We start from the raw sequence: 487587 nt of genomic DNA, 5'->3' as shown, positions 1-487587 counted from the left end.
TCTGCTGACCCTGCAGACCTCCTCTATGCATCCACCCACCTATGACACACCTATGACTCATCAAGTGAACGCCTATGTGCACACCTCCTTACACGCCTTCTTTTACGCCCATGTGTTCTTATCTCTCTCTTTTCACTTGCTCCGCCTGGAGTGTTCCGCCTACTCTATTCATTGCAATTGTATGGTTTTACTATATATAATGTGTGATGTTAATAAAACGTTAGATATCCCTTCCTGAACCTTAGTGGTGATGGAACCCGATTCTCAATGACTCGAGTCATTTGAATTAAAGCCCTTTTTGACTCAGATACCACAGACTCTGCCTCTCATTTTTATGAGCTATCCTTATTCTTTATTAATGTATAGAAACTATGTCCGGGTAATTTTATTTACCACAGAAGACACCAAGGAGTTTTGTCGCTCCTGTGTAACCTGCCAAGCCAGTGGTAAAGCAGGTGGCACCACAAAGGCCCCCCTGATACCGCTACCTGTGGTGGGGGTTCCCTTGGAAAGAGTGGGGATTGATACTGTAGGTCCAATGGATCCCCCTACAGCATCTGGGCACAGATTCATACTGGTGGTAGTGGACCATGCCACCAGGTACCCAGAGGCAAATCCCCTTAGGACCACAACAGCTCCTGTAGTGGCCAGGGCCTTACTTGGAGTTTTCTCCAGAGTGGGGTTTCCTAAGAAGGTAGTATCTGATAGAGGTGCCAACTTCATGTCAGGATACTTAACAGCTATGTGGAAGGAATGTGGTGTGAACTACAAGTTCACCACTCCTTATCATCCACAGTGTAATGGGCTTTTTGAAAGATTTAACAAGACCCTAAAGGGTATGATCAAAGGATTACCAGAAAAGCTCAGGCGGAGATGGGACATCCTTCTACCCTGCCTTCTGTTTGCTTACAGAGAGGTCCCACAGAAGGGGGTGGGCTTCAGCCCCTTTGAATTGGTGTTTGGGCACCCTATAAGAGGACCCCTATGTCTGATGAAGGAAGGATGGGGGTTACCTCTCAAAAAGCCTAAATCAGACATAGTGGACTATGTACTTGGTCTCCGCTCCAGGATGGCTGAGTATATGGAGAAGGCATCCAAAAACCTTGAGGCTAGCCAAGAATTACAGAAAGCTTGGCATGACCAAAAGGCTGTCTTGCCTGAGTATCAGCCTGGACAGAAAGTATGGGTGTTGGAGCCAGTGGCCCCAGCAGCACTCCAAGACAAATGGTCTGGACCCCATACAATTGTTGAGAAAAAGGGAGAGGTTACCTACTTGGTGGACCTAGGAACTCCCAGGAGCCCCCACAGGGTGCTCCATGTCAACAGACTGAAGGCATATGTTGACGGGCAGAAATGGGCTTGCTCATGGCTACAGATGAGGGGCAGGAGGAAGAGAGTGACCCTCTCCCAGACCTGTTAACTCAGAACCCTGAGGATGGCTCAGTTGATGGTGTGGCCTTAGATGGCAGCCTCACTAAACATCAGCAACATGACTGTAGACACGTTTTGCAGTCATACAGACATATGTTCTCATTGAAACCCTGTCAGACTAACTGGTGTACCCATGTGGTGGACACTGGTGACAGTCTTCCTGTAAAAAGCAAGATTTACAGGCAATCTGACCATGTCTGGGACTGTATAAAGACTGAGGTGCAAAAGATGCTGGATTAGGTGTTATTGAGCCTTCAGAGAGCCCCTGGGCTAGCCCAGTGGTTCTGGTCCCCAAACCTCACACCAAAGATGGCAAGAGAGAGATGAGGTTCTGTGTGGATTACAGAGGACTCAATGCTGTCACTAGGACAGATGCACATCCTATTCCAAGGGCAGATGAGCTTATTGACAAGTTGGCTTCTGCCAAATATTTGAGCACATTTGATCTGACAGCTGGCTATTGGCAAATCAGGTTAGCTGAGGAGTCTAAAGCCAAAACAGCATTCTCAACCCCCAGTGGACATTATCAATTTGTGGTGATGCCCTTTGGTCTGAAAAATGCACCTTCCACCTTCCAAAGGTTGGTGAATCAAGTCCTTACTGGGTTGGATGACTTTTGCGCAGCATATCTGGATGATATTGCTGTCTTCAGCTCCACCTGGGAGGATCACCTGGTCCACCTGAAGGAAGTGCTAGAGGCTCTGCAAAAGGCAGGCCTCACTATCAAGGCCACCAAGTGCCAGATAGGGCAGAGTAAGGTTATATACTTGGGCCATCTTGTAGGTGGAGGCCAAGTTCAGCCACTGGAGAGTAAGATCCAGACCATAAAGGACTGGTCCCCTTACACTACCCAGACTCAGGTCAGAGCTTTCTTGGGCCTGACTGGGTACTACAGGAAGTTTGTTAAGAACTATGGCTCCATTGTGACTCCTCTTAATGATCTGACATACAAGAAGATGCCCAAAAAGGTTCAGTGGGCAGTAAACTGTCAAAAGGCATTTGATGTCCTGAAGAAGGCCATGTGCTCTGCACCTATCCTGAAGAGTCCTGACTACTCAAGAGAGTTCATTGTCCAAACAGATGCTTCTGAGTTGGGATTGGGAACTGTGCTTTCACAACTTAATGTAGATGGTCAAGACCAGCCCATTGCTTTTATTAGCAGAAGGCTGACCCCTAGGGAGAAACGTTGGTCAGCTATTGAGAGGGAGGCCTTTGCTGTGGTGTGGGCCCTGAAGAAGTTGAGACCATACATGTTTGGCACTCACTTCAAGATTCAGACCGACCATAAGCCCCTCTTATGGCTTAATCAGATGAAGGGTGAAAACCCCAAACTACTCTGGTGGTCCATTTCCCTACAGGGGATGGACTTTACAGTGGAGCATCGCCCAGGGACTGACCATGGTAATGCAGATGGTCTCTCCAGGTACTTCCACTTAGAACCTGAAGACATAACTGGTCAAGGTTAGTCTAATGTCCTTGCTTTGGGGGGGGGGGGTTGTGTGGGAGAGTAGGATCTGCTATCCTACGGTCACCCCAAATTTTTGCTTTTTGCTTCACTGGTTTATGATTTAATGTGGCTGTGGGCCTGCTAATCAGACCCACAGCCTGCTGTTCTCTCCCTAAATTAATGCCAATGCACTCTAGGTGCATCACGAATTGGAACTGGTTCACCTTATAGGCCCCTGTAACAGTGTACCATAGGTACCCAGGGCATAGGTGCAGCCAAGGCCTACCAGGGGCTGCAGCATGAATTGTGCCACCCCTGGCCTGGCCTCCATATTTGACACAACTGGCTGATCACTCAGCTGGGGTAAGTTGGTGTAATCACCCCTTACTTAGATATAGTATCCCTATATCTAAACCTATCTAGACACATGTTAACCTATAAGCCACTCCTATGGAAGGCCTCAGCAATCCTGGAGGCAGAGTGCTTGGTTTCATGTGAGATAACGCTCTGGCACGAGCTGAGCCCGTCTGCAGCTGTCGGGAACAACTCCTTAAGCTGTTCCGGGATATTGCCATACCATATACTCTTAAGTGCATTATAATCCTCACGGTTATTTGCTAACTTTGGTTTGGCATTATCAAAACATGTCGAGTAAGGTGTCATACGAATTGGGATACTACCCCCTTGCCAATTCTGGTGACAGGGGTAGCATTCCACCCTTCTAGAGGGACACGGCATGTACATAACCTGAACCCCGGTTAAAGTTAAACTCGAGCCTCAGCATCACAAAATGGATGCTGCCACCACAGACACAAGTCTGACCTCCTGCTGCTGGAAGTCCTTCCAGCGAGGAAGGCTTGGACGAAGGGTTTCCTGCCTTGGGAGGTGCGAGCACCACCCCAGACAGGATTTTGTGTATTGGGTAGGACAGGGCTGAATAGAATGAGACATGCCTGGGGCACACAAGGTGTCCCCGTGCATAAGCCAGTCCAAACCGGTGCTGGGGCTTTCCAGCCCCAGTCCTGGCGTGGAGCTGGACAAAGGAAGGGGGGTGTAACCACCCCCCTTCCTGGTCCCACCCAGAGGAGGAACCTAACAGGTGATCCAGCCCCCAGATTTGGAATAAGAGTAGGAGCTGTGTCCCAAGACTTCAGATCCTCATGAACTCGACTTGAAACTAAGAAGAAAACTGGACTTCGACATTCTGCTGCACAGAAGACTGAAGAGCATCTCCCATGTGGCCAAGGAGTGACCACCCTGTGAATTCAAGCACCATCCAGCAACTCGATGTCTGCTTTGCCGCCGCCGCCTCTTGCCGGAGCCCGAGCCCAGAGCAAGATGAGACCCAGACTCCCAGACATCTCAGAGCCCGATCCACAATCCCTACAAAGATGAGACCCATGGAGGTAACGAGAGACGTGGGACTGGACATCTCGAAAGACCCCCGAGAAGCTGACTGCGCAGCACCCGAGGCACCCTCGACGCTGTTCTTTGGGGTTTGAGAAGCCCCACCACCGAGCAGCATTTGCACTAAAGATCAGCCCCCCAGCATTTCCACGATCTGCGTGGGGCCCTTTTGCACTTTGCCACTCGACGCGCCATCCCGGCCACTTGCCACGTGGCTAGCGGCCATCTTGGAGACAAAACCTACAAACAACACAGACTGGCCCTCGCTCCCCTGAAAAGGAGCACCCGCTCTGACCTTGCTGGTCCGAGTGAGAAGCTTGCATCGATTCCTGCGTGGCTTGCATTAGCCAAGGCCTGTTGGCTCCGATCAAGAAGCCAACACCACCAGCAGCTAGAGCCTTCGTGGGACAGCTCATAACCAACGCCTGGACATCCTCGACCTCTTCGTGTCCACGTGGCGGCAGAGACAATCTTCACCTCTTCGCCTGTTTGCACCCGACATCGCCTGGTTCCATCCTGGTTCCACGGTAGTCACTGGCTAGTGACTTTGAACATTGTCCCCTCTGCTTTCAGGTCTTCAACTCTTAAGATCCACCCTTGGATCCACCGGAACACTCCTCGACGACCCGCCTACAGCATCTTCATCTTCAGGCACCCTCGACCTGCGTGACGAAACCCAACACTACTTTGCACCTGTGCACCCGCTTCCTGTGGGTGAGGTAACTCAGCAACGCCGGTGTTCCTACACTGGTACACACCTCTAGTGTCTAGGTCTTAAGTTTTGTCCTTCTAGGTCAGCCGGAAGGTTTCTTAAACAGTAACTTTATAACTTTTATGCACCATTGACATTGCATTGGTGCATACGTGTGCTTTAAGCGCTGCACCCGAGTCCTGCGGGCCTTTCCTGACTTCTTCACTGTTAGTCCCGAACAGCTCCAGCGATTCCCCAAGCCCTAGGCCTACTTCCTTTCCGTTAGGTGGTTCTTATACCACTATTTTAGTATATGGTTTAGGTGGCCCCTAGGGCTCATCCATATTGTGCAACTTTTGTATATTTAAACTGTGTTTTGTTTTAACGCATTTGCTTCTGTGCTCATAAAGAGTATAGGGGATATTTGTAGTAAATAAATATATATATATTTTCAATATATATCTGTGTGGTGTCCTTTCATTTGGTATTCAAGGGGATTGTGTATGGTAAAACAGCTTGCTTCACATGCCTTTACAGAGTTTAGCCTAAGACTGCTTTATCCATGCTACTAGGATAGCTGGTCTATTAGGTTGACTTACAACCAATCATCATAAGGGTTGCTTGGCATGGTACAAGGTGATCACTAGAACTAGTGAGCATCATATACCAGGCCAACTTCTCACAGTGAGTAGCTAGATGAATGTGAGTTTTTTCTTGTACGTGCTGAAATTTGCTTTGTACTGTCTGAAATCTCTGTGGGGACAAAATATGTTGATTTGTTTACTGATATGACAATAGTGTAAAATATTTTCAGGAAATTGTGGTTGTTTTAGGATTCCTTGTGTTCAGCACATCATATGACTTTGATATGGATTCGTATTTGATCTGTTGTTATATTTTGTTACCTATTACTTTCATTACATTTATTGTATCTCTAATAAATTTTGCTTTATTTGTATTATTGTTCCTTTTGTTAATTTTGTATCACATTCTCCCTCTGGTCAGTTGTGGTCTCGTTTTGTTTTATCATTTTTGAGACGTTATCAAGCTCTATTATCATTATTTGGCAGGTGACACCTCTCCCTCGCTTTTGTGAGGTAGATTTTTCCTTGCTTTTTGTTGTTTATAACCACTTGGGCTAAGGGTTCCGAGTAGAGGAGCTTGACCCATTGGATGGTACGGGTATCGCATCCCATTTTTGCAAGGACTGCGAAAAGATATTGATATTCGACCATGTCAAATGCAATTGTGGCATCCAGCGATACTATTATCGCTGCCTCTCGAATTGTGGCCGCCCTTCCTATTACTCCGTATATTCTGCGCAGGTTTAATGCGATGTTACGCTGAGGCATGAAGCCCGATTGGTCTGGGTGAACCAGTCCACTTATCACTTTAACTAGTCGAGTAGCCAGGAGTTTGGCTATGATCTTGGGTTCCGCGTTTAGCAAAGAGATTGGCCTATAGGAGGCACAGTCTGTCTTCGGCTTGCCTCTCTTTTGTATTGTGACCAGTGTCGCAATCCTTTGGTCTCGCGGAAACACACCCTGTTTCTTACTTTCCTCAAACATCGCACGTATGTACGGGGCGAGTCCATCTGGTCTGAGTTTGTAGAGCTCGATCGGCAGGCCATTAGGGCCTAATGCCTTCCCTGATCTGAGACTTCTAATTGCTAGGGCTATTTTGTCGTTCGTAAGATCTCCTTCTAACAACTTTAAGTCATCGGCCGAAAGGTTTGGAAGGGCGATGTCTTTGAGTAGCCCTTAAGAATCACTTATTGTGCACGCTGTTTGTGAACGATATGTTTCCCCATATTGAGGCTCAAATATGTTGGCTATCTCCTGGGGGTCGGTGATCAGTTGGTCAGCACTGCCAGTCAACTAAGGAACCAGTCTACTCGCAAGGTCTTTCTTATATAGCAATTAACTTCCCCGCCTTGTTCCCAAGATCATATACTTTGCCCTGCATCTCCCTTCCCAATGCTTTGGCTCTGTCGATCACTATGGTATTGTAACTGTCTCTCTTCAGTTGTAGGATATGGAGTCTATCAGATGTTAACTCCACCTCAAGCTCTTCCTCCAGATGGTGGATGTTGTCTTCTGCTGTAACTACCTCTTTTAACTCCTCTTTCCGCACCCCGACTATACAGAAGAGTGTTTGGCCCCTTATTCCAGTTTTAAACGCTTCCCACAACATATGGTGGGAGTGTACCGATCCCTCATTGTCCTGGAAATAGAGCTCCATTGCTTCGTGCAGTGCTTTATGGATCTCTGGGTTACGGAGGTGCCAGTGGTTAATGGGGGAGAATCTACCTACTCTGTGCTGTCCGATAACAAACTGGGCCCGTATTGGGGAGTTATCCGAGATTCCCCACGCCATGTGTCTTATTACCTGAATGTGTGGGATATGGGGTGCTGGAATCAGTAAACAATCAATTCGCGACAGACTATGGTGAGCTTGTGAGTGGCAGGTGTGCTGGATATTGTCAGGTTGAAAAGCCCACCAGGCATCAACCAATCCGAGAGTCTCTAAGAAGTCTGGCAGCCAGCGATTTGAAGGGCTTAGTTCTTGGGGAATGTGCCTGTCCAGTGTTCCGGAGACTACTGAATTAAGATCCCCTCCCACTATCAGGAGACCGTGTGGGACTGATAGTAGTATAGAACCCAGGTCTTTGAATGCGAGCGCCTGGAGGCCGGGTGGCACAAACACCGACATAAGGGTCAACGCATTCCCCTCCCATTGTCCCATGATTCCTATGTGTCTTCCCCATGTATCAACCCATGTGGAATTTACTGTCATTGGGACAGAGTTCCTCAGCAATATCTCAGTTCCCCTCGAACCCTTGGAGTGCGCTACTAGCTTGTATCCCCATCTATTCAGGGCTTTACAAGTGTTCCCCACCAAATGTGTTTCTTATTTATTTATTTATGCAATTTATATAGCGCACAAATACCCTAAGGTGTCTCCGCGCTGTTCAGATCATGTGCAGAAAGGGATCAAGTTCTTACTGATTAAACAGCCATGTTTTTAATTGGAGCAATACCACGTCTGGGGCATGTGGTCTGATATGCTGTAGTACCACACACCTTTTAACTTTGTCCCCCAGACCATTAAAGTTCCAACTCATCAATTTAATACTCTTATCCCATTGCGTACTCATCAGGACCTACGTGTTTCCAACTATTCCCTGCGATGGATCAATGATTCCTTGTCGATTCAATACAAACAAACAACAATACAAAAACCCCACCCAACTACCCCCCTCCCTACTTCCCAGCACTCTGGGCTCGAAACTGCCCATAACTCCCTTAATGCAGAGTGCCTGTCGCTCCACGTTTAAACTAAAAGAAGAAAACTGGGGGGGGGGGTATGGGGGAATATGACGTCCTGCCCTTCCCTCCCTTTCCCAGCTTCGTAGTCCAGCAATTTCTCCGGGCAGGGTCCGGCCATCATCTTTACAGTTTACTAATCATGAGTCCTCAGGTCTGCATCTGTCCCAACCGCGCTCTACCTGCTCCTGCATCAACCTGGCAATAGTCAATGTTGAATGGGTGGTTGCCAGATCACCAACTCCAGCTCCAGTTGCAATCAGGCAGGACAATACCGTTCAGTGTCCATGGGAGTTGTGCTCCTTCGCATCACTCCAGCCATCCAGCCATCCAGCCATCCAGCCATCCAGCCATTCAGCAGCGGCCTTTGGGAAGTCAAAGAATCTGGTTTCGCCCTCAGCCTGCACCCGGAGCCGGGCCGGGAACAGCATTGCACATTTCAGGCCTTTGTCTCTAAGTCTCTTTTTAACTGTCAAGAATGACCTCCTTTGCCTTTACGCTGGAAGTCCGGGAAGAAGGTGATTTCCGAGTTCTCAAACTGGAGTGGTGGCGCCACTCTGGCCATTTGCAGGATAACATCACTGTCTTGGTAGTTTAATAGTCTAGCCAGAATTGGAAGTGGAGGAGGGGGGGCCCAGGCTTTGGTCGCCCCTCAGGGACCTTGTGGGCCCTTTCGACCACAAAGATGTTCGATAGGCCTTTTGGCTGCAGGTGGGCGGTGATTACCACCGGTCAGTTGCACTCGCCAGCTGACTGACCGGTCACTCTGCAGCGTTGTCCACGAGAGCACAGACCCAATCGATGGGCCTGCAACAGGATCTATCCTTCGATGCTCCGCACCACCTCAGACGCGACTGTCACTCCAGGCCCGGCTTTCACGCAGGAGACGGCCCCTGTTAGTCCCAGTCATATCTTTCGCCCCGCGATCCTAATGGCATGAGCTTGGTCTCGTTGTTATCAGCGGCGCATCCGTCAATCAATTCCCACCTCGGGGAGCGGATTAGTATTGCGGATTGACATGGAAAGGAAGGGTTGAGCGGAGCAACCCTAGCCTGCGGCCATCTTGCTTCACGCGTAGCCACGCCCCCCTTGAGGCCCAATGTTATCCAATGGGGGATAGGGGCCTCCGATTGGTGGCTGCTGGCAAGCAGGCCACTGGCTTGTGGGAGCAAAGCTCCTAGGGATTAGGTCAGGGCAAATGGGGAAACAAGGTAGCACAAAAGGTGCACCCTCAGCGGCGCTGGGGTGGTCAGGTGCAGGGTGCTGTTTCGAGGTTGGGTGCCCTGTTGTTTTCAATGGAGAACCTCCGGTTTTCAAAAGTGCTGCAGGCAGAGAGACAAAGGACTTCTGGGTGCAACCACCACTTCGAGAGGTACGTTGGAAAGTTAACAGTTGGTTAGGCACCGTTGGTTTGGGCACACAAGGCCGGTGGGCGTCGGGTGCAGGGGTGTCTTTTTGGGGTCGGACCTTCTAACAGCTCCAGGTTGCGGTTAGGGGGGCCTTCTGGATTTAGGCAGCAGGCATCGGCTGGAGGCTTAAGGTAGGTCAGGGGTCACTGGATCTCAGAGGATTGCCGGGGTGACCTCCTTGTGGTGTTTGCCCACTTGAGCTCGGGTCGTAGACGGCGGGTGCAGAGTGGGGTGGGTTTGCGGTCTACGGCTGCTTCCAGAGGTTGCAGTTGAACAAATCCGGTGTTCACTGGAGAAGCAGTCTTTGGAAGTGAAGGCAGGGAGGCCCTCCGGGGTTTTTGATGTTTCTGGCTGCAGGACACACCGGGATTTTGCAGGAGCAGGTTCGAGGGGGGACAGGCCAATAGGGCTGGGCCAAGTCAGTGGGCGTCTTCCTCTTGTTAGCTGGCTGCACGGCTGTTTGGTCCTTCTTCTTCTTCTTTTCTTGTTGTCAGGCTGGATCTGATGAAGCAAGGTACAAGGTGCCTCCTAAATACTAGATTTAGGGGTTTTACAGGTAGGCAGAGGGCAGGGACCAATTGGTCCCTTCCCTGGGATGGGTACACCACCGATTGTGCCACCCTCCAGTGGGAGGGGGCAGTACCCTGTCCCAGGTTGGTTGGGTCCTCCCATCCTCAAAATGGCAGGGACTCAGAGTTGTGCTTCACCTCGCATCCCCCACCTGAGGGGTGGAGTTGGCAGAGGTGGGTACGCCTCTTTCCCTCACTTGTTTTTCCTGCCGGTTCTCCTGCCCAAAGTGGGGGTAGAACCAGTGGGGACCAGTTGCTGAAAGCAAAAGCAGTAAATGGTCTGGGGAGGCTCACAAAGGCGGCATGCCTTTGAAGCTTCCCCGTAATGAACCCTGCCCATCCTGGGGGAGGAGGCTTAGCACCTCATCCCAGGATGTGCATTGTTTCAGGCCCTTGAGATCATCAGGCTCTCAACCAAGGGGTCCAGAAAAATGTCTGTAGGCATCCACTCAGTCGGGACACTATAAGTTGGTTGAGTTTCAGGGGGCATTTCTAAGATGCCCTCTGAGGTGCATTTTATATTAAATCCCACACTGGCATCAGTGTGGGTTTAATGTGCTTAGAAGTTTGACACCAAACTTCCCAGTTTTCAGTGTAGCCAGTATGGTAGTGTGGAGTTCGTAATGACAAACTCCCAGCTCCATATACTCTTAAAAACAGCAGCGCTGCACTTACAATGCTCAGGAATGGACTTGGGCACTGCAGGGATACAGGGCTCATGCACCTGTACCCTCACCACTGGCATAGTGCTCCCAGCTGGAGGGGTGACCTATCTATGCCAGGGCAGTGGTTTGTAGGCATGGCACACAGGGATGTTTGCCATGTTTATTCAAAGTTTATTTATTCAAAGTTTTATATAGCGCGAACAAGATCTTTACACATATCAGAGCGCTTCACAATGACAGGGTAGGGGCAGTAGGAAAGAACAGAGGTAATGGGAGCAATGTAGTAGTCACTAACATGAAAGGATAATAATAAAATACATAAAACATATCAATATACAGTCAGGTGAACAGGTAATAAAACGGCACAAGTCATGGATCCCATTACATAGGTGTTCAGGTACACCTTGGGTGTGTGGCAGGCTTATACCAGTGTTTTAGTATAGAGAGCGCACTGAGTGAGGGCATCGGGAGGGTGAATCAGTGACCCAATGTGTCTCATATATTGGTCGGTAGGACGAAAGTAGCGTAGTAGTGTCACCATCAAGTAGAGGTATAATGCCAAAGGACAAGGTGAGCATTGATACAAGGCAATGAAGAGTCAGAACAGACTCTTCATTCTGTTCTGCTCCGAGACACAAAGCCTGAAAAGGCAGTGTGTGAGTGAAAAGGTGCAGGGCCTCTAAGGGTGGCACAATAAGTGCTGCTGCCCTTAGTGGCCTTTCCTGGTCACAGTGCCCTGGGTACCTGTGGTATCATTTACCCGGGGCCTACCTGTGGCCAGGAATGCCAATTGGGTTTTGTTTTCAATGCAGTTTTAGGGAAAACACATAGGCCCTGGGACTGGATTGACAGGAGCCCAAGGCACACTCAGTCGCAGCACATCAGCAGTTTAGCAAAAAGTGTGGGCAACCAGGAAGAAAGAGGGCACTTTCTCAGAATAACTCCACATATATGTACCTTGATGATATATATATATATATATATATATATATATATATATATATATATATATATATATATATATATATATATATATATATATATATATCTTCATGGTACGTAGATCCAGAGTCAAGAATAGCAAAACTATACTTACTTATACTTACCATCTACAAAGTGAAGAGTCACCATGGCACACAAGCTTGTGTGCCATGCCTCTAACACACTGCCCTGGCATAGGTCGGTCACCCCTCCAGCTGGGTGCACTGTACCAGTGGTGAGGGTACACAAACTTCTCTGATGCCAGTGTGGGATTTAATGAAAAATGCACACAGAGGCCATCTTAGAGATGCCCCCTGAAAAATAACCTACCACTAGTGTCAAGGCTGAGTGGCTGCTTTTAGCTGCCACCACCAGACATGTTTCAGGACCCCTGGGTCGAGAGTTTGCTGCTCTCGGGGGCATGAAACAAAGCACATCCTCGGACGAGGTGCCGACCCTTCTCCCCCAGGATGGGCAGGATCCAGGAAGGGGAAGCTTCAAAGGCTTGCCACATTTGTGAACTTTCCCAGGCCACTTGCTGCTTTCAGCAACTGGTCCCCACTGGTTCTGACTCCCACTTTGGGCGGGAGAACCGGTGGGAAAACAAGTGAGGAAGAGAGGTGTGCCCACCTCTGCCAACTTCATCCTTCAGGTGGGGGAGGCGAGGTGAAGCACAACTCTCAGTCCCCATCATCTGGCAGATGGGGGACCCAGCAAACCAGAGTGAGGCATATGCCCCCTCCTACCTGAGGGTGGCATAATAGGGGTGTGCCCACCCCAAGGAAGGGACCCTTTGGTCCCAACCTTTACTTACCTGTAACCCCCTAAATCTAGTATTTAGGGGACATCCTGAACCATGCTTCCTCATATAAGAAACCAGAAGAAAAGAAGAAGGACCAAACAGCCATGCTGAAGCTAACAAGGGGAGGATGCCCATTGATTAGGGCCCAGCCCTACCGGCCTGTTCCCACCTCGAACCTGCAGAAGCGAAGCTCCGGTGTGTCCTGTAGCTAGCAGCCTCAAGAATCCTGAGGACCTGCCCTGCTTTCAAAAGAAAAGACTCTGTCTCCTGTGAACACCGGATTTGTTTACCAACAGACTACAGGTCCGTCGAAGTCCCTGAGTCTGCACAACTCTGCACCCTACAACCACGGCCCAAGTTCAAGCGGTCCAACCCCAAGAGGAGGTCTCCACGATAATCCTGACCCCAGATCCGGTGACCCCTGAATTGCCTCAAGCCTCCGGATGTCGCCTGCAGCCTCAAATCAGAAGGTCCCCCCAACCACGACCAGGAGCTGGTAAGAAGATCCGACCCTAAAAGGCACCCCTGCACCCGACGCCCCACGGCCTTGGGTGGCCCAACCGATGGTGCCTACCCAACCCCTAACTTTTCAACTTACATCTCGGAGGGGTGGTAGCACCCAGGAGACCTTCGTCCCCGAGCCTGCAGTGTGTTTAAAAACCGGAGACTCCCCATTGAAAACTCTAAGGCTCCAGACGCCAAGACAGCTCTCTGCACCCAGCCGCCCCAGTGCCGCTGAGGGTGCACTTTTTGTGCTGGCTCAAACCCCCATTTGCCCAGAGCTTAAATCCAGGAGCTTTGCTTCCACAACCCAGTGGCCTGCTCGTCAGCAACCATCAACCAGAGGTCCCCTATCCCCCATTGGATAACATTGGGTTTCAGCACTCTGCACCCGGCCGCCCTAGTGCCGCTGAGGGTGAAACATGAGTGCATCCTTGACCCTGGGGTACCCCTGATTCTAACTTCAGAATACCAACTACCACAACAAAGTACTTACCTGCTAACCGATAAGACTATCTTCCACCAGAGGATAACATTGACTGTTTTTCTATGAAAAGTTTCGAAGTGTGGAGCGGGAAAATCTATAAAACTGTAACTAAATAACCAAAACCCTTTTACTCACCTGTTTACAGGAAATGTCCCAGTGCAGTATCCAGGTGTACTGCACTGTGAAAGAAAAGAAATCTGCAAAGTAACCTACTTGGCATTCTACTAAAAATCCCAAACAAAGTATATGAACAGTATATCAAAAGCATTGCATTACCGGCATCTCAACTGTAATCAAACTAAAGTGCATATACCATTGCAATTCAAACTGTTGACAAACTGCATTACTTCCGTAAAGTATGTATTTCTTACCTGTGCCAGGCTTGCTTGCTTCTAGAAAATAAAATAACTAAAAGAATATATTTATACAAAACAAATTGGTCTGAAGGTGGGTCTTTGAGTGTGTTAATTCCTTTGCTGACTGAGTGTGTACAACAAATGCTTAACACTGTCCTCTGATACTGCCTTACTGCCCGACCCCACTACCACAAATAGAGGGTGAGGCTATCTACATTTACCGCTGCCTACCTTTGGGGTTCCACTGGCCTCTGTGCACACAATACCTCATTTTTTTTGTTGTTGCAGATTTATATTGCAACAGTTGATGGACAGAATGCAGAACAATGTCTTACATTCACCCCAGTACAAAGATCTGGGCCTAAATCCATCGGGTTTTTTCACTCCACACCACCCTAGGTCGGACAATGGCTATATGCAAATCAGCCGTGACCCTGTGCCTCATGAGAACAGTCCAGCCCGAACTACCAAGCCATGTCTTTCCTAGACCGGAATCAAGCACCCAAGGACCGGTTTCTGGCTATCAGCCTTCTTCAGCCTGGATAGCTTGACTCCAGTGATGTGGAGAGCCTGAGACTCGCGTCTGAGCATACCCAGCCCACTCGGGGTGAAAATTGCAAAAAACACAGTTGATGGACAAAATGCAGAACAATGTCTTACATTCACCCCAGTACAAAGATCTGGGCCTAAATCCATCGTTTTTTTGCACTCCACACCACCCTAGGTCAGACAATGGCTATATGCAAATCAACCGTGACCCGGTGCCTCATGGGAACAGTCCAGCCCGAACTATTTGCTGGCCAATGCACTAGAGTCTCCTGCATGTGCACTGTCACTATCACGTCATACTTCTAGACATAAAGAATCATACTTGTACTTAACAATTTCTATTACGAGCAATACACGGCTTGACGATACTTCGAAAAGCTTTAAATATTTAATGAGGCTATTTCTAATTCCACGTTTACAATACCATTATTTTTCTAGCCCACATTTATTCTGTCGGTATACATCAGCTCCCTTTCGCAATACTAATAACAGATTACACTAGTTTTTCACCTAAACGTTGAGAAAGTGTAAATAGGGCAATATCTCATCCAGATATCCCTTCTCAACAATGGCGCCCATAGATACTCCATGTAAATAAGGACATCTTCAATGTCTACTAAAGCATTATAATCCCTCCTTCCCCGGGGTCACGTGTTCGTACACGAGAGACGACCGCCGGGAAACTCAAGAGGAGGGATTGCCAACTACGGGTGAGTGTTTGACCTCCCCCGCCAGACTTCGAACTTATGCCTGTGCTTCCACCAGTAATTATGATGCAAATAGAGCTCCGGGCGCCTGCGTTCCCGGAGAAGACCATATTTTAATCGCAATTACGCTTCATTTTCTAGTACAACGCCAAAGAGGAGACGCACCCGTTTTCCTTCCAGCAGCACAACCGAAGAATCCCCTCCCAGCTCCAGCCTGAAACGCACACGTACTCAGGTACTCTTTTGCGTTTATAATTCAGGACTGGGCTTCTTGATGAGATAAACATAAGCCTGATATGACACCCTGGTAATAACCTTTTTTACACCCGTGTTTATGCTTAAACCTATGACTCTCTTTTTAAACCAGAGCGTCTACTATTGAGAGTCATCTCCGAACAGTGAGGTGGGATTACAACCAGCCAGAACTTCTTAAACAAACATATGACCTCACTGAGGAAACGCTTCCAGAGTTTCTGTTTGAATCCGACTCTGACCTACCTTTTAGCGGTAAGAGAAGGATTGTCTATGCCCAGCTGTCCTGACCTTGATCAGCAGAGTCCTTTTTCCCCTTTTGAAGCCTCCTGCTGAGTTTCTTATATATTTCTGTTCTTTTTCTTTTCCCCCACTCTACCTACCCAGAATAATAACGACAAGGTCCAGACTCACTTCAAACCATACATTTGGTATTGAAGACTAAGGTAATAGTTCCTATTACTTATAACTAGCTCACAACGCATGGACAGTTTATTCTGGATCACCACACACAATTAGGCACCACTATTTCTCCCTAGTTGCTATGTCACATATACGCCCTGGCCTGACTTCATCACCAATATTTTCACTAAACACTGTGCTTTAGACACTTTCTGGACAAAACCGGACCATCTCACGAACCCTTAAAATACAGGATCACTGTGTGCAATGCTAACCACGACCACACACATTCACTTAAGATCACTTTCCCCCACAATGTGCACACTAGCACAGCAGAAGTATCACCCTTTTATATCTATAGTGCCGCAACGAACTCACCAATCACACCCACTCTTGTGCGAATGAATACGCACGTCACTACTGCATGTTGGATGCACCTCTGTCACCAAATGCAGTCTGTCATCAGAACTGACGTTTATAATAATACATGCTTACGTTATCTTTGTATTACTAGCCCTGACGAGTCGTGTTGACTCAACCGTACACAACGAAACACGTGTCGGCGAATGTAACATCTTCAAGTCTGGAGAAAATAAACCTACGTCTTGCTGTGACGAAGAAATACACACCAAAGAATCTGCTTCTGTGTTTCTATTGCTAATTGGTCATTGTACCGTGTATTGACACTATATATGTAGTTGCGAGAGCATAGCTTTGTATTATTGTTTGTCTTTTGACTGATTGGACGGTTAAGGGTGTTTGCCGTCTGCTCTTCACGCACTACTTTACAACTTACATTGGATCCTCACACACTGTAACGTTGCAACTGAGGCAGTGCGCCCTTGTGTTCCGAATCTCCTAAAAACCCCTTCTCAGCCCATATCAGAATGCAGAACAATGTCTTACATTCACCCCAGTACAAAGATCTGGGCCTAAATCCATCGTTTATTTGCACTCCACGCCACTCTAGGTCAGACAATGGCTATATGCAAATCAGCTGTGACCCTGTGCCTCATGGGAACAGTCCAGCCTGAACTACCAAGCCATGTCTTTCCTAGACCGGAATCAAGCATCCAAGGACCGGTTTCTGGCTATCAGCTTTCTTCAGCCTGGATAGCTTGACTCCAGTGATGTGGAGAGCCTGGGACTCACGTCTGAGCATATCCAGCCCACTCGGGGTGAAAATTGCAAAAAACACAGTTGATGGACAAAATGCAGAACAATGTCTTACATTCACCCCAGTACAAAGATCTGGGCCTAAATCCATCGTTTTTTTGCACTCCACACCACCCTAGGTCAGACAATGGCTATATGCAAATCAACCGTGACCCGGTGCCTCATGGGAACAGTCCAGCCCGAACTACCAAGCCATGTCTTTCTTAGACCGGAATTGAGCATCCAAGGACCGGTTTCTGGCTATCAGCCTTCTTCAGCCTGGATAGCTTGACTCCAGTGATGTGGAGAGCCTGTGACTCACGTCTGAGCATTCCCAGCCCACTCGAGGTAAAAATTGCAAAAAACACAGTTGATGGATAGAATGCAGAACAATGTCTTACATTCACCCCAGTACAAAGATCTGGGCCTAAATCCATCGTTTTTTTGCACTCCACACCACCCTAGGTCAGACAATGGCTATATGCAAATCAGCCGTGACCCTGTGCCTCATGAGAACAGTCCAGCCCGAACTACCAAGCCATGTCTTTCCTAGACCGGAATCAAGCATCCAAGGACCGGTTTCTGGCTATCAGCCTTCTTCAGCCTGGATAGCTTGACTCCAGTGATGTGGAGAGACTGGGACTCGCGTCTGAGCATACCCAGCCCACTCGGGGTGAAAATTGCAAAAAACACAGGTGATTGACAGAATGCAGAACAATGTCTTACATTCACCCAGTACAAAGATCTGGGCCTAAATCCATCGTTTTTTGCACTCCACACCACTCTAGGTCAGACAATGGCTATATGCAAATCAGCCTTGACCCTGTGCCTCATGGGAACAGTCCAGCCCGAACTACCAAGCCATGTCTTTCCTAGACCGGAATTGAGCATCCAAGGACCGGTTTCTGGCTATCAGCTTTCTTCAGCCTGGATAGCTTGACTCCAGTGATGTGGAGAGCCTGGGACTCACGTCTGAGCATACCCAGCCCACTCGGGGTGAAAATTGCAAAAAACACAGTTGATGGACAAAATGCAGAACAATGTCTTACATTCACCCCAGTACAAAGATCTGGGCCTAAATCCATCGTTTTTTTGCACTCCACACCACCCTAGGTCAGACAATAACTATATGCAAATCAGCTGTGACCCTGTGCCTCATGGGAACAGTCCAGCCCGAACTACCAAGCAATGTCTTTCCTAGACCGGAATCAAGCATCCAAGGACTGGTTTCTGGCTATCAGCCTTCTTCAGCCTGAATAGCTTGACTCCAGTGATGTGGAGAGCCTGGGACTCGCGTCTGAGCATACCCAGCCCACTCGGGGGGGAAATTGCAAAAAACACAGTTGATGGACAGAATGCAGAACAATGTCTTACATTCATCCAGTACAAAGACCTGGGCCTAAATCCATCATTGTTTTGCACTCCACACCACCCTAGGTCAGACAATGGCTATATGCAAATCAGCCGTGACCCTGTGCCTCATGGGAACAGTCCAGCCCGAACTACCAAGCCATGTCTTTCCTAGACCGGAATCAAGCATCCAAGGACCGGTTTCTGGCTATCAGCCTTCTTCAGCCTGGATAGCTTGACTCCAGTGATGTGGAGAGCCTGGGACTCACGTCTGAGCATACCCAGCCCACTTGGGGTGAAAATTGCAAAAAACACAGTTGATGGACAGAATGCAGAACAATGTCTTACATTCACCCCAGTACAGAGATCTGGGCCTAAATCCATCGTTTTTTTGCACTCCACACCACCCTACGTCAGACAATGGCTATATGCAAATCAGCCTTGACCCTGTGCCTCATTGGAACAGTCCAGCTGAACTACCAAGCCATGTCTTTCCCAGACCGGAATCAAGCATCCAAGGACCGGTTTCTGGCTATCAGCCTTCTTCAGCCTGGTTAGCTTGACTCCAGTGATGTGGAGAGCCTGGGACTCACGTCTGAGCATACCCAGCCCACTCAGGGTGAAAATTGCAAAAAACACAGTTGATGGACAGAATGCAGAACAATCTCTTACATTCACTCCAGTACAAAGATCCAGGCCTAAATCCATCATTTTTGTGCACTCCACACCACCCTAGGTCAGACAATGGCTATATGCAAATCAGCCTTGACCCTGTGCCTCATGGGAACAGTCCAGCCCGAACTACCAAGCCATGTCTTTCCCAGACCGGAATCAAGCATCCAAGGATCGGTTTCTGGCTATCAGCGTTCTTCAGCCTGGATAGCTTGACTCCAGTGATGTGGAGAGCCTGGGACTCACGTCTGAGCAGACCCAGCCCACTCGGGGTGAAAATAGCAAAAAACACAGTTGATGGACAGAATGCAGAACAATGTCTTACATTCACCCCAGTACAAAGATCTGGGCCTAAATCCATCAGTTTTTTGCACTCCACACCACCCTAGGTCAGACAAAGGCTGTATGCAAATCAGCCTTGACCGTGTGCCTCATGGGAACAGTCCAGCCCGAACTACCAAGCCATGTCTTTCCCAGACCGGAATCAAGCATCCAAGGATCGGTTTCTGGCTATCAGCGTTCTTCAGCCTGGATAGCTTGACTCCAGTGATGTGGAGAGCCTGGGACTCACGTCTGAGCATACCCAGCCCACTCGGGGTGAAAATTGCAAAAAACACAGTTGATGGACAGAATGCAGAACAATGTCTTACATTCACCCCAGTACAAAGATCTGGGCCTAAATCCATCGTTTTTTTGCACTCCACACCACCCTACGTCAGACAATGGCTATATGCAAATCAGCCTTGACCCTGTGCCTCATTGGAACAGTCCAGCCCGAACTACCAAGCCATGTCTTTCCCAGACCGGAATCAAGCATCCAAGGACCGGTTTCTGGCTATCAGCCTTCTTCAGCCTGGTTAGCTTGACTCCAGTGATGTGGAGAGCCTGGGACTCACGTCTGAGCATACCCAGCCCACTCAGGGTGAAAATTGCAAAAAACACAGTTGATGGACAGAATGCAGAACAATCTCTTACATTCACTCCAGTACAAAGATCTAGGCCTAAATCCATTGTTTATTTGCACTCCACACCACCCTAGGTCAGACAATGGCTATATGCAAATCAGCCTTGACCCTGTGCCTCATGGGAACAGTCCAGCATGAACTACCAAGCCATGTCTTTCCCAGACCGGAATCAAGCATCCAAGGACCGGTTTCTGGCTATCAGCCTTCTTCAGCCTGGATAGCTTGACTCCAGTGATGTGGAGAGCCTGGGTCTCACGTCTGAGCATACCCAGCCCACTCGGGGTGAAAATTGCAAAAAACACAGTTGATGGACAGAATGCAGAACAATGTCTTACATTCACCCCAGTACAAAGATCTGGGCCTAAATCCATCGTTTTTTTGCACTCCACACCACCCTAGGTCAGACAATGGCTATATGCAAATCAGCCTTGACCCTGTGCCTCATTGGAACAGTCCAGCCGAACTACCAATCCATGTCTTTCCCAGACCGGAATCAAGCATCCAAGGACCGGTTTCTGGCTATCAGCCTTCTTCAGCCTGGTTAGCTTGACTCCAGTGATGTGGAGAGCCTGGGACTCACGTCTGAGCATACCCAGCCCACTCAGGGTGAAAATTGCAAAAAACACAGTTGATGGACAGAATGCAGAACAATCTCTTACATTCACTCCAGTACAAAGATCTGGGCCTAAATCCATCGTTTTTTTGCACTCCACACCACCCTAGGTCAGACAATGGCTATATGCAAATCAGCCTTGACCCTGTGCCTCATGGGAACAGTCCAGCCCAAACTACCAAGCCATGTCTTTCCTAGACCAGAATCAAGCATCCAAGGACCGGTTTCTGGCTATCAGCCTTCTTCAGCCTGGATTGCTTGACTCCAGTGATGTGGAGAGTCTGGGAATCACGTCTGGTGTGGAGTGCAAAAAAACGATGGATTTAGGCCCAGATCTTTGTACTGGGGTGAATGTAAGACATTGTTCTGCATTCTGTCCATCAACTTTGTTTTTTGCAGATTTATATAGCACAAACTCGAACCGAATGTATTGGAGCGCTTTACATGAGCACTGGTTACGTTACATAAGGACACATTCATTATTATTATTTTTTTGGAAGGCACGGGGAGATGAAGTGATTTGCCCAGAATCACAGGATGTGGACACGACCCAGAGGCAAGAACCTTTGTTTCCAACATCAAAGTTGGCAGCTCTGGCCGTCAGACCACATCCTGTCCCCACTTTGGTATAGTTTTAACAGGGCCAGCTTCGTACAGTTATATAGAGTAAAACGCTACTCATCTTTAGAAACGTACCTTCTTGATATTCTTGTCTCGATATTTTGTCTCACAATAGTTTTGCTTCCGCTAGTCTGTCTAACACCTGCATTCCATAAGCACCAGGGGTTCTACCTTTGCGCAACAAAAATGCCATCCTGGGGTATCGTCATCACGTTGCAGACTTTGCAAACTGCAGCTGTACTGGGAACAACCCTGCAAAACCCACTCTGAGGCAAAGATTTAAAAACATCTTGACTGATGGGGCCTCAAATTAAGCCCTTGTGCTGAGCATTCCCCGATATCACTCGATTCTCTGGATAAAAAGAAGGTGTGATGTCATGAGAAGTTGACAAACTTTGAAACACAGAAGAAGAGAACGTTTGTAAACTTTGCAGGTGATAAATAATGTATACTTTGCTCAGCCCGGATTTGATGCCTCAGAATCTCACAGAGGTTCGCACGAGAAGCCACCACTCTCTAGAGAAGGCGCTGGACAAGCAGAGAGGCTGTGACGAGCGAACCCAAGACCACCGAGCTTTGCTTGACTGTTATCAAGGGCCAGCAGCCCACCCGAACCCCAGAAGCACCCCTAGCTTAAAGGAGTCAGACACTGGATTCTCTAGAACAGGGTTTTCTTTTCATATTGAAATAGTTTCAAAGTAAACGTCGAAGATTTCAAATTAATAAAATAAGTACAGTAGATGCATTCTAAAAAAGCTATTTATTCACCAAGGCAGTGGTGTCAGATTTAAAATAATTCTCCACTCAGATCTTGTAATTCAGGCTGGGCGTGGTTTCTGGCTAATGACGTCACGGGCAGTGTTGAAATGAATGTTTAGCTCTTGCAGTGAATTTTATAATTCATCATTTCTCCAAGTTTGGTTCCTCCTAAACACTCTTCAAACTTGGCATCCATCTCCCGGCTTTGAGCTTCAGAGAAATAGTTTTTCCAGTCTCCGACATCACCTGTGCAGGAAAATCAATAAATCAATATTATCTATTGACAAGGGTGGTTGCATCACTCAGTACCAGCAGACATGGGATATACACAGGGTTGTTTCACCAACTGAAGTATTCTACGCGTTAAACAGATAATTATTGTAAATGTCCTATTTCATGTCAATGACGCGACAAGAACTTATATTAAAGAAAAACACAAAACTCCAGAATGCCAGCCCCAGGGCTCCAGACAGGGGAACCCCCATTTCATTCGTTTCCAAACTGAGGAGCCCCCTTTACCTTCTAAAATGTGAAACTCGACACAAACCACCAGATAAATGGGACAAGGAGGTAAATAAATGGCACAAGAAAACAGTGAGGGGGAAAAAGGGGCATTAGAGTAGGGACAGAGAAGAGGGTATAGGTTCAGAAATGAGGGTATAGTTAGGGGAGAGGTTTGAGGGTTGGGTTAAGCACACAGTACTGGTCCTAGGGTCTCTGTAGAGGTACTAGAGTATAGACAAGGATACCAGGGTATAGGGATTTGGGTATACGCAGGTGTTGAGGCGCTAAGGTATAGCCAGAGGTAGAGGAACTACAGGACAGACACAGGTTGAGGTACCAGGATATATGAGCAATGAAACACTACTAAAGTGTAGGCAAGTGTAGGAGTATTAGGGTGTAGGAAGGGGCAGAAGTACTAGGGATGAGGTAGCCCGAGGAACACTACGGTGCGGGTAGAGATCCCAGGGTACGGGAACTGTTAGAGAGAGGTCAAGGGGGTGTAGATTTAGTAGGGTTTGGGCAGAGGTAGAGGTACTAGGGGACGGAAAGGGGTTAAGGTACCAGGGTATAGGCAATGATAGTGGTACTAGGGTATTGTCAGGAGTTGGGGTACTAGGGTGTATGTGCACTTGTAAAGCTACCTAAAATGTAGCCATGGGTGAAAGTAGGGTGTAGTAAAGGGTGGAGGTACTAGGGGAAAGGGAGGGGTAAGGTACCGGGGTATAGGCAATGATAGGGGTAGTAGGGTATTGTCGGGAGTTGTGGTACTAGGGGTCATGGGCACAGGTATAGGTGGCTAAGGTCTAGTCCTGAGTGGAAGTAGGGTGTAGTAAAGGGTGGAGGTACCGGGCTACGGGTTGCACAAGAGATACCAGGGCTTTGTTAGAGCTTCTGGATACAGGAGGAGAGGTAGAGTGTCAAGAGTAGCTAGAGTTAGTAGGGTATGGGCAGAGGTAGAGGTACTATTGTGCAAGCAGGGATTAAGGTACCTTGGTAGGGGCATTAAGAATCTGTAGTAGGGTATAAGCAAGGATAGAAATACTAGGTTATAGGGAAGGGTAGAGGTACTAGAATATATGGGTGGGGTAAAGGAACAAAAGTGCAGTCTTGGGTAGAAGTACTTAGGGTGTTATAAGGGGCAGAAGTATTCGGATATAGGTAGCACAGGGCATACTTTTTTATTAAAGGTTAGGTAGATTTAGTAGGGTATAAGCACAGGTAGAGCTAGGGTATCAGAAGGGAGAAAGGTACACGGGTATTAGCAGCAACAGAGGACGTAGTTAAAGAAAAATATAGTTGAGAGAGAGGAGGCAGGACCTAGGATAGGAATAGGGGTAAAGAGAGATATGAGCATGATGGTGTGCTATGTTGGTGTGTGGCACGAGGGTGGTGCAAGGGTTTCAGAATAAGGGTGGTATGAGGGTTTTCAGATTGGTGGTGGGGATGACGTGTAGGAGATTCGAGGAGAGGGTGGGTCCATTGGCAAGGGTTTGATGCTGCTGGTGTTGTCTGCTGTCCTTCTTTTACAGTTGTGCCTTTGAATTCGGGAGATGCTTCGAGAGGCATGCTTTTGAAGTGCACAGATGCCCTAATTTCCTTGCCCTGGCTCCAGATAAACTACAGGGGGTATGCACCCCTTTGTGTCCAGACAGTCAACAGCCTATTCAAGTGTAAGTGGGTCTGGGCCCAGCTGCTTCCTCCCATCCTGCTAGTGATGGCCCATTGAGTCACACCTAAGCTTGGTTTGATGATGAATGTCGGTATTTAAAGGCTGTTATCAGGAAACACGAAAGAGGCCTTAGGGGTAATAATAATGATATTTCATCATCAGAACTAAAAAACCTAAGATTAAAATATAAGACGACCATTAGAGATAAAAAAAGGTTATTTAAGGAAAAATGTTGGATGAGCTTACTCGAGACTATTGAAGAAAAAAATGTTAAAGGATTCTGGAAACTGATTAAGGAATGCACGGGTGAGGTGGCGGGATCCATGCTGTGCTCCGTCCCAGAGGCCAAGTGGGTAGCCTATCTAGGGGAAATATATGGTAAATGGCCGAGCAAAGGGGAAATAATTTCATCAAGCTGGCCAGAAGTGAGGGATGACATACTAGTGCATTTCACCTCAGGAAATATTAGGAATGTAATAGCTGGCTTAAACCTAACCCGAGCGGCCGGACCAGACAATTTACCAGCAATTATCATAAAAACTAACTCAGAATGGTGGGCTGAGTTTTTTTCAAATATGTTTCAGGGGATATTAAAGACTGGTATCATGCCAGAAAGTTGGAAAGGGGCAATCATTAGACCGGTTCATAAAAAAGGCGATGTAAATTCCCCAAAAAATTACCGCCTAATAAATCTCCTCGATATTGGGGAAAAGGTATTCTCCAAGGTAATCCTAGGCCTGCTAAAGGATTGGGCAGAGGATAACCAGTTAGTACCCCCAGAACAGGGTGGGTTCAAAGAAGGGCATTCGATGGTGGACCACTGCTTTGCTCTCTGGGCCATCGCGCGGAAGTCGATAGAACAGAGGGGTAATTTATTCTGCTGTTTTGTGGACTTCCGCCCGGCTTTCGATCTTGTGGGTAGGGAGCAGTTATGGGCAACCTTGGAAGGATATAATCTACACAGAGACCTTTTGGCCATTATAAAAGCCTTACACACAGAAAACTGGGCCCAGATAATCTTGGACGAGGAGGGTGGATTGTCTGGGAAGATCCAGATTGGAAATGGCTTGAGGCAGGGTTGCGTACTCGCCCCACTGCTTTTTTCTCTGTTTTTGGCCGACCTACCAGCAAAACTAAGTGAGGTTAAGGGGGTGAGTCCAAAATTGGGAGGAAATCATGTTTCGTGCCTACTATACGCGGACGATTTAGTGATTATGGACCTGACACAGATAGGCCTCCAGAGGAAATTAAACATGTTCAATGAATACTGCCGGAATAAAAAGTTAACAGTGAACATGGATAAAACTAAAATTTTATGCTTCGGTAGGAGTAAAACTAGCTTCCTGTGGTATCTGGATACAAAGCCACTCGAAAGGGTGAACGAATACAGATACCTGGGAATCTGGTTTATGAGTAACCTTAAATGGTATACCCATCTGGAGGCTCTCAAAATGAGGGCATCTGCCTCTGTGAAGGGGCTAAAAAGATTTAATAGTGTGTACGGGGAAAATTCAGATAGGCCGGTCATAAAAGCCTACCTAGCAATGGTCCCCCCCCAATTCCTGTATGGGGCAGAAGTGCTCTATTTAAGTGGGAAAAAAGGGTGGGATAAAGAGGAGGGAAATATTTTAAAAAACCTGTTCTCTTTGCCTAAATCTTCTATGGTACATGCTGCAAGACTGGAGCTGGGAATTACCTCCTGGGCAGTAACTGCCTGTATGGCACTAATCCGCTTTTGGCAGCGCCTAGGGTCTGGAGAGCACTTAAAAATTTCACAGTGGTGTAAAAGTGAAATTGTCGCTAGCGAACTGACCTGGGCGAAAGAAACAAGAGCCGCACTAAGTGAAGCCTATGGTGTGTTGGGTTTAAAACTATGCCCGGAACTGAGTCATCCACATATAGCTAGGAAGGAACTGAGGTCACTGGGAGCCGAGACGTCCCGCACATATGATAGAGAGTATCTCTCGCAGAAAGTTTCGGTGTCATATATGACCCTGGCCTGGGAACTTAACCAACAGTACCCCTACTTAGACAGATTGCCCAGCTACCGCCTAAGACGTGAGGTCCTAAAAGTGCGAATGGGGATAAACCCCTGCTATGGGAACAAGGAAGCCAAAAATTTTATGTTGAATAATAATGGAACCTGTACTTGCGGGTTGGGTACCCACTGCGATATTGTACACATTTTACTAGATTGTATGATGTTTTTAGATTTATGAAAAGAAATTTTATGTCCGATTTTTTAAAAATACAGGATCAGAAATAGGATGCAAGCTGCTAGCTTTATAGCTGAAATGAGGTATCTAGATATTGCTTGTGCTATGGGGAAAATTTTGTGTAAAGTCAAGTTGTTTCTAAAGTGTTCAGAGTAAATATCTTAGGCGGCGCTCATGGGGGGAGGATGAGCCTGTACATGTAAAGGATAACGTTATGATTTGGAACCTTTGGAATTGATTTGATGCTGATGGAAATTACCTGACTTAATTACCCCTAGGGGTATTTTTGTATTTAGTACGAAGGAATGTACTATTTTACGGGAAGTACAAATGCCATGTTTTTAATATGATCTTGTTCAAGTTTTAACAGTATTTTATGTATAGGGTATACTTTTAAGGTTGTAATTAACCAAATAAAGTTTTCTTACTGACTGACACACCTAAGCTCCCACTGGTGTGTGACTGTCTAGGAATAATACACAAACCTCAACTAGGACCCATCAACAGTCATGTGACCCAGAGACAAGCTGCAGGCACCAAATGGCTAAGACAAGAAAATGGCAACTTTCTAAAGGGGACATTTTCAGCATTACAATTTAAAATATGACTTCACCATACGTTTTAAATTGTGATTCCAGAGAAACCAAAAATGAAGGAGATACCTGTTCTCATTTGTAAATTGTAAATAACACTTATAAAATGTAATATGGTAATTCCAATGTTATCCTATGGGAGAGGTAGGCCTTGCAGAAGTAAAAAACAAATATAAGAGTTTTGCTCCTACCAGGGCATGTAAAACTCAAAAGTACATGTTCAACTTTGTAAACACATTGTACCCTGCCCTCTGGGCTGTCAAGATCATACCCTAGAAATGACTTATATGAATAAAAAAGGAAGGTTTGGGCCAGGCAAGAGGTGTTTTTTGCCAGGTTGACATGGCAGTTTAAAACTGCACACACCGACTCTGCAATGGCAGGCCTGATGCATGTTTAAAGGGCTACGTCAGTGGGTGGCACAATCAGTGCTTTCAGGTCCACTAGTAGCATTTAGTTTACAGGCCCGGGGCACAGGTAGTGACACTTTACTAGGTAATTACAAGTACATTAGGTATGAGCCAATTTACCATGTTTTAAGGAAAGCACGTAAGAACATTAGCACTGATCAGCAGTAGTAAAGTAGACATAGTCCTAAGGCCAGCAAACATATAAAATATAAAATATAAAATATAAAATATATTTTCTGGCCACTGATTCGGCCATAATTTACCTTCTACACCAGAGACCACAGGACATAAAATAAATAATCGAATGTTAAGTCCAGGCAACCTTCCTGGGTCTTCACCAGCCTGACACACTCAGGGGCAACTGAGTGCGCACGCACCGGGGTCAAGGAGGGTTCACCGGCCACAGCCAGGCGTCCCAGCAGCTGAATAATGGTACAAAACCAGTGGAGAAGCACCTACCCAACCTGGCCGCCATGATACAACTGGCAAAGCAGAAAAGGAGGCCTGCCAGCTGCTGAGCCTGGATGTGCCGGAGGGGGGCAATGACCCTGGGGCCCCTTCCTCAAGACGTGGAGAGCGACAAACATGATGGAGAAGACAAAGACAGGGGCGCTACTTGGGGAGACCGGACCAGGTAGAGATAGCAAAGGGACAGCTGGTGGCGCTGGAGTCCATCCCTGCAGTGCTGGCCAAATCAGATGAATCTTAGCACAACTAGTGCAGCGCAGCTCTCAATAGAGATGTTGGGAGGGCGGTGGGGGTGGGGCTTAGAAAGTTGGCCACAATATGATTCCCAAGTACTTCTCCTGGCAGCCCAGACTGCGAGACTGATTTTGAACATTCGTTTTACTCTAATAGTTAATTATTTCCTCGAGTTTTCAGGGGTTTGCAGTTTGAGGTTACACTCACTTTTAGGCTACACAAAGCAACACTGCCCCAGGTTAGGTGGGAAGCTCCTAATGATAGAGGGAGAATGACATGACATAGGTTGAGGAAGATGCCTTCACCTTTATCTTACACTAATGCAACGCCCGCACTTAGAGTACTCACCCTTAACGTAAGGAGACTCAACAATCCAGTGAAGCGCAAAGCAGTTGTCTCATATGTGGAAAACTCAAAGGCAGATATACCTAGTGGCCAGAGACTGTCACCTCCTCAGATCACGTGCCTTTCCCTGCCAATTATTTTCTCCTCAGGCCCGACGAAAATGGCAGGAGTGGCTATCCTGTTTGCGCGTTCCTTCAGAGGTAAAGTGGTCCATAAAGAGGCTGAAATTACAGGTAGGCTACTTACATATCGGCTTACATTAGGGGGACTGACATTTTAGGGGGTTCCGTCTTCACACAAAATGAAGACCAGGAGACGTTTCCCCACACAGCACTGACGGAGACAATGTCTGCAGAAGAACGTAGAGTATTAATAGGGGGGATCTTAAGTTGGTGCTGGATGACACTCTCGATAGATCAGCACACCGTCAGGGGCATGCCGGGGCACTATCCGATGCTGGCCGCACCTGGCAGAGAGAGCTGGGGCTAACAGACCTCTGGAGGGTTTCTCAACCCTGGTCATGTGAGTAGTCCTTCTATTCCAGCGCACGTAAAACTTATGCCAGATTAGATTATTTCATAGGCACAAAGGACATGCATGCATCCATGAAGGGGATGGAGAGCCTCGCAGCAGCACTCCCTGACCATGCGGTGATCACACTTTCCCTATCCTTCCCTCTGACGGAGCGGCCCACACGACAATGGCGCCTACGAGATACACTACTGCAACACCCTGCGGTGGTGGCGCAGATCCGCCTATCTATTGAAGACGATTTAGTGCATAACGATCTTCCAGAGGTGCGTATAGCGACACTATGGAAGCGCTTAAAACAGTAATCCGGGGACATTTAATCGCGATTTCAGCAACAGATAATAAAATACGGACAGAGAAAAGAGAGGACCTGTTCCAACAGATTAAAGAACATGAGCCCATACATCAGCGCACAGGGGCCCCAAGAGTATGACGCCAGCTGTCTACACTGCAGTCACAGCTAACCGCAATAGACTTAGATCGGACGGAGTACGAGGCCCTTCAGTTGCGTCATTTTTTCCATGTGGGAGGGGACAGGTGCAGGCGACTCCTAGCCCATGAGCTACGAGTCCAACGGCAAACTCAGGGAGTACAATGGATACATACAGGTACAGGAGATCTGGTGGCAAATGATAAAGACATTGTGAGCGCCTTTTTGGATTTTTACTCAGACTTATATTTGCCCCAACAGTTAGACACCTCGGTTAGAGGACAATATCTGCAAGGGGCACAGACATCCACGATGACCCCAGAACCGGCCGAGTAGTTGGATCGCATAGAGGAGGTCATTTCTGCAATTTCCCGTCTACAGCTGGCGAAGTCCCCAGGCCCCGATGGCTTCACATCAGCATTTTATAAGACCTTCCATCCCTTAGTAGCGCTCCTTGATGAGACTCTTTAACACGTTCGCTGAGCCAGGGTCCATCCCAGCCTCAATGCTTACGACCTCGATAATTGTGATTCACAAACCTGGTAAAGATAAATCTCACTGTAGCTCCTACCACCCATCTCCCTCTTAAACACAGACCCTAACTTTTTTACTGGCATCTTGACCAACAGACTGAACCCACTTATGCACCCCCTGATCGACCAAGATCAAGCCAGCTTCATCACCCAAAGGCAGACGAGCGACAACACTAAACGGGTCCTTCACATGATCAAGAAAGCCTCACGGGGGGGAGGAGCTACGCGGGCATCCAAGATGGTCACGTGAGCAGAGAGCTCCCGAGACCCGCGCCGCCCTCTTGCATCTATCCTTTTGATATCCTGATCATTTCGATGGGCTTTGAAGTTCTACTTCTGCTGATCCTGCTACACTTTCCAGGGCTGAGATCGGACTTCGGGAACCATTTCTACATCGTCATTCACTTTCTGGCCTAACCCCGGACGGGACCGGGGTCTCTGCTGCTCTGGCTGGCCGAGACGTAACTCAACAACAGCGGTCACCGGACATCTGCTCCACCGGTGTCATTGTCACTTTCACTTTCGGTATCCCTTCTACCTCCTAACTGACTGCTCTGGACGTGCTCCTCTTCTCGGACCACGGTAGCCTGACCCGCTGTGCGTTCTGGCCACAACCCTGGTCTCGCAGGCTACAATTTTGGGCAGAAGTGTTGATTTGGCGACCTACAGATCACTGCCATTTACACCAGGTCCAGAAAGGCCCTTCGGGGCGCTGCTTCCAATATGGCGACTAAACCCGATATTGAGAAGTGCAAGACAAAGGTGCCGACTCGTGGGGGCTCGGTTCAGTCCAATGTCATGGACCGCTACACACAACCGAAAGGTTCCCCCAGTGCTGCTGGCCGTAGTCTTGAGGACCCGAAGACGGACCTGGCGGCGACGTCGGAGGTGTCCCTCCAGGATCTCATGGCCGCCATCGCTGGGATCAAGACGGACATGGGGCACCAGTATGAGGCTATTGTCTCGAAGATAGACACGGTGGCGGTTGATGTCACCCTCATAAGAGCGGACTTGGCTAAGACCAATGAGAGGGTCAAAGCCTTGGACCTTAAGGCCTCCAGTCTTGTCACCGACATGGCGGACGCGCAGTCGGAGATCGGCAACCTGCGGTCATCGCATGATCTGATTGCCAGACGTCTGGAGGAGTACGAAAATAGGGCCCGACGGAACAACATTCGCTTAGTTGGGGTACCTGAGAACAGTGGTGATACTACCGTGGATCTACTGGTGGAGGACTCAATTGTGACTCATCTTGCTCCCGCAGGCCTTAGTAAGTTTTTTGCGGTCGAGCGTGCGTACCGCTTCCCGGGTGGACAGACCAAGCCAGGGGCTCCCCCGAGGCCTATCATCGCTAGGCTATTCCACTTTCGGGATAGGGACGCTATCCTCCAGGCCTCTCGTAGACATGGCCCACTGAAATACGAGAACAGCTCCATTTCTATTTACCCTGATTTCACTCCTCAAGTGCAGCGGCAACGGACGGGATTCCAGGGAGTGAAACGTCGATTGCGGGACTTGGGACTTAAGTATGCAATGCTGTTTCCAGTTTGACTTCGCATCGAGTACCAAGAATGCACTTTCTTTTTTGACCGACCGGACAGTGCTGGCGACTGGTTGGACTCGTTGCCTAAGGAAGACACTGGGAGTGGAGGCCCCGGAGGTGCGGATGGAGGTGCATCGGCACAGGAGTGATATTTTGGTTCTGGATGTCCGGTTTTGGGTCGCATTTATCGGCAGAGTTTTGTTTATATTTTCTTATTGCTTAGGCCCGGGGGTGGGGCGGGGTGGGACTGTCTCTCTTTCCTCCTCAGAGGTTCTTTGTGTAGAGTTTTATGAAGGGGCGACAGGCACACTGCAGTTTGGGGTGGCTTTTCAGTCAGCAGAGGTGGAGGGTGGGGGGTGGTGTAACGGGTTGTTGGTTGGGGGTGGAGGGAGGGGTTGTTTTTGTTTTTGTGTATGTTTTTCTCACGTGGTACAATCTCATTTGCTTTTATCCTTTTGTTCTTGGGTTTCGAGAAGGGGAGGTTCGGGGGCTCTGCTGGGACGGGGGGGGTGATTTGAAATTGTTGTCTTGGAACGTTAATGGTCTGGGTGACAGGATCAAACGTGGTGTTGTACTTCAAGTTGTCAGACGTCATTCCCCTGATATAGTTCTGCTACAGGAGACCCATTTGATAGGGAACGCTTGTAAGGCTCTCGATAGACGAGGCTATTGGTTATTAGCGAATGCTGGGTTCACATCGGGCTCTAGGGGGGTCGGCATAATGGTTAAATCCTCCCTACCCCTTGAGATCGATGAAGTCGCCCTCGACGATCGGGGCCGGTATGCTGCTGTCTCTGGGCGGTGGGAGGGAAACTGCTTACAATTGTTACTGTTTATATTCCCCCGGGGCTCCAGGCTACCACCTATGCCGATCTTGGAAGGACTCTCCTAGGAATTCCGGATGGTATCCTTATACTGGGTGGAGATTTCAATTCGGTGGTTTCGGGTGAGTGTGACCGGCTACCCCCCAGGGTTCTGCCGGCGTCTCAGATGTGGCTGCCTGAGTTGCTTGAGACTTTTGGGTTTGTGGATGTCTGGCGGATGTTGAACCCCACGCAAACTCAATACACTTTCCACTCTGGTGCCCACGGCAGCCTCTCGAGGAGTGATTACTTTCTGATGTGAACTGCCCATACCCCCTTGGTGCGTGGGATTCGTCATCTTCCCAGGGGTATCTCTGATCATTCCCCCTTGATGCTTGAGGTTTCGGTGGGATGTTTTGGTGGGAGTAGGGTCCCCCCCTCCATCCTTGGCATTTCAGGAACCCTAAGCTCCGTTCGGAGCTTATCAAGGCTATTGACTGTTATTTTGATGAGAACGAGGGGTCCGTCTCTTCCCCTATTTCCTTGTGGGAGGCCTTCAAGACTGTAATACGGGGCTCTGCACTGTCCTTCATTGCCGCTGACAAGAAGGCCAAGAGGGAAAACTTGTTAGTCCTTGAGGCCGAAATCACATCGCTTAAAAGTGACTTGGGTGGTGATGATACCCCTGCAATCTTGCACTCCTTAGCGCTGAAACAGGCTGATTATAGGGCCCTGGTGACCGATGCTGCTAAGGTAATGCACAGGAATCAACTGGGCAGGCTCTATGATGTGGGAGATAAGGCTAGTAAGCTATTGTTATGGTTGGATAAGTCTGAGAGAATGAACCGTGTGGTGCCAGTGATCACCTGAGACTGGGGAATGCATGTCTGATCCAGGGGAAATTGTCGAATGCTTTGTGGACCATTTCCAAACAGTATACCGATCGGTGAGTGATAGAGACAAATCTGACTCCTGCTTGCTTCTGCGTGATATTGCGCTGCCCTGTGTGTCGGAGGAGGATAGGTCCGCTTTGGACGCGCCCATTACGGTGGATGAGGTTGCAATCGCCATACGGTCCTTGCGTTCGGGTAAGGCTATGGGGCCGAATGGTCTACCCATCGAGCTCTATAAGCTTCGGCCTGATAAGATGGTGACCCATCTGCGCAATATGTTCATTGATGCCTTTGAGGCTGGCCTCCTTCCCCTTGATCAGCGTTTTGCCACTATAGTCGTCATCCACAAGGAAGGTAAGCCTCATGATCGTTGCACTTCTTATCGCCCTATTTCGTTGCTCAACGCTGAGCCTAAGATCCTGGCTAAAGTCCTTGCGAATCGCTTGCTAACGGTTATCTGTGACTTGATCCATCCGGATCAGTCCGGTTTCATTCCTCATCGGAATACGGCGCTTAATCTCCGCAGACTTCACGGTGTTCTCGCGAGAGCTGGGACGCTTACTGAACCCGCCATCTTGGCCTCGCTGGATGCCACGATGGCCTTCGACACTATTGAGTGGCCTTATTTGTGGGCGGCCCTCTCGAAGTTTGGTTTTGGCCCTAACTTTATCGCGTGGGTACAGCTCCTGTATGAACGTCAGTTGGCCCAGGTAGTTGTTAATGGCAGAGTCTCTGGATCGTTCCCGCTGGGGCGCGGCACCCGACAGGGCTGTCCGCTCTCCCCCCTCCTCTTTGCTTTGGCATTGGAACCGTTGGCATCGTGGCTTCGGTGGGAGCCTTCGATTAAAGGGATCCGGTGGGCCCCGGACCTTGAGGATCGCGTCTCTCTCTACGCGGACGATATTCTTCTTTACTTTACTTCCCCTCAGAAGTCCCTTAACATGCTCTTTGATGTTCTCACCTCATTTGGGAAGAACTCGGGGCTCGTTATTAACTGGAATAAATCGTGTGTATACGTTATAGCAGGGGTGCTGCCTCCACTACCCCGTAAATTTCCGATCCAAGTGGCAGAGACTGGGTTCAAGTATTTGGGAATTTTCATTTCCCTGGATCCCTCTGTACGATACGACCGCAATCTATATGTTCCTCTTCGGCGCCTTAAACGGGACGTTCAACGGTGGCGCGGCTTGCCTTTGTCCCCACTGGGACGCGCGGCCCTTTTAAAAATGATGTCCCTCCCTAGATTTTTGTACGCCTTGCAGAATTTCTTTGACCCAGTTCCCTCTAGCTACTTCCGTGAGGGTGAGGGGCTTCAGAGGCAATTGATTTGGGACGGACGGGCTCGTATCTCCTTATCTAAACTCACGTTGCCATGGTATGATGGTGGCATAGCCCTTCCGGACATCAAGCGTTACTACTGGGCCTCACAGTTGAGCGCGGTCAACCATGTGGCGTATTCCCTGGGCCCTGTCCCTGCCTTCGCTATGGACAAATTACTGTTGCCGGGTGGCAACTTCAATAGGGCTTTGTATTCGAAGGAGCCATTCCGACTTCTGACTGGACCCACAAAATGTGCTGTGCGTGGGTGGAGAGATGCGACTGTGGCTACGGGCTGGGGTGATAGGATGACGCAGCTGACTCCATTGTATGACTCTGAGCGGTTGGGCAGCCTGTGGCGAACGAAAGGGTTTGATACATGGGATATGATCGGTATTAGCAAGGTGGAGGATCTTTGGTCCAAAGGCACAGTTAAGTCCTTTGATGCCCTTAAGGTGGAGTATCAGCTGGACGACAGGGAGTATTTTCGATACCTTCAATTGCGCCATGCCCTGGTCTCCGTGTTTCCTCCTGGGACGGAGATCCCCCAGTCGTCGCCGCTTGAGGATCGGATTCTGGACGGCCACGTGCCGGACAGTACGATTTCCTTGATTTATAAAAAAGCTTATCAACACCAGAGCTGATCTTTTGGTGCGGCTTCGGGCCTCCTGGACTGCGGACGGCCTCGAACTAGACGACGAGGATTGGCAGATAGCGATCGCCTCCCCTAAAGAAGTGGCTATTCCAGCTCGCCTTCGTTTTGTGCAATTGAAGATCCTCCATCGAGTTTACATGACTGGTTCGTATGGGATACTCGATTGACGGGCTGTGTAAGCGTGGTTGTGGCATGAGTGGCACCTTTCTCCACATCATCTGGGAATGTCCGGTGGTCTCCGCTTTCTGGTCCAGAGTGCATGACATAATGGGGCGGGTCACCGGGGTCTCTCTTCTACCTGAGGCGCGTCATTGCCTGCTTAATGTCTGGGAGCCTATGGATTGTACGGCCGCTCAGACCTTTTAGGTAACTCTTGGCAACATGGTGGCCAAGAGAGACATAGCGCAACTCTGGGGTTCTCATAGACCGCCTGGGATAACTGCCTGGAAGGAAAACATGGACTGGTGCATGTTTCGGGAGAAGACGGTCTATGAGGCTCGGGCCGTCCTAGGAAGTGGGGCAGGATTTGGTCACAGTGGAATGAGTACCGTGGAGATATCTGTACCCCTCCACTCGAGTACACTGCTGGTGTTCCTTCGTCCCCGTAATCGACGTTCCTAAAGACTGACCAATAAAATTTCTTTGTGATTCTTTTCGCCATCCCCCCGCCCCTCGATAGTAGTCGCTAAATTCTTAGAAATTGGCTTCCTCCTCCTCCCCACCTCACACCCCAGATATTGCTCCTACCATGTGAGTGTTTGTGATGTTTGATCTTGTTTTCATCAAAATTATAAAAACAAAACCTGGTCGATCCTTTCCTTATGGTGTTTGATGCCAGTGTACCGATATGTTGCGATTTATGGCTTTAATGTTACAATGTGTTGTCTGGTATCCAGAATTTTGTCATAGCCGCCGGCCCCATTGGGTTGTAGGCAGACGCTGTGTACTGTGCAGTCGGAAAATAAAGGTTTTAAAAAAAAAAAAAAAAAAAAAAAAGCCTTACTACAGGCTACATGAGATTAGCAGTAGATGGCAAGAAGGCCTTCAACAGAGTACATTGGCCCTATCTGGAACAAACCCTTTCACATTTTGGTCTTGGAGAAACGATGCAGACACAGATTCCAAACTGTTATTGCTTCCCAGTGGCGACAGTTAAGGTTAATGGTCACACTTCTGAGCCCTTCCCAATAGGTAGAGGCACACGTTGTTAACCCTGTTGTTCGCCCTTTACATGGAACCACTGGCACAGAGAGTCAGGGACCTCCCTGATCTCACCGGGGTGCCCTTCAGGAGTGATCAACACACTATCAGTCTCTATGCAGACAATATTCTGATGATACTCTCCAACCCGGACACAGCACTCGCAACTTTTTTGCGGGAGTTGGAGATTTTCGGCATGGCATCAGTGTTTTAAGATGAACATTGTGTTGTGTAAGGTTATTGTTTGAAATGACGCGCGTGAACGCACGCGCGTCATTCACAAACAATGAACACTATGTTTTGGTTTGAATGTGTGTATGCCTCGTGTTGTGCTCGCGTGCCGTGTGTATGTAGTTTGGTAACGCGTGTCTATGTGTTATGGTTTGAATGTTGAAGCGTGCATGTGTGTTTGGATCGCGTGTCTGCGTTGTCATTTGAAAGGGATCGTTTCACTTAAATAGTGTTGCCGGGCTGTTAAACGGCATTCAATCCTTACGCTGGAGTTGCTGCCTAACCATTAAAGGATCTCTTACTAATCTACATTGGATTCCTTCTTTTTTTATTCCTCGAAGAGTTCTCCTACCTTTACAACACTGGCGACGATCGGGAACACGTTTCCATACGTGCAACAAGCATATTTCTGAAGTTTTCTTGTTTTTTTTAAAGAATCGTGGAGCAGAAAGGAAATTAGCTCTACTTAAGCACTGTCTTGGCGGAATAGCACTTAAAGAATTCAAAAATTTACCTCCCTTAAGCGATACTTCTAATTTGGATGTATATCAGATTGCTACCAGACAATTAGCTATTAGATATGGAAAAAATATAAATATGGTCATGGAAAGATTTACATTTTATTCAAGAAAACAACAAGCAGATGAGTCTATTGATAACTATGTATCCACATTGAGAGCACTAGCAGTTACATGCGATTTTGAACATATTAATTATGATCAAGTTTTAAGAGATCAGATTCTTATGTGTACTAATAACAAAAAAATACAACAAAGACTTTGGACAACTTCTGATATGACCTTAAATGCAGCTATTGAGATTGCAAAATCGATAGAACATTCTGAAAAATTTGTAGATGAAATACGTTCGCAAGGCACTAGTAAATCTGATGTTCTCATTATAAACAAAGAAAATGAGAAATTTAAAGACTCAGGAAAATATGGGAAAAATATTAATACAAGGAATGATAACCAGTACAAAAATGAATACAGAAATAGATGGCAAAAACCTGATCAGAGAACAAATTTGTGGCAAAGATCTGATCAAAGGATGAATACGTGGCAAAGAGCAGATTCAAGAACATACAATATGTACTGTTTTAGATGTGGTAGTAGTTATCATCTGGGTAACTCAAAAGTATGTCCAGCATTAGACAAAGTGTGTTCAAGATGTGAAAAAAAGGGACATTTTTCAAAAGTTTGCAGATCAGCACCAAAGAGAGTCAGTTTAGTTCAAGATCAAGAACAAGAAGGTTCAAGTGATTGTGAGTTTGATGTGAACACCATAATGTGTATAACTAAGGAACCAAAAGTAAGGAAATTTCCTTCATGCAACATCACTGTTAATGGAGTTTCTACCAAAGTATTTGTTGACTCTTGCTCATGGTACACAATTTTACCTGACAATTTATTCAAATCTAATTGGCCTAGTGTTAAATTGATACTACCAGATATCACGCCAAGTGGATATACAGGCCATAAATTACAACTCATTGGTTATTTCGTTGCTGAACTCAAATTTAAGAATTACTCTACACATGGAAAAGTGTATATTACAGAATCTGGTGATTCATTATTAGGTTGGCCACATGCAGAACAATTAGGAATGAAGCTTGATCCTAATGCTGACCCCCCTGTTTATTCTATTGATTCTGAATCAAGCAAATCTGCACAAAGTAAAACTGGAGAAGACTTGATCTCTGAGATTAAAGAGAAATTTCCAAAATTATTCTGTGATGTTCTTGGAAAATATAAAGGATTTGAACATCGGATAAAAGTAAATGCGAATGCTTTGCCTGTCCGTCACAAAGTAAGAAATGTGCCTCTTTCTTATAGAGAAAAATTAAAGGAAATTTTAAATGACATGTGTCAAAAGGAAATAATAGAACCTATTGAATCATCTCCATGGGTTTCTCCCATTGTCATTTCAATTAAATCTGGGGGAGACCTTCGTGTATGCATAGATTTACGCAGTTTAAACAATGCAATTTGTGTAGACTCACATCCTTTGCCAAATCTACATGAAATGGTTTCCACTTTAGATAATGCTAAGATATTTTCATGTTTAGACCTAGCAAGTGCATATCATCAAGTGGTCCTGCATGAAGATTCAAAAGATTTAACTGCTTTTATCACACCTGAAGGGCTATATAGGTTTTGCAGGATGCCTTTTGGATTAGCTAGTGCGGCTGCGGTTTTTCAGAGGCTGATGAAAGAGACTCTAAGTGGACCAACTGGGGCAATTGCATTCCAAGATGACATTTTAGTGTTTGGAAAAGACATAATTGAACATGATAAGAATCTATTTAAAGTTTTGAACGCCCTGTCTGAGAAAGGTTTAACCTTACGTGCGTCCAAGTGCAGATTCAGGAGAGAAGAAGTAGAATACCTTGGACATTGTATTAGTGCCAATGGCATTAAACCTAAGAATTCACATTTGGAAAACATTAGCAAAGCTCCTGTTCCTCAAAACAAAGAACAATTGGTTGCTTTTTTAGGCCTTGTTGAATTCTATGCAAAATTTATCCAAAACTACGCAAGTGTAATTGAACCTTTCAGGATGCTCTTGAAGAAGAATGCAAAATTTGAATGGACAGGAACTATGACTGAAACTTTTAATGCTGTAAAGTCAATGATTATTAAGGCACCTTGTCTTAAACCATTTGTGATTGGCAAGAAATGCATTGTAACAGTAGATGCAAGTAATTGTGGGTTGGGTGCTGTGTTGATTCAAGAGGAATGGGGTAAGGAATGGATTGTATCGTATGCGTCAAGGACATTGAGAGAGTCTGAACGTCATTATTCAGTGATTGAAAGGGAACTTTTGGCGTGCGTTTGGGGTGCTGAACATTTTCGACCTTTTTTGTGGGGAACAAAATTCACTATCAAAACTGATCACAAACCTTTAGTACATATATTATCACCAGGTGGAGGACGTACACTTTCTTCTAGGTTAGCCAGACTTTCATCTAGGCTACAAAACTTTCAATATTCTTTGGAATACATTCCTGGGAAATCGAATGTTCATGCAGATTGCATGTCAAGACTTCCATTAGCTTGTAGAGACTCAGATATGGTTGACAAAGATGAATGCGAAGTAGCCCATGTTTATAATGACGTTAATTTAGTATTTGGAGAAAATTCGATAGTTGAAGAAGAGACATGGAATGAAGAGATGAACAAGGACTTAGAACTCAAAGAAGTTAAGGAATATGTGTTGAAAGGCTGGCCTGAAGGAAACAATTTTACAGGAGGGTTAATGAGTTATCACAAGATTAAGGATGAGCTGGCAATAGAAAATGGCATTTTGTTAAGAAATGACAAATTCATTCCACCTTTTGGACTTAGGAAAAAATTTCTAGATTTAGCCCATGTGGGGCATTTTGGAATATCAGGCACAAGGAGACGTCTAAAGAATAACTTCTGGTGGCCAGGTATTGATTATTTTGTTGAGCAACAAGTAAAATTGTGTGAATTGTGTGCTAGGAGTGATAAGACAGCTAAGGTCTTACCCAGTGTACCACAACCTGTTGGATTACCTGCATCACCTTGGAATAAGATTGGCATTGATATTATTGGACCATTTAACATTTTACCACAACAACATGCTTTTGGCATAGTACTCATAGATTATTTTTCAAAGTGGCCAGAGATAAAGACAGTCAGGGAAGTCACTAGTGATGTCATCATACAGTTTATGGATGAAGTTTTTTGCAGAGAGGGCATTCCCCAAGAAGTAGTAACAGATAATGGTCCGCAGTTTGTCAGTAAGCAAATGGAAAGGTACTTTAGTAGATGTGGCATTTTTCACAGAAGGATAGCAGTATTCCACCCCGAAGCCAATGGTCAAATAGAGAGATTCAATAGAGTGGTCAAGGAGGCCATCCAATTAGCTGTCAAAGGTGGGTTATGTTGGGACAAAGCATTGCAATCCATGTTGCTATCATATAGAACTACTCCCAATACCATTACCTTGCTGTCTCCTTTTGAGATGTTGAGAGGGCGTAAACCCAGTACTAATTTGGTCCCGTGGTGGTTAAGAAACAAAGATAGTAATCGTATTGATTTTGCTGAAATTGATTTTGAAGAAATTCGCAAGAAAGTTGATGTTTATAAAGAAAAAATGAAGAATGATCTATCAAGGGGAACAAGGAGTTGTGTGCCTGTTCGTGTGGGTGATCTTGTGAGATTGAAAAAAGGCAGCTATGTACACAAAGGACTAGCGAAGTGGTCTGATCCTGTCAAAGTTGTTGAAATATTCAAGAATGCTGTAAGGGTATTTGATGGAAGTGTTTGGCATTTTAGCCGGGTTTCAAAATATAACATCAGCAAGCAAGATAATGAAAATAACCCATTAAGTGTGGTTTCTGATGAGGACGACTCATTCAATGTATTTTTAGATGTTGATGCAAATGATTCAAAGTCATCTGGACCATCTACTACTGTCTCTACCTATTGTGATCCCAATTCGCAAGAGTTACTGAGAAGCTCAAGGTGTCGCAGAATTCCATCTAGGTTCAATGATTTTGTTCTCTCTTAAAAAAAAAAAAAAAAGGAGGGAGGTGTGTTGTGTAAGGTTATTGTTTGAAATGACGCGCGTGAACGCACGCGCGTCATTCACAAACAATGAACACTATGTTTTGGTTTGAATGTGTGTATGCCTCGTGTTGTGCTCGTGTGCCGTGTGTATGTAGTTTGGTAACGCGTGTCTATGTGTTATGGTTTGAATGTTGAAGCGTGCATGTGTGTTTGGATCGCGTGTCTGCGTTGTCATTTGAAAGGGATCGTTTCACTTAAATAGTGTTGCTGGGCTGTTAAACGGCATTCAATCCTTACGCTGGAGTTGCTGCCTAACCATTAAAGGATCTCTTACTAATCTACATTGGATTCCTTCTTTTTTTATTCCTCGAAGAGTTTTCCTACCTTTACAACACATTGGGAAATCACTGGCACTCAACCTCTCTCGCCGTTCCCGAATGGTGGACCAGCTGATGAAACAGCACACCATCCAATGGTCGACTGACCTACGTGCCCTACCTTGGGATCAACCTGTGTAAAAACCACCAGATCTCCTGTCGAGGTAGGATAGCGGCAACTAAAATGACAATCCTCCCAAAGATTTTGTATCTATTCCAGATTCTCCTCTTGCAGCTGCCCGCAGGTATGATCTCCAAGCTACAGTTTGAACTCTTTCAATTCATATGGCATGGACGGAAACTCCACATGAAAACATGTATTAGCTTCCTTCCCCCTAGCGAAGGAGACCTGTAGTGTGGTAAATAAAATATTACCCTGTCGGAATTTCTATACTTAAACAATGGATCATGCATATAATGAGAGGCAGAGTCCGTGGTGTCCGATTCAAAAGGGCTTTATTTCAGTAACTCGAGTTAAGGGAGAATCGGGTTCCATCACCTCTAAGGTTCAGGAAGGGTCTTCTGAACTTTATTCACAGAGTACAATATTTATACATGGAATATACATTGCATTGCATAGAGAAGGAGGAGCGCTCCAGGCAGAGCAATAGAAAGAGAGAGATAAGAGTATATGGGCGTGCAAGAGGCGTGTAAGAAGGCGTACATGTGGGCGTTCACTTGAGGAATCATAGGTGAGTCATAGGTGAGTCATAGGTGGGTGGATACTTAGAGGGGGTCTGCATGGTCAGCTGGAACCTTTACCCTACTTGTGTGCGCAATTTGGTCATGACGCACAATTAACGTGTAACTGGGGGAAGCTGGGGGGGGAGCTGACTTTCGATCTAGTAGAGAAGCCTTCAGTGTTAGGACGACCTGCACGTCTGGCATTATCTGATATCTTAGATTTGGAGGATGTATTGTCTGAAGTAAAGGTTGCTCGAGCAAAGGTTGCTCATCACCAAGAGCCAGTGTGTGCATATATGTCTTCGTGCATTGCGTGGGGGCCATGGGCTTTCTATGGATGCAAGCTCTGCAAATCATTTAAACGGAGACAGGAAGGCTAGGCCCTATCTCTGCAGACGGGTTCTGTTTACCTTCTTCACTAGGCAGGAATGTGTTTCTGTGGAGCAAGCAGATAACTGTGTGCAAAATACTGTCTTGGCAGGCCGGGCTGGGCCCCTTTCGGCTGAGCCAGAAGTATGCGAGAGGTCAGGGATACGTAGCTAAGCTGCAGCTTTCAGAGCATCTGGAGGCAGGAAACCTGAATTCGGAGACTGGCTCAGGCTGAGCCACAAAACGGGTTCATCTCGACTTTTAAACGTGCACAATGCAAATACATTGGCAACATAGGCCTCAGTGCAGAATTAACATTTCTCTCATGGAGGACTTGGTAACTGACATTCTAATGTGGGACGGAAATACAGAGGCATTATTATTACAGGCATGAGAGGGAAAATGCATGGGTAACATGCACATACACTAAACGTGGGGTACACGCAGGGGACACATTGGCCACGTAAAATTTCTATTTCCTGATTCCCTCCTTGTCCCCTACTGTGCCCTTCAGGACACATCTATATTCATGAGACCGTATATCTGATCATACAGCATCATTTGTTCATCTTTTTTTCTTTGTATACGTGGATGGGGAATACAGGCAGTGGCACACAAGCCGCAAATCGCCGGCCCACATTGCAGACAGAGACAGCAGCTGAATATCATTAGCAGTATCATTCCTAGGAACGACAACACTTTCCATCCCCATGCTGATATTACACCCCAGAGCCAACTGGACCAAGTCCATGTGCCTGGGTCTTGATGTATCTCGTGAACTATCTTGTGGAGTCTTGTTATTGCTGCGTACACGGATGGCGCGTTATTCGGAATAAAAACGCAACAACTGGAGCCGATCACTCTACAAGCCCCGCCCCTATCTGCCAGGATGACGTCAAGAACAAGTCGATTCTGTAGAACAACAAGTCGCATGGCAGACTTCTCCTGGGTCAAGTTCGCCAGGGCAGCTGTAGTCTCATTCACTACTGCTTCTAGAGTTCTTGTTAACCTGCGTATGAGTTTACTGTTTTGGACGGGACTTATGAAGAAAAAGAATCCTCTATTGAAATCTGTATATTGCTCCCAAGCTGTCTCAGTCTGATCAACCACTGGGGAATTTATCTCCCTCCTGTGTCTAACATGCACTAGTCGTGAGTCTCGATGATAATGGGATGGGGCTAGAAAGACAGGGGGCAGAAGGAACGATATATAGCATGTTCCACCCCAGTCTAAGGGCAGATGTGCATAGGCTGTCTGACCGCAAATAAAATAGGAATGGCGAGATGTGTTGAAGGAAGACTTTCCTTGATCATTAAACTCGACTACAGTATTACATTCACTGTGTCCCAAATGTACCGATCCTTTCTTTCTGACGCACAAATCACCTTTTACTGGTAGGACTCTAATAAACGGTGGACCTATATTTTGCTTGGGCTGAACATTCAAGATCATGAAGTTAAGGGAAGCATTTCCTTGCTCGTACTCTTCATTTTCTAGATCGGTCCCCTTCCTTTGGGGGAGTCCGTCTTCGTCTGGAAAATGTAGAAAAAGGTAGGGCTAGGACCTTTCTCAAGATTTGCCCGGCGCTAACCGCCCTTGTACCATTCAAATTTACCAAGCAATGAGGCAGGCGCCGGAGACCAGAAGGCAGGAAACAGAAGTTTATTCCGACGGAGCAGAACACGTCAGATCAGACAACAAGGTATCGTCTCGAGGTGCTCTAACAACTGAGCTGAGACTCAGCCTTTTATACCTTACAAAACACTTGGCATTACAGTCACAGCATTGTGAAACAAAGAAAAGATAACCCCATAATCCTCGTGTCAATCCTACCCCACATGTGTTCACAATAGGGACCCTTGACCTGCTGATAAGAGAGGGGGCAATGACGCAGCTGAATGTTCCGCTGATTGTTAGGATGTGTGCGCCTGATCGCAGCCCAGGGGGTGGGGAGACCAGGATCAATAGTGGGTCCTTTGAAGAGGAGTGACTTCATACAATAGAGGGCAGTAAATGGTATCTCCTGGCTTAGGCGATGGCCTCGGACATGTGTGGTCAGTCGGACTCGGGGGAAGGGGTCATCAAAGGAGTGGTATTCATGCCGCGTGGACAATCGAGCGCGGAGGGAAGGCTTGTCAACAGAGGGGCATTCATGGAAGAAAAGGAGGTGTTGGTCAGGCGCGGCCGTGACTCCCAAGGACAGGGTCTTGCAGAAGGAGAAGGATTATGACTTGTCCATGTGAGGGAGAAGGAGGGGGTCAGGGTGCGCGCAGGGTCAGAGTCGCACAGAGAGAGAGAGGTCTTATGACCCGTACATGAGAGAACAGGGGCAGTCAGATACGGCTGGGGGGCTATGTCAGCTGAGGCGAAGGATGCCTCTTCAAGAGGGAGATGGGGGGGGGTGCCTGGGTCAAGCAGGAGGGTTGCCTTTTATAGCAGGGTCGCGCAGAGTGCTGGGTTTCATGGTCTATGCATGTGAGAGTGGGAGGGGGGGTGCTCAAATGCGCGCAGGAGGGAAGCCAGTGATTCTAATGAGTGGGCAAGAGGCCAAGGTGCCTAAAATGGCTGTCATGTACATATGGGCACGGGCTTTTACTGGGGGAGTGATACGGTCAATATTTTATGGTATTCATGGTGCATACAGGGAGAGGAGTGGGGAAAAGGGAAATGAACGCTGCTTATGTACATCAATTTGTCTATTTTCCACAGTCGCCCCTTTTTACATAACAGAGTTCATTTTTGTAGTTGATGGGGGTACATATAAACAATGAAGTTCATTTTCCTATCCTTCCTAGTTAAGGGGCGTACATATAAACATGTGGTTGATAAAATAGCATTTGTCAATACTAACATATTGCATAAAAATCATGAACAGTTGGTGCGATTGGCAAAATGCAGTACATAGGAAATTGCATTTGTAAACGTACTACATAGCATAAATGCTTCTGACTTTCAAAAACGAATGTGACCAATGAACATTTTGACCAAGTAGTTGAGGGAGGAATTCAGTCCAATAAGATCTCTTCGTCACAGTGTCTTTTTAGTAGTGAGCCATCACTGGTAGGCTCTAGTCCGTGTCCTTTCGTTGGCGCTGTTGAGCACCGGCGGTGGAGCTATAGGTCCAGCTCGGTTCTATCCTTACGCGTTGCAGGGTGCGGTCAGTCCTCTGCTGTTAGACCACAGTCCTGTTCCCTAACCAATCCTTTTAGTGGCGCCTTAAGTTTGGCACCTATATTTCCGTGGCGTAACCCCATTTCCATCTAGATGCTGTTCTTCCTTTCAGCAGAGAGTCGCATGGAAAAGAGGGTGTGTTGTTTCGATAGTCGATGGGAGTGAGAGGGCGGAGTGGGGGCAGATTTCCTGGGACACACCAAAGGGACCAAGGGAGCAATGGATAACAAGCAAACAGGCCCATCAATCGGGCTTGAAAAGGGGGACGGAGGCTCCAGGCACACGTGGGTTGGCGGACGGAGAGCTTCAGGACAGCCCTTCATCCTTTCTTTTACCGCCTTTGAAAGTGCTGCCTCGTCTCGTTTCTTGTTGTGCTGCGGCTCCACCTTTGGTCGAGGTCGCATGTGTCTCATGATCTGCAGCCACGCTGTGCGTCACGTCCGGCCCTTCTCCTCCGGTGATTGAGTATCTTTAAATGGGTAAAAACAAGTTTTAGAGACCTGGCAGGAGAAGAGATTTTTACATTTGAATTCCACTCGCAATCCTAGCACCTGGCGTTATGCTCATTGGTCATAGTCAGAAGTCTATTACCATGAAGTAAGTAGGTGGGTATTTCTACTGCGTTCGCACCAAGTCTAATCGGCGTTCGTTCATGACATATATGGACAGAGGTCAGACTCTTATCACCTGCGTATTTCAACAAAAACCCCAAGATTGACAACATTCAGGGGAGACTCGTCCTTCTAACCCGAGCCTTAACAGTCTTACATTTCCCTTTAGAGCTGGCAAACTCTTTCAAACAGAGCGGGGGTGCAATCATTGAAAGACAGGGTCAAACAGGTTTTTCTCGAGGGGCGGCAGTTACTCATGGTCATCAGATATATATATCGGGGACAGTAGCTGGGGTCAATCAAGTGGGGCGGGGACGCTTCGGGCATTCGCGCTTGGGTGCAAAGGGGGTGGGGCAATCTGGGCATTGGGGGTCAATCTGGACCTTGGCGCTTGTCTCTAACAATAAAAATTAGGATGCCATTGACATATAGTCCCCTTTTTAAGAGGGCCAGATTAGGGGACCTTAGTCGTCTCACCTGTCCTTTCCTTCTCAGCCAATTCGAGTTCATTCATTTTGTAGAAAGGAGAGGTAGTAATATGGCGAGATACAATCATTTTAGTTTCGGTCAATTTCGCTGAACACCTTCGCGTTCAAATAAGTATCCAATCAGACTGGTGCCAGTGAGGCACGTTTTTACCATAAAAAGGAAGAGGAAATAGGGAGACTCTCAGAGAGTGAGAGTCGTCCGCAATCTAAACGAGCCATTCGGTACACGTATGACATGTAGAGAGAGGGAGAGAGAGAGAGAGAGAGAGAGAGAGAGAGAGAGAGAGAGAGAGAGAGAGAGAGACGTGTACGAAAATAGGTCATTTAGTGTGCTCACAACACAGAACGACAGAGGTCAGGTAACACGCAAACGCAGACAGAGGGAAGACATAAACCCGTACATTACATACACACAAACTCAGACAAGGGAAGACAGTACATGTGTTACATACAAAAGAGTTCACGACAAAACATAACACAGTTATTGGCCAAACAGAACTTCTGCGTGCTGCGCATCTTTAGTATCCTATTTATCTACGTGCTGAGCTCTTTTTACCTTTTTCCTCCTTTTCCTCTCATTTCCCTTTTCGTTTGTTATTTCTTCGAGCCTTCTCATTTGCCAATACTTACACCTCGATTAGTTGATCAGAAATTAACCTGGTCGCGCTATTTACTCATGGTTGGATCTTAAATCATTTTTCAGTTTCTTCCTTTGGTGGGAAGTTCTCCAGGCTGGGGCAACGGCAAGTGTTGATCGGGAGAACAGTCGGACAGCTTGGCTAGATCTATAATGTGAGAAGGGGGGGGGGGGAGCAGTATTTTTTGAACATCAGCAACATTTCTAACTTCCCAGACGGCAGCAGCCTTGGTAACCCTAACTCTTGCATTTTTCTTCTGTCCTTTCCCTACCTAGTCAAACGTCTAGTTACGTTCTTTAACGTGTTATCTCAAGTCAATTTTCGTCATACAGTACCCGTCGAGTTTCTATGTCAGTCCATTTTCTCAGTCGCTATGCTCTAATGGGGGAACAGTCATATTTAAGTCTATGTCTCTAAAAACTTATCGTCATAAGGACTATGCTCATATTCCCTCCTTCCCTTTTTCGTCGGTTGTTCGATCATCGTTCTCCCATACTTCAGCCGATGTTCCAACGCGACCTGCAGAAGGGAGGAGAAAGAAGGGGTGGGGGGGCAGCATTCAAACCTCATCAGCATGCAGTAATCCGGAAATGTTTTTACCTACCACATACTCGACCTATCTCCACGTAGTGCATTTCTTTGCCATCTCGGCGTTTAAGCCCAGAGGGACCCGTAGCGTCAGATAGATAATCATTGATGATCTGCGTATCTACATGAGTTACTTGGTCGCGACCCCTTTAGGTTGCGTGCAAGGGTGGCGGTCAGGTGGCATTTCTGTGGTGTCGTTTAAAAGCGTCTAAAACACTTTTCCGGCTGTCTGTCGCACATAATGTAGCTGCTAAATATCGGGTCCTTTTTTGACCTTCAGCCTTCATCATATTTTCTCGTTGCTCACAGTAGTAATACATTCAAAACTCATTAATGCAACCACTACAACTATGCTTTCTTTTTCAAAATACTTTTAATAAAAAGTGCTGGTGTATAAAATACAGGCCTACAACCCAGTGGACCAGCCACGGAGCAGATTGGAACTGTACATAGGAAGAAAGAAGTTGATGGCAGTTCATTGCATAAAGTGCGGCAGTGCAATAAAATCGTATCGAACTTTTACTACAGAGCAGGCATGATGCATATCAAGAATTCAGTTTTTAATTAGTTCATTAATTCATTATCCAGATGCTCGTTCACTGTCTAAATTACACCAATTCATTGTTCCCATTCATAATTAGTACCCACCCTAAATCAGTTCATTGTCCAAACACATGATCAATATCGGTATTGCTTTTCTTCTCTAAGCACATAATCACTATCCATCTTATCGACTTTCATTGTCCAAAAATGCATACATATCTCAGAGCATCAATATTCGAGCAATCCGGGTGAACAGGGAGTTCGAAAGTTTCGTTTCGTGTATCGGCGCCATTTTGGGCGAGGTCAGGCAGGTTCCGGTATAGTCAGAATGTCTCCAATGACTCATGGTTGGACCAGAACCTTCCGTTGGCAGTTCAAAAAGTTTTTCGCAATGTGGTAACAGTCTAACAATATGGACCATTTAGTCAAAGAGTGGGGAGGGCGGCAACAATTTTCCTACCGGGTCACTCTGGTGTTCCTCCGGAACTGAACAAGTCTGTACCTTGGCTGTGTTTTAGCCATTTCCAAACTGAGGCTGGCGCCGGCAGGAGTGCGTCGATGTCGCGGTTCCCAGTGAGGGGGACGGGGGCACCCATGCGGAGGGGTCGGGGGCCCCCCGGCTCTCATAGAATCTTCAAAGTCGAGGAGAGAAGGCATGGGGCGTGTGCCCGTCCTGGGCAAAAGACCGTTTTTCGTTGTGGACCCTCTTTAAGTAAGAGCGTTGGGGTGTCGCTGGAAGCCTCCACCTGAAGGGAGGTGGGGGAGGCTCGTTCGCGCCGCCTCCCCCTTCCAGCGACCCCGCGCCGTTCCTCGGCTCCGCCGCTTCGGTATTGGCCGTGCCGGCTATTGAAGATGGGGGGGGGGTGGTCGGCGGCTGAGGCAAGACAGCCCCCCCCCTTCCTCTTTGACAGGTGGCGGGACTACCTCCAACTCTCCAGAGGTGGACATGTGGCGGGACTACCTGTAACTATCCAGGAATTTGACATGTGGCGGGACTACTTGCAAGCGCCACCGTTCTCGCTTTTGGCTTCGGCCTTCTTCGCGGGTCGGACCAGGCGAGAGACAGAGGGGGGGGGGGGTGGTCGGTGGCTGAGGCAAGACAGCCCCCCCCCCGTGGCCTGCAGGGCAGCAGAGGAGGAGAGAAGGAGAGGCCATCACGGTTTTCTGGGCCGTCCGCCCCACAGCCTCCCCTTCCGACTGCGTCCAGGCGAGCCCCGCATGCCTCGAGGCCTCGCCTACCGGATGGGCGTAACCGCGGACCTGTGGTACTTCGGGAGTTTCCGGGATGGGGGTAGGTACCTATTGATTTGTATCTATTTCACGTGACCGTTATTTGGGCGTGGTGGGCAATGAGGCAGACATGTTTAGGGCAGGAATAGGCAACGGAACCTAGCTACCTCGTGGCTTGCCTGCTGTCAAACTTGTCTTCCCTCGCCATTTGTATGTTTCTTATTACGGGTTGTTTCTAGCGTTTCTTATTTTATTTTTAGCGAAGTTGATAACTCCTCAGTGGCCTACTGATTTCGCTCAACTCCTTTTCTTGTATTTTTATGCCATAACCTATTATAAGCTATAGCGACTAGTCCATGCTTAGTGAACATGTCCTTATTAGGGGTGCCCTCCAGTGGAGCTGGATGGTTCATCTCTAATAAGCGGTCCGGGCTAAACAGGCTACCAACCAGTGGGGAGAAGATAGGCATGACGGTTTACACCGGGGACAAAAGTCTGCACTACCTATCTTATCACGGCGGGCAAAGACTAGACAGAATATTTCTATTCTCCGTTGTTTGCCGGCGGTGAATACCTCAAACGAACCAATACCGAATAATCGGCCAATCAAACAATTCAGTGGGGAGAATAAGTGGGCACGAAAAGTTATTGCTACCCACTCTTTCTCTACCTGCAAAGAGAGACCTTGTTCTTCCCTGTTTGCAGACAAAGAATCTCCAGACAATAATCCACGAACGACAGTTCGGGAAACAGTGGGGGAGGAAGATAGGCACGACGGATTACAACGGGGACAAAAGTCTGCGTTACCTATCCTTCACTGCTTGCAAAGAGAGAGCCTGTTTGTTTTTCCCCGTTTGCAGACAGTGAATCTCCAGAGGTTTCAACAAAGCGTAATACTAGTATTATCCAAACAAAACAATCTTTTCTCAATTTGTCGTGTTTACACGACCTTACCCGGACCGCATGGACGGTTTCCTGTCTTCTGGATCCAGCGCCCGATCGTCCTCTCTTCTTCGTGATGCCCGTGGCACTCCTGATGGTTCCCAGTCAGGACCGTAGATCACTCGAGAGAGGTCTGTTCAGAACTAGTGAAGGTCGGATGATCGGCTGTCAGACGAGGGTCTATCGGACACGAGCTCTCCCGATCGTTGCAGTCGTTCACTCTGTCGTCGGGACCTCTCCCACTGGATCCACGTGTCGCTGATGGGCCCCACGCTTTGGGACGCCAATTGTAGAAAAAGGTAGGGCTAGGACCTTTCTCAAGATTTGCCCGGCGCTAACCGCCCTTGTACCATTCAAATTTACCAAGCAATGAGGCAGGCGCCGGAGACCAGAAGGCAGGAAACAGAAGTTTATTCCGACGGAGCAGAACACGTCAGATCAGACAACAAGGTATCGTCTCGGGGTGCTCTAACAACTGAGCTGAGACTCAGCCTTTTATACCTTACAAAACACTTGGCATTACAGTCACAGCATTGTGAAACAAAGAAAAGATAACCCCATAATCCTCGTGTCAATCCTACCCCACATGTGTTCACAATAGGGACCCTTGACCTGCTGATAAGAGAGGGGGCAATGACGCAGCTGAATGTTCCGCTGATTGTTAGGATGTGTGCGCCTGATCGCAGCCCAGGGGGTGGGGAGACCAGGATCAATAGTGGGTCCTTTGAAGAGGAGTGACTTCATACAATAGAGGGCAGTAAATGGTATCTCCTGGCTTAGGCGATGGCCTCGGACATGTGTGGTCAGTCGGACTCGGGGGAAGGGGTCATCAAAGGAGTGGTATTCATGCCGCGTGGACAATCGAGCGCGGAGGGAAGGCTTGTCAACAGAGGGGCATTCATGGAAGAAAAGGAGGTGTTGGTCAGGCGCGGCCGTGACTCCCAAGGACAGGGTCTTGCAGAAGGAGAAGGATTATGACTTGTCCATGTGAGGGAGAAGGAGGGGGTCAGGGTGCGCGCAGGGTCAGAGTCGCACAGAGAGAGAGAGGTCTTATGACCCGTACATGAGAGAACAGGGGCAGTCAGATACGGCTGGGGGGCTATGTCAGCTGAGGCGAATGATGCCTCTTCAAGAGGGAGATGGGGGGGGGTGCCTGGGTCAAGCAGGAGGGTTGCCTTTTATAGCAGGGTCGCGCAGAGTGCTGGGTTTCATGGTCTATGCATGTGAGAGTGGGAGGGGGGGTGCTCAAATGCGCGCAGGAGGGAAGCCAGTGATTCTAATGAGTGGGCAAGAGGCCAAGGTGCCTAAAATGGCTGTCATGTACATATGGGCACGGGCTTTTACTGGGGGAGTGATACGGTCAATATTTTATGGTATTCATGGTGCATACAGGGAGAGGAGTGGGGAAAAGGGAAATGAACGCTGCTTATGTACATCAATTTGTCTATTTTCCACAGAAAACATGCCTCATTCATTACTTTATGCAAATCTCCCCATATCCAATCGCCCTGGGAAACTGTGGACTTTCTGTCTAGTGATGTCATTAAGGCAAACCATGCTCCGCACGAACCATTGTGGGAGAACGGAAAAAAGAAGAAGGGCAGTACTCCCTTTGTCTTTTGAAAAGGTGGAAGTTGGCCACATACCCAACAATCTGTCGCATTGCTGGTCTGATGAGAACGGTGCAACATCCGAATAAAAGTATTGTTGCGCAGGGCTAGTCGATATGACAATTCATGGGGTGGCAGATAACTAAATGTATGCTCTGCGGTGCTATTAATGGAGAAGTGTATATGTGAAGAAAGAGGAGGAAAGAAGACATGTAGTGTCAAGCTGATACATATGATAGTGATGCACAGAAGAGACATAAAAATCAGAGTTACTATACATCTACTGCGTAATATCTTGCAGTATTTCTCTCTCATCTTGCTCTTTTTACTATTCTGGTCTACGATCTTATACATGTCAGGAACCTGTCTAACCGATTCACCACCTAGTGGACTTAAACAATTAAACGCTGTCTGACTTACTAGATCGTAATTTGGACCTATATTCTTGTTGCGAAGTCTTTTCTAGCAAAGGGGGCTAAAAGTCTGTACTATCGGTACTATCTTTAGTCGTTATCAAAGTTCCAGAATCTCCAAAGTATCTTTTGCAATGTTGGGCATGAAGCCATCCTTTACGTCCTTCGACCTTGACGGCAGTCCTCGTGGTGAGCAGTACTAATTTCGGCGTCTTCCAGCGCGGCTCAAGGGGGCTTGATCAATCAAAGTTCTGTATATAAACAAAATTTCCATGGACTATGGTATGCTCCTTGACTTGGGTGTTGTCAGGGAAGGCGGCGGCAACCTGTGAACGACAAGAGAGTAGTGCAGACATCAAGGAAGCCAGGTAATCTGTCAGCATGTTACTGTCAACATCAGTTATTTTCTTAGGCATAGGCATACCCCACATATTCGGTGGTCTACCGAAAACCACTTCATAGGGAGATAGGCCTGTTCTGGAATGAGCTACCATACGCATGTAAAATAGGCCAACCGGCAAGGCTACCATCCAATCCACGCCTTTTTCTGCACAAATCTTTGCTAATTTCGTCTTAAGTGTCTGATTATGGCGCTCGACAAGTCCAGCTGCTTCAGGGTGTCGTACACAATGAAACTTCCACTGATATCCTAACAGAAGGGACACTTGTTTCATTAATTCAGAAGAAAAGGGCTGACCATTATCTGAGTACACGACACGGGGCAATCCGTATCTGGGAAAAAACTCACGCACCAATTGCCTGGCGGTGGTCACAGCAGTATAATCTGGGACTGGGTACGCTTCTGTCCATCTAGATAGTGCACACACAACTACCAGGACATACTTGTAACCTCTACATCTGTCCATTTGGATATAATCCATCTGGAGGACTTCAAAAGGATGGTCAGGAGGATGAAATCCGCCTTTGATCCACTGGAATGCCTTTGCCTGGATTGAACTGGCAACAGATCATACAGGTACGTACTTTCTGTTTCGCTGCTGCACGCAGGTGCTTGTTAAACCAGATATTCTGTAAGCTGTCTAGCATTGCCTTTTCTCCTAAGTGTGCTGGACTATGTGCTGTGTTTATGATCACTTGTACCATAGAGTCTGGGAGAAACCATGTAGCTTTGCTTTTAGTCATCCAACCTTGGTCAGTCTGGACCCCTCCTTGTTCAGTCCATTTCTTTATTTCGTCTGGAGTGGCATGTGTCTGTATGTCGAGTACATCTTGTGAAGGATCCCTGACTGTCATGCTTTTTGTAAGTGATGGTACCTCTGTCTTTGTCGTGTCTGTTGGTGTCTGGGCTGTAAGTTTAGCTGTTCGATCTGCCAGGTCATTACCCTGGGAAATGGTGTCTGTAACTTTGGTGTGTGCTTTGCATTTCAGGATAATATGGCTGTAGGCAAATGTATTGCTTTTAACAGAGCCTGAATAAGCGGGCCGTGCTGAATTTTAGCCCCATGAGAGGTTAAGAAACCTCTCTCCTTCCATAATACTCCGAAATCATGAACAACACCGAATGCATACTGTGAATCTGTATAAATGTTCACTTTCAAGTTCTTGGCTCTTATGCAGGCTTGTGTCAGAGCGATGAGCTCTGCTGCCTGTGCTGACAGTGTATCTATTCTGTGTGTCTCTATGACTTCAGTATCAGTGGTCACGGCATATGCGGCCACTAACTCTCCTGTCCTTGTTCTCATGCATGAACCATCAACATAAAGTGTCAGGTCAGAGTCTGGCAGTGCAATATCTGTCAGGTCTTGTCTTAGTTTCGTCACTGTATTCATTACTTCCACACAGTCATGTGGAGCAGTGTCTAGTGTGCTTGAGGGCAAAAGTGTAGCAGGGTTGAGAATATTGCATCGTCTGATCTCTATGTGTGGCTGAAATAACGTCAGTTCATATCCTGTCAGTCTCGCTACAGTCAAGTGTTGTGTCTGTGTTCTGTTCAAGAGAACTTCCACTGCATGTGGTACCTGTACTGTCAGGGGGTGTCCCAGCACTATGGAGTCACTCTGTCTTATGGCTAGGGCTGTTGCTGCAACTGATTTCAGGCACGCAGGCAGAGCATGGGCCACTGGATCCAGTGTACTAGAAAAATAAGCACAAGGCTTGTGTTTTCCTGCTTGATCTTGTGTGAGGACAGATAATGCTGTTCCATCTCGTTCAGTGACGAAAAGCATAAAAGGTTTGCTGTAACAAGGAGTCGCTAAAACTGGCGCTTGACATAAGGCTCTTTTTAATTCTTCAAATGCCAAAGTATGTTCTTGTGTCCAAGGGAGGACAGTCGAAGACGCTGCCTCCTGTGTTGTCAACTGTATGAGTGGTTTGGCTAGATAGGCATACTGGGGAATCCATTGTCTGCGGTATGAAGTGAGGCCAATGAAGGCCCGTACTTCCTTTTGTGTCTTTGGCTGTGAAAGGTTAGAAATTAACTGAATACGTTCTTGTGTCAGCTGTCTACCCCTCTTGGACAGCAAGTGTCCAAGGTATACCACTTGCTGTGCACAGAATTGCAACTTTGAAGGGGACACTTTGTGCCCCTTGTCTGCCAGAAAGTGTAAAACTGTCAGTGATGCATTTTCGCAGTCTGGTTCTGATCGTGCTGTAATTAGGATGTTGTCTACGTACTGGAGCAGTGCAGTGTTGGTAGGCATATGAATACTGTCCAGCTGTCTTTTTTATGCTTGGCTGTAAATGCTAGGACTCTCTGTAAAACCTTGAGGAGCTCTCGTAAATTTAAAGCTGCGTCCATTTAAACTGAATCCGAAGAGATACTGGCTATCTGGATGAATTGGAACACTGAAAAAGGCATTCTTTAAGTCAATGACAGTAAAGAACGTTGCCTCAGTATAAATAGCAGTCAGTAATGAAGAAATGTCTGGGACCACTGGGTATTGAGGGACTACACATTTATTCAATTCTCGAAGGTCAACAACTAGTTTGTAAACAGGTGGTGCATTAGGGTCTGTTCGTTTAAGAATAGGGATGACAGGTGAATTACATACATTCGAGTCAGTCTCAATTACCACCCCTTGTGCAATGAGTTCGTTAACAATTTTCAGTAAGGCTACTACGGCATCAGGTGGTAACTTGTATTGTCGGATACGTGGTAGTACTACTCCTGTTTTGAGAGTGACACGGTGTGGTGTAATGTGCATGTAACCTACGTCAGTCGGACCTTGTGCCCATAGGTGCTGTGGTACATTCTGGAGTCTGTGGTCAAAATCCTTCAACACATAATGTCCCTTAAAATCACGTAAGAACAGTCGCACTCCTTCCGGAGAACAACATATAACTGCTCCTAGTTCTTTCAATGTCTTTATACCAAGCAAGTTTTCTGGACATGACTTAGTAAGTAACAAGTCTGTGGTACGTGACAATGGACCAACTCCTAGGGAGACTGGTTTCGATACTTCGTTAACAATAGGCTTTCCTGAAAATCCCAGGGAAAAATTCTGTGAGCCTGAAAGGGGTGCCCCTGGAACCTCGTCATGGCTGATGGTAGTTCTGCTCGTCCCTGTGTCAATCAGAAATTTTCTGTCCTTTCCCAATACACGACTATGTACATAGGGACCCTCTTGATCTACAGGAACCTCAATAAGGGGCAAGCCAACTTCCCTCTCTAGGCTGTTTAATGAGAACTGTTGGTATTCTGGATAGTCTGACTGCGTGTACTGATACATTTGTGTCGGGGCATTAACAGGTGGCGGTGGGGGTGGAAAATTCGCTACTGTCTGGTTTGTGTTCTGTGGGGTGCTATTCTGCCTAGGAACGTGTGGTCGTTCTTTGGTTCTGCCTGTAGCTATATTGTGTTTCAGGACAGCACATTCATTTACATAGTGACCTGGTTGCTTGCAATAATTACAGTTCCCTTTGACAGGTGTCGTGGTATTTTTGCCATTTTTGTTCGTGTTTGCTGGTACTGATTGGGCAACCAGCACTTTCATTTTCGTCTCTTTCATGCGTCTCTTTTCATGATCCTGCTCTTCTCTAATCCTGTTCTGGTGATATTGTAGCATTTGCAACATTTGCGAAGGACTATTTCCTTGCCAAGTACTCTCAACCTTCAGTACTCTATTCTTGATCTGGGGCAAGGAATTCTCTACTAATTTGCTCACGAAAAGATGAGGATATGACTCGCTACTGGGCTTAAGTCAAGTCAAGTCAAGTCAAAAGATTTATATAGCGCGCTACATACCCAGAGGGTCTCAAGGCGCTTGAAGAGGGGTGGGGAGTTACTTGTCGAATATCCACGTTTTGAGTTGCTTTCTGAATGCTAGGTGGTTCTGAGTAAGGCGAAGGTGAGTGGGAAGTGAGTTCCAAGTTTTAGCTGCTAGGTAGGAGAAGGATCTACCTCCCATGGTGGTTTTGTTGATGCGAGGTACAGTGGCAAGGGCTTGGTTGGAGGATTGTAGCTGGCGGGAGGGGGTGTAGAAGGATAGTCGTGTGTTGAGGCATTCGGGTCCGATTTCATAGAGTGCTTTGTGTGCGTGGGTTAGGAGTCGGAAAGTGATCCTCTTATTGACGGGGAGCCAGTGGAGGTTTTTCAGGTGATCAGAGATGTGTTCTTTACGTGGGATGTCTAATATGAGCCTGGCTGAGGCGTTCTGGATGCGTTGTAGTTTTTTCTGGAGTTTTGCGGTGGTGCCGGCGTAGAGGGTGTTTCCGTAGTCCAATCGGCTCGTGACCAGAGCGTGTGTGACTGTTTTTCTAGTTTCGGTAGGGATCCAGCGAAATGTTTTTTTGAGCATGCGAAGAATGTTGAAGCAAGATGAAGAGACGGCGTTGGCTTGTCTGTTCATCGAGAGTGAGGAATCCAGGATGACGTCCAGGTTCCGTGCGTGGTCCGTTGGGATGGGTGCTTTTCCAAGGGCCTCTGGCCACCAAGAGTCGTCCCAGGCGGAGGGGGAGGTACCTAAGATGAGGACTTCTGTTTTGTCTGAGTTCAGTTTCAGACGGCTGTGCTTCATCCATTCGGCTACTTCTTTCATTCCTTCGTGTAGGTTGGTTTTGGCCGTATTAGGGTCTCTGATGAGTGATAGGATCAGTTGGGTGTCGTCGGCGTAGGAGATGATGTTGAGGTTATGTTGGCGTGCGATGGCAACGAGGGGGCTCATGTAAACGTTGAAGAGGGTGGGACTGAGTGAGGACCCTTGAGGTACGCCGCAGATGACTTCAGTGGCCTCTGATATGAATGGTGGAAGGCGGACTCTCTGGGTTCTTCCGGAGAGGAACGAGGTGATCCAATCCAGTGCTTTTCCTTGGATTCCGATGTTTTTGAGGCGCTGTAGAAGGGTGCTATGGCAGACTGTGTCGAAGGCTGCGGAGAGGTCGAGGAGGATGAGGGCGACTGTGTCTCCATTGTCCAGTAGAGTTCGAATGTCGTCTGTTGCTGCGATGAGGGCGGTTTCGGTGCTGTGCTTGGCTCGGAAGCCGGACTGTGAGGAGTCGAGGGATTTGTTGGTTTCGAGGAATGCGGCGAGCTGGTTGTTGACAGCTTTCTCGATGACTTTGGCCGGGAATGGAAGGAGTGAGATAGGGCGATAGTTTTTGAGTTCGGTGGGGTCAGCTGTGGGTTTCTTCAAGAGGGCGCTGAGTTCGGCATGTTTCCAGCTTTCCGGGAAGGTTGCGGAGTTGAGGGAGCAGTTGATGACGTCTCGGAGGTGCGGTGCAATAATGGAGTCTGCTTTGTTAAAGATGTGGTGAGGGCAAGGGTCTGTGGGGGATCCTGAGTGGATAGAGTTCATCAGACGGATGGTGTCCTCAGTGGAGATTGGCTTCCAGTCATTGAGGATGTTCAGGGGGGGTGGGGGTCCTGCAGGGGATTGGGTGGGTTGGTCTCCTGGTTGGTTGTCGAAGCTGTTGTGGATGTCTGCAATTTTGTTGTGGAAGAATGAGGCTTAAGGCCACTATTTATAAAAAAACATTTCTCGAATCTAGAATAGAAATCACTTGTGTCCTCGTCTTGTTTCTGTTTACAGGCTGAAATAGCATCCCAGTCTTCCTTTTTAGTAATCAATAATCTCGGCAAAACCTGTATCAGGAGTTCAGGTAGTTCTTTAGCTTTGTCTCCAAGACCAACCCCCGGGTGCCTGCCTTTATCCTCTGTTTCCAATGCTGCCCAACTTAACTTTTTCTCTCCCACCTCCCAGTCTTTTTCCTTAAGCTTTTCATAAATACCAGCAGGCAACAGTACTTTCAATAGTTTCAGAATGTCAGTGTACGTATAATCTCCTATGCGGAGAATATCTTTTAATTCTCGGTGAAACCCCCCCGGGTCTTTATCATGGCAGGGCAACATCTTTTTCATTTCCAGTATTTCTAATTTCGTCAAGGGTGTGTAAACATACACTCGTTGAAGTTCACCCGCTGCATTTTTGACGGGATGCACCTCTCGTAGGGGGTTCTGTCTGTCTATGTACAAGTTCTTTCTGTCGTGGTGTGGTGTGGGGCGGGAAGCATGCATGTGGTCAGAGAAGTTAAGTACTTATGTCGTTGATCCAGAATGACATTAATTAAATCAGTACCTAGGCCTGTCCATCTTTCCAGAAGTATGTCGTCCAGTAATTTATACAATGGGCCGGGATCAGAATATTGGCTCTCATACAACGTTATCAAATGTTGAACCATGTAAATACCGGCCAAACACTGTTCGTTCGGCGGAAGGCTCAAGAAAGTCTGAGCCACTATGTCATTGCTATATATGTTAGAATTGGACACCCATTGGACGGCTGACCGGACCAATTCCTTTTCGTGTGGGGTGTGGGATCGCTCGCACTCTATCCGTTGTTTCAGGGCTTTTTCAGTAGCTTGGAATAGATTTTCAAGGGAATATCTTTCTTTTATAGCCTGTCCCTGTTTGCGGTAGTCGAGGCACCTGGGCTTGTCAAACTGTCGTGCTTTGCCTACGTAATTTATTTTGTCCTTTGCCTCGTTTTCTGGCTCAAAATCTTCCGATGATGACTCAAACTGCCCGTCAGACACTTCACTGTGTATTTCTAAGATCTCCTTTCGTATTTTCTTGTACATACTTTCTGTCTGTCCCTGTCTATCATGCCGACCGGCAGCTATGTTGTCACTCCAATCCATCAGACCTTTCTTTACATCTTTGTCTGGTTGGTCTTGTTCCCTGATCAGACAGTTAATCATAAAACGTAGAATGAAGTTCTTAACCTCCACCTTTCTGTGTTCCATGGCCTTTTCTATACACTCGGGTCCCTCCCCCGTTCTAATGAAATGGTATATTTTATCTAGGTGTTCCTTCATGTCTGGTAATGTGACCAAATAGTCGACGGCATGTCTTAATCTTAGTGAAAACACGAGCATTGAACCCTCTCCTAGTATTGGATCGTATATACAACGTGGGATCGTTACACCTACAGAATACTTAAATGGCGTTGATGTCGATTGTGGCGTTCGTGGTGGCCCTAGCGGTGCTCGTGGCGTTGGCGGTGGCCCCCCTCCCACTGCCCCGGGCCCTACGTCGTCTTTCACGATCTGCTGGAGCTGAAGCTGGATGAGCTGATCTGCTGATGGGGGCGGAGGGAAATCTGCGTTCACATAGTCCGGTGCGGGCTCCTCTAGATAGGAGGAAATAAAAGCCTCAGCTGTCGGCTTCGTTCTACGTACTCTAAAGGGTATTGGTGGTGGCGTACGCGACCTATGGGGTATTTCTGAGTGGGTCACTCTAGCTAGTTCTTCTGAGAGGACAGGATAAATACCAGCAACTAGGGCATTTCTTTCTCTTTCAGCCTGTTCTGCCTTGACCCGTTCCCCCTCCTCCCGCAGTTCTTTTTCTTTGGCTTTTTCCACTGCTTGTTTACTTCTCTCTGCTTGGTGGAATTCTTTCTCTGCCCTCCTATGTGACTCTTTACGCCATAACTCAATGGCATCTTTCTGAGACGGTCTTACTTTCCTTTTCCACAGTGCTTCCTCTACTTTCATAATGCATTCAGAATCCCATGTTCCTGAGGCAGGCCATCTATACTTCTCCTCTAAATCCTTCGTGTAATCTACCCATAAGTCTAAAAACAATATGGCATCTAGCCCGTGTTTATTGTACATGTAATGACCAGGTGTGTCTCTAGGCGGGACGGGAACTGACTCTTCGAGTATTCCTTTCCTGGTCCCTATCTGACGTAATTTCGAAAACAGTGGCATGTTGAAACTAACTTAACGAAAACACAATATACACCAAAATAGACTGACTGAAACAATCATTCACACTACAACACTAAAACACTAAAACAGATACATTCTATATAATACATGGTGAAAAACATGAACTTGAAAACAGTTAACTTTATGCACTGGAATACAGTACAACCATACCCGTCTCATAAAGAGACACGTCTTTACCGTGCCCACGTTTACCGTGGACCCGTCTTTACCGTGCCCGTATGAACGAACACGTCTTTACCGAGCTCAAATAAATGAACCCGTCTTGAACTTTATGCGTTCCCCATAGTGGTACTCACCGGGAAGCAGAACTTGAAGGCCTCGGAAACTTGACACTGTGTGAACTCGATACTGCGCATGCGCCTCGGAACAGGTGGGCCTCTGGAAACCTCGGACCTTGCTCTCTCACGGCTTGGGCTCTGGTTGGGATGATCCGCAATCCTCACCGCCTCATGTGGATGCCTGGTCGCAGTCCATCCTCCTCGTGGGCCTGAGGGAGTAAGCAGGAAGTCCCGCTGGCGTGTACACTTTGAAGTCCGTCACGGCTGTAGAAGGGGGCAAGGGCTGGACCTACATCACTGGCGCGTGGGGAAGGGGACTAGTCCCTGTTCGGGCGCCAGAATTATGTGGTAAATAAAATATTACCCTGTCGGAATTTCTATACTTAAACAATGGATCATGCATATAATGAGAGGCAGAGTCCGTGGTGTCCGATTCAAAAGGGCTTTATTTCAGTAACTCGAGTTAAGGGAGAATCGGGTTCCATCACCTCTAAGGTTCAGGAAGGGTCTTCTGAACTTTATTCACAGAGTACAATATTTATACATGGAATATACATTGCATTGCATAGAGAAGGAGGAGCGCTCCAGGCAGAGCAAGAGAAAGAGAGAGATAAGAGCATATGGGCGTGCAAGAGGCGTGTAAGAAGGCGTACATGTGGGCGTTCACTTGAGGAGTCGTAGGTGAGTCATAGGTGAGTCATAGGTGGGTGGATACTTAGAGGGGGTCTGCATGGTCAGCTGGAACCTTTACCCTACTTGTGTGCGCAATTTGGTCATGACGCACAATTAACGTGTAACTGGGGGAAGCTGGGGGGGAGCTGACTTTCGATCTAGTAGAGAAGCCTTCAGTGTTAGGACGACCTGCACGTCTGGCATTATCTGATATCTTAGGTTTGGAGGATGTATTGTCTGAAGTAAAGGTTGCTCGAGCAAAGGTTGCTCATCACCAAGAGCCAGTGTGAGCATATATGTCTTCGTGCATTGCGTGGGGGCCATGGGCTTTCTATGGATGTGAGCTCTGCAAATCATTTAAACGGAGACAGGAAGGCTAGGACCTATCTCTGCAGACGGGTTCTGTTTACCTTCTTCACTAGGCAGGAATGTGTTTCTGTGGAGCAAGCAGATAACTGTGTGCAAAATACTGTCTTGGCAGGCCGGGCTGGGCCCCTTTCGGCTGAGCCAGAAGTATGCGAGAGGTCAGGGATACGTAGCTAAGCTGCAGCTTTCAGAGCGTCTGGAGGCAGGAAACCTGAATTCGGAGACTGGCTCAGGCTGAGCCACAAAACGGGTTCATCTCGACTTTTAAACATGCACAATGCAAATACATTGGCAACATAGGCCTCAGTGCAGAATTAACATTTCTCTCATGGAGGACTTGGTAACTGACATTCTAATGTGGGACGGAAATACAGAGGCATTATTATTACAGGCATGAGAGGGAAAATGCATGGGTGACATGCACATACACTAAACGTGGGGTACACGCAGGGGACACATTGGCCACGTAAAATTTCTATTTCCTCAGTAGTCCCTAACGTACAACTTTACTACCAAGTAGAGCAGTTACGCTTCCTGGTGGAATGGAGCTGTGCTGAATCAGAGAAACATTGGTTGTTCCAAGATAAAGCAGTCGCCAGCACATATCTGTCAAAGGTCCCTTTCCTGACGAAACCCCATAGGCCACGCAATCTCTGTCTTTCTCAGATTACACAGGCAACTATGGTGGCGTGGGAACAGACTAGCACCGAATATGGCTTGAGCATATTTCCCTGACCCCACTCCAAGATAACCAGACTTCCCCCAGGGAATGGGAAATGCAAACTATGCTAGGTTGAGGCTCTCAGAGTGTCGATCCATGGGCCACCTCTTCGACGTGGCAGGAATTCTCCTGTACCATCAGATTCGCACAGACTTTGGCATTCCCGAGTCAGATCACCTCCAGCACCTACAGCTCAGACACTGGGTCTCTCCCACTATGAAAAATGTCTCCTCACTAAGACCTCAGGCAAGATGCGGATTTCCGAACTCTATGCATTACTGAACTCGCAGAATAAACACAAATACAATGCGGGCCGAGTCATGTGGAGAAGAGATCTGGGTAGGCAGCTGAGTAGAAAAGAATGGGAGGGATTATACTACAGAGCCAGGCATACCGCCACCAATGTTGCTCTCACTGAAGCCTTCACAAAAATTGTTACTTACTGGTATTATACACCGGAATGGTGACATAAGGCACTTCCTTCGCAGAGTGCGGTCTGCTGGCAGGGTTGCGGACATCCGGAACCTTAGTTCACGTATTATTAAGGGAATGCCCACTGCTGCAGAAATACTGGTCTCAAGTTCTCGATGAAATCGACTCCTATCTCAATACCCAGCTTCCACGATACACTACACACATAATACTCAACCTCCCAAATTCATTGACATACCCCCTGAAAGCTAGAAGGGGGCTGCAAACAGGACTAGCACTGGGAGCCGCTGTGCAGAACATCCTTATTCACTGGGACACTCAACAAATACGTACCCACCTTGGCTGGCTCCACAGACTCTGGCATATCTTAGGTATGGAGACGATAACGCTTTCACTAGCAGGGCAGGGGTCGACGTTCAGGGAGCTGTGGCATCTCTTCTTATCCCTAACAACACAAGAGTTTCATGAGCTCACGTGTCCTAGATAGTTGCGCATTCTGCGTCTCCCAGAGGCGGCTTTACAATCACCAACTTAGTTCCCTACATTTGGACACTGTAGCCTATATGTTTTAGCCTGGAAGTGAGTGAAGTGAGTGAAGGGAGAGGGAAGGGAGGGGTAAGGGAGGGAGGGTTCATTGATTGGGGGTCTGTGAAGCCCAGTAAGCACATGGTCCACTGATGGTTTTCTTTACTTGTTTATTATTGAAATTTTAATAAAAAATATTTGAACCATAAAAAGATATTTGCAAACGTACCTTTTCGGAAAACATGGGAGCCCAAGATTCCATGCGTCTCTCTGGACCTTTCTTTCATGGCTTTGAAGCAGCCTCGTTCGGCGATCAATTGTATTTGCTCTTTAGTCAGATTAATCTCAAAGAAGTCGGCTATTTTCTGAACTGCTGCAGCCAGATCCTGAAATGAGGAAAGAGTTTGTCTTGAAACTTATGTTCCTGCAATGCTGCTTCGAAGACACAAGGCCTCTTTGAAGTGTCATTAGATGCCACCCAAAGAAACAGTTTAGCTGTCTCTTGTCAAAGACCTATTGTGTACAATTCCAACATAGTCCCGGCGCTGTGACTGCTAATGTATAACACACAGGTGTCCCCTTACTTCCTTGTGCCGTGACTGCTTATGTATAACACACAGGTGTCCCGTTAGTCGTGGTGATGTGACTGCTAATGTATAACACACAGTTGTCCCCTAACTTCCTTGTGCCGTGACTGCTAATGTATAACACACAGGTGTCCCGTTAGTCGTGGTGATGTGACTGCTAATGTATAACATACAGGTGTCTCGATAGTCCCAGTGCTGTGACTGCTAATGTATAACACACAGGTGTCTCGATAGTCCCAGTGCTGTGACTGCTAATGTATAACACACAGGTGGCCCATTAGTCCTGAAGCTGTGACTGCTAATGTATAACACACAGGTGTCCCGTTAGTTGTGGTGATGTGACTGCTAATGTATAACACACAGGTGGCCCATTAGTCCTGAAGCTGTGACTGCTAATGTATAACACACAGGTGTCCCGTTAGTCGTGGTGATGTGACTGGTAATGTATAACACACAGGTGTCCCGTTAGTCATGGTGATGTGACTGCTAATGTATAACACACAGGTGTCCCGTTAGTCGTGGTGATGTGACTGCTAATGTATAACACACAGGTGTCTCGTTAGTCCCGGCACTGTGACTTCTAATGTATAACACACAGGTGTCTCGTTAGTCCCGGCACTGTGACTTCTAATGTATAACACGCAGGTGTCCCGTTAGTCGTGGTGATGTGACTGGTAATGTATTACACACAGGTGTTCTGTTACTTCCATTGCCCACAGAAGTGATACTTTACTTATTAATTTCTTTTTGGTGTATGTGTTTACATTTGTATTTTATAAAATATGTTTTTTTCCCCCAGGTCGGGTTTATTGTCTAGGTCAGCTCAAGACAAATAGCTTGTCACAGTCTCGGGCTATCAAACAGAGTTTTATCAAGCTCTTCCCTCACAGAATACATGTTTGCCTTACAGATTTGGATTTTACTTCTCAGGAAGTAGAGGATTTAATTTAAAAAAGGGATTAATACACAAAATGACTTTTTCAGGCTAATTAAGCAACCTTTTTCTTTAAATAAAGCAAAACATAAAATTAAGACCAGTGATAAATCTAGCCCATTTCAACCATTTTGTCGTTTACAGGCATTTCAAAATGGAAACCATTCACCACCTCTGAGATTGCCCCTAGGTATCCGGATGGGAGGTTTCATCAGATTTAAAAGATGGCTCTCTTTCGGTACCATTCCTCCTTCTCATCTCACATTTCTTCAGTTTCAATGGGACAGGTCCGATCACCATTGCACAGCCCGATCTTTTGGCCTATCCTTGGCTCCGCGGTGTTTCAGCAAACGTTTGAAACTGGTACTAAGCCTACTTACACTCACTTGGCACTTGGGCGACATCCTTCTAATTCCGCAAAATAACATTTCTTTATTTAATCAATTACAATTCAGAATCTCATTCCTAAAAAATGTGAGCTTTGTCATCAATCAGGAGAAATCTTTTCTCCTTCCTGTCCACTCTATAGAATTCCCAGGTTTATTTGTGAATTCTCAATCCTCATCCTACAACCTCCAAGTTCCAAACATGTTATCATCAGAAAAGCATTCTCCCAATTATTTGCTTCCTCACATATCTCCCTCCTCTGATAACAAGCTGGCATAGTGGATCTCCAAGCCTCATCAATACAAGTGTTTTACTGGGGTCTCTACACTACAGAGATCTCAAATCTTAAAACTTCAACATTTGAGAAAAGGTTTGAGTCATTCAGATCGAACCCCCTTCGATCAGGAAACAAAGGCAGAAGCTCATTGGTGGTTAGAACATCTTCAAGCCATGGCCGGCGCCAGGCATGGGCAGCATGGGCAGCTGCCCAGGGCCCCCGCGCCTGCTGGCAGCCTTGGGTCCTCGCGCCTTTAATGACTCCAGAGTTCCGAGGCCCAGGGGGCCCCCCAAGAGATTACATTTCTTCTTTTTTTATCGCTCTCCCCTGCAGTCCTGTCTCTGTGGGTGTAATGGCTGCATCTGCATGTCGATGACAGTGATTAGAAAGTTAATTAAAGTGCCCTTGCCTGGGAAGTGCGCCCTGCCCCTGTATGAATGAAAGGCAAAATATCCGACTGGGCGCAGAGCGAAAGAATGGCGGCGCATCACAGTGGAAACGCCTCATCTAGGACAAGTGGAAAGGGAGCAGGGAGTGAATAACAGGGGGGGCGGGGTTTAGAGCAGATAGGTGTGAGTATGGCAACGAGACAAGGACAAGAGGTGCATGCAGAGGAGCAGTATCAGCATGCAAAAGTGGATGGAGCAGAGTTTAACGTCTGCTGGGTTACTCGAGTCTTAGACCTGGTATTAAATTAATATGGACATTGAAAAGGGGCCTTAACTTTTCCTGCAAAAACATTAATCTAGTGTCTGCAAAACAAATGAAAGTTCAGAAAAGCAGGTGGTGAGACGGGCCGCTCTCCATTTTTACCGTCACCCTCAGAGTGAAAACACAAATCTTAACTCTGCAGCAGCACAACTCTCTGCTGCCTTTAATGCAACTTCAACAACACTCGTTATAGTTCTTTCACAGTCTCATCATGTCAGAACTGGAGCATTTTCGATATTACATACAAGGAAGCCATAGATGTTGCTTATTTATCGTATGCAACTGATAATCATTGACAAAGCCAATAGTACTGGCATGTTATAGGTGTAATTTTACTTGTTGTAATATTTATCTGGAAGCAATGACAAAAGCAGCAAAATACCAGTTGGGCGGCGCACTATGCTAAGTACAGATTTATATAGCTTACATATTTTTAAGCCACTCCCTTAACTACATTAGCAATGCCCCTGTGAAAGACCCCCCTAGGTTTTTCATCCCACTTAAAGCCCTGCTGTCAGGTCAGTATGTTGGCCGTTTTTTTTGGCTAGTTGTTGACCTGCTTTATGGTCAGGTGAGCCAGTTTTTACGGTTGATTTTCATGATATTAAAGCTTTTATTGCCTGCAGAAAACTAAAATCAGTGCAGTCTTCCATACCTTACAAAAAACTTATACAGCATGTCTTTACAAGTTTAAAACTGCCCTAGTTTGCAAACATGAGACACTTTTCTAGCTAACTAACTCACTAATGGGGGCCCCTTCATGCCGCATAATTTACTCACCCTGCCCCATAATTCAGTGGTCCTGATGTTAGGGTAAAACAATGCAGTGATTTTGTTCCGGTTTATATTTCACATGCTTTAATTTATCTTGCTTTCCTCAAGAGTGCTAGCTATTTTCAGCATGTGTGTTACTGTATTTCATTTCACAGCATATTACTCTTGGATGATGCACCCTTTGTACTGTCGCCTCCAGGTGTTTATTACAGGCTACAGTTGAGCACTTTGGAGTTGAGGCTGCAGGCAGTACAACTTTCACATTATGCCTGTCTGTGGGTCAAAAAGGTGTTCAGATTACATGATCATTCAAAATATGGCCTCTCTGCAGAGCACAAAGAGCGATGGTCCTGCATTCCAGTTGTGATTCTATGCAAATGTGTGTGAAAGAGCTACTTATTGGTCAACGCAACAAGGTGAAAGGAAAATAATTTATTATTGTTGCTCATTTAGCTTAAACAGCTAACAACCATTGACAAAACCCAGTCAAGGGTGTGCAGTTTGGTTTCATTCAATTTATAAAAAAAAAACACCAAAAAACCTTTCTTTAGCCGGCCCGATCCGATTCCACGTGGTCTCTGCTTAGGGGCCTTACATGTTCCTATTCTGCCCGGGGCCCCACATATCCTAGGACCGGCCCTGCTTCAAGCATGGAATGGAAGTGATGGTGCAAGGGTTCACATATAGCGAAACGTGGTTGTATTCAGCCCTCTCCAAATAACATGTAATAAATTAACCAACATGTTTTGTTTACTAAAATTTGCATTTACACAACATTCTAGTAAGCTGGGGAAGGTTGCATATGGTCTTTTACTAACAATAAACTGAGTGTCTTAATATCGTCGATGAAAACACGGGCACTTTACTGCGCATGCGTCCGCCACATCTACGTGGTGTGACATAATTCTGCTTTGAAGGGAATTTCTCACTTCTGCGCACTCGTGCCAGAAATGCTGCTTTAAATCTCACATGCTAACGCTTACGCTGCTGCTTGTACTAAGCTTGTTCATTCTGCTTAACTATTAATGCAAAGGTTAACATAAAGTAATGGGGCTAGAGTAGAAATAAGTGGTATACAGTGCATTCATTTTTTTTTTATTTATGGTAATGGTATTGTGGCCTTTTTCCTTTTGACTCAGAAATTCTTTCATAGATAAAGATTTTAAAACTTTCCCCCGAGTCTGTGGTTATTATAGAAAAGGTAAATGTGTTTAAATATTACCTGTTTATGCTAACTCCCTCCTCGATCCCTAGGACTTATAGCATAGGTGACAAGGATTGGTAAGTCATGGTTTACAGGTATAAGTCCTAAACGGACCTCTAGGCACTGATAGGGGATTGATGAAATATTAGTTAGGCAGGACTGCTAATTCAAAGTGTGAATATTTTATGGGCCCAGGTGAGTATGGTAAAATTGAGCTAGAAGGTCCCGCGCGCTCTATCAGAAGGTCAAAGTTTAATTCTTCACCAAATCTACGATTAGAGTCAGATGAAAGTTCGTCAAGGTGGGGTGCGAGATTTGGCCAATTCTCGACTGGAGGTGACTGGTCTTAGCGGGAGCTCACAATGGACATAAATTATTTAGAACAGCTTGCAGGCTCCATGTGATCCAATCATTCACAAAAAATGAGTTTGCTCTTTCATCCTTCTCAGAATGGACTATCTGACAGCTGTCCATTATATCAACCACCTCGGGGCACCCGGTCCAAACTAGTAGTGAACCTAGCAAAGCAATGCTGGGAGTTTTGTCTCCTCTGTCACTTGTCTGTTACGGCAGAAATATCTCGGGTCAAATGTACTCAGTGGCGTATTGGTGTTCCTGTTAGACCTGGCACCATTGGCATGGGTCTCCCTTCCATTTTTGCTGTTGCCTCATGTGTGTTTGCTGGTGTTAGATGCGTTGGGCACTGTGCCACTACTATTCAGTGCCACAGTGCAAGTGCTCCCTATTGTAAATTGATATATGGATTAGTGATTCCATGTTTGGCTATGTTGGTTTACTTGTCAGACCCTAGTCTAGTGCACTGAGTGTGCAAGGGTGTGTAATCCAAATGCCACCCAAAGAAGCAGCTGTGTAAAATGTGTCTAAGGTCTGCCACGCCAGAGCCTGCGTGCAGTCTGGTACTATCATGCTGACTGGGCAAGTGCACCCACTTGCCAGTCCCTAAACCTTCCCTTTTCTTCATGTCAGTCACTCTTATGGTAGACCCAATGGCAGGGTGCATTGTAAGCATTAGGTAGGACAAGCCCTGATGTGTGTGGCATGTCCTAATAGTGAATTACAGCCATTTTCGTTTTTCACTATTGCAAGGCTACCTGTTCTCCATAGGCCAGAATGGGCAGTTAGAATTGTTACATTTTCAATCAGTCAGTCAAATATTCTTTATTTCGGCATATGCCATAAAAGAAGCAGCAAGAACATAACATTTACCAAATATTTAAAATCGTTAAAACCCCAAAATTCCAATATATACAAAAGTGACGATAAATAATTAAAAGTCATTCCATTTTTAAAATGTTTGTCCTAGCCCACCACATGCGACACAGGAACCTGGAAACCGCAAATACAATATGCAGGTCCGTATTCGTTTTTAAGATTCTATAGACTTCATTGCAGTGCCCGGAGCCCAAGTTCTTGCACAAGTTAATGAGCTCTTTCTGACGTAGTTTACCATATCCTCGACAGAAAAAGAGCACATGCAGGTCTGTCTACTCCTTAGCTGAGCAAGCAGGGCAGCTCATGTCCCTCCTGGGTGCCCACTGGTTGGTGTATGCATTGAGTGGGAGACAACCATAACGAGACAGTAAATAAAGTTTCCTGGACAGGGTTGGATAAATAACGCCAAGTACAGTCTCCAGCATATATGTACATTTCACATCAAGGAATATAGATAGCCTGGAACCCGCCCTAGGATTGAGATACAATTTATCCATTTGAACATCCCAGTATCTCCTTATCAGGACCTGGTGACACAGGCTAATCTGGGATTCTCCCTCAGCTCACAAAATCCTAATCAATCAAACAGTTTTAAACATACATAAGCCATGGAAACTTACTATTCCCTGAAATGCTAAGTACTCTTCTATAAATAGCAAGTTCCGAGGTGGCCCATATCCTTCGCCAAAAAAGAAGTGGCCTACATCCTACAACCTGAGTAATTTGTCTTATTCCTAGGTCCATGCGAAGGGGGAACAGGGGGGTACTTTATTTTCAGTGATCAGTATTGTATTTATATTTGAGTAGCCCCACATCTCCGCACCATAGAATGTCGCACTTCTCACCTGTGTTTTATAAATTTCTAAGACAGGGCTCAAGGGTTTGTGATGGATATCCCTAAAGATTTTAGCCATGCCTCCCGAGATTTGGGTTAGTTTAAGATTTGTCTTTGTGACCTGGGGCCCCCAGGACATTTTCTCATTTAGGGTGACCCCCAGATACTCAAATTCGCTAACTCTCTCTAATGGTGAGCCATTCAGACTGGGGCCGGGATAGAGCATTTTCTTGGGGTTGAAAACCATATGTTTGGTTTTCTGTACGTTTATTTCCAACCCCCTATTCTTACAGAAGAGTGAAAATCCATCCATTATTCTCTGTAGCCCCAAAGGGGACTTAGACAGGAGTAGCGTGTCGTCAGCGAACATCAACGCAGGCACACAACCCCGTGCCAGCTTCGGGGCATCGATGTTATTGAATTGGCTCAGGGCGTGTACCAGACTGTTGATGTAGATGCAAAATAAGGTGGGGCCAACACGCACCTCTGTCAAACTCCCCTGTTTACCGAGATTGGAGCAGTGAGTTCCCCTCCTTTCCCATATCTAATTTTAGCATAGTTCCCTGTATTCAGCTGAATGATAATCTCTAAGAGATATAAGGGTATCCCCAGCACTCTCAACACTTTCCACAAAGTCTCCATGGGGACCAGGTCAAAGGCACTTTGCAGGGCGACAAAGACCAGATAAAGGCTATCCCCCTTCCGATACTACTGTTTTCCAACCCAGCCTGTAGATGGGACATTATTTTGTTATCATACAGCCAAGTCTGGTCTCGATCAAGAATGATCCTTGCGAAGGCCTTTTGAGATACCGGTATATCTATTAGACTAATAGGTCTATAGTTAAAGGGTTGAAGGGGACAGGCCTTCTTAAATACTGGGATTACCTCAGCCCCAAACCATGATTCAGGCAAGTTCATCCCTTTTAGGATGGCATTAAAAATCAGCCACAGGTAAGAGGCCCACATTTTTGGTTCCCTACTGTATAACTCTCCGGGAACATTGTCAAGCCCTGCGGCTTTTCCTGCAGGAATTTTTTTTATCGCAATTTCTACTTCAGCCAGAGAGATTTGTGGGGGATCAAAATCTACGTCAAGCACTATGGAAGGAGGTATGGCTACCATGGCACCACCGTCTGCTGTTGAAGAATACAAGACTATGTTCGCATCCAAGGGGGTCCGACCCTCACTACTACCAGTCGCAACAATGTTCCAGAATGTTCTTGGATCCTTCGATTCCAGGGCTGTTTTTAACCTGTCCCATTTGTCTATTACCCAAACAGCCTTGGCAGAAGCAATACTTTTCTTATACTGGGCCCTGGCCATTTTGATGGCACTCTGGGATTTATGTTTAATAGCCTCTATAGGAGTTTTCTTTGTACGTTTACAGCTGCTATTAAACCACAAACCATTTTGTTGGATCCTTTTAGCCCGGGGGCAGGGTCTATAAAATGCTTCTTTTAGTTTACAACAGATGAAATGATTGATGACCCCTAATTTACTGTGGGTTTCAAATGAAACCCCATTGTCCACCAAATCTGACAGGATCATTAGGTCAAGAATAATACTTTCATAAAGTAGAGCCATCTTCACATGGGAGTTTTCCATCTCTGCCCACTTTAACCTTTCTTTTGTTATTTGAGAGGAATACTGTTCTAAATCAGTTCAGTTCAAAAGGCTTTATTCGAGGATTAGACTCATAAAAGCACAAGCATACATTTAAAATACATCATTAAACAATTATTTCCTCATTAAATTCAGTAGTTTAAAAAAGATTATACAGACATGCACAATTGATCAATAGCAAATAAATATAAAACTTTGATACATGATTAGACAGGTGCCAGAAAGGATGCCCCAATCAGTGCACTCTAGGGAAGAGCCCTCCTTCTAATAGACCATGCCCATGATTTGGGCCCAGATCTTTGGACTGGGGTGAATGTGTGACATTGATCCACATTCGGTCCATCACCTGTTTTGTTTGCAATACCGCCATAAGTGCGCTGGGGATGCCCGGACGTGGGTCCCAGGCACTCCACACCACTTGGAGTCAAGCTAGCCGGGCTGATGAGAGGTGTTACCTCGAAACCGGTCCGGTCCTCGGATGCTTGATTCCGTTCTGGGAAGGACATGGCTTTTGTAGTTCGGACTGGACTGTTCCCATGGGGCACAGGGTCAGAGCTGATTTGCATATCGCCATTGTCTAACCCAGGGTGGTGTGGAGTGCAAAAAAACGATGGATTTGGGCCCAGATCTTTGGACTGGGGTGAATGTGTGACATTGATCCACATTCTGTCCATCACCTGTTTTGTTTGCAAATTCCGCCATAAGTGCGCTGGGGATGCTCAGACGTGGGTCCCAGGCACTCCACACCACTGGAGTCAAGCTAGCCGGGCAGATGAGAGGTGTTACCTCGAAACCGGTCCGCTCCTCGGATGCTTGATTCCGTTCTGGGAAGGACATGGCTTTTGTAGTTCGGACTGGACTGTTCCCATGGGGCACAGGGTCAGAGCTGATTTGCATATCGCCATTGTCTAACCCAGGGTGGTGTGGAGTGCAAAAAAATGATGGATTTGGGCCCAGATCTTTGGACTGGGGTGAATGTGTGACATTGATCCACATTCGGTCCATCACCTGTTTTGTTTGCAAATTCCGCCATAAGTGCGCTGGGGATGCTCAGACGTGGGTCCCAGGCACTCCACACCACTGGAGTCAAGCTAGCCGGGCTGATGAGAGGTGTTACCTCGAAACCGGTCCGGTCCTCGGATGCTTGATTCCATTCTGGGAAGGACATGGCTTTTGTAGTTCGGACTGGACTGTTCCCATGGGGCACAGGGTCAGAGCTGATTTGCATATCGCCATTGTCTAACCCAGGGTGGTGTGGAGTGCAAAAAAACGATGGATTTGGGCCCAGATCTTTGGACTGGGGTGAATGTGTGACATTGATCCACATTCGGTCCATCACCTGTTTTGTTTGCACATCCCAAATACTTAGCTGTTGCTAGAACTACAGGCATATGGGTGGAAGTACAAATGATTCGTAAGGCCTCAACACCCCTGGATGTCCCTAGATATTTACAAACGGGGACTAACCAAACTTTCATCGGGGTGGCATACGCTTTACAAGAGAATAAAAAGTGGCCTATACTTTCATTTGATGCACCACAAGCTGGACAATATGGGGTGGAGGAACTCCTCCACCTACCTGTCAGTGATCTCAATGGAAGGGCACCTGATCTTAACTGAAAGAAAAGCTTCCTGTCCCCAGGGTTGGTTATGCTGTCCCAGTAGGGTTCCAAGACTGGATACAGTTTAGCTACCACAAAACGCCCCGTCATGGAGTCAGATTTAGTTTTACTCCAAACTCTTGCAGCTACATGATCCCAATATAGATCTTTAATCGCTTTTTTGCTTGGAAAGAGCTCCCCAGTTGGATTATCCCATAAATTTGAGAGACCAAGTACACATAAAGAAGACCTAAGATTTTTTAGCCAATCTATCCTATGAAAGATATCAGCGTTTATTATGGCTAAAAACCCCTTTGCGTAATGCAGGATCTCCGGGGTAGTCCATAGGCGTCTCCAATAAAGAATCGGGCGCAACCTCGCTAGGTCACTAACTGCTCTCCTCCCCAAGTCGAGACCAAGGGGAATCAGTGGGGTACTCTGCGGGAGTCCTGTAATTCCCCTAAAAAACCTGTTCTCGGAGGTCTGCAAGGGGAGAAGCTTCCCAAAGCCCCACATTTCTGCCCCATATAGAGCAGACCCAAGAGCCTTGGCGTCATATACTGCCAAAACGGGTTTTATTGGTTTGGTCCTAGATTTTTTGTGCTCCACCCGAAGTGCCCCCGAGATCTGTTGGTGCCTCAAGACCGCCATTTCTATGTGCTGGGACCATCTCAAATCATTTGTTATCTGTATCCCAAGATAGGTAAATACATAACCACCTCTAGCAAACAATTGTTCAAGAATATTTTTGGCCTGGGTCTGCGTTTTGGTGCAAAGGCCATCAGCTTGGTCTTGCCCACATTGACTTCCAGGCCATGCTCCCCGCAAAAAGAATCGAAGATGTTCAGAGCTCGCTGTAGACCGCCTGGGGTTTTGGATAGAATTAGCGTATCGTCGGCGAACATCAGGATCGGAACCCTGAGGCCCGCCAACGATGGCGCATCTACACTGGCGTCCAACATTCGAGCCACTATCCCATTTATGAATAATGAGAAAAGCAGGGGAGCCATTGTGCACCCCTGGCGCACTCTGCGTTCAACCAGGAAGTCAGCAGAGGATTCACCATGCATGCCCCATTGGATTTTGGCGAAGTTGCACTCATGCAACCTCATTACCTGGGTAAGTAGCTCAGCCGGGAGACCCATTTCACTCAAAACTGCCCAGAGCTGTCTCCTTGGGACCAGGTCGAAGGCAGCCCGCAGGTCAACAAAAGCAACATACAGGCTGCCTTCGCCTAGCACCACCGTCCCCCACTGTAGCAGAGCAAAACGAAACACCTGGTCAACTGTACTAATGGCCCGCCGAAAACCAGCCGGGTAAGGGGACAGGGCATTGTTCTCGTCAACCCAATCCATCAATTTGTTAACCACCATCCTACCTACCACTTTTTGAACGGTGGCAATCAGGCTTATCGGCCTGTAGTTGACTGTAAGAGACCGATCCCCTTTTTTGTATATGGGTATAATGATCGCTCCCCTCCATAATTCCGGGACGACCGATCCCTTCGCGATGGCATTTCCCAAAAGGAATATATATCTGGCCCACCGCGCCTTATCGTTAATGAAAACCTCAGCTTGTACGCCATCTAAACCCGGGGCCCTTCCCCCGGGGACAGTGCATAGAGCATCTTCAGTTTCTTTAAGAGTGAATAAATTCCCAGTGGAATAGCCCATCCCTGGCACACTGTTCTAAATCACTTGTGCCTGTTTCCAAAGGAAACTCAAGAGTTGCTATCAGGGCATTATGATCGCTATCATGCCTAGGTAGGATAGTTTCTATTAAAACGTAGTCCAATATTGACTCGTGGCCCACCCTGTTAAACCTTCAGTTTTTGTTACATTTTATAATCCTAACAGGCTCAGAGAACATGGTAGAAATTCGAGTTTAGTATGCCTGAACTCAGAATAATAAAATACATATTTTAGTAAAGTTTATTTCAATATTCTGTGTTTGCAAATACCACTTTTAGAAACTAGGAATTTGCTTGTCTTACCATTCAAACCTGCCTCTGCTAGGTTGTGTATTCCTATGTCTGGTTCTGTGAGTGACAGGGCTCGGGAATTCCAGGAGATAGGCTGATTCACCCAGTGGTGAATAGAGAGATCTGCATCTAGATGGGAGGGAGGAGTGCACCTGAACTCTGAATAGGGCTGTGCCTGCCATCCGCCATGCTGGCTCCACCCCCTGGGGAGCGGCTGATGCCACTGCCCTGCACACTGAAAGAAGAGAAGGAGTCCTGTAAACGAAGTGCTCCAGTACTGTACTTGCCTTCCACAATGCTGGCTCCACCACCTGTGGGGCGACTGATGTGCCTGCTCTGCACTGTGAAAGGAAAGGAGAAGTCTGGTAAACAGAGTGCTTCAAAACTGGTTTGGAATGGGCAAAGTCCCCTCTCCCCTCAGAGAACAAAGGATTTTGGGGTATAAATATTCGGACCCTGCTCCCAAGAAATTATATCACTTTTGGACTACAAGAAGAAATCTTTACTGAGGAGAGGAACCTGAAGAAACTATGGAGATCCCTTCGCAATGGCAATTCCCAAAAGGAATATATATCTGGCCCACCGCGCCTTATCGTTAATGAAAACATCAGCTGGTACGCCATCTAAACCCGGGGCCCTTCCCCCGGGGACAGTGCATAGACCAATCTGAAGTGCTGCTTGAGGGATTGGCCTGCAGTGGTTGCCTTACCTCCAAAGGAAGGAGAAAAGAACTTTGTGTACTTTGTTTTCAACTTGTGAAGGATCTCCAAGGGCTTGGAGAAGAGCTTGCCTCCGGCTGAAGTCTCAGGAACAACAGACATCACCCCCCAGCTCCCCAGAGTTCTTGTGGACGTGCCTGCTGCTGTTTGAGCCTTCTAAGGAACTGCGTATCGCAAGGAGCTGAAAGCACGACTCAACGAGAAGAAGCGTGCCGCTGTGCCTGCCGTCGCAACTCCGGAGAAAGGAGGGTGTCACCGCTGGAACTGTCGCACTGCACCACATCGGAGAGAAGCCTGCCGCAACGAAGAGGAAGCGTGCCGCCGTCGCTGCTGCTGCCGTCACAACTCCGAAGAAGGACGGTGTCACCGCTGGAGCTGTCGCATTGCACCGCATTAGGAGAAGAATCTCGCAACGGGGTCGGACTGTGTCGCCGTCGCTGTGCCTGCCGTCGCAACTCCGTCGCCGCTGGAACTGTCGCATTGCACCGCATCGACCAAGAGCACCTCGCATCCCCCAGAAGCGCGCCGCCGTCGGAGCTTCTGCCGTCGCATCTTGGATGTCGCCGCAGTAGTTGTCACAACGAGTGGAAGCTTCACGCATCGTGGCAGAAGAGCGTCGCCGCTGGAGCTGCTGCCGTCGCATCGTAGATGTTGCCGCTGTAGTCCACGCATCAGACCGAGAACTTCTCGCATCCCCGAGAAGCGCGCCTCATCTGGAATATCTTCACGTCTTTATTTCTTTGTATCCGAACTTTGGCCAATTTCCCATCGCTGCAACATTGCTTGTCGTGGAAGCACAACGCAACTTAACGTACATTGACGCAGAGTGTCGCATCTAAGAACTGAACTGAACTAAGCTTAAAATCTACCATCTTAAAGTAATCATAGTGTGTATTTTTGTCATTTATGGTCTTGTGGTAACTATATAAAGTGTACTTATTGTTTATATAAAACCTGTGTGGTGTCCATTTGTAGTGTTGTCACTGGGCTACTGTATGTGGTCACAACTGCTTAACTTACAACGCCTCTCAAATAAGCCTTGACTGCTCGCGCCACGCAGCCTAGAGGGTGAGCAGGGGTTATTTTAGGAGTGTAATCCCCCGTGTCCTGACTAGAGGAGAGGGTCCCTATTTGTCACAAGTACCTACCTGTGCCAACTAGAGACCCCCAAATCTAACATTGGAATTCAAGTGGAAGGGATTCCGAATTTGCATTTGTGACTCATGTACAGTGACTGGTGAACACTACTTAGTGAGTGCAGACCATAATGATACCGCATACTTTTTGGTAGATTCCTTTTTTTTTGGATTACCTATTTTTGAAAAATGCCTGGATCAGTTGTAGTAGAGAGAGCAAAATCTGTAGCCTCCCTTAATTGCGAATGGGAAGAAGATAGGCTGGAATGCTACACAGTAAGGCAGATGAGGTACTTGTGCAAGAAATTCAATGTTTCCACTTCTGGATTTAAAGTGAAGGATGAATTCTACAAGGCGCTGAGGGCCTGGGTAGAAGCAAGGAAAACTCCTGTGATTGAGGAGGATGATGGTGCAACAGGAAGAGCCATTGGGCTCAGGGAAAGGAAGGTACTTTCCCGTGCAGGTAGCATTGGCTCTAACAAAAGTCTGTCCCAAGAAGAATTGGAGGACAGAGCGAGATCAAGAAGGCATGAAATGGAAATGACCAAGTTCAAGTTGAATAGGCAGCTAGAAATAGAAAATAGAAGGTTAGATCTTGAGGAAAAGAAAATACAGTTTGAGCATGAAAATGTTTTGAGGGAGTTGGAGTTAAAACTAAAAGTTTAGAAATTACTCCCCCTATAAGCAGCGTTCCAGCAGTACATTCAGAAAGTAGAGTGTATATTCCCAAGGAGATGGTGAAAGAGGTTTACAAAAATTATGATATTGGTCAGTGGTTCAGAGCCTATGAGGTAGCCATGTCTTCCACCGGGTCCCTGAGAGAGATTGGGGAGCAGGGTTGTGGGGAAGGTTCCTTAGTGAGGGGCGGGATACATTGTTAGACCTGCCTTCTGATGTCCACAGTTCATACAGCCACATGAAAGATGCATTGATGTCTAGATATGGTTTGACACCTGAGCTCTATAGGCAGAGGTTCAGGAAATGCAAGAAGTTAGACAACAGTACTTGGGTTGAATATGTCACTTTCTTTTGCAGAGCATTGGATGGTTGGGTAAAGGGCAGCAAGGTTAATGATTTTCAAGGTCTCTTTGATTTTATTGCATGGGAGCACTTGTCTGATAATTGTTTTCCAGAGCTGCGCCAGCATCTGATAGATAGCAGGCTGACTAACCCTAGGAAGCTTGCTGAGGAGGCAGACCGCTGGGTAAGTACCAGGGTCCACAAGGGTCACATGTGAGACTCAGCCAAAGATGGGCAGGGCCCCCAGTAGAAGAGTGCGGGGACAGGGTAAACAGAAGGAGTTCCTCAAAGGGCCCCAAAGTAGTCCCCAAGGGAATCCCGTGAAAGGTTCCCAGACTCCCCCTGAGAGAAATCAAGGGGCTAGACAGGCAGTCATGTTCCCCAGGGGCCCCTGAAATGTTACAAGTGTGGTGACCTGGGTCATAAGGCGAATGATACCAGTATCAAGCTCCCACTTGTGCTCTGCCCCGGCAGATGGCTAGTGTAGCCTTGGGGGAGGAGATGGATGTCCAAGGTGGGTGGGGTCCCGCACAGATGAGCCTTGTCTCTTTAGGAGACTGTGAGATGGTCTCAGAAGCTCAGCTACCCAGGAACACTAAGAAATATGGGCAGCGAGTGACGGTCAATGGCCAAAAGATGGAAGCTCTTAGAGACACAGGAGCCAGTGTGACAGGTGTCAGGTGTCACCTGGTGTCTAAAGAGTAGATTGTCCCTCATGCATTTTGCCGAGTTGTTAATGCTGACAACACAGAGAGTCATCGTCCAATGGCTCAGGTTCCCTTTGAGTGGGGGGGAGGGGGTCTCTGGTACTCTTCAGGTAGCGGTGAGGCCCTCCATGCCTGTTGACTGTTTGTTGGGAAATGATTTGGAGAGCTCCCCTTGGGAAAAGGTGGAGAAAACAACTCACTTGAAGATGGTTGGACTGCCTGACTGGGCGTGCGTGACCACCCGGTCAATGTCAGCCAGTAGGGGTTTTCAAGAGGACCTGGAGCCTGAAAGGGAGGCCCAGGAACCTGCCAAAGAGAGAAGTGGCGGGGGCACAGGAAACTGGCCGATGAAGTTCCCACGGCCCAGGAGGAGGTAGACCCTGAGGGGGATGCCCTGGATCCTACCGGGGAACAGATAGCTGAACTGGGGTACCTGCCTTAGCTGACCCATTGTCAGCAAGAAGGAGGTCCCTCTAGGGAGGAATTTTGCAAGGAGCAGAAAGAATGCCCTTCTCTTGTGGGCTTGTGGCTTCAGGCTGTATGCCAGGTAGCAGGTGATCACTCAGGATCACATTGGATCTACTGGGAGAATGGTCTCCTCCATAATGAGCCTAAGGTTGCTAAACCTGGGTCAGCCCATGTGCTGGTGGTACCCCAGAAGTTCAGAGCCTTCCTACTGGGGCTGGCTCATGATATGCCATTAGCAGGGCATTTGGGGTAGGACAAGACCTTTGAGAGGTTTGTCACCCACTTTCATTGGCCCCAAATGCGCAAGAGTGCTGATACTCATTGCAGGACTTGTCAGACTTGCCAGGCAAGTGGAAAAAGTGGGAGGAAGCACAAGACTCCTCCCAAGCCATTCCGCTGTGGTCAGTACCCTCTTTAAGTGGGTGGGGATTGACATTGTGGGGCCACTGGACCCCAAGATAGCCATGGGCAACAGGTTCATCCGGGTCTTGGGGGATCATGCCACCAGGTACCCGGAAGCCATACCTCTGAGGACAGTGACGGCCTCTGTGGTGGGACGAGTACTGATGGGAATTTTCTCCCGAGTGGGATTCCCTCGCGAGGTAGTGTCTGACCGGGAGACCAACTTCATTTCCAAGTATATGAAGTCCCTGTGGCAGGAGTTTGGTGTAACTTACAAGTTTACCACTCCTTACCACCATCAAGGAAATGGGTTGGTTGAAAGGTTCAACCGGACCCTGTAGTGCATGATAATGGGTCTTGAGGAACCCATGAGGCGTAAGTGGGAAGTCCTCTTACCATGCCTACTCTTTGCATACCTGGAGGTGCCACAGAAATCTCTAGGGTTCAGTCCTTTTGAGTTTCTCTATGGACACCCGGTGAGAGGACCACTGAGTCGGGTTAAAGAAGGCTGGGAGCAATCTCCCAGAAAACCTTCCCAGGATGTACATAGCTACATGCTGGCCTTCAGGAACCAGACCAGGCACTTCAGTGAACTCGCTCAGGCGAATCTGGAGGCCAGCTAGGAGGAGATGAAGCGCTGGTATGACCAGAATGCCACCCTGGTAGAGCTTCAACCTGGACAGAACGTGTGGGTCCCAGCCCCAGTGAAGCCCTGTGCGCTCCAAGATAAGTGGACCAGACCGTTTGAGGTTGTGGAGCACAAGAGTCCAGTTACCTACTTGGTGGACTTGCGGTCTCCTAGGAACCCCTTGAGGGTCCTACATGTCAACCGCCTTAAGCCCCACTTAGAGAGGTCTGAAGTGGGCATGCTCCTGGCAACAGATGCTGGAACGGAGGAGACTGAGCTTCTTCCTGACCTCCTGTCAGCCTCAGAGCAAGATGGGTCAGTGGATGGTGTTAACCTCTCTTCCACCCTGACCCATGAGCAACAGAATGACTGCCGGCAGTTGCTGGGACAGTTTTCTGATCTGTTCTCCCTGGTTCCTGGTGTCACAGATTGGTGCGTCCATGATGTGGACACAGGAGACAGCTTACCTGTGAAGCGCAAGTCTTACAGGGTAACTGACAGGGTAAGGGCTTGTATTAAAGAGGAGGTTTCAAAGATGCTTGCACTTGGGGTGATTGAGTCATCTAGCAGTCCTTGGGACAGCCCAGTGGTCTTGGTCCCGAAGGCGGCAGCGCCGGGTGCCACACCCGAACTCCGGTTCTGTGTGGACTACAGAGGGCTCAATTCAGTAACGAAGACTGACACGGACCCCATCCCCCGAGCTGATGAGCTCATTGATCGGCTAGGGGCTGCACGGTACCTCAACACGTTTGATTTAACGTCTGGGTACTGGCAGGTCCCCTTGACTGATGGGGCAAAGGAGAGGTCCGCATTTTCCACACCAGATGAGCATTTACAGTTCCGTGTTATGCCCTTTGGGATGAAGAATGCCCCTGCCACTTTTCAGAGGTTGGTCAACCAGGTGTTGGTTGGACTGGATGAGTTCAGTGCTGCCTACCTGGATGACATCGCAGTGTCCGGTGCCAGTTGGGAGGAACATCTGCGCCACCTCTGGGAAGTGTTGATGGCGCTGTGGAAGGCAGGCCTCACGATCAAGGCGAGTAAGTGCCAGATCGGGCAGGGTTCTGTGGTGTACTTGGGACACCAAGTTGGGAGCGGCCAGGTGGTGCCCCTACAACCCAAGATTGAAACCATCCTGGCTTGGGAACCACCCAAAACCTAGAAAGAGGTGAGAGTCTTCTTAGGTCTCACAGGGTACTACAGGAGGTTTGTCAAGGGGTATGGCAACATTGTTGCACCCTTGACAGAGCTGACTTCCAGTAAGCAGCCCAAGAAAGTGATTTGGACTGACACCTGTCAGAAAGCCTTTGAGGCCCTGAAAGCTGCCATGTGCACGGTGCCCATGCTCCTGGCACCCAACTTCTCAAGAGGAGAGTTAATTGTCCAGACAGACACTTCAGAGCATGGTGTGGGGGCTGTTCTGTCACATATGAATGAGGAGGGCCTAGATCAACCTGTAGCCTTTATCAGTAGAAGGTTACTTCCACAGAAACGAAGGTGGAGTGCTATTGAGCGTGATGCATTTGCTGTGGTTTGGGCACTGAAGAAGCTGAGACCATACCTGCTTGGGACTCACTTCCGGGTTCAGACAGACCACAGGCCCCTCAGATGGTTGATGCAGATGAGGGGTGAGAATCCAAAGCTGTTAAGGTGGTCTATTTCCCTACAGGGTATGGACTTTATGGTGGAATATCGCCCTGGTACAGAACACGCCAACGCTGATGGTCTGTCCAGATTTTTCCGGCTTAGTGAAGAGAACTCCCAGGAGTTAGGCTAGTTCTCCCCACTTTTCAGCTGGAGGGGACACATGTTAGACATGGCATCACTGGCGTTGGTCTCACTTCCATTTTTGCTGTTGCCTCATGTGTTTTTGCTGGTGTTAGATGCTTTGGGCACTGTGCCACTGCTATTCAGTGCCACAGTGCAAGTGCTCCCTATTGTAAATTGATATATGGATTAGTGATTCCATGTTTGGCTATGTTGGTTTACTTGTCAGACCCTAGTTTAGCGCACTGAGTGTGCCAGGCGGTGTAATCCAAATGCTGCAGGTGGGCCTGCAGCAGTGTTTATGCCACCTACAGAAGCAGCCTTGTAAAATGTGTTTAAGGTCTGCCATTACAGAGCCTGTGTGCAGTCTGGTACTATCATGCTGACTGGGCAAGTGCACCCACTTGCCAGTCACTAAACCTTCCCTTTTCTTCATATCAGTCACTCCTATGGTACGCCCAAGGGCAGGGTGCATTGTAAGTATAAGGTAGGACAAGCCCTGATGTGTGTGGCATGTCCTAATAGTGAATTACAGCCATTTTCGTTTTTCACTATTGCAAGGCTACCTGTTCTCCATAGGCCAGAATGGGCTGTTAGAATTGTTTCATTTTATAATCCTAACAGGCTCAGATAACATGGTAGAAATTCGAGTCTAGTATGCCTGAACTCAGAATAACAAAATACATCTTTTAGGAAAGTGTTTTTTAATATTCTGAGTTTTGAAATACCACTTTTAGAAAGTAGGTATTTGCTTGTCTAACCATTCAAACCTGCCTCTGCTAGGTTGTGTATTCCTATGTCTGGTTCTGTGAGTGACAGGGCTGGGGAATTCCGGGAGACAGGCTGAGTCAACCAGTGGTGAATAGAGAGATCTGCATCTAGATGGGACGGAGAAGTGCACCCGAACTCTGAATAGGGCTGTGCCTGCCTTCCACAATGCTGACTCCACCCCCGGGGAGCGTCTGATGTCTCTGCCCTGCACACTGAAAGAAGAGAAGGAGTCCTGTAAACAAAGTGCTCCAGTACTGTACTGGCCTTCCACAATGCTGGCTCCACCTCCTGTGGGGCATCTGATGTGCCTGCCTTGCACTGTGAAAGTAAAGGAGAAATCTGGTAAACAGAGTGCTTCAGAACCGGTTTGGAATGGGCAAAGGCCCCTATCCCCTCAGAGAACAAAGGATTTTGGGGTAAAAATATTGGGACCCTGCTCCCAAGAAATTAGATCACTTTTGGACTACAATAAGAAACCTTTACTGAGGAGAGGAACCTGAAGAAACTGAAGAGAGACTATTCCCAAGCTGAAGTGCTGCTTGGGGGATTGGCCTGCAGTCGTTGCCTTACTGCCAAAGGAAGGAGAAAGGAACTTTGTGTACTTTGCTTTCAACTAGTGAAGGATCTCCAAGGGCTTGGAAAAGATCTTGCCTCCTGCTGAAGTCTCAGGTACAACAGACTTCACCCCCTAACTCCCCGGAGTTCTTGTGGAAGTGCCTGCTGCTGTTTTGGGCCTTCTAAGGAACTGCGTATCGCAAGGAGCTGGAAGCGCGACTCAACGAGAAGAAGTGTGTAGCCGTCGCTGTGCCTGCCGTCGCAACTCCGGACAAAGGAGGGTGTCGCCGCCGGAACTGTCGCACTGCACCGCATCGGAGAGAAGCGTGCCGCAACAAAAAGGAAGTGTGTCACCGTCGCTGCTGCTGCCGTCACAACTCCGCAGAAGGAGGGTGTTGCTCCTGGAGCTGTCGCACTGCACCGCATCAGGAGAAGAATCTCGCAACGAGGTTGGATCGTGTCGCAGTCGCTGTGCCTGCCATCGCAACTCCGAAGGAGGGTGTCGCCGATGGAACTGTCGCATTGCACCGCATCAACCAAGAGCACCTCGCATCCTCGAGAAGCGCGTCGCTGTCAGGGCTGCTGCCATCGCATCTTGAATGTCGCTGCTGTAGTTGTTGCATTGAGCGGAAGCTTCACGCATTGTGGGAGAAGAGCGTCACTGCTGGAGCTGCTGCCGTCGCATCGTAGATGTTGCCGCTGAAGTCCATGCATCAGACCGAGAACTTCTCGCATCCCCAAGAAGCGCGCCGCATCTGGAATATCTTCACGTCTTTATTTCTTTGTTTCTGAACTTTGCCCCATTTCCCATCACTGCGAAATTGCTTGTCGTGGAAGCGCAACGCAACTCAAGGTACATTGTCGCAGAGTGTCGCTTCTAAGAAATGAACTGAACTAAGCTTAAAATCTACCATCTTAAAGTAATCATAGTGTGTATTTTTGTCATTTATGTTCTTGTGGTAACTCTATATAAAGTCTACTTATTTTTTATATAAAACCTGTGTGGTGTCCATTTGCAGTGTTGTCACTGGATTACTGTATGTGGTCACAACTGCTTAACTTACAACGCCTCTGAAATAAGCCTTGACTGCTCGCGCCACGCAGCCTAGAAGGTGAGCAAGGGTTATTTTAGGAGTGTAATTCCCCTTGTCCTGACTAGAGGAGATGGTCCCTATTTGTCGCAAGTACCTACCTGTGCCAACTAGAGACCCCCAAATCTAACAGTTTCCATCACTTCAGAGATTACAGCGATTGTTAGCTAGTAGTTCCAGTTTTCTTTCGCATTCAGGAAGTATTGGGTCCCTTTCCAATAGATTTCTTTGCCTCTTGACTGAACAATCAACTTCCCCATTCTTACAGCTGGAGACCAGAGCCATTAGCCACGGACACCTTTATCTAAATGTGGAGCCAGCCATGCCTTTAAGTAGTTTCTCATTTTCTTATGATCTTCTGATGTCTGTCAAAAATAAAGCAAGAATTGTCTTCAGTGATCATAATTACTCCATTCTGATTGTCCCAGATCTGGAATGCGGATGTTCTTCAAATATCTGTGGATATCCCAATTTTTCCGCTCAATTGTCTGTATCTTCGCTAAAATCCACTTTGACATGACTCGTCTGTCAATCTTCCGCTGGAATGGAAGTTTACTGCAGTCAGCTAATTGGTCCTCTGTTACTACTTTAAACACATTCTATTGTAACCCCATTTCTAATGCTGCTAAGTTGTTAAGAAGCTTCAAATTAGCATAATAGGAACCTCCATTTTCTTAGAGAAAACCAGGATTTTCCAAGAGCTATTGCTGAAGAGTCCTCATTTTATTAAACATGGAGATGAGTATGGATCACTGACATAATATCGATTACACAAATATAGAATTACCACAATATTGAGGAAAAAATATAGAATGCAAAAATATTGAATTCCTATCTCCAAACAGGTAAGTACAAAAATATTGAATCAAAAATATCGTAGTAAAAAATATAGTTAGTCAAAATATCGAATTTTTAAAAATGTATTAAAAGTAATTGAAAATTAATGAAATAATAAATATAATTAACTTAAATATACTTAAAATACTTAAATAACCTTAAAATTAATTAATAATTAATGTAAGATAAAAAAAATAACCATACAATTGGATTTTTTAATACATATATATATATATATATGAATGTAATATTAATAAAAAATATACAATATTTTTACCGTAGGATAACGGGAAGGTAAAATTTACTATTACCACTCCAGTGAGTGCAACGGTAGAGAAAGCGTTGGATAGCATAGGGGTAAAAATTACTATTCCCACTCCAGTGAGTGCAACAGTAGGGAAAGTGTTGGATAGCGGGAGGGTAAAAATTACTATTCCTACTCCAGAGAGTGCAACAGTAGGGAAAGCATTGGATATGACGCTATGTGGCACAATCATGCAGATAATGTTAGGGGGGGGGGGTGGCAATTCTGTTTAAAAAACATCTAACAGTTACCAAATTAATGGCAGAAACAGTTGATCTAGCAGATATACTTGGGGTGAAGATCACTTTAAAAAACACCTGCCTTGCTGTTCTTACAGTCTATCGTCCCCCAAAATCTATCCCATTGTTCAATGACTTACTTGCCCCCATCATTTCAGGTATTTGTACACGCTACCAAAAAGTCTTAGTAACTGGAGATTTTAACGTCCACTGGGACAAAACTCATAAAGATGTGGCAACCCGTCAGCTGAAGACCACCATGACCGCACTTGGGCTCCAACAACTAGTAGAGGCACCCACACATAATAAAGGCCATATCCTCGATCTTATTTGGACCTCAGATCCGGAGGTAGCTCTAACAGGCATCCTACCCTGTATATGGTCAGATCACTACTTAATAAACTGTGATATCCCAATAGATGGGTACCTGTCTAAACCACCACCCCCAAAAATTAAAAAAGTACGTCAATGGAGGAAAGTTGACTCAAAAATACTGACGGACACCCTCCTTAAATATACACAGTTACCTGATACCCATGGTGATCTAGATCAGGAAGATGTGAATGTGATGCAAAATCTTAGTCAGGCCATCGATCAATTAGCACCCGAAAGGAAACAAAAGATAAATTTAGCAGTAAAAGTGGCCCCGTGGTTCAACTCTTCTCTGAGGGAATGCAAAAGAAAGCCCGCCATTTAGAGAGATGCTGGAAGAAAACAAATGATCACATAGATCGGGATCATTATAAAGCATTTCTTAAGCTGTATAAAAAGTGTATTCTGTCAGCAAAAGCAGACTACTATAAATCCCGAATGAACAACACGGATAATATCCAGAAAGAAACCTTTAAAATTCTAACAGAGCTGAGTAAGAAAGCAGAAAAATCAGAAACCCCGATAGATTGTAACACCTTTCAACACTATTTTCTTGATAAAGTGAAAACTATTCTCTCTGACATCAAGAATACCTCCAGCAGTCACCCTCCATTACTACACTCTCAAACCTCCCCCCCAGAATATACCATCTCTCAGTTTCCCTTGATAGATTCTACTGTACTCGGGCAGCTTATGAGTCGAACCAAGTCAGGCTCCCCAGCAGATCCATGTCCCCCTAGCGTCTTTCGACTGGCGCTCCCTACTTTAGAGAGTCATATTGTCTCATTATTGAATAAATCATTAGATACTGGCCATTTACCCTCTAGCCTTAAAGAAGCACGAGTTAGGCCGCTAATAAAAAAGCCTGGGACTGACCCTGCCAACCTAAAAAACTATAGGCCAATATCCCAGCTGCCTTTTCTGTCCAAGATTTTGGAACAACACGTTTTGATGTCTCTTTCATCATTCCTGGAGTCACACCATCTACTCCAGGAGCGTCAAGCGGGGTTTCGTGCGCATCACAGCACTGAACTGGTGATGCTCTCAGTACTGGATGAGCTCAGAAGTATCGCTGACAGTAAGAAGCCGTGTGCCCTGATATTTTTAGATCTGTCAGAGGCATTCAAAACTGTCAGCCACACTCTGCTTCTGGACAGACTGGCCGCATTTGGGATACAAGACTTAGCCTATCAATGGCTAAAATCCTTTCTTTCTGGGAGAACTCAAAGGATTCAACTATGGGACTGTACTTCAGACCTGGGTACCCTTGAGTGAGGAGTCCCTCAGGGATCTGCATTGTCCCCACCTTTATTTAACCTTTATCTGAAACCCTTAATTGACTCTTTGGTAAACATGGGCTGCAGAACTTTCAACTATGCCGACGATACTCAGTTGCTACTCAGCATTGAAAACACAGCATCTGCACAGATCCAAGCCCAAAATATTCTCAGACACACTGTGAGTTGGATGACAGCGAACTCGTTGAAGATTAATCCGGACAAAACAGAGGTCCTGGTGGTTTTAACTGCTGCTTCACCTTGGTGTGACCTGTTTTGGCCCCAAGATCTTGGCCCTACCTCGAAACCATGTCTTAATGTAAAAAGTCTCGGTATAAAGATCGACCATGAGCTGTAAATGTATTGCGACTTATATAGCGCACGTATCACCTGAAGGCATCAAGGCGCTTGCCTTGGGAACACGTCCTGTCTTTTCCCTGTGAGATAATCCCTACTGGGCATCCCCAAGGTGAAAGCCAGGCATCCCGCAGCAGGTGGGCCGCCATAGTGGAGATTAAGCAGCTATTGCCCAGAGTTGCAGCGTGGGACCCCATGATTAGAATAGGCACCGAGGCAAGAATTATCGAGTCCGTGGACATTTTTGGGTTCAGGACCCTGCCGGGTCGGGAATTGAACCCTGGTCCCGGGCCAGACCTCTGCATCAGGGTCTGCCGCTCTAATCAGTGAGCCACACTTCTCCACTGTCAATGGCCAGCCAGATTTCCTCTGTTGTTGGGACTTGCACAAACCTAATTCGACAGCTACTAAAGCTAGTTCCTCTTCTTTCCCCTTCCACGCTTCGTACAATTGTCTCCGCCACAATAATTTCAAGACTGGATTACGGGAATGCCCTTTATTTGGGATTGCCTAAATCATTAACCAGCAGGCTGCAAGTGGTCTTAAACAATGCAGCTAGGTTAATCTTTAGGCTACCTAGATGGACCCATGCCTCTCCATTGCTGTGTAGGTTACACTGGCTCCCCATAAAACAAAGGGTGGAGTTTAAAAGTTTATGTTATAGTTGCATGTTTCTTTCCTGTTCCTAAATGTACATTCGTCCAACCAAACCGCTAACGACAAAGATTTCATCAGAGAGTGGATGCCTCCTCTGTGGTGATGTTCATGTGAGTCTAGTTTCATCTGTTCCTGCTCTTAGAAAAGTTGGATTAACTCTTTCATCAGCAAGAAAGGTGCCATGGAGGGAACAAGAGGTCTTTTTTATACCAGGACTAAGGAGACAGCTGTGTGTTATACATTAGAGCACCAGGGAGTTCTGGGAACTGTAGTTTTATTTCTTTATTCATTGTTTGTTTATCTGGTGCTATGTTAATAAATGACAAGGAAGAAGGTATAATACTCGCCTCTGTCTCTTTATTAAAATTATAAATTATGAATTTCCAGAAATAGCTTTTGGAAAATTCCGATTATCCTTTCATGAGTTAGGTAAAAACATTTTCGTTGCTTTTGGTTCCTTAAAAAAATAATCAATGTAATTCAGTAGAGTTTCCCAGCAGGTTTTAATTGACGGCCGGATTTGCGTTTTGTTTGTTTCTGTTGAGGTACACAGACAGAGCCAGAAGTTGCATTTTTAAATAAATTAAAGTTTATTTAATTGAGCAATATGAGCCTCTTTGGGTCAGATTGATATGTGGTAGCGTGTAAAGTGAAAAGTGTTATACAGTGAGAACTGTGGACTTGTTAAGTTATCAAACCAGAAAACACCTTTGTGAAATACAATGAGATATTGACAGTTTTAAACATTATAACTGAACCCAGAACAAAACCCCATCATGACTTGAAAAGTAATTTAGAGAGTTACAAGTCACTTCAGTAGAGATACAGAATGCTACACAGTGAAGCGAATGTTTGGTGCTCCCGGTTGTTGATGTGAGGTAATATGATTTTTTGGTCAGTTATGTCCCCTATCGTAGACCCCACCGACTCCATGTACGTGCTTCTAGTACATGTCAGTTTCCCTCCACTTTTAGCTATGAAGACGCAAATATATTTGCGTCCAACGTCAACATGTCCTCTTTCAGATCCACCATGAATGGGTCTGATATTCCGCTCCTAAGTGTACCTTGCCAACGTCTTTATGTGGTGCACTTTCATGTTTTCTAGCTCTGGCGAGTTAGGCCCTGATTTCTGCCATCGAGCCTTTCCTTCCCTCTGTCTCTATAAGCCGCAGTTTGCTGCCTCCTGACCCTTGACTTACTCCCTGCGCGGCTCGCGGTGCCTGGCTCAGCCTGCCTTTCCTGCCAAAACCGAATTCAACCTTCAAGTTATCTGCTCTGCTCCTCGAAAATACATTCCTGTCTAGTAGTTTACGAAAACATCCTTCCCAGCTGCAGAGCAAAGGGCCCAGCCTCACTGTCTCTATGCAAGTAATTCATAGCCTCCGTTACCATGGTAGGCCCATGGCCCCCTTGCTTTACACGTAGACACGCAGTTGCATATGCACGCATTAGCAGTCAGTATAGAATAGCCTCTGCCCAAGAGACCTTTCCTTCTAGATAATACAGTTCCTCAAACACAAGATATTAGATATGATTTGGGATTAGGTTGTTCTGACCCTCCAGACTTCTGTCTCCACATGTAGGGCTAAATGTCAAGACCCCTTCACCCTCCAATTACACGTCAATCACACGTCATGTTGCTGCGCGCGCATCCCTGCCACATGTTCTTGCTGACTCTGCAGGATCCTTCTAGGGATCCACCCACTTATGACACCTTCATGTGACGTTTCTAGCACACACCTCCGTGTACGCCCTAGTGCACGCCTCCTATTACGTATTTCTGCTCTTATCTCGTTTCTATCAGCTGTTACGCCTTCTGCATTCAATATTACTGTATGAAATGACTATATATATGAATCATTGTTAATAAATCATTGTACATGTCCATTGCAATTCCTACCCTGAACCCTCGTGGCGATGGGTCATGTTACCATTGGCTCGAGTCAATTCCAACCAATTCCTTTTTAAGGAATAAACCCTACTTTAAACCTCAGATGCCACGGATTCTGCCTTCTTATTTTGACTGAGTTATTCTTATTGAACTTTACCGCATAAATTAAGTATAGGTAATTAAAATTTACCACATAATTGGCGCCCGAACAGGGACCCCTCCCCCACCCCACGCGCCGGCGGTGCGTTGCAGGCCCGGTCCCCTGCCACAGCGCTGACGGACAATTACGCGTACCCACAGGATTTCCTGTATCTCCCTCAGGCCAACGGAGGTGATTGAGGCTGCGATCGACACCCAGACGAGGCGGTGAGGAGTGCGGAGGATCCCGACCAGAGCCTAGCTGAGAGAGCAGAGTCCGAGGTATTTGGAGGCCCACCAGTTCCGAAGTTCCGAAGTACCTGCGTCACGAGTCCAGTCCAGTCGAGTCCAGGGTCCAGTCTAGTATCGAGTTTCCGAGGCCTTCTGTTCCGTGCTTCCCGGTGAGTACCGTTGCTGGGGACGCATCTAGACGTGCGCATTAATTTGTGCCGGTCAAGACGGGGTTGGGTACACAGCCACGGTCTGCACTGTTTAGCAGTGCATCTGTACTGTTTAGCAGTATATCCAGTATGCAATTAGTTAGTTTTATTCTGGTTATTATCGTTCGTTTTAAAAATGTTTAAATGTGTTTTAATGTCGTGGTATGAGTGATTGTTCGATCTGCATTATTGTGTTTTCTGTATTAGTTGTGTTCAAGTTCAAGTAAATATCCAGCCCAGAGTAGCACGACTTGGTCATGCCGCTGTTCTCCAAACTAAGACAGATAGGAACTAGGAAAGGGATTCTAGAAGAAGCAGTGCCCGTTCCACCTAGGGACACTCCAGGGTACTTTATGTACCACACGCATGGCTTAGATGCCGTATTATATCTCGACTTGTGGGTAGACTATACTAAGGATTTAGCAGAGAATCAAAGATGGCCCGCTGCAGGGACATGGGATGCCGAGTGCATCATGAGAGTAGAAGAAGCATTATGGAAAAAGAAAGCTAGACAGTCACAGAAAGATGCCATTGAACTATGGCGTAAAGAATCGCACAGACGCATAGAAAAAGCACTCAGAAAAGCAGAGAAAAGTAAAGAGGATTCAGACAAAGCCCAAGAAAACTTATTAGTTGAGGAGGGGATACGAGTAAAAACAGAACAAGTAGATAGACAACGAAACACTCTTATGAATGGTATGTATCTGCTGGCCGAGGGTTTACCTAAGGCCTCCCCGGAAATACCGAAGAATCTGCCCCCTCCATTGGTCCCGACTAAAGTACGTCACAAAGCCACAAAGGATATTTTCCTCTCTTCCTATTTAGACGATGTAGCTCCTGAATATGTTAATGTTCCGCCGCCACGCACACCACCTGCTGACGGCACTCCACCCCGAAATCATCTACTCCCGCCTCCGCAACGAACTCCCTCTCCCGTTCGACATCCTGCACCTGTTCCCCCAACCCTTCCTGCACCTATTCTTCCGATTACTAACCCATTCAATCCTTTTGGTCCTGGCACCTCAGGAGGTGCGACAGGAGGTCTTCAAACACCGCCACAAACACACCGGTTGACTTATAGGGATTTAGCTCAGCAACGTACACCTCAATCAGCGAGTTATGACATTCTTAAAGAACGTCTCTCAGACTGCAGATATGATCCAGTACCAGGTAAAAATGATGACAGAATGATGTTGTCATCAGTACGCCTAAGACGGGTTACAAACTTTTTACTGTTACTACCAGGAATGGTTGATCATCTAGACAGAATATACCATTTTGTTCAAACAGGGGAAGGCCCTGAAAGTATTGGCAAGGCCATGGCTCATCAGAAAGTTGACACTCAAGCCAAGATATTATGGTTTTTCATAAACTGCCTAATAAGAGAACAAGACAGGCCGGGTGCAGACCCGGAAGAAATGAAAGCACTTAATAGATGGGGTCAGAATATAGCAGACGGGAACCATGACAAACAGAGTAGTATAAAAAACATGTATCAAAGAATCAGAAGTGTAGTAATAAAAATACATGAAAGAAGGCAGTCAGAACCAGACATAGAATCAGATAAGGTTGAGTCCTCGGAGGAGGAGGAACAGCCAGAAACGGCAACCGGACAATCACAATTACCAGTTAGAGAAACGATAGCATATGTAGGTAAAGGAAGACCCTATAATAATAATTCAATGCGTCCAGTACGTCCGGAAAGTAAAAGAATATTTCAAGCCGCCATGTCAAACCCAAAGACCCCCGAACATCTGTTTCAGGCCGCTGATAGAATACTTCAAGAACGAATGGGGTACCATGTACTCAATTCCATGGATGAACAAGAATTGGCCAGGTCAGCCGTACAATGGACTGACGATCCCGATAAATATAGTGATGATGGTTTAGTGCAGACCTTTTTAAACCTTTCCCCTGATGAGCAGAAGTTAGCTGGTATATACATGGTTCAGCATCTCATTACGTTATTCAAAGGCCAACATTCTGATCCAGGTCCCTTACCTGATATATTATTAGAACTACTCTCGCCACAATGGAGAGGTCTAGGTACTGATTTGATTAAAGTAATTCTAGAACATCGACACAGGTATAATACTTTCCTGAATACACGTTTTGTTCCAGCTCCACCCGTAGACAGAAAAATGTATTACATAGACTGACAGAACCCCTTGCGAGAAGTGCATCCAGTCCAGAATGCTGATAATACTTTCAGACGCGTGCTTGTGTACACGCCTATAACGAAAATAGAACTGTTAGAAATGAAGAAATTAGTGCCCAGTCACAATAAAGATCCAGCAGGTTTCCACCGCGAAATTAAAGACATGTTACTCATGGGGGATTATACCTATCCCGACATTATGAAAATATTAAAAGTGTTAATGCCTGCCGGTATTTATGAGAAACTAAAAGAGAAGGATTGGGAGGTGGGAGAACACAAGATTGATTGGGCTGCATTAGAGAACGAAGAAAATACTCGTACCCCAGGAACAGGGCTTGGGGACAAATCTAAAGCATTACCAGGATTGTTAGTACAAGTATTGCCACGTTTGTTAGCAACGAAAAAGGAGGACTGGGATGCAATCTCAGCCTGCAAACAGAAACCCGATGAAGACACTAGTGACTTTTATTCCCGATTTGAGAAATGTTTTGGTATTAATAGTGGCCTGAAACCAAGTAGCGAGTCATATCCACATCTTTTTGTATCTAAATTGGTCGAAAATTCTCTGCCCCAGGTTAAGAATCGTGTTCTGAAAGTCGAGAGCACATGGCAAGCGAATACGCCTTCACAAATGTTACAAATGTTACAGTACCACCAGAATAGAATTAGAGAGGAACATGATCAAGAACAGAGACGCATGAAAGACACGAAAATGAAAATGTTAGTTGCTCAGTCAGTTCCAGCTGACGGTCAGAAAAAGGGCACGACACAGTCTAATAACACAACAGCTCCTGTTAAAGGGACATGTAATTATTGTAAACAGCCAGGTCACTATATAAATGATTGTGCAGTTTTGAAACACAATATAGCTACAGGTAAAACTAAAGAGAGACCGCGTCCTCCTAGACAGGGCCAGGTCCAACAGCAAGTACCACAGAATATCCAGCCTATGCAAGCTTTACAACAGACAGTACAGACAGTAGCAGTGCCGCAACCCCAACCGATTGCGGCAACTCAGTATGCATCACAGCAGATGTACCAGTATGCACAGACTGATTATCCCGATTATCAACGATACACATGAAACAGCCTAGAGAGGGAAGTTGGCTTGCCTCTCATTGAGATTCCTGTAGATCAAGAGGGTCCTTATGTACACAGTCAAGTATTAGGGAAAGACAGAAAGTTTTTAATTGATACAGGGGCAAGCCGTACAACGATCAGTCATGACGAAGTCCCAGGGGCACCCCTCTCAGGCTCACAGAACGTTTCCCTTGGTTTTTCAGGAAAGCCTATTGTTAATGAAGTATCACAACCACTTCCCCTTGTAGTTGGTCCGTTGACACGTACTACAGATTTACTGCTCACGAAGTCATGTCCAGAAAAATTGTTAGGAATCAAGACTCTGAAAGCTCTAGGAGCTGTTATTTGCTGTTCTCCGGAAGGAGAACGGTTGTTCCTACGTGACTTTAAAGGTCACTATGTGAAGTAGTGTGGCTCACTGGTTAGAGGCGGCAGACCCGAGAGCAGAGGACGGCCCGGGACCAGGGTTCGATTCCCGGCGCGGCAGGTTTCTGGACCAGGGTCAGCGGACTCGATAATTCTCTCGCCTCGGTGCCCACTCTGATCAGCGATCACACTCGGCAACTCTGGGCATTAGCTTGCCTCATCTTCACTAACGGCCCCACCAGACCGCCGGGGATGCCTGGTCTCACCCTGGAGATACCCATTAAGGGACCATCTCTCAGGGAAGCCAGGAAGGGTTTCGCAGCGGTCGAAGCGCCTTGGGACCCTACGGGTAAGTAGTGCGCTATATAAATGCCAATACATTTACATTTACATATGTGTTGCGAGATATTGATCCCCGATTACAGAATGTACCTGCACATTTATGGGCCCAAGGCCCCACTGATGTAGGTTGTATGCATATTACACCATACCGAGTCACACTCAAGCCAGGTGTTGTTTTACCACGAATTCGACAATACAAGCTACCCCCCGATGCTGTAGTGGCTTTACTGAAAATCATTGAAGAGCTCATTGCACAAGGAGTGGTTGTAGAAACTAACTCAAACTTATGTAATTCTCCGATCATTCCAATTCTTAAACGTACAGATCCCAATGCACCACCAGTTTACCGATTGGTTATTGATTTGCGCGAATTGAACAAATGCATTGTACCGCAGTACCCTGTGGTCCCAGATATCTCATCTCTATTGACAGCTATTGATTCTGAAGCAACGTTCTTTACTGTAATTGACTTGAAAAACGCCTTCTTTAGTGTCCCTATTGATCCGGAGAGCCAATACCTTTTCGGATTCTGTTTAAATGGACGAAGCTTCAAATTTGCACGCGCACCTCAAGGATTCACAGAAAGCCCCAGCATCTATAGCCAAGCACTGAAAAGACAACTAGACAGTATCCACATGCCTGATAACACCGCCCTGTTACAGTATGTCGATGATCTACTGATCACCGCCCGCAGCGAACCTGAATGTGAGCAAGCGTCACTGACGGTTTTGCATTTCCTGGCTGACAAGGGACACAAGGTGTCCCCTTCGAAGTTACAATTCTGTGTTCAGCAAGTTGTTTACCTTGGGCACTTGCTGACCAAATGGGGGAGACAGCTAACACCTGACCGCATTCAGTTAATTGTACATATGTCACAGCCCAGAACACAGAAGGAGGTACGGGCCTTTATAGGCCTCACTTCTTACTGCAGACAATGGATCCCTCAGTATGCATTTCTAGCAAAGCCACTCATACAGTTGACAACACAGGAGGCAGCGTTTTCGACTGTCCTTCCTTGGACTCAGGAACATACACAAGCTTTTGACGACTTAAAGAAAGCCTTATGCCAAGCACCAGTTTTAGCGACACCATGTTACAGTAAACCTTTTACACTTTTTGTCACAGAACGTGAAGGTACTGCATTGTCGGTACTTACGCAGGATCAAGCAGGTTCACACAAACCGTGTGCTTACTTTTCTAGTACATTGGATCCAGTAGCCCAGGCTCTGCCTGCGTGCTTGAAATCAGTTGCAGCAACAGCTCTGGCAATCAGACAAAGTGATTCAATAGTGTTAGGACACCCATTGACAGTACAAGTTCCACACTCTGTGGAAGTTCTTTTAAATCAAACACAGACTCAACACTTGACTATAGCAAGATTGACAGGTTATGAATTGACATTATTTCAGCCACACATAGAAATTCGACGTTGTAATACATTGAATCCTGCTACACTTTTGCCATTAATTGAGACAGACCCATTGGCACATGATTGTATTGAAGTTATTACTATTACGACAAAACCTAGACAAGACTTGACAGACACCGTATTACCAGATCCAGACCTGACACTTTATGTGGATGGTTCATGCATGAGAACAAGTACAGGATTATTAGTGGCCGCCTATGCAGTTACGACAGAAACTGAAGTCATAGAAACGAATTGTATTGATATCCTGTCAGCACAAGCAGCAGAGCTCATCGCTCTGACCCAAGCCTGTATCCAAGCAAAGAACAAGAGAGTTAACATATATACAGACTCCCGTTATGCATTCGGAGTTGTTCACGACTTCGGTGTCCTCTGGCGAGAGAGAGGTTTTTTGACTTCACACGGTGCCAAAATTCAACACGGTCCCCTCATTCAAACTCTGTTAGACGCAATTCATCTGCCTACAGCAATATCCATCATGAAGTGTAGGGCCCATACAAAAATTACAGATACTATTTCCCAGGGTAATGACCTGGCAGATCGAACCGCAAAACATACAGCTCAGAATCAGATTCACACCACTGACCTGACAAAGACAATAGTCGCGACACCGACACATTGCATGACAGTTAAGGATCCCGCCCTAGATGTAATTGATATACAGACACATGCTACACCAGACGAAATCAAGAAATGGACTGAACTAGGAGGGATCCAGTCAGATCAAGGATGGATGACGAAGGGAAAATCCACATGGTTTCTCCCTGACTCTATGGTTCAAGTTATCATTAATACCGTACACAGTCCTGCACATTTAGGAGAAAAAGCCATGTTAGACAGTATTCAACATCTCTGGTTTAATAAACACTTACGAGCAGCAGCCAAACAGAAAGTGCGTACTTGCATGATTTGTTGTCAGTTCAACCCAGGTAAAAGCATTCCCGTAGAGCAAGGTGGATTCCATCCTCCCGATCACCCTTTTGAAGTCCTCCAGATGGATTATATCCAGATGGAACGTTGTCGAGGATTCAAGTATGTCCTCGTAGTTGTATGTGCACTTTCCCGTTGGACAGAAGCATATCCAGTCCCAGATTACACTGCTCCGACCACTGCCAAGCAGCTGGTACGTGAATTTTTCCCACGGTACGGTTTGCCCCGTGTCGTGTACTCAGATAATGGGCAGCCATTCTCGTCCGAGTTAATGAAACAGGTATCACTCCTGCTCGGCTATCAATGGAAGTTTCATTGTGTCCGACATCCCGAGGCAGCAGGCCTCGTGGAACGCCATAATCAGACTCTGAAAATTCGTCTTGCCAAGATCTGTAGAGAAAAGGGAGTCGACTGGATAGTAGCTTTGCCAGTCGCACTCTTCTATATGAGAATGGTCGCACATTCCAGAACAGGGCTATCCCCATACGAGGTGGTCTTTGGTAGGCCACCGAATATGTGGGGGACGCCTTTGCCGAGGAAAATTACCAATGTCGATTGTAATATGCTGACAGATTACCTTGCCTCCTTGATGTCTGCACTCCAATCATGTCGTTCACAGGTTGCTGCAGCCTTTCCCGACAACACCGAGGTGAAGCCCCATGAAGTGGTTCCAGGAGAATACGTATTCGTCAGGAACTTCGACAGGAGAAGTCCGCTGGAGCCCCGCTGGCAAGCCCCAAGACTCGTACTTCTGACCACAAGGACAGCTGTAAAAATCGAGGGCCGCAAGGGATGGCTCCACTCGAGCCACATCAGAAAATTTCATGGACTGCTTCCAGTTACAGACTCTAAGCCCTCCCCCTCTAAGGACTGCCCAGATTTCAGTGACTCTAAACTTCCCCTGATAGAGAAAACTCCGTCCGAGGAGTATAAATCCAAACTAAGGTCTAGCAAGTCAGACAGTTTAATTGTTTAAGTCCTCCCCTAGGTGAATCGGTTAAACCTGATTCTGACATGTATCCCCTAGACCCCAACAGAGAGAGAGATAGACAGAAACAGCTCAAGAAACGTGAATATTGCAAATCTCTTCGCAGCCACTGTATTGTGACTTTATTGATTATGTTTTTTCTGAGCCTTATGATTATTGCTGCAAGTGTGCTTCTCCACATATACTATCCTATATTCAAGCGTGGAAATTCTACCTTCAACGTCACTGCCGAGCATTCTTTCAGTGAACTACCCCCACATGAGCTTTCTTACAGACTTGCGCTGCGCAACAACACATTCATTAGTATGTTACACCATTCCCATCAGACCAGCAATGTTACAAATTGTTGGATATGTGGCCGACTCCCTCCCTATCAGAAATACAAGGGAGTTCTGCCTCTCTTCCCGTACCCGTTCACCCACAATGGTTCCTGTGGGGCATGGTTTAGTTTAATTAATTCCTTAGATTCTGATTCCGTAGTTTACCAGGGTAACTGGGTTTGGGGAAACCTGAACATCGTTTTGCATAAAGTCTGTTTCCCCGACAAGGAGGGTCTCCCCAAAAGGACAGGAACTGATCTAGAGAATGAAGTATATGGATTAGGTAACTTTACACTTAACCTCATGATTCTGAATGTTGAATCCGAAACGGAACCAGTCCTGCCCGCCATGTCCGTGCTTCCAGTCAAAGGTGAATTGTGTGTCAGAAAGAATGGTTCAGTACACCTGGGTCATAGTAAATGTACTACTGTGATCGAATTCAGTGATAAGGGCAGGTCTACCTTTAGAGCTTCACGTCATTCCTATTTTGTTTGTGGTCATACAGCCTATATACGCTTACCTCCAGATTGGGATGGCACCTGTTACATTGCATTCCTTCTGCCACCTGTTTTCCTGGCCCCTCCTGATTACCATAGAAACACCCATCTAGTACACAATAGACCCCAGAGAGATCTCCCTATTGTCGACTATACTGAAACGGCATGGGAGCAATACACAGACTTTAATAAAGGTTTCTTTCCCTACCTAGGTGCTGTCTTTAATAGTAAACTGATACGAAAATTAACTAGAACTCTTGAAGCAGTAGTGAATGAAACTACTTCCGCTCTAGGTAACTTAACAGAGGAGCAGTCTGCTATGCGGATTGTTGTTCTTCAAAATCGTCTCGTCCTTGACGTCATCCTGGCCGATAGGGGCGGAGCTTGTAAGGTCATCGGGTCGAGCTGCTGTGTTTTCATTCCAGAAAACGCGCCAACAGTATATAGAGCCATAACTCGCCTTCATAAGATTGCAAGTCTGATACATCAGAATCCAGGCACCTGGACTTGGTCCGGTTGGTTCTGGACCACGTTGTCAGCCTGGGGATGGAAAGTCCTATCCTTCATAGGTATTGGCCTCCTCATAATGTTCAGTTGCTGCCTATGTTTACAATGTGGGCCAGCGATTTGCGGCTTGTGCGCCACATCATGTATTCCTCATTCAAGTTCCCATTCAAAACGCCATAAGAGGAAAGAAGAGCAAATGATGTTACATGAACAGATTGATAGGTTAATGAGGATTGAAATATTATGAAGGGTCCGTAGGGGACAAGGAGGGAATGAGGTAATATGATTTTTTGGTCAGTTATGTCCCCTATCGTAGACCCCACCGACTCCATGTACGTGCTTCTAGTACATGTCAGTTTCCCTCCACTTTTAGCTATGAAGACGCAAATATATTTGCGTCCAACGTCAACATGTCCTCGTTCAGATCCACCATGAATGGGTCTGATATTCCGCTCCTAAGTGTACCTTGCCAACGTCTTTATGTGGTGCACTTTCATGTTTTCTAGCTCTGGCGAGTTAGGCCCTGATTTCTGCCATCGAGCCTTTCCTTCCCTCTGTCTCTATAAGCCGCAGTTTGCTGCCTCCTGACCCTTGACTTACTCCCTGCGCGGCTCGCGGTGCCTGGCTCAGCCTGCCTTTCCTGCCAAAACCGAATTCAACCTTCAAGTTATCTGCTCTGCTCCTCGAAAATACATTCCTGTCTAGTAGTTTACGAAAACATCCTTCCCAGCTGCAGAGCAAAGGGCCCGGCCTCACTGTCTCTATGCAAGTAATTCATAGCCTCCGTTACCATGGTAGGCCCATGGCCCCCTTGCTTTACACGTAGACACGCAGTTGCATATGCACGCATTAGCAGTCAGTATAGAATAGCCTCTGCCCAAGAGACCTTTCCTTCTAGATAATACAGTTCCTCAAACACAAGATATTAGATATGATTTGGGATTAGGTTGTTCTGACCCTCCAGACTTCTGTCTCCACATGTAGGGCTAAATGTCAAGACCCCTTCACCCTCCAATTACACGTCAATCACACGTCATGCTGCTGCGCGCGCATCTCTGCCACATGTTCTTGCTGACTCTGCAGGATCCTTCTAGGGATCCACCCACTTATGACACCTTCATGTGACGTTTCTAGCACACACCTCCGTGTACGCCCTAGTGCACGCCTCCTATTACGTATTTCTGCTCTTATCTCGTTTCTATCAGCTGTTACGCCTTCTGCATTCAATATTACTGTATGAAATGACTATATATATGAATCATTGTTAATAAATCATTGTACATGTCCATTGCAATTCCTACCCTGAACCCTCGTGGCGATGGGTCATGTTACCATTGGCTCGAGTCAATTCCAACCAATTCCTTTTTAAGGAATAAACCCTACTTTAAACCTCAGATGCCACGGATTCTGCCTTCTTATTTTGACTGAGTTATTCTTATTGAACTTTACCGCATAAATTAAGTATAGGTAATTAAAATTTACCACAGATGTTTACATCTCTGAGGTAGTCTATCCCTATTTCTCTGACCCACGCCTGCACTAAAGGCTTTTGCTGCAAAGTCAATCTTTCAAGCCTGTCCAACTGCTTTACCTGGTGAACCAGACCCAAATGTCATGTTTTTAATACTTGCAAAAGAAACAAGTAGTTATTTGATCCTTTTCATGCGCAGGACCTCAAGAGGTAAGTCGAGATATAATGAACAAGCATTGGTAAATGCATTAGGTTTCGCCTATGGGATTAATAATAAGAGGTGTGGGAGCAATGAATGAGAGCAATGAAGGTTGAAAAGTGTCTAAGTGCAGGGTGAAAGTGATTGATGTGTGTTCAGTGCAGAATATGAATAGTGTGAGTGTCCAGAGTGAGGGTTGTTACCCTGGGTTGTACGTGGGAATGTTTTTATTCTTAGCATCAACTAATGCAGTGCCAATAGACAATAAGGGAAAGTTAACAAATACAGTCATCTAACAAAGCCAACAAAATGCAGTGTGCCCCAAAAACGAAGAAACCATACAGCTCTGAAAAACATTCACAATTCGTGCTGAAACGATAAAATTATATTTAAACAATGTGTGTTGAAACAAAAGCAAGCAAAAAGCATTAACGGTACCATTAGTTAAAAAATCTAGTCATTGCGACCCAAACATAATTAATAATACAGTTCTCAAAAACATTGACAATGCGTGGTGAGCAGGGCCGGACTGGGATCTGAAAGCAACCCTGGCAAATTTTGTCAGACCGGCCCCCGCAGGGTGCGTAGTGAGTGAGTGCAGTGAGTGAGCCCGACCACTACTAGCAGGGGTTTAGGGGGGTTCCTCCCCCCAAGAAAACTTTGGAAAAAGAGACCAACATGATGCATTTTAAAACACATTTTCCATTATGTGTGGCTCACTGGTTAGAGGCGGCAGGCCCGAGAGCAGAGGACGGACCGGGACCAGGGTTCGATTCCCGGCGCGGCAGGTTTCTGGACCAGGGTCAGCAGACTCGATAATTCTCTCGCCTCGGTGCCCACTCTGATCAGCGATCACACTCGGCAACTCTGGGCATTAGCTTGCCTCATCTTCACTAATGGCCCCCCCAGACCGCCGGGGATGCCTGGTCTCACCCTGGAGATACCCATTAAGGGACCATCTCTCAGGGAAGCCAGGAAGGGTTTCGCAGCGGTCGAAGCGCCTTGGGACCCTCCGGGTAAGTAGTGCGCTATATAAATGCCTATACATTTACACACATACATTATATATTTATTTCCGTAGTTAAATTTCTTTATTGCGTGATTTAAAAATAAACCATTGCAATTACTATTCCCACTCCAGTGAGTGCAACAGAAGGGAAAACGTTGGATAGCGTAGGGGTTAAAATTACTATTCCAACTCCAGAGAGTGCAACAGTAGGGAAAGAGTTGGATAGTGGGAGACTAAAAATGACTATTTTCACTCCAGAGAGTGCAACAGTAGGGAAAGCGTTGGATAGTGGGAGGGTAAAAATGACTATTCCCACTCCAGTGAGTGCAACAGTAGAGAAAGCGTTGGATAGCGTAGGGGTAAAAATTACTATTCCCACTCCAGTGAGTGCAACAGTATAGAAAGCATTGGATAGCGTAGAGGTAAAAATTACTATTCCCACTCCAGTGAGTGCAACAGTAGGGAAAGCGTTGGATAGCGTAGGGGTACAAATTACTATTGCCACTCCTGTGAGTGCAACAGTAGGGAAAACGTTGGATAGTGTGGGGGTAAAATTACTATTCCAACTCCAGAGAGTGAAACAGTAGGGAAAGCGTTGGATAGTGGGAGAGTAAAAATTACTATTCCCACTCCAGAGAGCACAACAGTAGGGAAAGCGTTGGATAGCGTAGGGGAAAAAATTACTATTCCCACTCCAGAGAGTGCAACAGTAGGGAAAGCGTTGGATAGTGGGAGGGTAAAAATTACTATTCCCACTCCAGTGAGTGCAACAGCAGAGAAAGCGTTGGATAGCGTAGGGGTAAAAATTACTATTCCCACTCCAGTAAGTGCGACAGTAGGGAAAGCATTGGATAGCGTAGGGGTAAAAATTACTATTCCCACTCCAGTGAATGCAACAGTAGGGAAAACGTTGGATAACGTAGGGGTAAAAATTACTATTCCCACTCCAGAGAGTGCAACAGTAGGGAAAGCGTTGGATAGCGGGAAGGTAAAAATTACTATTCCCACTCCAGAGAGTGCAATAGTGTGCCCAGCCAAGTCTATGGGGCTTTCTTCAGGACCGTGATGGAAATTAAAAATTGTACTCACACGATTTGTGGTTCAGTTCTCCACCCTCTTTCTATGGAGGCCAGTAGTACCTCTAAGTTCTTGGAAATTACTTCCTTCAGGGGAAAAGAGAAAGTTTCTCCGTCGCCAGCTAAGCAGGACTTCCCTGCTTGTACTGTCTCTGCCCCCATAAGTCTTTGAACCTCAGTGGCATCTCCAGTCCAGGCTTCACCCCTGCATAATAGCCCTGCACCATCTTCACCCTTCATGGTGCTTGTTCAAATAAACAAGTTACAGGAGCCATGATGATGAGTCTGTATTAGCCGGTGTGCGTACACATATATACATATATATCATATCATATCGACAAAGCATAGCAGACCAGGATAAACAAAGATAAATTCTCCACCACTGAAGAAACTGAGAACGGTGACTGAGTTTGTATCTTTTTCCACTACATTTTTAAAAGTGGCTGCACAACACCACAGGACTGCCACCAGGCGTCTGACCTATACATGTGTCTATTTTTGGAGTTCTCTGTAAGAATGTCTATGGATACACATGACTGGGTAACCTGGTGCTCTTTAAGGTCATCATTTACTATTTTCTGTGCTTTGAAAGTTAATGCAAATAAACTGTTTTGACCCTAGGAACACCAAATTAAATTGTGCCCTTGTAAGATTCATGGAGCGCGCTATAAAAAAAACTTATTGAGCTGCCCAGAGTTTGCAAACCCCCATTGGAATAATACTGCCAAGTTTTACTTGCTGTTGCTGGCTTTTTATGAATATGACTTTTTAAATGGAAGTTTCATTTGTTGTCATCTATACATACTGACTTTTAAAGAATTTAACATTTTAAATGCAATCTTAGAACCTTTTCAAATGTTTTGTACTTGCCATCAGTGATGTCATCAGTGATGTCACTGACCATGTCATGAATGATGTAATATGTGACATCATCAGCAGTGGATTTCGGGCGCGCAAGTTATAGTGAGTCCAAATAACTATAACGTGGGAATTTCAATGGTTTTGTATGAGTAAAATGTTCTGCTAACGATAACTGGTGTGAAACCTATGGTTTTTTCAGTGAATTTGAAAGGTTTTTTAAAAGCTAATTCCTAACTATAACGTTTGTGAAACCTATGGTTTTTTCAGTGAATTTCATAGTTTTTTTAAAAGCTAAGTCCTTTGTATATCGACTTTGTAACCTACGTTTTTTATTTCTTTTTTAGCTGTTTTTTATAACTATTATTATTTTTTTTTTTTTATTATTTGTTCAATGTATATATATTTTTTTAATCATATTTTCCTGGGGCGCTCAGGGTGCGCGCACCAGTGAGCTTACCCGTATCATTTTGTCTTGTAGCGCTCCGGGTGCGCCCACCGGTAAGCTCTTCCGAGAGCGTAGCAAGAGCGCTAATTCTGCGTTCGTAAAAAAAAAAATGTACGAAAACTAAATGATAATGCAAGACATTCAGTACCATACTTAAAAAAGCAGTATTTGTGATTTACGAAATGAAAATGATTTTGCATTTCCATAAAGCTAGCAAAACGTCACTCAGGCGCGCCGCGTAAGCGCCCCCGGAAGCGCCTACGTTCGTGCCGCGTAAGCGCCCCTCGGTGCGTGCAGCAAAAGCGCGTCAAGTCATGTGACCATAAAATAACACTTTTCATTGGTTGCTAACAGTTTTTTTTTACAAAGAATGAAATCCCCACCCATTTCCTTCACTTCTTCTTTCACTTTTGTGACTGCAAGACCTGTATTTTTGCTGCCTAATCTTTGTTGGATTATCATGGCTGGCAGAGCATCCAGAAGCAGTGATGATTTATAGATCCTGGTCCTGGTGCTGCTAGATTTATCGGCAGCGTTCGATACCATTTCCCATAACATCCTTATCGAACGCCTGTCTGGGAGTGGAATCGGCGGTACAGCACTGGAATGGATCAGAAGCTTTCGCTCCAACCGCACCCAATCTGTCACCATGGGTGACTTTAGTTCGGAGGAGGTTAACATCACCAAGGGGGTCCCGCAGGGTTCATGCCTGAGCCCGACTCTATTCAACACCTATGTGGCCCCATTGGCAGATGTAACCAGAGCTTTTGGATTCCATCCAGTGTCTTACGCTGATGATACGCAGCTGCTCTTCCCTTTTAAACACTTTACACCGGAGATAATACAATCTTTCTCCGATGGGACGAAGGCAGTGGCAAGGTGGATGTCCTCCAATTTCCTCCAATGCAATGTTGGAAAAACGGAGGTGATGCTTTTCGGGGAAGTAAAGGTCCAATGGTCTCCTGACTGGTGGCCTCTCGATTTGGGCCCAGTTCCTGAGCCCAAAACAATAGTCAAGAATCTGGGAGTCAGATTGGAACCGGAGCTGACCATGAAACATCATGTCACCACTACTGTAGGATCATGTTTCCACGTAATAGGTCTCCTCCGTAGGATTTTTCCTTTCCTCCCTGACTCCTACAGGAAAACCTTAGTTCAGGCTCTTGTTATCAGCCGTCTTGATTATTGCAATGGTCTCCTGGCAGGAGCTAATGAAGAGGTTCTGGACCGCCTGCAGGTGGTACAAAATACAGCAGCTAGGTTGGTGCTTAATGCACCTCCCAGGTCCCCCTCTAAACCATTACTGCATAAACTACACTGGTTGCCAATACGGCAACGAGTGAAGTTTAAGACTTGCTGTATTATCCATAAAGGCCTTAATGAATTGGGACCAGAATATCTGGCCAATAAATTTGTTCCATACGCTCCTACCCGTACCCTTAGGTCCAGTGAACAGCTGCTGTTAAGCATTCCTAAGATAACCAAATCTAGGCTAGGGGGTAGGGCTTTGTCCGTGGTAGGTCCTAACCTCTGGAACTCTCTCCCGCTTTCTTTAAAACAATGTAGAAATCACCTTAAATTCAGAAAATGTCTGAAAACCTTTTTGTTCAGCTCATTTTAACTTCTATCCTGTTGGATCTTAATAGTCCTCCTGACACAATTTCTATTCCCTGTGGCTTCCTCTCAGGTTCTCTACCAGGTGTCACCAGCGCGGAGATACTCCTTCGGGAGTCTATTCATAGCGCGTTATAAACCTGCAAATAAATAAATAAATAGATGAAGAGGTTCCTCAGCCTAGAGTTAAGGAGCATTTTATCTGGAAAACGTTTTCCATACCTGCAGACCAAAAAAAAGTAAATGTTCCAAAGGTGGAGTGTCGAATTTGTCACACTGTCCTGTCACGGGGTGACCCTACCAAAATATATTCCTATGGAAATTCAACCATGATCTGGCTCGTCGAGAGGAGACACCCTCAGAACTATGCCCGAGAGAGTGTCAGGGCCCTGGCACAAGAGGCTCCAGGGGACGGTGCTTCTACATCAACTGGAGGAGCAATTGCATCATCAATGAGGGGGCGACCAGAACAGCTGATCCCTAATATTCAGCCTGCTTTTAATGAAGCCACAATTAAATGCAGACAATATGATCAGCTACTTTGTTATGGGGAACAAAGTGTTATGCTCATGGTTCGAGCAATAGAGAACCACGGCTGCCATCCCCAGCCCTAATTTTGATTATTTTTCTTTTGCTCCTGTTGAGCAGTTCCCCATTCCCTGTTTTTGTTCAAAAAAAAGGAAAAAAGAAGAAAAAATAGTTCTTTTCAGAACTACCCCCAATTCTCATCAAAGAGCTGTATTCTTAAAAAAATGAAAAAGAGTAACTGAAGTGGAGTGCAGTGAGAGAGGAGAGGAAAATGAGTGAGAAGGCAAAGAAAGGGACGCGAGGGGAAGGGAAGTGAAGTAGGGGGACTGAAAGAAGGTGTGTGTGGGGAAGGAGAGTGAGGAGAAGGAGAGTGAACATGGGAAATGAGAATAAGTGAAGAACATGTAGTAAAGGAACAGGGGTGTGGAAGGGTATGAAAAGAGCAGTGATGTTTAGGAAAGAGTGGACATACAGACTGGATAAAGACAAGTGAGTGTGAGACAAGGTGAGTAAGGTAGTGAAGAGACAGAGAAAGTGAAAGAAAAAGTAAGAGTATAAGACTGAACACCTCATTTATGAGGCCATGCGTCACTTTTACGCCGCCGGTGCGTCACTTTTTGTGACGCACCAGGGCTGTAAAAAATGCACCTTGTTGAGTCATATTTACAAAGTGATGCATCTAGGTAGATGCGTCACTTTGTAAACCCCTGCACCACATTATACCTGCACCAGGTGTAATGAATGCAAAGGGGGCGTATTGACGCAAGGAAGGGTCGTAGAAGTGACGCAGGGAAATCTATGAGATTTCACTGCGTCACTTTTAGGACACCGTTGCGTCAAAATCTTGCGCCTGCCTCACAGCAGGCGTAAGACTGACGCAGGCCCTTTCATATGGGGCTGGCCCCATGTGAAAGGATGCATTGCTGGAGTTGCATCACTTTCGTGACACACACCAGCAATGCATCACTTTTGCGCTTACAGATACGTCAGAAATACTGACGTATCTGTAACTCCCTGCAACATAATGCGTCATACATTAAATATGACACATGAGTAGAAGAATGAAGGCCTCATTTATGAGGCCATGCGTCACTTTTACGCCACCGGTGCGTCACTTTTTGTGACACACCAGTGCTGTAAAAAATGCACCTTGTTGAGTCATATTTACAAAGTGACGCATCGAGGTAGATGCGTCACTTTGTAAACCCCTGCGCCACATTATACCTGTGCCAGGTGTAATGTATGCAAAGGAAGCGTATTGACGCAACAAAGGGTCGTAGAAGTGACGCAGTGAAATCTATGAGATTTCACTGAGTCTCTTTTAGGACACTGTTGCGTCAAAATCTTGTGCCTGCCTCACAGCAGGCGTAAGACTGACGCAAGCCCTTTCACATGGGGCTTGCCCCATGTGAAAGGATGCATTGCTGGAGTTGCGTCACTTTCGTGACACAATCCAGCAATGCGTCACGTTTGTGCTTACAGATACGTCAGAAATATTGACGTATCTGTAACTCTTTGCGACATGATGCGTCATACATTAAATATGCCGCAGCTTGAAAATATGCTCCTCTATATCTTATATTCCAACTCAATTGATACCATTACTGAAATACTTTATGATTCTCCCACACCATTTCATATGGTTTTCTATCTGCTATTCCTATCCCTTTCCATACATTCACTGCTTCCACCCATGTTAAAGGTTGCACAAGGTGCTTCAAAAAAAGGAGAATATTTACAAGTCCAATGAAACCATTACACAAGTTCTAAACCAGCATTGAATCCAAGCATAAAAAACTATTTAAAAAGAAGTCTACCTTATAAACACACAGCTAACATTATGGAAAAAGGTAAAAATATAATTCCTTAATTCACACAGACACTCACTGTGATACTTGCCAAAAATCTTTATGCTGTCCATTTTTTCTAAAAAAATCATTACTCACCATTAAAAATGCTTTGCAAGATGAAAAACAGTGTCAGTCACAGTCAACAGATATTATTTTTTTTTTTTTAAACTATTTTTATCGCAGTTACTCTGACATGATAAGGATTACATTGGCAGCGTTATTCAGGCAAGACAATTACATATTGAAATACAGTTCACGGAACCCCCGGTGCCGCAGCAAGGCATAATCCAGAGGTCGGTCTGACCGTGCCTTCGAGTCCTTCTAGGTGCACCGCCGCCGTAGCATAATTGGTGATCACATTAGCCATCTGGGCATCTGCTTTTTGGTTTTGTTGAACTCCCCCCTCCCTCCTTCTCCCCCCCCCAACAAGCACTATTATGAATAGAAATTCGGTAGAACATCTGCTCAATCAAAACTTAACATTACAGTCATGTTAAGGGTGCATACATTTCCCGCCAACCCCATCCCTCCCCCCCATACCTGGTATACAAGCGGTATGAAAACATCTAAGCATGCATTGCGTGACTGGCGTATCAGTGTTTATTCCTAACATGTCCTCTCATCCTCAACTCGCTCACCTTCCTATCTCGGGGTCCACTCACGAGCCTCCCTCTCCAAGCCCACTATCCAGCCCATGATAATGTCTCCATTTTGACCAACCCCTTTTAAACTTTTTCGGGCAACCCCTTGATTTATACGTCACTCGCTCTGCCGCCATGTAGAGGTCTAGTCCCCTTCTCCATTCCTCCGTAGTGGGTATGGTCACAGCCCCCCAATATTTTGCGATGTCACGTTTTGCTACTACTAGAGCTAATGTCAGGAACACCAGTAAGGGGCGGGGGAGGTCAACATCATTAGTCATTCCCAAGATGGCCAGTTTGGGCTCCTGATCGAGCGACACATACAGGACCTCCCGCAGTTCGGTGAAAAGGAGCGTCCAGTAGGATTGTATTTTTGCACAAGCCCATAATATGTGGAAAAAATCCCCTCCCTCATGGTGGCATCTCAGGCATCTATCGTCTGGTGTCTTCCCCATTTTGAACAATCTCACTCTATCAAAGTACGTCCTGTGGAGCACGTTATATTGGATCAGGCGGAGCCGGGATTTGATAGCCACCTCCCTCGGGGCATGAGGATTAGATCCCAGTCAATGTCTTCCAGTGTCCCTACTTCCTGTTCCCAAGTGGTCCTAAGCTTCGCCAGGTCACCCAGCATGTTATTTGTGAGTGTTTTGTATGTGAGTGACACGGCCTTGTTTGGTATTTGCTCCTGTAGCAGTCTGCCTTCCAGAGGCGCATATTCTGGCAGACCCTCTAGGGTCAGAGCCTGTGCCCTCCATGCATGGTGCAGTTGAATGTACTTAAAAAACTGCGAGCGATGGAGCCCATATTCTGCCCTCAAGGTTGCGAAGGATTTCAGTTCCCCCCTGGCGATGACATCTCCCACCGTGGAAATCCCATCCCGTGCGTCTCGTTGCCACTTTCCAAGCCTGAGTGTAAAATTTGTGGCCGGAAGTAAGGACCTCCTCGCCGCACCACCGTATAAGTACGAAAGCAGATTACGTGGGGCCAGTTTGGTACGTTCCAGTGCAAACGTAGGGTGGTCTGCCGGGGCGTGGAGCCAGTCGTTAATGTGGGACAGGTGCTCCGCCCAGTAGTACGCTTCAAGGTTTGGTAGCGAGATACCCCCACTGTACTGGTGGCGTTGGAGGGTGGTCAGCGCTATTCTCGGCTGTTTACCCAGCCATATGAAAGATCGGAGGTCGGCGTGTATTCTGCGGAGGAGGCCTTCCGGAATAGGATAATATTCATTCTGTAGGGCATATAAATATTTGGGCAATATAATCATTTTATACATTGCCGCCCTTCCTAGGAGCGTCAGAGGGAGCTGGCGCCACCGGGCCATATCAGCCGCGGAATTCACGAGTATTCTTTCAACATTTCTGAGATGCGACAGTTGCCTATCCAGCGTGATGAATACTCCCAGATATTGGAAGCCTTCCGCGGACACCACCAATCTATCCAGAAGGGCCCCCTCGCTCGTGTCCCCCCTGGGGTCGAAAAGGACGGACTTGTGCCAATTTTTTGCATAACCGGAGTAGCTGCCATAGCCGTCCAACTCCCGGAACAATTCAGGCACTGAGGTCTGCGGAGCAGTGATATAGAGGAGTACATCGTCCGCGTAAAGGGACAGTTTCTCCTGCGGACCGTCTGCATCCGTAAGTCGGAAACCGGAGATCCTCTGGTTTTGCCTGATCCTGGCCGCCAATATCTCAATGGTCAATGTGAAGAGAAGTGGTGACAGGGGACATCCTTGACTGGTGCCTCTTTGGATCGAGATTTCGCGGGAGAGCCTCCCGTTCACCCGCAACTTGGCCCTCGGGTTGGTGTAGAGCAACTGGACCCATGAGCGGAATTTGGGGCCGAGACCAAATTTTTCCAAGGCGGCCTCAAGGAACGGCCAGTGTACGGAATCGAAGGCCTTTTCCGCATCTAATGAAAGGAACCAATGGGGCGGGTCCCTATCCCTCACCTCCTGCAGCCAGTTGTGCGTGCGCCGGAGGTTGAATTTCGTGACCCTATCCGGTAGGAAGCCGGTTTGGTCTAAGTGTATCAGGTCAGGTAGGACTCTTCTAAGGCGTCCCGCCAGTATTGTGGCAAGGATTTTCACCTCCGTATTCAGCAGGGAGATGGGACGGTAGGACGCGCAGTCTCCCCGCGGTTTGCCCTCTTTGTGTATAGGGACTATGGTCGCCAGGGTGAGGTCAGTGGGTAAGCCTCCTACTTTATACGCTTCAAGGAAGAGATTTTTCAGGTGTGGAGCCATTATGTTGGCCGTGCACTTAAAGAATTCCGGGGGGAAACCGTTCGGTCCCGGCACCTTACCCGGCTTTAGTCCGCTAATGGGGTTTTGACTTCTTCTAGGGAGATATCGGCCTCTAATGCAGGTAGGGCCTCAGCTTCTACCACGGGGAGGTCGACCTGCGACATATAGAGAAGTGAGTCCTCACACGAGCCCAGTTGTCTGGCTTCGTAGAAGCACTTGTAGTAAGCTGCGAACGCATCCGCAATGTGGAGGTCGGAGCACACTGTCCTCCCCCTCTCATCAGTGACTTCATCTACCCACCGCGCCGCCCTCTCCCTACGGCTAAGCCAGGCTAAAAGTTTGCCGGACTTATCCCCCACATCGTAAAGGCAGTGTAATGTGGCCAGGTTTTGCGTTCTCGCCTCGTCCGATACCAAGTCTCGATAGCGTCTTTGATTGTCCAGCAGCTTACGCAAGGTAGTCGTGCATTTAGTACGCAAATGGTCCCTCTCCAACTCCACTATAGTGCGTTCTACAGTCTCCACCGCCTCCAGAAGTCTCTTCCTCTCCTCCCTCAATCTGTTATTTATCCTGTCCCTCATCACCGGTTTCAGTGCTTCCCACAGGGTTACCGCCGATTCCACCGACCCCTCATTTTCAGCCAGGTAGACCCGAGCATCCGCTCTAACACCTTTAAGTATCGTCTTGTTCACCAGGTCCCAAGCGGCAAGGCGCCACGCTGCCTCTTTCTTGTGCCCAGACCGGCCCATCGATATGAGCAGTGGCGAGTGGTCTGAAAGACCCCTTGCTAAATATTCCGCTGTGCCGTCCATAGTCAGCTCCTGCCTAGACATAAAGATATAGTCTAGTCTGGAAAACACTTTGTGTGCCACCGAGTAAAAGGAATAGGCCACAGTGTTCGGGTGTAACAGTCACCATACATCGGTCAGGCCTAACTCTGATACCTTTTGAGCCAGGGGAGTCTGAGTACCTTGGTTGTTAGATGCTCCTGATCTATCCATACCCCTGTCCATCACATCATTAAAATCACCCCCCACTATCTGTATTGTGTCTGAGGTGTCCAAGAGTATGGTTGCTAACATCTTTAGCGCATTCGCCTGTAGTTTAGGTGGTGCATACACTGAAACTAGGGTGTAAGTACGTCTGCGCCAGGACCCCTGCACTCCTACACATGTTCCCAGTGGGTCCCCCCACGTCCATGTGACCTGGAATGGAAAAATATTCTTAACAATAATCGCCACGCCCCTAGAGTCAGTTGTATATTCCGCATGGCCAAATACCTTATACCTACCCCGTGCTATGAATGCACAGGCCGTGCCCCTCAGATGCGTTTCCTGCAAGAAAATGATGTCAGGGCCTATTCTCTTGAGAAAGTTGTTCACCAGACCTCGCTTAATTTTGTTACCCAGACCATTTACGTTCCACGTCAGTACATTCAGTTTTTCAGTGGCCATAGGTACGACAGTGAGGCATTTGTACTCCAGGCCGAGGGGTCAAGCAGGTGGGCCAGCGCCCATAACGAAAGAACCAAAGAATGTGCCAATCCCCATGACTGTGTTCCCTTAGCATCACATCTCTCCCCCCTCAAACAACCAAACTGTACGAACAACCCCTACGCCCCCCACCCCCACCCCACCTGTACCCCCGGCCATCCCGCCCGTACAACCATCGACGGTGTGGACAACCAGGCAGCAAGGTCTGTCGCCCACCCCTCAAACAACCCCAACTAAGAAATGTCTAGCTGTTCAGATTCAAGTCTTGAAGTGGTGTGTTCCCACCCCAAAGAACAAAAAGAGTTACTTGCGTGCCCCAGAGCAAAGAACTGCTATGTGGAATCTCAGTCCCTCAGCTTCTCAGGAATGGGAGTCCTGCGTGTCAGGGTCAGTAGCCTCCGCGTTGCCCGGCACTCCTTGTTCCAAATCACGGATGGCAACAGCTAATGGGTGTAAGGATTGCTCCGTCTGGTCTTCCATATCCGAGATATTCGTACCATCCTCCGGATCTATAGCAGTTTCCGATTCCGGGAGCAGGCACCTGAATCTCGACCCCGAGTGGTATCTCCAGTGGTAGCAGCGGCACCATCTTCTCGGACTCCTCCGGGCGCCACCTGCTGAGGTGGGTAAGGTGCTCGCTGTGAGTGCCTGCCCGACCGGTGATGTCGTGTCCGCTGTAACCCGTTCGGGCTTCTCCTGAAGTTGGCCGCCGCCTGCTCATCCCGGATTCTGCGACCCTCCTCTTCCGCCTCCCTCAGTAGTGGTATCTCCTCCAGCCAGTGCCAGCCCTCCTCCGGGCGGTTAAAGAAGTGCGACTTGCCCTTGAACAGGACTTTCAGTTTCGCAGGGAAGAGGAGCATATAGGATATGTTCAGTTCTCGTAGTTTGGCCTTCACAGTGTCATAAGAGCGTCTCTGCTTTTGCACTTCCTGGCTATAGTCAGGGAAGATCATGACTACGGTGTTCTCAAACTTGATTTCTCCCATTTTCCGGGCTTCTCCAAGGATGAGATCCCTGTCCGCATAGTTGAGAAATCTCGCAATGATTGGGCGAGGTCTCGCTCCCTCCGGCGGTCTGGCGAGGAGCGCTCTATGTGCTCTCTCAATCACAAAACAGTTGGAGAAGTGAGCTCGGGGGAACATAGTCGTCAGCCAGGTGTGAAGGAAGGCTGCTGTGTCTGTCTTCTCAATTCCTTCTCGCAGGCCCACGAAGCGCAGGTTGTTTCTGCGTGCCCTGTTCTCCGCATCGTCCACTTGCCACAGCAATTGTCTATGGGAGGCCTGCAATTCCCCCATATCTTTTTTGAGGGAGGTAACGGAGTCTTCCGTTTCCGAGATCCTGGTCTCTGCCGTGCCCACTCTGTCAGATAGGTTCCTGAAATCTTGACATAGTAGGAGGACTTCAGAGCCCACCTCCCCGATCTTGGTCTCAAGGGCCGCTCTGGAGTTCTGAATGTCGGTTCGCGAGGCCTGGATCGCCTCCTGAAGCATAGTGGTGTCCGGTTGTGGTTCTCGGGCCCCCACGGCCGCGTCCATGTGCGCCCGCGTATTGGTGGTGTAGGTCTCAATTGTTTCCTGTCTGGCAGGCTTTGACACTGGGTCTCTCTTGCCCATGTTGTCCTCCAAATGGCCCCCCGATGTTGAGATCCTGGAGCTGGGGGATGGGGCAGCGGTCACAGCCTCTCAAGATGGTAGTAGCACAGGGCCGGGACCAGCCCTGTGGTCCCCTCCGTATCACCGGGGATTCTTCGCACTATGCCCCTTCCAGTGGGCCCCTCGCTGAGCCAGTCCGTACCCCCTCATCAACAGATATTCTTAAGCAGAATGTCTGAACAATGCTTCCTTCACTTGAGCCAGAGAATAATGGCCTTTATTCTTTCTCCTTTCAGAGCCATATTCTTGCACCTAACCAATAAAAATTATTCCCTCACAAATTCAAAACCAAACTGCACATTTTAATTGGTTGTACATTGCAAGACTTTGAAACTCACATAACATTCACCCCTCCCCCCAGTGCTCATTCACCAAGTAACCATGGTAACTCCCTCTTAAACCAACACACAGTTCACAAGTTCATCATACTATGTTGCAAACAAATCCATCAAGGGTGTTTGACCAATCAGTCTACTAGCTAATCAACTGCAATGTTTGTTTAAATGACTTTTTCTCAACCATTGAAATGACTTCTTACAAAAAAAAGCATTCACCCTAATTTTCAGTGGAGATTTTTAAGAAAGCTCCAATCATTTCTGGTTATTTAACTGCACTGATTCTCAAACACTTTTTTTTCATAATCAAACTGCCATTCCATTTCCAAAACTCATCTGACTAGAAGCACATCTACCTCCAACATGCAAAAAGTCTGGTTTGTGGGTCATAGCTATGTCCACTGGAGTCAAAAATACGCAGCTAACAGAGTTATTTACAACCTTGATGAACCAAATGTGGACATTGTATGGATTGGACAGAGAAGATTGAGGAGTCATCAATTGATACCATTGGTAAAATCCTTTATGCATTTACCACACCCTGACCTTATAATTGTGCACTGTGGTGGAAATGACTTAGGCACTTTGACTAGGGAAGGTCTGGAAATGCTTTTAAGGGACATCTTTGGGCAATTGATGTCACTTTTTCCACAAACTGCCTAGGTATTTTCTAAAATATTCAAAAGGCAAAAATGGAACTGGTCCAACCAATTTTGTCCACAGATTGAAAAAGCAAGGAAACATGTCAATAAATCTGTTTCTGCTTTCCTCAGAGACTATGCTATGGGTTCCATTTACCACAACAACTTGCATTACAACATGCAAGACATCTACAGGAGAGATGGTGGGCATTTTACAGATGAGGGGAATAGAGTTTTCCTCTTGAATATAAGACTCTGCATTGGTACCTACTGGTAGGTACAAAAAACACCAACATAACACAACAGCTCTTTTCAGAGCTAACTTACCTCTAACACTCTACATTATTTTTTTACTCTATTTTTTTACACTGTTTTTCACCGTGGTGCACTCAGGGTGCGCGTACCGGAGAGCGTACCCGGGAACGCACCCAGCGCTTACCCCGCAAAAATTTAAAAAATGTTTTTTTTGCCCTTCAGGGTCCTTCTAGGCCCCCCCTCAGAAAACCTAGGGGGTCAGGGGGTGTCTACTCCGCTCCCTATAATTATTTCCCCCTTTCTTTTCCTCCTCTTGTGTCTTGATTCTACCGAGACACAAGATGGCGGACTCTCCAGACTGTTTAGAATGTTGACAGACACCCGACAGCCAATCAGCTTTCCGCTCGCGCACTCCCGTGGGGCGCCGGGTGCGCTCCCCGGTACGCGTACCGGTGAGCGCCGGAGCGCGCCTATAGATATATATGTGTTTTTGAAGTTAATTTTCAAAAAAAACACTGGAGCAATTTCCACCAAATATAGCAAAGGCACATCTGCGTACCAGTCCCTACAATTTTGCCAAGTTTGGCGTAATTCCATTCAGCGGTTCGGGCTGTAGACTTGTCAGACCGTCCTATGGAAATTAACATAGGGAAAACACGTTTGGGACCCCCCTTTTTTCTCAGCCCCCACTTCACGAATCCCCCCGAAACTTCCAGGGAAGGAGCGTAACGGGGCTGGCCAAAATTATAGAAAATTGCACACAAATTCCTCAACCGGCGCCAGAGTTAGTCCCAATAAAATGTTGCGGATTTCCTATGGTAGCCAATCCTAACTATAACTACCTACAGGCGACCGCCAGTAGGTAATATATATATATATATATATATATATATATATATATATATATATATATATATATATATATATATATATATATATATATATATATATAAAAAATTGGGGGGTATTTTAAAGTTACATTAATTATTTATTACTTTTAGATTATATAAATTATTTTAAGTATCTTTTTAATTAATTTTAAGACATTTAAAAAAATCGATATTTTGGCAGTCTATATTTTTTACAATCGATATTTTGGAGTCAATATTTTTGTACTTACCTGTTTGTAGATAGGCAGTCGATATTCTGGCATTCTATATTTTTAACTCGATATTTTTGTAGGTCGAAATTATGTCTGTCGATATTATGTCAGTGATCCAAACTACTCATAACAACTTGCTCTGTATCACCTCAGACTGCTGGAAAGATACAAACCTGCCATCCCTCCACCAGACTTCAAAAATGCAACCAAGGCTATGGTCTTATCTAGCCTTGACTATGGGAATGCTCCCAAACCGTTTCCGCAAAATCACGCCTAACACCAATGAAGGCCATCCCAAATGCGGCAGCCTGGCTAGTATCCAGAGCAAAGTGATTCAGACACATTACACCTGTTCTCCTCACTCCCAAGTGGCTTGCAATAGAAGCAAGGTGCCTCCCTCAAGGTAGACTGTACTACTCAAAGCCCTGCACTTCAGCACCCCAAAATACCAAGCCACAAAAAACTCACTGTCTAGAGGCAACCACATCCTACTCAGTGCTGATTGGCTACTTGTGGAAGCTCATTGAATAAAGAAACAAAAAACCTCCTTCTCAGGCAGTCCACCTAAAATTGGGATATGATTACCGCCAGCCGTCTTGGAGAGGAAAGTTACATCTCTTCTCACTAAGTAATTCCTGACAAACTTATCGATCGCCCTCATCTTCCACCGGACTGAATATGGCATGGAATTCACCATTCTTGTGTTTGGTAAAATTGTCCTGTGTAACCTCACTGGTGATTCCTAGCTTGTCCTTGAACTGGCAGAATATGCCATGTATATCTAGTTATAATGATGTGTACCCTTGTTGATCTGTAAACACACAGCCTTGTCATTCAGCTTTGTAGTTATCATCTTGAACTAATATTTTTGTGAAATTTGTACTGGAAAAACACCCTTCTACCCCCGGGTCTTTCTCGAGCTTCATAAAATCTCTAAATACGCAAATAAATATACATTGATTGAGACTTTTTGTCAGCAAAAGTTTTTAAAATGTGAATTTCTTTAAGCAAGTTTTTACTTGAAATTATCTGTTTGATTGCCAGTCACCTTTGATTGGGGAATCAAGGGAAAGGAGTGAGAATGGTAAATTAAAAAATATAGACCAATCTTAGCATCCCACTTCACAACAAACATTTTGTCAGCAGTCTATCACTCAGTGGCAAATTGCACTGGCCTGGAGTGCATGCAACTCAAAATTAGGGGTATCTACAAAATGATGGCATGAAACCACCTACTTCCTGCCCGGCGCATGCTAAGTGCACTTTGGCTCATTCCGCACCGTTCTAAAATGTTGTTATGTAATATCAGTGGTCGAAGTGGGGGGAAAAAGTAGGGGAACTGTGGGTGGAGAATCAGAGGGTGGGAATAACCCATGGACTGGGTCAGTGGGCGGAGTCAGAGGTGTGGCCAGAAAGAGCAAAACATCCCAATTTTTTGTATTTGTTTGGTATTTCACTGACCATTTACAATCTATTACATTATTTAATTCAACCAAGGGATACACATGTTTATTAAAGGTTAAATATGAGTTATTGACATTAACATGTATTCTCAAAGTGGGATACGTTTCTAATCACAGAATGTTCCAAATACACTTAAAAGTGGAAGTACAAGCCATTTGTCTCCAAGCAATGCAGTTTCTGTCATCAGCACTTCTCCTCCCTTTTTCCACAAGAACACTTCAAACATGAATGACAAAATATCCCAGTTTGCAAATGTTTTCCACCTAGTTATGGATCTGCATATTTGCCACATTATACACCATCTACTGCATAATCCGATGATTTTAACTAATAAATTGTTTGTAGCTAAAATGGATCAAAAGTTACATAAAATGTGACTTGTGCTGCTGTGAAGTGAAGGGCCCTTTGCAAAGGTTGACTGATCCCCTTTCTTACTGCTGCACTTGACTTTTAGTATGTAGAAAAATGTAAAAATTATAAAGTATCAGAAAATATACTGCATTAGGCTGCAGACTTTTTGTTTGCTGCATAATTTAGTCAACACTGTGGCATAATTTTGTTCTCTCTTGCTGCATAATTATGTTAAAGTGCTTGTGCATGGAGCAGAGAGGCCGTGAAGTTTGCGAACTTAGTTTGGTGTGCGTGCAAATCGCACATTGCCGATCCCTGGTAAGTTGCACTACTATTGCTAAAACAAGGCCAATTGAGGTACCAGTGGGTGAGGCAGACTGGCTTCAAGGGTCCTGTGACCTCATTGACCAAGTCACTGTCAATACGTGGTGTGTTGCTTCGTAAGCCTGCCCGCAAGACTGGAGGTGAACTGCAGCATGGATTGTGGAGGACAGGCCTTCAAGGATAACCCACACTTGCCACTGCTTGGGCCCACCTTCTGGTGCTAAGACACCCGGACTTCTGCTGTCTAGCTGGGCCTTCTTAGGTCTAGCATGGGAATGTGCTCCCTCTGGAGAGTGGTCTGGTGGACTGGTCATGAAGGCTAAGTCAATACGTGGTGTGTTGCTTCGTAAGCCTGCCCGCAAGACTGGAGGTGAACTGCAGCATGGATTGTGGAGGACAGGCCTTCAAGGATAACCCACACTTGCCACTGCTTGGGCCCACCTTCTGGTGCTAAGACACCCGGACGTCTGCTGTCTAGCTGGGCCTTCTTAGGTCTAGCATGGGAATGTGCTCCCTCTGGAGAGTGGTCTGGTGGACTGGTCATGAAGGCTGAACTTGGTTCCCCAGACCCAAATTCGGCAGCTCTGGCCATAGTGACACATCCTCTCCCACCATACCGCCCCACTGAGAGAAACTCGCACTGCCTTCAGCTATAACCCAGTTGTGCTGCGCTATAAACACCTGGATGTGACTCAAAAGTATTAACATCTTGGGAAAATCAATTACTCATAGTGAACGCAAGATTAAATAAAACATGTGAAATGTAAGCAGGATCAACGTGGTCTTAACAGGGCGCAACGAGGAGAAATGCTTTATTTCTCCTTGTTTTTGCTGTTTTCATGTGTGCTGCTTTGTGAAGCACATATAAACAGCAAAGCCCCATCCATGATTGTTTAAGTGCAGGAAGGTTTTCCTTCCTGCACATAAACAGTTCATTTAAAAAATGGCGAGTTGCAACTTCTATTTGTGCTGCACAAAGCAACACAAATAGAAGTCACACATTTCCATTTAAGATTGTTTATGTGCAGGAAGGAACACCTTCCTACACATAAACAATCATTCCGCCGCAACGCAGGCACCCTTTCACTATGGTGCAAGGGTGGCTGCGTTGGCGATAGGAAGCTGAAATTATCACCAGCGCAGGGGTAAACGCAGGTTAGGTCTATTTTTATGTAAATTGGAATTAGTAAGGCTATTAGATCCCTTCAAGTTCTAGTTCGGAACTCTGTTGGGTCTGTTTGAACTCTATCGGTCTTTGTGCTCCTGGACCTTGGTACTCGCAGCTTATCATCAGCCTACAACACATTAAAGACATTTGCAGCAAAAGAGTTTCTTTCTTTTTTTGGATCCATTTCACAGGGGAACAAATAAAGGGAAGAGAGAGTAAAAGTTACGGTTTTTAACAATAGAGAAGGAGCCACACAGAAAGGGAGGCAATAAGAGGAAGAAGTGAGAGAGATGGCCGCAGCGGCACCGCGGAAGCGAACACTGTTCTTATCTTCCCTGGACATAAAGGAAGAGAGACAGAGTCCTTTTCCTTCTATGCCCACCGGCCTGTCCCCGTACGGCCATGAATGACCGAAACTTGTCTATAAGCTTTCCATATTTCTGCCGTCCTGGGACACATTTTTAAAAACAGAAAAGTGGGGGAACGGATTGCTTACATTTTAAGAAGTAGGGGCACGAAGTTCCCTTCCGATCCCACCCACTTCAACCACTGTATAATATAAAGGTACACGAACTAGTGTGTTTTCTTTTTTAATTCTTTTGTAAAGCACTAAATTACACTTACTTAAAGACCTGGAGGCCTCAGGCCTACACATGCTAATGCTGTTCTGTCTGCTGCTTGTTTCTCTGGTGCAGGGCAGGGTCGCGCTGTGTACTATGCTGCAGGGGGGCAAACTTGGAGAGGGGGCGCCAATGATTGGTCCGGCTCGCTCATCATGCCCTAAACTCTCTCTGGCATTTGGCAATGACAGTGAGAGTTTAGGGTGCGATGCGCGAGTCGGACCAATCATTGGCACTTCGGGATGGATTCTGGTGTTGCTTGCACTGCCACAATAAGGCGGTTGGCGATTACGCGCACCACACGCACACTAAATACAGAGGTCAGAGTGCACTGCAGGGACTTTCACGCGGCCGTCTGATTTTGTTACTGGGGGCTGGTTTTGCTAAAAAAAAAAAAAAAATCAGCCCCCAGTAATTAAATCAGCCCCTGTGACAAAACCGGCCCCCCATCCTTCCAGCCTGCTGGGGGATTGCCTGGTGTCCGGCATCACCCGTCTGGCCCTGGTGGAGAGGGCATAACATGATATCGAAGAAACGTTGCCCAACCATTAGTTGGAAGGAAAACGAGACAGAGCGCCTATTCACAACATTTGAAGCTGAAACAGAATCAAGCAACAAAAGCTTTATATGCGTGGAATCGTTGTTAGTGTTATCATGCGTTAGATGCGTGCAATGGTCGTCGGACAAGCAACTAAATGATTTGCTTAAACAGCATGCAACGATGGCCGTGACACAGTTTCAATGATTGCAATCAGGGAAAGTAAACCAGAAAAAGTTCACACAAAAGTGGATGAACACAGTACTTGGATGAAGGGGAACTGATAAGAGCCTTTTTTAAGATATATTAAATACAAGAGATTTTGCGCTGTGCAGACGAAACCTAAAAATGAAAACCTTTGAAATGATAGCACCTTTGCTGGCACCGCCCATCTACATAAGTTTAATCCTGGACATTCTAAGCATGAGACCTCTCCACAAACAGTCACCTGAGCCTGCAGGTACCACAATCCAATGCATTATAACAAAAGGCTGAACGTGCCACTCTCTGTCTTCCAACATGTTCCTTATGACAGATTCTGAAATCCAGGACACATCAAGCGACCTTAATGAAGGACAGTCTGACGGGATGTTGGACAAACAGGTGAAACATTTATTTCACTCTGTATATCTAAATAATGCCATATCAGGATTAAACCACAGCGGCTCACCCATTATTCAAATATAATATTCATGATTTGAAGCCTTAGCACTTTAAAAATCTCAGCTATCTTTAAACTCTATAAGGCCTGAGCTGAATTCTACACAGAGCAATAAGCTGGCACGCCCAATATCCAGACTGTATTCATTTCAATGGCTGAGTAAAAACTCTTGATCTAGGAAATGCCATTTTAGTGGGTAGTATTTTAATACAGTATTTTTCTAGAAATGTTTGAGTTATTTGTGCTGTGTGTATGATTGTAAGCAATCACATAATCCATTTTGATTTTTTGAAAGTTCTTAGTTTGGTCCATGTTACATCCGCTCATCCAATCCACACATTTTATAAACTTAAATGATGCAACATTGTGCTTTAGAATTTGAACAAATAAAAGTTCATCTTGGGTTATCGGGACCCATCTGTCTATGAACTGTGAGTCCTCATGTTATCATGTGCTCTTGGTGAACCTTCTAAAGTACCTGCCCAGGTACCTGTTAATCTAAGGATGAGAAATGCATACAAGGCATGGAGACACATATGTACTATAAGAGACACTGTAATAAACTTGGTACATGGGAACAAGGCAGCAGTACCCTCTACATATTACATGCCAGTCACACATCCTACTGAACTTGCTATATATTATAGAAGCACAGCAGTACCCTCTACTTATTACATGTCAAGGGCATTCAGGGAACTGTAATACACTTGATATATGTGAACAGTATAGTGGTACACCCCAATATATTACATGTCATGTCAAGGACATGCTGGGAACTGTAATGATCTTGGCATATGTAAACAGGACAGCACTACCCTCAACATATTTCATGCCAAGGGTACACAGGGAACCATAATGAACTTGACATAATTGAACAGGACAGCCGTACCCTCAAAATATTGCATGGCAAGGCATGCTGGGAACTGTAATAAACTTATCATATATACACAGGGCAGTGGAACCCTCAAGATATTACATGCCATGGGCACACAGGTACCTGTAATGAACTTGATATCTGTGTAGAAGACAGCTGTACCCATAACATATTACACGCCAAGGGTACAGAGAGACCTGTAATGGATTTGATGTATGTGAACACGAGAGCAGTATCCTCATCATATTACTTGTCAAAGACATGCTGGGAACTAGAATGATTTGGCATATGTAAAGAGTACAGCAACACCCTCAACATATTTCATGCCAAGGCTCTGCATGGAACTGTAATGAACTTGGGAGATGTGAACAGGACAGCAGAACTCTCAACATATTACATGGCAAGGACATGCTGGGAACTAGAATGATTTTGGCATATGTAAACAGGACAGCAGTACCCTCAATATATTTCATGGCAAGGCTCTGCATGGAACTGTAATGCTCTTGGGAGATGTGAACAGGACAGCAGAACTCTCAACATATTACATGGCAAGGACATGCTGGAAATTGTAATGAACTTGATATATGTGAACAAGACAGCGGTACCCTCAACATATTACATGTCCAGGGTATGCAGGGAACTGTAATGAACTTGATACATGTGAACATTACAGAGGTACCCTCAACATATTTCCCACCAAGGACACACAGGTAACGTTAATTACCATGGTATATCTGAAACGTATAGCTGTAACCTCAACATATTACATGCCAAGCACACATATGAATTGTAATGAATTTGGTATATGTAAACAGGACAGCAGTACCCTCAACATACTACATGCCAAAAACACACAGGAAGCTGTAATGAACTTGGTATATGTAAACAGGACAGCAGTACCTTCAACATACTACATGCCAAAAACACAGAGGAAGCTGTAATGAACTTGGTATATGTAAACAGGACAGCAGTACCCTCAACATACTACATGCCAAAGACAAACAGGAAACTGTAATTAAATTAGTATATGTAAACAAGACAGCTGTTCCCTCAACACACTATATGCCAATTACATGCTGGGTACCGCAATAAACTTAGCATATGTAAACAGGACAGCAGTACCCTCAACATATTACATGCCAGGGACACATTAGTAACTGTAATGAACTTGGTATATATGAACAGGACAGTGGTACCCTCAAAATACTACCTGCCAGAGACATCAAGGTCTTCTACACGTGTCCCCTCTCACACTGTGGAATCTGTGTGTATGTTGGATGGACAGTGTGCATGGTGGATCCGCCTTTGCTCGGTATTAAATTCCTAAACTCCTCATAATTGAACCTGTGCAGCAGAAGGGCAGCAGTTTGACATACAAGTGTTCTTTTCTGTCAGCTAAACCTTTGCTGGATGCCTCTTCAGCAGGGGCGGCTCATTCGCAATGGCGGGGGAGTGTCGCCCCACTGGCTCAGAGCCAGCATGTAAAAGATAAAATGATTTACTATATTTGTTTTATTTTTAATTTGTGGGCTCTGAACAAGAGTTTGAGGGGTAGGCCGGGGTCATGGGGGGAGGACTAGTTTGCGCACTTTTAAGTGTGCATATATGTTTGGGTGGCCGTCTTAGACCAGACAAACACACATGTGCACTTAGGTCTCTCCAACCGAGCTGTATTGAACTGCCGGTTTGTAGAAACCGCACAGACACCCTGCCCTGAGCGGAGCGTCAAACCAGCCCGCTCAGGCCAATCCCTGAGCTGTTCTCATAGCATGCTGCTATGTCCCGGTGTCGGCTGGGACCAGGAAGCAGCAGAACACAGAGGCGCAAGGAGCAATGCAGCCAGCAGTTACAGGAAAGTGGTTTTTTTCTTAACTGTTAACCCCTCTCCATGCTCCCCCACATCCTCTCAACCCACCTCACCACCTCTTCACTGTGTCAGCCGCCAATACTCTTCGGGACCAGCAGAGCAGAGATGGGGATGTGCTGAGTAACTGTCTTCAAGCCATTATGTCATTTAAGTCTCAAACAACTATGTATATATTCCAAGTGGATGCTAAACCCCACAATGTGATGGAAACCACCGGCAAACACTTCTTACCGCTTTCATGTCTTCGAACATTAGGACCATCACATTGTCATCGTCTATATGTTCATTCCAGGCAACTGCATATTCAAACCATGAACCGTAGGTCACTGAAACAGAAAGGCATGTAGGTGAAGTAGTGTCACCGCAAACAGCGGCTACACGAAATTTTTGCACTTTTCTACCCTACAGATGAACAGATCAACAATCTACTTTTCAGAATTAACCCTACTCTGTCCATTACATTCTGCACAAATGGCCAAAGCTTTTTTGTGGTCACAAAGACTGATTTGCACAATCGGCGCCTTTGCTACTACAAAATAGCCTTTGGGTATGTTCAGAACCCTAAGGGGGATTCAGTCGCTTGATACTAAATCGCAAAATAGTGTTGCCACTACATACCGAATTGCAAATTAAAAAAGGCATGTGTTGGGTGTAACTTCCAATTTGTGATTTCTAATGATATGAACCAATGGTCACAAATCATTGAAAGGTTACCGACACCCCACAGGAGGTAGTAAGCCACTCGCAAACATGAAGGGGGCTCTTAGGGACCCATTCCTCTTTGTCATTGATGTAAAAAACATTTTTTAGGAGTAGACAGTGGTCTCTCTGAGTCTGCTTTCTGGTAAAAAAAAATAGTTTTACAACCTTTTCTTCTTTAAACCCATCCTGTTTTCCATTCAGAAAAACAGGCTGTGCTCAGAAAATAAGATTGCTTTATTTAAAAGCAATCACAGACATGGAGGTATGCTGACCCCAGCAGGCCACCATCCATGTGATGATGGGTCTCAGTTTACGACCTACCTCATGCATAGCAGTGAAGTAGGTCCAATTTCACCCCCTACAAATTGGAATTTTGTGAACCATGTTTGCAATTTTGTGACCCATGTTTTAATGTATATGTTGGTTTATAAAAATTCAGTGTATTGGAATAAAGTTGGTGGAGAAATTGTGACCACTTCTGCTGAATGCTGTGTACAAACATAAAGCCCAAAGTCCTGAATCTTTGAAGCTAATAAATAAAAATTAATCTTGGGGGTCGAGAGAAAATGGAAATGTGCAGCCTGTAATAAAGTGGTGTTCTACATTAGCGAAGCACACCTACCTACATCTAACAAGCATAGGCAAGGCCAATAGGTCTGGAGTTGTCCGCCAGCCTTTTGGCAGCTCTTGGTTTGTATGGTCATGGCTTTTTTAAAGCTTTATTGTTCGGGAAGCTGCTGGGTCCTCATCAATCTAAAAACAAATATTGACTACAGACAAAAAAGTTGATGTTTTCAAAAAAGCACATTACCATAGTACTCCCTGGCACTGAAAGGAACTACTTTGTGTGTGGGTGTGCCCATTGTGAAAAGGCAGCATGCCATAACTGGCAGTGAAGTCAGCCAATGGCTGAAGGGGGCTGACACATTTCTCCTCGATGCATGCTTGAGTGTGTTGGAGAAAAACGTGAATGAAACAATCACAGACAAATGGATGACGTGTGGCTGAAAATCCCTATAAGTAACCATGACAGACACATATTTTTTGTAAAATCAAAAAGTCTTGGCTAACATCCCTACTCTTTAAATTTAAAACTAAAACATTTCATTTTTCTTATTGAAAAGCTATATGGGATGTTACTTTATTTAAAAGCAAACACAGAGGTGGTGGTCTGCTGGCTCCAGGAGGCCCCCATCCCTGTGTTTTCTGCGATTCCAACGGGTCTCAAATTGTGGCCTACCTCATGAATATTGATGAGGAAGGTCTATTTTGACACCATTAGAAATCTCTAACTGTGTCAAAGACTCATTAGTACATAGGTGATTGTAATCAGGGCTGGACTGGGGACTCGAAGCAGCCCTGGCTATTTAGTCACACCAGCCGCCGGATGAAGGGTGGGCGCAAGAGTGAAGCACCGCTGCTTTTGTTACCGGGCACCAATATTGCAGCACCGCTGCAAAACCGGCTCCCAGCAACAACACCGTCCCCCATGGCTGCAGCACCATCCCCACCCTTCCAGCCTCCTGGGGAATTGCCCGAAGCCTAATATGGCCGGTCCGGCCCGGTTTGCAATAACCGAATAGAGAATCTCAAAAATCTACCATTGTCTGGAGGAAAGGAACAGCCACATACAACTCTGACTTCACATGTTCCTCACATTCCCTTATGTTTTCCATGAAGTTAAGTGCAGGATACCTTCCAACGCAGTTCTGCGCACCACGATAGGCGCACCTCTGGACCATTACAAGGCTCGGTGCCCCATTTTGATGCTCCGAGCTGTTTCCGAAAAGTGCACCAGTAAAGCACATATAATGGCATTATGGTCCGGCTGAACCAGGTGAAACATTGCTGGTTGTCTACACATCTGCAAGACTCCAGAGGTGGAGCACCCTCTGGACGTCTGTACTGACAACACGCGTGCATGTCTGTCAGACCCCATTCAAGAAGCCACGGGGGAGGCAGGGGCTACTGGACGTCAACAATGGGGTTGAGGGCACTCGCCTCTGATGACTCTGAAAACTGGGCCAAGGACACCCCTTTCTGTCTTGATTCTCAGAGTAGCGAGGACGGGCAGTCACAGGCTTCACAGGGGGAAGTTGGCGGTTGCTCGAGCTCAGATCTTAACCATCAATCAACAACCTAATAAAGTGAATGTTCAGCCCAGTGCTTTTCTTTTAAAGAAAGTAAGGGGCAGATTCACAAGCCCCTTGCAACACTTTTACGCCGCTGTTGCGTCACTTTTGTGACGCGGCGTAAACAATGCACCACTTTGCGACTTATTTACAACGTGACGCATCTAGGCAGATGCGTCACGTTGTAAAGCCCTGCACCACATGAAACCTGCGTCAGGTTTCATGTGGGCGTTCTGTCGCAGGGTGGGCGTTACCTCGCAGGATAGCCCCATTAAACTGACGCAGTGAAATCTACAAGATTTCACTGAGTCAGTTTTACGACGCTGTTGTGTCGAATCCTTACGCCTGCTTAAAGCAGGTGTAAGGAGTGACGCACCACGTTGAGTATGGGTTGCCCCTGTGCATTGCAGGAGTTGCGTCGCGCTTGCGACGCGACTTCAGCAATGCGCCGCCCATACGCCACAAGATGCGACACGCATCTTCCATTCCTTGCACCATGGTGCGCCACATTTTAAATGCGGGGCATCTGTGGTGGCGGAAGGAGGGGATTGCATTACGCATCTGTTCTGGCGCATCCCTGCTGCTTTGCAGAGATGCGCCAGAACATGTAAATATGTCCCAAAGTACTTTAGTCATACAATGGTAGAATATACACACTACTTTGAATAAAAACAAGGAGGTGTCCCTGGCTGCTATGTCAGTTGTCCCGGAGGCTGTCTCTCTCCCTCGCTGTTGCCTGGCTCTCAGGGACTTCTAGGTGATCTCCCTTCTATCTCTAGGGGCCAAGTGGAGTATCATGAATCTAGCCCAGGTGCCATTCAATCACCCCCAGTATGTAATTGCGCTCAATCTCCAGTCTCTTACCCCTTCACCGGTTAATCAGATCTCTCTGGGTCACTTTCAGGATGCCCAGTGCTCCAAAGAGCGAGGGCGCACCCACAGGCAGTTCTGGAGTGCCTTCGTCTCAGGTGGTGGGCCCTGTTCAGTGGCCGACCTGCTCTCACTCTTGTTCTTGGTCGCCATGAACAGCAGTCCTGAGATGTTGCAGTCCTGTTTTTTTTGTTGATAAGAGCCTCCTCGCAAGGATCTGCAGGCGGCCGATCTGACCTTCGTTGAGGCCAGCTGGATCATAGGTGTAGCTCCCAATAAGGCCTTCGATGCTTGGGCAGTTCCAGTCAGTTTTTGTCATAATGAGTACCGGTGCCCAAAGCACTGCTCAAAATATAGAGGCCGGTGCTATTAAATGTCCTCTCTCTGAATACCAAGGCTGCATAGTCCAGAATCCACCTCAGGCCTCTTGAATCCACTGCCGGATGCTCCCTGCTCCTGTATCTCAATCTAGCAGGCTCCAGCGTTCTTCCTTGTTGACGGATTTCCCGCCTTCTCTTCCTTCTTCTATCCCTTTTTGTGTTTACCCTCTCTTGGTCTCTGGGAACAGCAGCTAAGGAGAAATACGTGTCAGTGGGCTGCACCGCCCCAAACATGAGTGCCGAAGGACTCCACCAGCAACCACTGGCTCAAACTAAGCTCGGGTCCTACCCCTCACACATACAATCCACCAAATGGCACTGCTCACTAAGGGTATTCAGGGGATCCCTTTCTCTCCCCCCTTCAGTATGTAGGTGTCCTCCCTCCAGCAGCAGGAATATGAGTAAGAAGACTTCCACTGGAGAAGAGCACAGTCCCTCCGCCTTGGGCAACGTCAGGCAGAAGTCATCCAAAAGGGATCCCACTGGTCTCCATTGCTGTGGCCCACATATCCACACTGTGCATGTAGCACAAAGACTAGACACACCAACATACGTACATGCTGTGTGTACTAGGGCAAAGGACTTGGAAAGCACACAGAAGCAGAAGTTTACATGGTTGCGCAGTAGACCTTCATTTCAGTGTCTCAGATAATAGGGTCTGGGACACATGATGGATTCTAGAGCACGGTACGCTGCCACCATCACTCTACAAGCTGAACCCAGTCACAGGGACAGTAGTTCTCTGAGTAAAATATGGTCTGATTGTGTGCGCCCTTCCTGGAACACAGGCCAAGCGAGTGACTGAATGAAATGTGACTTATATAGCACATGGCTACTCCAAGGAGTGTCCTAGTGCTGTGGACGTCAGCAACCTTACAGAGTAAAATCGAACTGTCTATCAGCTTTTTCTGAACAAACGAAATAGAGCCCTATGTGCCCGATTTACAGAACTAACTTAAGACAAAATCCTAAACTTACAACTTTTGGTATTCACAGAAGTTAGGATTTTGTCTTAAGACAAACTTAAGACAAAATTCTAACTTCTGTGAATACCAAAAGTAGTACGTTTAAGATTTTGTCTTAAATTAGTTCAGTGAATCGAGCCCACTAAGCGTAAGTCGAGGGGGAGCTTGTTACATGCAGATGGCACTAGATAAGAGAAAGCAAAAGACACATAGATGATGTACGGAATGCAGAGCTAATCAAACATTCAACGCCAGTCAAGAGATCTGGGTTAAATCCATCGTTCTTTTGCTCACCATGCCACCCCAGTTTAGACTCAGCCATATGCAAATCAGTCTTGACCCTTTGCCTCATGGGAACAGTCCAGCCTGAACTGCCAAGCCAGGTCCTCCCTGGATGGGAAACAAGCATCCTGGGACCGGTTTCGGGGCATCACCCCTCATCAGCCAGGCAAGCTTGAATCCAGTGGCACAGTGAGCCCGGGACCCACATCTAGGTATACCCAGCGCACTTAGGGCGAGAAAGCAAGACACACAGATGATGGACAGAATGCAGAACAAATCAAACCTTCAACCTCAGTCACAGATCTGGGTTAAAACCATCGTTCTTTTGCTGACCATGCCACCCCATTTTAGACCCAGCCATATGCAAATCAGTCTTGACCCTGTGCCTCATGGGAACAGTCCAGCCCGAACTGACAGTTCAGGGAGGACCTGGCAAGCCAGGTCCTCCCTGAAATGGAAACAAGCATCCTGGGACCAGTTTCAGGGCATCACCCCTCATCAGCCAGGCAAGCTTGAATCCAGTGGCACAGTGAGCCCGGGACCCATGTCTTGGCATACTCAGCATGCTTAGGGCAAGAAAGCAAAAGACACACAGATGATGGACGGAATGCAGAGCGAATCAAACATTCAACCACAGTCAAGAAAACTGGGCTAAATCCATCTTTCTTTTTCTCACTATGCCCCCCCAGTTAAGACTCATGGGAACAGTCCAGCCCAAACTGCCAAGCCAGGTCCTCCCTGGACCAAAATCAAGCATCCTGGGACAGGTTTTGCTACGCCACCAGATTCAAGCTATCCTGGCTGATGAGGGGTGAAACTCCGAAACCAGTCCAAGGATGCTTGTTTCCGCGTCCAGAGAGGACCTGGCCTGGTAGTTCGGTCTGGATTATTCCCGCGGGGAACAGGGTAAAGACTGATTTGCATATGGCTGGAGCCAAACTGGAGTGGCGTGACTTATAAAAAAAGGATGTGATTGGGGTGAATGTTCGATTGATTCAACATTCTGTCCATCATCTGTTCTTTTTACAATTGTCACCCTAAGTGGGAAGGGTATGCCCAGACCTGCGTTCCGTGCTTGCCACATCACCAGATTCAAGCTATCCTTGCTGATGAGGAGTGAAACCCCAAAACCAGTCCTAGGATGCTTGTTTCTAGTCCGGGGAGGACCTGGCCTGGCAGTTCGGGCTGGACTGTTCCCATGGGAAACCGGGTCAAGGCTGATCTTCATATGGCTGGGCCAAACTGGAATGGCGTGGCATGAAAAGAACCAATGGATTTAATACAGATCTGTTAGTGGGGGTGAATGTTCAATTGATTCAGATTTCCGTCAATCATCTGTTCATTTTACACCTAGATAAGAGAAGGCACGTCCCCTGCTCTAGTGCAGCGAATCCTAGGGATCTTAGACTGAAGACGGATTTCTAGAGGGGACGTAAAAGCTACTTTATGTCCAGAGGTAGCCTGCACCTGTATGATGAAGTGTCTTGTGGACCAGTACTAGTGTTTTAAACAGTATCCTCTTCCTTATTGGGAGCCATTGGAGAGCGTATAGGTGCGAGGGACACATGCATTCTAGGAGGTAGGCTAAGGAGCTACGTGGTGCCATGTTCAGGAGTAATTGAAGTCTGTGGATCAGGTAGTCGGGAAGTCCAAATACAGGGCATTTCTATAGTTCAACCTCGAGGCGAATAGTGCCTGGACAACAGACTTCCTAGCAGAGAATGAAAGGAAACACAAGAACTTTTTTAGTATGTGCAGTAGCCCAAAACATGTGCCTACCTCAGACATGCCACATTCCTACTGCAGCATTCCCACTCTTTATCCATCTGATGTAACCTGAACAAAAGACACCGCACTTTTCACAAGGAAGAAGGCTGTGATGCTCTTCCACAGCGCAACGCGCCCTTAACCATGGCGGCCCACTGGAGACGCCATTGACAACAAGGTTTTCAAACACTCTTCATCCATTTTCGATAAAAATAAAATTACCTTTTCCGCTGATGAACTGCTCGAAACACTCATCCCAGGAGTTGTAGATAGGAACTACAGACAAACTATTAAGGAAGTGGAACAGCGACACTGCAGTGTCTTTGGGATTTCGAAACACCACCAAAGTCTGTTGGGAAGAATCAAACAGTGTAAACAAGAACACAATAAAGAGCCTTCAATTCTGTAATTTTTTAAGAAGGCTGACATGCAAAAATTCAATAATGCACATTAAAAGATCACACTACCAGACCCAGTCATAACAGAACTACACTCTCTAGGTAACATTCACCTCTCTTCATTAAACTGCTGTATCAGTTTACAGAAAGCTGAGTCCATGGCCTGCATAGCAATGGACCAAACCACTCTTCGCAGGATGCTGAATGTTCTTTGTTTTCTCTACTGCATGAGAGAGGGGAGATGGGGCAAGGCCAGCGACGGCGGTTGGCCGTCATGTGTGCCAGTTGAACCCAGACCTGAACCAGAGACAGACTTTTGGCTCTAGTCAGGCTGGGACCTTCATTTGCTCTCCCATCTATACTTAGGGGCCCATTAGGATGGTGAGCGGATTGCTCGGGACCCCGCCAGGCTGGCAGTAGCCACCGCCAGCCTGGCGGGTGTAATCCGCTCACCATTCCCACCTAAATTCCCCCCCCCGCCATAGTAGGATGGTGGGGGGACCGCGGCAGACGGAAAGACCGTCTGCCGCTTTTCCGGCGACCGGGGCGGAAAAGGTTTAAAATGGTGGCGGTGTCTAATAGACACCGCCAGCCATATTATGATGGGCTTGTCTAGATGCCTTCGTCGCCACGGAAAGGCATGCGGTCTTCACACTGGGGGCCCCCTGCGGGCCCCCAGAGTGAAGAAGAGGTGGGGGGTGCACACAGGGGGGTACCTGTGGTACCCCATGCATTTGCATAAACAAACCGGCAGGCACCCCACTTTGTCTATGCAAATGCATTAATGCATTGTTAGCATTGTGGCGGGCGGTGCTGAGAGCACCGCCCGTCACAATGCTAACAATGCAGGATGTGCCCGCCACTGTGGCGGGCACATCCTAATATCCCCCCCCGGGACCCCTGCCCTATGGCGGGCGGTCCAAACCCCGATAGGATGACGGGCACACAAAGTCTGCCCGTCATCCTAATAGGCCTCTTAGTCTCAAAAAGCAGGCTTAGCCCATGAGAATCACAAACTGTGTCTTTAAACAGCACAGGTGTTCCCAGGGAGCACTGCACTTACAAGCTCACCCCAACACAGCATGGGTGTCCCTTAGGTCACTTAGAATTTATTTATAGACGTTGGCATCACAAAGCGATGCTATACATCAGCTACACAGATTTTATTTATGGGAATTTTAAAGAGCATCAGGTTATTAGGTTTATACAGGTCTCAGCATAAAAGAGCAGAGATACACCTCTGCTTCACAAATTGCACAGAATCAGTCCTCACACAGCAGAGCTCGCGGGGCCTGGTGATGGTACACCCAAGGTGCACCTTGTGAGCGCACTTGGGAATCTTAAGCCGTAAACTCTCCAGAGGAATCCTCCTGTAATCCTGCATTAAATGCCATTCTCAACAGAACGCTCCTCTGCTACCTTTACAAAGGCTTCAAGACTCACATGCAAACTCTTGTCTTTAGGCCAGCCTTTTTTGACAAATAAACAATCATTCCACTCCTGCTCGGTACAGATAGAGACCTCTTCAAGGTCCACAGCAGCTCAAAGATAATACCTCAATACATCAATTTAAAACGCTTCACCATCATCCTAAAAAGGAAATCCTAAGAAGTGCCTACCCTGCCAGTTTTCCCTCAAGTATGTGAAGAACAAATTGATATTGCAAAACCCTTGAGGCTAATCTGCCAATCCTAGGGATAGAGTTACGTGCCTTCCCACCATTCAATGTATATGCATATATCAGTGGCTTGTGGTCAGTCCTCAAAATGACATTTCTGCACCATACATAACAGCCACATTTATCCAAAGCACAACCACAATTCATTAGTTACTTGTCAATTACCGAATAATGTAACTTTGCCTCTATTAAAGAATGCAAATCCACATCATAATGCATCGTCACCTCTTGCTCATCCGTTCCATTAGTAAAGAGTGCGCTCAGACCATGGTAGCTTGCATGCGCTGGAATGATACATGATTTCAAAGGATCATAGGGTAACAATGCACAAGCATCAGCTATTTGCCCCTTAATCTATTCAAATGCCTTTTAACAAACTGAATCCCACACAAACAGAACTTTTTTCTTAATTATTGAAACATCTAATTTAGGAGGCATAGTCAGATATTCAATTCAATTCAATATCAACTTTATTCGGTAGTTTTGAAAAAACACCATAAAAGTTCAGATAGAATAAAAACACAGTTACAATTGTATGAGAAAAGGGTTAAAAAGATTATTAAATGTACATTTTGTTTAAAAAAAAATACATGGAAGTAAGAAGTGCATCACAATTTCATTAGGGCAAATTTTTCCCACATGTGCAAAGACGTACAGTTTTTCTGTTATCTCAGTCCCTTCGTTAATATGTATAATCGATGTTGTTCCAAGTTATAAATTTGTGCGGTGGCGTATACAGAATTTAAGGTAAGATACAATCGCTTTCGCATAGTTTTCATTTTCCAGGAATTGTAGTGCCAAATACGCTGGGCGACATTGACGGAGACCCCAGAACTTCAAGATAGGGAGTATCCAGTGCTTCCGGGGCTCGCTATAGAATTTGCAGAATAGCATTGTGTGTATCGTTGATTGTGGCGATACCAAATCACAAGGGCACATAGAGGTAGTAGAAGTCCTGACATTTTGCTCAGGAAATGCAACTAGTAGATGGAACAAATCAAGTCTGAAGCGGGTAAGCAGCATTCTTTCAAACTGTGTTATTTTGAAATTTAGGTAAGGTTCAGCAGAGAACGCAGTCTGGACTAGCAGGGAATGTTGGACTGATGGCTTGTGGACCTCGGATAATAAGCGTAGCTGACGTAGATGAGTTAAACACTCCCTTTTTAAGGTCTTTTTAGGGATTTCCTCTATCAGCGATGGGTGGTCAAAGTATTTCCTATATCCAAGATCTGTCAATAACGCTTTGACGTACGACAGCCATTTGATTTTCTTAGCGTGGTCTAGCGTTAAAATATCTTGTATAATCGTCCTGGTCAAGTGGCATTGCTCGGTAACCCATATTCTGCGCCACAGCATTATTGGTTGTAGTTTTATGATGTCAGTGATGTAGTCAATGCCCAGCTCAGAGTGGCAGGCATAAGTGGAGCAGGTTTTGGGCACCGCCAGCAAATATCTAAGGAAGGAGTTCTCTATTGTTTGTATTGAGTCCACGTTTTTAAAACCCCAAATCCCCGCCCCGTATGTTGCAGTGCTTACACATTTTGCATTATATATTTGCACTAGTTCTTTAATTGGTCTCTGCCCCAATCTCTGCGAGAAGGTTTTTAGTGATGATGTCTCTCGGAGGAAAATCAATTTTCTTGTATTAATGGCTGGGGTCCATTTGAATTTTTCGTCAATGACAATCCCTAAGTAGGGGTAGGTTTTAGTCCTGTCCAGGTGTTCGCCCTGCGCCCTTAGCTTCCTGTGTCTTACATTTCTTTTCTCCCCTGCGTGCATTGTGTACGTTTTTTTTGCGTTTAGTTTCAGGTTTAAACTTGCCATAAAATCACAGTATCTGTTCAGGGCCATTTGTAATTCGTTTGTTGTTCTTGCTAGGATAACAGCATCGTCCGCATATAGAAGTGCTGGTATCTGCCGACGAGCTTTTGCCGGGAGGTCCTTGCTGCCTTGTAGCATGGCAGCCTCTAGGCCATTCGTGTAGAGGGTGAATAGGAAGGGGGCCAATACGCACCCCTGCCTGACCCCCTTTTCCACTCTGAAGAAGTTAGTGAGCTCGCCCTTTGTCCCAAATCTTACCCTGCCAGTGGTGCCTGTATATAGTTCGCGTAGGAAATCCACAATTGGCGTAGGAACGCCCATTTTCAAGATTGTATTCCACAGCATTGAGTGTGCCACGCAATCAAATGCTGCGGAAAGATCGACATAGGCCATGTGGAATGAGGACCCTTTGGCGTCCAGGTATTTGCTCGCCAGTAGGGACAGGTTTAGGGCCTGGTCAATTGTTCCTAGTCCCTCCCGGAAGCCATATTGTAGATCGGAAATAATTTTGTGATCTATGGCCCACTCCTGGAGGCGGTCAAGTAATATTCGTCCTGCCATTTTGCCTAGGGAGTCCAGGAGGGAGATCGGCCTGTAGCATGTTGGACTATTTCGATCTATCTAGTCAGATATAAAATGTAAATAAAACTCAAAAAATTCCATAAATGCCTTCAAACCATGAAATGAAATGAAATGAAAGAGGGTTTTGTAAAGCGCATTACTACCCGAAGGCCTCGTAGCGCTGTAAATGAATATCTCTGAGGGTCTACTGAGTTATTTAGAAAAAAGGAAGGTTTTAAGAGTTTTGCGGAATTTTAAAAGATTGGACTCGTTATGGAGCGTGGAAGGTAAAGAGTTCCAAATCATGGTCGCATTCAGGGAGAAGTAGCGTCCACCCCACCTGGCCCGTTTGATCTTGCGTGTTGTTTCCAGAAAGGCCGTGCTGGAACGCAGTGATCTTTGGGGATGGTAAGGGGTGGCAAAGGAACAGATCATTGCGGGGGCGTTTTTCAACATGGCCTTATGCATTATGCACATAGCCTTGAATTTTACTCTGGCTTGGATGGGCAGCCAGTGTAAATTTCTCAGGGCAGCAGTGCCCGAGTGACTACGGGACAGGCCTAGCAGTAGACGTGCTTCTGCGTTCTGAGTGACTTGAGCTTTTAAAGTGTGCTGGTCGGTGCACCCAGATATAAAGCATTCCCATAATCGAGACGGGACAGGATGATGGCCTGGACCATTATCCTGCAGGACTGAAAAGGGAGAAGTGGTAGAATTTTCCGCAACATACGCATCAGCCCGAAGCAGGTGGCGGAGAGTATTGTGGCTTGCTGGTTAAAGCTAAGGGTATTATCCAGCCACTTGCCCAAGCTTTTGTCTTTGTCTTTGGTTGGATGAGTCTCCTTAACAGCTTTGATAAGACTAGGCCATAGTTTACACCACCTTTCGTCACTATATGTCTCATATTTTCAACCTGTTGCTTAAGAATTTGACATATTCTTCTTTTGGCTACTACTCTGAATTTTTGGAAAATGCCAAGGACTATGTACAGTATAGCATCATGTGCCTCACTGTTTGAAGCATAAATCAAAACATCATCCTCAAATACAGCAACACCTTATATATCCTTGATTATATGATACATAATCTACTGAAAAACATAGGCTGTCCAAGCCAATCCATAGGAAATTCAACAGTACTGGAAAGACCCAATAGGCAAAGTAAAAGCAGTCAAATGTCTTGATTCTGTGTTCAAAACTTCTTGTTGTTAAGCTGTGAGCGCTGTCTTCGTGAACCACAGCACCACCCATAATTATTCTTAGCATGGTATATGCCTCAGCCCAAATTTCCTAGTTCAAGTTAAGCAGGTTGACACTCTCTCTCGGTTCACCCCTGAGCTTGCAAGCTACAACTAAGGTGAATGAATGATTACGTATTTATATCGCGCATGACTACCCGAAGGCATCCCAGCGCTTAGACCAACGTTCATTCTCAGAGTCTAGGTAAACAGGAGGGTTTCAGCATCTTCCTGAAATTAAGATGGTTGCCTTCCAATCTGATGTGATGTGGAAGATTATTCCAGAGTTTTGAGGCCTGTAGGGTGAAGCGTCGGCCCCCCATACGCACTCTCCTTATTTTAGGGACTGCCAAGAAGTTCTTGTTGTGAGATCTTAATTCCCGACCAGGGGAATACGGGCAGAATATTGATTGCATCAGTGCAGGTCCTAATTTATTGACTACTTTGTGGACCGTAGTCAGGGCTTTAAATTCGATCCTCTGTTGCACTGGCAGCCATTGAAGCTGACGGAGTGCAGGTTTGGCAGAAGTTCTCCGTGGGACGTTCAGCAACATACGTGCAGCATAGTTCTGCACGGTCTGCAGGATCTTAATTGTCCCTTGAGGGGTGCCTAAATATAGTGCATTAGAGTAGTCTAGGCGTGATAATATCAACGCCTGTACTAAGATCCTTGTGGCTTCAAAGGGGAGAAGGGTGATGATTTTCCTCAGGAGCCTCATGAGTGCATAGCATGTGGCAGCTACCTTCCGGGCCTGTACTGAAAAATTAAGAGCTGGGTCCATCCACACCCCAAGGCTCTTAATTTGTGTTTTGGGCTTAGGTGGTTGGCCAAGACTATCCGGCCACCATTCCTCCACCGTGGTAGGTGCCTTGTGTCCCAGCATCATCACCTCTGTTTTTGCCGCATTAAGTTTTAGGAAGGATTCATCCATCCATTCCCGAACTTTATTAAGACAGGTAGAGAGATTTTCAAAAGGGGCATCGTGAGTGGTTAAAGAGATAATGAGTTGTGTGTCGTCTGCGTACGTTACCAGTTGTACTCCCCAGGGGAGCACCACCTCAGCCAAAGGCCTCATGTAAATGATAAATAAGGTAGGGCTGAGGGACGAACCCTGGGGGACAAGGAAGATTCTATTGGTTCAATGTTGGCCCAAGACAAAAAATATGCCATTCTTTTTCAAGATCCTTTCTGATACTGATAGGTACACCTCAACGTTTGTGTTTGATAGGAATTGCCCTTTGTGTGACCCTGTCTTCTTTTTAAAACTTTAGATTCTTCCCAGTTCTCCAGAAAAGTCTCTATGATAGCTTACCATTAATACCACTTAAACAGTACTTGCTCTTTGACACCAGATCAAAAAGGCCTTGGAGAAACCATCCTAAAATGTTCACCCTGTTAGTGGCCACATACATCTTTCTTTATATTCCTCTACCCTTGAATTTAAGTATGTCTTTAAATTGTCCTTATAGGCCAATGTTCAGTCGCTCACATGATATGGGGCCCAATCAGAAAGGCCTGCTTTTCTTTTTTCCCCAGTGTTTCCTGAAAAGCTCCCTTATTATCATGGTGATCCTTGCTCCTGATTCTATCAATAGGTGTAGGATCTAATCCTTCACCCCAATATCTACGCATGTTTCTACACAGTCAAAAGGGTTGTTTTCATTCATACATTCTCATTTGAAACCACTAGAACCATGTCATGCATTCCTTCTTGTAAATATGTAATGTCAGCACCATCATCTCCTTATTGTTGTGCAACATTAGTAACGTTGTCACTACTCTATTTGGCACTCTAGCATCTTTGGCAATATGACCCAACTTATTGCACTTCTCATGACGTTGAATATTACATACATTTATTTGTTGGAAATACTGTTCAATGGACGTGTTTCCCTTGATCTAAATTCTCTTGGTAATCTGTCCCTTTCTTGCTTAACTAAACAGATTGACTCCACCCTGGAATTGTTCAGTTCTCCTACTCAACCTTGAAATGTTTCTATATTTGTAGCCATTTTTGTTGTTTATTCAAAAGATGTATTAACTAAAGAGAGCATTTTTTGCTTTAGTCCTTTGTACCATTTGTCACAAAGGAGTTGATCAGTGAAACCTTCATATTCACAATCTGCTACAAGTCTCGGTAAAACAATGACATGTGAATCAATATTTCCTCCTTGTCTCTGAACCACAATACCGGGTTGGACGCCAAAGCGTCTTTCTAGCTTCTTAATTACTTCTTGGTATTCAAATCAAATCAAATTTCTTTATTCGGTACTTAGAAAGATACCATTAAAGAACATGAAAATACATACATACAATAATTTGATAAAAATATTTAAAAAATACTTCTTGGTATTCATTTTAAAGTTCACATTCGGTTAATTCAATGTTTGGCAGATGTTTGAAAATCATCCTTTCCTCAAATCCCAACAAATGTAAATGAAGGAATTTCTTTCATTTGGATCTCAATCTTGAAGTACCCATTGCTCCCAAATAAGTTTTAAAAGCTCATACTACTGTCTACTGTGTAATTGATGGATCTAAGGAATTTCAAAAAATGGAGGCGGTTGATCTACTGATTGCATGGCAGAAAGAATAAGAAGTAGATATGAGAATCAAGATTAAAATTGCAATCCTAAATTGCAATTATAAATGCCTGAGAATCAAGGAAAGAGTAATACCAGATAAGCAATGTCAACCAGACAGATGGCAGAGGAATGTATCACAGTCCAGGTAAAATAATTTGTGTTAAGGACGATTAGTCTGGAACATTGAAACTGGTGAACATGTAACACCATAAGCATGAAAATCACTATTAACTTGTTACAACAGCTCTGTGATTTAATACCCTAAATTTTATTTCAATATGTCACTCAGCATTGTGATGTGTTTGTCACAATCAGACTGATGCATTTCTGGCTCCTTTGGTAGAACTGGAACTCTTGTATTCTTTATAAGCCTAAATAACCGCATAGTGAGTGTCACGGGTTGTGGAGCTGACACGATAGTGCTGTGGTTTGAAAATAGAATATATAGGCCTTGGAACCTAAGATGTATTCCACTGCAAGTTGCTGACACTACATGGCCTTGTGACATGCATGCCATTGATAGAGCGAGGTACAGAAAATGTTGTGTGTACCCCATTCAGATCAATCACCCCCATAACAAAGTAAATATATTAATTTTGATTGCTGTGCATTAATAAAAACACACACATTACATGTGGGAAATGCTTTGCACTAACAGGTTTGATTAACATATTATTTGAAGATGTAAAACGCATGTTTAATCTATTTTGTGCATTTGAGTAGTGTAATAGTGCATGTCTATGTTGTACTGTACATTGTGCATTGCATGCTGCTTTTCTGCTTCATTTTTTTAATGGCTTGCAGTGTGATGCTTTTCTGCAAGGTAACAGTTTTAAAGGATAAATATTAGCACTGGTGGGTGGGGGGACAGAAAACACTTATATTCTGTGTATTTACATTTTCTTTTTGTGTTTATCGTAGTTTTGGTTCGTTGCCAAATCCAAAATGGCTTCGCTTTTCCCGATTCTGCGCAGTAGAAAAACCTTACATCATTTTGCTGAGAGAAGCTCATCCATGCTCTGTGCTTCACTGAAAACCTTGCAACTTCAGCTGACTATATTCGAGGCTGGTGAGTGGCTGTGGGCCAAAATGATAACCACGAGAACAGCTGAATGTCTGCCAAGTATAAAAGTCAAATGCCTTCCAAAAATGACCACGTGGAAACAGCTGAATCACTGAAAATGAACATTTAAAGGCCTGATGATGAACCGGAACAGTCAAACTTTTATTTATCAGTTTGTCAAACAAAGTTATTCCCAGACATCCTGGAAGTTAAGAAATGCATGGACAATCGAATTTGTATCTGTCAGCTTTTTATTCAGGAAGTTATTCATGGACATCCTGAAAATTAACAAATACATTGTAAATTAACGGACATCCTGAGAGCTCAGAACTGCAATGTCATGACCAATCAGAGAACGGGAAACGACAAGTGTTGAAACATTTGAGGGTAGAGAGCCAGCAAATAAAGTATAAATATCAGAGCAAAATTGGAGTTTATTGACACAGAAGCTGATCGCAGAAAGATGCTGTTTGCACTGCAGCTGTTTACAGAGATGCTGGGAGCATGAAACTATGCCAGAAGGCTCACTGATAACCCCTGTAGGTTGGAGATCGTAACGGGACACTAGGATAAGAGTTGCACCTGAGGAGGCCTGGGTTAGTAAGTATAGATTGGGTTTAGTGCTGGGTAGGAAGGTTTTAGTGTATAAATCTTTAGAATTAAATGCATGTTTTAACTATGGTTCTCTGATCTTTTCATGAAGAATTTCTCTTTCAGTTACATGACCAAAGATGCATAGATTAGTTTAGTAGAATTATTGAAGAAAACAAATGTTGGTGTTCAAATCTGTGCTTAAAAGGTATCCTGTCATAGGAGAGAATTCACTCAACCCATTATATATATATATATATATATATATATATATATATATATATATATATATATATATATATATATATATTTGCAAGGTTCTGGGGTAAAGTGTGTGTGTGTGTGTGTGTGTGTGTGTGTGTGTGTGTGTGTGTGTGTGCGTGGGTGTGTGTGTGTGTGTGTGTGTGTGTGACTTGGTGTGTTGTAGTTCGGTGTTATGGGCCCCACCGGAGTGACCTGGACCCTGGGTTGGTGATATTTCTGGGTGGGCGCTGCATCACCATGTGAGGGACAAGGTTTGTCCCGCAGCATTCTTGATTTCTGACTGCGTCTCTGCAGACTTTGGTGTTTTGAAATGCAACCAACATTCCATATGCTTTTAGGTGGCCAATGATAGAGCGCTTTTCTTCAAGCAAATTCTGGTGCAAATCCAGGTTCAAGAAGCAATCTTTGAGGCCTGTTTAGTTTTGCATGAGGTTAAGCATCAGAATCAATACAGTTCAATACTGTGAAGCAAATTAGGAACCAAAAGCAAGACAGATTGTTATTTTTAAACCATGAAGGTTTATTAAATGAATAGCAAAGGTACAAATTCATATGCTCAAATCAGTTATAAATCATCAATCGATGGCTGTATAAGTCAACATATACCTAAAGGAAATTCAAAATCATTGAAGCAAAGTGAACTATTCTAAAGTTGTCTCAAAATAAAGTCAAAAAAAGTAGTTCTACCATAGAGTACTCCGCACCCTGCCCTAGCCAGGTAAATGTCAGGGTAGTTCTAGACAGAAGACAGGACAATGAGGTTCTGCTGCAAATCCTCTGAAAGGCACGAGAAAGGCATCTGGGAAAGTGTCTGAACTCTCACCTACGCAACATTAAATCACACAATTCTAACACTTGATCCACGTACACATGATTCCTACACAAACGACCAATCAGTTTAAGCTACTACACATTGAGGTCACTCAGTGCAAACAATGTTGATAGCCACTATACTTTATACATCTGCAATTGTTAAATGTTGGTGGACCAGCATCCACAGTGGGGGGGGGGGGAGGGCACGGTTAGCCATCACTGAGAGTAGGGGGGAGTGCCCCAGGGGGTTGAATGGTGTGGGCGTTGGAAGAAGGAGAGGGGGCTGCCCGTGGCCTCTGTAGGGGCCACCCTAAAAGGGCGGCCCTTAAGTGCCATTTGGGCACTAACACACCCCTCACTAGTGGTTGGACTCCAGTTAGGAGTCCTCTCACGGTGGCATTGCATACTTTTGTATGGAATAAACCTGCAGCAATATTTTCCCATTACAAAAATTGTCTTGGGTATTTATTTATTCTTGCATGCTCAGACTGTGGGTGGGGGAAGTTGTCAATAATGGCACTATATATATATATATATATATATATATATATATATATATATATATATATATATTGCAAGGTTCTGGGGTAAAGTGTGTGTGTGTGTGTGTGTGTGTGTGTGTGTGTGTGTGTGTGTGTGCGTGGGTGTGTGTGTGTGTGTGTGTGTGTGTGACTTGGTGTGTTGTAGTTCGGTGTTATGGGCCCCACCGGAGTGACCTGGACCCTGGGTTGGTGATATTTCTGGGTGGGCGCTGCATCACCATGTGAGGGACAAGGTTTGTCCCGCAGCATTCTTGATTTCTGACTGCGTCTCTGCAGACTTTGGTGTTTTGAAATGCAACCAACATTCCATATGCTTTTAGGTGGCCAATGATAGAGCGCTTTTCTTCAAGCAAATTCTGGTGCAAATCCAGGTTCAAGAAGCAATCTTTGAGGCCTGTTTAGTTTTGCATGAGGTTAAGCATCAGAATCAATACAGTTCAATACTGTGAAGCAAATTAGGAACCAAAAGCAAGACAGATTGTTATTTTTAAACCATGAAGGTTTATTAAATGAATAGCAAAGGTACAAATTCATATGCTCAAATCAGTTATAAATCATCAATCGATGGCTGTATAAGTCAACATATACCTAAAGGGAATTCAAAATCATTGAAGCAAAGTGAACTATTCTAAAGTTGTCTCAAAATAAAGTCAAAAAAAGTAGTTCTACCATAGAGTACTCCGCACCCTGCCCTAGCCAGGTAAATGTCAGGGTAGTTCTAGACAGAAGACAGGACAATGAGGTTCTGCTGCAAATCCTCTGAAAGGCACGAGAAAGGCATCTGGGAAAGTGTCTGAACTCTCACCTACGCAACATTAAATCACACAATTCTAACACTTGATCCACGTACACATGATTCCTACACAAACGACCAATCAGTTTAAGCTACTACACATTGAGGTCACTCAGTGCAAACAATGTTGATAGCCACTATACTTTATACATCTGCAATTGTTAAATGTTGGTGGACCAGCATCCACAGTGGGGGGGGGGGAGGGCACGGTTAGCCATCACTGAGAGTAGGGGGGAGTGCCCCAGGGGGTTGAATGGTGTGGGCGTTGGAAGAAGGAGAGGGGGCTGCCCGTGGCCTCTGTAGGGGCCACCCTAAAAGGGCGGCCCTTAAGTGCCATTTGGGCACTAACACACCCCTCACTAGTGGTTGGACTCCAGTTAGGAGTCCTCTCACGGTGGCATTGCATACTTTTGTATGGAATAAACCTGCAGCAATATTTTCCCATTACAAAAATTGTCTTGGGTATTTATTTATTCTTGCATGCTCAGACTGTGGGTGGGGGAAGTTGTCAATAATGGCACTATGAGAGGAGCTCTCTGCCCCCAGCCTATTGCATCCCATGGGGTGCTAGGGGGGGTGTAGTCCCTGTCAATGCACATAGAGGGGTGCCGGAAAAGTGGCAGAGACCCATGGTGCAGAGAGGGGTCGATACGTGTATGTGTCCGAGGGGAAGGGTGGAAGTGTGAGAGGGTGGAGGGCAGGAGTGGGAAAGATGGAGGATTAAAGACCGGGGAGAAGGAGATTGTAGGTGTGGAGGGATAGACGAGTGATACGAGAAAGATAAGGGTGCGGGAGCTAGAGAGAGGGAATAGGAGGGAGGGTGAAGGGGGAAGAGGGGACCGCTGGAAGGGAGGGAAGGGAGGGAGGGTAGGGGAAGAAAGGGGATGAAGGGTGGAGGGGAAAGGGGGTATCGCAAGGACAATGATTGGCCTAGGTCAAGGCCTCACAGCATCTCGCCAAGAAGGGTCATCATGGTCCGCAGGTATATGGGCCTCTTCGGTCATAATTGAGGGGTGCAGGGGGGGCACATTTTAGGGATTGTCTCGTAAGGAGGGTGCCATGTATGCCTGAACATCTCCATGAGGAACAGGAGGGGGAGAGCAGACACCCCTGGCGTGTACCCCACTGAATCTGGAGGGGAGATTATAACAATCCCCAGAGTTGACCTAGGCCATTGGACAGTCCCCGAGCAGGTGCACCTTGGTAATGAATTGGTCCCCAAGGCCAAACCTTTTCAAGGTTGCAAAGAGGTATCCCCATTTGATGTGATCAATGCTTTCCATCATCAAGGGAGAGGGCCAATGCATCGACAGGTATGTCTTTGGCCGCCAAGAGGGTGCAGGCGTGGGTGCGGAGATGGTTCCTGGAGGAACGTCCTGTGACAAAGCCCACCTGCGTGGGGTGTATCAGAAGGGGAATGACTCTGCTGAGGCGCTCTGCCAGAATGCTGATGAGGATTTTGAGGTCTCCATTCAGCAGGGATATGAATGAGTGGATTCTGCAGGAGAAGGATGGCTCAGCAACTGATGTCGCAATTGTTGATCAGAGGATAGAGAGGGTCAAGTAGAAATTCAGTTTATTCCTTGATCAACAGTACAGAGCCACCCTAGTGCACCTCGGACCTCAGTCCCCCAACAGTTCACTGGAAATTTGTAAAACAAATGCTCCCCTGATTACACCATAGAGTGTTCCAAGGTATGGTGGCCTAGGTGGACAAAACATGGCTACTTACTGGAAGGAACATTGAGAATCTCTGTACTGAAGGTACTAGAGAAGCCTGCAGGGTCGGGCTTCGCCACAGCTATCAGCCAGGCTACCACAATCTAAAGTCCTGACCTCTGAAGGCAGATTTACCTCTGCCTTAGAAAAGTATGATGCGTGGGGCTTACTACAATAGAGGGATCCCTTAATCAATCAATCAATCAATCAATCAATCAATCAATCTATCAGTACTTGTAAAGTACAGCTTATCACCCGCGTGGGGATCCAGGCACTGGGTTGCTGGGTTTACTCCAAGGGCCAGGTCTTGAGCCTCTTCCTAAAGCCGGTCAGTGAGGGTGATGTTCAGAGGAGGTGGAGGGGGAGGGTGTTCCAGGACTTGGCTGCGAGGTGGGAAAAGTAACTCTGCTCCTATTTCTTGATGAAATAAACATGAAATAAACCAGCGAGAGGACCAGGATTGCACAGAGAGTCAGCAAAGAGCTGGTAACTTCACACTTGAAGCCCAGACTCACCGCAGAGTGCCGGATCTCCATCTCTCATCAGACTATCCCAGCACTCTGACGGAGACCGCACCAGGGTCTCTCCATACTCACACTTCATTGCTATTACTTTTCTTACTTGTATTGCTTTCAGTTCGGCATTCAATCTGATTTTTACTTACTGAACTTATGCAAAGCACAAGCCTTCCCAAGTCCTTTAGCCAACCCCCCCCCCCCCCCCCCCCCCCCCCAGTACACCCACTGAATAGGGACACCAAAGGAAGCTTGTGCAGAGGGTCTGGTCCCCACGCCTTGTTGCCAAGCCCCAGAAGCAACTGGCCAATGCAAATGTCAAGATGTTGGCCAAGATCTGAGAAGGGTACTGCATGAACTTGTCACATGGACCTCTGCGTGCTCTTAAAAAAGAAACTGAAATGTTTCATTTTTTTAAAATAATGCATTCCATTTTCCTTTAACGAAAACGGGCTGCATTTTTTTAAAAACTGCTTTATTGAAAAAGCAGTCACAGACATGGTGGTCTGCTGACCCCAGCAGGCCACCATCTCTGTGAGTGCTGGCCATTCCCAATGGTTTCCAAAAGGCAAACTGCCTCATGAATATGTAATGAGGAAGGTCCTTTACGACCCATTTGGGATTTACAAACAGTGTTTCAGACACTGCTGTACATCAGTGAATTGTGAGTCACAAAAAAAGGCAAGTTGAGGGTCACACATCTGTCCCGAAGTGATGAACTAGACTCCAGCACATCACTTTGTCTTTTTGCTTCCAGACCATGCACTTTTTTGCCCCTGCATCGTGCATACCAGTGCTTCAGTTGAGGCCAACAATCGTCCGCACTAGATGCTGTTTGCTGTACTCATAAGGATGGCAAGCTACATTTTTACCATTTCAAATTCTTTCACATTTACAGAGCATTTTAAAGTTGTCAATGTTACATTTACTTTTGTTATGTGTGCAATCTTTATTATTGTGCTAATATTTTGTAATTTTGGAAAAGTCGCTGCTCCCCTCAGACAGAGTTGCAGCTCCCCAGGGGATCACGGACCCCAGGTTAAGAACCGCTGGTGGTGAGGTATGATAAGAAAATCTGTGTCTGGACTGGAGGCGAGGATTATGCTTTTCAATCTGTATGGCAAAACTTTATACAGCCAATAAAAACAGTAAAAAAACGTTTTGTTAATATCGAAGTTAGTAATATCGTTAGTCAAAATATCGTTGTTAATAACATCGAAATTTATTTTTGGTGTTCTGTATTTTAGAATATGTGTTAAAAGTATAGTTTCTTTTTCTAATGTATGTTTAAAATGTTTAGAAGTAATGAATTTTATGTTTAGTAAGTTTTGCGTAAATTAATTAATGAATAATGATAATTAATTAATAGTTTGGTATTTAATAATTTATACAGTTAATTGTGTTAATGAATTTGTTATTAATTAGTTATTAATTGGTTATTAATAATTAATTGGTAAATATGTTAATTGTGTAATTGTTTTAGGAGCAGTTTGTGGGTTTATAGGGGAGTAGGGTGGAAAGTAATTTAATTACAATTATTTAATTAATAATGTGTTTAATTATTATTTATGTATTTAATATTTTGTGTTGTTAATTATGTTAAATATTTTGTTAATAATTCGTTATTAATTGGATAATAATTATTAATAATTAATTGGTAAATATCTTAATTGTGTTGTTTTTTTAAGAGCGGATTGTGGGTTTATAGTGGAGTAGGGTGGGAAGTAACTAAATTACAATTCATTAATGGATAATTTTTATTAATTACTATTTGTGTATTTAATATTTCATATTGTTAATTGTGTTAACACCTTAGATGCGGCGCAAATATCCCTCCCCAGTGCTGCGCTGTCCATTGGAACTAGTGCTGAATGGACGTCCAATGGTCGTGCGCAGCACTGGGGAGGTAGTGCTGCCGTCGGCCAACGCTCCGACGCAGCACTTAGGAGGTTAGATAATTTGTTATTTATTAATTATTAATTGGCTATTCATTATTAATAATGAATTGGTAATTATGTAAATTGTGTCATTTTTTATGAGCTAGTTGTGTATTTAGAGGGGAGTAGTGCGGCAAGTAATTAAAAATTAATACAATTTGAAAAAGAACTCAGATAATATTTATTTATTGTTAGTTTATAGTCTTAATGGTATGAATTAATTTATGACTTTGTTTTTAATGTTATTGTGTATTGTTATTAGTTAATTAATTGTTAAGGAATTATGTTAAGTCTGTCATGTTTTACAATAGTGGTAGTGTAATTTATAGGGGTATTTGATGAGAGGTAAATTATTTTTTATTATTTAAGTATTTGTTAATTACTATTTCATATTTTGCTGGAGTGGGAATAGGAAATTATACCCCCCGCTATCCAACCCTTTCCCTATTTTTGCAATTGTTGGAGAGGGAATAGTAATGTTATCCCCTCCACTATCCAACACTTTCCCTACTGTTGCACTCTGTGGAGTGGGAATAGTAAATGATTCCCCTCCGCTATCCAACACTTTCCATACTGTTGCACTTGCTGGAGTTGGAAAAGTAAATGTTTCCCTTCCGCTATCCAACACTTTCCCTAATGTTGAATTTGTTGGAGTGGGGATAGTAATTTTAGCCCCTATGCTATCCAACACTTTCCCTGCTGTTCCACTCTGTGGAGTGGGAATAGTAAATTATTCCCCTCCGCTATCCAACATTTTCCCTACTGTTGCACTTGCTTCAGTGGGAATAGTGAATTATTCCCCTCCGCTATCCAATGCTTTTCCTACTTTTGCTATCTCTGGAGTGGGAATAGTAATTTTATCCCCTCCACTATCCAATACTTTACCCTACTGTTGTACTTGTTGGAGTGTGAATAGTAGTTTTATCCCCTACGCTATCCAACACTTTCCTTACTGTTGCAGTTGCCGGAGTGGGAATAGTAAATTATTCCCCTCTGCTATCTAGCACTTTCCCTACTGTTGCACTTGCTGAAGTGGGAATAGTAAATTTTTCCTCTCCGCTATCCAACACTTTCCCTACTATTGCATTCCTTGGATTTGGAATAGTAATTTTATGCCCTACACTATCCAGTATTTTCATACTGTTTTAGTAAATGTAGTGTAAAATGTTGTTTTAAAAATAAATATTTTTTTAAATATTTTACTTTATATATATATATATATATATATATATATATAAATAAAGAAACTGCAACTAAATCAAGGCGAGTGCGGCGAGTTATTGGTACTTCATATATATATATATATATATATATATATATATATATATATATATATATATCCTTTCACGAAACAGTTTGTAACCGACGCGCTCAAAATCACGGGTGCAATTTCCAGGACCAGACCAAGTCCTGTGAAAATCTTTCAACAGCAAACTTTGAAGAAATTGCACTCCTAAACACGAGGCTTTTCGTTTTTGAAGCGTTTTTATTCCAGTGGAACAGCCACCATCACCCACCAACGTTTCAAACAAAAAAAGTTGAAAAACCGCGAGAAAGAACATTTTTTGTTCGATACGTTGGTGGGTGATGGTGGCTGTTCCAATGGAATAAAAATGCTTCAAAAAACGAAAAGCCTCGTGTTTAGGAGTGCAATTTTTTCAAAGTTTGCTGTTGAAAAAAAAAATATATATATATATGTATCATTTATTGTTATATTTATCTTACATATTTAAGAATATATATATATGTATTTATAATTGTTATTATGTTTGTAACATTTTATAGTTTAATAAAATAATAATTAATTATTATTATGAAGTAAATATATATGTAATTTTTTTATATATGCATGTTTAATTTATTTTTATACTACATTTAATATTTATAAAATGTTTTAATTTTTAAATAATTCTAACTAAGTTTTTATTAATTATATTTATTATTTAATTTATTCCAGATTAATTTTAGGACATTTAAAAAAACGATATTTTGAACAACGATATTTTGGTTTGGATATTGTTGATGGTGTGGTGAATTCCAGGTGTGACTGGCGACTGCCTGGTGTTTTGGAGCTCGCTGGGTTCTTCATTTCTCAACTGTGGGCTTCTGGATCCCACAAACGATATGCTTCAGCATGGCGTTGATGGGTCAGTTGGTGTGAATCATAACGTGTTGATTCAGTGTGATTGATTTCCTTCCCTCTCTAGCAGCTGATGGTATGGCGTATAAGCCGGTGAGTGCCTTCAGGCTTAGCAATCTGCTACATAACATTATTGATATAACCCCGGGAGTTAGTTGTTGATTGCGCTGCAGAAACCCTTTGGTCCATGTCGGTATGGCAAGTTAACCCTCTTGCAGGGCCCAAACCATAATTTTTAATACATAAAAGTCACCCATAAGATAGGCCCTGGACTGCCCAGTAGCAGGGTGCAGTGTATTTGAAATTTTAAGTTTTACATGTCCTAGTAGTGAAAAACACTTGCGTTTGCTTTTCACTACTACGAGTCCTATCTCTCCCATGGGATAACATTGGGATGACCTACTTAAATTTGTATAAGTGTAATTTCCAATTTGGAAGATATTGAACCTCCAAGTTTGGTGTCTCTGAAATCACGATTTAAAATCAAAACTTATGGTGAAGTCGGATTTCAAAATATAATTCTTAAATGTCACTTTAAAAAAGTTCGCATTTTTCTTACTTTAGCCATTTGGTGCCTGCTGCCTGTCTTTGAATACACGTTTAGGGTGGTTGACAGCTGGGCTTTGTGCATTCCCTCTAGACAGCTACACACAAAGGAAGCTTAGAGGTGACTTGATGAGCAATCCACATCCCGATGGGCAATCCTGGGCAGGATAGTAGAGAGATGCTGGAAACAGCCTCATATTTACACCTGCATAGGCTATGTCCTGTCCCCACACAAAGGGCTGCATTCCCCCCTGTAGTGAGTCCGGAGCCAGGGGAGGGACTCCATGGCTGGCATCCTGATTGAAGTCTCAGGGACATAAAAGACTTCCAATCATCCTGCTCCTGCACCTGGACTCTGCCATCTGTGAGTCTGCCCTGTCAAGAGGAGCCACTTCAGTCCTAGACCCTTGGAAGTGAGCCTAAGGTGGACGGATGCATCCTCTAGTACGTGAGCAGAATCGATGTAATGGCGCTGTTAAAGAAACAGAATCAGTGCATCGCCTTTAGAACCAGCGCATCGCCTTTGGAACTCTGCTTCATAACCAAGGCATTGCCACCACAGTGTGGAGAAGATTGATGCATCGCCTCAACTGCGTGTAGAAACCTGGCATTTGACTTCGGAACCACCGCATCTCAGAACCAGCGTATCACCCTCGCAAGCAACGCATATCCTCCATTGAATGTGGAGAAAATTGACGCATTAGCCCAACTGCGCAGGGGTAAACACCAAAAGCATCGCTCAGCTGCGTACCGCTTCTTTGTCGATGCAACCAGGATTAAGTTACTATTGTTCAGCTGTCCTCCCTGAATCCCTGGATCCGGCCCATGCTCCATCACGGTTGGCCAGAACTCTTGACTATGTCCTGGTCTGCTGCGAGCAGATATTCTATTTAAGCGCTTATTGATTCTTAGCTCTATTTTACAGTTTATTCTTTAAAATTCATATCTCAAATTCTATTGATTGGATTTTTGTCATTTTGGTCTTATTTTATTTATGAAATTAAGCTTCTTTTTCTAACCTGGTTTGGAGTCTTTTTGTGATATTATCACTGTGTTACTGTTTGAAGTGTTGCATAAATACTGTACACATTCCCTCTTAAACTAAGCCTGACTTCCCTGTGCCAAGCTGCCGGGGTGAGCACAGGTTCATTTAGGGTGTGTTTGTGATTTACCCTGATGAGGATTGCGCTTCCTGCTTGGTCAGGGTGCACACCTCTGCCAACCAGAAACCCAATTTCTAACAACAATGCACTCTAGACAGGACTTGCAGATTTATGTGATTTTGTGGATGCAGCATTTTCCGCATAACTATGGGCATGCTATAGTTGCCACATAATCCATCACCTGCTGCATAATCTACAGATTTGAACAAAAATGTAATAAAAACACTGTGACAACTGCCTTCCAAAGATTGATTGGTCACCCTTTCTGTTGCTTATTGCTGTATTTGGGTGTTAAACAGGTACTAATGAGGTCCGACCTTTTTATTGATACTGTTAATATGTGTAAAATTGACAAACTAATGTGGTAATACTATCACAAAATGTGCGGCATTATGCAGAAAAATTTACCTTTTCTTCCTGAATAATTTACTAAACCCTGTCATATAATTTGTCCCTCCTCTGCCGCATAATTCCTGTTGCCCTGATTATGGGTAAATATTTTTTTTCTTTAAATGATCTCACAGCAAAGAATCTGAAAAGACAATTAAATGATGAAGCAGTGGAGTGATGAAACAGGTGCAAGCAGGTCACTTAAAAGGGTGTTTGCAATTTTGAAAGCTGTTATGCAAGAGTTACTGGCAAAGATGATCAAAATTGCATAATGACCCATTCTACAAGTGGAATTTAACTATCGTATGTTCCGATCTTGTGCGAGCAGATATTCGATTTAACAGTGTATTGATTACAAAGCGCTGTTTCACAGTTTATTCTTAAAAATTCATATCTCAACTTCTATTGATTGCATGTTTGTTGCTTTGGTCTTCTTTTATTTATAAAGTTAAGCTCAATTTTTCTAACATGGTTTGGAGTATCTGTGTTGTGCTGTCACTGTGTTACTGTTTGAAGTGTTGCACAAACACTGTACCCATTTCATCTGAAGTTAAGCCTGACTGCTCTGTGCCAAGCTACCAAGGGGTGAGCACAGGTTCATTTAGGGTGCGTTTGTGACTTACCCTGACTATGACTGTGGTTCTTGATTTGATTTGATTTGATTTAAAATTATTTCTATAGCGCACGTATACCATCTTGCTTGGTCAGGGTGCATACCTCCGCCAACCAGAAACCCAATTTCTAACAACAGTACATTATGGGCAGGACTAGTGGAGGTATGCAATTTTATGGTTGCAGCATTTTCTGCATAACTATGGACATGCTATATTTGCCACATAATCCTTCACCTGCACATAATCTACAGATGGTAACAAAAATGGCTCAAAACGCCGTTACAACTGCCTTTCAAAGGTTGATTGGTCACCCTTTCTGTTGGTTTTTGCTGTATATGGGTGTGAAGCAGGAACTAATGAGGTCAGACCGTAGCCCTGATACAGTTAATAGGTGTAAAAATGACAAATTAATGTGGTAATATTATCACATAATGTGCCGCATTAGGCTGAATAATTGACCATTTCTTCCTGAATCATTTTCTAAACCCTGCCGTATAATTTGTCCCTCCTCCGCCGCATTATTCCAGTTGACCTGATTATATGAAAACCTTTTTTTCCTTTAAATGTTCTCATAGCAAAGAAACTGAAAAGACAACTAAATGGTGAAGCAATGGAGTGATAAAAGAGGAGCAAGCAGGAGACTCCAAGGGCGTTTGCTATTTTGAAAGCTGTTCTGCAAGAGTTACTGGCAAAGATGGTCAAATTTGTGTAATAACCCCTCCTACACGCTGAATTTAATTTCCGTATGTTTTTTCTTGGCCGAGAAGTATGCTCCTTTGACAGAAAGCCAATCATCACCTGCAGGGGGTGCAAGGACTGCACTCCTGTGGCTGGGGGAGAGGGGTCTCCTTTTCAGGGTCCCCTACAGCCAAAGGCTAACGAGTATCTGAGATATATGGCAACTCATGGGCCTCTCTTCACCTCTGCAGGGGGCCCCATCATTTTGTCAGACTCAGGGCCCCCTTGGCCCCTCAGTGGCCCCTGCTGTGGTATGAAGAGCTCAGTGCGCCTGTGTCCCCAGGCGAGGAAGCGGCCTCTCTCACGTGCTGTTTGCGCCTGAATGAGGACCCGGATGTAGATCAGATGACAGCTATGGGCGTGGCTTCAGGGGGGTGGGGTGTGACACCCCCCTAATAAATGTATAATTTAATAAATAGTTGGCTACAGGATCTTTCAGTCGGGTATGGTAGGAGTCTGTCGGATTTCACCAGGGATTATTAAATACTCACTCAGACAAAAACACACACTCTCTCCCCCTCCGTTCGAAGGTCTTAAAGCAGGGTTATTTGACAAAATACTGTGGGGCAGATTTACTACTTCTGGCGCATCTCTGCTAATGAGCAGGGATGCGCCAGAAGAGTTGCGATGCATCTGCCCACCCGTGCGCCACCACTGATGTGTCGCGTTTACAATGCAGCGCACGGTCAGATGTGTGTCGCATCCCCGTCGGAAAGGCGGCGCATTGCTGGAGCAAGGCTCGGGGTGCCCTATCCCTAACATGCTGCGTCAATCCTTACCCCTGCTTCAAGCGGGCGCAGGGTTTTCACGCAGCATGTCCTTAAAAGTGACTGAGGGAAATCTTGTAGATTTCACTCAGCCACTTTTAGGAGGCGTTCCTGCGCCAGAACACCCCACCCCTGTGCAGGAACACCTACATGTGGCGCAGGGCCTTACAACGTGACGCATCTCCCAGATGCGTCACGTTGTAAATACCCCGCAGCATGGCGCTGGCTCTGCGCTGCATCACAAAAGTGATGCAATGGCGGCGTAAAAGATGCGCAAGGGGCTTGTAAATCTGCCCCGGAGTTTTAAGTACCCCTCGCAACCCGCACTCCTTTCCTTTTCCGTTAGCCCTTAAGCCCCCCACCCCTCATGCTCTGCGTCTCATATACGAATTAACGTGATTGTCAGGGAAGCTGCACGGGTTTGTAAAGTCAAAGCCCACAACATGGTACTAGTTTCGCTGAGTTTACGCGTGAGCGAGGCCAGCTATCGGCATGCGCAAAAGAGGAGGCAGAGACAGGGGGCATGTTTCAAACTCCTGCACGCTACTGCACGTGGGCGGGGCTCTCCCATTTTTGTTTATTCACTCATGTCTTCTAATGGGGGGTGCGTCAGTGTGAAGTCACTTGTGAAGTTACGGTCGACTGCCCAAAGCAGTCCCGCACTAGAACCCAGTCTCCTAGGTAGAGGTCTGATTCCTTCTCTCTCCTGGTTTGTGAAAGTTGAAGAAAATAATGTACATAGACAGCATTCATTCCCCTTCTTCTCCCACTCCTCTCTCTCTCTGTGAGCACCATGAATACCGTAGACCATTGACCATATCACTCTGCCAGTAAGAGCCCATACCCCTATACATATGTACAGCCATTCTAGGCACCATGGCCTATTTACCCATTGGAACCCCCGGCTTCCCTCCTGCGCATATCCTAAACCCCCTCTCTTATGCGTAAGCCATGAAACCCTCTCCCCCTGTGCGACCCCGCTGCGAAAGGCGACTCTCCTGCTTGACCCGCACAAAACCCCCCATTCCCCCTTGAAGAAGCATCCTTCGCCTTGGCTGACGTAGCCCTCCCCAGCTGCACCTGGCTGCCCCCGCTCTCTCATGTACTGGTCATCAGATCTCTCTCTCTCTCTCTCTCTCTCTCTCTCTCTGTGTGACTCTGTCCCTGTGTCCACCCTGGCTACCCCTCCCTTCTCCTCACATGGGCAAGTCATAAACCCTCTTCTTCTGCAAGGCCCTGTCCTTGAGAGTCACGGCCGCGCCTGACCAACACCTCCTTCCCTTCCATGAATGCCCCTCTGTTGACAAGCCTTCCCTCCGCGCTCGATTGTCCACGCGGCATGAATACCACTCCTTTGATGACCCCTTCCCCCGAGTCCGGCTGACCACACATGTCCGAGGCCATCGCCTGAGCCAGGAGATACCATTTACTGCCCTTATTGTATGAAGTCACTCCTCTTCAAAGGATCCTCTATTGGTCTTAGCCACCCCACCCCCTGGGCTATGATCAGGCGTACACATCCTACGAAACACTCAGCTGCGTGATTGCCCTCCCCTCTTATCAGCAGGTCAAGGGTCCCCATTGTGAATGTATGTGGGGTAGGATCACCACGAGGATTATAGGGATGTCTTTCTTTTGCGTCATACTGTCCTGATTGTGTTATCAAGTGTTCTGTAAGGTATAAAAGCAAGAGTCTCAGCTCACTTGTTAGAGCACCTCCCGAAAGACACTGTGTTTCGTGTACGAAATGACTGGCTCTCCTCATGAGAATTAAACTCTGTTCTTGATTCCTGCTTCCAGCGCCCGTCTCTTTATTTGGAAATTATTCAACATGGGAACTAAGAGGCGGTTTGCGCCAGCGGCCTGGGCATCGATAGGATTATGGGCTCATTTTCCACAATTGGCGTCCCAACGCGGGGTCCATCAGTGACATAGGGTCCGATAAGAGAGATCCAGACGAAGAAGTGAACATCTAAATGATCGGGGTATGCCTGCCTTGAGAGGGCCCTCGCCCGGCTGCCGATCGAAAGAACTTCACCAATTCTGAACTGACCTCTCTTGAGTGACCTATTGTCCTGACTGGAATCCCATAGGAATGCTACATGGAGTAAGAGAACGATCGGGCGCTGGAGGAGGGAGTCGAAGAACTATCCGTATGGTCCGGTCCGGGTAAGATTAAGTAGGGTGTTTTTACGCCTGATTGGTAGGGTGGCTCTATCCACCTGATTGATTGATTTTTTGTATTGGAATCGGTATTTGTATACTGATATTGTTGGTATTGGTTCATTTAGCTTTGAAGGCTACTTGACATATTGGTTCTCTTCTGAGAACGAGACATTCTCTGTTTGCAAACAGCGGCGAATAGGAACGTCGTCCCTCTTTGCAGATAGAGAAGGGTAGGTAATGCAGACTTTTTGTCCCCGTTGTAATTCGTCATGCCTACTTTTCTCCCCACTGGATTGTTTGAAGTCGATTAATAATCGATTGTTGTTCTTTGAGATCTTCCCTGTCTACAAACTGAGACGAGTAGAAATATTCTGTCTTCCTTTTTGGATAGCGAAGGGCAGGTAATGCAGACATTTGTCCCCGTTGTAATCCGTCATGCCTGTTTTTCTCCCCACTGATTGGTTGGTTGCCTGGACATTGTTGTTCCAGGAATTGTTTCGTTTGAGGTATTTTCTGCCTGCAAACAACATGGAATAGAAATATTCTATCTAGTCTTTGCAAGTAGTAAAGGGTAGGTTATGCCCCTTTGTGAATTCGTCAGTCCTACCCACTCCCCACTGTTTGGTTATTTCGGGGGTAGCTCGCATGGTCCGCCCAGGAGACTACCCTTATGGAGGACATATGCTCCCCGCTCATGGGCCATTTAGTGGAAGTAGACCATCTGGTCCGTCCAGGAGGCTACCCTAGTAAATGGAAGTACATCGCTCGGTCTGTCCAGGATGATACCCTAATGAAGGAATATATGTTCCCCTTTTGATCGATAATCTCGTTCCACCCCGGACCATTTATTGGAGGGAACTCGTCTGGTCCGTCCAGAAGTACCCCCTAGTGAAAAGGACACATAAAAAATATGAAGTGATCACCGTTCCCTACTAATAGAAAGCTTTAGCTCGAAACACGCTAAGGAAGAGAAAGAAAAATAGAAAAGGAAATCAGGCTAAGTCAGTAACCCCCTGATGAGCTTTTGACTTCACTAAAAATAAGAAACATTAGAAATAGTTCATAATAAGAAATATAAAATGGCGAAAGGTTTGGCAGCAAAAATAGCCACGAGGTAGCTAGGCTTCACTGCCTGTTCCTGCTCCCAACATGCCTGCCTCATTGCCCGCCACGCCCAAATAACGGTCACATGAAATAGAAACAATCCAATAGGTACCTACCCCCATTCCGGAAGCTCCCGAAGTGCAACAGGTTCGCGGTTACGCCCATCCGGAAGGCGAGGCCTCGAGGCACGAGGGGCTCGCCTAGCCACGGTCAGGAGGAGATGATGTTGGGCAGGCGGTCCAAAGAATGACAGAGACCTCTCCTTCTCTCCTCTTCTGCTGCCCTGCAGGCCACGGGGGGGGGGCTGTCTTGCCTCAGCCACCGACCACCCCCCCCCCCCTTCTGTCTCTCGCCTGGTCCGACCCACGAAGAAGGCCGAAGCCAAAAGCGAGAATGGCGGCGCTTCCAAGTAGTGCCGCCACATGTCGACGCCTGGACAGTTCCAGGTAGTCCCGCCACATGTCAAGAGAAAAGGGGGGGCTGTCTTGCCTCAGCCGCCGACCACCCCCCCATCTTCAATAGCCAGCACGGCCAATATCCAAGCGACGGAGCCGAGGAACGGCGCGGGGTCGCTGGAAGGGGGAGGTGACGCGAACGAGCCTCCCCCACCTCCCTCCAGGTGGAGGCTTCCAGCGACACCCCAATGCTCTTACTTAAAGAGGGTCAACATCAAAAAGCGGTCTTCTGCCCAGGACGGGCACACGCTCCATGCCTTCTCTCCTCGACCTTGAAGATTCTATGAGAGCCGGGGGGGCACCCCGATCCCTCCTCATGGGCGCCCCCGCCCCCTCACTGGGAACCACGACATCGGTGCAACTCCTGCCGGCACCAGCCTCGGATTGGAAATGGCTAAAATGCAGCCACGGCACAGACTTGTTCAGTTCCGGAGGAACACCAGGATGACCCGGTAGGAAAATTGTTGCCGCCCTTCCCACTCTTTAACTCATGGTCCATATTGTTAGACTGTTAACCACATAGCACAAAACTTTTTGAACTGCCAACGGAAGGTTCTGGGCCAACCATGCAAGACTAGAGACATTCTGACTATGCTGGAACTCGCCTGACCCCTCCCAAAATGGCGCCGACACAAAATGAGACGTTTTGAATAAACTTTGTTGCACCCTGATTGCGCAGCTTGTTGTCCCGAGATCTATATGCAGTTTTTGGATAATGAAAGTAGATATGAAGGATGTTGAGTATGTGCTTGGATAATGAACTGACTTAGGGTGGGTACTGATTATGATTTGGAAAATGAATTGGTGTAATTTAGATAAAGAATGAGTATTGGATAATGAATTTATGAATTAATTAAAACTGAATTCTTGACATGCATCATGCTTGCTCTGTAAGAAAATTTTAATACGATTTTATTGCACTGCTGCACTTTATGCAATGAACTGCCACCAATTTCGTTTATTAAAAGTATTTTGAAAAAGAAAGCATGGTTGTAGCAGTTGCATTAATGAGTTTTGGATGCCCTACTACTGTGAGCGAAGAATAAGTATGATGAAGGATGTAGATCAAAAGGGATCAGATATTTAGCAGCTACATTATGTATCGCAGGCAGCCAGGAAAAGTGTTTTAGACACCCTTAAAACGACACCACAGAAATGCCACCTGGCCGTCACCCTTGCACCCGACAGAGAGGGTTACGACCGAGTAACTCATGTAGATATGTAGATCGTCAATGATCATCTATCTGACATTACTGGTCCCTCTAGGCTTAAACGCCGAGATGGTAAAGAAATGCAGTACGCGGAGATAGGTCGAGTAGGTGGTAGGTAAAAACATTTTTAGACTACTACATGCTGATGTACTTTGAATGCTGCCCCCCCCACCCCTTCTTTTCCCTCCCTTCTGCAGGTCACGTCAGAACGTCGGCTGAAGTGTGGAAGAGCGACGGTCGGACCACCGACGAAAAAGGGAAAGAGGGAATATGTGTGTAGTCGTTATAACGATAAGTTTTTTAAAAGACGTAGGCTTAACATGACTGTTCCTCCTTAGGACATAGCGACTGAGAGGATGGACTGACATAGAAACTGGACAGGTACTGAATGACGAAAAATTGACTAGAAATGACGTGTTAAATAATGTAACTGGACGTTTGACTAGGTAGGGAAAGGACAAAGAAAAATTATACGGGTAAGGGTTGCCACGGCACCACCCGTCTAGGAAGTTAGAAATGTTGCTGATGTTCAAAATGCACTACCCCCTTTCTCACACTCTTATAGATATAGCCAAGCTGTCCGACTGTTCTCCCGATCAATACTTGCCGTCGCCTCAGCCTGGAGAACTTCCCACCAAAGGAGGGAACAGAAAAATGGTTTAAGATCCAACCATGGGTAACTAGCACGACCAGGTTAATTACTGATCGACCAACCGAGGTGTGAGTATTGGTAATTGGGAACGCTCGCAGGCGTGACAAGCGAGAAGGGAAAGGGGGGAAGGGTAGAAAGAGCTAAGCACGTAGATAAATAGGATAGTAAAGATACGTAGGATATATATAAAAACAGATCTTGTAGGCTAACAACTGTTTCCTGTCTTGTCGTGAATGTCTTGTATATGTGTAATACATGTGCCGTCTTCCCTGTCTGAGTTTGTGTGTGTGTAATGTACGAATTTATGTCTTCCCTCTGTCTGTATCTGCGTGTTACCTGACCTTTGCTGTTCCGTGTTGTGAGCGCACTAAATGACCTATTTTCGTACACGTCTCTCTCTCTGTCTCTCTCTCTCTCCACCCCCTTATCTCTCTCTCTACATGTCATACGTGTACCGAATGGCTCGTTTAGATTGCGGACGACTCTCACTCTCTATGAGAGTCTCCCTATTTTCTCTCCCTCTTTTTGGTAAAACTGTACCCCACCGGTACCAGTCTGATTTGATACATATTGAACGCGAAGGTGTTCAGCGAAATTGACCGAAAACTAAAATGACTGTATCTCGCCATATTACTGCCTCTCCTTTCTGCAAAATGAATGAACTTGAATTGGCTGAGAAGGAAAGGACAGGTAAGACGACTAAAGTCCCCCAAATCTGGCCATTTATAGGGGAACTGTATGTCAATGGCACCTTATGTCTGTTCTTCAGAGACGAACGCCAACGTCTAGATTGACCCCCAATGCCCAGATTGCCCCACCCCCCTTTTTGCACCGAAGCGTAAGCGCCCGAAGCATCCCCGCCCCATTTAGATAGAACCCAGTTGCTGTCCCGGATATAAACATGATGACCATGAGTAGCTGTTGACCCTCAAGAAAATCTTGTTTTACCTGACTGTCGATGATGGCACCCCCGCCCTGTCTGAAAATGTTAGCCAGTCCTGAAGGGAAATGCTCCGTAATGTTGAATATGATGTAACGCACAGTTGATGGGAATCTCATTTATCCTCACTTGAGTTATAAACAGGACAATGAATAAACCTGCCATAAACTCAGTAGGAATGCTGACACATGCACTGCTTGGTAATAGGACCTCTGACTGTGACCAATGAGCGTATCTCCCAAATGCGTAGAATTGAGGGAGGAATTCACATGCGTAGATATCTTCTTCTGCCATTTCTCTAAAACCTTGTCTTGTACCTATTCAAAGATTCACGATCACCGAAGGAGATGGGTCAGATGTGACGTACAGCCTGACTGCGGATCTTGGGACTCGTGTGACCTCGACCAAAGGTGGAGCCGCAGAGCAACAGGATACGGGACGAGACCGCAATTTCAACGTGGAAAATGAAAAACGATGGGCCGCCTCGAAGCCCCCCCCGCCTGCTAACCCACGTGTGCCTGGAGTCTCCGTCCCCCTTCTTTGGGCCCGATGGATGGGCCTGCCTGCTTGTTATCCTTTGCTCCCTTGGTCCCTTTTGCGTGTCCCAGGAACTCTGACGCAACTCCGCCCTCTCACCTATCGACTATTTGAACCACACTCACCCTCCTTTCCACGTGACTTTTTGCCAAGGGAAAGAACCGCATTCCACTGGGAATAGGGTGCTGCCATAGAACTATGGGTGCCGAGCATAAGGCGCCACCAACCGGATTGTTTAGGGAACAGGACTGTGGTCTAACAGCAGAGGACTGACCGCACCCTGCAACGCGAAAGGATAGGACTGAGCTGGACCTATAGCTCCACCGCCGGTGCTCAACAGCGCCAACGAAAGTACACGGACTAGAGCCTACCAGTGATGGCTCAATGATAAAAAGACACTGTGACGAAGAAATCTTGTGTATTGAACTGAATTCCGCTCTCAACTACCTGGTCAAAACTGTTCATTGGTCACATTTTTAAGTTAGAAAGATTTATGCTATGTAGTGCGTTTTTTTTATTGTCAGGAACACAACGAAAATGCAATTTCCTATGTGCTGCACTCTGCCCATCACCTCGACTGTCTATGATTGAACACCAAATGTTAGTATCGACAAAATGCTAATCCATCAACGATGCCTGTCTACCTGTAATCCCATCAATTGCAAAAATGACTGCTGTTATGTAAAAAGGGGCGGCTGTGAAAGTTGAAGAAAATAATGTACATAGACAGCATTCATTCCCCTTCTTCTCCCACTCCTCTCTCTCTCTGTGAGCACCATGAATACCGTAGACCATTGACCATATCACTCTGCCAGTAAGAGCCCATACCCCTATACATATGTACAGCCATTCTAGGCACCATGGCCTATTTACCCATTGGAACCCCCGGCTTCCCTCCTGCGCATATCCTAAACCCCCTCTCTTATGCGTAAGCCATGAAACCCTCTCCCCCTGTGCGACCCCGCTGCGAAAGGCGACTCTCCTGCTTGACCCGCACAAAACCCCCCATTCCCCCTTGAAGAAGCATCCTTCGCCTTGGCTGACGTAGCCCTCCCCAGCTGCACCTGGCTGCCCCCGCTCTCTCATGTACTGGTCATCAGATCTCTCTCTCTCTCTCTCTCTCTCTCTCTGTGTGACTCTGTCCCTGTGTCCACCCTGGCTACCCCTCCCTTCTCCTCACATGGGCAAGTCATAAACCCTCTTCTTCTGCAAGGCCCTGTCCTTGAGAGTCACGGCCGCGCCTGACCAACACCTCCTTCCCTTCCATGAATGCCCCTCTGTTGACAAGCCTTCCCTCCGCGCTCGATTGTCCACGCGGCATGAATACCACTCCTTTGATGACCCCTTCCCCCGAGTCCGGCTGACCACACATGTCCGAGGCCATCGCCTGAGCCAGGAGATACCATTTACTGCCCTTATTGTATGAAGTCACTCCTCTTCAAAGGATCCTCTATTGGTCTTAGCCACCCCACCCCCTGGGCTATGATCAGGCGTACACATCCTACGAAACACTCAGCTGCGTGATTGCCCTCCCCTCTTATCAGCAGGTCAAGGGTCCCCATTGTGAATGTATGTGGGGTAGGATCACCACGAGGATTATAGGGATGTCTTTCTTTTGCGTCATACTGTCCTGATTGTGTTATCAAGTGTTCTGTAAGGTATAAAAGCAAGAGTCTCAGCTCACTTGTTAGAGCACCTCCCGAAAGACACTGTGTTTCGTGTCCGAAATGACTGGCTCTCCTCATGAGAATTAAACTCTGTTCTTGATTCCTGCTTCCAGCGCCCGTCTCTTTATTTGGTAATTATTCAACATGGGAACTAAGAGGCGGTTTGCGCCAGCGGCCTGGGCATCGATAGGATTATGGGCTCATTTTCCACAGGTTATGGTGGCATTTTTGTTGTTTGCGGCTCTACTCTGCGCGTGGCTTCCACATGTAGAAGTTCGGGGATCCATCCTCCCACATGCAGGGTGCTGTCTCTCACTGCCCTTCCATACAAGATGTTGATGGCAGTGCCGGCTGGTATTTGAAGTCGGAGGGGGGCGGGACGTAGTGGTGGGGGGGATGAAATAAAAAGACACACTTACCTGTCTGCCACTGCCACCCGCTGTCGCCGCCGCCTCCTCTCAGTCCTCCTCCCCGCTTCCATGGCAGGAAGCAGGATGCACCCGGCTCCCAGCCTCCTGATAGCCAATCACAATGCTGCAATGCAGTGTTGTGATTGGTCTGAGCACCGTTGATCGGCTCTCAGCCAGAGAATGGGTAGCTGGGTATGTTCTCCTGCATGGAGAACATGCAAAGTGTGCATTAGTGTTTGGCTGGCACCAGAGGGCAGCTCAAACTTTCATGCGCACTTTAGAGAGTGCAAACCACTCCTTACCTGCTCTGTCAGCAGAGCGGCCTTGCCCGCAAAGCTGCAACAACAAGGAAAATGATTAGCGAAGGAGCGGCCAAGGGTTGACCTTTTGGGTGGTACGGTGAGGGGTATGCAATATATCTTCTGGTGTATTGCGACACTCTCTGCTTTAGCCCATGTCAATAGAGAGTGCCCCCAGGCTAGCACATGCGGGGGCTCAGGATCTCTCCATCTCTCAGTGATCAACCTTTTAGCTACTGCGAGCCGAATTCTAGGAAGCAAGAGGTTACTTTGTGCTTTTTACTTCTGCTATGAAGGTGTAGGATGTAAGTCTCCCATTCGAATGGAATGTCGCATTCTGGGCAGGTAGCATCGATACGATAAAAATATCTATTGATCTTGGCTGGGGTGAGGTATGCTCTCTGTGTAAAATAATACTGAATCTAGCGCAAGCTCATGTTTCGGGGAATGTGCATGGGGCTCTCTAATACCGCCGCCCAATCAGGATCAGTTAATTGGCAATTTAGGTCCCCCTCCCAACAGAGCCTCAGTGGTGTAAATGTGAGCTGCAGTGTGTTGCCTAAGGGAAGCGGTGAACCACTGTGTGGAGTGACCACCGAGACCCATCACATGCAGGTACTCAGTGATGGAAGAAACTACAGACGCCTCAGAGGAGACCCTCCCAATGCATTCAGAGACACCATTATGGCCCTGGTAGAATCAGCAGAAGGAAGCAAGCACATCGCGAAACAGGAGGCTGATTTTCTTTGAACCAAAAAGGCCAAGGTACATTACTTCTACACAGAGCCTAAAATACATAAAGAGACAAGACCTCCCCTGCACGGCCCATCGTGTCCGGGATAAATTCCCTTCTAGCCTTCTAGGACCCTCGTCACGGTTCTGCAAACTTTTTTCGGAATCTCTTAGTGCAGAAGTCCTCTACCTACATCAAAGACACTAAACACTTACTCAATCTCATCATAGACATGAGCTTTGACCCTACTTCCCAAATTCTGGTGGGATTAGACATCAAAAGCCTTTACACTAGTCTTCCTCAAGACGAGACACTGAGGGTCCTCCATGATATGTTAATAGACACCACCTGAGAATATACGACCACCAGAGAGTTCATTCTACAATGCGCCACACTAGCTCTGAAGGAGAACTACTACGAATTCGAAGGTGAGTTCTTCCTTCAGACAAACGGAACGTCCATGGGCAGCATTTTTGCCCCGAGCTTGGCTGGCCTCTATGTGTATCACTTTGAGAAACTACACATCCTACCAGCCACAAATCCATACACCAACAATATCAAATTCTGACGTCTTTATATTTACAACATTCTTATGGTCTGGACAGGATCACAAGATTCTCTAGCCTTCTTCCTCATCTGGCTCAATGAGCGTGACCCCTACCTATGCTTCACCAGCAGTGCGAGTGCCCACAGCTTAGCCTTTCTGGAACTCACTATTGAGCCTAAAGCAGGCCTTCTTCAGACTACCACATATTACAAAGCAACTGCAAGGAATTCATTACTAAAGTTTGAGAGTTTCCACCCCCGTCCTCGCAGAGAAAACCTCCCATTCGGTCAGTTCCTCCGCATACGGAGGAATCGTAGGCTGACCACGGATTATACGCAAAAATTGGCACATCCTAAAGACAGGGACCTCTACCTGGGACCAACCTCTTTTTGCCTATAAAAAGGCAGGCAGCCTCAAAGACCGCTTGGTCTCTACCCGCCCGTAGAAACACCAGATTCCTGTCACCAACACGGTGCTTAATGCCTGGAGACTCTCTAATGTAGTCAGACACTATCCATGCTGTGATTGCAGTGTCTGTCATTTGACACGAGCAACAAAACACTGGATCTTGAGCAAGGCAAAATCTGGCACCAGAGGAAACAGACTAATTGTAATTCGACCGATGTTGTTTACCTTATTGAGTCCCCATGCAGACTCCCCTACATCGTAATAACTACTCACAAGGTGAGGACCAGGATAGTAGAACACCGCAGCACCAACCGGTGCAAAAAGAACACCAGAAAAATGACAGACAATTTCATTCAGAGATGACACACTCCAAATGACATAAAATGGACAGTCATAGAACAAATCGAATGTCACAACATTACCAATGACAAACATCTGCTCCAAAAGGAACAACAGTGGATATACCGCCTTTCCACCCATAAAGAGGGATTAAACGACAACATTCCGTGGAACAGCCTGAACAACTGAACCTCTACACTGACAGCAAACATAACGCTCAGTCACCTTTTTTTTAATCTTTTCCCTCCTCTTTAAAATCCTCAAGCTTCTACACTCAGCATGAACATGCCTCCTTCAGGTACCCTGTGCCTCACAAACCACAAGATTGAGTCCAGAGGCTGCAGCGAACCATCCCCCTAATATCGAGTGGTGAAACAACTTGGGCATCACCGCCCTTACCAGGGTCCACACCTAGTGCTTTTACCATGGGGATCATGCTTTTATGTCAGCCCCCACTATCGGGACAGATAGAGTCCCCTCACACCCATGAGGACCATACGGCGCTTTTCCATGCCTACATCCAACGCATGCGTTCCCCTTAACCCAACAAGGGGATATGACATGCGTCTCACCAGCAAGAAACTACATTTCCTCAGTCTTTCTTCACTGTTTATAGACACAATACGATTGATGCCCTAATATATTCATCAGGTGCTATCACTCACACATAGTTAATCTGTCTACATTACTGGTCGCTCTTTAAGATAATGGTATTTCAGGGCCACCACTGTTGCCATACACATACAGATGCGTGCTCGTCTTTTGTGTTTTCTTCCTTTTGTCCACAGATGCTACTCACATTCAGCTTCTGATCGCGTAGACTTGCGAATATGGAAGCATATTTAAACATCACCATGGCCAATGGCCAGCATCGACGAAGTTCCGAAGCAGGCCCCAACAGGTTTGAACAGTGGGTCGCAGACTTTGGCAAAGTAAGGCCTAGATGTATCATGCATCAAAAATTCGCAAATTAAGGAATCGCAAAAATTTACGATTCCTTATTTTGCCATAGAATTTAAGGAATCGCAATTTTGCGATTCCTTAAATGCTATGTATGTAGCATTTTTCATTTGCGAATTTTGTTTAAGAAATCGCAAATTACCACCAACTTGTAGTTGATGGTAATTTGCGAATTCTTTTAAAAATGCACAATTTGGCATTTTTGAAAGTGGCATGTGACACACACACATGCCCATAGGGCCTGTATGTGCGCCATATGCACACATATGTACATTTCAGGGGTGCAGCAAGGTGTCCTTGAGACACCCCTGCACCCTTGAAATTATTATCAATTTGCCTCCTGGCCCATAGGAATGAATGGGAAATTATTCCTTTATTGCGAATTCGCAATTTGCGAATTCGCAATTTTGAATTCGCAATTAAGGAAGATTAAGAAATCGCCAAAAAATAGCGATTTTTACATACCTGCCATTTTGTGATTTCTAAATAGCGATTCCTTAAAAATCGCTATTTAGAAATCGCAAAGGGGTATGTTGATACATCTACCCCCTAAGTGAGGTGTGCCAGGGGGGTTTCTTCCCTAACAGTTTCCGACAGAGGAGACCTTCTCACGCAGTCAGACTACCGCATCATTGAAGTTTGCCATGTCTCTTTCTTTCTTTCCCGAGAACACACACAGTGTGTGACTAAAGGTTGGGCCCCTCCCGGAACTCATGGGGCTTTTCTCCATAATTACCAGTGTTTTCAGCACTACTGTTTCTAGACAGGATATCGCATTTACTCAATTGATTTCTCCGCACAGTAGCACATAATCTAAAGCATTTTTTAAGTTTCACCTACCATCCACCGTCATGTTCCATTTTCACTATCGCTCTTTACTCGCATAGAACAGGGACACAACGGAGTCGAGTCACATAAACCTTATGTGCCATTTTGAAGCTCACTCTATTTTGTGTTTGTTTGTAAGTCTTGTTGTTTTTTTCTTAACAGGAACCAAACCGGTAGAGGAAACCATCCTCTTACACATACCACACCTTAGCAAGACAGAAAGGTCCAGGATTCCAAGGTTTAAACAACGCTTTGATAAGCTACTTTTGTAGGTAGTTGGAGACACACTCAAAGCTCTGGACCTCTTGAGCTTCATAAAGGGAGACAAGTTTCACTATCAAATATTAAAGATGTCTCACTGCAATCTGAAGTAGTTCTGGCCTTTGTATGACGACTTTTAAGAACGGATATTAATCCAAACAAGTATCTATTGATCTCTCAATGAGTACACACTCTCCATCTTTTAAACATACCACACCTTAGCGAGTGCGCCACATAGCTGTTTTTTTCATTCTTTTAGACAACCACTTTAACTTTCACCCACATATGGTCCTGATGAAAGCCAGTTTAACATGAGCCTGGCTGAAACATGTTGACCGCACAGGATATGGGACTCCTTAATCACCTCCACTCATATCCGCCGCCTTGTTTTTAAATACTGCCAAGGGCCCACTAATAAAATAGTCTTGTGGATATCTGGGAGCCGTAAGACAGTTTTTTAAACCTACACTCTTTTCACCATCACAGCACATTCACGAACCAAAACCCGCTCTGCTGTAGTCAGGCATCAAAGCACACCCAAGATGCACTCGTTGGCTTGGGTGGGACCAGATGATGAAGCATGCCACCAACTAGGTTGGTGGGTGAGGGGCTTCATCAAAAACAAATATTTTTCCTACTCATGAACAAACACTAGGAGCTACTACCTACTAGCTAGTTCCCATTTATTCTTACATATTAACCAGTGGAAGTGAACAAGCCCCTTTTCTTCTCTCTCCCGCTTGATACTGGTACAATCTAGCACATGACAAGGGTTGAATCTGGCCATGTGCGACCTAGAATAAACCAACGCTTATCTGGCCCATTGTTCTGGATATCACAGTAAAATCATTCTGATGCAAAACATTTATGACGCTGAGCAGAGATTATTAAATATCTCTCACCCTTGGAAGTTAAGAACTCACCATCTGAGATCAGCGCTTACCTTCACTTTGCTCACCTCCATGGACCTGGGGATGTTGTCTCGGTGCAGATGCGTCGTCAGGACTCTTCGAGGAGGGATCTGGTCCAAAGTCTGGAAGAGAAGAAGTGGCCAATGACATGTCTGACATGGCTGAGGGCTGGACCCCTCAGTGGCCCCTCATTACCAGCTCGTCACAGCTGCAGGTCACAAGGCAAGCACACAAGGAGCTGAGCTGGCAAGATGGCTCAGTGAGCTGAAGGCTTCCTGCTTACATCTGCACATCACCACTTTCAACCTTGACCAAGACAACTCAGCCTGTTATCCTTCAGAGGTTGAAATTCAACCACCACTACAAATTGAGTAATATTGTTATTGGCAGTACTTCAGAACACTTATACAAATGAAGGTTGAGAGTGGCCCAGGGCATCTGAATAAGGTATTCATTTTTTATACTAATAATAATAACATAGCAAAGGCCAATTGCAAGTCATATCAAGCAGCAGAAACCAATATAAACTTTAACTGAATATTGCAATGGCAACTTCAAGTGAGGTAGATATATATTTTTTCAATGACAGATAAAAATAAACAGGGGATCCTCCATCCTTGCTGATGCTCAGAGGCAAGGTTACTCGTCAGTCGTTATTTGCTGGACCAGTCTTCTGTACATCAACCTACCCCAGTGGGACCTATCATTTATAATATTATTATTACAGAAAATGGAAAAGAGGAGTAAGAACAGGAGCTAACACTAAGACCATCACAGGAATTCAAGTTTCAAGTTTATTTTATTATGATAAGGAACTCTTTATGAGGTCCACATAAAACAACATATACATACAAAACAAGAAATACTTAAAATATTATTCCATCACTGTCATATGGATACTTCATTACATATATTGTGTTAAGTTAGCATGAGTGTATTACATGTTTAAATAGCCGGTTTGCCTTCGGCTTGTTTTGCACACGACACATACTTGTTGTTGTCGCCTTCACCCTAGAAGCGGTGAGGTGGTTTATTTGAGAATAATATGTTATTTCTATGCTATCTGCTTTGCCTGGTACACTTGGTACAACTGTCTGCACACTGAGAGCTGCACACTCTGAAATTAACCTAACACAAGGTTGCTGGGAGGCCTGATCCTCGCACCACATTAGACATAACACAAATAATGTTGATGCCAACATTTTGGGCTCTACGCGGGTTTAAGATAGAGTTACACGGAATGAACGCACACACTTGGTGCTGCGCATGAAGAGAGCTGGTATCTGTTGATGTGAACTGCTCCTACTGACATTGAGAGGTATGGGGCCGCCCTGCTAAAGCCCAAATGAGACCTTCTTAGATATAATATAATATGCTAGATAGGGTGCGCGAAATATAGGTGATATAGATTTCTATAGAAATTGCATTATAACATGCTAGCACCTTTTGCTTACTATGGATTAGTGACTATGCTGCTGACTCTGATTTTTATAATCTGCATTTTGGTATTATACAAGATACTGCGTTTGAGAACTTTGCATTGAATAATAAATATTTCAAACTTGCACTTGTGTTCTTTGACTCTCAGTTTTGGTTTGAAATGATTATATAACGAAAGAGTGTTCATGTGTTCCACGACTCCTGAGGTATTCTAAAGATCATGTTCTGGTTTGTCTAAGACATGGATCATTTCATAATGATCCATGAGACACTGTAGCTAGCTAGGTAAGGAGATTTCTGACACTGAGATGAGTTTTTGGATCATCCTAACTCACTGAGGTTCTAGATCTCTATGCACAGTTCTGTGGGAGAACGGAAACCCTGCTACATGGCGCCCAACGGATTGGTTGGCCGTATTTCATGACACTCGAGTAGTATATCCTTCAAACCTAAACGCCTTCATTCCCGTTTCCGGTAAACGGTGGTGTCGAAAAAACCTACCTATTTTTGAAATAGGTCTTTTCAAGCTTGAATTCTTCTGAAAACGGTTTCTTTGAATTACTAACCAGTTGTGCTACAAACTGTTCTTTGTCTCTTTTGACTTCCTGTGCTAACATGGCCGTGGAAATTGCGCAGCATAGCCGAGTCGCGGTTTGCGACCACTTGCGGGCATATAATGTACCTGCGGAAGGCTTGGCTGTGGTTCTAGTGGTGAGTGCGGAACATGCGTACCCGTACGAATTGTTTTATTCCTGGGTAACATTTCCGGGTGTGGACGCTAATTCGGGTGTCTTCCATTCATACACTGCCACAGATGTACCGGCAGCTTATGCTCCGTACAGGGCACTGGAAGTACCTATAGACGCTTGGCAGCACGGAGTTTGGTTTGGTGGCGCCCTACCCCATTCTTTAACGGCTCCGAGGTTAGGTCCTTTGTCCATTCCGGGCACAAATTGGCCCGCTTTGGGTGGATTTACTCCTCATCCTAATCGCGCCACTTGCAACGTGGGTGACCTGCGGCGTCTTCATGAGGTCGCGGTTGGAGTGATTAGAGCGCTTGTTCATTACATTGGTCGTAATATTCATGGCGCAGCCCCCGCAGGTGCGCAGCTTCGGGCAGAACAGGCTGGTTTGAAAATCAGTCCTGTCTTGGTGAATTCCGTTATGGGCAGAAAGCCAGACAATAAGGATGATTTTCCTTACTGGCTTGCCGAGAAATTCGACCAGCTGGAGGCTGTGTTTCCTAATACGACTCCGGGTGAAAAACACCGGATTCTTACGCTTAGTTTACCGAAAGATTTAGCCCCGGAACTTGCTGACTGTGAGACATGGGGTAAGACGTTTGCAGCGGTTTACTCGAGGTGCTTTGGCACACCGTCAGTATCGAACCTGTCTGCGATCCTCAAACGTGTTCAGGATGATCACGGACCTGAGTCGGCGGTTGAGTTGGGTATGCGCCTGAACGGTTCATTTGAGACAGTTTGCGGTATTATCCTTGCCAATGTAAAAGGGGATGCAGTGAACTTTCAGGTGGCCAATGGTCTGGCGTTAATTCCCGATGCCGAGAAACCCCGTCAGCTGGCAAGAATTATTGTGGCGGCTTATAAAACGGTTGGCCGCAATTCTAAGGGTGCAAAGGTTTTTCTTGAAAAAGAAAAGAAGCAGCCCCAGGGACAGTCTTCGGAAACAGGTGGACAGCCCAAGTCCAAAAAACAAAATTGGCCTAAAAAGCAGAATCAGGGTAAGCAACAACAACAACAGACACAGGTTTCGAGTCCGGCGCCTTCACAACCTGCGCAGTCAGAGCGAGTTTATGAATTGCGCGATCGCGCTACGATTAAATCGCCTGACAGATATCAGGCATCTGACCAACGCTCTCCTCGTTCCTTTCAGGACTCATCGGCTCCATCAACCGGTGGTGGAGGGGGCGGCAGGGGCAGGGGTGGTCAGCAAGGACGTGGCCAGCCCCGCACGCGAAGTGAAGGGGATCAGCGGGACGACTCTACGCCAAAGAGACCGCAGTTTGCCAAGAAGAAAGTCGCAGCCTTGACGGCGCATCGATATGCCCCAGATAGTGAGAACGCGGCTTCGGAATCTGACGTGGGCTCTGACCTTGCTGGACAGCGCGGCAGAGATTACCATAGTGAGAGAGGCCCTCCGTCCACTGTTGAAGGTGACAGCGACTGACACTTATGTTGTAATCGAAACAGCTGATACACATGTTGCTCCCCCTGAAAGACTTTTTGAAATTGTCCTGTTAATTGAAGGTGACATGCAGCGAACTGTAAAAGGGGTATTTTGGGAGAATCTTTCGGATACGTATGACATTTTGCTTTCTGACTGGCCCCCACCTTTTGTTCTCGCAGCTCCGCGAGGGGAGGAGGTAATCCTCCCCAGTTTCGCGCACACTGTGCCGAGAGTGGAAGCGCTGCATTTTGCAGAAGAGTGGGCTCTGGCGCTTGCGCCGGCTGTGTACCGAAATCAGTGTGGCTGGGATAAATTGTCCCCTAGCCATGAGATTCCGTTGCGGTCACAGCCGCAGCCACAACCCCAGTATCCCATACGGCGTGAAGCTAAGGCTTCGGTCGCGGCTATCCTTGAACAATTGGAATATCAAGGTGTAATTGAAACGTGTGTGTCACCAATGAATATTCCCCTTTTTACTGTTAACAAGCCGGACGGCTCATATCGTCTGGTTTTGGATTACCGGCATTTGAACTCGCATTGCCGTAACTGTGCAGTACAGAATACTCACGGCTCTGCCCTAGTGAATAGTCTTGAGCGTAAACGGTTCAAAACCACGCTTGACATTTCCAATGGTTTTTATGCACATAGATTAGATGGTCTGAGTTCCCAATGGACCAGTTTTACATGCGGCGGCGTACACAAAATGTTTAAAAGACTCCCAATGGGATATAAAAATAGTCCTGGAGTGTTTTCCGCCCGCATAGTCTCTCTTTTGGAGAGTTTCGATCCAGTTGCATGTTCGTATGTGGATGACATTTATCTCACAGACGACGAGCTTTGGGTGCATCTGTGTCGAGTAAACAGCATAATTTGTAACTTTGCAGACATGGGTTACAAGTTTAACTTTGCAAAATCACACATTGCGGAGTACACAGTGTTGTTTCTAGGTTATGAACTTAACCATGAAGGAAAGGGATTGGCTCCTCACTTCCTGGAGAAATGCGCGCAGTTGCGCTCTCCGACAACGCTGAAAAAATTACAGTCTTTACTGGGTTTTTTAAATTTCGGGAGGACATACATTCCGGAATATGCCCAGCGTATCAAGCCTTTATATGCTTTGGTACAACCATCTTTTTCCAAATCATGCTGGCTGCCTGAGCATTCAGCCATTCTGCAGTCTTTGCAGGCTGATTTGCTCACTTCTGACTACTTACAGACCCGTGATAACCAGACCAACCTGGTGATAAGAATTATCCCTGGGACGGTGGGTTTCACGTACCTGACTTTTAATGAGGGGGATACTGTACCTATTGCTTACAAGTCACACTTGTACACTTCGGCTGAACTGCGTTTTTCCACTGTGGAGAAAGTTTTAACGGCTGTGCAGATGGCAATTCTTAAAGAACGTGCCCTGTCGCAGGGAAAGCGCATGTTGGTTGTTACCCCGTGTCCTGCCTTGGAGGCGGTCACGAAAGCCAGTGTACCGAATTCTAAAGCTTTGCACCCTCGGTGGATTCAGTGGGCTACATCCTTGACATCTCAGGATGTCACGTTTATTTTTGACGCCGCTTTACGGTCGCAGGAGTATTTACAGTATGAATTTGTTCATCCTGCTCCTTTAGCAATGCGGCCGTTGGAGGATTTCCACTGTATCATTTACACGGATGGTTCGGCGCAGGTTGCGCATGGCTCTAAACATGCCTACGTTTCCGCTTGCGCCATTGTGGTCGGTGCCATGGTGAACGATGAGTTCAAGTCCAGCGTCGTGCACACGCAGACGCTTGGGGACTGCACCGCACAATTAGCTGAGCTGCGTGCTCTGATGCTTGCATTGGAGTACGCTGATCCTAGTGTGACGACTTTAATCGTAAGTGATTCTTACTACTGTGTCCAGTCTTACAATGAGAACTTGTTCTTTTGGATTCAGAATGATTTTCGTGATTCCAAGGGTAGCACAATAAAACATAAAATGATCTGGGTCCGAGTGGCGGAACTTAAAGAGAAACTGCCGCTCGTGTTTGTGATTCATACTCTCGGCCACCAGCGCGTGGGAGTCCACGCTGTTGGCAACTCGCTTGCTGATAAAGCAGCGAAGTCAGCGGTATCAAAATACTTAGTTGCAGCGGTCACGAGGTCCAAAAGCAAGATAGATGATGACATCTTGGCGGCTGTTGCTGCCACGGCGAAGGGAGGTAAATATCCTGCGGGGTTCCCTTCGAAGTACACATACCACTTAAGTCCCGATAAGGTTCCTTATGTGAAAATTCCTGAAGTTGGAGAGCGTCTAGTTCCCAACTCGGATCGCAGAGCTTCTCTGATTACAGCGGCTCATGAAGGTGTGGCGTCTGCGCATGCGGGCGTCTCAGCCACTGTATCTCAGCTACAACAGAGGTTCTGGTGGCGGGGACTGTACAAACAGACGCGCGATTATGTCCTTATGTGTGACATTTGTCAGCAGATCAAGCCTTCTACTGCTGCGCGTCCGCCTCAGACACAGTTGTACATCTCTAATAAACCACTTGGTTGTGTTTATTTGGATCACTGCGGTCCTTTTTCTTCTGATACTGCGTATAAATACATCTTAGTAGCAGTTGACTCATGCACACGCTTTGTATGGGTATGGCCGCATCGAAGCGCTGATTCGCGAACTGTCATTAAGGATTTGCGTGTCTTTGTGGGAATCTTTGCTTGTGGTGCTTTCCATTCGGACCAGGGTCCGGCTTTCGCCTCTAAGGCGTATAAGGATGCTATGGTTTCGTTGGGAGTACAGGTGAAGTTTTCAAGTCCCTACAGGCCTGAGGGCAATTCTGTAGTAGAAAGAATGAACCGCGACTTAAAGCAATCTTTGACAGCCCGTGTTATAGGCACTGGTAGAAACTGGCTGACCCACCTCTATGGCGTGCAGCGTGCGCTTAATAATCTCCCTAGAAGGTCTCTGGGTGGGCGGACCCCATACGAAATGCTCTTTGGTATCAAGATGTACGTCCCTGACCTTGATGGTGCAGACTGCCAGGCCCAGGCCGCGGCCTTTGACGTAGATGAACATTGCAATGTTTTACAGGATCTACAAAAGACCAGAGACAGTCTTGCAAAGGAACACTTGCCCTCCACGTCGGATGATGCGTTACAGATCCCGGTAGTTGGCTGGCTACCCCAAGTTGGAGAACTGGTTCGAGAGAAGATCGATAACAAGAAAGAGTTTGGTCCCTCATATCGAGCGCCGGTTCGAGTCCTTGGAGTGAAGGGCACAAGAACAGTCATTTTACCACCACTTCCAGGTCGTAAAGAAAACAGATTTATTTCTATTGACAATGTCAAGACACACAGGGTGGCCGATTCTTCATAGCATGACACCGGCTGTATCCTGTCCTTCCATGGTGAGGCACTCTGTGCTGGCTATTACATCTGGTGCAGATCAGGAGGTGTCCCTCGAGATGCCTGCCATATCAAGTCCTTTATTAAATACTATTCCTGTTACTAACATTGATGAGGTGACCTATGCAGATCCTGCTGATTTATCTATGTCCGATTTACATGCTCGTTTGGCTAACCAGTCCAGATTCTCTTTTGACTCTGATTCGGAACTTTCAAAGAAACCATCGACTATTGCAAAATATGCCACGTTGTTTAAAAAACATTTTTTAGTTCCACCTTGGACATACATTTGGCTGATACTATTTTCATTTTATCTTTTTATGTCAATTGGTTTTGTGTTTTATTTTTTCCGCCTGATTGATGGCCATTATGTGAAAGAAAGAACAGGAATTCGGTACCTTAATGGAACATTGGCCCCTCTTTCCTCCTCACATTCAGCACACAGACTAAAGAGAGACTTACATTCAGTAGAGATTACTGCTTGGCCTGTCCTTGATGGGATTGTGTGGGATGCGGTTAGGTTTCAGATACATGGCCCCACAGAGGTTATTAATGTTCCTAATGTGCTTAGAGTAAACATGGGAGATGTGATTAAGCAAAATATTCGTTCTGATGATTGGGATCTTCAGGCCGTAGAAGCATTGTTCTCTGATTTGAAGTATTATGCGGCCTTTGATGATGAGGATTTGTATTTAGATTCTGTCAATTATGGTGATTTGTTTTGTTACCAACATTATGGAAATCATTTCTTGCACAAGACAAGTTCCAGGCGGGTTCCTGTGAATTACACTCAGTGGGAACATTGCCCTACTCCTTTACAGGGGAGCTCAAGTACGTTACTGGGAAAATATTCTTACTTTACAGATTTTAATCAATCAAATCCGGAGTCATTTTATTTTAAAGTGAACCAGAAATTCATGCCCAAAGTTAGACTAACTGACACAAAATTGCTGTATTCAAAGTCCTTTCTAGAAAGGTTATCTGTGGTTGGCTATGAGTTATGGAAGGATGCTATTGACCTTAAATCGGTTTGGGGTACCAAAGATTGGCAGGTACAAGGCACTGAGGCTTTGCATCGTGCATGTCTCATCCCGAATCACATGTTATTTTTAAATTCAACTATTTCCCAAACAACATGTTTTGGATTGGCTACATCTAAAAAATTAAATACCCCTACTATCCCTGATTTGGAAGAATATTCAGGTTGGAGTAATTTCACTACATTGTCCATAAGTGAGATACAAGCACTTTTGCAGAATTCCTCCTTTAATATTTCAAGTTTTGATCCGGATGGGTGGCTTTTATGGCAAAGAAGCTCTGATTCTTGCCAACGTCGTTTTTTGGGTTTGTCTGAAGGTTTTACACACATCAGGCCAGATCCCAGGTTTGACACAGATCACACTGTTACAACTTATTCAGTAGGCAAATTGTGTCAGAACTGGTTACAACATTCCACTTTAGCTGCAGTTAAACTACATCTGTCCCAGTTGAATGAGAATATAGAGCTAAATGATTTTATAAAGGGCCCGACTATGGGTAGGTCTAAACGCTTTATTTATGCTGTTTACAATGAAATTTGGAAATTTTCACAAGTCGAAGCAGCTAAACGCCTGAGGGCTATTGATCAAGCCAATTTGGAAAAAGTGCTTGCAGTGGTCGATAACAGTATTAACATGCTTTCTTCCAGAATTTACACATTGGATAATATTGTTTCTTCTGTTGTTGATATTGTACATGATGAAGTGTCCACGATATACCATGGTCAAAATCAATTGCGTTCTGTAATGCAGTTTGCCTGGACTCTACAGACAATTAAGGCTGGTCGAGTTCCCTGGACCTCATTGAACGTTTCATCCCTTTTCGCCCCTTCTAATCTTACTGAAAAACAGCGCATGCTTTCAATGCGTGATGCATCATTTTCTTTGTTACATATTGAGAAGCTAGAATCCTTGCCTTTTTCTGTTGCTGAAACCACTACTGCCACGTGGCTTATTCATGGTTTAATTACATTACCATTTCCTTTATATAAATTTACTAACTGTATGCGGTATATTGCTATAGGACGATATGAACCACTAGGCAATGCATTCCTACATGAGGCATGGTCATTACCATACACATACAGATGTCTGAAGGATGGGAAAGAAGTGAATCTTAATGGTGAGGAATGCACACAGTCACCTGACCATTCATTAATATGCAGACACATTCAGTTACACGGTTCTTGTAATCAGGACCGCCCAAATTTAGCATGTGTTTTAAAAGGCACGCCAGTTCCAGCAGTGGTTCCCACATTTACATTATTAGCTAATGGTAGTTATTTGCTTTTAAACAACGAATTATGTTGTGGTTTATTAATTGGTGTGGCTTATGTGGTAACTGTATCAGAGCGTGTAGTGTGCTGCAAGAATGTTCTATACCCACCCACGCATGGTTCTTCAGATGTCTCCATCTGGCCACGGATTCCAACCTTGGAAGCAAAATTCAATGGTTTAAGCAGAATAAGGGCCCTTTTGTCTCAAAAACAAGTGACCCTGAGTTCGGCCCGGGAAACTTATGTCCTTCACATAGCCAACACCCGCACAGAGGTGCAGGCGCTTTTAAATACTGATTTGCCGTTTCATTTCTGCGAGCTGGTACACCAGATATTTAATGCTTCTTCAACGACTGGACTGGCACATTTTTTCAAGTTAGTCAGCAGTGGCCTCGTGACTACATTTGAAAAGGTTTTTGGTATCATTCCCACGTTTTTCCACACTATTTTTTCGAGTTTGTTTGGTGGACTACCTGTGTTACTGGCTGTAGCCGCAGGCATTCTGTTGGTGTTTTTCTTCATAAAACATGGATGCCCATCCTGCGCAAGACGCCGTTCAACGCCTCCTGACACTGTGCCGTAATCGGATGCTCAATTACTATGGAACATTGCCGCTTGCAGCATTAAGCACGGCCTATAGATTGTCATTTCGGTTCACCGACTTCACGTGTGTCCAACCTGTGTTTCACTGCCTGAGCTGCGAGTTCGATTGGGCCATTGATTTGTGCCTATGCTTGAGGACTGCTCCTGACGTCGATTTTGATCAACTAATGCGTCCCGTGGTGGCTCATGAGCTGATCTGTTCTGGCGAAAGAGTTATGGCCTTGGCAGCGATAAATGGAGTTCTGGGCCAATGGGAGATCTCTGCAGCGGCGGACGCCTTTCTGACACACAGCGATCTGGTGAACCCACCGAGTTGTCCTCTGACGTTACAGGAGGATCCGATGCTGGAGGAGCACGTATGTTCTTTCCCATTGCTGAATTGGATTGCTGAACTATTTTCGGATGATGGCAGTGATTTCATACTGGAGGCTGTTGCAACTTTCTTTGCATATACTTTCCAATCATAACATGCCTGAAGGAGTGCTTTGTTATGAAATATGACTTTCCCCTCGCTGAATTGGAGGGATGGACTGTGTTCAGCTGATGGAGAGTTCAATCACGTGATGTCGCTGAAGATTACGTCAATGTGGCACATGACTTTGGAGATCGGATAAGTGCCTTATTTTTTCAATTTGCAAACATTTGAATTGATGCGACCTGGTCCTACATATTCATATTTTTGAGACCTGGCGGATGACTTTTGGTTCAAGAGTTTTGTTTTTATTTTTAGCTTTGAGGCCACTGTAGGCATTCATACATATTCATTCATACATATTTTTAGCTTATTTTTGCTCAAGATTATTGAACTTTGCTTTCAATTGTTGTGTCTGATTTAGTATTGCCTTTTCCCTTATGTTTGACGGTGCTCGGACCAATGGGGGGGTGTCATATGGATACTTCATTACATATATTGTGTTAAGTTAGCATGAGTGTATTACATGTTTAAATAGCCGGTTTGCCTTCGGCTTGTTTTGCACACGACACATACTTGTTGTTGTCGCCTTCACCCTAGAAGCGGTGAGGTGGTTTATTTGAGAATAATATGTTATTTCTATGCTATCAGCTTTGCCTGGTACACTTGGTACAACTGTCTGCACACTGAGAGCTGCACACTCTGAAATTAACCTAACACAAGGTTGCTGGGAGACTTGATCCTCGCACCACATTAGACATAACACAAATAATGTTGATGCCAACATTTTGGGCTCTACGCGGGTTTAAGATAGAGTTACACGGAATGAACGCACACACTTGGTGCTGCGCATGAAGAGAGCTGGTAGCTGTTGATGTGAACTGCTCCTACTGACATTGAGAGGTATGGGGCCGCCCTGCTAAAGCCCAAATGAGACCTTCTTAGATATAATATAATATGCTAGATAGGGTGCGCGAAATATAGGTGATATAGATTTCTATAGAAATTGCATTATAACATGCTAGCACCTTTTGCTTACTATGGATTAGTGACTATGCTGCTGACTCTGATTTTTATAATCTGCATTTTGGTATTATACAAGATACTGCGTTTGAGAACTTTGCATTGAATAATAAATATTTCAAACTTGCACTTGTGTTCTTTGACTCTCAGTTTTGGTTTGAAATGATTATATAACGAAAGAGTGTTCATGTGTTCCACGACTCCTGAGGTATTCTAAAGATCATGTTCTGGTTTGTCTAAGACATGGATCATTTCATAATGATCCATGAGACACTGTAGCTAGCTAGGTAAGGAGATTTCTGACACTGAGATGAGTTTTTGGATCATCCTAACTCACTGAGGTTCTAGATCTCTATGCACAGTTCTGTGGGAGAACGGAAACCCTGCTACATCACAATTACAAGAAACATCTTAATACAGATCCAAAAAACATTTTAAAAAGTTGTACAGTTTAAAAGCAAACATTTCATTAGGTGGGTTAATCAAGGCTGCCTTAAACGAAGAAGCAGATAATATGTTGAGTTGTAAGCAAATTGGTCTTAACCATCTGCGCCTGCAAGACATCAATGTAGGACAAACAAACATGACGTGATCTAAGTCCTGATCATACAATTGACAAAGATCACAGCATGCCGAATGACCAAACCAGCTGGCATGTAGAACTTTCAGCGGAAGCAAATTATGTCTTAATAAGAACACAAGGCGCCTGACGCCATGGGAGATGTTCCAATACATATACGGTTGAGCTTTCCGCAGGGTATAAGATTCAATAACAGGCGTACAACCTTTTTTCGCTAGACAGAAATCTCTATCCTGACAAAACCCCAATTCCCAGGAGGCTGACTTCAGAACAGTTTTTAATTGATGAGAGGACAATAGAAATAAAGTCTCCTCATCCAATTTCAATTGTAGCACGGCAAATCTGAAGTTTTTTACAATCAGTGAGAAATCATTAAAAGATCCTAATAATTCCTTTTTTATAAGATCTCTTAAGGTATTAGGATCACCTCTAGATAAAGCTACTACCCAACGTATGATACTTGCCAGACCTTGAACCCAGCTGCTACGTAAACCCATTTCCTGTCTCAAGGAAGCAGTCGAATTTGCTGTACCTACCGACATTAAACTACGTAAAATTTTCCCTTCCGCAGAGTTTAAGAAACTCCATTTTTTTAGATCAACTAACTCAATTCCATATAACAGGGAGGCCGGAACTTTCGCTCTGAAAACATCTAATAGAATAGAAAAATGCCTTCTACCTGTGGCTTTATACAGGGAGACTAAACTCTTTCCCTGAGAGATAGCCTTCCGAGAGTTATTGTCAATGTGTGATTTGTCACTTAAATTATGAGTGACAATTTTACCTAGGAAGGTGTAAGATTTCACACATTCCAGTTTTTTCCCCCCCACAACCCATGGATAGTTAAGGCATTTAGGCTTCTTTCTACCGGAGAAGCAAATCACTTTGCTTTTTGCCGTGTTTATTGATAAGAAATGGCTTTCGGCATATTCAGAAAGTGCTTGCAACCGATTGTTCAGGCCCTTTGGGGTGAGATCCAAAATCAGGATGTCGTCTGCATACATAAGGCATGCGATTGGAACTCCACCCAAGGACGGGGCAATACCGGCGCAAGCAGAGAGGGTGACGGGTAAATCAACAGTATATAAGGAAAATAGCAACGGAGCCAAAAGGCAACCTTGCTTCAACCCATTGGAAGTGGGAATTAATTTAGATACACCACGTTCACCTCCAAGTAGGACTCTGCACCAGGTGTCAGAATAAAGGGCGCGAATTAACTTAATAAGGAATGAGGGCATACCTAAGTTAAATAACTTTCTCCACAGCAAAATTCTATCTACTTTATCAAAGGCGGTGGAGAAGTCAATAAAGGCGCCATAAACCTGACCACCACGGACTTTCACATATTTTTCGTTGATAACTTGCAATGCAGTCAGGTTATCTAAAGTTCCATGATTTTGTCTAAAGCCTGTTTGCTCCATGGGAAGGATTTTATATTCAGATACCCATTGATTCATTTAAGTAAGCACACATTTTGCAAAGACCTTACCAATGGCGTCAAGCAAGGCAATTTGATGATAATTTTGTGGTAGATCTCTTGCCCCTTTTTTGTATAAAGGGACAATAATACTTCCTTTCCAGGAAGGGGGGACTGTTCCGCTAGAAAAACAAAATTTAAACACTGGAAAAAGTATTTTACTCCAGAGTTCACTCTGGTGTTTTAATACTGAAATTGGGATTTTATCAGGACCCATCGCACCAGAGGATCGCATATTCTTAATGGCACATTCAATTTCCTTTTCCGTTGGACAGACAGGTGTACGTGAGACATTATCAGATTCAACATTAAAAACATGAGAATTATTATTACTGTACAACTTCTCGATATAATGAACCCACACCTGTTCCTCGATGGCAATAGGCGTAGGACTGGCTCTAGTACCACAACCTTTGCCAATTAAGGACCAGAATGTTTTGGCTTGGCCATTATAAGAAGCTTCCCTCAGTTGAATCCAGAGGGCATCTTCCTTAGAACGTTTTAAGCGGGCCTTAAGCCTAGCTCTCCTTCTTTTTAAGATAAACAACTTAGACTTAGCTTCTTGGGTAAAGAATAAGAATTGCCCCCTTACAACTTTGTTTATTTCTCTATTTATAGCCCGTAGAGGATGAGGGACTACGAGGGATTGTTTCCCACCTGGTTTCTTTTTTGCACTAGCAGTTACGGAATCTAAAAAATTAATAAAACACAGCAGCTCTCTCCCTTCCCAAAGGGGTAAATTCTCGACAGTAAAATACAAAAGAGGCGCCAGATTTTCAACAATACAAGGGTTCCAAAAACATTTCCCTGAGCTGGAATCAAAATTCACATAATCTATATCCAGACTCCACGGATCCACTTTCTGAAGATTAACGGAGACAGAAAGCATCAACGCGTTATGGTCACTAAGATTAGACTCAATGACCTTCATATCCTTCAATAGGTGAAAACCGGCATAATCTACCATGATAAAATCAATAATAGAATTTCCCTTATTAGATTTACGAGTATAAGCTGCCGGGATGTCAGATGGAAGCCTCCCATTTACTATTAAGCATTCAACTTTAAGTAAGCCATCTAAAATAAGTTTACCTCTTTTGTTAGTTTTAATTTTGGAGGGAAACTGGGCTGATGGGATATTTAAAGACTCTTCCAATGGAGTATTTCTAAACAGCTCCAACCCACAGCGAGATATATTACAATTTAAGTCCCCAAACATTAACACATGCGGAGTTGGGGAGATATCCAACGCTTTAGTTAAAAAAGTGAACAACGTTTTTAAACCAGCATTAAAACTACAATTGGGGGGAATATAAATGTTTACCACAATCAACAATCTATTAGGGCAATCCTCAAATACATCTTTTAGGGTTATTGCTTGAAACAGTTTCCCTGGATCTAAATAGTGTGAATAGTTCCATTGCAGTCTATTAGATAACAAGCATGCTAACCCTCCCTTAGCATGGCCTCTTCTAGTGCTAGTTGCGCTGTGATCCAAAACAAAATAGTCTTTTTCCAAAGCTAATCTTCCTTCAACCCAGGTTTCCTGCAAACAGATTATATCTGCCTTTTGAGAATGTAGGAAACCCAATTTCTCCTTATAATCCTTGAATCCGGCAGTGTTCCAAGAGATAAATTTCAGCTCTCTGTTAAAAATTAGAATGTTGTTTAGAACAGGGAGCAGATTTACTCGCTAAAACTCCAGGTAACCAACTCCATTTAGATTGATCATCCTTCACTGTCTGCTTAAGGGGAGGATTTTTGTATGAAACTAGCCTTTCATTCCTAGCCACACAAATTTTTAGGTCCTCTGATCTGAGATTAGACCAATCCGACAACAGCACACCCGTTTTAGAGGGAAGTGATAGTGAAGAATTGGCGAAAATACTTTGAGTACATTTTTCCCCAAAGTGTGGCATGACATCTATCCCTCTAACTTGTAATTCCTCTGCCCACTGTAGAACAAGATTCAGCACAACTTTCGAATGGAATTTCACCCTTGTTGATCTTATTGGTTTCCCCACGTAGGAGTTAAGGAGAAACACAATATCTAAATCGGACGTTCGAATTAATTTCAAACTTTCGATCTCTTTAAAACAGATTAGTAGGGCAGATCTATTTAAAATTAAATCTGGTTCAAATAAGGGAGAAAAATCAAGATATAACGTATCCACATTTATTTTTTCTTTTGGGAGAATGACTGTCATTGAAGATGGAACCTGAAAGGGTCTTGCTGAAGGATTCAAGGCAGTAGGGGACGTGATAACAGAAGGAGAGGTAACCTTAGAAATAACTTGGCATGATCCTGCTTTAACATTACAATTTAATGAAAAAGGATTGGCAGAAGGGTGGAAAACCTTGGGAAGGAAAGGATTAGTAAAGCTTATAGGACCTAGACCAGAGGAAGGGGCGTCTTCTTTAGGTGAGACAACCCTAACTTCTACATGAGAGGTAGGAGACTGCTCCACCTGCGGAGAGTCATCTAGACTTAATTCAACATTCTTATCAAAAAGAAGTTTCCTCTGTCTTTTTTTACCGAATCTTCGGATGGGTTTCCTCTTCTTCGTTCTAATCTTTTTGTGTTTCAGGGGACTCACTTTTCCCGTCAATTCCGTATTTACTTTAGGAATCTCCACTTCTTTACTTGATGGCAAGGAGAATATCGGAAAGAGAGATGGAATTTCAAATTTGGGAATGAGAGGAGATGTTGCTATTACCTCTATCTTGTCACTGATTGGGGCTATACAATTAGCGCTAGCAGAAACCACTTTGGAAGGATTGGGGACAGCTGGGAGAACCACAGGCTTCTTATCCTTTTGACCTTCAGTCAAAGGAGTAGATAGAGCTGAATCCAAAACTGCCGAAGCGGAAGGAGCGCTTATTTTCGGGAGCACCAACATAGAAGCAGATGGTATGGGAAGATCTGACCCTAACTCATTTTTACTTAACAAGAGAACTTGGAGAATTTGCGTTACAGTGTCAAAAATACATTCCGAACCTCCCACAAACTTTTCAAGTAAACTTAAAATCGACGAAAGAATTGATTCCAAAGAGGACAAAGAATTAGAAATTAGCCTCCCATTAATATTTGGAGAACCCTCAGCTAAATTGTTCAACACTGGACCTGAACAAGAAGTAAAATTTAATTGTGGAAGGGAAAAATCTAATTTATTAGAAGGTGTGCTACTTAGAGGACCAGTACTTGAAATTGTTATCGCTTCCTCTAAAGGCACACCTTTAGGGTTCCCCTGAAATGATCCCACCCGCGCCCTATGAGCTGTTAAATCAATGTCAGGCAGTGTAAAATCATTCCCTACTACAGGGGATTTAACTGACGCGGCTGACAAAAGATCAGTATTCAGATCAGTATTCACTGAAGCTTTGGGAACATCCATTAGTGCAACTTGGGAGGGGACAATTTTATCAGATTTTAAAGGCATGTTACCCAAAGATTCAAAGGGAATACTCTGTTTCAGATATACATTGTTTGACGCCGAAGTCGAGCCCCTTAGTACTTCAGGACTAACTAGAATAGGCAAAGATTGACTAGCAACCAAGCCTAAACTAGAGGAAACATCAATGACCCCACTAACAGGCACCAAATCATTAGAACCTGGGATTTCATTCGGGGACTGCAGATCAGTGGGTTTATCTTTCCCTTTGTCCCATAAATTGAAAAGCTGGCATTGACCTTTCAATTGCATGGAAGATGCAATTTTATTCCGTAGGGGGTTGGATTTGGTTTTAGACCCAGATCTCCCCACAATCACTCGCCCAGATCGTAATTTTTTAGCCGTCATGAGACTGAATTAAAAGGGGAGTAAAAAATAAAATGATAACAATTGTAGAATATGAGGCCAAATAAACAAAACCCTGAAATACAATACAAGACTATAGAAACAATGACGCACAAACTTAATACCGGAGAGCCAAGGGAGGGGGCCCAGCCCAGCCTTCTTCAGCCTCTGACGGCCTCAGACGGTCCCGCCCTTGTCCCGGGCTTCTCCCGGCGCACTCCCGCGCGCTCCCGCGTTGCGGTGTCACAAGGAGGTTTATAGCCGCGCTGAGGCGGGGAAGGAGCCAGCAGGGAGAGCGGGTCAGCTGCTGGTGATGCCGAGGGTCAGGCGCTCCTGGGACTTGAAGTCCTCGCCTGACCACGCTCGCAGCCCTGCCCACACCAACGCCACAGAGGCTCTGTTTGATGAAGTCCTCGCAGTCACAGCGCACTTCCAGCAGCGCTGACAGAGAACCAGAGGCGATGCGGGACCCGCGGAGCGGGTTCCGCGAGGAGTTGATGAAGGGGATTACAGGAAGAGCAGCTCCAGCGTGCTCGCAGTCCAAAGCTCCCACTTCCGTCCAAACAAGCAACAGGTGAGGAAACCAACAGGGAAACTGACGCGCTGGATTTAGCCGTGCTGAGGCGGGGGAGGAGCCAGCAGGGAGAGCGGGTCAGCTGCTGGTGATGCCGAGGGTCAGGCGCTCCTGGGACTTGAAGTCCTCGCCTGACCACGCTCGCAGCCCTGCCCACACCACCGCCACAGAGGCTCTGTTTGATGAAGTCCTCGCAGTCACAGCGCACTTCCAGCAGCGCTGACAGAGAACCAGAGGCGATGCGGGACCCGCGGAGCGGGTTCCGCGAGGAGTTGATGAAGGGGATTACAGGAAGAGCAGCTCCAGCGTGCTCGCAGTCCAAAGCTCCCACTTCTGTCCAAACAAGCAACAGGTGAGGAAATTCAAATAAAGACAGACAAATATCCATACAGGAAGAGAACACGGGGGAGGTTTCCAGAGTTGGAGGTGACATACATGTGACAATAGAGTAGAAATGTAGGTAGAAAACAATTTTATTAGAACAATTGGCCATAAAACATTCTAAACAATACATAAAAACAGTTGGAAAACTCTGTTTAACAGAACGTGAAAACCGAGCAATCCCAACGGCCACATCTGGGTAAGACATTTCTGACTACAACTCTACAGCCTTCATCCTTTGCACTGATCTGTATTTAAAAACAAAGGTCTGAGGACCTAATGTGGTTTGGAAAATAACATGTATTGACAACAAAGCACATTTTACATTTGGGGGCAGGGACAATGACCACTCTTAACTGGACCCTGGCTCGACAGGAGCGGGTGAGTAGATTGCATTACACCCACTCTTACCCTTAAAACTTCATTCCACTGGCCGGGATCAGACACCGGCTCGAGGTAGGATGAAAACCTGACCTGGAGAGGGAACTGATCGAAGGCGTCTGACTCAGGGACCGGGTCAAGGGTCGCGGTCGCCTTTTCCGCAGACTCTTTTACAGAAATGCACACGGTTTCTGCTCCACCAGCACACACACAGAAAAATGATATTATAAAGCAAAGCATAACATGAGAAGAAGAGGAGAAAAGACAATCAATGATAGCATTCTTATAACATCCACCATTGTAAACCCAGGATGGTATTGTGCAAGTGAGCATCAGTGCTTAATTTGTAAACAAATAAGTGACCAGGGGCCCGATGTAGGTCACCAAATACCAATTCGGCCGTTGCCGACCGGTATTTGGTGATTGAGATGTAGGGGCCATTCTTTTACAGAATCGGTAAATTTACTGATTCGGTAAATCCCTGATGTAGGTAGCACTGTTTACAGTGCTACAGGCTTTCAGAATTCGGTATTTTATCACCCAATACAATTGGGTGGTAAAATACCGAATTCAGGTGTACATGCACATCTGTGCATGTACACCTGTGCCATGTGACACACAGACATGCCCTAAGGGCATGTCTGTGTGCCACATGGCACACAAGCCTGGAATTGGGGTGCTAGAGGGTGTCAAAGTGACACCCCGTTCACCCTTGCTGGATTCGGTATTTACCGATTCGGTAAATACCAAATCGGTATTTCCTATTGATTCCTATGGGCTTCAAGGCCCATAGTAATCAATAGGAAATACCGATTCGGTATTTACAGAATCGGTAAATACCGAATCTTACAGATTCGGTAATTCTAAAATAAGAATTACCTACATCTGCCCCCTTCCTATTTACCTACTCTTAAAATGTAAGAGTAGGTAAATAGGAATTACCTACATCGGGCCCCAGGTCTTTTCAGGGATGCAACTGCAGCCTCCTCCACCCATTGCCTCTGTTAGCTCCTTCAAAGACAGCATCAACACAAGTACCTCCCATCGCAATCCTACAAGTGTGACAATCAAGGCTATTACAGGGCACCCAAATCTGTGGCCGCCACTGTTCCTTTTAATGTATATAGACTTAATAAACACTATTCACTCCTAAATACGCCATCTCCAGAAAAACTATTCCCGTAAGAGTGCAGCTGCAGACAGATAGCACCTCAAACATGGCGCTTCGACTGATCGCAGCAGGATCCTAGTACTTGGGGACCCTCACGAGGGATTAGCTGCGCCCTACAAATCATGATCGATTGGTTATTGATTGCAATCTAAACTTAGCATGTCATATATCTGACCCTGGGCATACAGCTCAATCATTGTTAGTCGCGAAAGTGGGATCTGCTGGATTCCGTTTGAAATAAATAAATACAACTACCTAATCTCCCTCATGGTCCTGCCCCACATCTCGCTTCTCTCACGAGACAGCAGTTATGGCTGTGCATTTAATGTACATCCATGCAAGTAGCGAGTATTAAAATCTCACTGAGATCAATGCACTAGGACCAGCCTGCTGCAGTGTCTACCCACCCTTTCACAGCTCATCACAGTGGGAGGGGTCAGCGAGGCTTTCTCACCTCATCCCGCCCTGTGACAAGCTGCGAACTTATAGCACCAGTGTGTGATTGACACTTCACTTCTTTGTCCAAAGGGGGGTTAGTTTATAGTGTTGCACACTATGGGGTCTATTACGTTGTCGGGCGGATCGCCACCACCCGCATGGCAATCCCCTGCCCGCTTCCCATTTCTCTCCGCCATATTATGATGGCGGGGGGGGACTGTGGCGGACGGGAAGACCGTCCGCCACTTTTCTGCCCAGTCGACGAGTCGACCGGGCGGAAAAGGGTTGAATATGGTGGCGGCGTCTGCTAGACACCGCCATCCATATTACAATGGCTGCGGGAAGCAGCCTTTCAATGCCGCCACAGAAAGGCATGCGGTTTTCTCAGTTGGGGGCCTGTTGCGGGCCCCAGGATGTTGGGTGGGCACATTGGGGGTACCTATGGTACCCCCCTGCATTTGCATGGATGATGTGGCAGGCACAGCGCGGTGCCCACCAATGGGGCGGGCGCATCCTAATTGTTCATACAGGACTGCCGCAACCATTGTGGGCGGTCCAATTCCCGGGGCGAACGTAATAGACCTTAAAAAATTTGCCAGGCTGATGGCCTCACAGGCTTCAACACAAACTTGGCTTGGAATTCACCAGCTATGCCCACTCAAGTGCGATCCCAATTCTTTTTTATTTTTGCAATGAGTAGGATCTGATTTACATCCATGATAAGCGTGGGAACGCTGATCCCCAAGGTTCCTATTTACTTTGATCTCTACTTTCATGCTATGGCCAAGTGTGCCCTGTTGCTGCACGAGGATACAAAGCCCATCCGCCTCCTATGAAGATTGGAAATCATGACTTTAGTGTCTACAGATCACTTAAAACTTTTCAAGTTGTGTTTTTCCCTGATGCCAAGAACAGAGGCCTTCCGTGAGACAGGCGGACACTCTCTCTTGGTACAGGCTCAACTCCTTTTAGGGACTGTCTCAGAAACACCATCTGAGCATGTGCAGCGGGACTGCCTAACAGGCCATTAGGGTAAACCTGACCAGCAAATGCAAAGTGAATCTTTGCTATTCAAATAGTGGCGGGTCCTTAATCCTGGACTATTTGCCTTCTCTGCTGTGCTGTTTATACAACCGTCGCCTTTTGTGTTTGCGCTTCACTGAAGCATAGAACCACACAAACATTGTTACCACCAACTCTATCCTGTTCGCTGGTTACCCTCTGGACTGGACTGGGCTGGTGTGGGCCTGGCTATGGTGCAAATGATATAGTGCTTATTGCACTCTATATTGTATGGGTGCATTATACTCATGGTTCAAACGCACTCACATATATTTGTATCGTTTGCAATGTGTTATGTTTATTAAATGCATTTATTCAACATCCTAGGCATAGAAATGCAATGCGCGCCTTTAAATAGAATTTACATGTATTTGAGACACTATCATTCCTGTATTTATAATGTGCAGGATGGCATTATATTCATATCAATGTAACTGTGTGTTGTTTAAGTTGTAGGCCCGGAGCTGCAAGTTGTTGACAGTTTAAAAATCCTTGGTTACTAAAGAAATAATTAAATGAATCTCTTGTGTGTGCCAGGACAGTATGCTCTCATCCCACTGCAGGTACAAGAATTCAACCTAGTTATTCTTAGTTTAAGGAGATAACAGGAATGTCTTTGAAGAGTCTGAGCAGCGGGAGGAGGGATACCTTCTGTGCCTGGCTTATCTGAACCTCAAGGCCACTGGAAGCAAGAAGAGCTTAATTAAAGAAGCAATGGAAAGCTACTAGGGAACCTTGCAAGTGAAACAATTCGTCATGTGATACATTTAGGGGGGGGGGGGCTGAGTTTTGTCTTTTTGTATGATGCGCCGGGACAGAAGATCAGGAGCAGTTTAAGAGCGAGCTCCATAGCCTTAAGCTATTTTGACCCATTTGACGTGAGTACTTCTTCGGAAGTCTACACTTGCTGACCCCTTTGGGAAAGAAGTTAGGGGATTTAGCCAGGAACCTCAATGAGAGTAGTGGAGGGAACGATAACTTATGCTTTCCTTCCTATTGAATAAGGATTTAGACTCAGCCTCAATTCTACGTTGTATTTTAATTCTGGAGTTTGTCACATTATGCCTTTTATGCCAAATTAATTATATTCGTCGGTTTGGCTCTGTATTGATTTTTATGTACCTATATTCGCTGATTCTCAGATGTGTTTACATCCAATTATTTTTGGCCTTTTAATAAAATCCATAAACTGAAATTCGGAGTCTGTGGTCTTTGAAACATGACTAAATTGTAAGTATAATCTTGAAGTGTTTACTCCCCTCAACCACTTTCAGCATGCAAATAAAAGACCATCAGTGCTAAATTTGGAAGGGAAGGCAAGGACTAAATTTAGCGTAATCACAAATATAAAACTGAGTATGAATGAGCACTCTCCACTTAGGGGTGGTTCTAAAACAGTACGGAATAAGTTTGCTGGTACATTATACAATGTCACTGTTCCTTGGCACTGACCTCAAATTTGTCCGGCGATCCGAACTCAAGGATGTGAGTGAATGTTGGCGGCTCCTTGCCGTGGATGTTGTACATCATGTCATGTAAGATATGAAGAGTCCAGTTGGTTCCTGAAACAAAGCAATGCTGCCATTAAGACACAGAAAAGGCCAGTCCAGCCTCGTTTCATTAGGTACTGATACTGAAAGGTCAGAGGTCACAATATTGCATCTGTGTCACCTGTGTAAGCGACCACCTGGCTGTTGCCCCTGCATAGGGAGCGGGTTTGTTTTAAGCAGGGTACTTGGGAACCCTCCCATGAGGAGGTGGACATTCATTTCAGGGGTCAATGCACAAAGGAGAATCCCCAGTGCCCGACCCATGCTTCATATTAGGGACCATGGGAGGACGGGGAGAGGCAGGAAGTGAGGGGAACAAATATTCTATTGCAAGGAATGGCATGGAGAGCTTGGGTGGAGATAAAGTCCTTCAGAATGAGAGCAAACAATGCAACAGAGGGGGAGCTTATCATTATAGAAGTGACTATTGACCAGGGTGCCGGCCAAAGAGTATATCATCTCTGCTATTTACCCAGCATCAGGCAAAATAGTACATAATCTCTGCAGTTTAGCAGGTCACAGGCTAATAGGAGAGATGATGAGCTATTTGACTAGTGTCTGGGTAAATAGTGTGAAGGAGGTCTTCATTTTGTTGACCAAGAACTACAAATTGGCTCCCGGCAATGGTAGGATAGTGACCATCTTTTAATGTGGCTGCGGCGTGTGTAAAGCGCTTGAAAGTAAGTGCACATGCAAATGTGCAATAGTATATGCAAATGAATGTGGGTAAATTAAGTTTTGCTGTTTATAAATGAAAATCAATTTTAAATGAAACATTTGTTGTTTGAATATTCAAATAAGACATTTAGTAATCAAACTTCAATTTTAGGAGCTTTAGTATAAGTCACACATATATTGTGGGCTGCAGTCTAGGAGTATTTTTCTGCCTGCAAAGAATAATGAATGTGGTTTTAAAGCATGTTACATAAATGCTTTATTCACTCATTCATTGTTTTTTAATGCTGGTGATCCACCTTTTGATGATTATTTAGGGCTGGGCTCTTTTTCTGCTTCTTGTAGAAGGCTGAGTCCTAGTTTTAGGCTTCTTTGTAAGAAGGATTGTGTCTGGCAACACAGCAGCAGTCGACAAACAGCAGCAAACAGAGAAAGCAGACAGACAGGTGGTATCTGGGCTCCAGAGGGAGGGGCACCTACATTAGGAGATTGGTGCTTGGGGGGCCAATGATTTGGGACACTGGCAGGGAATAAATTGAGTGAGACACAGTAATGGGACTTCAGTGGAATGGGGAAGTGAAAGCAGGAGACAGGCAAGCGCTGCATCTGGGTAATTCACGGGAGTTCACTCAATTGCCTGTGAATAAGCATATTTTTCATACTATTCACCTAGTACAGTGGGTTTCAGGTATAAATGTTTATTGGTCCCATTTCATGAGTGGCCCCTTCTGCCACATTGAGGTATTGGGCCAGATTTATCAAGGGCTTGCGTTGACCTTGCATCACGCAGGGTAATTCAAAGCCAAGCACGCCCTAAAGTGATATTTAGGCTGCTGCGTAGGGCCACCGTGCGCGGCTCGGCATGGCGTACTGAATCTGGAGTAACGGAGGAAGCGCAAGTCACTGCCTTTCTTTACTCTGCCCTGGGAAGATGTTCCATGGGTGGAGCGTGGGTGTTCCATGGGTGGAGCGTGGGTGTTCCATGGGTGGAGCGTGGGTGTTCCATGGGTGGAGCGTGGGTGTTCCATGGGTGGAGCGTGGGTGTTCCATGGGTGGAGCGTGGGTGTTCCATGGGTGGAGCGTGGGTGTTCCATGGGTGGAGCGTGAGTGTTCCATGGGTGGAGCGTGGGTGTTCCATGGGTGGAGCGTGGGTGTTCCATGGGTGGAGCGTGGATGTTCCATGGGTGGAGCGTGGGTGTTCCATGGGTGGAGCGTGGGTGTTCCATGGGTGGAGCGTGGGTGTTCCATGGGTGGAGCATGGATGTTCCATCAGTGGAGCATGGGTGTTCCGTGGGTGGAGCGTGGGTGTTCCATGGGTGGAGCGTGGGTGGAGCATGGGTGTTCCATGGGTGGAGCGTGGGTGTTCCATGGGTGGAGTGTGGGTGTTCCATGGGTGGAGCATGGGTGTTCCATGGGTGGAGCATGGATGTTCCAAAACAATAGGGGAAGTGCAGAGGTATTGATAGAATCACCCTCCAAACTGATATGCATAAACAAAAAGATTCTATCAATGTGTGGACATATATTTTATTTGTTGGTTTTACAGTGATGAAATATAGTGAAAATACTCTCTCTTAGGGTGGTAAAGATGAGAGCGCTATGTGCTTTTTAAAATACCCCTCACACACTAAAAAAATCCAGTAGTGTCATGCTTCATCATTGGGGTCTTCCCGTCCCTCTACGGGGCGGGGCGTGCTACGACCTGACCGACTACGCGGGAGCACTGAAGTGGTGACAGGACTATGTGATGGTGCAAGGTGGGTGGTGTCAGTGAACGTGTAGGGACCTAACAATGTGTGTGAGTACAAAAATTAAAAATCCTCTGGCTAGTAGAAAAAAACAATTTATTCACTTCTCTAGCTGGGGACGTTAAGAAGGGGGTTTTGGGGTTGAGCCTATCGCTACAACCTGGTTGTTCCATGGGTGGAGCGTGGGTGTTCCATGGGTGGAGCGTGGGTGTTCCGTGGGTGGAGCGTGGGTGTTCCATGGGTGGGGCGATGGTGTTCCGTGTGTGGAGCGTGGGTGTTTCATGGGTGGAGCATGGATGTTCCATGGGTGGATCGTGGGTGTTCCATGGGTGGATCGTGGGTGTTCCATGGGTGGAGCGTGGGTGTTCCATGGGTGGAGTGTGGGCGTTCCATGGGTGGAGCGTGGGTGTTCCCAAGCATCCACCCATATTTTTGGCGCCTTCCCAGATTTACTATCTCTAGTAAACCTGGGAATACATCAAAATGGTAAGTCTTTCCTGGTCAGGTGTAACTAGGAAAAATATTATTTCTCCACTTGTTTTCCTCTCTCTGCGTGTGCTGCAGTGCACATAGGAAGAAGACAAAGCATCAGAGGGTTGTTTTTGTGAAGAAAGGTGTCAAGTCCTGCACAAAAACAATCCTGGCTGCAACGCAGGCATCTCTGCAGCATGGCACAAGGGTGCCTGCATTGAAGCTTGATGGCCACAAGTGAGCCAGCGCAGAGGGAGAGCAGGAACGCGGCGTATCTTAGTAGACATGGTACATTCCTGCCTTTTCCATTTGACCAAGCCTTGCAAGTTGTCTTTCTGTCCTTGACAGAGCTGTCTCAACAAAAGAAATCAGAAGACAAAAACAAAAATAGACATTTAAGTGACAGGCTTGCAGGCAGTACCTGACTATAGCTATTGTGGAGGGGGCTGGGGAAGGAAGGAGCAGGGGCAGTATGAGGAAGATGATGGCCAGCAGGAGAAAAATCATGAGGTGGACCACAGAAGTTCTAGGACTACCAGGTCCAAGAGGACCAGGACAAGAATTACGGGCCAGAAGCGAATGGACCAGGATCCGGAAGAGGCTAACAGGACCAGAAGACCTGAGATCAGAGTGACCTGTAGGGAAATAAAAGGCCAGGAAGTCCGGGCGCAGTGGGACAAGGAGCAGAAAGTGTATGAGGTTCAGACTCACAGGGATCCTAAACCAGGGTACAAGGACTGCATGATCCAGGGTTACCATCAACATGGGGACTAGGAGGACCAGTGCCTGAGGGATGACCCTAACCGGGAGTAGCATTACTAGGAGGACCACAGTCCAATGATTAAGAGCAAGGCGGAAAAGGCAAACCAGGAGAGCAAGTAGGACTAGGATGGGGCAGGAGGACTAGGGGCTAGGATGGTGTGGAAAACCATGGCCAGTGGGACCAGCAACAGAAGAACTGGCACACTAGGACCTGAAAAAGTAGTACCCGAAGAAAGACCAGGACTACATGGACCAGTGGGTCAGCAGCAGAAGGATTAGGTACAGACAAACCAGAAGACTAGATAAAACCAGGGGAGCAGGACCAAGAGGACTGATACATAACAGTAGGGGGAGAGGATGAAAAAGTACACAGCCGGGAGCCTGTGAAACAGGAGACCCAAGATCCAAAGGAACAGGGGCAGAAATACATGAGATTATGACCAGGAAAAGCTAAGAACCATGCGGGCTAGGAGCAGGTGGGCGAGGGCCTTGAGGATCAGAACCTGATTGACCAGGAGTATGATGATCACTGCCTGGAAGTTAATGGGCAGCAGAACCAGCAGACGAACATAATTTGACAAGAGACTAGGAAGACCATGGGAACCACCACCAGAAGACCAGAGCAAGAAGGAGGAGGTGAACTAAAAGGATTATGAGCAAAAGGAATGGAAACAGGGCCAAGAGGATCATGGCGATCAGAATCTAGGGGACCAGGGCTAGTATAACCAAGTTTTGAAGAGCAATCATTATCAGGACCAGGGTGAGGAGGATCTGACGTAATAAGGCAAACCAGCATCTGGAAGACCAAGTGGAATGGACAGTGGTGGGAACGAGGACCAGAACCAAAATGACCAGGCTCAAGAGGACCCAAAGAAGGAGAACCTGGATCAACAGGACCTGGTTCAATGGCTGAAGAGCCAGCAGGACTAAAAGGAAAGGAAACAGGTCCAGGAGGACCCGGGCAGCCCAATTGAGGAGGACACAGACTAAGAGGACCAGACATGAGAGGCAATTTGGACCAGGACCTGCGCTGCCAGGGCTAGGAGGTTTAGGGCTTAGGAGAACCAGGACAAGGTGATCAGGGCCATGAGGACCAGAAAGTAACAGAGCTCGATGGACCAAGACTTTGGGAAAGAAGAAAGGCCGGGATAGCCAAAAGGCAAGGTTTATGATAACAAGCACAATTGTACAAGACGGACCAGGACAAAGAAGATCAAGGAGACCAAGGCTAGGATGGTTGGTGAACCAGGTCCGGACGAAGTAGGCCCAAGAGAACCCAAACTATAAGGACCAAGATGATAAGGGCCAATGGGTACAAAATCGTAAGATGGACATGGGCTATGAAAAACAAGAATAGCATGGCCTTGGCCAGGAGTGCCAGGTAGGTGAGACCAGGGACGCAGGCAATCAGAGCTAGAAGGAAAGAGTTCTAGGAGGACCAGGAAACAAAGGATTTGGGGCAGGAAGATCAGGGCAAGGAGACTCAGGACCAGGATGTGGAGGAAAATGAGGATTAGGACCCAGGGCATCGGTACAAGGATGACCAAAGCCTGATTTCCAGGTCAGAGGGCTAGGAACAGGATGGCCAAGAAGATGAGGAACAGGAAAGCTAGGCCGAGGAGGATGAAAAAAGAAGGATCATTATCAGTTTGTGAGGAAGAACAAGGACAAGGAGCAGGAGGGCCAGGAGGATCAGGACCAGATCCAGGAAGACTAAGGAGATTAGTCCTCGGAGGCCAGGAGGTCCATGATGATTGGACCAGGCCCCAGAGGGACCAGCACCTGGGTGTAGCAAGAAGAGGGTGAGGAGGAACAGAACAGCAAGAGCCGGGAAGACTAAGGAGATTAGGAACATGGGGATTATGGCCAGTAGAACTAGGGGGCCAGAATAAGCTAGAAAGATGAAGGGGTCAGTACCAAGGATACCAGGAGGACCAGAAAAAAGAGGATTAGAAGGGTCAACAACAAGAGGACCAGAAACATACCTAGGAATGCCAGGAGGACCATGATCATTGGTCCAGGCACACAGGACCTAGACCTGGGGTAGCAAGATCAAGGTGAAGAAGATAAGGAGGCCCAGAACAGCCAGGAAGACGAAGGTGGCTGGACCTCGAGGTCCAGGAGCACGAAGACCAAGATGACAAGGCTCAGAATGACCCAAAAGAAAGAGAACCAGGACCAAGAGGGCCCAGACCATTGGATGCAGTATTGGAAGGACTATGAAGTTAAGGCACAGTGCCAGTAGAACCAGGAAGATCCAAACCAGGAAGACAAGGGCTAAGAGGTTAAGGCCTAGGAGGACCAGGACACAAGAGGTCAGGTGGACTGAGTGGATCAGGAGGACAAAGAACTAATTAAATGAACAGGGTGAAAAGGATCAGAAGGACCAGAAGGACCAGGTCAAGTGGATGGGGGTCAGGAGGAACAGGAAGGAAGAGTAAGAGCTAGGACGCTTCGACTATGTCCCTTGTCTGTTTTTAAATAAGCAGCATTGGGCGCCCAATCCAAAATGGCCGACACTTTTAGTCGCGCCTCCATTGGACACTCACCTTCACGTGACTAGGAACTGCTTCCCCATTACGGGTACTCTGAGCCGACTGCCTCTCGTGAAGGTTTCCTCATGCCGTGCAAGGACCCCCATTGTGGACCTGCATCCTCACTACTTTCAGGTAAGCTTACGGCAGTTGTGGCTGTGCACCACGCTCGAGCATCCTGGCACCGCTCCTTAGTACTTGTCTTTATATTGTGTGTACTGTTTTCCTCCCCCACAGATCTTTGGACCAGGGCATCGCTCCTGTTGGTAAGCTTACTAATCACAGCGCGAGTTGTTGCACAGTTTAACCGTTTCTGGCTGCCATAGTCTAATCTCCTCCTGTCATTCTTTTCAGATTCCCCGCAATCTACGCTGGCCCCACCCCGTGGTAAGTTTTTTCGCCCACTGGTGGCAGCCTGCTCGTGATTACATTGAATTCTGTGTAATTGCTCAATTCCCCTTTCTCATAGAAATTCACTTGAATTATTGCCCATCCCGGGCGGAGTGACTTTCAGCTTAACTCCATCGGTAAGCCTCCGCATTACCGTTCATTCTGCCCGATTTTTCCTAGCCTCTCACCCCTGCACTTGTTCACAGCCAATCACTTCGTGTTTGTGTAATAAGTTGCACTGCACAGATCCGAGCGCATTCCCCTCACCGCACTGACACCTTCACTTCCTCACTACTGCCTGTCCGATTCAAAAACGGGTTGTCGTGCCTTTGAAATGCACTGACCTTGCTCCCGCAACCCCAAGCTCACTGCATGTAATTGGTATGCACTGCACTCTGCCGCCCTTGACACCTTGGTATGGTATGAGTTGAACACTGCATATGTAGTTGAGATAAGGGACTGATTAACTGACATGTCTTACCTTTTTATGTCTCCCTTTTCTTTTTTCCCCTTGTTTATTCTTCTTGTTATTGTATGGTATATTGACTCCTACGTAGTGGGTTTAAGCGAAATTACTAATTCTTTAGGCAACTATTTCTGTCCTGAGGATGAACCGATATTTTGTATGGTTCGAAACGTCGTCAACCAAAATGCACTAACTGCATAGTTAACACAAAATTGTACATGCATATGTGTATACTGTGGATTATCTGTTTATGATTCATGATATTCAGATGACTCGATTTTGCCTACTATTTCTCCCCTTTGTTTGTGTTCCCCCAGTGTGTCAGCTGGACATCGGCTGGTGTCCCACGTTCATCACACTCTGTGTTTTATTCCCTTTGCATTATTTTTATCAAGATATTAAAGTGTCCGGTTGGACATTCTTTAAAATATAGTTCTATTTAGTCTATATTTATTGCTTGAACATTCTCCTTCCTGTCTAAGGACCGCTGTTTTTGATAATAAGTACCTACCCAAGGTCCTTAGCTTATTGCGCCCTGGGTTCCTTGTATTGTTCAAATAATATTGTAAGACTAGGATGGCCATCTTTACCAGATCCACGAGGATTAGGCATCCAAAAGATCCTGTAGTGTAGTTCCTATTTTCCCAAAAGGCTCTGCGCATTGGAATAACATAAACAGCAGTGTAGACGTAGGGCTGAGGTCATCTAGGACTCTATTGACTATGTTAAACTTAATTTAGGTTTGCGCCAGCTAGCTCAGAGGTCACTGGAAACTTTCTTGAATGAATAGGGAGGGACAAGCTCCCCTGGCTCAGACAAGAAGGGATTCAGTTTCCGACAACCCCATAAAGATGACAACTTTGCTCCATCAGAATAAGAGTGTATCTCTAGAGTCGTGTGAAAACAATAGACAGCTATTTCACTCAGTCACAGTGCATACTTAGTTTCACCAGAATGCAGAGAAATAGAGAGACGGGCGTTTTCATTAAAAGGTGTTATTTATTGAGCAGTCTTCTTTCTCATGCAAGAGAAATGAATTGCCACAATTGCAATACTTAAAGTAAAGTAAAGTGCGTACAGTAAAAGTAGTATTAGGAAATAATATTGTAAAAGCATTGATATGGTTTCTTCGCCATATGATACTTTAAAATGGATAAAATATATACATACATAAATGCATTGACTATTGTACTCAACTGGTGCTTCTAACTAAGCCTACCCCAGTGTACCTGACCTAAGCCTAATACTTGGGAAGGGATGAGTAAGTAGCAATTTAAGTTAAGTTGGTAAAGATTATTTTGCCAAGAATCTGCCTCAAGAATTCTCTTAATGGTTTAGTCAGCTCCGTACCTTGGTAATAGAATGTGGGAGGTCTGGTATCTCCTTCCTCTGGACTCGATATCCCAGCAACCCGCAAGGGTAGGCTGGAAACACCGGAGCTGGATTTTCTCGGCTGGAGAAAAAGACAGCGTCTCTCTCAGTGCGTCAAACGGGAGGGGCGGCTTCCGTGGGCTCTCGCATCAGCTGGGGTCTCGGGCAAGTAGATCTGCTCTAAACCATTGTGTGTTTGCTTAAGGCAACTGTTGGTATTTTATACCTGGAAGGTGCCGGGTTTGACGTAAGGTTGGACATAAGACGTCACTAACAACTAACAGTTCTTTCTGGACTTCAGGAGTTCTTGTTCAAATCAAAACAAAAGCAGGGGGATTTCCCGGGCTGCAGGAGAACGCTTTGTACTTTCTAGGAGTCTATGGGAGTAGCCGTGCTGTGCTTTGGACTGCATGGGCTATTACTGAATATGGATCTGATTCTTATGCCTTTATCAGGTTATTGTTGATTATAACCTCACAAGGGCATAAATCAGGAATATCGAATTAGGGTCGTAGATATAAACACAACACCCACTCCACGGATTGATGTCCATCATTACTAAAAAACTAAGCAATAGTAAACATTCAACGATGCATGTGTGTTCTGACTCACCCCAAAATACATATTTCGCATATGAAATGGTATAAGGTAAATACACGAAAACTAGTGTTGGTACTGTACTGTACGCTTTTCAAGCAGTGTCATCATTCTGATAAATGCATATATATATCAGCTGAATGAATTGCTAAAATTACAAATGAAATGGCTCTAAATACAGAAAAGAAGGTCGAGACCATTTCATCACATATTTATACAAATTGCTGTATATGTGCTAGAGGCTGAGGTAAAATATTGTCTCTAGTATCCTAAAAATAGAAGCTCTATTCCCTAAGAATAGTTCTACTTTAAGCATAGTACCATGTGCCACAAAAAGTAAATATTTTGAAAAATGGGCAAAAATAATTTCGGTTTCAGGGGAAAATGAGTTCCAAATATTTTCTGTAGCTTTGTTTATCAAAAACTGAAGGCCGAATTCAGAGTTCACGGAACGCTGTGTGCTCATTGTTTATATTAAGGGTTATTCTCGTTGATTGGAGTGAACATTATTTCAGACAGACCCGCAAACAATTGGTCTACCACATCAGGTGAAAGTTCGACCAAGTTCGAAAATACTGCAACTGTGCAGTTCTCTGCGTGATTGTTATCATCGATGGTTGGATCAGCAATGCTCACAGAAGGCTATACCTGTTTGGTGCTGCTTTCCTCTGGTACTTCACCACCTCCTATTCGTAGTGGTGAAGTCTCAACGAATGCCGTCATCAGAATCGGTAGCCGCTGGGTACAACACGATGCATGAGTCGTTAAAGGACCTAGCTAAATATCGATATCCATTGGTACTGCTGATTGTAGTGTAAGACAGACGTCCAACACGCATTCTTCTCCGCATAGCAGACATCGAAGCACAGGTATGATGCAATCTTGCCAGATCGATCTGAATGAAAGAAACCAGGTTGTACTCAGATCTCTTAGCCGGGCCATTCCGAGGACCTTAGTGATACGGTCTCGGTATCGTATTGCTAGGATCGTTTCTTCCATCGTTGCTAGAGTCTTGTCTGTGGATTGGCTTGCCATATCGGTGCAGAAGGAGCAAAATTAAAATTCCTGACACGAGTCCCAAGATTAAGGGTAGGCCGCCAAAGACAGAATGGACAAAATTCGGAAAGATGCACAGAACTGTTTCAAAGGGTGCTAACAGTCCCGAAAAAATTGTCTTAAATACATTTGCGATGCCACTGGTATCAGACATGTTTAAGATTTGGCTTAGTATTTCTAAGAAATGCACGGGGCAATTTGTCGATAAAAGGGAATGTATCTCTGCCGATGTCCTTGCCACTTGCAGATCATACATTTCTTTTGATGACGTTAAAGGCACAGTTGTCTGTAAAAGAATAGACTTCATTCTGCTTAAAGTATCAATTCGAATAGAAGAGATATTCAACCGAGGCCATAACGCAGCCCCCATATCTGGATTGCTGTGTGGATACAATACTTGCATACAGCAAACGACCCTGGAAGTTACAGTTGTCAGATAGGCTTTTCCTGGCAGCATGCCACAACAGCTGTGGTCACTTATTAAAACGTAACTGCCGTTAGAAAGTGGTCTAAAAAATGGCTCTATCCATTTTGCAGGCGTGCCATGCAGGTGACATGAAAGGTTATTTGAAGACCCTTCGCAGACTCCATGCAAATTAATACCTTGACACAGAAGTGTGCCGCTTAGTGATTTTTTATAATTTTTACCACTAAGAAAAACCTCCTTGTTCCCTTCACTATAACATCTGTGTGTATAAGGTAAATCCCAAGTTGATTTGATGTATTCTTTACCCAACCTTTCTAATTGGCCTGCAGGTATATACTATTGGCAGCATTTAAACTGGAAAGGGGTTATTGGAATTGTAATCGTTCCGTGTATTATCCATTCAATGACAGGTCTCTCTGACATTGTCAATGGTAATCTCTCGAGTTATTCAATGCTCAGAATCGTATAGTCTGCTCCTTTTTGTGCCAAACTGATTTGTTTATCAGTAAGGTTAAAGATACCGAATAATGACGTTGTGTTGATTAAACGCCATGGTACGTAGCCTGAACGCAGATTTTGCAACGTCCAACCAAGCTGTACAATAGAACGTAATTGAGACTGACCATGTTGTAACATTAGTAAGTCCTGCTATATTATATCAAAAGCAGATGATAAAATGCTGTCCAGTGAATATATTCTGGAGGACAGAGTCGTTAACCCATTGTCCACAACAGAAAGTGATTTTTACAAATTTATACGATCAATTTCTCTTATTTTTTTCTGCTGTCTCAATTTGCATTACTTTCCAAGCTTCGTTATACGCAGCGTACATACCGGCCGCTATGAAACATTTTTGATGCTGGCCCCAATATGAAATCACGCAAGTCTACACCGTCTTTGAGTAAAGTCAAGTGTTGCTTAATTTCAGCCAGTGTGGATTTCTCTAGCCACTCAAGGCATAGTTTCCCTACACTGTATGTTGTAACTATCCCTGGATGTTGTCTCTGGGAGTATCTAGGGTCTGGTCTGGTCATTTTGAACCCCTGTGTTTTGTTCAGGAATCTATCTTGACAGTTATTCGTGTCTGTTGGCCAGGTCAACCACTTTTTCCAATCAGGATGTGTTCTGTTTTGGTGTAAAATATGGGATACGTCTATAGCCACATCTGTAGTGCTGTCACTATCAGTTATGGGTTTTGGAATAGACAGTGTATTTAAATTTTTTATCTTAGCTAGGCCAAGACCAGTAGTTTGTTGAATTGTGTCATTCAAGAATATCATTTGTTCTGGGATCTTGCAGGCCCTTAATAATGCTTCTAGGCCTTGTACTTACCAATCTTTGGAACCCCAGATCGTTTTTGTTTCAATGGTGTTTTCCAAAATTTGAAACCAAATGTAGACATTTTGTCATAACATTTTTCAAAATAAATCAGTTTTGTATTTGTCAACATTGTTTTCATTCCTGTCTTACTTAACATTTTGAAATAAAACGTTTCTGGATCACTGGTATCAAACCCTGAGAAGTATTGGAATTTCTCATAAAATGTTTTCGAACTGCCTTTTGGTGGAGTTGGACAGTGTTCCCACTGGTTATAAGATAAAACATTTCTAGGCTGAGCAGTTTTATGCCAATAGTGATCACCATAATGGTTATAACAGTATAACTCTCCATAATTCGATGAACCCTGTAAGTAATCATGTTCTGTAAATTTGGCTGACATTACTAAATCTGACATCATATTATTAATGTTTTCAAAGTCCCAGTCATCAGAGAAGGTACTTGGTGTCACAAAGTCACTTAATGAAACCTTGAACTGGTGTGGATACTTCAAGAGCTCAATCGGGCCAAAAATGTCATAATCAGTTCTGTCCCATGCTACCCCACCGGTTATTAGTTTGGCTGAGATGTTTACAGATGTCAGTTCTCTTTTCTCGATGTGAGAGGATGTGTGAGACTTTAGGACCAAGTTGATGTTCTTACTTGCTGTGTCCATTGTACTATATTTTCCATCAATGAATTTTCCCAAACAGAGAACCATGATGAGCCAAAGCAGGAGAGTAAGTACACCTAACACAATCCAAAATTAAATCCATGGTGAAATCGGATATGTTTCTCTTAGTTGGTGAAAAAGTTCAATTACTTTGTCTTTGAAAGTTTTTGTTGGAGGCGTTTCTTCATGCTCGCTTGGATCCTCAGAGAAGTCGTCGAAATTGATGAAGGAGCCAGATGCAGTTCTGTCAATTGTTGGAATTTTTTCCAGATTTTCATTTGCTTTTGTATTTTTCTTTGTTTCATTAGCATAGTCAGAAGCTACATCATTGTAGACTGGTGTTTCTTGACGAACTGTCGTTATTTGGGTTTCAAGAGGCACTAGTTCCATGGCATTATTGCACAGTCCTTTGTTATTCACTGCAGGTTTATCAAATGTGATTAGTCTCTCAGTATGAGCCTCTTGGATTGTAGCAAATTTCGGTATTCTGCTATTTCTTGGGAGTCCACTTGGCCTATTACTTATTATTGGCCACATGATTTTGGTTTTACCAGGTCGATGGATACAACTCTGTTCTCCCTTTTACCAGCAAGGGGCGGTAGTACAACTGATCTTGTTCCGCTGATAGCTAAGGCAAATACTGCTTTTCTGTAAGAAGGCCCAAATTCCTTCTTTACCGCGATCTTTTCTCTAACCAGATCCCCAATCTTTGGAATCCAGACAGGTCTTGCTGGGACAGGTGGTTTTTCTTCAGTGGCTGTCGGTTGTAGTTTCAACTTTATGTTACTCAGGTTTTTTCTTGTTTCATTTAAGTCCTGTAAAACAGCCAAACGATCTTTGATATCAAAGGATTTTTCTTCTACCACTGAAGTGTGACAATCAAGATCCTGAATGTTTAGTTTAGTTTAGTTCAGTTTGTTTAGTTTGTATAGCGCAAACAGCTACCCAACAAAGGGTTTCCCGGCGCTTGTGATTCAGAGGAGGAAGTTTGGACAACTGACTAGATGTTAAACAGCCAAGTTTTAATGGCTTTTCTGAAACTGATATGATTAACCTCTGAGCGCAAAGCCTGTGGCATAGAGTTCCACAGGGAGGGGCCAAGGTAGGCAAAGGATCTACCTCCCATGCGTGATAGTCTTATTTTAGGCACAGCAAATTTGTTTGCTGTTGCGGATCTCAGCGTCCTGGATGGACGGCAGTGTTGTACCAGATTTAACAGGTATTTAGGGGCTTTATTTGCTGAGATTTTATGCATAAAGCATAGTGATTTAAATTTGATTCTGCTCTCAATTTTCAACCAGTGTAATTCTCGTATGAGTTTGGTAGTAGGTGCATGGATGGGAATTTTACCTAGCAATCTAGCCGCAGCATTTTGTACGGTTTGTAGTTTGCGGACAGTGGCTTTTTTGGCTCCCAAATATAGTATATTGGCATAATCCAATCTGGATGTTATGAGGGCGTTAATGACAGTTCTTTTGGTGTGATCTGGTAGCATCCAGCAGATTTTCTTTAGCCACTTCAGAATGACAAAGCAGGTGGCTGATGTTTTGATGGCCTGCTGGTGCATACTAAGAGTGTCATCTACCACAAAGCCAAGATTACGGGCCTGGTTAGTTGGTATAGGAGGAGAGCCCATTTCTGGGGGCCAGTGTTGGGGTCCCCAGAGTTCTTTATTTTTACCTAGGATTATGAGTTCGGTTTTTTCACCGTTTAATTTAAAAAAATTATTTTTCATCCATCCAGCAATTTTTGTAAGCCCAGTTCTCAAGATAGAGGGATCATTATTGTCCGTAGGCGGAAGGGAAAAGAGAAGCTGAGAGTCATCAGCATAGGAGAACATTATCAGTCCAGTATCCTTAGCTATTTTAGCAAGAGGGCTCATGTATAAATTAAAAAGTAATGGGCTTAAAATTGAACCCTGGGGGACGCCATGTTTCAAGATATAGGTATCTGAGTACGTAGAGTTTGAAAAAAATTGGAATGTTCTGTTTTCAAGTAGGGATGTGATCCAATTTAAAGTAGGGCCACAGATGCCCATTGAGCGAAGGGTTTTTATTAGTACCGCATGCGAGACAGTGTCAAAAGCGGCACTGAGGTCTAAAAGCACCAGTGCCACTGTTTCACCCCTGCCTATCATTTGACGAATATTTTCGGTTACACCTAAGAGAGTGGTTTCGGTTGAAAAACCTGCTCGGACGCCAGATTGAAAGGGAGGTAACAAGTCATGTGTTGTTATATAATTTGAGAGACAGCGGTGGACATGTTTCTCTAGAATTTTGCAAATATAGGTAGGAGAGAAATTGGTCGAAAGTTTGCGGGCACCTTCGGGTCAGCATTAGCTTTTTTTAGGAGGGGATGGATCATGGCATGTTTCCACTCCGATGGAACACATTCTTCTTGCAAGGATTTATTTAGAAGCTCTGTGACAGTGGATAGGGCTTTTCTGCTAAGTAGTTTTAAGATGGAGCATGGTAGCGGGTCTTTTGGCGAACCTGATTTGATCGTGCTTAGAAGTTCGGTGACAGTGTCAACGTTGAGTGTAGGCCAAACACTCAGAGAAGGGGTAGTGATTATATCCGAAAGAATGGCAGAATTGGTCTCTTCACTATCTGATCTATTAGCATCACTACCGTCAAAATGACTTTCCTCATGATTGTTCTGATTAAGTTGGATGGTCTGATAAATTTTATCAACTTTGTCGACAAAAAATGCGGCAAGTTGATTGCATTGGGTTTTATTTAAATCAGGTGGGGTTGGTGAAGTGTTAGAGCCAGCTAGCTCTTTAACTGTTTGGAAAAGTGTTTTAGCTTGGTTTAAAGCAGCAGTAATTTTAGAGCAGACAAAGTTGGTTTTTGCTCTACTGCACAGCTTTTGGTATTGATTTAGTTGATTTTTGTATTCATTCTTAGCTTCAACGGAGTAGGACTTTCTCCATTGACGCTCAGCATTCTTACATTTAGTTTATTCCTGCTTTAAAGAGTCATTAAACCACGGAGCAGGTGGACGTTGGTTAATGCCTTTTTGCTTAGTCAGAGGAAGACAGGAGTCAATGGCTGTTAAGAGCCATGATTGAATAGAGATGGATAAATTTTGAACTCCTGAAGTAGTATATGGTATCGTATTTTCTAACAAGGTGTTAAGAATATTAATATCTAGTTTTTTCCATTTCCTCACCATGGCGGGCAGTGCCATATGTGGGATATTAGATGTTGGTATTTGAAAGGAAAATTTAATGGGAAAGTGGTCGGACCAAGGAATAGGTAATGCTGGGAATTTATTTATTTATTTGTTTACATTTGTAATGCGCACAGCTACCCAACAAAGGGTTTCCCGGCGCGGCAGATCCCAATAGCAATGCGGTTACAGAAACTAGATGTTAAAGAGCCATGTTTTTAAGGCTTTTCTGAATGTGATGTAATTCGACTCAGACCGCAATGTATGTGGCATTGAATTCCAGAGCGAAGGTCCTAGGAATGAGAAGGACTTGCCACCCATGCGTGACAGCCTGGTCTTTGGAATTTCAAAATGATTTGCCGTGGAAGACCGAAGAGATCTGGAAGGACGGTAGGGGCGCACCAGGTTTTGCAGATATTTAGGAGCGGTGTTGGTGGAAATCCTGTGCATAAAACATAGAGATTTGAATTTAACTCGGTTTTCAATTTTTAGCCAGTGTAACTTCCTGATGTATTTAGTGGTTGGAGTAGAGATGGGAATTTTAAAGAGAAGTCTGGCTGCTGCATTTTGCACTGATTGCAACCTGCGGATAGTAGCTTTGTTCGCCCCCAGGTACAAAACGTTGCCATAATCTAGCCTAGATGTTATTAGGGCATTGACAACTGTTTTCTTGGTGTTTTCAGGCAGCATCCAACAGATCTTTTTTAGCCATTTTAATATGGCAAAGCAGGTGGCTGAAGTCTTTACCGCTTGCTGATGTAAACTGAGTGAGTCGTCAATAATGACGCCCAGGTTGCGAGCATGAGTAACCGGGGTAGGGGGGGTGCCCATTTCAGTTGGCCAATGTTGGGGTCCCCAAAGTTCTTTATTTTTTGCCCAACACGATTAACTCGGTTTTTTCGCCGTTAAGTTTTAGGAAGTTTTTTTGCATCCAGTCGGAGATTTTACAGAGTCCGAGTTGTAGGGTGGAGGAATTATCAGAATCTGCAGCTGATAAAGAAAAAAGCAGCTGGGAATCATCAGCGTAGGAAAACATTAAAAGCCCTGTTTCCTCCACTATTTTGGCCAGGGGGCTCATATACACGTTGAAAAGCAACGGGCTAAGAATAGAGCCCTGTGGAACTCCGTGTTTGAATGTCATGGTATCGGAGCAGGCAGTTTGTGAGAAGACCTGGAACGTGCGGTTTTCCAATAATGATCTCATCCAGTTGAGAGCTGCCCCACGGATGCCCAGGGAGTGGAGTGTTTGGGCGAGGACCGCATGCGACACGGTGTCGAATGCCGCGCTGAGTTCGAGCAGCACAAGTGCCACTGTTTCGCCCTTGTCCACCATGCGGCGGATATTTTCGGTTACCCCCAGCAAGGTAGTTTCTGTGGAAAAGCCTGCACGAAATCCCGACTGGTGGGATGGTAATAGGTCATGAGTGGTAATGAAATCAGTGAGGCAACGATGTACATGTTTCTCCAATATTTTTGCAAAGGTGGGCAGCAAGGATATTGGGCGGAAGTTAGCTGGCAAATTGGGGTCTGCTCCAGCTTTCTTCAAGAGCGGATGAATCATTGCATGCTTCCATTCACTGGGTACAAATTGTTCCAGTAACGAAGCATTGAGAAGATCAGTGTTTAAATTTTGAATATTCGAAAAGATTGGGTCCAATAAGTGACCTGCAGTGTGGGTTGAATAAGCATTCTAGTCCCGAACAATAGTTCGTATGGAGTGAGACTTTTTAGAGAATTTCTTGGCAGATTATTAAGACTAAGTTGGACACTTGTTAAATGTTTGACCCACCCATCACCCGAACCTAATACCCTCGCCGTTATAGATTGCTTTATGTCCCGGTTTTTTCTTTCCACAACCGCATTTCCCTCAGGATGGAAAGGAGAAGAGTACCGCAATGCGATGCCCATGCTGTTCATGGCCTCTTTGTAAGCTTGAGAGCTAAACGCAGGACCCTGATCAGAATGTAGCATGCCAATTGCGTATGTGCCGATATAGACTCGCAAATCTTTTATAACAGTTCTGGCGTCAGCCGAGTGCTGGGGCCACATTTTTAAGTGAATTAAGTCTTTATTAACTATGGGATGCATTTCTACGACTGCATTTCTGCGCTATAGATAGCCTGATGCTATCTAATATGGTATCTGGGCTACAGGCTGGTCCGGTTAGCAACTGTGATCTCTGTTGCAGTCCTTGCAATTTTTTGCAAAATAGTAGATATCTACTCTCATTCCCGGCCACCAGTACTCCGATTGTAGTTCCATCAGAGATTTCAGGATCTCTTGGTGCCTCAGACCCAACCCCATATGTGCTTCTTGTAGTAAGAAGATTCTCCGGTTCGTGTTTGGAATTACCCTATCCCCCACTCCAGGGATTCGAGCAAACGGAACGTAGTTTGCATCAATTATGTATGTATTACTGAGTGGATAGTTGAGAAGTAATGCTGCATAATCACCTTTCAATGAGGCTTTTACTGCCAGCATAGTTTCTCCATCTATTTGTTTTTCTGTATGCTTTTCAGTGGCTACAGAAGCCGGTTGAACCGCTTCCGCTGTGGCTGTGTTAGCCAATGAATTCCCTGCAACATGAACGCCATCACGTCGATCACTCAGTGCGTGTATCACGTGAGTCTTTCGTAGTTCTTTCTTTACAAGAACTACTTGTTCCCAAAGCGTTTTATGCTTTATTGTAGCACCTGTGTCATCTTTGTAACCGTTTTTGATCCATGTCTGCACGTCACTGTTGTATGATTTGACGCAGAAATACGAATTGCACACTATTAGTGTGGGGAATTCGCGATTGGCATTTTCAAACGCCATCTTTAAAGTTCTTATTTCAGCTTGCTGAGCTGAACATTTCCTGAGTGATTCAGTTTTGGTAATCATTGGTTTGAATTTACCAGAGCGCCAGCGACCTTTAACAATCGCGCACGCTGCATCGTAGGATTTATTTTCTACATCGTAGTGTTGTGCGAATCTGTCCATCTAGATTACGCAGGTATATTGTTCTAGAGGCAGAATTTCAGCTGGCAGAGGATATTCTCTTTCATTTACTAGATCATCTAGTTTTTTCAGTTTTGGGTCAAAATAGTATTTCACGTCTTCTGTAGCAAAATAATTTTCCCATTCTATCCATTTTGGATCTAAGGCCACTGTAATCAGATTACGTGGACTTGTTAATACCTCAAGGGCTGATTCTGCTGAGAAAACAGATATTCTTCTGCCTTGGGCTAGGGCTCTTTCTTTTGCTACAGCAGTTTTAACCACTGTTAGATTTTTTTCTGTAGAACTGAATTTCATTTCAGCTTGAGTGTACAATTGAGATTTGTAAGCTATAGGTACCGTTTCTCCCTCATTAGAGGTCAGGTATGTGAATCCATATCTTCCTGGAATGACTCGGATTACAAGATTGCGTATGTTTTCACAAGTTTGTAATTTTGTTTTAGCTAACATGTCTGTTTGCAATGATCTCAAAATCTCTGTGTGTTTCTGAGTCCAATTGGTTTGTTTGAAATCTGGTCTTATTAATTCCTAGAGAAGTTTAACACTCTTGGCATAATTTAGAATGTATGTTCTTCCGAAATTCAGGAAACCGAGTATTGATTGTAAATTCTTCAGCGTTTTTGCTGCTTGGAGTACAGCACATTTCTCTAAGAAATTGTCTGCCAGGCTTTTGCCTTCACTTGATAATTCATATCCTAAAAGTAGGACAGTTAGATGGGCAATTCGTGACTTTTTAAAGTTGAATTTGTAACCATCTGACGCGAACCCAAGTATTATGATGTTCACCGTTTTTAAGTGAGTCTCCAGGTCATCATCTGTGAGATAGATGTCATTGACATATGATCATTCTTCATCATCATATATTTGTAGTAACTCTGTTGCCCTTGCTGAGAATAATCCTGGGCTATTCTTGAATCCCTGTGGGAGTTGGCAAAATTGTTTTTGCGATCCAATTATTGAGAAAGCGGTCTAATACCTGCTTTCAGGTGCAATGTTTTGACAGAAGAATCCATTAGAGATATCTAATGTCGTTTTATATTTTTTTCGCACAATGTTATTCATTAGTGCTGCACTATGTGAGTTTTGTACTGCAAATGTTTTACAACAGGAGTTAAGGTGTCTGTAGTCCAAAACTAGACGATATGAATCGTCTGGCTTGGAGACAGGAAACAAAGGATTGTTCATTTGAGAGGTGCATGTTTCGATCACCCCTTGATATTCAAGTTGAGCTAAGATCTCCCTGACTTACTTTTTAGCTTCTTGTTTAACTGGGTACTGCCTTTGTGCAGTTGGCTAATTTTTTAACTGGATTTTGTGGTGAGGTGAATCCTCATCCCATCCTACATGATTTTTGTATAAAGCAGGAGCTTGGGCGACTGCCCATTTTCTTGCCAATGTGTGTTTTTTATGAATCGGGATATGATTCGAGAAGGCAGGCATAATCATTTCTTCGCCATGAGGGCACTCCCTGACCAACTCTGGTGACCTGTCTTTCTCAGCTAACTGAATGTCATAGCCTTTTGAAAGTTTTTCCCAAAAGAGACCTTTTATTTTCCTAGTTTTATATCCCTCTATACGTAATGTTATTTCATATAGTTTATGGGGCACACTAACTCGTGTGTCTGCAGTTTCCACCTGAATGTACTCATTTGTGTCCACTGTCTCCAGAAGATTCATCAGGATCTTGTGAGCTATGGTCACTTCTGCTGCGCTGTCTAGCATTGTCTGTGCCCACTCTCCGTTTTTCAGTTGTGTCCTCAGAATTCTCAGCATGTTTAATCTTAATACTTGCTACCTTCTTTCTGGGAAATTGTAATTTTTTACTTTGATGAGCAGGTTCCTTGTCTTTGGACTTGACGTGCTCTTCTCTGTGTTCTGACCGTCCTCTTCTTTCCGATTTCTGTGAGGAAGATCGAGAAGGACGTGTATCAACATCTTGATATCTGTCTGGTTTTCTTATTTTATCCCTACCTCTAAGGGTATATCTTTTTTCAGAGGGCTCCGTTTAGGGAGACTTGTCTTCTCGGCCTGGAGATCTCTCTACGCTGAGGAGACCTTGCTCTGGACTGGAAATGCTTTTCCCTGGGAGTGGATTGTCTATTACCATCCCAACTCTTTTTTGGAGTTTTTAAATTATTTTTAATAAATGTTTTTTTAGGATTTTCAGTTAGCACACGGCGTTCTATCAACTCTGAACTCGACCTTCGCTTTTCAAAAACAACACTTCTAAACTTGGGAACTGCTTTTCCTATGATTTTGATTCGACTTTTTTCCAAATTTAAACTCTTTTGGCACAAAGTAATCTGCTTATAGTAGAACTATTCTTAGAGAACAAGAATTCTAGGAATACTCCCTAGAAATAATATTTGACCTTGTCCACAAAGCAAACAGTTTATATTTTCTGCTATGGGATGGTCTCGACCTTTTTATTCTGCAATTAAGAGCCATTTCATACATGTAAAATTCATGATTCATTTCAGTTAGCATTACCAATTTTATTACATATGCTTAGAATGTGATCATTGCTTTCATATGCGTACAGTACAAATGCTCATTTTTCGTGTTCAGCCATTTCAAATGCATTCTGTGTACTTTAGGTGGGATTATATACACATGCTTTAGATATGTTGTAAATGCTTAGAAATTTAGTAATGTCGAACATAATTAAGTGGAGTGGGTGTTGTGTAGCATTTTAGGACCTTAGTGTAATTTTCCTGATTCATGCCCTTATAGAGGTACAATTCACCTTGCCATTATATAGGCATAGAAATCATAACCACATTTAAACATAGCGCATGCAGTCCAAATACGGCATGGCTACTTCCACTAGTTCCGAAAAGCCACAAGGATTTCTTTGGAAAACTTGCCTTCAGCAGTCAGGGACTTCCCCTTCCTTGATTTATCCAAGAACTCAGGGAGTTTTCAAAGAACTGCGAGTCTTTGATGACGTTATTATGTCCAACCTTACGTCAAACTCGGCACCTTCCAGGTATAGATATACCCACACTTGCAATGGCAAACACATAGTGGTTTGTAGCAGTTCGACTATATACTTGCCCGACGCAGCTCGCTACAGCAAGTGCCGAAGGAAGCCGACCCTCCAGCAGACGCACTGAGAGAGACGCTGTTTTTTCTGCCTCCAAGAAATCCAGCTCCAGTGTTTCCAAGCTCCCCCTTTGCGGGGTGTTGGGAAATCGAGTCTCGAGACAGAGAGATACCAGACCTAATTCATTCTAAACTATGGTATGAAGCTGATCCGACCCTAAGAGAAATCTTGGATAGGTTCTTGGCAACAAATACTAAACTTTTGCTACACCACACTTACTTCTTCCTGCGTACTAGACTTAGGTTAGGTACATTGGGGTAGGTGTATTTTAGAAGCACCAGTTGAGTACTTTTAGTGTTTATTTATTTATGTATGCATTCTATGACTTAGAAACCATACCATGCTTTTACATTATTATTTTATAAAAATCTTCCTGCTGTACGAATTATACTTTACAGCCAGTATTACGATTGTAGCAGTTCATTTCTTTTGCATTAGAAAGAATACAGTTCAATAAATACATCTTATTGAAAACGACTGTCTCTCTATTTCTCTGCACCTCTGATGAAATGAAGCATGCATGATTGACTGAGTGAAATATCTATCTATTGTTTCCACGACTCCAGAGATATGTTTATTCTTGGGAAACAAAGATGTCATATTTATGCAGTTGTAAGAAACTAATCCCTTCTTGTGAATTCGAGAAGGTTTCTAGTGACCTCTGAGCTAACTGGCACTCACAATTAAAGTTAATATATTCGATAGACACATAGTCGACCTAAGTCCTACATCGAATTCTATAGGATATATTATTCCAATGCGCAGAGCCTATTGGGAATATAGGAACTACACTAGAGACCCCTCAATATCGACTTTTTTGTATTGACAGACAATAATATCGAGTTCAAAACTTCAGAGGGACAGAATATCGAAATCAAGAATATCGACGACCAGAATATCGACCTGAAGGTAAGAAATATCATTTTATGTTAAGATCAAAGTTAGTAATATCGATAGCAAAAATATTGATGTTACTAATATCAATATTAATATTAGTGTTATGTATTTTAATATGTATTTTATGTTTGTATTTATAATTATTGTTAATTATTGGACTAGTTTTAAAATATATGTATTACATTTTTAGAAGTTAGTAATAATTTATTTTAGTAAATTATGCGTTTTCGTACAGTAGTGGGCTGTGGGATTATAGGGGAATAGGGTGGGAAGTAATTTAATTATAGTAAATTAATTATATATTTTTTGGGAATTATTAAATATTTTAAAATACATTTTGGGTTTTAGTTCTGTAGTGGGTTGTGGGTTTATAGGGGAATAGGGAGGGAATTAATTCAATTGTAATTAAGTAAATATTTAATTTTAATTTATAGGTATTGATACATATTTTGATGTTAATTAAATATTAATTGGTAATTAATTTTTATTAATTTAATAATTGGTAATTATATCAAGTATATTAATGTATTATTGAATTGTGTGAGGTTATAGGGTAATAGGGTGGTAAGTAATGTAATTGTAATTAAGTAAAATATGTAATTTTTAATTATTTGTATTGATAAATATGTTTATGTTAATTAATTAATAATTGGTAATCAATTGTTAATATTTGGTAATTCATTTTTATTATTTGATTAATTGGTAATTATTTTAAGTGTATTCATTTATTATTAAACTGTGTTGTGAGGTTAAAGGGTAATAGGGTGGAAAGCGCCAGGATGCCCTTTGGGTGACAGGATCGTACTCTACAAGTACACTAAATAAATAAATAAATAAATAAAGTATTTTAATTGTAAGTAACAATTTTGTTAGTGTTGCGTATTGTTAATTAAATTATTGTTAATCAATTATTAATTGGTAATAGATTTACATTTTTTTGAAAAAAGAATTGTTCATTCATTATTAATTGGTAATTAAATTTGATTTTTTATAATTTCCCTTTCCCTACTGTTGCACCCTCTGGAGTTGGAATAGTAATTTTTACCCCTACACAATCCAACACTTTTCCTACTGTTGCACCCTCTGGAGTTGGAATAGTAATTTTTACCCCTACGCAATCCAACACTTTTCCTACTGTTGCACCCTCTGGAGTTGGAATAGTAATTTTTATCCTTACGCTATCAAACACTTTCTTTACAGTTACACCCTCTGGGGTTGGAATAGTAATTTTTACCCCTACGCTATCCAATATTTACTGTTTTATTTAATGTAGTGTTTAATTTATTTAAATTTTTTTTTTTAATGTGTCGTATATAGTTATGATATTTTTACTTATATTATTGTTGTATGTGTGTGTATGTATTTATAATTTATCAAATGTATTTAACAATTTATGTTATTACAGTTAATAATTGTAAATATTATAAAGTAAGTATATATATTATGTGCTATATATATGTTAATTTTTTTTACATTATATCTATTAGTTAGAATTTTAAACATATGTTTAAATATGTTTATTTTAAATGTATGTATTATTTATTTAATTTTATATTCTTTTTAAACATTAAAAAACGATATTTTTTACAACAATATTTTTTTCACTTGATATTTTTGTACTTATGTTAATGTAGATAGGACTTTGATATTCTACACGTCAATATTCCGCCTCAGATATTTTTGACGTCGATATTTTCGATGTCGATACTCTGTCAGTGATTCGAACAACAAACCTGCCTGCATTGCTTTATCTAAATTAATTAAACCAAAAACTCAAGGGGTTGTGCAATTTCCTTATTTTAAATTATATCATACTGCTTTTTTAATTAGACAATTTTATACTCTAAATAAGCAATATGAAGATTAAATGATACCTCGCTGGAATACTTTTAAACGCTCCTTGTTACATGAATTCTCTTTTTGTGACATTTGTTTTATGTCCAACTGTACTTTTATTTTCAAGTTTCCCATTTTAAACTGCTCCCAACACTTGAAACACTCCTTATTCACAGATGGTTCTAACCGTCACCAATCCTTCCTTGCCTCTTCCATCTGGTACAATGAATTCATTAAGTTTTGCCACAAATCGTTCTACTTCAATCACTGGAAAGAAAGGAATATGTTCATCAACTGGTGTCCCATAACCCTGTCATACCCTTTCCTACATTACAAGAACGTTATAACTTACCCATATCATATATATCCCAATACTCACAATTAGCACAGGAATGTCAATCCTTCCTGTGAACCAAAGATTTTCCTGATGACTCCCCTCCATTTACCCTCTGACCCCTTTGTACAATATTACCTCTGACTCTTGCCCCAAAGCTTCCTTTATATACAAACTTTTAGCTACCCCTATAACTGATCAACAAAAATCATTAGCCAAACTAACCTGGGAACACGACCTTCTATTAACCCTCTTGACTCAAAGATTAGATACATTATGGCATGACATTTTTACCACTTCTAGGGCTGCGAACATCAGTCAAGCTTTTTTTTCCTAAACAATAGAGTGGTTTGTACACCAGTTTTTATTCATAAGATGAATCCCTCTTCCCATCCCCTTTGTTGGTCTTATCTTTCCTCTAATGGCACATTATTACATTTAATTTATTACTGCCCTAATGTTTTTAAATTCTGGAATTCCATTTGGTCTACGTCCTCTAAGATATTTCAATGTTGTATTTCATTATCAATTCAAAATGTTTTTCTTGGATCAATGTGTGATGATTTTTATGACACCTTTTTGAAGCTGAAACTGTTTGATCTTTTTATTGCTCTCGCTTTGAAAGTTATTTTACTCGCTGGAAAGATAATTCTAAAGTATATACATTAACATGGTGGAATCTTATCTTTAATGAACATGGAACTTCTACTGTTTCTGCGTTAACGTTATCTCAGAAAATCAAATCTGATTTACTCTGGCTACCTATTACTTCTTTCTTATCTTCACACCCTTCCTTACACTAATCACTCTTTACTACCTCCCCCTTCCCTTCTCCTTTTCTCTTCCTCTCTTTCCCCCTCTCTCCTTTACCGATTCCTTACTGTAAAACTTTAAATATATCATTACTTGGTTTGGTATGTACCTTTAATTCTTTTTTTATTCACTTTAATGCATAAGGTTGTTTATCTTCATGTCCTTTCGGCAATCATATAAGATTATTTTTTATTATTGTTGCATCTGGGAACATAATGTCTTTATTATGCTATTTCCTTACCTTATGCTAAATGTAACTTTGGTAATCCCTTTCCATATCCCAAAAAGTATTTAACACAAACATTAGAATCTGCTGAATGCGCGCACTTCCCTTCTTAAGAGACTTAGGTTCCTATTTACAAGCCACTATCGCCACGGCAACGTCCATGTGGCGATAGTGGGTCACCTTATTTACAGGGGTGCGTTAAGCCCCTTAAGGTAACTTAACGCTGCAATGTGAATAAGGCACCCTTTCACACTATGCTTAGCGGGAGGACAATGGGTGTTGCGGTGGACGTTCCACCGCAACACCTATTGATTCTGGCACTGCCCCCTATTTACAAGGGTGGAGGAAATAGGAGGCAGCGCCAAAATTAAGACCAGGGAAAACCTGGTCTAACCCTGGTGGAGGGAGGAGACATTTTTCATGTGTGCTGCGTTGTGCAGCACACATGAAAACAGAAAAAGGCCAATGATTATTTATGTACAGGAAGGTCCTTCTTCCTCGACATAAATAAAACGTTTTTAGAAATGCAGTTTCGCAGCTTCTATGTGTGCCGCATTAAGCAGCAAACATAGAAGTGACGAAACAGCATTTAAAGATTGTGTATGTGCAGGAAAGAGGACCTTCCTGCACATAAACAAACTTCCCCTGCACCCACACAGCCCTGCACTATGCTGCACTACACTGCTAAGTATCACACCAGCGCAGGAGGAAACTCAAGGCTGCACCTTATTCTTGTAAGTATGATGCAGCCCCGCATTTCTGCAGTGGCGGAGTGAGGCGTGAAGCCAGGAAGGCAAAAGCCTCACACCTCCACTCCCCTTGTGAATATGCCTGCCCCCGTAGTTTACAAACATAGGGATCACCTCTATAAAATCAGCAGCGTAGCTCTGCCGCAGAACGCGCCACATAGTTTCATCACATAATTCGGTCAAAGGTGCAGCATTGTTTTGTCCTCCACTGCTGCACACTTCTTGTGCCCCTTTCATTTACTTTTTACACACAAACACACACACTCAAGCATGCATGCACGTGCACACTCACTCTAATAACAAGCCAATCAGTGACTGGCATAGTACCCGCTGCTGTGATACCTGCCCTCCCATGAATACCATCTTCAGGGGTCGGGACTTTCTTTCTAGTTCTCTGAGAGTAAAGTCTAGTGACCTGCTCAAGTGAGCAGGACTCCAATCCACCGTAAATTGTGTAAATAACAGAGATAGTGCGTGAGTGCGTGCATGCGTGCGTGTGTCTCGCAGGTCACAGCCTTCCCCTCTTCAGAGCACAGAGGTCTGTAGCACACCAGAAGGACCTGCTTGCGTGTGCCCACAACAAGTACAGTGGATGCCCGAATGTGGCAATAGTGTCACAGCACGTGCGGGCTGAGAGCCCTGGAATGAACTGGTGAGGACTGGGATCCATGCAGGGGGGGGCCTGGCCTGGCCCAGGGACCGGCCTCCCCCGCAGTGTCCAAGCCCTCTCCAAGATGCGGCAGCCCTGGGCCGGAGGGTGCTGCTCCGAGCGGCACCAGGACAGTGAGCGTCAATACAAAAACAAGAATGCACCCATCAGAAGCCCCACCACACCCCCCCGCCAGGCCCATGATTGGGGGGGGGGGGAGATGTTCACTTCAGCTGAGATGTGTGCGCCCGACTGGGGTTTCTCTGTGACAGGACCCTGTGTGCGAGACATCTATACTTAGATGTATATAAGCTGGAGACTAGGACATGTTTACATGTAAATAGGAAGGGCAGGAGGACATGTTTAGATGTATATAGGATGAACACGAAGACATGTTTAGATGTATATAGTAAGCATGGGCTGAAAATTCATTCCGCTCGCGGAATTTGCGGATTTTCCGCGATTTTGCGATCCGCGAATCTCGCGAAATCGCGGTAAAATCCACGAATCAGCGGGGGCGAATTTTCAGCCAAGCACTTTCAGGGTTACAGTAGCAGGTGCAAAAGTTGAAGCTAAATTTTTGTAACCTTTTACAAAAGGGTTACAAAGAAATTAACTTCAACTTGGGCACCCGCTGCTGTAAGCCTGTAAATGCTTCCTGGCGCCTCGTTGCCTACTTGCAACTATTCTCTGACCCTGCTCTGACCCTTAAAGCAGGGTCAGAGAATAGTTACAAGTAGGCAAAGAGGCGCCCGTCACGAAAATTAAACCTCATGAGGAAGAACTGACAGATATAAAAGCAAGCATTTGCAATGCAATAGGTCTCGCATTAAGAAAGTTTGCGCTATTGGTCTTGTAAATGACAATTTATTTATGTGTTGGTTTTGAAAATAGCTAAATTAATAGCATTGTCATTTACAATGCCAATAGTTATAACTTTTGCAAATGTGACACCTATTGCATTTGTAATGCAACATGTTTTGTATTTACGTGACTTAGCTGTATTGACATTACAAATTACAATGGCTTTTAATTTTTTAAAATAATTAATACTTACATAAAACTGATTTTAATTTATAATTGCAATAGCTTAAACTTTAGTAAATAACTTTTGTGAAGATTATGTTCAGTGTATTTTATTGTGATGAAAACCCAAGAACAGAAGTGAAATATTAACATCTTTTTGTGACATTTGTAATAAAATTTGAAACATTGAGAGAACATATTTGAACCAGTTGTTCAAAATTGATGCTGGGGTCGTGCTGAGTGGTGCTGTAATGGTGCTGAGTGGTGCTGTGGTGATGCTGAGTGGTGCTGTGGTGGTGCTGAGTGATACTGGGATGGTGCTGAGTGATGCTGAAGTGGTGCTGTGGTGGTGCTGAGTGATGCTGTGGTGGTGCTAAGTGATGCTGTGGTGGTGCTGAGTGGTGCTGTGGTGGTGCTGAATGATAATGTGGTGGTGCTGAGTGGTGCTGTGGTCGCGCTGAGTGGTGCTGTGGTCGCGCTGAGTGGTGCTGTGGTGGTGCTGATTGGTGCTGTGGTGGTGCTGAGTGATGCTGTGGTGGTGCTGAGTAATGCTGTGGTAGTGCTGAGTGAGGTCAGTAGTGGTGCTGAGTGATAATGTGGTGGCGCTGAGTGATGCTGTGGTGGCACTGAGTGATGATGTGGTGGCGCTCTGTGGTGCTGTGGTTGTGCTGAGGGGTGCTGTGGTGGTGCTGACTGATGCTGTGGTTGTGCTGAGTGATGCTGTGGTAGTGCTGAGTGGTGCTGTGGTGGTGCTGAGTGATAATGTGGTAGTGCTGAGTGATGCTGTGGTAGTGCTGAGTGGTGCTGAGTGGTGCTGTGGTGGTGCTGAGTGATGCTGTGGTGGTGCTGAGTGGTGCTTTGGCGGTGCTGAGTGATAATGTGGTGGTGCTGAGTGATAATGTGGTGGTGCTGAGTGATGCTGGGGTAGCGCTGAGTGATGATGTGGTGATGCAGAGGGCAGAAAGGCTCAAAAAGCAGTCGAACAAAGGGCAGAAGGGCAGAAAAACAAGGGAAAAACGAGTCTAACAGAGGGCGTAAGCGCACAAAAAATAGTCTAACAGAGGACAGAAGGGCAGAAAAACAAGGGAAAAACGAGTCTAACAGAGGGCAGAAGGGCACAGAAAACGAGTCTAACGGGCAGAAAGGCACAAAAACGAGTCTAACAGAGGGCAGAAGGGCACAAAAATAAGTGAATAACAGAGGGCAGTAAGGCACAAAAAACGAGTCTAACAGAGGGCAGAAGGGCAGAAAAAGAAGGGGAAAATGAGTCTAACAGAGGGCAGAAGGGCACAAAAAACAAGTCTAACAGGGGGCAGAAGGGCAGAAAAACGGGAAAAACGAGTCTAACAGAGGGCAGAAGGGCAGAAAAACAAGGGAAAAACAAGTCTAACAGAGGACAGAAGGGCACACAAAACGAGTCTAACAGGGGGCAATATGAATCCCGGCCTGCGTGTTTGTCCATGAAGATGCCACCTTTTCTGCAATACCTCTACTCAACTGGTGTACTTTCTACTGTCTAATCAGTAAGTGCTCCCTTGTTGGTTAAATGTATCGGGGCAGATTTACAATAACTGGCGCATCCCCAGGGATGCGCCAGTTATTGTGTGCCGCAGCTCCACCACCCATGGTGCGCCGCATTTACCATGCGGCGCACCATGTGGCAAAAATGGCACAGATGCGTCACGAGTCTGTGCCGTAAAAGCAGCGCATTGCTGGAGCTGCCTCACGCTTACGACGCAGCTCCAGCAATGCTCTGGGGGGCCCTAGCTCCCCAATGTTGTATTAAGCCTTGCGCCTGCTTCAAGCAGGAGCAGGGTTTTGACGCAGCATTGGCCTTAAAGTGACTGAGTGAAATCTTGTAGATTTCACTCAGCCACTTTTAGAAGGCGTTCCTGCGAAGGAACGCCCTCCCCTGCACCGGAACGCCTCCTGATGGTGCAGGGCTTTACAACGTGAAGCATCTCTCATCTTTTGTGCTGCTGCTGCGTCACAAAAGGTCTCGGTAGAGGGTGGCAGTGGTGAACCAGAGGGTGGCAGTGATGAACCAGAGGGTGACAGTGATGAACCAGAGGGTGGCAGGGGCGAACCAGAGGGTGACAGTGCTGAACCAGAGGGTGGCAGTGCTGAACCAGAGGGTGGCAGGGGTGAATTAGAGGGTGGCAGTGATGAACTAGATGGTGGCAGGGGTGAACCAGAGGGTGGCAGTGCTGAACCAGAGGGTGACAGTGGTTAACCAGAGGGTGGCAGTGGTGAACCAGAGGTGCTGTGATGAACCAGAGGGTGGCAGTCGTGAACCAGAGGGTGGCAGTGGTGAACCAGAGGTGACAGTGCTGAACCAAAGGGTGGCAGGGGTGAACCAGAGGGTGCTGTGATGAACCAGAGGGTGGCAGTGGTGAACCAGAGGGTGGCAGGGGTGAACCAGAGGGTGGCAGTGGTGAACCAGAGGGTGGCAGTGATGAACCAGAGGGTGGCAGTGGTGAACCAGAGGGTGCTGTGCCCATACACGACCGCATAAGTAACTTCGCCATGCAAGCGACCTGCGAACATGCAAAAAGCCCCGCAAACACGCAAAAAACCCCACGAACACGCAAAAAACCCGCGAACACGCAAAAAAACAAAAATCCGCAAATTCTCACGAATTTGTGGATTTCGCGGATTGCGAATTCGATTTCGCACGAATTCGCGGAACGCGAATTAGCAAATTTTGCATGAGGGCATGTTTAGATGTATATAGGATGAACACGAAGACATGTTTAGATGTATATAGGCAGGGCACGAGGGCATGTTTAGATGTATATAGGCTGGTCACGAGGACATGTTTAGATGCATGTGGACTGGTCACAAGGACATGTTTAGATGCATGTAAGCTGGGCACGAGGATATGTTTAGATTTATGTAGGCTGGCCATGAGGACATGTTTAGGTGCATGTAGGCTGGCCACAAGGACATGTTTAAATGCATATACACTGGCCACGAGGACATGTTTAGATGTATATAGGATGTACACGAAGACATGTTGAGATGTATATAGGATGTGCAGGAAGACATGTTAAGATGCATATAGGCTGGGAACGAGGACATGTTCAGATGTATATAGGCTGTGTGCCAGGATATGTTTAGATGTATATAGGATAGGCCGAGGACATGCGTAGATGTATATAGGCGGGGCACTAGGACATGTTTAGATATATATAGGCTGTGTGCGAGGACATGTTTAAATGTATAAAGAATGGGGGCGTGGCCAGCAGCCAAGCATGGGGGTCATCTTCTAGACGAACTCCGGACCCGGGCAGCAGAATCCTGGAAATGATATGCCACACACTACAGACAGGCAGCTACGACTGCGGGAACATGCTGCTGGAGTAAGTACAGACACTCGGTGCCGCTTGTGTGGGGGCGGATGTGACTGGCTGCCGCGATATTGCCCCTGAAGTCATACTGCGTGGACGAGGGTGGAAAGAAAACACAGGCCTGAAGTGTAGTAAATCCAGTACCCTGCAGCAAAGGGATCGGGGGCTGAAGCTGGCACACGCTAAGGAGGTGAACCTGCGATCCTGAGCAGGGTCGCACGAAGGAGATGAGCGCTGCTGCGGGATATGCAGACACTACACTGGGACTGCAAAATAGAAGGGGGTTCCCCTTGATGGGACCACTTAATTAACCCTGGCAGGGTAGTTCTTTGTATTCTACTACTACACTGGGACGGGGCAGGGCTCGCAGACCCGGGAACATCATCACGCGATCCAGCGGCTGCACGGTGGCCTAACTTCCCCTGGCGGAAGTCAGAGATAGGAAAGGGATAATACGGGACGACGGCGGCCCCTTTCACTGTGCGCTGATATTGGGAAGAAGAGGCGGAATATAGAACCCTTCTAGAGACTTGCTGCACCAGGGTCAGATTGAATTGCAGGGCTTGGAGTGAGGGCCTGGCGGGTAGACTTAATGTTGCGGCGGCCATTTACATTCGCACCACTTGCTGCTGGGCTGACTTGGTGGGGGCAGCGAAGAACACCAGCTACGGATCTCCCGCTGGCAGGGATGCGGTATACAGTCCGAGTTTATGGCAACCTGCCCCCTTCCCCTGATAGAAGATTACAGGAAGGAGAAGCGCAGGGGCACCAGCGGTGCGCACTGGTTGCTGTTGGGGGCTGGGAGTGATGACGGCTGCGGGGCCATCATGGGTGCTGCTCGGCAGGGAGAATTTGGCGCAGTGAGAACAGGGGAGAGCTCGGATCGGTCCCTTTGCCCAAACAACCAGAGTGCTGCCTACAACAGTTTTGTGCTGCCTGTTGCTGTAATCTTGCAGTATATACGGTGTGACGCTGCGGAGTGCACCTGTGCCCAACATCGCCAGGAATACTGTCGTGGAGCTGCCAAAGTGAACAACCTGTGACCCCCCACATCGCTGACGGAACACCTCGCTGCACGGCCTTAGAAGGGGAGGCGGAGTGCATGCGGCGAGAGGTAGGCTGTGCGGGACAGCAGGAGGCCTGCTATAGTATATAAAACTGTGGGAACTGCCTATGGTTGTACGATCCGGGTGTCCACTATGTGAGATTATGCCCCATGATCAGAACTGGGGTTGCAACAACGGTTATTGGAGGACACTACAACGAAGGGGACGAGGAACATTGAGCAGGAGGGACAAGGAAGATTAAATAATGTGCTTCTCCACGTGCGTACCCCCTGACTGCTGGGGTGTGATTCACCCGCCTGGTGCACAGTCCTACTAATGTGCTTTGGGCTGCGTGTGTAGAGTATCTGTCCGACTAAGGATGAAGTTGGAGTGATGCAGCAACGCAGCAGGATACAATACAGATCAACTGTCCTGTAGGATACGGCCGTCGCTGGCGTGCACCATACTAACTCGGCGACCTGGGGCTGAACAGGGCAAAACAACAGGACCACTGCTGCACAGACTCTGTCCACGAAGTAACGAACAGTGTAGACAGCATAGATAGCATGCCGGTGTCTGGTTGTATCCCTCCCACAACAGTGCCTGCTCCGGTAGATAAATTGGACCTTATACTAAAGGAAGTGCGAGACTCTAGGAAAGCAATTGAGCTTCAAATAGGGATCCTGACCACTGGCCTGAACTTGCTCAGGGCAGATCACGTGAAGACTGTGGAAAAGGTAAAAGACTATGAGGCAACGCTTGCCGAGGAGGTACCAAAACAAAAAGAGACTGAAACTGATGTGAGGCCGCTGCAGACACAGGTTGCCACCTTACTTGAACGTTTGGAGGATGCAGAAGGGAGAGCAAGACGGAACAACATCCAGGTGATCGGATTGCCGGAAAAAAGTGAGGGATCTGATGCATCTGGATATATGGAACAGTGATTTAGAGATCAAGTCACGACGGAGGGACTCTCCACGCAATACTGCATAGAGCGTGCACATAGAATACCCACTGGAAGGCCGAAGCCGGGTGCCCCACCGTGACCCCATATATTCAAGCTATTGAACTTCCGGGACCGGTACACCCTACTGCGAAAGGCCAGGGAAGCAGCGCCGATAAACTTTGAAAACGCGAGAATCTCCTTATATCCGGATTACACAATGTTGGTTCAGAGACAACAGTCCTCCTTTATGGCGGTAAAACGACGGCTCAGGGACCTGAATCTGAAGTACGCACTGCTATTCCTGGCACGATTAAAAATAATGCACTACCAGAAAGATTACTTTTTTGAAAGTCCTAGAAACGTTGAGGACTGGCTTGAAGTAATGGAAATAACCAACGCTGCGGAGATCGCCACGCAAATTGAAGACAGGCATTGATCACTTGCAGGCGCCTCAATGGCTTGCAGAGGCGGAAGATCGAGAAGGACCACTACACGTGTACATGTCACCTCACAACAGATATGACAGAACAAGATGCAAGCGATCGTCGCTACGGCTACCTTCATGAATGCCCCACGAACAGTCACTACGTCCTCCACAGAAGATGAGGTGTCACAAGGGTCGGACTCTGAGGGCAGTGTGACTCTGTTCCCTTCGGCCACCCCACAGCTGATCACAGGCCTGTTTAGTTGATGAACTCGTGCAAGTACTGATTTTTCTTATGTAACTATAAGGTGTAACCATGTTTACCCACTTTAAATTAGTTTCAGATTTATTGCAGAAGGCACGTCATTATTAAGGCCCCGGTACCGTAGTAGCTGAAGAATATAGGACCAAAGTCACACAACACCGCTTGCAGAGCGCAGGCGCAGCCCCCCATATGGCGAAGGCTCTCTTCATGACCATTATGTTTTTCTTAGTTCAGTTTTGTGTTATGGTCTGGTATAGTTTGGAGACCAGAGCGAGTATTGGGATTGTTGGGGGGTGGGACGATCACGTAGATCATGAATGTGTGGATACATTAGCTTCATTGAGAACCATGATAACACCCAATTGGATAAAACGCGTGAAACAATGCATACGCTGGATAAATATACAATTGTAACATGGAACATACGAGGTATGGGCACAATACACAAACATCATAAGATCCATGGGCACCTCCTACGCCGTAAAGTACAGATAGTGTACCTACAAGAGTCACATATGGTGGAAAGTGAGGCAATGAAACTCAGAAAGAAATGGCAGGGCCAAATTTTCTCGACCTCTTACTCTAATTACGCCAGGGGAAATCCGATCTGGGTGCGACATGGTGTACCATTTGTGGCGCATGAACAGAGGATTGATAAACTAGTTAGATATGTGTTTGTGAGGGCTGCATTAGATGGACAACTGGTAGTGCTGGGAACAGTCTACGCTCCTAACTTCGACTAAGATAAATATTGGGACACAGTAAGCGGGGCGCTGGCGGGGTGGGACACATGTCCATGGATAGTAGGGGGGGACTGTAACACAGTCATGGATGTGCCCTTAGATAGGTCGCACCCACTAATACGCGGATCTGGTGTATTTAAACAGACCGAAGCATTGGTTAGGTGGGCTTCTGGGTGGGAGCTATGTGATGTGTGGAGGATGCGTCATCCTGGGAAAAGGGCATATTCCTTCTATTCTGCAGTACATGACCTACACACTAGGATTGACAGAATATTTTGCTCTAACAGAATAGCCATGCAAGTGCTTCACTCCACATACCTGCTCAAGACTTTCTAAGATCACAAACCACAGGAGATAGTTATTACATGGGGTAAAATACCCACCCCGGTTGTGGCCACAGTTGTTGGAAAACTCAGTGTTCAGTAGTGATCTCTCACACACTATAGATTGTTACTTTGCAGAAAACAGAAACATGGCAACTAATAGGCTGGTGGAGTGGGATGCCTTTAAAGCTGTCATTAGGGGTAAGGCGATTAGTGTGAGAGTGGGCACAAGACAGGAAATCCATAAATCCTTGGTGGAAGTGGAAGAAAGATGGGCAGACTAGAGCAGGAGGCAGCGACTGATGGAGAACAAAAGGGCTCGCTCCAAGAGGCGCGAATTAAACACGCCGACCTCTTGGAATTACTTAGAGTCATAGACTATCAGGCACATGCTGGCGCAGATAAAGCAGGAACTTTGCTTGCTAGATTGATCTGGGATACCCCCCTACAGTAGTGATAAGTGAAATTAGCATGGAGGATGGAATAAGGGTTTCTAGTCAGGGAGATATCAATGAGGCCTTCAGGACGTATTACACCACATAATATATATAGTACGACAGCAACTGCCACCAGTGAGCAAATAGAGGGTTTCCTTTCCTCTTTACCATTTCCAGTGCTCCCGATCTCGGCACAAAAAGACTTGGCAGGGTCCATCACGCCACAAGAAATCAAAAGCGCTATGAAGGGGCTACCACGTAATAAGACCCCTGGTATGGTTGGGCTTCCCATCAAATTTTATGCCACATATGCAGAAACGCTAGTACCCCAACTGATGGACTTGTATAAAGCAGCTTGGGAGGAAGGCTCCTTACCTCTTACCACTGCACAGGCACTAGTAATATCGCTACCAAAGCCCGGGAGAGACCAGGTGGATATGGCTAACTACCGCCCACTGTCGTTATTGCCCACTGAATGCAAAATACTGAGTAAAGTGCTGGCCAATAGGTTACTGCCATATCTGTCAAAATTGGTACACATAGATCAAACTGGGTTTCTGCCTGCCCAAAGTACCTCACTGAACATTAGGAAAGTACATTATTTCATGACAGAAGCACCAAAGCGGTTCCCTTATGCGGGCTGTATATCTTTAGATCTCATGCAAGCGTTTGACTCAATAAACTGAGAACATATGTTCAAGGCGCTACTGAAGTTTGGGATACCGGAAGGGTACATAGCATGGCTGCGTCTACTATACAAGGCCCCGACAGTGCATGCAAGAACGGGTGAGCACATATTGGAAGAATATACGATACATAAAGGGACCAGACAGGGTTGTCTGCTGTCGCCTCTTATCTTTATTCTGGCACTGGAGCCCTTGGCAATGAAAATGAGACAGAACTTCCTGGGGTGGGGAATACCGATAGGGAACACGACACATCTATTCTCGGCCTATGCCGATGATGATATTGTATATATACGAGACCTCCATCTGCCCCTAGCTCCAATGTTTGACTTATACGAACAATTTGAAGAATTGTAAGGCCTAGCTTTAAATACCACAAAATCGCATGCATTTTTCTTTATGGAACATGCAGATGACATGGACTTAGAATTCAGAAATACCAGACTTCAGATAGCACCAACCATGTTTAAGTATCCGGGCATCCAAATATACAGGGCACATGTAGTTATGCTTGAAGATAACCTTAATAGGGCAAATAGAGCCTTACGGTCCAGTGTCACCTTTTGGACTGCGCTGCCATTATCCGTTATGGGAAGAGCAGAAATAGCAAAAATGGTTGTTCTGCCACGATTACTGCATTATTTTACAAAGTTGCCATTAATAGTGCCGCAGTCCACCTTCACAATGCTGAATACTATGATAATAGATCTTATATGGGGCACGGGTAGAAGACGTATAAGTTTGAATTAACTGCAAGTGAGTACTCGTATGTGGGGACTGGGAGTTCCTGACTTCCGCGTCTATTACTACACCTGTCAACTACAATGGTTGTCATACTGGATGGCAGGGCGTAACCTACAGGAAATAGGATATACTTACACGGACAGAGATAATGGAACATTACACGCTTTGTTATTGCCAGGACATAGACCCCGATATTAGACACTGAGCTTAAATGTTGGAAAGCAGCACTGCGATATACGAATGCGCGCCCTGCATACGCTGGCAATATTCCACTGTTAGGTATCCCACTAGCGAGTGGCAAACTCACCAATCGCAAGTTAGCACCCTGGACCTATTTGGTAATGAAACATTGCTCAATCAAAACACTTTTGTAAACAAGATGGGAGCCCCAGCACACCCGTACTTAACGCTCACTACGCTGATCCAATACGTAAAAACGTATTGGGCGCTGCAGGGAAAGGAACCTACCACCAATGAGCTGGTCAAGATTGTACACTACATGGGAAGAGGTAGACACTGGATCCGCTGGATATACAACGGTATCAGCGCTCATACACCGGTCTCCCTGGATGCCCTAAAGATCGTCTGGATGGGGGATGTAGGTACAGGATCCTGACAGATAAGGAATGGACGGCAGTCATTGAGCATCCCAGAAAAGTAACGAGAAATTCAAAATTCAAATTTATCCAAACAATGGTGTTACACTATGCTTATTTGACCCCGAGAAGGTTGGACAAAATGTTCCCCCACACACAACATTCATGCCCATGGTGTAGGACAGAAGGGGTGGACTTAATAGACATGCTGTGGGCGTGCCCGACAATAAAGGGATACTAGAACACGATTAAAAGGGTGACCGGGGCAGAAGCGAATTACAGGATCCAAGACACAGTGGAGGAATACCTTTTGGGTTTGCACAAGCATTTATCCAAACACAAGACACAATATCGATTCATAGATCTTGCACTAATAATGGCTATTAGGACCCTTACAATGCGCTGGAATTCGAGTAAGCCTCCTAAAGTGTCGAGCTGGCACACAGAAATGATAAGATGGAGTTAAGCAGAGGGTGCAGCACTGCACAGGGAAGAAATCAGGGGACTGCGTAAGACACCAATAGCACTGGAATGGGAGACTATGGTGGAAGAGCTGAAATCAACTGATATGGATTTAGATGATTAGTCGTCTTACGTGAAATGTTAACATATGATACCCATGCCTCGACTCATTGTGCAATACAGAGATGTTGTATGTTCAAATGCACGCAATTAGGGTATATGTTATGATACCAATGGTTCACAACAAGATCAGTAAAGGAACTGTGACCGGGGATGTTCGGGGAGGGGGGTTTTAAAGAGTTCGATTGACATCAAGAAAGCTTCTAGCTCCATGTACGGCCCAAATGCGGAAATAATGTATGTTCATGTATAACGTTGCTTCTGCTGGAGACCCTCAGTTTTAATTTTGTTGAAATGTACATCTAAAAATATGTTTTTGGAATGCGGCTATATGGGACGGATATACATTGAGAATTACATATTGTATCGATATGTGGTATACGATCAAATTAAAATCAATAAAATATGTTTTTAAAAAAAATGTATAAAGAATGGGCACAAGAACATGTTTAGATGTTTATAGGATATGCAGGAGGACATCTTTACATGTATATAGGCTGTGTGTGAGGACATGTTTAGATGTATATGGGCTGGTTGCAAGGACATGTTTAGATGTATATAGGCTGTGCGCGATGACTTGTTTAGATGTGTATAGGATGTATAGGAGGTCATGTTTAGATGTGTAAAGGATCGGCAGAAGGACGTTTAGATGTATATAGGATGTGCAGGAGGACATATTTAAATGTACATAGGCTGTGCACAAGGTCATGTTTAGATGTATATAGGCTGGGTACGAGGACATATTTAGATGTATATAGGCTGTGTGCAAGGAAATGTTTAAATGCCTAAAGAATGGGCACGTGTAAAGGATCGGCAGAAGGACGTTTAGATGTATATAGGATGTGCGGGAGGACATGTTTAGATGTAGATATGCTGTGAACGCGGAAATGTTTAGGTGTATTTATAGGATGTGCAGGAGGACATGTTTAGGTGTATATAGGATGGGCATGTTGACATGTTTAGATGTATATAGGCTGTGCACGAGGACATGTTTAGATGTATATAGGCTGTGTGCGAGGAAATGTTTAAATGCCTAAAGAATGGGCACAAGAACATGTTTAGATGTATATAGGGTCTGCGCAAGGACATGTTTACATGTATATAGGCTGTGTGTGAGGACATGTTTAGATATATATGGGCTGGGTGCAAAGACATGTTTAGATGTATATATTAGATGTATATAGGCTGTGTGCGGGGACATGTTAAAATGTATGAAGAATGGGCACAAGAACATGTTAAGATGTTTGTAGGATATGCAGGAGTACATGTTTCCATGTGCATAGGATATGCCCAAGGACATGTTTACATGTATATAGGCTGTGTGTGAGGACATGTTTAGATGTATATGGGCTAGACACAAGGACATGTTTAGATGTATATAGGATGTGCAGGAGGGCATGTTTAGATGTATATAGGATGGGCATGAGAACATGTTTAGATGTATATAGGCTGTGTGCAAATACATGTTTAGATGTATATAGGATGGGCATGAGAACATGTTTAGATGTATATAGGCTGTGCGCAAATACATGTTTAGATCTATATAGGATGGGCACGAGAACATGTTTAGATGTATATAGGCTGCGCGCGAGGACAGATGTATATACGATGTATAGGAGGCCATGTTTAGATGTGTATAGGATCGGTCAAAAGGACATTTAGATGTACATAGGCTGTTCACAAGGTCATGTTTAGATGTAGATATGCTGTGAACGAGAACATGTTTAGATGTATTTATAGGATGTGCAGGAGGACATGTTTTAGGTGTATATAGGATGGGCATGAGGACATGTTTAGAGGTATATAGGATGTGCATGAGGACATGTTTAGATGAATATGGGCTGGGCAAGAGGACATGTTTAGCTTTATATAGGCTGTGCGAGAGGACATGTTTAGATGTATATAGGATGTATAGGAGGTCATGTTTAGATGTGTATAGGATCGGCACAAGGACGTTTAGATGTATATAGGATGTGCACTAGGACATGTTTAGAGTTATATAAGCTGTGCACGAGAATATATTTAGATGTATATAGGATGGGCATGAGGACATGTTTAGATGTATGTAGGCTGTGAGCGAAGACATGTTTAGATGCATATAGGCTAGGTTAGATTGCATGTTCAGAGATATATAGGAAATGCAGGATGGCATGTTTAGACGTATATAGGATGGGCATGAGGAGGTTTAAGATGTATATAGGCATTGCATGAGGATATGTTTAGCTGTGTATGGGTTGGGCTCAAGGACATGTTCAGGTGCATATGGGATGGGCACGAGGACATGTTTAGAAGTATATAGGCTGTGTACGAGGACATGTTTAGATGTACATAGGATGGGCACGAGGACATGTTTAGATGTATATAGGATGTGCACAAGGAATTGTTTAGATTATTTTGGCTGGGTAAAAGGACATGTTTAGATGTATATAGGATGTGTGCGATGACATGTTGAGATGTATATAGGCTGTGCAAGAGGATATGTTTAGATATTTATAGGATAGGCACGAGGACATGTTTATATGTATATAGGCTGTGCGCGAGGACATGTTTAAATGTATGAAGAATGGGCAGGAGAACATGTTTAGATGTATATAGGATGTGCAGGAAGACTTGTTTAGGTGTATATAGGATGTGCACAAGGATATGTTTAGATGTATATATGATGTGCACAAGGACATGTTTAGAGGTATATAGGATGCGCATGAGGACATGTTTAGATGAATATGGGCTGGGTACAAGGACATGTTTAGATTTATATAGGATGTGCACGAGGACATGTTTAGAGGTATATAAGCTGTGCTCAGGCATATATTTAGTTGCATATAGGATGGGCATGAGGGCATATTTAGATGTATATAGGCTGTGTGTGAGGACATGTTTGGATGCATATAGGCTGGGTAAGATCACATGTTCAGAGATATATAGGATATGCAGAAGGGCATGTTTAGACATATATAGGATGGACATGAGGACGTTTAAGATGTATATAGTTGCTAGAGGAGGGCAACCCAATATTCCCCAAGGAACTGGGTAATTAACATTCATAGAAAAATTGCGCCTTGAGGTATTATTTTATCTTATTGAATCTTTTTCACATGTCATATCTATGTACCATAACTCCAAAGAACATCAGAAAACGTGGTATTTCAATTCAGAACTTTTATATCATATCTGAAATCAATATATTTATTTAGGTTCTTCATAAGTAAGGCAACACAAAAACACTACTACATTCAGTAAATTCCCAGTAGTGTGTTACACCGTTGGTATAATATGTACAAACCATATATACACATAGAATGCTACTGAAAATACAGTCAGCTCAGTCCATCACTCTCTTTTTTACACTATTGTAAATTAGTCCAACTTTAGACGCGAAGTGAAAGTGACGAGGATGGGTCCCGTCTATGGCGGTGCATACGAGTAATACTTTTTGCACACGGAGTCGAATTCTGGACTCGCGTTCTCAAGTACGCTCTTAGATTAAAATCAAGGGCGATAGTTGGACTAATTTACAATAGTGGTTAACTACAGTGGAATTCGAATACTACAGAGAGAATATTCTTGAGAAGATATACTTTTTCAATGTTTTGTGCAACAGTAGTCCTGATGATGGTCTTGGTGTGATTTATACAGTAGAGACCGAAACGTCGACGCCCAGGCACCGTTTTGGGTTAGGAATCACCAACAACAGGATTTGTAAAAAAGAGAGTGATGGACTGAGCTGACTGTATTTTCAGTAGCATTCTATGTGTATATATGGTTTGTACATATTATACCAACGGTGTAACACACTACTGGGAATTTACTGAATGTAGTAGTGTTTTTGTGTTGCCTTACTTATGAAGAACCTAAATAAATATATTGATTTCAGATATGATATAAAAGTTCTGAATTGAAATACCACGTTTTCTGATGTTCTTTGGAGTTATGGTACATAGATATGACATGTGAAAAAGATTCAATAAGATAAAATAATACCTCAAGGCGCAATTTTTCTATGAATAAGATGTATATAGGCATTGCATGAGGATAGGTTTAGCTGTGTATGGGCTGGGCTCAAGGACATGTTTAGGTACATATAAAATGGGCACGAGGACATGTTTAGAAGTATATAGACCTTGAGCGAGGACATGTTTAGATGTATATAGGATGGGCACAAGGACATGTTTAGATGTATATAGGATCTTATAACAACAAAGGTTATAACCAGACCCCTTCCTATGCTGGAATCATGTTTAAAACCGCATTCCTCTGCAGAGCAGATTTTGACCGGTTTTATTAATATCACCAAGGTAATTAGCGAGGAGTTGCTTCGTAAGCAAAAGCAGAACCTCTCCCAAGATAAAGGTTGGTTCAATCTTGAATGTCGTAAGGCTCTTTCGACCCTAAAAACAGCTCTACGCAAACCTGTGAGGGATCAAGCTGAAATCAGGAACCTGAGAAAGCTTTATAATTTGGCCATAAAAAAATGCAGGCAAGAAATTAAAAGAGATCTTTGGGAGAAGCTCCATGAAAGCTGTAATAGAAAGGATAGTTTCATGTTTTGGAAAGTTGTTAAATCACCCTTCTTGACTGACGTGAACTCTGGCCCCAGCATTGAGGTAGCAATCACTGCAGAGGGATGGGTCTCTCACTTCTCGAAAATATTCTCAGCTGAAAGTTCGTACTTAGACAAAAGTGGAGAGGGAGTATCTCCCAACCCATCAACGTTTCCCATCTATCTATCTTTCAGTCATGATGAAGTAGTTAGTGCCCTATCATCCTCGAAGACTGATAAGGCTCCTGGGCCGGACGGGGTTCCTTTGGATATTTACACCCATACGCAGGAGCTCTGGGCGCCGGTACTAACCAATAAAATCCTAGTCAACCTCTACCCTGCTGCCCACTTTCAAGAGGGGAGATAGTAACAATCCTGCATGTTACAGACCCATTTCCCTCCTGGATTCCCTTGGAAAAGTCGCTGGTCGGCTGATCCTAGATAGATTGCAGGTCTGGTCTGAGGCCAATAACATCTTGAGAGACCTGTAATACGGCTTCCGGGAGGGCCTGGGCACTGTGGAGCAGGTGTTGAACCTCTCACTTCTTATTGGGAAATATGTAGGGGCAAATAAAGGTAATCTCCACCTAGTCTATGTGGACTTGACCACAGCTTTTGACTGTGTTTCACACTCAAGGCTGTGGTCAATCCTAGTAGAACTGGGCGTAGATCCACCGATAATATCTTTCATACGCGAGCTGTATTCTGAAGCATCGGCTAGGGTTAGATTTGGGGTGAACGGTGAGCTTACTCCCCTTCATTCGCAGTTACCAAGGGAGTCAGACAGGGGTGCGTCCTGGCTCGCTTCTTATTTAATCTTTACACGAACGGTCTCGAGAAGGCTATGCTAGAGGGGAGTCAGGACTTACCAGCTATCGCCCGTCGTCCCATTCCCGTGCTGCTTTATGCGGACGACGCGGTGATCATGGCGCGAACCCCAATACAACTTCAGATTTTGCTAAATCGCTACTGCAAATTTATGGCCTCATTGGACCTTAAGGTTAATATTAAAAAAACCTTTGCGATGCATTTTGGTAAAAAGATAGCTAAGACAAAACCAAAACCGATATTCATTGAAGAAGCCAAGTTGGATCGTACTAACACCTATCCCTACTTAGGTATCTTATTTCATAACATTTCTTCATGGAAACAGGCCATTAGCAGTAGGCACCTTCTATTCTTGAGAGCTACTTCTGCCCTTATTGCTTTTGCGTGTAAATTAGGGAAGCCTCCCCCAAAAGAACTTATGCAAATATACCATGAAAAATGCCATAGTGTAGCTGTTTACGGTGCTCGGGTGTGGGGCTATGTACCCGTGGACATTTTACAGAGGGTAGAGAACAATTTCATCCGGTTTTTTTTGCCGTCCCGCAGTGCTCTCCAAAGTATGGTTGCCATATTGAATTGGGTATGGATTACATTGCCGACTACATCAAAATTCAGCCAATATTACTATGGCACCGCATTTAGTCAACGGAGCAGTGTAGTTTAACACGTACATTAATTTTAGACTGTTTGGGCCTGGATAATTGGTCACATATGCCGTGGTTGTCCTTTGTTCACAATTTCTTTAAGGATTTGGACCTTCTTACATATTTTAAAGAACCTTCCATCTTGTCAACTGTTGTACTCGGCACTTTTGGCATGTTCACCCCGAGACTTTTTGCTTTTTCCTAGCCTGTTTCTGGAACCTGGTGGTGGTGGTTTTAGGCCTCTGCTCACTTTTTCACTGTGGTACAGTGTAAAGTGCGTGAGCTCTCTGTGTATGTGTGGTGAGTGACCTGCCCTCCCATAGGAATGAATGGGGAATATGTATGCCCATGATAGTTCCTGATGTGTAGGGAGTGCAGGGTCGTGTTTGGTATGTGCAAACTCGTGAGATTGAATGCTGTGCAATGGTATATGGGGCATGATTGTGTCTAGTGTAGAAGTGCCACTTCTAGAAGTTGGCATATTTGTGTAATTTGTGTCTGACGTGTGATTGGCTGAGGCTGGCTGCTGAGCCTGGCTCCAAGAGTCTGGGAGGGTCTGCCCCGGTGGTGAATGGAGTGTTTAGCATGCTGATGTGAGGGGAGGAGTGAGCCTGGGCCTGCTTGTGGATTGACCGTCTGGTTTTAGGGTCCTGAATGAGGCTGGGTTTTCCCCACACAATGCTGGCTCCACCCCCTTGGGTGCGTCTGATGTCCCTAGCCTGGTCAGTGAAAGGAATTCCCTATAACCAGTTCTAGCTGGTTTCTCACACTGCCTGCACCCCTTTAGACAAAGGATTTTGGGTATAAAAAAGGTGCTGTGACACTCTAAAAATGTTCTTGTTTCTGACTTGAATCCTGCCAGGGGCGTGCTGCTGCTTGGGCTCAGGGGAAGGCTTGCCTCCCTGAGCCCTGCCTAGCCCCATGACACCTGATGGACTTTCCTGGATGCCTGGAGGACTTCTGCGGGACCCCTCTTCCTTGCCTGGGCTGATTGGGGGGACTTTGCTTTGCCCCTTGGAATCTCTGGGACCTTTGACAGCATGGAGAAGCTGCATTTTCCTTCAGAGAACTTTTTCTTGCTTTTGCCAGGGCTTATTATAGCCTAAAGCACCTGGAAGCGCTTTGTTTGCTGTTCTAGCGCTAGGAGCGCTGTGGGTTGTCATTTAGCGCTGGGAGCGCTTCATTTGCTTTGCAGGTGCCCACCCTGCTTATGGTTGCCCTAGCGAGTGCCCACCTCGCTTATTTGTGATTATTTTGTGATTATTTTGTCCCCTGGCAGGTGCCCACCCGGCCAGGGACCTGGCCGCTATTTTTATACTTTAACTCGAGGGAGCCCACTCCTCGGTTATTTCAGCCCCAGCCTACGAGTGCCTGAAACGGGCCGCCGCGCCCACCCCGCAGTCCGGAGAGAGAGAAGGAGATGGCATGCGGTCGGTGTGGGGCTCCCGTGAGCTAGAGGGAGCCCCGAGATGGACAACGCGGGAGGTCGGGAGCCCACCCCGCCTCCCGGAGCAGGGTGACAGAGTCCCGAGTCTCGGGTCCCAAGGAGGGGGGGCCCGGGGCAAGCAGCGTGGCCTCTCATCTTGCGGAGGGGGCGCGAGGCGCATTGCCAGTGCCTGGCCCCCACCGCGCCGGAAGAAGAGTGAGTAGACTGCCGCCGGGAGCCCTGCTGGTTCCGCACTGAGTCCCAGTCCAGAGACGGGGGACCGGGTGAAACAGAGCCCGCACTGTAAGTTGGCGTGCCATGAGGAGGAGTTGTCACACGAGGAGGAACCCTCCTGAGCAGCCCGGTGAGTAATCAAGGGACGGGCCTGCCGTGTAGATGAGCGTTTGTGAACACTAGGAGCGGCTCCGGATGGCAGCCGGCCGCTCCGCCAGTTATAGCCTGTACTTTTAACTTCAGAGAGCCTGAGTGGCACGGACGGGGCCATATTTGTTTATAGGGGCTCGTGGGGGCATTTCTTTACGTAGAGCCCCGAGAAGCTCCATGGGGCGCAGGTCGGTGCCTGTGTAGGCACAGCGTCTGGGGTCATGTTTGCTTAGAGAGCCCCCCGGGGCTCCAACGGTTGGGCAATTGATTTTTAGAGCCTCTGTGGCCCCGATGCACATATTAGTTAAGAGCCTAGAGGGCTCTTAGGGGGCAAAGTTATTTACTGAGCCTGCGCGCTCCAACGAGGCCCCAGACGATGCCAGAGCCTAGAGGGCTCCCACCTGTGCATGTTTTGTGTCCGAGCCTGTGTGGCTCTAGCTTGGCGCCGCTTTGGTTATAGGGCCAGTGAGGGCCCGGGCGCTGTTTTGTTGATCTCCAGCTGCCCAGCTATTAGTGGGCAGCTGCACCGTTTAGGCGCACTTGGAGAGAGAGTCCCTGTGTGGGACAGAGGGGGCACAGTGGTGCCCGGCCTGCTACAGCTGAGCAGCACTTAGTGCCAGCTGCAACGTTTAGGCTCTTGTGATTGATCCCAGGTGCCCAGCAAGTAGTGGGCACCTGCAACGTTTAGGTTTTGCACCAGTGGCGCACCCCTGACTGGCGCTGCATTGGCAGCGCGCCCTGACATTATGGACACAGGGCTCTTTAGTGACTTTATTAGATGGGGGCTGGTATGTGATTTTATTTAGGCGCAATGTGAATTTCTATGTGATGGTAATTGCCTAATGTGAGTTTTGCACAATGTGATGTGGGGCTAGGAAATTTAATGCATTTAATATGATTACGCACCTTGATCTTACACCTCTGAAAAGTTTTTATGCATCATGTGTTTTTGCACTATTGAGTTATGTTCTGGCACCTCTGAATGTTTTTATGCATCATGTGTCTACCTTGATCTTACACCTCTGAATGTTTTTATGCATCATGTGTTTTTGCGCTATTGAGTTATGTTCTGGCACCTCTGAATGTTTTTATGCATCATGTGTCTTCCTGGATTTTACACCTCTGAATGTGTTGGTTTATGCATCATGTGTTTTTCCTTCCCTACACCTCTGAATGTTGTGATGCATCATGTGTAATGTGTTCTTGCTTATACCCCTAAATGGATTTTATTCTTAGGTGGTTGTTCTTTCAAGTACAGGTTGTCCTAGTGAGGTCCTGGTTCCCTGTTTGACATTTCTCCTAAGGTGTTTAGGGTTGCGTAGGTGGTACTTACCTGTTCCCAGTAGTTACTGGATGTGATCTATAACTGTTATTTTCTACTAGACTTATTCTAAGTTCTCGAAGTGCTATTTCTAAAAGTGTTGATTCTGACAGGGGCCCACGTGGCCCTGTCCTGTGTAAATAATCCCTTGTGAATATTGCCCGTGCCAGTTGGCACAATGTACCTGTGTGACTTCTATCTGATGGGTTTTTACAATACAGAAGTTATTTTTATATAACCTTGTGTGGAGTTCCTTTTGTGGTGTGCCTAGGATGTTGTTGCTGGTGTGTGCTGGGTCAAATGCTTTACACATTGCCTCTGGGATAGGCCTGTCTGCTCGTGCCAAGCTACCAAGGGGGTGAGCAGGGGTTATCTTGGCTTGTGACTCCCTTGCCCTGACTAGAATGGTGGTTTCTGCCTAGCTTTGGCGTCAGCCTTAGCCAACCAGAAATAGCCAGTTCTAACATCAACTATTTCAAGAAAGACTTTAAAAATGTTATGTTCGTCACATTCAAGGGAATTACGTATAGCTAACGAAATTAACAAAGTCTCAAACCGACAAATGTTAACTATTCAATGTACACAGGGTATTCAACCATATCTCACCTTTTGTCTGACCACCTATGAATAATACCTGTTGACTCGGTTCAGGTTCAATATCTTTTTTCGTTTGGTTACATTTCCAAAGAAACAAGATTGGTCCATTCCATCTATCCGGTGTCCTTGTGATGATATTTCCGAACAGTCTTCTATCCATGTAATATTGTTCTGCAAATTTTATGAATCACCTCGCAAACCTTGGATCATTCCTATACTGTTATCTTTGAGTTTGAGAAGATGTCGTTCAGCCCTATTGGCGTTACAACACTTAGAATCAGTATTTTGCGCTTAATGCATTGCTATGTTTCTTAAAACCTGTTTAAAAATTTGTCGTAATCATGATTAATTGTAGCCCAAGTGTTTTACATTTTGTTACTGTTATTTATCTTTTTATATCTTTGGAATGAACTCTTATTCTTTTTAAACTATGTATGTTGATTTTTATGTGTACTTTTTGTGGTTCCTTTAAAATTTGGAAACCGAATAAAAGGTATTTACTACTATAGGATGTGCACAAGGACATGTTTAGATGTATATAGGCTGTGTACAAGGACATGTTTAAATGTATGAAGAATGGGCACAAGAACATGTTTAGATGTATATAGGATGTGTGCGAGGACATGTTGAGATGTATATAGGCTGTGCAAGATGATTTGTTTAGATATAGATAGGATGGGCATGATGACATGTTTATATGTATGTAGGCTATGCTCAAGGACAAGTTTAGATGTATAAAGACCGTGTGTGAGGACATGTTTAAATGTATGAAGAATGGGCACAAGAACATGTTTAGATGTATATAGGATGTGTGCGAGGACATGTTGAGATGTATATAGGCTGTGGAAAATGATATGTTTAGATATAGATAGGATGGGCATGATGACATGTTTATATGTATGTAGGCTGTGCTCAAGGACATGTTTAGATGTATAAAGACCGTGTGCGAGGACATGTTTAAATGTATGAAGAATGGGCACAAGAACATGTTTAGATGTATATAGGATATGCAGGAGGACATGTTTAGGTGTATATAGGATGTGCACAAGTATATGTTTAGATGTATAAAGGATGTGCACAAGGACATGTTTAGAGGTATATAGGATGTGCATGAGGACATGTTTAGATGAATATGGGCTGGGTACGAGGACATGTTTAGATTTATATAGGGTGTGCACGAGGACATGTTTAGAGTTATATAAGCTGTGCAAAAGGATATACTTAGATGTATTTAGGATGGGCATGAGGACAGGCTTAGGTGTATATAGGCTGTGCGCCAGGACATGTTTAGATGCATACAGGCTGGGTAAGATCACATGTTCAGAGATATATAGGATATGCAGAAGGGCATGTTTAGACGTATATAGGATGGGCATGAGGACGTTTAAGATGTATATAGGCATTGCGTGAGGATATGTTGAGCTGTGTATGGGCTGGCCGTAAGGACATATTTAGGTGTATATAGAATGGGCACAAGGACATGTTTAGATGCATATAGGCTGTGCGCAAGGACATGTTTAGATGTATATAGGATGGGCACGAGAACATGTTTAGATGTATATAGGATGTGCGCAAGGACATGCTTAGATGTTTATAGGATGGGCGCGAGGACATGTTTAAATGTATATAGGCTGTGCACAAGGACATTTTTAGAAGTATATAGGATGGGCACAAGGACATGTTTAGATGTATTAAGGATACCGCTATACATCCAAATAGTACAATGATTGACAGAGCACAGCACAGTATAGTATATAACTGACTCTTCACAGTCAGATTTAAGTTTAATCACAATAGCAAAAACAATAACTGAACATTTGTTGAGCGCACAGATCTTCACCACTGTCGCAACGTTGTTGCAGCAGTGACACAGCCGATACGTGTTTCGTCGTATTTGTGACTTTTTCAAAGCTTTAAATATACGTAGTAGTTATGTATGATTAGGTAAGGCCTTATTGTTAATCCAAACAACACAGTGTATGGATAAGATTGTCCAGGATCCTGTATTAAAGTTGAGAATGGACCAACATCCGCTAAAATGTGTTCAAGGCCCCCGAAATGGAAGAAAGTAGTTACAATCACAGATTGTGCTTGCTTGTCCTTTTTGTGCCAGGTGATTGCATGGACCAGTTTGTCAGATCGGGTACTGCCTCTCTTCTATGAGAAGAGGGGAGGTTCCTTGAAAGGGGCATGAGTGCACAATACAGACCAGTTTCTTTTGATCACCTTACAGACCATGTTGCTGAAGGTACTGTAGGTAGATACAAATGGGATGCGTATGTTGGTTCGTTTGGGGGAAGGAGAGAGAAGTACTTCCCTGTGGCAGTACCATACCCGTTTGGACGCACGGGAGACAATGCATTTAGGGTAGGCCCTATTGATCAGTTTCTCAGGGAGAATGACTGCTTCTCTGAAGTGGTCCTTGCACCACTTGCAATTTCTCCGGATACGAAGAAATTGACCGTATGGTAGGCCATCCTTAAGGCCTCTGGGATGGTAGCTTGAGCACATTAAGAGAGTGTTGCGTTCTGTGGGTTTACAGCATAGGTTGGTGCCCATCGCCCCTTCCTCTGAGTGAAAGGTGAGGTCAAGGAAGGGGAGGTCATTGATTCTCACATCCGAGGTGAACTTGAGGAGGGTTTGGCAATTGTTGAGCCAAGATATAAAGGATGACAGATCTTCGTGTGTGCTATCTTCCTGTGTGTTATTTGTGAGTGTACACAAATAACTATTTCCTTTACAAAGACACCTTTTTTCTACAGATCAAAGGCATTGCCATGGGCACTTGTTTCGCCCCCAATTTTGCCTTTATGTAAAATATCTTGAAACCACGTTTTTTCTATCTGCTCAAAACCCATTTCTAAATAACAACAACCTCTGGTGTCATTACACCGACAACATATTTCTACTCTGGCAAGGCACACACGAAGATCTGTCATCCTTTATATCTTGGCTCAACAATTGCCAAACACACCTCAAGTTCACCTCGGATGTGAGAACCAGTAATGTGACGCTTTAATGTGGCCCTAAATGAAGAGGACGCATTTTTTTGTTGTGTGCTGTTTCTGTTTTTTTTTAACCCCACCCTTGTATATTGTCCCTCAGCCACTTTTGTTTGATTATACATTGTATTTTTTGTACTGTTTGTGTTAACCTATGAACGCCAACATTGTCTTATGATGTCTAATTTAGTTAATAATAAAACAAATACATTCTTGACTTCAGTGAAATATTGTATATATCGGTATCCTGTGCACAAATAATAATGTGCTCTCTTTTCTTCTCTCTCTTTTTCTCACATATTTCCTTTTTGGGTGGTTTAAATATTTGAGTGTTATACCTGAACCCTTGTTTGGATTCCAATGTTATCTTTAATTCATGATGTTCGAGGTTAGATGGTTAGAGCATGGCTGGCAGGCCAAAGCCACATGCAAGTCATTTGCCATGTGAACCGTACATGTAGACCAGATTTTTATTATATATGGAGTAATAACGCACTAAATTAAATGCTAGTGAGAGATTTGCTTAGGATCACACAATTTGGTCAAGTGTAGACGCTGGGATTGATCCCAGGTTTGCTGCTTTCCCAATGTGCAATTCAGTCACTAGATGGTTATGATTTTAGTTATTTTTTACATGAAAAGCTAATGTTTGTTCATTTTTGGCGCATGAGGTAGGCCTATGGTTCGCAGGTAGAAGTCACACGAAAGGCATTTGTCATGTGCACCCCATATGTGGTCTAGATTCCTAACATACATGGAGAAGCATCACAGTCTATTAAATTAAACACAAAAGAGAGATTTGCCTGCGATCACACCGATAAGCCTTGAAGCCATGCAATCCATCCACCAGATGGACACCAGATGGACATCTCTTTATGTCTCCTATTTCACATCAAAAGTTAATGTTTTATCTTTAATTCTTCGCGCATGAGGTTAGAGTGCGGCTGGCAGGCAGAAGCCACATGCAAGCCAACAGTCATGTCTCAGCACCGGGACACTCAGTAGAGTAGCTGTGCGCTTTATAAAGCCCCGGTTAACATAACATAACATAACATAACATAACATAACATAACATAACATGTGCACCCTATACATAGCCTAGATTCTTATTATATATGGAACAACACTATAGTTGATTAAATCATGCAAAAGAGTGGGTCTGGGCGGACTGGTTAATTCTGCCTATAGAATCTGTGGAATTTGGTAATTCTGCTTTGCTCTTGTAACACGGAAATACTTATGATTTCCGCTGCTCCGCCACAGGAATTAATCTGCAGTTTGTTGTTTCTAACCAGTGCTGGAAGGAGGAGCCGTCCCACCATGTATAAAATTCACTGTAGAGTAACCTTTAATGTGCGGTGATTTTTGAATACAGAGGGACAGCTCCCTCTTGGGGCCTTGTTTAAGAAACCAAACAACTGCAGTGCATACCCCTCGGTGCCCTTACCTACTCTGCAGAATACTGCAGACTGCTGCGGAGTATGTAAGTGAGCTGCGAGGTGTGCACTGCAGAGTGATATGCAGTGGTTCAAAAGTTTAGAAACCACTCCATACTATTTGAGGGCGGTGTCCTTACATACTCAGCAGTATAATCAATGCAGAGTGTGTAAGGGTGCAGAGTGGTGTCTGGCTGTGCTGTTTTCAAGTGCAAAATGTATCCTTGCATCCAGTTTTAGACCAAGTGCCCACTCTGTCCTGCCACAGAATTTCGCTGAAATTTTAATGTAATTCTGCGAATTCTTCTGAATCGAAATTCGCCAATTCCATCCAACCTTACTAAACAGTTATTCGCCTGCCACTCCTAGCTCGGCCCGGTTCAGGGTCCATTTACTGCTGCATGTTTGTGAAAGTGCATAGACTGATGTATGCATGTTACACTTCTCAACTTGAACACGTCATGTTTGGGCCGTTCCAAAAATTGATTCTAAGTTATTTGCTACCTTGTAAAATCCTCCTGTTCGCTTCTTCTCTCATCCAAGCTGCAAATGTGCATTTTCACTTTGAATAAGGGCTGTTTGCATAATCCTGCTTGCGCCTCTGTGACATGAGGATCTCAGTTTTGTGCAGAAGGATCTAAATCCACCCCTTCCACAAAAAACAATGATTTCCAAACGTTTGACAGGATGGGCTTTATTTACCTGTTCCAAACATTAAATGTTGAAGAGCTGTTTTCCTTGAAAGGTAGGTAAGTTGCTTTTTTATAGTTTTATAGCTGGATAGAGCACTGTTAATGTTTGCGTAGTTGTAACCCCTCCTTTGGGCATAGCTGCCCTTGTTCTTTGCCCTTCTACAGCGATGCTGCAGAGTTTGCGATGTGCTGTCTTATAAAACAATAACCCAGGGTAAGTTTGCTGTAATGATGCTCGTAGGTCTGGAGATGGGTGTAATTCAGAGCTATAATATGTGTAAGAAGAAAGTTTATGTGTGCTTACAAAGGGCCCGGTCCCTCAGGATAAAGTTTCTGTGAGTAGGCGAGCCCATAGGTCACTGTTACTATAAACAAGTAAGTCACGTAGGCCTTCTTCAGTGCACGGTGTTGGCAGTGCAACACGTCTAGGATGTACAAAGTTCTTACTAGTGAGCGTAGTCCAATGTAGATGCTGATTACTGCCCAGAGTTTGTGGTGTCTTTCACTGTTTCTACATCTCCACACTCGGGTAGTATTTCTATACAAACTAGCAATATTTCCAAGCGAAGACAAAACTTCTTGAAAGTTCATGTTGAGACAGGAAGTGCATGTACCTTTTTCTTGTGAGTTAACTTTATCTCCATTTCCTTCTCATCCTGAAACACTGGTTAACGCACCAATACTTTGATGTGCGGGTGATACCTGTACGTTGACATGCATGGCTCTGTGTGTGGGTGTTCTGCTGGTACTCCTTCCAGGCTGAGGTGTTATTACGCTGCGCTGGTGAATGTGAGAGTGGTGTAGCTATGATGCTGCCAACAACTAGAACACTATAGGTGTCTGCTGCTAAATGTGTAGGTGACAATCTTTTGAGGGTTAATTAATTACATTAATTCCGAGCACCAAACCTTTTCTTAGGCTCTCATTGCTGAATGCCGGGTTTGTCATTATTTTTTCTTTTACTATCTTACCCTTGATTTGTTGTTACCTTATACTTGCGGGTTCTTTTTTTATCCCATTTTCTGCTTCATCATTGTTTTTCTATCTCTCTTTCTCCTATTGGTCCTTGAGTGAGATAAGTTTTACACTGACAAATGTCACCATTGCTTCATGTGTAGCTTACAGAGGTGTGACTCTTCTGCCTCCATCAGGAGTGCAGGTGTATGCACTTTTTGCCCCTTGGCTTCATAATCCACCTCACAATATCTGCAAGCATGCCGGATGATTTCCAAACACTGCAAGAAAGGAACTCACTTCCTGTCCCATGTCTTGTCCACTGATCTGTCTGACATGTTTCAGCACTGTTTTCTGCTGTTACTAGGGTCTTACTCTGGTGGTGGTGATGCTAAAGGTACCTAGATAGCCAAAATCCAAAACTTTGGGCTTAGAAACCTTAGGCTAAAACTGCTCTGGGAACCGATCGAAGACCAGGACCAACCTGCTTGTCTATCCGCCCAAGGTGCATTACCTGTTTGGCCTGACTTTGTGGCAGCGTTTGCCACGTTCTTCCCTGCAGCAGCAAATCCTGTTCAGCGGTCCTTCATTGAAGGAGTATCTGACCTTGTGGCACTCTCATCAGCTACAGCCTCCTGCTAGATGTTAGCAGTTGGTGCTTTGATCTTTTAGGCATCGGATGTTACTTACAATTTTAAAAATTCATAATTCTGGTTCTACTGATTGGTATTTTGTCATTTTAGTGTCAAATAATTTATTAACATTTACTCTAGGTTTCTACATTGGTACAGAATGTTTCTTGTGTCATGTTTTTACTTTATGACTGTTTGTGTGCTGCATAGTTAATTTACACATTGCCTCCAAGTTAAGCTTGACTATGCTTGTGCCAAGCTATCAGAGGGTTAAGCACAGGTTAGTTTAGTAACTTTTGTGGTTCACCCTGACAGGGATTGTGGCTGTTGCTTGACCATGGTTATAACACGCAGTCAACCAACAACCCCATTTCTAACAAGGTGTTTAGAAAGAAGCCCAGTAATTAGTGAAGTTTCTCTGCTTTATGCATACCGGCCAAAGTGTGCAAAGTGTCTGCTATTAGCCAGCAGCCTGGTAAACAGTGAACTGTTGGAACTATCTGGTTGGCCGAAGGGATGCTCCAGCCAGGCAGAGGCACTGCTCACTCTTGTGTACCTTGGCACTGAGCAGTCAGGAGCCCTTCAGAAGCTATGTGTAAAGCAAGAGCACAGCATGCTACCACAATAATTATTCTGCAGGACACAAAAGAGAAACTTCACACGTTATGTCGAGAAATGTCATTTATATTCAACATACATATGAGGTAATGCAACATGTTACTAGCAGCCAGGGCATACATCGAACTTGGTAATGTTACTAGCAGCAGTCGGCCCGATTGGTGTTGATCAGATCTCAATAATATGCAGATATGTTAAAAGCCCGTCTCTAATCCCCCCACAGCACCCTTATGTAGTGCAAAATGTTGTCCACGCCCGGCCCACCCCCACAATCCTAATAAGGCAATTTCACACAGCTATAGGAGGCAACCAGGGCTACAATGATATTAGTAAATGCACAGAGAGAGAATTAGAACACCTTAGCAGCACCGCGCGACGAGGCAAGGCAGGTAACCCACTGTCATGGGCTAAAATGCTTTGGACACGAAAACAACATTTAAGCCAATACTGCTGACCTGTGTCATGAAGCCCTGGCGGTCCACAGATGGTCCCTCCCGCACACTCGCATTCACTTTGCACCGCTACACAGTGCAACAGGTACCAGCCCAGTCCGTATGGGCACTTTCACTCAGACACACACACGGCACCCTAATGCGGTGCCACTGATACCACACAGGTTAGTAGGTAGGACTCAGCAGACACCGTGGTTCCAAGCCCCCGCCACCCTCCAGTTCATTCCTACTGTCCCAGACACCCCGGAGGAAGTTTATCAGCCCCTCCCTCCGGACATAGCACCACGCATGGCTGAGGTCACACCTCGCTGGGTCCCCGGAAAGCAGGTGGGGATAGATAGTTAGCATAAACAAGAGATAGACTTAAACAAAGGGGGTCTTGGCACCGCTCAGGAAGTTCACCACCAAGCCAAAATGGACCAAGAGCAACACCTCATTCCAAAGAAGGGTCTTCTGGCGCCAGCCCAATTCTGCGAAGTAAAGGGGGGTCATGCGGCCTTTTGACCTGATCCCGAACCTTCTCAGAAGCGTCTCTCCAGCCTGGTCAATTCCCCTCACTCCTACCTGGTGCCAAAAAGTGTTCAGAAGAGCCAGAAGGGGAGCGGCCAGTTGGTCCACCATTATGGGCTGGAGAGAGAACAAGCAGTGAATGGGGAATAACACACAGGGAAGCCTCTCGGCTTGAGGAGACACCCCGCCTGATACACGTTGATTCTGGTGGTGCCCTGGCAAACAGGGCACAGGGTCTGGTGCACGACAAGATGAGTCGCGCCAGACACTTCAGTTTTCACAAAGTAAAGTTGCAATTCCGTCCCTCCCTGGAAATGAGGCACAATGTCCTGCACATCTTGATGCCAGTTTCCCCAGACGATTCCAGTAACACACACACACGAGCAAGTTCAGCAATGCCTCACCAGGTAGAATGAGACTCTGCAATGGTTGTGTTACCCACCTCCGAGGGTCGCAACCTGTGAATTGGATACTGCACGCAATGAACATGCAGTCGGCATGGCACACAAGAGAAATGCAGCACAGTGGATGAATCAGCCACTTTGGAGCTCGCAACCAAGGAACCCGCTCACCTCCAACAAGACGCTTATGCGTGCCGAGGTTCTTGCATAGATACGGGCAACTTCTTAAGCTCCACACTAGGCACTCCAGACTCCAGGCATGGTTCTGTAGTTCCAAGCTCACACCGCGCTTTGCAGCTTTCAGCAGGCGATGTGGGCACTTAGAGGGCTCCGCTCTCCAGACATCACCAGTAGATGGTGTGGGCCCCTTGTAGGAGATCTTTGATGTCCCTGAGACCTCCAAGAGAACAGGAGACCAGCTGACTGGTCCTTGGAAGACCCCTTCAGGGTGTCACTTGTCCGCAGGTTTGTTGTCCCGGGTCAGCCACTATTCAGGAAGGCACGCTGTCCTTTCCACGGGCAGTTATCCTCCATGTGCACAACAGAGTCCTCTGGCAATGTGCACCACGCATTCCAGATTCTCCGGTCCTGCGTCCCCACAAGCTGATTTCTCCTCTTAATGGGGTGGCACTAGGTAGTTATTCTCCATGGATCCTTTAAAGTTGGGGAATGGGTCAAAGGGTATTCCTTTGAACGACAGATGTGTCCCCTGAATGTCTGTCCTGTCTGCCATGAGGCTGCGGAATGCAGATCTCTGTCCTTATGGGGGCCGTGATCTGGGCCTAGAGGCCAGGTGCCACACTCTCTACCTCCATATATTCTGCAAGGCTCGCAAATGGCAGATGTTGGCTCTCTCAATTGCCTGCCTAATGTTTTATGGCTGTCGCTGAGGAATGCCCAGATGTGCTCTCTCCAGGGCCGGACTGGGAACCAGAACCGACCCTGGCAAAGTGCTCGGCTGGCCCCTTTCCCCCCCTTCGGGAGGAGAGGGGAGGGGGGAGAGTTGCGACCACGCTCTGTGACAGGGCCGGTTTTCGGCCGTTTTTGTTACAGGGCCGTTTTTGCAGCATAACGGCCCTGTAGCAAAAACGGCCCCAGGGGCCCAAAACCGGCCCCCAACCATGCGGCCCACCGGGGGATTGCCCGGTGCCCTCAACTGCCAGTCCGGGCCTGGCTCTCTCGGCCTCTGGTGCTGACTGATACATAGTAATGCCCATTTTCCATAAATGGCATTTCCAAGGTATGCCAAGCCCACCATTACCATTGGGATGGGTTTGGCCTGATGAATTCATTGATAGGAAATATCCTGAGGCTGCGCCCCTGCAATCCATTATCACAGCTTGAAATACAGGAGACCCTTTCCCCGTCTACCTTAACGGAAGAGCAAGCCTCCTCAGTAGGGGAACCCGTGTGGGTCTCTTCGCAACCCTGACAGTGAACACCCGTGAGTGACTGCCCTTTCCTCCACCATCCAACTTAGTGGAGGCAACGGGCCTCCTCCGGATGGACCATGTTTGCTACGGGCCACACAAGAGCGTATAGCAGCACCTGTGGTGGCAGGTCGGACACAGGTTTAAATCACACAGTCCATGCGCATGCGCATGCGCACACCGGTCTGCATTGGAAGGTCAGACATGAAGGCGAATCACACCAGTGGTGTCAGTGCGCACCCCGCCACAATGGCAGGCCTGAGCTACGTTTACAAACAATCATGTCTGCACCACCGGCTGACAGTGACAGGCCGGCAGCCTGGGTCTCCCTGACACCTCTGGCGTCCATGCCTTATCCAGCCAACCATGGTGGTCTGGGTTCAAGCTAAGCACTTCCTTGGTGCCAACTTGCACACCAGCCCATTTTGGCAGGCTGGTGTCGGGGCCTAGAAACATCACTGGTGCGAGGGCTCAGGCCTACCGGCACTAGCAGACCAGTCACAGGCCCAGCACAACCTTGGTGCTAGCAGCCCCCCGCTTGTCAGGACAGGTGGACGATTTTTTTCACCCCCTCAGCCAAGCGCCTCTTCCTACAAAGGGTAGGAAGGGCATGCCCACTTCCACCCTGCACCAACAGTGGGCAAGCGCCCAGGCCTATGGCCTCAAAGGGCCTCAGCACCCTCGGAAGGTATTTGAAGGGTGGAGCTGACCTCCAAGGTACGGGGACCCCCTCCAGGGTCTCTTCTCTGTTTGGGCAGCGATCATGTTTTGGCCCTGCCCAGCTACTCTCCAAGCCGGAGCGTCACTTCACCCCGGGACATACCCTAGGACCCCATCTGCAGTATGGGAGGTCCCCTCCGGAGTAGTAGACTTAATGGGCAGGCGAGTACCACGAGGCATGACCTGCGCCATGTTCCAGTCACCTCTGCTGAACCCCAGGGTATATGGTGTACCTCTCATAGGGCCCTAAACATGCAAGCATCCTGCCCCTAACCCCTGTAGGAAGGGTGTTCATAGCTTCCCACTGCTGTACAGTGGGCATATATCCCATGTTCTAGGGTCACTATCAGAGAGAGGGTGAAGACTAGGAGGACAGAAAAAGTTCATGTTTCCAAATGTTCCCCTAAGAAAGCCAGGCCCACATGAACTTTCTTTGCAATCTGCAAGACGACCAGGCAAGCTACGCATAATGGTTAATCAAAGCGAACTAGCTGTGTCTGTGTGCTATGTGTCTGCATGGGAAACCATTTGGTTAAGTATGAGGGCCCTCACCCACCAACCTAGTTGGAGACATGCTTCATCATCCGGCCCCACCCGAGGCACCGAGTGCGCCTCAGGTGTGCTGCGACGCCAGATTACTGCGGAGCGGGTTTTTTGGAAGGTGAGTGTGCTGTGCAGGTGTGTTGCGTGAGATTTCAAAATTCTGTCCTTGGGGTCCCTAACGGTTACTTTATTGGTGGGCCCCAGGCAGAGGTTAAAAACAAAGGCTTGGGGCGTGTAGGGGTGGACTTATTATCAGTTTGTAGTCCTGTCTACAGAGGACAAAAACTCCCTGGACTTCCGCCGGAGGGTCGGGACTTATTAGCACTTTGGCTGTGTCTCCAGGCCCAATGGAACACCTGTGGAGTACAAACTGAGAGGAAATACCTCTTACATATATCAGCACCTTAGCGTGTGCTTCACATACAGAGCACTGATAATCACATAGATCCCTGTAACACCCCCACACAGAGGTCCTGAAGAAAGCCAGTTTAATAAAAAGGCCTGGCTGAAACTAGTCGACCACACTAGACGTGGGAGACCATAAGTCCACCCCTACACGTCCCAAGCCTTTGTTTTTAACCTCTGCCTGGGGCCCACCAATAAAGTAACCGTTAGGGACCCCAAGGACAGAATTTTAAAATCTCACGGAACACACCTGCACAGCACACTCACCTTCCAAAAAACCCGCTCCGCAGTAATCTGGCGTCGCAGCACATCGAGGCGCACTCGGTGCCTCGGTGGGGCCCGATGATGAAGCATGTCTCCAACGAGGTTGCTTGGTGAGGGCCTTCATACTAAACCAAATGGTTTCCCATACAGACACAGCTAGTTCGCTTTGATTAACCACTATATCCTAGGGGAAACGAGCCAGCTCCTCTAGTTCCTCTCTCTCTCCTTGATTAACAAAACTGCGCATAATGTCTGCTTTTTTGCCAGAAGATGGGTAAAGAGTGTAGCTTCTTCTCAGTTTCGCAGGAAGCTGGAAAAATAGTGCAAAACATGTGTTATTTAGTCATTGGCCGGTGAATAATGAAGTTTCATTTGTGTTTGCTCACCTGCTGTCCAAGCAGTGTATAATGGGTGTTATTTAGCTGCATGCCAGGCAAGACGTGACGTTTCAATGCTATTTACAAGGCTGCGGCCGAACAGTGTTTAAGTGTTGTTGGCTGCGCCGCCGGGCTTTTGTTGCAGACAAAAAAGAAATGCATTAAAGAGTGCATTTACTCACCGCATTTAGGGTAAGCAACCTGAGCAGGTCGTCTGCCCTGAGCTGGAAAGCGTCTAGCGCCTGGAAGGTCTCCGGGCTACACAGGTTGCTGGGGTACAGCACCCCTTTGTGGGTGAACAGCAGCTCCTTCGGGGTCTTGTCTTTCGCTGCAGCAAAGAGCTTTTCGTTTATTTCTTCAAATTTCTTTGCCATCTCGGTGAAGACTGTGCGAGGCGCTGTGCCGAGAAAGGGTGTGCCAAGGAGGGCTTCGAGGCGCTGTGCCGGGGAGGGCTGCGAGGCGCTGTGCCGGGGAGGGCTGCGAGGCGCTGTGTCAAGGAGGACTAGGAGGCGCTGTGCCAAGGAGGGCTTCGAGTCGCTGTACGAGGAGGGCTTCTAGGCACTGTACGAGGAGAGCTTCGAGGCGCTGTGCCAAGGAGCGTTGCGAGCCTGTGAGTGCTGAGAGGGTGAGGCTGGGCCAGCAGAGCTTTGTCGGACTCTGACCCCTGCCACAAACTAATCTCCTTCTGCCCTGCACATAAAAGTTACAACACCTTTTGTGTGAGAGAAACACAAGAGGCGTGAAGGGGAGGGTTTCGCTGTTAACCCAGGGAGGGAGGGAAGTTGGGAAGAAGCTGTAAGAGGTTGGAAGGAAAGCGCCTTGAGTCACAGCTGCTGGCGCTGTGCCAGCTATCATGCCATCAGCCGAGCCTTGCTTTTCAGTTTAAAGGATGTTTAATTCTTCTGGGACACACATGGTTATGGCTAACAACAAACGTACATGCTGCTCCCATATTGAGGGTTCGCTCATATCATGCACTAAAACAAGCATTGGAAGTGTGATTATTTTTGTATATTGTGTAGTGTAAAGTGCCATACCAAGCTTCACAGCGCTACAGAGGTACAACATGGACAGCGGCAGCGCCGTCCTCCCTGACACACAGAATACATGAAGGAGGGAGGTCACAGGGTTCACTCACACACACAAGACAGGTGCAACACAGGCAGCTGACACACCAAGGGGGGAGTGTGAGGCGTCAGGAGAGTGTGAGGCTGAGGCGGCAGGGGAGTGTGAGGCGTCAGGGGAGTGTGAGGCTGAGGCGTGAGGGGAGTGTGAGGCGTCAGGGGAGTGTGAGACGTCAGGGGAGTGTGAGGCGTCCGTCAGGGGAGTGTGAGGCGTCAGGGGAGTGTGAGGCATCAAGGGAGTGTGAGGCGTCCGTCAGGGGAGTGTGAGGCATCAGGGGAGTGTGAGGCGTCAGGGGAGTGTGAGGCATCTGTGGAGTGTGGTGCGTCAGGGGAGTGTGAGGCTTTCGGGGAGTGTGAGGCATCAGGGGAATGTGAGGTGTCAGGGGAGTGTGAGGTGTCAGGGGAGTGTGAGGCATCAGGGGAGTCTGAGGCTGAGGCGACAGGGGAGTGTGAGGCCTCAGGGCAGGGTGAGGCTGAGGTGCCAGGGGAGTGTGAGGCATCAGGGGAGTGTGCGGCGTCAGGGGAGTGTGAGGTGTCAGGGGAGTGTGAGGTGTCAGGGGAGTGTGAGGCGTCAGGGGAGTGTGAGGCGTCTGTGGAGTGTGAGGCATCAGGGGAGTGTGAGGCTGAGGCGTAAGGGGAGTGTGAGGCATCAAGGGAGTGTGAGGCGTCCATCAGGGGAGTGTGAGGTGTCAGGGGAGTGTGAGGTGTCAGGGGAGTGTGAGACGTCAGGGGAGTGTGGAGCGTCAGGGGAGTGTGAGGCGTCAGGGGAGTGTGCAGCGTCAGGGGAGTGTGAGGTGTGAGGGGAGTGTGTGGCATCAGGGGAGTGTGAGGCGTCAGGGGAGTGTGAGGCATCAGGGGAGTGTGAGGCATCAGTGGAATGTGGGGCGTCAGGGGAGTGTGAGGGTTCAGGGGACTGTGAGGTGTCAGGGGAGGGTCAGAAACAATCAGAAACAGTCAAGTCCCTTAATGGATCGTCATTCAGCCATCTGCACGCATGGGGTGATGGCCCCTCACCAAACCAGTGCTGCAAACTAAACAACACGCCACAGCTACCACTGGGCTTCAGGTCTACACAAGGGAAGCATCATGTGTGCTGCTGTTCACTGGTTGGACAGACTCCTAGCTATGGCTTCCCTATCTTAGGTGAGATTGTGTCCCCTACGTCAGCATTTATGTTCCCCCTTTGTTAAACTGCCAGACTTATATTAAAATTGTGTGTGGGCAAGCTGAAGTGTTATTCAATGGTGTCCCCCACCACAAGAAAAAGAACACGATTGTCGAGCAATGGACCGTGCCTCTAATCTCCACCAACATGTTTCGGCACTCAAATATTGGCCCCTACATTGTCAGGTCTTAATCAGGAACATTTTGCGGACATATTGTACAGGCCAGAGTAGAGTGAGCAGTCATCGCTTACATAACCTCCACAGCTCAGGTGTGATTGACACGTAGGTTACAGACGGTGCCCTGAAGCGTGTGCTCTGAGTCACTAAGAAGAATGTATAGGTGGATGAGTGAGTGAGTGAATGTCCAAGTTCTGACCCCGCTCTCACTTAGGTGATGTTACATCCCCTAAGCTTCTTGACAGTCCCGCTGCTGTCAGTCGGAGACCTGGTGTTTGTGTTGATTCTTTCACACACTGAGAGTGGCACTTACAAGAGGAAAGAGTGAGACTAGAGAGAGCTTGAATGAGCGACAGGGGGCGTGCAAGGCCCTGGTTCAGCTTCATGTGGCCTCAGGCTGAGCTTTACATGGCCTCAGGCTGAGCTTCACGCGACCTCAGGCTGAGTTTCATGTAGCCTCTGGTTAAGCTTCACGTGGCCTCAGGCTGAGCTTCACGTGGCCTCAGGCTGAGCTTCACGTGGCCTCAGGCTGAGCGTCAAGTGGCCTCAGGCTGAGCTTCACGTGGCCTCAGGCTGAGCTTCACATGGCCTCAGGCTGAGCTTCACGCGACCTCAGGCTGAGTTTCATGTGGCCTTAGTTTGAGCTTCACGTGGCCTCAGGCTGAGCTTCACGTGGCCTAAGGCTGAGTTTCACGTGGCCTTAGTTTGATCTTCACGTGTCCTCAGGTTGAGCTTCACGTGGCCTCAGGCTGAGCTTCATGTGGCCTTAGTTTGAGCTTCATGTGGCCTCAGGCTGAGATTCACGTGGCCTTAGTTTGAGCTTCACATGGCCTCAGGCTGAGCTTCACGTGGCCTCAGGCTGAGTTTCACGGGGCCTTCGTTTGAGCTTCTCATGGCCTCAGGTTGAGCTTCACGTGGCCTCAGGCAGAGTTTCACATGGCCTTAGTTTGAGCTTCACATGGCCTCAGGTTGAGCTTCACGTGGCCTCAGGCTGAGTTTCACGTGGCCTTAGTTTGAGCTTCACATGGCCTCAGGCTGAGCTTCACATGGCCTCAGGCTGAGCTTCACATGGCCTCAGGCTGAGCTTCACATGGCCTCAGGCTGAGCTTCACATGGCCTCAGGTTGAGCTTCACGTGGCCTCAGGCTGAGTTTCACGGGGCCTTCGTTTGAGCTTCACATGGCCTCAGGTTGAGCTTCACGTGGCCTCAGGCTGAGTTTCACGTGGCCGTAGTTTGAGCTTCACATGGCCTCAGGTTGAGCTTCACGTGGCCTCAGGCTGAGTTTCACGTGGCCTTAGTTTGAGCTTCACATGGCCTCAGGCTGAGCTTCACATGGCCTCAGGCTGAGCTTCACGTGGTCTCGGGCTCAGCTCTACTTGGCCTCAGCTTCAGCTTCATGTGGCCTCAGGTTCATCTCCATGTGTCTTTAGTTTCACCTTCATGTGGTCTCAGACTTAGCTTAAAGGATAATAGAAAAGGGATCTTAGGTGCACACCTAAATAATCCTGTCTTGATACTCTAAAGTAGCTTAATTATTTCTTAACTAATGGTGCTACAGTGCTGCACTTGCTGTCATGACAGGTGCCTCGTCAAACGAAAAGAAATACTAAGAGAGCTTGCTTGCACCGAGCACTTTTCACTGGGTTGTAACAGAACCCTACTAGTTACTCAATGTTCCCAATACTTTAAATAATACTCAGAATTAAATGATTCAAGAAATTTCTGATATTCAATCTATTGTTGTAACAAAATCACAAATACAGCCATGGACATTTATCCATCATATGTGAAAAAGGGAGTTACCCCACTAACCAAGAGACGGGTACGATAAGTACAATCAACGAGAAGCTCTCTTGGACCGACTTGGATTATCACATGTCATTAGTTCCCACACAGATTCTAAAGAGCTCACCCAATCTACAAGGATCTCACATCTATCCAAACTATGGGGCCCAACAATTATTCACAAGCACATCAATAAGTACATAAAATGACAATTTTATTAAAAAATGATTTCGAGAAACATAAAAATAAAATAATGTAATAAAAAGGTCACAGTTAGAAATTACAAATACAGTACACAAGAGACAGTAACATATGTGAAAGACATTCAAATCATCAAAAAATGGTTATTTCATAAGAATTAGTTTGTTAAAAAAGATCAAACAATAAATATTACACTTAGATATGGACGGCTCTATAAATGTAACCTAAGCAAAAAAGAGGGGCGTCAACGGGTTTGGGTGGCACTAAATTATTCAAAAAACACCTTCATCAGGACTAGAGTTGTAACTGTCTCTCGTAATGTTTATTTTCTGGTTCAAATTCATGTAACCTGTTTGTTAGGAGAGAAATAAGCTGTTATTCTCCAATTCAATAAGGAGAAAACAGCGATAATTTAAAAAATCTAAAAAGGACCAAAGGTTCCTGACCATCCATTAAGGATGTGTTTTTAAGAGAATCGAAGAAACGAAAGCAGAGTTATCCTTAATGTTCATGCCACTGTTTATGAATCATCTACCTCTAGCCGGGATATTGCTGGATCCCCTGGGTTATCAGTGGGATACTTAATAATGTTTCTTCCCTGCATCCAGATTATGGGGGACAAGGTTTCTCAATAAGAAATATGGGTGCTGTGTTCCCTCTGTTTTAATTGTGCAATCTCGATCGGAACTAATCTGCAGCTTTTGACTCCGGCTACGAGAGAACCAGTACTGAGGAGGACGTGCTGCCGTATAGTGCCGGAGCCAGTGGTCCAGAGTCAGGCACCCTGGCCGCTGCGCCACTCCTCTTCCATTCCATTCCTCTTCCTTTGCATGGGGCCACACCCTCTTTGCAAATGAGGAATGCCCTGCCATGATAGCGCTGGCGCCACATGTCTGCCAGGGCTATTAGTATTACAGAAGGGGCCGCGCAAGTACAGCTGGCAGTGTTGGTCCACAAACCAAGGGGGTAGTGGGTATCACCTTGGGAACTGAGGGAGATTCTGGCCTAGTCAGAACCCCTACACAGGCTGTTCTGATTTGTGATGGGGACATAGATTTGACCCCTACCCTAAGTCCCAGTAATCTGGGCAAGTACAGACAGACGCCTTTGATTAATGAATAAGTGGCTCAAGCATACAGGGACACATGTGCCAGTGTCACTATGGTGACACCTAGCTTTGCGGACCCTGGGCAATACATACCAGGTGATAATTACCTGGTGACCAATGCCAACAATGTCACTACTACACATAGTGTGGCAATTGTTAATTTCTCCTGGGGAGGGGTAACTGGCCTAAAAAGAGTTGTGGTTAGTTCTGATCTCCCAGTTGAATGTTTGTTGGGCAATGACCTGGAGAGCTCTCTATGGTCAGAAGTTGAATACAGGACTCATGCAGAGATGTTAGGGATATTATCACATGTCCTTGCTGTGACCAGGTCACAGGCCAAAAAGTGCCTCTCTGAACCTCAGGTCTTGAATCCTGGAACAACGGACCAAGCACCTTCCAAGAAGAAGAACAGGAGGGTAAAGCCTGTGCCTTCCCAACTGCCTACAAGTGAGGATCAGCCTTCACAGGAAGATGATCTTGAGACCCCTGAAGGAACTGTCCCTGAAGGACTTGAACCTGATCAGGTTGAGTTCCTGTTGACAGGGGGACCTTCTAGGGCAGACTTGGGGCAGGCTCAGTTAACCTGTCCTTCTCTTGAACCCCTCAGACAGCAGCCTGCTGCTGAGGCTGCTGAGAATGCTCAAGGTACCCATAAAGTACATTGGGATGATGGGCTCCTTTATTCAGAGGGTAGAGACCCCAATCCTGGTGCAACCAGGAGGTTGGTTATACCTCTGCCATTTAGGGGCTTCCTTCTTACCTTGGCCCATGATATTCCTTTAGCAGGACACCTAGGCCAGAATAAGACTTGGGACAGGCTTGTCCCTCACTTTCACTAGCCTCACATGTCTGAAGACACCAAGGAGTTTTGTCGCTCCTGTGTAACCTGCCAAGCCAGTGGTAAAGCAGGGGGCACCACAAAGGCCCCCCTGATACCGCTACCTGTGGTGGGGGTTTCCTTGGAAAGAGTGGGGATTGATACTTTAGGTCCAATGGATCCCCCTACAGCATCTGGGCACAGATTCATACTGGTGGTAGTGGACCATGCCACCAGGTACCCAGAGGCAATTCCCCTTAGGACCACAACAGCTCCTGTAGTGGCCAGGGCCTTACTTGGAGTTTTCTCCAGAGTGGGGTTTCCTAAGGAGGTAGTATCTGATAGAGGTGCCAACTTCATGTCAGGATACTTAACAGCTATGTGGAAGGAATGTGGTGTGAACTACAAGTTCACCACTCCTTATCATCCACAGTGTAATGGGCTTGTTGAAAGATTTAACAAGACCCTAAAGGGTATGATCAAAGGATTACCAGAAAAGCTCAGGCGGAGATGGGACATCCTTCTACCCTTCCTTCTGTTTGCTTACAGAGAGGTCCCACAGAAGGGGGTTGGCTTCAGCCCCTTTGAATTGTTGTTTGGGCACCCTGTAAGAGGACCCCTGTGTCTGGTGAAGGAAGGATGGGGGTTACCTCTCAAAAAGCCTAAACAAGACATAGTGGTCTCCGCTCCAGGATGGCTGAGTATATGGAGAAGGCATCCAAAAACCTTGAGGCTAGCCAAGAATTACAGAAAGCTTGGCATGACCAAAAGGCTGTCTTGACTGAGTATCAGCCTGGACAGAAAGTATGGGTGTTGGAGCCAGTGGCCCCAGCAGCACTCCAAGACAAATGGTCTGGACCCCATACAATTGTTGAGAAAAAGGGAGAGGTTACCTACTTGGTGGACCTAGGAACTCCCAGGAGCCCACACAGGGTGCTCCATGTCAACAGACTGAAGGCATATGTTGACAGGGCAGAAATGGGCTTGCTCATGGCTACAGATGAGGGGCAGGAGGAAGAGAGTGACCCTCTCCCAGACCTGTTAACTCAGAACCCTGAGGATGGCTCAGTTGATGGTGTGGCCTTAGATGGCAGCCTCACTGAACATCAGCAACATGACTGTAGACAAGTTTTGCAGTCATACAGACATATGTTCTCATTGAAACCCTGTCAGACTAACTGGTGTACCCATCTGGGGGACACTGGTGACAGTCTTCCTGTAAAAAGCAAGATTTACAGGCAACCTGACCACGTCTGGGACTGTATAAAGACTGAGGTGCAAAAGATGCTGAATTAGGTGTTATTGAGCCTTCAGAGAGCCCCTGGGCTAGCCCAGTGGTTCTGGTCCCCAAACCTCACACCAAAGATGGCAAGAGAGAGATGAGGTTCTGTGTGGATTACAGAGGACTCAATGCTGTCACTAGGACAGATGCACATCCTATTCCAAGGGCAGATGAGCTTATTGACAAGTTGGCTTCTGCCAAATATTTGAGCACATTTGATCTGACAGCTGGCTATTGGCAAATCAGGTTAGCTGAGGAGTCTAAAGCCAAAACAGCATTCTCAACCCCCAGTGGACATTATCAATTTGTGGTGATGCCCTTTGGTCTGAAACATGCACCTGCCACCTTCCAAAGGTTGGTGAATCAAGTCCTTACTGGGTTGGATAACTTTTGCGCAGCATATCTGGATGATATTGCTGTCTTCAGCTCCACCTGGGAGAATCACCTGGTCCACCTGAAGGAAGTGCTAGAGGCTCTGCAAAAGGCAGGCCTCACTATCAAGGCCACCAAGTGCCAGATAGGGCAGAGTAAGGGTATATACTTGGGCCATCTTGTAGGTGGAGGCCAAGTTCAGCCACTGGAGAGTAAGATCCAGACCATAAAGGACTGGTCCCCTTCAACTACCCAGACTCAGGTCAGAGCTTTCTTGGGCCTGACTGGGTACTACAGGAAGTTTGTTAAGAACTATGGCTCCATTGTGACTCCTCTTAATGATCTGACATACAAGAAGATGCCCAAAAAGGTTCAGTGAGCAGTAAACTGTCAAAAGGCATTTGATGTCCTGAAGAAGGCCATGTGCTCTGCACCTATCCTGAAGAGTCCTGACTACTCAAGAGAGTTCATTGTCCAAACAGATGCTTCTGAGTTGGGAGTGGGAACTGTGCTTTCACAACTTAATGTAGATGGTCAAGACCAGCCCATTGCTTTTATTAGCAGAAGGCTGACCCCCAGGGAGAAACGTTGGTCAGCTATTGAGAGGGAGGCCTTTGCTGTGGTGTGGGCCCTGAAGAAGTTGAGACCATACATGTTTGGCACTCACTTCAAGATTCAGACCGACCATAAGCCCCTCTTATGGCTTAATCAGATGAAGGGTGAAAACCCCAAACTACTCTGGTGGTCCATTTCCCTACAGGGGATGGACTTTACAGTGGAGCATCGCCCAGGGACTGACCATGGTAATGCAGATGGTCTCTCCATGTACTTCCACTTAGAACATGAAGACACAACTGGTCAAGGTTAGTCTAATGTCCTTGCTTTGGGGGGGGGGGTTGTGTGGGAGAGTAGGATCTGCTATCCAACGGTCAGCCCAAATTTTTGCTTTTTGCTTCACTGGTTTATGATTTAATGTGGCTGTGGGCCTGCTAATCAGACCCAAAGCCTGCTGTTCTCTCCCTAAATTAATGCCAATGCACTCTAGGTGCATCACGAATTGGAACTGGTTCACCTTATAGGCCCCTGTAACAGTGTACCATAGGTACCCAGGGCATAGGTGCAGCCAAGGCCTACCAGGGGCTGCAGCATGAATTGTACCACCCCTGGCCTGGCCTCCATATTTGACACAACTGGCTGATCACTCAGCTGGGGTAAGTTGGTGTAATCACCCCTTACTTAGATATAGTATCCCTATATCTAAACCTATCTAGACACATGTTAACCTATAAGCCACTCCTATGGAAGGCCTCAGCAATCCTGGAGGCAGAGTGCTTGGTTTCATGTGAGACAACGCTCTGGTACGAGCTGAGCCCATCTGCAGCTGTCGGGAACAACTCCTTAAGCTGTTCCGGGATATTGCCATACCATATACTCTTAAGTGCATTATAATCCTCACGGTTATTTGCTAACTTTGGTTTGGCATTATCAAAACATGTCGAGTAAGGTGTCATACGAATTGGGATACTACCCCCTCGCCAATTCTGGTGACAGGGGTAGCATTCCACCCTTCTAGAGGGACACGGCATGTACATAACCTTAACCCCGGTTAAAGTTAAACTCGAGCCTCAGCATCACAAAATGGATGCTGCCACCACAGACACAAGTCTGACCTCCTGCTGCTGGAAGTCCTTCCAGCGAGGAAGGCTTGGACAAAGGGTTTCCTGCCTTGGGAGGTGTGAGCACCACCCCAGACAGGATTTTGTGTATTGGGTAGGACAGGGCTGAATAGAATGAGACATGCCTGGGGCACACAAGGTGTCCCCGTGCATAAGCCAGTCCAAACCGGTGCTGGGGCTTTCCAGCCCCAGTCCTGGCGCGGAGCTGGACAAAGGAAGGGGGGTGTAACCACCCCCCTTCCTGGTCCCACCCAGAGGAGGAACCTAGCAGGTGCTCCAGCCCCCAGATTTGGAATAAGAGTAGGAGCTGTGTCCCAAGACTTCAGATTATCATGAACTCGACTTGAAACTAAGAAGAAAACTGGACTTCGACATTCTGCTGCACAGAAGACTGAAGAGCATCTCCCTTGTGGCCAAGGAGTGACCACCCTGTGAATACAAGCACCATCCAGCAACTCGATGTCTGCTTTGCCACCGCCTCCTGCCGGAGCCCGAGCCCAGAGCAAGACGAGACCCAGACTCCCAGACATCTCAGAGCCCGATCCACAGTCCCTGCAAAGAAGAGACCCATGGAGGTAACGAGAGACGTGGGACCGGACATCTCAAAAGACCCCCGAGAAGCTGACTGCGCAGCACCCGAGGCACCCTCGACGTTGTGCTTTGGGGTTTGAGAAGCCCCACCACCGAGCAGCATTTGCACCAAAGATCAGCCCCCCAGCATCTCCACGATCTGCGTGGGGCCCTTTTGCACTTTGCCCCTCGACGCGCCATCCCGGCCACTTGCCACGTGGCTAGCGGCCATCTTGGCGACAAAACCTACAAACAACACAGACTGGCCCTCGCTCCCCTGAAAAGGAGCACCCGCTCTGACCTTGCTGGTCCGAGTGAGAAGCTTGCATCGATTCCTGCGTGGCTTGCATTAGCCTAGGCATGTTGGCTCCGATCAAGAAGCCAACACCGCCAGCAGCTAGAGCCTTCGTGGGACAGCTCATGACCAACGCCTGGACGTCCTCGACCTCTTCGTGTCCACGTGGCGGCAGAGACAATCTTCACCTCTTCGCCTGTTTGCACCCAACATTGCCTAGTTCCATCCTGGTTCCATGGTAATCACTGGCTAGTGACTTTGAACATTGTCCCCTCTGCTTTCAGGTCTTCAACTCTTCAGATCCACCCTTGGATCCACCGAAACACTCCTCGACGACCCGCCTGCAGCATCTTCATCTTCAGGCACCCTCGACCTGCGTGACGAAACCCGACACTACTTTGCACCTGTGCACCCGCTTCCTGTGGGTGAGGTAACTCAGCAACGCCGGTGTTCCTACACTGGTACACACCTCTAGTGTCTAGGTCTTAAGTTTTGTCCTTCTAGGTCAGCCGGAAGGTTTCTTAAACAGTAACTTTATAACTTTTATGCACCATTGACATTGCATTGGTGCATGCGTGTGCTTTAAGCGCTGCACCCGAGTCCTGCGGGCCTTTCCTGACTTCTTCACTGTTAGTCCGGAACAGCTCCAGCGATTCCCCAAGCCCTAGGCCTACTTCCTTTCCGTTAGGTGGTTCTTATACCACTATTTTAGTATATGGTGTAGGTGGCCCCTAGGGCTCATCCATATTGTGCAACTTTTGTATATTTAAACTGTGTTTTGTTTTAACACATTTGCTTCTGTGCTCATAAAGATTATAGGGGATATTTGTAGTAAATAAATATATATATATTTTCAATATATATCTGTGTGGTGTCCTTTCATTTGGTATTCAAGGGGATTGTGTATGGTAAAACAGCTTGCTTCACATGCCTTTACAGAGTTTAGCCTAAGACTGCTTTATCAACGCTACTAGGATAGCTGGTCTATTAGGTTGACTTACAACCAATCATCATAAGGGTTGCTTGGCATGGTACAAGGCGATCACTAGAACTAGTGAGCATCATATACCAGGCCAACTTCTCACAGTGAGTAGCTAGATGAATGTGAGTTTTTTCTTGTATGTGCTGAAATTTGCTTTGTACTGTCTGAAATCTCTGTGGGGACAAAATATGTTGATTTGTTTACTGATATGACAATAGTGTAAAATATTTTCAGGAAATTGTGGTTGTTTTAGGATTTCTTGTGTTCAGCACATCATATGACTTTGATATGGATCCGTATTTGATCTGTTGTTATATTTTGTTACCTATTACTTTCAGTACATTTATTGTATCTCTAATACATTTTGCTTTATTTGTATTATTGTTCCTTTTGTTAATTTTGCATCACATTCTCCCTCTGGTCAGTTGTGGTCTCGATTTGTTTTATCATTTTTGAGACGTTATCAATCTCTATTATCATTATTTGGCAGGTGACACCTCTCCCTTGCTTTTGTGAGGTAGATTTTTCCTTGCTTTTTGTTGTTTATAACCACTTGGGCTAAGGGTTCCGAGTAGAGGAGCTTGACCCATTGGATGGTACGCGTATCGCATCCCATTTTTGCAAGGACTGCGAAAAGATATTGATATTCGACCATGTCAAATGCAATTGCGGCATCTAGCGATACTATTATCGCTGCCTCTCGAATTGTGGCCGCCCTTCCTATTACTCCGTATATTCTGCGCAGGTTTAATGCGATGTTATGCTGAGGCATGAAGCTGAGGCATGAAGCCCGACTGGATTGGGTGAACCAGTCCACTTACCACTTTAACTAGTCGAGTAGCCAGGAGTTTGGCTATGATCTTGGGTTCCGCATTTAGCAAAGAGATTGGCCTATAAGAGGCACAGTCTGTCTTCGGCTTGCCTTTCTTATGTATTGTGACCAGTGTCGCAATCCTTTGGTCTTGCGGAAACACACCCTGTTTCTTACTTTCCTCAAACATCGCACGTATGTACGGGGCGAGTCCATTTGGTCTGAGTTTGTAGAGCTTGATCGGCAGGCCATTAGGGCCTAATGCCTTCCCTGATCTGAGACTTCTAATTGCTAGGGCTATTTTGTTGTTCGTGAGATCTCCTTCTAACACCTTTAAGTCATCGGCCGAAAGGGTTGGAAGGGTGATGTCTTTGAGTAGCCCTTGAGAATCACTTATTGTGCACGCTGTTTGTGAACGATATGTTTCCCCATATTGAGGCTCAAATATGTTGGCTATCTCCTGGGGGTCGGTGATCAGCTGGCCAGCACTGCCAGGCAACTAAGGAACCAGTCTACTCGCAAGGTCTTTCTTATATAGCAATTAACTTCCCCGCCTTGTTCCCAAGATCATATACTTTGCCCTGCGTCTCCCTTCCCAATGCTTTGGCTCTGTCGATCACTATGGTATTGTAACTGTCTCTCTTCAGTTGTAGGATATGGAGTCTATCAGATGTTAACTCCACCTCAAGCTCTTCCTCCAGATGGAGGATGTTGTATTCTGCTGTAACTACCTCTTTTAACTCCTCTTTCCGCACCCCGACTATACAGGAGAGTGCTTTGCCCCTTATTCCAGTTTTAAACGCTTCCCACAACATATGGTGGGAGTGTACCGATCCCTCATTGTCCTGGAAATAGAGCTCCATTGCTTCGTGCAGTGCTTTATGGATCTCTGGGTTACGGAGGTGCCAGTGGTTAATGGGGGAGACTCTACCTACTCTGTGCTGTCCGATAACAAACTGGGCCCGTATTGGGGAGTGATCCGAGATTTCCCATGCCATGTGTCTTATTACCTGAATGTGTGGGATATGGGGTGCTGGAATCAGTAAACAATCAATTCGCGACAGACTATGGTGAGCTTGTGAGTGGCAGGTGTGCTGGAGTCTCTAAGAAGTCTGGCAGCCAGTGATTTGAAGGGCTTAGTTCTTGAGGAATGTGCCTGTCCAGTGTTCCGGAGACTACTGAATTAAGATCCCCTCCCACTATCAGGAGACCGTGTGGGACTGATAGTAGTATAGAACCCAGGTCTTTGAATGCGAGCGCCTGGAGGCCGGGTGGCACAAACACCGACATAAGGGTCAACGCATTCCCCTCCCATTGTCCCATGATTCCTATGTATCTTCCCCATGTATCAACCCATGTGGAATTTACTGTCATTGGGACAGAGTTCCTCAGCAATATCTCAGTTCCCCTCGAACCCTTGGAGTGCGCTACTAGCTTGTATCCTCATCTATTCAGGGCTTTACAAGTGTTCCCCACCAAATGTGTTTCTTATTTATTTATTTATGCAATTTATATAGCGCACAAATACCCTAAGGTGTCTCGGCGCTGTTCAGATCATGTGCAGAAAGGGATCAAGTTCTTACTGATTAAACAGCCATGTTTTTAATTGGAGCAATACCACGTCTGGGGCATGCGGTCTGATATGCTGTAGTACCACACACCTTTTAACTTTGTCCCCCAGACCATTAAAGTTCCAACTCATCAATTTAATACTCTTATCCCATTGCGTACTCATCAGGACCTACGTGTTTCCAACTATTCCCTGCGATGGATCAATGATTCCTTGTCGATTCAATACAAACAAACAACAATACAAAAACCCCACCCAACTACCCCCCTCCCTACTTCCCAGCACTCTGGGCTCGAAACTGCCCATAACTCCCTTAATGCAGAGTGCCTGTCGCTCCACGTTTAAACTAAAAGAAGAAAACTGGGGGGGGGGGGTGGTAAGGGGGAATATGACGTCCTGCCCTTCCCTCCCTTTCCCAGCTTCGTAGTCCAGCAATTTCCCCGGGCAGGGTCGGCCCATCATCTTTACAGTTTACTAATCATGAGCCCTCAGGTCTGTATCTGTCCCAACCGCGCTCTACCTGCTCCTGCATCAACCTGCCAATAGTCAATGTTGAATGGGTGGTTGCCAGATCACCAACTCCAGCTCCAGTTGCAATCAGGCAGAACAATACCTTTCAGTGTCCATGGGAGTTGTGCCCTTCGCGTCACTCCAGCCATCCAGCCATCCAGCCATCCAGCCATTCAGCAGCGGCCTCCGGGAAGTCAAAGAATCTGGTTTCGCCCTCAGCCTGCACCCGGAGTCGGGCCGGGAACAGCATTGCACATTTCAGGCCTTTGTCTCTAAGTCTCCTATCAACTGTCAAGAATGACCTCCTTTGCCTTTACACTGCTTGTGTAAAGTCTGGGAAGAAGGTGATTTCAGAGTTCTCAAACCGGAGCGGTGGCGCCACTCTGGCCATTTGCAGGATAACATCCCTGTCTTGGTAGTTCAAGAGTCTAGCCAGAATTGGAAGTGGAGGAGGGGGGCCCAGGCTTTGGTCGGCCCCCGGGGACCCTGTGGGCCCTTTCGACCACAAAGATGTTTGATAGACCTTTTGGCTGTAGGTGAGCGGTGATTACGTTCTCCACAAAGAGGTCAGTAGCCTGTCCTTATGCATTTTCCCGCACCCCTAAGAAGCGCATGATGTTACGCCTGGTGTTCCCTTCTAGTCATCTAATTTGCCCTCTGTGAATTTCTGGAATGCTTGCAGTTCCTGGTCGTCATTTTGCAATTGAGTGGTATCGTCCACTAGACTCGTTGTGGTAATTTCCAATTGCTTGGCCTTTTCCCTATTGGTCGTGAGGTCCACCCTAAATAGTATTACCTCAGAGGAGATTGTGTCCATTCTTTGCTCCAAGGATGTACGGACCCCGGTAATCGCCTCCATGACATCCTTCAAGGTAACTTCTGGGACATCACCCTCTGCTCCTCCCATTGATTTATCTCTGGGTTGCTGATGCTCGGTGAGTGCCGCCTTCGGGCAGGTATATCTGTCTAGTTTGTTGTGCTAGGTGACCTTGGGGCCTCTAGTGGTCGACATGATGGCGTAGTTTGGCTGCGCCGCAGTCCTGCGGCCGCACAGCTGGTAATAAAGCATCTCAATACAGTCCGACTCCCACTTGGCTGGCGAGGGTGGAGTGTTTAGCGTTTTGGGCTAATTAGTGAGCCTCAGGTGTGAGGCCCACCACTGCCCTTTACCAAGGCAGATCTGTGTCCGGCGGTGGTTGAGCCACAGCTCGTCACTGGCTCTTCTCTGGGCCACGACTCCCCATGAAGCAATAACTTCAATGTTAATACCTGACCCCCCCAGCGGGCAGGCAGAGTCAGGATCCCCGCCGAAGTATGGAGTGGCCCCCAGGGAGTAGCGCCTTCAGTTACAGCACACCTCCGGCGTGCACGCTCCACAGTCCTGGATCTTTGGTGCTGTCCGCCCTCACTAACTGTATTGCTGCATCACAGTATAGCGAGGTCCATCCGGGTAGCGGCACATGTTGGGTCCACGGGGGCCCCAGTGAGGGCAACCTGGGGTGCAGGTCTGAGTGCCATCACAAGAGTTTAACAGTCAAAAAAGAGGGGGGTGCCGCGGTCTGCCTGCCGTTCAATGACTTGACACTCTTCTTCCCGATTGTGCCCTGGAGCTCGTGCCCCCAGTTGTCTTTCTCCGGTGCTAAGGGATCCAGCCTATGCTCTTTTGCGGAAGCGTGCTCCTCCAGTGTCTCTCAGTGAATGCTGGGCACCCCTTTGAGTTCAGCATGTCTCCCAGGCTTCCTCTTTCTCTCAGAAGGTCTCTAGCCCAGTATGCTCCCCTCACTTATCAGCAGCCCCTACCCCCTCACCATCCCGGCCTCGCCGGTAAAGTCTCAGTACCGCCGGAACCTCTTTGCTATACCAGCACTGCCTCCGGTCGCGGCATCACAACCGCGTCAATGTTCATGTGAGGCGCAGCCCCGCCGGTCAGTTGCACTCGCCAGCTGACTGACCGGTCACTCTGCAGCGTGGTCCACGAGAGCACAGACCCAATTGATGGGCCTGCAACAGGATCTATCCTTCGATGCTCCGCACCACCTCAGACGCGACTGTCACTCCAGGCCCGGCTTTCACGCAGGAGACGGCCCCTGTTAGTCCCAGTCATATCTTTCGCCCCGCGATCCTAATGGCATGAGCTTGGTCTCGTTGTTATCAGCGGCGCATCCGTCAATCAATTCCCACCTCGGGGAGCGGATTAGTATTGCGGATTGACATGGAAAGGAAGGGTTGAGCGCAGCAACCCTAGCCTGCGGCCATCTTGCTTCGCCGCGTAGCCACGCCCCCCTTGAGGCCCAATGTTACCCAATGGGGGATAGGGGCCTCCAATTGGTGGCTGCTGGCAAGCAGGCCACTGGCTTGTGGGAGCAAAGCTCCTAGGGATTAGGTCAGGGCGAATGGGGAAACAAGGTAGCACAAAAGGTGCACCCTCAGCGGTGCTGGGGTGGTCAGGTGCAGGGTGCTATTTCGAGGTTGGGTGCCCTGTTGTTTTCAATGGAGAACCTCCGGTTTTCAAAAGTGCTGCAGGCAGGGAGACGAAGGACTTCTGGGTGCAACCACCACTTCGAGAGGTACGTTGGAAAGTTAACAGTTGGTTAGGCACCATTGGTTTGGGCACACAAGGCCGGTGGGCGTCAGGTGCAGGGGTGCCTTTTTGGGGTCGGACCTTCTAACAGCTCCAGGTTGCGGTTAGGGGGGCCTTCTGGATTTAGGCAGCAGGCATCGGCTGGAGATTTAAGGCAGGTCAGGGGTCACTGGATCTCAGAGGATTGCCATGGTGACCTCCTTGTGGTGTTTGCCCACTTGAGCTCGGGTCGTAGACGGCGGCAGCAGAGTGGGGTGGGTTTGCGGTCTACGGCTGCTTCCAGAGGTTGCAGTTGAACAAATCCGGTGTTCACTGGAGAAGCAGTCTTTGGAAGTGAAGGCAGGGAGGCCCTCTGGGGTTTTTGATGGTTCTAGCTGCAGGACACACCGGGATTTTGCAGGAGCAGGTTCGAGGGGGGACAGGCCAATAGGGCTGGGCCAAGTCAGTGGGCATCTTCCTCTTGTTAGCTGGCTGCACGGCTGTTTGGTCCTTCTTCTTCTTTTCTTGTTGTCAGGCTGGATCTGATGAAGCAAGGTACAAGGTGCCTCCTAAATACTAGATTTAGGGGTTTTACAGGTAGGCAGAGGGCAGGGACCAATTGGTCCCTTCCCTGGGATGGGTACACCACCGATTGTGCCACCCTCCAGTGGGAGGGGGCAGTACCCTGTCCCAGGTTGGTTGGGTCCTCCCATCCTCAAAATGGCAGGGACTCAGAGTTGTGCTTCACCTCGCATCCCCCACCTGAGGGGTGGAGTTGGCAGAGGTGGGCACGCCTCTTTCCCTCACTTGTTTTTCCTGCCGGTTCTCCTGCCCAAAGTGGGGGTAGAACCAGTGGGGACCAGTTGCTGAAAGCAAAAGCAGTAAATGGTCTGGGGAGGCTCACAAAGGCGGCATGCCTTTGAAGCTTCCCCGTAATGAACCCTGCCCATCCTGGGGGAGGAGGCTTAGCACCTCATCCCAGGATGTGCATTGTTTCAGGCCCTTGAGATCATCAGGCTCTCAACCAAGGGGTCCAGAAAAATGTCTGTAGGCATCCACTCAGTCGGGACACTATAAGTTGGTTGAGTTTCGGGGGGCATCTCTAAGATGCCCTCTGAGGTGCATTTTATATTAAATCCCACACTGGCATCAGTGTGGGTTTAATGTGCTTAGAAGTTTGACACCAAACTTCCCAGTTTTCAGTGTAGCCAGTATGGTAGTGTGGAGTTCGTAATGACAAACTCCCAGCTCCATATACTCTTAAAAACAGCAGCGCTACACTTACAATGCTCAGGAATGGACTTGGGAACTGTAGGGATACAGGCCTCATGCACCTGTACCCTCACCACTGGCATAGTGCTCCCAGCTGGAGGGGTGACCTATCTATGCCAGGGCAGTGGTTTGTAGGCATGGCACACAGGGATGTTTGCCATGTTAACTCTTCATTCTGTTCTGCTCTGAGACACAAAGCCTGAAAAGGCAGTGTGTGAGTGAAAAGGTGCAGGGCCTCTAAGGGTGGCACAATAAGTGCTGCTGCCCTTAGTGGCCTTTCCTGGTCACAGTGCCCTGGGTACCGGTGGTATCATTTACCAGGGGCCTACCTGTGGCCAGGAATGCCAATTGGGTTTTGTTTTCAATGTAGTTTTAGGGAAAACACATAGGCCCGGGGTACTGGATTGACAGGAGCCCAAGGCACACTCAGACTCAGCACATCAGCAGTTTAGCAAAAAGTGTGGGCAACCATGAAGAAAGAGGGCACTTTCTCAGAATAACTCCACATATATGTACCTTGATGATATATATATATATATATATCTTCATGGTACGTAGATCCAGAGTCAAGAATAGCAAAACTATACTTACTTATACTTACCATCTACAAAGTGAAGAGTCACCATGGCACACAAGCTTGTGTGCCATGCCTCTAACACACTGCCCTGGCATAGGTCGGTCACCCCTCCAGCTGGGTGCACAGTACCAGTGGTGAGGGTACACAAACTTCTCTGATGCCAGTGTGGGATTTAATGAAAAATGCACACAGAGGCCATCTTAGAGATGCCCCCTGAAAAACAACCTACCACTAGTGTCAAGGCTGAGTGGCTGCTTTTAGCTGCCACCACCAGACATGTTTCAGGACCCCTGGGTCGAGAGTTTGCTGCTCTCGGGGGCATGAAACAATGCACATCCTCGGACGAGGTGCCGAGCCTTCTCCCCCAGGATGGGCAGGATCCAGGAAGGGGAAGCTTCAAAGGCTTGCCACATTTGTGAACTTTCCCAGGCCACTTGCTGCTTTCAGCAGCTGGTCCCCACTGGTTCTGACCCCCACTTTGGGCGGGAGAACCGGTGGGAAAACAAGTGAGGAAGAGAGGTGTGCCCACCTCTGCCAACTTCATCCTTCAGGTGGGGGAGGCGAGGTGAAGCACAACTCTCAGTCCCCATCATCTGGCAGATGGGGGACCCAGCAAACCAGAGTGAGGCATATGCCCCCTCCTACCTGAGGGTGGCATAATAGGGGTGTGCCCACCCCAAGGAAGGGACCCTTTGGTCCCAACCTTTACTTACCTGTAACCCCCTAAATCTAGTATTTAGGGGACATCCTGAACCATGCTTCCTCATATAAGAAAGCAGAAGAAAAGAAGAAGGACCAAACAGCCATGCTGAAGCTAACAAGGGGAGGATGCCCATTGATTAGGGCCCAGCCCTACCGGCCTGTTCCCACCTCGAACCTGCAGAAGCGAAGCCCTGGTGTGTCCTGTAGCTAGCAGCCTCAAGAATCCTGAGGACCTGCCCTGCCTTCAAAAGAAAAGACTCTGTCTCCCGTGAACACCGGATTTATTTACCCACAGACTACAGGTCCGTCGAAGTCCCTGAGTCTGCACAACTCTGCACCCTACAACCACGGCCCAAGTTTAAGTGGTCCAACCCCAAGAGGAGGTCTCCACGATAATCCTGACCCCAGATCCGGTGACCCCTGAATTGCCTCAAGCCTCCAGTTGTCGCCTGCAGCCTCAAATCAGAAGGTCCCCCCCAACCACGACCAGGAGCTGGTAAGAAGATCCGACCCTAAAAGGCACCCCTGCACCCGACGCCCCACGGCCTTGGGTGGCCCAACCGATGGTGCCTACCCAACCCCTAACTTTTCAACTTACATCTCGGAGTGGTGGTAGCACCCAGGACACCTTCGTCCCCGAGCCTGCAGTGTGTTTAAAAACCGGAGACTCCCCATTGAAAACTCTAGGGCTCCAGACGCCAAGACAGCTCTCTGCACCCAGCTGCCCCAGTGCCGCTGAGGGTGCACCTTTTGTGCTGGCTCAAACCCCCATTTGCCCAGAGCTTAAATCCAGGAGCTTTGCTTCCACAACCCAGTGGCCTGCTCGTCAGCAGCCACTAACCAGAGGCCCCCTATCCCCCTTTGGATAACATTGGGTTTTAGCACTCTGCACCCGGCCGCCCTAGTGCCGCTGAGGGTGAAACATGAGTGCATCCTTGACCCTGGGGTACCCCTGATTCTAACTTCAGAATAGCAACTACCACAACAAAGTACTTACCTGCTAACCGATAAGACTATCTTCCACCAGAGGATAACATTGACTGTTTTTCTATGAAAAGTTTCGAAGTGTGGAGCTGGAAAATCTATAAAACTGTAACTAAATAACCAAAACCCTTTTACTTACCTGTTTACAGGAAATGTCCCAGTGCAGTATCCAGGTATACTGCACTGTGAAAGAAAAGAAATCTGCAAAGTAACCTACTTGACATTCTACTAAAAATCCCAAACAAAGTATATGACAGTATATCAAAAGCATTGCATTACCAGCATCTCAACTGTAATCAAACTAAAGTGCATATACCATTGCAATTCAAACTGTTGACAAACTGCTTTACTTCTGTAAAGTATTTCTTACCTGTGCCAGGCTTGCTTGCTTCTAAAAAATAAAATAACTAAAAGAATATGTTTATACAAAACCAATTGGTCTGAAGGTCAGTCTTTGAGTGTGTTAATTCCTTTGCCGACTGAGTGTGTACAACAGATGCTTAACACTGTCCTCTGATACTGCCTTACTGCTCGACCACACTCCACAAATAGAGAGTAAGGTGCTATCTACCTTTACCGCTGCCTACCTCTGTGTAGTTCCACTGGACTCTGTGCACACTATAACTCTTTATTTTGTTGTTGCAGATTTATATAGCACAAACTCGAACCGAATGTATTGGAGCGCTTTACATGAGCACTGGTTATGTTACACAAGGACACACTCATTATTATTTTTTTTTGGAAGGCACGGGGAGAGTAAGGGATTTGCCCAGAATCACAGGATGTGGACACGACCCGAGGCGCGAACCTTGGTTTCCAGCACCAGAGTCGGCAGCTCTGGCCGTCAGACCACATCCTGTCCCCACTTTGGTATAGTTTTTACAGAGTCAGCTTCCTACAGTTACATAGAGTACAACTTTACTCACCTATAGAAACGTACCTTCTTGATATTCATGCCTCGATATTTTATCTCACGATAGTTTTGCTTCCGCTAGTCTGTCTAAACACCTGCATTCCATAAGCACCAGAGGTTCTACCTGGTGCAACAAAGATGCCATCCTGCGGTATCGTCAACACTTTGCAAACTTTGCAAACTGCAGCTGTACTGAGAACAGTCCTGCAAAACCCACTCGGAGGCAAAGATTTAAAAACATCTTGCCTGAGGGGGCCTCAAATTAAGCCCTTGTGCTGAGCATTCCCCGATATCACTAGATTCTCGGGATAAAAAGAAGGTGTGACGTCATGAGAAGTTGACAAACGTTGAAACACAGAAGAAGAGAACGTTTGTAAACTTTGCAGGTGATAAATAATGTATACTTTGCTCAGCCCGGGTTTGATGACGCAGAATCCCACAGAGGTTCGCACGAGAAGCCAAAACTCTCTAGTGAAGGCGCTGGACAAGCAGAGAGCCTGTGACGAGACCACCGAGCTTTGCTTGACTGTTATCAAGGGCCAGCAGCCCACCCGAGCCCCAGAAGCACCCCTCGCTTAAAGGAGTCAGACACTGGATTCTCGAGAACAGGGTTTTCTTTTCATAATGAAATAGTTTCAAAGTAAACGTCGAAGATTTCAAATTAATAAAATAAGTACAGTAGATGCATTCTCAAAAAGCTATTTATTCACCAAGGCAGTGGTGTCAGATTTAAAATAATTCTCCACTCAGATCTTGTAATTGAGGCTGGGCGTGGTTTCTGGCTAATGACGTCACAGGCAGTGTTGAAATGAATGTTTAGCTCTTGCAGTGAGTTTTATAATTCATCATTTCTCCAAGTTTGGTTCCTCCTAAACACTCTTCAAACTTTGCATCCATCTCCCGGCTTTGAGCTTCAGAGAAATAGTTTTTCCAGTCTCCGACATCACCTGTGCAGGAAAATCAATAAATCAATATTATCTATTGACAAGGGTGGCTGCATCACTCAGTATCAGCAGACATGGGATACACGCAGGGTTGTTTCACCAGGGGCTAAAACTGAAATATTCTGCGCGTTAAACAGATCATTATTGTAAATGTCCTATTTCATGTCAATGACGCGACAAGAACTTATATTAAAGAAAAACACAAAACTCCAGAATGCCAGCCCCAGGGCTCCAGACAGGGGAACCTCCATTTCATTAGTTTCCAAACTGGGGAGCCCCCTTTACCTTCTAAAATGTGGAACTCGACACAAACCGCGAAAGAAATGGGACAAGGAGGTAAATAAATGACACAAGAAAACAGTGAGGGGGTAAAAGGGGCATTAGAGTAGGGACAGAGAAGAGGCTATAGGTTGAGACATTAGGGGATAGTAGGGAAGAGGTTTGAGGGTTGGATGATGCACACGGTACTGGTCCAAGGGTCTTTCTCTTGAGGTACTAGAGTATAGACACGGATACTAAGGTATAGGGATTTGGGTATACACAGGTTTTGAGGCGCTAAGGTATAGGCAGAGGTAGAGGAACTACAGGACAGACACAGGTTGAAGTACCAGGATATATGAGCAATGAAACACTACTAAAGTGTAGGCAAGTGTAGGAGTATTAGGGTGTAGGAAGGGGCAGAAGTACTAGGGATGAGGTAGCCCGAGGAACACTACGGTGCGGGTAGAGATCCCAGGGTACGGGAACTGTTAGAGAGAGATCAAGGGGGTGTAGATTTAGTAGGGTTTGAACAGGGGTAGAGGTACTAGGGGGCGGAAAGGGGTTAAGGTACCAGGGTATAGGCAATACTAGGGTATTGTCAGGAGTTGTGGTACTAGGGTGTATGTGCACTTGTAAAGCTACCTAAAGTGTAGCCATGGGTGAAAGTCGGGTATAGTAAAGGGTGGAGGTACTAGGGGAAAGGGAGGGGTTAAGGTACCAGGGTATAGGCAATGATAGGGGTAGTAGGGTATTGTCAGGAGTTGTGGTACTAGGGGTCATGGGCACAGGTATAGGTGGCTAAGGTCTAGTCCTGAGTGGAAGTAGGGTGTAGTAAAGGGCAGAGGTACCGGGGTACGGGTTGCACAAGAGATACCAGGGCTTTGTTAGAGCTTCTGGATACAGGAGGAGAGGTAGAGTGTCAAGAGTAGCTAGAGTTAGTAGGGTATGGGCAGAGGTAGAGGTACTATCGTGCAAGCAGGGATTAAGGTACCTTGGTAGGGGCATTAAGAATCTGTAGTAGGGTATAAGCAAGGATAGACATACTAGGTTATAGGGAAGGGTAGAGGTACTAGAATATATGGGTGGGGTAAAGGAACAAATGTGTAGTCATGGGTAGAAGTACTTAGGGTGTTATAAGGGGCAGACGCATTCGATTATAGGTAGCACAGGGCATACTTTTTATTAAAGGGTTGGTAGATTTAGTAGGGTATAAGCACAGGTAGAGCTAGGGTATCAGAAGGGAGAAAGGTACACGGGTATTAGCAGCAACAGAGGACGTAGGTAAAGAAGAATATAGTTGAGAGAGAGGAGGCAGGACCTAGGATAGGAATAGGGGTAAAGAGAGAGATGAGCATGATGGTGTGCTATGTTGGTGTGTGGCACGAGGGTGATGCAAGGGTTTCAGAATAAGGGTGGTATGAGGGTTTTCAGATTGGTGGTGGGGATGTCGTGTAGGAGATTCGAGTAGAGGGTGGGTCCATTGGCAAGGGGTTGATGCTGCTGGTGTTGTCTGCTGTCCTTCTTTTACAGTTGTGCCTTTGAATTCGGGAGATGCTTCGAGAGGCATGCTTTTGAAGTGCACAGATGCCCTAATTTCCTTGCCCTGGCTCCAGATAAACTACAGGGGGTATGCACCTCTTTGTGTCCAGACAGTCCACAGCCTATTCAAGTGTAAGTGGGTCTGGGCCCAGCTGCTTCCTCCCATCCTGCTAGTGATGGCCCATTGAGTCACACCTAAGCTCCCACTGGTGTGTGGCTGTCTAGGAAGAATACACAAACCCCAACTATGACCCATCAACAGTCATGTGACCCAGAGACAAGCTGCAGGCACCAAATGGCTAAGACAAGAAAATGGCAACTTTCTAAAAGGGACATTTTCAGCATTACAATTTAAAGTAGGACTTCACCATAAGTTTTAAATTGTGATTCCAGAGAAAACAAAAATGAAGGAGATACCTGTTCTCATTTGTAAATTGTAAATAACACATGTAATATGGTAATTCCAATGTTATCCTATGGAAGAGGTAGGCCTTGCCAGAAGTAAAAAACAAATATAAGAGTTTTGCTCCTACCAGGGAATGTAAAACTCAAAAGTACATGTTCAACTTTGTAAACACATTGTACCCTGCCCTCTGGGCTATTAATGTCCTACCCTAGAAGTTACTTATATGAATGAAAAAGGAAGGTTTGGGCCAGGCAAGAGGTGTCTTTTGCCAGGTTGACATGGCAGTTTAAAACTGCACACCCCGACTCTGCAATGGCAGGCCTGATGCATGTTTAAAGGGCTACGTCAGTGGGTGGCACAATCAGTGCTTTCAGGTCCACTAGTAGCATTTAGTTTACAGGCCCGGGGCACAGGTAGTGACACTTTACTAGGTAATTACAGTACATTAGGTATGAGCCAATTTACCATGTTTTAAGGAAAGCACGTAAGAACATTAGCACTGATCAGCAGTGGTAAAGTAGACATAGTCCTAAGGCCAGCAAACATAAAGCGAGCAAAACCAGGAGGTCTAAAGACAAAAGGTTAGGGAAATCCACGCCAAGGATGCCAGATCAAACACTTGTCAAACTTTTCATTCTGTCGCTTTCTTTCTCCATCTTTTTCCCGTAGTGTCCTCCTTTGCTATCAGTCTTTCTCCACTTCCTCTCAACTTGTCTTCTCTATGAGTTTTTCATCCTTTTTCTCGCTTCTGGTTTCTACTGTTCCCTCCTCCATATTATTTCTTCTGCAATCCTGATTCTTCTGTGCTTCCATCGGTTTCCTTCCTCCTCCATCTTTTTTCTCACTTCTCTCACTAATTTCCTATCCTCTGTAACCCTTTGTTCATTATCTCATCTCTCTCGCTCATCCTCCGGGTATGTAGCGCGCTATATAAATCTTTGACTTGACTTGACTTGACTCTTCCCTCCTTTTTCTTACTATCCTCTTCAGCCTTCAATTTCCTCTCATCAAAGCTACAATGTCTGGCTAGCAAAGGAACCGTTCGTCGTAGATAGCCAAATATATTCTTTGGCTACTGATTTGGTCATAGTTTACCTTCTAAAACAGAGACCACAGGCCAAAAGAATAAATAACCCACTGTTAAATCCAGGCAACCTACATGGGTCTTCACCAGCCTCACACACTCAGGGGCACACGCACCGGGGTCAAGGAGGGTTCACCGGCCACAGCCAGGTGTCCCAGCAGCTGAATAATGGTACAAAACCAGTGGAGAAGCACCAACCCAACCTGGTCACCATGATACAACTGGCAAAGACAGAAAAGGAGGCCTGCCAGCTGCTGGGCCTGGATGTGCCGGAGGGGGGCAATGACCCTGGGGCCCCTTCCTCAAGACGTGGAGAGCGACAAACATGATGGAGAAGACAAAGACAGGGGCGCTACTTGGGGAGACCGAACCAGGTAGAGATAGCAAAGGGACAGCTGGCGGCGCTGGAGTCCATCCCTGCAGTGCTGGCCAAATCAGATGAATCTTAGCACAACTAGTGCAGCGCAGCTCTCAATAGAGGTGTTGTGCGGGCGGTGGGGGTGGGGCTTAGAAACTTGGCCACACTATGGACCTCAAGTACTTCTCTGGCAGCCCAGACTGGCTGCGAGACTGATTTTGAACGTTTTACTCTAATAGTTAATTATTTCCTCAAGTTTTCAGGGGTTTGCAGTTTGAGGTTACACTCACTTTTAGGCTACACAAAGAACACTGCCCAAGGTTAGGTGGGAAGCTCCTAATGATAGAGGGAGAATGACATGACTTAGGTTGAGGAAGATGCCTTCACCTTTATCTTACACTAATGCAACGCCTGCACTTAGAGTACTCACCCTTAACGTAAGGAGACTCAACAATCCAGTGAAGCGCAAAGCAGTTGTCTCATATGTGGAAAACTCAAAGGCAGATATACCTAGTGGCCTGAGACTGTCACCTCCTCAGATCACGTGCCTTTCCCTGTCAATTTTTTTCTCCTCAGGCCCGACGAAAATGGCAGGAGTGGCTATCCTGTTTGCGCGTTCCTTCAGAGGTAAAGTGGTCCATAAAGAGGCTGAAATTACAGGTAGGCTACTTACATATCGGCTTACATTAGGGGGACTGACATTTTAGGGGGTTCCGTCTACACACGAAATGAAGACCAGGAGACGTTTCCCCACACAGCACTGACGGAGACAATGTCTGCAGAAGAACGTAGAGTATTAATAGGGGGGGATCTTAAGTTGGTGCTGGATGACACTCTCGATAGATCAGCACACCGTCAGGGGCATGCCGGGGCACTATCCGATGGTGGCCGCACCTTGCAGAGAGAGCTGGGGCTAACAGACCTCTGGAGGGTTTCTCAGCCCTGGTCATGTGAGTAGTCCTTCTATTCCAGCGCACGTAAAACTTATGCCAGATTAGATTATTTCTTAGGCACAAAGGACATGCATGCATCCATGAAGGGGATGGAGAGCCTCGCAGCAGCACTCCCTGACCATGCGGTAATCACACTTTCCCTATCCTTCCTTCTGACGAAGCGGCCCACACGACAATGGCGCCTACGAGATACACTACTGCAACACCCTGCGGTGGTGGCGCAGATCCGCCTATCTATTGAAGACTATTTAGCGCATAACGATCTTCCAGAGGTGCGTATAGCGACACTATGGAAGCGCTTAAAACAGTAATCCGGGGACATTTCATCGCGATTTCAGCAACAGATAATAAAATACGGACAGAGAAAAGAGAGGACCTGTTCCAAGAGATTAAAGAACATGAGCCCATACATCAGGGCACAGGGGCCCCAAGAGTATGACGCCAGCTGTCTACACTGCAGTCACAGCTAACCGCAATAGACTTAGATCGGACGGAGTACGCGGCCCTTCAGTTGCATCATTTTTTCCATGTGGGAGGGGACAGGTGCCGGCGACTCCTAGCCCATGAGCTACGAGTCCAACGGCAAACTCAGGGAGTACAGTGGATACATACAGGTACAGGAGATCTGGTGGCGAATGATAAAGACATTGTGAGCGCCTTTTTGGATTTTTACTCAGACTTATATTTGCCCCAACAGTTAGACACCTCGGTTAGAGGACAATATCTGCAAGGGGCACAGACATCCACGATGACCCCAGAACCGGCCGAGCAGTTGGATCGCATAGAGGAGGTCATTTCTGCAATTTCCCGTCTAAAGCTGGCGAAGTCCCCAGGCCCCGATGGCTTCACATCAGCATTTTATAAGACCTTCCATCCCTTAGTAGCGCTCCTTGATGAGTCTCTTTAACACGTTCGCTGAGCCAGGGTCCATTCCAGCCTCAATGCTTACGACCTCGATAATTGTGATTCACAAACCTGGTAAAGATAAATCTCACTGTAGCTCCTACCACCCATCTCCCTCTTAAACACAGACCCTAACTTTTTTACTGGCATCTTGGCCAACAGACTGAACCCACTTATGCACCCCCTGATCGACCAAGATCAAGCCAGCTTCATCACCCAAAGGCAGACGAGCGACAACACTAAACGGGTGCTTCACATGATCAAGAAAGCCTCACGAAGGGGGAGGAGCTACCAAGATGGTCACATGAGCAGAGAGCTCCCGAGACCCGCGCCGCCCTCTTGCATCTATCCTTTTGATATCCTGATTATTTCGATGGGCTTTTGAAGTTCTACTTCTGCTGATCCTGCTACACTTTCCAGGGCTGAGATCGGACTTCGGGAACAATTTCTACATCGTCATTCACTTTCTGGCCTAACCCCGGACGGGACCGGGGTCTCTGCTGCTCTGGCTGGCCGAGACGCAACTCAACAACAGCGGTCACCGGACATCTGCTCCACCGGAGTCATTGTCACTTTCACTTTCGGTATCCCTTCTACCTCCTAACTGACTGCTCTGGACGTGCTCCTCTTCTCGGACCACAGTAGTCTGACCCGCTGTGCGTTCTGGCCACAACCCTGGTCTCGCAGGCTACAATTTTGGGCAGAAGTGTTGATTTGGTGACCTACAGATCACTGCCATTTACACCAGGTCCAGAAAGGCCCTTCGGGGCGCTGCTTCTAATATGGCGACTAAACCCGATATTGAGAAGCGCAAGACAAAGGTGCCGACTCGTGGGGGCTCGGTTCAGTCCAATGTCATGGACCGCTACACACAACCGAAAGGTTCCCCCAGTGCTGCTGGCCGTAGTCTTGAGGACCCGAAGACGGACCTGGCGGCGACGTCGGAGGTGTCCCTCCAGGATCTCATGGCCGCCATCGCTGGGATCAAGACGGACATGGGGCACCAGTATGAGGCTATTGTCTCGAAGATAGACACGGTGGAGGTTGATGCCACCCTCATAAGAGCGGACTTGGCTAAGACCAATGAGAGGGTCAAAGCCTTGGACCTTAAGGCCTCCAGTCTTGTCACCGACATGGCGGACGCGCAGTCGGAGATCGGCAACCTGCGGTCATCGCATGATCTGATGGCCAGACGTCTGGAGGAGTACGAAAATAGGGCCCGACGGAACAACATTCGCTTAGTCGGGGTACCTGAGAACAGTGGTGATACTACCGTGGATCTACTGGTGGAGGACTTAATTGTGACTCATCTTGCTCCCGCAGGCCTTAGTAAGTTTTTTGCGGTCGAGCGTGCATACCGCTTCCCGGGTGGACAGACCAAGCCAGGGGCTCCCCCGAGGCCTATCATCGCTAGGCTATTCCACTTTCGGGATATGGACGCTATCCTCCAGGCCTCTCGTAGACATGGCCCACTGAAATACAAGAACAGCTCCATTTCTATTTACCCTGATTTCACTGCTCAAGTGCAGCGGCAACAGACGGGATTCCAGGGAGTGAAACGTCGATTGCGGGACTTGGGACTTAAGTATGCGATGCTGTTTCCAGTTTGACTTCGCATCGAGTACCAAGAACGCACTTTCTTTTTTGACCGACCGGACAGTGCTGGCGACTGGTTGGACTCGTTGCCTAAGGAAGACACTGGGAGTGGAGGCCCCGGAGGTGCGGATGGAGGTGCATCGGCACAGGAGTGATATTTTGGTTCTGGATGTCCGGTTTTGGGTCGCATTTATCGGCAGAGTTTTGTTTATATTTTCTTATTGCTTAGGCCCGGGGGTGCGGCGGGGTGGGACTGTCTCTCTTTCCTCCTCAGAGGTTCTTTGTGTAGAGTTTTATGAAGGGGCGACAGGCACACTGCAGTTTGGGGTGGCTTTTCAGTCAGCAGAGGTGGAGGGTGGGGGGTGGTGTAACAGGTTGTTGGTTGGGGGTGGAGGGAGGGGTTGTTTTTGTTTTTGTGTATGTTTTTCTCACGTGGTACAATCTCATTTGCTTTTATCCTTTTGTCTTGGGTTTCGAGAAGGGGAGGTTCGGGGGCTCTGCTGGGACGGGGGGGGTGATTTGAAATTGTTGTCTTGGAACGTTAATGGTCTGGGTGACAGGATCAAACGTGGTGTTGTACTTCAAGTTGTCAGACGTCATTCCCCTGATATAGTTCTGCTACAGGAGACCCATTTGATAGGGAACGCTTGTAAGGCTCTCGATAGACGAGGCTATTGGTTATTAGCGCATGCTGAGTTCACATCGGGCTCTAGGGGGGTCGGCATAATGGTTAAATCCTCCCTACCCCTTGAGATCGATGAAGTCGCCCTCGATGATCGGGGCCGGTATGCTGCTGTCTCTGGGCGGTGGGAGGGGAAACTGCTTACAATTGTTACTGTTTATATTCCCCCGGGGCACCAGGCTACCACCTATGCCGATTTTGGAAGGACTCTCCTAGGACTTCCGGATGGTATCCTTATACTGGGTGGAGATTTCAATTCGGTGGTTTCGGGTGAGTGTGACCGGCTACCCCCCAGGGTTCTGCCGGCGTCTCAGATGTGGCTGCCTGAGTTGCTTGATACTTTTGGGTTTGTGGATGTCTGGCGGATGTTGAACCCCACGCAAAATCAATACACTTTCCACTCTGGTGCCCACGGCAGCCTCTCGAGGATTGATTACTTTCTGATGTTAACTGCCCATACCCCCTTGGTGCGTGGGATTCGTCATCTTCCCAGGGGTATCTCTGATCATTCCCCCTTGATGCTTGAGGTTTGGGTGGGATGTTTTGGTGGGAGTAGGGTCCCCCCCTCCATCCTTGGCATTTCAGGAACCCTAAGCTCCGTTCGGAGCTTATCAAGGCTATTGACTGTTATTTTGATGAGAACGAGGGGTCCGTCTCTTCCCCTATTTCCTTGTGGGAGGCCTTCAAGACTGTAATACGGAGCTCTGCACTGTCCTTCATTGCCGCTGACAAGAAGGCCAAGAGGGAAAACTTGTTAGTCCTTGAGGCCGAAATCACCTCGCTTAAAAGTGACTTGGGTAATGATGATACCCTTGCAATCTTGCACTCCTTAGCGCTGAAACAGGCTGATAATAGGGCCCTGGTGACCGATGCTGCTAAGGTAATGCACAGGAATCAACTGGGCAGGCTCTATGATGTGGGAGATAAGGCTAGTAAGCTATTGGCATGGTTGGATAAGTCTGAGAGAATGAACCGTGTGGTGCAAGTGATCACCCGTGAGACTGGGGAATGCATGTCTGATCCAGGGGAAATTGTCGAATGCTTTGTGGACCATTTCCAAACAGTATACCGATCGGTGAGTGATAGAGACAAATCTGACTCCCGCTTGCTTCTGCGTGATATTGCGCTGCCCTGTGTGTCGGAGGAGGATAGGTCCGCTTTGGACGCGCCCATTACGGTGGATGAGGTTGCAATCGCCATACGGTCCTTGCGTTCGGGTAAGGCTATGGGGCCGAATGGTCTACCCATCGAGCTCTATAAGCTTCGGCCTGATAAGATGGCGACCCATCTGCGCAATATGTTCATTGATGCCTTTGAGGCTGGCCTCCTTCCCCTTGATCAGCGCTTGGCCACTATAGTCGTCATCCACAAGGACGGTAAGCCTCATGATTGTTGCACTTCTTATCGCCCTATTTCGTTGCTCAACGCTGAGCCTAAGATCCTGGCTAAAATCCTTGCGAATCGCTTGCTAACGGTTATCTGTGACTTGATCCATCCGGATCAGTCCGGTTTCATTCCTCATCGGAATACGACGCTTAATCTCCGTAGACTTCACGGTGTTCTCGCAAGAGCTGGGACGCTTACTGAACCCGCCATCTTGGCCTCGCTGGATGCCACGATGGCCTTCGACACTATTGAGTGGCCTTATTTGTGGGCGGCCCTCTCGAAGTTTGGTTTTGGCCCTAACTTTATCACGTGGGTACAGCTCCTGTATGAACGTCCGTTGGCCCAGGTAGTTGTTAATGGCAGAGTCTCTGGATCGTTCCCGCTGGGGCGCGGCACCCGACAGGGCTGCCCGCTCTCCCCCCTCCTCTTTGCTTTGGCATTGGAACCGTTGGCATCGTGGCTTCGGTGGGAGCCTTCGATTAAAGGGATCCGGTGGGCCCCGGACCTTGAGGATCACGTCTCTCTCTACGCGGACGATATTCTTCTTTACTTTACTTCCCCTCAGAAGTCCCTTAACGTGCTCTTTGATGTTCTCACCTCATTTGGGAAGAACTCGGGGCTCGTTATTAACTGGACTAAATCGTGTGTATACGTTATAGCGGGGGTGCTGCCTCCACTACCCCGTAAATTTCCGATCCAAGTGGCAGAGACTGGGTTCAAGTATTTGGGAATTTTCATTTCCCTGGATCCCTCTGTACGATACGACCGCAATCTATATGTTCCTCTTCGGCGCCTTAAACAAGACGTTCAATGGTGGCGCGGCTTGCCTTTGTCCCCACTGGGACGCGCGGCCCTTTTAAAAATGATGTCCCTCCCTAGATTTTTGTACGCCTTGCAGAATTTCTTTGACCCAGTTCCCTCTAGCTACTTCCGTGAGGGTGAGGGGCTTCAGAGGCAATTGATTTGGGATGGACGGGCTCGTATCTCCTTATCTAAACTCACGTTGCCATGGTGTGATGGTGGCATAACCCTTCCGGACATCAAGCGTTACTACTGGGCCTCACAGTTGAGCGCGGTCAACCATGTGACGTATTCCCCGGGCCCCGTCCCTGCCTTCGCTATGGACAAATTACTGTTGCCGGGTGGCAACTTCAATAGGGCTTTGTATTCGAAGGAGCCCTTCCGACTTCTGACTGGACCCACAAAATGTGCTGTGCATGGGTGGAGAGATGCGACTGTGGCTACGGGCTGGGGTGATAGGATGACGCGGCTGACTCCATTGTATGACTCTGAGCGGTTGGGCAGCCTGTGGCGAACGAAAGGGTTTGATAGATGGGATTTGATCGGTATTAGCAAGGTGGAGGATCTTTGGTCCAAAGGCACAGTTAAGTCCTTTGATGCCCTTAAGGTGGAGTATCAGCTGGACGACAGGGAGTATTTTCGATACCTTCAGGTGCGCCATGCCCTGGTCTCCGTGTTCCCTCCTGGGATGGAGATCCCCCAGTCATCGCCGCTTGAGGATCGGATTCTGGACGGCCACGTGCCGGACAGTACGATTTCCTTGATTTATAAAAAAGCTTATCAACACCAGAGCTGATCTTTTGGTGCGGCTTCGGGCCTCCTGGACTGCGGACGGCCTCGAACTAGACGACGAGGATTGGCAGATAGCGATCGCCTCCCCTAAAGAAGTGGCTATTCCAGCTCGCCTTCGTTTTGTGCAATTGAAGATCCTCCATCGAGTTTACATGACTGGTTCGTATGGGATACTCGATTGACGGGCTGTGTAAGCGTGGTTGTGGCATGAGTGGCACCTTTCTCCACATCATCTGGGAATGTCCGGTGGTCTCCGCTTTCTGGTCCAGAGTGCATGACATAATGGGGCGGGTCACCGGGGTCTCTCTTCTACCTGAGGCGCGTCGTTGCCTGCTTAATGTCTGGGAGCCTATGGATTGTACGGCCGCTCAGACCTTTTGGGTAACTCTTGGCAACATGGTGGCCAAGAGGGACATAGCGCAACTCTGGGGTTCTCATAGACCGCCTGGGATAACTGCCTGGAAGGAAAACATGGACTGGTGCATGTTTCGGGAGAAGACGGTCTATGAGGCTCGGGCCGTCCCAGGAAGTGGGGCAGGATTTGGTCACAGTGGAATGAGTACCGTGGAGATATCTGTACCCCTCCACTCGAGTACACTGCTGGTGTTCCTTCGTCCCCGTAATCGACGTTCCTAAAGACTGACCAATAAAATTTCTTTGTGATCCTTTTCGCCATCTCCCCGCCCCTCGATAGTAGTCGCTAAATTCTTAGAAATTGGCTTCCTCCTCCTCCCCACCTCACACCCCAGATATTGCTCCTACCGTGTGAGTGTTTGTGATGTTTGTTCTTGTTTTCATCAAAATTATAAAAACAAAACCTGGTCGATCCTTTCCTTATGGTGTTTGATGCCAGTGTACCGATATGTTGCGATTTATGGCTTTAATGTTACAATGTGTTGTCTGGTATCCAGAATTTTGTCATAGCGGCCGGCCCGATTGGGTTGTAGGCAGACGCTGTGTACTGTGCAGTCAGAAAATAAAGGTTTAAAAATTATTTTTTTTAAAAAGAAAGCCTCACGGGTGGCAGGCTACATGAGATTAGCAGTAGATGGCAAGAAGGCCTTCAACAGAGTACATTGGCCCTATCTGGAACAAACCCTTTCACATTTTGGTCTTGGAGAAACGATGCAGACACAGATTCCAAACTGTTATTGCTTCCCAGTGGCGACAGTTAAGGTTAATGGTCACACTTCTGAGCCCTTCCCAATAGGTAGAGGCACACGTTGTCAACCCTGTTGTTTGCCCTTTACATGGAACCACTGGCACAGAGAGTCAGGGACCTCCCTGATCTCACCGGGGTGCCCTTCAGGAGTGATCAACACACTATCAGTCTCTATGCAGACAATATTCTGATGATACTCTCCAACCCGGACACAGCACTCACAACTTTTTTGCGGGAGTTGGAGATTTTCGGCATGGCATCAGTGTTTTAAGATGAACATTGGGAAATCACTGGCACTCAACCTCTCTCGCCGTTCCCGAATGGTGGACCAGCTGATGAAACAGCACACCATCCAATGGTCGACTGACCACGTCCCCTACCTTGGGATCAACCTGGCATCAACCACACAGGCCACAGCAGATATTAACTACCACACACGCAGATCCACACCGATCTACAACGGTGTAAAAACCACCAGATCTCCTGTCGAGGTAGGATAGCGGCAACTAAAATGACAATCTTCCCAAAGATTTTGTATCTATTCGAGATTCTCCTCTTGCAGCTGCCCGCAGGTATGATCTCCAAGCTACAGTTTGAACTCTTTCAATTCATATGGCATGGGTGGAAACTCCACATGAAAACATGTATTAGCTTCCTTCCCCCTAGCGAAGGAGACCTGTAGTCCCTAACGTACAACTTTACTACCAAGTAGAGCAGTTACGCTTCCTGGTGGAATGGAGCTGTGCTGAATCAGAGAAACATTGGTTGTTCCAAGATAAAGCAGTCGCCAGCACATATCTGTCAAAGGTCCCTTGTCTGACGAAACCCCATAGGCCACGCAATCTCTAACTTTCTCAGATTACACAGGCAACTATGGTGGCGTGGGAACAGACTAGCACCGAATATGGCTTGAGCATATTTCCCTGACCCCACTCCAAGATAACCAGACTTCCCCCAGGGAATGGGAAATGCAAACTATGCTAGGTTGAGGCTCTCAGAGTGTTGCTCCATGGGCCACCTCTTCGACGTGGCAGGAATTCTCCTGTTCCATCAGATTCGCACAGACTTTGGCATTCCCGAGTCAGATCACCTTCAGCACCTACAGCTCAGACACTGGGTCTCTCCCACTATGAAAAATGTCTCCTCACTAAGACCTCAGGCAAGATGCTGATTTCCGAACTCTATGCATTACTGAACTCAAAGAATAAACACAAATACAATGCGGGCCAAGTCATGTGGGGAAGAGATCTGGGTAGGCAGCTGAGTAGAAAAGAATGGGAGGGAATATACTACAGAGCCAGGCATACCGCCACCAATGTTGCTCTCACTGAAGCCTTCAAAAAAATTGTTACTTACTGGTATTATGCACCGGAATGGTGACATAAGGCACTTCCTTCGCAGAGTGCGGACTGCTGGCAGGGTTGCGGACATCCCGGAACCTTAGTTCACGTATTATTAAGGGAATGCCCACTGCTGCAGCAATACTGGTCTCAAGTTCTCGATGAAATCGACTCCTATCTCAATACCCAGCTTCCACGATACACTACACACATAATACTCAACCTCCCAAATCCATTGACATACCCCCTGAAACCTAGAAGGGTGCTGCAAACAGGACTAGCACTGGGAGCCGCTGTGCAAAACATCCTTATTCACTGGGACACTCAACAAATACCTACCCACCTTGGCTGGCTCAACAGACTCCGGCATATCTTAGGTATGGAGACGATAACGCTTTCACTAGCAGGGCAGGGGTCGACGTTCAGGGAGCTGTGGCGTCTCTTCTTATCCCTAACAACACAAGAGTTTCATGAGCTCACGTGTCCTAGATAGTTGCGCATTCTGCGTCTCCCAGAGGCGGCTTTACAATCACCAACTTAGTTCCCTACATTTGGACACTGTAGCCTATATGTTTTAGCCTGAAAGTGAGTGAAGTGAGTGAAGGGAGGGAGGGTTCATTGATTGGGGGTCTGTGAAGCCCAGTAAGCACATGGTCCACTGATGGTTTTCTTTACTTGTTTATTATTGAAATTTTAATAAAAAATATTTGAACCATAAAAAGATATTTACAAACGTACCTTTTCGGAAAACATGGGAGCCCAAGATTCCATGCGTCTCTCTGGACCTTTCTTTCATGGCTTTGAAGCAGCCTCGTTCGGCGATCAATTGTATTTGCTCTTTAGTCAGATTAATCTCAAAGAAGTCGGCTATTTTCTGAACTGCCGCAGCCAGATCCTGAAATGAGGAAAGAGTTTGTCTTGAAACTTATGTTCCTGCACTGCTGCTTCGAAGACACAAGGCCTCTTTGAAGTGTCATTAGATGCCACCCAAAGAAAGAGTTTAGCTGTCTCTTGTCGAAGACCTATTGTGTACAATTCCAACATAGTCCCGGCGCTGTGACTGCTAATGTATAACACACAGGTGTCCCCTTACTTCCTTGTGCCGTGACTGCTAATGTATAACACACAGGTGGCTCATTAGTCCTGAAGCTGTGACTGCTAATGTATAACACACAGGTGTCTCGTTAGTCCCGGCACTGTGACTGCTACTGTATAACACACAGGTGGCCCATTAGTCCTGAAGCTGTGACTGCTAATGTATAACACACAGGTGTCCCGTTAGTCGTGGTGATGTGACTGGTAATGTATAACACACAGGTGTCCCGTTAGTCGTGGTGATGTGACTGGTAATGTATAACACACAGGTGTCCCGTTCGCCCCGGTGCCATGACTGCTAATGTATAACACACAGGTGTCTCGTTAGTCCCGGCACTGTGACTGCTAATGTATAACACACAGGTGTCCCGTTACTTCCTTATGCCGTGACTGCTAATGTATAACACACAGGTGTCCCGTTAGTCGTGGTGATGTGACTGGTAATGTATAACACACAGGCGCCCTGTTAATTCCATTGCCCACAGAAGTGATACTTTACTTATTAAATTCTTTATGGTGTATGTGTTTACATTTGTATTTTATAAAATATGTTTTTTTCCCCCAGGTCGGGTTTATTGTCTAGGTCAGCTCAAGACAAATAGCTTGTCACAGTCTCGGGCTATCAAACAGAGTTTTATCAAGATCTCCCCTCACTGAATACATGTTTGCCTTACAGATTTGGATTTTACTTCTCAGGAAGTAGAGGATTTAATTTCAAAAAGGGATTAATACACAAAATGACTTTTTCAGGCTAATTAAGCAACCTTTTTCTTTAAATAAAGCAAAACATAAAATTAAGACCAGTGATAAATCTAGCCCATTTCAACCATTTTGTCGTTTAGAGGCATTTCAAATGGAAACCATTCGCCACCGCTAAGATTGCCCCTAGGTATCCGGATGGGTGGTTTCATCAGATTCAAAAGATGTCTGTCTTTCGGTACCATTCCTCCTTCTCATTGCACATTTCTTAAGTTTCAATGGGACAGCTCCGATCACCATTTCACAGCCCGATCTCTTGACCTATCCTTGGCTCCGTGGTGTTCCACCAAACGTTTGAAACTGGTACTAAGCCTACTTACACTCACTTGGCACTTGGGCGACATCCTTTTAATTCCGCAGAACAAAATTTCTTTATTTAATCAATTACAATTCAGAATCTCATTCCTAAATTTTTTTAGCTTTGTCATCAATCTTCTTGTCCACTCTATAGAATTCCCAGGTGTATTTGTGAATTCTCAATCCTCATCCTACAACCTCCAAGTTCCAGACATGTTATCAGCAGAACAAGCATTCACCCAATTATTTGCTTCCTCACATATCTCCCTCCTCTGATAACAAGCTGGCATAGTGGATCTCTAAGCCTCATCAATACAAGTGTTTTACTGGGGTCTCTACAGTACAGAGGTCTCCAAACTTAAAACTTCAACATTTGAGAAAAGGTTTGAGTCATTCAGATCGAATCCCCTTCGATCAGGAAACAAAGGCAAAAGCTCATTGGTGGTTAGAACATCTTCAAGCATGGAATGGTAGTGATGGAGCAAGGGTTCACATATACCGAAACGTGCTTGTTTTCAGCCCTCTCCAAATAACATGTAATAAATTAACCAACATGTTTTGTTTACTAAAATTTGCATTTACACAACATTCTAGTAAGCTGGGGAAGCTTGCATATGTGCTTTTACTAACATTAACCCGAGTGTCTTAATATGGCTGACGAAAACGCGGGTACTTTACTGCGCATGCGTCCGCCACATCTACGTGGTGTGACATAATTCTGCTTTGGAGGGAATTTCTCACTTCTGCGCACTAGTGCCAGAAATGGCTGCTTTAAATCTCACATGCTAACGCTTATGCTGCTGTTTGTACTAAGCTTGTTCGTTCTCCTTAACTATTAATGCAAAGGTTAACATAAAGTAATGGGGCTAGAGTAGAAATAAGTGGTATACAGTACATTCATTTTTTTTGTATTCTAATATGTTTCTCTTTGATTTTGCTGTTAGCTCGTACTTGGGCCAGAATACTGACACATTCTCCATCTTGGACAAAGCTGCGCGTGCGCACTCTAGCTCTGAAGTTGCTGAAGCATTGAACCCCAGCCAAGAATCATCTTACCCGCGATGTCTATGAGAAAATGCCCTTCTGACCTCTGGTGGAACTGAAGCTATATAAAATGCATCAATCAGTATTGCTGGGTGGAATAAAAGTGCATGGGAAAATAAATTATGGGCGGTAACCGGAATCAACTGAAACCAATATTGGAATTACCTCATCTTAGTATGGTGTGATGACCTCTCCTCATCTTTCCAACCCATCACTGAAGGGGAACATATAGATTTGCAACATTTAGGGGCGGTACATTGCCCTCGAAATGGTATAACTAAGGTAGGTTTAGATAGAGAAATTGTCCGATTGGTCTGAGTAGCTGACCTGTGACTGACCCAACGACTGCTATAGGAGATCAAGAGCAGAGGTGCTGGCGGAGCACTCTGTCAGAAGAATCGAGGTGTTGGTGTGAAATTGTCGATTACCCAGTCGGGGAACTAATTGTCTTTCCCAAGAGAGAGTGGTGTGACACTGGCATTGCACTTAGAGGAGGTCACCTGTCCTGATCTGCACCCGTCTAGTCCCGGGGCACCTGATTGGTCGGGAGCCTGGTTCTTATTTGCCCCAGCCCGTGGCTAGTATTGGTCATTTACCCATTCTAGGTAAATATAATCCATGTGGTATGTTCTTATGCTATTTCCCTTTCTCACCCTTCCCAGGTACCGATGTTTAGAGGTGTTACTGTGATTTCTTACAAACTTTATGTCCTATTGATTATATTCTTACTTGTAAAATTTATGGTAATGGTATTGTGGCCTTTTTCCGTTTGACTCAGAAATTCTTTCATAGATAAAGATTTTAAAACTTTCCCTGAGTCTGTGGTTATTATAGAAAAGGTAAATGTGTTTAAATATTACCTGTTTATACTAACTCCCTCCTCGATCCCTAGGACTTATAGCATAGGTGACAAGGATTGGTAAGTCATGGTTTACAGGTATGAGTCCTAAACGGACCTCTAGGCACTGATAGGCGATTGATTAAATATTAGTTAGGCAGGACTGCTAGTTCAAAGTGTGAATATTTTATGGGCCTAGGTGAGTGTGGTAAAATTGAGCTAGTAGGCCCTGCGCGCTCTATCAGAAGGTCAAAGTTTAATTCTTCACCAAATCTACGATTAGAGTCAGATGAAAGTTCGTCAAGGTGGGGTGCGAGATTCGGCCAATACTCATCTGGAGGTGACTGGTCTTAGTGGGAGCTCTCAATGGACAAAAATTATTTAGAATAGCTTGAGGGCTCCATGTGATCCAATCATTCACAAAAAATGAGTTTGCTCTTTCATCCTTCTCAGAATGGACTATCTGACAGCTGTCCATTATATCAACCACCTCGGGGCACCCGGTCCAAACTAGTAGTGAACCTAGCAAAGCAATTCTGGGAGTTTTGTCTCCTCTGTCACTCGTCTGTTACGGCAGAAATATCTCGGGTCAAACGTACTCAGTGGCAGATTAGTGTTCCTGTTAGACCTGGCACCATTGGCCTGGGTCTCCCTTTCATTTTTGCTGTTGCCTCATGTGTTTTTGCTGGTGTTAGATGCTTTGGGCACTGTGCCACTGCTGTCCAGTGCCACAGTGCAAGTGCTCCCTATTGTAAATTGATATATGGATTAGTGATTCCATGTTTGGCTATGTTGGTTTACTTGTCAGACCCTAGTTTAGTGCACTGAGTGTGCCAGGGTGTGTAATCCAAATGCTGCTGGTGGGCCTGCAGCACTGGTTGTGCCACCCACAGAAGCAGCCTTGTAAAATGTGTCTAAGGTCTGCCATTACAGAGCCTGTGTGCAGTCTGCTACTATCATGCTGACTGCGCAAGTGCACCCACTTGCCAGTCCCTAAACCTTTCCTTTTCTTCATATCAGTCACTCCTATGGTACGCCCAAGGGCAGGGTGCATTGTAAGTATAAGGTAGGACAAGCCCTGATGTGTGTGGCATGTCCTAATATTGAATTACAGCCATTTTCATTATTCACTATTGCAAGGCTACCTGTTCCCCATAGGCCAGAATGGTCTGTTAGAATTGTTTCATTTTATAATCCTAACAGGCTCAGATAACATGGTAGAAATTCGAGTCTAGTATGCCTGAACTCAGAATAACAAAATACATCTTTTAGGAAAATGTTTTTTAATATTCTGCTTTTGCAAATACCACTTTTAGAAAGTAGGTATTTGCTTGTCTGACCATTCAAACCTGCCTCTGCTAGGTTGTGTATTCCTATGTCTGGTTCTGTGAGTGACAGGGCTGGGGAATTCCGGGAGACAGGCTGAGTCACCCAGTGGTGAATAGAGAGATCTGCATCTAGATGGGAGGGAGAAGTGCACCCGAACTCTGAATAGGGCTGTGCCTGCCTTCCACAATGCAGACTCCACCCCCTGGGGAGCGGCTGATGTCTCTGCCCTGCACACTGAAAGAAGAGAAGGAGTCCTGTAAACAAAGTGCTCCAGTACTGTACTTGCCTTCCACAATGCTGGCTCCACCTCCTGTGGGGCGTCTGATGTGCCTGCACTGTGAAAGTAAAGGAGAAATCTGATAAACAGAGTGCTTCAGAACCTGTTTGGAATGGGCAAAGGCCCCTATCCCCTCAGAGAACAAAGGATTTTGGGGTATAAATATTGGGACTCTGCTCCCAAGAAATTAGATCACTTTTGGACTACAATAAGAAACCTTTACTGAGGAGAGGATCCTGAAGTAACTGAGGAGAGACTATTCCCAAGCTGAAGCGCTGCTTGGGGGATTGGCCTACAGTCGTTGCCTTACTGCCAAAGGAAGGAGAAAGGAACTTTGTGTACTTTGCTTTCAAATAGTGAAGGATCTCCAAGGGCTTGGAAAGATCTTGCCTCCTGCTGAAGTCTTAGGGACAACAGACTTCACCGCCTAACTGCCCGGAGTTCTTGTGGAAGTGCCTGCTGCTGTTTTGGGCCTTCTAAGGAACTGCGTATCGCAAGGAGCTGGAAGCGCGACTCAACGAGAAGAAGCGTGTAGACGTCGCTGTGCCTGCCGTCGCAACTCCGGAGAAAGGAGGGTGTCGCCGCTGGAACTGTCGCATTGCACCGCATCGGAGAGAAGCGTGCCGCAACAAAGAGGACGCGTGTCACCATCGCTGCTGCTGCCGTCGCAACTCCGAAGAAGGAGGGTGTCGCCGCTGGAGCTGTCGCACTGCACCGCATCAGGAGAAGAATCTCGCAACGAGGTCGGAGCGTGTCGCAGACGCTGTGCCTGCCGTCGCAACTCCGAAGGAGGGTGTCGCCGCTGGAACTGTCGCATTGCACCGCATCAACCAAGAGCACCTCGCATCCCCGAGAAGCGCGTCGCTGTCAGAGCTGCTGCCATCGCATGTTGAATGTCGCTGCTGTAGTTGTTGCATTGAGCGGAAGCTTCACGAATTGTGGGAGAAGAGCGTCACTGCTGGAGCTGCTGCCGTCGCATCGTAGATGTTGCCTCTGTAGTCCACGCATCAGACCGAGAACTTCTCGCATCCCCAAGAAGCGCGCAGCTTCTGGAATATCTTCACGTCTTTATTTCTTTGTATCTGAACTTTGCCCCATTTCCCATTGCTACGACATTGCTTGTCGTGGAAGCGCAACGCAACTTAAGGTACATTGACGCAGAGTGTCGCATCTAAGAAATTAACTGAACTAAGCTTAAAATCTACCATCTTAAAGTAATCATAGTGTGTATTTTTGTCGTTTATGTTCTTGTGGTAACTCTATATAAAGTCTTATTATTTTTTATATAAAACCTGTGTGGTGTCCATTAGCAGGTTGTCACTGGGTTACTGTATGTGGTCACAAGTGCTTAACTTACAACGCCTCTGAAATAAGCCTTGACTGCTCGGGCCACACAGCCTAAAAGGTGAGAAAGGGTTATTTTAGGAGTGTAAGTCCCATTGTCCTGACTAGAGGAGAGGGTCCCTACTTGTCACAAGTACCTACCTGTGCCAACTAGAGACCCCCAAATCTAACAGTTTCCATCACTTCAGAGATTACAGCGATTGTTAGCTAGAAGTTCCAGTTTTCTTTTGCATTCAGGAAGTATTGGGTCCCTTTCCAATAGATTTCTTTGCCTCTTGACTGAACAATCAACTTCCCCATTTTTACAGCTGGAGACCAGAGCCATTAGCCACGGACACCTTTATCTAAATGTGGAGCCAGCCATGCCTTTACGAAGTTTCTCTTTTTCTTATGATCCTCTGATGTCTGTCAAAAATAAGAATTGTCTTCAATGATCATAATTACTCCATTCTGATTGTCCCAGATCTGGAATGTGGATGTTCTTCAAATGTCTGTGGATATCCCAATTTTTCCGCTCAATTGTCTGTATCTTCTCTAAAATCCACTTTGACATGATCTCGTCTGTCAATCTTCCGCTGGAATGGAAGTTTACTGCAGTCAGCTAATTGGTCCTCTGTTTCTACTTTAAACACATTCTATTGTAACCCCATTTCTAATGCTGCTCTTAAGTTGTTAAGAAGCTTCAAATTAGCAGAATAGGAACCTCCATTTTTTTAGATAAAAACAGGATTTTCCAAGAGCTATTGCTGAAGAGTCCTCATTTTATTAAACACATGGAGATGAGAATCCTCGGATGACTGACATAATATCGATTACAAAAATATAGAATTACCAAAATATTGAGGAAAAAATATAGAATGCAAAAATATCTAATTCCTATCTCCAAACAGGTAAGTACAAAAATGTTGAATCAAAAATATCGTTGTAAAAAATATAGTCAAAATATCGATTTTTTTTTAATGTCTTAAAAGTAATTGAAAATTAATGAAATAATAAATATAATTAACTGAAACATACTTAAAATACTTAAATAACCTTAAAATTAATAAATAATTAATGTAAGAATAAAAAAATAAACATACAATTTGATTTTTTAATACATATATATAAATATATATATATATGAATGTAATATTAATAAAAAATATACAATATTTTTACCGTAGGATAACGGGAGGGTAAAATTTACTATTACCACTCCAGTGAGTGCAACAGTAGAGAAAGCGTTGGATAGCGTAGGGGTAAAAATTACTATTCCCACTCCAGTGAGTGCAACAGTAGGGAAAGCGTTGGATAGCTTAGGGGTAAAAATTACTATTCCCACTCCAGTGAGTGCAACAGTAGGGAAAGCGTTAGATAGCATAGGGGTAAAAATTACTATTCCCACTCCAGTGAGTGCAACAGTAGGGAAAGCGTTGGATAGCGTAGGGTTAAAAATTACTATTCCCACTCCAGTGAGTGCAACAGTAGGGAAAGCTTTGGATAGGGTAAGGGTAAAAATTACTATTCCCAATCCAGTGAGTGCAACAGTAGGGAAAGCGTTGGATAGCGTAGGGCTAAAAATTACTATTCCCACTCCAGTGAGTGCAACAGTAGGGAAAGCGTTGGATAGCGTAGGGGTAAAAATTACTATTCCCACTCCAGTAAGTGCAACAGTAGGGAAAGCATTGGATAGCAGGAGGGTAAAAATTACTATTCTCACTCTAGAGAGTGCAACAGTAGGGAAAGCGTTGGATAGCGTAGGAGTAAAAATTACTATTCCCACTCCAGAGAGTGTAACAGTAGGGAAAGTGTTGGATAGCGAAGGGGTAAAAATTACTATTCCCACTCCGGTAAGTGCAACAGTAGGGAAAGCATTGGATAGCAGGAGGGTAAAAATTACTATTCCCACTCTAGAGAGTGCAACAGTAGGGAAAGCGTTGGATAGCGTGGGAGTAAAAATTACTATTCCCACTCCAGAGAGTGTAACAGTAGGGAAAGTGTTGGATAGCGTAGGAGTAAAAATTACTATTCCCACTCCAGTGAGTTTAACAGTAGGGAAAGTATTGATTTAATATCTTATTAAAAATAAATTAAATAGCAATAGCAATAAAATATGAATTACAATTAATTACCAATTTAATAGTATGTAATAATTAGTTAATTAGAAATACAAATAAATATTAGTTATTAAAAATCAATTACCTATTCATAATTAATTAACAACTAATTAATTTCCAATAACAAAAACGAATTATTAATGAAAAAATAATACCAATTAATAATTAATTAACATTAAATTAATTATCAATACACAAAAAGCATTTTTAATATGTAATTATTACAATTACATTACTTCCCAGCATATTCCCCTATAAACCCACAACCTGCTATGGAAAATAAATTAATACAATTATCATAATTATCAAATAATCAATTAATAAAAATAAATTACCAATTAAAAATGTATTAACAATAAATTAAAAATCTATACCAATAAATAAATAAAAAATATTTACTTAATTACAATTAAATTACTTCCCACCCTATTCCCCTATAAACCCACAACCTGATATGGAAAATAAATTAATACAATTAACATAATTATCAATTTATCAATTAATAAAAATTAATTACCAATTAAAAATTATTTAACAATAATTCAAAATGATTACCAATAAATAAATACAAATATTTAATGAATTACAATTAAATTACTTCCCACCCTATTCCCCTATAAACCCACAACCCGCTACAGAACTAAAAAGCAAAATTAAATTAAAAATAATTATTAATTGCTAAAAATGTATATTTGATTTAATATAATTAAATTACTTCCCACCCTATTCCCTTATAAACCCACAACCCGCTACAGAATTAAATTACGCTAAAATTAAATAACATAAAATTCATTACTTAAAAAAAATTAAACATACATTACAAGAATAAAATACACTTTTCACACATACACTAACATACAAAACACCTAAAAAAATCGATATTATTAAAAATTCGATATATTTTAATGCCTATATTATATACTTCGATATTTTGACTTCAATATACTTCCCACCCTATTCCCCTATAAACCCACAACGTGCTATGGAAAATAAATAAATACAATTAACATTATTATCAATTAATCAATTAATAAAAATTAATTACCAATTAAAAATTATTTAACAATAATTCAAAATGAATACCAATAAATAAATAAAAATATTTAATGAATTACAATTAAATTACTTGTCACCCTATTCCCCTATAAACCCACAACCCTCTACAGAACTAAAAAGCAAAATTAAATTAAAAATAATTATTAATTGCTAAAAATGTATATTTAATATAATTAAATTACTTCCCACCCTATTCCCTTATAAACCCACAACCCGCTACAGAATTAAATTACGCTAAAATTAAATAACATAAAATTCATTACTTAAAAAAAATTAAACATACATTACAAAAATAAATACACTTTTCACACATACACTAACATAGAAAACACCTAAACAAATTCGATATTATTAAAAATTCGATATATTTTAATGCCTATATTATATACTTCGATATTTTGACAATCGATATTCCTTACCTTCAATTCGATATTTTTAACCACTATATTGTGTCCATTCGATATTTTGACCATTCTATATTTTTAATTCGATATTATGTCCATTCTATATTTTTACTTCAATATTATGTCTTGTTACCGATGAGTATTATCTAATTGCTTTGAGATGATTTTTTCTGAGCCCTTCCTTCTTTACATTGTGTCTAGTTGCATGTTTCTTTCCTGTTCCTAAATGTACATTTGTCCAACCAAACCGCTAACGACAAAGATTTCATCAGAGAGTGGATGCCTCCTCTCTGGTGATGTTCATCTGAGTCTACTTTCATCTGTTCCTGCTCTTAGAAATGTTGGATTAACTCTTTCATCAGCAAGAAAGGTGCCATGGAGGCCACAAGAGGTCTTTTTTATACCAGGACTAAGGAGACACCTGTGTGTTATGCATTAGAGGTCATAGCACGAGGGAGTTCTGGGAACTGTAGTTTTATTTCTTTATTCATTGTATGTTTATCTGGTGCTATGTTAATAAATGACAAGGAAGAAGGTATAATACTCGCCTCCGTCTCTTTATTAAAATTATGAATTATGACTTTGCAGCAATAGCTTTTGGAAAATCCCGATTATCCTTTCATGAGTTAGGTAAAAACATTTTGGTTGCTTTTGGTTCCTTAAAAAAATAATCAGTGTAATTCAGTAGAGTTTACCAGCAGGTTTTGATTGACGGCCGGATTTGCGTTTTGTTTGTTTCTGTTGAGGTACAGAGACAGAGCCAGAAGTTGCATTTTTAAAAAAATTAGAGTTTATTAATTGAACAATATTTGCCTCTTTGGGTCAGATTGATATGTGGTAACCTGCAAAGTGAAAAGTATTATACAATGAGACAGGTGGACTTGTTAAGTTATCAAACCAGAAAACACCTTTGTAAAATACAAAGAGAAACACCCTGGGATATTGACAGTTTTAAACCTTATAACTGAACCCAGAACAAAACCCCATCATGACTTGAAAAGTAACTTAGAGAGTTACAGGTCACTTCAGTAGAGATACAGAATGCTACACAGTGAGGAAGAGAATGTTTGGTGCTTCCTGTTGTTGATGTTTACATCTAAGAGGTGGTGTATACTTATTTCTGTGACCCACCCCTGCACCAAAGGCTTTTGCTGCAAAGTCAATCTTCCACCCTTCTCCCCCGGCTTTACTTGGTGAACAGGACCCAAAGGCCATGTTTGTAATACTTGCAAAAGAAAGAACTTGTAATTTGATCCTTTTCATGCGCAGGACCTCAAGAGGTAAGTCGAGATATAATGAACAAGCATTGGTAAATGCATTAGATTTCGCCTATGGGATTAATAATAAGAGGTGTGGGAGCAATGAAGGTTGAAAACTGTCTGAGTGCAGGGTGAAAGTGATTGATGTGTGTTCAGTGCAGAATATGAATTGTGTGAGAGTCCAGGGTGAGGGTTGTTACCCCGGGTTGTACGTGGGAATGTTTTTATTCTTTAGCATCAACTAATGCAGTGCCAATAGACAATAAGAGAAAGTAAACAAAATGCAGCCATCTAACAAAGCCAACAAAATGCAGTGTGCCTCAAAAACGAAGAAACCATACAGCTCTGAAAAACGTTCGCAATGCGTGCTGAAACGATAAAATTATATTTAAGCAATGTGTGTTGAAACAAAAGCAAGAAAAAAGCATTAACGATACCATTAGTTAAAAAATCTAGTCATTGCGACCCAAACATAATTAATAATAATACAGTTCTCAAAAACATTGACACTGTGTGGTGAGCAGGGCCGGACTGGTAACTGAAAGCAGCTCTGGCAAAATTTGTCAGACTAGCCCCGCAGGGTGCGTAGTGAGTGAGTGAAGCAAGTGAGCCCGACCACTACTAGTAGGGGTTTGGGGGGGTTCCTCCCCCCAAGAAAACTTTGGAAAAAGAGACCAACATGATGCATTTTACAACACATTTTCCATTATATATTTAATTGCATTAACTTTCAAAGCACAGTAAGTAGTAATTGGTGACCTTAAAGAGCACCAGGTTACCCAGTCATGCGTACCCATAGACATTCTTACAGAGAACTTCAAAAATAGACACAAAGTATAAGTCAAACGCCTGGTGGCAGCCCTGTGGTGCTGAGCAGCCACTTTTAAAAATGAAGAGGAAAAAGATACAAACTCAAGCACCGTTCTCAGTTTCTTCAGTGGGGGAGCATTTATATTTGTTTATCCTGGTCTGCTATGCTTCGTCGATATGATATGATATATATGTATATATGTGTAGGCACACCGGCTAATACAGACTCATCATCATGGCTCCTGTAACTTGTTTATTTGAACAAGCACCATGAGGGGTGAAGATGGTGGAGGGATATTATGCAGGGGTGAAGACTGGACTGGAGATGCCACTGAGGTTCAAAGACTTCCGGGGGCAGAGACAGCACAAGCAGGGAAGTCCTGCATAGCTGGCGACGGAGAAACTTTCTCTTTTCCCCTGAAGGAAGTAATTTCCAAGAACTTAAAGGCAGTACTGGCCTCAATAGAAAGAGGGTGGAGAACTGAACCACCTCTCTGCTACACAAATCGTGTGGGTACAATTTTTAATTTCCATCTCGGTCCTGAAGAAAGCCCCATAGACCAGGCTGGGCACAGTGGGGCTGAAACAAGTTTCCCAACCGGTATGTATAGAGGATCTAGTAACGCGATCCAAATCTACACAAAAATCTTTTAATATCTCTTGAATCATCGTTTTTTTAAATAAAGACGTTTTGTTTGTGATGATCCAAGGATTTTTAAATTCACTATTCTTTTTTGAGAGCACTATTTCTGGACACTGCTACACAGCCAGTGGTTACCTCTGGGTGGAGGTTGCATACAACTAGAAGAACCCTATGATGATGCACCCATGCTACGTAAATTGGTAGAGAATCAAGATATACCACCACAACGCTTACGTGCGTGTATGAGGGTTTTTTAAGAAAGTCACCAAAAATCCCGGGTGCTGTAGTTTCAAGTGATCCATTCTCCGCTTGATTTCTGGTTCAAAGAGTGTGCCTGGCGCGCATGGATATTTCGAGGAACACTCCAAAATGAGATTAAGCACCCAGGTAGAAGGGCCACTGCGGTGCCATACCTGGGTAAGCAGGGCGCGTGTAGGAGTGTCTACTCACACGAACTGGTAGTTAACTAACATAAGTACAAAGCGGACGTGGATAGCTGCCAAAAGAGGACTGCCCTTGTTTGCAAAGAGAGTGAAAAGTGCAAGTGGCGCCTTTTTGTAAGTCAGGCTGGATATATCAGTGAGGTGCTGTGCAGGTCACAAGTTAGATTACTAGCTAGGCTGACTCAGTCTTGAATCTTTCTAACCTGTTAGTGCTGTGAAAAGGCTAGGGGGGGCATTTAAGAAACAAATCAGAAAGGTGCTAGGTTGGGCTCAGGCATGGCTTGCCTCACAGGCTTAGCTGTGGGGACTAGTTCTTATTTTCCATCGTTAGAATTTCTTTATTTATTATTTATTTTCGGATTTGTAATGTGAACAGCTGCCCCAGTGACGGGGCGTCCCAGCGCCACCACAGACTCCTCAGCAGAAACCAAAAGGGTAAAGATTACACAGGGAAGAGCCAGGTCATTATTGCTTTTCAAAAAGCAAAGTGGCTTTGAATGGCTCTAATGGATACAGGGAGCGAATTCCAAAGTTGCGCAGCCAAGCTGCGGAAAGAACGACCACCCGCTCTGGCTTTCCAGACACGAGGGGTGCAGACCAGCGCTAAATCCGCTGATCTCAGGGAGCACCGTGGCACATAGAGCCAAAGCAAGAAAAAAAAGGGGGAAAGGGAAAACAAGCATAAAGAGGAAGCTAGGAAAACATTGACAGAGAGAGAAATCTGTGATGAAAAAGAACCTTTGAGAGTTAGCTAAAGAGACAGGAAGTGTACGTGGCAAAAGAAAGAATCATTAGGTGAAATCAAGACTAAGTTGCCCTTGGTATTTGGCAACCATGGCATTGAACAACAGGACACTCATAAGAAAGTTTTTTGAGCCTTAAATGTATTACAAATTATGAGACTGTTGGCTCATTTTTCTAAATATAACAGTGTAATATCAAATCCCAATCAATTGCACAGTATATAGCATCGATTCATGTCTAAGCAGCAGATAACTCCGCAACCATAATGATACTAGTCGTACAATTTGTTGTGACTAAGACCCTGTGTGCTTAGTGTGAGACAGCATCAAATATTTGTAAACTCCTTGCTTTTATTATCACATTACAGGCAAGTTTTAATGAAAGGCTTTCATCACTGTCAGGAATAAAGTTAAAAGGCATTTAAACCAAATTCAACACTGCCCAATGCTGAACGAAAAATCAATCATACTAGTGACACCTCCAAGATGCTAAAATGAAGGTTAAATGCCCTGTTGAGTTGCTGTCATGGAGAGACGTGAAGCCAGCCCCTCTCAGTACTGTGTCGGTAGTGAGGTGTGCTTGCCCATTTGTTGAATAAATAATGTTGAGTCTAAAATGTTGTTAAATGAATGGCCGTTCCATTAGCAACATAACTAAATCTCTGGGGATCATCACAGACAGAAATCTGCCCCTTCAAGAGCACATAAACTACTCATAACAACTTGCTATGTATCACCTCAGACTGCTGGAAAGATACAAACCTGTCATCCCTCCACCAGACTTCAAAAATGAAACCAAGGCTATGGTCTTATCTAGACTTGACTATGGCAATGCTCCGTTGACCGTTGCCGGAAAATCACGCCTAACACCAATGAAGGCCATCCTAAATGCGGCAGCTAGGCTAGTATCCGGAGCAAAGTGATTCAGACACATTACACCTGTTCTCCTCACTCCCAAGTGGCTCGCAATAGAAGCAAGGTGCCTCCCTTGAGGTAGATTGCACAACTCAAAGCCCTGCACTTCAGCACCCCAAAATACCAAGTCACAAAAAACTCACTGTCTAGAGGCAACCACATCCTACTCAGTGCTGATTGGCTACTCCTAGAAGCTCATAGAATGAAGAAACAAAAAACCTCCTTCTCGGGCAGTACATCTAAAATTGGGATCTAATTACTACCAGCCGTCTTGGGGAGGAAAGTCAAATCTCTTCTCACTATCAATCAATCAATCTAGAGTATTTGTAAAGCATGCTACTCACCCGCTAGGGTCTCAAGGTGCTGGGGGGGGGGGGGTGGGGGCAGGGGGGGGCTGCTACTGCTCGAAAAGGCAGGTCTTGAGTTGCTTCCTGAAGGAGAGATGGTCCTGGGTGAGTCGTAGGTGGGTGGGGGGGGTGTTCCAGGTCTTGGCCGCCAGGTAGGTGAAGGATCTTCCTCCGGTGGTGGTTCTGCGGATCCGTGGGACGGTGGTGAGGGCGAGGCTGGCAGAGCGGAGCTGGCGGTTGGCGTGTAGAACGTGAGGCGGTTGTTAAGGTATACGGGGCCCAAGTCGTGGAGAGCCTTGTGTGCGTGGGTGAGCAGTCTGAACATGATCCTTTTGCTGACGGGAGCCAGTGCAGGTCCCTCAGGTGGGCGGAGATGTGGCTGTGTTGGGGGATGTCCAAGACGAGTCGTGCTGAGGCGTTCTGGATGCGCTGGAGTCTTTTCTGTAGTTTGGCGGTGGTCCAAGCGTAGAGGGCGATCCCGTAGTCCAGATGGCTGATGACGAGGGCCTGGGTGACCGTTTTCCTGGTTCCAGTGGGGATCCAGCGGAAGATCTTACGGAGCATGCGGAGTGTGTTGTAGCAGGGGGAGGTAACGGCCTTAACTTGCCTGGCCATCGTGAGGGAGGAGTCAAGGATGAAGCCTAGGTTGCGTGCGCGGTCCGTGGGCTTGGGTGGGGGGCCCAGAGCAGGGGGCCACCAGCAGTCGTCCCAGGCGGAGATGGATGGGCCGAGGATGAGGACTTCCGTCTTGTCTGAGTTCAGTTTCAGGCAGCTGAGCTTCATCCAGTCTGCGATGTCTTTCATTCCGTCCTGGAAGCTGGCTCTGGCGGAGGTGGGGTCGTTGGTGAGGGAGAGGATCAGTTGGGTATCGTCGGCGTAGGAGATGATGTTGAGGTTGTGCTTGCGTGCGATGGCTTTGAGGGGGCTTATGTAGACGTTGAAGAGGGTGGGGCTGAGCGAGGAGCCTTGAGGTATGCCGCAGATGATCTTGGTGGCTTCTGCGAGGAAGGGCGAGAGACGGACTCTTTGGGTTCTGTCAGAGAGGAAGGAGGTGATCCATTCCAGGGCCTTTCCTTGAATCCCGGTGTGGCGGAGGCGGGTTGTCAGGGTGCGGAGGCAGACCGTGTCGAATGCAGGCGAAAGGTCGAGCAGGATGAGGGTGGCGGTTTCTCCGTTGTCCAGCAGGGTCTGGATGTCGTCGGTGGCCACGATGAGGGCGGTCTCGGTGCTGTGGTTCGCTTGGAATCCAGACTGCGATGGGTCGAGGGAGCCGTTCGTCTCCAGGAAGGCTGTCAGCTGTTTGTTGACGGTTTTCTCGATGACTTTTGCAGGGAAGGGGAAGAGCGAGATGGGACGGAAGTTCTTGAGGTCTGAGGGGTCTGCGGTGGGTTTCTTCAGGAGGGCGCTGATCTCTGCGTGCTTCCAGCTCTCCGGGAAGGTGGCGGATATGAAGGAGTTGTTGATGATATCCCGAAGTATGGGTGCGATGATGGAGTCGGCTTGTTGAAGATGTGGTGTGGGCAGGGATCGGCTGGGGAACCCGAGTGGATGGTGTTCATCATGTGGGTGGTATCTTCCATGCTGACCTGAGTCCAGGCGCACATGGTGGTGGTGTAGGTTCGGTGGTGGGGTATGTGTTTTGAGCGCCGAAGCTGTTGCGCATGTCGAAGATCTTACGGTGAAAAAAGGTGGCCAGACAGTTGCAGAGGTCTTGAGAAGGCATGATGTCGTTGTCGCTGGCGTTGGGGTTGGAGAGCTCTTTCACGACGTTGAAGAGTTCCTTGCTGTTGTGGGTGTTGTTATCCAGTCGTTCTCTGAAGGATGACCTTTTAGTGGTGCGGATCAGCTAGTGGTGTTTGCGGGTGGCGTTCTTGAGGGCTGTCATGTTATACGTTGACTGGTTGTGGCGCCAGGCTTTTTTGAGGTCACGGCAGTATTTCTTGGAGTCTTTGAGATCGTTGGTGAACCACGCGGCTTTCTTGCTGTTGAGGTTGCCGGGAGGGTTTTTCAGTGGAGCAAGGGTGTTGGCGCAGTCGGTGATCCACTGTTTGAGGTTGCGGGCTCCTTTGTTGGGGTCCGTGGTGTTGGTGGGAGGGTTTAGGCACAAGGAGGTGGTGAGTTGGTCAGTGGTGATCTTTCTCCAGCATCTTCGGGGGGTTTGTTGAGGGCGGTGGTGGGTCATTGTTTTCCTGAAGTTGAAGTGTACGCAGCTGTTGTCAGCCCAGTGGAGCTCGGTGGTGTGGCTGAAGGAGATGTGGTTACAGGACGAGAAGATAGGGTCGAGCGTGTGACCTGCGTAATGGGTGGGGGTGGCGAGGTTGTCTAGTAGGGCGGTGGTGTTGTTGTCCTGGTCGTTCTCCAGGTGGAAGTTGAGATCTCCTAGAAGGATGTAGTCGGGGGAGGCGAGGGCGAGCGGGCTGATGAAGTCTGCGATGGCCTCGCTGAAGTGTGGGCGTGGTCCCGGGGGTCTGTAGATGAGGGTTCCTCTGAGGGTGGTCTTGGGATCGGTGTGAATCTGGAAGTGCAGGTGCTCTGCGGTGGCGAGGGTGTCGTCGGTGTTGGTCGTGATGCGGATAGTGTTTCTGTGGGCGATGGCGATGCCTCCTCTGGTCTGGTTGACACGGTCCCTCCGGATGATCTTATAGCCGTCCGGGATGGCAATGGCGATGTCGGGGGCTGAGGAGGCGTTCATCCAGGTTTCCGTGAAGAAGGCGACGTCTGGTGCCGTTTTGTCCAGGAGGTCCCATAGTTCGACGGCGTGCCTGTGGATGGAGTGGGTGTTGAGCAGGATGCACTTGAGGTAATTGTTGTTGGCGGCTGTTTTGGCTGGCGCGGTGCAGGACCGAGTGCAGGTGAATTAGGAGGCGTCGTAGGTGAAGGCTCCGTGGGTGCGTTTCAGGGTGGCTTGCTAGCAGGCTAGATGTCAGCCGGTGTTGAGTGCATGGACGGTGGTGTCTTAGCTCAGTCGGGTTGGCTGGCTCTGGCGGAGTTCCAGGGGTTTTGGCGCCGGGCGCCCTCCAGGCGTGGACGGGCGTAGACGGGCTTGCCTTTGGCACACAATCGGCCCGCTGCGCATGGCCACTGCGCATACGCGCGGTCGCTGCCATTTATGGCGAAGTGGGAGGGAGGAGCAGCTGGGAGGCGGGAGCGGGGCGGCAAATGGGGAGCGGGAGACTGGAGAGGGGGGCAGGGCCGCAGGAGAGCAGCGGCGGGGAGCAGAGGGGAGGAAGAGCGGGAAAGCGGAGCGGGGGAGAGCGAGGGCAAGCCTGGGCATGCCTGGAGATCGGGGCAAGCCTGGGCAAGCCTTGGGAGCAATGGCAAGCATGGAGAGCAGGGGCCCTAAGGAGAGGCAGCAGCAAGAGGGCCCAGCAGGCAGCGGCAGCAGAATCCGGGCACACGGGGGCCGTGCGGTAGTGGAGTGAACGGGTCAAGGGTCACTAAGTAATTCCTGACAAACTAATCGATCACCCTCATCTTCCACTGGACTGAATATGGCATGGAATTCACCATTCTTGTGTTTGGTAAAATTGTCCTGTGTAACCTCACTGGTGATTCCTAGCTTGTCCTTGAACTGGCAGAATATGCCATGTATATCTAGTTATAATGATGTGTACCCTCGTTGATCTGTAAACACACAACCTTGTCCTTTAGCTTTGTAGTTATTGTCTTGAACTAATATTTTTGTGAAATTTGTACTGTACAAACACTCTTCTACCTCCGGGTCTTCCTCGAGCTTTATAAAATCTCTAAATACACAAATAAATATACATCGATTGAGACTTTTTGTCAGCAAAAGTTTTTAAAATGTGAATTTCTTTAAACAAGTTTTTACTTGAAATTATCTGTTTGACTGCCAGTCACCTTTGATTTGGAAATCAAGGGAAAGGCGTGAGAATGGTAAATTAAAAAATATAGACCGACCTTAGCATCCCACTTCACAACAAACATTTTGTCAGCAGTCTATCACTCGGTGGCAAATTGCACTGGCCTGGAGTGCATGCAACTCACAATTAGGGGTATCTACAAAATGATGGCATGAAACCACCTACTTCCTGCCCGGTGCATGCTAAGTGCACTTTGGCTCATTGCGCACCTTTCTAAAATGTTGTTATGTAATATCAGTGGTCGAAGTGGGGGGAAAAAGTAGGGGAACTGTAGGCGGAGAATCAGAGGGCGGGAATAACTCATGGACTGGGTCAGTGGGCGGAGTCAGAGGTGTGGCCAGAAAGAGCAAAACATCCTAATTTTTTGTATTTGGTTGGTATTTCACTGACCATTTACAATGTATTGCATTGTTTGTTTCAACCAAGGGATACACATGTTTATTAAAGGTTTAATATGAGTTATTGACATTAAAATGTATTCTCAAAGTGGGATACGTTTCTAATCACAGAATGTCCCCAATACACTTAAAAGTGGAATTACAAGCCATTTGTCTCCAAGCAATGCAGTTTCTGTCATCAGCACTTCTCCTCCCTTTTTCCACAAGAGCAGTTCAAACATGAATGACAAAATATCCCAGTTTGCAAATGTTTTCCACATAATTATGGTTCTGCCATATTTGCCACATAATACACCATCTGCTGCATAATCCGATGAATTTAACTAATAAATTGTTTGTAGCTTAAATGGATCAAAAGTTACAAAAAAATATGACTTGTGTTGCTGCGAAGTGGAGGGCCCTTTGCAAAGGTTGACTGATCCCCTTTCTCACTGCTGCATTTGACTGTTAAACTGGTACTAATGAGGCAAAATATTTCCAGAGTCTTTTAGTATGTAGAAAAATGTAAAAAATAATAAAGTATCAGAAAATATACTGCATTAGGCTGCAGACTTTTTGTTTGCTGCATAATTTAGTCAACACTGTGGCATAATTTCGTTCTCTCTTGCTGCATAATTATGTTAAAAGTGTTTGTGCATGGAGCAGAGAGGCCGTGAAGTTTGCAAACTTAGTTTGGTGTGCGTGCAAATCGCACATTGCCGATCCCTGGTAAGTTGCACTACTATTGCTAAAACAAGGCCAATTGAGGTACCAGTGGGTGAGGCAGACTGGCTTCAAGGGTCCGGTGACCTCATTGACTAAGTCACTGTCACTCTGTGGTGTGTTGCTTCGTAAACCTGCCCGCAAGACTGGAGGTGAACTTCAGCATATATTGTGGAGGACAGGCCTTCAAGGATAACCCACACTTGCCACTGCTAGGGCCCACCTTCTGGTGCTAAGACACCTGGACTTTTATAGTCTAGCTGGGCCTTCTTAGGTCTAGCATGGGAATGTGCTCCCTCTAGTCATGAAGGCTGAACTTGGTTCCCCAAACCCAAATTCGGCAGCTCTGGCCATAGTGACACATCCTCTCCCACACTGAACACCATACTGAGAGAAACTCGCACTGCCTTCAGCTATAACCCAGTTGTGCTGCGCTATAAACACCTGGATGTGACTCAATTCAAATTATGCAATAGACAAGTAAAATGCTGCCTAAAAAAGTATTAACATCTTGGGAAAATCAATTACTCATAGTGAACGCAAGATTAAATAAAACATGTGAAATGTAAGCAGGAACAACGTGGTCTTAACAGGGCGCAACAAGGAGAAATGCTTTATTGCTCCTTGTTTTTGCTGTTTTCATGTGTGCTGCATTGTGAAGCACATAGAAACAGCAAAGCCCCATCCATGATTGTTTATGTGCAGGAAGGTGTCCCTTCCTGCACATAAACAGTTCATTTAAAAAATGACGAGTTGCAACTTCTATTTGTGCTGCAGAAAGCAGCACAAATAGAAGACACAAATCAACCATCACGGCCGGAAGCCACGGGGACACGTGCCAGGCGGCGCTGAAATTGACGAGGCACTCCTCGCGTCGCGGGAGCGCGCGGGAGGGCGCGGGCAGCGCCGGACTAAGCCCGGGCAAAGGGCGGGCCGTCTGTGGCCGTCCGGGGACGGAGGAGGACGAGACGGGCCCCGCCCCCTTCAAATCTCCTGAGGAACTGATACCGTCAAAGCTGTCTACGGAAAGGTATTGTTGTCATCTGGGTACGAGTTGCCTGAACCAAAAAGTTTCGTAACTTTATGGTGGGCGAACCTGAGGTGGGACCATTGAATGATAGTGACTGGGCCCTTGTCGTACCTTAACGAGACCGGCCCACCAAATATCTACTCTGTAAAATGAATAATCGGGGGAAAAAACAAGCTAAAAAGCCAGTCACACGATCCCTTACTAAGCAGCTGGCAGCAGAACCACAACCCCTACCTACTTTGACTGCAATTGATAAAATGCTGCAACAGACTATTGGTGTTGTGGCTAATGCCATCGAGAATACGGAGAGAAGGCTATCGATTACACCAGCATTATGTATGCAAAATCAGGGAAGGGACATCTCAACCACCATGACCAATGCTCTGGAGGCTAGCTCCTATTTGATAGCGTCATATGCAGATTTGCCCTGCAGTCAGATGCCTACAGAAACCTCTACAGACGCCCAGGATCGATCAATCATTTAGACCTCCCCCTCTCCTGAGAAAAGGTTGGAAGTACGTAAACTACGCTCAAAGAAAAAGAAAGAAAACATTTCAAATAAATCGGGGAACAATAAACTGGTAAACCATGATCTGGTGACCCCGATTACCAATTCGATTGGTTTGACACTAGGAATACCATGCTGGGTCGCTAATATGGTTGCCGATCTACAAGCATCCCTGGAGCAGACTATCGTTATCCAACTTAAACCTTGGTGTCAAAAATTGACAAACTTATTTCTGTCATGAATAGTAAGGGGGGAGGGAAGCTTGAGCCAGTTAAATCAGTGAGAAATCCTGTACACCCTGTCACTGAAATTTTATCTCAAGATGATCCTAGCGCCAGAGTAGTTGAAAATAAAAATCCCTTAGTACAGACTACCAGTGCAGGAGCTATACTAGGCACCCAAATGCCTATACATGTTCCCTTGCAGGCCTCGCCCAGTACTAATGTACAGAAGCAGACTCACCAAACAGCGGGAAATATGGTAAATGCTAGAGATAAAGTCATGGCGAAGGCAAAAGAGGGTGAAAAGGGGGATAAAATTTGTTTACCACTGAAAAGAAACGCTACACCAAGAGCTGTTTCTTATCAGTTACCGACAATAAACCTACCCCCTGAAGCCCAACGATATGTGGTAGCACTTACAGGAGTACCACCCTTAAGCGAGGGGAAAAGAGAAAGAGAGACTGAGCTAAAAAACAAATGCATCCAGTGGCTTGGGGTAAATAGACCCCTGCCACCAAATGTCTCTGGTGAAATCTTGTCGGCTAGAAGAGTGGGTTGGATTGGGAGGGGCCCAAAGACAGTAGCAGGTGACGTAATAATTTTGAACTTCAGGTATACCTCTGCTGTAGAGTATATCTGTAATGTTCCATTCTACAGATCAAATACACAGATAAGTCCACTACACCTCTCGTATTTTTATCCCACTCCTAGTCTGGAACCAGGTCGTCCAAGATTTACATATCAAAATAGGGGATGCCATTTTCCACCACACAGGACTCTAAATGGGGGGGCACTTAGGGAGGGCATGTCTTCCTATGGTCCCCTATTCCCGCTACAGCTGCATTGGAATAGGTTTAGCGTGTTGGAAGAGGTGGATTGACTCAGACTAGGAGAAAATTCGCCCCCACAAGATACAAACGAAGCTTCTAGAAAGATAGAGGTAATAAAGGAAAATGTCTTACCACCAATCTCTAGGGGAGACCCAATAATTGATTACACACCAGGAGAAAGGACCAGCGATAGGGGGAAGAGGGAAGCTGAGAGCTCTGAAAATTTAGTAGAAGGATGCTTAAAACTGATTTCATGGAATATTGCCGGGCAACAAAATAAGCTGCTTACCCCTGAATGAGACCTGGGCACTGGAAGAGAGTTCCAGTTCGACCTTTGCAACTTTTGACATCTTGGCAGTGTCTACAGGTAGAGGCCGTCCGTTGGGTGGGCTATCGATCTGGATAGGCACTCACCTGGGAATCCAGGCAACCCAAATCCAAACAAATTCCCTGGATATCCAGTGTGTCTTATTAAAACCTCCAAGTAAACCCCCAGTAGCGATGATAAATATTTACTCGAGGCCATCCAGGAATGGGCAAGAATCGGCCACAATTAAAGCCCTGAATTCTTTTACTCAGGGGCTAGATTCTTCCACCGCAATAATTCTTGGTGGGGACTTCAACTGCCAATTCGAGCCGCTGGGTAGCCTCGAACTGGGAGAACAAGATGATGTAGACTCACTATGACATATCCCTGAGCCCAACATTGCCCCGGTCAGGGCATGGACACCTCTGGTGCTCCAAATAAAATCTTTCACCCTTGCAACATCCTTGCGGGCGTGCAACGGGAGACTGGACCCTGATCGCCCTGCAACAGCAACATTTAACCGGACAAACCAAACATCCATCATTGACTATCTAATGGTGGATGCCAAAAACTGGGACAAGTTAAAGGAATTTAGGGTTGCACAAAGACAGGATAGCGACCAGAATGCCTTGGTCCTAACTTTGAAGCCAGGTTCCTTTGGACTAACTAATCCTGACCCTAAATCCGCAATGACGATCCCCCCCCTTATGCTGACTAATATTAGAAGGAGGGTTAAATGGCCTCATCTTGCAGACTCACCTCAACAACTTGCAAAAATTTACCAACTTGCAATTCCCCTTGTAGCTCAGATGGGCGGCTCGACTGGCCAACAACAGGCACTAGATACACATAAGCAGTTAGTTGCCGTATTAGGGGATGTGTTCTACCCTGCAAGTAGAATTAAGAGGCGTGTGCCGAAAACGCATCCTTGGTTTGATGATGCCTGCAATAAATTAAAATAGGAGCTTCTCGCGGCAATCAAATCGAAAGATAAAGCGAACATTAGGGCTACTAGAATGATGTAGAAAAAGGAGCTGTCCAGGGGCAAGAGAGAGTGGGCAGAAGCCAGGTGGGAACAACTGAGGGGCGCCCTTGTAACAAAGGATGCAAAACTATTCTGGGCACTTGTTAACTCTGGTGCGAGAGAGGGAGGCGAGACTCTTTTACCAAATATTGCTCCCTCAGTGTGGGAGGTGCATTTTGCTGCACTTTACACTAGTCCTGTGACTGACATCCCTGAATACTTAGATAGGACCGGGATATTAGAGCCAGATGGTCCTCTTTTGACCTCCCCAGTCCTAGGCCTCCCGCACGAGTGTCGACTGCGGGGGGCCTCGGGCTTGGGACACCAGACAGACCAGTGGGATTTCGGGGCGAGGGTGGCCTCTGGTAGTGTTGTGAGTATCTCACTCAAGGAGGTAGAACTTGTGATTACCAGGCAACTCCCTAACAAAGCACCAGGCCTTAACAGGATACCAGGTGATCTTTTTCTCTCTCAGCCAAAAATGTGGGCATCGTACCTGACCGTATTGTTTAATGCGGTCCTCTTGGGAGCCAAGTTACCGGATACCTGGGCGGGGGCTGAGATCGTCCCCATTTTTAAGAAGGGCTGCCCTCAAGTCCCCTCAAATTATAGGCCGATTAGCCTCCTGGATACTACTCAGAAGCCAATGGGCCGGATCCTTCTGGATAGAATACTGGGATGGGCGGAGGAGCATAAAGTAATGACCACCCTCCAGGCCGGCTTTTGATCCGGGATCTCGACCCTGGACCAACCTTTTAGGCTGCAGGTCCTTTTTTGGAAGACAGTAAGTGTTGAGGGTGGCAACCTCTACCTTGTCTTCGTAGACCTGCGGGCCGCTTTCGACCTTGTGCCCAGGGAGAGTTTATGGAGGGTTTTGAAAGAACTAGACCTTCCGCCCTATCTGTTAGATGTCCTGAAGCGTTTTCATGCAGGGAACTATGCCCAGGTCAGGTGCGGGAAGAACGGGGAATTATCAGCCGGCTTCCCAGTAATTAGAGGCGTACGCCAGGGTTGTGCCCTGGCACCCACACTTTTTAGCCTCTATATAAATGGCTTGGTAGGTGAACTAGACAATGTCAGGGATAGTGATGCCCCTTGGCTGGCGTCAGGTCGGGTGCCTGCTCTGATGTTCGCAGACGACACCTTATTGTTGTCTCGAACATCAACAGGCATCCAGCTGGTCCTGGATGGTTTCGTATCATTCTGCGTCTCGCGGGGACTCGAGATTAATCTAGAGAAGACAACATTTATGATCTTCGGTCCCCCGAAACGCACCCGCCCTACCCCTGTACTAAATGGCACCCCGCTTGAAAGGGTGAGAACCTTTGTATACCTGGGTGTCACCTTGACTGAAGATTTCTGCTGGGGCCCACAGGTAGCCAAGTGCGCCCTGAGGCTTTCGCAGATTGTAGGGGGTATTCGCAAGTTCCAGACAACAACCCATTTCAAGCCAGTCTCCCCAGCGCTTGAAATCTACGGTGCTCAAGCCAGACCAGCTGTAATGTATGGTGCAGAGCTCTGGGGTCATACGCGTACATGAAGCCTCCTGAGGGTTGAGCAGGCCTTTATGAGGAACTTGATTGGCCTCCCCCAGAGCACTCCGTTCATACGCTTGAGATTAGACTTGGGTTTAGAGCCCATTTTAGAACTGTTAGCGGCTCGACCTCTCCTGTATTGGAGAAGGCTCTGGACAGTACCCGAGCTTGATGATTATAGAGCTGAGTTCTCTGCAGTTTGGGGGCGGCTGAAGAGCAAAAATATACCTTGGTCATACCATATTAAAGCTGTTGCATACCAAATAGGTTTGCCCCAATTATGGGAGACCCCAGAGGAGAATTGCCCAGCGGTGCGGAGAACTGAGCTGCTGGCCTCCCTGAGACAGTATAATCTAGGTTTGCTGCATTGTTCGTCAACTATGGGCAGGTTGTCTACAGAATTTCTGCAGGTTAAACTTGTGCCCAGGAGGGAGGAGTTCATGGACTTAATACAGCCTCCCACTGCAAGAAAACTATATATACAATTAAGACACGGCTGTTTGCCGATTGGGGCATTGATTTGCAAATGGGCGGGACGAGAAGAGGGAATCTGCCCAGCTTGCAACAACAGTAAAGAAGATATGGTCCATGTCTTGTTCTTCTGCCCTGCCTATAGTGTAATACAGAGATCCTGGCTGGCACCACTGTGCAGAAATTTGGGCTTAAAACAATGTGCTCAAGCTTGTAGAATTTTAAGATTCGATACTTCACCCCCTATTGTGTTCTCGGTCTCCCACTTTTTATATGGTATGTGGCGTAGAAGGTATACTCTGATTAATTGTGTTAAAATGTGATTAATTGAACCGACTGTCCTCCTTCATTTGATAACTTATCGTTTAATAATTTTTTAACCAAGGTTTTTAACTATTTATGTATTCTATGTATTTTATTTTGTATGTACATATTTTATCTGTGCTTTTATGGCCTTGGCCGAAATAAAGTTATCAAATTGAATTGAAGTCACAAATCGCCATTTAAGATTGTTTATGTGCAGGAAGGGACACTTTCCTGCACATAAAAAATCATTCCGTCGCAACGCAGGAACCCTTTCACTATGGTGCAAGGGTGCCTGCGGTGGCGCTAGGAAGCTGAAATTATCACCAGCGCAGGGGTAAACGCAGGTTAGGTCTATTTTTATGTAAATTGGAATTAGTAAGGCTATTAGATCCCTTCAAGTTCTAGTTTGAACTCTGTTGGGTCTGTTTGAACTCTATCGGTCTTTGTGCTCCTGGACCTTGGTACCCGCAGCTTATCATCAGCCTACAACACATTAAAGACATTTGCAGCAAAAGAGTTTCTTTCTTTTTTTGGATCCATTTCACAGGGGAACAAATAAAGGGAAGAGAGAGTAAAAGTTACGGTTTTCAACAATAGAGAAGGAGCCACACAGAAAGGGAGGCAATAAGAGGAAGAAGTGAGAGAGATGGCCGCAGCGGCACCGCGGAAGCGAACACTGTTCTTATCTTCCCTGGACATAAAGGAAGAGAGACAGAGTCCTTTTCCTTCTATGCCCACCGGCCCGTCCACGCACGGCCATGAATGACCGAAACTTGTATATAAGCTTTCCATATTTCTGCCGTCCTGGAACACAGTTTTAAAAACAGAAAAGTAGGGGAACGGATTGCTTACATTTTAAGAAGTAGGGGCACGCAGTGCCCTTCCGGTCCCACCCACTTCGATCACTGTATAATATAAAGGTACACGAACCAGTGTGTTTTCTTTTTTGATTATTTTGTAAAGCACTAAATTACACTTTCTTAAACGCCTGGAGGCCTCAGGCCTACACATACAAATGCTGTGCTGTCTGCTGCTTGTTTCTCTGGTGCGTGTGACTTACTAAGAGGGCAGGGTTGCGCTGCGTACTATGCTGCAGGGGGGCGAACTTGGAGAGGGGGCGCCAATGATTGGTCCGGCTCGCACATCATGCCCTAAACTCTCTCTGGCATTGCTAATGACGGTGAGAGTTTAGGGTGCGATGCACGAGTCGGACCAATCATTGGCGCTTCCGGATGGCTTCTGGTGTTGCCTGCACTGCCACAATAAGGCGGTTGGCGATTACGCGCACCACATGCACACTAAATACATAGTAGTTGCATCGGTACACCTCGTCCCACAACCCTCACCACCCAAATGATACACAGACAAGTAAGTTGGGAATAAGAAGTTGCAGGTTTATTTGTGATACAAATAACAGAGCGGGTTAACTGACAGGCGACCCCCCTATACCCCGCAACCCCTTGTTGCAGGGCGCCTGAAGTTGAGCCAATGACGCGGACACAATGGCCCTAGCCAGGTGTCGATCCTGGGAGGCACCAGCCTCCCACCGGTGGACCTATCGTCCACCTGCCCCACCCTCCAGACAAGGGAGAGTCAACTCACACCTTGCCCATCCAGGCGGGGCATTATTAGCAAACCCCCGGTTGTTCAGGCTTACAACCGCCCTAAGGACTAACGGGGTGCCGTTGAACCAAGTCCCCAAGAAGGGCCCCTCGGCTTATATATGACTCAGCGCTGTGCATTTGCACTGGGGCTTCAGGTCCTGTTCCTGCGCCTGTCCTGCATGGGGGGGTCGCCTTGTAACTCCTCCTGCAACCTAGAAAACATAAATACATCATTATTATTCCCCCCTCCCCACTTCCCCCTTTTCAGCGGGTGAGCGGTAGGGAGGGGAGCTGAAATTGCGGGCCTCGCGTCCGGTGTCGTGGGGGGTGAGGGAGAGGGCCTAGGGGGCTAAAGGGCCTGAGGCTGGCGAGGAGCAGCCTACACGACCGCAGTGATAGGGGGGCAGCAGCAAAAGAGGGCGCCAGGAGGGAGGAACTCCCCTATAACATCCCAGGAAAAGGGGGGGTGGCCTATCCTAGCGTGACCCCGCCCCCCTCCCTCCCATGGGCTGGCCTCGGTTCCCTGCGCCCTACTACTGGATTTGCCCTCCTATGGGGGTCCCCTGCAGGGACCTCGGGCCTCCCTCATAGTAGTTGCATCGGTACACCTCGTCCCGCAACCCTCACCACCCAAATGATACACAGACAAGTAAGTTGGGAATAAGAAGTTGCAGGTTTATTTGTGATACAAATAACAGAGCGGGTTAACTGACAGGTGACCCCCCTATACCCCGCAACCCCTTGTTGCAGGGCGCCTGAAGTTGAGCCAATGACGCGGACACAATGGCCCTAGCCAGGTGTCGATCCTGGGAGGCACCAGCCTCCCACCGGTGGACCTATCGTCCACCTGCCCCACCCTCCAGACAAGGGAGAGTCAACTCACACCTTGCCCATCCAGGTGGGGCGTTATTAGCAAACAACCGCCCTAAGGACTAACGGGGTGCCGTTGAACCAAGTCCCCAAGAAGGGCCCCTCGGCTTATATATGACTCAGCGCTGTGCATTTGCACTGGGGCTTCAGGTCAAGTTCCTGCGCCTGTCTTGCATGGGGGGGGGTCGCCTTGTACTTTATCGACAGCCCTGGGCGTGGCACCCGCTGCACCCAGAGCCCCCACTACCTAGCCTTAGTCCTCCCTTATCTAACCCCGGCTGTTTCTCGCGCCTCCCCCAAGTCTAATAAGAAGATCGCCATGCCCACTTTGGACAAATGTACTCCATCAGATTTCCAGCAACCAATGGATTTGGCGTGCAGCAAGCCATGCCTGATGAAACCTACCCCTCTTTGTTCTCTGAATTTGCGCATTGCTGCGTTGACTCGCCTGCGAGTGACTTCTAATGCCTCCTGTGATATTGCTCCATGCCAGATAGGTCTGGGGGATATTTCTGACCAGTATATGCTGCACTGTCCTAATTAGCCGCTCAAGGTGCTCAAATCCTTCCTCGTTGTGTCCAATAAACACCTCTTGCCTAACGCCACCAGGTCGTTCCCCCCAAGATGTACCACCAAGATGTTTGGCTTCTGCCTGTGTGCCTTCAAAATTTTACGCAGCGTCCCTAACAGTGCTGCCCAGTGCATCCCAGGGAAGCCGAACCATGATATGTTTGTGTTGTTAAAACCATGCTTCCAGGTGTTGGCCTTCACCCATCTCGCCAGTCTCGTGACATAAGAGTGCCCCATCACCCACACCTCTGTCCCTGCAATAAAACACAGTATGTTGAAAATTGTTGTTTATTGACAAACTTAAAGCACTGCAACATCAAACACACACCACTTGGCTGCTAATTATGAACCATAATATCTTACTCTTGTCCCGGTTTGCGGGTTACATACATTATTTACACGTCATTAACCACATGTCTGCTCACAGGGCGTATCACGCTCAATGGTCTAACATACCTCCTGTAGCAGTTGGATTCCCAACGACCTACTTTTTTAATGGCTTCGGCTGGGAGGCCCACCCTAAAGGCCGTGGTAGCCGCTCCTATCCTGAAGGAATGTGAACTAAACTTGGCACCGTTTGTAGTGTACCCTGCCCAGAATAAGCACCCTTGCATCACATGGTCCACCTGATACTTTGTTACCGGGGAACAGTCAGCGTGGATGAGCAGTAGCCCGTCTGCATGCGGGCGGCTGGACAGGAACGTGGCCAGCAGGGCCATAGGGCAGTAATTGTCGTTACCCAAGCGCTGTAATGTAATGTTCCTACCCTTGTCTGACTGGTCTGTCTTGGAGGTTTGTAAAAAGATCTCGGCTGACTCCGCTGTTGATCGTACGTCCCTTACCGAGATGGCCCTGGAGCTGACCTCTTTTTTGGACCGGGCCACTAGCTCACCTATCCTAAATGCTCCAAAGAATGCAAGGCTAAATGTCACTGCAAAGAGGGCTGCCTCATAAGCGGAATGTGTAACTGTAGGCAAGGCATCTATCATGTTCTTTAAAGTGTCATAATCTATGGGGGTCCTCTGATCTGCCACTTTGGGCATAACTCTCGCCCACCCTTTGAGTGCCGCCCTTGTTGGAAATAATGTTGTCGGGTCCATCTGACCTAACAGGCGAGCATGGTGCCCGATAGCCGACAAATGCCCCGCCATCCATGAGTGGCTATTACCCTCATCCTTTGCCCAAACCATGAATGCCTGCACTTGTTCCCCTAGTCTCGAAGCCTCCCGCTCCCATGGGCCCTTGATTCCACAGAATGTCTTTACACAAGTCTGGTATCTCCTCATCGTTCTAGGTGCCAATGACATCTCGCCTAATTCTCTGATGCGCTGCGCCACCGCAGCAGGTGCCAAAGCCGAGCCGGGAAAGGCGTCATCTCTTCCCTCGCTCGTGGCCACGCCTCTCGGAAACGCTGCCAATGGAAACGTGAAAGAGCGTCAGCAGCCGTGTTTTGAGCCTCCGGAATGTGCTTAGCTTTGCATTCCACATTATTATAAAGACAGACTTTGACCAGTTCCCTGAGTAGACATAACACAAGTGCGCAGGAGGCTGACTGGGTGTTGATGGCTTGGACTACAGCCATATTATCTGACCATAGAACCACTCTTTTCGCAGACAGCAAAGCAGGCCAAAGGTGGAAAGCAACAACTATTGGGAATAGTTCCAACACTGTTATGTTGGAGGTGATCTTTTTCTTCCTCCAAGCATTGGGCCACCCCGCCGCGCACCAGTCTTTGTCAAGAATTGCCCCAAACCCATCCCTACCTGACGCGTCAGTAAACAACGTCAGCTCCTGGCTGCTGGTCCATGGTTCCCTCCATATCACTGACCCATTAAAGTGCTCAAGGAAGTCCCCCCACACCTTAAGGTCCTCCTTGACCCCAAAACTCAACCTCACCTGGTGGTGCTTGCACTTAATCTTTGCCGCTGTCCTGGCTAACGTGCGCGCAAATGCCCTACCTGCCGGAATAACTTTCGTGGCGAAGCTTAGTCTCCCATGCAAGCTTTGAATGTCATCTAATGTCACCTTGGCCTGCCCTAGCACCTGTTTTATCTGTGCTGCTAGCTCAGAGACCTTGTCTGCCGGGAGCCTGGCCTCGCCTGTTAACGTGTCAATTTCGATACCCAAGAAAACTAACGCCTGCGCAGGACCCACCATCTTCCCAGGGGGCAATGGCACTCCAAGATGCTTAGTCATTTTTTGAAATTTCGCCAGCGCCTCTGCACATTCAGCTGTCTCTGCTTTTCCCACAAACAGGAAGTCATCCAGGTAATGTGTTACGCCCTGTACCCCTTCAACGCCCTGAAGAACCCATTGCAAGAAGGTGCTGAATGCTTCGAAAAATGCGCAGGAGATGGAGCAACCCATGGGCATGCATATATCGTAGTAATATTCATTGCTCAGCCTGAAGCCCAGTAAGTTCTGGCTGAGCGGGTGCACTGGCAGGAGGCGAAAGGCAGACTCGATATCCGCTTTTGCCAGCCGGGCCCCTTTCCCAGCTCTTCGCACGAGGTCCATAGCCACGTCAAATGAACAATACGAGACAGAGCATACCCCTTCCTCCAGATTGTGATTTACTGACTCTCCATCGGGGTAGGACAGGTGGTGAATCAGCCTAAAAGTCCCTGGCTCCTTCTTCGGTACTATCCCCAGTGGGGATACCACAAAGTTGTCTAGTGGTGGGTGCGGGAATGGACCAGCCACCCTCCCCAGCTCGAGTTCCTTGCCAACCTTGGCTCTCACTACATCTGGATTATCCCTTGCGGATTTCAAATTATCTGCATCCCTGGCAACAGGAACACCTACATACGGTATGACAAAACCCTCAGCAAAACCCCCCAGGAGCAATCTCCCGTCAATTCTGTTTGGGTATTTGTTCAGCAGTGGCACCATTCGCTCAAGGTCTATAGGCGAGGGCCCTTTCACTGCCCCTCGCTCAAGCGGATCTGAAAGCAACTCTTGGGTATTACAGGGGGGGCTTGTCTTGTTAAGGCTCAGGGTGCTGGATGGTGGGGGCAGGAGCAGGGGGGGGACTTGACCGGGGAGGGGGTGAATTACTTGTTCTGCCAGGACCCACCTCTCCCTCCCTGATAACTACCTTGCTTTTGTCCTTTGTTTGACCTACGCGACCCCACTTGATGTTGTCCTCCACAATTGCTACACATATGAGTGAATTTGCAGGATCTCCCCCAATGGCAATGCCCCCGTTGAATAATCTGCAGGACCCTGGAGATGACTTCCCGCTTCCCCTCTTTTGACCTCTCCCCCTCTGGCCCCCTCGAAAGGGCGGCATCCTCTGTTCTGTCAGGGCCACAGTGTTGTTTTTGTCATTAGACCCCGCCTGTGTTTCTTGCACCTTGCTGTTTGTCGCTACCCCTTGAAGCTCCCTGGACCCCATATGGTCCATCCACAGCTGCACCTCCTTATGATCCCACCGCATCTTGGGAGATCTGGACATTTTTTTCCTGAATTCCCTGTCGTATTCTAACCAACCTACGCATCCCCACTTCTTTGCTTCCTTATGGATGAGCCTCCCATACTGCACTAACGCTGGTCCTTGGTCACTAAACTTTTCCATGATTACAGAGGACAGGATAGCAAAGGCTTCCAACCAGTTGTCAATGCTTTTCTCCGGCCAGGCCTGAAATTTCACTTTCTTTTCATCTTCTTTGACCCTGCCTTGCGTACGTTCGCCCCTTGTTGACCCAGCATGAGTAAAGAGAAAATGTCTATAAATTCTCTCTTCCATAATAATTCCTTCGCTGCTTGCGGGACCTCCCAGGATAGGCAGGAGCGACCTGATAGTAAAGGGGCGTCAAATTGTACCTCTTCCTTGCCTGGCAGCACTGGAGAAGGGGCTGGCGACGTAGGAGCAGGCACTGCTGAGTTGGAGGGGAGGGGCGCTGGAACAGCAGGGGACGGGGACACCGGGCTCATAGGCTGCGGCGCCGGGGGAGTGGGCACTATCGGAGAAGCAGATGGTAAAATGTGCGGTACCGGGGGGGCAACGGGTAGTGCTGGGCCAGGCCCCGGAGGCGCATTTGCGATGTTGGATAGGTCGGTCCCCTCATGCCCTCCCCCCGCCGCTCCCGATGCGCCAGGAGCAGCAGCTCTGTTTCCCCAAACATTGGATGGTCGTACCCCAGCATTGGGCCCAGGCATCACACTTTCTCTCATCTCCTTCATGAATATTTCTAATGTGGACATCATCTTACCCAGATCGCTTCTGGTAGCGTACTCCATTGCTGGTTGCCCGGTAGCAGGCAAGTTTGATGGGCCAGGCAATTCCTGGACCCTTGGCGACAAGCTCGAAGTGTTCGGGACATTATGAACCACCGCTACTGTGGGGGTAACACTTCCCTTTCTTTTAGAGGGCGGCGGAAAGTCTTTGTTCGTGGGTACCTTAACCCTTTTGGACGCTCTAACGTGTCCCACACTAATTGTGTCCTCCTCATCGACTGTCATAATGTCATTATTCACACAAGGGTTCGCCGTGTTGCCCTTAAGTAGATTAGTAGCCCAAGCTACACCGTTCGTCTCGACTAGCTGTAGGAAGATCGCTGCATGTGCTGCTTGAGCTTCCGAGACCGCCGTCCCTGCTCCTGTACCACCTTGTCTCATTTCTGACATCTTGTTCGGTCTCACTTCCTGCAAGGAAAAAACGCTGTGACTACTGATCTAATACCCTCATGTATCCATATCCTTAATCCACCATTGCATTCCTTGATCCTATCAATACTTACTTCGAAACCCGAACTGGTAGGTGAGGGGGGGGGGGATAGTAGGCAGAGACCACCCTATTCCGCGAGTGCGTAGCAGCGACGCCTGTTGAGTGCCGCGGTCCTGTATGAATTGATATAAACATTGTTCTGGATTAGCCCCAGCCCTTTTCTTTGACCAGCCAGAGACCTGGGAGGGCCCGGCCCCGGGTCCCCAACCCCACCCACAGTCACCGACCGTCCCCCCAGGGGGACCAGACCATGAACACTGGCCCCCCCAGGCTGCGTTGCCCATACCCCTACAATGGCCAACCCCCCACCTGAGTTCTTACCTTCCACTTGCGGGGGGTGGTACTGTACTCCCGTCACGTTATGTTGTAATCCTTAAATGCCTAGAATTAGGGGAACACGCAATTATGAAATGCAGCAGGGAGATGCACCTTGAATCAAACACATTCCTCCCTATTGTAGAAAGCTAAGAATTCTTGCCTTGTTCCGCCGCGTAACCAATAACAGAGTTTAAAAGTTGTAAATTGATAGCTAAACATCCCGGCCTGTACCCTTTGGCTATTTGTCACCCTTTGGCTATTTTACTGCCCTCTTCAATGTTGTTTAATACACAATCATTGTGATACTCCTTTATCTTGAGCAGCTAACAACCATTAGCAAACCCGATAGTCCTGGCTAGTTGTAGATATATATTAGCTGTTGTAAAGCTCACTCTTATCTTGTTTAGTACACAATCATTGTTGTTACTCCTTTATCTTGAGCAGCTAACCACCATTCGCAAAGGCAATAGTCCTGGCTAGTTGTAGATACATGTGTGTTGTTGTATCATGTATCTAGATGCGATGCAAAAAGCTGGGCGAGGCACTAAATCCCCATACGCCATCTAACTTACAGCCCTCCCTATGCTGTAATCGACCTGGGGAAGCCTATGTTTAAAGACCCAGACTTGGCCCCGGCCCGGCCCTTGGCCCTCTGGCACCCGGGGAGGGGCGCCGGCCCGGGTTACGCAGCATCGCAGCCGGGCATAGTTAGCAGCTGGAGCGATGAGGCGCCCCAGCAAATATGTGGTGATCAGCAGAGGAGGGGCGGAAAAGGCGGGTGAAGAACCCGCGCGAGCACGGGCATCTCCTCCCAATGCCGAGGCTCATGCCGCAATACTGCTGTCACCCGGTTTGAGGGCATTAATGAGGGCACACCTGCGGCAATGGCGGCGAGGCGCGGGGGGGGGGAGGGGGGATTTGTACCGCCTGCTAATCTGGCACACATCACTGTAATCGGCCGAATTGCACGCATTGCTGGAAACCCACCGCATGGCACGCATTGCTGGAAACCCGCCGAATGGCACGCATTACGCGTATCCCGCTTAATGGAGAGGGGGTTGCGGTCCCCCGTGGCCCGCGCGGTCGGGTTACATGAATGCGGCCAGGGTTCAGGGAGCAGGTTGCTGAGTGACTCAGAGGAGAGACGCACGGCGGCTGGAGAGGCGCGGAGTGAATCACATGATATCTTCCGCTCGGGGGATAATACATAATGTGTGTACATTCCACCAACATAAATTTCCCGCGGGAGGAGGCGCCTTCTCCCGCTTCATTGAGCTGGGCCAGGCCTGCAGAATTTTACCGATCCCCGCCCTCCGGCCGCATCACACCTCTCGCCACCAAAGTGCGGCGCGCATTGGCGCCATTTTAAACGCCCGTCCCCCGCTTGCACCCAGACCCCGCACTGCAAAACGAAAGTTCCCGCGGGAGGAGGCGCCTTCTCCCGCTTCTGTGAGCTGGGCCAGGCCTGCAAATATTACCGATCCCAGCCCTCCGGCCGCAGCACACCTCTCGCCGCCAGAGTGCGGCGCCCAACGGTGCCATTTTAAAAGCCCGTCCCCCTCCTGCACACAGACATTGCACCCCCCAAGGGGGACTCAAAAGCAAACCGAGGCTATTGGACCATAATCGCTGCCCTCCCTCGTGGCGGCGGACCCGCAAGGCCCACCCCTTCCTACCACTACGGACGACTCCCTACCCCATTCAACCAACTAGACCCCGCGCGCCACAAAACAGGATCACTGGGCCCCCTCCGTGGTGGAACTACGGAGCCCTGTCGACTCGGTATTCCCGAGGACGGGGCCCGGGGGGAGGCCTGTCGATCCCTTACCTTAAAAGTCGCTGAAATTGCGGGCCTCGCGTCCGGTGTCGTGGGGGGTGAGGGAGAGGGCCTAGGTGGCTAAAGGGCCTGAGGCTGGCGAGGAGCAGCCTACACAACAGCAGTGATAGGGGGGCAGCAGCAAAAGAGGGCGCCAGGAGGGATGAACTCCCCTATAACATCCCAGGAAAAGGGGGGTGGCCTATCCTAGCGTGACCCCACTCCCCCTCCCTCCCATGGGCTGGCCTCGGTTCCCTGCGCCCTACTACGGGGTTTGCCCTCCTATGGGGGTCCCCTGCAGGGACCTCGGGCCTCCCTCAGAGGTCAGAGTGCACTGCAGGGACTGTCATGGTGGCCGTCTGATTTTGTTACTGGGGGCTGATTTTGCTAAAAATAAAAATAAAATCGGCCCCCAGTAACGAAACCAGCCCCCTGTGACAAAACCGGCCCCCCCATCCTTCCAGCCTACCGGGGGATTGCCCGGTGTCCGGCATCACCAGTCTGGCCCTGGTGGAGAGGGCATAACATGATATCGAAGTAAATGTTGCCCAACCATTAGTTGGAAGGAAAACGAGACAGGGTGCCTATTCAAAACATTTGAAGCTGAAACAGAATCAAGCAACAAAAGCTTTATATGCGTGGAATCTTTGTTAGTGTTATCACACGTTAAATGCGTGCAATGGTCGTCGGACAAGCAACTAAATGCTGTGCTTATACAGCATGCAACGATGGCAGTGACACAGTTTCAATGATTGCAATCAGGGAAAGTAAACCAGAAAAAGTTCCACACAAAAGCGGATGAACACAGTACTTGGATGAAGGGAAACTGATAAGAGCCTCTTTTAAGATATATTAAATACAAGAGATTTCACGCTGTGCAGACGAAACCTAAAAATGAAAACCTTTGAAATGATAGCACCTTTGCTGGCACCACCCATCTGCATAAGTTTAATCCTGGACATTCTAAGCATGAGACCTCTCCACAAACAGGCACCTGAGCCTGCAGGTACCACAATCCAATACATTATAACAAAAGGATGAGCAGGTCATTCTCTGTCTTCCAACATGTTCCTTATGACAGTTTCTGAAATCCAGGACGCATGAAGCGACCTTAATGAAGGACATGTTGGACAAGCAGGGGAAAAGTGTATTTCTCTCTGTATATCTATATAATGCCATATCAGGATTACACCACAATGGCTTACCCATTATTCAAATATCATTTTCATGATTTGAAACCTTAGTGCGTTAAAAATCTCAGATATCTTTAAACTCAACAAGGCCTGAGCTGAATTCTGAGCAGAGCAATAAGCTATCACGCACAATAATCAGAGTGTATTAATTTCAACGTCTGAGACAGAACTCTTGATCTAGGAAATGTTATTTTAACGGGTCTTGTTGTAACACAGTGTTTTTATAGAAATGTTCGAGTTATTTGTGCTGTGTGTATGATTGTAAGCAATCACATAATCCATTTTGATTGATTGAAAGTTCTTAGTTCGGTCCATGTTACCTCCGCTCATCCAATCCACACATTTTAGAAACTTAAATGATGCAACATTGTGCTTTAGAATTTGAACAAATAAAAGTTCATCTTGGGTTATCGGGACTCATCTGTCTATGAACCGAGAGTCCTCATCTTATCATGTGCACTTGGTGAACCTTATAAAGTACCCGCCAAGATACCTGTTAATCTAAGGATGAGAAATGCATATAAGGCATGGCGACACGTATGTACCATAAGAGACACTGTAATAAACGTGGTACATGGGAACAAGGCAGCAGTACCCTCTACATATTACATGCCAGTCACACATCCTACTGTAATGAACTTGCTATATTTTATAACAGCACAACAGTACCCTCTACTTATTACATGTCAAGGGCATGCAGGAAACTGTAATACACCTGTTATATGTGAACAGGATAGTGGTACCCCCAATATATTACATGTCATGTCAAGGACATGCTGGGAACTGTAATGATCTTGGCATATGTAAACAGGAGAGCACTACCCTCAACCTATTTCATGCCATAGGTACACAGGTACCTGTAATGAAATTGATATCTGTGTAAAAGACAGCTGTACCCATAACAAATTACACACCAAGGTACAGAGAGAACTGTAATGGATTTGATGTATGTGAACACGAGAGCAGTATCCTCAACATATTACTTGTTAAGGACATGCTGGGAACTAGAATGATTTTGGCACATGTAAAGAGTACAGGAACACCCTCAACATATTTCATGCCAAGGCTATCCATGGAACTGTAATGAACTTGGGAGATGTGAACAGAACAGCAGAACTCTCAACATATTACATGGCAAGGACATGCTGCAAATTGTAATGAACTTGATATATGTGAACAAGACAGCGGTACCCTCAACATATTACCCACCAAGGACACACAGGTAACGTTAATTAACATGGTATATCTGAAACGTATAGCTGTAACCTCAACATATTACATGCCAAGGACACACATGTATTGTAATGAACTTGGTATTTGTAAACAGGACAGCAGTACCCTCAACATACTACATGCCAAAGACACACAGGAAACTGTAATTAAATTGGTATATGTAAACAAGACAGCTGTTCCCTCAACACATTATATGCCAATGACATGCTGGGTACTGCAATGAACTTGGCATATGTAAACAGGACAGCAGTACCCTCAACATATTACATGCCAGGGACACATTAGTAACTGTAATGAACTTGGTATATATGAACAGGAAAGTGGTACCCTCAAAATACTACCTGCCAGAGACATCCAGGTCTTCTACACGTGTCCCCTCTTACACTGAGGAATCTGCGTGTATGTTGGATGGACAGTGTGCATGGGGGATCCGCCTTTGCTCGGTATTAAATTCCTAAACTCCTCATACTTGAACCTGTGCAGCAGAACTGCAGCAGTTTGACACACAAATGTTCTTTTCTGTCAGCTAAACCTTTGCTGGATGCCTCTTCAGCAGGGGGGGCTCATTCGCAATGGCGGGGGAGTGTCGCCCCACTGGCTCAGAGCCAGCATGTGAAAGATAAAATGATTTACTATATTTGTTTTATTATAAATTTGTGGGCTCTAAACAAGAGTTTGAGGGGTGGGCCGGGGTCATGGGGGGAGGACTAGTTTGCACACTTTTAAGTGTGCATATATGTTTGGGAGGCTGTCTTAAACCAGACAAACACACATGTGCACACATGTGCACTTAGGTCTCTCCAACCGAGCTGTATTGAACTGCCGGTTTGGAGAAACAGCAGAGACACCCTGCCCTGAGTGGAGCGTCAAACCAGCCCGCTCAGGCCAATCCCTGAGCTGTTCTCATAGCATGCTGCTATGTCCCAGTGTCGGCTGGGACCAGGAAGCAGCAGAATACAGAGGCGCAAGGAGCAATGCAGCCAGCAGTTACAGGAAAGTGTTTTTTTTCTTAACTGTTAACCCCATTCCAGGCTACCCCACACCCTCTCCACCCGCCTCACCACCTCTTCAGTGTGTCGGCCGCCACTACTCTTCGGGACCAGTAGAGCAGAGATGGGGATGTGCTGAGTTACTGTCTTTGGGCCATTGTGTCATTTAAGTCTCAAACAACTATGTATATATTCCAAGTGGATGCTAAACCCCACAATGCGATGGAAACCACCAGCAAACACTTCTTACCGCTTTCATGTCTTCGAACATTATTACCATCACATTGTCATCATCTATATGTTCATTCCAGGCAACTGCATGTTCAAACCATGAACCATAGGTCACTGAAACAGAAAGGCATGTAGGTGAAGTACTGTCACCGCAAACAGCGGCTATACTAAATTTTTGCATTTTTCTACCCTACAGATGAAAAGATCAACAATCTACTTTTCAGGATTAACACCCGTATTGACCCTACTCTGTCCATTACATTCTGCACAAATGGCCAAAGCTTTTTTGTGGGTAAACTACAGCTGCATGTGTAGCCTGCACACCATCTAGTTTTCTAAACCATAGTTTAATTTAATCTTAAACTAATTGGTGCAAACCTGCTTACCCTGACTAACCCCTGTCAGGTTTTTTTAACGAACTGCAAACACCGACACAATTGTGTCACGTGCAGGAATGCACTGTTCAATTTTGCTCAGGTGCAACCCTTATGTATGACTCTTATTCATAAGTAATCAAACATGGTAAATTATTAAACATTTCAATGCTTATCTTCCAAACAACATTTTCTACCAGTGTCGTTAATATAAACGAAACCACAACTTAAGTGTCTTCACTCCTTATTCTTTACTTCAGTTGATAAAAACATGTCAATACTCTACAAAACACATATTTCAAACTGTTTAGCAATTGGTTATCACTGCTGATACAATTCCCATGTGGCGAATATCAAATTAATACAAAGAAAAACCCTTTTCATCTGTGCTTGTGTCGGTTCCCAATGCATTTCGATGCACTCGCATCTTCGTCAGGAGAAATCACTGCGTAAATAAATAATAAGAATTTTGTAACCATATTAACAATTTTTCATCTTCTATTCGCATCCTACCATTTTTAATCATGAGACAACACAGTACTTGTTTCTTGAACATGTTATTTGATCAAACACAACCAGCTATCCAAGCAATGTTCATTTCCACTGTGGTATTCCCTATACATGCTATTGAGTTTAACCAAGTATAATCAACGTGTATTATTTGAGTACTTAACTACCTGCCTTACAACAAATAAAATGAAAAAAGGGGAGAGACATACCCTGAAATCAAGCACATGTACTTTCTTCAACTGCTGTGAATTGAGCCAAAAGTCCTACAAACCAAAATCAAGAGTTCACGTAAATGCACACTTTCTCTAACTGCTTTTCATTACATCGTCACAATAGTATATCACTTACTTCTAAATATTCTCGTGTATATCTTGAGCCTCTTAAATACACTGCGCTGAATGCTGAAAGCACAAAAAGGAGCCCACTGTCAGAAAAAATCTTTCAGTCTCCACAACCTTAACGTACAGCGTACTCAGTGTACTACGCGTTCTAACGCTTACCGTCTGCCTTCCTTCCAATGCGTACGCCCTGTTCACCTCGCTCACTCCAACAACACTGACAACGCCATGTGGCCACGTGTCTAACCAGGGTCTATTTAAACCCGTCATCAAAGCGGGACTGACGTCCCCGCCCCCTGAAGGTTACTAATGTTTTTCCAAATACCCGTTATTAAACTGCTCATTTGCGAGCGAAAGTTCCAAAATATGTAACCACGTACGCTAATATACACCAGTGAACATTATTTTAAAGTGATGTAAAATAATATGAGTTATGTACAACTCCCGTCCATGGTTATAGAAAGAGGACTGATCTAACTACCTCTCATCCACTTCAACTTGTGCTACTCTTCTGCCTGCTTCTACATTGTATTATAAACAACAATGTTTGTATCTCCTAATCGCTACTGCGAAAATAGGCTAGGGGGGTGAATAAAAAAATTCTAATTGTGGATTCACTACGTACTCAATCGTTGATGATACTTCAGTATAAGCTCAATCCTGTATTGACAACTCAGCATGTTACCACAGTGTATTTAAGAGGCTCAAGACATACACCAGAATATTTAGAAGTAAGTGATATACTATTGTGACGATGTAATGAAAAGCAGTTAGAGAAAGTGTGCATTTACGTGAACTCTTGATTTTGGTTTGTAGGACTTTTGGCTCAATTCACAGCAGTTGAAGAAAGTACATGTGCTTGATTTCAGGGTATGTCTCTCCCCTTTTTTCATTTTATTTGTTGTAAGGCAGGTAGTTAAGTACTCAAATAATACACGTTGATTATACTTGGTTAAACTCAATAGCATGTATAGGGAATAACACAGTGGAAATGAACATTGCTTGGATAGCTGGTTGTGTTTGATCAAATAACATGTTCAAGAAAAAAGTACTGTGTTGTCTCATGATTAAAAATGGTAGGATGCGAATAGAAGATGAAAAATTGTTAATATGGTTACAAAATTCTTATTATTTATTTACGCAGTGATTTCCCCTGACGAAGATGCGAGTGCATCGAAATGCATTGGGAACCGACACAAGCACAGATGAAAAGGGTTTTTCTTTGTATTAATTTGATATTCGCCACATGGGAATTGTATCAGCAGTGATAACCAATTGCTAAACAGTTTGAAATATGTGTTTTGTAGAGTATTGACATGTTTTTATCAACTGAAGTAAAGAATAAGGAGTGAAGACACTTAAGTTGTGGTTTCGTTTATATTAACGACACTGGTAGAAAATGTTGTTTGGAAGATAAGCATTGAAATGTTTAATAATTTACCATGTTTGATTACTTATGAATAAGAGTCATACATAAGGGTTGCACCTGAGCAAAATTGAACAGTGCAATCCTGCACGTGACACAATTGTGTCGGTGTTTGCAGTTCAAAGCTTTTTTGTGGTCAAAAAGACTCTGATCTGCACAATCGGAGCCTTTGCTACTACAAAATAGCCTTTGGGTAAGTTCAGATCCCTTATGGTGATTCAGTTGTTTGATACTATATTGCAAAACAGGTTTGCCACTACATACTAAATTGCAAATTGAAAAAGGCATGTGTAGTGCGTACCTTCCAGTCTGTGATTTCTAATGATATGAACCATTGGTCACAAATCATTGAAAGGTTACCAACACCCCAAAGGAGGTAGTAAGCCTCTCGCAAACATGAAGGGGGCTCTTAGGGACCCCCTCCTCTTTGTCAATGATGTAAAAAACATTTTTTTAGTAGTAGTCAGTGGTGTCTCGGAGTCTGCTTTCTGGTAAAAAAAAATAGTTTTACAACCTTTTCTTCTTTAAACCCATCCTGTTTTCCATTCAGACAAACAGGCTGTGCTCAGAAAATAAGATTGCTTTATTTAAAAGCAATCACAGACATGGAGGTATGCTGACCCCAGCAGGCCACCATCCGTGTGATGATGGGTCTCAGTTTACGACCTACCTCATGCATAGCAGTGAAGTAGGTCAAATTCCACCCCCTACAAATTGGAATTTTGTGTACCATGTTTGCAATTTTGTGACCCATGTTTTAATGTATATGTTGGTTTGCAAAAATTCAGTGTATTGGAATAAAGTTGGTGGAGAAATTGTGACCACTTCTGCTGAATGCTGTGTACAAACATAAAGGATAAAGTCCTGAATCTTTGAAGCTAATAAATTAAAATTAATCTTGGGGGTCGAGAGAAAATGGAAATGTGCAGCCTGTAATAAAGTGCTGTTCTGCATTAGAGAAGAAACCTACCTACATTTAACACGCATTGGCAAGGCCAATAGGTCTGGAGTTGTCCGGCAGCCTTTTGGCAGTTCTTGTTTTGTATGGTCATGGCTTTTATAAAGACGTAATGTTCGGGAAGCTACTGGGTCCTCGTCAATCTAAAAACAAATATTGACTACAGACAAAAAAGTTTATGTTTTCAAAAAAGCACATTACCATAGTACTCCCTGGCACTGAAGGGAACTACTTTGTGTGTGGTTGTGCTCATTGTGAAAAGGCAGCCTGCCGTAACTGGCAGTGAAGTCCGCCAATGGCTGAAGGGGGCTGACGCATTTCCGCTTGATGCATGTTTGAGTGTGTTGGAGAAAAACGTGATTGAAACAATCACAGACAAAAGGATGACGTGTGGCTGAAAATCCCTATAAGTAACCATGACAGACACATATTTTTTGTAAAATCAAAAAGTCTTGGCTAACATCCCTACTCTTTGCATTTAAAGCTGAAAATTTCATTTTTCTTTTCAAAAAGTCATATGGGATGTTACTTTATTTAAAAGCAAACACAGAGATGGTGGTCTGCTGGCTCCAGGAGGCCACCATCCCTGTTTGCTGCGATTCCAAGGGGTCTCAAATTGTGGCCTACCTCATGAATATTGATGGGGGAGGTCTATTGTGACACCATTAGAATCGCTAACTGTGTCAAAGACTCGTTAGTAAATAGGTGATTGAAATCGGGGCTGGACTGGGCACTCGAAGCAGCCCTGGCTATTTTGTCACAGCAGCCGCCGGATGAAGGGTGGGTGCAAGTGTGAAGCACCGCTGCTTTTGTTACTGGGCACCAATATTGCAGCACCGCTGCAAAACCGTCTCCCAGCAACAACCCCATCCCCCATGCCTGCAACACCGTCCCCACCCTTCCAGCCTCCTGGGGAATTGCCCGAAGCCCAATATGGCCATTCCGGCCCTGTTTACAATAACCGAATAGAGAATCTCAAAAATCTACCATTGTCTGGAGGAAAGGAACAGCCACATACAACTCTAAGTTCACATGTTCCTCACATTCCCTTATGTTTTCCATGAAGTAAAGTGCAGGATACCTTCCAACGCAGTGCCGCGCACCACGATAGGCGGACCTCTGGACCATTACAAGGCGCGGTGCTCCATTTTGATGCTCCGAGCTGTTTCCGAAAAGTGCACCAGTAAAGCACATATAATGGCATTATGATCTGGCTGAACCAGGTGAAACATTGCTGGTTGTCTACACATCTGCAAGACTCCAGAGGTGTGGAGCCCCCTCTGGACGTCTGTACTGACAACAGGCGTGCATGTCTGTCAGACACCATTCAGGGAGCCACGGGGGAGGCAGGGGCTACTGGACGTCAACACTGGGGTTGAGGACACTCGCCTCTGATGCCTCTGAGAACTGGGCCAAGGACAGCCCTTTCTGTCTTGACTTCTCAGAGTAGCGAGGACCATCAGTCACAGGCTTCTCAGGGGGAATGAGGGTGGGGGGTTGCTCTAGTTCAGATCTTAACAATCAATTAAAAATACAATAAAGTGAATGTTCAGCCCAGTGCTTTTCTTTTAAAGAAAGAAAGTACTTTAGTCATACGATGGCACTCAATATACACACTACTTTGAATAAAAACAAGGAGGTGCCCCTGGGTGCTATGTTGGTTGACTCGGAGCCTGTCTCTCTCCCTCGCTGTTGACTGGGTTTCAAGGACTTCTAGGCGATCTCCCTTCTATCTCTAGGGGTCAAGTGGAGTAGCATGAAACTACCCAGGTGCATTCAATCCCCCCAGTGTGTATGTGCACTCATTTGCAAGTCTCTTACCCCTGCATGGGTTAATCAGATCTCTCAGGGTCACTTTCAGGTTCCCCAGTGCTCCAAAGAGCAAGGGAACACCTGCAGGCAGTTCCGGAGTGCCTTCGTCTCAGGTGCTGGCCCTGTTTAGTGGCCGACCTGCTCTGACTCTTCTTCATGGTCGCCAGGAACAGCAGTCCTGAGATGTTGCAGTCCTGATTTTATTGTTGATAAGAGCCTCCTCGCAAGGATCTGCAGGCGGCAGCTCTGACCTTCGTTGATGCCAGCTGGATCATGGGTGTAGCTCCCAATAAGGCCTTCGATGCTTGGGCAGTTCCAGTCAGTTTTTGTCATAGTGAGTACCGGTGCCCAAAGCACTGCTCAAAAGATAGTGCCCGTTGCTATTAAATGTTCCAACTCTGAATACCAAGGCTGCGTAGTCCAGAATACACCTCAGCCCTCTTGAATCCACTGCCAGATGCTCTCTGCACCTGTATCTCACTCTTGCAGGCTCCAGCGTTCTCTCTTGTTGACGGATTTTCTGCCTTCTCTTCCTTCTTCTATCCCTTTTTTGTGTTTACCCCTCTCTTGGTCTCTGGGAACATCAGCTAAGGAGAAATACGTGTCAGTGGGCTGCACCGCCCCAAACATGAGTGCCGAAGGACTCCACCGGCAACCACTGGCTCAAATCAAGCTCTGGTCCTACCCCTCACACATACAATCCACCAAGTGGCACAGCTCACTGAGGGTATTCATGGAATCTGTGCTAACTAAAAGTACTCTTTGCATATCGAAAGGAGCCCTTTCTCTACCCCCGCTTCAGTGTGTAGGTGTCCTCCCTCCAGCAGCAAGAACACTTGCACTGTAGAAGAGCACAGTCTCTCGTCGTGGGCAAGGTCAGGCCAGGGTCATCCAAAAAGGATCCCACTGGTCTCCATTGCTGTGGCCCACATATCCTCACCATGCATGTAGCACATAGGCTAGACACACCAACATACTTACATGCTGTGTGTAATAAGGCAATGGACTTGGAAAGCACACAGAAGCAGAAGTTTACATGGTTGCGCAGTAGACCTTCATTTCAGTGTCTCAGATAATAGGGTCTGGGCCACATGATGGATTCTAGAACACGGTATGCTGCCACCATCACTCTACATGCTAAACCCAGTCACAGGGACAGTAGTTCTCTGTGTAAAATATGGGCAGACTGTGTGCGCCCCTCCTGGAACACAGGACATGTGAGTGACTGAATGAAATGTGACTTATATAGCACATGGATACTCCAAGGAGTGTCCTAGTGCTGTGAACGTCAGCAACCTTACAGAGTACAATCGAACTGTTTATTATTGCTTAGAAAGCCTGGTTCTCTGATTTTTCTGAACAAACAAAATAGAGCCCTATGGGCCCGATTTACAGAACTAACTTAAGACAAAACACTAAACTTACTACTTTTGGTATTCACAGAAGTTAGGATTTTGTCTTAAGTTTGCCTTAAGTCAGTCTTAACACAAACTTAAGACAAAATCCTAACTTCTGTGAATACCAAAAGTAGTAAGTTTAAGATTTTGTCTTAAATTAGTTCAGTGAATCGGGCCCACTGAGCATAAGTCGAGGGGGAGCTTGTTCCATGCAGATGGCTCTAGATAAGAGAAAGCAAAAGACACACAGATGATGTACGGAATGCAGAGCTAATCAAACATTCAACCCCAGTCAACAGATCTGAGTTAAATCCATCGTTCTTTTGCTCACCATGCCACCCCAGTTTAGACTCGGCCATATGCAAATCAGTCTTGACCCTTTGCCTCATGGGAACAGTCCAGTCTGAACTGCCAAGCCAGGTCCTCCCTGGATGGGAAACAAGCATCTTGGGACCCGTTTCGGGGCATCACCCCTCATCAGCCAGGTAAGCTTGAATCCAGTGGCACAGTGAGCCCGGGACACACGTCTGGGCATACCCAGCGCACCACATTTTAGACCCAGCCATATGCAAATCAGTCTTGACCCTGTGCCTCATGGGGACAGTCCAACCCGAACTGGAAACAAGCATCCTGGGACCAGTTTCAGGGCATCACCCCTCATCAGCCAGGCAAGCTTGAATCCAGTGGCATAGTGAGCCCGGGACCCATGTCTTGGCATACTTAGCACGCTTAGGGCAAGAAACCAAAAGACACACAGATGATGGATGGAATGCAGAGCGAATCAAACATTCAACCCCAGTCAAGAAAACTGGGTTAAATCCATCTTTCTTTTTCTCACTATGCCCCCCCAGTTAAGACTCGTGGGAACAGTCCAGCCCAAACTGCCAAGCCAGGTCCTCCCTGGACTGAAATCAAGCATCCTGGGACAGGTTTTGCTACGCCACCAGATTCAAGCTATCCTGGCTGATGAGGAGTGAAACTCCGAAACCAGTCCCAGGATGCTTGTTTCCGGTCCAGAGAGGACCTGGCCTGGTAGTTCTGTCTGGATTATTCCCGTGGGGAACAGGGTAAATACTGATTTGCATATGGCTGGGGCCAAACTGGAATGGCGTGGCTTAGAAAAAAACGATGGATTTTAACCCAGATCTGTGATTGGGGGTGAATGTTCGATTGATTCAACATTCCGATCATCATCTGTTCTTTTTACAATTGTCACCCTAATTGGGAAGGGTATGCCCAGACCTGCGTTCCGTGCTCGGTACATCACCAGATTCAAGCTATCCTGGCTGATGAGGGGTGAAACCCCGAAACCAGTCCTAGGATGCTTGTTTCTAGTCCAGGGAGGACCTTGCCTGGCAGTTCGGGCTGGACTGTTCCAATGGGGAACTGGGTCAAGGCTGATTTTCATATGGCTGGGGCCAAACTGGAATGGCGTTTCATGAAAAAAACCAATGGATTTAATACAGATCTGTTAGTGGGGGTGAATGTTCAATTGATTCAGCTTTCCGTCCATCATCTGTTCATTTTAAACCTAGATAAGAGAAGGCACGTCCCCTGCTCTAGTGCGACGAATCTTAGGGATCTTAGACTGAAGACGGATTTCTAGAGGGGACGTAAAAGCTACTTCATGTCCAGAGGTAGCCTGCACCTGTATGATGAAGTACCTTGTGGACCAGTACTAGTGTTTTAAACAGTATCCTCGTCCTTATTGGGAGCCAGTGGAGGGCGTGTAGGTGCGAGGGACACATGCATTCTAGGAGGTAGGCTAAGGAGCTATGTGCTGCCATGTTCAGGAACAATTGAAGTCTGTGGATCAGGAAGTTCCAAATACAGGGCATTTCTATAGTTCAACCTCGAGGCGAATAGTGCCTGGACATCAGACTTCCTAGCTGAGAATGAAAGGAAGCGCAAGAACGTTTTTAGTATGTGCAGTAGCCCAAAACATGTGCATACCTCAGACATGCCACATTCCTACTACAGCATTCCCACTCTTTATCCAACTGATGTAACCTGAACAAAAGACACCGCACGTTTCATGATAATAAACAAGGAAGAAGGCTGTGATGCTCTTCCACAGCGCAACGCGCCCTTAAACATGGCGGCCCACTGGAGACGCCATTGACAACAAGGTTTTCAAACACTCTTCAGCCATTTTCAATAAAAATAAAATTACCTTTTCCGCTGATGAACTGCTCGAAACACTCATCCCAGGAGTTGTATCTAGGAATGTCATACAAACTATTAAGGAAGTGGAACAGCGACACTGCCGTGTCTTTGGGATTTCGAAACACCACCAAAGTCTGTTGGGAAGAATCAAACAGTGTAAACAAGAACACAATAAAGAGCTTTCAATTCTGTAATTTTTTAAGAAGGCTGACATGCAAAAATTCAATAATGCACATTAAAAGATCACACTACCAGACCAAGTCATAACAGAAATACACTCTGTAGGTAACATTCACCTCTCTTCGTTAAACTGCTGTATCAGTGGAATAGGTTTACACAAAGCTGAGTCCATGGCCTGCATAGCAATGGACCAAACCACTCTTCGCAGGATGTTGAATGTTCTTTGTTTTCTACACTGCATGAGAGAGGGGAGTTGGGGCAAGGCCAGCGACGGCGGTTGGCCATCATGTGTCTCAGTTGAAAACAGACCTGAACCAGAGACAGACTTTTGGCTCTAGTCAGGCTGGGACCTTCATTTGCTCTCCCATCTATACTTAGTGGCCCATTAGGATGGCGGGCGAATTGCCCCCGCCAAGCTGGCGGTAGCCTCCGCCAGCCTGGCGGGGGCAATCCGCCCTCCATCCGCACCTAAATTCCCCCCGCCATATTAGGATCGTGGGGGGACCGTGGTGGATGGAAAGACCGTCTGCCGCTTTTCCGCCCCGGTCGCCTTGCGACCGGGGCGGAAAAGGTTTAATATGGTGGCGGTGTCTAATAGACACCGCCAGCCATATTGTGATGGGCTTGTCTAGATGCCTTTCCATGCGGTCTTCACTCTGGGGGCCCCCTGTGGGCCCCCAGAGTGAAGAAGATGTGAGGGGTGCACACAGGGGGGTACCTGTGGTACCCCCCTGCATTTGCATAAACAAAGCGGCAGGCACCGTGCGGTGCCTGCCGCTTTGTCTATGCAAATGCATTAATGCATTTTTAGCATTGTGGCGGGCGGTGCTGAGAGCACCGCCCGCCACAATGCTAAAAATGCAGGATTTGCCTGCCACTGTGGCAGACACATCCTAATACCCCGGCGGGACCCCCGCCCTATGGCGGGCGGTCCAAACCCCGGTAGGATGACGGGCGGACAAAGTCCACCCGTCATCCTAATAGGCCTCTTAGTCTTAAAAAGCAGGCTTAGCCCATGAGAATCACAAACTGTGTCTTTAAACAGCACAGGTGTTCCCAGGGGACACTGCACTTACAAGCTCACCCCAACACAGCATGGGTGTCCCTTAGGTCACTTAGAATGTATTTATAGACGTTGGCATCACAAAGCGATGCTATCCCTTAGATACACAGATTTTACGGATGGGAATTTTAAAGAGCATCAGGTTATTAGGTTTATACAGGTCTCAGCATAAAAGAGCAGAGAAACACCTCTGCTACACAAATTGCACAGAATCAGTCCTCACACAGCATACCTCGCGGCACCTGGTGATGGTACACCCCAGGTGCACCTTGTGAGCGCACTTGAGAATCTTAAGCCGTAAACTCTCCAGAGGAATCATCCTGTCATCCTGCATTAAATTGAATTTTTAGCAGAAAGCTCCTCGGCTACCTTTACAAAGGCTTCAAGACTCACATGCAAACTCTTGTCTTTAGGCCAGCCTTTTTTGACAAAAAAACAATCATTCCACCCCTGCTCGGTACAGATAGAGACCTCTTCAAGGTCCACAGCAGCTGAAAGATAATACCTCAATTCATCAATTTAAAACGCTTCACCATCATCCTAAATAGGAAATCCTAAGAAGTAGCCTGCCGTGCCAGTTTTCCCTCAAGTATGTGAACAACAAATTGATATTGCAAAACCCTAGAGGCTAATCTGCCAATCCTAGGGATAGAGTTACGTGCCTTCCCACCATTCAATGTATATGCATATATCAGTGGCTTGTGGTCAGTTCTCAAAATGAAATGTCTGCACCATACATAACAGCTACATTTATCCAAAGCACAACCACAATTCATTAGTTACTTGTAAATTACCGAATAATGTAACTTTGCCTCTATTAAAGAATGCAAATCCACGTCATAATGCATAGTCACCTCTTGCTGATCCGTTCCATTAGTAAAGAGTGCACTCAGACCATGGTAGCTTGCATGCGCTGTAATGATACATGATTTCAAAGGATCATAGGGTAACAATGCACACGCATCTGCTATTTGCCCCTTAATCTATTCAAATGCCTTTTAACAAACTGAATCCCACACTAACAGAACTTTTTTCTAAATTACTGAAACATCTCATTTAGGCGGCATAGCCAGATATAAAATGTGAATAAAACTCTAAAAATTCCATTAATGCCTTCAAACCATATGTGTCTTTGGCTGGGTGAATCTCCTTAACAACTTTGATAAGACTAGGCCATAGTTTACAACACCTTTCGTCACTATATGTCTCATATTTTCAACCTGTTGCTTAGGAATTTGACATATTCTTCTTTTGGCTACTACTCTGAATTTATGGAAAATGCCAAGGACTATGTACAGTATAGCATCATGTGCCTCACTGTTTGAAGCACAAATCAAAACATCATCCTGAAATACAGCAACACCTTATATATCCTTGAGCATATGATACATAATCTGCTAAAATACAGAGGCTGTCCCAGCCAATCCATATGAAATTCACCAGTACTGGAAAGACCCAATAGACAAAATACAAGTAGTCAATTGTCTTGATTCTGTGTTCAGAACTTCTTGTTGTTAAGCTGTGAGCGCTGTCTTGGTGAACCACAGCACCACCCATAATTATTTTTATCATGGGATATGCCTCTACCCAAATTTCCTAGTTCAAGTTAAGCAGGTTGACACTCTCTCTCGGTTCACCCCTGAGCTTGCAAGCTACAACTAAAAGTGAGCGACAAAAGGAAGATTCCATTGGTTTAATGTTGGCCCAAGACAAAAAATATTCAATTCTTTTTCAAGATCCTTTCTGACACTGAAAGGTACTCCTCAAAGTTTGTGTTTAATATGAATTGTCCCTTGCGTGACCCTGTCTTCTGTTTAAAACTTTCGATTCTTCCCAGTTCTCGAGAAAAGTCTCTATGATAGCTTACCATTAATACCACTTAAACAGTACTTGCTCTTTGACACCAGATCAAAAAGGCCTTGGTGAAACCATCCTAAATGTTCTCCCTGTTAGTGGCCACATACATCGTTCCTTATATTCCTCTACCCTTGAATTTAAGTATGTCTTTAAAACGTCCCTATAGGCCAATTTTCAGTCCTTCACATGATATGGGGACCAATCAGAAAGGACTGCTTTTCTTTTTCCCCCAGTGTTTTCGAAAAGCTCCCTTATTATCATGGTGATCCTTACTCCTGATTCTATCAATAGGTGTAGGATCTAATCCTTCACCCCAACATCTACATATGTTTCTACACAGTCAAAAGGGTTGTTTTCATTCATACATTCCCATTTGAAACCACTAGAACCATATCATGCATTCCTTCTTGTAAATATGTAATGTCATCACCATTGTCTCCTTATTGTTGTGCAACATTAGCAATGTTGTCACTATTCTATTTGGCTTTCTAACATCTTTGGCAATATGACCCAACCTATTGCACTTCCATGTCATCACATTTTTTGTGGGACACAACTTCACTCCTTTCTCATGACTTTGATTATTACATACATTTATTTGTTGGAAATATTGTTCAATGAACGTTTTCCCTTGATCTAAATTCTCTTGGCAATCTGTCCCTTTCTTGCTTAACTACCCAGATTGACTCCAACCTGGAATTGTTCAGTTCTCTTACTCAACCTTGAAAGGTTTCTATATTTGTAGCCATTTTTGTTGTTTATTCCAAAGATGTATTAACTAAAGAGAGCATTTTTTGCTTTATTCCTTTGTACCATTGGTCACAAAGGAGTTGATCAGTGAAACCTTCATATTCACAATCTGCTACAAGTCTCGATAATACAATGACATATGAATCAATATTTCCTTCTTGTCTCTGAACCGCAATACCGGGTTGGACGCCAAAGCGTCTTTCTAGCTTCTTAATTACTTCCTGGTATTCATTTTAAAGTTCACATTCAGCTAATTCAATGTTTGGTAGATGTTTGAATATCATACTTTCCTCAAGTCCCAACAAATTTAAATGAAGGAATTTCTTTCATTTGGATCTCAATCTTGAAGTACCCATTGCTCCCAAATAAGTTTTAAAAGCTCATACTACTGTCTACTGTGTAATTGATGGATCTAAGGAATTTCATAAAATGGAGGCGGTTGATTTACTGATTGCACGGCAGAAAGAATAAGGAGTAGATGTGAGAATCAAGATTAAAATTGCAATCCTAAATTGCAATTATAAATGCCTGAGAATCAAGAAAAGAGTAATACCAGACAAACAATGTCAACTACACAGATGGCAGAGGAATGCATCCCAGTCCAGGTAAAATAACTTGTATTAAGGATGATCAGTCTGAAACGTTGATACTGGTGAACATGTAACAACATAAGCAATGAAATCACTATTAACTTGGTACAACAGCTCTGCGATTTAATAACCTAAATTGTATTTCAAGATGTCACTCAGCATTGTGATGTGTTTGTCACAATCAGAATGATGCATTTCTGGCTCCTTTGGTAGAACTGAAACTCTTGTACTCTTTATAAGCCTAAATAACCACATAGTGAGTGTCACGGGTTGTGGAGCTGACACAAAAGTGCTGTGGTTTGAAAATACAATATATAGGCCTTGGAACCTAAGATGTATTCCACTGCAAGTTGCTGACACTACATGGCCTTGTGACATGTATGCCATTGATAGAGCGAGGTACAGAAGATTTTGTGTGTACCCCATTCAGATCTATCACCCCATAACAAAGTAAATATATTAATTTTGATTGCTGTGCATTAATAAAAACACACACATTACATGTGGGAAATGCTTTGCACTAACAGGTTTGATTAACATATTAATTGAAGATGTAAAACGCATGTTTAATCTATTTTGTGCATTTAAGTGGTGTAATAGTGTATGTCTATGTTGTAATGTACATTGTGCACTGCATGCTGCTTTTCTGCTTCATTTATTTAATGGCTTGCAGTGTGATGCTTTTCTGCTAGGTAACAGTTTTATAGGATAAATATTAGCACTGGTGGGTGGGGGGACAGAAAACACTTATATTCTGTGTATTTACATTTTCTTTTTGTGTTTATCGTAGTTTTGGTTGGTTGCCAATTCCAAAATGGTTTCGCTTTTCCCGGTTCTGTGCAGTAGAAAAACCTTACATCATTTTGCTGAGAGAAGCTCGTCCATGCTCTGTGCTTCACTCAAAACCTTGCAACTTCAGCTGACTATATTCGAGGCCATTTGAACGCTGGTGAGTGGCTGTGGGCCAAAATGATAACCACGAGAACAGCAGAATGTCTGCCAAGGATAAAAGTCAAATGCCTTCCAAAAATGAACACGTGGAAACAGCAGAATCACTGAAAATGAACATTTAAAGGCCTGATGATGAACCGGAACAGTCGATCTTGTATTTATCAGTTTGTCAAACAAAGTAATTCCCGGACATCCTGGAAGTTAGGAAATGCATGGACAGTCGAATTTGTATCTGTCAGCTTTTTAATCAGGAAGTTATTCATGGACATCCTGAAAATTAACAAATACATTGTAAATTAACGGGCATCCTGAGAGCTAAGAACTGCAATGTCATGACCAATCAGAGAAAGGGAAACGACAAGTGTTGAAACATTTGAGGGTAGAGAGCCAGCAAATACAGTATAAATATCAGATCAAAATTGGGGTTTATTGACACAGAAGCTGATCGCAGAAAGATGCTGTTTGCACTGCAGCTGTTTACAGAGATGCTGGGAGCCTGAAACTATGTCGCAAGGCTCACTGATAACCCCTGTAGGTTGGAGATCGTAACGGGACACCAGCCTGGATAAGAGTTGCGCCCGAGGAGGCCTGGGTTAGTAAGTATAGATGGAGTTTCATGCTGGGTAGGAAGGTTTTAGTGTAGAAATCTTTAGAATCAAATGCATGTTTTAACTGGGGTTCTCTAATCTTTTTCATGAAGAATTTCTCTTTCAGTTACATGACCAAAGATTGATTGAGCTTTTTATTTAGAGAATAATGGAATTAATGTGAACCTGAATTTTCTCTTCGTGTCTTTTATTAAACAGTTTTCTTTCTCAGTGAGAATTAATAATGACAGAATAGATGCTAATTTTCTTTTATGCAAAGTAATTACATAAAATCTTTTAAACAATTTCAGGTGTTTGTGATTCTTTTAGAGTCAAGTAATTTTTCAAATCAATGTATTGTTGTAGTGAGGTTAAGCTGGTCTTGACAATCACCATCAACTTACTCAACTAATTGGTCCATCGACCTAATTGGCGGGGTACATTGATGCATAGATTAGTTTAGTAGAATTATTGAGGAAAACAAATGTTGGTGTTCAAATCTGTGCTTAAAAGGTATCCTGTCATAGGAGAGAATTCACTCAACCCATTATATATATATATATACATGTTTGCAGGGGTCTGGGGTAAAGTGTGTGTGTGTGTGTGTGACTAGGTGTGTTGTACTTCGGTGGTATGGGCCCCACCGGAGTGACCTGGACCCTGGGTTGGCGATATTTCTGGGTGAGCGCTGCATCACCATGTGAGTGACAAGGTTTGTCCCGCAGCATTCGTGATTTCTGGCTGTGTCGCTGCAGACTTTGGTGTTTTGAAATGCAACCAACATTCCATATGCTTTTAGGTGGCCAATGATAGGGCGCTTTTCTTCATGCAAATTCTGGTGCAAATCCAGGTTTAAGAAGCAATCTTTGATGCCTGTTTAGTTTTGCATGAGGTTAAGCATCAGAATCAATACAGTTCAATACTGTGAAGCAAATTAGGAACCAAAAGCAAGACAGAGTGTTCATTTTAAACCATGAAGGTTTATTAAATGAATAGCAAAGGTACAACTTCATATGCTCAAATCAGTTATAAATCAGTAATCAATGGCTTTATAAGTCAATATGTACCTCAAAGAAATTCAAAATCATTGAAGCAAAGTGAACTATTCTAAAGTTGTCTCAAAATAAAGTCAAGAAAAAGGAGTTCTACCATAGAGTACCCTGCACCCTGCCCTAGCCAGGTAAATGTCAGGGTAGTTCTAGACAGAAGACAGGACAATGAGGTTCTGCTGCAAATCCTCTGAAAGGCACAAGGAAGGCATCTGGGAAAGTGTCTGAACTCTCACCTACGCAACATTAAATCACACGATTCTAACACTTGATACACATGGTTCCCACACAAACGACCAATCAGTTTAAGCTACTACACATTGAGGTCACTCAGTGCAAACAATGCTGATAGCCACTATACTTTATACATCTGCAATTGTTAAATGTTGGCGGCCTGCATCCCCAGTGTGTAGGGGGGCACTTTTAGCCATCACTGAGAGTAGGGGGGAGTGCCCCAGGGAGTTGAATGGTGTGGGCATTGGAAGAAGGAGAGGGGGCTGCCCGTGGCCTATGTAGGGGCCACCCTAAAAGGGCGGCCCTTAAGTGCCATTTGGGCACTAACACACCCCTCACTAGTGGTTGGACTCCAGTTAGGAGTCCTCTCACGGTGGCATTGCTTACTTTTGTATGGAATAAACCTGCAGCAATATTTTGGCTGCAGATAACTCTCCCAGAGTACTGTACCAGGTCCTTCACTCTTTCACTAATCCCACAGCATGTGAGAGTGAGGACACATCGTCGCAATTACTTTGCGATAATATATCGCAATTTTTCTGCAATAAAATCGATCTTATCTATGCTAAAATAATAAATACAAATAATACCCTGACTACAAACACAGCCCCGATTTTTCAGGATTCAGAACTTGATAGTGGCCCTCATACTTTAGACCTCTTCTCCCCTATCACTCATAAAGAGGTATCCCTGCTCATGGCGCAGATTAAAAGTGGAAGTCCTGATGACATCATCCCGGCAAGACTCATGCCCACCTTGCTTGGAATCTTATCTCCCACCATTGAAAAACTTGTTAACCTATCCCTTTCCACAGGTTCTGTCCCCAAGCAGTGGAAACAAGCCTTGGTCAGACCAATCAGGAAAAACACCACAACTCCCTGGACTGATTTGTCTAACCTTAGACCTATTTCGTTGCTGCCATATCTGGGAAAGCTAGCTGAGAAGCATGTAAATCGCCAGTTATCTAGCTACATTGAGAAAGCTGGCGGCCTAGACTTTCTCAATCTGGGTTTAGGCCGAAACACAGTACAGAGTCCACCCTCCTGTCTGTTTCTGACGATCTGCATATGTTTCAAGACAAAGGCTACTCAGTAATTTTGGTGTTATTAGACCCTTCAGCCGCGTTCGACACCGTGTCGCACAACATCCTCATTGACCGGTTGTCGAACGTAGGGGTCAAGAACAACGCCCTTGCCTGGCTAAGGAGTTTTCTTACGGATCGGACCCAGACTGTCACCATGGGCAAATATAGATCAACTGAGGTAGGGATTACGAAAGGGGTGCCACAGGGCTCCTGCCTAAGCCCAACACTCTTTAACATCTACGTGGCACCCCTGGCAAGAGTGATGCGCAAATTTGGTTTCATCCCCGTGTCATATGCGGATGACACGCAGCTCCTCTTCCCATTTCGTAATCTCACCACAGAAATAAGAAACTCCTTCTCCGCTGGCATGAAAGCCGTCGCACAGTGGATGTCCACCAACTTCCTACAGTGCAATGTCAGCAAGACGGAAGTAATGCTGTTTGGAGACGCCAAATTACTGTGGACCCCTGACTGGTGGCCCTCTGATCTCGGTGTCGTTCCAGAGCCTAAACAGATTGTCAAAAATCTGGGGATACGCCTTGATCAGGACCTTTCTCTCAAACAGCACAGCAATATGGTAGCTGGCGCATGCTTCCACATCATAAGCATGATGCGTAGAATTTTTCCACTGCTACCGGACTCCTCCAGAAGAACATTGGTGCAAGCCCTTATATTGAGTCGTATTGACTATTGTAATGGGTTACTCCTTTCTGCAAATGAAGGAGTTCTCGACAGGCTTCAGGTAGTCCAGAACACGGCAGCCCGCCTTGTTCTAAATGCTCCCCCTAGAACAGCATCAAAACCTCTACTGCAGAAACTACATTGGTTGAGCATTCGACAAAGAGCCAAGTTCAAGATATGTTGTATCATTCATAAATGCCTGAATGGAAATGGCCCTACATATCTGGAGCAGAAATTTACCTTCTATACTCCCTCCAGATCGTTGAGATCTAGTGAGAATTTTCTGCTGGCTGTACCTCGTGTGAAAAAAACCAGACATGGAGGGAAAGCCCTATCTGTTGCGGGGCCTACACTGTGGAACAAACTGCCTTTGGCCCTTAGGCTCTGCACAGATCATTTAAAATTCAGGAAGCAACTCAAAACTCTGCTATTCACCGATAAAATCTAGACCCATTCTTTCATCTGCATAGTGTTGGACTCTATCTGGTATCACAGCGCAGAGATACTCCGGTTGGAGTCGATTCCAGCGCTATAGAAACCCATAAATAAATTTTCCCATTACAAAAATTGTCTTGTGTATTTATGTATTCATGCATTCTCAGACTGTGTGTGGGGGAAGTTGTCAATAATGTCACTATGAGAGGAGCTCGGTGCCCCCGGCCTATTGCGTTCAATGGGGTGCTAGGGGGGGTGTAGTCCCTGTAAATGCACGTAGAGGGGTGCAGGAAAAGTGTCAAAGGCCCATGGTGCAGAGAGGGGTTGATACGTGTATGTGTCCGAGGGGAAGGGTGGAAGTGTGAGAGGGTGGAGGGCAGGAGTGGGAAAGATGGAGGATTAAAGACTGGGGAGAAGGAGATTGTAGGTGTGGAGGGATAGACGAGTGATATGAGAAAGAGAAGGGTGCAGGAGCTAGAGAGGGGGAAAAGGAGGGAGGGGGAAGGGGGAAGAGGAGACCGCTGGAAGGGAGGGAGGGTAGGGGAAGAAAGGGGATGCAGGGTGGCGGGTAGAGGGGGTATCGCAAGGAGAATGATTGGCCTAGGTCAAGGCCTCACAGCATCTCGCCAAGAAGGGCCGTCATGGTCAGCAGGTATATGGGCATCTTCAGTCGGGAATTGAGGGGTGCAGGGGGGGCACATTTTGGGGATTGTTTAGTAGGGAGGGTGCCATGTCTGCCTGAACATCTGCGATTGGTCCTGCAGGTTGTAAATAACACGTTCGCACGTCACTGTCTGCATCATTGCCACGGTCCAGTCTCCCTGCGATGGGGTGTGGGGGACCTCCATTGGCAGTCAGCACTCTATGGAGGATGGGGCGCCGTGGGGGGTTGAGGAGATCCTGTGAGTTCCCGTCGTTATGCAGGAGGGTCAAGGAGGGGATGAGGGGATGTCACAGTATCATGGATGCCTCCAGGGTATTCCCAAATGACCGTCCAGAAGGGTTGGATGGAGGGGCATTCGTAAAGGATGTGAGTAGGATCGCGGCGGGGTGTGCATCTCCAGCAGTGTGCGTGAGGTAGGAGCCCTGCCCTGTGCAGTCTCACTGGGGTCCAGTGCAGTCTCACTGGGGTCCAGTGCATTCATCGAGCGACTTGAAGATGCAGAACTTTAAACGTGTCTTCTGGGCTCCCGTGTCCAGGGCTTCCAGGAGGTCAGCCCAGTTGTCCTCCTCGAGTGTTAACTGTAAGCAGGCCTCAATTTGATGTGGGGGTTGGGAAGGAGGGGCTTTGAGAAAAGGTGATGTGTGAGTGTGCTGCAGATTCCCGATATCACTCCCTTATGGTGACCTCTGATGGCGAGATAGGTCACCAAACGGTGAGGTCTGCAGGGACCACGGGCGTGGACACAAGCAGCATCTCAGGGAGTGTTTCAGCCTGTTGTAGTTGGAGACCGAATTCCACCCTCAGGCACTCAAATGGTTTAAGGTTCTCGTTGCCCAGGGCCTGGTCCAGGTTGTACATGCTAGCCTGTATCCCCTGGTCCCAGCGGAGGGCCTTTTCATTGATGCACAGGCTATCATTGCCCTGTAGGGGTGTCTTGTCATGCAGGTATGGGTCCACACCAAACAGAGTGTGTGCAACCTGCAATGCCCTTTGTGTGGCCTTCAACACGGGCTGTGTAGGGCCCCCAAAGAAGCGATAAACCATGAGTTTGGCCGCTGTCTGATGGGCCGTGAGGAGCCCCATACAAAGGAATGAATCTGTAGAGCTGCCAAAGGCACCGTCACAGGTCACATGCCTACTTGTAGGACACCCCCGCGCCGCACGGCCACCAGCTGCTGCGTGTGCCCCCTTGCCTCGACTGCCTCGCTGCCTGCCTCGCTGCCGCTGACCACGCCCCCTCCCTCGAGCGGCGTGGTCCGTGAGCGCCTGCCGGTTTCTCTTGACTGTTTTTCATTGTTTTGTCTCTTCCTTCCTTTGTGCCTGTTTTTTTTTGATTCTGTGCCCTTTATTGTGGTTTTCCTTCCTGTTTGCCCGCTGTCTCGCCGCCCTCCGCTCTCCCTCCCCGCTTCCCGCCACCGCCGCTAACCCCGCCCCTTTTTTCCCTTCTGTACCCTCCCCGCTCCCGCCTCCCAGCTGCTCCGCCCACCCGCGCACTTGGCCTTATATGGCGACCGTGCGTCGTAGGTGAGTGTGACCTACTTGTAGGACACCCCCGCGCCGCACGGCCACCAGCTGCTGCGTGTGCCCCCTTGCCTCGACTGCCTCGCTGCCTGCCTCGCTGCCGCTGACCACGCCCCCTCCCTCGAGCGGCGTGGTCCGTGAGCGCCTGCCGGTTTCTCTTGACTGTTTTTCATTGTTTTGTCTCTTCCTTCCTTTGTGCCTGTTTTTTTTTTGATTCTGTGCCCTTTATTGTGGTTTTCCTTCCTGTTTGCCCGCTGTCTCGCCGCCCTCCGCTCTCCCTCCCCGCTTCCCGCCACCGCCGCTAACCCCGCCCCTTTTTTCCCTTCTGTACCCTCCCCGCTCCCGCCTCCCAGCTGCTCCGCCCACCCGCGCACTTGGCCTTATATGGCGACCGTGCGACGCAGGTGAGTGTGACCTACTTGTAGGACACCCCCGCACCGCACGGCCACCAGCTGCTGAGTGTGCCCCCTTGCCTCGACTGCCTCGCTGCCTGCCTCGCTGCCGCTGACCACGCCCCCTCCCTCGAGCGGCGTGGTCCGTGAGCGCCTGCCGGTTTCTCTTGACTGTTTTTCATTGTTTTGTCTCTTCCTTCCTTTGTGCCTGTTTTTTTTTTGATTCTGTGCCCTTTATTGTGGTTTTCCTTCCTGTTTGCCTGCTGTCTCGCCGCCCTCCGCTCTCCCTCCCCGCTTCCCGCCACCGCCGCTAACCCCGTCCCTTTTTTCCCTTCTGTACCCTCCCCGCTCCCGCCTCCCAGCTGCTCCGCCCACCCGCGCACTTCGCCTTATATGGCGACCGTGCGAATGCGCAGCGGTCACGCGCAGCGGGCGCGCCGATTGCGCGCCGAAGGCGCGCCAAAGGTAAGCCCGTCTACGCCCGTCCGCGCCTGGACCGCGCCCAGTGCCAGGACCCCTGGCCCACGAGGACCCCGAGCGACCCACCTGACGTACACAGCCGCCACCCTCACCGCACTCAACACCGGACGAATCCCAGGATGCTACCGAGCCACCCCACGACGCTCCCACGGACCTTTCAGCTGCCACGCCTGCAAGTTCACCTGCATCCGGACCTGCCCGGCACCAGCACCCGCCAAGCCGAACACCAGCAGCAACCACATCAAGTGCATCCTGCTCAACACCCACTCCGTCCACAGACACGCCATCGAACTCTGGAACTTCCTAGACGCCACAGCCCCTGACGTTGCCTTCATCACAGAGCCCTGGATGAACGCCTCCTCAGCGCCCGACATCGCCATCGCCATCCCAGAGGGCTACAAGATCACCCGGAGGGACCGCAACGCCAACCAGGTGGGAGGAGGCATCGCCATCATCCACAGGAACACCATCCGCATCACGACCAGCACCGACAACACCCCGCCCTCCGCCGAACACCTGCATTTCCAGATCCACACCGACCCAAAGACCACCCTCAGAGGCACCCTGATCTACCGACCTTCGGGACCACGCACTCAATTCAGCGAGGACATCGCCGACTTCGTCAGCCCGCATGCCCTCCCCACCGCTGACTACATCCTCCTGGGGGACTTCAACTTCCACCTGGAGAACAACAACAACTGCAACACCAGCACCCTGCTCGACAACCTCGCCAACCTTGGACTCAAGCAGCTGTTGAGCAGCCCCACCCACCTCGCCACACACACCCGACGCCATCTTCTCATCCAGCAAAGACATCGATTTCAGCCACGCCACTGAACTCCACTGGACGGACCACAGATGCATCCACTTCACCTTCGGGAGAACGACGATCCACCACCACCAGCAACAGGTTGCGCGAAGAAGCTGGAACAAGATCACAGCCGACCAGCTCGCCGCTTCCCTGAGGAGGCACCCTCCGGCCAGCTCAGCGAACCCCAGCCAGGCCGCCGACAACCTAACGAAGTGGATCAGCATCTGCGTGGACGAACTCGCCCCCCTGAGGACCCCGCCCAGCAGACCCGGCAGTAAGAAAGCCCCATGGTTCACCGACGAACTCAAGAGCTCCAAGAAGAACTGCCGAGCCCTCGAGAAAGTCTGGAGAAAGGAACCCACACCGGACAACAGGACCACCCTCAAGCTCGCCACCCGGAAACACCACCAACTGATCCGCACCGCCAAGAAAACGGCTTTCAAGAACCGACTGGATAACAACGCACACAACTGCAAGGAACTCTTCAACATCGTGAAAGAGCTCTCCAACCCCAACGCCGGAAACAACGACATCACCCCTTCGCAAGACCTCTGCAACTTCCTCGCCTCCTACTTCCACAACAAGATCGCGGACATACACAACAGCTTCAGCACCCATCCGACCCACGCCACGACCACAGCAACGCCGCCCACCACCACCCTCCGAGCCTGGACCCCGATCAGCACCGAAGACACCGTCCGCATGATGAACTCCGTCCACTCCGGATCTCCGACCGACCCCTGCCCTCACCACGTCTTCAACAAAGCCGACGCTGCCATCGCACCCCACCTGCGGGACATTATCAACACCTCATTCGACACCGCCACCTTCCCCGAGAGCTGGAAGCACGCCGAACTCAGCGCTCTACTCAAGAAACCTACGGCAGACCCCAGCGAACTCAAGAATTACCGCCCCATCTCTCTACTCCCGTTTCCAGCCAAAGTCATCGAGAAGACCGTCAACAAACAGCTGGCCGCCTTCCTCGAGACGAACGGATCCCTCGACCTCTCGCAGTCCGGATTCCGTGCCAACCACAGCACCGAGACCGCCCTCATCGCCGCCACCGACGACATCCGAGCCCTGATGGACAACGGAGAAACAGCGGCCCTCATCCTCCTAGACCTCTCCGCGGCTTTCGACACGGTCTGCCACCGCACCCTAGTGCAGCGCCTCTGCAACGTCGGAATCCAGGAGAAGGCACTGGAATGGATCGTCTCCTTCCTCGACGGAAGAACACAGAGAGTCCGCCTACCACCGTACAAGTCAGAGGCCACCGAAGTCATCTGCGGCGTCCCTCAAGGATCCTCGCTGAGCCCTACACTCTTCAACGTCTACATGAGCCCCCTCGCAGCCATCGCACGCCAACACAACCTCAACATAATCTCCTACGCCGACGACACCCAGCTGATCCTCTCCCTGACCAACGACCCCGCCGCCGCCAGAGCCAACCTGCACGAAGGGATGAAAGAGGTAGCCGAGTGGATGACGACGAGCCGCCTGAAACTGAACTCAGACAAGACGGAGGTCCTCATCCTGGGCTCCTCGCCCTCCGCCTGGGACGACTCCTGGTGGCCCCCCACCCTGGGCACCGCACCCAAACCGACGAACCACGCACGCAACCTGGGCTTTATCCTGGACTCCTCCTTCTCCATGACCAGGCAAGTCAACGCCGTCTCCTCGTCGTGCTTCAACATCCTGCGCATGCTTCGGAAGATCTTCTGGTGGATCCCCACGGAGACCAGGAAGACCTTCACCCAGGCCCTCGTCACCAGCCGACTGGACTACGGCAACGCCCTCTACGCCGGAACCACCGCCAAGCTCCAGAAGAGACTCCAGCGGATCCAGAACGCCTCTGCCAGACTCATCCTCGACATCCCACGGAACAGCCACATCTCCGGACACCTGAGAGACCTGCACTGGCTCCCCGTCAACAAAAGAATTACCTTCCGGCTCCTCACCCACGCACACAAAGCCCTTCACGATCAAGGCCCGAGCTACCTCAACAACCGGATCAACTTCTACGCTCCCAAACGCCACCTCCGATCTGCCAGCCAAGCCCTCGCCGCCGTCCCACGCATCCGCAGAGCCACAACAATTGGAAGGTCCTTCTCCTACCTGGCCGCCAAGACCTGGAACTCCCTCCCGGCCGACCTGCGCCTGACCCAAGACCACCTCTCCTTCAGGAAGAAGCTCAAGACCTGGCTGTTCGAGCAGTAACGGCATTCCCCCCCCCCCCCAAGCGCCTTGAGACCCCACGGGTAGGTAGTGCGCTCTACAAATGTCTTTGATTGATTGATTGATGCCCAATATGTATGTGAAGCGCGGCACTGTCTGTACTCTGCCCCACATGGAGAGCCCCAAGTGTGACCATTTCTTGAAGTCCAGCTTCATTTGGGCAACTAGGGAATCTAAGTTGTCTGTGATCATCCCGTCCAGCCCCCTATTGACACGAATCCCTAGACATTAGAGGCATTGGGACTTCCAGCAGAAAGGGTATCCAGGAATAGCTGCTTTTGTGGTACAGGTTGAGAGCGGGAGGGCCTTACTCTTGTCCCAGTTTTCCCTTCACCGGACAGTGCTGCAAAGCCATCAATAACCTCCAGTAGGGACGGTAAGGAGCAGTATAGGTACACCAGGGTGAGCAGGACGTCATCTGCGCAGAGGTAGACCTTGGCCCCATTAGGTGTATTTCCGTATTGTGGGATGATTGGCGAATGGTGCCTGCTAGGGGTTCGATAGCCCGGAGGAACAGGAGGGGAGAGAGCAGACACCCCTGGGGTGTACCCCTCTGAATCTGGAGGGGAGCTTATAAACATCCCCGCAGTAGACCTAGGCCATGGGACAGTCACCGAGCAGGCGCACCTTGGTAACGAATTGGTCCCCAAGGCCAAACCTTTTCAAGGTTGCAAAGAGGTATCCCCATTCAATGCGATCAATGCTTTCCATCATCAAGGGAGAGGGCCAACGCATCGACCGGTATGTCTTTGGCCGCCCAGAGGGTGCAGGCGAGGGTGCGGAGATGGTTCCTGGAGGAACGTCCCGTGACAAAGCCCACCTGCGTGGGAAGTATCAGAAGGGGAATGACTCTGCTGAGGCGCACTGCCAGAATGCTGGCGAGGATTTTGAGGTCTCCATTCAGCAGGGATATAAATGAGTGTGTTCTGCAGGAGAAGGATGGCTCAGCGACTGATGTCGCAATTGTTGATCAGAGGATAGAGAGGGTAAAGTAGAAATTCTGTTCATTCCGTGATCAACCGTACAGAGCAACCCCAGTGCACCTCGGAGCTCAGTCCTCCAACAGTTCACTGGAAATTTCGTAAAACAACTGCTCCCCTGATTACACCATAGAGTGTTCACTTAGATAATTCCAAAGTATGGTGGCCATTCTTGGACAAAACATGGCCACTTACTGGAAGGAACATTGACAATCTCTGTACTGAAGGTACTAGAGAAGCCAGCTGGGATGGGCTGCTCTGCAGCCCGGCTACAACAACCCTCTGCACAATCTAAAGTCCTGACCTCTGACAGCAGATTTGCCTCTGCCTGAGAAAAGTATGACGGTGTGGGGCTTACTACAACAGAGGCATCCCACAATCAATCAATCAATTAATCAATCAATCAATTAATCAATTAATCAATCAGTACTTATAGAGCACCGCTTATCACCCATGAGGTTTTCCAGGCACTGTGCTGCTGGGTTTACTCGAAGAGCCAGGTCTTGAGTCTCTTCCTGAAGCCGGTCAGCGAGGGTGATGTTCGGAGGTGGAGGGGGTGGGCGTTCCAGGACTTTCATGTAAATAACATGCATCTGTATGCATATAAGTATATGTATGCATGCATTTATGTTTGTATTTATATAGATATACAGATGATATATGTTTATATATGTATGTATATATATATATTCACTGAAAAAACCATAGGCTATAGACCATATATAGTTAGGAATTAGCATTTACAAAACCTTGAAAATTCACTGAAAAAACCATAGGTTATAGACCATATATAGTTAGGAGTTAGCATTTACAAAACCTTGAAAATTCACTGAAAAAACCATAGGTTATAGACCATATATAGTTAGGAATTCGCATTTACAAAACCTTATTTTACTCACACAAAACCATTGAAATTCCATATATAGTTAGTTGCACTAACTATATATCGCGCACCCGCAATCCACTGCTGATGATGTCACATATTGCATCATTCATGACATGGTCAGTGACATCACTGATGACATCACTGATGACATCTCAAATGACATCACTGATGACATCTCAAATGACATCACTGATGACATCACTGATGACATCTCATTTGACATTACTGATCACATCACTGATGATATCATTCATGTGATAATACGATGAACCTCTTCAGACTCTAATATAACCTTAGATACAATCAGTGTAAACAGACACTCACAGACTGTCACTCATCCATGGAGTTACTCACACACCTAGTCAGTCATGCAAAGAATCAATCACACCTCCATTTCCTCAACTATACAGTTATACAAACTTTACTTATTCAAACATATACTAACACATATTTAATCTCTTATACAATCCCTGATACAAGTTCACAATGATCCATACAGCCACTCACACATTCACTGGCTCTTATGCACAGTTATTTATATATGTCAACTCTCACATGTACTGTGTTTTACATATGTACTTACTTTGACATGTAGCACTGAGATATCCATTCACTCACCAATACACTCATGCACACAGTCAACCGCCCATACAGCTGTTTCCACATGCACTTTTGAAACCATACATCTAGTGAATCAACTGCTCACACATCTATGCACAGAGTCATACACCTTCCAGCCACCCACACACACACTCAGTCTCCCATACAAATACTTGGGCAACCAATCAATAACCCATATAGTTACTCATATAGCTACTTATCAACACATGCAACAGTTTACAGAACAACAGACATAATGATGCACAAATTAAGACAGTTTAGTCACTAACCCATGCACTCAGTGAGACACATTTAATCACTCACTCATACAGTCAGTCATGCACCTACTAAATCCTTCATCCAGACACTTATACATCCACTCATTCTTCAATATGTAAGACATATTTTAACTTTACAGAAACATACAGTCACTGGATGTTGTCATCAGTGATGTCATCAGTGATGTCATTTGAGATGTCATCAGTGATGTCATCAGTGATGTCACTGACCATGTCATGAATGATGTAATATGTGACATCATCAGCAGTGGATTGCGGGTGCGCGATATATAGTTAGTGCAACTAACTATATATGGAATTTCAATGGTTTTGTGTGAGTAAAATAAGGTTTTGTAAATGCGAATTCCTAACTATATATGGTCTATAACCTATGGTTTTTTCAGTGAATTTTCAAGGTTTTGTAAATGCTAATTCCTAACTATATATGGTCTATAACCTATGGTTTTTTCAGTGAATTTTCAAGGTTTTGTAAATGCTAATTCCTAACTATATATGGTCTATAACCTATGTTTTTTTCAGTGAATATATATATATACATACATATATAAACATATATCATCTGTATATCTATATAAATACAAACATAATTGCATGCATACATATACTTATAAGCATACAGATGCATGTTATTTACATGAAAGTTGAAAAAACACTAATAAAAGCAAAGCTAAAAAGCCACCTCATTACAAACAGAATGGCTTTAACTTAAACGAGGGCGAGATCTATTGCATTTTCAATGCTTGTTTACTTTGGTTCCATCAAGAAGGCATTCAGATGTGTCACACATTTGCCATAAATTCTGAATGTTAGCACTCTAGTTGCACATTAGATCACTGTAGTAAAGCTACTGCTCACCAGGGACGTCTGCTGCTGGTATTCAAAGTGCATGTTTCAGTCTGCATGTCAGAATATTTTTAATGAAATAGAAGAGGATTTGAGAAGTCACTCAAAATGATCCCTAATTTTTCTTTCTGAAGCACTAATCATACTTTCTATGGCAAAATTAACCCCCTCATGTTGTTCCTTTTTAAATTGAGTGTTTTCAGACTTACCACTTCATTCCAATCAAGATGGCTTCTGGTGTGCCATACTTTTGTCATAAGTAAGACTGTTAGCGCTCTAGTTGTTCTTTAGAACACTCTGGGACATTCTGTCATTGGGCTATACTTGGGGTACATCTGGGTGATATTTGGGCTACATTTAGGCTCTTTTGTCTCTGGTGGCCATCTTGGGAGACTGCATGTCAGAATTTTTTAATGAAATTGAAGAGGGTTTGAGAAGTCACTCAAAATGTGCCCTAATTTTTCTTTCTGCAGCACTAATCATAATTCATATGGCAAAATATACCCCCTCATTTTGTTCCTTTTTAAATTAAATGTTTTAAGAGTTACCACTTTATTCCAATCAAGATGGCTTCAGGTGTGCCATACCTTTGTAATAAGTAGGACTGTTAGCGCTCTAGTTGTTCTTTAGAACACTCTGGGACATTCTGTCATTGGGCTATACTTGGGCTACATCTGGGTGATATTTGGGCTACATTTGGGCTCTTTTGTCTCTGGTGGCCATTTTGGGAGACTGCATGTCAGAATGTTTTAATGAAATAGAAAAGGATTTGAGAAGTCACTCAAAATGTGCCCTAATTTTTCATTCTGCAGCACTAATCATACTTTCTATGGCAAAATATACCCCCTCATGTTGTTTCTTTTTAAATTAAATGTTTTAAGAGTTACCACTTTATTCCAATCAAGATGGCTTCAGGTGTGCCATACCTTTGTAATAAGTAGGACTGTTAGCGCTCTAGTTGTTCTTTAGAACACTCTAGGAGGCTGCAGTAGAACACAAAGGAATCAACTGACAGTCTCTGTCCTTGTTGGATGTACATGTTTTACTGAGAATGTCAGACTTCATTTTCACATGACTGAGAAAGATAATGTGAATTTACAGAAAATATGCTTTCAGTTTAGCTTATAGATCCCCTTCCAAACCACTGTGGGAAAATCATGAGATATTAGTTTTCTTTCAAACAATATTCATGATATCACAGCAGAAGGTTTTTTTCACATGGTAAAATCACCTTAGAACCCACCACAATTCCTAAAACGAGTATGGTACCATCAACAAATGATTTATAATGTAACTAAAGTCCTAAAACCCTCTATTAACTACAATGCTTTTTAATGAGGTGCTATCATGTATATTGGTCCCAAGATGGCTGCCAACACTTCTTGGATGAAGTGCTGACAGCCAATCAGATCAGATGTGTGGTTAGGCTCCGCCCAGATATATATCTTTTTTTGAACCTAAATTACTCAAAATCCACTGGAGCACATATATTGAGACCTAGCAAAGGCACATTGGGCTAACAGTCCCTACAATTTTGCCAAGTTTCGTGCAAATCCATTCAGCCGTTCGAGCTAAAAATGAGGCCAACCGCCCTATGGAAATTAACATGGGAAAAAGGCGTTTTGGGACCCCCCTTTTTTCTCGGCCCCCCCTTAATGAAACCCCCCCAAATTGTCAGGGGCTGCTCAGAAACAAAATGTTCCATTTTCCTGAAAATTTCAGCCAATTCCGTCCACAAAAGCCAAAGTTATTAGACATAGAATTTTCAAAAATCCAATAGAGAAAAAATCCTAACTATATATACCTACTGGCGACCGCCCATGAGAATCACAAACTGTGTCTTTAAACAGCACAGGTGGTCCAAGGGGACACTGCACTTACAAGCTCACCCCAACACAGCATGGGTGTCCCTTAGGTCACTTAGAATGTATTTATAGACGTTGGCATCACAAAGCGATGCTATCCCTCAGCTTACACAGATTTTACGGATGGGAATTTTAAAGAGCATTAGGTTTATACAGGTCTCAGCATAAAAGAGCAGAGATACACCTCTGCTACACCAATTGCACAGAATCAGTCCTCACACAGCATACCTTGCGGCGCCTGGTGATGGTATACCCCAGGTGCACCTTGTGAGCGCACTTGAGAATCTTAAGCCGTAAACTCTCCAGAGGAATCATCCTGTCATCCTGCATTAAATTGAATTTTTAGCAGAAAGCTCCTCGGCTACCTTTACAAAGGCTTCAAGACTCACATGCAAACTCTTGTCTTTAGGCCAGCCTTTTTTGACAAAAAAACAATCATTCCACCCCTGCTCGGTACAGATAGAGACCTCTTCAAGGTCCACAGCAGCTGAAAGATAATACCTCAATTCATCAATTTAAATCATCCTAAAAAGGAAATCCTAAGAAGTAGCCTGCCCTGCCAGTTTTCCCTCAAGTATGTGAACAACAAATTGATATTGCAAAACCCTAGAGGCTAATCTGCCAATCCTAGGGATAGAGTTACGTGCCTTCCCACCATTCAATGTATATGCATATATCAGTGGCTTGTGGTCAGTTCTCAAAATGAAATGTCTGCACCATACATAACTGCTACATTTATCCAAAGCACAACCACAATGCATTAGTTACTTGTCAATTACCGAATAATGTAACTTTGCCTCTATTAAAGAAAGCAAATCCACGTCATAATGCATCGTCACCTCTTGCTCATCCGTTCCATTAGTAAAGAGTGCACTCAGACCATGATTGCTTGCATGCGCTGTAATGATACATGATTTCAAAGGATCATAGGGTAACAATGCACAAGCATCTGCTATTTTCCCCTTAATCTATTCAAATGCCTTTTAACAAACTGAATCTCACACAAACAGAACTTTTTTCTTAATTACTGAAACATCTCATTTAGGCGGCATAGCCAGATATAAAATGTGAATAAAACTCTAAAAATTCCATAAATGCCTTCAAACTATATTTGTCCTTAGTTGGGTGAATCTCCTTAACAGCTTTGATAAGACTAGGCCATAGTTTACACCACCTTTTGTCACTATATGTCTCATATTTTCAACCTGTTGCTTAGGAATTTGACATATTCTTCTTTTGGCTACTACTCTGAATTTTTGGAAAATGCCAAAGACTATGTACAGATAGGATCATGTGCCTCACTGTTTGAAGCATAAATCAAAACATCATCCTGAAATACAGCAACACCTTATATATCCTTGAGCATATGATACATAATCTGCTAAAATACAGAGGCTGTCCAAGCCAATTCAACAGTACTGGAAAGACCCAATATGCAAAATAAAAGCAGTCAAATGTCTTGATTCTGTGTTCAAAACTTCTTGTTGTAAAGCTGTGAGCACTGTCTTGGTGAACCACAGCACCACCCATAATTATTTTTATCATGGGATTTGCCTCTACCCAAATTTCCTAGTTCAAGTTAAGCAGGTTGACACTCTCTCTCGGTTCACCCCTGAGCTTGCAAGCTACAACTAAAATTGAGCGACAAAAGGAAGATTCCATTGGTTTAATATTGGCCCAAGACAAAAAATATTCAATTCTTTTTCAAGATCCTTTCTGACACTGAAAGGTACTCCTCAAAGTTTGTGTTTAATATGAATTGTCCCTTGCGTGACCCTGTCTTCTGTTTAAAACTTTCGATTCTTCCCAGTTCTCCAGAAAAGTCTCTATGATAGCTTACTATTAATACCACTTAAACAGTACTTGCTCTTTGACACCAGATCAAAAAGGCCTTGGTGAAACCATCCTAAATGTAAATGTAAATGTAAATGTATAGGCATTTATATAGCGCACTACTTACCCGTAGGGTCCCAAGGCGCTTCGACCGCTGCGAAACCCTTCCTGGCTTCCCTGAGAGATGGTCCCTTAATGGGTATCTCCAGGGTGAGACCAGGCATCCCCGGCAGTCTGGTGGGGCCGTTAGTGAAGATGAGGCAAGCTAATGCCCAGAGTTGCCGAGTGTGATCGCTGATCAGAGTGGGCACCGAGGCGAGAGAATTATCGAGTCCGCTGACCCTGGTCCAGAAACCTGCTGCGCCGGGAATCGAACCCTGGTCCCGGGCCGTCCTCTGCTCTCGGGTCTGCCGCCTCTAACCAGTGAGCCACACTGTTCACCCTGTTAGTGGCCACATACATCGTTCCTTATATTCCTCTACCCTTGAATTTAAGTATGTCTTTAAAACGTCCCTATAGGCCAATTTTCAGTCCCTCACATGAGATGGGGCCCAATCAGAAAGGACTGCTTTTCTTTTTCCCCCAGTGTTTTCGAAAAGCTCCCTTATTATCATGGTGATCCTTGCTCCTGATTCTATCAATAGGTGTAGGATCTAATCCTTCCCCTCAACATCTACATATGTTTCTATACAGTCAAAAGGGTTGTTTTCATTCATGCATTCCCATTTGAAGCCACTAGAACCATATCATGCATTCCTTCTTGTAAATATGTAATGTCATCACCATCGTGTCCTTATTGTTGTGCAACATTAGCAACGTTGTCACTACTCTATTTGGCACTCTAGCATCTTTGGCAATATGACCAAACTTATTGCACTTCCATGTCATCACATTTTCTGTGGGACACAACTTCACTCCTTTCTCATGACTTTGATTATTACATGCATTTATATGTTGGAAATATTGTTCAATGGACGTTTTTCCCTTGATCTAAATTCTCTTGGTAATCTGTCCCTTTCTTGCTTAACTACCCAGATTGACTCCAACCTGGAATTGTTCAGTTCTCTTACTCAACCTTGAAAGGTTTCTATATTTGTAGCCATTTTTGTTGTTTATTCCAAAGATGTATTAACTAAAGAGAGCATTTTTTGCTTTATTCCTTTGTACCATTGGTCACAAAGGAGTTGATCAGTGAAACCTTCATATTCACAATCTGCTACAAGTCTCGATAATACAATGACATATAAATCAATATTTCCTCCTTGTCTCTGAACCGCAATACCGGGTTGGACGCCAAAGCGTCTTTCTAGCTTCTTAATTACTTCCTGGTATTCATTTTAAAGTTCACATTCGGCTAATTCAATGTTTGGTAGATGTTTGAAAATCATCCTCTCCTCAAATCCCAACAAATTTAAAAGAAGGAATTTCTTTCATTTGGATCTCAATCTTGAAGTACCCATTGCTCCCAAATGAGTTTGAAAAGCTCATACTACTGTCTACTGTGCAATTGATGGATCTAAGGAATTTCAAAAAATGGAGGCGGTTGATTTACTGATTGCATGGCAGAAAGAATAAGGAGTAGATGTGACAATCAAGATTAAAATTGCAATCCTAAATTGCAATTATAAATGCCTGAGAATCAAGAAAAGAGTAATACCAGACAAACAATGTCAACCACACAGATGGCAGAGGAATGTATCACAGTCCAGGTAAAATAACTTGTATTAAGGATGATCAGTCTGAAACGTTGATACTGGTGAACATGTAACAACATAAGCATGGAAATAACTATTAACTTGGTACAACAGCTCTGCGATTTAATAACCTAAATTGTATTTCAAGATGTCACTCAGCATTGTGATGTGTTTGTCACAATCAGAATGATGCATTTCTTGCTCCTTTGGTAGAACTAAAACTCTTGTATTCTTTATAAGCCTAAATAACCGCATAGTGAGTGATATGGGTTGTGGAGCTGACACGATAGTGTTGTGGTTTGAAAATACAATATTTAGGCCTTGGAACCTAAGATGTATTCCACTGCAAGTTGCTGACACTACATGGCCTTGTGACATGTATGCCATTGATAGAGCGAGGTACAGAAGATTTTGTGTGTACCCCATTCAGATCTATCACCCCATAACAAAGTAAATATATTAATTTTGATTGCTGTGCATTAATAAAAACACACACATTACATGTGGGAAATGCTTTGCACTAACAGGTTTGATTAACATATTAATTGAAGATGTAAAACGCATGTTTAATCTATTTTGTGCATTTAAGTGGTGTAATAGTGCATGTCTATGTTGTACTGTACATTGTGCACTGCATGCTGCTTTTCTGCTTCATTTATTTAATGGCTTGCAGTGTGATGCTTTTCTGCTAGGTAACAGTTTTAAAGGATAAATATTAGCACTGGTGGGTGGGGGGACAGAAAACACTTATATTCTGTGTATTTACATTTTCTTTTTGTGTTTATCGTAGTTTTGGTTGGTTGCCAATTCCAAAATGGTTTCGCTTTTCCCGGTTCTGTGCAGTAGAAAAACCTTACATCATTTTGCTGAGAGAAGCTCGTCCATGCTCTGTGCTTCACTCAAAACCTTGCAACTTCAGCTGACTATATTCGAGGCCATTTGAACGCTGGTGAGTGGCTGTGGGCCAAAATGATAACCACGAGAACAGCAGAATGTCTGCCAAGGATAAAAGTCAAATGCCTTCCAAAAATGAACACGTGGAAACAGCAGAATCACTGAAAATGAACATTTAAAGGCCTGATGATGAACCGGAACAGTCGAACTTGTATTTATCAGTTTGTCAAACAAAGTAATTCCCGGACATCCTGGAAGTTAGGAAATGCATGGACAGTCGAATTTGTATCTGTCAGCTTTTTAATCAGGAAGTTATTCATGGACATCCTGAAAATTAACAAATACATTGTAAATTAACGGGCATCCTGAGAGCTAAGAACTGCAATGTCATGACCAATCAGAGAAAGGGAAACGACAAGTGTTGAAACATTTGAGGGTAGAGAGCCAGCAAATACAGTATAAATATCAGATCAAAATTGGGGTTTATTGACACAGAAGCTGATCGCAGAAAGATGCTGTTTGCACTGCAGCTGTTTACAGAGATGCTGGGAGCCTGAAACTATGTCGCAAGGCTCACTGATAACCCCTGTAGGTTGGAGATCGTAACGGGACACCAGCCTGGATAAGAGTTGCGCCCGAGGAGGCCTGGGTTAGTAAGTATAGATGGAGTTTCGTGCTGGGTAGGAAGGTTTCAGTGTAGAAATCTTTAGAATCAAATGCATGTTTTAACTGGGGTTCTCTAATCTTTTTCATGAAGAATTTCTATTTCAGTTACATGACCAAAGATTGATTGAGCTTTTTATTTAGAGAATAATGGAATTAATGTGAACCTGAATTTTCTCTTCGTGTCTTTTATTAAACAGTTTTCTTTCTCAGTGAGAATTAATAATGACAGAATAGATGCTAATTTTCTTTTATGCAAAGTAATTACATAAAATCTTTTAAACGATTTCAGGTGTTTGTGATTCTTTTAGAGTCAAGTAATTTTTCAAATCAATGTATTGTTGTAGTGAGGTTAAGCTGGTCTTGACAATCACCATCAACTTACTCAACTAATTGGTCCATCGACCTAATTGGCGGGGTACATTGATGCATAGATTAGTTTAGTAGAATTAATGAGGAAAACAAATGTTGGTGTTCAAATCTGTGCTTAAAAGGTATCCTGTCATAGGAGAGAATTCACTCAACCCATTATATATATATATATACATGTTTGCAGGGGTCTGGGGTAAAGTGTGTGTGTGTGTGTGTGTGTGTGTGTGTGACTAGGTGTGTTGTACTTCGGTGGTATGGGCCCCACCGGAGTGACCTGGACCCTGGGTTGGCGATATTTCTGGGTGAGCGCTGCATCACCATGTGAGTGACAAGGTTTGTCCCGCAGCATTCGTGATTTCTGGCTGTGTCGCTGCAGACTTTGGTGTTTTGAAATGCAACCAACATTCCATATGCTTTTAGGTGGCCAATGATAGGGCGCTTTTCTTCATGCAAATTCTGGTGCAAATCCAGGTTTAAGAAGCAATCTTTGATGCCTGTTTAGTTTTGCATGAGGTTAAGCATCAGAATCAATACAGTTCAATACTGTGAAGCAAATTAGGAACCAAAAGCAAGACAGAGTGTTAATTTTAAACCATGAAGGTTTATTAAATGAATAGCAAAGGTACAACTTCATATGCTCAAATCAGTTATAAATCAGTAATCAATGGCTTTATAAGTCAATATGTACCTCAAAGAAATTCAAAATCATTGAAGCAAAGTGAACTATTCTAAAGTTGTCTCAAAATAAAGTCAAGAAAAAGGAGTTCTACCATAGAGTACCCTGCACCCTGCCCTAGCCAGGTAAATGTCAGGGTAGTTCTAGACAGAAGACAGGACAATGAGGTTCTGCTGCAAATCCTCTGAAAGGCACAAGGAAGGCATCTGGGAAAGTGTCTGAACTCTCACCTACGCAACATTAAATCACACAATTCTAACACTTGATACACATGGTTCCCACACAAACGACCAATCAGTTTAAGCTACTACACATTGAGGTCACTCAGTGCAAACAATGCTGATAGCCACTATACTTTATACATCTGCAATTGTTAAATGTTGGCGGCCTGCATCCCCAGTGTGTAGGGGGGCACTTTTAGCCATCACTGAGAGTAGGGGGGAGTGCCCCAGGGAGTTGAATGGTGTGGGCATTGGAAGAAGGAGAGGGGGCTGCCCGTGGCCTATGTAGGGGCCACCCTAAAAGGGCGGCCCTTAAGTGCCATTTGGGCACTAACACACCCCTCACTAGTGGTTGGACTCCAGTTAGGAGTCCTCTCACGGTGGCATTGCATACTTTTGTATGGAATAAACCTGCAGCAATATTTTCCCATTACAAAAATTGTCTTGTGTATTTATTTATTCACGCATTCTCAGACTGTGTGTGGGGGAAGTTGTCAATATTGTCACTATGAGAGGAGCTCTGTGCCCCCGGCCTATTGCGTTCAATGGGGTGCTAGGGGGGGTGTAGTCCCTGTAAATGCACGTAGAGGGGTGCAGGAAAAGTGTCAGAGGCCCATGGTGCAGAGAGGGGTCGATACGTGTATGTGTCCGAGGGGAAGGGTGGAACTGTGAGAGGGTGGAGGGCAGGAGTGGGAAAGATGGAGGATTAAAGACTGGGGAGAAGGAGATTGTAGGTGTGGAGGGATAGACGAGTGATATGAGAAAGAGAAGGGTGCAGGAGCTAGAGAGGGGGAAAAGGAGGGAGGGGGAAGGGGGAAGAGGAGACCGCTGGAAGGGAGGGAGGGTAGGGGAAGAAAGGGGATGCAGGGTGGAGGGGAGAGGGGGTATCGCAAGGAGAATGATTGGCCTAGGTCAAGGCCTCACAGCATCTCGCCAAGAAGGGCCGTCATGGTCAGCAGGTATATGGGCATCTTCAGTCGGGAATTGAGGGGTGCAGGGGGGGCACATTTTGGGGATTGTTTAGTAGGGAGGGTGCCATGTCTGCCTGAACATGTAAATGTAAATGTAAATGTATAGGCATTTATATAGCGCACTACTTACCCGTAGGGTCCCAAGGCGCTTCGACCGCTGCGAAACCCTTCCTGGCTTCCCTGAGAGATGGTCCCTTAATGGGTATCTCCAGGGTGAGACCAGGCATCCACGGCGGTCTGGTGGGGCCGTTAGTGAAGATGAGGCAAGCTAATGCCCAGAGTTGCCGAGTGTGATCGCTGATCAGAGTGGGCACCGAGGCGAGAGAATTATCGAGTCCGCTGACCCTGGTCCAGAAACCTACTGCGCCGGGAATCGAACCCTGGTCCCGGGCCGTCCTCTGCTCTCGGGTCTGCCGGTTCGCACGTCACTGTCTGCATCATTGCCACGGTCCAGTCTCCCTGCGATGGGGTGTGGGGGACCTCCATTGGCAGTCAGCACTCTATGGAGGATGGGGCGCCGTGGGGGGTTGAGGAGATCCGGTGAGTTCCCGTCGTTATGCAGGAGGGTCAAGGAGGGGGTGAGGGGATGTCACAGTATCATGGATGCCTCCAGGGTATTCCCAAATGACCGTCCAGAAGGGTTGGATGGAGGGGCATTCGTAAAGGATGTGAGTAGGATCGCGGCGGGGTGTGCCTCTCCAGCAGTGTGCGTGAGGTAGGAGCCCTGCCCTGTGCAGTCTCACTGGGGTCCAGTGCAGTCTCACTGGGGTCCAGTGCATTCATCGAGCGCCTTGAAGATGCAGAACTTTAAGCGTGTCTTCTGGGCTCCCGTGTCCAGGGCTTCCAGGATGTCAGCCCAGTTGTCCTCCTCGAGTGTTAACTGTAAGCAGGCCTCAATTTGATGTGGGGGTTGGGAAGGAGGGGCTTTGAGAAAAGGTGATGTGTGAGTGTGCTGCAGATTCCCGATATCACTCCCTTATGGTGACCTCAGATGGCGAGATAGGTCATCAAACGGTGAGGTCTGCAGGGACCACGGGCATGGACACAAGCAGCACCTCAGGGAGTGTTTCAGCCTGTTGTAGTTGGAGACCGAATTCCACCCTCAGGCACTCAAATGGTTTAAGGTTCTCGTTGCCCAGGGCCTGGTCCAGGTTGTACATGCTAGCCTGTATCCCCTGGTCCCAGCGGAGGGCCTTTTCATTGATGCACAGGCTATCATTGCCCTGTAGGGGTGTCTTGTCATGCAGGTATGGGTCCACACCAAACAGAGTGTGTGCAACCTGCAATGCCCTTTGTGTGGCCTTCAACACGGGCTGTGTAGGGCCCCCAAAGAAGCGATAAACCATGAGTTTGGCCGCTGTCTGATGGGCCGTGAGGAGCCCCATACAAAGGAATGAATCTGTAGAGCTGCCAAAGGCACCGTCACAGGTCACATGCCCAATATGTATGTGAAGCGCGGCACTGTCTGTACTCTGCCCCACATGGAGAGCCCCAAGTGTGACCATTTCTTGAAGTCCAGCTTCATTTGGGCAACTAGGGAATCTAAGTTGTCTGTGATCATCCCGTCCAGCCCCCTATTGACCAGAATCCCTAGACATTAGAGGCATTGGGACTTCCAGCAGAAAGGGTATCCAGGAATAGCTGCTTTTGTGGTACAGGTTGAGAGCGGGAGGGCCTTACTCTTGTCCCAGTTTTCCCTTCACCGGACAGTGCTGCAAAGCCATCAATAACCTCCAGTAGGGACGGTAAGGAGCAGCATAGGTACATCAGGGTGAGCAGGACGTCATCTGCGCAGAGGTAGACCTTGGCCCCATTAGGTGTATTTCCGTATTGTGGGATGATTGGCGTATGGTGCCTGCTAGGGGTTCGATAGCCCGGAGGAACAGGAGGGGAGAGAGCAGACACCCCTGGGGTGTACCCCTCTGAATCTGGAGGGGAGCTTATAAACATCCCCGCAGTAGACCTAGGCCATGGGACAGTCACTGAGCGGGCGCACCTTGGTAACGAATTGGTCCCCAAGGCCAAACCTTTTCAAGGTTGCAAAGAGGTATCCCCATTCAATGCGATCAATGCTTTCCATCATCAAGGGAGAGGGCCAACGCATCGACCGGTATGTCTTTGGCCGCCCAGAGGGTGCAGGCGAGGGTGCGGAGATGGTTCCTGAAGGAACGTCCCGTGACAAAGCCCACCTGCGTGGGAAGTATCAGAAGGGGAATGACTCTGCTGAGGCGCACTGCCAGAATGCTGGCGAGGATTTTGAGGTCTCCATTCAGCAGGGATATGAATGAGTGGGTTCTGCAGGAGAAGGATGGCTCAGCGACTGATGTCGCAATTGTTGATCAGAGGATAGAGAGGGTAAAGTAGAAATTCTGTTCATTCCGTGATCAACCGTACAGAGCAACCCCAGTGCACCTTGGAGCTCAGTCCTCCAACAGTTCACTGGAAATTTCGTAAAACAACTGCTCCCCTGATTACACCATAGAGTGTTCACTTAGATAATTCCAAAGTATGGTGGCCTAGGTGGACAAAACATGGCCACTTACTGGAAGGAACATTGACAATCTTTGTACTGAAGGTACTAGAGAAGCCTGCTGGGATGGGCTGCTCTGCAGCCCGGCTACAACAACCCTCTGCACAATCTAAAGTCCTGACCTCTGACAGCAGATTTGCCTCTGCCTTAGAAAAGTATGACGGTGTGGGGCTTACTACAACAGAGGCATCCCACAATCAATCAATCAATTAATCAATCAATCAATTAATCAATTAATCAATCAGTACTTATAGAGCACCGCTTATCACCCATGAGGTTTTCCAGGCACTGTGCTGCTGGGTTTACTCGAAGAGCCAGGTCTTGAGTCTCTTCCTGAAGCCGGTCAGCGAGGGTGATGTTCGGAGGTGGAGGGGGTGGGCGTTCCAGGACTTGGCTGCGAGGTGGGAAAAGTAACGCTACTCCTATTTCTTGACTAAATAAACATTAAATAAAGCAGCGAGAGGACCAGGATTGCATAGAGAGTCAGCAAAGAGCTGGTAACTCCACACTTGTAGCCCAGACTCTCAGCAGAGTGCCTAACTTTCATCTCTCCATCGGACTATCCCTGCACAGCACCCGGGTCTCTCCATATTCACACTTCATTACTATCACTTTTCTTACTGGTATTGCTTTCAGTTTGGCATTCAATGTGATTTTTACTTACTGAACTTATGCTAAGCACAAGCCTTCCCAAGTCCTTTAGCTAACCCCCCCCCCCCCCACTGCACCAACTAAAGGGGGACATCCAAGGAAGCTGGTGCGGAGGGTTTGGCCCCCAGGCCTTGGTGCCAAGCCCCAGAAGCAATTGGCCAATGCAAATGTCAAGATGTTGGCCAAGATCTGAGAAGGGTATTGCATGAACTTGTCACATGGGCCTCTGCGTGCTCCTAAAAAAGAAACTGACTTGTTTCATTTTTTTTATGCATTCCATTTTCCTTTAAGGAAAACAGGCTGCATTTAAAAAAAAAACCAGCTTTATTGAAAAAGCAGTCACAGACATGGTGGTCTGCTGACCCCAGCAGGCCACCATCCCTGTGAGTGCCGGCCATTCCCAATAGGTTCCAAAAGGCAAACTGACTCATGAATATGTAATGAGACAGATCCTTTCTGGCCCATTTGGGATTTGCGAACAGTATTTCAGACACTGCTGTACATCAGTGAATTGTGAGTCGCAAATAAAGGCAAATTGCGAGTCGCAAACACTGAGGGTCACACATCTGTCCCGAAGTGATGAACTAGACTCAAGCACATCACTTTGTCTTTTTTGCTTCCAGACCATGCTCATTTTTGCCCCTGCATCATGCATACCAGTGCTTCAGTTGAGGCCAACAATCGTCCGCACTAGATGCTGTTTGCTGTACTCATACAGCTCCCCTCAATCTAGCTAAGGATGGCAAGCTACATTTTTACAATTTCTAATTCTTTCACATTTACAGAGCATTTTAAAGTTGTCAATGTTACATTTTCCTTTGTTATGTATGCCATCTTCATTAATGTGCTAATATTTATTAATTTTGGAAACAGTTGCTGCTCCCCTCAGACAGAGCTGCAGCTCCCCAGGGGATCACGAACCTCAGGTTAAGAACCGCTGGTGTAGTGTTATAAGGAAATCTGTGTCTGGACCGGAGGCGACGATTATGCTTTTCAATCTGTATGGCAAAACTTTATACAGCCAATAAAAACAGTAAAAAACCGAAACTTTTTCCATAAAATCAGTCATCTGGGCATACAACACCCCATAATAGTTCAACACTGGGTATAGAGTCATATAATCGATGTTTAAATATCGATATGCCATAATATCGATGTTTAAATTTCAATGTGACACAATATCGACCTACAAGAATATTGTCGCCCAGAATAGCGACATGCAGGTAAGAAATATCGTTTTTGATAATATCGAAGTTAGTAATATCGTTAGTCAAAATATTGTTGTTAATAATATCGAAATTTATTTTTGTGTTCTGTATTTTAGTATATGTGTTAAAAGTATAGTATATTTTTTTAATGTATGTTTAAAATGTTTAGAAGTAATTCATTTTATGTTAAGTAATTTTTGCGTATTTTAGTTCCGTAGCGGGTTGCGGGTTGCGGGTTTATAGGGGAATAGGGTGGGAAGTAATTTAACTATAATATATTTATTAATACATTTTTAGAAATGATAAATTTTATAAGAAATTAAATATTGCATTTTAGTTCTGTAGCGGGTTGTGGGTTTATAGGGGAGTAGGGTGGGAAGTAATGTAACTATAATTATTTCATTAATAATTTTTTTAATTCATATTTATGTATTTATTATTGTATATTGTTAATTGTGTTAAATATGTTGTTATTAATTCATTATTAATTGGATATTAATGATTTATTATTACTTGGTAAATATCTAAAATGTGTTATTTTTTAGGAGCGGGTTTTGGGTTTATAGGGGAGTATGGTGGGAAGTAACTTAATTACAATTCATTAATCGATAATTTTTATTAATTACTATTTGTGTATTTAATATTTCATATTGTTAATTGTGTTAAATAACGTGTTATGTATTAATTAATAATTGGTAAATATATAAATTGTGGCAATTTTTCATGAGCGAGTTGTGTATTTAGAGGGGAGTAGTGTGGCTAGTAATTAAATTTTAATAACATTTTTAAATTTTTTCAGATAATATTTATTGTTGGTTTCTAGTCCTAATAGTATGAATTAATGTATTACTCATTGTTTTTAATGTTATTGTTTATTGTTATTAGTTAATTAGTTAATTGTTAAGCAATTATGTTAATTGCATCATGTTTTACAATAGTGGTGGTGTTATTTATAGGGGTATTTGGTAAATTATTTTTTATTATTTTAGTATTTGTTAATTAATGTATATTATTTTGCTGGAGTGGGAATAGTAAATGATTCACCTCCGCTATCCAACACTTTCCCTATTTTTGCAATTGTTGAAGTGGGAATAGTAACTGTATCCCCTCCACTATCTAAAACGTTCCTACTGTTGCACTCTGTGGAGTGGGAATAGTAAATTATTCCCCTCCCCTATCCAACATTTTCCCTACTGTTACACTTGCTGCAGTGGGAATAGTAAATTATTCCCCTCCGCTATCAAACACTTTTCCTACTGTTGCACTTGTTGGAGTGTGAATAGTAATTTTATCCCCTACGCTATCCAACACTTTCCTTACTGTTACACTCTGTGAAGTGGGAAAAGTAACTTATTCCCCTATGCTATCCAATACTTTCACTACTGTTGCACTTGCTGGAGTGGGAATAGTAAATTATTCCCATCAGCTATCCAATACTTTCCCTACTGTTGCACTTGCTGGAGAAGGAATAGTAAATTATTCCCATCCACTATCCAACACTTTCCCTACTGTTGCACCTGCTGGAGTGGGAATAGTAAATTATTCCCCTCTGCTATCCAACACATTCCCTATTGTTGCACCTGCTGGAGTGGGAATTGTAAATTATTCCCCTCGGCTATCCAACACTTTCCCTACTGTTGCACTCCCTGGAGTGGGAATAGTAAATTATTCCCATCAGCTATCCAACACATTCCCTATTGTTGCACCTGCTGGAGTGGGAATTGTAAATTATTTCCCTCGGCTATCCAACACATTCCCTACTGTTGCACTTGCAGGAGTGGGAATAGTAAATTATTCCTCTCAGCTATCCAACACTTTCCCGACTATTGCACTCCTTGGAGTGCGATTAGTGATTTTATGTCCTACGCTATTCAATGTTTTCCATACTGTTTTAGTCAATGCAGTGTAAAATGTTGTTTTAAAGATCAATATTTATTTTAATATTTTATTTTATTATATATATATAATTAGATTTTATGTTTATCTTACAGGTTTATGTATATATATGTATTTATAATTTTTTATATGTTTGTAACATTTGATAACTTAATAAAATAATTATTTATTAATATTATTAAGTACATATATATATATATATCCAGTCATACCAAACTTGTAAATTTTGAAGAAAGCGCTGACACCATGAATCTGAATCCAAACTCGATTTATTCGATCAGTATCTGCTTAGACGCGTTTCGGCGTTGCCGCCTTGTTCACTACATCTGCATTTACTTTTCAATTCTACTTATATACATGAAACGAGTTATGGGCATGTCTATCAATTAACATACAGGCTCAAACCAGAAGTTGCCATGGTTACAATGAGGCTCACCTGCATGTTAGGAAGGTCTTTTTTCAGTGTTAGACATGTGACACATTTACACTTAAAACAAAGTATTAAGTAAAACATGATCTAAAGTCTTAAATCACCCTACTGTGTTTATAAAATAATATCAACCTATAAGTAATGTAGCATGTTAAATTTCACAGCTAACATTTAAGGTACATAACATTGCAGGTGATTCTCTTGTGAGAAAGACAAAAAGAAAGTCTCATGTATTCATTAGCATATTTTGCTACTGCTTTCCCGTGTGCTTGCCATAGATGTTCCTAATAAAAGGACCTGATTTGGTAGGCCCCATGGTTTGCCTGTGTTTCACTTGTGTGGTTCAACCCAACATGTCACCATGGTGTTTTGTGTCCTGCTCGTCAACCAGGTAAGCAGCAAAAGCGTTACAGATAAGAATTACCGCTGTGGGTTGTGCGCGCGTTTAGGATGCTGCTGTGACTAACAGTGATTGCATCCCAAAACTAAAGCACTGCTTCGCGCGTCCGAGTGTCCTATGGTGTTGCCCGAGTGGGCCTGACTGTTTGTGCGATCTTTGTGGTTGTTCCCCCAAATGTTTCGAAGGTGTCTGTGTATGCTTAACAACCATAGTTGATTTAAGTCGCTTTGCAGATTAAGATAAATCGCTGTCAGCGGCGCGCGCGTTTGGGATGTTTCTGTACATGCTTGTGTACTTGCTTCCCAAATGTTGATATTGATGTTAGCGCGTCCGAGTTTTGTGTCGTGCTGCCCAAGTGGGCCTGACTGGTTATGCGATCATCATTGGGGCACTGATATTGAATGACCACTAAATATTTGGGTTGGACGTGTCTGGACTGCCCTGCTGTGTAGTCAGTGACGTTGGTGTGTTAAAATGTCCCGCGTTTAGGAATGGGGCTTTGCGTTATGTTGGCGCGTATGTCTTAGAAGGAACATCATAGGGAAAATATCTCTCTGAGTAGAGTGGATGGACAGGGGTGCATGAGGCAATAAGCTAACAAACACCGTGAAGTGTAAAAAACACCGTGAAGTGTAAAAATAGTGATTAAGTGCTGTGCGATTTATCATCATTTGTGTTGCAGTTGTGCCCAAGTCGTGCCCATAGGTAACCCGTGAATTTTGTTGTAGGTGAACTGCAGATGTTAAGCGAATGGTACTCAGGAAAGAGGAAAACTCCGTAGAGGTGTTTAATTAACCTGGTTATAGGTGAACACTAAGGGCCTCGTCCGCATTCAGGCCGAAAGGGATCTTGGAGTTGAGGAGTATAATATACCTTGACTCCAAGCGGCGTAAGGCTAGGGGGCGGTTTCCTCCTCTTATATTTTTTGGAATGCTGTCCAGTACAAAGTACTGGATGTTTTTGGCGTTCCCATTATGGCACTCATGTATGTGTCTGGCAACCGGGTAGGTAGGATCATTATTGGCGATTGCTCGCAGGTGTTGTAAGATCCGTACGTGTGCTGGGTGAATCGTGGACCCTACGTATTTTTTACCACATGTGCATGCTAGCACATAGACTGCGAAGTCTGTTTTGCATGTAAATGCGTCTCTCAGAACATATGGTTTAATCCTAAAGGGGACTTGTATTGTAGTGGTGTTTACCCCATGGGTGCAGGCTTTACATTTTGAGCATTTTTTGAAGCCCTTTTGTGCATCCAACCAATTTTTATTTTTTCTAAGAGCTGGCGCATTACATACCAGTTCTTGTCTCATAGACTTAGCCTTCCTGAATGTTATGGATGGGCTTGTGCCCACTGACTCACCTATGCTAGGGTCTCCCCGAACTAACGGCCAGTGTCTGGTCAGGATTTTACGTAGGTTACTGTGATATCTGTTGTAACCTGTTATTAGTCTCGGGGGCTCTTTACTGATTGGCTCAGTGGTAGGTTTAGTTGTGGTCACAGGGAAAATTAAATCTTTCCTGTTTTTACCACTGCATTTTTCCTCAGCCCTTTTGCAAGTGCTGTTGGTATACCCTCTTTTTCTTAGCCTGTTAAACAGTTCTTGTTTGGCATTGGAGAGTCCCTCATGGGTGCTACAGTTACGTGTCATTCTTAAACACTCTGCATAGGGAATCGACTGTTTTAGTGGTGTTGGATGAAAGCTATGTGCATGTAACAGAGCATTCCCCGCAGTTGGTTTTCTGTAGGTGCGTGTCTGTATTTTGTTATCTTGTACATACAGTTCTAAGTCAAGGAATTGGATCTTTTCAGCGCTCGTGTTACATGTGAATTATTAAATTCAGTACATTTTCATTAAGAGCCAGTGCAAACCCCTCTGCTTCTTCAACACTTCCCTGCCATAAAATGAAAATGTCGTCAATATATCTTTTATACATCACAACATTGTTTGCCATAATGTCACCGTGTTGGACTTTCAAGACCTGCTCCTCCCACCAGCCCATGTGCAGATTCGCATAGCTGGGGGAGAAGCAAGTACCCATGGCTGATCCCTGCAGTTGTTTATAATGCAGTCTGTCAAAAATAAAGATGTTATTTGTCAGACACCACTCTGTCATTTCCAATATCATCAGTGTGTGCTGATACAATTCCATGGGTCTGTTACCAAGGTAGAATTTCATGGCATTGAGTCCATCTCGGTGCCTAATGCTGGTGTAAAGTGACTGGACATCCAGTGTCATGAATCTGTAATTGTCATGCCAGTCAACATCAAAGATCTTTGCCAGATATATATATAACATTTTTATATATGTATGTTTAATTTATTTTTATAATACATTTATTATTTATAATTTTTACCATTTTTTAATAATTCAAACTGCTTTTATTAATTATATTTATTATTTAATTTATCTTAGATTATTTTTAAAACATTTAAAAAAACTATATTTTGAACAACGATATTTTAAACAACGATATTTCGGTTTGAAAATGTGTACTTACCTTTGTAGAGATAGGATGTCGATATTTTGTCCATCGATATTCTTGACACAATATTCTGGTAGATCGATATTGTTGTCGTCGATATTATGTCAGTGATCCCTGGAGGGCAGAGTTGTAGTTCCCGACCTTGATGCATCTTTTGTGCGTTCCTCCAGTCAGGCTTTCTTCCTTTCCAAGGCTTCTAATGAATCCAGTGGGGGAACTTCATCCTCTTGTTCTGCAAGGCTCTCTTTAATTGATGGTGTGGTGAATTCCAGGTGTCACTGGCCACTGCCTGGTCTTTCGGAGCTCACTGGGTTCTTCATCTATCAACCGCGGCCTTCTGGATCCCACAAACGATATGCTTCAGCATGGCGTCGATGGGTCAGTTGGTGTGAATCATAACGTGTTGATCCTGTGTGATTAATTTTCTTCCCTCTCTAGCACCTGATGGTATGGCGTATAGGCCGATGACTGAATTTCACTCAGCCATTTTGGCTGGTTTTGTGTTATTCAATGCCCTCAGGCTTAGCAATCTGTGGCATAACCTTATTGATATAACCCCGGGAGTCAGTTGCTGATTGTGCTGCAGAAACCCATTTGTCCATGTCGGTGTGGCAAGTTAACCCTCTTGCAGGGCCCAAACCATAATTTATAATACATAAAAGTCACCCATAAGATAGGCCCTGGACTGCCCAGTGGCAGGGTGCAGTGTATTTAAAAAGTGGGGCATGCAATTTTAAGTTTTACATATCCTTGTAGTGAAAAACACTTACGTTTGTTTTTCACTACTACAATGCCTATCTCTCTCATGGGATAACATTGGGATTACCTACTTAAATTGTTATAAGTGTAATTTCTAATATGGAAGATATTGACCTCCCAAGTTTGGTGTATCTGAAATCACAATTTTAAATCACAACATATGGTGAAGTCGGATTTCAAAATTTAATTCTTAAAATGTCACTTTTTGGAAGTTTGCATTTTTCTTACTTTAGCCATTTGGTGCCTGCTGCCTATCTTTGAATACATGTTTAGGATGGGTGACAGCTGGGCTTTGTGCATTCCCTGTAGACAGCTACACACAAAGGAAGGTGGCTTGATGAGCAATCCATGTCTTGATGGGCCATTCTGGTCATGATAGTAGGGAGGAACTGGACACAGCCTCACACTTACACTTGAATAGGCTATGTCATGCCCCCACACAAAGGGCTGAATTACCCTCTGTAGTGAGTCCAGAGCCATGGCAGGGACTCAAGGGCCAGCTGGCTGGCATCCTGATTGAAGTCTCAGGGACATAAAAGACTTCCAATCATCCTGCTCCTGCACCTGGAACTCTGCCATCTGTGAGTCTGCCCTGTCAAGAGGAGCCACTTCAGTCCCGGACCCTTGGAAGCTGGCCTAAGGTGGGCTGACGCAACCTCTAGTGCGTGAGCAGAATCGATGCATTGGCGCTGTTAAAGAAACAGGATTGGGGCATCGCATTCAGAACCAGCGCATCGCCTTTGGAACACTGCTTCATAACCAACGCATTGCCACCACAGTGTGGAGAAGATCGATGCATTGCATCAACTGCGTGAAGAAACCTGGCACATTGACTTTGGAACCACTGCATCTCAGAACCAGCGTATCACCATCTGAATTGACGCATATCCGCCATTGCGTGGAAAAAATTGACGCATTAGCCCAAATGCGCAAGGGGGAACACCGAACGCATCGCTCAGCTGAGTACTGCTTCTTTGTCAAAGCAACCAGGATTAAGGTACTATTGCTCGGCTGGCCTCACTGAATCCCTGTATCTTGCCCATGCTCCATCACAGTCGACCATAACTCTTGACTATGTCCTGGTCTGCCATGAGCAGATATTCTACTTATGCGCTTATTGAGGCTTAGCTCTATTTTACCGTTTAATCTTTAAAATTCATATCTCAAGTTCTATTGATTGGATTTTTGTCATTTTGGTCTTGTTTTATTTATAAAACTAAGTTCTTTTTTCTAACCTGGTTTGGAGTCTTTTTGTGATGTTATCACTGTGTTACTGTTTGAAGTGTTGCACAAATACTGTACACATTGCCTCTTAAATTAAGCCTGACTGCTCTGTGCCAAGCTGCCAGGGGTGAGCACAGGTTAATTTAGGGTGTGTTTGTGATTTACCCTGACTAGGATTGCGGTTCCTGCTTGGTCAGGGTGCATACCTCTGCCAACCAGAAAATCAATTTCTAACAACAATGCACTATAGGCAGGACTTGCAGAATTATGTGATTTTGTGGATGCAGCATTTTCCGCATAATTATGGGCATGCTATAGTTGCCACATAATCCATCACCTGCTGTATAATCTACAGATTTTAACAAAAATGTACTAAAAACACTGTGACAACTGATTTCCAAAGATTGATTGGTCACCTTTCTGTTGCTTATTGCTGTATTTGGGTGTCAAACAGGTACTAATCAGGTCCGACCTTTGTATTGATACTGTTAATATGTGTAAACATGACAAACTAATGTGGTAATACTATCACAAAATGTGCTGCATTATGCAGAAGAATTTACCTTTTTCGTTCTGAATAATTTACTAAACCCTGCCATATAATTTGGTCCTCCTCTGCTGCATAATTCCAGTTGCCCTGATTATGGGAAAATATTTTTTTCTTTAAATGTTCTCACAGCAAAGAATCTGAAAAGACAAATGATGAAGCAATGGAGTGATGAAACAGGAGCACGAAGGTGACTTAAAAGGGTGTTTGCAATTTTGAAAGCTGTTATGCAAGAGTTACTGGCAAAGATCATCAAAATTGCATAATAACCCATTCTACATGTGGAATTTAATTTTCGTATGTTCCGGTCTGGTGCGAGCAGATATTCGATTTAACAGTATAATTATTACAAAGCGCATCTTTACAGTTTATTCTTTAAAATTCATATCTCAACTTCTATTGATTGGATTTTTGTTGCTTTGGTCTTGTTCTATTTATAAAGTTAAGCTGAATTTTTCTAACATGGTTTGCAGTGTCTGTGTTGTGTTGTCACTGTGTTACTGTTTGAAGTGTTGAACAAAAACTGTACACATTGCCTCATATGTTAAGCCTGACTGCTCTGTGCCAAGCTACCCGGGGGTGAGCACAGGTTAATTTAGGGTGCGTTTGTGACTTACCCTGACTAGGACTGTGGTTCTTGCTTGGTCAGGGGGCATACCTCTGCCAACCTGAAACCCAATTTCTAACAACAGTGCATTATATGCAGGACTAGTGGAGTTATGCAATTTTGTGGATGCAGCATTTGCCGCATAATTATGGACATGCTATATTTGCCACATAATCCATCACCTGCTGCATAATCTACAGATGTTAACAAAAATGGCTCAAAACACTGTGAAAACTGCCTTTCAAAGGTTGATTGGTCACTTTACTGTTGGTTTTTGCTGTATATGGGTATGAAACAGGTACTAATGAGGTCAAACCGTAGCCCTGATACAGTTAATATGTGTAAAAATGACAAATAATATGGTAATACTATCACACAATGTGCCACATTATGCAGATTAATTGACCTTTTCTTCCGGAATAATTTTCTGAACCCTGCCGTATAATTTGGCCCTCCTCTGCCGCATAATTCCAGTTGACCAGATTGTGGAAAAACATTATTTTTCTTGAAATGTTCTCATAGTAAAGAAACTGAAAAGACAATTAAATGATGAAGCAATGGAGTGATGAAAGAGGAGCAAGCAGGTGACTCAAAAGGCGTTTCCTATTTTGTACACTGTTATGAAAGAGTTACTGGCGAAGGTGATCAAAATTGAGCAATACCCCCTTTTCCAGGCTGAATTTAATTTCTGTATGTTTTTTCCTCGCCGAGAAGTATGCTGCTTTGACAGAAAGACAATCTTCACCTGCAGGGGTGCAAGGCCTGCACCCCTGTGGCTAGGGGAGAGGGGTCTCCTTTCAGGGGCCCCCTTCAGCCAAAGACTAACGAGTATCTGAGATATATGGCAACTTATGGGCCTCTCTTCACCTCTGCAGGGGGCCCCATCATTTTGTCAGACTCAGGGCCCCCTTGGCCCCTCAGTGGCCCCTGCTGTGGTTTGAGGAGCTCAGTGCGCCTGTGTCCCCAGGCGAGGAAGCGGCCGCTCTCACGTGCTGTCTGTGCCTGAATGAAGACCCGGATGTAGATCAGATGACAGCTATGGGCGTGGCTTCAGGGGGGTTGGGTGTGACACCCCCCTAATAAATGTATTATTTAATAAATAGTTGGGTACAGGATCTTTCAGTCAGGTATGGTAGGAGTCTGTCGGCTTTCACCTGGGATTATTAAATACTCACTCAGACAAAAACACAAACTCTCTCCCCCTCCGTTCGAAGGTTTTAAAACAGGGTTATTTGACAAAATACTGTGGGGCAGATTTACTACTTCTGGCGCATCTCTGCTAATCAGCAGGGAGGCGCCAGAAGAGTTGCGATGCATCTGCCCACCCGTGCGCCACCACTGGTGTGCCGCGTTTACAATGCGGCGCACGGGCAGATGCGCGTCGCATCCCCGTCAGAAAGGCGGCGCATTGCTGGAGCAAGGCTCGGGGTGCCCTATCCCTAACATACTGCGCCAATCCTTACCCCTGCTTCAAGCGGGCGCAGGGTTTTCACGCAGCACGGCCTTAAAAGTGACTGAGGGAAATCTTGTAGATTTCACTCAGCCACTTTTAGGAGGCGTTCCTGCGCCGGAACACCCCCACCCCCTGCGCAGGAACACCTACATGTGGCACAGGGCTTTACAACATGACGCATCTCCCAGATGCGTCACGTTGTAAATACCCCGCAGCATGGCGCTGGCTTTGCGCTGCGTCACAAAACTGATGCAACGGCGGCGTAAAAGATGCGCAAGGGGCTTGTAAATCTGCCCCGGAGTTTTAAGTACCCCTCACAACCCGCACTCCTTTAGTTTTCCATTGGCCCTTAGGCCCCCCCCTCATGCGCTGCGTCTCATATACGAAGTAACGCGATTGGCAGGGAAGCTGCACGGGTTTGTAAAGTCTAAGCCCACAACAGGGCACTAGTGTCGCTGAGTTTAAGCGTGGGCAAGGCCAGCTATCGGCATGCGGAATGGAGGCAGAGACAGGGGCATGTTTCAAACTCCTGCACGCAACTGCACGTGGGCGGCTCCCCCTTTTTTTGTTCATTCACTCATGTCTTCTAATGGGGGGCGCATCAGTGTGAAGTCACTTGTGAAGTCACTGTTGACTACCCAAAGCAGTCCCGCACTAGAACCCAGTCTCCTAGGTAGAGGTCCGATTCCTTCTCTCTCTTGGTGATGCTGGTATTTTGGTTGTTTGCGGCTCTACTCTGCTGCGTGGCTTCCACATGTAGAAGTTCGGGGATCCATCCTCCCACATGCAGGGTGCTGTCTCTCACTGCCCTTCCATACAAGATGTTGATGGCAGTGCCGGCTGGCATTTGAAGTCTGTGGGAGGGCGGGACGTAGTAATGGGGGGAATGAAATAAAAAGGATACACTTACCTGTCTGCCACTGCCACCCGCTGTCGCCGCCGCCTCCTCTCAGTCCTCTTCCCCACTTCCATGGCAGGAAGCAGGATGCACCCGGCTCCCAGCCTCCTGATAGCCAATCACAATGCTGCAATGCAGTGTTGTGATTGGTCTGAGCACTGTTGAGCGACTCTCAGCCAGAGAATGGGTGGCTGGGTATGTTCTCCTGCATGGAGAACATGCAAAGTGTGCAATAGTGTTTGGCTGGCCCAAGAGGGCAGCCCAAACTTTCATGCGCACTTTAGAGAGTGCAAACCACTCCTCCCCTGCTCTGTCAGCAGAGCGGCCTTGCCTGCAAAGCTGCCACAACAAGGAAACAAAAAATGATTAGCGGAGGAGCTGCCAAGGGTTGACCTTTGGGTGGTACGGTGAGGGGTCGCAATATATCTTCTGGTGTATTGCGACACTCTCTGCTTTAGCCCATGTCAATAGAGAGCGCCTCCAGGCTAGCACATGCGGGGGCTCAGGAGCTCTCCATCTCTTAGTGAGCAACCTTTTAGCTACTGCCGAGCCTAATTCTAGGAAGCAAGAGGTTACTTTGTGCTTTTTACTTCTGCTATGAAGGTGTAGGATGTAAGTCTCCCATTCGAATGGAATGTCGCATTCTGGGCAGGTGGCATCGATACGATAAAAATATCTATTGATCTTGGCTGGGGTGAAGTATGCTCTCTGTGTAAAATAATACTGAATCTAGCGCAAGCTCATGTTTCGGGGAATGTGCGTGGGGCTCTCTAATACCGCCGCCCATTCAGGATCAGTTAATTGGCAATTTAGGTCCCCCTCCCAACGGAGCCTCAGTGGTGTAAATGTGAGCTGCAGTGTGTTGCCTAAGGGAAGCGGTGAACCACTGTGTGGAGTGTCCACCGAGACCCATCACATGCAGGTACTCAGTGATGGAAGAAACTACAGACGCCTGAGAGAAGACCCTCCCAATGCATTCAGAGACCCCATTCTGTTCCTGGTAGAATCAGCAGAAGGAAGCAAGCACATCGCGAAACAGGAGGCTGATTTTCTTTGCACCAAAAAGGCCAATGTACCTTACTTCTACACGGAGCCTAAAATACTAAAGAGACGAGACCCCCCCCGGTACGGCCCATCGTGTCAGGGATAAATTCCCTTCTAGGACCCTTGTTACGGTTCTGCAACTTTTTGTGAATCTCTTAGTGCAGAAGTCCTCTACCTACATCAAAGACACTAAACACTTACTCAATCTCATCATATACATGAGCTTTGACCCTACTTCTCAACTCCTGGTGGGATTAGCCATCAAAACCCTTTACACTAGTCTTCCTCAAGACGAGACACTGAGGGCCCTCCATGATATGTTAATAGACACGACCTGAAAATATACGACCCCCAGGGAGTTCATTCTACAATGCGCCACGCTAGCTCTGAAGGAGAACAGCTTCAAATTCGAAGGTGAGTTCTTCCTTCAGACAAACGGAACATCAATGGGCAGCATTTTTGCCCCGAGCTTGGCTGGCCTCTATGTGTATCACTTTGAGAAACTACACATCCTACCAGCCACAAATCCATACACCAACAATATCAAATTCTGGCGTCTTTATATTGATGACATTCTTATGGTCTGGACAGGATCACAAGATTCTCTAGCCTTTTTCCTCACCTGGCTCAATGAGCGTGACCCCTACCTATGCTTGACCAGCAGTGCGAGTGCCCACAGCATAGCCTTTCTGGAACTCACTATTGAGCCTAAAGCAGGGCTTCTTCAGACTACCACATATTACAAAGCAACTGCAAGGAATTCATTACTAAAGTTTGAGAGTTTCCACCCCATCGTCCCAGAGAAATCCTCCCATTCGGTCAGTTCCTCCGCATACGGAGGAATTGTAGCCTGACCACCGATTATACGCAAAAATTGGCACATCCTAAAGACAGGGACCTCTACCTGGGACCAACCTCTTTTTGCCTATAATAAGGCAGGCAGCCTCAAAGACCGCTTGGTCTCTAGCCGCCTGTAGAAACACCAGATTCCTGTCACCAACACGGTGCTTAATGCCTGGGGACTCCCTAATGTAGTCGGACACTATCCCTGCTGTGATTGCAGTGTCTGTCATTTGACACGAGCAACAAAAACACTTGATCTTGAGCAAGGCAAAATCTGGCACCAGAGGAAACATACTAATTGTAATTTGACCAATGTTGTTTACCTTATCGAGTCCCCATGCAGACTCCGCTACATTGTAATGACTACTCGCAAGGTGAGGACCAGGATAGTAGAACACCGCAGCCCCATCCGGTGAAAAAAAGAACACCAGCGGAATGACAGACAATTTCATTCAGAGAGGACACACTCCAAATGACATAAAATGGACAGTCATAGAACAAATCGAATATCATAACATTACCAATGACAAACATCTGCTCCAAAAGAAACAACATTGGATATGCCACCTTTCCACCCATAAAGAGGGATTAAACGACAAACATTCCGTGGAACAGCCTGAACAACTGAACCCCCACACTGACAGCAAACAGAACGCTCAGTCACCTTTTTTTTTTCCTTTTCCCTCCTCTTTAAAATCCTCATGCTTCTACACTCAGCATGAACATGCCTCCTCCAGGTACCCTGGGCCTCGCAAACCACAAGATTGAGTCCAGAGGCTGCAGCGAACCATCCCCCTAATATTGAGCGGTGAAACAACTTGGGCATCACTGCCCTTACCAGGGTCCGCACTTAGTGCTTTTACCATGGAGATCATGCTTTCATGTCAGCCCCCACCATCGGGACAGATAGAGTCCCCTCACACCCATGAGGACCATACGGCACTTTTCCATGCCTACATGCAACGCATGCGTTCCCCTTAACCCAACACGGGGATACAACATGCGTCTCACCAGCAAGGAACCACATTTGCTCAGTCTTTCTTTACTGTTTATAGACACAATACGATTGATGCCCTAATATATTCATTAGGTGCTATCACTCACACATAGTTAATCTGTCTACATTACTGGTCGCTCTTTGAGATAATGTTATTTCAGGGCCACCACTGTTGCCATACACACACACAGATGCATGTCCATCTTCTGTGTTTTCTTCCTTCTGTCCGCAGATGCTACTCACATTCAGCTTCTGATCACGTACACTTGCGAATACGGAAGGATATTTAAATATCACCACGGCCAATGGCCAGCATCGACAGAGTTCCGAAGCAGGCCCCAACAGGTTTGAACAGTGGGTCGCAGACTTTGGCAAAGTAAGGCCTAGATGTATCATGCATCAAAAATTCGCAATTTAAGGAATCACAATTTTGCGATTCCTTAAATGCTATGTATGTAGCATTTTTCATTTGCGAATTTTGGTTAAGAAATCGCAAATTACCACCAACTTGTAGTTGATGTTAATTTGCGAATTCTTTTAAAAATGCACAATTTGACATTTTTTAAGGTGGCATGTGACGCACACACATGCCCATTGGGCATGCATGTGCGCCATATGCACACACATGTACATTTCAGGGGTGCAGCACGGTGTCCTTGAGACACCCCTGCACCCTTGAAATTATTCTCAATTTGCGATTAGCATATTGCGAATCGCAATTTGAGATTTAGTTCACAATCATTCCTATGGGCCTCCTGGCCCATAGGAATGAATGGGAAATTATTCCTTAATTGCGAATTCGCAATTTGCGAATTCGCAATTAAGGAAGATTAAGAAATCGCTAAAAAATAGCGATTTTTTACATACATGCCATTTTGCGATTTCTAAATAGTGATTCCTTAAAAATCGCTATTTAGAAATCTCAAAGGGGTATGTTGATACATCTACCCCCTAAGTGGGGTGTGCCGGGGGGGATTCTTCCCTAGCAGTTTCCGACCGTGGAGACCTTCTCACGCAGTCAGACTACGCATCATTGATGTTTGCCATGTCTCTTTCTTTCTTTCCCAGAACACACAGAGTGTGTGACTAAAGGTCGAGCCCCCTCCCAGAACTCGTGGGGCTTTTCTCCATAATTACCAATGTTTTCAGCACTGCTGTTTCCAGACAGGATATCGCATGTACACTATTGATTTCTCCGCACAGTTGCGCATAATCTAAAGCATTTTTTAAATTTCAGCTACCATCCACCGTCATGTTCCGTTTTTACTATCGCTCTTTACTCGCATAGAACACGGACACAACGGAGTTGAGTCACATAAACCTTATGTGCCATTTTTAAGCTCACTCTATTTTGTGTTTGTTTGTATGTCTTGTTGTTTTTTTCTTAACAGGAACCAAGCCGCTAGAGGAAACCATCCTCTTACACATACCGCTCCTTAGCAAGTGCGCCACATAGCTGGTCTTTACATTCTTTTAGGCAACCACTTTAACTTTCACCCACATATGGTCCTGATGAAAGCCGGTTTAACATGAGGCCTGGCTGAAACATGTTGACCGCACAGGATATGGGAGTCCATAATTACCTCCACTCATATCCGCTACATTGTTTTTAAATACTGCCAAGGGCCCACTATTAAAATAGTCTTGTGGATATCTGGAAGCCGTAAGACAGCTTTTTAAACCTACACTCTTTTCACCATCACAGCACATTTACGAAACAAAACTCGCTCCGCTGTAGTCAGGCGTCGAAGCACACCCAAGGTGCACTCGGTGCCTTGGGTGGGACCCGATAATGAAGCATGCCACAACTAGGTTGGTGGGTGAGGGTCTTCATAAAAAACAAATGTTTTTCTTAATCATGAACAAACACCTGGAGCTTCTACCTACTAGCTAGTTCCCATTTATTCTTATATATTAACCAGTGGAAGTGCTCGAGCCCCTTTTCTTCTCTCTCCCGCTTGATACTGGTACAATCTAGCACACGACAAGGGTTGAATCTGGCCATGTGCGACCTAAAATAAACCTACGCATATCTGGCCCATTGTTCTGGATATCACAGTAAACTCATTCTGATGCAAAACATTTATGACGCTGAGCAGAAATTATTAAATATCTGTCACCCATGGAAGTTAAGAACTCACCATCTGAGAGCAGCGCTTACCTTCACTTTGCTCACTTCCATTGACTTGGGGATGTTGCCGCGATGCAGATGCGTCGTTAGAACTCTTCGAGGAGGGATCTGGTTTATAATCTGGAAGAGAAGAAGTGGCCAATGACATGTCTGACATGGCTGAGGGCTGGACCCCCTCAGTGGCCACTCATTACCAGCTCGTCACAGCTGCAGGTCACATGGCAAGCACACAAGGAGCTGAGCTGGCAAGATGGCTCAGTGAGCTGAAGGCTTCCTGCTCACATCTGCACATCACCACTTTCAACCTTGACCAAGACAACTCAGCCTGTTATCCTTCAGAGGTTGAAATTCGACCACCACTACAAATTGAGTAATAGTGTTATTGGCAGTACTTCAGCACTCCTATATAAAAGAAGGTTGAGAGTGGCCCAGGGCATCTGAATAAGGGATTCATTTTTAATAATAATAATTACATTAGCAAAGGCCAATCACAAGTCATATCAAGCAGCAGAAACCAATATAAACTTTAACTGAATATTCCAATGGCAACTTCAAGTGAGGTAGAGATGTTTTAAAAGATTTACACATTAAAAATGAACAGGGGATTCACCATCCTTGCTGTTGTTCGGAGACAAGGTTACTCGTCAGTTTTTATTTGCTGAACCAGCCTTCTGTACATCAACCTACCCCAGAGGGACCTACCATTTATAATATTATTATTACAGAAAATGGAAAAGGGTAGTAAGAACAGGAGTAAACACTAAGACCATCACAGGAATTCAAATAAAGACAGACAAATATCCATACAGGAAGAGAACACGGGGGGGTTTCCAGAGTTGGAGGTGACATACATGTGGCAATAGAGTAGAAATGTAGGTAGAAAACTATTTTATTAGAACAATTGCCCATAAAACATTCTAAACAATACATAAAAACAGTTGGAGTTTAAAAGTGACTTAAAACCCATAAGGCCCATCGACCACCCCCCACCCGACTGTACCCCATCATGAAAACTCTGTTTAACAGAACGTAAAAGCCGAGCAATCCCTACGGCCATATCTGGGTAAGACATTTCTGACTGCAACTCTACAGCCTTCATCCTTTGTACTGATCTGTATTTAAAAACAAAGGTCTGAGGACCTAATGTGGTTCGGAAAGTAACAAACACAGTCCATAGGTATTGACAACTACGCGCATTTTACCTTCGGGGCAGGGACAATGACCACTCTTAACTGGACCAAGGCCCCGACAGGAGCGGTGGTAGTAGACTGGATTACACCCACTCTTACCCTTAAAACTTCATTCCACTCGAGGTAGGAGGAAAACCTGACCTGGAGAGGGAATTGAAGAACTGATCGAAGGTGTCTGACTCAGGAAGGCCGGGTCAAGGGTCGCGGTCACCTTTTCCGCAGACTCTTTTACAGAAATGCACAAGGTTTCTGCTCCCCCAGCACACACAGAAACATGATATTATAAAGCAAAGCAGAACATGAGAAGAAGAGGAGAAAAGACAATCAATTATAGAATTCTAATAACATCCCCATATATTTGTAAACCCAGGATGGTATTGTGCAGGTGAGCATCAGTGCTTAATTTGTAAACAAATAAGTGCCCAGGTTCTTTTTGGGAGGCTACTGCAGCCTCCTCCACCCATTGCCCCTGTCAGCTCCTTCAAAGACAGCATCAACACAAGTACCTCCCATCGCAATCCTACAAGTGTGGCATCCAGGCTATTACAGGGCACCCAAAGCTATACCAATAGTGTGAGGGGCCGCTGCTGTTCCTTTTAATGTATATAGACTTAATAAACACTTTTCACTCCTAAATACGCCATCTCCAGAAAAACCATTCCCCGTAAGAGTGCAGCTGGAGACAGATAGCACCTCAAACATGGTGCTTCGAATGCTCGCTGCAGGATCCTAGTGCTTGGAGACCCTCACGGGGGATTAGCTGTGCTCTACAAATCATGATTGATTGATCGATTTGTTAATGATTGCAATCTAAACTTAGCATGTCCCCTATCTGACCCTGGGCATGCAGTTCAATCATTGTTAGTGGCGAAGTGGGATCTGCTGGATTCCGTTTGAAATAAATAAATACAACAACCTAATCTCCCTCATGGTCCTGCCCCACATCTCGCTTCTCTCACGAGACAGCGGTTATGGCTGTGCATTTAATGTACATCCATGCAAGTAGCGAGTATTAAAACCTCACAGAGATCAATGCACTAGGACCAGCCTGCTGCAGTCTCTAGCCACCCTTTCACAGCTCGTCACAGTCGGAGAGGTCAGCGAGGCTTTATCACCTCATCCCGCCCCGTGACAAGCTGCGAAAGGGTGGCGCCTTACAGCACCAGTGTTTGATTGACAATTCACCTCTTTGTCAGGAGGGGGGTTAGTTTATAGTGTTGCACACTATGGGGTCTATTATGATGTCAGGCGGATCGCCACCACCCGCATGGCGGTGGCAATCCACCCGAAATCATCCCCTGCCCGCCTCCCATTTCCCCCCGCTATATTATGATAGTAGGGGGGACCGTGGCGGACGGGAAGACCGTCCTCCGCTTTTCTGCCCGGTTGACGAGTCGACCTGGCGGAAAAGGGTTGAATATGGTGGCGGTGCCTGCTAGACACCGCCACCCATATTACAATGGCTGCGGGAAGCAGCCTTTCCGTGGCGGAGTTGCCGCCACGGAAAGGCATGTGGTTTTCTCAGTTGGGGGCCGTTGCAGGCGCCCAGAATGTTGGGGGGTGGCGGGGGCACATGGGGGTACCTATGCTACCCCCCTGCATTTGCATGGATGATGTGGCAGGCACCGCGCGGTGCTTGCCACGTTGGGCATGCAAATGCACAAGTTCCTGTTTTGCATTGCGGCAGGTGCTGCTGATAGTTCAGCTGACCGCAACACATAACTGCAAAATGCGCCCGCCAGTGGGGCGGGCGCATCCTAATTGTGCATGCAGGACTGCCGCAACTATTGTGGGCGGTCCAATTCCCGGGGCGAACGTAATAGACCCCAAAGTCTTTGCCAGGCTGATGACCTAACAGGCTTAAACACAAACTTGGCTTGGAATTCACCAGCTATGCCCACTCAAGTACGCTCCCAATTCTTTTTTATTTTTGCAATGATTAGGATCTGATTTCCATCCATAAGCGTGGGAACGCCGATCCCCAAGGTTCCTATTTACTTTGATCTCTACTTTGATGCTATGGCCAAGTGTGTACCTGCTGCTGCACGAGGATACAAAGCCCATCCGCCTCCTATGAAGATTGGAAATCATGACTTTAGTGTCTACAGATCACTTAAAACTTTTCAAGTTGTGTTTTTCCCTGATGCCAAGAACAGAGGCCTTCCATGAGACAGGCGGACACTCTCTCTGGGTACAGGCTCGACTCCTTTCAGGGAATGTCTCAGAAACACCATCTGAGCATGTGCAGAGGGACTGCCTAACAGTCCACCAGGGGAAACCTGACCAGCAAATGCAAAGTGAATCTTTGCTATTCAAATAGTGGCGGGTCCTTAATCCAGGACTATTTGCCTTCTCTGCTGTGCTGGTTATACAACCGTCGCCTTTTGTGTTTGCGCTTCACTGAAGCTTAGAACCACACAAACATTGTTACTACCAACTCTTATCCTGTTCGCTGGTTACCCTCTGGACTGGACTGGGCTGGTGTGGGCCTGGCTATGATGCAAATGATATAGCGCTTACTGCACTCTAAATTGTATGGGTGCATTATACTCATGGTTCAAACGCACTCACATATATTTTGTATCGTTTGCAGTGTATTATGTTTATTAAATGCATTTATTCAACATCATAGGCATAGAAATGCAATGCGCGCCTTTAAATAGAATTTACATGTATTTGAGACACTATCATTCCTGTATGCATAATGTGCAAGATGACATTATATTCATATCAATGTAACTGTGTGTAGTTGAAGTTGCCTGCATTGTAGGCCCAGAGCTGCAAGTTGTTGACAGTTTAAAAATCCTTGGTTGCTAAAGAAATAATTAAATGAATCTCTTGTGTGTGCCAGGACAGTATGCTCTCATCCCACTGCAGGTACAAAAAAATCAACCTCGTTATTCTTAGTTTAAGGAGATAACAGGAATGTCTGTGAAGAGTCTGAGAAGCGGGAGGAGGGGATACCTTCTGTGCCTTGCCTATCTGAACCTCAAGGTCACTGGAAGCAAGAATAACTTAATTAAAGAAGCAATTGAAAGCTACTAGGGAACCTTGCAAGTGAAACAATTCGTCATGTGATACATTTAGGGGGGGGGGCTGAGTTTTGTCTTTTTGTATGATGCACAGGGACAGAAGATCAGGAGCATTTTCAGAGCGAGCTCCATAGCCTTAAGCTATCTTGACCCATTTGACGTGAGTACTTCTTAGGAAGTCTACACGTGCTGACCCCTTTGGGAAAGAAGTTAGGTGATATAGCCAGGAACCTCAATGAGAGTAGTGTAGGGAACGATAACGTATGCTTTCCTTCCTAATGAATAAGGATTTAGACTCAGCCTCAATTCTATGTTGTATTTTAATTCTTGAGTTCGTCACCTTATGCCTTTTATGCCGAATTAATTATATTAGTCGGTTTGGCTCTGTATTGATTTTTATGTACCTATATTCGCTGATTCTCAGATGTGTTTACATCCAATTATTTTTGACCTTTTAATAAAATCTATGAACTGAAATTTGGAGTCTGTGGTCTTTTAAGCATGACTAAATTGTAAGTATAATCTTGACGTGTTTACTCCCCTCAACCACTTTCAGCATGCAAATAAAAGACCATCAGTGATAAATTTGGAAGGGAAAGCAAGGACTAAATTTAGCGTAATCACAAATATAAAACTGAGTATGAATGAGCACTGTCCACTTAGGTATGGTTCTAAAACAGTATGGAATAAGTTTGCTGGTACATTATACAATGTCACTGTTCCTTGGCACTGACCTCAAATTTGTCCGCCGATCCGAACTCAAGGATGTGCGTGAAGGTTGGCGGCTCCTTGCCGTGGATGTTGTACATCATGTCATGTAAGATGTGAAGGGTCCAGTTTGTGCCTGAAACACAGCAATGCAGCCATTAGGACACAGAAAAGGCCAGGCCAGCCTAATTTCATTAGGTACTGATACTGAAAGGTCAGAGGTCACAATATTGCATCTGTGTCACCTGTGTAAATGACCACCTGGCTGTTGTCCCTGCAGCGGGGGCGGGTTTGTTTCTAAGCTGGGTACTTGGGAACCCACGCATGAGGAGACGGGCATTCATTTCAGGGGTCAATGCACAAAGTAGAAACCCCAGTGCCCGACCCATGCTTCATATTATGGAACATGGGAGGACGGGGAGAGGCAGGAAGGGAGGGGAACAACTATTCTATTGCAAGGAATGGCATGGAGAGCTTGGGTGGAGATAAAGTCCTTCAGAAGGAGAGCAAACAATGCAACAGAGAGGGAGCTTATCGTTATAGAAGTGACTATTGACCAGGGTGCCGGCCAAAGAGTATATCATCTCTGCTATTTACCCAGCAGCAGGCAAAATAGTACATAATCTCTGCAGTTTAGCAGGTCTCAGGCTAATAGGAGAGATGATCAGCTATTTGACTAGTGTCTGGGTACATAGTGTGAAGGAGGTCTTCATTTTGTTGACCAAGAACTACAAATTGGCTTGCGGCAATGGTAGGGTAGTGGCCATCTTTTAATGCGGCTGCGGCGTGTGAAAAGCACTTGAAAGTAAGTGCACATGCAAATGTGAAATAGTATATGCAAATGAATGTGGGTAAATTAAGTTTTGCTGTTTATAAATGAAAATCAATTTTAAATGAAACATTTGTTGTTTGAATATTCAAATAAGACATTTAGTAATCAAACTTCAATTTTAGGAGCTTTAGTATAAGCCACACATATATTGTGGACTGCAGTCTAGGAGTATTTTTCTGCCTGCAAAGAATAATGAATGTGCTTTTAAAACATGTTACATAATTGCGTTATTCACTCATTCATTGTTTTTTAATGCTGGTGATCCTCCTTATGATGATTTTTTAGGGCTTTGCACTTTCTCTTCTTCCTATGGAAGGCTGAGTCCTAGTTTTAGGCTTCTTTGTAAGAAGGAGTGTGTCTGGCAACACAGCAGCAGTCAACAAACAGCAGCAAACAGGGAATACAAACAGACAGGTGGTATCTGGGCTCCAGGGGGAGGGGCACATACAGTAGGTGATTAGTGCTTGGGGGGCCAATGATTTGGGACACTGGCAGGGAATAAATTGAGTGAGACACAGTAATGGGACTTCAGTGGAATGGGGAAGTGAAAGCAGGAGACAGGCAAGCGCTGCATCTGGGTAATTCATGGGAGGAGTTCACTCAACTGCCTCTGAATAAAAATATATTTTTCATACTATTCACCTAGTAGAGTGGGTTTCAGGTATAAATGCTTGTTGGTCCCATTTCATGAGTGGCCCCTTCAGCCACATTGATATTTTAGTCACCACATAATGGGCCAGATTTATCAAGGGCGTGCGTTGACCTTGCATCACGCAGGGTAACGTAAAGCAAAGCACGCCCTAAAGTTATATTTACATTGCTGCGTAGGGCCACCGTGCGCGGCTCGGCATGGCGTACTGAATCTGGAGTAACGGAGGCAGCGCAAGTCGCTTACTTTACTCTGCCCTGGGAAGATGTTCCATGGGTGGAGCGTGAGTGTTCCATGGGTGGAGCGTGGATGTTCCATGGGTGGAGCGTGGGTGTTCCATGGATGGAGAGTGGGTGTTCCATGGGTGGAGCGTGGGTGTTCCATGGGTGGAGTGTGGGTGTTCCATGGGTGGAGAGTAGGTGTTCCATGGGTGGAGCGTGGGTGTTCCATGGGTGGAGCGTGGGTGTTCCCTGGGTGGAGAGTGGGTGTTCCATCGGTGCAGCGTTGGTGTTCCATGGGTGGAGCGTGGGTGTTCCATGGGTGGAGAGTGGGTGTTCCATGGGTGGAGCGTGGGTGTTCCATGGGTGGAGCATGGGTGTTCCATGGGTGGAGCGTGGGCGTTCCATGGGTGGAGCGTGGGTGTTCCATGGGTGGATAGTGGGTGTTCCATGGGTGGAGCGTGGGTGTTCCATGGGTGGAGCGTGGGTGTTCCATCGGTGGAGCGTGGGTGTTCCATGGGTGGAGAGTGGGTGTTCCATGGGTGGAGTGTGGGTGTTCCATGGGTGGAGTGTGGGTGTTCCATGGGTGGAGCGTGGGTGTTCCATGGGTGAAGTGTGGGTGTTCCATGGGTGGAGCGTTGGCGTTCCATGGGTGGAGCGTGGGCGTTCCATGGGTGGAGCGTGGGCGTTCCATGGGTGGAGCGTGGGTGTTCCATGGGTGGAGCGTGGGTGTTCCCAAGCATCCACCCATGTTTTTGGCGCCTTCCCAGATTTACTATCTCTAGTAAACCTGGAAATACATCAAAATGGTGAGTCTTTCCTGGTCAGGCGTAACTAGGAGAAATATTATTTCTCCACCTGTTTTCCTCTTTCTGCGTGTGCTGCAGTGCACATAGGAAGAAGACAAAGCATCAGAGGGTTGTTTTTGTGAAGAAAGGTGTCAATTCATGCACAAAAACAATCCTGGCTGCAACGCAGGCATCTCTGCAGCATGGCGCAAGGGTGCCTGCGTTGGCGCTTGACGGCCACAAGTGTGCCAGCGCAGAGGGAGAGCAGGAACGCGACGTATCTTAGTAGATATGGTGCATTCCTGCCTTCTCCATTTGACCCAGCCCTGCAAGTTGTCTTTCTGTCCTTGACAGAGCTGTCTCAACAAAAGAAATCAGAAGCCAAAAACAAAAATAGACATTTGAGTGACAGGCTTGCAGGCTGTACCAGACTATAGACATTGTGGAGAGGACTGGGGAAGGAAGGAGCAGGAGCAGTATGAGGAAGATGATGGCCAGCAGGAGAAAAATCAGGAGGTGGACAACCAGGAAATCGAGGACTACCAGGTCCACAGGACCAGGACAAGAAGTAGGGGCGAGAAGCGAATGGACCAGGATCCGAAAGAGGCTAACAGGACCAGAAGACCCGAGATCTGAATGACCTAAAGGGATATAAAGGGTCAGGAAGTCCAGGAAGACTAGGAGCAAAAAGTCTTTGAGGGTCAGACTCACAGGGATCCTAAACCAGGGTACAAGGACTGCATGAACCAGGGTGACCAGCAACATGGGGACTAGGAGGACCAGTGCCTGAGGGATGACCCTAGCCGGGAGTAGCATTCCTAAGAGGACCACAGTCCAATGAACAAGAGCAAGGTGGAAAAGGCAAACCAGGAGAGCAAGTAGGACTAGGATGGGGCAGGAGGACTAGGGGCTAGGATGGCGTGGAAAACCATGGCCAGTGGGACCAGCAACAGAAGAACTGGTACACTAGGACTTGCTAAAGTACTACCAGAACAAAGACCAGAACTACATGGACCAGTGGGTCAGCAGCAGAAGGATTAGGTACAGACAAACCAGAAGACTAGATAAAACCAGGGGAGCAGGACCAAGAGGACTGATGGATAACAGTAGGGTAGAGGATCAAAGAGTACACAGCCGGGAACCTGTGAAACAGGAGACCGAAGATCCAAAGGACCAGGGTCAGGAATACATGAGAATGATGACCACGAAAAGCTTAGAACGATGCGGGCTAGGAGCAGGTGGGCAAGGTCCTTGAGGATCAGAACCTGATTAACCAGGACTGTGAAGATCACTGCCTGGAAGTTAATGGGCAGCAGATCCAGCAGACGAAGATAAGCTGACAAGAGACTAGGAACACCATGGGAACCTCCACCAGAAGACCAGAGCAAGAAGGAGGAGGTGAACTAAAAGGATAATGACCAAAAGGAATGGAAACAGGGCCAAGAGGATCATGAAGATCAGAATCTAGGGGACCAGGGCTAGGATAACCAAGTATTGAAGAGCAATCATTATGAGTAGCAGGACCAGGGTGAGGAGGATCTGACGTAAGAAGGCAAACCAGCATCTGGAAGACCAAGTGGAATGGACAGTGGTGGGAAGGAGGACCAGGACCAAAATGACCAGGCTCAAGAGGAGAACCTGGATCACCAGGACCTGGTTCAATGGCTGCAGTGCCAGCAGGAATAAAAGGAAAGGAAACAGGTCCAGGAGGACCCGGGAAGCCCAATTGAGGAGGACGCAGACTAAGAGGACCAGACATGAGAGGCCATTTGGACCAGGACCTGCGCTGCCAGGGCTAGGAGGTTTAGGGCGTAGGAGAACCAGGACAAGGTGATCATGGCCATGAGGACCAGAACGTAACAGAGCTCAATGGACCACAATTGCAGGACCCAAGAAAGGCCAGGATGGCCAAAAGGCAAGGTTTATGATAACAAGCACAATAGTACTAGACGGACCAGAACAAACAAGATCAAGGAGACCAAGGCTAGGATGGTTGGTGAACCAGGTCCGGACGAAGAAGCCCAAGAGAACCCAAACTATAAGGACCAAGATGATAAGGGCCAATGGGCACAAAATCGTAAGATGGACATGGCCTATGAAAAACAAGAATAGCATGGCCTTGGCCAGGAGTGCCAGGTAGGTGAGACCAGGGACGCAGGCAATCAGAGCTAGAAGGAAAGAGTTTTAGGATGACGAGGAAACAAAGGATTGGGGGGGCAGGAAGATCAGGGCAAGGAGACTCAGGATTCTGTGTATCAAGAAGACCAGGATGTGGAGGAAAATGAGGATTAGGACCCAGGGCATCGGTACAAGGATGACCAAAGCCTGATTTCCAGGTCAGAGGGCTAGGAACAGGATGGCCAAGAAGATGAGGAACAGGAAAGCTAGACCCAGGAGGATGACGAAATGAGGATCATAATCAGTTTGTGAGGAAGAACAAGGACAGGGAGCAGGAGGGCCAGGAGGATCAGGACCAGATCCAGGAAGACTAAGGAGAGTAGGCCTCGTAGGCCAGGAGGTCCATGATTATTGGACCAGGGCCCAGAGGGACCAGCACCTGGGTGTAGCAAGACCAGGGTGAGAAGGAACAGAACAGACAGAGCAGGGAAGACTAAGGAGATTAGGAACATGGAGATTATGGCCAGTAGTACTAGGGGACCAGAATAAGCTAGCAAGATGAAGGGGTCAGTACCAAGGATACCAGGAGGACTAGAAAAAAGAGGATTAGAAGGGTCAACAACAAGAGGACCAGAAACATGCCTAGAAGTGCCAGGAGGACCATGATCATTGGACCAGGCACAGAGGACCAAGACCTGGGGTAGCAAGACCAAGGTGAAGCAGATAAGGAGGCCCAGAACAGCCAGGAATACCAAGGTGGCTGGACCTGGAAGTCCAGGAGCACGAAGACCAAGATGACGAGGCTCGGAATGACCCAAACAAAGAGAACCAGGACCAAGAGGGCCTAGACCATTGGATGCAGTGTTGGAAGAGCCATGAAATTAAGGCACAGTTCCAGTAGAACAAGGATCCAAACCAGAAAGACAAGGGCTAAGAGGTTATGGCCTAGGAGGACCAGGACACAAGAGGTCAGGTGGACTGAGTGGATCAGGAGGACAAAGAACTAATTAGATGAACAGGGTGAGAAGGATCAGAAGGACCAGGTCAAGTGGATGGGGGTCAAGAGGAACAGGAAGGAAGAGTAAGAGCTCGGGGAAGGGAGCCTTGTAAGACTAGGATGGCTATCTTTACCAGATCCACGAGAATCAGGAATCCAAAAGATCCAAACAAGGAGGACCAGAAACAAAAGCATCAATTCTAGTGGGCACAAACTAGGATGAGAACACTGATTCAGCGGACCGGTAATAGGATGGCCATTGCTGGGCAAACCAGACTGAGTGGGTAAGACTAGCAGAACAGAACCTGAAGAATAAAGAGGAGAGGCCAGGCAACCAGAGCCAGCAAGACAAGACCTAAGAGTACCCGGGCAAAGAGGGACAGTGGGACCACAACCCAGGGGAAATAATAAGATCAAATCACAGAAGTCCAGGAGTATTAGGACCAGGCAAACCAGGACAAGGAGCACCAGCGTAAGGAGGAAAAGGAGGGCCAGGATGACAGGAGCCAGGATGATCAAGCCGGGTGGCTAAGAACAGGATAAGTTGAGCAAGGAGGATCAGAACTAAGTAGACACGTTATTGCAGAACCAGGATGACAATAAGCAGGAGAACCTGGGCCAAGAGTATCATGACACAATGGAGAAGGACCAGGATAACTAGTTAGGTCGGGCGAAGGTGGCATTGAGCCATTAGGATCAGGGACCAATTGGGGAAGGGTAGGTGCAATAAAATGATCTGAATAAGCAGCACCAGGAACAGGGCTGGGAGGACCAGAGAGGTAAGAACAAGGGGACCAGGACCTGAAGCAACAACTGGGGCAGGAGGACTAGGAAATAGGGTAACAGGACCAAGCTGGCGAGGATCAGGGGGGCCAGGACAACCAGAGCCACAAGGACCAATGAGACAAAACCAGGACCAAAATCAACAAGCCCTACCCAAGAGAACTTAATGAGGACCAGGACCAGTGCACACAGTGCCAGTTGAACCATAGGGACCAGGGCAAGGAGAAGTGAGATGACCCATACCAGGAAGAGTAGGGGTGTCAGAACCAGGACAACACGGCAAGATGGAGAAGGACCCAGCAGACCAGTTGGATCAGGGTGAGGGTCAGCAGTATCAGGACCAGAAGGCCAAGGAAGGACTGATACAAGGATGAGCCAGAGGACAACCAGGAAGACCAGGGTCAGGAATCAATATAACAATGGTGCCAGGTTTAAACATGAAGCAGAGTTCCTTCCCGCAGGGAATGGCACTATTCCATATTTCTACACCCTGCCCAAGACGCACAAAAATCGCACACCCCGTCATGGGCGCCCTATTGTCTCTTGCATCGGATCCTTACTCAAACCTTTGTCACGTTACTGTGATTTTTTTCTGAAAGCCCTGATTCAGAAGACCACCACCTACCTCAAAGATACCAAGAGCTGTTAGCCCTCCTCCAAGACCTCAAAGTTGATAACAAGTCCACATTTCTGGTCTCATTGGACATCGAGAGCCTGTACACCTGTATCCCTCAGGATGAGACCATCAGGGTTCGAAGTGAGGCTCTGGATGCAGCACCATGGGATTTTAACATACCCAGGAGTTTCATCATTGACTGCGCTACATTAGCATTGAAGCAGAATTTCTTTGAGTATTATTATTATTATTATAATTAAATTAGTTTTGTAATGCTCACAGCTACCCAAAAAGGGTTTCCCGGCGCCTATCACACAAATTGCTAGAAGAGAGCAATCAAGAACCATTTGCCACTAAAAGAGCCAAGTTTTAAGATTTCTTCGAAAGCTAAGATAGGACGGGTCATTCTTCAAGGACACCGGAAGAGAGTTCCAGATTTTGGAGCAAAGACAAGAAAAGGAATGGCCTTCCATTCTTGCAAATTTAAATCTGGGAATCACAAAGTCTCCGTGGGCAGTAGAGCACAGGGGAGAAGGAATGTAAGGACGGATAAGCGCTTGCAGATACGCTGGAGCCACACCTTGTTTGATTTTAAAGATGTAACACTGGGTTTTAAATGTAATTCTTTGATCAATTCTAAGTCTGTGAAGGTCACGTAAAAACGGCGAGATGGAAGCCTGTCTAGGAACTTGACAGAGAAGGCGTACTGCAGAGTTCTGAACTACCTGTAGCTATCTCAATACCATTTGGGAGCTACCGAGATAGAGAACATTGCCATAATCGAGGTGAGAGGTGATGAGTGCCTGGACTACTGTATGTTGGGTTGAGGCAGGAAGCATCCAAATGATCTTACGAAGCCACCTCAAGATCGTAAATCAGATGGCAGCAACACTCGCCACCTGTTGTCTCATATAGAGACTATCATCAATAATGATGCCCAGATTACGGACGTGGGTGACAGGTAGGGGAAAGGAGCCCATTTCCTGAGGCCAGTGATGAGGGCCCCATAGGTCCTTGTGCTTGCCCAGGATAAGGACCTCAGTCTTATCCCCATTTAACTTCAAAAAGTTAAGGCGCATCCACTCTGTCACTTGCCGTAGGCCGCACTGAAGGGCAGATGTCGTAGCGTCTTTAGCTGTGGAAAGCGAAAAGACAATATGCGCATCATCCACATGCGAATATATTATTATTATTATTATTATTATTATTATTAATAAAAAATTTAAAGCGCGAACAATGGCCCTTGGGCGTCTCGGCGCTAGAATATCTGCAGAATTTAACCGGAGAAGGGAGGAGGGGGTCTACTGATTAAAAAGCCAGGTCTTAAGTTGTTTGCGAAAAGACCAGAGTGAATGGCTTGATTTAATCGAGGGAGGCAGTGTATTCCAAAGTTTAGGGGCTGAAACAAGAAATCTTCTGTCTCCCCATGAAACAGATCTGCTGCGTGGCACCACAAGATCATTTAGGCTGGAGGAACGTAGAGTTTTGGGAGGACAGTAGGGAATCAAATTTTGGGTAAAGAAAGCAGGCCCCATGTTGTGCAAGGCCTTAAACAATTTGCAGAGAACTTTAAATTTTATCCTATTCCTTATAGGCAGCCAGTGTAGTTTTCTGATAGTTGCAGAAGCGGAGTGGTATTTGGGGATTCTGCCCAGGAGCCTAGCTGCTGAGTTTTGGATTAGTTGCATTTTATTCAAAACTCCTTCTTGTGCATTCAAGAACAGAGCATTGCAGTAATACAAGGTCGACAATACTAGTGAGGTGACCAACGTTTTGCCAGCTGAATCGGGGAGAAAAGGAAGGATTTTCTTAATTAATCTCAATTTATGAAAAGCGGCGGACGTGATCTCATTAGCATGGAGGAGAAAGGTGAGACGGTCCTCAAAAATGACTCCGAGATTCCTCACCTTGCTAACAGGCTCCGGGGGAGGGCCCAGTGACGCGGGCCACCAACAAGAGGACCATTCCGGGGTCAGATGACCAAAAATGACTACTTCCGTCTTGTCAGAATTTAATTTTAGGCAATTGGAAGCCATCCAATTCCCAATTGCCAACATGCCCTGATTGAGATCATCGGCTTTTTTGTGGCCATCATTCTTGATGGCAAGGACCAACTGTGTGTCATCCGCATAGGAGGTGAGGCTCATCCCGTGTGCACGAATGGTATTGGCAAGGTCCGACACATAGATATTAAAAAGTGTCGGACTGATGGATGAGCCTTGAGGAACTCCACATGGCAGAGACAAGGTGGAAGAATGAAACGAGCCCATTGTAACCACCTGAGTCCTATTGGGCAAAAAGGAGGCCAGCAGTTTCCTGGCGTTGTGTTGGACACCTATGTTTTCGACACGGTCGATCAAAGTAGCATGATCAACCGTGTCGAAAGCCGCCGACAGGTCAAGCAGTATCAGAACTGTTACAGTTCAATCACACACCGAATGACATGTGTTGGACCATGATCAAACAATTGAACCAAGAAGACAAATCGCCAGAGAGGTTGTTTGAGAAGGAGCAACGCTGGATCTACAGACTTTGTACCAATCTACGTGGGTTGAATGACAATATACCCTGGGGCACAGTCATGAGACGCTAATCATCCAGTGTAATGCAGAGGTTCTGGAATCCACTCTCCTTGCATCCACAATTCTAGACACTCTATCCCAATCTTAGACCAGTAGTTTAACTTACATGGGACCCCGGCTTTAACTTCACTCTACTGTATTTCAGTTCAATTTAGCTAGTCCCACTGTTCTGTCTCTCTATTTTAACCTTGCCGGCATGATCAGCCCTCGATAAACACACCCGGATAGTACTATGAGAGTTTATTTATTTAATTTTATTCAGAAAAAGAAGACTCCACTCGTACACCAGGGTCCACAACAAGTGCTTTATTCTTTAAGTTTCCCCCTGGGTTCTGTGCCTGCGTTCTGCTTCATTAATAGGATCCTGTTAACCTGTATTTGTGGCATTTTTGTGATGAAGTTTTATTTGCATTAACATGCGGGATCAGTGAGACTGACGATTCACATAAATTGTCTCCTCATGAAGTTAGCACACCAAATACACGCATGCGCAGAGAACATTCCTACTCAAGCACTGTGGTTAGCGGCCTAGTCTTGGTCCGATTCCGCGTTATGTGACTATAAGCGTCACACGCACCCGTTCGGTCTTCTGGTATATATTACCATACTCCACAGATCCCAAATTAACATTCGGGTCCAGGGAGGGCAACCAGTAGTTGCCGAACGGGCACGGTCCTTCAGTGAAGAAAGTAATCATGTTCCTTTTTGGGGGTGTTCGGATTCGGCCGAGTGAGTGCGTTCCGTGCTCATCTATTTTTCCGTTACTTTTAGGGCTTGAACTGATGTCAAGCGCCCCACCCCAGGACTCATGTTGAGAAGTTCACTACTAGTCCATGTAAGCCTTTACCTTTTCCATGCCTTTTTTACTTTGTCATGAATACATTTGCCTGCATTACTGTAAACGTGAATTTTGACTCTCTCACGTTTTAGCAGTAGAGTCATGTTCCTTGTTTTGAAGTACGAATTCCAACCAATTTGGTGTTTGGCGGCATTTAACGCGCCATTTTTCTACACCTACCATACGGTGAAGGAGCACATTTAGCATTCACCTGGTTGGCTTAGTGTATGAATGTTCAGTCACGGCTGAGACAGTGGCCACATATGAGGAGCGGTACAAAAGGGGGTTAGCTCACTCTGCCAGCCCAGTTCAGACATGGCTATTGCTTGAATCCAGTGGCAAAGTGAGCAAGGGACTCACGTCTGAGCATACCCTGCCACACTTATGGCGGCCAAAAGCGGTACAAAAGGGGGTGGTGATGGACGGAGCATCTGAAGCGGTACAAAAGGTTCAGATGCTCCGTCCATCACCACCCCCTTTTGTACCGCTTTTGGCTGGAATGCCAGATATATAGCCATGTCTGAACTGGTCCAGGGAAGACATGGCTTGGCAGTTCGGGCTGGACTGTTCCCATGAGGCACAGGGTCAGACTGATTTGCATATAGCCATGTCTGAACTGGGGTGTCAGAGTGGGCTAAAGAACGGTGATGGATTAAACCCAGATCTTTTGACTGGGTGTGAGTGTTTGATTGATTCAGATGCTCAGTCCATCACCACCCCCTTTTGTACCGCTTTTGGCCGCCATAAGTGTGGCAGGGTATGCTCAGACGTGAGTCCCTTGCTCACTTTGCCAGTGGATTCAAGCAAGCCGGGCTGAAGACAGCTGGAATGCCAGAAACCGGTCCTCGGATGCTTGTTTCCGGTCCAGGGAAGACATGGCCTGGCAGTTCGGGCTGGACTGTTCCCATTAGGCACATGGTCAGACTGATTTGCATATAGCCATGTCTGAACTGGGGTGGCACAGTGGGCTGAAGAACGGTGATGGATTAAACCCAGATCTTTTGACTGGGTGTGAGTGTTTGATTGATTCAGATGCTCCGTCCATCACCACCCCCTTTTGTACCACTTATGAGGAAAGCATAAAGCACAAAACGAAGAAGTTGCCTATGCATATGAGCAACAAGACAATCTTTGCAAATATTATTGTGTTTGTGTTTATGTTTGATTGTTTCTACAGATCCTTAACGGCTTTCGGAAATCCTGAAACGCTGAACCGGATAAACCATGAGTTTGTTCGATACATCCCCACAGGTTAGGGTGCGTCTTAGCATGTGCATACCGCCGTGGAGGTTTGGCCCTGATGAAAGCTTTGCAAAAAGCACATAGAAGCAGAAACATGTTGACCACTTTTTAACACACTTGACAAATTGGATGCGTCTGGTCAATTTAGCCAGGTAGTCTTCATCCTACTCACCTGTTTTTACTGTTGCCTGGTTTGCCACCATTAAAGTTTTTGGGGAATAAACCGGGGCATCTTTTAAATCTCACACCTTTTTCATTATCACGTACATGATTCACAAAAAACCAGCTCCGCTGTAACCAGGCGTTATAGCACAGCATCTCTGGTCGGGACCCAATGATGAAGCAGGTCACCAACTAGGTTGGAGAGTGAGGGTTCTTCTTAAACCAAAAGGTTTTTCTGTTTGCTGCCTTTTCCCTCTCTTTCGTCCATTAATTTGGTCTCACTCTTCAATTGTTTTTTTTGCCAGATTCAGGCAACCAGTAGCAGGGTGACTAGGACCAGTTGGAATAGGGCCAGAATGATGGTCAGGAGGATGAAAGCAAACACAAAGAGATGATGGACGGAGCACTGAAACTTTTCAGACACTCACCCCCATCACAGATCTGGTTTGACTCCATCATCATTCTTTAGCTCACTTCGCCACCCCAGTTCAGACCCAGCTATATGCAAATCAGTCTTGAACCTGTGCCTGCGGGAACAGTCCACCCGAACTGCCTAGCCAGGTCTTATTTTAGGCACAGACATTGCTTGGGAACCCTTGGAGCAGCCCATCTAGGGTGATGGCTTGGATTAACCAGCTCAGTGTCAACATGTGATATATCATGCAATCCAGCTGATTTTGGAAGTCAGATAAATAAATAAAGCTTGTATCAAATGACATCACCCCATGTAACAGGTAGGCCAGCCAGCACCTTCGCTGACTGCTGATGGTAAATATATCCAGAGGGAAAAGAGTTCCTCAAATTCTTGCATATGAATGGTCTGTGTCGCAGTTGATGGTACTTGCGGAAACCCAAATCCCGGCTCCTGAGTTCAGATCCAGTGACTAATTACTCTGGATCTCGCTTGCACTGCCGTACACAGTGGGGAAACAGATGTCCGGTAACGTTCTGACCGCGCCTTTTATTGGATCGTCTAAGACCAGTTACTGCGGAGATAGCTCTGAACAGTGGGAATTGTAGCTCCCATGGTTATACATGGGTAAGCAAACAGTCTGGGCAAACCTCTGAAAGTGTTTGCAACGTAGATCACGCAACACACATCATGTAAAATATGACAGGGTTATAAAATACTCGACGGCCGCTACGGTGGAGTTCCACGCCTCCACGTAGCACCTGAGTGCCGTGCTGCTGCCCCTCCCCCTCACGAGGTGCGCGATGGTGTAAGGTGTCGGCGTTTGCCTCTCGTAGCAGGATCGAAAGCTATGGCAGTTTTGGAACAGCGTTCACTGAGGTTTTCTTTTGGTGTCCTGTGTCGATTTTGGATGGAACGAGAGGAAGATTGACGGCTCAAAGTATCACACCGCAATGCTGAGGAATTCAGGCTGAGGGAGCCACTCCGCTTTTCCGTGGGGGTAGAGATTGCCGGTTTCATTTTACCAAAATACGGCGACTGCATACTGAGGGAGCCTGCATCGGCATCTGTACCCGTAAAAAATCGTGGTAGGTACAGAGGAGTGTGTTAGTTTCAGCGAGTAGAGGCTGGGAGCCCTTTATGAACTTTCGAATTGGTTATTTGACGGTGGCTTTTCTTTCCTTTAAAAAAAAAAAACTTATTAACCCGAGTGGCAGAGCAGGACTGAATTAGGTCTTCTAATTGGGGAAAGTAACGGTGGCATCTACTAAATATTCTTACTGCTCGAAAAGACTGTATTTATAAATACGAAGAAGTATTAAACTCGGTTTAAAAACTCTCAAAAAAACTGTGAAAACTGTGAGATACTAAAGGAAACAGAGAAACAGATAACTCCTTGCTTGGTATTGGTAATTAGCAGTCGCTGATATGAAGCAGTAAGGGAGCCATCGTTTTCCGTTCTTGGGGAAAAAAGAAACTGTGGATGCCTCTGCAATTTCTCTGCAGTATTTCTCTTTAATACCTTTTAGTCTTTCTGCATTACTTCTTGGAGAGTGCTTGGAGAGTGCTTGGGGAGAGCTGAGCAGCCGAGTTATTGAGCTACTGAGTTACTGCTGGTATGGGGAAGATCCTAAATGCTCGCAAAGCTGAAAAACGCCGTCAGCAGGCAAAAGAGGCTGAGGCTATGGCTAAATTAACGGAGGGAGGTGTTATAAAAGAGGTAGACTCAGTGCATTCATCGGACTGCTCAGAAAAAGAGGAGGGAGTTACAGAAGATCTAATGCATCTGAGTGTGGGGGACAAAGTTGTAGAGGTTCATAATGGTGATAGGTCTGACATCCTTGCCTCACCTCAGCCTCTTGCACAACCACCCCCTCCGCCCAAACAATTTCCTCTGTTTGTAAAGAAAACTCTTCCTCTTGCAACCAATAATGCGATCGCTGAAACATCTGTAATTAGAGCAGTAACTTTGGATTACCAGGCTGGCACTAACGATTCCAGCATAGCTGTCAGCCCCTCTATGAATTCAGCTCCAGTCGTACAACATGCCTCCGCAGCATCTATTTCTAAATCTGTCCTTACATCTGACTTAAAGCAAACAATAGTGGGCTCACTGGAGTCTAAGGCTTTAGAAAATAAGGACTTCAACATCCTGCGCATGCTACGGAAGATCTTCCGGTGGATCCCCACCGAGACAAGGAAGACGGTCACCCAGGCCCTCGTCACCAGCCGACTGGACTACGGCAACGCCCTCTACGCCGGAACCACTGCCAAGCTCCAGAAGAGACTCCAGCGGATCCAGAACGCCTCAGCCAGACTCATCCTCGACATCCCACGACACAGCCACATCTCCGGACATCTGAGAGACCTGCATTGGCTCCCCGTCAACAAAAGAATCACCTTCCGCCTCCTCACCCACGCACACAAAGCCCTACACGATCAAGGCCCTAGCTACCTCAACAACCGCATCAACTTCCACGTTTCCAAACGACATCTCCGATCAGCCAGCTACGCCCTCGCCGCCGTCCCCCGCATCCGGAGAACGACAGCAGGAGGAAGATCCTTCTCCTACCTGGCCGCCAAGACCTGGAACTCCCTTCCGACCGACCTGCGCCTGACCCAAGACCACCTCTCCTTCAGGAAGAAGCTCAAGACCTGGCTGTTCGAGCAGTAGCAGCACTCCCCCCCCCCTAGTGCCTTGAGACCCTCCGGGTAAGTAGTGCGCTTTATAAATGTCTGTGATTGATTGATTGATTGACTCAATGAATAAAGTATCTCAATCCCCATCTATTTCTGACAGAAATTTGGCGTTGGAGGTGGTGGGCTCCACAGCCCCTGTACTAGAGATGGATACGGAAACAGAAGGAGAGATGAAGATGTCCGTAAAAGACATGCTAAACTTAATATAAGACGAACTAAGAGAGATTAAGAGATCACAAAATGTGGAGCTGTCAGCAATCCATCAGAGGCTGGACAAAATGGACAAACTTGAAGAGCTAGTGTCTACCTTCCCAGCTCGGCTTACTGAGGCAGAGGAAAGGATTTCCTCTCTCGAGGATCAAATGGTTGCAGTAAAGAAAGAGACTGTAGACGTATCCAAATCATCTAGGGCTCTTGAGAATAAGCTGGATGATCTTGAGAATTACAATAGAAGATCAAACCTACGCATAGTGGGGGTCCCCGAAGGAATTGAGGGGTCAGAAATCCTTCAATGGGTCTCTACATTTCTACAACAGGGGGTGATACCAGAACACAAAGGAGATTTAACGATCACCAGAGCCCATCGTGTTCCTGCACACCTCCCCACGAACTCTACGTTACCTCGGACTATTCTCATTAACTTTGCTGATGTAAGGGTAAAGGAGCAGATTCTATCCAGAGCAATCCGACAAAGACAGTTCCCGGTGAATGCCACAGTGAAATGCCGGATTTTCTCAGATATGTCTGCGGTGGCTGCAAGACGTAGAAAAGAATTTGTTAAAATTCTTCATCTATTTAAAGCACAGGGGGCACAAGCAATGATAGCACAGCAGTCAAAACTTAGAGTGCTCTTCAAAGGTAAATTCTACATGCTATCGGATGTAGAGGCAGCACAAGAGCTTTTGCATGGGATTCAAAATGGCTGAATGGCTAGAAATTCAGTCTTCAGATAGACCATAGCTTGAGATGTGGACTCTTCTTTATATTGTTTTCACTTTTTGTCTACATTGCCTTTTTTCCCTTCACACTAGGTGATTTATTTCTCGCACTATGTTGGGGTGGGGGCAGGACAGGGCAGGGCAGGTTGAAGAGGTGTATCAACACGACACCTCAAATGGAAGGGAGAGGATTCTGTGGCGTGCGTGGGAGGAGAGAGGAAGAGCAAGGAGGGGCCACAGATGGAAGAAGAGGGAGGGGGGTAGGTCAGGGGGGGGGGGGAAATAATAAAAAATACACAGTTCTTGGCAAAATTCTATGTTTATGTTTACATTTTTCAATTTTCTTTTTGGATCTGCCAGCTGAAGTCCAAAAATATTCTTTTTATGTACTCTGAAAAGACTGTGCTGTGTTATAAAAAAGGGAGTGTGATTGGTAATGAGAGAGTTATCTTTTTTCTCAACTTTAGTAAATATTACCAGAATGGTTAGAAAAAGTATAAAAATCCTTTTGTTTAATGTGAACGGCCTAAATAATAAAAAAAAAATGTGGGCAATAGAGAATTGGGTCTTAACTGAAAATCCTGCAGTTATTCTTCTTCAAGAAACACACATCCCTCTCTCAAAAGCTGATAACTTTTCTATGTTTAAAGGTTGGGCCACGTATCGGGGGTTCTCTTTTTTTTCTGAGTCACAGAGGGGAGTAGTACTTTTCATCAATAAGAATATGGAGATAGAGATTTTGCAATCTAAGGCTGAGAGTAAGCATGAGCGAATTTTGCGGATCTCGCGTTCGCGAATTTTGCGGATTTGCGGATTCGCAATCCGCAAAATCCGCGAATTCCCGCGAATTTGCGGATTTTTTTTTTTTTGTGTTCGCCCGTGTTTCTGCCAGTTCGCGAGGGTTTTGTACACTTTCGCAAATTGCGAACTTACCTGTCGGGTCGCAAGTTTTGCGAACTTGTTGTTTCTACGTGTCCAGCCTGTTTGGGACACTCTTCTTCATCACTGCCACTCTCTGTCACCACTGCCACTCTCTGACTACTCATGCCACCCTCTGGCCCACCCATGCCACCCTCTGTTTCATCACCACACCCTCTGGTTGTCCAGTGTACATTATTTTCGGCAAAGCAAAGCACACCTTCCCTGCCTCAAGTGACCTGAATTAATTTGGGGCTGATTCATGTGTCACAGAATATTTTTTTAGCTGGCACCTGCTTCCTTAGTGCGCCCTGATTAGTGATCTTTTGCACTTGCTAAGTGCTTTCATTGTTGCAAAATTAGTTACAACACCTGCCCTGCCCCAACTGACAATAATGAATTAGGGGCTGATTAATTGATTTTAACTTCCAGCCTGGCTCCTGCTTGTCTCCCTTAGCTGTAATTCAGGACCTTTGTGGCATATGTGTAACTATTCTGAGGTTCAGAGCAGGGTCACATACTAGTTTCAACTGGCAACTGAACTCTGGAGGGGCCCCTCAGGAAGCACTCCAGGAAATGGCTACTAATGATGAGCCTGAACTTTTGAACCTGGTAAGTAGTTACTTTCAGTTTTGCTAAGATCGTATTTCTGCAATTTTGCACTTATTCGCGGGGCGCGAACTCACGCGAACAGTGCGAGCAGTGCGAGCAAAATCCGCTGCTCGCGGATTTGCGGATTTTGCGGGAAATTCGCAAATCTCGCGGATTGCGGATTTCCCGAAAATCCGCAAAATCCGCGAGCGGAACGGATTTTCCGCCCACGCCTAGCTGAGAGCCGGGGTCGATGGTGTTGGGCAACATGTACATTTAAGAATAGGCCCTCCCCTATCACATTTGCAAGCTTTTATGCCCCAGTCAATGATAATCCGGGAATCTATGAGGACATGTTCCACTCTCTCTTGTTGGTCGGTGGTGATATTGTGATTGGGGGGGACTTTAATATACTCATGGACCTCAAACTAGATTCCAGCACGGGTGGTAAAAAATAACCGAAACCTAAATCATTTATGACAATCTCGAACAATGTTAGGACTTTAGATCTTGTTGACCCGTGGCGATTTATTAATCCTCATAAACGAGAATATACTTGCTGGTCAGGAAGACATAGGCCATTTTCACGTATTGATTTTTTTCTGATCTCCTCAAATTTTAAAAATAGTCATCAAAGATTTCTATATAATGGCTTCTCCGATCATGCCCTATTAACATTGGAACTGACGTTTGAGGAAAGTGTTAGTGTTGTAAAACGCTGGGTGCTGAATAAATCATACCTGGTGGACGCAACATGGGTGACCCTATTGAAAAATGAAATAAAGGATTTTATTGATCGGAATATGGGAACTGCTCCTATTCATGTGGTCTGGGACTCACTTAAGGCATTTATTCGGGGGATTGCTATTGGAAGAGATGCGCGGGAATCTGTTGCATTTAGGGATACGAAGAATCTTTTACAGAAAAATATCCAGGATTTGGTAGAACAAATATATCAGAATCCATCTGTTCGGCTGAATACGCAATTAAATGCCGCAAAACGTGAACTGAGCTTACATTATTTTGAAAGAAGTGAGGAAAGTTTCTGTAAGCAAGCCCAGAAATCATACGAACATAGTAATTTTACGGGCAAATTTTTGGCTTGGCAGGTCAAAGAACAAGCTGCTGCTAATCTAATTCATTCTCTTAAATCTCCAATCAATAATTCTGATACTTCAGACGCAGCAGAGATAGGACAGATTATGTTGTCTCATTACGAGAATATCTATACTTCGCACCATATTACAGATCAAATCAGATTAAATAATTTTTTTAAGAAGTATAATCTTCCCACTCTATCTCAGACAGAGCAAGAAGCTATGGCAACTTCGTTCTCAGAAGATGAACTAGAAGCGGTAATTAAATCTCTGCCACATGGTAAGGCGTGTGGACCAGACGGCTTCCCTGGAGATTTTTTTGTAATATTTTTCACTTCCCTATCTAAACTTTTACTTTCATTATCCAATTCCATGCTGGAAGGTGGCTTAATCCCATCATCATTTTATGATGGGACTGGGGTTAGTTTTTTGAAAAAAGGAAAGGAAGCAAATGACCCTAATTCATACAGACCCATAACTCTGCTAAATTCGGACTATAAAATCATTACTAAATTACTCTCACTACGTTTCAATAATATTTCTCGGCATCTTATTCACTCAGATCAAAATGGTTTTATTGCAGGTCGACAACTTATCACTAATACTCACTATTTGGTCGAGGCCTTAGATTATTTTGAAACACATAAGGTGCCGGCTTTAGTTTTTCTTTTAGATGCAGAAAAGGCTTTTGATTTGGTGGTTTGGGATACACTTTTTTCTATTTTACAATTTTTGGGAATCCCCTCACAAATTATAAACTTAGTTAAAAATCTGTATCAAGGTGCAAAAGCCCATGTGCTTATTAACAAATCCATGGTGGGTTCAATTTAAGTACAAAGAGGGACAAGACAGGGATGTCCACTGTCCCCTGTTCTTTTTGCCTTCTTTATAGAACCACTGGCACTGGCAATTAGGAATTCTGTAGATATTCTACCACCTATAGCATCTATGGATAAAATCAAATTATATGCAGATGACATAATGCTTCTTCTTAAACCAGAGATCCATTCCCAAACACGGGCTCTTGCTGTCTTTGCAGAATTTGAAGCATTAGGAGGGTATCGCATTAATAGGAGGAAGACCGAGATCTTGATTTGCAGTGGTATTATTCCAGAATTACACCCGGATTTTCAAAACTGTATTAGCAATAGACCTAAAAGATATTTGGGGGTATATTTTACGTCTTCTATAAGTGATTTGTATTTTTTGAATTTTGAACCCTTAATTAAAAAAGTCCGGGATCTGTTGTCACGTTGGAATACCTTACCCTTGTCTATTTTAGGCCGAGTGGCTTTAATCAAGATGTCTGTCCTCCCCCTATTCAACTTTTTGTTTTCCACTATCCCATGTTCATTACCAGGATCCTTTTTTTCCAAAATTGAATCCATGTTTTCAGCTTTTGTCTGGGCTAAAAAGACACCTCGAATTGCCATTAATACTTTATATGCAGATAAAGATCAAGGTGGTCTCACTCTCCCAAACCTTAGAGATTATTACTTTGCGTATTTTGCGCAGTATCTCTCAAGATTCAAACATTTAATGTTAAATCAAGGACTGTTTATTAATTTCTTTTTTGAAACAATTTGTAAAGAAGTCAAAATCTCATCTCCATTACCCATACCCAAATCCCCCAAACTAGTCAGATACAAGGTATTAAATTGGTTTTTCAAAAAGCGAGACGCCATGTTGAAGAGATACTCTCTTTCTCTCTTTAGCCTTAAAACTCCATTCAGTGATGCTATTACTGGTTTGGGTATAAAAATGGGGCCAGAAATTATACAAAATTGGGTCAGACTGGGGTTCACTTCACTATTGAATTTTGTGGAAAATGATGCTTGGTTAACTCCTAACGAGATGTTCTCTCTTATAGGGGGAAACTTTCTTCTTAGGGGTTCATATAATCTTTTATATAAAGTTTTGGTTCAAAATGACCTAGTTCAGATTAGTCGAGCCTCAGATTTATCTAATGATATCTTTTGGTCTTCATTATTTATAAAACCAGGAAAATGGAGAAGAAAACTAGCACAGAGTAGAGAGGAGGATTTGAGTACTAAAGCAACTAAAAAATGGCAGAAACATGAAAGTCTCAACTTAACAGTGAATATGTGGAAAACGTTAAATAAGTTCAATTTCTCTGTATTGAGAGGCGCCAACTTGAGGCGAATGTTGTTTTTTAGTAAATGGCTGTTATATTAAACTCCTGCAGTTCTTGCTAAAATGTTCTGTAATACATCTTCTATCTGTTTTAGGTGTTCTCGACCAGATTTGGCTAATTGGTCCATATAGTAGCTTTATGCCCCAGAATAGAGGCCTTCTGGGAGGGCATCTTTTCTTTGCTTTCACTTCATATGCACTGTACGATTATTAATTATGAAAGACTGATAATATTTGGTATTGATCCAGAGCTTAATCTGGTCGAGTCACAGGCAAAACTGATATATATTATAATAGCGGTTGGCAGATCTCTGATTCTCAAGTATTGGAAAACAGATGTGGTACCATCTTTGGATGAATGGTATGGGAAAATGAAGAGAGTAAGGAAAAGCGAATATATATATGCACAAAGGATTGGGGGACTGCGTAAATTTGAAAAAATATGGGGGACATTTTTTGATTAAATTTCTATGTTTGTTTCTGGATACGAAATTTCTTTTTTTTAGGTCTTATCCCTTTGTTCAGAGAGAATGTAATATTTTATTATTTGTTCTTCAGCAGATCATTGTGTTTTTTTCTTCGATTTTGTGTTTTTTTGAAATTTATGTGACGAATGAATTGTCAAGTCCTGAATAAAAACATAATTAAAAAAAAAAAAAAAGGTTATAAAATACTCGAAGAGTGTATTCCTTTAATATGTTGAAACTTTGATGTTAATACTGTACAATATGGCACGGCACTGAGAGGTACTTGTTCAAAGTGATAGTTTTAAAACGTTTTTAAAAAAGTGAGAAGAGCCCTTGCAGCCGGAGGATCAGGAAAGGAGGAGCGAATGCGACGTTAAGCCAGAGCTGTAGACTACGGAGCTGGGAAACTGAGTTAGAGTCTCGTCATCGGCAGAACATCCTGTTATCTGGGGCAAATCACTTATACTCTAAGGGCCTCATTCATGAGGCTGTGCGTCACTTTTACGCCGCCGGTGCGTCACTTTTTGTGACGCACCAGTGCATAAACAAAATGCGCCTTGTTGCGCCATATTTACAAAGTGACGCATCTAAGCAGATGCCTCACTTTGTAAACCCCTGCGCCACATTATACCTGCGCCAGGTATAATGTATGCAGGGGGGGTGTATTGACGCACAGAAGGGTCGTAGAAGTGACACAGGGAAATCTATGAGATTTCACTGCGTCACTTTTAGGACACCGTTGCGTCAAAATCTTGCGCCTGCCTCACAGCAGGCGTAAGACTGACGCAGGCCCTTTCACATGGGGCTTGCCCCCTGTGAAAGGACGCATTGATGGAGTTGCGTCACTTTGGTGACACACTCCAGCAATGCGTCACTTTTGCGCTTACAGATACGTCAGAAATACTGACATATCTGTAACTCCTTGCGACATGATGCGTCATACATTAAATATGACGCATCAGGAATGTCGCAAGGAGTGCGCACTGAGAAGTGACGCATCGCTGCTTTCACGCAGCGATGCGTCATTTCTCATAAATGAGGTCCCAAGTTTATACAAAAATGAACGTGTCCTTGAGTAAAGTAACTGTGCTCATGTAAAGTGTTCTAATAATAGATTCGGGTAGTGTTTGCACTATATAAATATGCATTAAAAAAAAACAGGAGACAGAGTGAGTGATGAGGTTTATAAAATACTCGAAGAGTGTATTTCTTTAAAAAGTGGAGACTTCGATATAAATAAGGCATGTTATGGCACTTGTTCAAAGTGATAGTTTTTTTTTTTAAGTGCGAAGAGCCCTTGCAGTCGAAGGTTTAGGACAGGAGGAGAGGGCGTTATGGCCAGAGGTGCCGACTATGGAGCTGGGAAACCGGGTTCGGGTTTTGGCACAACATCCTGTGATCTTGGGCTAATCGAATAATCTCCCTATCCCTGCAAAACTGAACGTGTCCTAATGTACAGTAACTGCTGCTCACGTAAGGAGCCATTTTTTTTTGTTCGGCCGCACATCGTTACTTGCGGCCGCCATTTGTTTTTGAATTTTTGCCGCCCAGACTTTCTCCTCATGACGCTCGAGTGCCTCCAGTGTTTCTTTCATTATTTTATGCCCCACATTCTTTCCGGTGGCATATTGACACCAAAATACTATTTTTCTAGGAGGTAATTTATATTTCTATTGCTCCTCATATGTTGCATAAAGCGCATGTCACAAGGTTCCTGTCACAGAGGTATTTTCTTGAACTCCTGACTTCTCTAGGCTTATGTAAAGTAACTGCTGCTCACGTAAGGACCTCTTTCGATCTTAGTCAAATCACTTAATTGCCCTGTTCCTTCAAAAACGAATGCATCCTTGCATAACGTGTCTAACCCTCAAGTAACATGCTCTAATAATACATTTGGGCGGTGTTAGGGCTCTTTAAAACTGCATTAAAAAAAAGAGATACAGGGGATGGAGTGAGTGAACTGAAAACACAAGCATTGTGTGGAATGCTTCCAGACAAAGAAAAAAAGTTGTTTCCAAAATGGGGTCAGTGGATGTTTTCAAGTACTTAGTCCCTGCTCTCGGGGGAGGGTCAACACAGGAGAGGTATGGCACATTCATGCCATATACAAATTGGGACGGGGTGTGGCTTCTGCGCCAACGAAGATGGCTGCCCTTGCGTGGAGCTCTGTGGCGGAGTGAGGGGACAAGTTGTCTCCTGGCAGTATTTCCTGTTGTCTGGACCCCACAATTGCACACAAACGACTATGAAGTCCAGAGGTATGCTTTGAGCCATCTGCCAGTGTCCTGGGTGAGCACTACCTGCCATTTTGTTTCCTGTTCAGCCGCACATCGTTACTTGCGGCCGCCATTTTGTTTTGGAATTTTTGCCGCCCAGACTTTCTCCTCATGATGCTCGAGTGCCTCCAGTGTTTCTTTCATTATTTTATGCCCCACATGCTTTCCGGTGAATATTGACAGCAAACACTATTTTTCTAGGGTGTCATTTTTATTTCTTTTGCCACTCATCTGTTGCATAAAGCGCACGTCATCTTTTGGAAGGTTCCTGTCACAGAGGTATTTTCTTGAACTCCTGAGAGGATGGAGTGAGTGAACTGAAAACACGAGCATTGTGTGGAATGCTTCCAGACAAAGAAAAAAAGTTGTTCCCAAAATGGGGTCAGTGGATGTTTTCAAGTACTTAGTCCCTGCTCTCGGGGGAGGTCAACACAGGAGAGGTATGGCACATTCATGCCATATACCAATGGGGACGGGGTGTGGCTTTGGCGCCAACGGAGATGTCTGCCCTTACGTGGAGCTCAGGTTGTCTTCTGGCAGTATTTCTCGTTATCTGGACCCCATAACCGCACACAAACAACTATGAAGTCCAGAGGTATGCTTTGAGCCGTCTGCCAGTGTCCTGGGTGAGCACTACCTGCCATTTTGTTTCCTGTTCGGCCACACATCGTTACTTGCGGCCGCCATTTTGTTTTTGAATTTCTACCACCCAGACTTTCTCCTCATGATGCTCGAGTGCCTCCAGTGTTTCTTTCATTATTTTATGCCCCACATGCTTTCCTGTGAATATTGACACCAACACTATTTTTCCAAGATGTAATTTTTATTTCTTTTGCTCCTCATATGTTGCATAAAGCGCATGTCATCTTTTGGAAGGTTCCTGTCACAGAGGTATTTTCTTGAACTCCTAACTTCTCTAGGCAGTATCGACTACTACATTTAATTTATTTTGCATATGGAACTCTTTTTTGGTTTATATTTTATGTCAAAAGCATGCTCTATCCATGGTGGTGTTAATTACTTTGACTGCACTCCAATAGAGGATTATAACCCTTTCAGCATTTTACAGGAGACTATGGAAGACTTACATTCTGGCCATTCTGTCACTGATGGTGCGACACCCACTATGCCTCGCAATGCTTCTAAACAGTCATCTAAAATACCTTGTGCCTCATCATCTGTATGAGGTAAACGTGTCAAGATGGACCCACCTTCTCCTTCCAACTATTTGACATCAATATCTATGGAATTGCTTCTTAAGGAAATACATGCTCTCAAACCTTACGTGGAGGAAACAAATACTCATCTCCAAAGTCTTGAGAACAAATGGTCACACATGGAACAAAAGGTTACTCACTTGGAACAGCAAGTTGGCTCTATTCAAGCTGTTACCAACCAAGTTCCTTCCTCGCATTTGGAGATTTCACACCTTAAACAGCAAGTGGAACATTTGTAAAACCCTAATAGGCTTAATAATGTGCACATTTATGGCCTTGCGGAGGGTCTTGAAGGTGTGGATTCTCTTTCCTTTTTTCAATCCTTTCTTTCGAATCTTCTGGGCCTTCTTGAGTCTCCAAAAGTGAATATTCAAAGAGCTCATTGCTTGGGGCAAAACCCAAGACATCATCTTCCTCAACCAAACCAAGAGGCGTTATTTAATATTTTTGGGAGTAAACTGATTTGCTTATGGTCCTACAAGCTGCCAAAGATAAAGGAAACATTTTCTGGCAAGGATCCAATCTTTTCTTCGCGCAGGACTATGCCAAAGTGGCAGTAGACCAATGAAAAAAAAAATTGGACATGAGACCTCCTCTTTGCAGTTTGAACGCTAGATATGGTTGATTCCATCCTTGCCTTTTGAAAGTGACTCATAACAATAAAAACACTGCCTATGAAGATCCGGCTTCCCAACAACATTTACCTGCAAAGAAGAAAACATGGAAATTCCTCGTTCATGGATGATTTGATTGTTATCTTGTTGTTTGTTATGAGTCTATATTTTATAGATATGGATATTTTTTATTGCTGTTGTACTTCTTATAACCAATTTATTTTCTACTGTCAGGTGCGATTTATCGTGGTCCCCTTTTTCCGCCTGGATGATGTCTCCCTTTCCTGTCTTCTTCCTGGAGTTTCCCGCTTGACTGTGCCTTCTTCCTTATGTGGCTCCACCACCCCCATATTCATTATATATTTTTGGGGTATGTCTTTTTGTTTTTCTATCATTTTCTCTTTGTACTGTCCTTTTCCAGCATATCTCTTCTATCCTATTTTCCTTACTTGTTTTGTTTTTTCATCTTTTCACACATACTCTGATTTTTTCTTCACATCCCTTTTTCCCTTTCTAATTCTCTTACTGGCCTTCCTCTTTCCTCTCCATTATTGCTAACATTTTGATTTGCTGTAATAATCTTTCCTACTTCATATCTTTCTTATCTATGCATACTGATATTCTTCTGGGTTCTTCTTATTGGGGAATCTTACTCATGTTGCATTATTGTAGTTTGCTACTTGCAGTTTTTTCATATCAAGCTTTCTTGAATGTTTTGCATATTTAGATCTTGTTAAAAGTTATATCCTGGAATGTTAAAGGTCTGGGATCTCCCATAAAACGTTAAAGGGTTTTATCACATATTGCTGGGTTAAAAGGTAATATAGTTTTATTGCAAAAAATTTTTGTAGCAAGTTAAGATATAGCCAAACTTCAACGCCATTGGGGGGGACACATTTATGCATCTCCGGGTTCGGGGAAACGAAATGGAGTAGCTATCCTTTGCCATTACCTTTTAGATATTCAACTTATACATCAGGATGCAGATTCAGAAGGTAGATGGGTTTCAGTTTCATTAATAGTTAATACAATTCCTTTGACCATTTTTAATTTATATGCACCCACTTATCCTGATAAGCATGTTTGCCCCCAGATTTTATCTAAATTTGTGACATAATGATGATTATTTAATACTTGGTGGAGATTGTAATATGGTTGTTGATCCTTTTATAGACGCTCTAACTCTCAATTTAACCCCTTCTTCATACATACTCAATTCACATCTACTATAACTCAAAGATCCCTTGTTGATGCTTGGAGATTATGTCACCCCACTCTCCAAGAATATACTTATTTCTCACCGGTTCATCCCTCGCAATCTCGTATAGACTATTTATTTATTTCTAAGGCCCTTACCCAACATATTTTCCATTCTGACATAGGATCTATATTAATTTCTGATCATGTCCCTGTCTCCTTAGATTTAGACCTACTCCCTCCCATTGAAGGAATAAGGAGATGGAGATTTAATAATGCCCTTCTATGAGATCCTAATTTACACCCACTTTTCAGAAATTTGCAAACATTTTCTTTATAGAAAATTAATCTTCCCATTCCTCTCCTCAACTTATTTGGGACACTTTTAAAACTGTTTCTATGGACTTCATTATTTTGTTTCTAGCTCAGAAACGGAGAGCATCCTCTCAAAACATACAATTGCTTAATTCACGTTTTTAGCAATTGGAGCATTCCTATTATTCTACAAAGGCCCAATCTGATTTGCATGAAATTATCAAAGCCAAATTTGCTTTTAAAAAACTTTCAACTGAATCCACTAACTTATATTTACTTAGATCTAGTGCTAAATATTATAGTGCACAAAATAAAGCTGGCAATATTCGTGTAAATTATCTCAAGATTAAAAAAGAAGGCACTAAAATTGAATCCATTTTAACTTTAGCTAATACTACAGTTCATAAGAATGAGTATATTCTTTTGGAATTTACAGACTTTTATCAAAACCTCTATACTCCTGAATCTCCTTCTCAAAAGACTGATATTGTACAATATGTATCCTCTATTCCTCCACCTTCTTCTCTTAATGTAGATTTCTCTTCCTTAGAAGATGATATTAAAATTAATGACATTCTTACTTCAATTCAATCTATTAAAAAAGGGAAAGCCCCTGGACCTGATGGTTTTACCATTGAATTCAACACACATTTTTCCCAGCTCCTCCTTCCCAAATTAAATCAATTATTTGCATATTTGATCTCTACTTCGATATCGGAAGGTTAATTTCAGGAAGCTTTGATTTGTCTTCTCCCTAAAAAAAAACAAAGACCACACATTGTGTAAAAACTACAGACCCATTTCTTTTATTAATCTCGATTATAAAATATTTGTGAAAATCTTTACCCTCCATTTGGGTTGTTTATTGGCCCAATTGATTGGAAAAGAACAATGTGGTTTCATTAAGGGATGCACTTATCTGATAATACTAGACTGTTTTTCAATGTCCTAAGTAAGTCTAAATCATATAAAAAATCATTAGCAGCAATTTCACTAGATGCCGAAAAAGCATTCGATAGAGTCAGTTGGTCTTTCATTTTCTCAACACTTGCTTGGTTTGGTTTTGGCCCAAAATTTATCAATTATGTCTCTTTACTTTATTTTTCTCCTAGATCCTTTATTCTAGCTAACAGTTTTGTATCCCCTTCTTTTCCTCTTCATCGAGTTCAACAAGGTTGCCCATTATCTCCACTTTTATTTATCCTTACCCTGTAACCATTTTTAATAAAAATTTGATCGAACACAAACATTACAGGTTTCTCATATGAAATCAATCATTTAAAACTCTCAGTATATGCAGACAATAGTTTATTAATTATTTCAAATCTGCAAACCTCCTTGCCAGCATTTGTATGAGAGGTGACTGATTTTGCTCTTGTTTCAGGTTATGAACTCAATGCCGACAAATGCAAAATCCTTCCACTAAACAAGCTCTGTTTTCATGCCGATTTTCTATCTTCTTTTCATTGGAATCCAGTTAAAATTAAGTATCTTGGACTATGGTTTATTCCCTCTATTAAAGATACGGTGGCTTCAAATCTAAAAGAATTAAAAACAACATTAACTACTTCCACGTCGCTTTGACACCCCTTATTTTTATCTTGGTGGGGTAGATTAGATTCTGTAAAAATTATGCTTGTTCTATCCAACATTCCGATCAATAGCCCTAAGTCTTTCTATAAAAATATATATAGTATTCTTTTAAGATGTTTATGGCATAACAAAAAGGCTAGGATGTCTCTCTGTGAACTTAAAAAACCTAAACACATGGGTGGTGTTAATTTTCCGTAAATTTATTCCTATCACACTTCATTTTTTCTTAAACAATCCTCTTTTTTAGTATGTGATAGTGAAACAGATTCTAACCTTTACGATTTATTTCGAAGAATAGATTTCTTTTTCCCATATTCCCTTATGACTATCTCTTCCTATTCTTAAAAATACTCGTAAAATCTTCCAACCACTCTTCTCATCTATTCTAGATAAACGTACAGAATTTTTAAATTCTTCAATTTGGTAATAAACATATTAAACTTGCCAACAGGTTTATTTTCTGGAGAGATTGATTAACTTACGGCCTAAAATGGACTCATCAACTTTTTCAAGATGGTATTTGTATACCCTTTTCAGTATTACAGTTCCATTTTTCACTTCCCTCTTCATATCATTCCAAATATATATCTTTGACTGCAGCTGCTCAAGTCTCTTATAATACTTTAGTTTCTTCTTATACCCTTACCTCCTCACCTTCTATTACAAAATCGTTTTTATGTAACTCTCCTTCTGCATCTCAAATATACAAAAAGGTGATGGACATCCCCAACACTCGTGATAAATCTGACGTGGAAAGTAGTTGGGAATCGTATTTGGGAGAATCATTTCCTATTCCAATATGGAATAAAATCTTGGCTAAAATAAGGAAGTCTTCTAGAGCAGCAAACACTACTCACACTCTGTTTTTATCTTTAATAGGCTTCTGAGCACAATTGCTAAATTATATAAGATTGACCCTGGCATCCCCTCTACTTGTTGGTCGTGTATTGCCTCATCAGCAGATCTCAAACATATGCTTTGTGACTGCCCAGCCATTCATACTTTTTTGGACCCAAATTTGGCAACAAATTATTCTATTTGTCACACCTGTACCCCTTTCTCTCTTTCTAGATAGCATTTCCGAAGCTTGGTCCTCTCCTGCTGCTAATTTTTGTATTACTGATTTACTGGTAGCCGTTGCATTTCAACAAATAACTAAGTCATGCAAAGATACATCTGCTGTATCCTTTCACGCATGGTGGTATGGAGTTTGCTATAACCATAGATTGGATAGAGCCTATGTACACCCAATCATGCTTGCTATTAAATGAGATATACTTTAGTTGCCCGTTACTGATTTCTCAAATGTCTCAGCTAAAATGCTACCTTAACATAACCCCTACATTGAGGAAGTACCCAAATCCCCTTGATTTGACAAATACTGTTGTTTTAAATAATATTTATCCTATGGTTATGGACTAATGTAATATAGTAGGAATTTTTATGCATAACTGTTGTTTTTTGCTTATACGGACTAGTATGGAATTTACATCCACCCTGCCTTTTTTCTATCTTTCTATACTCCTTTCTTCCCTCACTTTCATTCCTCTCCTCCCCCCCAGATAATCACCGTCCTGAACAAAGCACGTGCTCTTAGAGCTATCACCACCAAGGAAAGCAGGACTAGGGGTATGTGAAGTCTGCATAATTTGCTTTTGTTTGATAACGCATAATTACTACATTATGCAAAATTACTTGCAATTACACATTATTTTAGCATAAAATGCATCCTCACTTCGGTTTTTGTTCGGGGAACGCATTTTGTGGTTAAAAAAAGTACAAAAAGCCAAACCATTTGTTTTCTGTTGTTCCTGTTTTGTTCATATGACACACTTACTGTAAACCGACAAACTCACTGTAAACCAACACGGTCACTGTAAACCTTTACTGCGACTGGCTTCATATATCTAAATGAGAGATTTCAGGAATTTCATGTCACAACATGAAATTCAAAAAATGTATAAAATTACACGAATTATGCTGCCATAATTTAAGTTCCGTACAGGTGTAAGCAGTCCCTGATGCAGCTCTCTGAACCCCATTTAAAGAAATCCCGCACTGGACTGAGCGTGGCTGCAGGGGATTTAAGAATCCAGTGAAAACACTATAAAAATAATAAATAGAACGAAAAAAATGCTCACAAAATGTACCTTATACTCACGCTGGCAAATGTAAAGCTGCGTGCTGGGGTTCACATAGAAGCTGTTTTTTAGTTGTCTTGGACTGTTAGGTTATGTCTCTGAAGACAAAGTCTTATGATGTAAGGACTGGGAAGAGGAAGACTACGAGGAGGTAATAGACAAGCCCAGCGATTCACAAAGTGGACTTGTGCCCTACTGAAGGTTAAGAAAACCTGTTCGCTATATCATGGCCGAAACACATTTGTCAGTGTTTTTTTTAACTTTTTTACTTGACACATGAATGAAGTTATTTAGTGTCCTCGTCCTGAGCCAGGCCCACTGAAACAACTTGATTCTGTGTGTGGGGAGATTTCTACATAGTTATGTATTTCCTGCAGTTTTCACTTATTTCATCCTCTGTGGCGGAGTGTCCTCATTTAAATATAAAATACATTTTGTTTCTAGCTCACAGTGAATGAAAGCTACAGTAGAAAATGCTACACCTGTGATGCAATGAAGTGACAGACACTTTGCAAAGGATTACTGGAGAGCCTCTAGTTCCTCAGAGCTGTATTTAGAAGTTAAAGTGCCACTAAGGGGGTGAGATGTTTGCCCAGTCAGTGTTATTTCCCCCAACTGATGAGGGACTAGACAAGGACTTTTGATTCCTGAGCATGAAAACAGACTTACATAGTTTAATGCCATTTAAACAGGATGGAAACACACATTCCTGCGTCATCAACGTGTTTATTCTCTGCTGATAGATTCATATTGCAGCACACAGTGGCCTCAACAGAGAAGGGGTTTCTAGAAGGCGACCAGAGGTTAGAAATATCTGAAACTTTCTACTTTTGTCTTTAAGGCCTGGTGCCGTGAATATTACAGCGCCTACTAGTGAAGGACATACATTTCTCCTAGGTATTGTAAAGTTCTGTTCTACGGCCTGTTTTATGTTGGGACAAGGAACTTCCAGAGCTCTGCGTGGACAGAACATAAAACCCAAACTGAAGATAATTTCTCAAAAGTACAGTGAGTCACAAATAATTGAGTTAAGCCTTTTATTGCAAGACGTGTGTCATGCCTTTTATCTGCTGCCTGCATCTCTCTGCGCTTTACAGGAAGTTAGAAGGACCAGTGGTACAAAAGCTGTGTTTTTGTGCTTCCTTGAAAAATAAAACCATTGTTTATTGGAGAGTAACATTAGAATCTTCAGGGGCATGGCTTACTCATCCGTACCAGATGGCTGTGATCTGATGAGCTCTGTCTATTCACGGAGCAACAGACCTAATTTTCGACAACATTGAGACCATGCCCGTTGCTCTCAAATATGGTCTCCGGCAGCACATTGTTGTGGCAAGCTTTTGAGTTAATGGGAGACTCAATATACCCGTTTTTCATTACTTTTCGTTGCGGCGTAATTTTCTCATCACTCGCGAGCGGCTGCCGTTTTGGGCAGTGCGTTGCTCTCGCTACTTTTTCCTTAGATGCCTCATGCGACCAACCATATCTGGGTGAGCTTCTCTTAACCTCTCACCTTTTTCACCATTCTTCATGATTTTCTGACTCCTGCCATGGTTTCATTTCAAACAATGCTATGGTGCTTTAATTCTATGTTTTCCTCCTAACCTCTAATTCCACTTGGTCCTAAGGATCTCTCAATTCTGTCATGACGTAAGGAATTCATTTGATGGATTAAGCACCTACTACTGGAGTTTCTGTTCTTTTGGTGCCCACAGAGCATGCGATTTGGAGCTAGTTTTTGTTACCTTCATATATTCCTACATAATCCTATTGTGCCCCAATAGCATAAATCATTTTTGGATCAATTCTGTCTCTACTTCTTCTCGTGCCAGTTCCTGAGGTGTAGTGAGTGTGTTTACATCTGCTGTGAAATGGTATGTCACGAACCTTTCCTTTTACTGTTATGGGCAGACTCTCTCCTATTAAAAAGCCTCCTTAACATCAGGCACACATCATTAAAATATCTAGCGAGTCGCTTAGCTCTCTAAGGCATCCTCTTCTGGCACCAAGCCTAAAACAGTCAAGAATGACCCACCATCTCCGATTCAGTCATCGTCAAACCTGGTCCTGGATACAATTCTGGACAAACTACGTGCACTCAACTATTCATGAGTACTACCAACGAAAAACTGCCGTTGATTGAGGACCGATGGATCAGCATGGAAGGCAAAATCAGTCAAACGGAACAACGTGTGGGCCATCTCCAGGACATGATGACTAAAATTCTTCTGTTGGAACAAGAAATCCAAAAGCTTAAGCTTCACACCGAGAATCTTGAAAATCGTAACAGAAGGAAAAATCTGCATATTTATGGTGTACCTGAGAATATTGTAGGCCCTGATCTTCTCTCATTCTTGAAGACATTTTTGCCTAAACTTCTAAGTCTTCAGTCTTCTGCTCCTCTAAACATCCAAAGAGTACATCGACTAGGTCGCCCTCAGCCTCATTCCACCAGACGGCGTGGTATTTGTGGAGTGTGGGATTCGGCGGGCCGGAATAACAAGCGGGGAGGTCAGATATAGTGCGCTATGGTTAGCTGGTTTTATTGTTGACTTAGACAGGGGGTGATATATAGTCTCTGGGAGAGGGCCGCTGGTGTCCTTGATGATGTCCGGAGGACCGAAGACGCCCGATGGGGATGTAGGGTAGGTGACTTCCCGCTGCTGGGCTGAGGTCGTCAGGCCGGCGAACACCTTCACTCTCAGTAGCGTCGTCGCGTCCTGGCATACACCGGTGGGCCTCGGAAGTTTGGGACGAGAGGAAAAACAAATGACAGGGCCGTTAGTCTTCCGCTCTCGGTAAGCAACGTACTACCACCGACACCGGGAAGTGAGGGTACGGAAGAGGTGATGGTGAGGGATGGGTGGATGGGGAGGTGGAAGAGACCGACAATAGGGGGACAAGGGGTGAACAGGGTGCTCACGGGGTGGAAGGGACCTATATATATATATATAGTGCTATAGTGCTCAGGGTTGTGCAGCTTTATACAATATTTACAACTATCTACAAGAGACACACGGAGACGGATAATGGTTACTCACGTGGCCCGCCGCAACTCCCTGGTGAGTTGCGGCCGCTCTCCAGCCACCTCCTGAGGACTCCACCAGTCCTCAGACCACACGTCGCCGTCGGCGTCCTCCTTCTCTGCTTCAGCTCTACTCTCCGACTCCTCGCTCCTCGCTCTCAGCTCCGGTTCCTTCCTTGCTGCCTCCTGCCTCGAGTCCGCTGGTTGGAACGCCCTTCCTGGTGGATCGTCGGCTTTTCTACCTTCCGGGCCGTAACTGGGGGCCGGACTTCCGGGATCGTGGAGAACTGCTTCCGGTATCCCGTTTTCCGTGTTCGGGTCCTGGCGTACCTGCAGGGGATGAGAGAGAGAAGAACTCCTGGGGAAAGGAAACAAGTTGTAATCGGGGTTAGACAAGTCGGCCCCCGCGCGAGGCGGCCGCCCCGCTAAGGTAGGTACCATGTCCTTTCTACATCCCCTTTCCCTAGCTGTCTTTCTTGTAGGGGTAGTGGAACAAGGGAAACGGGAAAGGTAATCTGCATTCCCCTGGTCTGTCCCTTTCCTGTGTTCGGTTTTGAAACGGTATGGTTGGAGGGAAAGGAACCACCTGAGGACGCGATCATTGTGGCCTCGATTGCGGGCCATCCATTCCAGAGGGGCATGGTCCGTATACAGTATGAATTCTCGTCCCTCGAGGTAATAGCGGAGACTGTCTACTGCCCACTTGATCGCTAGAGCCTCTTTTTCGACACAGGCATAGTTCATTTCCCTGGGATAAAGTTTTCTGCTAAGATACAATATGGGTCTTTCGTTCCCTTGTGGGTCTCTCTGGGATAGGACGGCGCCCAACCCTTGGTCAGATGCATCCGTTTGCAGAATAAATGGTTGGCTATAGTCTGGGCTAACAAGGACGGGTCTTGACACCAAGGCCTGTTTTAGGTGTTCAAAAGCCTGTAGCAAAGAGAAGGAGGGATGGCGAAGTTCGTCTTCGGCTTTGGTGTCCTTCTTCAGTAAATCTGTTAGGGGAGCAGCTGTTTGTGAGAAGTTAGGGATGAAACGTCTGTAGTAGCCCAGAAGCCCCAGGAAGGCCCTGAGCTCTTTCTTGGTCTGTGGGAACGGGATGGATTGAATGGCTTCTATTTTGTTGTCTTGGGGGCGAATGAGACCTTCGCCCAAGAGATAGCCCAGATACTTGACACTTTGAGCAGCTAACGTTGTTTTGGCTGGGTTTATGGTGAAGCCGTGGCTACCCAGCGAGGATACCACCGCCCGGAGATGTCCCATGTGTTGTTCCCAGGTTTCACTATGGATCACTATATCGTCCAGATACGCCCCTGCATATCTGGAGTGGGGCTGTAGTACCTGATTCATGGCCCTCTGAAATGTTGCGGGAGCCCCGTGTAGCCCAAAAGGCATCACCCGAAATTGAAACAGGCCATCAGGGGTTGAGAAGGCTGTTTTTCTTTTATCGTCCTCTTTCAGGGGTATCTGCCAGTACCCCTTACATAAGTCGAGGGTACTGATGTATTTTGCTGCGCCTATCCGTTCCACCATCTCGTCAACCCGCGGGAGGGGATAGGTATCAAAACGAGAGACTTTGTTTACTTCCTGAAAGTCAATACAGAAACGCACCGAGCCATCGGGTTTAGGAACCAGGACTATTGGGGAATTCCAACTACTGACTGATGGCTTGATGATACCCATCTGTAGCATTTGTTCTGTCTCCTTTTTTATGATGTTTCGGCGGGCTTCCGGGACACGATATGGCCGTTGTCTTACTGTTACTCCAGGCTCAGTCTTAATGGCGTGTTCCACTAGGTTAGTGTGTCCGGGAAGGGAGGAGAAGACATTCTGTACGGGGGACAACACTCGTCTCAGTTCCTGTTTCATCATGGGAGGCAGGTCCGGGTCTAAGCAACCCTCAAAGGGTAGCGTGGTACCCGCATGGTCAAGGGATAGGACGGGCTGGGGGCCCTCCCATTTCTTCAGGAGGTTTATGTGGTATATTTGACGGACCCCTCGAGTAGGTTCGGTCTCTATCCCATAGGTAACAGGGGTCACCTGTCTGATGACGGAGAATGGACCCTGCCACTGACCTAAGAGCTTGTGATCTGAGGATGGTAGGAGTAACAATACCAGATCCCCGATGGCAAAGGACCGCTTTTTGGCTCCTTTGTCGTACTGTTGTTTTTGGGTTGTTTGCGTGTTTTCCAGGTTCTGTCGTACAATGTCTCTGATTTGGGCGAGATGGGTCTTCAGGTTGTCGACGTACTCGGGCAAGGGTCGGGTACGGTCGGGCTCTGCTTCCCATGCTTCACGAGCCATATCCAGCAATGTCCGGGGAGGCCTTCCATACAACAGTTCGTACGGCGAGTAACCGGTGCTGCTTTGGGTTTTACACCTGATGGCGAATAAAGCCAGAGGTAGCATCTCTTCCCACCTCTTGCTTTCTAAACCCAATAATTTCTTAAGTGTGGCTTTCAGTGTTGCATTATAGCGTTCCACTAGACCGTCTGTTTGTGGGTGGTATGCTGAGGTTCTTATCTGCTTAATGCCTAACTGGGAGCATACCTGGCGCATTAAGGCAGACACGAAAGGAGTCCCTTGATCGGTTAAGATCTCGCGGGGAAAGCCCACCCGGGCGAAGATAGACACCAATGCTTTTGCTATGTTTTGGGTGGTGGGTTGTTTTAGGGCTACCGCCTCTGGGAAGCGCGTAGCATAGTCCACCACCACCAAAGCGTATCTACAGCCGCTCCTAGAAGGCAACATCGGACCTATAAGGTCCATTCCTACCCGACTAAAGGGGACATCAATGAGGGGAAGAGGACGGAGGGGTGCTTTAGGGGGTCGGTAGCGGCTGTTCTTTTGGCATATGGGGCATTCCTTACAGTACTGTTTGACTTGGCTATATACTCCGGGCCAGTAGAATTTTTCGAGAATTGCCTGTCCTGTCTTTTCTTCACCGAAATGGCCTCCCAGGAGATGGCTATGGGCCAAGAACAACACCTTGTCCCGGAATGGACCTGGGATGATTAATTGGGGTTTTTGCTGTGGTCCAGCCTTCCGGTATAACAAGCCTCTAGACCGGAAGAAGTAGGGACCTACATGTAGCGGGTCCTCGTTGTCTTTGGCCTGTCCCCAGGCATTCTGGAGCACTGGATCTTCCTGCTGTGCTGCTCGAAATTCACAGTCTGTCTCCCAGGGATGTAGTGCTTCTTGTACTGGATATGCTCCAACGTACCCTCTTCTTTCCTTTTTCTTTTGATTCTTGGTTTTGATCTGTTTCACTGTAGAGTGACTCGGTGTTTGGTTTTGTGCAAACGGGGCTGCCTTCCACCATTTTTCGAGGGAGCATGTAGTGTCTCATAGAAGGAGGGGGAGACCACTATAATCACTTCCCAGGATTGCTTGTTCTGGTAAGTTCGGGATCAGTCCCACGTTCAGGGCACTTCCCTGGTCGGTGCTATTTCGTACAGTCACTCTTGCAGTGGGGTAGTTCTTGGTGTCTCCATGTACACATTTGATGGCCACGGACCCCGTGATAGGACCGACTGGTTGCGGCATGTCCTGAGGGCGTAATACACTGTGTCTACACCCGGTGTCAGCTAGGGCCATCAGGGGATGGTCGTTGATCTTAACTGGACATCTAAATGGTGGGGGTGATGCTCCTGCCGTGAGGCATACATAATTCCGGGTCACACCCACTTCCATGGGTTCTTCCTTTTGCGGACAATGACGAGCGATGTGTCCGAAACCACCACAGTGATAGCACTGTGGTCCGGGTGGGTTTGGTCGAGGCATTACTGGATAGGGCACAAAAGGGACTGGGTCCGGCTTTCTGGGGACAGGTGGTCGTGGGGAGCGGAGGTGACTACTATGTGGTCCCCGAGGGAGGTGTTCTTCTTTTATTTTCTGCACTTCTTGAGCTTTACTGTAAGCGCTGGCTATCTCAACCGCCCTGTCCAGTGTCAAGTGAGCATGCTGCCGCACCCATTTTTGGGTGGCCGGATGAAGGGAAGCGAGGAATTGTTCGAGATTGATTTTAGCCACTATCTCTTCTTTAGTGGACGTAGCAGGTTTCAACCACTGGGTGGTTAAGTCCTGGATACGGTAGGAGAGGGCCCGCGGGGTCTCTTGTGGCCCTTCTCGGACTTGTCTCAGGCGCATCCGGTAGGAGTCCTCATCTATCCCTAATCGCTCGAGGATGCAAGCCTTGATGTCAGCATACGGGGTCTGCCCTTGTAGGTTGGCCTGTTGGTAGGCAGACTGCAACTCACCAGTCAACAATGGACCTAAATAATGGTCCCAGCGATTTTCAGGCCAATTTGCTGCCTGTGCCAGTCGTTCAAAGTTTGTGAAAAAGAAGTCGGGGTCTTCTCCCGTTACATATTTCTGTAGGACCACCGACGGTAGGGGCGCCACTGGTCTTTGTTGCCCCATGGCCTCCGTGAGCTTCCCGAGGGCCTGATCTTGGGCCGTGCCTTGTCCCTTCAGAACATCGTGCAGTTGACCGCGGTCATCCTCAGCAGTTTTCATGAACGTTTCCAACATTTGTCCGAGCTGTTCCTGGCTTTCAGCCAGTTTCTTGACGGCGGCCTCCATGCCTCCGGGAAATCCCACTTCTGACACCACCTGTGGAGTGTGGGCTTCGGCGGGCCGGAATAACAAGCGGGGAGGCCAGATATAGTGCGCTATGGTTAGCTGGTTTTATTGTTGACTTAGACAGGGGGTGATATATAGTCTCTGGGAGAGGGCCGCTGGTGTCCTTGATGATGTCCGGAGGACCGAAGACGCCCGATGGGGATGTAGGGTAGGTGACTTCCCGCTGCTGGGCTGAGGTCGTCAGGCCGGCGAACACCTTCACTCTCAGTAGCGTCGTCGCGTCCTGGCATACACCGGTGGGCCTCGGAGGTTTGGGACAAGAGGAAAAACAAATGACAGGGCCGTTAGTCTTCCGCTCTCGGTAAGCAACGTACTACCACCGACACCGGGAAGTGAGGGTACGGAAGAGGTGATGGTGAGGGAGGGGTGGATGGGGAGGTGGATGAGACCGACAATAGGGGGACAAGGGGTGAACAGGGTGCTCACGGGGTGGAAGGGACCTATATATATATATATAGTGCTATAGTGGTCAGGGTTGTGCAGCTTTATACAATATTTACAACTATCTACAAGAGACACACGGAGACGGATAATGGTTACTCACGTGGCCCGCCGCAACTCCCTGGTGAGTTGCGGCCGCTCTCCAGCCACCTCCTGAGGACTCCACCAGTCCTCAGACCACACGTCGCCGTCGCCGTCCTCCTTCTCTGCTTCAGCTCTACTCTCCGACTCCTCGCTCCTCGCTCTCAGCTCCGGTTCCTTCCTTGCTGCCTCCTGCCACGAGTCCGCTGGTTGGAACGCCCTTCCTGGTGGATCGTCGGCTTTTCTACCTTCCGGGCCGTAACTGGGGGCGGGACTTCCGGGATCGTGGAGAACTGCTTCCGGTATCCCGTTTTCCGTGTTCGGGTCCTGGCGTACCTGCAGGGGATGAGAGAGAGAAGAACTCCTGGGGAAAGGAAACAAGGTGTAATCGGGGTTAGACAAGTCGGCCCCCGCGCGAGGCGGCCGCCCCGCTAAGGTAGGTACCATGTCCTTTCCACAGTATTATAATGCTCTTCTTAGAAATCACCGACCTAATACGCGTACTGAAGAGTGCCAGAGAGAAACGTCGTCTTGTTTGGTCCGGTCATAACATCTATATTTCTCAGGATCTTTCTAATGCAACCAACGCTAGACATAAAAAATCTTTGGCACTTTGTCCTCAAATGAGATCTCTGCATATCCGCTATGGCATATTACATCCTTACCCCTGAAAAATTACCTATGAAGGTGGCTCCCGCTCATTTGAAGATCTGACCAAAGTAAAGCTGTTTCTGCATACCATCACCAGGACACCTATGGACACAAATGTATAATGTTCCTAAATTGTTACAGTGTGTTTATTAACTTCTGACTTTTATTTCTAGTTTATTCCCTAGTTCTGTTTTTCAATTACAGATTACGTGGCCGGAATGTTCTTTGTTTACCATTGTCTTTTCTTCTTCGCTGTTGTTCTTGTTTTTGGGTGCTGATTTGACTGTTTCTCTTCTCATTCTCTTTTTCTTTCAGATCTGGCTTCATGGTCTTGATCTGTCTCTTCTTTTTTCTATCTTCCTTATTCCTTTCTTATTCCCTCTCCCTCTTCCCTATCCTCTACATTCCCTTTTTCTTTTTTTATCCCCTTTTTCCTTTATTTATAAATCCATAAGGGTATTTTTAAATAAATTTTCCATGTTTTTTGTAATCCTCCTATATATCTCCATTTTTAACGAACGTGGTCTCTTTGTTATCATTTATGTCTTCACAGTGTGTCTTCATTGTTCTTGTATCCTTGTCTTTATGCTGCAACATGTTTAATATGGTGTCGTGGAATGTCCGTGGATTAGGTCATCCTGATAACCATCAAAAGGTACTTTCTCATTTATCGAAACATAATTGACAAATAGCTTTTTTTACAAGAAACTCATTGTAATGACATTGAATCACTCAAACTCAATGGGTGGGCTAAGTCTTTTCTTACCTGCTCTTAACCGTAAGGGATGTGTTGCCATTCTATGTCACAAGTCATTAAAGCTTCAAATTGTATCTACTGAATGTGACACAAGTGGACGATGGGGAATACTTAATGCCAAGGTATATAATAAACAGGTCACCTTCTTTACCATCTATGGAACCGTCAAACCTGATCCAGACTTTTGTAACATGAGCAAATTAAAATTGTCCTCTATTACTAATCCAAATATCATTGTTGCTGGAGATTTTAACAATTGGCTAGACCCTTTTTCTGACAGGAAATCAAATTGTAAATGTAAACCCGATAAATCTCATAAAGCATTTCAGTCAGCTATTGCCTCTCGTCCACTCTATGATGTATGGAAGACAAGTAATCCTGATAAATATGAGTTTACATTTTTCTCTAATGTTCATCACACCATGTCAGGTATTGATTATATTTTAGTTTCAAAGTCTTTACTCCCCTCCATACAATCTTCTGAGATTGGGTCTATTTGTATTTCTGACCAGGCCCCTGACTCTTCCTCATTTGATTTGTCCCTTACTACTTCCAAGCATGCCCAATGGAGATTCAATAACTCCCTATTATCTGACCAAAATCATGTTTCAGAGGCTACCTCCTTTATAAATGAATTTTTCCAGTTTAACAAAGCTAATGACACTTCTGTCCACAATAACTGGGACGCCTTTAAAGCCTCTTTCAGAGCCTTTACCATCACCTATAGTACCAGAAATAAAAAATTACTGAACTCCCAATACCTCTCTAGTTTCTAACATATCAAAACTCTTGAACATGCCTACTTTACGTCCAGTTGCGCTATACACTTTGAGGATCTTATCAAGGCAAAATGAGATTTAAATAAACTAGCTACTAATGATGCTTGCAATATTTTACTTAAAATAAAGTCCAAATATCATGGGGGTCAAAATAAAGCAGGTAGAATGTTGGGCAATTACTTAAAAGTGAAAACGGAAAGGAAAACCATTGGTCCCATTCGTAATACCCTCACTGCAAATTTTCTACACTCAGACATTATAAAGGCTTTCCAATCCTACTACAACTCACTATATATGGTTGATACTCATCCTTCTGTGTATGATACTCAGTCATTTTTTGATAATCTTCCTTCTCCTCCCTCCATACCGGATGTTATGACTCTCCTTGAAAAAGATATTTTGCTGCAGGAGATTTTGAATGCCATTAAATCTCTAAAAAGAGCCAAGGCCCCTGGACCTGACGGCTTTTCTATTGAACTTATCTCCACTATTTCATCCACTTTTGCTCCTCATTTACTTGAGCTTTTTTCCTCTTTTATATCAAAATCCAAACCTGAAGGCTCCTTTTTAGATGCTCTTATTGTAATCATTCCCAAACCTGATAAAGATCACACCCTATGTCAAAATTATCTCCCATTCTCATTAATCAACTATGACTGTAAAACCTTTGCAAACGTTCTTGCCTCTAGGCTAAATGATGTTATACCCCTGCTTATCAAACCCGACCAGTCTGGCTTTATCAAAAGTAGGCTCACTTCTGACAATGCTAGAATGTTCTCTAACATTCTTACATTGGGGAGAAATTGTCCGGATCCTCTAGCTGCATTATCCCTTGATGCTGAAAAGGCAGTTGACTGTATAAATTGGAAATTAATGTTCAAAACTCTTCATTGGTTTGGATTTGGCCACAAATGTATTTAATTTATTAAGGTATTATACTCAGAACCTTGTGCCTGTGTTTCTGTGAATGGTTTTTTATCCCCGTACCTTTGTTTGCTCAGAGGTACTAGACAAGGCTGCCCCCTTTCCCCTCTTTTATTTCTTTTATGTCTCGAACCTTTTCTTGAACACATTTGCCACAATCCCCTTACAACAGGTTTTCAACACAATTCCCATGAAATCAAATTCTCCGCCTATGCAGATGATATCTTGATCTATCTTTCAAAACCTACCACTTCCCTACCCCCTTTCTACAGGAGATTGATTTGTACTCCATAATATCTGGCTACAAATTAAACTTCTCTAAAACTGAAGTCTTACTTATGTTACCAATACATGTTCTCTAACACCAACTATAAGTGGTGTCTGTCTAAACTCAAATACCTAGGTGTTTGGTTTCACCATCACTTGTCCGCGATGTACCCATTCAGTCAATGGGAGCCCATGTATGCGTCGTATGACCGGCTCCCATTGACTTCAATGGGAGTCCGACCAAACCAAGTCCGACTGCATACGGCTGCATCGTACTCGCACGGTTGGACTGCAGGAGTCTGGATCAGTCGGAAAACACCCCGGATCCGGTTTGGTCGGAGTGCTTTCCAACCCAGATCGGAATCGACCTGTTGTATAGCATTTTAGGACCCTAGTGTAATTTTACCGATTCATACCCTTATATAGGTACAATTCACCTTGCCCTTATATAGGCATAGAAATCATAACCATATTTAGACATAGCCCATGCAGTCCAAATACGGCATGGCTACTTCCTCTAGTTCCGAAAAGCCACCACGATTTCTTGAAAAACTTGCCTTCAGCAGTCAGGGACTTCCCTTTTCTTGAATATTGATTTATCCAAGAACTCAGGGAGTTCTCTGACAATCTTTGATGACGTTATAATGTCCAACATTACGTCAAACTCGGCACCTTCCAGGTATAAATATACCCACACTTGCAATAGCAAACACGCGGTGGTTTGGAGCAGTTCCACTATCTACTTGCCCGACGCAGCTCGCTACAGCAAGTGCCGAAGGAAGCCGACCCTCCAGCAGACGCACTGAAAGAGACGCTGTCTTTTCTCCCGCCAAGAAATCCAGCTCCAGTGTTTCCAAGCTCCCCTTGTGGGGTGTTGGGAAATCGAGTCTCGAGACAGAGTGATACCAGACCGCCTTCATTCTAAACTAAGGTATGGAGCTGATTAGACCCTAAGAGAAATCTTGGAAAGGTGCTTGGCAACAAATACTAAACTTATGCTACACCACACTTACTTCTTCCCGCATACTAGACTTAGGTTAGGTACATTGGGGTAGGCGTATTTTAGAAGCACCAGTTGAGTACTTTTAGTCTTTATTTATTTATGTATGTATTCTATGGATTAGAAACCATACCATGCTTTTACATTATTGTTTTATAATAATCTTCCTGCTGTACGCATTATACTTTACAGCCAGTATTACGATTGTAGCAGTTAATTTCTTTTGCATTAGAAAGAAGACAGTTCAACAAATACCTTTTATTGAAAACGCCACTCTCTTTATTTCTGTGCACCTCTGATGAAACGAAGCATGCACGATTGACTGAGTGAAATATCTATCTATTGTTTCCACGACTCTAGAGATATGTTTATTCTTGGGAAACAAAGTTGTCATATTTATGTGGTTGTCAGAAACTAATCCCTTCTTGTGAATTTGAGAACGTTTCTAGTGACCTCTGAGCTAGCTGGCACTTACAATTAAGTTTAATATATTTGATAGAGACCTAGTCGACCTAAGTCCTACATCGAATTCTATAGGATATATTATTTCAATGCGCAGAGCCTATTGGGAATATAGGAACTACACTGCAGACCCCTCAATATCGACTTTTTTATTTTGACAGACAATAATATCGAGTTCAAAATTTCAGAGGGACAGAATATCGAAATCAAGAATATCGACGACCAGAATATCGACCTGAAGGTAAGAAATATAATTTTTTGTTAAGATCGAAGTTAGTAATATCGATAGCAAAAATATTGATGTTACTAATATCGATATTAATATTAGTGTTATGTATTTTATTATGTATTTTACGTTTGTTTTTATAATTATTGTTAATTATTGGACTAGTTTTAAAATATATGTATTACATTTTTAGAAGTTAGTAATAATTTATTAAAGTAAATTATGCATTTTCGTACCGTAGTGGGTTGTGGGATTATAGGGGAATAGGGTGGGAAGTAATTTAATGATAGTAAATTAATTATATATTTTTTAGGAATTATTAAATATTTTAAAATACATTTTGGGTTTTAGTTCTGTAGCGGGTTGTGGGCTTATAGGGGAATAGGGTGGGAATTAATTAAATTGTAATTAAGTAAATATTTAATTTTAATTTATTGGTAAAGATAAATATGTTGATGTTAATTAATTATTAATTGGTAATTAATTTTTATTAATTTATTAATTGGTAATTATATTAAGTGTATTAATGTATTATTGAATTGTGTTGTGAGGTTATAGGGTAATAGGGTGGTAAGTAATTTAATTGTAATTAAGTAAAATATTTATTTTTTAATTATTGGTATTGATAAATATTTTTAAGTTAATTATTGGTAATCAAATGTTAATAATTGGTCATTCATTTTTATTATTTGATTAATTGGTAAATATTTTAAGAGTATTCATGTATTATTAAACTGTGTTGTGAGGTTATAGGGTAATAGGGTGGAAAGTAATTTAATTGTAATTAACTATTTTTTTAGTGTTGAGTATTGTTAATTAAATTATTGTTAATCAATTATTAATTGGTAATAGATTTACATTTTTTTGAAAAAATAATTGTTCATTCATTATTAATTGGTAATTAAATTTGATTTTTTATAATTTCCCTTTCCCTACTGTTGCACCCTCTGGAGTTGGAATAGTGATTTTTACCCCTACGCAATCCAACACTTTTCCTACTGTTGCACCCTCTGGAGTTGGAAAAGTAATTTTTACCCCTACGCAATCCAACACTTTTCCTCACTGGGTAGAGGCGGCAGACCCGAGAGCAGAGGACGGCCCGGGACCAGGGTTCGATTCCCGGCGCGGCAGGTTTCTGGACCAGGGTCAGCGGACTCGATAATTCTCTCGCCTCGGTGCCCACTCTGATCAGCGATCACACTCGGCAACTCTGGGCATTAGCTTGCCTCATCTTCACTAACGGCCCCACCAGACCGCCGGGGATGCCTGGTCTCACCCTGGAGATACCCATTAAGGGACCATCTCTCAGGGAAGCCAGGAAGGGTTTCGCAGCGGTCGAAGCGCCTTGGGACCCTCCGGGTAAGTAGTGCGCTATATAAATGCCTATACATACATACATACATACATACATACCCTTTGGAGTGGGAATAGTAATTTTTACCCCTACGCAATTCAACTCTTTTCCTACTGTTGCGCCCTCTGGAGTCGGAATAGTAATTTTTACCCCTACGCTATCCAATATTTACTGTTTTATTTAATGTAGTGTTTAATTTATTTCAAATTATTTTTTTAAATGTGTTATATATAGTTTTGATATTTTTATTTATATTATTGTTGTATGTGTGTGTATGCATTTATAATTTATCAAATGTATTTAACAATTTATGTTATTAGAGTTATTAATTGTAAATATTATAAAGTAAGTATATATATTATATGTTATCTGTATGTTCATTTTTTTTACTTTATATGTATTAGTTAGAATTTTAAATACATGTTTAAATATGTTTATTTTAATTATATGTATTATTTATTTATTTTTTTAATCTTGTTAAACAAATAAAAAAAACAATATTTTTTACAACAATGCTTTTTTCTCTCGATATTTTTGTACTTATGTTAATGTAGATAGGACTTTGATATTCTTCACGTCGATATTCCGCCTCCGATATTTTTTACGTCGATATTTTCGACGTCGATATTCTGTCAGTGATTCGAACAACAAACCTGCCTGCATTGCTTTATCTAAATTAATTAAACCAAAAACTCAAGGGGTTGTGCGATGTCTTTATTTTAAATTATATCATACTGCTTTTTTAATTAGACAATTTTATACTCTAAATAAGCAATATGAAGATTTAATGATACCTCGCTGGAATACTTTTAAACTCTCCTTGTTACATGAATTCTCTTTTTATGACATTTGTTTTATGTCCAACTGTACTTTTATTTTCTAGTTTCACATTTTAAAATACTCCCAACACTTGAAACACTCCTTATTCACAGATGGTTCTAACTTTCAAAAATCCTTCCTTGCCTCTTGCATCTGGTATAATGAATTCATTAAGTTTTGCCACAAATCTTTCTACTTCAATCACTGGAAAGAAAGGGATAGTTTATATGTTCATCAACTGGTGTCCCATAACTCTGTCATACCCTTTACTACATCACAAGAACGTTATAACTTACCCTTATCATATATACCCCAATACTCACATTTAGCACAGGAACGTCAATCCTTCCTGTTAACCAAAGATTTTCCTGATGACTCCCCACCATTTACCCTCTGACCCCTTTGTACAATATAACCTCAGACTCTTGCCCTAAAGCTTCATTTATATACAAACATTTAGCTACCCCTATAACTGATCAACAAAAATCATCAGCCAAACTAGCCTGGGAACAAGACCTTCTGTTAATCCTCTTGACTCAAAGATTAGATAAATTAAGGCATGACATTTTTACCACTTCTAGGGCTGCTAACATCAGTCAAGCCTTATTTTTTCTATACAATAGAGTGGTTTGTACACCAGTTTTTATTCATAAGATGAATCCCTCTTCCCACCCCCTTTGTTGGTCTTATCTTTCCTCTAATGGCACATTATTACATTTAATTTATTACTGCCCTAATGTTTTTAAATTCTGGAATTCCACTTGGTCAACGTCCTCTAAGATATGTCAATGTTGTATTCCATTATCAATTCATAATGTTTTTCTTGGATCAATGTGCGATGATTTTTATGACACCTTTTTAAAGCTGAAACTGATCTTTTTATTGCTCTTGCTTTGAAAGTTATTTTACTTGCTGGAAAGATAATTCTTAAGTATGTACATTAACATGGTGGAATCTTATCTGTAATGAACATGGAACTTCTACTGTTTCTGCGTTAACGTTATCTCAGAAAATCAAATCTGATTTACTTTGACTTCTTATTACTTCTTTCTTATCTTCAAACCCTTCCTTACGCTAATCACTCTTTACTACCTCCCCCTCCCTTCTCCTTTTCTCTTCCTCTCTTTCCCCCTCTCTCCTTTACCAATTCCTTACTGTAAAACTTTACATATATCATTACTTGGTTTGGTATGAACCTTTAATTCTTTTTTATTCACTTTAATGCATAAGGTTGTTTCTCTTCATGTCCTTTCGGCAATCATATAAGATAATTTTTTATTATTGGTGCATCTGGGAACATAATGTCTTTATTATGCTATTTCTTTACCTTTTGCTAAATGTACTTTTCCTTTTTCTATCCCAAAAATTATTTAACACAAACATTAGAATCTGCTGAATGCGCGCACTTCCCTTCTTAAGAGACCTAGGTTCCTATTTACAAGCTGCTATCGCCACAGCAATGTCACGTTTTACAACGTTCCTGTGGCGATAGTGGGTCGCCTTATTTACAGGGGTGCGTTAAGCCCCTTAACGTAACTTAGCGCTGCATTGCGAATAAGGAACCCTTTCACACTATGCTTAGCGGGAGGACAATGGGTGTTGCGGTGGGCGTTGCACCGCAACACCTATTGATTCTGGCGCTTCCTACTATTTACAAGGGTGGTGGAAATAGGAGGCAGCGCCACCATTAAGACCAGGGAAAACCTGGTCTTACCATGGTGGAGGGAGGAGACATTTTTAATGTGTGCTGTGTTGTGCAGCACACATGAAAACAGCAAAAGGCCAATTATTGTTTATGTACAGGAAGGTCCTCCTTCCTGCACATAAATAAAACATTTTTAGAAATGCCGTTTCGCAGCTTCTATGTGTGCTGCATTAAGCAGCAAACATAGAAGTGACAAAACATGTCTACATGTAAATAGGAAGGGCAGGAGGACATGTTTAGATGTATATAGGATGAACACGAAGACATGTTTAGATGTATATAGTAAGCATTGGCTGAAAATTCGTTCCGCTCGCGGAATTTTCCGGATTTTCCAGGATTTCGCGATCCGCGAATCTCGCGAAATCGCGGTAAAATCCGCGAATCAGCGGGGACGAATTTTCAGCCAAGCACTTACAGGGTTACAGTAGCAGGTGCAAAAGTTGAAGCTAATTTTTTGTAACCTTTTACAAAAGGGTTACAAAGAAATTAACTTCAACTTGGGCACCTCCTGCTGTAAGCCTGAAAGTGCTTCCTGGCGCCTTGTTGCCTACTTGCAACTATTCTCTGACCCTGCTCTGACCCTTGAAGCAGGGTCAGAGAATAGTTACAAGTAGGCAATGAGGCGCCTGTCACGAAAATTAAACCTCAACAGGAAGAACTGACAGATATAAAAACAAGCATTTGCAATGCAATAGGTCTCGCATTAGGAAAGTTTGCGCTATTGGTCTTGTAAATGACGATTTTTTTTATTTATGTGTTGGTTTTGAAAATAGCTAAATTGATAGCTTTGTCTTTTACAATGCCAATAGTTATAACTTTCGCAAATGTGACACCTATAGCATTTGTAATGTAACATGTTTTGTATTTACGTGACTTAGCTGTATTGATATTACAAATTACAATGGCTTTTAATTTTTTTAAATAATTAATACTTAAATAAAAGTGATTTTAATTTATAATGGTAATAGCTTACACTTTTGTAAAAAACTTTTGTGAAGATTATGTTCAGTGTATTTTATTGTGACGAAAATCCAAGAACAGAAGTGAAATAATAACATCTTTTTGTGACATTTGTAATAAAGTTTGAAACATTGAGAGAACATATTTCAACCAGTTGTTCAAGATTGATGCTGGGGTGGTGCTGAGTGGTACTGTGGTGGTGCTGGGTGGTGCTGTGGTGATGCTGAGTGGTGCTGTGGTGGTGCTGAGTGATACTGGGATGGTGCTGAGTGATGCTGGGGTGGTGCTGAATGGTGCTGTGGTGGTGCTGAGTGATGCTGTGGTGGTGTTGATTGATGCTGTGGTGATGCTGAGTGGTGCTGTGGTGGTGCTGAGTGATGCTGTGGTGGTGCTGAGTGATGCTGTGGTGGTGCTGAGTGGTGCTGTGGTTGTGCTGATTGGTGCTGTGGTGGTGCTGAGTGATGCTGTGGTGGTGCTGAGTGATGCCGTGGTGGTGCTGAGTGGTGCAGTTGTGCTGCTGAGTGATGCTGTGGTGGCACTGAGTGATGCTGTAGTGGCGCTGAGTGATGCTGTGGTGGTGCTGAGTGATGCTGTGGTGGTGCTGAGTGATGCTGTGGTGGTGCTGAGTGATGCTGTGGTGGTGCTGAGTGATAATGTGGTGGTGCTGAGTGATGCTGTGGTAGTGCGGAGTGATGCTGTGGTGGCACTGAGTGGTGCTGTGGTGGTGCTGAGTGGTGCTGTGGTGGTGCTGAGTGATGCTGTGGTGGTACTGAGTGATGCTGTGGTGGTGCTGAGTGATAATGTGGTGGTGCTGAGTGCAGAGGGCAGAAAGGCAAAAAAGCAGTCTAAAAAAGGGCAGAAGGGCAGAAAAACAAGGGAAAAACGAGTCTAACAGAGGGCAGAAGGGCACAAAAACAAGTGAATAACAGAGGGCAGAAGGGCACAAAAAACGAGTCTAACAGAGGGCAGAAGGGCAGAAAAGGAAGCGAAAAATGAGTCTAACAGAGGGCAGAAGGGCACAAAAACAAGTCGAACAGAGGGCAGAAGGGCAGAAAAACAAGGGAAAAACGAGTCTAACAGAGGGCAGAAGGGCACAAAAACAAGTGAATAACAGAGGGCAGAAGGGCACAAAAAACGAGTCTAACAAAGGGCAGAAGGGCAGAAAAGGAAGCGAAAAATGAGTCTAACAGAGGGCAGAAGGGCACAAAAACAAGTCGAACAGAGGGCAGAAGGGCAGAAAAACAAGGGAAAAACGAGTCTAACAGAGGGCAGAAGGGCACAAAAAACTAGTCTAACAGGGGGCAGAAGGAATCCCACCCTGCGTGTTTGTCCACGAAGATGCCACCTTTTGTGCAATACCTCTACTCAACTGAAGTACTTTCTACTGTCTAATCAGTAAGTGCTCCCTCGTTGGTTAAATGTATAGGGGCAGATTTACAATAACTGGAGCATCCCCAGGGATGCACCAGTTATTGTGCGCCGCAGCTCCGCCACCCATGGTGCGCCGCATTTACAATGCGGCGCACCATGTGGCAAAAACGGCACAGATGCGTCACGTATCTGTGCCGTAAAAGCAGCGCATTGCTGGAGCTGCGTCGCGCTTGCGACGCAGCTCCAGCAATGCTCTGGGGGGCCCTATCTCCCCAATGCTGCATTACGCCTTGCGCCTGCTTCAAGCAGGCGCAGGGTTTTGACGCAGCATTGGCCTAAAAGTGACTGAGTGAAATCTTGTAGATTTCACTCAGCCACTTTTAGGAGGCGTTCCTGCGCAGGAACGCCCTCCCCTGCGCCGGAACAGATAACGAATGGTCGGCAGTCATTGAGCATCCCAGAAAAGTAACGAGAAATTCAAAATTCCAATTTATCCAAACAATGGTGTTACAATGTGCTTATTTGACCCCGAGTAGGTTGGACAAAATGTTCCCCCACACACAACATTCATGCACATGGTGTAGGACAGAAGGGGCGGACTTAATAGATATGCTGTGGACGTGCCCGACAATAAAGGGATACTGGAACACGATTAAAAGGGTGACCGGGGCAGAAGCGAATCACAGGATCCAAGACACAGTGGAGGAATGCCTTTTGGGTTTGCACAAGCATTTATCCAAACACAAGACACAATATCGATTCATAGATCTTGCACTAATAATGGCTATTAGGACCCTTACAATGTGCTGGAAATCGAGTAAGCCTCCTAAAGTGTCGAGCTGGCACACGGAAATGATACGATGGAGTTTTGCAGAGGGTGCAGCACTGCACAGGGAGGAAATCAGGGGACTGCGTAAGACACCAATAGCACTGGAATGGGAGAGTATGGTGGAAGAGCTGAAATCAACGGATATGGATTAGATGATTAGTCGTCTTACGTGAAATGTTAACATATGATACCCATGCCTCGACTCATTGTGCAATACAGAGATGTTGTATGTTCAAATGCACACAATTAGGGTATATGCTATGATATCAATGGTTCAAAACAAGATCAGTAAAGGAAGTGTGACCGGGGATGTTTGGGGAGGGGGGTTTTAAAGAGTTCGATTGACATCAAGAAAGCTTCTAGCTCCATGTACTGCCCAAATGCGGAAATAATGTATGTTCATGTATAACGTTGCTGCTGCTGGAGACCCTCAGTTTTAATATTGTTGAAATGTACATGTAAAAATATGTTTTTGGAATGCGGCTACATGGGACAGATATACATTGAGAATTACATATTGTATTGATATGGTGTATACATTCAAATTAAAATAAATAAAATATGTTTTTTTTAAATGTATAAAGAATGGGCGCAAGAACATGTTTAGATGTATATAGGATATGCAGGAGGACATCTTTACTTGTATATATAGGCTGTGTGTGAGGACATGTTTAGATGTATTTGGGCTGGTTGCAAGGACATGTTTAGATGTATATAGGATATGCAGGAGGGCATGTTTAGGTGTATATAGAATGGGCATGAGGACATGTTTAGATGTATATAGGCTGTGCCACAATGACTTGTTTAGATGTGTATAGGATGTATAGGAGGTCATGTTTAGATGTGTAAAGGATCGGCACAAGGACGTTTAGATGTATATAGGATGTGCAGGAGGACATTTTTAAATGTACATAGGCTGTGCAGGAGGTCATGTTTAGATGTATATAGGCTGGGTACGGGGACATATTTAGATGTTTATAGGATGTGCAGGAGGACATGTTTAGATGTAGATATGCTTTAAACGAGGAAATGTTTAGATGTATTTATAGGATGTGCAGGAGGACATGTTTAGGTGTGTATAGGATGGGCATGTTGACATGTTTAGATGTATATAGGCTGTGCACGAGGACATGTTTAGATGTATATAGGCTGTGTGTGAGGAAATGTTTAAATGCATAAAGAATGGGCAAGAGAACATGTTTAGATGTATATAGGATATGCAGGAGGACATGCTTAGATGTATATAGGGTCTGTGCAAGGACATGTTTACATGTATATAGGCTGTGTGTGAGGACATGTTCAGATGTATATGGGCTGGGCGCGAGGACATGCTTAGATGTATATATTAGATGTATATAGGCTGTGTGAGGGGACATGTTAAAATGTATGAAGAATGGGCACGAGAACATGTTAAGATGTATGTAGGATATGCACGAGGACATGTTTCCATGTGCATAGGATATGCACAAGGACATGTTTACATGTATATAGGCTGTGTGTGAGGACATGTTTGGATGTATATGGGCTAGGCACAAGGACATGTTTAGATGTATATAGGATGTGCAGGAGGGAATGTTTAGATGTATATAGGATGGGCATTTTATTTATTTATTTGCGTGCTTGTATAGCGCTGTGAATAAACTCCCGTAGGAGTATCTCCGCGCTGATGACAACCGGTAAGGAAACTGATAAAGGAAGCAATGAAGTTAAAAGTGTTATGAAACTCCTATAACCAAAAAAGGTGCTAGTTAGAATGCACTAAACAGAAAAGTTTTCAGGTATTTCCTGAATTGTAGATGGTTATGGCATTGCCTAAATGAGAGCGGGAGAGAGTTCCAGAGGTTGGGACCTACTACAGACAGAGCCCTGCCACCTAGCCTAGATTTAGTTATTTTAGGAACGCTCAGTAACAACTGGTCACTGGATCTAAGGGCACGGGTTGGGACATAGGGAACAAATTTGCTGGCCAAATACTCTGGTCCCAATTGATTAAGGCCCTTATGAATGATGCAGCAGGTCTTGAACTTCACTCGTTGGCGTATTGGTAGCCAGTGAAGTTTGTGAAGTAACGGTTTGGAAGGGGATCTGGGCGGTGCATTAAGCACCAACCTAGCTGCCGTGTTTTGCACCACCTGCAGACGATCTAAAGCCTCCTCATTTGCACCTACCAGTAGACCGTTACAATAATCAAGGCGGCTGATAACTAAAGCCTGAACTAAGGTTTTCCTATGGGAGTCAGGGAGGAAAGGAAAAATTCTACGGAGGAGACCAATCACATGGAAGCAGGTTCCCACAGTAGTGTTGACATTTTGCTTCATGGTCATCTCCGGCTCCAATCTAACTCCCAAGTTCTTGATTATTGTTTTGGGCTCAGGAACTGGGCCCAAATCAGAAGGCCACCAGTCAGGGGACCATTGAGCCCTGGCTTCCCCGAAGAGCATCACCTCTGTCTTTCCAACATTGCATTGGAGAAAGTTGGAAGACATCCACCTTGCAACTGCCTTCATCCCATCGTAAAAGGATCGTATAATTTCCGGAGTAAGTTGTTTAAAGGGGAAGAGCAGCTGCGTATCAACAGCGTAGGACACTGGGCAGAATCCAAAAGCTCTAGTAACATCTGCCAAGGGAGCCACATAGGTATTAAATAAAGTCGGGCTCAAGCAAGAACTCTGCGGGACCCCCTTGGTGATGTTAACCTCTTCCGACCTAAACTCACCCATGGTGACAGATTGGGTGCGGTTGGAGAGGAAGCTTTTGATCCAATCCAGTGCTCTACCGCCGATTCCACTCACAGACAGTCGTTCGATCAGGATGGTATGGGAGATCGTATCGAACGCTGCCGATAAGTCTAGCAGCACCAGGACAACTGAGTAGCCCTTGTCCTGGTACAGCCGCAGGTCGTCTGTTATCGACAGCAAGGCCGTTTCAGTACTGAATTTTGGCCTAAAGCCTGACTGTGATGGATCGAGGCTACCAGATTGTTCTAGGTAGGTAGATAGATGCTTATTGGTGTGCTTTTCGATGATTTTCCCTAGAAATGGCAAAAGGGAGATAGGCCTCAAGTTGGACATGTTGGTCCAAGGGATAGATGTATTCTTCCTAATGGGTCTAACTAGGGCTTTTTTCCAGCACTGTGGGACAACTCCAGATGTGAGTGATAGATTCACCAGTCTCTGAACATCAGGGCCTAGTGTACTCCCTAGGGGACCCATAAGTCTGGCTGGAAGCAGGTCTGCTGGGCTTCCACTTTTAATGTCAGTGAACAGTTTCTGGACCTCTATTAGCGATATTTCAGGAAAATCGTTAAAAGAGTGGGTGTTGATGGGTGCTGTCTGTATCAAAGTATAATTGTCCTGGCTACTTATATCAGGGCTAAGTGAATTACAACATTGATCAATGACCGAAACGGAAATCTCATTTTTGAATACAATTGCTATTCCCCCACCAATTTGTTTGGGTCGATCTAATCTAATAATCTTGTAACTCTCTGGAATTCCAAGGGTGATGGCGGGGGTAGAGTGGGGTTTAAGCATAGATCTGCTTTATGTGTGGAAATGAGATCCCAGACCTCAAAGGAGTGTTTAACTAGAGATCTAACATTGCACAATAGAATCTTTCCTCCGTGAATCGGAGCTATAGGAGTATTATTGGGACATAGCTGGAGGGTATGTTTTTCCGTTTGGAATTGTATATGGCAAAATCTGCATGAGAATGGCCCTTCGGGGAGACAATAGAGTGGTAACTTACAGGTAGGCGTTAATAGATTAGAGCGTAAGCGCAGTAAGGACTGCGAGGAGTACGACCGCCTAAATACCTTAATGTCCACAGATGGTACTTCCATAGCCTCTAGCCCCGTCCTGTCGCGGACGGGCGCAGACGGGCTTCTCTCTGGCGCGTCTCAGGCGCTTCGCTGCGCGCGACCGCTGCGCGCCTGCTGTGACGAGGGGGCTAAATACCCCTCAAGGTGCAGCAACTAGAGCGCTAACCGCTCTGTGAATGCAGAAGTAACCTGGCTCTGCCTGACCCGCCCCCCGCTCAACGGCACTGGTTGCCGAGTCGGACCGGGGCGGGCAGGACGGAAGATCGAGCCCAGGCTAGAAGAGTATTACTTTAGGCTTGAACTCAATAGCGTGTAGCGCTTTTAGCAAAGGACTGTTTTAGCTTTTAAAATACGGCGCTATTAAAAATCAGACATAAATTCAGTATTACTGTATTAAGTCACAGTTTTAAAAACAAATGCAGCATTAGTCAGTTGCTCGATACCTGGGCGTCAGCGGGTCGGGGAGACACTCTCACCGTCCTCCCTACCGCGATTCACCGCCTGCTCCTCGCTGCCTAAATACCCCTCAAGGTGCAGCAACTAGAGCGCTAACCGCTCTGTGAATGCGGAAGTAACCTGGCTCTGCCTGACCCGCCCTCCGCTCAAGAGAACATGTTTAGATGTATATAGGCTGTGTGCAAATACATGTTTAGATCTATATAGGATGGGCACGAGAGCATGTTTAGATGTATGTAGGCTGTGCGTGAGGACATGTTTAGATGTATATAGGATGTATAGGAGGTCATGTTTAGATGTGTATAGGATCGGTCAAAAGGACGTTTAGATGTACATAGGCTGTGCACAAGGTCATGTTTAGATGTAGATATGCTGTGAACGAGAAAATGTTTAGATGTATTTATAGGATGTGCAAGAGGACATGTTTTAGGTGTATATAGGATGGGCATGAGGACATGTTTAGATGTATATAGGTTGGGTGCGAGGACATGTTTAGATGTATATAGGATGTGCACAAGGACATGTTTAGAGGTATATAGGATGGGCATGAGAACATGTTTAGATGTATATAGGCTGTGTGCAAATACATGTTTAGATCTATATAGGATGGGCACGAGAACATGTTTAGATGTATATAGGCTGTGCGAGAGGACATGTTTAGATGTATATAGGATGTATAGGAGGTCATGTTTAGATGTGTATAGGATCAGCACAAGGACATTTAGATGTATATAGGATGTGCAGGAGGACATGTTTAGATTACATAGGCTCTGTGCAAGGACATGTTTAGATGTATATAAGATGGGCACAAGAACATGTTGAGATGTATATAGGCTGTGCGCGAGGACATGTTTAGATGTATATAGGATGTATAGGAGGTCATGTTTAGATGTGTCTAGGATCGGTCACAAGGACGTGTAGCTGTATATAGTATGTGCAGGAGGACATGTTTATATGTATATAGGCTGGGCGCAAGGACATGTATAGCTGTATATAGGATGTGCACTAGGACATGTTTAGAGTTATATAAGCTGTACACGAGAATATATTTAGATGTATATAGGATGGGCATGAGGACATGTTTAGATGTATATAGGCTGTGAGCGAGGACATGTTTAGATGCATATAGGCTAGGTAAGATCACATGTTCAGAGATATATAGGATATGCAGGAGGGCATATTTAGACGTATATAGGATGGGCATGAGGACGTTTAAGATGTATATAGGCGTTGCATGAGGATATGGTCAGCTGTGTATGGGCTGGGCTCAAGGACATGTTTAGGTGCATATAAGATGGGCACGAGGACATGTTTAGAAGTATATAGGCTGTGTGCAAGGACATGTTTAAATGTATGAAGAATGGGCACGAGGACATGTTTAGATGAATATAGGATGTGCACAAGGACATGTTTAGATTATTTAGGCTGGGTAAAAGGACATGTTTAGATGTATATAGGATGTGTGCGAGGACATGTTGAGATGTATATAGGCTGTGTAAGATGATATGTTTAGATATATATAGGATAGGCACGAGGACATGTTTATATGTATGTAGGCTGTGCGCGAGGACATGTTTAAATGTATGAAGAATGGGCAGGAGAACATGTTTAGATGCATATAGGATGTGCAGGAAGACTTGTTTAGGTGTATATAGGATGTGCACAAGGATATGTTTAGATGTATATAGGATGTGCACAAGGACATGTTTAGAGATATATAAGATGCGCATGAGGACATGTTTAGATGAATATTGGTAGGGTACAAGGACATGTTTAGATTTATATAGGATGTGCACGAGGACATGTTTAGAGTTATATAAGCTGCGCACAAGCATATCTTTAGTTGCATATAGGATGGGAGTGAGGGCATGTTTAGATGTATATAGGCTGTGTGTGAGGACATGTTTGGATGCATATAGGCTGGGTAAGATCACATGTTCAGAGATATATAGGATATGCAGAAGGGCATGTTTAGGCATATATAGGATGAGCATGAGGACGTTTAAGATGTATATAGGTGTTGCATGGGGATAGGTTTAGCTGTGTATGGGCTGGGCTCAAGGACATGTTTAGGTTCATATAGAATGGGTACGAGGACATGTTTAGAAGTATATAGGCTGTGCGCGAGGACATGTTTAGATGTATATAGGATGGGCACGAGGACATATTTAGATGTATATAGGATGTGCACAGGGACATGTTTAGGTGTATATAGGATGTGCAGGAGGACCTGTTTAGGTGTATATAGGATGTGCACATGTATATGTTTAGATGTATAAAGGATGTGCACAAGGACATGTTGAGAGGTATATATGATGTGCACAAGGAAATGTTTAGAGGTATATAGGATGTGCATGATGACATTTTAGATGAATATGGGCTGGGTGCGAAGACGTGTTTAGATTTATAAAGGATGGGCATGAGGACATGTTTAGATGTATATAGGCTGTGCACAAGGACATGTTTAGATGCATATAGCCTGGGTAAGATCACATGTTCAGAGATATATAGGATATGCAGGATGGCATGTTCAGATGTATATACGATGGGCATGAGGACGTTTAAGATGTATATATGCGTTGCATGTGGATATGTTTAGCTGTGTATGGGCTGGGCTCAAGGACATGTTTAGGTGCATATAGGATGGGCACGAGGACATGTTTAGAAGTATATAGGCTGTTCGCGAGGATATGCTAAGATGTATATAGGATGGGTACGAGGACATGTTTAGATGTATATAGGATGTGTGCGAGGACATGTTGAGATGTATATAGGCTGTGCAAGAGGATATGTTTAGATATATATAGGATGGGCACGAGGACATGTTTATATGTATATAGGTTGTGAGCAAGGACATGTTTAGATGTATATAGGCTGTGTGCGAGGACATGTTTAAATGTATGAAGAATGGGCACAAGAACATGTTTAGATGTATATAGGATGTGCAGGAGGACATGTTTAGGTGTATATAGGATGTGCAAAAGGATATTTTAGATGTATATAGGATGTGCACAAGGACATGTTTAGAGGTGTATAGGATGTGCATGAGGACATGTTTAGATGAATATGGGATGGGTACGAGGACATGTTTAGATTTATATAGGGTTGCATGAGGACATGTTTAGAGTTATATAAGCTGTGCACAAGGATATATTTAGATGTATATAGGATGAGCATGAGTACATGTTTAGATGTATATAGGCTGTGTGCGGGGACATGTTTAGATGCATATAGGCTGGGTAAGATCACATGTTCCGAGATATATAGGATATGCAGGAGGGCATGTTTAGACGTATATAGGATGGGCATGAGGACGTTTAAGATGTGTATATGCATTGCATGAGGATATGTTGAGCTGTGTATGGGAAGGGCTCAAGGACATGTTTAGGTGCATATAGAATGGGCACGAGGAAATGTTTAGAAGTATATATGCTGTGCACGAGGACATGTTTAGATGTATAGGATGGGCACGAGGACATGTTTAGATGTATATAGGATGTGCACAAGGACATCCTTAGATTATTTTGTCTGGGTACAAGGATATATTTTGATGTACATAGGATGTGTGAGAGGACATGTTGAACTGTATATAGGCTGTGCAAGAGGTTATGTTTAGATAAATATAGGATGGGCACGAGGACATGTTTATATGTATATAGGATGTGCGCAAGGACATGTTTAGATGTATATAGCTGTTTGCGAGGACATGTTTAAATGTATGAAGAATGGGCACGAGAACATGTTTAGATGTATATAGGATGTGCAGAAGGACATGTTTAGGTGTATATAGGATGTGCACAAGGATATCTTTAGATGTATATAGGCTGTGTGTGAGGACATGTTTAGATGTTTATAGGATGGGCATGAAGACATTTTTAGATGTATATAGGATGGGCACGAGGACATGTTAAGTTGTATATACGATGTGCGCGCGGACATGTTTAGATGTATATAGGATGTGTAGGAGGTCATGTTTAGATATAAATAGGATTGGCAAGAGGATATGTTTAGCTGTATATAGGATGTGCAGGAGGACATGTTTAGGTGTATATAGGATGGGCATGAGGATATGTTTAGATGTATATAGGCTGTGCGTAAGGACATATTTAGGTGTATATAGGATGGGCACGAGGACATGTTTAGATGCATATAGGCTGTGCGCAAGGACATATTTAGGTGTATATTGGATGGGCACGAGGACATGTTTAGATGTATATAGGATGTGCAGAAGTACATGTTTAGGTGTATATAGGATGGGCACGAGGACATGTTTAGATGTATATAGTCTGTGCGTAAGGACATATTTAGGTGTATATAGGATGGGCAAGAGGATATTTTTAGATGCATATAGGCTGTGCGCAAGGACATGTTAAGATGTATATAGGATGGGCACGAGAACATGTTTAGATGTATTAAGGATACCGCTATACATCCAAATAGTACAATGATTGACAGAGCACAGCACAATATAGTATATAACTGACTCTTCACAGTCAGATTTTAGTTTAATCACAGTAACAAAAACAATAACTGAACATTTGTTGAGCGCACAGATCTTCACCACTTTTGCTACGTTGTTGCAGCAATGAAACAGCCGACACGTGTTTCGTCGTATTTACAACTTTTTCAAGGCTTTAAATATACGTAGTAGTTATCTAGGGTAGGGTCAGACCTTATTGTTAATCCAAACAACACAGTGTATGGATAAGATTGTCCAGAATCCTGTATGAAAGTTGAGAATGGACCAACATCCGCTAAAAAGTGTTCAAGGCCCCCCGAAATGGAAGAAAGTAGTTGCAATCACAGATTGTGCTTGCTTGTCATTTTTGGGCCAGGTGATTGCATGGACCATTTTGTCAGATCGGGTACTGCCTCTCTTCTATGAGAAGAGGGGAGGTTCCTTGAAAGGGGTATGGGTGCGCAATACAAACCAGTTTCTTTTGATCACCTTACTGACCATGTTGCTGGAGGGACTGTAGGTAAATCCAAATGGGATACGTACGTTGGTTCGTTTGGGGAAAGGAGAGAGAAGTACTTTCCTGTGGCAGTACCATACCCGTTTGGACACATGGGAGACAATGCATTTAGGGTAGGCCCTATTGATCAATTTCTCAGAGAGAATGGCTGCTTCTCTGTAGTGGTCCTTGCACCACTTCCAATTTCTCCAGATACGAAGAAATTGACCGTAGGGTAGGCCATCCTTAAGGCCTCTGGGATGGTAGCTTGAGTACATTAAGAGAGTGTTGCGTTCTGTGGGTTTACGGCATAGGGTGGTGCCCATAGACCCCTTCCTCTGAGTGAAAGGTGAGGTCGAGGAAGGGGAGGTCATTGGTTCTCACATCCGAGGTGAACTTGAGGAGGGTTTGGCAATTGTTGAGCCAAGATATAAAGGATGACAGATCTTCATGTGTGCTATCTTTGTGTGTGTTATTTGTGAGTGCACACAAATAACTATTTCCTTTACAAAGACACCTTTTTTGTACAGATCAAAGGCATTGCCATGGGCACTTGTTTCGCCCCCAATTTTGCTTTTATGTAAAATATCTTGAAACCACGCATTTTCTATCTGCTCAAAACCCATTTCTAAATAACAACAACCTCTGGTGTCATTACACCTACAACATATTTCTACTCTGGCAAGGCACACACGAAGATCTGTCATCCTTTATATCTTGGCTCAACAATTGCCAAACCCACCTCAAGTTCACCTCGGATGTGAGAACCAATAATGTGACGCTTTAATGTGGCCCTAAAGGAAGAGGACGCATTTTTTTGCTGTGTGCTGTTTCTGTTTTTTCTAAACCCCACCCTTGTATATTGTCCCTCAGCCACTTTTGTTTGATTATACACTGTATTTTTGTACTGTTTGTGTTAACCTATGAGCGCCAACATTGTCTTATGATTGTTTGTCTAATTTAGTTAATAATAATACAAATACATTCTTGACTTCAGTGAAATATTGTATATATCGGTATCCTGTGCACAAATAATATGGGCTCTCTTTTCTTCTCTCGCTTTTTCTCACATATTTCCTTTGTGGGTGGTTTAATTATTTGAGTGTTATACTTGAACCCTTGTTTGGATACCAGTGTTATCTTTAATTCATGGTGCATGAGGTTAGATGGTTAGAGCATGGCAGGCAGGCCAAAGCCACATGCAAGTCATTTGCCATGTGAACCGTACATGTACACGCCCTCCCTTCCGAGGACTACATTCTATTAGGAGACCTCAATTTTCACCTGGAAAAGAGCAACGACAGCAACGCCACCACCCTTCTGGACAATCTCGCCAACCTCGGACTCAAACAACTTGTTAATACCCCCACTCACTACGCAGGTCACACACTCGACCCCATCTTCACCTCCAGCAAACATATCTCCTTCAGTCACACCACAGTCCTCCATTGGACGGACCACAGCTGCGTTCACTTTTCCTACAAAAAGACCACAACCCACAACCATCCTCAACCTACTCTGCGAAGAAACTGGAACAAAATCACCATTGACCAGATCTCCTCATCGCTTCTTCAATACCCCCCTGCCCACTCTTCGAACCCCAACCAAGCAGCCATTAACCTCACTCAATGGCTAACTAACAGCGCCGACAACCTAGCACCTTTGAAAAAACGTCAAATCAAACTAGGCAGCAAAAACGCTCCCTGGTTCAACGATGACCTTAAGAAATCCAAGAAACTCTGTCGCTCCCTTGAGAAGGTCTGGAAAAAAGACCCAAACACCATCACCAGGGACGCCTTCAAAAACGCCACCCGCATACACCACCAACTCATCCGAACTGCCAAGAAAACCGCATTCAAAGACCGACTAGACAACAACGCCCACAACAGCAAGGAACTATTCAACATCATCAAAGAATTTACCAACCCCTCAGCCAACTCCAACGACATCACTCCCTCTCAAACCCTTTGCGACTCCCTAGCTTCGTTCTTCCACAACAAAATCGTAGACATCCACAACAGCTTCAACAACCAACCCGGAGACCAACCCACCCAACCTTCTGCCACACCTCCACCCCCCTTGAACATCCTTTATGACTGGAACCCAATCTCCACTGAGGACACCATCCGCCTGATGAACTCCGTCCACTCAGGATCCCCCACAGACCCATGCCCTCACCACATCTTCAACAAAGCAGACTCCATCATTGCACCACACCTACGAGACGTCATCAACTGCTCCCTCAACTCCGCCACCTTCCCGGAAATCTGGAAACACGCCGAACTCAGCGCCCTTCTGAAAAAACCCACAGTTGACCCCACCGAACTCAAAAACTACCGCCCCATCTCGCTCCTTCCTTTCCCGGCCAAAGTCATAGAGAAAGCTGTCAACAACCAGCTCGCCGCCTTTCTCGAAACCAACAAATCCCTCGACTCCTCACAGTCCGGATTCCGAGCAAAACACAGCACTGAGACCGCACTCATCGCAGCTACAGACGACATTCGTACTCTACTGGACAATGGAGACACAGTCGCCCTCATCCTCCTTGACCTTTCCGCAGCCTTTGACACAGTCTGTCATAGCACCCTGCTACAACGCCTCAGAAACATCGGAATCCAAGGAAAAGCACTGGAATGGATCACCTTGTTCCTTACCAGAAGAACTCAGAGAGTCCGCCTTCCACCATTCAAAGCAGAAGCCACTGAAGTCATTTGCGGCGTGCCACAAGGATCTTCACTCAACCCCACCCTCTTCAACGTATACATGAGCCCCCTCGCGACCATCGCACGCCAACACAACCTCAACATCATCTCCTACGCTGATGACACTCAACTGATCCTCTCACTCACCAAAGACCCAAACACCGCCAAAACCAACTTACATGAAGGAATGAAAGAAGTAGCCGAGTGGATGAAGCACAGCCGTCTGAAACTGAACTCAGACAAAACAGAAGTCCTTATCTTAGGTACCTCCCCATCCGCCTGGGATGATTCTTGGTGGCCAGAGGCCCTCGGAAAAGCACCCATCCCGACGGACCACGCACGGAACCTGGGCGTCATCCTGGACTCCTCACTCTCGATGAACAAACAAGTCAACGCCGTCTCATCATCTTGCTTCAACATTCTTCGCATGCTCAAAAAAACATTTCGCTGGATTCCCACCGAAACCAGAAAAACGGTCACCCACGCACTGGTCACGAGCCGCCTGGACTACGGAAACACCCTTTACGCCGGTACCACCGCAAAAATCCAGAAAAAACTCCAACGCATCCAGAACGCATCAGCCAGACTCATACTAGACATCCCGCGTAAAGACCACATTTCTAGTCACCTGAAAAACCTTCACTGGCTCCCCGTTAATAAAAGGATAAAATTCCGCCTCCTAACTCACGCTCACAAAGCACTTTACGAACTTTGACCCGAATGCCTCAACACACGACTTTCCTTCTACACCCCCTCCCGCCAGCTACGCTCCTCCAACCAAGCCCTTGCTGTTGTACCTCGCATCAACAAAACCACCATGGGAGGAAGATCCTTCTCCTACCTGGCAGCTAAAACCTGGAACTCACTTCCCACTCACCTTCGCCTCACTCAAAACCACCCAGCATTCAGAAAGCAACTTAAAACCTGGATATTCGACCAATAATCCCCCACCCTTCTTCAAGCGCCTTGAGACCCTCTGGGTATGTAGCGCGCTATATAAATTATCTGACTTGACTTGACTTGACAAGTGAGTGATTTGCTTAGGATCACACAATTTGGTCAAGTGTAGACGCTGGGATTGATCCCAGGTTTGCTGCTTTCCCAATGTGCGATTCAGTCACTAGATCAGTATGATTTTAGTTAATTTTTACATGAAAAGCTAATGTTTGTATTTAATTCTTGGCGCACGAGGTAGGCCTATGGTTCGCAGGTAGAAGTCACACGAAAGGCATTTGTCATGTGCACCCCATATGTGGTCTAGATTCCTAATATACATGGAGAAACATCACAGTCTATTAAATTAAACACAAAAGAGAGATTTGCCTACGATCACACCATTATGTTAAGCCGGGAAGCCATGCAATCCATCCACCAGATGGACATCTCTTTATGTCTCCTATTTCACATCAAAGGTTAATGTTTTATCTTTGATTCTTCGCGCATAAGGTTAGAGTGCGGCTGGCAGGCAGAAGCCACATGCAAGCCAACAGTCATGTCTCAGCACCGGGACACTCAGTAGAGTAGCTGTGCGCTTTATAAAACCCCGGTTAACATAACATAACATGTGCACCCTATACATAGCCTAGATTCTTATTATATATGGAACAACACTATAGTTGATGAAATCATGCAAAAGAGTGGGTCTGGGCGGACTGGTTAATTCTGCTGATAGAATCGGTGGAATTTGGTAATTCTGCTTTGCTCTTGTAACACGGAATTACTTATGATTTCCCCTGCTCTGCCACAGGAATTAATCTGCAGTTTGTTGTTTCTAAATAGTGCTGGAAAGAGGAGCCGTCCCACTATGCATACAATTCACTGTAGAGTAACCTTTAATCTGTGGTGATTTTTGAATACAGAGGGACGGCTCCCTCTTGGGGCCTTGTTTAAGAAACCAAACAACTGCAGTGCATACCCCTCGGTGCCCTTACCTACTCTGCAGAATACTGCAGATTGCTGCGGAGTATGTAAGAGAGCTGCGAGGTATGCACTGCAGAGTGATATGCATATGTAAGTGAGCTGCGAGGTATGCACTGCAGAGTGATATGCGTATGTAAGTGAGCTGCGAGGTATGCACTGCAGAGTGATATGCGTATGTAAGTGAGCTGCGAGGTATGCACTGCAGAGTGATATGCATATGTAAGTGAGCTGCGAGGTATGCACTGCAGAGTGATATGCGTATGTAAGTGAGCTGCGAGGTATGCACTGCAGAGTGATATGCGTATGTAAGAGAGCTGCGAGGTATGCACTGCAGAGTGATATGCATATGTAAGTGAGCTGCGAGGTATGCACTGCAGAGTGATATGCGTATGTAAGTGAGCTGCGAGGTATGCACTGCAGAGTGATATGCGTATGTAAGTGAGCTGCGAGGCATGCACTGCAGAGTGATATGCGTATGTAAGTGAGCTGCGAGGTATGCACTGCAGAGTGATATGCATATGTAAGTGAGCTGCGAGGTATGCACTGCAGAGTGATATGCGTATGTAAGTGAGCTGCGAGGTATGCACTGCAGAGTGATATGCATATGTAAGTGAGCTGCGAGGTATGCACTGCAGAGTGATATGCATATGTAAGTGAGCTGCGAGGTATGCACTGCAGAGTGATATGCATATGTAAGTGAGCTGCGAGGTATGCACTGCAGAGTGATATGCATATGTAAGTGAGCTGCGAGGTATGCACTGCAGAGTGATATGCATATGTAAGTGAGCTGCGAGGTATGCACTGCAGAGTGATATGCGTATGTAAGTGAGCTGCGAGGTATGCACTGCAGAGTGATATGCATATGTAAGTGAGCTGCGAGGTATGCACTGCAGAGTGATATGCGTATGTAAGTGAGCTGCGAGGTATACACTGCAGAGTGATATGCGTATGTAAGTGAGCTGCGAGGTATGCACTGCAGAGTGATATGCGTATGTAAGTGAGCTGCGAGGTATGCACTGCAGAGTGATATGCGTATGTAAGTGAGCTGCGAGGTATGCACTGCAGACTGATATGCGTATGTAAGTGAGCTGCGAGGTATGCACTGCAGAGTGATATGCATATGTAAGTGAGCTGCGAGGTATGCACTGCAGAGTGATATGCGTATGTAAGAGAGCTGCGAGGTATGCACTGCAGAGTGATATGCATATGTAAGTGAGCTGCGAGGTATGCACTGCAGACTGATATGCATATGTAAGTGAGCTGCGAGGTATGCACTGCAGAGTGATATGCATATGTAAGTGAGCTGCGAGGTATGCACTGCAGACTGATATGCGTATGTAAGTGAGCTGCGAGGTATGCACTGCAGAGTGATATGCATATGTAAGTGAGCTGCGAGGTATGCACTGCAGAGTGATATGCGTATGTAAGTGAGCTGCGAGGTATGCACTGCAGAGTGATATGCATATGTAAGTGAGCTGCGAGGTATGCACTGCAGAGTGATATGCATATGTAAGTGAGCTGCGAGGTATGCACTGCAGAGTGATATGCGTATGTAAGTGAGCTGCGAGGTATGCACTGCAGAGTGATATGCGTATGTAAGTGAGCTGCGAGGTATGCACTGCAGAGTGATATGCATATGTAAGTGAGCTGCGAGGTATGCACTGCAGAGTGATATGCGTATGTAAGTGAGCTGCGAGGTATGCACTGCAGAGTGATATGCGTATGTAAGTGAGCTGCGAGGTATGCACTGCAGAGTGATATGCATATGTAAGTGAGCTGCGAGGTATGCACTGCAGAGTGATATGCGTATGTAAGTGAGCTGCGAGGTATGCACTGCAGAGTGATATGCGTATGTAAGTGAGCTGCGAGGTATGCACTGCAGAGTGATATGCATATGTAAGTGAGCTGCGAGGTATGCACTGCAGAGTGATATGCATATGTAAGTGAGCTGCGAGGTATGCACTGCAGAGTGATATGCGTATGTAAGTGAGCTGCGAGGTATGCACTGCAGAGTGATATGCGTATGTAAGTGAGCTGCGAGGTATGCACTGCAGAGTGATATGCATATGTAAGTGAGCTGCGAGGTATGCACTGCAGAGTGATATGCGTATGTAAGTGAGCTGCGAGGTATGCACTGCAGAGTGATATGCGTATGTAAGTGAGCTGCGAGGTATGCACTGCAGAGTGATATGCATATGTAAGTGAGCTGCGAGGTATGCACTGCAGAGTGATATGCGTATGTAAGTGAGCTGCGAGGTATGCACTGCAGAGTGATATGCGTATGTAAGTGAGCTGCGAGGTATGCACTGCAGAGTGATATGCATATGTAAGTGAGCTGCGAGGTATGCACTGCAGACTGATATGCAGTGGTTCAAAAGTTTAGAAACCACTCCATACAATTTGAGGACGGTGTCCTTACATACTCTGCAGTATAATCAATGCAGAGTGTGTAAGGGTGCAGAGTGGTGACTGACGGTGCTGTTTTCAAGTGCAAAATGTATCCTTGCATCCAGTTTTAGACCAAGTGCCCACTCTGCCCTGCCACAGAATTTCGCTGAACTTCATGGATTTTTAATGTAATTCTGCGAATTCTGCAGAATCGAACTTCGCCAATTCCATCCAACCTTCTAAACAGTTCTTTGCGTTCCACTCCTAGCTCGGCCCGGTTCAGTGTCCATTTACTGCTGCATGTTTGTGAAAGTGCATAGACTGATGTATGCATGTTACACTTCTCAACTTCCACAGAACATTTCATGTTTGGCCCGTACCAACAATTGATTCTCAGTTATTTGCCACCTTGTAAAATCCTCCTGTTCGCTTCTTCTCTCATCCAAGATGCAAATGTGCATTTTCACTTTGAATAAGGGCTGTTTGCATAATCCTGCTTGCGCCTCTGTGACCCAAGGATCTCAGTTTTGTGCAGAAGGATCTAAATCCACCCTTCCACAAAAAACAATGATGTCCAAACGTTTGAAAGGATGGGCTTTATTTACCTGTTTCAAACATTAAATGTTGAAGAGCTGTTTTCCTTGAAAGCTAGATAAGTTGCTTTTTTATAGTTTTATAGCTGGCTATTGCACTGTCAATGTTTGAGTAGTTGTAACCCCTCCTTTGGGCACAGCTGTCCTTGTTCTTTGCCCTTCTACAGCGATGCTGTAGAGTTTGCGATGTACTGTCTTATAAAACAATAACCCAGGGTAAGTTTGCTGTTATGATGCTCGTAGGTCTGGAGATTGGTGTCATTCAGAGCTCTAATATGTGTAAGAAGAAAGTTTATGTGTGCTTACAAAGGGCCCAATCCCTCAGGATAAAGTTTCTGTGAGTAGGCGAGCCCATAGGTCACTGTTACTATAAACAAGTAAGTCACGTGAGCCTTCTTCAGTGCACGGTGTTGGCAGTGTAACACGTCTAGGATGTACAAAGTTCTTACTGGTGAGCGTAGTCCAATGTAGATGCTGATTACTGGCCAGAGTTTGTGGTGTCTTTCACTGTTTCTACATCTCCACACTAGAGTAGTATTTCTATGCAAAGTAGCAATATTTCCTAGCGAAGACAAAACTTCTTGAAAGTTCATGTTGAGACAGGAAGTGCATGTACCTTTTTCTTGTGAGTTAACTTTATCTCCATTTCCTTCTCATCCTTAAACACTGGTTAACGTACCAATACTTTGATATGCGGTGATACCTGTACGTTGACATGCATGGCTCTGTGTGTGGGTGTTCTGCTTGTACTCGTTCCAGGCTGAGGTGTACTTACACTGCGCTGGTGAATGTGAGAGTGGTTTAGCTATGATGCTGCCAACAACAAGAACACAAGAGGTGCCTGCTGCTAAATGTGTAGGTGACAATCTTTTGAGAGTTAATTAATTACATTAATGCCGAGCACCAAACATTTTCTTAGGCTCTCATTGCTGAATGCCGGGGTTGTCATTATTTTTTTCTTTTACTATCCTACACTTGATTTGATGTTATCTTATTCTTTCAGTTTCTTTTTTCACCCCATTTTCTGCCTTCATCATTGTTTTCCTGTCTCCCTTTCTCCTTTTAGTCCTGGAGTAAGATGAGTTTTAAACTGACAAAGGGCACCATTGCTTTATGTGTAGCTTAAAGAGGTGTGAGGTGTCTGCCTCAATCATCAGTGCAGGTGTATACACTTTTTGCCCCTTGGCTTCATAATCCACTTCAGAATCTCTGCAAGCATGAAGGATGATTTCCAAACACAGCAAGAAAGGAACTCACCTCCAGTCCCATGTCTAGTCCACTGATCTGTCTGACATGTTTCAGCACTGTTTTCGGCTGTTACTAAGGTCTTACTCTGGTGGTGGTGGTGCTAAAGGTACCTAGATAGATAAAATCCGAAACTTTAGGCTTAGAAACCTTAGAAACCTTAGGCTTAAAACTGCCCTGGGAACCGATCGAAGACCAGGACCAACCAGCTTGTCTATCCGCCCAAGGTGCATTACCTGTTTGGCCTGACGTTGTGGCAGCGCTTGCCACGTTCTTCGCTGCAGCAGCAAATCCTGTTCAGCGGTCCTTCATGATGAACACCATCCACTCCGGCTCCCCCACCGACCCCTGCCCACAACACATCTTCAACAAAGCTGACTCCATCATCGCACCCCAACTCCGGAACATCATCAACAGCTCCTTCGCAACCGCCACCTTCCCGGAGAGCTGGAAACATGGCGAGCTGAGCGCCCTCCTCAAGAAACCCACGCGGACCCCACGGACCTGAAGAACTTCCGCCCCATCTCGCTCCTCCCCTTTCCAGCCAAAGTCATTGAAAAGACCGTCAACAGACAACTCTCCGCATTCCTCGAGACCAACGGATCCCTCGACCCCTCACAGTCCGGCTTCCGAGCAAACCACAGCACCGAGACCGCCCTCATCGCAGCCACCGACGACATCAGGTCCCTGCTCGACAACGAGGAAACAGCTGCCCTCATCCTCCTGGACCTCTCAGCAGCCTTCGACACCGTCTGCCACCAGACCCTGATACAGCGCCTCAGCAACACCGGAATCCAAGGAGCGGCCCTGGAGTGGATCATCTCGTTCCTCACGGGAAGAACCCAGAGAGTCCGCCTCCCCCCGTTCCGTTCCGCGGCCACCGAAGTCATCTGCGGCGTTCCGCAAGGATCCTCACTCAGCCCCACCCTCTTCAACGTCTACATGAGCCCTCTCGCAGCCATCACATGCCAACACAACCTCAACATCATCTCCTATGCCGACGACACCCAACTGATCCTCTCCCTCACCAATGACCCCGCCACCGCCAAAGCCAACCTCCAGAAGGTATGAAAGACGTCGCAGAATGGATGAAGATCAGCCGTCTGAAACTGAACACAGACAAGATGGAAGTCCTCATCCTCGGACCATCTCCCTCCGTGTGGGACGACTCCTTGTGGCCCCCTGCCCTGGGCAGCGCGCCCAAACCAACAGACTACGCACGCAACCTGGGCTTCGTCCTGGACTCCTCCCTCACGATGACCAAGTAAGTGAACGCAGTCTCATGGAGAAGCGTGAAGCGTGACTCAGTGGTTAGAGGCGTCAGACCCGGAAGCTGAGATCGGCCGTGGACCAGGGTTCGATTCCCTGCCTCGGCGGGTCTCGGGCTCAAAGAATTCCACGGAGTCGACAATTCTCGCTCTGGTGCCTACTCGACTCATGGGGTCACACTCTGCGACTCTGGGCAATAGCTTGCTTAATCTCCACTACGGCCCCTCGCGGCGGGATGCCTGGCTTTCACCTTGTGGATACCCGGCCGGGATATCTCACAGGGGAATACCAGGAAGGGTTCCCTAAGCAAGCGCCTTGGGACCCCTGGGTTAAAGTGCGCTATATAAATCGAAACACATATACATATACATATACATCATCATCCTGCTTCAACACCCTGCGCATGCTCCGAAAGATCTTCAGATGGATCCCCACAGAAACCAGGAAGACGGTCACCCAGGCCCTCGTCACCAGCCGCCTGGACTACGGGAACACCCTCTACTCTGGAACCACAGCCAAACTTCAGAAAAGACTCCAGCGCATTCAGAACGCCTCAGCACGACTCATCCTGGACATCCCTCGCCGCAGCCACATCTCTGCCCACCTGAAAGACTTGCACTGGCTCCCCGTTAACAAGAGGATCACGTTCAGACTCCTCACCCACGCACACAAGGCTCTCCACGACATGGGCCCAAAGTACCTCAACAGCCACCTCACTTTCTACACACCCACCCGCCAGCTCCGATCCGCCAGCCTCGCCCTCGCCTCCGTCCCACGAATTCGGAAATCCACCGTCGGAGGAATATCCTTCTCCTACCTGGCAGCCAAGACATGGATCTCCCTCCCCACTCACCTACGGCTGACCCGGGATCACCTCTCCTTCAGGAAACAACTCAAGACCTGGCTGTTCGAGCAGTAGCGACCCCCCCAACCCCATCAGCGCCTTGAGACCCTCATGGGTGAGTAGCCTGCTATACAAATTCCGTGATTGATTGATTGATTGAAAGGAGTATCTGACCTTGTGGCACTCTCATCAGCTACAGACCCAGCTAGATGTCAGCAGTTGGTGCTTTGATCTTTTAGGCATTGGATGTTACTTACAATTTTAAAAATTCATAACTCTGGTTCTACTGATTGGTATTTTGTCATTTTAGTGTCAAATCATTTACTAACATTTACTCTAGGTTTCTACATTGGTATAGAATGTTTCTTGTGTCATGTTTTTACTTTATGACTGTTTGTGTGCTGCATAGTTAATTTACACATTGCCTCCAAGTTAAGCTTGACTATATTTGTGCCAAGCTATCAGAGAGCTAAGCACAGGTTAGTTTAGTAACTGTTGTGGTTCACCCTGACAGGGATTGTGGCTGTTGCTTGACCAGGGTTATAACACGCAGTCAACCAACAACCCCATTTCTAACAAGGTGTTTAGTCAGAAGCACGGTAATTAGTGAAGTTTCTCTGCTTTATGCATACCTCCGGCCAAAGTCTGCAAAGTGTCTGCTATTAGCCAGCAGCCTGGTAAACAGTGAACTGTTGGAAGTATCTGGTTGGCCGAAGGGATGCTCCAGCCAGGCTGAGGCACTGCTCCCGTCAAGGGCAGGTGATTTTACACACTGCACTGCAATGCTCACTCTTGTGTACCTTGGCACTGAGCAGTCAGGGGTTCTTCAGAAGCTATGTGTAAAGCAAGAGCACAGCATGCCACCACAATAAATATTCTGCAGGACACAAAAGAGAGACTTCACACATTATGTCGAGAAATGTCATTTATATTCAACATACATATGAGACAATGCAACATGTTACTAGCAGCCTGGGCATACATCGCACTTGGTAATGTTACTAGCATCAGTAGGCCCGATTGGTGTTGATCAGATCTCGATAATATGTAGACATGTTAAAAGCCCGTCTCTAACCCCCCACAGCACCCTTACGTGGTGCAACAGGTTGTTCCCCCATCCCACCCCCCGCAATCCTAATAAGGCAATTTCACACAGCTATAGGAGGCACCCAGGGCTACAATGATATCAGTAAATGCACAGAGAGAGAATTAGAACATCTTAGCAGCACCGCGCGACGAGGCAAGACAGGTAACCCACTGTCGTGGGCTAAAATGCTTTGGACACGAAAAAAACATTTAAGCCAATACTGCTGACCTGTGTCATGAAGCCCTGGCGGTCCACAGATGGTCCCTCCCGCACACTCGCACTCACTTTGCACCGCTACACAGTGCAACAGGTACCAGCCCAGTCCGTATGGGCACTTTCACACACACACACACACACAGCACCCTAATGCGGTGCCACTGATACCACACAGGTTAATAGGTAGGACTCAGCAGACACCGTGGTTCCAAGCCCCCGCCACCCTCCAGTTCATTCCTACTGTCCATGACCCCCCGGAGGAAGTTTATCAGCCCCTTCTTCTGGACATAGCACCACGCATGGCTGAGGTCGCACCTCTTCTGGGTCTCCGGAAAGCAGGTGGGGATGGATAGTAAGTATAAACAAGAGATAGACGTAAACAAAGGGGGTCTTGGCACCACTCAGGAAGTTCACCACCAAGCCAAAATGGACCAAGAGCAACACCTCATTACAAACAAGGGTCTTCTGGCGCCAGCCCAATTCTGCGAAGTAAAGGGGGGTCATGCAGCCTTTTGACCTGATCCCGAACCTTCTCAGAAGCGTCTCTCCAGCCTAGTCAATTACTGTCACTCCTACCTGGTGCCAAAAAGTGTTCAGAAGAGCCAGATGGGGAGCGGCCAGTTGGTCCATCATTATGGGCTGGAGAGAGAACAAGCAGTGAATGGGGAATAACACACAGGAAAGCCTCTCGGCTAGCGGAGACACCCCGCCTGATACACGTTGATTCTGGTGGCGCCCTGGCCAACAGGGCACAGGGTCCGGTGCACGACAAGATGAGTCGCGCCAGACACTTCAGTTTTCACAAAGTAGAGTTTCAATTCCGTACCTCTCTGGAAATGAGGCACAATGTCCTGCACATCTTGATGCCAGTTTCCCCAGACGATTCCAGTAACGCACACACAGGAGCAAGTTCAGCAATGCCTCACCAGGTGGAATGAGACTCTGCAATGGTTGTGTTCCCCACCTCCGAGGGTCGCAACCTGTGAATTGGACACTGCATGCAATGAACATGAAGTCGGCATGGCACACAAGGGAAATGCGGCACAGTCGATGAATCAGCCACTTTGGAGCTCGCAACCAAGGAACCCGCTCACCTCCAACAAGACGCTTATGCGTGCCGAGGTTCCTGCATAGATACGGGCGACTTCTTAAGCTCCACACTAGGCACTCCAGACTCCAGGCATGGTTCTGTAGTTCCAAGCTCACACCACGCTTTTCAGCTTTCAGCAGGCGATGTGGGCACTTAGAGGGCTCCGCTCTCCAGACATCACCAGTAGATGGTGTGGGCCCCTTGTAGGAGATCTTTGATGTCCCTGAGACCTCCAAGAGAACAGGAGACCAGCTGACTGGTCCTTGGAAGACCTCTTCAGGGTGTAACTTGTCAGCAGGTTTGTTGTCCTAGGTCAGCCACTCTTCAGGAAGGCACGCTGTCCTTTCCACGGGCAGTTATCCTCCATGTGCACAACAGAGTCCTCTGGCAATGTGCACCACGCATTCCAGATTCTCCAGTCCTGTGTCCCCACAAGCGGATTTCTCCTCTTAATGGGGTGGCACTGGGTAGTTATTCTCCATGGATCCTTTGAAGTTGGGGAATGGGTCAAAGGGTATTCCTTTGAACCACAGATGTGTCCCCTGAATGTCTGTCCTGTCTGCCATGAGGCTGCGGAATGCAGATCTCTGTCCTTGTGGGGGCCGTGATCTGGTCCTGGAGGCCAGGTGCCACACTCTCTGCCTCTATATGTTCTGCAAGGCTCACAAATGGCAGAGGTCGGCTATCTCAATTGCCTACCTAATGGTTTATGGCTGTCGCTGAGGAATGCCCAGATGTGCTCTCTCGGCCTCTGGTGCCGACTGATACATAGTAATGCCCACTTTCCATAAATGGCATTTCCAAGGTATGCCAAGCCCACCATTACCCTTGGGATGGGTTAGGCCTAATGAATCCATTGATAGAAAACATCCTGATGCTGCGCCCCTGCAATCCATTATCGCAGCTTGAAATACAGGAGACCCCTACCCCGTCTACCTTAAGGAAAGAGCAAGCCTCCTCTGTAGAGGAACCCTTGTGGGTCCCTTCGCAACCCTGACAGTGAACACCCGTGAGTGACTGCCCATTCCTCCACCGTCCAACTTAGTGGAGGCAATGGGCCTCCTCCGGATGGACCATGTTTGCTACGGGCCAACCGGAGTACGCACACAAGAGCGTATAGCAGCTCCTGTGGTTGCAGGTCGAACACAGGTTTAAATCACACAGTCCAATTCGAATGCGCACACCGGCCTGCATTAGAAGGTCAGACATGAAGGCGAATCACACCAGTGGTGTGAGTGCGCACCCCGGCCACAATGGCAGGCCTGAGCTACGTTTACAAACAATCATGTCTGCACCACTTCTTAACATTTGTCAGAAGAGTGCATGCACTTTCTCACTGCGGTGCAGTGGGAAAGGGCCTGGAGCCACGTGGATCCACGGGGGAACCAGCATGTCCACCGGCTGACAGTGACAGGCCGGCAGCCTGTGTCTGCCTGACACCTCTGGCGTCCATGCCTTATCCAGCCAACCATGGTGGTCTGGGTTCAAGCTAAGCACTTCCTTGGTGCCACCTTGCACACCAGCCCATCTTGGCATGCTGGTGTCGGGCCTAGAAACATCACTGGTGTGAGGGCTCAGGCCGACTGGAACCAGCAGACCAGACACACACCCAGCACAACCTTGGTGCTAGCATGCCCCCGCTTGTCAGGACAGGTGGACGATTTGTTTCACCCCCTCAGCCAAGCGCCTCTTCCTACAAGGGGTAGGAAGGGCATGCCCACTTCCACCCTGCACGAACAGTGGGCAAGCGCTCAGGCCTATGGCCTCAAAGGGGCCTCAGCACCCTCGGAAGGTATTTCAAGGGTGGAGCTGACCTCCGAGGTACGGGGACCCCATCCAGGATCTCTTCTCTGTTTGGGCAGCGATCATGTTTTGGCCCTGCCCAGCTACTCTCCAAGCCGAAGCGTCACCCCACCCCTAGGACCACTCTCACAGTATGGGAGGTCCCCTCCGAAGTAGTAGACTTAATGGGCAGGCGAGTACCACGAGGCATGACCTGCGCCATGTTACAGTCACCTCTGCTGAACCCCAGGGTATATGGTGTACCTCTCATAGGGCCCTTGTGGGTGCGACACAACCTAAACATGCAAGCATCCTGCTCCTAACCAGTGTAGGAAGGGTGTTCATAGCTTCCCACTGCTGTACAGTGGGGATATATCCCCTGTTCTAGGGTAACTAGCAGAGAGAGGGTGAAGACTAGGAGGGCAGAAAAAGTTCATGTTTCGGAATGTTCCCCTAAGAAAGCCCAAAAACGCTACACACTGCAACAGGCGCATTGACCCACGGTTGTATGATGGTCCAACATGAACTTTCTTTGCAATCTGCAAGACGACCAGGCAAACTACGCATAATGGTTAATCAAAGAGAACTAGCTATGTCTGTATGCTATGTGTCTGCATGGGAAACCATTTGGTTTAGTGTGAAGGCCCTCACCCACCAATCTAGTTGGTGGCATGCTTCATCATCGGGCCCCACCCGAGGCACCGAGTGCGCCTCAGGTGTGCTGCGACGCCAGATTACTGCAGAGCGGGGTTTTTGGAAGGTGAGTGTGATGTGCAGGTGTGTTGCGTGAGATTTTAAAAATCTGTCCTTCGGGTCCCTAACGATTACTTTATTGGTGGGCCCCAGGCAGAGGTTAAAAACAAAGGCTTGGGATGTATAGGGGTTGACTTATGGTCGCCCACGTCCAGTGTGGTTGACTAGTTTCAGCCAGGCATTTTTTATTAAACTGGCTTTCTTCAGGACCTATGTGTGGGGGTGTTACAGGGATCTATGTGATTATCAGTGCTCTGCATGTGAAGCACACGCCAAGGTGCTGATATATGTAAGACGTGTCAACTAAGAATGAGCAACCCAATATACCCTTGAGGGCTTGGGCGATAGGTATGAAAGGGTAATTGTGCCGTCAAGGGTTTTTGTTAAACTGTTGAATATTCAGAATTATATATTATTTTGTGGTCCTAAACATTTGACACCACTGATGCACAATTTGTGTCAGACAAAGTTTTTAGACAAATAGAGCTAATACCAGACGGTAATAAAAAGAGAGAGCAATAGCAGGGTGTATGGAAAAGTCATGAATACCCTTTCTTATAGATTAATGAAGATCATGGAGTTTAAATGGGCCTCAAATTCAAGTAGATGGTAGCGCTGAGTGCAATCATCTGTATATTTAAACGATTGGCAGGCCCTCGGTCACTTTTACATGAAGTTCACTTAACACAGCAGTCCTGGCTAAACAAAGGTCGAAGGCGATCCTCACAGTTCAACAGGCAGCAGCAATCCGGCAGAGATCTCTTCATTAATCTATAAGAAAGGGTATTCATGATTTGATTTGTTTGTCCTGAGGATGGTCTCCATAACGTAAGTCTAGAGACCGAAACGTCGACTGCGCTTGTTCCACCGCTTGTAATGATAGAATCTGTAAATAGGTGGATAAGCTACAACAATTGCTGCAAATAGGCTGTTTTATTGATATTTTTCCTATTGTAGCTTTTGCAACAAATGGTATACCCATGTATATTTTATTCTTGTTTTGTGAATAATTAAAACAAACAGAACTTTTCCATACACCCTGCTATTGCTCTCTCTTTTTATTACCGTCTGGTATTAGCTCTATTCGTCTAAAAACTTTGTCTGACACAAATTGTGCATCAGTGGTGTCAAATGTTTAGGACCACAAAATAATATATAATTCTGAATATTCAACAGTTTAACAAAAACCCTTGACGGCACAATTACCCTTTCACACTGATATATGTAAGAGGTATTTCCTCTCGGTTTGACTCCTGTCTACAGAGGAAAAAACTCCCTGGACTTCTGCCGGAGGGCCGGGACTTATTAGCACTTTGGCTGTGTCTCCAGGCCCGATGGAACACCTGTGTGTGGAGACACAGCCAAAGTGCTAATAAGTCCCGGCCCTCCGGCGGAAGCCCAGGGAGTTTTTTCCTCTGTAGACAGGAGTCAAACTGAGAGGAAATACCTCTTACATATATCAGCACCTTGGCGTGTGCTTCACATGCAGAGCACTGATAATCACATAGATCCCTGTAACACCCCCACACATAGGTCCTGAAGAAAGCCAGTTTAATAAAAAATGCCTGGCTGAAACTAGTCAACCACACTGGACGTGGGAGACCATAAGTCAACCCCTATACATCCCAAGCCTTTGTTTTTAACCTCTGCCTGGGGCCCACCAATAAAGTAACCGTTAGGGACCCGAAGGACAGAATTTTGAAATCTCACGCAACACACCTGCACATCACACTCACCTTCCAAAAAACCCGCTCCGCAGTAATCTGGCGTCGCAGCACACCTGAGGCGCACTCGGTGCCTCGGGTGGGGCCGGATGATGAAGCATGTCTCCAACTAGGTTGGTGGGTGAGGGCCCTCATACTAAACCAAATGGATTCCCATGCAGACACATAGCATACAGACACAGCTAGTTCTCTTTGATTAACCACTATATCCCAGGAGAAACGAGCAAGCTCCTCTAGTTCCTCTCTCTCCTTGAGTAACAAAACTGCGCATAATGTCTGCTTTTTTGCCAGAAGATGGGTAAGTGCAGCTTCTCTCAGTTTGGCGGGAAGCTGGAAAAATAGTGCAAAACATGTGTTATTTAGTCATTGGCCGGTGAATCATGAAGTTTCATTTGTGTTTGCTCACTTGCTGTCCAAGCAGTGTATAATGGGTATTATTTAGCTGCATGCCAGGCAAGAAGTGACGTTTCAATGCTATTTACAAGGCTGCGGCCGAACAGTGTTGAAGTGTTGTTGGCTGCACGGCCAGGCTTTTGTTGCAGACAAAAAAGAAATGCATAAAAGAGTGCATTTACTCACCGCATTTAGGGTAAGCAACCATCAGCAGGTCGTCTTCCCTGAGCTGGAAAGCCTCTAGCGCCTGGAAGGTCTCCGGACTGCACAGGGTGCTGGGGTACAGCACCCCCTTGTGGGTGAACAGCAGCTCCTCCGGGGTCTTGTCTTTCGCTGCAGCCAAGAGCTTTTCGTTTATTTCTTCAAATTTCTTTGCCATCTCGGTGCAGACTGTGCGAGGCGCTGTGCCGAGAAAGGGTGTGTCAAGGAGGGCTTCGAGGTGCTGTGCCGAGAAAGGAAGCCAAGTGCTGTGCCAAGGAGGGCTTCGAGGCTCTGTCCCGAGGAGGGCTGCGAGGCACTGTCCGATGAGGGCTACAAGGGCCTTGCAGAGTAGGGGGGGAGGGGGGCTACGAGGCGCTGTCAGAGGAGGGCTGCGAGGCGCTGTACCAAGAGGGCTTCGAGGCGCTTGCAGAGGAGGGGAGGGCTGCGAGGTGCTGTGCCAAGGAGTGTTGCGACTCGAGGCGTTGTGCCGAGGAGTGCTGCGAGGCGCTGTGCCGGGGAGGGCTACAAGGTCCTTGCAGAGTAGGGGGAGGGGGGGGGCTACGAGGCGCTGTCAGAGGAGGGCTGCGAGACGCTGTACCAAGAGGGCTTCGAGGCGCTTGCAGAGGAGGGGAGGGCTGCGAGGTGCTGTGCCAAGGAGCGTTGCGACTCGAGGCGCTGTGCCGAGGAGTGCTGTGTCAAGAAGGGCTGCGAGGCGCTGTGCGGGGAGGGCTACGAGGCGCTGTGCCAAGGAGGGCTTCGAGGCGCTGTACGAGGAGGGCTTCTAGGCACTGTACGAGGAGAGCTTCGAGGCGCTGTGCCAAGGAGGGCTGCGAGCCTGTGAGTGCTGAGAGGGTGAGGCTGGGCCAGGAGAGCTTTGTCGAACTCTGACCCCTGCCACTAACTAAGCTCCTCCTGCCCTTCACACAAAGGTTACAACACCTTTTGTGTGAGAGAAACACAAGAGGCGTGAGGGGGAGGATTTCACTGTTAACCCAGGGAGGGAGGGAAGGTGGGAAGAAGCTGTAAGAGGTTGGAAGGAGAGCGCCTTGAGTCACAGCTGCTTGGCGCTGTGCCAGCTATCATGCCATCAGCCGAGCCTTGCTTTTTAGTTTAAAGGGTGTTTAATTCTTCTAGGACACACGTGGTTATGGCTAAAAACAAATGTACATTCGGCTCCCATGTTGAGGGTTCGCTCACATCATGCACTAAAACAAGCATTGGAAATGTGGTTATTTTGGGATATTGTGTAGTGTAAAGTGTCATACCAAGCTTCACAGCGCTACAGAGGAACAACATGGACAGCGGCAGCGCCGTCCTCCCTGACACACAGAATACAAGAAGGAGGGAGGGGACAGGATTCCCCCCCCCCCCACACCCAAGACAGGTGCAACACAGGCAGCTGACACACCAAGGAAGGAGTGTGAAGCGTCAGGGGAGTGTGAGGCGTCAGGGGAGTGTGAGGCGTCGGGGGAGTGTGAGGTGTCAGGGGAGTGTGAGGCGTCAGGGGAGTGTGAGGCGTCGGGGGAGTGTGAGGCTGAGGCATCAGGGGAGTGTGAGGTGCCAGGGTAGTGTGAGGCGTCAGTGGAGTGTGAGGCATCAGGGGAGTGTGAGGCGTCAGGGGAATGTGAGGTGTCAGGGTAGTGTGAGGTGTCAGGGGAATGTGAGGTGTCAGTGGAGTGTGAGGCGTCAGGGGAGTGTGAGGCGTCAGGGGAGTGTGAGGCATCAGGGGAGTGTGAGGCGTCAGGGGAGTGTGAGGCTGAGGCATCAGGGGAGTGTGAGGCGTCAGGGGAGTGTGAGGCTGAGGCGTCAGGGGAGTGTGAGGCGTCAGGGGAGTGTGAGGCGTCAGTTGAGTGTGAGGCATCATGGGAGTGTGAGGCGTCAGGGGAGTGTGAGGCATCAGTTGAGTGTGAGGCACCAGGGTAGTGTGAGGCGTCAGGGGAGTGTAAGGCGTCAGTGGAGTGTGAGGCGTCAGTGGAGTGTGAGGCATCAGGGGAGTGTGAGGCGTCAGGGGAATGTGAGGCGTCAGGGTAGTGTGAGGTGTCAGGGGAATGTGAGGTGTCAGTGGAGTGTGAGGCGTCAGGGGAGTGTGAGGCGTCAGGGGAGTGTGAGGCATCAGGGGAGTATGAGGCGTCAGGGGAGTGTGAGGCTGAGGCATCAGGGGAGTGTGAGGCGTCAGGGGAGTGTGAGGCGTCAGGGGAGTGTGAGGCGTCAGTGGAGTGTGAGACATCATGGGAGTATGAGGCATCAGGGGAGTGTGAGGCGTCAGGGGAATGTGAGGCGTCAGGGTAGTGTGAGGTGTCAGGGGAATGTGAGGTGTCAGTGGAGTGTGAGGCGTCAGGGGAGTGTGAGGCGTCAGGGGAGTGTGAGGCATCAGGGGAGTATGAGGCGTCATGGGAGTGTGAGGCTGAGGCATCAGGGGAGTGTGAGGCGTCAGTTGAGTGTGAGGCACCAGGGTAGTATGAGGCGTCAGTGGAGTGTGAGGCGTCAGTTGAGTGTGAGGCACCAGGGTAGTGTGAGGCGTCAGTGGAGTGTGAGGCGTCAGTTGAGTGTGAGGCACCAGGGTAGTGTGAGGTGTCAGGGGAATGTGAAGTTGTAAGAAATAAGGCAAAAATATACTTTTCCAGAGGTTTATTGAAGAACAGCACAGCAAGGTTCCTGTCAATGAAGCAGCAGGGTATAACTGCCTACTAAACACAGAATGCTACATTAGCACAGTTCTGTTTGGAATGAAGAACCAACACAGAAATATAACATGTCTCATGCCTTAAAGGCATACATCAAAATATACAAATTGTGTATTAACATGAATATAAAATACAGAATGTAACACATCTCCCTTTTTTTTAAAACAGAAAAAAAACAATAAGTACACAGAAGAATGTTACACAAAATCTTGTAAGGAACCAGGTCTATTTCTGATCCGTACCTCATTTTTGACTCTAGATGCCACAGAATAATGTTTAGGCTCTGGCATTAATTTGTCATCATATATTGAATTTTCCTGATTTAACTTGGTGGTTTGTTTGGGACACTTAGCTACTCTCCTTGAATTCCAAACCTTACCATCTTGTGTAACCACAGTATTCTTGAACACTCTTTTAATTTGAATGGATCTACCATACTTACTCATGCCCTTGCCAATCAAACCAGGTTTTAGAAACCTGACCCAATCACCAACCTCTAAGTCATGTTCTCTAGTGTTCCACTTGCTGTGGTACCATAACATGGCTTTGTCCTGCTTACCACTTACTCTATTGGCAATTTCCTGAATATCAACTTCATCCTTCACAACATTCTTACACTGCTCCCTGAACCACCACGGGCAAATATCTGAAACCGGGTCTCTTCCTTTAAACAATTTGAAAGGACTGACCTCCGTTGTAGCATGTGGGGTAATTCTATAAGCCCATAACATTTCTCTAATCACATTCAACCAATCCCCTTTACTCTTGACAGCATCAGTTACAAAACTTTTCAAAACTCAGTTAAAGCGCTCAACCTGTCCATTCTCATGGGGTTCATAAAGTAACGTGCAAATATGTTTAATCTGACAACTCTTCAAGAAATGCTCCATCTCATCAGACACTAATTGTACCCCATTGTCAGAAATTAAAGTAGCAGGACATCCTTCTCGTGCAAAAACTTCTCTGAAGAAATTAATTACTGCATTTGTGGTAGCCTTAGCCACAAACTTAACTTCTGGCCACTTTGAATGATAGTCAATGATGACCAGAGCAAAACGTGCAGTTTCAGGTAAAATAGCAAAAGGACCAGAAATATCAAAGGCAATTTTTTTCCACGGAAACTGGGGCCATGTGAAAGTCCTAAGTGGCGGAACATGAACCCTCAGCATTTTATCACTTTCACAACAAACATCACACTCCCTGACAGTACGATCAATGAATCTGTCCATTCCTGGCCACCAAAAGTACACTCGAATTAAATGTTTCATCGAAGAGATACCAGGATGCGTCTTGTGTGCTAATTTCAAAATCAACTCTCGCACGCCAAAAGGTGGAGTGCACTTCCCTGACTTGAATAAAAAATCTCCTTCACACATCAATTCATCAGCCACATTGAAAAAAGGTAACAATTTTGATCTAATACTGCTTTTGCTAGGCCAGCCTTCCAGCACATAACTCTTTAGACAAAGATACAAATCATCTCCCTCCTGAGACTCTTTCCCCTTTAATTCAGTGATATCTTGGTATTGTACAGGAGGCACGTCAGAGATTTTCAACACAAAGTCAACCTCCTTGAGAACATTCACCTTCTCCTTACTATCTTCACATGGAAGACGTGACAAGAAATCCGCAGTTAAATTTTTTTTTCCAGGGATAAACTCAACCGAAAAATGGTACTCCTACAATTTAGATGCAAGCCGTGCAATCCTCGCTGTGGAATTCCAACCTCCACCAACTGACAATATGTGAATTAGGGGTTTATGGTCTGTCCTAAGAACAAAACTACTTCCCCACACATAAAATCTAAAATGTTCTACTGCCCACACACACGCAAGCAACTCTCTCTCAATAACCGCATACCTGCGTTCGGTTTCATTGAGTGTCCTGGAAGAAAAAGAAACATTCCACTCAGAATTACCATCTCTTTGGGAAAGAACAGAACAAAGACCATATAAACTGGCATCAGTCGTTATAATACATTTATAACCCATTCTGAATGGTTTCAAGGTAGGAGCATTCCCAATATCACTTTTAATGTCCATGAAAGCTCTGTCCTGTTCACCTTTCCAATCAAATATAGCATTGTGTCTCAAAAGTTTCCTTAATGGTTCCATTTTCGTTGCAAAATTTTCTACAAATTTACTGTAGTATTCGCACATTCCTGAAAAGGACAAAAGCTGCTCCTTGTTGACTGGAGCTGGAGCTTTAAGAATAGCATCTACATTAGACTTTTTGGGAACCAAACCTTCACCTGATAACGTGTGCCCCAAGTACTCAACAGATTTACAAAACAGATTACATTTATGTGCCTTTAAAGTAAGACCACTATTCTCCAGTCTTTTGCACACCTGATCCAAATGAGATACATGTTCATGTTCATTTTTTGAAAAAACTAAGATATCGTCTTTGAAACATTTGACAAATGAATCCAAATCTCTAAAAATATGAAACATCACCCTCTGAAAAACAGAGGCAGCTGACGCCAGTCCAAATGGCATCCTTTTATATTGAAAAAGACCCATGGGTGTGATGAACGCAGTATACTTTTTTGACTCCTCAGTTAGTTCGATTTGATGATACGCTGATCTGAGATCAAGGGTTGAAAAAATCTGCGCACCATCAAAAAGGGAAACCAACTCATTAATGTTTGGGAGTGGGTGACAATCAATTATGATATTAGCATTCAAAGCTCTCAAATCAATGCATACGCGTAATTTTTGATCTGGTTTTCGCACTAGAACAATAGGGGACACCCATTCTGAAGATTCAATGGGTTCAATAATGTTCTCTTTGAGGAGATCATTCAACATTTCTTTCAATTCATCTCTCACATTGAGAGGAACACCTCTCAATTTTTATTTGACAGGTAGTGCACCATCTTTCAGAACAATTTTGTGTGCAACATTTTTTAACCTACCCAACTCCTCAGAAAACACTTTGTTATACTTCTGACTCCAAAAATCCCTACTCTCCTTTTTATCTTCTTCAACAATGGCACTTACCATGTCTGAATCACTACATAATGAGACTGGGTCCTTAGAACGTGGATTGAGAATTATCCCCAACTCAAATTGATCTCTCCAACCCAACACATTGACACCTTTAATCGCAATATATAACTTAATCATGGCTTGTCTCGTTCTAAAAGTTAGAGGTACTTTTAAGAACCCCTCTACATCAATGGGAGAGCCATTAAAACTTTCAGCAATAATATCTGAAGGTAACATATTTGTAATGTCACATGTCCCCATTAATCTCTCATTGAAATATTCTCTAGTGATAATAGTCCATGGTGAACCCGAATCCACCATGAGCTCTATTTAATTACTGAAGACGTAAAAGGAACATTTTGGAGAAAACAAACTTCCTATGCAACCTTTTTGAATAATGGATACAACCACACCCTTATTGGGTTCTAGAGTTTGACTATCCTCCATACCCTCATTAATACATGACACTTTAATAGAATCTGAGTTGTTGGAAGAAGAACGTGCTTGAAAGTTACGTCTATCCCTACAAACATTGCTAAAATGTCCCATTCGCCCACAAATTTTACATTCCCTGTTAATAGCTGGACATCCTTGAAATGAAGCAATGTGTGATTTACTACCACATCTAAAGCAAGTAAATACTTTTTTGAAATCATCCTGTCTTTTGTAAGTAGCATTAGTAAAATGTCCTTTTTTTTTCCTTGAGTAAAGTTCGAACCTTTGTAGTCCAGTTTCGGCTTTAGAACACAAACTTCCTCCTCAGACGTAGATTTTTTAGTATTGGAACTTTTTTCCACCACATTCATCCATTTTTCTGACATCTCCGTAGATTTTGCTATTGCAATAGTTTCTTCCAAATTTGGATCTCCCATACACCAGAGTTTCTCTTGAATCTTTTTATTTTTGACATGGACGATGATTTGGTCTCTAAGCATTTCGTCACACATCATTCCAAAGTTACAATGCAGACTTAAAGATCTTAAGGCAGTAAGAAAGTCATCGAAAGATTCATCGTTTTTTTGCGCTCTGGTATAACATTTAAAACGGTTTAAAGCGATGTTGGCTGTAGGTTTAAAACGTTTTTCAAGTCTAGACAATGCGAAAACATACACATTTAAAGCATCACCTTCACCAGGACGTGCAGCGCTTTGTGGTAAGGTTCTAAAAATTTCCTGTCCTTCTGAACCAAGGCAATGAAGTAATATCATTTTTTTCCTTTCAGCCCCCATCTGTTCCCCATCAATAGCCTTCATATAATTGAAAAACTCTTCCTTCCATCTAGACCATGGCATTGGAGGGTCACCTTTGTTTTGCAAGAACTTAGCTGGAGAATCAAACTACATTTTTTTTAAAAATGAAACAAACAATTTCTAAAATATAAGGTAGATTATAATACTCTATAATAACTACCAAAAAATAAGTGAGAAATCAGACAGAAATATAAACAGTAATGTATAGTAAGGTATAACATGAATAAAACACCTGCACAAAATAATATAATGTTGAAATTACCAGTGTTTGTTTAAAATCGAATAATCAGTGCTTCCAATGTGCTTGAAATTGTAAATAAAATTGAATTTTGTTAAAATAAGCCGTGTTCGTAAAAGCTTCCGATGGTTGCTAGGATACGCGCCCCAGAATGCACAGCGCTACCCAGAATGCCTCAGTTTTCCCAGAATTCACCATTACACAGAAATCCACTGCGTCAGATCGGTGAATGGAGAACTCTCGAGCGCTCGGACACCGCAGAATCAAAAGATGCAGGTAGGCCAGAGCGGATGACTTGAACCGTTACAGCTTGAGGCTTGAAACCGGTGAAGTTGAACACGCTGATGACTTGTACACGCTACCAATTTCAAATGTTATGAGGCTGAAATCACTCGAAATGGGTGCGGAGCAACAGCACTGTGAAAGTTGCGATTGACACAATGAACTGCTTGTAAAATTACTCAGAAGTACGATAATTGTTAACGTTAACTCTGTTGTGCGCAAGCAAATTTCTGAGAAAGCTTTAACGTTAACGTGCAGTTAACTCTGATGTGCGCAAGCAAGTTCCTGAGAAAGCGCTGAAGGATTACACAGAAGGCTTGAATAGCGCCGAGTAGAATTACATTCTGTTAATAAAATCAAGATGAATGCCCAAAGTTACACAAAACGCACTGAAATATCAGGAAGGGCAAATAACGAAAATCGATAGTAGTACAGTACCTTGAGAGTAAAGGTTTCAAATAGATAGATATTGAAGAAGTTGAAAAATAGTAAATCCATTCAATGGGTTCACTGGGTACTCCGCTCCTGTGCTGAGAGTTGGCAGGCGTAAATCATCCTCGTCGCCAAATTTTGTAAGAAATAAGGCAAAAATATACTTTTCCAGAGGTTTATTGAAGAACAGCACAGAATGTGAGGTGTCAGTGGAGTGTGAGGCATCAGGGGAGTGTGAGGCGTCAGGGGAGTGTGAGGCATCAGGGGAGTGTGAGGCTTCAGGGGAGTGTGAGGCATCAGGGGAGTGTGAGGCGTCAGGGGAGTGTGAGGCTGAGGCATCAGGGGAGTATGAGGCGTCAGGGGAGTGTGAGGCTGAGGCGTCAGGGGAGTGTGAGTAGTCAGGGGAGGTGAGGCGTCAGGGGAGTGTGAAGCGTCAGCGGAGGGTCAGAAACAAACAGAAACAGCCAAGTCCTTTAAGGGATCGCCATACAGCCATCTGCACACATGGGGTGATGGCCCCTCACCAAACCAGTGCTGCAAACTTCACAACACGCCACAGCTACCACTGGGCTCCAGGTCTACACAAGGGAAGCATCATGTGTGGTGCTGTTCACTGGTTGGACAGACTCCTAGCTATGGCTTCCCTATCTTAGGTGAGATCGTGTCCCCTACGTCAGCATTTATGTCCCCCCTTTGTTAAACTGCCAGATTTATATTAAAATTGTGTGTGGGCAAGCTGTAGTGTTATTCAATGGTGTCCCCCCACCACAAGAAAAAGAACAGATGGTCGAGCAATTGACCGTGCTTCTAATGTCCACCAACATGTTTCGGCACTCAAATATTGGCCCCTACATTGTCAGGTCTTAATCAGGAACATTATGCGGACATATTGTACAGGCCAGAGTAGAGTGAGCAGTCATCGCTTACACAACCTCCACAGCTCAGGTGTGTGTGACACGTAGGTTACAGACAGAGCCCTGAAGCGTGTGCTGTGAGTCACTGAGACGAATGTATAGGTGGATGAGTGAGTGAGTGAATGTGCAAGTTCTGACCCCGCTCTCACTTAGTTGATGTTCCATCCCCTAAACTTCCTGACAGTCCCGCTGCTCTCAGTCGGAGACATGCTGTTTGTGTTGATTCTTTCACACACTGAGATGCATCCATTACCCAGGGGGCTATTGCTCTTTAGTGCAGCCCAGCAAGCTTAGAATTGAAAACATGTGCACCAGGTACTGTGCAATCCCCAGACTATGTGAAGCACCTCATCAAAAGGGTGATATTAAAGAGCGTTTTAGGCCACTCAGAGCCTGTGTGGCCCCTGCAGTCAGTCCTGGCCTGTTAGCCAACAGAACACTGCATTCTGGGACGTGCAGTTCCGCTTTCAGTAATGTGCTGCGAAATACCAATATCCAAATTGCTGTTGACTAAAGTCAGGACTGGCTCAAGGTGTTGTATGTGATCTGTGGCTTTAGCTATTCATAGATGACATAACATTCCAAAATCACTGGTGGCAATGGAAACCATACACTCTGAGAACACTCATTGTTACCTGGTTGAGGGGGGGGCTGTCCGCAATTGAAGGGGGGGCTGATAGGACAAAGTGACAGCGGCACACAGAACATCCCCTTTAAGTTACCTGAAGCCACCTCCCCCCAAAAGGCCATCTTTAGTCCTGGCATCTCACAAAACGAGGCCATACTTCGGTGGAAAGAGGGAGACTAGAGAGAGCTTGAATGCTTTACTCATTTCTCCCCTGAGGCGGAAGCCGGGGGTTCTACAAGACTATCCCTAATTTCTGGTAAATAATTTTAAAAACTGTACATATTTTACTCGTGTCATTTTTTATTTACCACTTGAAGGATTACTCGATTGCAAGAATTGCGTTGCACCGAGGCTCGCTCCACACGCCCCCATTCATCCCGGCGCAGCCGATTAGGGGCTGACGACGCGGGGTAAAGGCGCCATCTTGCAGGGAGAAAGGGTTGGCGGTCCAGTTGCAGGATGCCTCCCGCCCTCCCTGATATTTAAGGAGTGGTGCTTACTGAACTCTGCACTTTGCTCATTTCTCCCCTGAGGCGGAAGCCAGGGGTTCTACAAGCCTATCCCTAATTTCTGGTAAATAATTTTTAAAACTGTACATATTTTACTCGTGTCATTTTTAATTTACCACTTGAAGGATTACTCGATAGCAAGAATTGCGTTGCACCGAGGCTCGCTCCACACGCCCCCATTCATCCCGGCGCAGCCGATTAGGGGCTGACGACGCGGGGTAAAGGCGCGTATATGCATGCCCGCCGGATAGACCGCTTAAACAATAAGAAGATGCAGAAAGTCAGAGATGCATAAGAATGATAAAGTAAACCTTGGATTGTAAGATGTGAGGGTTACCAAATATTAGGGTACAATGGAATATGTATAGTAATCTAAGTGCAATTGATGCTGCAACTGGATGGGACCTAATGAAATGTACTGTGATATGTTTTTATAGATGTGACAAATCAGGGAACGAGTCCTGAAGAAGGTGCAAGATTAAAAGAGGCACCGAAACGCCGCGTCGACAGTTTGTTCATATAAATCGATTGATCAATAAATATGATGTTTTAATATGTTTGTGGAAACAATGCTATAACAGCATTTTTTAACTATAAGTTTTTTATATAGAGTTGTATTTTTTGCAAAAAGCGAATGTGTATTTCTTGTTGTTTCGTATAACAAAATTGTGTTATTATGAATTTTAAACTTTATAAAATAAACGAATGACATTTTAAAGAAAGTTTTTTGTGTATATTAAGTTTTTCATGGTACTCTTGGGTCCTATAGTTATCTTGTTGTAAATTTGGTAACCCGTACAATACTGCAAATCCCTTCCATTAATGTGAACGTCCCCTAAGGGACATGAACATCACCTACGACTCATAAAATTCAGGAGAAGGAGCTCTGTTTTTTATATGATTGTTGACCCAATCCTTTTCCTGTTAGAAAGGGTAGCTCCCTATTCACATATTTTACTCGTGTCATTTTTAATTTACCACTTGAAGGATTACTCGATTGCAAGAATTGCGTTGCACCGAGGCTCGCTCCACACGCCCCCATTCATCCCGGCACAGCCGATTAGGGGCTGACGACGCGGGGTAAAGGCGCCATCTTGCAGGGAGAAAGGGTTGGCGGTCCAGTTGCAGGACGCCTCCCACCCTCCTCCTCACAGTACAAATAGATGATGGCCTTACGTCCGCGCAGCGGGCGGGCGCAGCGGGCGGGCGCAGCGGGCGCGCCGGCGGCGCGCCAAAGGCAAGCCCGTCTGCGCCCGTCCGCGCCGGAACCGGGCCCAGGGCCACAACCCCTGGATCCCTCGGTATAACCCGCCTCCCACCTTATTCATCTCTAATGCTGACCGATTTACGTCCGCCGCCTATAGATAGATGTACCAAATATAATTTGGAGTCTGTTACAGATATTACCTCTCTCGAATGTAAGCATTGCCAGGCAACCATACCCCTAATAAATCTAGCGGAAGACAATAATCAGAGACATTCTAAACAAAAAACCATAATAGCACTCACTAACGTCCACTCACTGGCAAAGCACAGGCAAGAAATAGCTGACATACTCCGAGACAGGAACATTGATATAATGTTTCTGACTGAAACCTGGATGGACAAGTCGTCAGATCCAGATCTCGTGATAGCCGTCCCAAACGGATACAGAGCCCATAGACAGGGCAAAAGAGGAGGGGGATAACCATAATCGCCCGAGATACATATAATATCCGGACTTTACCAATACCCACAGCAACTTGTGAAGCGCTACAGTTTTATATTTATCCTCCACAGACAATTTTAGGGGTATGTTACTGTATAGACGGCCAGGAGCACGTTCTGCATTTCTCACAGAAGTCGGCACCATTCTGGAATCACTGGCAATTGAGAAGTCCATAACAGTGCTGGGAGACTTTAACTTCCATCTAGACAGAAGCGATGATAAAGACACTCTGTCTCTTCTGTCGGAGATGGAGGTTTTGGGGCTCTCACAACTGGTGAATCAACCCACTCATGATGCAGGGCATACACTGGATGGTATTTTCACTAGTCTGGAAGATCTCCAAATTATTGATGTTCTCCGACTGACCTGGACTGATCATCACATGGTCTTAGGTACCATCACAATTAATGAGGCACCCATTTCAAGAACACCCCCCCCTCAGACGTGAACCATTCAAGGTCTGGAAAGACATTAACATTCCTAACCTTAAGATTACACTGGACAGCACTGAACCAACCCTGTCCAATGATCCAGATATGGCAATTAAGCAATACCAAGATTGGTTGGGCCAAGCCATTACTAAACTAGTACCGATTAAACTCATATCTAGGAACAGGAATTCCCCTTCAGCACCTTGGTTTTCTGAGGAATTAAGAAAACATAAACAACTCTGTCGAAACAGAGAAAAGCACTGGAGAAAAAACTATGATGAGGAAAGTAAAAAATTCTACAAGGAGTTGCTAGCCCAGTACAAATATATGATTGCTGAGGCCAAAAAAAAGTATTTCTGCGAACAAATAGAGAGTGCAAAAAACTCCAATAAAAGGCTTTATGATATAACTAAGCAATTGGCAGGAAATGCCCCTGACCTTAATCCCCCGACCTCACAAATCTTTTGTGACTCATTAGCATTATTCTTCTTCACAAAAGTGAATGATATTTATTCAGCATTCACCTCCACTGCTACTTACAGCACCAACGATATACATACGGCCCCCCCTTAGTAACACACTCTCACAGTTTGTGGAAACTTCAGAGACCCAAGTTAGAGATATCATAAGCTCTATTAAATCGGGTTCAGCATTGGATCCATGTCCCTTGAAAACCTTGATCCCAATCATGGATTCTTTGGTTCCAGCTATTATACAAAGCTGTAACCTCATGTTCAGTACTGGAATCTATCCTAGCCTGTTAAAACAAACCCTCTTGAAGCCCCTTCTGAAAAAACCTGGCATAGATAAAACAGAGCTAAAAAATTACAGACCTATCGCCAACCTTCCTTTTCTGGCTAAGGTGGTGGAAAAGGCTATGAACATCCAACTAGCAGCTTTTGTCGAGGAACACCACCTTCTTGATGAAACCCAATTTGGGTTTCGCAAGTTTCATGGAACAGAAACGGCTCTGATCAAGGCTGCGGACGACATTAGAGTCATCCGAGACCAAGGAGGCTCAGCACTGCTGGTGCTACTGGATCTCTCGGCAGCTTTCGACACGGTCTACCATCAGATTTTGGTCGACTGTGTCGAGAAAATGGGTGTGCAGGGCTTAGCCAAGGATCTATTGGCGTCATTTCTGAATGAAAGATCACATGCAGTGATGCTAGGACCATTCGAATCAGCTGATTTGTCTTTGCCGTGTGGGGTACCTAAAGGTTCATCCCTAAGTCTGACACTATTTAATATCTATGTGTCGGACCTAGCTAATACCATCAAAGCCCATGGGATGAACCTTACCTCATACGCAGATGACACTCAGCTGATTCTAACTATCAAAAATGATGGAGAAACAGTGGCAGAGGGTTTCAAAACAGGTATGTTGGCAATCGAACAATGGATGTCGGCAAACTGTTTAAAACTAAATTCCGAAAAAACAGAGGTGATAATTTTTGGACATCTTCTTCCCAGTTGGTCATCAGTTTGGTGGCCAACATCTTTCGGAACTTTGCCGACACCAAACCCCAAGGTGAGGAACTTGGGTGTTATCTTTGATAACGACCTTAATTTCATGGCTCACGCCAACCAGACAGCCACTACTACTTTTTATAAATTACGACTGGTAAAAAAAGTCCTCCCTTTTCTCCCAAAGAGCGCAGGCAAGACCCTGGTAAGCGCTCTAGTGCTGTATGCGTTAGATTACTGCAATGGCTTGTTAGCCAATGCCCAAATCAGGGTCATTAAGAAAAAGCAGACAGTACAGAATGCGGCTGCCAGACTTCTTTCAGGAATTCCCAGATACAAACCAATAGCCAACACCATTAGAAGCTATCACTGACTCCCCATTAGGAATAGAGTTAAATTTAAGACCTTATGCATAGTTTATAAATCATTGCAACAACAAGCACCCCAATCTTTGAGAGACCAGCTTATCCCATACAACCCTTCTCGACCTCTCCGCTCGGCCAATCTTAACGATTTGGTGATACCTCGCACTAAATTGGTCACTTGGGAGATCGTCGTTTTCTGGTCGTGGCTCCAAAACTGTGGAACACACTCCCCCAATCTATCAGGACAAGCCCAAATCTCATGTCATTTAGAAAGCAACTGAAAACCTGGCTGTTTAACCACTAAAGGCATGAAGCCCAGCAAAGGAGAAGTCTGCAATAGTAATAGTGCCGAGACACCTGCGGGCAATTGTTCGCGCTTTATCAAATATCATAAATAAATAAATAAATAAATGAGCGACAGGGGGCGTGCAAAGTCCTGGTTCAGCTTCACGTGGCCTCAGGCTGAGCTGCACAAGGCCTCAAGCTGAGCTTCACGTGGCCTCAGGCTGAGCTTCACGTGGCATCAGGCAGAGCTTTACGTGGCCTCAGGCTGAGCTTCACATGGCCTCAGGCTGAGCTTCACTTGGCCTCAGGTTCATCTTCACACGGCCTCAAGCTCAGATGCACTTGGCCTCAGGTTAAGCTTCACGTGGCCTCAGGCTGAGCTTCACGTGGCCTCAGGCTGAGCTTCATGTAGACTTAGTTTGAGGCTTCACATGCCCTCAGGCTGAGCTTCGCGTGGCCTCAGGCTGAGCTGCTCGTGGCCTCAGGTTAAGCTTCACGTGGCATCAGGCTGAGCTTCACGTGGCCTCAGGCTGAGCTTCACGTAGCCTTAGTTTGAGCTTCACATGCCCTCAGGCTGAGCTTCACGTGGCCTCAGGCTGCCCTTCACATGGCCTCAGGCTGCGCTTCACGTGGCCTCAGGCTAAACATCATGTGACCTCAGGTTCATCTTCACACAGCCTCGATTTCAGATTCACTTGACTTTTGATTCAGCTGCACATGATTCAGGCCCAGCTTCGAATGGCCTCAGGCTCAGCTACACTTGGCCTTAGTTTCAGCTTCATGTGGTCTCAGGCTCAGCTCCACTTGTCCTCAGTTTCAGCTTCATGTGGTCTCAGGCTCAGCTCCACTTGTCCTCAGTTTCAGCTTCATGTGGTCTCAGGCTCAGCTCCACTTGGCCTCAGTTTCAGCTTCATGTGGTCTCAGGCTCAGCTCCACTTGTCCTCAGTTTCAGCTTCATGTGGTCTCAGGCTCAGCTCCACTTGGCCTCAGTTTTAGCTTCATGTGGTCTCAGGCTCAGCTCCACGTGTTTGCTGCACCGACCTGCAGGGCTCTCTCTTGTGTTTGCTGCACCCACCTGTAAGTATGGGCAGAAAATCCGTTACGCTCGCGGATTTTGCGGATTTTCAGTAAATTCGCAATCCGCGAGATTTGCGAATTTCCCGCAAAATCCGCAAATTCGCACGCAGCGGATTTTTTTTTTCTTGGTGATACAATTTTGCGGCGCGCGGCGTTTATCATCGTTTGCCGAGTTGTTTTTCTCGATATTTTGCGAGTGCTGCGCCATTTTGGATCTTGCTGCGGGATCCCGCGGGAATTTGGCAAGTGCGATTACGTAATCGCGGCTTGCCAACTTTTGCAGCGAGCGTTTGTCAAAGCGAGTACGCCGAGATCACGTCTCGCGGTACTTCGCAATTGCGAGCTTTGAGATGCGGCGAGCAGCAACAATCTCGCACACGCAAAAATATAAAATTTGCAATTCTGCACAAGAAATCCACCAGCAAGCAGCATAAACCTTCTTGAAATGATGATTTTTATCTGAATAACTCCTTAAGTTGACATTTGCCTGCACTTTTTTTGCGAGGAGTCCATTTTGGGGACGGGGGGTGGGAGGAAGGAAGTGCCCCACAGTCTTCAACTTCCTGTTCCTGTCCAGCAGGCTCCTCCCAGTGCTTTGTCCATCTCCTGGTCACTTTTCATTTGGATCTGGAGCTGGAAGGATTACTTTTTGTGGATGCTGCTGGATATTTGGATTTGAGGCCTTTTTGACTTTCTTTGGATCACTTTTGGATTAGAAATTTTACAAGTAAGTTTGTTTGGGGCATTACAGTTGCTGCAACTACAATTTTGGATTTTTCGATTTTTGGGCTGTTTTGGGGCCTTTTGCCCAGGGGTACTCAGTGGTGGGTGGACTGAGTCTTTCTGTGGGGTGTCTTGAACTTAAACATCATGGAGGGCATGGATGGATTGGGATTGTGCTGATTTTTCAGTGATTTTCGTTTTTTGGGGCTGTACTTGTGGCCTTTTCACCAGGGGTATTTTAGTCTAGCATGGGCCTAGTCTTTCTGTGGGGTGTCTTGAACTTAAACATCATGGAGGGCATGGATGGAATGGGATTGTGCTGATTTTTCAGTGATTTTCGTTTTTGGGGCTGTACTTGTGGCCTTTTCACCAGGGGTATTGAGTCTAGCATGGGCCTAGTCTTTTTGTGGGGTGTCTTGAACTTAAACATCATGGAGGGCATGGATGGAATGGGATTGTGCTGATTTTTCAGTGTTTTTCGATTTTTGGGGGTGTTCATGGGGAGGGACAGGCCATGTGGCTGGGGGCCATTTTGAGTGCTGCTACAGGCCCTGGCCATGTGCAGAGAGGCAAGTGGCCATTTTGAATGCAGGCATTGTTGTTAGGCCTGCAACCATTTTGCCTATTTTTCAACCTTTATGCCCAGAGGTAGTGAGTCTTGCATGGGCCTAGTCTTTCTGTGGGTTGTCTTGAATTTAAACATCATGGAGGGCATGGATGGAATGGGATTGTGCTGATTTTTCAGTGATTTTCGTTTTTGGGGGCTGTACTTGTGGCCTTTTCACCAGGGGTATTGAGTCTAGCATGGGCCTAGTCTTTTTGTGGGGTGTCTTGAACTTAAACATCATGGAGGGCATGGATGTAATGGGATTGTGCTGATTTTTCTGTGTTTTTCGATTTTTGGGGGTGTTCATGGGGAGGGACAGGCCATGTGGCTGGGGGCCATTTTGAGTGCTGCTACAGGCCCTGGCCATGTACAGGGAGGCAAGTGGCCCTTTTGAATGCAGGCATTGTTGTTAGGCCTGCAACCATTTTGCCTACTTTCCAACCTTTATGCCCAGGGGTAGTGAGTCTTGCATGGGCCTAGTCTTTCTGTGGGTTGTCTTGAATTTAAACATCATGGAGGACATGGATGGAATGGGATTGTGCTGATTTTTCAGTGATTTTCGTTTTTGGGGGCTGTACTTGTGGCCTTTTCACCAGGGGTATTGAGTCTAGCA

At 45.6% G+C, this 487587-nt stretch overlaps 1 protein-coding gene and 1 pseudogene across 3 annotated transcripts; both read right to left on the bottom strand.

The window, feature by feature from the left end:
* Positions 1-22101: 22101 nt before the first annotated feature.
* Positions 22102-254155, bottom strand: LOC147672971 (sulfotransferase 6B1-like; annotated as a pseudogene). The gene is made up of 7 exons (XR_015303468.1): positions 253868-254155; positions 192973-193082; positions 170338-170427; positions 133224-133350; positions 126135-126229; positions 64305-64461; positions 22102-22363 (listed from the first exon to the last, which is right to left on the bottom strand). The product of XR_015303468.1 is annotated as a sulfotransferase 6B1-like (transcript).
* Positions 254156-275822: 21667 nt separating this feature from the next.
* Positions 275823-471244, bottom strand: LOC147672970 (sulfotransferase 6B1-like). 2 transcript variants are annotated; one of them, XM_086947845.1, is made up of 8 exons: positions 470947-471244; positions 470370-470826; positions 392223-392332; positions 387297-387386; positions 338807-338933; positions 329838-329932; positions 290085-290241; positions 275823-276086 (listed from the first exon to the last, which is right to left on the bottom strand). In XM_086947845.1, exons 2-8 carry the CDS (start codon positions 470560-470562, stop codon positions 275956-275958), a joined length of 903 nt encoding a protein of 300 aa, XP_086803971.1. In that variant the 5' UTR covers positions 470563-470826; positions 470947-471244; the 3' UTR covers positions 275823-275955. The 2 variants fall into 2 exon arrangements, with proteins under 2 accessions (XP_086803971.1, XP_086803972.1); XM_086947846.1 differs by lacking the exon at positions 470947-471244 and having other exon boundaries at positions 275824-276086; positions 470370-470945.
* Positions 471245-487587: the final 16343 nt, after the last annotated feature.

Source organism: Lissotriton vulgaris, assembly GCF_964263255.1.
Source record: "Lissotriton vulgaris chromosome 7 unlocalized genomic scaffold, aLisVul1.2 SUPER_7_unloc_1, whole genome shotgun sequence".
Taxonomy (NCBI): Eukaryota; Metazoa; Chordata; class Amphibia; order Caudata; family Salamandridae; genus Lissotriton; species Lissotriton vulgaris.
The sequence above is the reverse complement of the archived record's forward strand: the minus strand, read 5'-3'. Positions and strand labels throughout refer to the sequence as shown.

Excerpts from the sequence above, each read along its gene's own strand:
- LOC147672970 (XM_086947845.1), bottom strand. The coding sequence starts at position 470,562 with ATGGCAAAGAAATTTGAAGAAATAAACGAAAAGCTCTTGGCTGCAGCG. Across the intron at positions 392,333-470,369 it reads GGTTGCTTACCCTAAATGCG|GCACAAACTGGACCCTTCAC; the intron begins GTGAGTAAATGC and ends GCTGTGTTTCAG. Across the intron at positions 329,933-338,806 it reads GCAGTTCATCAGCGGAAAAG|TGACCTATGGTTCATGGTTT; the intron begins GTAATTTTATTT and ends TTTCTGTTTCAG.